Source organism: Sebastes umbrosus, chromosome 21, assembly GCF_015220745.1.
Source record: "Sebastes umbrosus isolate fSebUmb1 chromosome 21, fSebUmb1.pri, whole genome shotgun sequence".
Taxonomy (NCBI): Eukaryota; Metazoa; Chordata; class Actinopteri; order Perciformes; family Sebastidae; genus Sebastes; species Sebastes umbrosus.
This window is the reverse complement of record NC_051289.1, coordinates 23,072,231-23,648,946: the sequence shown is the minus strand read 5'-3', so window position 1 is coordinate 23,648,946 and position 576,716 is coordinate 23,072,231. Positions and strand designations below refer to the sequence as shown.

At 42.2% G+C, this 576,716-nt stretch overlaps 2 protein-coding genes and 8 non-coding genes across 12 annotated transcripts; 6 read left to right on the top strand and 4 right to left on the bottom strand.

Moving 5' to 3' along the window:
- Positions 1–109,521: 109,521 nt before the first annotated feature.
- Positions 109,522–541,353, bottom strand: LOC119480529 (partitioning defective 3 homolog). Of its 3 annotated transcripts, none has more exons than XM_037756853.1 (24): positions 541,042–541,353; positions 487,885–487,986; positions 406,180–406,354; positions 375,281–375,471; positions 371,198–371,335; positions 343,094–343,200; positions 341,305–341,388; positions 336,434–336,559; positions 332,459–332,683; positions 329,370–329,557; positions 322,631–322,770; positions 322,007–322,135; positions 303,839–304,027; positions 303,116–303,286; positions 285,954–286,089; positions 272,207–272,393; positions 257,463–257,617; positions 246,338–246,574; positions 241,679–241,907; positions 218,197–218,325; positions 208,973–209,281; positions 131,545–131,665; positions 117,251–117,381; positions 109,522–110,134 (listed from the first exon to the last, which is right to left on the bottom strand). In XM_037756853.1, exons 1-24 carry the CDS (start codon positions 541,159–541,161, stop codon positions 109,696–109,698), a joined length of 4,158 nt encoding a protein of 1,385 aa, XP_037612781.1. In that variant the 5' UTR covers positions 541,162–541,353; the 3' UTR covers positions 109,522–109,695. The 3 variants fall into 3 exon arrangements, with proteins under 3 accessions (XP_037612781.1, XP_037612782.1, XP_037612783.1); XM_037756854.1 differs by having other exon boundaries at positions 131,545–131,662; XM_037756855.1 differs by lacking the exon at positions 371,198–371,335.
- Positions 480,373–480,444, top strand: trnaw-cca. The gene has a single exon. It is a non-coding gene; the product is annotated as a tRNA-Trp (tRNA).
- On the top strand, positions 484,138–484,209 carry trnaw-cca. Its single transcript has one exon. It is a non-coding gene; the product is annotated as a tRNA-Trp (tRNA).
- Positions 494,222–494,293, top strand: trnaw-cca. Its single transcript has one exon. It is a non-coding gene; the product is annotated as a tRNA-Trp (tRNA).
- Positions 512,252–512,323, bottom strand: trnaw-cca. The gene has a single exon. It is a non-coding gene; the product is annotated as a tRNA-Trp (tRNA).
- Positions 531,661–531,742, top strand: trnas-aga. The gene has a single exon. It is a non-coding gene; the product is annotated as a tRNA-Ser (tRNA).
- Positions 541,354–544,657: 3,304 nt separating the features above from the next.
- Positions 544,658–544,729, top strand: trnaw-cca. The gene has a single exon. It is a non-coding gene; the product is annotated as a tRNA-Trp (tRNA).
- A 6,555-nt stretch (positions 544,730–551,284) lies between these two features.
- On the top strand, positions 551,285–551,356 carry trnaw-cca. Its single transcript has one exon. It is a non-coding gene; the product is annotated as a tRNA-Trp (tRNA).
- Positions 551,357–552,429: 1,073 nt separating this feature from the next.
- trnaw-cca lies at positions 552,430–552,501 on the bottom strand. The gene has a single exon. It is a non-coding gene; the product is annotated as a tRNA-Trp (tRNA).
- Positions 552,502–554,810: 2,309 nt separating this feature from the next.
- cul2 (cullin 2) lies at positions 554,811–573,127 on the bottom strand. Its single transcript, XM_037757185.1, has 21 exons — positions 572,976–573,127; positions 570,069–570,207; positions 569,599–569,701; positions 569,389–569,483; positions 565,699–565,804; positions 565,373–565,455; positions 564,064–564,160; positions 563,715–563,825; positions 561,444–561,606; positions 561,223–561,347; positions 559,892–559,999; positions 559,609–559,668; positions 559,359–559,487; positions 559,103–559,189; positions 558,820–558,972; positions 557,782–557,859; positions 557,610–557,676; positions 557,266–557,468; positions 556,978–557,079; positions 556,759–556,875; positions 554,811–555,625 (listed from the first exon to the last, which is right to left on the bottom strand). The coding sequence occupies exons 2-21, from the start codon at positions 570,185–570,187 to the stop codon at positions 555,494–555,496; spliced, it is 2,238 nt and encodes a 745-aa protein (XP_037613113.1). The 5' UTR covers positions 570,188–570,207; positions 572,976–573,127; the 3' UTR covers positions 554,811–555,493.
- Positions 573,128–576,716: the final 3,589 nt, after the last annotated feature.

Sequence of the window (576,716 nt, the reverse complement as noted above, 5' to 3'; positions counted from 1 at the left end):
TAAATGCTTTGGATCTGACTAGAACTAATCTTAATTGGCCACTAATAGCGCTACGGAGTAATGTTTTTAGGAGTTGTGACGTAGAGATGCGGTGCACATTCCTGCTGCGGATCAGCAGTCGGCGGCACATAAAACATGCAAAGAAATGTAATAATGCACAAACAAAGGAAATGAAGAAGGACACTGTCAGCTAGCAAACATTGAGGTAAACAGTGCATGATTCAAAATATTAAAAAAAAGAATCTGCTTGGCATTTTATATTCTGTTTTATTTACTCTTTTGTAAATGTGCCTTAAACACACAGTATGTACACTGTATCTATCCTGTGCGGATGGCGGGACCACGGGGGCTGGAAATCTGGTGTGTCAATTTATTTTATTTATTTATTTATTATTATCATTATCATTACTATTACATAAATTTTTTACATTCACATCAGGTATCATTAAATTTCTACTATTTATTTTGATTCATAAATTAAAAATATGTATTGTATTTTTATTTTATAATATTTATTTATTCATTTATGTTTATTAATATTATTATTAGTTTTTTTTCTCTTTGTTTTTGAATAGTTTGTTTTTCAATTGATAATTACTATCTGTTATATGTAAATATTTATTTGTTGTGGTCTTTTTTATAAGGAAATAATAAAAAAAGCATGATTAAAAAAAATCGGCTTGGCAAATCTTTTATGAGAATGGAAATGACTTAAAAGTGTGCAACGTGTCTTTCCAGAAACAATGTCCAAGTTACTTTGGACAATCCAGAGACCTCATTATGAACAATTATACATACTTATATATTAATTTTAATGAAAGAAATAACAGTGGCTGTTGAATTTTTTTCTATTGTATCAGGGTGGTGGCAGATATCTAAGAGACATAATCTGCCCACATAAAGTCATTCTAATAAAGCTATCTGCAAGGCTGGATAACATTAGAGGTAAATGAGATGTTCTCTTTTAATTTGGGTGAACCAACCCTTTAAACATCCCTGATCATTACCTTAAATGAATACAAAAACAACTCAATCCCTTTAACACTTCCCCCATTTACTTTTCCATGACCTCAGGCATGATGAGGTAGAACGTTGTGTAGACTTAAGCTAAATGAGTATTGAGGGCATTATTTATCATCAAAGGGGCTTTCTAATTACACTTGATAGTTCAACATGTCGAAGAGAACACCGAGAATATGAACTTTAGCTCGTATCGCCAATCTGTGTAGCTGAGGCAGAATTAAGGATTGGCCCCGCACATAATCACTTGGCACAGGCAATTATAAAAATAATTAGAATATTAATTAGAATTTCTCGTTAGTGCACCCTGTTGTTTTTTAGGGGAAATGAGTTTAATGATAGGAAGGCCTCTGGTCGTCATCCTCCCTAGCGGGGGGCACAGTTTGCCCCGAGAGCAAGAGTCACGGCCCGGGGAAAGCGACAGAGCTCACTGGGAATATGATCAAGAGGAAGAAGAAAGGGGAAAATCAAACAGAGATTAGGTGGAGTCAATATAGGATCGGGCAAAAGGGAGACGCAACGACTGGGGAGTGGCACGTTTAAGTGTGAGCTAGGGGCGTGTTTACATAGTTAATGCCTAACCCAGAATTGTAAGCATGACATTACTACACCCTATTATGTCATCATCTGAATCAGGGGCAGAACAATGTAGCTACGACTAGGTATCGGTACTCGATACCGAAATAACCCAGTACCAAGTAGTATCGAAACTCTCCAGTCCAACAACACCTGCAATCAATCCTTATTATGCCCAGATCTAGAAAAAAAAAGACTATTTGGAGCGTGAGCGAGCAGGGAGCATGTGCAGAATGATTTTTTTTTTTTTTTAAAGTTATCTCAAGCTCCAATTTCTCCTCGGTTCGAAGAATGCCCAAGCAAGCCCGACAATGTGTTTCAGACTTGTGTGATCCAAGCATTTCCAATAACTCCATAGCGTTGTGAATTCCAAAAGTCAACAGTTATGGAAAAAAAAGATAGATGTAATCATTTACAAAATTTACAACCTGTTTTTAATCTGACGAAATATTGTGCTTCTGTCCATATTTGTTGGCGTTTAGCCTTTCAAAAGCAACATTTTCAATGCGGTTTGTTTTCCCACTCGCCAAACATAAAGGACACACTTGCATTGACGGGGAGCATGAGCAGAAGGATTTTGGATGGAGCGCAGATCGGATTTTTAATAAAAGTTGGTGCGTCGCCTCATTTCCATCTCGCTCGAATTTTGCTCCGGTACCGCTCACACCATGAGTTCGAAGCATGTCTGAGTAAGCCGGACCATAATGTATCTGTTTATTGCATATGGCGGCTGCGTAGGATTGTGTCAGACTCGTGTGATCCAAATATTTCCAATAACTACAGAGCGTCAAAATGTCAACAGTTCAATAACAACACTTTCACTGCGGTAATAAAATGGTTTGTTGTCCCACTCACCGCACACAAAGAGCGCCCCTGTATTAACGTAGCGGTCTAGCAGGAATCAAACAAAACTGATGAGTTATATTTATTAAAGAGAATCATAAAAAAGAAAAACTCACTTAATCTGATGAATCCCTTCATTCAAGAGAGTTGACTTCATAAAAAAGACTCACTTGAAATCACTTAAGAATTTTGTTTGAGGACATTTTCTTTAGGATGATCTCATCACAAATGACAGACATTCAAAGCTTCATCCAAAAACCTCGATAGAAGCTTTGAATGTAAAATGAAAAAAAAAAGACATTTGGTACAGTCCTAATGAAAATACAACAAAATAAAAACAAAACACAACAACGCAGCTTGTTTCTTTTTTGGAGCGAGCGGTCTGGAGTGGGCTCTGAGCTTGGGAACGAACAGCTCCGTGGGCTAGCCAGTGGGGGGGACATGCACCTTACATTCACATGATGAGTATCGAATGAAGTATCACTTTATGGGTACTGGTATTGGTACTTCCATCATAATTTTTTAAACGATACCCAGCCACATTATGTAGCTCAATGCTTTATGAACTTCCTGCCACTAACATACGCTTTCAGAGTCCTGCTCTGAAGCAAATATCATTTCTCTTTCTGCATACATTCTTTCATTCTTTAATTTAGCTCTGTACTCTTGTTATCCACCATATTTGATTTTAGTCCGAGACCATTCCGTATCCCATAGGACACGGTGTTGTAAATTCAGTTAGAGTGGGATCTTTCAATTAGCCCTGGCCTGTGTTTGTCTACAGAATATTAATGCTTCCATCTATTCCCACCACCAGTTGCAGCGTGTTGCATTGCAGAAGTAGGAGACCTATTCATTTGACGGGAAGGTTAGTGAATAATCAGCAACAGGCTCGCCATGACACCGGATTGCACTGGGGCCAGGTGCTCCGGTTCACAAAGTTATCTATTAACCGAGATCAGCATTCAAATTTATTCCGCTGCCACAGCTGCCATTCCCACGGTCATCTCGCAGTCGCCGCGTAGACTCTCTGCATGTTTATCATCTCTCCGTCCCTCAGTCTTTATCTCTCGCCGTCTCGCTTGTTCTCATTTGTTATTTTTCCTCCCCCCCCCACCTCCTCCCTCCATCTTCATTTGATTGAAAGTCCCAAATAAACAAAAGCAGAGAATTCAAACAACAGTTGCGACACCGGATGAGTTCATGAGATGCCATGCATATTAAAATGCCGTGTTGACAGCCACAGTCGTGGGACGCAAAGTCCTAGTTTTTGCAGCGTGTCTCCGTACTGATAAATAATTTGCCTCCCAACTTTCAATGCTGTACTGTTAATTTATAAATAAAGTCCCAGTCACGCGTCCCATGATGTGTGTGTAAGCTGTCAGTGCATGCAATAAGGCCACCTCCATATGCAACATCCCGGAATCCATATGGGTTATATCTTCACACTTTTCAGATTGAGCCTCTGGAACAGCTTTTTTTGTAACCTACATGCAGCACAATAACATGTCAGGCATCAAAGCAATCCCACTGGCTATCCAAGGAAACGCATTTCACTTCAAATCAGCCTGCACACAAACATTTTTACAAACCCTTCCATTTGACTCCCTTTGAAAAATATATCATCGTGTTTGACAAATAAACCCACATGGGTAAAAAAAGGTGCACCCGTCCCCCTCTGTGCGAGAGCATTGACTGTGGCGATTGCCAATTTGCATGAGTGACTTGAGGTGTCTAAACAGTGAGGAAATAGAGCGCTGCCTATTATAGCGTGCTATTGATACCCCTGCCTTGTGTTGCCTCCTCTGAGCGCAAAGAAACGCCTTTCATCTTTTGTCAGGGCGCACAATGCTGCTTGTATTGTGGTGGATATTTTTTTTTTTTGCAAGCAGGAAAGCTGAAATGATGAGATGTTCCAATGTGCCATTGTATGTTTTTCCATCACGTTTCCATATATAGCAGACAAATGACTACACAGGCCTTCACCGCTGCAAGAGGCCGTTCTCTGGGCGCCGCAATTTCCCTTTTTTACATATTCGGGAAATGCACGCTGAATGATGCAAGAATGAATGATAATGCTCTTTCCTCGGGGCAGTGTGCTCTGTAGTATCATGGAGCACATCCCAGAGTATTCAGCTGCTTCAACTGGGGGAAACAAAAAGAGGTCGCAGCCAAAGAAAGGAGCGTCCAACTGCCTTTCACCACCTCCCAGTAAATGACAGTTGAGACCTTGCCCATGGAAAATGCAGGTAGACAGAGAATATAGAGGCAGAGGATGGGGTCTCAGGTGTGCCACACTCACACTGCCCATTCATCTACACTTGGTTTTGATTTCTCTTTTCTTGCACAAGCATTATGGCTGTAAAAGATAACGCAATAATAACGTGTTATATAATGCCACTAATGTCTTTAACGCATAAACGCAACAGCATGTGAGACTACAAAATCTAAAGAATCCAGTGGTACCAACCATGTCATACTAGCTTGTCGGGAAGGAGGCTAAATAACGCTCCAAACTTTCAACTCAAGATATGTTCTACTAATACTTCCATGTCGATAAGAGTATTAAATACTTGAGAAATCTTTCTTTAAGGTACATTTTGAACAAATACAAAATGTGCTATTAATTTGTAATTAATTGGCGATTAATCGCGATTAACTATCGACAATCATGCAATCAATTATTATTATATTGTGCTATTAAATATTTTTATTTCATTTTCAATTGGCAGCCCTAATATGCATACATGCAAACTAAAGTTGCATACCGCAGCTTGAATTTCTCGACACTGAGGAACATATGGAAAATTTACTAGAACATGTGTGAGCCACAAATTAGTTGATTTTTGTTTAAAATAAAATGTTGAATTGACATATTTAAAAGGAAAATAATAATATATAACATATTTGTTATATATTGTTACTTTGGCATTTCTCCCCGTTATGATGACATTGTATGAACAAAAGTAATTGCTGAGATTAGGGAACATTAGGGAAAACAAATGAAAGAGAGCGCACCAAAGTGCTTGTGATAATCCTTCATTGCACAGAAAAACTGTACACGCACAGCTAAGGCAATTGGGTAAATCCAAGTTACACCACTTTACAACAAACATTTCTAATAATTCCAGAGCGTTGTAAGGACCAAAAATCATAAGTTATTGAAAAAAGTTAGATGTAATCATTTCTAAAATTCACTAAATCAATGTTTTCACACAACAAAATATCCTGCTTCCATCCATATTTGTTGCCGTTTAGCCTTTCAAATACAACATTTTCATATTCAATGTCTAAACCATATTTATAAGCACAACATTATGCCTGCATCCTATTATGAGATGAGGAGACTGCCATCATATCATCTGGGGGGCCATCTGAATATGGGGCAGAAATATGTGAGCAGGGCTGGGTATCGGTACTCGAGGTATCGACTGAAATAACCTGGTACCGCTTAGTATCGAAACTTCTCCAGTCAAACAATACCTGCCATGGATCATTTTTATGACCAGATCTAGAAAAAAAAATTACTATTTGGAGCACGAGCGAGGGGGGAGCATGAGCAGAAGGATTTTGGATGGCGCGCAGAGTGGATATTTAAAAAAAGTTATCTCCCGCTCCATCCCGCTCCAATTTTGCTCAGCCCGACCATAATGTATCTGTGTATTGCGTCTGGCGGCTGCGTAGGATTGTTTCAGACTCATGTCATCCAAACATTTCCCATAACTCCAGAGCATCCTAAAGCCCAAAAGTCAACAGTTATTGAAAAAAGATAGATGTAATCAACCTGCATCGTCATTTTTGAATGATACACAGCCCTATTAGGTAGCACTATTACCACTTGCCTTTGTATTCTATTCCTAATATGTTTGGCTATCCTGAAGAATTGTTAAAAACATGTATGATTGTATGGCTTCTCATGCATCTTTCCTGACTTTCTAGTGGTCACGCCATTCCCGAGTCTCAGCAATAATCTTGATGACTACAACAAAAATAAGACACAGGTCTCATGAAACCAGAATTTCTCTTTGAGTCTAACAAAATTAACACAATTTCTAAAGAATGAGCAAAATCAATATCAAAGCCTACCATGTAGACACGGGATTGGGCCAATTGAAAGCAACCTTGGAACTCCATTGTTTGAATAATGCACTACTTGACCGACCTCATCATATCGCTGCACTATGACCCTGTACATCAAGGTGGTGATAGGTGAAGTGGAGGCTGTTAGCAGCCTCTCCTCCTCCACCCGTCACCCAATCGCTCATAAACCCCTTCCTCCAGTTTGTAACTGGAAGTAGCTGTCTGAATGTTGACCTTGCCATGCTCCATTGATTTGGGTACTCGGAGCTCAGGTTGTCTGCATTTATTAAGACGGGAAGCGGATTGGGGGGGGTCGGTTTGAGTTGACGGGTCTGACACCAGACACCAGGTACCTTCCCCCGATGCTCTCAGGTCTTCTGACACAAGTCTAATGGGCTCTGACAGGCTCTCTGAATGGAAAATGTTAATGACCGAGTATGTTAGCGAGATGTTACTAGCGCTAGCTGATATTATCAAAGGGTTTGGGGGGGGCTGGGTGGGATTCTAGAAGGGGGACTGGATATCCCAAGGTCCACGATCGCTCAGGATGTGAGAGATGGAGGTGAACAAAGGGAAACACAATACGATGTGAGAGAAGAAAGGAGAAAATGTGTGTGTATTTGCTGCAGGCATAATAATATGCAATTATGGGCTTTCAATTGGTGCGTTTAGTTCATTTTTTATGGATTTTAATGTGTAGCAGTAATCAGTACATATTCCATTCAGCAAAAACGGGCTGACTTTGGAAACAAGACTAACAATTTTTTGTAAGTTTTGTTATTTTGGGTGGTAGAAAGAATTTTTTTAGCTGCATTTTTTTAACAGTTTTACGCCATTCATCATGAAACTGCTGATCTATTTGGCCATTTAATCTGACTTCGCTACGTGACAACATTCAACCTTGAAATCAGAATGTTAAAAGCGCTACCTTAATGAAACCAAAAAAAAGTAATCACAAAATGAGATGACTCTTTGAAAGAGAGTGGCAGTGAGACCAAATACCAACAAGCATTTCCCCCTGGTTTTATGAGAATAGAATAAGCTGATTTACTTTGGGATTTATCCTTGCTTCCCACCTCCCACTTCATTTAGTCCTGTGCATAATTTCAAGAATTTCCAAAAATGACAAAATTACCTCTATGCAAGAAGAAAGGGAGGAAATGGCTCGAGTGTCTTATTCATTTGCGGCATCATTTCGGTAAAATGGAATTTTGTTCAAATTCGCAGTGAGGACTCTGAAATTGCACTTGCTCTTGGGCTTCTAATCAGAAGGGACACTTGAAAGCAGCACAGGCACTGCTCTCTCCAGCCCACAAGTGACCTTAAAAGAGCTAACTCCAATCACTGCAACAGAATTAGCCTCCATATTCAGTACATTCAGGGCCATTAAAATATAAAAGGCAGCTTCCCGCCGAGCAAGTAAGGAGAAAGAGTTATTATTTTGTTCCGATGTGGACGCAGTGAGGAGTCCACTCTGTTGCAAAGAAAGAATGTTTGAATCAAAAGCAGTGAGATGACATTTACAGTAAGTTCAGCAGCATGTATAGATTTACATTGCTATACTGCACCAAAAAGACTTACAGAGATGGTTGGGGTACCAAAACTGCAGTTTATGTTCACTACCAACAGTCCAACAGGATGGAGACTGCTGTTACTGTCTTGTGTCCTACTAACATTGTTTTTTTGTTTTTTAACCATGACCACAATTTTTCCCTAACATTGAAGGCCTTTACACACCAGGGGCGTGACGAATAAACGACACAAAAATGCAAAATACTCACCTACGAATATTATATGTCTAGGGCTTTTATTGTGAAAGGTAAGAACGAAAGGAGTGGATCTGGTCTGCGATGCCTTTGTCAAGGCTCAGAGGAGTAGGACAATTTGCAGTCTTGGTTCGGACTACGGAGCCTTTGTGTTGTTTCAAAAATACATTTATGGAACAACTCAACCCGTTCCGAACAACGTGACAATCGGTTGATATCAGAGTGAAAGCTCAGAAAATTCGCCCTTGTTATGGAAAAAAAAGTTCAATGCTTTTCCGCTGTGTTATAATCGTGTTCTGTGTTAAAGTACTCATAACAAAAATAACAGTTAGAAAAAATATATTGTGAATTAATCGCACTGAAAAAAACTGCTGGCTGTGTGTAAAGGCCTTAAGCATGTAGGGTTGGGCGATTGGACCAATATATCAGCTATCTTCAATTGGCTGAGCACATCACTATTTTTTGTGGGTAATTTTTTAGGTGATGTTTGTCATTTTATTTTTGCTAATTTAACGAGAGCCGCTCATCAACTGCTCAGAGGCCAGAGAGAGATACAGCGGGGAGAAATACCTTGAAAAGCCAGCATATTTTCACATCTAATTCAGTGAAATGAGGGTTTATTTCAACCAAACCGGAGTTGGTGATTGATTGAAAGACTAGTTTGGTGAGTTTTATTTTGTTTCTGTCGAATTTGAATGTGAAGGTGTGTTTTGCGATGTTCCACCACTAGAATAGATGATCTCCCAGTTGAAACTATGCCGCGGGGAAGGGGGATGCGCCAGTTGGAAAATTTTAACATATCGCCCAACCATATAAGCAAGTAGCTTCATTAACCCCAACCGTGATCTTTTCCTGAACTAAACCAACCTTAGATCACTTAGATCTGGTGGCATCAGTTTTATAACAATCATATGCAGTCTTAACAGTTTTGGAAGCACTGACAACATGTCCGGCTTATAGGGACATAAGATCATAAACCACGTTTATGTGTTTTTTTGGAATGCCATCACAAACATAACTCAGCATTTGTTGTTTGTTGTTTAGTTTTGAGGATTTTTTTTTGTTTTGTCGGTCATAAAAGTGATTTTGTAAAGGCACTGAAGGCAACCAGACCAGGTGTTGCTCCATGTGGACCATTTTCATTTGCAGTATCCAAATCAATTTAAGAATAAGGTAAAGGAATCCCCACCCCACCCCCTCCACCTTCGATAGCCTACCAATACTAGAAGCTAACATCTTAAAATCGGAATATATGCTTTTACGCAAGTCTACACAGTGAATAGCAATACTAGATTTTGTTCGTGGGGCTTTTGGTGTAACCCAAACTCTATAATTATATAAATTATATTTATATTGTAATTTCAGGCACTTAAGCAAAGGATTCACTCCTCCATGTTCTAAAGCTAGCTTCTATACTTGAAACAGACTAATATTATGGTTCAAATTAGGACAAAATTTTGATATCCCAGCTCACTCAGCCAGTCAATTCGTGCTCCCCGGGCACATCCCGTCTTCCTCGATGGCACCCTGGGTTGATTCAATTACATGAATTGGAATTGAACAAATGAGCTAAAATTAAAAAAGCCTGCTTATCAAAAAGCCCGTTTGTTCAGAAATGTTATGTCTATGTTGGGTACAATCGTATGACTGTAATATTTGGAAAGGATTGGTAGAGAAAGGTGAATGCTGTACTGCTCATGAGGAGGTAAAGTAATCATCTGTTGTGATCTCTCTTTCTCTCTCGTCTCTGTTACTTTTGTGACTTTTCTTTTTTTGTGTCTGAATCTGGTTCCAAAAGATTACCGCTTGCTAATCCCAAACAGTAAATCTTGAGCAGTATCCTTTCACATGTTCTATGCTGTTATCTGGTTATGAATCAGGCAAAGGCACCTGTTGATTCGCACACCGCCTGATTTGGCCTTTTTGGCTCAGCTGCACATCGGGCGTCTGCAGACACCGATGCCAAATCTGAAAATAAGATTGTACTGAATTGGGTTTTTTTCACAGAAACTTATTTCAATTTAAAGTTACTGTGAAGAACTTTTAACAGGTTATGAAACAGTCTCAATGTGATGCTAATGCCTCTATATGATCCACATAAGAGACCATTAGCGAGAAGACTGGTTATTTCTATATAGTTATTCTTAATGCTTGTCATCTGTGCCACCGCGTCCAATTCTGGCGAAATCAGACGAAATCATCCAGGTTCACCAGAAATTCCTTCAGCTCAAACCACGGACAGACCAAGATCCAGCTTTGCTGCCGCGCTCTACCGGCAGTTGGCGCACTGGCGGGAGGAGGAGAGCTCCGGCAGGAGGTGGAGAGCTCCGCGTCCGGCAGCAGTGGCTCCTCCCCCGGCCAGGGTGCCAACACCGACACTATGCTGCTGGAGGCCGTATTACTAGGCCCACTGGAGGGAAGGGAGGCACGGGAGAACCAGAACCAGGACTGAGCAGGGCAGACTGTCAGACCCTGCTGCAGTAAAATGAGAGGTTTTCTAAAGGGACTCTGGTCTCTACAGTTTCTAGGATAAAAGTTAAAGAATAAAGCACTGCTGCAATACATCAGCTGGAATGAATGAATTGATGCAGAGTCAAAAATGATGCAGAGTAAAAAATGTAAAAATCTTTTTTGGAAGAAAAACTGTTTTTGAGAAAAGTGTGCATCCAATCATACACAAGAGTTGCCTGATTCCATGCACTCAAGCTATTTCAGCCATTATGTCCTTTTATCCCTCTACCTCCTAATAGCTAAGCTCTATTGATTTTCCCTTCAAACATCTGTCCTATTAGTATGCTCTCATCAAATCTCTGATGAGGCCTATTTCCAAGATGAGACGGAGTAAACCATGCAGCCATAACAACGCAGCCCCATCAATATATAACCCTGAGAAGGTACCTACAGTACAAGTAGATGGAAAAAGATGGAGGAAGTAAACAGGGACCAATGGCTAAAAATGGAAAGAACCATTAAATGAAGGAGTTTAAATCATAACCAATGTTACTTCTAAATGCAATCAGTCTTCATTTGTCTAGGGCTCGGACCGAAGCAGGGTGGGCCCCATATTGCCAAGGTAACTAATTTCTATTAGCTTCAAACAGCTGAGAGAGGACGCACCAAGAGGGGGGTGAGATGGAGGGGGTGGAGGTAAGTAATTGTTGATCACAATAGTACAGCCAAGGCTTGGACAGCTTCTGTAATTGGGCCAGGCATACATTTCTCAAAGGTAAAAACAAAGTGCCTTTTGTTCTTTTGGTTACGTCCTGTGTTTCCATTATTCATAATGCAATCTAATGACAACGGTAAGACGGTGGAAATGGCTATTTTGTTTTCAACAATTATAAAAATCCTTTCTAAGGTTTGATAGCGTACATGACCATGACCAGTTACATGTAGGTTTTTAGTCATCATTCAAAAACTGACATGTGAAATTCATGGAATAATAACTGTGAATATGCCCCAGCCTGAATGCTTGAGAGCTTTGGACAATTTTGCTTTAATGGCTATTTTTCTAAAAAAGGTACATGTGGACTGGACAATAGGTTGGATAACAGAGTCGGGGAAGAAATTAAAAGTTCTAACAATTTAACCTTTTTAAGCACTTTTCTCATGTCCTCTTAGCAGTCAATTTGTGGGGTTTTGTGGTGTCACCACTTTAGAAAGTGCTTTACTTTAATAGTTTTAATTAGGGCTGTCAAAGTTAACGCAATAACGCAAATTCATTTTAAAGCAACTCATTTATTTAACACATTAACTCAACTTACAATTTCTGGCTGCAGCGGGCTCAGTGAAGCTAGAGTGAAGATACTGGCATTATATGAAACTAGAACACCTAAGGAATCCATCGGTACCAACCATAGTCCATAGTAGCTTGTCGTGAAGGAGGTTAAATAACGCTCCAAACTTGCGCTAAATTTTGGCGAAGAAAAACTGGCATGGTCATTTTCAAATGGTTCCCTTGACCTCTGACCTCCAGATATGTGAATGAAAATGGGTTCTATGGGTACCCACGAGTCTCCCCTTTACAGACATGCCCACTTTATGATAATCACATGCAGTTTGGGGCAAGTCATAGTCAAGTCAGCACACTGACACATTGACAGCTGTTGTTGCCTGTTGGGCTGCAGTTTGCCATGTTATGATTTGAGCATATTTTTTATGCTAAATATAGTACCTGTGAGGGTTTCTGGGCAATATTTGTCATTGTTTTGTGTTGTTAATTGATTGCCAATAATTAATATATACATACATTTGCATAAAGCAGCATATTTGCCCACTCCCATATTCATAAGAGTATTAAATATTTGACAAATCTCACTTTAAGGTACATTTTGAACAGATAACAAAATATGTGATTAATGGTGATTAATTATGGACAATCATGCAATTAATTGCGATTAAATATTTGAATCGATTGACAGCCCTAGTTTTAATATTCAATACATCCCCTCTCCTCCCCTAGATAAGAGTATGGAAGAGCTCATGTTGAAAGGACCATAATGTCACCAACCTGAGGAGACAATTATCCTCGTCTTCCCCAGGTCAGACTCAGCTAACCAAAGTTCCACCTCTAACCCGGTCTTGTCCTACATGTGAACATGACTCTGCTCACTCAGTTAACTGCAGGTTGAAAATGTCACCCAAAGTTATCCGGCAGAACAGGAGGGGAAAGAGCGAGCACAGAAAATGAGGTCTATATCTGGGTTTATTGGTGAAAGAGAAGGTTAGTGAGTGTTTGATTCCATTTAAAAGGCCGTAGCAGCGATGCTGGTGATGGAAGGTAAAGTGGGATCCCTGTTAAAGGGGGGAGGAGGAGGGGACGTGAGGGGAGAGGCATGAATCATATAGAAAACGTGTGTGTGTGTGTGTGTGTGTGTGTGTGTGTGTGTTGGAACCTCTCAAACAGCTGTGCAGTGCCTCATAAACGCACCATGGAGACAGGTGCTCCCTAACATGGAAATACAGCCGCCATGCCAAAAAGGGAGAGGCCCCCATTTCATGCGGCGCTGTGGGACGGGGCGGAGGCGGTTCACGGTTCATCTCCGCTGACCCCTTCTGTCCTTCAGGAAGATTAGCCAGAGCACATCAACTTGGAGCCAAAATGGAGGGCGGATGTCTGGGTTCATCCCTTTTTCTGACGTTTAGTTAGGGGGGGGGGGGGGGGGGGGGGGGGCGAGTTGACATGTAATCAACGCTAAAAACACAGCGGAGGGAAGCAATACAAGAAGTACTGATGCGTAAAACCGGCCCGCACACTGAATGCTTGAAGCCTTCAGCATTCTCAACAGGTCTTCAATCAAATTGATGCAATTGCCCTTTTTACAAACACAGTTTGTGACGGGCCCCCGACCCCATGCCCCCCCACCCCAACCACCACCCTTGCTTAAAATGAAGTCTGATTTCAATATGAAAGTGAGCTTTTGCACATAATCAAGCGGAGAGGGGACTCAGGATTGGACACACACGAGCGGTTGAGATGCAGTGGGGGTTTTTTTCAAGCTCCTTCACTTTTTTTTTCTTGCCTCGGCTGCCTGTTTTCCATATAGTGCACGATGGGAATTGAGATAATAAGGTTTCGATGCAGTGTCAGCTGGGCAGAAACATACATGCTATAACTAATGTGAATCCAGCACCCTACAAAAGGACAACAGGTTTCAGATATTCAGAGAAGATTAACACGATTTGATATGAAATGTAATACCGGCACCATGTCTGAGCTATCTGAAGCCTACTGGGTTTGAACACATTGTAATGCTGTTTGATTTTTTGTCGTCAGCCGCTATCCTGTAAGACAATGTCTCACTCTGGAGTTTTGTATTTAGGGACTGCAGCGGTTCAAATGTGCAACAAGGGAAAGGGAGAAAGTATTGAGTTCCTTTTGTGTCTTTATTATCCAATCAAACAGAATACAAAACGTTCCACACTGTAATCAAATTTGTTTTATTGCAAGCAAAATAAAATTGTGATTAAAAATGTATTAACGCAAATCCAAAAGTCTCGTTTGCAAATCCACAACTTTTGTTTGCCAATCTAAAAGTTTGCCGTTGAGTTGAATCTCGTGGGCGGGAACTACGCTGAAAGACACGTCTCTATTGGCCGGTCTCGATCAGAGTGACAGCTTGGTGACATCCGCTGATAGTAAACGCACAGCACATCGTAAATATAACAAATTATTATTAGATTGAACACAAATAGCATCCTGGGCACGTAACATACCCATGACGTTAGCGAAAGACTAGCTAATTGAGTTAAATTAGCAGCTACAGGCTGACAAAAGGTCATTTGTATTTTTCTTTTAACCTATTACAATATCACAGATCGTTAAACAAGAGCGATCTACATGCATCAGTTCAAACATAATATAGTCATTACTAAGATGGAAGTTTTGTTTAATTAAATTAAGCTCATTCATTTTCTGTCTTTTCCGGTCCCGCTCTGTCTTCTACATGGACTTCAAAACTCCCTCTCTCTCGTTTACTGACAGTGGATGTTGCCAAGCAGTCACGCGGATTGAGACCTGCCAATAGAGACGTGTCTTACATCTAACAGCGTATGCCCAGCCCACAAAATTCAGCTCAACAGCAAACAAAACTTTTGGATCCACAAACAAAACTTTTGGATTCGCAAACAAAATTTTTGAATTCACAAACAATACCTTTGGATCCACAAACAAAACTTTTGGATTCACAAACAAAACGTGTGGATTAGCAAACAAAACTTCTGGATTAAAAAAAAAAAACTTTTGGGTTCAAAAACAAAACTTTTGGATTCACAAACAAGATTTTTGAATTCACAAAAAAAACATTTGGATTCACAAACAAAACGTGTGGATTTGCAAACAAAACCTCTGGATTCAAAAACAATACTTTTGGATTCACAAACAAAACTTTTGAATTCACAAAAAAAACATTTGGATTGACAAACAAAACGTGTGGATTTGCAAACAAAACCTCTTGATTCGGACACAAAACTTCTGGATTCAAAAACAATACTTTTGGATTGACAAAAAAAAAAATTTGATTCACAAACAAAACTTTTGGATCCACAAACACAATTTTTGGATTCACAAACAAACTTTTGGGTTAAAAAACAAAGCTTTTGGATTCACAAACAAGATTTTTGAATTCACAAAAAAAAAAATTGGATTCACAAACAAAACGTGTGGATTTGCAAACAAAACCTCTGGATTCAAAAACAATACTTTTGGATTCACAAACAAAACTTTTGAATTCACAAAAAAAAATTGGATTCACAAACAAAACGTGTGGATTTGCAAACAAAACCTCTGGATTCAAAAACAATACTTTTGGATTCACAAACAAAACTTTTGAATTCACAAAAAAAAACATTTGGATTCACAAACAAAACATGTGGATTCACAATGAAAACTTTTGAATTCACAAACATTTTTCGATTGCATGCCGATGGCTTTGCTCTCAAACCTATTCTGTCTGCCCGCATGATAAAGACATAAAAGTAAATCCACAAGAAAGTTGAAATACTTGCAAAAAAATCAAAGACTTCCATGTGAACCCTCCCTCCTTCTCTGTGAAAACACCAAAGCCTCTTAGCTTATTTGGACGGGTGACAGAAGACGGAGGTCACGCAGAGGTGGAGTCAGAGGAAGGCTTTTAGAACTCCCCCTGGCATCACCCTGCTGGGTTAGGAGGTTAGCAGGTTGGTACATGACATACATATCCTGCCAACTGATGCTATTTCTGTCTGGGCACCTGCTCGGAAGCTGGTCGGAGTGGCAAACAAGTGCAGACTCTGTCCTCCAACACTTCAGAGCACCTGCACTCTTCCGACGTGACAGCGGCTGGCTTGCTATACAGTGACTTTTGAATACAAGAGTGTTGACGCGCCCTCTGCTTGTCCTGCTATATTCAGTTGGAGTTGGAGTTCCTGACCATACACTTCAGTTGAAACTACAGCTTTTAGGGCTGTCAAAGTAAACACAATAATAACACAAATTTGTTTTAACGCCACTAATTTCTTTAACGCATTAATGTAATTTGTGATTTTTAGGTTGTGGCAAGCTCTGTTTTAAAGGTAGAAAGTTAGAAAACCTAGGGAATCCATTGGTACAAACCATGTAATAGCTTGTAGCAAATAAAGCTAAATAATGCTCCAAACTTTTGGTGAGGAAAAACTGGCATGATCATTTTCAAAGGGGTCCCTTGACCTCTGACCTCAAGATATGTGAATGAAAATGGGTTCTATGGGTACCCACGAGTCTCCCCTTTACAGACATGCCCGCTTTATGATAATCACACGCAGTTTTGGGGCAAGTCATAGTCAAGTCAGCACACTGACACACTGACAGCTGTTGTTGCCTGTTGGGCTGCAGTTTGCCATGTTATGATTTGAGCATATTTTAATGCTAAATTCAGTGCATGTGAGGGTTTCTGGGCAATATTTGTCATTGTTTTGTGTTGTTAATTAATTTCCAATAATAATTATATACGTACATTTGAATAAAGCAAGCATATTTGCCCACTCCCATGTTGATAAGAGTATTAAATACATGACAAATCTCGCTTTAAGCACATTTTGAACAGATAAAATAAAGGTGCAATTAATTTGAAATTAATTTGATATTAACTATGGACAATCATGCAATTAATCGCAATGAAATATTTGAATCGACTGACAGTCCTAATGTCTTGACAGCACAATGACGATTCCCAATATGTTTAATAGTCTGCAGTAATTGAAGTGGCAATAATACAATTTTTACTGTCTTTTAACACAAAATGACCATAACAGAGTACAATATTAGGGTCTGATTGATCGATACCAATGACTATATAAATACTTTTCCAGCTGCAGAGATTTCTGGCCTTCAAAACTTACGTTTTGGCACCATGCTGTCTTTGGAGCAAAAATGGCACTCTGAGGCCAAAAAAAAGAATCACAAATCAATGTTGTTATTCTAGCAGCTTTTCGGTTAGCACCCAGCACTAATCAGCTAGTGGATTCATTCTTGTATAATGAAGACAGTCACTTTCCAGTTTCATTCTAATTGTCCTATTAGACAAAGATGAAGGTTTGAAATGATCAAAGTTTACTCAATACACCTTTAGTGGTGTAAGAATGCGGAATAATTGGTAACAAAAGCACATTTCATCAAATGAAATGAGATTCCTGTCTTTGTTAATATGTTTCGTATTGTTGTCAGGCAAAAAGACCGCCGTTACACTTTGTTGTGATAATGCGGGATGAAATATTGTCCATCTAATTTTATGGTTTTTGAACTACTTTTTAAATTGGAACTGATTTAGCTGCAAATTGGCTGGGAATCTGTGTGAAAAATGAGAACTACTTCTGTATTAGAGGGATCTGAGGCTTGAAAGTCTGAAAAATATTCACCTGAAAAACACAGTGTAATGAACTATGAAATGTTTATATGCTGTTTACTCACTTCTACTTAAGTCCTAACAGCACAGGAAGCTCTCCCCCACTAGGCCATAGCAGTGGTGCCATAAGGATGTCCTAATGGCGACTGACTGACGTCTTCACCATGTCACATAAACCTTCATTACCAGCCCCTCAGTCTACATCCTGACGGCTGCTCGGCGGGTCAAAGCCATTACAACAAAGCATTGCCAAAGACAATAGCGTGTGTGTAGAGGTAGGTTTGGCTAAAACCACTCCTCTATTGGATTAGGAAGCCGATGGGAGGGAAAGGCGATACCCCGTAATGATGTGTCGCGGCTGCCTGAGAAGGCACGGTCTGTGATGAATCGGAAGGTTTGGCCTCATAAATTATAATTATTTTGTGCCAGCACGGTTTGAGCGAGCCACTTAGCATCGCAGCATCTATCAGTCCACCCATATGGCACAGAGATTAACGCTGGACAATTTTTTTTTCCTCCTCAGAAAGATGTCATTAGGGAGAGGGAAGAAAACACAGTGCTGTGGTTAAAGGGAGCAGGGAGGCTATAGTGCTCGTATAAATCATACGGACTTTAAAATTGTCTTTGAAATGGAAGCATTTCCTTCAGATCTACCTCACACAATATAGTTGGGCCTCCCCTGCAACTTATTCACACTCTGACCTGAGACATCCAGGATTGGGGGATCCCCCTTAAAATTACCTTCTTTTCCTCAGCTCATGCTGGCTTTCACATAGACAACTGATCACTGAGACAAGCAGGACCTGAGTGTGAAGCCTGAAACAGCAAGGACAGCTAAGATTACTGAAGTCACTTCTGAGTTGGGGTGTAAGAAAATATGAGTATCATGATATGATGTTTAGCGATACTGTGATTGATTCTCCAAAACACTGTATTGATTGTTAATTAACCCCTAAAAATCTGATCCCGGCCCGCTGTTCTGTGTTTCAGAGGTTGTATTGGGCTCGGTTTTATAGCTAGAGTGAAAGTACTCGAAAAACCTAAGAAATCCATTGGTACCAACTATCTCATGCTGGCTTGTCGCGAAGGAGGCCAAACAGCGCTCCAAATTAATGCTAAATTTTGGTGCAGAAAAACTGGCATATCCATTTTCAAAGGGGTCCCTTGACCTCGGACCTCAATATACGGTATGCTAATGAAAATGGGTTCTATGGGTACCCACGAGTCTCCCCTTTGCCCCTAAACCGTCCTAGATTTGTATATATTGGGTATGTCTGGAAAGCTGAGACTGTTGTGGATCCTATTAGCCAAATTATATTCATATGTAATGATGTTAGTCCCCATATTAGAAATTTCCTTTTTTTACTCAGACTGTATACACATGGTGGTGTGTAGTCGTACGATGACAGTTTTCCTGAAATTAGGTTTGAGATATATATATATATATATATATATATAAATTGAATTGTTACCCCTGTATCGTGATACGTATTGTATCGCCAGATTCTTGCCAATACACAGCCCTACTTCTGAGCTGCTCTAAGAGGAAACAATACTGGTTTTGATTAGACATGCTGGCAGTATGTTTTTTAGCATCTTCTCCTTTAACAATTGTTTCTAGTTTGTCACTATAGTTAATTTTTTAGCATTTGTGAAGTTGCTTTGATTAAATAAAAATTGTTTGTCAAAGTGTATTGAGATCCTGGTCCACGCAGCCCAACTAAAGGAAAACTACAGTAGACAGGAAACAGTTTTATTCTGGAAATATCATTAAGACTACAATTCCATGTGATTGTCATGACTTTCTGTATATGTGGCTCACTCTGAATTGTTTTCATATGTGGTTTAAATTCCAATCTATTACAAAAGGGTCTGGCTGCTCCCCCTAATATAGCATCAAAAATGAAAAACCCAGATACGATGCTTATGAAATCCCACTTGAGCAGAGTGGCACATGCTCAGACAGGCTTCTGGAGCCAGCACTTGTACTAGGTTTCGTAATTTCCAATTAGCGTGCAATCCCATGTCCTAATTGGATCTCGGCTAAACCCATTTACCAATTCATGTGGCGAGTCGTGCCTTATCTAAAAATAACCATTCTGGACTTCTATGAAAAGAGAGAGTCAACATGTTGTTGTCAGGCCTGGTCGCATTGGTTGAGATAAAACCTTAAATGTCTGCAGTAGAAAGGTCACAGAGACACAAAAAGAAGAAGGAGAGAGAAGCAAACAGAGCTTCAGAGAAGACGACAGGGAGATAGACCAAGAGACTAACGAAGAAAAGGAAGGAAACCTCAGAGGTCGATGGCTTATGGTCTAAACCAAGGAAAACGCTGCTTCCTGTCTCAGCCTGGCGCCTGTCCAGAAGCTCATCCACAGCTTCCCTGATGTTTTTATGTGACCAGACAGCAGACCGCAGGGCACAAGTTGCTGTGATAGCAGGTTCCTAACAACTCTTTGGTGGTTTTTCCAGAGAGAGGACCTGTTGTGTGACGCACAGAAGGAGCTTTGGCCTCGGGACAAGGTGGCTGTGGAGTTTTTTCTCTGCACTAAGAGAGTGATTTGAAACCTTGCAATTTTTGGAATCAGCTTTTATGGTGTACAGAAAGGTCACAGTTTAAAAAAAACTCCAAACAAGTGCTGGCAATAGCTCATGGCTGGCTGGGCAAATAGAAGGTTGTTTCTATATTTTGATTAACGTCATACAAGTCATTTACCCGAATAATTTCATTGCTGTACAGTACAGATGTCTACCTGCAGTGAAAAAGATTGTTTATGAAATATTAATGCCAGTGCCCAGTGGCACTTTGTGTGTATAAAAACCCCTGCCAGCACAGGCTAAATATTGACAACACAAAGAAGCTATTCTGGTCTACAAAGGCAAGTAGAAGTGGTAGCATGAGAGAGTTCTAATTTCTTGGCACACAAGAGGATAGTCATCATTCAGTTGTATTGATAAAATATATTTTCAATAACATATTTGTCAAGAAATAGCATGTATTAACTTTAAAAATCATAAACTCTCAGTCAAGGTGTCGTTTGCTGTGAAAACAACGGTGTAAAAAAGTTAGCTTTAGAGCTGTTAGCAGGCATATTTCTTCACTTTGAACAGAGCTATTATCCCTTTGCTTGTCTTTATCAATAAATATTGAAGTAGCCGATATTTTTGTTATTGTCAAGAAATCCTAAGAAAAGAGCTAGCAATGAGTTTGTACATTTCGAAATACTTCTGACTTCCCTATTGTGTCCGACACTCAACAAGCTCAAACCCCTTGCTTCCTATTGAAGATCTTTATTTTAATTTTTTAAAGGACCAGTGTGTAGCATTTAAGAGGATCTATTGGCAGAAATGGAATATACTATTAATAAGTATGTTTTCTTTAGTGTATAAATCACCTGAAAGTGAGAATTGTGTTTTTGTTACCTAAGAATGAGCCGTTTATTTCTACATAGGGAACTTTTCCTGCTTGTGCCGGCGTCGATAATGTTAATAACCCCCGATGTCATTCCAGCAGCAAGGAATCCAGACATTGGAAACATCTGTTGGTCTTGAGGAGCTGCAGCATTTATTTCTGACCTACACTAATCTTACAACAGCTCTGGATAACGCCATTTGCGTTTTTACGTCGGCCACCGTAGATTTTCTACATGCTTGGCACCAACAATCTACAACCTCACCACTAAATGCCTTCCGAGTGTTACACACTGGTCCTTTAAAAAAGCTAGTTAATTTCCTGAAAAAGGCTGCACACTGTCTTTTTAGTAAACATTATTCAAACAGGGATAAATAATGCATTTGTTGAGGACTATTTTCAGCAGCAGCTTTGGTGCTCTGGTGAGATTTTCCAGCACCAGAATATGTGGAATTGACTCAAAACTAGAGCAATGCCCGTTCGGGCCGATTGCTTGGCTTCCAGTATTGCAAGCGTTGTCGGGGGGGGGGGGGGCATGCCTGTTCGAGTGTGTGGCGATTCGGAACACGTGCCCGCTGCGGACGACATGCTCGACTCAAAGCATGAGCCCTGAATCCCCACTGCTGCACAGAGCATTATTGCTTGTTTATTCAAAATTGATTAACACCGAACGTGTCACGTATATAAATTGCACCAACTTCGACACCGCACTCCCCAGCAATGGACCCGCCAAGTGTGAAGTAGATTGGATGAACGGTTCTCGAGATATGCGAAAGACACACACAGACAGACAGAGATTCCTTGCTTTATAATTAGATAAACTATAGTTCCCACATTCATGGTGAAGAACATCTCAGCTTGGAAAAAAAATTAAATGAGTGCACTAGCCGAAATGTTCCTTTAAACTACACACTATTCATGACCTATGACCTTAAAAACAGAAAAAATTATGAATGTTTTGCAGTTCTAGTGAGGCGTGGTATTACCTTTAAGTGCCTAAGCAACTTATACTTGCAGTCTAAAAAAGGTCTCCCATAATCCTACATATCCTTTGCTGTTCAAGGTGTGGGAATTCCGGGCCACACCGGGCTTAATGAGATGGCGGTGAAGTCCCTCTCCCCCAAAAAGACCAGTGTTCTGTTTACCAGCTGGAAACTGAAAGGAGAGATTTTTGGTTGGCAGAAATGCGCCTGAATTGTAGCCACCGATTAGAGATGGAATCCCTAGTTAACGAAGCTCGCTGAGGTTTTCCCCCTTAGTAATGGGCTTCTATAAAACAACCAGACAGTCCATGTATAATTCTGTCATGTGAGTATTGGTGCTAGGTAAAAAAAGGTAAACATGTTTTGTCCTGAAAAATCATGCAATGTATGGCGAGGTTTCTCTCTACATCAGGACACACTAGCTGCGAGTCCTTGATGTGGAGAGGAATAATCAAACTGCTGTATCAGATTCCATCGGGATATGAAATTAACATTACAAAAAGTACATCCACAACACCTCCTCCCTACGCAGCCTCTCTGTAGAGTTGGAAGAAAAAATAAGAACAGGCAAAGAAAAGAAACTCATTTTTCACCTTTGGGCTAAATGCTAATTCTAATGATCTAACTAGTATCTGATTTGGAAGTGCATGCTGAAAGTGAAGTGAATAAAGGGGGGAGCGCTAGATCACAGATGATGCGAGAATGACTCAGGGTGAGACGGAGACCCGATACGGACTCTAATTATCATAAGCCATATGCCCGCAGCCTGTGGAGTGGCTGCAAGGTAAATAAAGATGATGACAAACAACGGTGCGCATACCACCAAACACCGCCCCCTCTCTCCTCTCCTTTCTCATCAGAACAACGCGGGGCTGCCAGCCGAATTAGCATCAACTGGCTGATACATTTGTAATCTATTCTGAGCATGGCAAACAATACAAATTGGATTTCTAATTTATCCTGACTCAGTTATGCAAAGCAAGAGAGTTATGGAGTGTCGCCATAGTAACGGCTTTGATATATGGCAACTTTCATCACGGAGCTCAGAAATACCTTCATCTTCAGTCCTCAAACAGGAATTGGTATCAAAGTGTGTGATTTTTGCAAAATGAGTTTCACATATTTGAATTTCAACAAACCTCGCTGCTCCTCTTATCTCGACGCGCCTGACGACACACACACATTTTATGCACTCCGGGTTTTTTGTCACGGCTAAAAATACTCGCGCCTACTCCCAGAAACACAGAAAATGACCACCTCTATAAGACAACAGGTGATTCTGAAAGAGAGTGTTTACACGCGCCCAAGGCATCGGCCATTGATTAGCCAGATTAATTACAGGATAGCCAGCAGACGCCACCCTTCTGCAGCCAGGAAATGAAAACAAAAATCTGCTCCTGAAGCAAATTCACAACAAAAAAACGAGAACAGAAAATCGATGGCGAGGCCTCACAAACGCAAGCAGAACCTGAGCCCTCACTCTTTTGATTATCTAACTCCCAAGAACAACAAACCCAATTAATGATATCGTTTTCTGGCTCCGCTGAGCCATTTTCCTCCGTCCGAGATAACCTAGAGACACCAAACATGCTGATAAATGGGCCGTGAACTCCCATCCACTAAAATAACAACACTGCCTAATGTGTCCACTAGGATGCTTATCACAATGTAATCATTATTGTGTTTGCACTGAGATTACGATGTAGGTCAATGCTGTGTATATAGAGTATTATGCTCATTATTTAGCTTTGACTTGACATTGAAAGTGTTTAATGTGTTTTCCTATAGCATCGCTGCAGCACAATCAGTTGAACAATGTCTGCGGTGCAGGTTCAGACTGAATGTGACCAAATAAATCTCATCCGTGCTCAAGTGGCTCCCCAGTACGGTGTGAGTCAAACAATCCTATATTATAAATCAGTCTGGACAATGCGGCTACAGAGGTAATCTAATTTATCTTTCGCCCCATTGCTCTGTGCATTATCAGGAATGTGTTAGGCATGTCTCTGATTAGTGTGGCTTCAATTTCACTAAGGAAGTGGTAGAATATGTACTTTTCAAGGGTATCAAATTGGCTGTGATTGAACGTTCTTTCATCATATCAGAGTAAAAAGAAATCAGTTGATGATTAGCATAGACACACAGTAATAATGGCAGGAGGTAATGAGAGCAAACAGTAAGAGCGTGACTTTCATTATTACCGAAAACTTGTAACTGAGGCAGGAAGGTGGCATGATTGGTAGAGAGACCATTACTGGATTCAACTACCTGGTTTAAACTCTCCAAGTGTCCTCAAGCAAGAAACTGAATCACTACCTAACAGGTCACAATTGAACGTTCACTCAGGGGCTCCTGCCCCATTAGTTTCTATTGCTATGCCTGCTAACATTAAACATTTCTGAGCTGGTATAAAGCCCTGTATCCACCTGACTGTGTAATGTTTCCAGTTGGTTACTTTTTAAACCAAAGGCTGTAAAAGGATCTTAAATATGTACATGATGGTTAAATGTATGATATGACAGCATCCCCACAAGCTGATGATCCGTAGAAGACATGGAAAGGTTCAGCTATGTTCCTATATTACAGATAGTTAATTCTGGTATTATACCAGCCCGGTCTCACCAAATTACGTCCGAATGAGACAGTAATTTGTAAGTCATTTCATGTGCAATAACAATGCCTTTGTTGCTTTTGGCGTTGTCATGTGTACACCATGTAGTCTGTACTGACTGCAATGCAAAATCCATCTGCGTAAATATGCTATGCTCAGAGCTAGTGACGTAGAATAAAAAGTGAGAAAGACTCCTTATGGTGGACGGGAGAAGAGGTGGATGGATCCAACAAACACAGGATCCAACAAACACAGGACATTCAACCAAGAGACCAGTATTGGAGAGTAGTGTTTGGTGTCCCAAACTGTTGTTTTACTTAGTTTACATACCTATTTCAAGCCCGACCATGATGTTTTTCCTAAACCTAACTGCAGCCGTTACTGTAGTTTTGTTGCCCTAAACACGACCACACGCTTTTCACGGTAAGCCATTTCACGTTAAGCCTGTGGCGTATAAAATAACACGTGAATAGACTAAAATACATAATCATGCCACGCGGAAAAGTCGTGCAATTTCTACGCCTTCCCATGAGATCGGGTTGATTATATAGTAGAGAATTACTGTAAACTGATGAAATTAAAATTCCATTTGTTTTAACATAACCCAAATTGTTTAAATGCTTACTATAGAAAAACATTCTTGGAAAGGTAACAAAGTGGTTCGATTTTATGTTTGTATTTTCAAATGTAGCGCTTTCTGCACCTTTTTATAAAGGTAGCGCCCTGTGTTCGTAAAACTTAATTCCCAGGTTGGCTTTAGTTAAACCCTTATTCCTGTTATTGCTTTATTTTAATAACCCATAATTATTTCCTCCCTATTTCTTATATGTGACTGCACTGTGGTTATGTTTATACCTAATAGAAATCACATAACAAATATGTCCCCAACAATTTACCCAATTTATTAAATAAAAGGGAATGATAACAAAAAAATGTAAAATAAAAAAGGTTCACAATACTCTCAATAATAGTATACCAAGAAAATAGTACTTTGGCCTTTCACAGAGATAAACAAGTCAGTATTAACCCAAGTCAATCTTCTATGTTCCTTTAACCTTCTGGGGTCACTAGCATATATGTCACCCTTTAATGTACATGGTCTAGCCCAAAATAACATAAAGCAGTACCAAAGGATATGCAATGACCTCTTATGATTTCTTTTACTTTCACCAAAAATAACCTGGTGGGCACACACACTCTCTCACACACACACACACAAGCCGGCAAACAGAAAAGGACCATTAATGAAAACAACCCCGTTGCAGGCCTGGTCGATGTTTGGGAACGTGGTGGCCAAGAACAGTTGAGACCATTTCGCTCTAACAGCCAAATAAAAGCTGAGTACTCACGTTAGCGTAGCAGAGTTTATATCACAGAGTCCTAATGTTGCACCTCCAAGAGTAGTGCAAAAAGCTAGAAAGGCTGATAGCTGACCTCGGCAGTCCGATGGGTGAAACCTTCTTTCTCCCGCGTTGCCAGAGGAGCTACCGGGCTTTTATCCAGGTCACCTGGAGGCTCTCTGGGCAGTCCAGAGTGTCCTTCGGCGGTAGTTAGCTTGGCTAGTTAGCTGGAAAGGTTAACGGCGCGATATCAGCTACTGCGTTGATAGCCACTTAATTACTCACAACGTATACATTCGGCGTTTCACTGGCTTGCAGTCCTAGGCTCTAGTTTTTACAGCACTATAACTTTCGTTCCACTAGCTTCTCTCCAACCTCTCTGTTGCGCTGCTCCCTCACTTCTCTGGCTTGATCACATGCTCCTCGCTAGTCCCGCCCCACAGCCAATCACAACCAGGTAAAGTGACATGACACATAAACAACCAATTACATGTAATAAAATTAAACCACATAAGTTGTACTCAAAGTAAACCACATGCTCACCAAGTACACTGCAACCAACCTATTACTGTATGTGTATATTGAACTGAACATGTAAATATTAACCAAAACATATTTATTCTGAGCAGAACCACCAGGAAACTGGTAGTAGACCAGGAAACCAGCCACAATGGCACTTAGGGGCAGAACAAATTGCCCTGGGGCTACACAAACATTATGCTTCACTTTTATAGAAGAAAGGGGATTTGAGGGAGAGGAATAACTGAGGAGGTTGGCAACTGTGACATTATCTTGCACATGTTTGGCTGAGGCTCTAATGTAACCTGTAACACTACATAATAATATACAGTAGTTAGCTAATGACATGGCCCCTGCCTTTGGAGATAATACTGAAGGGCACTACTGTAGGTAGTACACTAGTTAGCTGGAAATGCTAATTTTTTAAAGGGGACATATCATGCTCATTTTCAGGTTCATACTTGCATTTTGGGTCTCTACTAGAACATGTTTTCATGCTTTAATGTTTAAAAAAAACTTTATTTTCCTCATACTATCTGGTTGGATATAGCTGTATTTACCCTATGTCTGAAACACTTTGTTTTAGTATATTTCAACGGATTTGCAACAGAATTGCATTGCTAGGCAACATCTTGGGTCCATGTTTACTTCCTGTCAGCTGATGTCATTCACATCCACTGTAACAGGAAATAAACTGGGACCCATTTAGAATGTTTACGTTTAAAGCTGTGAAATGGTCTAAATATTGTAGATTTGTGACATCACAAATGGACAGAAATCCTGACAGCTTGTTTCAAAATCTCAGTTTCTGAGTATTTCTCTGTGGATTAAGCGTTACGGTACTTCACAGTATTTATATAGAAGTTAAACCTGCTTTATGTTATAAAAGACATGAAAATGTCACTTTTTACAATATGGGACCTTTAAGCTAATGTTAGAGCAGATAAACAGTTTAATCCCTTGTACGTATACTTTTGTGTTTTTGGTTTTGGAAAGGTAATAAAAAAGACACCATCCTCTAAACTCAGATACAGAGTATTGCTTTTATTAGAGCCCCATGCACCAGCATGTTGAGACACCCAAAGCTTGACAGGCCTGCCATGCCTAAGTTATAGTTGCTAAGCTATGATATGAAAACATGAATATTCCTACAGGGTTCAGTAAGCAATCATATACCTACAAAGATTGTTATTAACCAGAAATGTGTTTTGCAGTGTGATTCCGATTAGGAACCTTAGGCTACATGGAGTAAACACACTAGTGAGGGACAAAAGGCACAATAGTAATCACTGGGATATCACTGCCAAAGGTTTGTGCAACCTTGAATTTTCCGCTTCACCAAACATCTGAAATTGTCCAAACCTTCACACCTGATTCAGGCAAGTCAAGCAATTTACTCAGCCCTGTTTTCCCCCGTTATCTCCTTTTCTCTGTCAACAAGACAGGATTAACAAAAAATAAAGTGTAACATGTGTAGCCTCTGACACTGCGTCGTGATTTTTTATCCCTGAAAGAAATAAAAGAGACGTTGTCCAGTACCCGGCTTGTTTTCCCTTTTGGATGCGCATTGGAATTTGGGGGAGATATGGCATCCCATTTCACTCTATGATTTTCTGTTAGTGTCAGAAACACTAGTAGAAATGTGTCTGTCTTTTACCTTCCGTCTGTTATTGCTCCCACCTGTGGGACATACTGACATTGTGGCTCGTGGTTCAGTGGCTTTTAGTAGATTTTTCACCAGGCAGCTCCGCGGTAAGCCCACTGCTTCCATTCAGGCTTAGCTCACCACAGATTGCTACTGTATGGTACAATAAACTGCACTACACTGGTGTAAGGGATTTACAAATGGAACAGGTTTGGTTATTAGCTAATTTAATAAATAATATTCATAGAATTATTATTATTAATAAGAATTATTAATCAACATTAATAATGAACGGGGCACCACCCTGGAATCAGGGACCAATAACCAAACGTTAATCCAGTCTCATAAGGGGATATATTCCCTCCAAAGGCCAGTATTTTAACACTACTTTACACTTAGGAGGTGAATAGCGAAGGGTGAATCCGAGCACTAACTCTCATAACCAGCCGTTATTACAATATGAATGCACAATAAACACAGACAACTGCTATTTAAAATAAGACCATTTATTTACATACAGTGATCTTAATCAATAATAAACACTCTAACAACATTAATCTAAATCAATATTTTATCACAGCAGTAATTACTAATTAACAACACTTTTAATAAACAAATGGATGTCCTACAATGCAGCTCTAAGCACTAAACTAGAATTAAACAAAACACAAAAGCAAAAGAAAATGTGTGTGCGGGAGAGAGAGAGATGTGTGTGTAAGAGAGAGAGATGTGTGTGTGAATGCAAATGTGTATGTGTTGAGGTGTGAAGGAAGAGTGTCTATGTGTGTGTGTGGTGTGGGAGGAGCAAAGGACGCCCTAAGTGGACGTCACCACGTAAGTGGCTACGTCACGTGAGGGAGGAGTTGCTCGAACGTTACAGATCACGCACGAACGGGGGTGTGACCCCCACGTGTCCTGTAAGGTAATGGCGTGAGCCTATGTGAGGAGGCGTGTCTATGTGTGTGTGAGTGTAGGAGGAGCAAGAGGGGAAGCTCACGGTGGCGTCACCACGTAAGTGGCTACGTCACGTGAGGGAGGAGTTGCTCGAACGTTACAGACCACGCCCAAACGGGATGTGAAAGTCCCGCGTGATCAGTAAGGTGGGAACGTGAGGAGGCGTATCTACGTGTGTGCGTGTGTGGGAGGAGCAAGGGAAACCCCGAGGCGGCGTCACCACGGAAGTGGTTACGTCACGAGGGAGGAGGTGCTCTGGTGGCGGAAGCGCCACGGAAATTACCGACTGCGTACGAACGGGACGGGGATCCCGCGTGTCGGCAAAGTGTTTGTTTGTGTGTGGTAGAAGTGGAGGAAAGAAAGGCGGGGAGCGCCTGAAAACAGTATCACAGTCAAAACAGTAAACACCGCAGCAGCAGGAATCCTAACTGCCGCGCGAGAGATGTACTAGCTGGGTTATTATTACTCAGATGCTCGTTAGTCAGCCGTGCACTGGTCTGTTAATAATAAACTACAGCTACAGATCTTCACGTTTGGCAGGAGCTAACACAAGGAGCACACAGTAATCAGACAGTCAGCAACAGTAAACAAAGCAACATAAACAAGCAAAGCAAGTTAAATAAACAAAGCAACAGACGGACTCGGCGGTCCGTACGTTCAGGATAAATCAACAATAGTTATTAACTTATTGGAATATACAATCTCACTAGTCTCTGCCCAGACACAAGCCTCTTACTTGAATCGCTTCTTCGGAGCGATAGTGGAGTAGATCGTCGTTAGTTGGTCCGGCGGCGTCGCGCTGGCTCGGACAATAACGGGCCGTTATGATGCTCGTCAGCGGGGGAAGAACGGCAGGGCTGGCTCTCCGTGTGGCAGCGGATGGAAGCAGCTGATGTGAAGACGGCGGGGCGATCGTCTCTTCCTTGGTGAAGGACGCGGATCCGGGTCTTCCTTCTATAGGTATGGTGGTCTGGACGTCTGATGAACGGCGGGCTGGACCTCCGTGTGGCAGCGGAGGGGAAAGCAGCCAGAAATGAAGGAAAAGGCGGTGCGCTCGTTTCCTTTGATGAAGAACGGTTGTCCTCGGCTTCCTTGGTGAAGCCGGGCTGTAGTCTTCCTTCTGCAGGGATGTGGATCAAAGTCTGATGGACACAACATTATCTTAACTCGTCCAGCGAGGTCAGAAAATGTGGCTCGGTCTTTAGGTGAACGCCGCAGCGTTGGGTACCTCCTGGAGCAACGTGAGTCGCAGTGGAAAGGGCTGAGATTCAGGTGAGCGTGCCTACATCTCCTGTGAGAATAGTGGGCGTTTCACCGGAAAGACCCCACATTTCCTGTTAGCCTCATCCAATGGGGGTCCTTGTTTGGGTTCAAAATGAAATTTCACATGTAGATGCGACATTTTAAAAACTGGGCCGTTAGGTCTCCTGCTGTGATCAGGTCTCTGGTTTCCCATGTAGGCCAAGGCTCTTTGTCTCGTGAGGTCCCTACAGTCCCCCTTTGTTCTGAAGAGTGGGACGCAGGTCCCGGTCTTTAGAGCATGAATGGGCCGAACAGTCCATGTAGGTGATGGTAACCTGAGGGTTACAGTCCATATTCCTGAGTGGGAAAGGGTTGGAGTAGTCCATGCCGTTCAGCGCATGACGTTTTACAGAGGCTCTAGTATCTGGGCAGATGACTTATCTATAGCTTGTTGCATTGTTTTACATTTATACATCATTCAACCTGAGGGAAACACCAATTTTATCACATTCTTTGCTGCTCAGAGAGGGAGGAAAGAATTAGGGTTAGGGTTAACCAACTTACTCCTTGAGAGGGGTGGAGCCAGTTAGAGGTGTGGTTGATGGCTGATGTATGACGCTTGGTGACACAAACAGAAGTTAATCTAGTTTGGCCTGTAGTGTCTGGATGTACTTGTACATGCTGTGTGCAGCGATGGCCGTGATGATCCAACCACCAAGCAAAAGCACCAGGGCTATCCAATTCATCGGATGATCTTGATAGGACGATAACCCATTCATATGTGATGAAAATGTGGTGGTAAGTCCAGTCGGTTTGAGACTGAACTGAACCAATTTAGTCCCTTCAGCCAGAAGCTGCTGTTGAAGGGTGTCGCCTATTGTGAGGTCGTGACCTCTGAACGCGTCCATGATCTCAATCTCCACGTCATGTCTGTCGGGGTTGAGATGATGGAGGACAATGTCATCGATGTATATTGTAGCTCTCAATGGAATTGTTAAAAACACTGTCTGGTTAGGTAGTGTTAGTTTAGTGGCTGTATCATGGCGGTCATGACACAATAGGGCTTCGGTGGCCGATGTACTCACAAGCCAGCGATTGCCAGCCCGTTCCACCCGTGTCTCCGTGGTCTCATCCCTGATGGTCATACTACCGTGGCGCTTTTGTCCGGGAGTGTCACTCTCCGGCCGCGGAGGTAGCTTGTTACATCTTGAACAAAGGGGTTGCTCGGGCAAACCCAGTGTATGCCCTTTGTTTGGCACACATGTTCAGGTTGGGAATGAGGTAGAGAGACGGGTCGTCATCGTGGTAGGCAATGGTTGGTGGTGTTCTAAGGTGTACATGGGTGTGTTCTCTTCCTCTGAGAGTGGGGACTGCCCCCCCCCCCTTTCGGGTGTGGAGGCTGCCCTCTCTCCTGGAAGTGCAAAAGGCTTAAGGTTATCTGGTCCGTGTGGATCCAGAAGGAAAGATCAGAACCTGGATCAGGTTCTGGAAAAGGCATGAGCATCGGTGGGGGTCCTCTGGACTCCTGGATGACGGCGGCTTGTCCGTCTGACCGATGAGCATGGGCTCTGCATCATGAGTGCAGATGCAAATGGGATGCACGAGAGTCATCCCCGGAAGAGTGATGGAACCCAAGTGTTGGAACACATAAGGTTTAGTTCAAAACCGGAGTCAAGCGGATCAAGGGTGCTGATACAGCTCCTTATGAATACTGAGGTGTATATGTGTGTGGCATTATCCTTGCGGACAAGGTTGCCAAGGAGGTCAAGAATGGAGGTTGCGGTACGTTCGGTGTGGCGGTCCCAGGGAGCAACGTGGGCTCCTTTGGTTCCCTTCTCCAGCTTACGACGTAAACTTTGGTGGTAGAAGAGAATGGGATCCGGCCATGTCATACTGGTGGGGGGCTGTCGTCGGACTTCTTTGGAGTGTCCGGCAGCGCTGGTTGTTGACTGGCTGTCCCAAACTGTCTCATCGCTTCCTTGAAACACTTTCGAATCATGTTTTCCATTTCTTGCCAACCCTCCCCTCTGGGGGGGTTTGGGACTGCATCATTATACTTACCTCTTTGCTTGGGGTTTTGGTCGTACTGAAACCTCTTCGGTTGGAAGGTATCAGGTTGCCATGGCCTGGCCTGATTGTGGAAGTAACCTTGGTTACCACCCCCTTGGTTCTGTTGGTTACCATGCTGGAGAGGTGGTTGGCTACCATACTGGCGAGGTGGTTGGCGTCCCTGGTAAGTCACCCTGGCATTTTCCCAAGCACGAGGCATTTCGTTGCCTTCGAGTGCCAGGTCATTGCTCTCAGAGGACTGAATCCCCAGGACACGGGCGGCGTCGTCTTCTTGCCACTTAACAGGGCGTGTCTGTGTCTCCCAGGCCATCTGCGCATACCTCCTGATCTCATGCATGCTGAGGTTGTTTGACCTGCTGGACATCGTGACATCATTACGCACACTTTCGTGGAGGTTGTGCAGGAACAGGGACTTGAAAGTTTGTTCTTCCTCCAGACCCGGGGCGCTACGTCCCTGAAAGTAAGCGGCTCTCAGGCGTCTGTAATAGTCTCTCGGGGACTCATGCTTTTTATGCATTACTGCGAAAGCGCCGAGAGTGGCAGAAGCTGGATCCGTATATGGAGAATACTCCTCTCGTAGGGCATTACAGAGGGCTGAATAGCGGTCTCTGATTTGTGGTGCCAAGGATTCCATGAAGACATGAACGCTTCTAGCCGTAGTCTTCCACACAAGCTTTAGCTCCTCACGTGACGAAGCGTGAGGTAGATCAAGAAGGCAGCGCTCGATCTCCCTGAGGTAGTCGTCGATGTTGGACTCTCGACTACTGGGATCAAAGCGCTCAATGTCCTTTGCCAGGGACTCAAGCTGATGGGTACGCAGGCCATGACTTCGGGGCGGGTAACCACGGTCCGAGTCATCTGAAGACCCGTAGTCGCTTGGGTCACCAAAGCGGGAAGGACGATGGCTCCTCCTTCGTGCAGGGGGCGGAGTCCGGTTGGGGTTAGGTCGCGAGCTACGTGACGTTGAGCGATCGTCCGCGTATGAGGATCTAAAACCACTCGCTTCTCGTGAGTAACTTACCCCTGTCCGGAATAGAGGTGGTGATAGGTCAAACCGCAAAGTAGCACGGCTCTGGATGGATTGGGGTACACTTCTGGAGGGCAGTGAACCTGTGTCCATCGGGCGGGCCGCTACTTGGGCACGGTGACCATCACGAGTGATGGGGTTAGATGGGGTCCAGCCAAGGGTTTGGCTGGATGGATTAGCAGCAGAAACGTTCTCCGTATCTGAGTCAGGTGATTCTAAGGAGAACAGGTTAGCAGCGGTACTTACCTGCCTGGCCTGTGCCTCCTTCACTCTGGCCTCTGCTTCCTGCGTGGCAGCCTGAAGCTGCGCATACGCGGCGTCAGTCTCCTCCAGCAGCCGAGCACGATCTTCCTGTGTTCGGGAGACCTCGAAACGGTAATCCCGAACCTCCCTTTGTAGGTTGGAATTACCGCGCTCTGCAGCCTGGAGCTGCGCCTGGTGCTCGGCAGCTTGCAGCTGCGCTTTGCGGTCATACAACAAGACTAATTGACCAAGCACCTCCGGGACTGTGCGCTGTGGCTTCCCGGTCGGCTGGTTGATAAACTCAACCAGCTCTATTATCTTACTTTCTACAGTGCTAGCACTGTAGCTATTAAGATAATCTTTCTCCTCGAGGGAGAGCTTGAGGAGGCCAGCGACCGCATCCTGCAGGCATGGATCGCTGGACTCATGGGGAGTCTCGGCTCCTGACTCACGGGTGTCGTTACTACTCATTTGGCTGAGCTAGTAAACTATAACCCTGAGATATAAAGTTGATACTATGTTGCTGAATGAAAAAATGCACAGGTAAGAGGATTCGACCTGTGGATTACAAAACTGTGTTAGATTTGTTAAAGCTATCAGGCTCAAGTGTTACTCAAATCCTTTGGATGTTAATGAGTCACTTTAGCACCTTTAGTCAGTAACAGCTTATGTTAATGGCTTAGGGATTCCACAAAAAAAACAAATAAGACAAAACGAACCACTAATACACACTTAATCAGTCCACACTGATTATATGCTTGACAAATCCTGAAAAGAAAATTAATTTTCAAAAATCAAATTTTTTTTAAAAAATTCAAAATTTTGAAAAATTAATAAATCAAAAGTGACTATTCTGGATTATTGTACATGAATATTGCAATAACTGGTATCAGAGAGCCTCACACGGGGCACCATTTGTAAGGGATTTACAAATGGAACAGGTTTGGTTATTAGCTAATTTAATAAATAATATTCATAGAATTATTATTATTAATAAGAATTATTAATCAACATTAATAATGAACGGGGCACCACCCTGGAATCAGGGACCAATAACCAAACGTTAATCCAGTCTCATAAGGGGATATATTCCCTCCAAAGGCCAGTATTTTAACACTACTTTACACTTAGGAGGTGAATAGCGAAGGGTGAATCCGAGCACTAACTCTCATAACCAGCCGTTATTACAATATGAATGCACAATAAACACAGACAACTGCTATTTAAAATAAGACCATTTATTTACATACAGTGATCTTAATCAATAATAAACACTCTAACAACATTAATCTAAATCAATATTTATCACAGCAGTAATTACTAATTAACAACACTTTTAATAAACAAATGGATATTCTACAATGCAGCTCTAAGCACTAAACTAGAATTAAACAAAACACAAAAGCAAAAGAAAATGTGTGTGCGGGAGAGAGAGAGATGTGTGTGTAAGAGAGAGAGATGTGTGTGTGAATGCAAATGTGTATGTGTTGAGGTGTGAAGGAAGAGTGTCTATGTGTGTGTGTGGTGTGGGAGGAGCAAAGGACGCCCTAAGTGGACGTCACCACGTAAGTGGCTACGTCACGTGAGGGAGGAGTTGCTCGAACGTTACAGATCACGCACGAACGGGGGTGTGACCCCCACGTGTCCTGTAAGGTAATGGCGTGAGCCTATGTGAGGAGGCGTGTCTATGTGTGTGTGAGTGTAGGAGGAGCAAGAGGGGAAGCTCACGGTGGCGTCACCACGTAAGTGGCTACGTCACGTGAGGGAGGAGTTGCTCGAACGTTACAGACCACGCCCAAACGGGATGTGAAAGTCCCGCGTGATCAGTAAGGTGGGAACGTGAGGAGGCGTATCTACGTGTGTGCGTGTGTGGGAGGAGCAAGGGAAACCCCGAGGCGGCGTCACCACGGAAGTGGTTACGTCACGAGGGAGGAGGTGCTCTGGTGGCGGAAGCGCCACGGAAATTACCGACTGCGTACGAACGGGACGGGGATCCCGCGTGTCGGCAAAGTGTTTGTTTGTGTGTGGTAGAAGTGGAGGAAAGAAAGGCGGGGAGCGCCTGAAAACAGTATCACAGTCAAAACAGTAAACACCGCAGCAGCAGGAATCCTAACTGCCGCGCGAGAGATGTACTAGCTGGGTTATTATTACTCAGATGCTCGTTAGTCAGCCGTGCACTGGTCTGTTAATAATAAACTACAGCTACAGATCTTCACGTTTGGCAGGAGCTAACACAAGGAGCACACAGTAATCAGACAGTCAGCAACAGTAAACAAAGCAACATAAACAAGCAAAGCAAGTTAAATAAACAAAGCAACAGACGGACTCGGCGGTCCGTACGTTCAGGATAAATCAACAATAGTTATTAACTTATTGGAATATACAATCTCACTAGTCTCTGCCCAGACACAAGCCTCTTACTTGAATCGCTTCTTCGGAGCGATAGTGGAGTAGATCGTCGTTAGTTGGTCCGGCGGCGTCGCGCTGGCTCGGACAATAACGGGCCGTTATGATGCTCGTCAGCGGGGGAAGAACGGCAGGGCTGGCTCTCCGTGTGGCAGCGGATGGAAGCAGCTGATGTGAAGACGGCGGGGCGATCGTCTCTTCCTTGGTGAAGGACGCGGATCCGGGTCTTCCTTCTATAGGTATGGTGGTCTGGACGTCTGATGAACGGCGGGCTGGACCTCCGTGTGGCAGCGGAGGGGAAAGCAGCCAGAAATGAAGGAAAAGGCGGTGCGCTCGTTTCCTTTGATGAAGAACGGTTGTCCTCGGCTTCCTTGGTGAAGCCGGGCTGTAGTCTTCCTTCTGCAGGGATGTGGATCAAAGTTTGATGGACACAACATTATCTTAACTCGTCCAGCGAGGTCAGAAAATGTGGCTCGGTCTTTAGGTGAACGCCGCAGCGTTGGGTACCTCCTGGAGCAACGTGAGTCGCAGTGGAAAAGGCTGAGATTCAGGTGAGCGTGCCTACATCTCCTGTGAGAATAGTGGGCGTTTCACCGGAAAGACCCCACATTTCCTGTTAGCCTCATCCAATGGGGGTCCTTGTTTGGGTTCAAAATGAAATTTCACATGTAGATGCGACATTTTAAAAACTGGGCCGTTAGGTCTCCTGCTGTGATCAGGTCTCTGGTTTCCCATGTAGGCCAAGGCTCTTTGTCTCGTGAGGTCCCTACACTGGGATATCAAACACAAATCATATTTCTCTCTTACCACCTTCTGTCTTGGTAATCATTCCTCAACAATGACCCCCTGAAACCAGTTAAGATTCATAACTGACCACGACGTAGCTACCCTGCTGCCAAATCCCAGAGCAGGAACTGTTTCTTATTCCCTCGCCGACCTAATCTCCGATCTCTCACGTGACAGTGCCGAGACAAGAAGCAACAGACGGTTTGTGTTGGTAAAAACTCAAGAGCCAAAGAACAGTTTTTAAAACGTGTTAATGTGTCGGTACAATGAAGCCAATAACTTCCTTGATGCAGCTCTAGAGGCCACAGGAAGTGTCTGGTTCCGAAAAAAAAGACATACTATGGAAGTGAAACCATTAGCCGTGAGAAATGAGAAATTAGTATCAATGACATGGCAAGTTCACTTCTCCTTGTGCTTTGTTTTTTGGCAGTGACTTTGGGAAATAAAAATATATAAAAGCCCATCCATGTTACATTAATAAGTTATTAAAGCTAGGGTTGTAAATCCTCTTCAAAAAACTTTTTGTTATATTAGTGGAAATTTGCATTACATCCTGATGACAATCAATAAATCAAATGCTCTAACCAAGAAAAAAAAAATCTGATATCTGTGGCTGTCGAGAGACTGTAATAAACCCATCCAATCATTTTATTCGGGCTGAATGAAATGATTGGATGGCCTACCTGCCTGTCTGTTCACGTACCTGACTGCATGCACTCATTGCGTGTCACCGGAGTCTTCAAAAAGTTGCTAGCTTGACAGCTGTGAGTACTAACAATAGCCATGTTTTAATAAATTTAATTTTGGGGGAGTGGCTTTGGAGTGAGGCCTGAAGGGACGGGCTGTCAGTGTTGCCGACTTTTGGAACTGGTGCTGCTACTTTCATTGGAAAACAGTTGGCAAGACTGGGCTGGGTTTTTCGGTTGGATCATTTTTTTTTTTTTTTAAATATTACATACTCTTGCTAGTTTCTAATGATTACCATCCCTCACTTTAAGAGACAATTAAACATTAAAAAAAACATTTTACAAATTTTAATCCTGCAATCCTGTACTTGTTCAGTCTCTCCTGGTATATATAAAATACATGTAAAAAAAAAAAAAAATCTATATTTTTTTTATATAACACTCCCTCCCATTTTCTCTTCCTGTAAAACATTTAAATTTGGGCTGTCAATCGATTGAAATATTTAATAGCGATAAATCACGATTGTCCATTGTTAATCACGATTAATCGCACATTTTTTTTATCTGTTCAAAAAAGTACCTTGCAAAGACATTTGTCAAGTATTTAATACTCTTATCAACATGGAAGTGGACAAATATGCTGCTTTATGCAAATGTACCGTCACGTTTTTTAGAATTTTGGCATCGACTTGGTACAGGTTCTCGTGACATCCCTACTACGACTTGCCCAAAACTGCATGTGATTATCATAAAGTGGGCATGTCTGTAAAGGGGAGACTCGTGGGTACCCAGAGAACCCATTTTCATTCACATACCTTGAGGTCAGAGGTCAAGGGACCCCTTCGAAAATGGCCATGACAGTTTGTCCTCCCCAAAATGTAGCTGTAAAGGTTTGGAGCGTTATTTAGCCTCCTTGCCGACAAGCTTCACTATAGCTTTAAAACTCGGCCCGCTACAACCTAAAAAAGTTGCAAGTTGCCTTAATGTTAAAGAAATTAGTGGCATTAAAACAAATTTGCGTTAACACCTTATTATCATGTTAAAAAATTGTATTTGACCGTTAGCTAGTGAGTAGGTAGCAGAACATTATCATAGTAGAAGGTGTGTGTTTGAATGTCAGTTAGCAAAACCTTTGTTTACATTTAAAAAAAAATGTGGTTGAGGTCCAACTGATTCTTTTTTTCCTCTGTTCAATCGAATACACGTCAGATGGACAACTGACAATCGTGTCCAGTGTAGACACGAGCCTTAGAGGCTTGTAGACAAGCCTTGTATCTCTTCTATACTGCTTACATGTTTCCCATACAACATTATCTAGGTTAGGAAGCAGAGACCTCCAAATGCAAATTTAAATAAAATTGTCCTTTTATTTTAATACTGGCTTTAAAGGTCCCATATTGTAAAAATTTAGATTTTTATGTCTTTTATATTATAAAGCAGGTTTAAGTGCTATATAAATAATGTTAAATTATCAAAACGCTCAACATACGGAGAAATACACACAGCCCGTACTCAGAAATTGCGCGTTTGAAACAAGCCGTTAGGATTTATGTCCATTTGTGATGTCACAAATATACAATATTTGGACCATTACGCTGTTTTAAACGTGAACATTCTAAATGTGTCCCAGTTTATTTGCTGTTGCAGTGTATGTGAATAACATCAGCTGACAGGAAGTAAACATGGACCCAAAATGTTGCCTAGCAACGCAATTCCGTTGCAATTCCATTGAAATGCACTAGAACGGAGCGTTTCAGACATGGGGGGAATACAGGTATATTCAGGCAGACAGTACGAGGAAAACAATGTGTTTTTTGAACATTACAGCATGTAAACATGTTCTATTAGAATCACAAAATACAAGTATGAACCTGAAAATGAGCACGATATGGGACCTTTAATACATTACCAACAATCACAGAGCTGTCAAATGTCTTCCCTCCATGATAATGACACACACAGACGACCCAGACTATTGGCTCATTGTAAAAGCTTTCATTCCTGAAAAAAGTACATCGTTTGATGACGGTTTGCATCTACAGATGTGTATCAAGCACCTACCGTGGCGAGCTTCTCGTGGCAAAGGTCATGGCTGACGCTCGACAGCAGTGCTTATTCATGGCATTTATCCTTTTTACTGTCAGTTAGGATCACACACGCACAATGCCATGATAGGTTATCCATACCATTAACGGAAGACACGGAGACGACGGGGGCAACAAAGACGAGGCTGTCTGAATGGTGGGATGGTAATGTGTTTACGAGGAAAAGAAGAAGAAGAAAGGGAGGGAGGGGGATCACGAAAATGACAGCAAGAGAATTGAAGCTCAGCACTGGGATTTGTCTTACATTTCCCTCATCTTGTCCCCGAGCGCTCCCCCGTAATCATCCTCGAAGGGAAGAATTTATTTTCTATTTATTTCATTTTTTATTTGGGTCTCTAGCTGGATATGTATATATTCATTTGCGCCGCCATTGGTGTCTGAGAGGGGAGCCGTGAAGTGCATCACATTAACTGTATTGACATAAACAGCTCGCCGGGCGCATTGCCTCTGCCTTTGATGAGGGTTTAAGTAGGAAGCCATTGAGAGACTTATGGAGAAACGTTCCCACGGGATCAATAGATTACAGACCTAACTAATCTTAGTGAGCTAGATAGCAGAGCTCATAAGGCAAAACGACAGTCATATCAGTAACACATGGCGCACCATCACTCCTCTCTGCCCTCAAACTGTAATTATGCTTTGCTCTAATATGGTTCATGAACGAGCAAGCACCAGTAATAGTGTCTGTTGTTTTCCATGTGTTTGTACTGTATTGCTCTGAGGCCCTCATGGAGTAAAAGCATATGGGTCCTTATTGCTTTTTTCTTCCCGTGTCTTCATTTTGACATCTTATTGGGTCTCCAGTTGATAGTCTTTTTTACGGTGGTGCAGCCGTTTATGGCATTGGCATTGTTAGTCTACAGCTATTCATTTCACACTGTGGCTATATAATAAAAGGTTCACCTTTCTAGGATGAATGAAACCTTCCAAAACTGACTAGAAACTGCTATCCTGAAACAGTTCTATCAGTCATATCATCATATCATAATTTGATTGTTTATTGTCATTTTGGCTATATTTATCCAAACCATTTGAATCTAATATCTTGCATGTGGTGGATGTTTATTTGTCAAAACCGTGGAGCAGAAGAAAAGTAAATTGAATAAATGAAAAACAAGCCTCTCCAAGAAATTAAGTTTATATGCTACAAATTTGGGACAGCAATTATGTTATGAAAGGAATGTAATGCCACCAGATGATGTTTTTTGGTCAATATAATTAGGTTAATTCGCAAATATGACAAGTCACGAAATGTTCAAAATGTTTGGTTCGAGCCACCCGATCTTTGTATAATCAAAGTCAGAGAGGTGTGTCCGTATACTTGGCACAACATGTTTCCAGTAGGTGTTGGCTTCCTCCAGGGTGCCCCCCCCCCCCGTCACCGATTTTGTTTGTGATTTTCACGGACAGGATCTCAAGGCGCAGCCAAGGAAGGAGAATGTCCGGTTTAGGGGACCTCAGAATTGCGTCTCGGCTCTTTGCAGATGATGTGGTTCTGTTAGCGCCATCAGACTGTGACCTTCAGCATGCACTGGGGTGGTTTGCAGCCTAGTGTGAAGCTGTCGGTATGAGGGTCAGTACTTCCCGGTATGAGGACATGGTTCTCTGCCAGAAAACGGTGGATTGTGCCCTCCAAGTAGGGTGTGAATTACTGCCCGAAGCAAGGGAGTTCAAGTATCTCGGGGTCTTGTTCACGTGTGAGGGTAGGGGCGTGCGATATGACGATATTAGATCGTGAACGACTTAAATGTCTCTACGATCTGCCTTTACAACGAGATTGTAGAACCGTGCTACAGTGTACATTCTACCAGTTGCCGTTGCTGGTAGTTTTGAGATGGTGGCGCGCGTCAGTGCAGCGGCTCTTCGCTTCCCAGTTTGTTGCTTATTTGTGTGAATGCTGGATTTGCTTGTCGATTTTTGTCAGGCAAAGTATGTGTACAGTTGTCAAGACTTAATCAACGTCGGATTACAGCACAGTACCACCGTTACAAGCGACTTTCAAAGGACGCTCAACATACTGGCGGACATCTCCGGGTCACCGGGGTCTATGTGGATTGTTATTGGCTCCGAGAAGCGACATAGGCGGCGTAGAGAGAAGAATATCTGCTCTTGCAATACAACATCCACAATTAAAGCATGATTCAACTTTTCTTATGGTTCTGTTTTGGTAGTAACAGCACTTAAGGTTAAGGTTAAGAAAAGGTTGCGGTCTCAGTTTAATATTGAAAAGGTTAACAACAACTCTAAACCCAAGACAGGACGTGATGACTCATCAATATATAACTAAAACTACAATCATTTGCGAACCAAAGTGCTTTTGTTACCTAAAGCCAACCACTCTGTGGACTCAGGATGCAAACTCTGTGCTCCGGTGTTAAAGTCCGATGCATTTTACGCAGCCGTTTCCTAGAAAACAAATGACTATATAAATGTAATTTGTAGTTGACAGGGTTGGTAGAAAATGTATCTTTTTTTATTATGCACCTGCATTTTACATTACCATGTACAGTACGCACTCGAGGTGACTAAGCCCTAGAAGACCCTCCAACAGTCACTCTCGAGAATTAAATCTTGTCCACACATGTCCCTTGCCCCACCCAGACTCTGTCCTACCTGTTCCCTCTGAGTGACTGGCCAGTGCGTGACAGATCCAAGGTGAGGCGCCCAGGACAGTCCCAATTAGACCTCTCTGTTGGGAGCAAAGCCCTGCGCCATTCATCACACCATTTCAATTAAAGCCATCTAAGAAATGATTAAATAATCAGCTGCAGGCTAATGGAGCCATATATCCTTGTTATGGGAGGACATTGGTCATCGGCTTGGGAATGTCTGGCCAGTGCCAGATGTCACACAGCGATGCCAAACGAGTAAGACAGATGACAGAAAGCAGCAGGAGGAGGGAGGAGGTAGGAGAGTAATGAGAAACAAAGAAAAAAGGAGCGATCGTGAGGCCGGGATGGAATGTAAATGTGAATTCACCACAGGGCAAATTTCTCCATCTATGTTTTTTGGTCACATTGCGGAACGCTCCGTGCCCGTACTAATGTCACTCACATGTGCAGCAGCGGCTGACGCTGCAGACAGAGAGGCAAAACGGCGGGGTCAACTGTCCCCCAACATGCATCAGCGGACAGCGAAAGGGTGACACAGAAAATGTCACGATTGTTTGTTTGTCTGCGGTAATGCAGAGTCCTGTCTCTGTCAGCCTGCTGCTAGCTACAGCACACAGCTTTATCTGGACAGCGGGGAAGGTGCTGGGAGAAGGAGTCCGGCCTGTTGCGGATGCTGACAGACAGAAACAGACAGATAAACAGATTTTTTTTTTCTCCTCTCTGCAGGCTTGTAAATATCCATTTCAGTATGTTTGATATTTCCCCATCACCCAGGCTTAACTCAAAACCTAATTCTGAAAATAATAACTTCTCTTTTTGAAGCACGTGGTGCCCACAGGAGCCCGATATTCCAGGGTTAATCTTCTCATGCAGATTTTTTTATTGCAAAAAACATCAAACACACAACCCCGGACAGTAGGACCGGTTGGGTTTAAGTAGCCGTCATTATCAGGCTGGGTGGCTGTAGAATGGAGGTGACCCTGGACAGCTCTCCATCTTCCTGCTCTACGGCTGCACATTAATGGTTAATTGATGTCACAGGGGACTGCTGATCAAAGGCTTTCCAACCAGCCCCCTATTCAAGCATGCTCCACTGCTATTCTATTAGCAAGGCAGGCATGTCAGACGGAGCTGGGAGCGTTGGGAGGGCGCGGGGGGGCTTCCCGTCCCTCTCTTCTCTCCTCACTCATCTCCCTACAAAACAGATACCCCCCCCCCCCCCCCCCACACACACCCTGCCCTCCCACCTCCGTGATAATTAGCCCCTGCCATACACAGTCCAAAACACACAACTATGCACACGCACACACACCCATGAGCTGCCACCATATCTGCAGCTTAAAGTGTTGCTGTTCTGACAGCCATCAGCAGAAATAGAGGCAAATCTTATTTACCTCGCTGGGTTTTCAATCCCGCCCTCCCCCACCTCCTTATCCCCCCCCTCCTCCGCCCTTATCTCCCCCTCCTTCCATATTTATGCCACTTTCATGAATTCTCTCCTCACTATTGTCTGTTCACCCAGATTTCCTCTCAGCAGTCATGCTAATGCAGTGAGCAAGGGGCCTTTTTACTGGAGGTGCTCGGCTATAATGATTGTTGTAGTTGAAGATCGCAGACATTTTCTGAATGGGGAGGGATGGAGTCACTGGTGATTTGTCACCAGTTCCCTGTCAATCAAAAGGGAACAGGGATAATCGTCATATTTCTGTCTAAATCAAACCTCATAATGTCTATAATGTAGGGCTGTCAAAATTAATGTGATAACAGGTTAACGCAAATTTGTTTTAGCGCCACACATTTTTTTAATGCATTAACGCAACTTGCGATTTTTAGGTTGTAGCGGGCTTAGAGTAAAAGCTAGAGTGACGATACATCATATGTAACTAGAAAGCCATACCAGCTTGGCGAGAGGGAGGATAAATAACGCTGGCATGGCCATTTTCAAAGGGGTCCATTGACCTCTGACCTCAAGATATGTGAATGTAAATGGGTTCTATGGGTACCCACGAGTCTCCTCTTTACAGACATGCCCACTTTATGATAATCACATGTAGTTTGGGGCAAGTCATAGTCAAGTCAGCACACTGACACACTGACAGCTGTTGTTGGGTGGTTTTACTTAGAATTTTTGTTTTTGAGTAGTAGAATGATGACTTTGATCAAGTGAGTGATGTTGAGTTTAGAAGTTTTTGCATAGTATGACGAGAAATTGGAACAGATAGGATCTTTAGTGTTGTGCAACTGGGGTTTTACAATACAATGAATACTAAAAAACAAGTTATTCTCTAAAAGCTTGCTCCAGGTCTAAACATGCATCTGTGACAACTCTGACTATTTGGACTTGAATCTATTTGCAGCTGGATTTTCTGACTGAGATGAAAAAAAAAAAATTCACATAAGGACATATAGTGTGAATAGTCAACAAAGCCTAAAAAACTCTGCTGAAACCACTTCACCCACTAGAGGAACATGCGTCAGTACCCGGTACCCTGGGTGGGACTGTCTCCTACTGGACAACGTATCCTCAAAGCTGCCACACCGCGTAACACAGAGCAAGCACATGCACTAAGAAGGCTTTGTGAAGCTGTAATATTGTGAATTTGGCGGGCAGCCTGGAATAATTAGTGTTGCCCTGGGTCTGAGTTACTGTTTGCTGGGCTCGCAGAACATTCCCTCTTAGGCTCTTTGGCTGCCAATTAACTCACACACGCACAAATGATCTCGCATGCGCCCTGAGCTGTAATCTCATTACAGGTTGGAGTGTACAAGCCTCATTTTCTGTGCATCTTCTAATGGTTCACCCCTCTGATTTCCATGATATTTCACAAACACAGATCTGTCTCTGATGGGAGAAGTGTCATGTCACACCCAAGGCGGATTATACCGACTTTATTAAGTGAGGAGGAACCGTATGAAGAAGAAAGTAAGGGGTCACGGTGGATACCATCTACTCGTGTGCTTTTTATTTGATTTAACCAAACACAGAACTCCTGCAATATGTCATGTGAATAAAAAGCATCTAATGTGCGACTGCATCTGAGCTGCTGGTTTGAAGGCGTACTGCGCGCTGCGAGAGCGGGGGCCAGCCGAGCCAGTTATGCATTACAGAGGAAGCTAGATAAACGCATCATCCTCATTGCTCTCGCACAGCGATTTCCCAGTAGTAGGTCTACTTGATGAAGTGCCAGATCCCCTCCCTGTTATTCTCTGCGCGCCAGCCAAGTGTCCACATGCATGAGTGTATTCATCAGTCAGGTGGCACTAGCTTCGCTTTTTTTTTTCTCCCTCCCTTCTATTCTCCCTTCTCGCTGTGCCCAGGTGTGAACGGGTATTGGGCTGATTTATCTCTTTTTGGCTGCTTATCAGTGAATTGTAGCGATAACCGAATGAACTCAGGTAAAAAACGTACACACTCGGTGATTAAATATGTTGTTAGCGTGCAATTATGTTCCATTTTCAGGGTGTACTGTACAGAATATAATACTGATTCTGCAAATATTTGCATGATCAATGAGTCACACAGGAAATCCTGGCCTGTAATTGGCTTATGTGAAGGCCAAGGGGGAAAAGGGAAAGAAAAAACATACATGGCATAAACTACAAGAGGATAAAAAATAATTGTAGTAATCAAACTAAAGCCCGGAGCCATTGGCACATTAGCCTGACATTTCTCGCTCTCTGACACCTGCACAAACCTTGTTGCTGCTTGTTTCTTTTGTTTTGGGGCCAAAGTAATTGATGACAACAAAATCAGGTCTTTACATGCAGTATGCCACTGTGATATTTGTGTTCGCTCTCTGTTTTTATTCGTCACATCCATATCTATGAACCATGCCTGTAATTACACTCAAAACTGCAGATTCAAATGCAGAGGAGAGAGGTTGGGAAACATCCGATCCAGCCCCTCCACCCTTCGGCCCGCAATACCTCAAATCACCTCGCATCAACACCCACCATCTTGCCCCCCATACCAACTCAAAACACTGTTGAGTTCTCACAAATATTTCTTCATCATCATACCCCCCCCCCCCTTTCTCCTTTCATTCAGGGGTTACTCACTAAGCCATCAAGGGTTGAACTAATGAAAATGCCTGGATGAAGGGGCCCTCTGATGAGCAACCTTGGAGTTCCTCTCACAGCACTTCAAAGAAGGAATTAATAGAATTAGCTGGTCAATAGAAGGGGGAACTGACTGCAAATGTCAGATGGAGCTAATCATCTGCTAGAATAACATTCGCTGAGACAATGAGTCACTGCTTAAAGCTTTGGACTCGCAAAGTTTTTGCCTGTCGGTGAGCATTCACAGCCCGACAAAGTGACATCATTGCTGGATCACGTCAGAAATGCATTCAGCAAAACGCCTTTGTTCATACATGTACAGTATCAAAATCTTGCCAGGTAGAAGGGGTGGACAAAATAACTGGAACCTATTATACCATAATGCACAGGATCTTTAAGAGGAAAGGGCGTGGAAAAAAGTGCAACCTACTGTGCAACAGGGTTGGTGCATGGTAATCAGAGCATGGTGCACAAAATATGTGATGCTTGAAGCTTGGTCGTACAAAACCTTGGTACAGTTAATACTGGATACAAATGGGGAAGCTCTGCTGAACCACTGTTTGGTTCTCTCGGTTCCTTGTAAGGTCAGCACTACCAAAAGTTTTTCTACATTTCAGCAAACTCTATGCAAAATGTTCTTGGGTTGGGTGACTTTACAGAATGCTGACATTTTGAGGCTGAGCATTGGATATTTCAAGTCTACATCAACCTTTATTGACTTCCTTTTGACACCATGTGAAGTACAGGCTGGAAAACTGTGCCCTATTTCTTATATTTTCTTTTATGTTACTTTGCACCGACGTGACTAGCTAATCACTGCCTGCCCCCAAAACTAAAGGGTGTGTTGTCAGGTGACAAAGTACGGTTAGATTTAAGGTTCGTTGTGCCCTAAGGAAAGGGAGGGAATCTTTGGGATTGTCACGATTTGATTCCTGCTGCGCTGTTATTATTATTATGTCTCCAGCCTCCAGCATTATGGAACTAGCTCTATGCTGCAACACCAACACCGGTGAAAACCATCACTATCCCCTACTCTATATAAGAGCAGACAGACAGAGACATCTGACTGAAACACACTATGGACCGAGTTATTTATTTTACCCGACCAGAGTAAGCTGAAGATTTGTAAAGTGGTGCAGTGTGTTGTGTTGGTCAGCTCCTGTGCTGGTGCTGGAGGCCACTGCGCTACTTTGCTAACGTTAGCCTCAGGGTGATGGCATACAACCAATTCACTAAATACTGTTTTCGGAGGCTGCAGCGGGCTCAACCTTAAAGCTAGAGTGAAGATACCGGTATGATATGAAACTATAAAAAAACCTAAGGAATCCATCGCTCATGTTAGCTTGTTGGGAAGGAGGCTAAATAACGCTCCAAAGTTAGGCTAAATTTTGGCGAGGAAAAACTGGCATGGCCATTTTCAAAGGGGTCTCTTGACCTCTGACCTCAAGCTATGTGAATGAAAATGGGTTCTATGGGTACCCACGAGTCTCCCCTTTACAGACATGCCCACTTTATGATAATCACATGCAGTTTGTTTTTTTAATGCAGTAGGGGGCTGGTTTAATGCAATGTTATTTTCGCCTATTCTAAAAATGGTGTATTTGAATATTTCTCCATACTGTGGTCCCTAAACAGTCCTGGCATTGCATAAATGGGGTATGACTGGAACTGAGCACAATTTCATTCAGCAGGTGCGTTTTAAAGGGTTAACTATGTAAAAGCTCAAAGAATATTCAATTAGGGGAACTTGGGGTCCCGATACCATTTTGCATCTTAACAATACAATACAATACAATACAATACAATACAATAGGTGTTTGCTTTTAGCCTGTGGCCCACCATTAAGTTCCAGTTTTGGCCCTCTAAGGGAAAAAGTTTAGGAAGCCCTGCTCTTGTGTTTGCGAGTTGTACACCGTCTGAGTACTGAACTGTTCCCTCGCAGCGGAGTCTCGCCTTATTAGTTCCGCCAATGCTATCAACAAAAACATTTTTTTTTGGCATTTGTGAATTGATTCCAAATTGCAGATGAATTGCGATTCTTGCATGAATCGATTTTTCCCCCACCCCAACAGATCCCAACAGAGTAGCACTTGAACTACATCGAAGGGCAATCAGGCAGAACGGAGCAACATTCGGGCCCAATAACTTTTTTAACATCTCTACATTCCACACATACTATCCTATTACTATTAGTGTTTAATGACTGTTGATTCTGATCATTTATGCGCATTAAGTCGCTGAAGAAATCATTGAGTGTGTACAGTAAGAATACAGTCAAAGCCCGGCTGAATTATTGGAGCAGGGAATGTACCCTTCTGCAGTTAGGAGGCCATACTGTACCAAACCCCTTGTACTGTAACGTCTGCCTTTTACAAGGCTTAATTAAACATGATATCTTAATTTGCACACAGATGTACCACAAAGTAATTATAGAGTATTTTCCAAAGACTAAGCAGAACATAGTGAAATCCCCCAACTGCCTGTTGACTGGTAGAGTAAAAATAGCTCAGTGGAAGGCTGTCTTCTTTGAGTAAGACTTCTAGTCTTGGCCTCTTGGGATGAGGCTCGCTGCAATTTATCACAGTCACTAATTATTCATGTTATAAGCCACTCGCTCTTGCAGGAAGGGAAAAAAATAAAAAAATAACAGGCAAATACAACAATGAAATCACTACTTGCATGAGCACTGACACACGAGCCGAGCAATGAAAGCACCATATGTCTGGATTGTGTGCTGCTGGCTGATTATAAGACATGTGTCTCCTCCAGAGGGAAATGAAGAAGACTGGTGCTATTTAAGTGGAATGTCTGCTTCCAAAGGCTTGTTTATTCAGAGAAAAAAAAAAATATGGGACTGTGTGATCGCTGATCCCTTTTTTCCCATCGTGCCTTCCCTATTTTTAAAATCAGAGAATTTTTTTATATTTGCTTTACAAATGTTTTTTTTCTTCAGATGACCATCCTGTGTATGATTAACAAACACTTTCTCTAATTTACCTCTACGTATAAAATGATAAAAGATCCAGACGCACATAAAAACACGATGTTATGCTCTTTTGTAGCTAAACTGAGAGGGAAAAGAAGTCTAAGATCCCACTTCAAATTCAGTGTCTTGGTAGTCTTTGAATGTGTTTTTCGCCTTCATTATGTTGCAACACATTCACATTATTCTAGGTCAATGGCTCCATTGAAGACCTATCTTGCAGAGAGATCAGCGCGGCAGCTAATTACACTAATAGGCTCGGGCAAAATGTTTGATACCAAACTACTAGCTATAATCTAAGAGCTGATAGCAGACCACAAGCTTTTGTGTGTTTTCTTTTTACTTTCATCTTTAACAATGTTTCCACACACTATAATATCACACAGATTAGGAGACTCAACTGTAATATTATGATGCCGTAGCGCTTGGGAGGAACGGTTCTCGTTTTGAACAAAAGCTGTCTCTATTTGGGTCTATGTATTTACCTTCTCAGGACACAACAACAACTGTTGTATCTGTGAGCTTACTATATGGTCAAGTAACACAGACAACTATTCCTAGATCATATGTCAGTGTTCATTTTGTCAACGAAAACTTTGACAATAAATACTTGACTTGACAACCTACTTTTCTTGACAAAAATAAGACTAAAACTAAAGTAAATATAGTGAAAAGATTAATGAAGATGAAATATATAAAAACTAGAGATGGAACGGTTCAGGTAAAAAATCGGAACCGTCCGGTTCGCTAGTCACGGTTCGGGGCATGTATGAATTGTTCGGTTCATTTGAAATAAGTTATGAGGCCGATTGTGTATTTTCTTCATATAGAGTTAGGCTCCCGTTTATTGTCACACTAGAAATCAAGGCCTATGGAAGGAGGCTGGGAGAGGGGCGGACACGGGTCTTGAGGTACGGGGTTTAACACGTGCAGTGTAAGTGAAGCTGCGGTTGTGCGTTGCTATTGGCTCAATTTCGGCGAGTGCAGGCGAGATTTGTACCCCAAAGATATGACGCATTGATGATGCGTCACCCAGCCTCCTTTTCAGTTGGCACAGATGGAGTGGCGAGTGCGGCTGTCAGTCAGTTTAGGAAATGGCGAGTGGACACGATAAAGTACAGTTAGAGGATCCACCAGCATCGTTTCGCTCTGCTGTATGGGAGCATTACGGATTTAGTGTTAACTATGAAAGTGGCGGAAAAAAAGTGGTGGATAAAACCGCGATTGTGTTTAAGCACTGTGTGTAAGCACGTGTGGTACATGCTCGTGGCAATACTTCCAATATGATGAACCATTTATGAAGACATCACTCCGGTGTGTCCATCGATAGCGCAAGGAGGAGAGAGTCGGCTAGGAAAGACCATCTCCTCCCCGCAGCATTTAAACAGCCTCTACATGCAGACTCAGACAGGGCAAAAAACACAACTACAGCATCAGGGGGGTTTATAGTGAAAGATATGCAGCCTTATGCAGTCGTGGAGGACGCTGGAATTCAGCATATGATTAACATAACGTTACTTGAGCCGTGCTATACACTTAAGCAACACAGTAATTCCAGCAGCACAATCCCTGTAATGTGTTTTATATTTATTCATTATTTTTAAATAACACAGTGGCACAGAAATCCAACCATATTTCTTTCAAAATACTGCACTTTTTGAGTGGAAAAACTAATCTTTCAATTAAGAGCTGATAATCAGGGAATTGAGACATATGTTAAACTGTTCTTTTTCTTTTAGTGTAGTTCTGGTTGAGCTTCTGCTTCAATTTATGTTGATGGCCTTAGTCTACATCATATTTATATGAAAATAACAAAGCTGCATTTTTTGTTTGTACTAATTACTGTAGAAGACTTATTCTTTCAATTAAGATTTGACAATGAAGAAGTGTTTATGTTCCTTCTGTAAGCAGTGCTTTTGTTAAGACAAATATTTGTTTCGTCCTAGATGACGTCAAACCTAACGTTATGCGTTATGGGGATAACGCATAACGTTATGGGGATAACGTTATTGGTCGACGTCATCTAGGATCCGGGGGAGAGGGCCCGGAGGGAGCCGGAGATTGTGGAGAAATAAAATCTGCAACCATGAGTCACATTCTGGAGCCATTTACTGGCGGGAGGAGAGCTCTGAGATTATTTTTATTTTTTTAAACTTTGCTAAACGGTAGCAATAGTGAGTGAACCATCTGTGTCTGTTAGCACGTTAGCAACAACATATTCATTTGTTTCTGCTACAACAGTGTTTACCATCACACACATTGTGAATGTCGACGCCCAGATATGAAGGTTTTAGCAACAAACCAGATAGATGGTCTTCAGTCTCTAGTTGAGCGAAGCGTAAAGAGACTGACTTGAGAGTCTAACACCAAACTGAAACTAATATTTCCGTCAAAACACTATCAGGCCAAAAGGAACACTGTCATTTATACAGTAATCTGAAACCATTGTTATTTTAGGTTTGTGCACTGGAGCACATATAGTATGGCCTACAGTGTTACCGTGACCAAAGAACAATAACTTCAGCTTTTGTTTCAGCAAAACAATAAGCAAAGTAGCTGCGTTTCTTTGAGGTCATCTCAAATGTTATAAATGGCGGAAAATGCATTATGAATGTTTATCTAATGCCCCGAGCCTCAAGGTAATCATTTGACATGCATTCCCATTTTTTCATATCATATCCTTTAATTTTTTATTTTTTTTTGCATATGTTAGATTAGAGCAGAGCCAGGAAGGTAATTGCTGCTTTTTTCTTCTATCACCCACCTCTTGTTTGAACATAAATCTGTGTCTGGATCTATTTAAAAGATGTTGGAATTACACAGTCTACCCATTCAGAACCAGAAGAAACATGGCCTCTCACACAGAATACTGCAAGATCGCTTTCTTTCACGAGCACAGATGAAAGAGCGCACAATCCCCAAGATTACATGAGCGGTATTCCAATAATAGAAGCTTGGTGCATGTGATGGCATGAATTTTTTTCAATAGATCTATACACAGAGGCACATGGAAAGGCAGCCTCGCAGAATCACACTGGTTAAAGGTTGCATATTGAGAATCAATCCATTGAAATGGAGAGAAAGTACAGCAAGTTCTCTTCCATCAAAGCAATATGCACTATAACATCAGCTATAAAAGGGAGCTGGGCCACAGCTGTGAAAAAAAATTACTTATTGAAGCTGGTACTGATGTGGCAAAAATAAGATGGCACCTATTATCCTTAAAATTGCAAATCTGGTCGGCCGAAAACATGCTCTAGGGGGGGGGGATTCATAGCAACACAGCCTATACTGATATAAAATATGAAGGAAGACCAAAAGCCGGGTGGCCTTCCTTCAAATGCTCATACTTATAATCCAAAGCATCTACACAGAAAGATGAATGAGTCTGGTAAAAGTACTTCTAAGCACACCAAGTATAGCAAGTTCCCAATTTTATAACTAAAACAGCTGCACTTATTACCTAAACCATGGCTGAAGTTTTGCAGCCTTGTCTCATAAAAAATGACTTTCATGTATAACTACAGGGACATTTATATTTGTGCATTAAAGGGTTATGACGTAGCAACAAAACCTATGCATGTAGCTTGCCACGGCTACACCATTGGCTACACCGACTGACGCGCACCACATCCAAATTTGAACACATACTGTATCGAGGCTACGACGGATACAAAGATATGGCGATACCACATGGTCACTGCAGCTGTGATTGGTCAGCTTGGTCTGCTTTAAGTCTTCCAACTGGAGATTTTTTTATAGTGTAGACCAGTTATTCTCAAAGTGCGGTCCTTGGCATACAAAATAATTCGCTATAAATTCTAAAAAAAAGTGCATATCTACAGATGGGGCCCGTTTGCACCAATAAAACAAAGCATATTATGTCCATTACTCCCACCCCTGTTAGCTTTGGGCCAATAGAAACTCTGATATGTTTGTGACACACAGCAATAAGTTAATTATTTTTGAAGTTGAAGCACTATCTGAAAGTCAGCTTTAGACTGGTAACTTTAAATATCTGGATGTATTAGGATGATGCCAGTCTTGCTGCTGTTCATTTTCTGAAAGCTTTTAAGATCAATTACTTGAAATGTGGGCTGTAAATGCTGTCCAGTTGAGTCCAAATGCAATTTGAATAAAAGCACCCTGTTTAAAAAGGTACATAAGTGGTATTAAGATTCAATAACATGGCAAATTTCCCCGCTGTGGGACTCATAAAGGAATATCTCATCTTCTCTTAACATGATGCAAATTGAAATGTGAAACAAGTCTGAAGTATTTAAGGGGTGAAAAGTTTTATAATACAAATAGTTTAGCATCTAAGAGTACAAATGTTAGTAAGCATTATCCTTAATCAGTGTTGCAATTATGAGGGGGTCCATGGAAAATGTTCTCCCCTCTAAGGGGTCCCTGGCCCCAAAAAGTTTGAGAACCCCTGGTAAGACAACATTAAACAAGCTGAAGAAAGGCTCAGTAGTCATTTTCTTTTCATTAACACACACACCCCTAACAAGTCCATCTCCACTGCAAACCTACTCACTGCAATCTGCACTCTTTATCAGTGTGATAAATATGGCAATTTCACAGCAAGAGTCTCCTATTGAGTAGTGAAACAATATTTGGCAACTTCCCGTCATCTCTAGTATACAGTAGGGGTGGGCGATACATCGAATATAGTCGACGTATCGCGGCTTGTCCCACGTGCGGTGTATAAAATGACTATATCGCGAACGTCGACTACAAATTGTCATGTAATGTTTTTAAGCCACCCCGCCGGCATGAGACTCGCTTTGAGACTCGCTCTGGCATTTCCTTCTTCCCCTCTCTCCTACGGCCCCCTCTCACAGACACACACACACATACGTCACAGACTCCGCGCCCAACCAGACCACCTCTCTCCTGAGCGAGTTTGTGTGACGTATGAGGCCGGCGTGTTTTTGTATTTGGAGGGACGCCGCGAAGAGAGAAGGAGCCAACCCGAAGAAAGCGAAAGAACTGAAGCGGCAGAGCGAGTACAGTAGCGAGAACATGACCAAAGCAACCAGAACCAGCATGGCATGGCTATTTTCAAAGGGGTCCCTTGACCTCTGACCTCAAGATATGTGAATGTAAATGGGTTCTATGGGTACCCACGAGTCTCCCCTTTACAGACATGCCCACTTTATGATAATCACATGCAGTTTGGGGCAAGTCGTAGTCAAGTCAGCACACTGACACACTGACAACTGTTGTTGCCTGTTGGGCTGCAGTTTGCCATGTTATGATTTGAGCATATTTTTTATGCTAAATGCAGTACCTGTGAGGGTTTCTGGACAATATTTGTCATTGTTTTGTGTTGACCATTGATTTCCATTAATACATATTTATATATATTTGCATAAAGCAGCATATTTGGCCACTCCCATGTTGATAAGAGTATTAAATACTTGACAAATAAATAATAAATATTATTAAATAAATATTTAAGGTACATTTAGAACAGATGAAAAACGTGCAATTAATTTGCGATTAAATATTTTCCTCGATTGACCGCTCTAATCTAGTTAGTATATCCAGCATCCAGCATCCAGCTGCAAGCTGAACTGCAGTCAATGAACCGCGGTCTGTAAGTCTATTAATATTGAAGGTGTTATGTGTCCAAATTGCACCAACTTTGACAATGTACATATTTGGGTCCCCGGCAATACACCTGCCAAGTGTGAAGTACATCAGATGAATGGTTCTTGAGGAACTGAGAAATGCAAATATCATATCACATACCAACAGATGAACAGACAGAGATTCCTTGCTTTATAGTTTGATAGACATGTATTTTGCAGGCAACGGGGTTATACAGGTTTATGTGCCGTCTGAATAAGATTCAACTGGTCCTTCTTTACTGCCACCATTTTAACCCAAAAAAACTTAACGGTTTGCTCTACCACTATAGCATCAGAAGTCCTAATGCAATAACCATCACAAAATGTAACACATTATAAATGACTATATGCAAACACTTGACATATTCTTAGAACAATATCCGCATTTGTTTGGATATTGTTTGTACAGGCTACTTCAATGTGTGCCCAACAGTCAATAAATAACTGTCGCAGCACGTAGAAAAATGCTTTATCTATCCCCTCTGTGCAGCATGTGTGGGAGTCCATCTGTTCATTTCAATAGCGGGCGTGATAGATGCAGCGCTAAGGATTATTGTACACAGTGACAGAGGAACTGCATTTCAAGCTTATCTTCCCAGTAGCCATTCATATTGCCTACTTGGCCAAGCATCCTGCTTCGCACCACACAAGGAAATGATTAACTAAGAGAGGCCCAATGATTACCACTGAGCTTCAAGCCAAATCTCACACAACTTTGCAAACCCACATCCATTTTAATTTTGTCCACGAGCTATATACATGAGCGTGGCTTCCAAATTAAAATTCAGCAGTATCAACAACATTCATTCAGCGAGTTTAACAATAAGTCAACAATGAGAATGTGGTACGATTGTGCTTGATAGTGCAGATATTCAATTACGATGGATTGAATGACGGCTTAGCGTGCATAATGCCGTCGCTCTTCCCCATTGGGTTGTTTATTTTTGGCTTATTGTTTGCCGCCTGCGAGTAAATTGTTAAAGTGCATGGTCTAATAAGCGAGATGCTATTCTTCCCTGAGCTTCAAAAACAGTCCCACACTATGTTTTCATACAGTTGAAGTATTTCCAAGTGGGTGGATTATGGATAAAACCCCATTCCACACCCAGTAGGTTTCTGTTTTTTTCTTTCTACTGTACCACTTGACCTGAAAAACAAACAGCTCACAGCTCTCCGTACCTGGGATGCACATGGCTTTCGTCTCCATGTGTTGGTATGCCAAACGTGGATTGTAGAAGTTAAAAAACAGTCCATCAGGAAAGCATGAAGGAAGTTGTCTAATGGAGGAAAGACATGAGGGAGTGGAGGGGTGAAATTGCCTGCTAATGGCCTCTCTCTCTTCCAGCTGTGAGAGCTGCAGCTGTCTGGGGGTGCTGAGACAAATAGAGGTGGCTCACGTGGGGACCGCAGCATCCAGACAACAGCTCACATTTTTTTCCCTTGCACACTATTTGGCCACAACAAATTAATTTTAGACCGCCTGGGAGGGAACGTGATACAGTCGGGTGTTGGCTAACAAACATGTAATGTATTTTCAGTGTGCCGAGCTCGCTCCATCAAGGAGATGCATGATTGAAAAGTTGGCCGAGTTGAAAAATATATTTTGCTCCAGTTTTGCGAGCGATTTGACGCAATGTGACCTAGAAATTATGGCTGTGAAATACTGGAAGGGAGAGAGGGAGGAAGTGTGTGGATGATGGGAATGAAAATGATAACTAGTAGCCCACATCTGGTTCAAAAAAAAAAAAAATCACTCCCAGATCATCAAAAAAATATATAATCTGCAACCATCGCTGTCAGTGCTGTTGGCCAACTCATTCTTATAACCACAGCGCCTGGATTGAATTTAAAAAAGACACTAGAATGGGGCTCACTGGCAAACAGTAAAAGAATAGATAAGAATAAAATCCACTTAGCAGAGACTGAGCAGAGAGCTACTTCCAATACCGAAAATGTCATATTAAATTCATATTGGAAATTCCATACCTCATAAAATTATAAATTCAGTGCCAACGCTCAGAGTCAGTGCGGTACGTATAGTGTGCCTTACTGTATATGTAAAGAGTTTGGGAGTGAAGTGGTTTTGATGGGGCATTTATTTTAGGGCTGTCAATCGATTCAAATATTTAAATCGCGATTAATCGGAAGATTGTCCATAGTTAATTACGATTAATTAATTCAAATTAATTCAATTAATTGTTTTATCACATTAATCACACATTTTTTTTTATCTGTTCAAAATCTACATTAAAGGGAGATTTGTCAAGTATTTAATACTTTTATCAACATGGGAGTGGACAAATATGCTGCTTTATTCAAATGTATGTATATATTTATTATTGGAACTAATTTAACAACACAAAACAATGACAAATATTGTCCAGAAACCTTCACAGGTACTGCATTTAGCATCAAAAAATATGCTCAAATCATAACTTGTCAAACTGCAGCCCAACAGGCAACAACAGCTGTCAGTGTGTCAGTGTGCTGACTTGACTATGACTTGCCCCAAACTGCATGTGATTATCATAAAGTGGGCATGTCTGTAAAGGGGAGATTCGTGGGTACCCATAGAACCCATTTTCATTCACATATCTTGAGGTCAGAGGTCAACGGACCCCTTTGAAAATGGCCATGCCAGTTTTTCTTAGCCAAAATTTAATGAATGGAGCATTATTTAGCCTCCTTTGCGACAAGCTAGTATGACCTGGTTGGTACCAATGGATTCCTTAGGTTTTTTAGTTTTATTATATATGAAACCAGTATATTGAGCCCGCTAAAACCTAAAAATCTCAAGTTGCGTAAATGCGTTAAAGAAATTAGTGGTGTTAAAACAAATTTGTGTTAATGTGTTATCGTGTTAACTTTGACAGCTCTACTTGTAAGTTTCTAAAGATACTGGTTGACCATGGTTTGTCTCATTACTTTCTGACGATATGTTTACTCCCAAACAAGAACTATAAAAAGGTCCAGACAGGTGATAAAGACATGCAATACACTACTGAACACACACATACAGTACATACACCCTCCCAAGGAACCATGGGAATTAAGGAGTTACATGCCATTTTTGTCTTGTTTACCACCTTTCATTCATCATCTTTCATCTTCAGCTGCTTATCCGGTAAAGCAAATGCAATACTGCCCCCGCTGCTCCGATTCTTCGGATGATCTCACTTTCCATAGTCCCCTCACTCGCGAACAAGACCCCGAGGTACTTGAACTCCTTCACTTGGGGTAAGGACTTATTCCCTACCCGGAGTAGGCAATCCATCGGTCTCCTAGTGAGAACTATGGCCTCAGATTTAGAGGTGCTGATCCTCATCCCAGCCGCTTCACAGTCGGGTGCGTTCCGATCCAGTGAGTGCTGGAGGTCACAGACCGATGATGCCAACAGGACCGCATCATCTACAAAAAGCTTGTCTGCATGCTGCAAAAATGTGCAACATGAGCACACAAGAACAATCAACATACATGTGCAGATTCCTCCAGGAGGTCATAAATGTGTTGTCACTTAATTGCAGTGAAACACAGCTGCTGAATGTTGACTCCCATCTGAACTTATTTTCAGTTTTGTTGTTTTCTGTTTGTTTCCAGACTGCAAAAACAGCAGCATTTATTCACCAACAGGCTGTCCGTGACCTAAATAAATCATGGTTCCTCTCATTTGGATGCGGAGCTATATGAGCCAATGGATTATGACGGCCTTTGAACTATTCCTCCCAGACTGATGACTGGTTATTAATTCATCCATTCTTTTGAAAAGAGTGCCTCATTATCATCCCAATATCAACCCGTCCCGCGAGAAGTTGCGAAAGCCAAGCCGTCAAGATTTTGCACTCCAGCTTCACAGGCTTGTCAAATTAAAAGGGTCTGCCAGTGACACTTTGAGGATGGCTCTCCAAAAACAGAGGGAAAAAAATATGAATTATGTAAGATCTCTTTGAATATTGCATTGCAGAGGAGTGTGTCCCATATGCCCACCGTTTCCAGTCTTAGACAAGACATCAATAGGAATGCGCTCACGCTGGCACAATACAGCAGAGGTAAACTCATCCCCCTCTTTTTCTATTCCCCGTTATCACTGTGAGCGGGTGCAGAGTCGGCTCCTGTGGGTTTTCTAAGAGAAAAGCTTTGGGAGATAAGGGGAGAGGAGACGATCACAGGGTGATTGAATGAGATCTGCATTCGGAGAGTGGACTCGGATAACATCAGAGGTTCTTGGAAGATGACCGGGGTGCTCGGAAGTGCAAAGAAAAATAAGATGGAGCTCCTGTCTGTTTTTTAACAACTGCTACTCCTCATCTCGCTTCATTTGACGAGGAGAGAACATTTTATATTTATGCGCGTTACTGAACAGAAATATGATAAATAAGTCGGATTCAGCACTACACAAAATCATTTGGGAACAATTTCTAAAAGGAGCTTTCACAAAAGGAATGGGAAAAGTACAGTGCAGGCATGTGATCTGGAACATCAAAATGCAGGATACGCAGCGGGGAAACTGCAATTTCCCATTAGAAATGAATAGAAGTTGTTTCCAAAAGACACTAGTGAAGAAATGCCCTAAAAACTCCCATTTCCGACTGAAACAAAACAACTCAAATGGCTCCCTTAGTACAATATTCCACAATCTATTAGTTTTACTGCTAATCACTTTTTTCTTTTTCACGCTGTTGCTTTTATTGACCTTTTATCGGTAGCAGCAGTCTCCTGCTATTTCACTGTGTGTTGCGTATCCATCTACTCTTTTCATTCCCTGCAGCAAAACAAAGAGATAATTGAATTGCACCCAACAGGCCACCTGACAAGTCAATCTCATATTCAGAATTTTTGATGAAGTCTCACAGTATGGCCCGCATCCTTATTTTCTGCCCAGTAAGCCCGTGCCTAATTGCTATTATTATAATTACTGGAATGGTAACAATTGTTTTGCAGGGGGACTGCGAGGAATGTGGTGCAGCTGTCTTTACACCATTGAATTAAAACAGTGAGACACCTCGATGGTAAATGGTGTCAGTAATGGAGACCGTACCCCCAGACTGGAGCTGGAGAAGCAGAACTGTGGAGTTTGCTATTTCAATTCGAATTTCCTAATTATAGTAATCATACTCGTGTAATTATAATAATTTAGCATTGTGTGAATCTGGAGAGGTGTCCAAAGTAATATGTATAAAAGGAGTGGGAAAATACGTCCGAAACGAGAAAGTACAAAACGATGGAGGGTATGCCTGGATACGACCTGCACCCTCACGTTTTAAATCCAAAGTGGTAAACACTGCACATCCAATAAAGTATGGAAACACTTTGGGTTTCACACGTCGCAGGAAAAGCAGAGCTAGACATAACAGCTAAAGCTGCATGCTAACGCTCCCATGGACAGGAAACGTTATCGTATTGCGGTAACGTGCATTCAAGCCAGCCGTCGCTCTCATCTCCGTGGTCAAATCGGCCAACTCTACAACTGTAGAGCACCAATATACTGACATTTATGTTAAATGCATTCAAACGGCACCGATGGAGCTGACCATGGATGTATAAAGAGAACGGAGCTGACGGGAGAGCTAGAGACGGACTTGGAGAAGTTAGAGGAAGTATACACGTGTGATTATGTCCGGTTTTCAAAATAAGGTGTTAACAAAAGGAACTCTACATACAAAATACATATATGGAAATAAGATTGATTGGATTATACTCACCAGAAGTATAAAACATTACATGTTCCTTATAAATTAAAAAGAAAATAACACTAATTTGTGACGGAAATGTCTTTATTCTTTGATTTTTGGGTTGCTGGAAAAAATGAATAAATAATGCCTGACAATGACTGATATGTTTGACTTGAGGACATCTCAGATTACATACATGCTGAAAGTCAAACATTTTTATTATATCAATTTAGATATTTTCCGAAGTAAAAGTCGCAATAAATCGTAATCTCAAATCGTGATACCTGCAAAATAGCAATAGTTAAAAATCTAAATACATATTGAATCGGCACCCAAGCATCGTGATAATATCGAATCAGGAGATAGATGGATTGTCCCAGCCCTAGTAATTATAATAATTTATGATTGTGTGAATCTGGAGAGGTGTCCAAAAGTATTATGCATAACCCTAATACATACAAAAAGGTATACATTAGATGTAAAGGGAGATGTGATTAAACGCATCATTCTGATTGACTTTCCATTGTAATGTATTCAATTATATGGTTCTATAATCCTATAAGGAGTGTATAGTGGTATTGAAGATAAAAGAAAACTGATTGCAGATCTCGAAATGTGGTGATGACAAATGCCAGCTATTACAAATCATGCCTCTTCTTGAGTAAAGAGCTTAACTTGAGCCTTTGTTGTGGTAAAAAAAAAAAGCAAAGTTAAATCAAAATAAGCTTTGTGGACGAGGAGTCACCAAGAAGGCTGTCCGCCTTGCCTCGGGGGGAGAAGATGGTGGCTCACCCTCCTCTCCAAGACGGGTGTTACTGATCTATTCTTAATTGAGTGAGCGTCTCTAATCAACGGAGCAACTCGCTGCAGGATGTACAGTAATGGCATCTTGAGGCAAAGTGCATGCTGGGTCGCCAGAGGCAATGACATGTTTACCATAAGTTTGGAGCAAACAATGAATATGAAAAAGCCTGGAGATGCATTAAATCTTTTTTGAGAGTTATAACCCTCTTTCATTTAATAAATACTGAACTCATGACGAGGAGGTCTGGAGTTATTACTCATAAAAAGGATTTGCATGAGAGTGTGAATGCACTGCAGACCGGGGAGGATTCTGAGGCAGAGTTGTCCCACATGGCCACCATCTGTTGAGGATCCCTACGAGGCACATTTAGACAGCGCCTGGCAGTTCCAGAGACACGCATGGCAGTGGGCCTCTGCTGAGTGGTCATCAGCTCCCATGAAGCCCCTCTGGAAGTGCTCGCGCTCTGTCGTCTGTTTAATTTGCCATTTGTTATAAAGCCACCATCCCCTACTTCATCCAGTGGCACGCTGGCTGGTCTTAAACACAGGCATAGGGTGCCAAGAGGAGGATAGAAGCTGTGAATGAGGCAGGCTGTGTGTGGGGCGCTATGTATGGATGCACTCCACATCAGTGACAACAAATTAGAGTCAGTGCAAACAAAATGAGGCCAATGCCAAATCCTTCTGGAAACGGATGCAATACTATAGTTAACGAACTTGCCATTACTGTAACTAATGTTAAACTGTCAACGCTACCGTAGTTATAAGGCTGATTCCAGTTTATTATTATTTCAGTTTTATTTTTGTAGTTTTGTCTAGGGATGTCATGAGAACTGAGACTTCGGTACCAAGTCGATGTAAAAATCCTGATAACGTGACTAGGGATGCACCGATACCACTTTTTTAGGACCGAGTACAAGTACAAGCACTTACATTTGAGTACTCGCCGATACTGAGTACCGATACGAGGACTTCTCTGTGCCAAAAGACCCCCGTTAACAGCCAGCTGGAGGGTGTGAGCGACACACGGCAGGCTGGGGAGTCCCGCGACGGGCTCTAGGTCGGCTTAGAAAGGCTCGGGGCGAAGGTGCTTCCCGGTGCCGTGGCCAAAGTGTCACCAGGGCGGACTGTCCTTAGTGCGCCCCAACCGCGTCCCAGGGTCTGCGACGATGTCTGCAACCCACAGGACCCGTCTTGAAACACGGACCAAGGAGTCTAACGCACGCGTGAGTCAGAGGGTGCAAGGAAACCCCGTGGCGCAATGAAAGTGAGGGTCGGCGCACACCGGCTGAGGTGGGATCCCTGCAAAATAGCAATGGTTAAAAATCTAAATACATATTGAATCGGCAGCCTACCACTGCAGATTCAGACCATAGTAATAACTAATGCTATAGGAGTGGTTATCGCTGCATATTCAACCACACTCGATCGTAAACGATACAGAATTAAAGCATGTGATTAAAGCATGTGAGCCCCTTACAATGAGCCTTCACATGTGTATTTCAGTCGGTCCGTTGTGCCTGCACTGTATGAACAAGCACAAGCTGCAGTTGAGTTCAGGAATTATCAACAGGTCAGAGTCTTATGATGGAGCATTACAGACTCAGAAATGCTTTATTGATCCCCAGGGGGAAACTAGGTTACATTTACATTACATTTACATTACAGACATTTCTGTTATTTATTTTTGATATTTATTTATCTTTTACTGACAATATGCCAGAATTTGAGCGCCTTATTTGTTGAAGTAATAATTATGGCTAATAAGCAACTGTAGAATGTTAACATTTTCAAAATAAATGAAATAAATGTTCTTTGTTTTCCCGATAGTACCAAAAACGTATACCGAACCGTGACCCCAAAACCGAGGTAAATACCAAACCGTGAACTTGTTGTACCTTTACACCCCTACTGGCAACATTGCTAAGATGAAGTCAACAGAGCAGGAAACATGATCAGTCAAACGATCATGGTTTTAAACACCCAAAGCCCAAATAAAGTGGTTTAGATATTCTGACTCAACTGTTTGGCTTGTGTTACGGAGCTAATGTTTCTCGCTCCGTTGGACGATACCACATGTTCTCAGATCTGTTCTTTTTTAGTGGGTACATTCTCATCATGACCAACAGCAACACTGGCCAAAACAATGAAAATAAGACCAAAGTTGTAATAAAACAGAACGATCCTTTCACCACATTATAGATTAAAACACTGAATCCAATTTAAAAAACTATTATCTTGACTCGCATGTCATTTTCTCTGAGCTAATATTGACATACATAATTTGCATATAAGTAATCAGGTCACTGTCTTATTAGGATTATGTGCCAAACTGTCATGCTGTTGCAAACTGAGCTGTGGCTTGGCTGTGTTGTATTTAATAGGGATCTAGACCCCTTTGCTTTTTTTTCTTCAGTAGCCTTGCCCACAAGGAAATCAACGGCGTAGCGAATCAGAGCTCACAGCATTAACACATTAAAGTCACAGTCAAAAAATTAAAGGTTTCAAAACAGATGGTCTCATTTTATGCAAATGTTATTATGCAAAACTAAGCCTGGAGGCTTGGCTATTTTTTCAGCCTTTTAATTGGCAGAGAAGAGAGAGAGATGCCAGACGTTGCAGGTGGCAAGGTAGCCCCACTTTTTCTTTTGTCACACCCTGAGAAAGAATTTTATTTAGTGTTATTTCCACCAGGGCCTCGCCACAGCCATCTGTAAGAGGGGAGCCCATTTAGCTCCGTGTGATGCTGCAGCTTCTCAAAGCCTGCTGAACTGACAATGTGGCGCGCTTTTGCTCGCAGCAGGGGCCGGCTCACCAAGGCAACAACGGCTGAGAATAAACCTTTGATAAAGAAGGTGAGCATTATCTGTCACGCTCTTTCTTTTTTCCTTTCCCTTTCATGCCCCCGAACACTCTCGACTGCTGATTAGCACCAACGTAGTCTGGAGTATGTCAGGATAATTAGGAAATATGATCTGAATAGACCTTCGCCTGGAAAGGTTCTGTTCAAGTTGCCTCCTTACGAATTGAGCAATAAACATTTAGCTTCTGATGTTGGCTGAGAGAAAACACCATTCAATGTTATTTTCCCGTAAAGAAAATGTGCCTCAGAGACATGGTTTACGATAAATACGCGCAATAAAAACACAACATAAAAGCACTTTCGAACACGTAATAAATTGCCACAACACATACCGGCGTAGACTGACATCAGCTGATAAAATCAAAGTTGCTTATTGGTACAAAATACAGAGTTCTTCTACAGGCGTCAACAGACTATATAATGTCGTGCAAATTAAGTAATCCAATTGAAGGGAAAATTGAATTGTGGGTTCTCTTAGTTTTGTTTTGAAGCCTGCAGAAGCAGCACACGTCAGCATCAGCTCTGACTTCCCTCCTAAGAAAAGCCATTGAGCCCTACAGAAGAAACTAAGCAAGCAGCTCAAACAAAATTACCTCAATCACCCCTTGATGAAATCCAGTTTTTTGGACGCTGATCAGATAAACCTATTCAGAGGACATATAGGACCTTGAAATCCTTAAATACATAACTCCTCCTTCCCTAGAATATTAAGAAAGGCTTTTGAAGTCGGCTCCTCTTCGCAAGATCAATCTTTCAGAAAATGTGCTCCTCATCAGTGGAGTCTAGGATACGGCGTGTTGCTTTTCCTTTTTCATTCTTGAGAAAAGTCTGCCGTTTGGGCATCAGTCATCTGCTCACCAGGGGATTGGAATTACAGGAAATAGTACGATTAACTGTTGGCGCGCGATGCACGCATAAAGAACATATGTGAAACTGCTGTATCTGTGGTGGTAACCTCTTAAATGTGATAGCACAACATTCAGATTTTGGCAGCGTGAATATGATTTTGGCTCATGTGGATGCTTTTGTGAGGTTTTTGGTTTCCCAACAATTGAATTTGACAAACAAATGATTATAAATTTGTGCTTTACAAAAAGGCTTTCCACTCTCATTGTCCAAAACAGACTTCCTAAAAGAACTTACGTGCTATCCATTAGGGATGTGCATTCCGAGCAAAAATACTATTCGATAATCACTGGCAATTATTCTATTAATATTCGAATAATACCCCCCCACAGCACCTGCTCTGCGGGAAGAGACAGACACGGGGGAAAACGACATGTAGAGTCAGCACATTTTCCCATCTAGCGCTGTGGATTAAGAGTTTTTTTCAACTATATTGTTGGAACAGTGGAAGAGGCCGGTGGAAAGACAAACCGACATGGTTTTGGTGAGTTTTATTTTGTTTCTGCTGCTGCAACAGCTGATCTACCTGCTGAAACTACTAGGAGCACGGCGCCGCTTGCACGCGGACACGACGTCGGGGTGCGCTCGCGGCGGTGCAGGGAGTCTGCCTAGGGAGTCTGCCTGGGCTCGTTGGTCGGGTGCCAACGGGCCTGGCCAGCCATTCGGAAAAACCTTAAACCATGAGTGCGGGGCGCGGCGGCCTCAACCTGGTCACCTGCCGTGCGCCTCCGGGTACCCAACTCTCCTCGGGGGTTTGTGGAGGAGGCACACACACACACCCCTGCGCTAACAGCAAAGAGCCGAACTGAACATGCCACACGTTTTATCAGTAGTTACGTTACTACCAGGCAGCGGCTGCAACGGTTAATACAAGGGGAATATATATGTTTTAAGATGGGACGACTAGTCGCATAAACTATTCGATTGTTTTTTATAAATAACGACTATTCGAAAAAGCATAACTCATCCCTACTATCCATATGGGTGAGAGAGTAACAACGACATGAGCTGTTCTGCTTGTTTCTGCTTCTCAGCGCTTGTAAAGGGTGACAAAGCATACACGAGGTAACACTAGATGCCATGATCTTACTGTGGCTTGACCTCTGGGGCACCACAAACAGCTCAGCAACACCTCCGACTATAAATATGTAAAATCACTGGCATGTTTCCAGGGCCCCTGCTGAGCCCTGGGCCTCTGAATCATTCAGCTACCCCCCCTCCTCCTGCAATGGTACCACTGCTTGGCTTCTTTGGGGAACAGTAGGAGTAAACAATGTAAATAAGTCATGATAACCAGGACTCGTTGGCACAGGCTCACACAAACCTGCAACAGTGTTACATTCAGTGCAAAAAAAACTCAGTCTAGCAACGGAGGTTGTGATCAGGTTACAGTTGTTGCTTGGTAATAAATGCATTGGCCAATTTGAAAACCTTGGTTGAAGAGAAAAGACTAGATGAGGACATTCTGCCATTTATTATAAAGTTTAAAGCTTTTATTGATTCATCAGTGGAAGCTGTCAAGGTTGGATTCAGTCGCTTAGCAAGCTAGTTAAAGGACGATTATTTTGAGATGGTTGAGGTTTTTATATCATTCTGAAGCTTTCTAGAGGTGTTCTTTATGTATTCAAATCAAATTTTGGTCACAGTGTGAATGTTTTGGTGCCAAAATGCTATTTTCCCTTCAAGCCTTTCTGAAAAACTTTTTCCCACGTGACCCGACGTAGGTTTCTGCATGATGACGCTGCTACATGTACACTATACAGTATATATATATCCTTATAGTCAGTGTATTAACTTTCCGTACAATAACTTAGATGGCGGTCGGCACGCTCCCAGTTTGGAGAAGCAGACAGTAGTACTGGCATGGAAGCAGAGCAATGTACTGCTGTGTGGTGAGAGGTAAAATGTTGTTTTTGTGAATGGAGTCTGGTCTGGTCTTGAAGACTGCGATATAACGGCTTCAGTCCCCTGGTGGAAAGGGCTGTCTAATGGCAATTAAAGTATTCTAAATATAGTGTACACTTAAACTAAACATATTTTAGGAGGCTTAAATAACGTATTTCTGCTGCTCCCGTCCATAGCCGCTGTGCCTCGCCATTAGACAGCCCAATCGAAGCTGTTATATCGCAGTCTTCAAAACCAGACCAAACTCCATTCACCAAACAGTAATTTTACCTCACAGACTGCAGGAGTATACATACAACCCCACTTCAGAAAATCCTTTTCAGTTATTTCCAAACTTAGCATAGCTAACTTTGACTCAGCTAGCGCTATAGTTTTCACATTATTCATAACCTCATTGATTGGCTTACTTTGGAAGCCTATGTCACTGCTTTATGCGACGGCTGAGTGGGCGTTCCCATTTGAAAAAAAACAGAACAGAACACAGATGGACCCGCCTTTTATAGACAATCTGAAGCAATACAGTTAAAAAAAACACGTCCAAATATCAACAAGAGTCCATGTCAAACATGGATGTAAATGATGATGAATGTAATTCTTCTGGTGGATGTGTGTTTCCATTATTGTTTCATTTCCAATCACATTCAGGCAAACAAGCTGATACATTTCCTCTGGGTTTGTTTAGACAGTATGGTTGGATGCTTGCCAATTATAAAGCTGCCACTCGAGTGCTGCCAGATTGAGTTTTGCTAGATAACTTAATAAAAGGATTTGATTGAATATCTTTTGCTTGATGGTTTGAACTTATAATCATTGGCACATGTATTTGTCTTGTGGGGGCTAGCCCCAAGCGTCCAATGCCAACATTTAAAAAAAAAAAAATCACTTTCTACTCTATCTACGCATGGCAACTACAGTAGGTTTAAGGTTAGGGAAATATTGTGGCACTGATCACTGACACTGGACAATCGTGAAGCGTAGAATTGTCAAATATGCACATAATTGTCAGGGACACTGGGCTCATATCGCTTCATAATCCAAAGAAAGGCATGCCTTCAACATATTATGAGTCTTCACATGTACAATGCAAGTTTAAATTTGATTAGACTAGATGTACAGTACAATACATCAACACATTTACTACTGATTAGTGCTGACCGATAAATTGTATTTTCATTGTCATCTCGATATGAACATGCGCAATAAACACATCGCAAAAGACTGCCTGAAATGTGATGACTAAGAAAAATCATTTTATTTAGGGATGGTGACCGAAACCCGGTATTCTCCGTGTTAGTATCATAAAGTATACGTGCAACGTAACCCTCGGCTATAAAAAAAAAGCTGTCTGTATATGCAGTCTATAGCTGTTATCTTAGTTTGCCACGTATCTTTCTTCTTGTGAACTTACAGTATCTGCTGGCTGAGACAAATCAGTCTCTCCTCCAAAAAAACTTCCATCAGGAATATTATTTCTTTTATTGCCACTTTAGATTTGTTTCCAATGAGATATTATTGAGTTTATATGGTGACTTTGTTGTTGTAACATTACTGTTGATGCTCTAAAAAACATTTAGTCTAGTTTTATTTCAAATATTCTTAATTTAAAGACAATCAGGCTGACATAAGTACAGCTAATATATGCACTTCAATATGTGTTTAGCGCAAGTCATATTGTCATCGCAACATTGAACAATGATATTGCACATCGCAGATTTTCCTCATATCGTGCAGGCCTACTGATGACTTCATCTTTTTTTTCTACCGTACATGTTCACATTAACATAAAACATAGATAAATTGAGCTGAAACATCTTTACACAAATTAAGGTCAGGAGCGTCATTATTGTTGTGTTTCAGCCTTGTGCGCCCTTTTTTCTGTAAAGCACACTAATTCTCTTGGTTTGCTTATAAAAGATGAGGTTTAATGTCATGTCTGTAAAGATGTGTATGTAATTGGACTCATTGCCAACATTTGGCCGGACCTTTGAATTCTCCCATTTTCATGAAAACGGTCTTCGTAATCTAATTGCATCTGCTCCTCAAAATTAAATAATTGCATCAAGGCGAGCTTCAGCACTGGGCTACAGAGCCATTCTGTGCCGTGCTGGCGTTTAATTGTTGATGGACTCCGTGTATTCCAAGGCATTCAGGGCAGACATACATTTGCCAATAATCCTTTATTAGGAGGCAGGAAGGAAGAAATTATTTGAATGGCAGTGGCAGTTTTTTTTTTTTTTTTCGGTCGAGAAGAATGGCTACTCAATGAAATAGAAAGCGGACATGTGAGGGAGATGATTAATAGTGAACTCCATTATTGAAAGGCCTCACTCATAAGATGTTCTCATCACTCAGGGGAGCCAGCGAGGACTGCAGGCTAGGTTCCCACTGTTATTTTTTTTCATTACTAGAAATTTCCTCATAACACCGTGGCGGGGAAAACAACACCCCTGGGGGCTCCGACGCAGGAGAACGGACGCTCTAAAACACCTATGAGGCCTCCAATTAATCCTGAGAGCACGTTACTGATTCCGTTTTTGTTCACTTAATAAAAACCTGTCCAACCTAAAAGCGGTGCGCTGAGAAGGACAATGGGAGCTGAATTTATACAGCCAACTTATTGCCCTGGTCCTTTAGGTTTACAAAGGCACAATAACATACGTTACGTCTTGGAGTGTATTTCGACTTGTGATGAAAACACTCAAACCAAAATTACAGCAATTAATCAAGTCCTTGTGCCAAGTGAACCGGCCAACATATGTTTATTTGAATTGTTTAATCTGCATTCAAAATTCTAATGGCCCTTTTTGAGAAGGGCCGTTGGCACTCTTATGAATAGGCTATTGGTTAAGTAGACTGAGTGCTCAAACGACATTTTGAAAGCTTTTTGGAGCCAATAATGGACTGGGATGGATGTGGAGTGGACCTGAACATAGCTCATTAAACGCCGGGGTGAAAAGCTCTCGGCAGGCTCTCGACTGCATGGCTGAGCAGTTCCAATCACCTCCAGTGAACCACTGGCTAGAAGCTCCGGTTAAAGGAGCTGCTCCAGTCAAAGGTGCTTTGTTATGTTATTGTGTAGAATAACAAGTTAGCGCCTGCCACAAGGTCAGGAGAAACAGCAGTGGACATCTCAAGTGACAAATCATTGTCTTCACAGAGCGAAGAAAGGACTCTTTGTCTTGATCTACTCACAGCTTGAGGTTGGCCCACACTAAAAGATTTTTCAAATCTTAAAAGATTGTGAGAGACCCCCCCACACAACAACATGATATGATAAATTCAACAGTTTTGTTCCTATAGTGTGTGGTCAGCGAAGATTTGGCCTAAACATCACACCACACACTAACAGATTCCATTCATGAACAACATGAACAACTTCAAAAAAATGAAATCTTGCAAAATCTCTCACAATCTAACGGGACTTTAGTGTAAACAAACATGGCGGACAATCGGCAGGAAGAATTAGCAATGTTAGTTTTTGCACTACTTTATTCTGAAAATTCATGAAGAAAAAATAAAAATAATGGATGAAGTCATGGCAACACTTTAAAAGGGACTGTTTGTAAGAATCAGAAATTGGTTGTAATAGCGACACTTGTGGCTGCAATGTCAACAACAGTCAGCGTCCTGTTGCTGGCGCTCGTCCGTGCACGCGCTACCTGAATGTGAGCGAGCATCCGTCTAAACATTATCACTCAATATTTCACCTGCTTGGCAGTAATGTTAGCTGACCAGACGAAGGTCTCTCCATGAATCACTGCTGATCCTAGTGTTGGCTTTTTTCTGCTTGAGCCTCCTGACCGCGGCCGGAGGGATCAGGGGAGACACCAGAGTTTTTGTCGGAGACGATAACGTTTCTCTCTGCGGAGCCCCATCACTTCACAAGACACGGGAAACCTCTGTTAGTCTGGAGGAGCTGCAGCAGTTATTTCTGCACAAACCTCCACTGTACATTCACTAGATATTCTCAGAGCTAAACTAACTCTCCTGCAGTGTGTAGTGTGCGCGCATGCACGTGTAGAGGTGGAGCGAGCTGAGCGAGTGAGACCGAGCGCGGTGTGTGAGTGAAGGCAGGCAGGCAGAGGAGCAGAGTACAGCAGAGACTCCGGCCCTGGAGACCAAAGGTACGGTCTCCCCTGCGTCCTCCGACCGCGGCCAACACTGTTTACAAGACAGTCACTAGATAGAACTTTGCGGTTTTGGTGCTTCTGTGTAGTTTGTGTTGGAGTCTGAGTCTGAACAGCGTAGCCACACGCAAGCGCGCATGGGACACCGACCCGCAATGATTTATACGTGTAAGAAGTTACAAACAGTCCCTTTAACTAAACACTTGCGTCGTTGCCACAAATCAACAGGTTGGTCCAATATTTCTGAGGTCTATCTTACTACTACTTTATGCTTCACTTTTTGCATTAGCTCATGCATTAGCCACGGCCGCCATGGGTGGTTGTCCTTCAGCTTCAGTCAGCTTGGTTTTCAATTGGCTATCGTTCTTTCCCACGTGACGGCATCATTGGCTGGATATCCGATCATAAATATTGAACCTGTTTAATATTTACCATTTGAAATCAGTGCGGCCAGGAAGGACTTCCGAGCCGATCGGAAGATGTAACATACCTCGCACCACAGGAATATCTGGAAAGATAATCTTTAGAACCATAAAAAATATCAGGCTTTGCTTATGATTATCTATAGGAGGGAATTGGGCCCCGAATCGGCTCGATTCTCGTCGAGTGTGTACCTGGCATCAATGGCAGTGGACTGATTTTTTAAATTATACATTTTACAGTCGGAGTCTTGATCGTAAACCGAGCCTATATTTAGATGTCTTAAATAACTCCGTAAGAGCAAACTAGCTGCCCCCAAAGGAGTGATTATTCTCGTCTTAAATGCCAAAGTAACAAGTGATTTTGGCATTTACCATCGACCATAAAAACATTTATCCGTAACTCATGTCGACTTCAGCTCCCGGTAGTTTCTATTTGGCATTATGTATGCGCGCAAAATGCACCAAGACAAAAGACAGCTGGTTTTTATTTCAGTAACCTTTATGCCTCCCAGTTGGTCTTATTAACCACATACTTACTGGTTCCCACATGCCTTGTTATCAGGATTTACATTAAAAATGAATTTGCAGGTTCTGGCGGCTGATAATTCGTCATTAGGCTGTTGTAAGCCCTGCTTTATCACCTGTTTAATTCTTTATGCAGATTGCGGGGTCAGCGACCTTACAGGATGTGTCTGGCTGCGGTGGGCAAAAGTGACGCTCTTAGTAATTATGCTGTAAAGAGGCCAAGGTCAATTAGAGAGGAAATTCTCCGAGTGCAATTAAATTAATGTTAATATATATTCGTTACCAACTCAATTAAGTGCCTCAGCTGTCAGATTATTCTGTTAGGAAGGTGTCAGACTGGCTGAAGGAGGGCTCTTTCCACCTTTACAGAGTTAATGAACACTTCAGCTCAGCATCAGTCACTTAGCATTTCCTCTTGATTGCTCCAAAGAAAACGGTTCCCTTTCAAATCGGAACTGACATTGTCTTTTTTGTCTGCATTTTTATGAATATGTTAATAGAAAAGAGGATCAAATTTGACCCAGATCGGCTGCCAATAAGTGACACATTCTAATGGGCGGCAGGAAATGGGCAGGGATAAAGGAGACCATCAGTCAGCCACAGACAGATAAGTGAGGAGCAGGTAATGGGAAGGAGCCAGCGGCGGCTGGCGTTGGTGGTGATATCTCTATGGAGCAGACGTGATGCTTGAGAGGATTTGGAAAACTGGCTGGCAGGAAGCATCCACACAGGAAGATAGATACTGTAGCTGTCTCAGCGGCTAACAAATGTCTACTGTAAGCAGTTTTTAAGTGTTTGTAAATGAGACGGCTTCTATTTTGTATGAAAAAAACGTGTTCTTCCACCTAACAATCGCTGCCTGAGGTGTTCCGAATCAAGACTGATACCTTACCATAATCCAATTTATAACAAATTAAGGATATATCCTTGAACAAAGCAGAGAATTCTTGAAAGCCCCCCCCAAAAAAACACCTTCCTTCAAGACTGACTGCGACTGCCCTTTACCTGACAATGTGTTCCACATAAAGTCAGTCCAAGCCCCAGACATAGGGAGGAAGAGCTGTCACCGGATCCCTTATCATCCGCCACAGCATTGTGGATGTCAGGACTCCTGCTCTTTTCATTTCTTCCGCCCCTTTTTTCTTCTCCTCCCTCCCCACCTTTTGCCGTTTTCCCCTGGTATTGAAGCGGTTTAAGCAACGCATATAATCTTCAACCACCCAGCCAGCCCTAAGCCTCAAAGAGTCGCCCAGATATGGGCAGATGGAGGTGAGCTATCAGCTAACCTGTAACCGTGGGCCTAAGGCGATAATCATTTCAAAACTGCGGGGGGAAATGGTTTTAATAGCCTTGTAAAGGTAACGTTTGTCTGCCTTATCACGCCGGGCAGATGCATCGCAGAGAGGGAAGGGGGGGAAAAGGAAAACAGGGGGCAGGGGGAGGAAGAAAGAATCAGCTGATAACAGTCCCTCCCCAGGGAAGGATGAGTCTGGAATTAAAAAAGTGCTTCCTTCAGGAGAAAGTTTAGGGGATTAAGGTTAGTCGCTTTTCCCCTCTGTTCCACCTGCACCTCATCCTCACCTTACCTCATACTTCATCCAACAGCCAGCTGTTAACCCCTGGAATGAGCTTTTATGAGCCTTGAAATATATTTGACAGACACCCTGTATTTTTACCTTCACGGGTTCAACATGTTCTTTTTTTTTCTTCCATCCTTTACTGGACACTGTTTGGTTTTCCTCATTACGTCTCATCCTTTTGTGTATTTTACTGACCAGTGGCATGGCAACGGTTCGTGACTCTCCACCTGCCTCCATCCAAAAGCTCCTTTCATGTCGGAAAAGTTTCCGTGATGGCTGGCCTAAATTGAAACACCAAACCTGCAGTTTCAAAGGCCCCTCTCGGCTGGTTTATATTTGACCTATCGGGTAAGTCACGGGTGATTCGGAAAGCTTCAATTGATGTTTTATGGGGAGCATGGCCCTCTGTGTAGAGTTACAGCATAACTGTAATATTCCACTGTGGACGGACCTGGACTCAATCTCTGACTACAGCTCTTGGCATTTGAAGGTATTTCTCTCGGGGCCGTTTCAGTCGCTTACATCACTCTTCTGTGCACTGGTTTGGATTTATGTGCTGCCCAAAAATTGTTCACTTCTGCTTCAATGTAAAACTTTTATGGAGTGGTTATGGAAAAGTTTACCGTTTTGTTTATTGTTCCCGAACTGAGAGTGGACAAGCTTCGGAAAGGAAAGGTAGAATCTTAGATGGGACAACAGTTTTGAAGGTTGATACATTTGGTATTAATGCATCTACAGTAAACGCTATTGTTTTATCTCCTTATTCGATATTTTTCATGTAATCCATGCCATTTCTTTTTGCATTTAGTCATTTCAGGCTAGTCAGCTATGCAGATGGCTGCTATGCTGGACAAGAAAACAATACCCTCAGCAGTAAAGGCCATTGAAATCAACAATGATCTGCAGGACGTGCTGGAGAGTCAGCGATCTGTAGATGGGAGATTCCAGACACATATGTATATACCGGAAAAGTAGCATCAGTCTTAGCCCAGTCTGGTCATTGGTCGAAAGTAAGGGCATTATCACACCTGTAGTTCGTTTGCTCTGGTCCGAATCAGGGACCAAATTGTTACAATGTTGCATATTGCCTCGAGTTTGGTTTGTGTTCACACAGCAGCGTTTACAAGAGGACCAAAAGTTTGGTGCGCAAAGAAACTGCTCTCTGCTCCGAATTTCCATGCTGGAAAACTCCCGGAAGTAAAAAAAGAAGAGCAGATTTCCAGAACGCAACGATGGAGGGACAACTACGCCGCTTGATCTTTGCCATGGTCATCTTTTTATTACCTCGTAGCAATTTTCACTCAAGGCCAACGATACAGTTTGTCGCGGCTGTGACTAGAAAACTATGTATTGATGCACTGGAGTTGCCAAAGGCGCATACCAAGACATACGGAGAACGGAGGACGAGGTGTGCATTAACCCTCCTAAGCTGTGACGTGCTCATCGGCTGAAAATATTTCCGAAGATCCATCAGGTATGCGGTCTTCAACACAGCCTGACGTTACACCTGTTTAGTACTGATGTGAATAGCGAGGGCAAGCGTCGGCTCTTTTGTAGTAATGTTGTCTGGTGTCTGGTGTCGACATGCGCAGCTTGCTACCGGAGCTGGTTTAATCCAAAAAGGCAAAATGCTTTCTCCAGTTGGGCCGGATCGAGGTCGGATCATGTTCTCACCATAAACAAAGCGTACCGAACCGTACCGCAGTTCGTTTGGAAGCAAACCAAGACCACCCCTTCAAGGAGGTCTCGGTTCGCTTGTTGTGGTGCGCACCCGAGTGCGATTGCTGTGTTCACACCTGCCCAAACAAACCACACCAAGAGGGTAAACGCTCCAGGGTTCCATTCAACCAAACTAAACAAGGCAGGTGTGAATACGCCCTAACTTACTGCATTTACTCAAGTACTGCACTTGAATACTGCACTACATGTACTTGACTTGAGTACCACTCAATCTTCAAAATAGAATTTGGTGTCATTCTCTCCATATATGGTACTACTGTAGGTATACATCGGAACGAATTTGAATTCCTTCATTGCTCCCATGTACACAGATTGTTGCGTCCATGCACGCTAATCAAGTTATAAACTATGATAGTTTATAAGGTTATAGATCACTGGTTATTGCCCTGAGGTTCAGAAAACACCTCAAGGGGTCTCAGCGTAAATCTGAGGGAATGGAGTTGCAAGATAATTAACAAGTGAGGAGCCAGAAAAAAAATATATATATACTTCTGAACAAATATTTCTAGTCAACAAAATTATATTTATTATTTTTGACTTGTAATTCTTGTGGATTAGTCAATAACTACACTAACTACCTCAGTTTACTTTTTTAATGCAATCAGAACAGTGCACTCATTTGCATTTATCATAGTCCCTATAACAGCCAACATCATAATACTATTTTTTGATAGATTACAATTAGTGGTCGGGAGTTTAAACACAGCACAAAATGAGCCACAGTCTGCCACTAATCTTTGCATGTAAATGTTTTAAATAAAAATTGATAGTGTTTTTGAGAATCAATACAGTACGACGTTACATATTGTGATACTCGAGTGTATCGATATTTTCTCACACCGTTAATTACGGCCACTTTCTTTAGAATTTAGTCTGCAAAAATGTATGCCTGACATTATTGTCTAACAAACACAAGGTGATAGCAATTTGTCTTTTTATGTAAAAGATACATTTAAAATATAAATTTATTTAATGTTGATTTGATTTCTATGCACTAGTTGCAAATTCTGACTAATACATGCGTGACGGTCAGAGGGAAGTGACCGTGAAGACTTGTGCATATGGTGACCCTGTCTAGGTGAACATTATGCCAGAACAGTTGTCACATATTCCCACTGCTGATCCTCACCTCCTCCTCACATGCTCCTACAGGGAGGAGACGACACAGGACACGAACAATGACCTCCAAACAGTGAGGGGCTGTCAGAAAGCAGACATATTGGAAGAGGACGGCATGATTGGCTGATATCCAATATTTAATAAAAGACCGATGCTCTTGCCGCACAACAGAAAAAACTCATATATTGCTCTAACCATAAACCACATACTTTCCTTGCTATCACCTTGAGTCCAATTGGGCCTACGAGCCTCCTCCCTGTGATGACTGATTGTCAGCAGCCATGTACGGCTGACAGTGATTTCTCTTTAATGGCTGATTGAGCATGTCACCAGTCACACTATAACCTGTGGTTTGATACGCTGCAGGCCGGGGCCGTTTGACAGCCGTGACAGCTACTGTCACCCTCAGTCAAAGCAATAACGTCCCAGCAATCAGCTGGAGATGGAAGAGCGTCGGCTTCCTGTGTACCTTCACATGTAGAAAAAAAATAGAAAGAATTTCAACTCGGCAACATCTGCCAAAGTTGGAACCAAAAGAAAGAAAAGAGTGGGAGAGAGTGGAGGTGATCTATAACCGTACTCGCATCCAGACGTAAAGTAGAGGTCGTTCCACTGAGCGCCTCTCTCCCTGTACCGAATTGCACTTTGAAGTGTTTAGCCGTGTTTAACACTCCCATTGTGCTGCAGGGTAGAGATAACTTTCGACACACCGATCTCTCTTTTTCTCTTTCTTCTTCTCTGTCTGTTTTCTTCTCTCAGAGGCATTAAGACTGTTGCTATCTGCACGTTTAATGCCGTAATTAATTCCCTGACACCCTTTTCATCTCACTAGTGTAAATTATCCTGCCGCATGCCTCTAGGTATTAGCTCACACTCTTTATTTAGTAAAGAAGTGAGGTGAAAATTAAAGCTAGTTTGCATGAGACGAGTGATGTGTGTGACAGCTTGAGTCAGTTTCTAACCTTTGGTATTCTAATTTGCTTAACTTTCTGATTCATTTTAGCGCCGCAATACATGTACGGAATATAAAGCTCGTCTCGGAGATGTAAAAAAGATGAGATGGGACAGTCAGTAATCCATTAAAGAGGGATGAATTCAGACTGCAGATGAAAAATCAGGGAGTCTTGGAAAAACAATTCCACTCTCTGAGGTGGTATTATAGTGATTCACAAACGAGGAACACGGTCATGGGTCATTTCTCGGCTACACTCGGTTGAATTATGGAAAACGTTTGTTTTTTGGCACCCACAATTGAGGAAGCGGGGCATGTGCTAAATATTAAAATGAGACTAATCCTGCATGTTTGAGATGCCCTCTTTGCCGCTTTGTTATGCCAAAGGAAAGAATGGGTCAGTGTTCCGCATCGTGCTGCCCTGACGCTAATACCCAGAGGTTGACAGCGATGTCTGGAAATTCAGCAAATCTTTTGTTAAGTCCAAGAGGGCTGTCAGTTTGAAACTAAATTTTCTAAAAAAAAAGTGTTCCAGTGGGTGTTTTTGCTTCCTGATCCGTCTGTGTGCATGCCAGCACAGATTAAGGCTGAGCAGTGAAACAATCTCAAACATTTTTACAATAAAATCGCCCACAATAATAATGAGATTATCAATGAAGTTATTTTTGAATCTGTTCTCCTCTACCTACAAAACTGCGCGAACAGCCAATAACGTTATATGCTCCGCTGTAGCCTACTCCATCGCTACTGTTGCGGCTGTAAAGCGGTGCATAAATTGTTTTGAACGTTACACAACCCACGCGAAATGAGAATCCGATAACATTTGGAAAGTCTAGAAGATCTGCACTAGGGATGCTAATTTTTTAAAAACTATTTAAAGGGACTATTTGTAACTTTGTACGCGCATAAATGTAGCGGGTCGTCACACATGCGCGCTCGCATATGCGCGTTCGCGTGTAGCCGCTGTACTCTCCTCCTCTGCCTGCTCGCCTTCACTCAGACAGCTCAGCTCGCTCCACCTCTAGACGTGAACGCGCGCTCACTACACACTGCAGAAGAGTTAGTTTAGCTCTGAGAATATCTAGTGAATGCACAGGGGACGTTTGTGCAGAAATAAATGCTGCAGCTCCTCCAGACCAACAGAGGTTTTCCGTGTCTTGTGAAGTGACGGAGCTCTACAGAGATTTACGTTGTCTTCTCGTTACCGACCGGGTGCCGGTGTCTCCTCTACTCTCTCCGGCTGCGGGCGGAGAGAGCAGGCAGACACGCTGCAGAGCCCCGCTGCTTCAGCCTGCACTTAGGCAGGAAACGCCAACACTAGGATCAGATCTAAATCATGTTCATGGAGAGACCTTCGTCTGGTCAGCTAACATTACTGCCAAGCAGCTGAAATATAGAGTGATATTGTGGTTTTAGCTGACTTGTGTCGCCTCACTGTTTTGAGTGATGCTCGTTCAGGTATATTTAGAGCGAGCAAACGTGAGCCCGACGCTGACTTTCGTTGATTTCACGGCCACAGGTGACGCTGTTAAGAAGCATTTCTGAAAGTTACAAATAGTCCCTTTAACCGACACTCGTTAACCGATTATTAACCGTTAACCGACAAGATTAGTGCCTCGCATGTAGCGGTGCGCCAGCTGCAGTGTATGAGCACAACAGACAACTGAGTCCCCAGTTCACCCGTCCGGGAGCGTTACTGTAGCAGCTACGATGCTGCGTGTAGTGTCACGGACACATGCAGCCTCTTTCCCAGTAACTCTCCACCGCACATTTAGTTTAGTTTAGCAGGTTGTCAGCTGTGTGTCTGCCTGGCGTAATGTTAGTGAGTTGTCCGACAAACAGTGTGTGTGTGTTTGCGCTACGTTAGCAGCTCTAGCTTTGCCGGTGGCTTCCTGCCACACACATACAAGGTGGACCAGCTTTTCTCGTTAAAGTGACGTGCCACTCCTCTGAGTTTTGCTCAGCGAAACTTTCTTTTAACCGTTTAATCGATAGCGTTAATCGGTTAAAATGCTTAATGTCGGTTAACGGTTAAACGGTTAATTATTAACATCCCCAATCTGCACGATTGAATTATTTTATCCCGATTCATGTTAGCATAGGGCTAAACCAGAAGTTAGTCCGCTCGACCGGCAGAAGTCATATACAGTTTATAGTATATAGTAATCAACCCTCAATGACCTGATCCGTTCCGATTCTGAATAAATATTGTATATTATGAACCATAATTAACCTTCTGGTTTCTTTAGGATTCTGTCCTATAGGATACTCTTACAATTTTAAACTGAGCATTATTATTATTAAACATATATATGGTGATAATTATCGACAATTAATTAGCGCTGGGTGAAATATTCTATATGATAATTTATCGTCTTTCAATGGAATCGTATGGTGATGAAATTATATATTGAGATATAGTGATACACAATTGCGTGCTCTAAATTGATAACAACAACCACATACTGACCCAAATTTCTCCATTTGGCACTAAATATCTTAATTAAATGCAAAATACTCAGCACTTTTAACTGTTTAATTCACACAGGAGTATACAAAAATAGACTTTACCATCTGGTTATTTCATATAGACTATATACTTATTGAATTACCAGAAAACATGCTATATCATGATATAAATTGTTATCGAAATATGAAATTACTTTTATTATATAGAAGCTTTTGGTCATTACACCAGCCCTATGATCAGTATAAAAAAACATATTGTGATAACATTTTTGGCCATGTGGTCCGGCCGTAGCACAGATTCAGAAACATATCTTTTCAATGCTAATTTATTTATATGAACAAAATGATCCAAATGCACCTCACCGAAGGCCATATCTCAAAATGAACCCTGAATGTGCTCAGTAGGCAGATATGATTAATCCTTGTCAAAATTAATTTCTCTTTGCTGTAACCATGGACACACTTGAATGTACCTTTGCAACACATCACTGCAGAGGATATCAATTCTTTCTTTAAGGAAAATTAAAGTCTAAAGAAGAAAACGTTACTATTTTTTTTTAATTTGACAAAATAAACTGAGCAGGTATAAAAATGTTGAGGCATATAGTATTTAGTGGGAGGTTAGATGTGGGTCTTCTTCCCACTCAAGCATACTGGGCCTCAGCTGGAGCAGCAGCCAGGTTTTACTGCCCGGCATCCAGCAGAAGACCACTTTCAGGCCTTGCTAAATCTCACTTGCCTTGATAAGCCTTACTGCTCACTGTTTTCCCTTAATTCTCACCGTTTGGCTACCCTTCACCAGCATCCAAATCCATCTTCCTAATCCTGCCTCACTCCCCCTCACCGCCACCCCCCTCTGTCTCTCTGTCTCGCTGTCTTCTCTCTGTCTCCGTGCGGCTGTCTTGTTGCACAGATCAACAGTGGTGGAAGCTTAGCTGCAGCAGCTAGCCTTAAACCCTCCACATGACTCCGAGTCTGGATGAAGTGGGGCTCAGCATCGCTGGTGGAGGAGTTTCATCGGCTCTGGTGTCTCCCACTTTCAGTCTCAACCCCTGTCTGTCTCACATCATTATAAGCATGATGGACTTTGCTGCATTCTTTGCTGTAATTTAGCTTTTTTCCCAAAGAAATAGCCGAAACTGAATAGATTTTCTCTCATTTTGTTGTGCTAGACTGTCCAAACAGGAGTAATTGCTATCTCAGATCACAGCTGCCTCCTTACACTAATAAAAACTTGTATTTTGGGTTGTTTCCTGTAGCTTCCTTAGATTACCATCTCACTCACAACTACACAACAGTTTTCTTGGGCAAAAAAAGGTATCCATTTCACACATCTTTGTGCAGTTGTAAGCTGTCACAGCAGTGTTGTCACCTGCACAATCAAAAAGTCTAAATATTTTCCCATCACGGATATATTAAAGTGGCAGTAGGAAGTATATTTTTGGCATCATTGGGCAAAAAATTCCATAATAACCTTTCAACATATTGTAATTCAAGTGTTCTGAGAGAAAACTAGACTTCTGCACCTCCTCATGGCTCTGTTTTCAGGCTTTAGAACATCTAGCCCGTGACGGGAGACTTTGACCAATCACAGTCAGTTCATTGAGAGAGCGTTCCTATTGGCTGTGCTCCAGTCATGTGACCGGAACTTGGCGTTCCTTCAACAGATTTCACAAACGGCGGCGTCACAAACTTTCTCATTTTACAGCAAAACCGTGCACTACAAGATGATTCTGAACATTTGAGGCGAGAAATAGACATTAAGGTAACATAATATTGATTCATATTTGATCAGCGCTGCCTAGTTTGACCGTTTGGTCGGAGTTCGCGAGTGATTGACAGCCGGCTCTCATAGACGGCAGATGGACAGCAGACCTCAGATCAGCTCTTACTGCTTATTTTCCTCCGGTCTGTGAAATCTTGCAGATGCCGTTAGGAGCACCGGAGCACACAAAGGCACATGATTTGTCTCAGGTTACCTGTTTCATGTACTACTGTCACGATATAGAAACCGTTTTATAAAAATTACTTTTTTAAATCATATTTGCTCCAATCTCGCCTGCTTCAGCTTTAAGGCTCAAAGAGATGTATTTTTGGGGGCTTTTGCTTTGATTGAGCCAGACTACCATTCTAAGGCGTGGTGGTTGCCTCATCCTCATCCCATTTCAGCTCCACCATGTTCTACCCTGTTGTCAAGATCTGGAGTAGCTAAAACAATGGTGACAGCAAAAAGCTAACCAACTGCCTGCCTGAGACTTCCTGTTAATCCTCTACTTCTATACTCCTTGTTAAAATTTTCAAAACACATCGACTACTCGATGCCCTTAATCATTCTCTAGTCTCAAAGAAGAAGTGTGTGAGGTTGCAGACTGCAACCAACTGAATACCCCTCCACTCACCCCTCCCTTTCCAAGCAGCATGTAGAGAACATACTGTGGCCTTCAGCTACTGTAGAAATATGGCAGTGCAACATGGCGGACTCCGTGAAGAAGACCTGCTCCATATGTAGATATGCAACGTATCCTCATACAAAGGTTTGTATGATATCTTACCAAAAGTTGATCCTCATTTTTTTGTATATTTTCCTACGAATGTCAAGCAACACGTGTCAGTTTCTGCTCATTACAGTCTTTTCAAAATAAACTTCCATCTTCACAGGAAACAACTCCGTTACTTAGTTAGGTTTAGGAAAATTATCAACTTGTTTAGGTTCAGGCAACAACACTACTTAGTTAGGTTTAGGAAAAGGTCGACGTAGTTAGGATTATGCAACAAAACTACTTAGTTGGGTTTAGGAAAAGATCAACTTCGTTAGGATTGAGCAACAAAACTACTTAGTTAAGTTTAGGAAAAGATTGTTGTTTGGGTTAAAATAACTACAGAAGTGGTGTGACTTAAGTACGGAAGTTATGTGACAAATAAATCAACGTTGACGTCTGGTTTCACACAGGGTACAAACACCGGCCTCCTGGGGGAAAGTCTCGTGTTTTTTCGCCCACCCATCCACCGGACCTCCTCCCCTACACTGCTTTTTGTCACTCTTTATAATGTACTACCTGATTCATCATTACTTGGATTACATAGAAATTGATTTTGTGGGATGTATACGAACGGTGTATGAGATATGAATGGCTCATTCTAAGCTCCAGAAAAAACAGCGATTGTAGTGATCAGGTGATTATACACTAATGAAAACATAGTTATGAATAAGCAAATGGTAAATGGACTTGCATTTATATAGCGCTTTTCTAGTCTTCCAACTACTCAAAGCGCTTTACACTACATGTCAGGATTCACCCATTCACACACACATTCATACACTCATTCATACACTGATGGCAGAGGCTGCCATGCAAGGTGCCAACTTTCCCCATCAGAATCTAAATAATAATCTAAATACTCATTCACATACCGATGGCTATGCCTTCGGGAGCAATTTGGGGTTAAGTGTCTTGCTCAAGGACACAGCGGCATGTGACCGGAGGAGCCGGGGATCGAACCACCGACCTTCCAATTGGTGTACACTGGTCCTTTTAATGTGTTCTTCAGACAGCTCACTAGTCAGTTCACTCACAGCATCCTTGTATTTAATTGTTTAAATTATTTTGGGTCTAATCTGTGATAATCAGAAATCACAAGTCAGATTTGCATTTAGTAGGAAGCATAAAATATGACCAACATACTCATTGTGATAAATAGTGTCAGCACTATTGAGGTCTGCTGAGACTTTGCATGTTTGCTTGGATATGTTTTTGCAACATAGCATCTGCTTGACAGTGGATAGAAACATGGCTGTGTCTTATTCAAAACCCTCCATTCCCTCTGCTTTTATACTAGATGTTGTGGTTATGATAGCCGTCGGGGGGTCTGGGTGTCTGAAAGGAAGACAATTCCATTCCAGTATCTTTGAGCGAAATGAAAGCAGAGAGCTGCAGCCTCCCACCAGTATCCAGACAAATGCTCGTCTATGTAAATGTTTGTGTGTACAGTATGTCCACTAGCTCGTCTGTGACTGCGTAGAATCTGTCCATCGCTCGCTCTCTGATACATTCCGCCGAGCACAATGGAGAACATAGCAGGTGGATAGGCGGCCCACGCTTCTCGCTCTATGTTTAACCTGTGAGATTCAACACCCCCTGAGGTGGTGTGATACGTCTCTCCCAATGGGTGCCTGCTTGAGTATAATTAAACTTTGGTTGAAACTAAACTTGTGTCAGTAACTACTGCCATCAGCGATATGACTGAAGACAGATTTCTTGTTCTCTCGCTGTTCTCTTGAGAGTGTGGCGCGCAGATTTATGTTCCCTTTTTAATTACTAATTCAGTGAGTAGTTTCATGTTTTTGCTACAGCACTATTGTCTTCAGTAAGACAATTCACCTTTAGCTGAGGCCTATAACACACCATTCTCATTGTCATATACAACAGTACTGTACTTTGCTACTGTCATCTATAGTGGTTATTTGCATAAAAACACAAATGATTAGCAAATCAATTATTGTATTTTCATTTAATATTTGCTTTGATTTAAAAAAAAAAAATCTTGGCATCAGTAGGTCTAATTATGTATTATGAGCTGCTTAGAGCTAGTGTTAGTTAGTTAAACAGGTCATAATTCCTTCTCTATTATCCATTTTATTCTGCTGTGAAAACATCTCCTTCAAACAACTGAATTTATTCAAGTTTCCTGCCAAAAACTACATTTTACCGGATTACACTTGATTACACTTAAATGTTCCTGATTCTAGTGCACTGACCTGTATCATTCCTTTTTTGACGATACATATCTCTTCTCACTAGTTTTATTAGGTTTTAGGACTCAATCATAGACTTGGCTGGATAAGATAAAGATCTTTCGATGTGTATTTTTTGTGCCTATAAATATCTCCTGACCATATCCACAGCGAGAGAGAGAGCAAGAGAGAGAGCACATTGTTTGTTTGCAACCACTTTCTGTGTGCTAATGGTACAGTTGCTTATGTTCGCTATAAAGCCAATTAACTGTTAGCACATTATAGAAAAAATTAAGTCAGCTGATCAACTTGGCAACCAGAGAGAGAGAGAGAAACAAAGCTCACATTCAGATTAGAGGGGTATGATGCACACACACACACACACACAATGGCCTGGAAGGCCTGCATGGAGCCATTTCCTCCCCATTTCCTTCCACCTCAATGGGGTTCCTTATGTCTGACTCAGTTATCTCTTTGGAATAATGCCAAGGCTGTCATCTATATTCCACTCATGACACACAATTCAAAACAGCTTCTACCGCGACTGCTACACTATGCAGCATCGCATTCCCTCAGCACAACGGAGATGCAGAACAGAAGGCCTGATGCTGCAGGAAAATCATCTGTGCATCTGCGTCCCTCTCTATGGATCGTGCACACGTGCTCGAGGGAATTTTCAACATATCACAAAGAGTGATCAAAAAGTCTATGCGCATTCCGACAACTCTAATCTTCTGAATCAAAATTCCTATGTTTATTAATTTCAATAAGTCTCCCTGCTTAACATAGGGTATGCAATTCATCACTGAACACATGTAACTCCAAAACACTGATCTCACTTAATTTTCTGGAGTGGAATGCAGCACTGTGTGGCCGCGCAGCTAAGAAAACAGAGGGAAAAAAAAAAATATGGCAAGAACGTTTTCAGCTGTTGAAATTAAAGTCTGCGATTCCCATTAAAAAGCCATGACTTGCTGGCTTCATGGAATATTGCTATACTTAAAAGTAAATTATCACACATAAGGTGTAATGTCTTAATCTCATTGGGCTATAAAACTTGTATTGGCGTCATTTATCTTGGCTTTCGAGGCTGTTATGTTGAAAGTCGTTTTGAATATTACTGTGCTTTAACGTACTGTACCCTCGGGCAAAAAAGAAAAGTCTGGCCATTAAAACAGCCCTCTTGAACAAGATGTACCATCTGAGCCTCGTTCCACAACAAGCACTCATCCTCAGAGCGCTCCGTCTGATCTCCATTTCGTCTGGTCATTCCTAATGTTCCAGCCCCGTGTCCTCGCTTAAGTAATTACAAAAGGCCCGTCCTCACCTGTCAGACGCGGTCAGACCCTTCGTTGAGAGTATGACAGCCATCTTGTCCCCTCGCTCCTCTACTTCCATTACTGGTCGTCATGACTGCGGGCCCATTCCAGGGTCAGGGCCCTCCACGATGGGATGTAATTGCAGCGCGTAGAGCACTTGCACCCACCTAATGAATTGTCACCCAGTTTAATATGAAATTACACGCGGGTGAATCGTAATAGATTAACAGGGTTGGCGAGGTTACTCTCAAAAGATAATCCATTGTAAACTGCTGATTACCTGCCTGAAATGACTATACGGGACATGTGAAGTGGATTACTCAGCCCGAGTGATACAATCTGATCGCCCTCACCTATCACTGGATTACTCTGTGCTAAGTGGGAGACGAATGCTAATCCTTATCCTGCTTTAAAAGGTATTGGCCATTAGCTTGTTCTTAAAGTGGCTACAGAGGACACTGGAACTTTTGATCACGGTGATGGTAGTTTGATAATTATTCTAATAATCCTAGCCTTAAAAGGTAATGCATATGTTTCATTTATGTTAAGTATCTCATCGGGACTGGCTAACTCACTAATGTGTCAGCCCGCAGCCGTGATTATGACCTTTATTTTAAGTTAGTTCAGTAATAAAGCCTTCCCACTTTCAATTCAAGGATAATTCTGGTTTATTTCAACTCTGGTCTTATTGGTAATGATAACACTGCTTTCTTTGCACACAAAAAAAGGAGACAAATGCTAATCCTCCTCCTTTAAAAGCTTTTTTAAATTACCATTCAGCATGTTCTTGAAGTAGCTGCAGAGGACACAGGAACTTTTTATCACATTGAGGTTGGTTTAATAATTATTCTTAAAGATCACAGTTTTCATTTATGTAAGTATCTCATCAAAACTGGTTGATTCACTAATGGCCAAGCCCAAGGCCATACGGATGATCTGCCTTTATTTGAAGAGACTGGCTCAATAATAAGGCCTTGTTTGCTTCAATTAAAGGACAACTTCAGTTAACACTGAAGTCAACAGTTTAGCCAGTTAGTTTGCTCCGGCTGGTGGGCGGTGCCCTGTATTTTTGGCAGCTAAACAGCTAAACAGTACACTACCAGATGATTCTGAAAACAATTTATGCGGGATAGGCAACAGGCTGATTGGAGTTCATGAGTGATTGACAGCTGCTCAGAGGCGGCAAGGCTCCAGCTCGGCTCCGATTGGTTGTTTTCCTCCGGTCTTCGAAATCTTGCAGATGTCATTAGGATAGGGTGACCATATTTTCAAACCCCCAAACCGGGACCCTTAAGTGTACTGCACGTTCATCTGCATGCGCTAATATGCACGCAACATAGGCGTTTTCATCAGGATGGCTAACTTTGCTAACTTGGCGCACCTGTGGAGCATTCGAGCACGGATTGGGATCAGAGAGAAGGCATTATTATCGATAGGTGCATTAGAGGCTGTGACAATCATGACTTATCACATTCACTACTTTCACCCCCTTCTATCACAGGGCTATCCCCGCCATGACGCACTGACAGTCAGGGAGTCCTGTAGAGAGTTTTCCTCAGAGGAAACATATTGCTGTCTGGGCCTACGTACATTATTTTTCAACTTGTTTTGTCTCAGGCTATTATATTTAAAATTGTGGAGCTCAGACGACATTTTGGCCAGGATGGAGACACCGTCCGGGTGAAAGATGGAACGGACGGTCCCTGAGGGAGTTATAAGAGGAGCGAAATGCCTGTTGATGCGCAGAAGGAATTGTGTAGAATAATTAATCAAAATGAAATGTTTGATGTGCACATACAGTAAGCACGGAGGGTGCTGTGGTTCAAAACTACACTAAATGTAACCAGTGGATCTTCCATGTCCGTGCGTAATTGTGGCTTGACAGCACGCAACATCACTCTCTATAGAGACTGCAGCGGTGCGCTGTGCTGGCTCTCTGTATACTTATCTCATGCGCACAAATTAATTAAGAGTGGAACATGATAAACATCTTTTCAAGTATAATATTATCATTTTAATTGTGGTGAAAACCGGGACAATTTGTTAGTGACTGTTGAAAACCGGGACATTTGAGTGTTTTACAGATATTTGTCAGGACTCGGGACACGTCAACTTGAAACCGGGACAGTCCCAGACATACCGCAACGTCTGGTTACCGTACATTAGGAGCACCGGAGGACAGCGGAGGACACCGGAGGACACAGACGAAAATGATTTTTTTTAAGATTGCCTGTCTCATGCTCGACTGTCAGGATATAGTGACCGTTTAATACAAATATTTTTTTTTAAATCATATTTGCTCCAATTCTGCCTACTGCAGCTTTAATGGATAACACCATTTAACACTGGAGCCAACAGTTTAGCCAGTTTATCTAAAACACTTTACTTTAGGTAAAACCAGTCAGTGAGCACATCTGAAATTCCAGCAATAATCCCTCATGTGGATTTCCAATCATGCTAAATTAAGATTGGTGAAACTGCTCTCTTGCGACATAATGCAACAATCCAACACATTCAAAAAAGAAACAATGCATATATCATAGATGCCTGACTGCACCTGTCTTGTGTATTTTCTTAGTATTCAAAGACATACGCAGTGTTACAAAGTTTTTACTCTGATGCATTAAATATTGAAATGGTGGAATACTAAAAACATCGAAAACATTATGTTCCCATCGATGCTTGTATCAGATGCACTTCGCCTACACACTCTTATCCATATGATGGTGTTAACTCTCCTTTGTTTTTTTTTTTGTTTTTTCCTTCCTTAGATATTAGCTAGTTGTTGTGAGGCCACAGTGCCACAGGCGTCACTATTCACTTTTTTCTCAAGAGTTCAGTCCGTTTACAGTTTCGCAGCTGCATTATGACAGATATGGTTTCATAACTTTACCTACAAGGAGCTGCATTTGATGTATGAAAGCTGCCTATAAATGATGTGTATTATTATTATTATTATTATTATTATTATTAGTAGTAGTAGTAGTAGTAGTATGTATTTATATATATAATAATGACATCAAATAAAAATAGTATATATATAATAAATTATATATAATTTAGTTTATATTTTATATAATATATTTTATTAAATATCATTAATAATATTTTGTATTTGTATATTTGTTTTGTTTTGCCTACTTGTTGCCCTGTCATGAAATGACTTTTTGGCAATTTATCGAGCAAAATGTTACCAGAGCCAATAGAACTGATGGCAAAAACTAGATTGTAATAAAAGGATATTAAGCTTTAAAGTCTCTCTGTCACGCAGTTGATGTGGGTCAGTCAAAACGTTAAAAATTAATTACACTGACCGCTTTGCTTCTTCACAGAGATACCACCATAAATAATTCTAAGTACGAAGGCTTATGTTTCACCCCCCCCCCTCACATCAGAATGCATTTTTCATTGACCAGGAGCTCCATTAGACATGCTGATAGATGTTTCTGACACTTGAGGAGCACATTTTCATACATCCACACCAACACAGGGATGATTATTAACAGAGTTAAGCAGAGTGAAATGACACACAATTACCCTCTAGTTTCTCCCCCCCTTTTCTTTCTCTCCTCTCGGATCCCAGTTTTGACGGCAATCATCAAGCATTTCACACCTCCAACACCTGTCAGGAGCGCTGACCTAAAATCAGAGATACATTTCCGATAGGAATAATAGCAGGCTTAGTCATATTTTCTGGCGTCGCAACCCATCATTATTTATGCCTTGGACCAGTAAATATATAGGAAGGGATGCAAGCAGCAGTTCTAATAGCAACAACACCTCAGCTTGTTTACTCCTAATTCATCAAACAGCGGAGTCTAAAAGGCAGTTATTTATTGACTGTTAGAACAAAAAATACATATTCTTTTGTGAGGACAAGGCAGGAAAAACAACCAGAAGAAGGAAAATTACAGATGTTATCGAGTTTTCAGTTATCTCTATAATTTTCTGTGATTTCCTACCATTCAACAAACACATACGTTTTGTTGTTCTCAGAGGAACCCATTCAAGTTTCAGTCCCATCAATCAGTCAGTTATGGTGCATTCCAATATTTTTCATTTTATTTGTGTCTCCAAAGGCATCACATCATTTTGCTTTTAAGAAACAACTAAAATAATTCAGAGTAAGTTTTAATAATTTAGTGTACAGCTGGAGGAATAGCTGCATGTCTTTGCAGAAATGACTCTGATGCTGTGACTGCATCTGTATCATCCCATAAGTGCATGAATAACGGGCACGCGCTCAATAAGCGCATATGGAATGGGCCAAGAGTTCATCATCATTACCATCCACACTCAAATGTATAGCAGCAATCATCACATCTAACACCTTCGCTCTCTTCCCACCACGACGTTTACAAAAATGCATGAATGAACTCCACTTTAAAAGCCAATCCAAATAAATGCTTTTATTGATCTGTTGTTTTGCCACATAATTATCTGAGAGGTGTAGCCCTTTGAATACTTTTAATGGACCTTGGCCAAGCGTGCGGGCTTGTACTTACAGATGACAACATGATTGTGTAATTATTCCGGCACAATAAGTTGGAGACAAAGCGCAGCAGTCCCTGTTGCCAACACTGCAATCACTAAGTTCACTTGTAAATTTGCAGCTGATTCATTTCCAATCGATTGTCTTTTTTACCTACAGCCTAATTTTCCTGTTATCTACAATGTAACATATTTCCATTTACAACTCCCATGTTAGGCTTTATCTCTGCCGCGCTCAACCGGTTACACTCCACATCAATTTTTTCCTGTGCGCGCTCAGATCAACACGATGCAGACGCCAATCAAACGGTCCCTACTGGCTCTCAATCTCCCAGCCTTCCTGCCCCGGGCTCGGGAGACGGAGAAAGGGCGTCCCGAGGTCACGACGCTCCGTGTTCTCATTCAGAGAAACCCCACTGCTGTTCTTTTCTCATTACCCACGAGCCCCGTGTCTGTACAAACCCCCTTCGCAACAGCGCGCCTCAGCCTTGGGTCAGAGGTCGGGTATTATTGTAGTTTTTATTTATTTATTTCTCCTCCACAAGCTTGTATCGCTGTCGCTGTAACCACGGACGATGTTGTTTGGGTGTAAATCCTTAACACAAAAAAAGGATTGGGACTTGATTTGTTTGCCCATCTTCTGAGGAGTCTGTTCTCATGTCCCCGTGAAAAGAAGTATTATTTATTCAGAAAGCCAACACTTGTGCAGGAGGAGGGATTAAGACCAACAAGCAGAGGGGGAATGAATAGCCTTTTGTCAGCCCCCCGGTCCACCCAAACATCTGCAGGAAAGAAGAAAAAGCTGCTGCCATATTCCTAATTAAGAACATCGAGTACTAACAACATGGAAACATACATTTTGACTATTCATTTGAATGCACATGTGAAATGTGAGAATTTTTTTGTCGTAAAAAGATGAATTTGAACGACTGTATCTCATTAATCATTCAAGTAGAACACTGTAGGTGCCTATATGAGCTGCTACAGGCAGGGGTAGGGTTCACTAGTTCCATGAATCAGTGGTAAATGGTGCCAAGCACAGCGAGTGTTACATAGTACAGGTGCATTGGGCATGACAATTGCTTTTTGGTCATTTCCAAACCCCACTTGCAAAGACACTAGACTGAAACATGATCAAACATATCCTCTGTCATCTACTGCTTTACAGCCGTCAGCCACGGCGTGGTGAGACTGAAAACAGTCCACTGAAGCTTCTCACAAGAGGAAACTGAAGTTCATAAGCTGCACCTTGATAAACATGATCAGGGTTCTGCAGGATTGAATTTTACAGGTTACTTTGGTCGCAGGGGAACCGTACCAGTGTTGCATACTGACTACTATGTAGTGCTATGCTGCAAGAAAAGCATTCACACCACAACATACTGTGTCACTTGGTGAAGCTATGAAAATAGAGAATACCACAACGGCACCGAACAGTTGACCAAGTTTACCAGATAAAATGGGCACAAGAGAGAGAAGAAAAACTGCCCTACCATGAGCCATCACAGAGGGACTAACTTGCAAACGTGCATTGTGTAATGCCTCGCCACATGCTTCAAAGAAATAGGTGACAGCATTTCACCTCTACTACTAGGTCCATACAGTCTAAATTTACAGTCATCAGTTATACAAATAAAAATCCCAACTAACTAACAGCAGGGCAAAAGAAATGCAAAAAAATGCACAAAAATGAAACCACACTGCTGAAAAGGCTGAGAGGCGGTCAAAATAACGCTGCTATCGTTAAATCTTCACGTGTGGCGTCAGCCTATAGTTTACGTTAGCCATCTTTGTGTTTACTCTGCCACTAACCAGGGCTGTACCGCCTGTGTACATTTGGATAGCTGTACATTATAGTTTTGTTTCGTCCTCCCCGCTTATAGAGGACTATTTCACCGGCATGGTGTGTGCGGTGGCTCAAGGGGGGACGGACCTTCAGTTTGCGGCTGTGGTGCGACTCAGATCCGGAAACCCCGGTGCCTGGTAGTCACAGCGGGCCGGTGGAGCGCTTGGTCAAACATATCGGCAGCAACAGAGAGTTTTCTGATCTGACGGGGAGTCGGGGCAGTCCCCCAGGATTAGGTCCCTCGGAGCTGGGATATGCTCTGGCTGAATTCAAGCTAACTGCTAACTGCTAAGGTACAGGTACAGGTTGACAAACGGACAGCTACAGTGAATCATTAACATCTCTCGAGGTACAAGTGGTATCACAAGACAGGACGGGCCGGGGCTAGCTGGTTAGCATGCTCATTTCAATAGATATCTCTGCAACATGGTAAATGGATTTGCATTTACATAGTGCTTTTCTGGTCTTCCGACCACTCAAAAGAAACACACTCTTTACACTACATGTCAGCATTCACCCGTTCACCCATTCATACACTGATGGCAGAGGCTGCCATACAAGGTGCCAACCTGCCCATCAGGATCTAATCTAAAGACTCATTCATACACCGATGACACAGCCTTCGGGGAGCAATTTGGGGTTACGTATTTTGCTCAAGGACACTTCAACATGTGGACTGGAAGAGCCTGGAATCGTACACCAATAATGTAACCTTCTCACACTGTGTTGATAATGTTGGGCCGGATCTTACACATTGCACCTTTAAGAAGCTATTCATACAGTTGTCTTAGCTATAAAACGCTTTGTCAGACTGGTTGAAATTCATTTGGAATCGTGTGTTGCTGTCATGATATCAGTTTCTGCTCCAGTGCTTTCTTTTTCAGTGTTCAATTAACACATCTGGTGAGGTTATGATAAGTCTGAATCAAACGTCTTAATGTGTGCAGGGAGCCATAATTACTTTAAATTGATATTAGGTCAGAAATTGTTATTAAATCTGCCTGGATATCAAACATTGCTAATACTTTGTGAATAAACTAGCTTATCCTTTGCATTAGAAATGAAAAGTAAGCTGAAAGCATGTGGTTATTTTGCATGCTCACATTGGTCCGGGTAGTCAGTCTTTGTCTACTTTGGAAACAAAATGCTCAATTCAACATATTTGGGCGAAAGAGACCAGTGGGATTTAACCTAAGCCCCTTAAAATAAACATCCGTGTTCATGAGAAGAAGGCTAGTCTGCACCGTGTGGCAGTAAAGCTAAAGTAAGCTCATATAGTTTTATTGTTTGATAGACAATAAAGAATATTTATTGGTGCGTATTTCATGCTATTCTCCTGCTGAATACACAATGATTTAACAGGGGAAGTGTGAGGTGGACCAGCCTCGGGCGACGAGCCCCCCTCGCAGCAGCTGTTGGTGCAGATGTAAGGTGACAGTAATCAATACTGATTATTAAAGTGGGAACACCATCTCTAGTGTGTGATTAATCTTCATTCCCCCATGTTTACAGAGCCTCTTCTGGCCCGTTCGCCTCACAGGGGGGAGCGCTCCCCATTATCTATCCCCAGAGACAGGACAAACAAAACAGCGTCACCATTAAAGATACTCACTGTCACTACATGTGGAAGAAGGCAGGCACAGGTCGGCAGTGGGATGGGGCACACATGTGCTGCAGCATCAAAGCAACATGTCTGATGCATATCGGTAAGGAAATAGATAGAGAATATGTGCTTGATGTCCAAAACACAGTTAAAAGGAACAATCTACTCTTGTGTACGCTTAAACTGTGAAGGTGTATGAGTGCAAAGGGAGAGTGATTACATACAAAGTGAATGGAAAGACGTGATTGGTTGTGAACAGATGCAATATTGAGTAGCCAACCCAATCTCATAGAAAGTGTATAAATTAGGGCTGTCAATCGATTAAACTATATTTAATCGCGATTAATCGCATGATTGTTCATAGTTAATTGTGATTAATCCTAAATTAATTGCACATTTTTTATCTGTTCAAAATGTACCTTAAAGGGAGATTTGTCAAGGATTTAATTCTCTTATCAATATGGGAGTGGATATGCATGTTTTATGCAAATGCATGTATATATTTATTATTGGAAATCAATTAACAACACAAAACAATTACAAATATTGCCAGAAACCCTCACAGGTACTGCATTTAGCATAGAAATATATGCTCAAATCATAACATGGCAAACTGCAGCCCAACAGGCAACAACAGCTGTCAGTGTGTCAGTTTGCTGACTTGACTATGACTTGTCCCAAACTGCATGTGATTATCATAAAGTGAGCATATCTATAAAGGGGAGACTCGTGGGTACCCATAGCACCCATTTACATTCACATATCTTGAGGTCAGAGGTCAAGCAACCCCTTTGAAAATGGTCATGCCAGTTTTTCCTCGCCAAAATTTAGCGTAAGTTTGGAGCGTTATTTAGCCTCCTTCGAGACAAGCTAGTATGACATGGTTGGTACCGAAGGCTTCCTTAGGTTTTTCTAGTTTTATATGATGCCAGTATCACTCTAGCTTTAAAACTGAGCCTGCTACAACCTCCGAAAGATTGATTGCGTTAAAGAAATTAGTGGCATTAAAAAGAATTTGCGTTAACACATTATTATTGCGTTAACTTTGACAGCCCTACTCTTAATACATCCATTGTAGAAACCCAAAAATACAATATGCACCTGAAAATGAGCATAATAGTTTCTCTTTAAGGAAAGATTGTGATCTTGGTTAAATATTAAAAACTCAATGCTGACTTGAGTCACGAGACATGAGCTGTTTACTTTTTTAATTCTTCAAAATGCAACCTTTCCCTTCATCCTTAACCAAAGCGTTTTAGTAAATTTATGTCTTCTTTTCAACTTCCCGTTCTGGTGTGAAATGTTATTAATGCCGCAGTACACGTAAAAAAAAAACACAATGCCACAGATATGCAAATGTCCTCTCCAGCCAATAACCTTGCTTCTAACTAACAATGTGTCTCTGCACAGTGTGTTGTTCTTTTCAAAAAGTTAAGTCCTGTAACCTTGCCGTACGGCAGCTACCGCGGAGCAACCAATTCATCATCCTCGCTCCGCTGCATCCACAATCAAATCCAGATTAATGTTTAAAACAAAAACAAAAGAAAAATCAAATTAGAGCCACTTAGAGTATGGATTGTTTGGTTTGGGGGCATTTATGCTACCAGGTCAATTAAAGGCAGAATCAATAAAACAATAATGAAACAATAATGAAACTTTGGCATCACGCGGAGGGGGGAAAATAAAACAACCCGAGGTGCTAATGCTAATCGCTAACCATCCGAAGCATGTGGGAGCATGTGGATGGTGTATTTACAGTAGGAAGGAGAGGGGGCTGCTCTGCGCGCAGATGTGCGTTTGATATGCATCACCGGCACGCCATTAACATTTCTGGACTGGGCTGAAGGCTCCCGGTGTCTCTCGTCTCCATCGCCTGTGACTGCAACAGATGGTCGCCCCCTTTTCTCGCAGGCTCCACCCCCCTCCCTGTGTACTCCCCCACAGGTGTCAGGCTCCCACTCCCCCACCTCACCCCTCCTCTATCGTTAAATAATCACCAGCAGCGGCCTCGCCCCGCCTCCCTCCCCCCCACCCAGCTTGTCAAAAGGAACGCCATCCTTCCTCTGTTTAATCCGCTCTTACTCCTCCTCCGCTCCAGGACCCCCACCCTCCCTTCACTCAGCACCTGTGAGGATCCCACCGAGAGAAGATAAGGCCTCCTTCTCTCCGTGAGTGGGGTTGGGGAGATGAGCGGTGGGGGGGTCAGGTAGAACAAAGAGGGAGAAAGCGCATGGAGACATTGGGAATTCTTGACAGCTGTTTCATTCGGAAGGCAATCTCCTCTCTCGGGTGTGCCATATCTGAAAAAGACAGAAAGAAAAAAAACAGAAAGTGGCTGCATTCTGAGGCAGAAAAAAGGGAATAGACGAAGATCTTTAGGAAAGTTCAGAGGATTAATTTGACACAAGGCAGAGAGGATGGTAGAAGGGAAAGGAGGAAGAAAAAAATGCTTTCTTTGTCAGAGTAATTGCTCTCAGCCAGTCTAGTGTGCAAACTGGGGAGAGATTATAGGATTTATTCCCATGTAGATTTTCAACGGAGACGCTTTGCTGGAGCCATTCTGTTCCCTTCAGCAGAACGTGCGGCCTGGGATGTTCTGTATAAATCCATAAATACATAAATACTGCTGGTGTCTTTTATTCCCCGGGACAGCGAGGCGGAGCGAGTGCACACGGATCAAATGTGCGTGTGTGTCAAGGCGAACAAATGAAGTGTCAATATAAATGACAGCACGGTGTATGTTTAGCGTATGGGGAAGCAGAATGGCATGCTGCAAACGGGCATTGTTTTGCTAGCAGGAAAACAAGGCTTTGTTCGATGTCAGAGGGCAGAAAACTCTTTCACAGAAATCCTAATAATCTCCACAGTTAAAGGTGGATAAAGCCAGCAAGAGGGACACAAACACTAATTATAGATGCTATCGCTCGAGTACATGTTCAGTGGAATAATTCATTTATTTGATGTTGAAAACACAGCCTGAATTTGGGGGAAGAGATTATTACGAGATCAAAACAGCGGCGCATATTTGCATTTGTTGTTGCTACTTTGTTTACCAGCATACTTCAAACAATGCATTACCATTTCAAAGCTGGTCAAGTACGTGTAATTCCTTGTCCACACATGAAAACGAGGTGAAATTGTGTCGATATTATTTCATGATTTACTTGCTTTGCCAGCATGCTGGGAGTAAAAGTGCAGCTATAAACGATCGGCTTGTCTCGGCGGTGAACTTGTGCTGACTCTCTCATGACTTGCATAAAAGTAACGGAGGTGAATAGCATTGAGTGCATGAGAGGACGCCTCGCGCAGGCCTCAAAGACACTTTTAGAAGAATCAAAGGCTGCCTCTGTTAGAGGAGAAACTGTCATTCCTGACGTTTTCTTTCCACATGTGTCGCCAATCAAACGGCCCTCAGAACACCTTCTGTTTTCAATCGGGTTCTTTGATGGGCGACTTTATTTCAGTAAAAGGGTCCTGAATGTTCCCCATACTGGGTGTGAGTCAAGCCCCCAGGAAGGGCGCCTGTCGTCGATTCTGACTTTCGTAGAGGCCAAACGGCGGTACTGCAACTTATGTGTCAGTCATGTGATGCCACTGGGCCCAAAAATACTTGTTCCTATAGACTTCCATTGGGAAAGAGACGTCTGTAACTCAGAGGATCATTTTTTTTCAGGTGAATCAACTTCCCAGTACGAACACCTAAATAGCCCACATTTAAAAAATTCAGTTTTAAAGGTTGTAAAATGAACTAATAACTGAATCCAGAGTTATTTTCCTTGGCATAATGGACACGCATCAGACCCACGAGACCGCGCCGCCCTGCGCGCTCATATGACGTATCCGGGTTCTGCCTGCCAGCTTCCTGCTAGCTGTATGCGGCTGTAATAAGGATATATTGGTCTGTAATTCATCACTTTTATTGTCTTATAATACACCCATGGGCTGTATGCTGTAAAGCCTGTGCCGTGAATGTATTCACGCATTCCGTTAATGTAAGGTACATTAATTAACATCTCCATTCCCAAACAACCTAACGATTGATTATTAAATTACCATCGCAGCGCCGCTGTCTCTTAAACAAACACTAGCTGCTGTGGTTGCTAGGCTAGGCTACTACAGCAGTAGTACCATTCTACCAGACTGCTAGCTACCAGCTAGCTGCGAGCGAGCAAGCCCATGAACGCGCGGTAAACTCGTCTACGCTACGTTCATGTGAGCAAGCCGTGACAGTGGCGGGAGAGCGGCATGACACAGTGTGACGACTTTGACCCCGTGACCGAGTCACTATTGTCCTGTTGGTTTTAAGTTGGTCTTAGTGTTTTATTGTGTTGTTTTTTATGTTTTATGTATAATTGTACAGCACTTTTTAAATGTGCTTTATAAATAAATTTGGATTGGATTGGATGTGACCGAGCGGACGCTACTGCACATGTTCCATGTGTCCAAGATCCGCCAAGATCCGGGTACTTTTTCAGACAGAAGTCGAGCCATTTAGGCTTCACGCGTCAATGAGCAACTCTCGTAGGAATGAACGAGGCCCCGCCTCCAACGCTGTATCCAGTTCTCTTAATACATCCATGGTGTGAGCTTGTATGTGTGAGTGTGCAATAGACCTCTTTTCTGTTAGGAAAGAAGATGACGTATTTTGCGGGCGGAGCTTTAAGTGGAGGCAGAAAAATTCTCTGAACACGTTAGTCAACGCTGGCTAGCAAGTATTGTTAGCTCGTCTTTTGAACATTTAGCAATTTCATATTAGCCGACCCCTATGCTACCGACAGACTACTTTGGGAGAAGTAAACAGCTGGCTAACGTTAGTTTGTTGTCTATCATTTTACTGTGTTGCATGACAGCACGGCGGAATTAACAAGCCAAGCTGGCTAAGTAGCCAGCCGTCTGACCAGCGGACTGTTGGCCAACGGCAGCGCTGTATAAATCTTTGGATGCCTATAGTTAACTATTCTGCAGTAAAGTCTTTCATAAGTGTCGTACAATATCGACGAAGCAACATTTTTATTTGCAACATTTTCTCTCCATCTCTGAAACGTTTCTCCGATATTGTAGCTCGCTAAAGCCTCGAATCAGTTTGTCATCTCAAATGTATGTGATATCTGGATTCTGGCTCCCAACAACAGAGCAAGATGACATTCTGGATATGTAATGTGTTTTGCCTCCAGCTAACACCGTGACGTAATCATGACGTTGATACAAAAAGGGTCTATATGGCAGGTCCCATTAACTTCAACGCAGCCCACCAGGGATAGTTGTCCAAAAGCTTCTGTTTCCACATTTATGTAGCCTGCTTGTCTGTGACGTCCTTAACTACACAGCAACAGCACGTCATACAAGCAAGAACAAATACCAGCACCAGCTTTTACAGGCCTCCGTTACACCAGAGTCGAGCTGCTTACGATACAAACAGGCGTCAGAGGAGACAGCGTGTAATAAAAATGTTCTTCAGTGTAATGAAGTTGCATCACAACTTAAGCAAAAAACCCCAAAAGACTGTTTCATGTCCAGGTTTCATGGCGACCTCAAATCCCACTGGAGTGTGAATAAAATGTTCAAGTAAAACATCAAGCCGGAGCTTTCACAAGGGCGGTGACTCACAGCACATGTGTCGGCTCGTTATCTTGATTGTTTCTCCTCATTTGTGAGGAAGTCCTCTCCTCCCGGTCGTCGCCTCCAGGGCTGAGCCGGTCCCAGGCAGCGTGTGACGCTCCATGGGTGGCAGGATAGGAAAGGGCCTCAGGTTAGATTGGCGCAGGAAGAAGAGGCCTGTTGGGGTGGGACTACTCTAGCCTGGTTGGGACCTATTTGGGGCCAAGTGGGACCTAATTTCTAGGGTCAGTGATATTGTGGTATATCAGATGGTGAGCTATTACAGTATGAATTTCCAGTTGATGGGTAACATGTGGCAAACAGCCACACAGATCAGTGATTGTCTTAGTTGGGTGACCTGGTGGTACACCAGTTCTTTCAAAATAGTTAAATATTCTGTAATCTGCAGAACTATGCTGGTATTAAAAGTAAAATATGCCATTGCATAGCAAGCATAAATGTCTTGATAACAATTCTTGGACCTAACAAAAAATGAAGCCATAACACAATCTGACCTTACAACTGGTACAGTAGACAAGACTTAATAAGGGATGCAATTTCAGAAATTCAACACAAAGTTTCTTAAAACTACAATAACTGCTGCTTAATTCAGCCAAATTCAATAAGATATTCTCTCTACCTGATGGGGATGAATTTCACCTGGATCGGATTTTGCCAAACAAAACATACTCTCAACAAACAAAGTGTCATTTTCTTTATACCAATGGATCTGCGTGAAGTCTAACTAGATTTTAAACCTAAATATACTGTATATACCACTGACTTAGAATGTAATTCTTTGCATGGGAAACTTTATCTTAAATCAATTCTACAAAATGATAAAAAATGAAAAATATATATTGTATTTGCATTGTTGATTTTTGTCTCCGCTGTTTTTAAGATTAGTCTGATTATTGAAATAAGGAAACTCATCCAGTTTTCTCCTAAGAGATGTTTAGGAAATCAAAGTGACGACCATACAATCCCATTTTGCAGGCTTCTTTCTGGTCAGCTACATATACAATATATATACTATATACTGTATATATATATATATACTATAAACCTCACTATATAACTTATAACCAGAGGGATATACTGTAAGTAGGTGCAGGGAATCCGGTGTGTGAATATTTGTTATTAATTAATTAATTTTGTATTTATTTTTATTTATTTATTATTATTATAATTATTATTATTATTGTTGTCATTATTATTATTGTTATTATTTTTGTTTATTTATTTTATTTTTATTTTTATTTTTATTTTTCTCCTCCTTTGTTTTTGAATGTTTTGTTTTACAATTTACAGTTACTATCTGTTATTGTGGATATTACTTTATTTGTTATGGTTTAGGTTGTTAGTTATTTTTGTTAAGGAAACAATAAAAGGTATAATTAAAAAAAAACATTTATAATAATCTAACACAAATGGTACTTAAAGACATTATTGACGTATAAGATGGTATGACTGTTCTGAATCACTCTCTTTGCGGTGTATACCGTCTTTCTTCTTAAGACACTACAATCACACAGCTTGAATACATTTGACGTAAAGAATTTCTTCCATATTGTAAAGTATGAGAGATTCAAGAAAAATGACAAATATGCACCCATATGCTATGAATTCAAGTCCCTCAGATTAATGTCAGTCTTTAAAGTTCAGTAAGCTCAGTTGTGGTGGCTTCAGCTGACGCCAGCCACATCCCTGACTGCTATTAAAGGTCAACCGGTCGGCTTATTGCCAAAAACATTTTTCCTCCAATTCCACACAATATCTTGCTGTACAAATGCTTGGATTCCAGCTGATATGAGAGGCCATTCTGGTAAACACAGTACTCTGTTCCTCATCTGGTCATCTTTTCAGGGAGCCAGTTCAACTCTGACACTCTCTGTTTCTAACACACACACACACACACACAGACACAAAGCCCACTCCACGGTCTAGAGAGTGAAAGGCATTAGCCCTCCTCCCTCCTCTACCCACACATTACAGAGACCAGCCTCTCCTCTGATACACGCACTCACCAGATGTTGCCCAAAGCTTTAGGGATGAACCTCCAGGTATGTGTGCGTGTGTTCACGTCAGCCTCCCACAACTGGTATTTTCTCGTGCATCTGCCGAGATTTATGATTTTTCCAAATACGTCGGCTTCCGCTTTTGAAATCCCACTGGGGCAGCAGATCTAGGATCAGAAGGAAGAAGCAGGTTCTTCAACCCAAAACAGGTGACTCCGACTCACCAGGCCGAAAAGATCTCCCAAATCCCCTAGACACTAGCGCTTTTATCTAGCGGCGGTTCACACGAAGCCCATCTGCTTCTCATATCAACACACTTGCACTTGGGGGTCTACTGGTCTGGCCTGCAGGAGTCAAGAGGACAAAGTGGAGTAATGAAATCAAACTGACAGACTCTGCTGTTGATCACTGCAGAAAAAGGCTTTCATTATGGAGTATTATGATGGCGGGAATGCAAAAAGGGGGATGTTAAAAGACTCAGCAGAGCTCTTTCTGTGAGTAATGATCGGACAGAGTGGGGCGAAAGACAGCTTTACGGTTCCCTCAGGCCTCAAAGTGTTAAGGGTGCAAACTGATACAGCCCACGAGGTTACATGCTGCGTTGAGTATCCTGCAAGGATGAGACCTTTCGTGTTTTGATGGCTTTACATCACCTCCGTGGATATGTCGACTGGATTTATGTCTGTGATGTCGGCCTTGTAGGGATGACGTTACTGTACAATATCCCTTCTAGACATTTCCACAAATCACTACAGAAATATAGCGACATAATGAACATTTTATTGTCTATAAAAGCTAACGTTTCTCCGTACCATATGGCGTCTGTAAAAGGTATTCCTAAACCAGGAGAGGACCATATTGTCTGTGCGCTATAAAACCCTATCATCCCAGAGGAATGCCAGCGTCCCATCCACTGTTTAAGGGAGGCTTGCACACGAACCGATTGGTCCATCTCACTGTCAATCAACGTATCAATAGCCCAGGTCCTTACAAGCAAAATGAGCTATCATGCTAGCATGTAACTCCTCCTTGTGAGTTATTATGTCAATCCAATCAGCATGTAAGCATCAACGTTTGGTTGTGTCCCATCCTAGTTAATGGGGTGGAGAGGCTGTAAAGAGTTAGTTGTCACTTATTTATTGCCCATGATGCTTTTGTAAATACTTCACATTCCATGAGTTGACCATTGACCCCTATGAAGTCAGTAGGATTAGTGACATGGTTTGCCTGAGTAAAAACTACTTTGAGTAAACCTTTGTAGTTTTACTTTATACATTTTTTCCAACCTATGTTATATTTATTTGTATGAGGCCGTTGTAAGCCATAATTCCTGCATGGTTCCCTCAAAAACCTCAGAGATTTCACTGATTAGTTGGATTAATCTTCTGTAACAAGCTATCATATTTGACAACTTCAGAATTATGAAAAAAAGCATTTTGTAACATTTGTTTCTAGGCAAACCTAAATTCGACATTTATTTATTACATGACTTTGCTGAATACTCAATTCTGATTGGTCAATCACGGGGTTCTACGGTCTGTTATTTCTTTATAGCAGACCACTGCTATGTATAATAGACCGTTGCTATGGGCGCAGTTCTGATGTCGGACTCTGGCGGACCATTTCAATGTCAAATTATTGATTTCTTCAGTAAGAAGCCGTTTAATAAATGGGGTAATGTACAGCTAGCAGGTCATTGTTGTAAAATAAACCCCTTGGCATCGGGGTTTATTTCACCACAATGACCAACTTGTTGTACATTATCCCTTACATATAATCCATCATAAATCTTGAATGCAACTATTCACACCAAGTAAATGCCCATTTTAAAACACTCCTGTGTTGAAAAAGCAAGTGTGCAGTAAATCCATATCTGAATCTAATGAGACACTTTGAGAGGCTGATACATGTTTGTAGTATAAAAAAGGCAGTTTTTAGCATGGGACTGAAAGGGTTAATGGCATTATACTCTTTGATAAGTTAACGTTATAGTTTGAGAAACAAGAATATTCTTCTAATATACTACACAAAACTGGCACTGATGAAGTTTGCAAAGAACGGAGGGATATCATCTGCATATAATGAAATAATACGAGCTATTTCATACACTAAAATCCTATAGATATACCAATATGTACAAATCAAAACAGCAAGGGGCTCATTTGCGATAGCAAATAAAAGTGGTAAAAGCTAACACCCTTTGTCTCGTGCTACATGAAATCTGTCTATAAAAGCTCTTTGCATGTGACCAAGGTGAAAGCTAAAACGCTGCTCGGGGCTTCTAAAAAGACCGTAAAGGTAGACTGGACCTAACCCAGGATCATTTCTCTACATTTGCTCTATTGACACTCAATCAAAAGTAATATTGAAGGAAATGGACTGTGGCTCGACAGGGATGTTCAAACAGAGTTATTTCAGAGACGGTGCTTTTTAAACTCTCCCCCAAGGTGTTATTCAGGGTTAAAGCTTTCTCTCTGTCGTCTCACAGTCTGGGCAAATTTTCACACTTTGGTCTCCTCTCCCTCTTCACCTTAATTTTACCCTTATCCCCAGAGGTGATATATAGACGAGTGGATGTCTTTATCCCGGATGCATGTGCTTTCTAGTATATTTCAACTCTGACCAGACTGATTCTTTCAAAGGCCTCTCCCTTCCTCAGGATGGAGACAGATTTGGCAGGAGCTCTGTGATGCGGGGCCAAATTCTAAAACCTGCCTTTCCCCCCAGAGTTGAACATCATAAATTTGACTATTGTCTTTATCACCATAGGAGTCATCACAGGATGTTATTAGAAGTTCAGCCAGCTTAATGCAAAACCTCCCAGCCAGCCGTTTCATTGACCTATCCTAGGAATGGAGATTAAAGAGAAGGAGAGACGGGGAGGATGTGTTTTTATCATACTTTTTCACCGCCACTTCAACAAATGTGGGAGCCACATTTTGAGCCAGTGCCAATGTATAGCTGTAGCTATTGCAGAACTTGTTTCAACATTCCTCCAGTTATGAGAGGAAGGACCTGCTTTTTTTTTTTTTTTTTTTAAACTTCAGTTTTATTTTTAGCTGTTAAAGGCATGAGGAAGGATCTGGCAACCAGGTGACTAATAAGTAGGGCTGTCAAAGTGAACGTGATAAAAAAGCGTAATAATAAAGCAAATTTGTTTTAACTCCACTAATTTCTTTAATGCATTAACACAACTTGATTTTTTTAGGCTATAGCGGGCTCAGTTTTAAATCAAGAGTGAAGATACTGGCATCATATGAAACTACAACACCAAAGGAATCTATCGGTACCAACCATGTCATACTATCTTGTCGCAGATGAGGCTAAATAACGCTCTAAACTTGCAGTATTTTGGCAAGGAAAACTGGCATGGCCATTTTCAAAGGGGACCCTTGACCTCTGACCTCACAATATATGAATGTAAATGGGTTCTATGGGTACCCACGAGTCTCCCCTTTACAGACATGTCCACTTTATGATAATCACATGCAGTTTGAGGCAAGTCATAGTCAAGTCAGCACACTGACACACTGACAGCTGTTGTTGCCTGTTGGGCTGCAGTTTGCCATTTTATGATTTGAGCATATTTTTATTGCTAAATGCAGTACCTGTGAGGGTTTCTGGACAATATTTGTCATTGTTTTGTGTTGTTATTAATTGATTTCTATTAATAAATAAATATATATATATAAATATAGCGCAATTAAATATTTGATTTGATTGACAGCCCTACTAATAAGACTAATAAATCTTCTTAGTTGAACTACATACATACAATACATCTGAAAAACACAAGCCAAATCTATAATTATAATGGTAACAACAAAAATCCACTAACTTTCATTTTTAATTCTTAAATCCGTAATATCATATCTGTAAAAACTGCAGTCTGGTAGCAGCAAAAAAATAAGATATTCATTACATGCCTTTAATTATGCATCTTATTTCACTGGTGTGTCCCAAGTAGAGAAACCATTACTGAATGCTAAAGCAGCACAATCAAGGGAAATTACTGTTACAAGAATTTGAATCCACCCTCAATTTATTCACTGAAAAAAAAGTTTATATTGTATGTACAGAGAATGGCAGCAACCGTTCTTAATGACACACTTGTCATAAAAAAGGAAAATTGCACTGTGCTTACATATTAGTCATTTTTTTTACTACCATAGTACCATATTGTGGATAATAAAATACAATGAGGGATGGTCATAAAACACAATGCAACAATAACAATATATTTCTCATTTCTCCCAGGATAAAAAAAAAAAAAAAATCCCCCAAAACAATAGCTTTATGGGAAGAATCCATGTGTCACGGCGGCGCCGCACAAACATTAATTACACAACAGAAATAATAAACGTGCATTATGGGATATTATCAAATTTGCATATGAGGAGGAAAAAAAAATGTGTTTGATATTGCAGGCACTTGAACCCCCTCAGTTCATGATGGAGACACAATAAACATGGGAACATCAGTTAAAACGTGTCAGAGTTGGACCCCCCCTCACACACATACACCCCGTACAAACAACAGTCTAATTCTGCCCCAGAAGAACGAACAAACAGACGTGTAGAACTGACAGATGAAGGAGATAAATGAAGAAGAAGAGGCAGCGAAAGTGAGCGCAGCCTTGTTGGTAACCTCCTGTTTGTACTGTACACTCAGAGGAATAGTTGTGATTACTCCATTGACTGAATCATCTGCAAGGTCAGACCTCCCATCTTCTCTCCCTCCCACTCCTCTGCTCTTCTCCCACTCAGCAGCCAAGTGGTTCATATGGCTGCCAAGACATATTCATAGACATATTGGAGCATCCAGTAACTGGCAGCGTTCACAGACACTTAAACACACGTCCACCTACACACGCATATACACACACACACACACACACATACTGGAACATTGGTAGACAAACAAACATACTACTGTATTTTACATACCCTTTTTATATGTGAGAACACTAATCGATTCACGTACTTGTGAGGCCCACAGACCCTCCACCGTAATCATTTCTATAGATCCTCCTCTTAACCATCGCATGCCTAATAGAAAGCATGAACTTTATCCTAATTCTGGTCTTAATCCTAACCCCAAGGCTCTGGATATAATAGGTTTAGATGCACACATTTAATTAAAATGTTAATTAACGGGACATATGAGTGCGTTTGTAACTTCCAAAGTAGTGCGTTTAAATGCACTTCCTGTAAGAAACCAGGCAACAGTTAAGATTGTTCCAGTGATTTCAGAAACATCGTGTTAACCATTTCCATAATCGGGATTGAGGGATTACAGAAACCTGATTTCCCCAGCCAGAGTTCTCCTGGAAGAGGCAGATTTCTTGGCCATATATACGTGCAAACAGGTTTTACATGTGAGCATTTGCATGACAAAGACTTTCATCATTGGAAAGTGTTGCCGGGAAAGATCATTACGTGTATGCATTCCCATATTCAAAATAATACCATCCCAACTGACACAAAGTTGCCTCTTGAAGTCTAAATAACAGGGTTTCTATCGCTAAACATTTAACAGTTCGTAAAATGTAATTGCATTCATCACAAAGCAGCATGTTGTATTACTACTAGGGCTGTCAATCGAAATAAAAATGATAGAATACAGTATTTAATCGTCATTAATCGCATGATTGTTCTTAGTTAATCGCGATTAATTGCAAATTAATCACACATCCGTTCAAAATGAACCTTAAAGGGAGATTTGTCAAGTATTTAATACTCTTATCAACATGGGAGTGGGCAAATATGTTTGCTTTATGCAAATGTATGTATATATTTATTATTGGAAAACAATTAACAATACAAAACAATGACAGATATTGTCCAGCATAACAAAAATATGCTCAAATCATAACTTGGCAAACTGCAGCCCAACAGGCAACAACAGCTGTCAGTGTGTCAGTGTGCTGACTTGACTATGACTTGCCCCAAACTGCATGTGATTATCATAAAGTGGGCATGTCTGTAAAGGGGAGATTCGTGGGTACCCATAGAACCCATTTACATTCACATATCTGGAGGTCAGAGGTCAAGGGACCCCTTTGAAAATGGACATGCCAGTTTTTCCTCGCCAAAATTTAGCGTAAGTTTGGAGCGTTATTTAACCTCCATTGCGACAAGCTAGTATGACATGATTGGTACCGATGGATTCATTCGTTTTTTTTTGTCTCATACAATGCTCATACGCTTTAAAACTGAGCCCACTACAACATAAAAATCTAAGAAATTAGTGGTGTTATTATCGCGTTAACTTTGACAGCCCTAATTTCTACAACAGTTTGGTAATGCTTTAAGAAAAAAGCCGGGTGTAGGGGAGGAATCAGATTACTGACCTGCTGCATGTATATGCAGATTTCCAGCGAACCAGGTTACTACAGCAACCGTGTTCTTCAGTTAGCTGCGTAAGCTGGTTTCTTGAGTGCATGTAAATGAACTGAAGGGGAGAATGACCCCTAGAATCTGATCAAATAAAACAAACAACAAGTACCGGTTAATCAATAAGAGTATTTTTGATTAAAAAGAAAAAAATACTTAACCTAAACTAAAACCTAATTTTAACAGGAAATTAATCCTCAGCTTTGCCCTTCAAGAAGAAACAGCCTCACATTGCAAATAATGTCCTCAATCTGACAACTAAAGCTTGTTCTTACAGGGATGAAAATACAAACACACACACACAAACACAGGGTCGTACACACACACTCTCTCAAACACTGAAAATGCACCACTAATTATTGATTGAACGACAGAAAGGCTCCCGAGTGCTTTTCTACCAATGGACATAATCATGGAAGGAAAACAAAATCAGCTCCATTGTATCGGCCCGATGGATAGGCGGTCCCACGCCGAGGCCACCGACTGCACAGCCGATGTGGTTTCCCGTGTAACCGCCCTGATGAAATATTCAGAGAGGAACAACTCAGACACCTCGGGGGCGGCGGGGTTCGGTTACAGCCGAGGCGAGGACGGGGGCCAGAGCCGCTCTGGCGAGGTCGCCGCTTCTTCCTTCTCGCCATACATGACAACATGCGCACAAAAGGGGCCCATTCATATTTAATGAGGTACATTAATTAATAACCCAGATCCGACCCCGTTTATGCCGCTGGATTCCCTGTGAGTGGGGGTGGGACAGGGTCGGGATGAAGAAGATCTAAAGCTGTTTTCCTCCACCGAGAGTGTCGTATGGTGGAGGGCGACGATGTGAAGAGAAGAAACGGAGATAAAGCAGCCAGCAGAGGAATTCCGGATTATCATATTGAATACAAGAGGGGGTTTGGAAGGAAGGATACACACTCTGGGTTAAGTATCTGAAACCAAAGGGCACATTTCCCTGAACTGAGAGGGGGGTGAGCGGTCATGCCCAAAAACCCCAAAGCTCTGACTCCACAGTTCACACACGCTGCTTAACCTCCACACTTTGTCACCACACGCCGCCTCCTGCCGGCGCTCACACACACACACACACACTCACAAACACGCGCTACGCACTCACATAGTTCAACAAAGTCCCCACGAACAGCAAAAATAAGTCTCGGCCACACAAGCGTGGTATCGACTCTCCACCCGAGTGGTACGAAAACATGCCTTGTGCTCGGGGGTTATTACGTTTAGGATGCGCTGCTGTCAGATGTGGCGATGCAGACGGTGATGGCCCGAACCGATCGCCTTCTGCTGTGATGTCTGCTTGAACGGATGGATCACATGGATGGGTCAAAGCTGCAGATCATGAGCCCAAATAAATGAGGCCGATGCTTACAAAAAAGATTGAGTAGAAGGCACTTGTACACGTAGTTAGATGATCACGATTCTGGGCAGTAAAATGAATCATTTGTATTTGATGACGATAGACGATAATGGTTCATATCATTAAAAAAAATCGTTCTTTTTTTTTTTAAATATTAACATTTTCTATCAAGAGTCTTATAAAAATCTTTGTATCTCAGCATTTTATAAAACACACTTTTCCCTCTTTGTATTTTTTTTCCCTGTTAGAATCTCCCAGAAGTTCCATCTTCTAGTCGTTAGGAGTAAAAGAGCCTCCCTTTCTCCGAACCCTGAAGCCTGCTGAGCTTGGCGAGCTGAGAAGGCGACGGCGGTACGTCCTGTCTGTAGGGGCCCTTGGTCTGAAGTGCGGCCTGCAGAGCCGGAGCAGAGCCCGGGGCCTGGGGGTGGTCTCTGCTGTGGTCGTAGGTGATCGGGGCTTCCTGCGCCGGAGGAAGAGGAGGAGGAGGCCTGGCCTTGTTGGCCTCCTGCTCTCTTCGCCTCTGCTCCTGCCTCAGCAGCTCCTGGGTCTCTAAGAGGACTCGGGCGTTGAAGTTGGACGTTCCCAGGTAGCCGTTACGCGACCCCTGGCCACCGGAGTAGCGAGGGTTCTCCTTGGATGTCTGGAATCCCTCTGCTGGCGCGTACACCTTGTCCCACGACTCCTGGGACGCCGTGCTGGGGGTCTTACGAGGTTGCCTATAAACACACGGAGACAGGTAAAGAGGTCAATCGTTGCCGTTGAGTGAGTCGCCTTAAACAGAATCTAAAAGGGACCAGAGGAGGAGAGCTCAGAAAAGATTGCTTTATTTTCCCGCCCCTGGGTCAGCGCTATTGAAGGGGAATTCAAAAGAAACTGCACTTCAGCACAGAATGTGGCCATTTTCACGTTTTGTGCGATTAAAAAGGGGAGATGCGGGTGGCGGCGTCGAGTTAAAATAGTGAAAGCAACATGAGCGGAGCAAAGAGGGATCTGTTATAGTCTGCTGCATGATTACACTGAATCCTGAGACATGAAGACATGAAAGAAACAGGAAACAAACAGGGGAAGCCTGGAACGCCCACGGCGCTATTAGTTCCACATTGTAAACAAACACAAATGTTAAAACCTCCCTGAGAAAAATGGCCGCTTTCATCCATTTAACTATTTTTTTTTTTTTTTTGGAGACGCAGACGGGTGCTCTTACAGCACAGACAGAGTAATGGCAGGCCTCGCGGCGTTATCCGCCTTCTACTCATCTTCAGTCTGCCTGCCAGCCCCTACAGTGACAGGACAGCCCGAGATGCACGCGTATTATCTCTCATACAAAACGCCCATACGACATACATGCTCCCCTTTCCGGAAATTGGCCCCCGGAAAGCTGTCATGGGGAACTGCCAGGTCTTTGGCTAAAGTGTCAAGTTTGCTCCTCCATTATTAGGATCCATTAAGGCCGCCGTGCGACGGAAGACCTGTGACAGTGTCTTTTGAGTCAGGGGTGCTAAGAGGAATCCCATTCACACCTCGCTGACCCGCCGAGCGCTTAAAAGGCTTTTGAGTTCACGGCACACAAGCCTGCAGAGGGAGACAGGGACCCGGCATGCTTTTAGGCCAAAACGCCTGCGTTTGTTATCTGGACGAGTCTCTATTCCAGAGAGGCTGACAGGAACAAAAGACAGAACATGATGTATTGTTCAAAGAGCTTGTGTTTCTGACAAAAATATTAAATTTTTTCTAAAACTGAAACCTCACAATGGAGATAATGACAATGAATTCCACCTTGGACCTTCATTGCTTATTTTATATGTCCTGCAATGTTGCTTGACAGATAAAAAAATGACTTAGATGATAAATTTGATTGTACCTAAATTAAAAAAAAAAAAAATCCTAGACTACACAGGTTGCCACCAAAGATACACCGTGTTTTTGATGGGTTTTCCCTTCTCAAAATGTAACTGTAAACTGTGATTGGCTGCTTCCGTTTCCTTCTACGAGCTCCCGATGGCGGCAGAGATTGTTGATAGTGAAAAGAACGTTAAAGGTGCCAAATTCAAAATCTAGAGCATGTCTATGATTGAGGGATTGCCTCCACATGGCTCTCAATATGGCGACGGCTGAACCGGTGGCAAGCAGCTAACGGTGCTAATCTGGGGCTGAACCGGAGAGTGGGTGTTATGCTTCCGTGACAACGGCGTGGGTTGGGACAGCGTTATCAGCGACAACCGCCATATGAGTGTAGTGCAGAGCGGCAACGATTAGCTAGCCAGTAGGGCACAACAGAGCAACGTATTCTCATAACGGTTCGTATGATATCTTACACAAAGCTATTACCTCATTTTTCATGTGTTTTCTTATGAATGTCCAGCGTCAATATCCGCTCAAGTCTTTTCAAAATAAACTTCAGTCTTCACAGGAAACAACTTGGTTAGGTTTAGGAAAAGATCAATTTGGTTAGGTTTAGGAAAAGATCATGGTTCGGGTTAAAATAACACCGGATGTGGTGTAACTTAAGTACAGGACAAATGAATCAACGTTGACTTCTGGTTTCACACAGGACACAAACACCGGTCTCCTGGGCTAAAGTCCACCCTGACCCCCCCCCATGCTGTGTTTGTCACTCTTAATACATCCTGGTTCACAATTATGTGGATTGCATGGGAATTGATTTTGTGGGATATACTGTATATGGCTGAATTTTCTTCTTTCCTGCCAGTTAAAGCAGCAGTGGGTAGAATTGAAGCAAATATGATTTAAAAAAGTTATTTTTATAAAACAGTCACTATATCCTGACAGCAGTGCATGAGACAGGTAATCTAAAAAAAAGTGCATCTGTTGAGCGATATTCAGCCCCTTTTCCAGTAAGCTAACATGACATGTTTGGTATCAACGGATTCATCGCAATCTCAAGATTCATATGATACCACTGTATGTTCTTAATGATCTTAAAAACTGGAACCCGCAATGGCCTTCAAATGTAATGTTAATGCCAGTCAGATGATCCACCATCATTTTCAGAGGGATAAAATTATGGACAAGTGAACAAGGACTGAGGAGGAGAATAATTCCAATTTTGAGATCTCTGTGATCAATGAGACAAGCAGAGTCTAACTGAAATATAGCCTATGGTTCTATTTTTCACTTTCACTATTGTTCAGGCTGCAGTTTCATTTTTGGCCTATTCAAATAAGACTATTTCATTTAAAAGATGTATATCAGCTTACCTTGTTTTTTCAATGTGTTACTGTTACTGCTGCATTCTTGTCAGATTTATTTACACTGTTTAAGAACTTCCTGGCAGGGTGCGCTTTGCGAGTGCACAACAAAATTGTCAAAATGCCAAAAAAGTGGAGGGGCACCAGCTAGAATCTTGCATCGGGCACCAAATTGGTCAAGACCGGCTCTGTTCAGGGAGGCGAAGAGCTGAAGCACACAGCCCTGTAATGTCAGTATCTGAGCCTCCGTGAGCGTATAGGTCTACATTTATGCATGTGCGGACAAATGTGCATGCATTTATGTACCGTACATGTGCGGCACAAACACATTATCTTGTTCCGCTCCGTGTATGCGTGTGCGTGCATGTAGAGCATGTGTAAGTATGAGGGTAATTGGCGGAGGGGCAGATGTAGGGACAGACTGCAGAGAGAGCCCCGCCACATGCTCTGTATCTGGGTTTCGCTGTCTGGGCGAGCCGCCATGCATTTACACCCCGGCTTGGCTCGCGGAGCAGCCAGCGCCGCTCGCAAGGGAGAAACCCGGGGACGCCTGTTGCACGAGGACCCTGCGATCTACGTTTCCAGAATGACCTTTTAGGTTTGTTAAGTAGAAAAATGGAGATTTAGGAGGGGGAAAGTCTGAGAAGAGAACGGAGACGATGGCATTGTTCCACAGGAATGTAATTGTGATTGATGCGTCAGGGGAGTCGGCTCTCTTATCACCTCTACTCCTGTGCCAGAATATGTCACAAAGTAGATTAGTTACATCTACAGAGGGAGGGGATGGGAAAATACATCATGCCAGAGAGCGGGGGTAAATTTAGAATGACAGAACATAACAAACAAAGCCAGGAAGTTGGCTTCGCTGAAACATTTGTGGCCGGCCGTGTTTCTTTAAAACAGCTGGGAAGAATCAGAGTTTATGAGGAGGAGGAGAAAGCGCACATACACATGCACAGACACAAAATGATTAGGCGGAAAAAAAAATGCAACGGGCAGCGGAACAAACGTACAAATAAATTGTCTGCAAACCTGGAATAATGTTTTCTTTATAGGGTGGAACTATGTTGTTTTGGAGCTGCATTGGATAGATGGAAGAGCTACTGGCGGTTCACATTTAAGAACCTTATCTTGACCGCATTCATGTGTGTGTGTGTGTGAGTGTGTGTGTGTGTGTGTGTGAGCTCTTTCAGGCTAATCAGCGGTCTCTCTTTCCTACTAACACACTCGTTCCTCTCCCGGCCCCTCTCTCGCCCCTCCACCGCCTGTCACCGCTAATCCTGCTCCGACAACAAGCCTTCATTAGTGCTCTTCCAATCCTCACATCCCAGACAGCCAGCTAAGCCTGGCCGTCATCAGATAACTGGCTACCACGGCTTCTTCTGGAACCTCTTTGGGAAGGAGGGTTTTTTCTGTGAGGGAATGTCCCCCTTTCAGCTTCATGTTTTGGAGGAGGAGGAGGAGGAGGAGAGGGGTGAAGGGGTTCCAAGAGAGAGGCGGTTGGCGTTAGAAGGAGAATCGTGGATATTAATCTTAGCTCTTTAATGAGGAGCTGCGCGGAGACACGAGCTCTGAAAAAGCCTTAGCCAGGGGGTCAAACGTCAAGCCTGAGCTCATGCGACTCTCCGCTTAAAAAGACGCGATGAGATTACGAGAGGAATGCGTATCAAAGGCCATCCTCGCCTCGGCTTTCTGGCTCCGGCAACACCAACTTTCCCAAGAGAAGTAACCTCCTGAGAGGAGGGAGGTGGACAGACGGGGTGGAGGAGGCAACTGTCACATCACATGAGATGCCAGCAGATAACACCTATGAAGTGAATGCACAGATCAGTCTGCCGGCTTATACAGGCCGCATTGATTATGCGTCCACGTGGACCGCAAAATCCATAGCCATAGACAGGAACATGTTCTTAATCGACCCGGCGGTGACTGCTCGGAGACGGCGTAGCAATAGAGGAGCGGCTATGAAGAAAATGATTGCTGTTTGTGCAGGGAGAGATTAAAATCACAGGAGAGCAGAGTTACTCCGGCCAAGAAAATTAAAAGACCACACATACTGTATATATGCACTTAGAGAGTGTTCCGTCTTTGTTTAAACTGGCCCGGCAGAAAAGTTAAATAAATCAAACTTCGTTTTCAACATTTTGAGGAAACGATGTTTATTTTATGACTAGCTTTTAAATCCTTATGTCAGTCAAAGTATAGAATGTGTGTCTTTGGTGACTTTCTTTTTAAGGGATGTAAGAGATAAATTGTGGAAATGTTCCACAAGAAGTGGCTGGCTTTGCGATTTGCATTGACTAAAGTGCGATTAGGGAGCTTCAGAGGATTGGTGGAGGCACAGATACACACACATACAGAGCGAAGGCAGGAAATGCAAATACCGATACTAAACTCTCTCTCGCCCCGAAAGCCTCGAGATGTAAGATATGGTAAGCTTTATTGGCATCTCTTTGAAAAAATATGCAAAAGAATCGAAACAGAAAGATGGAGGAGATGAAGAGCATGCGGTTGTCGCGCTGAACTCAAGCTGTGTAAGACGGAGAGAAAAGTCCATTTAAAAACATGATATCGAAGATGTTCTTCATTGTACTGGAAGTGTTTGAGAGGAGGGGCGGGGGTGGGGGTTTGATGCCTGTGACAAAGTCACCACTTCTTCAGGGTCAACATTGACTTAATGAAAGTGAATATCAGTCAGATATTTCCAAGCGATCACATTAAATGATTTCATTCAAAGAGTTTTCGCTAACAATCATTTAAATGTCTGGAGGGGGAGTTGAAAGTGTCTTTGTGGTGATTGACTTTGTAAACCAAAGAGAGACGTTAAAGAAAGTGTAGAGAAAAAAGAGGGGAAAGGCACAAATATGAGGGAAACGGATGGTAATCGGGAAAAAAGTGGAATGAAGAGGTTGAGAAAGGGCAGGGAGGACGTGATAAGTCACAGAGAGGGGAGGGAAAGAGAGAGAGAGAGAGGAGGACGGAGACAGACAGATGGAATAAAGAAAGGAGAAGACAAGAGGACGGAGACAGACGGAATAAAGAAAGGAGAAGAGAGAGGAGGACGGAGACAGACGGAATAAAGAAAGGAGGAGAGAGAGGAGGACGGAGCAAGGTAGAATAAAGAAAGGAGAAGAAAGAGGACGGAGACAGACGGAATAAAGAAAGGAGGAGAGAGAGGAGGACGGAGACAGACAGGTGGAATAAAGACAGTAGAATGGAGAGGAGGACGGAGACAGACAGATGGAATAAATAAAGGAGAAGAGAGAGGAGGACAGAGACAGACAGGTGGAATAAAGAAAGGAGAACAGAGAGGAGGACGGAGACAGACAGGTGAAATAAAGAAAGGAGAAGAGAGAGGAGGACGGAGACAGACAGGTGGAATAAAGAAAGGAGAACAGAGAGGAGGACGGAGACAGACAGGTGGAATAAAGAAAGGAGAAGAGAGAGGAGGACGGAGACAGACAGGTGAAATAAAGAAAGGAGAACAGAGAGGAGGACGGAGACAGACAGGTGAAATAAAGAAAGGAGAAGAGAGAGGAGGACGGAGACAGACAGGTGGAATAAAGAAAGGAGAAGAGAGAGGAGGACGGAGACAGACAGGTGAAATAAAGAAAGGAGAAGAGAGAGGAGGACGGAGACAGACAGGTGGAATAAAGAAAGGAGAAGAGAGAGGAGGACGGAGACAGACAGGTGGAATAAAGAAAGGAGAACAGAGAGGAGGACGGAGACAGACAGGTGGAATAAAGAAAGGAGAACAGAGAGGAGGACAGAGACAGACAGGTGGAATAAAGAAAGGAGAAGAGAGAGGAGGACGGAGACAGACAGGTGAAATAAAGAAAGGAGAACAGAGAGGAGGACGGAGACAGACAGGTGAAATAAAGAAAGGAGAACAGAGAGGAGGACGGAGACAGACAGGTGAAATAAAGAAAGGAGAAGAGAGAGGAGGACGGAGACAGACAGGTGGAATAAAGAAAGGAGAAGAGAGAGGAGGACGGAGACAGACAGGTGGAATAAAGAAAGGAGAACAGAGAGGAGGACGGAGACAGACAGGTGGAATAAAGAAAGGAGAACAGAGAGGAGGACAGAGACAGACAGGTGGAATAAAGAAAGGAGAAGAGAGAGGAGGACGGAGACAGACAGGTGGAATAAAGAAAGGAGGAGAGAGAGGAGGACGTAGACAGACAGGTGAAATAAAGAAAGGAGAAGAGAGAGGAGGACGGAGACAGACAGGTGGAATAAAGAAAGGAGGAGAGAGAGGAGGACGTAGACAGACAGGTGAAATAAAGAAAGGAGAAGAGAGAGGAGGACGGAGACAGACAGGTGGAATAAAGAAAGGAGAAGAGAGAGGAGGACGGAGACAGACAGGTGGAATAAAGAAAGGAGAAGAGAGAGGAGGACGGAGACAGACAGGTGGAATAAAGAAAGGAGGAGAGAGAGGAGGACGGAGACAGATAGGTGGAATAGAGAAAGGAGAAGAGAGAGGAGGACGGAGACAGACAGGTGGAATAAAGAAAGGAGGAGAGAGAGGAGGACGGAGACAGATAGGTGGAATAGAGAAAGGAGAAGAGAGAGAAGGACAGAGCAAGGTGGAATAAAGAAAGGAGGAGAGAGAGGAGGTCTCACCGTGGCAGGGAGCTGTACGGTCTGTGTGCTTGTTGGACACCATCTCTGTCCTCTTGCTGCTGTTTCTGGACCTGAGTGTCAACCGTTACCGAATGGCGTCCGCTCGGCGGCAGCTCCGTCCCGTTGCTCACCTGTAACATCCCAAAAAAAAATGACACGAGTTGAGACACACATGTTTAAAAAGACACAGTAACACAGAAAGAAATGAAGACAAAATGGTTGACATTCCTGTCTTTGGACACAAATCTGGAAATAATGAAGACACACACACACTTAGATGATAGAATATATTTCCCTCAGCACAGCAGGTGGTTTGTCAGTGTGATGCCTCCCGTGTGTTGAGCTCCGCTCAGGGAACAGGTAGTTAGTAGGTGTGATTCCATGATGACAGCAGCACTAAAAAATGCACCTGTGCCGGTGGAGGAAAACCGTCCCCTGATACTTTTTAAAAAGGTGTAATTCATCAAAATATAGGACACTTCTATGAATTACAAATCCTTGGTTTACTAGAATGCCAGACAGCACAGTTTGTACGAACATTCTGAGAGAGTGAGTGAGAGCATTGCATTGTGGGTTATGTGTAGCATTAAAGGTTCCATATTGTATAAAAGTGAGATTTTCATGTCTTTTATATCATAAAGCAGGTTAAAGTGATATATAAATACTGTGAAAGTATCAAAACACTCAATCCATGGAGAAATACACGCAGACCGTATTCAGAAACTGTGTGTTTGAAACAAGCTGTTAGGATTTCTGTCCATTTGTGATGTCACAAATCTACAATATTTAGACCATTTCACGGTTTTAAACGTAAACATTCTTAATGTGTCCCAGTTTATTTCCTGTTGCGGTGTATGTGAATGACATCAGCTGACAGGATGTAAACTTGGACCCAAGCTGTTTCCTGGAAACGCAGTTCCGTTGCCATTCCGTTGAAATGCTCTAAAACAGAGCGTTTCAGACAGAGCTTGAACACAGGTATATTCAGAGAGACAGTATGATAAAAAATAATGTGTTTTTTGAACATTAAAGCATGTAAACATGTTCTAGTAGAAACACAAAATACAAACATGAACCTGAAAATGAGGACCTTTAAGGGAATACTTCACCACCAAAATGTCCATCTGTATATAAATTACTCACCACGTGATACCTTGAATTCTTGAAGACAACTTTGTTTTTCTCTCATGCCTCCATAAGGCAACATTCATTTACAAAATCTCACACAACTCCTGCAGTATCCAGGTCTCATTTATCCAGTCATATGCTCATTACTTCCCAAACACATGCCTCTTTGCTAAAGCTTTACTATTTAAAACACTTCCACATAAACAGTCTCACGCTCGTGCAAGCACGCTACTAGTCCGTGCGAGTACACTGTTTATGAATCAGTGTAAACGCAGCCGCCCATTTACTTCAATTCATCAAGACTTTTCTCCGTTTTTGGATTCTTCTTTCTCCGTGGAGGCATGTGAGAAATACAAAGTTGTCTACACAAATTCATGGTAACATGTGGTGAGTAATTGATTTACAATATATGATCATTTTGGGGGTTGACATTTTCCTTTAATGCTGTTTGGCTATAGCAAGTTTAAAGTCTGTTTTAGTGTGTCTTTTAAAGATAATCAAGAATAAAACTTATTTAGTTAGCTCATTCTAGTGAAGTCTCTGATGCCACAACCCGGTCTCACGGGAAGGCATATAGATACCACGACATTACAAGGACATTCCGCGTGTCATGAGTATGCATTTTAGCCTTTTTGCGTGTCATTTGTACATCTCTACTCTACTCTACTCTTTCTGTGAATCAGAGTGCTAAATATATCATATCAAATTTGATATAATATAGTAATATTTTGCTGTGTATTTCTGAACACATTAAGCACCACTAGTATGCTGAGGACATCAAATATAGACGAGTATCACCAGCCGCTGCTTCATTTCACAGGTCTGCGTGTGACTCCACTACACACCACTAACCTGTACCAAGTGTGCATGTGTGTTTGTTGTCTGATCGTCGGCTAGGCGTTGACATGGAGATATCATCTCCCTCAACACCAGCTAACGAGCTGGCTGATGAAAGAACATGACAAGCCAATTAAACAGAGGCTGAGCTGAGGAGGTGTAGCGAGCGTGGCTCGACCAAAGTGTCACTTTTCATAAGGCTCGGACGCTAATGCGGTAGGCAGGTGGAGGGTGTTGATGGTTTGTGTGCATAAAAATAACCAATCATTTTCACAGTTTTACTGAGTTTTTAAAGTGAAAGGAGCAGTCAAAGAATCAGCGGTTGGCATCTTGGGAAGAGATTTTCTTAAGTGGGGAAAATCTGTGTGTGGGTGTTTCTGAAACTACAGGCATTTTTAAGTCCCAACAAAGAAATTTGGGATTTTTATTCAAATTTACAGTGCGATGCTTGATAAAGACATATATACATATGTTATTACCCATCTTGACATAAAAATAATCACTAAATAATGTGATTAAATACAATTTATGGAGCATTTTATGGGTCCAAACACCACTTTTCTTCATGTCCTGTAAACTGTAAAATACGTAAAATGAGCTTGTTCAATTATAATAATTTCAAATGGAATTTTTCATATACATATTACTTTATATGTACCGTATTAAAAAAACATTTTTTTGTTTACAAATCATTTATATGACATGACTTCTGAGTCCTTACCGTGACACTGAATAAATATTAGGATTTTTTTCAAAGCCAAACAAATATAGTTTCCATGGAAACAGAACTTCAGAACTTCAGAAACAGAACCTTAATGGTTGGGCCGCCCACATAGGTGACCCTCAAGATAAAAAAACTAAAAAAAAAGTTAAAGATCACCTTTTCTTCTGAAGTACTTATTATGTGTCCTTACCATACAGCTTGTGTATTTTGAACTACATTTTAAAAAATAACTTCATATTACTGTTGAATTCATGTATATTAGATGCTAAGAGTCAAAGCTAACGTAGCAGACCTTGCTAGCTGCCATTCATCTGCAATATTAGCAAACATGTCATGTCTGCAACATCTCATTTAAGACATTAGAATTGCAATTTCTGTCATAAAATAAAACATATTTTTATTTTTTTTGTGTATGAAGACATCTTTGTTTACTGTCTAAAATGTTTAGGGAGAAAATCATAAAATCCCCTAATTTAATTTAATTTAATTTTTTTTTTTTATATCAATATTTACAATGATGCACAAAGCTTAATGAAAATTAATTTAAATATCTAAAAAATAAACAGATTCAAATCTTAACTACTACATGTAATTGTGTGCACCTGTTTCTACAGTATGTATTACATACGCTAATGGTTAAAATTAATAGAGGCTATTTTATTTTATTTGGGAGAGTTAAAAGTGACCGTAGTTGCAGAAACATCCGTGTATGTGCTTGTGTTTGTGGGGCGAGTGGTTTTAGAGGGGTAATAGCACATGACAGAATGGGTGGATGGGGTGAAGGTGTGTTGGCTGGATTGTAAGGCTGTCAACAATAAATGTCTTCTTGGAAACATCTTGTATTGTTGAAACGGCTGCTTCCCTCCTCACTCGGACAGCTGCAATAACAGCACAATTACATTTCACTCAGCGTCAATAACAAGTTCTTTCTCTAAGCCCTCCAAGTCCTAAAAAAAATAATAGTATTCCACGTGGGTGAAGTGAATTGGACTCATATGTTTCAGGTTTGGCTGCAACAACACGTTCCCCCCGGCTCAGAAAGTGTAGAGCACATAAACGAATATCAGATGAACGCTGAGGTGGGAAAAAAAGGAGAAATTATTTTACTGGGGCCAAATGTGGTGGTGAGAAAATAATTAGTCACGCACACTGAAAGTTTTTAATGCGATTTTGAAAGGAAGCGGTGAGGAATCCGGAGGTGCTCGACGCTTCGGTTTAGAAAAAACGACGGGTTGAGGTTGGATGACGCCATGCCAAGAGAAAATGCATGAGAAATAGCCAGGAGAGAAAATCTGTCAGCGTAATGGCATTATCCAGGGAAGGAGAATCAGATTATTCCATGTTAGGCCTGGAATACAATGCCATATAAAACATGACATTTGTTGAAATCGAATCAAAGAGACGTCCGTGTTCGTTTTTATCCAATAATGTGAAAAATGATGTCAATACGGCACGCTTTTATCTCTCTTGTTTCCTCGGTGGTGTCGCGGGGAAGAAAAAAAGAAATCACCTGTTTAAACACGAGAGCGTTCGCAGACGGTGAGTCAGGAAGAGGGGGGGACATAATTATGAAAATTATTTGCAGCTATCAAAAATCCGGGGAACAGGAAAGCAGCTGGGAAGGCGTCGAGTTTTAAAAGTTCCAAGGTGTAGTATTTCTTGGTTTCGGAGCTGGTCACCGATATCAAAGCAGGTTGCTGCGATGGGTCAGCGCTAACATATGGCTTTACCGCCCACACTCCTCAGGACGCTGTGTTTGTAGCCCGCCACATAGGGAACAGTTTTAAGTGAGCAGCCGTGCTGTACACAAACAGACATATGGAAGGCATTTTAAGCTGCTAATGGGCAGACAGAACAAGAGGAAAGTGAGAGAATGGTAGTGGAACACCACATCCTGACAAGAGCACAGTTGGATAATGATTCTCTCTTAAAGTCCTCGACCCAATTCCGCCAATTTATTATAAGCAAGCCCAGTCCATTTGCGGTCGGCCGTGGTGTTCAGCTCCGGGCGTAGTATCCATCTGAGAGCGAACAGTGTGGTCTGCCGTTTCCCAGTCCCTAGACCGAGAAACCATTGTGAATGGGATGGTTGGGTTGGTTATCTCTATATCACTTCAGGACTCCGCGGCGTGCGCAAATGGCAGAACAAAATGTTATCTTTTATTGTGAAGATATCTGTGTGGATGAACGTGTGGGGTAATAGTGCTGAAATGTATTATTATGTCTGCTGCACATAAGAGAAGCGTATTGGCTTTGTTCTCTCCTCTCCTCCCTCCGTTCTCAATCTTATCTGTGAACACAGTTTGGCATCAAAGCGTATTGAGTGTGCATGCATGCGTGCATCTGTGCACACGCACACGCCTCAGAGTGTAGATTGTGTCTCGAACAATGCAACAATATTGCATTTGCCATAAAAAAAAGTCTTCGCAATTTCCCACTCCCAACAAGCTAAATAATTTGATGATTGTTGTTCAAACATGTCGGCGAGTCCTATATTGCTTATGGCGGTTGTAATCGTCAGATCAGTAAAAACGTGCTCGCTACTTGCACAACATTGAACAGCAATATCCAATTATCAAGTCAATGAATGGGCGTTATCAGTGGTTATAAGACTCATAGATGTGGGTCAGAATGGGCCTGCTACACACACTAGTAGGTTTTATCATCCATTCACATAGGCGATCGCCGAAAGAAGGAATTAAAGCAGACAACAGCGACCTCTAGGAATTATGACAGGAGCAAAAGCAGAAGTCAACTCCATATGGGGTGGAGGTCGGGGGCAAAGAATGTATATTGCCAAGAAGTGAAAGTCGATTGATTGTTCCATTCCAACATAAGCACCCAGCAGCAGAGCTACGCCTCCACCATTTTGGACTGAAAGCGACTACCGGACGCCAGTAAAACATCCGCCTACAAAGTGACGTACAAAGGTAAAACAACATTAGTTCGATTCTATTGTCAGATTTATTTGTCTCCAACAAAATGGCCTGTTGTGAAACAATAAAAAATATTATAAATATAGTAAGCGTTTTCAGTCCAAAATGGCGGCAGCGGCTGTTGTCAAAACACCAGAATTTCGTCTCTTTGTTTCTATACTTTTTGTCGGGGGCAATGGATGGGACATAAGGGCTTTCGACCTCAGGAGACTGGAGTTTGCATCCTGTGTGAAACAGACAATGTGTAGTTTTCTTTGTGTTCAAAACCTAAAGTTTCACTTTCACTTTTCAAGTTATTTTAACGCAAACATGATCTTTTCCCCTACACTTAACTAAGTGGTTTTGTTGCCTAAAACTTCAGAAGTTGTAGCTTTGTTGGCTAAACCTCAACAAGCTGTTTGTGTTCAATACGTAACGTTTCGTTCAGTTTTACAACGTGTTGCTTTTAAGATTCTGTTTCACTTTTACAACGTTGTAGGTGTAGCAGGCCCCTACTGACCCACATCTATGAGACTGATAACGCACATTTAATGAGCTGATAAACAGTCGATTCGGGGTGAAAATACAGTCAAGTTATTTTTGGTGACCGATATAGTGATGACTTTGTTAAAAATAACCTTACATACAGCCCTGCTTGGCAGCATCACATGACACACCATGTATTGTGTGACTGGTTACAGCAAGGGGCTCACACGCTGTCATGGCACAGAACTACAGCATGTTGTCTTAAGTCTAACCCTTTAGCCCCCGGGGAAGTCAAGTGACTGTGGCTAAAAGTGGCTTATTCTCCACATGATCACATATGAAGGAGTTAGCGGTACACCCAGAAACATAAAGCAACCATATTCACAGTAACCCAAGACCCCCATAAACATAACAAAATGCTCGTAGACACATGTATCCTGGAAACAGTGGAAATAGATAATAAAATCAAAAGAATTCACATAAATAAGGGGCTGCTGTTGGTGTGTTTTGATCCAAGGTAGCAGCATGGTGCTCACTTCTCTGTGTGGCCGCGCTCATTGGCGCTCCAACCCAACAGCACAAATTGATTTTATTGCCGCAGATGGAGAGCGAAAGAGAGAGAGAGAGAGAGAGAGAGAGAGAGAGAGAGAGAGAGAGAAAAAGGCAACTCTTTGGAAAATACATAGCGCTTTATGATGAACATCTGGAAATCCCCTCTCACAGAGCAGCGGGGAGGGAGGGTGGGAGGGAAAACATGCCAGCTCTAATTGTGTGTGTTGGCTCGGGGGCTACATGATAGACAGGGCTTCTCGTGTCCTGGTCATTATTCCATTAAGGAGGAGCCGGGGGTTCGAGGACTGACCTCGGCGCTGTCATTACAGGCGTTCGCAGTAGACATACCTGTGCTCAGTCTCCAACACCCCGGAGACAAGCCAGGGGTCAAACTCACACAGAGGGAGCCTCACACCTCACGCTGCTGTACCTGGTCCTCATTACCATGATCATTTTATTGCACATTTACAGTTTTGTTTTCCCCCAAAAGTGAAACATTTTTTAAGAGGTGATATGTAACAGAAGTCTGTTTGGAATCAGTACGAGAGGATATTGGGTCCTATTGAGCAACAAATAACTAAATCAAATAAAATATGACGTCAAGCTGGGCAGACTGTGGATTTTGATTCATCTTGTATGTAGTGTTAACTCACGCTTTAATTTCTACAACTACGCCTTTTAGGCTCACACTGCATGGATCAATTGACCAGCTACGGCATGGAGCTCACACTGAACGTGGGTACAGAACCCTGCGGGTCGGTTTTGTCCAGTGACAATTCCAATTATTCAAACAAGATGACCACATCCTAACCGATGTTGACAAAAAGAGAGAATTCTACTATGAACAGAAAGTAACAGGAAAGCAAGAAAAATATGGAGCTGCAGATGTGTGGAAGATGCACACAGTCTGGTGCAGCGAAGTTTTAGTTTTATATAACAGTTTCAAGACTGCAGTTTTAGCCACAACATGTCAAAAACTTCTCCAATAATATTGAAAAAAGCTCACTACAGTTTCTAATGGATCTTTTGTTATAGGCCATAAAGGGAAATTGGACCGTGGAACTGGTCAAACTGACATACCAGAAATCCAACACATCATCAGACATTGTGGATCTCTCAGGCAATCAACCAGGCGTCATGACGCCCCCTCAGACTGCACATCAAACCACAACCGATCTGGCAAAAATTCTGCCCTATTCTAAAATTAGTCAGGCATGACCAATATGGGGCAGAAATATGTCTACACAGGCTGTTCAGTCCGTATCAGCTCTAAGGCCTTCACACACTAAGGGGGCGTTTTTTTAGTGCAATTATTTTCGCACGTCAATATATTTTTTCGAACTGTTGTTGTTGTTGTTTTCCTCACGAGTACTTTCACACAGAATGCAAATTTTACACACCGAAAAATCAACTAAATTTTTTTTCCCAGCGAGATTGATTTTTCGAAGATTTTGCCCCACTGATAAAGGCATCAACCAATCACGTTGTGTGGATTGGACATATTCAATACGTAGACTATATCGTACAACAACACAGAGGCTCCATGGTCCGAACCAAGATGGCAAACTGTATTACTCCTTTCAACCTTGCCAAAGGCAGCGCAGACCAGAGCCACTGCTTCTGTTCTTACGTTTCACAGTGAAAGCCCTAGGCCAGGGGTCAGCAACCTTTACTATCAAAAGAGCCATTTTAGGCAAAAGAAAAAAAAAAAGAAATCTGTCTGGAGCCGTAAAACATTTGAGCACTGTGATGAAGGTAACACAGTTTATAATCTAAGTATACAGTATATAAGTCTAATACAGTGAGGGCCAAAGAGACAATGTGCTACGGAGTATTAGGGCCACATTGAGGGAAAAAACATCTGAGATTTCCAGAATAAAGTCATAATATTACGAGAAAAAAGTAGTAACATTACGAGAATAAAGTCATTACTTAATGAGAAAAAAAAGAAAATAACACGTAAAATGACTACTTTATCATATTATGACTTTATTCTCATAATACTATGACTTTTTCTCTGAAACATATGACTTTATAATTGTTATAAAACGACTTTTTTCTTGTAAACCTATGACTTTATTCTCGAAATCTCGATTTATTTTTTCCCCTCAATGTGGCCCTAATACTCCTTCATACCGTCGTACCATAGACCTACAACAATGAGAAATAAAAATGAAAATGAAAACAAAAAACAGTCATACATTTCCATTTTTATAAGTCCACAGGGAGCCACTGGAGAGGGGCTAAAGAGTCACATGAGGCTCCGAAGCCGCAGGTTGCTGACCCCTGGGCTAGACATACACACTAACTGTTTACCAGAGGAAAATTCCCTCAGAGCGATTTGGTAAAGGGAAACTAAATAAAATAGCTGACAGTAGCTTAGGCTATACAAAAATGTTTTCACAGACAGACTAGCAGTCGCTGCTCTGGGTCAATAGGATTCTGGTATAGCTGGTCCTCTTCCTGGGTGAATCTATTCAAACCTTTTATTGAAAAAAGTCCTGCAACTGTTGCAAATTTGCGAGTATTCCGCATTTTTATGTTGTTTATTCATCATGTAACGGCCTTTAGTTGAGTTGACCTGAAAACAGCTTTTGACGAAACCACAAAAAGGTCTGTTTAGTAGCTGTCGAGCAGCTTTCAATGATGGAAATTTGAATTTTATTCCATGGTAAGATCATGCAATGTGACCGAAAGCTCCAGAATAGCTAATAAATAGGTTTAAGATTGTTTTGTCAACGGTTGTTTCCAAAGTGCTCAGAAAAAAAAGAAATTTGAACATCTACATTTCCATGACATCTGGGAATCCATCTCCATCTGCTGATGAGGATCATGTGATCTACAACAGTTACCTCATTAACCTTGAGGTGAGATTGTGTTACTTTAATCATGATATCTGAAGAAGTGATGGAGCAAACTGGTTTGTTTTTACAGGAAATAGCCTACACAGTATGAATATTACGACCGAGCCGTGCCTTGAAGATGCTAGCTCCTGTCGTGTCTTGTAGATGGTGTGTGTGGAAGCCATTACGATGTAACCTTGAGTACTCAGGGACAACGTGCGTCAAAGTGCGGTTCTGCCGACTTTGATGTGGTCGGCATTTAACCGCCTTCTCGAGCATCTCGCCTTTTCATGGTTACATCCACTGAATGCTTTGAGTGGAGGTCACAGAGGTTTCACTTTCATCACTGACGGCAACATTCAGCAATGACTCAGAGTGAAAAAACGTAAATTGTAAAAAAGAAAGACAAGGTAAATGGACTTGTATTTATACAGCGCCTTTAGACTACAAAGCATTCACACTGCAGGTCAACATTCACCTCAGGGTTGTGTTTTTCACTGGAGGTCAAAACTAAAAATGCTATTGTCGTCAGCACTCTTATAAAACCCCAGAGTTGAATGCAACAAGTTCATTTTCTGAAAGTTTTCACTTTCATAAGCAGTCTAAAAATATACAGTTATAATGGAAACTGCAAGTGAGGAATATTTTTACCTCCGCTGCCTCTGTCTGTACATCTCTGAAGACTTTTTTCTTCCTCTTTTCACCAGCAACACAACGGCCAAATACTGTATGTCACCTCACATTTTGCCTTTTTCTCTCCACAGTTTCCTACTGATTTCCATATCAAAATGTTTGCCCCCATCTGCCTCAAATAGAGCCGTATCCATCCTGCTTTTGGATGACACTAAGACAGGATTTCCCTCGAGTTCCTCTAATCGGTGTCAACACATAGCGCGGGCACGCCTGTATCTTTCCCTAACAAGCTCTGCCATTGTGAATCCTTGTTCGCGGAGGACTAAAATAACATGAAAGAGGGGCTAATAAAATAGACTTCAATACTCCGGGGCTGGCCCTATATCTTATTACCAGAGGAGTAGTGGGGGTGTATGCTCAACAATGTCAACAATCACAAGCAATTAGGAGCTCAGAGGCTCAGAGAGACAGACTGAGACTGCTTAGTGCTGAACAAACAGTTAACATCTCGCTTTGTGAGCGAGAATGGAAAGAGAGATTAAGAAAACAGCGGCAAGAGACGTCCGCTTTCAGTGATTTCCAACCATCAGTAGGACTAACACTGGAGGAAAACCAGAGCAAATAAAGTCGGCCTTCCTCTGTATAAAAACATGGATGTCTAACCCAAACTCATTCAGACAATTTAATTGACAAACTGACATTGATAATTGGATGCCAAATAGGTAACCGAGGTCAAAGTCTGGCATTTGAACCCATAATTTGGGAAAATAGCTCCGCTCGGTGTAACAATTAGCCATCTTTCCTCTACCACCAGGTCAGGAAAGTCACAGGACAAAAAAAAGCTATGTCTGTCTCAAGCAATTACACCGCAAAAAATACACAAATATTTAACTTGTTCCTGCTTGATTATAGAAGTTTGGTTTTATTATTTGGTTGTAGTTAAAATAAAGCAGACTTATGACCTTAAAGGGACTGTATGTACGTTTTTACAAACATGTTTTAATTGTTTTTTTATTGCCAATGTGTGAACAAGTTGTAACCTAAAAAAATGAGACCTTACGCTACTTTCTGGGTTTCCTCCATCAGCCTGTAGACTGCTTTTAATGTGAAAAACCTGGGCCCGTTTTTCTGGGAAAATACAATGGATATGACGTCGTTCGCGCTTGCGAGTGCCTTTAATTTCAGCTGCGCTTACAAGGCAAACAGCGTGCAACCATAGCTAATGTTCGGTTAAAAATGGAGTCCCCTAACACCTACAAACGACCACAACTCAGACTCCAACGCTATATCCACGGAAGCACAAGAAAAAACTAAGTTATATTTAGTGAAGCCCGTCTTGCAAGACAGGAATGTGACCGACGTCGGGGGGAAAACTAGTGTGTGCGTGTGGGAAGTGAGTGGTGAAGTAAGAGAGAGAGAACGGTGGTGAGTGTGTGAGAAAACGAGCGAGCAGCGGAGCAGAAGAGAAAAGAAGAGTTAGCTTAGCTCTGAGAATATCAAGTGAATATACAGTGAATGTCCAGTTCCTTCTGACCACGGTCGGGAGGCTGAAGCAGGAAAAGTTAACACGAGGATCAACATCGATTCACGGAGGGACCTTCGTTTGGTCAGCTAACATTACTGCCAAGCAGGTGAAATATATAATGATATTGTGGTTTTAGCTGGCTAATGTTGCTAACGTTGATCACCATGATGCCTGTCAATCACGCACAGTTTCGTGTGTGTCGGTAGTGCGAGCAACAGGACGCTAACCGTCGTTGACTTAACGGCCACAGGTTTCACTGTTAATAAGCAATTTGTGATTCTTACAGAGAAAATAAAGTGTCAACCCATGAGTTGTATCACTCCTGACAGAGTAAGAAGTTTGAGCTAAGTAAATAGTGTGAAGATCATCAGTGATATAATGGGGTTTGTGGAAAGATGAAAGTGTTTCTTTGCTTAAACTCCAGGCGTAGTTGCACAGCAGGAAGGGATATGAGATCAGGTCTGAATGAATTAACAAAGGAATTAACTTGATTACATTTTTTCCAATTATGAGGAGTAAATCCCATTGTTATACAGATGAATCGTGGAAGAGGAGAACGGCTTAAAAAAAACTCAAATTTTAATTTAAAAACCTTAATTTAAAAATCCCCTTTAATCAAGTTTAATGCAAATGAAAATGAACAGCGTGCCTCACTGTGTTCACTTTCTCTCCCCGAACTTTGTCTCAAAGTCCTGAATAGATGTATGTTCCCCCTTGTTCATCTTCCTCTCCTCCTTCCTGCCATACAGTAAAGTGTGTCATATTTCCAAGACAGATGTGAGTAATTAGCAATTAGTTCCAGGTCAAAGGTCGGACCCGGGAATTAGAAATTAGTCAAAGAAATTTGTCAGGAGATGGGAATGAAGCCCAAAGTTTTAGCGACATGAGTCAGATAGTTTGGCGGTCGTACAGAACCGACGGTCCAAAAGGATGACGGTGTCGGACGATCGAGGCACTTCATGGAACTGTTGAAAGTTAATGTTGTGCCGGGGCTTCAAACTGTGTTAAATCAATTATTATTCATTTCACAAGTAAGATTGTTATAACAGTTAATCCCAGGATCCCAGGAATGTATGACTCTACTTAATTGCAGTCTGCAGATATATATAACAAAGTGTCTTCTCCTGGGAATCATCGCAGGAAATAATTCACATCTATGCTCAGTGGGGGGTTTTCTCACTTTGTTTCACTAACATCAGTTGGAAAGAATAAAATATACTGTGTGTATTTTTATCTGCTGTATATTTGATCAAATGAACTGGCTATAATCATCAAGAGAATAACAATAACAAAGGTATTTTCGTTTTTTTTAGCAACATTAAAAACACTAAAATCTTGATTTGTGTAGCATTCATCAAGGTACTTCATATCATCGCTAGTGGGAATGTGAGGAGGTTCAACGATTCTGGACTTCTGTGATATGATACAGTATACCTCTCTCTTATATCTCTAAAGTTACCTCTTCTCCAAACTCAATAAATAGTTAGGAAACGGTGATAATGAAGAGGCACTAGAAGTGTGAAGTTAGATTAAAAATGGCTAATCTTTTAAGAGGAATGTATGCTGGACTGTGTTTTTATGTTTGTGACTATATTCTTAATTCAATGTATTTGATTTATGAATTTCATATTTGTTGTATTTATTTTAGGGCCGTCAATTGATTGAAATACTTAACCACGATTAATCGAAAATTAATTAATTCATTTTTATCCGTTCAAAATGTACCTTAAAGGGAGATTTGTCAAGTATTTAATACTCTTATCAACATGGGAGTGGACAAATATGCTGCTTTATGTAAATGTGTGTATATATTTATTATTGTAAATCAATTAACAACACAAAACAATGACACATATTGTCCAGAAGCCCTCACAGGTACTGCATTTAGAGAAAAAAAATATGCTCAAATCATAACATGGCAAACTGCAGCCCAACAGGCAACAACAGCTGTCAGTGTGTCAGTGTGCTGACTTGACTATGACTTGCCCCAAACTGCATGTGATTATCATAAAGTGGGCATGTCTGTAAAGGGGAGACTCGTGGGTACCCATAGAACCCATTTTCATTCACATATCTTGAGGTCAGAGATCAAGGGACCCCTTTGAAAATGGCCATGCCAGTTTTTCCTCGCCAAAATTTAGCATAAGTTTGGACTTCATTTTTTAAAATTTTATTATATTTTCATTGTAAATCTATAACCTTTTTAACTTAATGTTTAGCTATTTAATTTCAAGTGATTTTTTATTATTATTATTTTATACACTGGCATTAGTTAAATTTGGGGAAAATTCTGTGCTGTATGTGCAATGTGTTAAATGTATAAAATCAATAAATATATGTTTATAATAAAATAAATCTGGATTTGCTAGAGCTTGTTGCTAAAAAAGTATATTATTATGTACCCAACTCTAATCAAAGTAAGGTCATGTCACAAGTAGATAGTCACAGATATAAGATTCAGGAATAAAACTATTTGATTATAAGAAATCCATGAAGCAGCTGGTGGCCTTGGAGATAATGTGAGTCCAGCGGTGCATCAGGGGGAATCACTCTGAGATCTGGGTGGGGGCTATTTAGGTTAGTAAGTATATCTGGGTCTGTGGGACTCAGCTCCACTCTGATGGAGCGCAGCACTTATATCGAACACTCACCCAGGCCTGGTTGAAGCTGTAGGTGTGCCTGTGGTCGTCGACGTCATCCTCCTGCCTGGCCTGCTGGAACTCGCTCCTCAGCCTTTGTATCCGGTCATGGTTACTGGGAGCCATCTGACTGCTGGGAGAGAGAGAGAGAGAGAGAGAGAGAGAAAGTGAGATGAATCCATGCTTAGAGGTTAAACCCTCACACAGAAATAATACCTCTTGTTACTGATGCTTTTTCATACCTGAATAATTCACTCGACCACCATAACACCCCTCTAAATTGTGTCGAGGACGCTTTGATCTGACAGTTATGATTCCCTTCTGCATACCTGACTGACATCTCTATGTGCTTTTTCTTCCGACCCCCCCCTCCTCCCGGCCTCTGCTCCTGAACATCCCTATAACTGAAAGTGTCCCTCGTGCGCCATTGTGAGTGATGCATGTCCCTTTTAGACTGCGGGAGAATGTTGGCCTTTTTATGGCACGCCATCATTAAACGCTGTGGAAAACCCTCATTTACATCCCCTTCATTAAAGGGCTTTGAGGGGCCTGTCAATAGGAATCAATAGCCTTCCCTCGGCTTAATCAGGCTCTCCTTTTATCACCCGCTACAGAGGCGGCACATGACAAAATGCATAATTATGGCGAGACAACTGGCTTGATGCTAGGCCTGTATTTATGCATACCGCGAGGATGAAAGTGGCCAAAGGTTAGGAATGTGTGCTGGGGAGAGGGATGGATACGGTGAGGGACGGAGAGGGAGATAACGGTAGGAGGGGGTGTTCTCTGGGAGCGAAGGTTAATCAAGAGCATGTGAGAGAAGAAGGGGAAAGAGACGAAGTCAGCCAGGACCTGTTACCCTGTCATCCTGCGCGGTCCTCCTGAGGAGCACTTACAGGTGGCGCGCCAGCGGTGGAAGTGATTGCTTATTCGGGGCCCAGAGGATTCTGGGTGCAATTATGGTGATAATTGCAGATGAGAATAAGCACATCCTTCTGATGATAATGGGCACTAGGACACGCTGCCAATCAAGCTCCATTAAAAGCACAATAAATAGGGAGCTCATAAAGGGTTGAACGGAGCCCGGTGCATGCCCCCGAGTAGCACTTGGCGAGACACGGCTATCCTGTTATTCGTACCGCCTGATCAAAATCAATTGTATTAGTTATAGTCCATTTGATTCCTATAGCTTTATGTGTGTGAGAGCGCAGGGAGCGTGCATTAGGCCTTTTATGTGGATGTGGGCAATTAAGTGGCTCATTGGGGTGTGAGGTGGCTTATGCTTCCAGGGTGTGGGGCGATGGTGAAGTCCTTCCTATTACTGTTTATTACAAAATCAATGTTCCTTTTTATATTGGCATAAGGTTGCTTAAATAGCATGTGCGATGTTAAAGAAATGAAATGACTCAATTGAAGTCTATAAACAACGGAGCTATATGCACGAATCTGTGGCAACACTTATATAGGATGGGATTCGCCTCAGATTTGCTCTCTTTTATCATCGCTTTTAACTACAAAGGTAGCAACACAAGAGTGAAACCATTATCGTCTATTTGCGCTACGTACTCCATATGCACATTGAGTCCATGTGTTGAAATTCAAAACACCATTTAACCCAACGGTTTCCAGATTTTCCTCAAAGACATGTTCTAAGAAAGTGCGTGTGCCTTACACCGTACATACATACACTCACAGAGGATGCAGTTGAGAAGAAAAAGAAAGAACACTTCTGCAATTCTGAATTAATTTCCTAAATATAAGCCTGCTAATACATACGTTGAAATAGAGTACCCTGCTCGAGAGAGACTGTAAAAGATGGAAAAAGACCAAACATAGATCTGGGAAGTCCAATGTATGCAATTAGTTTAATCCCCGAGGCCGGTCAAAGAGAAGACCGGCCAGACTCCAAACAAACAGCATCGTAAATTTTTCTCTTTGACCCTCCAGGGAGGGTCAGTGCTAGCATCAGCATCTCAAACGTGCACCGCTGGGAGAGAGGAAGCCAGCTGGGGATCCAGAAAAAAGGGCCACAAACCAGGCTATAAAACAAGACTGCTTGAGTTCATATACACTTCTTACACAATAGGACCTATTGCCCTTCTCTCACCTACTGAAAAGCATCAATCTAAGAAAGAGGTTTGGCCTGTATATCACCCAAATTCCTGCTCCAGCGTGTGACGGATGAAGTGCTGGGGGAGTGGAGAAGATCAGCGAAGACAAGATCTCCAGCAAATTAAAGAACTAGCAGCAAAGGCACTTCAATATATTTTTCAAAGTGCTACAAATGGAAATTGCATCGGGACTGGGAGCGGGGGTGGGATTTAACGAGGGGTGAATTTGTCACGGCAGTTCAAAGCAGGGCCTGTGCAATATCTAGATTATCTGCAGGGGCTTCTCCTCTTGGTCCTCCACCCAACATGGGGGTACCAAGTTGATGGGATTCTTGGAAACCACTCCACTGGAATTCTCCAGTGTAAATATATTCATATGGTGAGAAAAAAAGGAGCTGTGGGAAGAGCAGGAATCAAGCACAAAGAGGCACCGCTATCACTGGAACAGCTGGTAGCAGGCCTGTCTCCATACATAAAGAAGATGGATTCGGACGAAATTCTCTCTGAGAGCTCCCCAATGCTCGGGCACCTCCATGTGTAATTAGTCAGCATGATCGTCGACGATGCATCAGGTGTCAACGCTTATAAATCCCCCTGCGAATACATCAACGTCTGTAAATGGGCCTGAAGAACAAGAGCTGCAAGAAAAGATTTGGGGGGAAAAAGCTGGTGGCAATTCACATCAGCAATTAGGATGAATGTGTCACCAGCAGCCAGCAGTAGACGGGTGTGAGGGAATATGAATGAGCGCTGCTCATCAGTTTGCTACCAGCCACGTGTTTGTGCATAAGGGAGAAAGGTCACAGGTTGTGGAAGTGTACTCGGGGGGGGTACAGGAAGGCTGTCTGCATCATGATAGTATGAGCTTAGTCCCAGGGCTGGTTTTTCCTTTTTTTTTTTAGATGTGAGTCAATGGAAAATGGGATGCCGCACGTAAAGTAATTAAAAAACATGCAGATAAAGTATCCATATGCCACAGCCTTTTTCCCAGCCAGCATCTTCATTCTGTCCCCTATAATGAGATTTGCTCAAAATTCATCCGAGTGTTTGCAGGTTGAAATGTCAGCAGTTGGCCTCTCAGGTTGGCCATGGCGCTCCCAAACGCATGCAAACTAGGACTGTCAATCGCAAATGTACCTTAAAGGGAGATTTGTCAAGTATTTAATACTGTTATCAACATGGGAGTGGACAAATATGTTTGCTTTATGCTTTATTTAAAGTAATATATATATTATTAAAAACACAAAACAATGACAAATATTGTCCAGAAACCCTCACAGGTACTGCATTTAGCATAAACAATATGCTCAAATCATAACATGGCAAACTGCAGCCCAACAGGCAACAACAGCTGTCAGTGTGTCAGTGTGCTGACTTGACTTTGACTTGCGACAAAACTGCATGTGATTAAAAAAGTGGGCATATCTGTAAAGGGGAGACTCGTGGGTACCCATAGAACCCATTTACATTCACATATCTGGAGGTCAGAGGTCAAAGAACCCCCTTTGAAATTGACCATGCCGGTTTTTCCTCTCCAAAATGTTAACGCAAGCTGGGAGCGTTATTTAGCATCCTTTGTGACAAGTATGGCGTGATTTTCAAGGTTCATATGATGCCAGTATCTTCACTCAACCTCCGAAAGATCGTCTGTGTTAATGCGTTAAAGAAATTGGTGGTGTTAAAATGATTTATTGTGTTAACTTTGACAACCCTGATGCAAACATACACACACTGCAACACACCGAAGTAGAGAGAGACACAAAGAAGCCAGCTCTCCCTCTCCCTCTCCCTCTCCTCCTCACTTTACAGACAACTCTTATTCTGTAAAGTCACACCGCTGCTGTATTTAGAGCTGGGCTGAAAGCTTATTCTGAAAGGCTTATTGGAAGAGAGGTGAACTTGTGAATCGACAGGCATGCAGAGTCAGGTCAAACAACGAAGGATTCAGGTCCGTCTGAACAATAACACTCTACTGATCTCCTTCTCCTCCTCCTCCTCCTCCTCCTCCTGCTACTCATCCTTTCCATTATTAAGAAAGGATTATAAAAACTAGTTGAAGTCGGAAAAAAACGGCAATGAACAACAAAAAATAAGCCTCAAGCTTTTTGAACTTGTGATGAATATAGCTTTGTGAGTAAATGACACTTTTAGGTTTCATTCACCTCACGATATCACAACTTACACAAGGAACACATTTTGTAGTGCTTTCATGAATGCATACGTGTGACCCTCTATTCCACCTGTGTTTTTCAACCCGACCCGTTGACAGGGGTCACGGCCCTCTAAAGCTGCAGTTGGGGGTATGTGGACGCCTGTCTGTGTAATAGTCATCCTTTGATCCGGGAGGATTTGGCAGATGTCTCACGCACCGCGAGGCTTAAGGCCGAGGATGCAAACTATGGCGCGGTCGCCCTTATTTGCTTCTGTTGGTGTGATCAAAGCCGCGGCTGAGTCTCGGCATGCCCTATAAACACTGCCACTGGCCAATAAAGGAGTAATCCAATCACTGAGAGTGTAACATGGGTCATATGAGCATACCTAAGGTCAGGGGGGGCCAGTCCCAGCCAATCAGGAAGAGAGGAACAGAGTGTTATAATCCCGGGGTGTAACATTTCAACAGAAGTTTGACAGGAGTTCTGAGAGTTGTCACAGACTTGTTCATTTCCAAGTAAAGTGAAAAACGGCTGAACTGTTGGGGGCGTTCGGTGTGACTTTAAAATCAGACGGGTGTGTTATTTCTTATCTGATCAGTGCTGATTGAAATTCCATCAGATTATCTGGTTTCGTGCTCCGGCCCCAGTATCTCAGCGCAGCAGATGACGGGGCAGGCTTCTTAAGTTTGGGCCCCGTTGGCAATCTTGCATCAAGTCAAAGGCTTAGCTCATCTTTATTCCACCGCCCTGTGGACTTTCATTTATTTCAAAGACAGAAAGATGAGGCATTTTTTGGGGGAGATGGACAGCCTTTGGGACCTACCGCGATGATAGAAAAAGATTAGATCTGCATTACCGCTGGTCATTTTCAGAGGGGAGAGGGACAAAGATAAAACATTTTTTTTTAGAGTCTTCAGAGGAAATCCGCATATATCGGCCAATCTGCCATGATTCTTGCAATCAAACGAAAGCATTTGAAGCATATAGCCCTCTCCCAGTATTTCTTTCCATCTCCACTTTACTCTCTTTTCCATCTTCTTAAAAAATATCTTACGTTTTTTTCTCTCTTGCCTCATATATCTCCATTCTTTCTTTCTTTTTTTCTTCCCATGTTTTATCTCTGAATGCCTCAATATTCCTCTGTGGTTACAGGGATAGGTCATGAATTCCCCTCTGTCCCCCCTCATCCTCTCCCACTAGCCTGGTAAGTGACAGCTGCAGGCCGGACAAAGGCCTGATAATACCCTGGATTTGTCAGGCTCTGACTTCACCCATGTCCTCCAGTGACTGATGCACTGACAGTGGCGCCTTGCCAGCTGAAAACTCTGTTTCTAGACAGGGGGCTGTTGCTGTTGTTGAGCTGTGTGTGAATTTGCGTGCATGGTTCCTTTTCAGACTCCAAAGCAGCCCACATTATGGGGTCCTTGGGGGTCCTAAGAGGACATCATCTGGGATGCCTGCCTAGGCCGCGGTGGTGGCGTGACTGGGGAGCGTGGAGTTCTGATTAGCAAGGGAAAGAAGCGACGCCTGTAGAGCTCCAACAGGCCGTCCTAGCACGGCCCCTTGTGTACCGTTCATCTCTTGCTTCCCTAGAACCAACTCGGCTCTGCAGGGAACCCCAGAAGGTCCTCAACTAAGAAAACACAGTTCACAGAAAATGAAGAAAAGAACTCGCTCTTCAGCTATCTCTTTGTCCCTTTAGAGAGCTACACCCGTCGGTATTTCAAAAGCCGCATTTGCCTCGGCACACATGCAGCCCGCCACCCCCCCTCTGCCCCAACGTCACCCCAATTTGCTTTATTACCCCCAAGGACACGTGCTACAACCACATTTCAAACACTTCTTTCTTTCTCTCTATTTCATTCTTCTGTTTGAGGGATTGCCAAAAATACAGGTGCAAGTGAGGACCTGGCCTTGCAGCTGTCTACATTTGAGGGAGACACCGTCGTCGCCTTCTGCCCAGCTTTTTTACTGCCAACTTTTATGGCTTCGGTTCCAATGAGAATGCTCTGGAACTGATCAAAGGCGCTTTTGTTTCTGCGCGTTGCGCCGTGTGGATGTATTATACGCGGTTAGAAGGAAACAGGTGTGACCTCTTTGACAAAAAGAGGAACTAAATGTTGGTTGTTTTAAAACTTCTAATACGGTATGTGATATATATTTTATGGTGGTTTGCAAAGAGAGAAAGAAGCCAAGCGAAAAGGCTCGAGGCGATGTTGTGGCAGAGCCAGCTGGACGGCCAGACCATTCGAATAAATAAAAGTGAAAAAGATGGATGCTCAGGTGCAGTCCGGAAATGGATCAATTATTCAACTGATCCCGTGCAGCTGCTCTAACTTAGAGCGGAGGACAGACGGGAGGACAGACAGGAGGTTGCGGTGGCTGTCCATTTGAAGTGAAAGGCAACTTACAGGGGCAGAGTTCAAAAAGTTTGTTTTCACTGTAAAAAAAGACTTGACATGTTTGACTGTAAAAAATGGGGTAAAGTTCATGTTTGTTCTCTTTGATTTTGGTGAAAAATTAAAATTTTCGGTCGCAGTAAACATATGCTTAATGTTGCAAATTGAAAAAATAACTTGCATAGGTTTAGGCAACAAAACCACTTAGTTAGGTTTAGGAAAAAAACAACATGGTTGGGCTTAAAACTACTACATTTGGACAGTGAAAATGTGACTTGACGTTGTGAACGCAGGACACAAACGAACAGCTGATCGTAAAGTGAAAGTGACACAAACAGCGGTCTCCTGGATGAAATCCCTGTGTTGCTGCTCAAGGGTACCTTGTCAAACGCCAACCGCCTTGTATTTGACGCCCTGGGAATGAGAACGGGAATTTACAGTACAGTCAATGTTTCATGGAGAGGCACATGCACTGCTAAGAATGCACTTTTACATACATACAAGAAACAGCCCTATGTTCTAAAAAAAACGTTCCCATACAATGAAACTGAATTACATTTCAAGGGAAATGTATTTTGTTGCAGATTACATTTGTTTTTGACGTATCACAAATACGTTTGTGATGATAGTCCGCGGAGGTTCGCATAGGGAGGAGGTCGGGGTAGATGGACGGGTCCAACATACACAGGACTTTCGCCCAGGACACCGCTGTTCATGTCCCGTGTGAAACCAAAAGTCAACGTTGACGTAGTTGTGTTATTTGTTTAAAGCTGTTTAAAACTGCGACCGTAATCTGGGAGAAAATAAGTTTCCCTTGAAACGCAACCAAGAATGCAGTTAAATTGTTGTTGGGAATGTAATTTTGTCGGAGACAGTGTTGACAAGAAAATACTCCACAAGATTCATTTAGCTCTAATGAGTTGCATCCAATCCAATCCAGTGTAATCCAATTTATATCCAACAGCAGCAACCTTTATTCTGACTCTTTTCTGTCTTTCTGAGTTAAAAAAGAAAATAATATCATGCTTCTTTGAGAACTGTTTCAAACAGCACAAAACATGATACGAAGGGGGGAAAGCAGAACATTAAGGGGGTTGTGCACTATTGTATGGGCACGGCTAAATAATGTATACGGATGATGGACTCTGAGAACTTTCTGCTGCCAACTTTTCTATAAGTTATGTTCTGGGAAGAAAGGAGCCAGGCAGCCTCTGACTGACAGCTGCGTCCTCCGTGAAGGAAGAGATGAACTTTGAAGTTAAGGCCCGTAATCCCAATCCATTGATTCAGAGGCAACTCTGAGAGAGAGTTGGAGGGAGAGTATGGCTGCGACTGCATAATGTATTCACACAGCCGCAAACACGAGCTCGCACAGCAGTCGTGCACACACGTCATAGCGAGTTCAGAGCACTTCGTAATGAGACAAAGCTGCGCTGCATGCTAATGATTACAGCCAATCACGTGCCCCAAAACTCGCAAGCACACAGGCTGAATTCGCTGGATCGTGCCCCAGAACTCTAATATGGTAAATATTTTATTTTCAAAGAAGCTATAAACAGTATGAAAACACATGTGTGACAGCCCAAGTCTTATAACGGGGTGAATAATTCCCTTCAAATACGACATTTTCATGTCTACCGTGCAGTGTTATAGCCGTTTACGCTGAACGGAGGCATCTGATGAGTCAACATTTGTCTCCAGGGTACGGAGTGTGAGTCTTAAATATGGTGTGAAGGCCGTAGGCTAAAGTATCCATCTAAACAGGTTAGCTCAGCTTATATGAGGCCTTAAAGACAGCTTTTATGAGATATCAGCTGGCTTGACACTAAGAGGCCAGAGGGGAAGTGAGCTGGGGTATACTATATTTCTTTGGCTTCCTCTTTTTATGGACCACTGACACCAAAATATTTGATCTAAGTATAGGCTGGCGCCGTGAAATATGAAATCGGTTCCTGTATTTTGCATTAGGGTGACCTCAAATAAATGTCCAGCGGTGCTGGTCCGCTGCAGCCACGAGTCACCTTTTTTGCAGGTTTCTCTTTTTAAGTAGCACTCCAAAAACCCGGAGAGGGCTGGAGAATTTGGCGACCGTCAGCACTTAGACAGGAAGGAGCCGAGTGGATCTTGAGACGAGTTTGTCCAGCCAAGTGCGGATGCCTCGAGTGCTTTGCGTAAAATAGATCTGAAGTTTGACAAGCTGCTAAGTGACAGCGAGTGAATTGTTGTGAACCTGCAAAACAAATTCATCAAGTTTTGGAACTACGGATAATAAGAAGAGAAAGAAGCTGCTCGTTCTCCATGTTTCTCAGTTTTGGTGTACTGCCACAGTCCCACAAAAAGAGTCCTACAAACATCTCCAACCTGCCTGGCCAGGTCCAACTGAGCTCATCACACAGCTGTATGACCCTGCAGCCCCCTCGGCCCCCTACCAAACCCCCTCCTCCCCACTTGACTTACTTTTTTTAACTTTGCATTCTGAAAAGCGCCTCATCCTTCAGCTGCTCTCATGTGCTGGAATGCCCACAGGCAGCTTATTAGAGAGGCACAAGTTTTTCAAGCGCAGCGTGCCTCAGCCTCAGCACAGTAGCAGGAAAACAGACAGGCCGGAGGGGAGCGAGTCAAAGACGGGGTCTTGGGGTGAGCCCCTGCTAAAAACCAGAGGATGGGATGGAATATTACTCACAAGTCGGTGATGTCAGCTACCATCAAAACCTCATCCAGTGTGCCATTGAAAACACGTCTGGTATGAATGATTTACCGACTGATTTTCCAGAGGATAACCACAGTGTTTTGTATTTTCCTACCTGCAGGCAAACATTGCTGGATGCTGATTTTGAAATAATTAAAAGGCAGCAGTTGACTCTTGGATGTCTGAGGTTCTCCAACCCGGTCTCAACCTCATCTCCGATTGGGCAGCAGCCCCTCGGCATTGGACACCGGCGCACGGAGGCACCCTGATGAACCAGGCCAAAGAGCATAGAAATAAAGAGACGAAACTTCTGTGTTCTTATTATATTTATAATATTTCATTGTTCAGCACTGGCCATTTTGGTAGAATATGACAATTGAATAGAAATAATTTTGTTTCTACTTTTGTACGGCACTTTTTAGGCGGACGTTTTACTGGCGTCCGGTAGTCGCTTTCAGTCCAAAATGGCGGAATCGTAGCGTTGCTGCGGGGCGTTGATGTTGCAATGAAACGAACGATTGAAATTCACTTCTTGGCAATATACGTTCCTTGACCAGGCTTTCAACTCCAATATAAACCCACCCACTGCGTTATTCAATGGTTGGAGCAAGTGAAGTAGTATTAGTAGCATGAAGGTCCACTAAGGGCGGGAGGGAGGGAGGGATGGTGGACTTTCAACCAGGAGACTGCTGGTTTTGTCCCGTGTGAACCTAAAGTAACACTGACTTAGTTTGTCACTTCAGTCATTAGTCACGTGACTCGTTGGTATCGTCCAGTGAGTCGCTAGTCAGCGAAGTTAACGTTTCCTAACCCTAACTAAGTGGTTGTGTTGCCTAAAACTTCTGACTGAAAACGGAAGTTTATTTTGAAAGGACACTATGTAACGTTAGAGGGGAACCCCCTGCGTCGGTCTCCGATGCCGAGGGGCACTGACTAAGCGGTGGTATTTGACAAGTCGAGAGTGAGAATGTGTTGTCTCACCACCACTTCAGCATATCCATTTGCAACTGCAACAATAGTTTACTGTATAACTTTGACCGAAATAAAAGCAAGTGTGCTGTTTACCGCTGTGTTTACAGCATACTGAGAGTTCACCATCTGGTCTCTGCAAGTTTGGATGGATATTCATACCGTTCTGTGATGAGTGAAAACCAATGGTCGCCTGGGGGGTTGGGGAAAAACACATAAAAACAATCTATGGTATGCTTTGGAACAGCACAACAGTGTGTGAAATGTGCTAGAAGGATTAAAACACTGGTACGGTCTTTTAATGCAAATATATGCAAAGATATCAGCATGTGAGTGAGCAGATAAATCCACTCCAGATGCATATATTCACATGCAGCTGGCCCCGCTCTTAGTTGTTTGCTATTCCAGCACGTTGCCAGAGTGACACACTCTCACTGGCTACCTATAATGAAAGGCTAATATTAGGCTTAAGCAGCACTGGTGTATTGGCCATTTATTACATATGCATTCAGAAATGTGTCATTTGACATCTGGTGCATCATTTTCAGCGGGATTGGAAACTACTGACGCATTTTTTGGTATCCGCACTTTATTTTAAATCCCTTTTTAGCAACTAACAAGCCGAGCAGATATCCTGTTTTTTATTGAGGTCCCCTCAGGTTTATTCAGGAAGGCCTACACCTGTAAAGTATCTCATTTACTCCAGCGCGGCATCACACTGTGCTGAATGCAGACAATCGCTCCCTCTCCAAATGTCAGTGCCTGACGCTCAGCGGGCGAGCCACGAGCCGAGCGGTGAATAATTCACGCCGGCCCCTCCGTAGGTCTCCTCGCCGTCCCACGCACAAGCAGCCCCCCAAGTCTTCTCTTCCACGACCCCCTGTTCTGCCGCTACTTCCTCTATACATAATTAACCAGAGAGGCGCGATGGGACGCCCGTCAGTCAGAGCCGGGGCCACTTTAAACAATAACAATATTGATAGTGGGTGTAATAAAGCAGAATTAAAAAGATGGATTCCAATGATTCTTTTGCTCCTGGCGCAGCTGGTCCCAGCGTTAAGTGGTGAAACGGGTGGGGGGGGCGGGGAGGACGACTTCTAGGGAATGGATCGAGGTACAGAAATAAAATGAAGGGAAGGGTATAGTTGCAGTGGAGGGGAGCTGTTGCCCCTTTCCCCCTCCCCACAATCCCCTGAAGTCCTCTACTGGCTGCTCTCCTGCCTCCTCCATTACTGGATTAAAAGTCTCGGAGCCCTCTTCTGAGAGACGGAAGAGGGAGGGTGGGGTGGGGGGGGGGGGTCAGGGGTCGTGACCTTTAGTAATGGCCACGCAGACAGACGAGCAAAAGAAAGAAAAAAGATGAGGCTGGCAGCATCGTTTCAATTCAGGCTATCAATGTTGTGTAATAATCAATGTGAGGGTCAAGAGGTTGGCACATACTGACAGATGGGGAGACGAAAAGAGGGAGAATAAAAGGACAAAAATTTGAGAATCAGAGCTTAAAAAGACTAATCAATGTTCACATTACAACGCTTACAATGATTTGTCTCCTATTCTAGGTCCATTAATATTAATATTATTATTTTTGAGTTTTTTTTATATCATTCTGTAGCTTCCCGGTGGTGTTCCTTATGTATTCAAAGCCGAACGTTCAAATTGTGGGCAAAGTACGTATGTTTTAGCGTCAAAATGCTATTTTCCAAAGACATTCTAAAAACTGTTTCTAACATGACCTGACGTAGGTGGAATCCACGTTAGTTCAGATCCGAAAGTCACACAATAACACGATAAACTACCCGGTCGGTACAGCGGTAGACCAGCAACTCCCGTGTTGCGTGAGGCAAAATGACTGTCGGCTTTGAAGATGGCGAATAACGTCAGTTCAGTTCCCATCGGAAAGGGCTGTCTGATGTTGAGGTAAAGCGGTGAAAATATTCTAAATATAGCGTACACTTAAACTGATATTGATTTTTTTGAGGTGGCTAAAATATGTTTTTCTGCTGCTCCCGTCCACAGCAACTTTACCTCACCGTCAGACAGCCCTTTCCAAAGGGGAACTGAAGCCGCTCTCTTCAAAGCCACCAGACTCCATTCACAGAAGCAGTAATTTTATCTCGCAGAACACGGGACTATACATACAACCCCACTTCAAAAATTATATTATTGATATTAACCGACGTAATGGCTGAGCGGGCGTTTCCTTTTGAAAAGAACACAGTTGGACCCGCACTTTAAACATGACATGACAAGAATGGAGCGTAAGCACCAACAAGTCATTTGCATGACAGATAGTTAAAGTCTATTAAAAGCTAACTTTACATAAAAAAAACAACTGTGCTAAAAAAAATACAATAATTTTGCAGCTGTTATAGTTATTTATATTTTTTCTTCTATTCACCCTTTACGCATGTGAAACATAACACATCAAATCCTTTACTATGTGTGATTTACAATGTCGTAGTGCATCTGTACCAGTCCATAAAGTCACAAAGTCAAACCAGCGAGGGGGGAAATCCAGCCATTACTGCTATCTCCCATCAACCTCCAGGAGCCTTACATATGTTAATGCCCCTTCAACCTGTGACCCCCACATTCATGACATCATTATCAACCCAGCCAGACATAATGTTGGCCTGTCACCGCCGTGATCTATCGGCCACAGCGGCTCTCCGCCTTAATGAAGCCGTAACGCTGCCTTAAACTGCCGGAGCTGCGACGAGCCTCGGCGAGGTCGTCGTTCGGCTTAATGCGAGTACGCATCCATCATCTCGCATCAGGCATCAATCAATCAAAAGACCCCTGTGACAGCTGGGAACCCACCGCTACGACCACCGTACACACACACACACACACACACACACACAAACTCATTGGCTGTGATTATGATCTCAATTATCATCATGACTGCGGGCCACCACTTCCCCTGTGACCGACATGCTAATCAGGAGCACTGGCAGTCAATAATCAAGGCATGGAAAAGGCCATCGGGTGCAGAATTGGTCAAGTATAATTATATCTTTTAATGTCAATTGGTTTAAATTAATAGGCTTGGACCTCTGTGGGAAAATGATAGGGTTTGGAGGGGAGCAAAGTCAACAGACGAAACATGATTTGAATTCTTTCTTGCTAAACAAATAAGCGTACATTTTCCAAAAAAAGCTGATCTTGTGACATCGCAGCGAGGCCAAAAGGTGATCTCAGAGTGTCTTGGTCCTCCCTAGAGATTTAGTGGGCCATAACTGTCCATGTTCGAGCTCCGAGGTCAGCCGTGACAGGCTTTTAGTCTACCAGATAGCGGCAGTGGCAGCGTTCCCAGTACACACACACATGCTTATGCACAAACACACCCTGAATAAGAGAGGCAGCGGCTACAGCAAGTGTCAGTGGTCACTTCTTTAAGGCCGAGACACACGAAGCCGACATGGAAGAACTAACGGCGATGAAGGCCACGTCACGTCATCTTTGTCTTGGCCGACAAGTTGCATTTGAACACACCGCAAAGACTACAGCTGACGGCAAGTTAGCACGTACCTTCTGCACCTGCGTGAGAGGAAATAACTCTCCACACCAGCAGGTAGCAGTAGTCTGTATTCATCATTCAAAAAGGGAAACAGGAAGGCCGTGGACGGCGGATATACAAGCTGTTGTTATGATATATACATCAAATAAAACGGCGTCTGCCGACCATTTTCACACCACTCTGCGTCATTCCAGACGGCCATGTCGTTGTGAAAATATCCGTGATGATCAGATGAGATGAAGATGAAAAATGAAAAGAGCCTTCAGTGTTTTCCCTCTTGACTTTACTTGTGGGCTTGCATTCCTCACTTTTGTCTCTTCTCGTGCACTGATTCGTTTAAGCGGAACAGCCGATCAGAGTGATTTCTCTCACCGACTGGATTCAAAATGCTGAATCAGCCGAAATAACTCAGACACGGGCAGACTAGAGCCGTCAGTGCTGGGCACACCACAAAACATAGGGTGATGGACGCTCACCGATGGCCCCAATCTGTCCGACGGTCGACCGTCGGCTTGGTGTGTCAGGGCCCTTTAAACTCACATCATCTCAGCTGCAGGGATTTGAGCCAGTGTAATTTAAGATGAGATCTGATAATGTCTCTCCATGCCTTTCAACAGACAGAATGACTCTGTCATGAGCATTTCACACAAAGAAAGTCTGATGTTTTCTTTCTGTCTCTCTGCAGGTGACTATAGGGAGCCTTTCCACCAAATATGAGCTGTTATCACAAACCAGATCACAGTGTAATCTCCTCTAATCCTCCAACTAAACTGCCTCTGAGTCGGGGAAAAGAACAGAGCTATGAAGAGAGTGAGAGTGATACAATGTGAGAAGACAAGACAGAGAATTTGTACAGAAGCAGAGTCTGTATCTGCAATAACAGAATCCATCTAATTAAGGTCTTCCACTGAGAGGAACGGAAAACTGCGACTTCACGAGAGGAACACAGAGCGGATATCACAGGGATGAGAAAAGAGAGAGATCATGAAAACTCCTCTCTCTGCTGCGTGTCTCATATTTCATCTCACAACACAGTCCCTCCCTTTGGCAAGGCTTCGTGTTCATGGGCAAAAAAAAAAAAAAAAAAAAGCCCTATAAAGGAGCCACATTTTAAATGTGACACAGCGAAGCACTCAGCCAAGCTCCTAATGAGAGAATTATTCAGGCCTGGTTAGGTGGCTCACTTTGGCACCGGGGGTTCAGGCTGCACTTTAAGCGAGGGGGAGCCGAGAGGCACTGATGACAAAACACTGTCACCTTCAGGTGGTTTAAGGAATGGGTGACGGAGGGGGGGAGCCACTTGGTGATGGTTACTCCCACAGTCCCAGACGAGCCACAGAGGATTAGCCCCCAGCGCTAATAAAAGAGACCAAGCGGTCATGGGTTCGCCCACAGATGGCCCATGTGGTGGCTGATGTGTGAATGAATGCACCGGTGAGTCGGAACTAGATTAAGATGACTACATCTGCCTGCATACACACACACACACACACACACACACACAAGCATACACACATATGTGCAATACACACAGAATGCTCATTATCCCTAACGCCCAGCACGGGGAGGGGGGAGGGGGGGGCATGGGAACAAAAGCATTAAGTAGGAGTGAGCCCTTTAATTATAGGCCAGTGTTTGGAGAACTCTCAATAGAGCCGAGAACAATAGAGGTCTTTGGTAATGCTCGACCTGCTGAGTTAACACATATCCTCCAGTTATGACAAAACACACTCACACACACACACAAAGCCAACGGCCACGCCATGGAAACCAAGTAATAATTGCACCGCTGGCTACTCCAAAGTGGAGTCGGGAATATCTGAAGCACATTTAATTAGCTTAAATGCAGGCTAATATCCTATTATTTACCCTAATCTTTAGCATTTCATTTAAAGCTGCTATGTGTGGAACACTTACCTGAATACATAATTACCAAATTAAATGTGATACTATAGTGCAAACTCTCGAGACAAAATGAGTTTATTTGACATCGTTGTTTCTTTTTATGTGGTGAGTTCTCGTGAAGACCAAAACTCTACGGTGTAAATAGTGAACTCATGATTCTGTTTTATCAAACGCTTTTAAAGAGTGTAATTAGATATGGCATGCAAGTGTGGTATGATAACCTGTCAGCACAGTTAGAGTCTAAGTTGGCACACTTTAAGGCAAAGATTTTTCAAATCTTAATAGATGTTGAAAATGTGAGAGAGCCCACACATAACGGCATGTTGTGATACATTTAACAGTTTTGTTCCTATAGTGTGTGGTGAGCAACGATTTGGCCAAAGCAGCACACCACACACTAACAGATTCCATTCATGAACAACAAAAGTCCAGACTTGAAAAAAAACCCTGAAATCTCAAAAAATCTTGCAACCAAACGTGACTTTAGTGTCAACAAACATGGTGGCCAACGGGCAGGAAGAATTAGCGATGTTAGTTTTTGCACTACTTTGTACTGAAAATTGACGAAGGATGGATGGATGAAGTCATGGAGTAATGTTAAATAAACACTTGCGTTGTTGCCACAAACTGTGTCATCGGCTGTCCTCGGGGTTCCCCACACACAACAGGATATTCTATCATAAATACTGAACAAGTTTAACATTTAGGATTTGAAATCGGTGCGGCCTGGATGGACTTCCGAGCCGATCGGGGGATGTAAAAAACACTCTTAACATATCTCACAACACGGGAATATCTGGAAAGATAATCTCTAGAACCATCAAAATAATCTGGGCTTTGCTGACGATTGTCGGAAGGGGGGAATCTGGCCCAAAATCTGCTGTGTAGTGTGTACTCGGCATTAGCCTTTATATGACAAATCTGTGCTCAGGGAGGCACAGAAGCTGCTATGAGCGCAGTTCTGATGTCGGACTCTGGAGGACCATTTTCCGGTCAAATTAGTGAATTCTTAAGTAAGTAGCCGTGTAATAAGCGTGATAATGTACAGCTAGCCAGTCATTGTTGTGAAATAAACCCCTTCAGAGTGATGCAAGACCTGCCCTGTCGGGGTTTATTTCACAACAATGACCGGCAAGCTGTACATTATCCCTTACTTATTATTTTAAAGTCTCACAATCAACATGTGAATTTAAGCACGTTCATGCATGAGTGGATGTGTGATCTCTGTTCTATGCATGAACACTATGTACATTGTGACTTTGGTATGTTGTGTGATGCAGTGGCTTGGAGCCCGAGACAAATTTCCCCTTGGGACAATAAAGTCTATCTTATCTTAAAACCACCTCACAGAAGGTGAATCCATTAAATAAATAAAACACAACTTGTAACTGCAGTACGCTCTATAATAAGCTGTAGTTAGCAGCTTAGAGGACAGTTAAAGAGGTGATAGGAAATGAGTAAATTGGCTCTCTATGAGGGTTGTTGTGTTGGTCCTTGTAGTGGCAAACGTGTGAAGGATGAGACCTATAAATAACTTGAGTGCTGATTGTGACCATATGACCATATGAGAAGTGACAGCTTTCCCTGTCAGTGCGTTTGACAGGCTTAAGGATAACTCCACATGCCTGGCAAATTGGATTGGAGCTCTGGTGGCTTTGCAAAAAAGATGAATCCTTCCCCTCCTCCTCCCCTCTCCCACCCCCTATCGTTTTCTCCCTCTCACTCCCCCCCCTCCCCACCTTCAGAAATTCAAAGAAGTGAGTGATGAGTCGGTAATAGGTAATAGTTTCTATTTCATGTTTTAAAGTCAGTGCGGGAGGCTGGCCAGAAGCTGATAAATCATCATTGGTGCAGATTAAAGACCATTATCACCTTTAAACAGTCCTACCCCTCCCCCACGTTTTTCCACCAAAGCATTGGCAAGGTGATCTTCTGAAGAAGACGGGGAGAAGGACAAGAGAGCAGGCTTTTAAAACTTCTGACGGCACGGGAGCTGTCTGAAGAACACCATTGGGTCAACCTGGGAAAGACATCATGAAATGAACATCTTCAACGTGACTAGACATGGAGTCCAACCCTGCCAACACCTAACATCCCAAGAGACTGTCGGCCGTCTGCACACTTCCAAGTCCAGTCCATCACCATCAGGAGAGAGACTTAGATGTAATGGGGGAAAAAAGAACGAAAGTAGCTCAACAAGTGGTATCTACGCTTTTTGTCATAGTCTAATCAAAACCAAAGCGTTATCAAAAATAGCTTTAAGAGGCCTCAAAAGGCCAGTAAATATGGCAAAGCTTAATCTGTGCCATACTCTGAGATCTTGTAAAGATTAATGAGAGAGGAGGAAAGAGGGGGAAAGCAGATTGAAGTGTAAAAGAGAGGCAACAACTTCAATGAGCAAAAGCAGCTGGTAGCAGTAAACAGCGGTTGCCAATTGGCCGCCGTTCACAGAATGCCAATCTCCAAAGCGGGGGTGTGGCAGCCGTGCCAAAAATGGAACCAAAAAAAAAAAAAAAGTCAATTTAGCTTCCAAAAGTTGCTTTAAGTTGGGTAACACAGGAGGAATCACTTTTAGATCTGAGATTAGAACATTTCATGGCAACACACGCAACCAAGAATGCATTGGCTTTACCATTGAGTAAACAGTAAATAAACAGTCCAATAAAATTCAACATCTGACTGACACTCGTCATTGGCAGATTTTGCGTTGATGAATGGCAAAATGTCAGCGTTTACTCAGGAATCAATGGGAAAATCCTTAAAATTCAATCACATGCTATAAAGATGAGCCATAAAACGGTTACAAGGATTTATGTCATTCCTCTTCTGCAGCATTTATATGTGCATTTTTTATGGGCTTGCATGTGTGTGGCCCAGCCTGAATTCATCTCAATATGACAGACAGATGAAGTTTCCCCACTCTTATATGGTTGCTATGCGTATTACAATATTTCTCCAGGCTGTTTTAGAAGTGAAACCTTCTGGCAGGTTATGTTCGTTTTCTTTAGCGTGCGTCCGTATTTGCACAGGGCCATTACAATATTCCCCAAGTGGGTGATTTCCAAACTTATGTAGCATGAATTGGCTATTGCTCCAGTAAGTCCAATATTCTCCACTGCCCGGGTTATTCCAGTAATGGCGGCTTTGCACGACAAGTGCTAATGGCCTGAAATGGCAATTTCTCTATAGGCGCGTTCAGATTAATTGCCTGTGTTGAATGGGAATAGGTACACGAGACAGGCCCCACTCCAGACAAGTCAGATCCCTGTGTCTAGGATGTAAGTGGGCAAAGATTATGTGACAGCATCGGAGGTAATGGGAGCTCGCCACATGCTCTGGTCGCTGTGTCCCTTCAAGAGGAAAATCTCTGATAATGAACTCTAGATCTTTACTCTGCTCCTCAGCAGCCCAGACAGACAGAGAGAGAGAGACAGAGAGAGAGAGAGCTGGAAGAGCCTGACACCATCATCGTCATGATCATCAGACAGGCTGCCTCTCGGTACTCCCATCTTCTCTAACACACAGTAACACACTCACTCCCGTGCGCTGACATGTAGCACATGGATGTGTTCTCCGAGTAACACCTATTCACAAACACACGGACATAAAACTTTCGACATATAGGTTCATGCACACGACATGGAGTGAAACTCACTCACACAAGATTTATTGGTAAAATAAAAAGCAGCAAAAATCCAGCTGTACTACAAATACTGCACTTTTGTCAAAAACAACTTACACCCCTCCTCTCCTAGCATGCAAACACTGGCAGCTATCTGGACATTTAGACATGTGGGCAGGGGGATACTGCCAATCCTACAATTCATCGATCCACCACCTGAGATGCAGCCACCCTATAGATTATATGTGGACGTGGACGTCACCCATCGGTTTTTGACTGCTGTTTTGAATCCTACAATTTGGCATTTTGGCCGACGCAGTCTTGGTTTTTGGCTTTGGTTTTCTGTTATTTAGATTGTCTTTCCTGTCATTTCATAATGTTGGTTATTCTGTACACACAACATCTATTGCATGCTCTTCCTGAGGTTCCTTAATTTTTTTCCTTACCCGAAGTGAGGGTGAAAGGAAAGAGGGGTGATGTACGCTGTACAGATTGTAACTTGCACGGCAGCTGGATTCTCGCAATGTCATGAGATCCAAGCGAAAATCGCGGTGTACAGCCCAGCCAGTGAATGGACCAATCAGATTGGTGCGTGGTTAAGTGTGTGTGTGACGCAACACGGAGAGGTGACTGTTCGTTTTCTAAACAACAATGGCGGCTCCTGAAGAGGTTAGTGTAGATGCTGCAGTAGCATCAGTTCTATCAGAACTGGAGAGTATTTCTTCATTAAAAGAAGAGCAAAGAACGGCACTGAAGGCTTTTCTTGATGTTTTCCGCTCTTCTCCCGACTGACTTCGGCAAGAGTTTGATTGACAGATGGTTCATCCAATCACCTGCCAAGAATTTTTTTGAAAGCGCCTGCCCTTTTCCAAAACAGTTTCCAATGACGGCTTCTCAGATTGTTCTGTGTAACAAACCATCTGGCAGGTCAGACACACACAAACACACACACACACACACACACACACACACACACGCTCACACATGCACATACATTACACACACACAAACATAATGTACTCTCACTTACCCAGAATCCCCAAAACTGTATTCATCTCTAAAACTTAAATCTTTACACACCAAGAACACATTTGCTCTCTTAGGCAGACTCACGACGACCGGAGCCCAGCATCTTGATTTCACATGGCCATCTCATCGATCACAGCTTATAACGTCTGAGATGGACAGCTGCTGTTGAGAGCCAGAGGTCCCCGCTATTACAGAGCCATCTCATCCATTTACTTGCCGATCAATCGGACAGTTACTGAAATGGCCCTTGGAGCGGTGTGTCATCCAGCCCAGACGCTTTAACTGCATCGGCTACGCACTAACTCCTCTCCCACTCACCTGAGCCAGTGTCTGTCTTCTTCTCAAGGCAGCCCTCCCTCAACCCGGCTGTTTGTTTGAGACGGACTCCGATACGAGGCCGCGACCCTGGACCAATGAGTCGTATTAAAGTTTGATGGCGGCGCCGGGAGGGTTTTTTGTTGTTGGCTCGTGTTCTTTTACAGTGTCGCTCTGATTAACAGGTCGCACGGAAACAAAAGTCACTTTATGAATAAGTAATGGATCGGCCTGGACACTGCCAAGTTCTGTTTTAATTAAATTAAGTCACATTTAAACGAAAAGGCACGAGAAGAGGGGAGAAAAAACTGGCCTCCTCTCCTCATTTGGACATGAAAGTGAGGTATGATTGCAGCGCAGTAGGGGATTAATGAGTCGTCATTAAAGACGATTCTCGCAGAGGCTCCATCTCAAAGTCGCCACACAAGGAACTCAAACTGAAAGGAAATGCACGCAGGGCGTTCAAAGGAGCTTTGGACGACATTGTTTTTCTATAGGCCTTTTTCTCACGCCCGTGCACATGCATACAAACACACATCCCCGGCATTCTTTTCACGATGGACTGACCACTGAAAGCCCTCCAAAGAGAAGGAATCGAATAAAGCCGTCAGTGGATGGAGATTAAAAGGAGTGCTACACAGTAAAAATCTGATTTATGAAGGTTGCTACGGGGGCTTTGGTGCCATGGTAACCCAGTGAACGGTGAGGTCGCAGGGGCAGCTGAATAAGGAGCCGCAGAATGGGGAGAAAAGAAAGGAGACTTTTAACCTCTCACTGTTCACGTCTTTTCATCCAGCCTCAAGCCTTTACCAGTCTAACACATAAAGGTAGAGTTTCAATAGAGAGGTCAACGTCCTCTTCATAAATTACCCAAAGCCTTTCTCATCTCCATTCAGGCCGGAGCAGTTGTGTCCTGAATGAGACAAGGATTGAAAGGCAACAAGTTCATGATTTTAACTTCACGGAATTGGCTCTTTTTTATCCTCCTCGTTTCTGTTGCTCTCTTTCCATCCCCTCCCACATCTCTCTCTCTGCTTCTTTCCCTCTCCCATCTCTTCGCTGTCCTTTATTGTCAGTCCACCGCTGTGCAGCCGGTCATTCAGCCAGCCAGCCTGTGTGGCGGTTCTGAGACCCACCGTGGCTAGCGCTGCCTCAGTGTGTTGTTGTGTTTTGTCTGTGGGAGCTGTCCTGTGCCATGCTGCTGTGTCCGGGGCCAAGGCCCTTTCCTATTGTCCGCTGCCATATGGAAGCCAGCACCAACATGGAGATAAGCCTGTCCTCATGCTGTTCCCTGACCTTCTCAGGCACCCAGCTGGCACTAAATACAGAAATAATTATTATCCCAATTACCCAGGCCAACTCTGTCCCCTATTTGTGTGCTGAGGGTGAAGGGGGGGTGGTCCTCTGAAGTGTAGGGTGGGGGGGAAGGTCACTGGAGGGAGGTCCCACACAAAAGGGGACCACTAAGAGGTTGGTCTCATGCTGCCTCATACACTGTATATTAACTTGTCTGCCTCTGTAGAGAGCTCATACAGGGTCTGTAAATCTTGCTGATGACTCAATATCGTGCTCCTGACAAGTATATGGGCCGTAACCTTTATTTGAACCCAGCGAATGTTATTCAAACATGTCTTGTTAAAAGATGCAATGCAAAACCAGAGTTGCATCAGGTTGGGGGTAATGGTAATACATAGTGGATGCCTCCAGAATAATTCAAGACTTTTTCAGAAGTTATAATCATAATGCCTTTTTAAAGTGGATACATTTTAAAAAACAATTAAATTAAAGATTAAATAAATTTGCATTTAAATGATGCAATTAAAATATTGTAAAAATGTTCCGTTTAATAATTCTAAATTTTCATTATTCGGTCTTAAATAACTCGATGATTAAGCTGACTTTTAAACAAATGGGTCAAATAGTTTTTGAAGGGCTTTTACATTTCACTTTGTTATTCCATTATGCGGCAGAATATCGAGCACTCAAACAGCAGTCATAGCAAAGAAGTTAATAATGCTTCAGGAGTAGTTTAAGAAGTTTCACCGGACATTTTGATACATGTTTGAACTTGGGAACAAACTGCCGATTTATGACTGCCGCCATTCAAGCTGACAGCAGGCAAATTAATGAAACATTTTGATGTTTATCACTTAAACAATATTTTTTCCTATTGCCCCCAGAGGCTTATCTGTCATCAGACCAATAGCTGTATGATAATACAGCATAGTTTGCGCATATTGATTATGTGCATAAAGTTAAGTGAGAGGGTACAAACTGAACACATAAACACACAGAACCATACTGGTAATTGCTATTTCTTCAGTGCACAAGACTAAGTGTGCATTCAGACTACAAACATCCTTCGTTAAAGAAAGCAAAGGGGCTGCATTGGTGGGGTCGTGTTGCTTCAGGTACTCCAGATACAATCCAGGAAGTCCAGTTTGATTTTAACGAGTTATCAGATGCCAAAAAAAGTTATCCTCATACAACGGTTCGTATGATATCTTACGAAATGTTATTTCTCTTTTTCAGTGCGTTTTCCTACAACTGTCCGGCAACATGTGTCAATTTTCGTTCATAAAATGCATACAGTCTTTTCAATATAAACTTCCGTCTTCACAGGAAACAACCTGGTTTCGTTTAGGCAACAAAACAACTTTGTTAGGTTTAGGAAAAGATTGTAGTTTTGGTTAAAATAACTGCGGAAGTGGCGTTACTTAAGTACGGAAGTTACGTGACAAACATATCAACGTTGACTTCTGATCCCGACCCCCTCCCTACGCAGCGGTTGCTCTTTATACTTCCTGGTTCACGATTACATACGTTACATATAAATTGATTTTGTGGGATGTATATGATTTATAGTGCATTTACTTTTCGTAGGTATAGCTATGAACGGTGTATGAGAAGAGCCTGAACAAAACACTGCACAGTGGTTAATAATACTATGAGACAGGTATTTCTGTTTCGTTATCACGATGGCAAACAATTTATCTTTTGTCTTTTGTCATAATGATTCCAAGGTTAACAGTAGGAATACCATTATTATTTTTTTTTTCTGGAGCCTCTGCCTTGACGTAACGGCCTCATTGAAATAAATAACGGGGCTGCACAGGACTAATGTCAGTTTATTCCCACCTTCTCTACATGTTCCTCTCTCAGTTGCACACCATCTGGCTGGACCAGGTGTGATGTTTGGTGAAAGGAGAAGGGCATGTTGTCAATGGCCAATTTTTTTTTGTTGAATGATTGAGTTCCATAAATAAACTTTGTTCAAAGGGGAAGTCTTTAAAAACCTGCAACAGAGACACAGGTTTAATAAAGTTGGCACGGGCCTTTAAAAACCTGCTACTTTCACCTCCTCACCTTCCTCTAATCAGTTCCTGGTGCACGCTGGAGCTGAGGACACCGGGGTCTGAACGGTGAACGCTCAACAGATGTCCCAGCCTTCCGACCGCTGGAGCATCTGTGTCGTGAACATTGTCGGACACGCGCTGAAAAGATGGATGGATAGACAAGACACAAGTGCAGAGCTTCAAAAGCCCGGGCAGGAAGAGGGGGGAAACGTTTGGCGGATTTAGCTCTCGCACAATGGATGTGTTCACTGGCTGTGTAAAAAAGCCCTGTGAGGAAGATGTCTTTGCTCTCCTACCCCAGTGGAGTCTGCTCCAAGAGTCTGAAGCAACAGAGATGGGGAGGGGCGGAGAAAGTGGGAAAGATATTGAGCAATATATAGCAGGTGACTAAAGGGTTGAGTCATCATCTGTGATGAATACTACATCATAATGGAAACCCATGTAGATGAACCTCTCCTCCAGAGGCTGTAATAACATTAAATACTGTAATATTTGCCCACAATAACTTAAACACAGCAAAAGGCCTCGCAAACGTGCAGCTATAAAGATATGAAGCAGCCGTATTAACTCCCAGCAAGTATACAATAAAAGTCATAGAAGACGGTAGGCGAAACGTACAACAAAAAAACACTGAAGGCATCATTAGTGCCAAACCTGTCTGCACCATCAGCTCATCTTATCTCTGCACTTTTATTGCTTTCTCTCCCTGTGGTGAAACGCTAAGGCTGCTGGGGGATGTCGCTGATTCCTCCCCGCAGATTTTTATCCTGACTGAATGTCACGGGAGCTTTGGGCGCTCAAATCACTTTAGAAAGCTGTATTTTATTGTGTCGTTTCGCTTCAGGGCTCAAGCTTCCAAAGAATGAAGGGATGGTAAGGTGTGGGGGAAAATATCATATCCACGCCAGGAGAAATGATCTCACTTATCTTCTCGGGGATCTCGCTAACGTTTCCGCTAGATAGATAAATAATGAGGTAAATGCCACGATTGGAGAAAAAGCGAGGCAGGATTATTACACAGCTCTGTAGACCAATGAACACATCATGTCTTTATCGACTTTGGCCTGTCAGAGCTTGTCCTCTATTTGATACATAACAAAGTAGATCCACGTCCTTTACTCCTGCAGCCTGGAGGTGTTGAGCAATTTCGGTGCTGAAACTGAAATTGTAGTCTTTTTCGCATTGTGAGAAATCACTTTCTGACTCACTTTTGGCAGCATTAAAAAAAGGGAGTGACCTGAAAGAAAAGACAACAAAAAACGCACACCTCGGCGGAGTAATGAAAGCAACGGAGGGGTGGATTTGAAGAGATTAGCCCGCCAGCACTTACATTTAAAATGCCTTTATCTGGTCCTGCTTCACTCCATCACATAGAAAATGTTAAGAAGCGAAGAAGAGAACAGCGGGGTTGATTAGAGCGGGGTCGGGGGATTAGGTCTGAGCGAAGGCACTTTGAGTTATTTAAATCTGCCCCCTTTTGTCGAGGTACAAAGCCACCGTCGGGAAGGTGCATCATGACTTACTGGAATGAATAAAAAGGCAGAAATAAAAAGAAGCAGATAAGTGAAGCCCCCCCGCCCCCTGCAGCCCGGCAGTGTTCATTAGCACAATGAAGTTCAGGTGACGGCTTGAGAACAAGAAGTGCTGGATTGGGTCGTCCTGTGTTGGCTGGTGTGCGGCTATAAAGCGGAGGCGCCGTCCAACCGGGAAAGCTGACAGAGTCCACTTTTAATTAGGGGCACCTCTGCGAGAGGTCACTCAGTAATGAAGAGGTGGCAAGGTGGCGAGGATTTGTGAGAACTGTGAAATAATGTCACCTTGATGGAAAAAGAAGAGAAAGAACTCAGCTGCATACCATAAACTCTTAAAGAAAAAAAAATATAATGAAAGCCACTTTGTCAGTCACTTTTCATATTAAACGTTAAAGAATAGCGCTGTCAATCGTAAAATATTTAATCTCGATTAATCACACGATTGTCCATAATTAATCGTGATTAAAATGTACCTTAAAGGGAGATTTGTCAAGTATTTAATACTCTTATTAACATGGGAGTGGGCAAATATGCTGCTTTATGCAAATCTATGTATATATTTATTATTGGAAATCAATTAACAACACAAAACAATGACAAATATTGTCCAGAAACCCTCACAGGTACTGCATTTAGCATAAAACATATGTCCAAATCATAACATGGCAAACTGCAGCCCAACAGGCAACAACAGCTGTCAGTGTGTCAGTGTGCTGACTTGACTATGACTTGCCCCCAAACTACATGTGATTATCATAAAGTGGGCATGTCTGTAAAGGGGAGACTCGTGGGTACCCATAGAACCTATTTTCATTCACATATCTTGAGGTCAGAGGTCAAGGGGACCACTTTGAAAATGGCCATGTCAGTTTTTCCTCGCTAAAAAATAGCGGAAGTTACTTAGCCTCCTTCGCGACAAGCTAGTATGACATGGTTGTTACCGATGCAGCTAGCTTTAAAACGGAGCCCGCTACAACTTCTGAAAGATCGATATTTCATGTTGCGTTAAGGCGTTAAAGAAATTGTGGCGTTAAAACAAATTTGCGTTAATGCGTTATCGCGTTAACTTTGACAGCCCTATTAAAGAGTCGTAAGAGCTTTGGCCTCGCGTACTCCCACACTTAGAGACTGTACACTGGGGCTTTCTTTTGTCTCTCTTGCCTTGCCAAGACTGTGATCTTTTCTCTCTCTCTGTGTGTGTGAGAGTGTGTTTGTGTGTGTGTGTGTGTGTGTGTGTGTCAATGAAAGACAGACAAGCATTGCCGCGGGAGTCGATGGGAACACTGACCTTCTCTTTGCCGTTACATCCTCCACAAAAGATGAAAATGGCTCCTGTGTTTCTGATAGCTAACACTGTGTCATCAGTATATCCAGGATGGATGGAGAGACTGTGTGCGTGTGTGTGTGTGTGTGTGTGTGTGTGTGTGTGTGTGTGTGTGTGTGTGTGCGTGTGTGAGAAGGGAGAAATATGAGACGGAGAGAGGAGATGACTTGGTGTCTCAGCAGGGGGACGGAGCCATCAAAGAGAAATCCCAAAACCACTCATCTCCCTCCGCTGACGAGACACTGCGCTCGCACTGCAGGATAAAGCTCGGCAGTGTGTGTGTGTGTGTGTGTGTGTGTGTGTGTGTGTGTGTGTGTGTGTGTGGATATGTACACGTGTGGGCTTCGAAAAAATCCACTGCACAAAATGACTTCTCGGAGCGCGTGACCTCCATCTGTCGGGTGCTGCTGATGCCATATTTGTTTTTGTTTCATCTGCTAAGAATCAAAGAGTGTAATCCTGTTGAAATGGGCAGCATCACAGGCTGTTTTACAAGAGCAAATGTGTAAGTGTGAATTTTCATTTTTTGTCTCTATGTGAGAGGTTTTCGTGGGTGTGCGTCTGACACGGGGAAGAACATCCAGAACTTGACTCAGCTGGCTGCCCTGATTCTCTGTCTGCTAACACACATACACACACACATTCATTGTATCTTGGACAGTAGGCCCCAGTAGTGCCTCTCTCTCAGCCCAGCAGACAGTGCCCCGGTTTGTCTGCAGTACATAAAGACTCTCTGCTCCGAGTGTACGTCCAGTGTGTGTACTGTATGTGTGGTTCTGCCTTTAGGGAATATGTGTGTACTTGAGATGGGAGTTCATATAGCTCTTCTGTTGTCATCACATCTTTCTGATTGTGTCTGCTGGATTGTGCCCTGGAGGGACCGGAGTCAGTCAACGCTCAAAACATCAACAGCACTTTTCGGTCTCGTACCATAAAAGCCTTCAACGAATCTGAGTGTTTGTATTAAGAGTTCTATCAGAATCAGAGTGCGCAATGACCTGAGCCAAAAGATGTAGGGTATCAGGAATGAAAATAAGTGTTGGACAAGCGTTCCTTTGTAGCGTAGCAGACCGATCCCAAGCCTGGGAAGCCCTCACAAGGACCCGATAGACTAGCATGTCTACATGTTTAAATATTGTTGTCCTTTTCTTGCCTATAGTTTGACAACATCTACAACATCTCTGCGACCGTCTGTCCCTGGCCGCTCCTGCTCCAACAACTTTGCAAGTCATGCAAATAATGAAATAAGCTACGATGGGTTCAACCATAGACTGTATACAAAGATGGACGACAAACTAAAAAGTCAAAGTACAGATCAAGTAATTTGTTTTCCCAAAGATGGTTTCTGTCATTTTAGGTAACATGCTGATGTATGTAAATTTTTCGGATAAGTTTGGTTTTAATTAGTTATTTGATGCTATAAAAAGGGGAGTGTGACATCATGATCGGCAGCTGTGAGTCTCTCCGGCTGACAAGTTGCAGCCGTGCTCGGCTCGCGATCGGTTTGAGCACGTGACCTCGATACCCCGGCTCCACCGCTCCGATCACTACTGCCCAGACTCTGGCTCCAAATGACATCAAAACTTCAAGATATCAGCTCCCGTACGGTAGGAGGAAGTGAAGACGTGTCGTCCATCTTTATATAAAGTCTATGGGTTCAACATATGGTCCGACATAGCTCGCGGCCAAGTTACAGGAATTAAAGGCACCGTGATCACCTCATCTGACACAGTGACCGCCTCAAAAGACATAAATGACTGAGCACTACACCAGAGAGATATTTGGAGATTTCTTAGCGATCCGATATTAGCTGTCTACCTACAGTAAAAAAAAATTAGAAAACACACAATCATGCAATTTTTCATGAGATATTTTACAGTATTTATCATTCAACCTGTTGATCAAGGTTTATTTAGTTGAGTTAATTTTTCTGCCTGAGGTATCCAACTACTAGTTTTACCTTACCGAGGATAACCCTGACTTAAAGAGCAGCAGCATGAAAACTAAACTTTCTGGTGGGCTCTCCTGAGGGGGTGTGGTCAAATCTAACATTTCCGACCTCCTTATCGGCTGTAGTGGGCAGAGGGACGGTTTGAGTGACCTTTCACACCTCTGTGTGACAGCGATGGCAGCCGTACACGATGGATGAGCTGAAACTCGAAGGGGCTCGGGCAGGTGGAATGCTCCGAGTCTGATTTAAAGTGATCCGGCTTTTTCTGTTCGCCAAAATGTCAAATGACAAGCCCCAGCACACACACACACACACACTACAGACACACACATGCGTCGTCTAAGTGAGGAACGCTGCATGACATTTCACCGATCCTGACGGGGCCGGAGAGCGTAGAGATTAGCGTGTTGGCCTCTGAGCGCAGAGCTCCAGCAAACAGATGATTTTGATATGAACTCCTCGCCGAGTCAAGTTTATAACCTCAGGTTGACGGCTTAACAGGGCAATTTTGACCCTTACTGCAGCTGTTTAAAGGTTTGCACGGCCAATATTAAGATGTAAAATCTTCTCAAGAGGGATATTAAGACAAAATTTTAGTTTAGTTGCAATGAATCACTTTAAATCATGGATATATTTCAGTCTATAAATAATGGAAAAACCCCACCAAGTTTTGCTTATTCACCATGGCACCATGTACAAAGACCTGTCATTCCGTCCTGGTGAACAAACATGGCTCCATTGTTGTGTGTACTTACTGTCAGGGATGACACCGTGGGTGAAGAGACACCTACCTACACAGGTGCCATTAGAGCTACACTAAGAGTGCAGTTTCTTTTATTCAGCGGCTCCAATTGAGAGTCTTTAGCTGATTGCTTCGATTGATCTCGCGGGGCGGCGAGGGAGTCCGTCACAGAACGAACACCCCCACCCCCCCCCCCCGCCATTGACTCCCTGCAACATGGGAGGGACGGCGCAGCATTGGTGGAAATAAATCATGTGTTAAAATTATATTCTGATGCGGGGCCTTGAGTGCATATTGATTCGTAATTATTTGTACTAACAGTGGCGAGGGAGGGACAATGCCATCCATTACTGTGTGAAAATAGGCAGGGGGGGATCAATGCGAGGGGAATAAGAATTGTGGCGAAAAGCACGGCGGCCATTCCTCTGTCAAAGGCGATCATTAGGCGGAGCAGCAGAGAGAGAGAGAGCGCTCTCCGCCACGAACCACGGCTCGCCTTTTACAAAGCTGACGGTAAATTACATTCCATTCACAGAGGGAAAAATTGACCTCACTGCTCTTGTGGTGGCACAGGCAAGCTATGTAATAACGGTGTCTGTGGAACCGGGGGGGCAATCATCCATCGCTTTCGGCCTTTTTTTTCCCTCTTTTGTCTGTGTTTTTCCGCGCCACTGATATCTTATCACTCGTAGTGTGATTTTGGCACATCAAAGACAAACGACGTCGAGGCCATAATAAGAGCATGAGGGGGGGGGGGGTTGAAGTACGAGTGCGTACATGAGGATGAGGTGACGTCAAGATGGCCTGGCATTAGGGTCACGACGTCGAGGTAGAAAATGAGACGTACACATGGCAAAAGATACAAAGGGTGTTCATGGTGGTCTGCTGCACTATGTGATGTCATATGAAATACATTGGCTTGTTTTGAATATAGAGATGACTCACAGTGTCATGCTTAACACGTCTTTTCCGAAATTCCTATCATGTAGACCAAACAATGACACTGCTGCACAATAGCCCCCACACAGGCTGCCGAGGTAACGGAGAAGTAAATACTGCAACAATGATGTACCGTTTTGCACGGCGTAAAAGTACAAAACAACTTTATTCCAGGCAGGAAGAAACAGATCCAGAGACAAAGCAGTAGCAGCTACAACAACACTGTTCCCACTTTCTACTAATTAAGGCGGCTAACTCTGGAGTGGAAAAACCAGCAAAATAACAAAAAGAAAAAAACTCCCTTTTTCCTCAGTTGGAAAATAGGAGAACAAATGTGAGCTATCTAAACACATTAACCCAAGCCTACGGGCCCAGAGAATATAAACCTGCTTAGCTACCCGCCGTGTACACATTTACCCACACATACACACACACACAAAACGCACCAAGAAAAAGAAAGGCAATCTCATCCTCCCATTATGATTTGATAGCTCAAATTGTAGCAATGATTCAAGTGTGGTCCTGTGGGTTTTGTGGATGAGCCCAGAGCCTGTTATTTCACCACTGGGCACCAGGGGATGGGTGGAAAGGATGCTATTGCAGCCAACAAAATGACCATTAAATCACAGGCTATGAAGCCACTCTGGACTGTGAAAGAGCGTGCACCTACTGCTTGATGTGTCAGGAGCGTGTGTGTGTGTGTGTGGATGTTTGCCGTCGATGTACATTGTTACCCGAAGCCGAACAAGTGTGAATTGTTTGGATATAAAATTGTATGGGCACGCGGTTGAGTTGCTGGAGTGCGTATTGTGTCGGTGGAAATTGCACGGCGGTGTATAACCACTGAAGTGCAAATTGTATACGAATCCCGCGGATGAGCATGAGGCGAAGCCGAAGGTTTTTTTTGTGTTTACCTCCTCCTCAAATGGGTAGAGGTCACGACAGTAAGCAGTGTGCACCTGCCTCGCATTATCATATGGAATATAGTGTGTACGCATGCTGTATAATACGGTTCCAGGTAGGTCAGTGGAAACATGATGAAATACATGTGTTTACAATGTAACTGTGGCACATCCGATACATAATGTATGTATCTATTGGGCTTTGGAATGCGGCGGTGTTTGCAGATGTTGGTGCGTGCCCGTGCATTTGTTAGTGTGTATGACAACATGACTTTTGTTCTGGTGTCACGTCCCGTCAAAGCTAATTAAAGACATCAATTTGCAGCTGTCTATATGCAATGAGAACACAGACACTAATTACTACGTGTCCCTGTTTGTTAAATGATTCAGCCTTTTGACAAATTAACACTAAAGGAGGTTTTTTTGTGACTGTTTGACTGTCTTCAAATAACTTGGTGTATTTCTTTGAGCTTGGATGGTGCACACTACAGGGCAATATGACCAGATGGGTATTGTTAGGATTTTATTGATACTACTACTCTTTTCGATTGTTTTTTTGATTATTGATACTCTTATCAGTTCTTTTTCATTATTAAATAATTGCTTTTTAATATATAATTTAAAAAAAATAATAAATTCAGAACAGAATTAGAATTGTTTTTTTATATTTGAAATATAACTGAATGTTTCTAGAGCAGCAACAGTAACGTTTACAACAGCAAATCACTATATAAACTCAGTAATATCTCACTGGAAACTAATCTAGAATGTCAATAAAATTAATAATATTCCTGAGTGAAGTTTATAAAGAATGAGGAACACAGACATCCGTCAGCATCAGTTATTCCTCCTGTCCTCTGTCCTCCTCCCTCTGATTCGCTGCTGCAGGCAACGCTTGTATAGAGGAAGGACGGGCTGCTTTGTTAGTTAGTTAACAAGAATTTGAAGATACGTGGCAAACTAAGCTAAACAGTTAGACTACATACAGACGGCTTTTGTTTTATCTTTTTCGTAACAATTTTGTTATTATCCGAGCTAGTGAGCTGTGCTTGTGTAAACATAGCGGTGGTGGATGACAGACAGAGCAGGTTGAATATTGTTTTTCTACATGTTTACATCATGTTTATGCTTGTTGAACCGGTGTATTGATAAAGTATTGACTTTTTACTCCCAAAGGTTTTATTGCACTTTACTTTATTGTGACTAGCATCATTGTCGTAACTATCTTCACTTCACTTGGTTGACTTCACTGTCTCCACCACCGGCATCTATTTGTTGACTTCGCTCAGTGTGTGTGTGTGTGTGTGTGTGTGTGTGTGTGTGTGATATGAGGAGCTCAACCGCGGCACAGATAGCAGAGGAGATGTGTGCTCCAGCGTGATAATAAATTACACCAAAACGTTAAAAAGTATACCGATAAAAGAGCTGTTAACGTCGGAGCTTATTAATGCTCCGGTCTTTAATAATTTAGCACCATTGCCCGTTTAATACCGGGTTTAGGTACCCATCCCTAACTACGACCAGTGAGCGTGTGCACCAATGATGTTGGGGGCAACCCTAAAGGATTCAGGGGCCCAGAGCTGGACATGGGACCCAGAACATGACAGATACTATAGATAAGTGCTCAAACTCCTATGAACAAACTACCACCCATGTTTACAAGAATAAACCAGGACATGCTGTCTCCGTGAGATGCCCTACAGTTGAGTATTTTGTTGTGATAAACAGGCCGGTTCTGTAGTGAAGAGCAAGCTAATGGCAACGTGACTTGGCAAGTGCTTTCAGTGAAATGTGAAAGATGATGCATCTCTTCCATGACGGTCTGATTTGTGCTGCCTGTGTACTCGGGAGGTAGAAAGAAGCTCCAGCTGTGCAAAGGCCATCCCTCCCTCTGCTTCACCCCCTAACCAGGAGCTACATGGACTGGTTGCGGGAAGGAGGGTATAGCTCTTTTGGGGGGGGATTGGACTGTGTTGGGCGGTTACCTTCCTACTGTGCTTAGCACCCTGCTAGGAGCTGACATATTGGGGGGTGTGAGACTCCCCCTTGTGCTCGGCTGAACACAGAAAACACAGCGCTTTCCCCCTTGTGTGTGGCATCGCACTGGTACACTCAATAAAAGGGTATATGGCGTGTGATGTCAGTTGCTGCACAAAAGCTGCAGTGTGGTAAAAAAGGTACAGACACAAATCATGCGGGGGGGAAAAAGACATTTTAAGAAAACTGCTCAGTAACTTATTTCAGTCCTAGCAAGGAAACAAACAGATGTAAGGAGCCAACTCAACAAGCAACAATAAATCTGCAGAGAGCAGGAGTAGCTGATGGCTACAATCTACCACCTGTGCCACTGATGATAGCTACCAGAGGCCAAGTACTTCACTCAGCAGACAAAAATACCTTGATCCGTCGACAAGCCCTGGGTTCCCATAGAAACAACATGCAGGAGGTGAATGCAACAGCTTGTACCGAAGAACAAACACGCTGCGCTCTTCGTCTCCAACATATTTCTGACTAACAACTGAATCTTGAGTGAGTTTATTGAGATGCATACTTTTTTACAGAATTGAATCAAACCATTGGGAGCAGGTTCAGTTGCCCTGCGTGACACTACAGCTCTGTTGGACATGTGATGACTTCAAGGTTGTTAGAGTCATACAAGTGACGGATAGATCTCCCTCACTGTCACTTTATGAGGAGGCACATCAAAGCCTCACAATAGGACATTTGTGGATATCTCAACCCCCCCCCCGCTTCGGCCCACTGCAAAGGAGGGAAAGGCGAGGGAGCACAGGAGAGGAAGAGAGGAAGGGGGAGAAAAAAAAAAAGAAGTAGAGGCTTAGCCTTATCTCCTCCATGCCTGCCTACCTCCAGAGGTATGAGCTTGGAAGGTTTCAAAGTGCCGGGGTTTGGCCCTTGTTGCTGCATTACTGTGTTTCCAATAGACCTGTGTGGTAAAGCTGAGGGAGAGGGCGCGTCTGAACCGAGATGTATCAACAGCTTAAGGGGCATCTTCAAAGTCAGTCCAATGAAAGATGTGATTTGTAAATACATGCATGTGTGGCCGGGGCTCTAGTCAAGAAGTGCCAAGTGAGTTCCAACACAGGTCAGGTTAAAGTTACTATGACAAACTTTTGACTGGTTATGAAACGTCTCAATATAATGCTGATGCCTCTATATGACCTGCACATTCCAGACCAAAGCATGGGGTACCTCTCTTGCATTAGTTTTGCACGTCAGGCACGGCGTGTCAATATACGCTCATAGTGTCCTTTCAAAATAAACATCCGTTTGCACAGGAAGTCAGGTTTAGGCAACACAACCACTTAGGTTTAGGAAACAGTCGCGGTTGACGACTGACCTGACAAAATAAGTCAACGTTTGAAAGTCTTGTGTTTGTTTGACCCGTCCACCACCACCACTCCCGCCCTAAGCAGACTCTCGCGCTCTTTGTACTACGTCGCTTTTTCTGACCGTCGAATAACGCCACAAGTGGGTTTACATTGGAGGTAGTTGAAAGACCAGTGCGTCACATTACTGTCACTAAACGGTGCCTCCGTGCGGCGGTATCTAATGCCGATCAGCGGTATTTCACGAGTTGTGAGTGAGACCGGGTCGGCCAGGAGCAGAGCTTTGCCTCGCTGCTCCGCCTGGTCCCCGCCGGGAGCCGACACCGACACCACGCCGCTTGAGGCCCAGGCCGTATTGCTAGGCCCGCTGGAGGGAAGGGAGGCACGGGAGAACCAGAACCAGGACTAATCGGGGCAGACTGTCAGACCCTGCTGCAGTAAAATGAGAGGTTTTCAATAGGGAATATGGTGCTCGAAAAAAACAACCGCTTTTTTTCCGCAGTGAACGCCCACAACCAACACAAAATGAACTCGTAGTAGCTTTAAGTTTGAATAAACTGTGCACAAGCCTGTTTAGCTTTTCCCTCTATACCCTCCAGTTTTGACAAGGCTGCCATAACCTTTTCCTACACTCTTAACTTTCTTTACCCCCCCGAGCCACGAGAAGACTTTCAGTTCACCTCGATCTCTTAAATCCTCTGAGTGTTTACTCAGGGAGAAAGAAGGGCTGTCTTTTAAAGTCCAGCTTTAAACGACATGTGTGTAAACAAGGAGACTTCTGGCTTTTCTCCAACATGAGATGTGATGCCATAATTTCTCCTGACAAGCGGGGCTTCAAATTGGCATTTATCTTAACAGGGCTGGGGAAACAGCGCCGCAGTTAAAGTGACACATGTTAAGACTCAGCATAACAAAGGCAGCACAGCTTTAAGGGGGGTTGACAAGTCAAAGGTCTCCCACTGTGAGATTTGACATGGTAAGGACTAAAAAAAGAAAATTGCATTAGTTAAGTCATTATAAGGGTTGGGGGGGGGGGGGTTCAGTGTGACTTTTGACTTTTGAAAAGGGGGAGAGTGAATCAGCAGCCCATATTTGGGAATGTCCATGTGTTAGCCTGTCTGGAGCTACAGGTGGGAGCCATTCTGATGGTTAAACTGGTTTAGTCATCTTCTGGGATCAAATGTCTTCCAGACATAATTGAATCCAAGTACAAGATAACATTTCAGTCTAGTTGTGGTCGGGTCGATGATTGAAACAAAATAAACTATAATTCAAGTCAATTCCAAAAAAAAAGAAAGCTAAAAAACCAAAGCACAGTTCAAACTTTCCTCTGAAAAGTCGGACATTTGATTCCCCATTACCCCTCGCCCAACCACGCGGGACGCGTAATTCAAATGTCGGCTTGTGTTTCTATCACCGCCGCCCATTCACACGTGAATTAATTCCCATAAATACGAGCCCCTCTAGTTGGAATGAATTTTCATTACTGAGATGAGAGGGAAAATAATAATCTTTGACTCACAGTTATAGCAAATGAAAGATGGTATCTCCTGGTGCCAATATTTCCCCCCTCGCAGTTATTAAAATGAAAATGAATGCCCGAATGTTGGCGAATACAAAACAGCTGCATTCTCTGCTGAGTGTGTCAGTCAAAAAACAACAAATAGAAAGTGGATTATTTGTAATTGGCAAAATCTCTTTTCTGAACCTATATGAGATGGCACACGCGATACATGAGAATGCATCACGTATTATATCTGACACAATGAACTCATCGCCTTTGTGTGATGCTAGAAGGATATTTTCATCTGCCTAGAAGCTACCGACGAGCCTGCTGGCTGCTCCGTACCTAGAAAGCATGTTGCTTTGCTCGCTAAGCCGTGATGAAGGGCGTGATTAATGCCCCCTTGACCAGAACTTCCAGTGCATGTGCATCAGTCTTGACTGTGCAAATGGTGAAAGTGTGTGTGTGTGTGTGTGTGTGTGTGTGTGTGTGTGTGTGTGTGTGCCCCTGGGTGCCTGCTCCTGCTGCATCCCTTTTCCCCGGGGAGTCGCCACAGCTGCATAAACCTGTCGCCTCTCATGATCAGCAGGGCGACGCGTGGAGACGCACAGTGACAAGGCCCACCTAGATTCATTAGACCTCCTAAGGACCAGATCCACACTGCACTGCAGGCTGGTGTCACTGCTGGTTACCCTGACACACACACTCACACACACACTCACACACACAAGCATAACCAGAGCGGAGCAAATGCTCCAGATGGAAAAAAACACGGAAGAAGACCTAAATCGATCTCGATACACAGCGAGACCACCGAGCAGTCAATATCTGACAATTTACGTCAAGGAGCGCGACAGGTATTGTGTTTGGCTTCTGAAACGCGGCTGCAGTTGACATGATCAGGCCTGCTAAAAGTTGATGTGAAGCAACAAGGTATAAAACACCAGAGGTAATGACATACTTGCAAAAGAAAACTAGGTTTTGTTTTCTGGAGGCGAAAAGCCAACTGCTGCGGCACGAGTATGTTTAGCCCAGAGGGCAGAGAAGCAGGCTGGTTAGAGACTTGAAAAGTTGGTGATGAAAATGGAAAAAAAGTAACACCAGGCACCTTCTTCAACTGCTACCTTCAAGATACCCTCAAGCAAAGCACTTCAGCTGTGCCATTAGTAGTTAGATTATACAGTAGTGGGCAGCTCCAGGTGTGAATGTAAAAGTGGATCAGTGTGAAACAGGGTGCTGATGGAAAATGCTCACAGGGCTGTACCGGAGAGTTATTAATTTTACAATGTTGGCATTCAAATTATTATTAATAACTTACAGAAACATTGCACGCAATAGTCCATCTTCTCTGTCTCTCTTTCACACACGCACACACACATTGAGCGACGCAGCGCTCCTTGTCTCTGTTATTGTCTCAGTCCTCTGTCCAAAAGTCTAAATTTATTGAGCAAAGATAGATGGAATAATTTCCAAAAATTCCCAATATGTTTTTATTAGGGCTGTCAAAGTTAACGGGATAATAACGCGTTAACGCATTAATGCAACTTGCGATTTTTAGGTTGTAGTGGACTCAGTTTTAAAGATAGAGTGAAGATCCTGGTATCATATGAAAGTATGAAACCATGTCATACTAGCTTGTCGAGAAGGAGGTTCAATAATGCTCCTAACTTACGCTACATTTTGCAGAGGAAAAAACTGCCATGGCCATTTTCAAAGGGGTCCCTTGACCTCTGACCTCCAGATATGTGAATGTAAATGGGTTCTATGGGTACCCACGAGTCTCCCCTTTACAGATATGCCCACTTTATGATAATCACATGCAGTTTGGGGCAAGTCATAGTCAAGTCAGTACACTGACACACTGACAGCTGTTGGGCTTGAGTTTGCCATGCTATGATTTTGGCACATTTTTTTATACTAAATGCAGTACCTGTGAGGGTTTCTGGACAATATTTGTCATTGTTTTGTGTTGTTAAATGATTTCCAATAATGCATATATACATATATTTGCATAAAGCAAGCATATTTGTCCACTCCCATGTTGATAAGAATATAAAATACTTGACAAATCTCCATTTAAGGTACATTTTGAACAGAAAAAAAGTGTGATTAACTATGGACAATCATGCGATTAATCATGCTTAAATATTTGAATCGATTGACAGCCCTGGATTTTATCCAACCAAATATTCTGCTTCAATCCATATTTGTTCAAGATCAACATTTTCACTGTGGCTTGCTCTTGCATGCACCTGCATTAAGGGTTCGGTCTAGCAGCAGTCTAACAGCATCAATTATATTAATATAACTACAATAACACAAAATCATATTTTCCCCATTTTTTTAGGGTGATGACATCACAAAATATGTCAACAGACATCCGAAGCTTCAAATATAACAAAGATGACAATCGGTACAGCCCGACATGCTCAGTACAGTTGCCTTGCATAATTAAAAAATATAGAAAAACACACCAACCGATACCAAGCTACGATCAAGTGTTGCCAAAATGGGACAAAGTGTGTGTGTGTGTGTGTGTGGGTATGCCGGTGCCAATGGCTGAGGCAGGACGGGCCACAGAGCTGGCAGCCGCACTGCCCCCCCGACTCTGTCTGCTCTGATTAGATGGGGCTTCTTACTACGGTGTGCCAGGAGCTCTGCCAGAGATAAAGACAGACTAACAGATGTTCCCCTTATCTCAGGACCAACCTCAAGCCCATCAACCCCTTAACACACACAATCACAATCACAGACACACACACACAGGAGACGACTGTGAGACCACGTGCTTTTGTTAGGTCTCATTCTGGGAGGCGTCAAGTCGTGCGCAAAAATACGTCTTACTTTCAATTAGGAATACTGATTCACGCATGGGAAATCACGGAGGCACACACACACCGACAACTGTACAAAACGCACATCTCCAGGCCCCGGTAACTTCGTTTGACAGAGAGAGAGAGAGAGAGGAGACATTTTCAGCCACTCCACCCCTCTGCCTTCCTCCAGCCGCACGCAGTTAGGGCTGAAGTGGAATGTTAAGGTGGCTTCTGAAGAGGTGTCTGCTCCGTGTCAACCCGACACAACACGCTTATTGTTCTCACCACGCACGGCTGATTATATTATCTCTCTCCTCCACATGCTGCGGAAAGAGAGAGTTTGAGAGATGGGATGAGGTGTGGGTGGAGAGAGAGAGAGAGAGAGAGAGAGAGAGAGAGAGAAATGGAGACGGAAAAAAGTAGCAAAAGGGAAGAAGGAGAAAAAAGAGTGGAGGAGGCTCTAAATCAGGAGACAGAGAGATCACGGCACAAAGACGAGAAGCAGAGCTCCGGGGCCCCCAGGGTTTGGGGGTCTATGTGTAGGCATAATGAGCGGAGCCAAACATATCCAGCCTCATTAATTTCGACTATCAAAGCCACCTTCTCGGCGCGCCACGCCGCCTGCTTCTTCTCCCGTCTGCGAGAGCCCTCACTTGTCACCTAAGATCAAAACAAGCGAGAAGGAGTGCTAGGCTAGTGCAACTGAGTGCTGGGAAAAGACACACTTTCTTTAGACGAGCATCGGAAGAAGAAGGATGTCTGAGAGAGCGTCTCGCTATCTGCAGCGTAACCAAGTCTGGATTTAGACGCCTAAGAATGTTCCCAAACTCCTGGTGAGGAACGGAGACTGTGCGTTGTGATGCAAGCGGTTAAACATCAATATTTATGAAGGGCATCTGCTTTGGGATGGAAACAAAGAGATCCAGTTTAAAAAAAAAAAAAACACCAAGATGGAAAAGTGCAATCAGACAGGAGGAAATACCACCGTCCTCCATGATGTGAAGTCAATGTGCCAATTACTTTCTGTAATGAAAGCAGTGGGAAGTTCTAATCGCTGAATGAATAAATGAGAAAATGACACTTGGTTCTTTTGAGACAATAAGAATACGTTTTTTTCACATTTGGTCCCTTTCAGGCCTCCAAACAAACTAAGAGTGATTAGTCAGCATTTTAGTGTAGATTTGAACGTTCCAAAAGAACTCAGACCCCTCTGAAACGAACCGTACTCAGACCTGCTCGGAAGGTGGTCTGAATATGGTTTGACTCAAGTCTGCGTTGCGGTTCGCTTAATCTTTGCATGTGAACAAAAAGCGATCCAGGTTCGCTTTGCCTTTTGCCGTTGTAATTTAGCCCTCTAGAGTTGCCGTAGACAGATCACACACGCTTGCGCACTGTGACGCTCAGAAAAACAACACAGAACCAGAGTGGACGAGGAGCAGTTAAGACTGAAGAAGAACACTTCTCCACATGTGGAACGAAGAACACATCAAACGGTGACTGTCTACGACGCACAGAGACGCTGAGGTTTTCCTCCAATTCTCAGTTCATATGAAAGCGAGGGGCTTCATTAGGACCGCACTGCAGTAGTGTCGTGTCAAAGTAAAAAAAACTACGTCAAAAGTTCTTTATCACATGCGATAAAATGAGAAAAAGCAGGGAATCCACATAAAAGACACATTCCCCTTTTTACAACGAACTGGACAGTAATCTGTGTGTCAGCCCCTAAAAAAATGTCATTGATGGGGAAAGCATTGACCCGCAGTGATGAAGGTAAGAACTATAGTTTGAACAGGGAGACGACTGAAGCCCCATCAGAGCTGAAGTGGACCAGAAACACAACTGAGCCAAATGAATTGACAATATTAACGCAAAAAGAACCGAGTCCCTTTTCTGTTGGTCCACTTTTTGGTCCACTTTAAGAGGACTGAGTTTGGTTCTTTTAAAAAGGACTAGATGTGAAAACACCCTAAAAGCCTCAAACAGGCTTTACCAGAAGAAGACAGGGTTTTGTATCTCCTTTCAGCAGTTTGCAACAGTGTTTTCCTTTTCTTTTCTGCAAGTAAACACATGCCTCATTACGAGGTACTTCTCAACAAGCCGCAGCTAGTTCTCCAAAGCACTAACATCTCATAAACTTGTTTGCTCTGTGATTCTGTTTCAATCTGTGTTTGTGGTTTCTGTTTGTGGCGCACACCTCGGTGGGGAGGGCATCTGGAGCTCGACACTCTTCCCACAGTGGCCAGGACAAGGTGGTCATTGTAACGTTATCTCCACGGTGTGCTGAGAGGACAGACTCGGCCCGGCCCGGGGACATGCACGACCACCAAAACCTCCAGACCTTGGCATTTGATCCTCCTGCTTGCCAAACAAAGCCAGCATTGATTAAAAAAAGATGGCATCCACCCGCTCTCGATAATGTTCCACATGACAGGCGCAGTCGGATGTTTCATAGTGTCGAGCACGGGGGCAGCTTTTTGTGGCTAAACAAATAAACTGAATTTCCCAAAAGCGGAGGGGAAGAAAGGTAGCTTTTGTGCAGCAATCACTTACACAACAATGGACATGCTGTTCATTCGACACAGCGTCTGCCAGCAGATAACCTTTCCCATTAGCAGGCAATGCCAGAACAACATTTGTAAACATATGGAAAAGAGTACAAGGGCTGTACGTCATCCAAGGACACTATCGGGGGAGTCTCGCATCCCCGATCTTATCGCCGGGACTTGATTCAAGTTCTGCTGTTGTAAAAATGTCTCGGCGGATAATGTAGCGTATCTCTGGTTGCTCGTGTTTCTGTGCTAAAAAAAGAAAACATTCACCCCGGTGTGAGGGTGAAAAGTGGAAAGGCTGTCGGGTAGCGGGCCAAGTTTGTGTCATGTCCTATCTCGCCAGGCTTGGCATTTTATCGCCATATCATCCCCCGCCCTCCCACTCTCTCAGGAGGAGGAAAGTGTATGATAAAAAACACGCTTCTTGGAGCATAAAAAAAGGGGCCGCGATCTAGCCATCTCAGTTTACCCTATCTTTTCTTCCCTCACACTTTATCTCTCCTTTCCTCTGGACTGCATTTTCCCTTTCAAATGCTCCTTTTTGCAAATACACACAAAGTTGCGCGCATATAGAATCAATAAAAAAAGTGAATTAAGAGTGAAAACTTTTCTACTGCAAAAGTTCGACTCATAATGTGTTTGCAGGTAAGGCAGTGATGGAGAAAAAAAATGGGGGAAAAAACGAAAGCATTACATAAAAATCTAGGTTAAAGCAAAAAAAAAGTGATTTGCCTGTAATCTGACACCGCTGATGGCAAATCACGTATGAATATGAAAAGAGCAAAGAAACAAAAGAAGCCTCATTCTCTTTGGTCTCTTGCCTGGTAGACTCTCCTTTTCATAAAGGTAGAGTGCTGAGTTAGACAGAGGTAAAGTTCTTCACACAGTGGAGGCATGAAACAGAGAATTCATGACGGGGGCTGCCAGAGATATGAATGCCTGTGTGTGTGGGCGGTGAGGTAACTGGGGAAAGTTGCCAAACTGCACTTTTATCAGGGGTTTTATAATGAATCAAATGTGACGGGCCCCTTCAAAGACACAATCACACCAGTTTTTCTTTGTTTGCTGTGGATTAACAACAGGTCATTCCTTCACTTTCGTCTGGCTGTCATTTTCAGTTTAAAGGCGAGCCGGAAGCCACAGTTGTGCAAAAGTGCTATTTTCGTATAATTTCGCCAACTAACCACAAGTTATTTTGTAAATATGATTTTGCTTTTGTTCCTTGAACGCTTTATAATAAATACAATTTGAGAAAACTCTGATATGATGGAGGTTAATTGCTGACAAGAGCTACATTGTTACACCAGCTTTAAACCATTGTAGTTAAAGAGGATCTATTATGTTTTTGTGAATTTTCCTATAGTGTGTTAAATAGTTTTTTGTGCATGTAATAGGTCTGCAAAGTTCCAACACCAAAAGGAGTTACTCTAAGGAGCAGAAACACTGCTCCTGAACTGCCTGAAAGGCCTCGCTTAAAGTCCTGCCTTTTCTTCCGTAACATGGTGATGTCACCAAGTAACACATTTGCATAATACCTGCCTAGCGGCAAGTTTGAGCACACCTTCAAACAAAGCTAGTTAGAGCGGTGCTGGAGCGTTGTCTGAAGTGTTTGGTTCGGTTGACCAATCACAACAGAGTGGGCCAGCTGACCAATCAGAGCAGACTGGGCTTTTCCGAGGGGGGGGCACAAGCTCAAACAGAGCGTTTTTTGAACATTAAATCATGTAAACATGTTCTAGTAGAAACCCAAAATACAAGTATGCACCTGAAAGCATAAGCATAATAAGGTCCTCTTTAAAGTTTAAAGTTAACTTTAATTGGATTTACCTTCACAAGACATTTTTCAATGAAAAGTTCACTTTAAAGTCAAACTGAAAGTTAATATCTCTTTGCTTTTTGTGTAAGGAAATATAAACTCTGATACTGCAGCTACTGTGTATACTCTTCAAAAAAAGTGTATAAAATTGTTGAATAATAAAATTTGCCTTTCAAGAGGTTGGGTGGCTGACATTTAAGGGCTGGTATCGCTAGGAGACGCTTTGTCAGCTTCTGTGGTGGTGCGCTACCGACTGTATAGCCGACAAATGTTGAAGTTCAAGTCCACGACGTGTTAGTTATCAACGACTTTGTACTGATTTCTTAGCAAAAGTGAATTGCAATTTCATTCAGGCTGTTTTGATACGAACACAACACAAGTGTAAGCGTTTTCACTTTCAGCAGCCGTATAGGGGTCATTCCAGTAGCTCTCAGACACAGATCAGTCGGCGAGGCTTTAAGCCGGGGCAGGTCACTCTCAGCGCGGTCACTTTCATTGAGCCGTGGCCCCTCTAAACAGCCGTCACAGTGTGGCTAGTGACAGAAAACGTCGGCGAGCCACTAATCCCTGTTTAGGCTTGCAAAACAAAGACAAAGGCCTCTCCCACCCTCTTACTCAGTCTTGTTATCCCTCTCGCTGCCAGTCCCTCTCCCCCTTCACCCACCCACTGCTTAGCAGCCTTCTCACACACACACACACACACACACTCAGGTCCATATGGAGAAGCCTGGTCGTTGCCATTGTCTCCCAGGTTATCTCCTCTCTCAGCACCTGGTAGGGGAGGAAGGATTAGCGCGCCTCCTAACCGCTTTAAGAATGCTCTCTACTCTTTGACTCTCTCCCGCCACACTTCCTGTTTTGTTCTCCTCCCGTCGTGGTCAAGCACCATATGTCGGACTGAATGAGGCTTATCCGTGAGGGGCAAGGCTTTACATGCGGCTCCGTTTAGCTCGACACTGGCATGTGTCGGGGATGAACGGAGGAGGAGGCAAAGATGAATGGGCCCCGGGTTAAGCTACTTGACATTCTCACACACGCGGGGGCCAAATGGTGCACATGCACACTCGCCCTCTGTATGCAATTGTTGCCAACAGTGGCACACTAAGACACGATAAGATTATACTGGTACACTGGGCTTATTGATAGAGTGGCCAAAATGAGTGTGGCTTTCATCGTGGCAAGACAAACAAACTGTGACTTTAGAATTATAATCTGCTACATTTTGGGGAAAAAATTGTTTTGCACAGTAAACTATTTTTTAAAGAAATTATTAACATTTTGTGTAGGTTTATTTTTGGTTTTATTAATGAATGGCCCTATAATTTGAGAAAGAAAACTTTTATCTCCAAAGTCATTCTCTAACTTGGTTCTATAAGGTTCTAAACATGAAGACAATCGGTGCTCTCTTTACCATGTCGCCTCACTGCTCTGAGAGTAAAGATCATGATATTGTGCTTACTGTATACGTGAGATTTTAGCTAGTTGCTGTACATTATTAGTGTTCTGATGTTAACTCTATCGTTCTATATACTGGCAATATACTGAAAGAAGAACATCAGCCAGAGGGACAGTGATAAACCAAAAAAAAGTACAATAAAAAACATCAACAGAAACTGGTAGAGAAAACCTCATAAATGTATCGCATTGTTTGGAATTGAATTGTTAGCAAAACTTCAATTGTATAGTCAGTTCAAATCTTTGATTTGATCTGATGTTGTACTATCTACATTAAAAACATGTTTCTGAATTGTTGTCTGTGCCTAAAGCTGAAGTGGGCGAGAATGGAGCAAATATGATTAAAAAAAGTTATTTTTATAAAACGGTTTCTATATCCTGACAGTAGTACATGAAACAGGTAACCTGAAAAAAATCATGTGCCTCTGTGTCTCCGGTGCTCCTAACGGCATCTGCAAGATTTCACAGACCGGAGGAAAACAAGCAGTCAGAGCTGATCTGAGGTCTGCTGTCCAGCTGCCGTCTCTGAGAGCCGGCTGTCAATCACTCGCGAACTCCGACCAAACGGTAAAACTAGGCAGCGCTGATCAAATATGAATCAATATTATGTTACGTTAATGTCTATTTCTCTCCTCAAATGTTTTCAGAATCATCTTGTAGTGCACCGTTTAGCTGTAAAATGAGAAAGTTTGTGACACCACCGCCATTGTAAAATCTGGTGAAGGAACGGCAAGTTCCGGTCACATGACCGGAGCACAGCCAATAGGAGCCCTCTCTCTATGAAATGACCTGTGATTGGTCAAAGACATTTTCTAAAGCCTGAAAACAGAGCCAGGAGGAGGTGCAGAAGTCTAGTTTTCTCTCAGAACACTTGAATTACAATATGCTGAAAGGCTATTAAGGAATTTTTTGCCCAATGATGCCAAAAATATACAGCCTACTGCCACTTTAAATATTGTATACGTATAATGACCCCCTTTAGCTATTAACACACTGATTTAAAACAAAGTAAGAGTACACCGTCTGTTCTTTCACTTTTTCATTTAGTTCTGCACATTGAACCTTATACAGTAATTCCAACAGGAACATTTGGTTTCAACATTACAATGTTCTACAATTCACCTTATCGAGGAAAACTCACTTAAAAATGTGACGGAAATGGCTGTAGCTGCTCAACATTACACACCACCTTTAAGGCCTTTACACACTGGGGGCGTTTTTTTTACCGTTTGATTAATTTGCACGTCGATATATCTTTTCAAACTGTTGTTTTCGTCATGAGTGCTTTCACACAGAATGCAAATATTACACGGTGAACACAGCAAAATGATTTTGAGTCGAAACAAGGCTGATTTTTCGGAACTTTCACACTGCAAATAAAGGCATCTACCGATCACGTTGTGTGTAACGGACATATTCAAACTGACACTATGGTGTAGCCTTTACTTATGAGGATTATAAAACAACAACACAGGGGCTCCATAGTCTGAACCACACTCTCTGTGCGTTCCAAAACCCATACTACAATGCTATTTACTGTAGTATGCCAGAAAAAGATTAAGTATGTCCCAATACATAGTATGCCAAAAAATACCAAAATGTCTGACTACATCCTGTTGCATTTTGCAGCAAGCTCTTCTGACTATTCTGACCCACAATCCTCTTGTGCAACACATACATGAGCAAGAGGGTCAAAGTTCAAGGCGCATTGTTATGAAGAAGAAGTATGTCCCAATTGTATGCATACTGCTTGCAACAGTACAAAGTTTGTAAGGGCAGCTGCAGTATGTACTAAAAGTAAAAGAAAAAATATGAACGTAGCCCTCATTATTCGTTTCAACCTTGACAAAGGCCGCGCATACCAGATCCACTACTTCCATTCTTACCTATCACATAAAAGCCCCAGACATTAATACACATGTTTACCAGAGGGAACGCAAATTCACTCAATGAAATATCAATATCAAATAGCTTACAGTAGTTTAGTCTATACAACAATTTACCTGAGACAGACTGCCAGACCCTGCTCTGGGTCAATAGGATCGAAATATTCGCAGGCGAGTATTTCACATTTTTGTGTTGTTTATTAGTTACGTCCCCGGTGTGTAAAGGCCTTTGTTTGTATCAGGCTTTGACTGGGCAGCTTTGACCCCCCGTACAAGTTGGTTTTCTGTTCATTTTTGCTGTATTCAGAAAATGAAATGTAGGATGTGATCACAGGTTGTGTAACCGTGACTAAGCCCACACCAAGGACGCACTGATGCTGTGTGTGATTCATTTGCTTCCTGATAAGATGGACTGGTAAACAAACACTGAAGCCTTTGTGTTAGCGAAGTGAAGCCATCAAGGTCTCCAGATAACCTTGTTTACTCTGTCTGTATGTATGTCCCCGTATAATATGAAACTCCCCCTGACAGCCCTGTGGGGGTTCAAACCTGAACACAAAGAGCGCTCTAAAGTTACCGCTCGTCCTTCGCCACGCGCTTCTTTAATCTACCCAGAAAATCAAGGCCCTTATTTTACTGAGTGCTATCTGGGCTGTGAATTGCACTGAGGCGAAACAAAAATCAATAATTAGTTTAATTGTGTTAGGCTAATGTGCGGGGAAAGCCATCTTAGCTCGCATCAGCACAGCCTGGCCGGCATGCAGGCGGGCAGGCGGGGAGGCAGATAACGGAGGACGGCTCTGTTACACCTACGGGCTAATTACGAGCGATTCATCAGACAGATGCTGCGATGACAGTTAATTGATTTGTGAATTAATAATCAGGGGGTAAAATTATTCTGTGTGATTGTGGCGTCACGCTACCTGGCCGACGACGAGTCGCTCCACATGCTGCGGGGTCTCTTCCACCGATCGGATTGATAGTGGAAAAACAAAACGCTTTCTTATCTCACAACTTGATATCTGATTACTTCACCAACATTTTGCAGCATTTCCCATGACAAGAGGGAACACTGCTAGCACACGAATGCTCCCAACTGGCATCCTTTTTCACTCGCTGGCTGAGCTTTCAGCATCTGACAAAGCACCAAGTTAGTTCCCAATCTCTCTGACACTTAAAGACAGGAAGCAGTGGGCACCATGCAGAGTGCATTGTGGGAAAACACTACTCTAAGGCTCCTTGTCAAGCACTTTTCTTTTCACTAGCTCCTCAGGGCGCTTGGAAGGGAAAAAAGACAGAAACTAGCAAAGAAGGAGTTAGAAGCATGAGTGGATTTACAGGCAGCGGCGGGGCCGTGGCCTGCAGGGAAAACAGGGTTGTGCCAGTATGGCTGGTTAAAGGTTGCACTGTTGTTTTACGGCCAGGTATGGGGGGATGGCAGCGCCGAGGTGCAGAGAGAGCACAAGGAGGTTAGGGGGTCACGGGGGACTGGAAATAATGAAGAGGAAAGCCTCATTCACTTCCTTGGTTTAGCCTTTGGCCTATAATGAGGGCTCTTGACACCGGGGAGCACACTGATATGACACATTTGGCAGCCTGGCAAATTGACCTGGGAGCCTGACGGGTGATTGACAGCGACTCCTCAGGGCGCCTAAGCTGCCCTGCATGTAAGTGTGTGTGTGTGAAGGTGGGAGACTGACAGAGAAGGAAAAGAGAGAGTGAGATGGAGTGAGAGAGAAAGAGGATGAGGTGATAAAGGGGGCTGCTGACGATGAAGAGGAAAAAAAAGTTCTAAACCAGCCCCGGAGAGGTAATTGTTACCGGGTGATTTAGTGCAGGACCAACTTAGAATTGAGGTTGAAACATCAAAATGGTCTGCACTGAAAGTCTTTACAAGGCAGGGTAATTCGATGTCGGTGTGGGCACCGATGCATGTGTGTTACTGTGTCTCAATACATAATAAATCTCTACCTAGACCCTGACTCTGCCACGTTGTCGTCTTCTTCTTTGCCGTTTTCAGAAAATGTTCAGAAACTATTTTGGTGCTAAAATTCCAGAGAGCTCGGCCACAAATTCAAAAGGTTTTATTTTTGACAGATAAAGAGATGCAGGTGACATAAAAAATATATTTACCATGTTTGCATTTACCGCTGTCACACTTCATTCCACTCAGTAATAAGCTTTTTTCCACCTTATTACTTCCGTCAAGGCCAAGGGCCTTGAAGGAGGTTCTGTTTTCTCTGGCATTGGTTTGTCTGTCCGTCTGTCCTTCTGTTAGCAGGATTACTCCAAAAGTTCTCAATGGATTTGAATGACATTTTTTGGAGGGGCGGGAATGGCAAAATGATCAATCCATTAGATTCCGGAATTCAGGATCCGGATTCAGGAATGTTTTTAAGAATTCCGATCGGCCTGAGCATTAAGACCACAGGGTATAACAAATGCGCAGTGTAACTGATGAAGCGTGACCCAGCCTCCTTCCTTCTGAGAGCAGAGAGATACGTGTGTGGTTGTGTGGCGAGACGTCAAGGTGCGGGAGCTGCTGTCCGTCCACAGTGAGAAAGAAAAAAAACGCTAGATGACGGGATGAGAGACAACGTAGTGTAACATTAAACAGACATAACAAGGCTGCTGAATGAGAGAGGCATCCTCCGATACATTACACGGAAACACACCGTGTTAATAATGAACCGACCACCTCACCGTACCGCCGGCTGTGAGCTGTGATCTGTTTTTTAACTCGGGCGCCTCGGCGGAGGTCTGCGCTCTCAGAGTGCCACTCTAGTTTTACTTCAGATTAATTCAAATTCACATTTTCAGGGGAAAATAATAATAACAAAAAATTAAAACAATTTATAGCATAGTGTCACTTGTTCATAATAATTACAATAGCCACATTATTTCATCACTATGATCACTGTGAATACAACACAGCTCTTTAACTGTAAATCATAATTGCAGGAGTCAAACTTAATTAAACGGTAACTTCATAAATGAACCACTCAAGTTGAGTGCAATCAAATGATGATGGATTTATATAGCACTGAATGTTATTGTAAGGTGAGATCTATTTTGTAGATTACCTTATTTGACTGTTTATTGGATTATTGACATCATTTAATGATGTGTTTTATACTCACATCAAGTATTTAACAGGTTCAATGTAATTATGTGTTATGGGAGATGTTATGGTCTCTATGTAATTTCATATGTTACCATCTTCATGCAGTCAAGGCAGCAGAGGCCCAGTGTTTTTTCAAACTAATTTACCTATTGCAATATTTTGCACCTATCTAGAAGACATAGAGTACTGGTTTTCTCTTTTATTTATTTTAAATAGTCCAAAATTGAATATGACTAAGAGCGAATGCCCGAAACACAAAGCAGACATTTCAACATCCCATGTGCCTGTTTTATCAATCTTCTCTCTCGTCCCGTATCCCCCCTCTCTGTTCAGCATACATCAAACCTGCAGACCATAACTCCCCGGTCCTATCTGTGGAATGATGGGCTGTGATGTTTGACTGCTGGACAAAGATGAGTAGGAGAATGAGTTCTTTATGTCTCGGTTAACCGGGGGGGGGGGGACATATATCACTCTGACCCAGGTGTAAACACTGACTAACAGTCTATTTATCTCAGCAGCCACAGAGACCCTGACCTCGCTGCTACTCAGCTCATAAAACACAGACTCCCAAACCTGGAGGGGAGACTTGTTCCTGATGTGGTGTATTTAGATAATGTCACGACACAGTGCCCCGAATGGATAAACAATATTTAAGAGTGAAACATGGGATGAATTCTTCAAAGGTGGCAGCTATAGGCGAGATTTTATGTTGAAAAAATAATCGGGTTTTATACGCCGAAATCACACACTGGCAGTGAAACAAAGATATTCAGAAACTACAAAGTCAACCTAAATGAAATGATGTTCTTATGTGATGTTTACTGACTGGAAGTGTCTAAGCACAGCACATTTTTTTCTTTTTTTTTGTCAGAGCATTTGATTCATTGAATGCTGTCGGGATGTAATGAGAATTTCAACAAATATAACAAAAATGTATGTTTGAACAGCACTGCCAACACCACCTTCAATTCAAATTCCTAAACTAATCTGCACTGAGTTTCAAGACATCGACAGGGCGCTTGGAGGAAATGTTGGCATTTGTGGATGCTATAGGTGGAAACTCTTCATTATTTGCAGCACAGAATGTCTAAAATGTCTGAAAAGAAGCCCAATTCAAAAACCATGGCAATTAGAATTCATGTTTTAGATGGGTGGCTCAATTACAGGTGCACTATATATTAAGCGGATGTCAAATTTTGTTGTTATCTGGAAAACTAAACACATCATCAAGCACCAAAATGGTCCAAAATGTGGAGGGTTATATTGTCAAAAACTGTTTTTAGCAGTGTTTTTGAGAAGATATTTTATTTAAAGGTGCTAAATGCGAAATTCACATGGCTCTCAACATGGTGACAGCTGAGCAGGTTGTTCGGTGGAACAGCTCTAACAACGGCAACAGAGCTAACCGTGTTAACCTGAGGGAGGAAACGGAGAGTGGGTGCTACACTTCCACACAACAGCGCTGTCGGTTTGGACGGCGTTATTAGCTGTAACCGCCGTATGAGCGCAGTGCAGAGAGGCGGCCATTAGCTAGCCAGTGGGGCACGCTCACGTGCCCTAACACTCACTAAAAGAGCAGAGCCGGCCGGCCCGGCTATGTCAACAAAGCATGAAGAAGCTCAGATTACAACACACACATTGGGAGAGAGACTTCATTCTCTGCTCTGGTAGACATTACTCCTCTATATCTTTACGTAGACAATAGTTGTTTACTGCAATATTAATGCTCCGAATATCATTTAATGGATCTTTAAGTTCAAAGTTAATATCAAGTGTTAACAAGATATTCCAGCAATTAAACATTGCGCTTTTATTAAACTGTGGGACGTCACAAGAGACAGATTAAAAAAGAATGGTCAAAGTTTAAGCAGATCAGGCGGAGATATCCTGATTTTTTTATATTGCTCTACCACCAAAAAGCATTTTACATTTCCCATCTCAGTAGTGTGTTTTTACTAAAACTTCACGGCCATATCTTTCAAATTCTTCACCCTGACTTTGTAAAGCAGGCTTTCTGTTAAAAATGTGATGCTTCAAGCCCAATGTGGGATAACCCTGACAACGTTGTTTTTTTCAGACTGGTATCCTTTAAAGCCACGGAGGACATTATTGAGTAGAACTTCTCGGAGCAAGCAAAACTGATCTTCAACTGTAAAATCTGTTGCCTCATCAAAAACGTATCCTAGCATTACGTAAACTATTCTTGTATAATTTTTGTATTGTTTGGTATTAAAATCACAGGTAAACATAAGAAGTGCAGAGTTTACTCACGTCACTTGACAGAATCGGAAGTCAAGTAGAAGTTATTATGGGCTGAATGTTAATGAGATAAAAGTGAAAGAAACAATGAATTGTGCTATTTTTGAAATGTTGTCTTGCACAAAGTAAACTCATTAACCTCCGCTCCTCAATCATGTCGACAGGTAGTCGCAAATTATAAAAGACTATTAAAAAAAAGCCGTTGAATGATAATGAACTAGGTATTCATCAATAAGTGATGTAATGCAATGAGCAGCTGTGCAGAGGACTCAGTGAACCTGTAGGAAACGGGAGTCGACACGTGAAGGCTCCTGCGCTGTGTTTACTTGCTGTCAACACACTGCAGGCACACAGCCACCTAATTAACATCTATGTCCTGTAAATGTGCCAAAGTGTGTGTTTTTACTCTCAGTCAGATAGTGGCAAAACAAAGCAAAAAAAAACGCAACAAAAGGAAAAAGCGAAAGCATTTTTTGGCCAGCGGCATCAATCGCACCGCCGTGATACAAACAAAGAATTATCAGCAACGGAGCCCCGGAGCCCCGGAGCCGGTTAAAAAGAAATAAGTAAATAAAAAAGAAAAAAGGGACGGTCTCACATGACTGTGAGCAATAATGACACGGTGACAGCTCTAGTTTATATGGCTAATAACCATGTCACAGCATCATGGAGCCCGCCTGGTGAATTATAGCCCCTGTAGACTCTATTGCTGCCATTTCTCCTAAAGTCTCCCTGAGGAACAACACCGTCCACATGTCTGCCACATTCTTCTCCCCGAGGCCTGCAGGGGGATGATGCCTGGTAGATGTGTGGAGGGTTACGTGCTTCCCATATCTCCACTGGTTGTTTTAAAGACAGACTGATGGGAGTGATGAGAGCGAAGGCGGATAGAGGTGGAGGGAGGTGGTGTTTAAGGAGCGTCTCTCTGGAGAAGAGGGGGCCTGAGTTATGGAGTGCGGTGGAGACTGGAAACATCTTGCGCCGCTCCGCTATGTCCGGATGAATGATGGGATGGGAGTCTACAGCGGTGGCCTCGGCGGGGAGGTGTGGGAGGGCGAAAGCGCTCTCCGCTGCAATCACTCTCGCTCTCTGGGAGGTGGAGGTCTGCTCGCCTCCCTCTATTCTCCTCTTCTGGGATAATCTCTATCTTTTTGTCTATACCTATCTCTTTGGCTCGCCGTCTCTCTCTCTCTCTCTTCTTTTGCTATTTTGTTTTTCCTCTCACCTTCTGGTTTGTTGTTTTCCGAAAATTTTTCGCTCATTCATCAACTCTTTGTGCTTGTATCTCCCCAGCTGTGTCTTCCCTGTGGTGTCTACTCATCATTCTCCCCTCGCTCTTGCTTCAATAGGTGCAAAAAAAAGTAAAAATACAATATCGTCTAGTCTGTTGTAGCTTTCCACAGCCTTTATCTCTTTGAACCCCACAACTCCATTTCTTTTCAGTCATAACTCAGTCAAATTGGAAAACATCACACACGTCTGGATGGAATCAGCTGCTCTTTCCAGAGATGGCAGAATCTCTGACGTCCATCAAGAATAAATGTCCATGAATGCGCTTTAAAAACATATTAAAAAAGACTCCTTATAAACTTTAGAAATGTGTAATGTGGTTCAGGCAGACCACTGAAATCACGTTTCCATTAACTATTCGGCATCAGCTGCTTCATTCATGTTTGCATCGCTCACTCATCAGCTGTTTGGCTACCAGCTGACTAGCATCACCCAATCATAGAATTCTTCCACAACGAATCCTTGTTGCTGCTTGAATTCTTTGAGAGCTCCATCAAAGAGTATAGAGCCTTTTCACCAAAGCTAACTGTCTAGACTGTATGAATGGTAAATGGACTTGCATTTACATAGTGCCTCTCTAGTCTTCTGACGAATCAAAGCGCTCTACGCTACATGCCAGCATTCACCCATTCACACACACACATTCTGAAGGCAGAGGCTGCCGTGATAATCTAAACCCACATTCACACACCGATGGCTCAGCCTTCAGGAGCAACTTGGGCTTAAATGATCTTGCCCAAGGACACTTCGACATGCAGACTGGAGGAGCCGGGGATCGAACCACCGACCTTCTGATTGGTGGACGACCCGCTCTACCTCTGAGCCACACTGACCATTTGAAATTGTCAGTTCCTTGATTGGATAACTCACCGACTCCTTGGCAACATTGTCCTGCGTGTTACATCACCCAGAGCATGATGGGAACCATGGTGACAAAACATATGGAAGTAAACGATCAAAGCAATAGAAGAGACACTATCAGTACATTTTGTAAACAGTACCTAAGCTCAGAATGTTCCATCAACATTGTTCTTATATCCCTAAAACATTGACACTCTAGTCTGTCCATTCCTATAGGCCCTTATCAGATCTGGTATTAACATGCATCCTGGGTGATCCGATCACAAGTGGACAGCTCTAAGGCATGAATGCACTGAAGACGCATTGAGGGTCGATTGCTTGGACCACATTCAGAGGTGGTCTGGCCCAAATATGGCCACGTTCTTTTAGCAGTGATGTGTCTTGGGTCACATCAAGGACCGCCTACTCATCTGACGTCTCGCATGGTCTCTGTGCTCCTCAGGTAAATAGACAGGCAGACGTGGGTGCTTGTTTGCCTCACAGCATGGAAACGGCTATAGCAACATATTAAAATATATCTTATCTATTAGGCCTATAGGCTATCTATATCAGCTGGCTGCTGTCGGTGATGTGTTGGTGTTTTTGTTCCGGTGCTCTGCACATATCTGACACCCGCTAGCTCGCTCATCCCCGACTCTCTGAAGCTCTTTACCCCGCTGTTGCCTGGCAAAGACAGCAGTGTCGTCAGTTTCGTCAGTTTCGGCAGTGTCGGCAGTGTCGGCAGTGTCGGCAGTGTCGGCGGCACGGAGGTCCCCCTGGATTGCCAGTAGACAATAACCTTATATTTTTATGTTAATAAAATGTACCCAAATTCATGAATATGTAGGATATTTCCACTGACGTTACGTTGCAACGTCTGCCACACATTTATTACGTGTTTATTTGCACATAGAGCAGGGGAGTTAGATCCGAACACAAGTGGTCACTCAAGACGCACGTAGAGACGCATTCTAATACCAGGTGTGAGCAGATGTACTTAGAGCAGTCCACTTGTGATCGGATCACCCAAGATGCATGTTAATGCCAGGTCTGAACAGGGCCATAGAGACATTGTAGGCATGTGTGCATAATAAGCAAAAATAAATCTGTTTTTCAAAATAACTGAACTAGAAACTGTTTAGTACCAGTGGCATGCCAAATGATAGCATTTCTGAGGAGCCTAAATCATTCTGAAAGTAACAATATATGACATCCCTACTGTAGCTAAGCTACTGCCAAAAGCCTGTAAATAGAGGGAGAGAAAACAGAGCAATAACAGACTGGGTTGCAAAGGTGGTTGAAGCTCTATTCCACAAATATGAGGTGGGTAAACCTTTAGCTTATTTAACTCCCACTTTGACATCACTGCTTGCCTTTGTTGTCCATCTCCCTCCTTGTTCCTCCCTTTCTTTTATCTCTCTCACTCTCCACCACTCATCCCCTCCTTCGTCTCCAGCTCTCTCTGCCTGCGCGGGGGAAAAGTGACGATGACACAGCACGCCATCCCGATTACAAGGTTAAAAGACGAAGACGGGGGAGTCGCACAAACGGTGGCACCGCTAAAGTCACTCCTGCTAAAATAGAAATGACGTCTGTCGGATGCGGCCCCTAATCCTGTTTGGGATGTGTGTGCCGTCTGACAAAAAGCGTGAGCCGGCCCCCGAAATCATGCACAAACACACACATAATAAACAATATGAAACTATTTCATTAAAAAACAGACATTATTTTGTTGTCTGTTTGTGTTGGCCACCTCCAGGCCAGCAGATTGAATGAGACAAGACATGGGTGGGTGTGTGATTACGGGGTGCTCATCCTGTCACTCTGCACCCCCCAGATAAGATGTGTGTGAGTGTGTGTTTGTGTGTGTGTGGGCTGTTTTCGCCAATGACACACCTACCCAATCAAGTGGCAAAAAACACTACTTTCTCTTTTCTCTTTCCCTGTCATCCTCCTCTTTTTCCTCATCTCCATCCCTTTAACTAAGCTGATTAAAAGGCAACCCCCCCTCCCACCCCCACACCAAACCCCCCCCACACACACACACACTCAGCCACTCACCCGCCACCCAACCCACAGCCCTACGGCAGCACGGGACAGCGACGGGCCCTAACTACTTTCTGCATGAATATTAAGTGCGGGATTTGTGTCGCGGGTTTGAAATTGGAAATCACAAGTTTGACTAATCAGCTTTGGAGGTTCCACATTCGGGGTTTGTGTGTGTGTGTGTGTGTGTGTGTGTGTGTGTGTGTGTGTGTGCGTGTGTGTGTGTGTGTGTGTGCATCTCTTCCCTCGTCTCCAGTGGCAACAGAGAGCCCCTCAACACACACACACACACACATCACAACCCCTGATCCTGCTGCGAGTCCGAGCGCTTATTCACTGCCTCAGCGGGGCCAAATACATCCCCCCCCAACCACACACACTCCCCTCCATCCCTTCACCCCTCCACTGCATTCACTCCCACCCACCTCCCATTTAAAAAGGGACCCAGAAATAGCCCAAGAGGCTATTAGGAAAAATAGAGCCAGAGGAGGAGGAAGCTGTAGGGGTTTACAGTCCAAAGCCATTCAAGGGTACACTCCAGCGTCTCCCTCCCTCTCTCTTATTCTCTCTCCCCCCCCCACCCCCCTTGTCATCCATCCTTCTCCCCTCGCTCTCTCCGCCGCTCTTTGTTCTGATGAATCAGTGCTTTAGTGAACATGCTCATTACGGCTTTGATAGCCGAGGCTCGTTCAGTATCCCTGGCATTGGTGGAAAATGGGGAAAAAAGACAGAGATGAAGAGAGAGAGAGAGAGAGAGAGAAAGAAAGAGAGATGGGAAATGGAGGGTGGGGAGTGAAAGAGCGCAACAGGAAGAAAAGAAGAATAAGAATGACTGAAAAAAGAAGCATTAATGAAGCAGAGTAGAAGAACTATAGGTTCTTTACAGTCCCTGGATGGAGGACGGAAGGGGAAGGACAAGACATAGAAGAACATTTCAGATCCTCACATTTACAATTAATGTTAAAAAATCTCCCTTTTCTACTAAATCTGTCACAACCTTCTCTATATTCTGATCATACTTGCAGTAAGACATGTTATTTCCAAGAGACAAATGCATTCCACTTGTCTTAAATCACTTTTATAAATCGCTTTTGCTCCAGGGCTGGAGACTGCTGCTTTCAATTTATGATGCTCTCGCTCTTGCAGAAAAATGCAAAGAGTTTTGTAAGAGATGGAAATTATAGGGAACATTCAGAGGTATTACTGATAATAGCAATAATATCAATTTGAGTTCATTTTTGCAAATGCCATGCCGCTCAGTGATGAACAGACGTGTTTTATAGAAAGTGCTTTTCCGACGTGCTGGTGATGAATTTGGCGGCACACATTAATACAGAAGTTGGATGTCTCGCTGATGAACATGAATAGCAACGTGCCGTGATATAAAGGCACACAAAGAGCTACTTTAGGATATACTTAGGTACCCTGGCCCATGACGGAATCTCTAACCTCTTCATCTCACAGTTTATGATCTCACAAGACTGAAAGAATCATTCCATGGTGGTGATATATACGCTTTGACACTGTGGCACCTCTCTAAATCCATGACTCAGGCTCCGCTGTGAAACAGATGTCTGGGGAGATTTACTGTGATTATGTAGACACATAGTGAGACAACTGCCATGACGAGAGTTTACACATGATCCTACAACAGAAAGATTGTTTTGTCATGGGTCCCAATAGGGGTAGATTTAGGAAGAGAAGTAGTGTGTAGTGGTAACAGTGAAACTTGGAATGTCAATACACTCTCAAACTGGTTTCTAGTCAGGTTTATTCATCTATCTACTAAATATATTAATAAGAAATGAATAATAGTGTGACTTACTGGTTTTAAAATCATTGCATAGATGAGCTACAGTATGATAATGATACAAATTGAAGCAGCAGAAGCCGAGGTACCCTGACTTTTATTCCTGAGTATAAATAGTGGAGCCTACAATTCCCATAATGCAACTCAATGGCATATTTCATTTTAACCTCACTGCCTAGTAAATGCTCACATTTTTCAAACTCCACGTACCTACGAGTCTCCAGACAGTAACCCTGACATCATCAGGGCTAATTTCTCAGATTCATGAAGCTTCAGAGCAACAGAAGACGTTATAAAGCTGTTTGTACAGGCTGTAGTATTAGTATTAGTAGTAGTAGTAATAGTAATAGTAATAGTAGTAGTAGTAGCAGTAGTAGTAGTAATAGTAGTAGTAATGGTAGTAGTAGTAGTAGTAGTAGTAGTAGTAGTAATAGTAGTAGTAATAGTAGTAGTAGTAGTAGTAGTAGTAGTAGTAGCAGTAGCAGTAGTAGTAGTAGTAGTAGTAGTAGTGGTAGTGGTAGTGGTAGTAGTAGTAGTAGTAGTAATAGTAGTAGTAGTAGTAGTAGTAGTAATAGTAGTAGTAGTAGTAGTAGTAGTAGTAGTAGTAGTAGTAGTAATAGTAGTAGTAGTAGTAGTAGTAGTAGTAGTAATAGTAGTAGTAGTAGTAGTAGTAATAGTAGTAGTAGTAGTAGTAGTAGTAGTAGTAGTAGTAGTAGTAGTAGTAATAGTAGTAGTAGTAGTAGTAGTAGTAGTAATAGTAGTAGTAATAATAATAGTAGTAGTAGTAGTAGTAGTAGTAGTAGTAATAGTAGTAGTAGTAGTAGTAGTAGTAGTAGTAATAGTAGTAGTAGTAGTAGTAGTAGTAGTAATAGTAGTAGTAATAATAATAGTAGTAGTAGTAGTAGTAGTAGTAGTAGTAATAGTAGTAGTAGTAGTAGTAGTAATAGTAGTAGTAGTAATAATAGTAGTAGTAGTAGTAGTAGTAGTGGTAGTGGTAGTAGTAGTAGTGATAGTAGTAATAGTGGTAGTAGTAGTAGTAGCAGAACTCCTCGACACAAGTTAACTGATCGATGGAGTGCCCCTTTAAAAAGGTCGCTGTGCTGCAGCTGACTCTTAACTTTTTGGTTTTGGATCTCCTTTAATTGCACCAACAAGGAGACTTTAAAACAGTCCATGCAACTTAATTATGACAATAACTTTGACCAAATACTAGAATTATGCCTGGTGGTTGTATGCCTCCACCAACCGTTGCAGTTTACATCCATGTCTTTCCAAAATTTCATCATTTCATCATTTTATCCTATTTGAAATTTGTGTGACATTGTCATAATTAGCAAATTAATTATTGAATTATGGCCAAAAATGTGTTTTGTGAGGTCAGTGACCTTTGACCTTTGACCACCAAAATCAGTTTATATTTTAAAGACTTCAAAATCTTGTTTTTACTACAACAACAACAACACATTGACCATGTTCAAACCCCCAGTGAGCAGCCTTTACTTAGTCTCACTGTAGAGGTGTTGTTTTACAGCTGACCCTGACCTCTGACCTCCCTGTGGAGGGGTGCAACCTAAACACCATAATTACACATGAAGCACGTATTTGAAAGGACATAACCTCAATACACCAGGAAGTCATTCTACGGATGTAACCATACTCGCTCCGGTAGTTTTTGTTTTTTCCTGCCACAGTCAGTTTCGTCATCTCAGAACCACTCTGTTTCCAGTCAGGACTCTAAACCCCGCTATCAAGCACTCTATTAAAGTCATCCTGCACAATCAGCTCGGAGTCTGTTATGATACATTATTAATAAATGACACACGCCGGAGATCAGATTGCCAATGCACACGTCTGCTCTGGGACATGATTGTAACACGCACACCACAATGCAAACACAAATAAAATACTCCGGACATGAACATAAAACCATAAACCGCTTTGAGATTGCGGTCTTTATCACCTAGTCAGCTGTCAGTGACATGAGATGGATAAACCACGACTTCCTACAAAAGGTCATAAAACCAATGTGGATTTTAATTGACGTCCCTGACTACCACTAAAACATGGCCATTACCCCGAGAGAAACCGACTGCAGGTCGGCCCGGCAGAGAGCCTTTAATGACGGCCATATAACTACAGGATGGGGATTATTCTTTATGTTTAATCACGGCAGAGAAGACAAGTGTTTCTGGGAAGACGTCTCTCAACGGGACGCTTACAGACCGTCAGCATTAGAGGCTGTGAAGCTGAAGGATGGTGGAGCGGTAGAGCGGCCGTGGTCACTAAACACCTTGGTGGTAATAGCCAACAATAACACAGATACATTACACTCTCAGAGGCACGCACGGATCTAAAAAAAAAAAAACTTAAGCTACTTAAATTCATATTTAAATCTGTCTTTGAATAGACAGACAATTCTGAAATTGTAGTTGAAAGTTAGGTGCTTCTTAAATTGCTAGAAGGTATCGGCATCTAATGAGTAAGTAGTTATTTTCTATGGCTTTCAATCGATTAAAATATTAATTAATTAATCACATAATTGTCTAAATTTTGTATGTGTTCAAAATGTACCTTTAAGGGAGATTTGGCAAGTATTTAATACTCTTATCAACATGGGAGTGGACAAATATGCTTCTTTTATGCAAATGTATGTATATATTTATTATTGGAAATCAATTAACAACACAAAACAATGACAGATATTGTCCAGAAACCCTCACAGGTACTGCATTTAGCATAAAAAATATGCTCAAATCAGAACATGTCAAACTGCAGCCCAACAGACAACAGCTGTCAGTGTGTCAGTGTGCTGACTTGACTATGACTTGCCCCAAACTGCATGTGATTATCATAAAGTGGGCATGCCTGTAAAGGGGAGACTCGTGGGTACCCATAGAACCCATTTTCATTCACATATCTTGAGGTCAGAGGTCAAGGGACCTCTTTGAAAAATGGCCATGACAGTTTTTCCTCGCCAAAATGAAGTGTAGGTTTGGAGTATCGGAGTAGGATGGAGTAATCCTTTAAAGAATCCTTTAAAGAAATTAGTGGCGTTAAAATGTTAACTGTGATAACGCGTTATTATTGGATTCTATACTGTATATAATCTTGGAATAGACAGAAAATCCTGAAATTGTAGTATTTTGATTATAAATATTTTTGAAAGTTATGTAAGTATTGGCATGTAATGAGTAAGTATCTGACAGTTATTTTCATCTGATGAAATCATCCCACTTCAGTGGCATATCTTTGGAACTCTACTAAACGTAAGATTAAATTCATGTAAAGTTGGATATTTAGTGTGCGATTCCAGACTGGAAAAATAGAAGAGGGCAAGGGAGAGGAAAAGCTGAGCTTATTACTGGAGACCTACACAGCGTTTGGTCCAATCACTGAACCAATTCAATAAGGCTGACTAGGTTAAAATGCCGTTGGTTATTAACTTCCCCAGTAATTTCTCCTGGTACAAACAAACCCCACCAATCACCGTGGATACAGTGGAAACTCAGTGTGATTCCCTTGAATACGCCTGCTTTTCTTTGAAAACCGTCCAGGCTCTAAGACCATTGGCTCCACGGTGACATCATGGGCCCATTACGGTGGACCGACGAGGCCATGTGCTGCCATTACGACGTTGCGAGGGGCTAAGAGCATTTTTACAGGCATGCTGATGGCATTAGAGATGTCTGCTGGCCCCCACAGGGTTTTATTAGGTCCCACTGAGAGCTCAAACAGGTCCGGCTCAGGTGACCTAACGAAGCACTTGTCCTATTTCGCTAGAGGGGACCTACAGCCGAGTCTTGGCCCCAGCAACAGCCTGTACCGGGGATAGAAACACACAGAGAAGCCCCCGGGCTTCCCCTGGTATATTCTGGTTTAATTCAATCCTACCTGTGTACACAGAGGGTGAGATGATGGAGTAATAGTCAGGAAATGAGCCCCGTGTTCACTGCATGACCACAGGTTATACACTCTGCTGACATGTAAGTTAGAAAAGGCTCTGGCAGTCCAACACCAGGAAGCCAGAGGTGTAACTTCAACATGAACATGAAAAGCAAACAATTCATTTCTATTGTGAAATTTAAAAACACAAACAATAGTTTTTTTTAACCCCGAGACCCGACTGAGTTTACTGTCTTTCAGAGGCAGTAGCAGGTTCAGTATTTGAGCTAATTAAGGAACAGATATCATATGAAATTAGAAAATCTAAGGAACCCACCAACCATCTCATGCCAGCTTTTAGGAAGGAGGCTCAATAACGCTCCAAAGTTAGGCTAAATGTTGGCTAGGAAAAACTGGCACAGCCATTTCAATGGGGTCCTTTGACCTCTGACCTCAAGATTTGTGAATGAAAATTGTTTCTATGGGTACCTACGAGTCTCCCCTTTACAGACATGCCCACTTTATGATAATCACATGCAGTTTGTTGCAGTATAAATGTGCTATTTTTGCCTATTCTAAAATGGTGTATTTGAATATTTCTGCATACTGGGGTCCCAATACAGTTTAGGAATTACATAAATTGAGTGTATGACTGGAAAGCTGAGACTCTTGTGGATCCAATGAGTCCAGTTGTATTCATGTGTGATGCTGTTAGTCCCCATAGTAGCCATTTCATTGTAGTGACACCATTTTTTTTAAACTTGACCTCCACAGTCTCATGGAACTTTACAGTCACAAACTAGAGACCTAAAGCATTCAGAGGATGGATGGTTTTCTCAGGTATATTGACAAGAAGGGAGTTTTTGAGCAGTTTCCACAACAGAAATGCTCGCCATCCAATCACCGAAAAATACATCTTTTTTGCAGAAATCCCAAAATGTCTTTTTTTTTCTTGAGTGGTATAAAATGGTTAAATTTAGCACCAAATCTTTGTAACAAATGATATTAACCGAAAAATTGCTGCAACAACTTATGAGACATAAGTGAGCATGGGGATAGCCATCATATACTTCCATTATAATGCTCTAAAACCTTATACATTTTCACAATTTATTTGAATTGATTAATTAATTAATTCATGTTTATTTCTGATTTTTGACTAGAACAACTTGACACACAGTGCTGAGCTGCTTCTCAAATTAATCTCCAGGTTCCCAGCTTTCAGATGATGTACACCACTTCTATGTGACATCTAATGACCTGCTATCTGCCCATAAAGTTCCGTTTACCCCTCTAAAAAAAGACACAAAAATGGGTCCATTGTGGGTCTCAGAGGGTTAAATGACAATATAATGAACAGAACTCCCACTTCTGAGTATATATTTTCTCCCCGCATTGGCATTTTATGCACTTTCATTTTATGTGACGCTGCTTCTTCATAATATACTGCAGCTCGCTACAATAGCTGAGGATTATTCATCCACACAACAATGTTATCAACGTGTTAAATTAGAACGGAACCCCATTATACCGGAAACAATGACATCTCCAGGATTGATGTGAAAGGCCTACATTTTTCAAGACATGGTAATGACAAAAATTTTGTCCAAAACTTTCAAGGATTAACAGAATTCTCACACAAAACAGCAGGGGGAAAAAAAGAGGTGGTGGTGTGCACTATTTCAATACCTCCTCGTGAGTTGATCTCAAATATTGGAAGGAGGCTTAAGACAGATGGAATGTGTCGCTGGATGGTCTTGCGGATTTGGGACGTACTCACCCATTCAGCTCCCTGTAATTACAAAGGCTCTCGCCGAGATCCGATTTGCCGCTGGGAGCTTGTTCGAGGCACGGGGATTGGAGCGACAATGGCGCGGTCTGACAAAGGAATATGGATACTGCTCTTAAAATAGAGAGAGCTAATGCTGTTCGGTGTTGAGTGCACAAGCTCGCTGGCTCAGATGTGGGCAAGGTAAATTTAATTATGTGCCCTGTACACACTGGCTGGCTTTCGATTAGAATGGACTAACTTCTTGATACAGCTGTACCCCAGCGACCACTTAGAAAATAGTGTTCAGGACGCAGTCTGGTAATTGATGCAGGAGCCACTGGTCAGTACTAAACTTTTAGTCCTGAATCTCTTCTGTCGATACTATTTAGTGGCCTCGTCCATTTATAATGGTATGGATTTTAACCCTTTCTAACAGAAACTATGTGTGGGGTTCTGTCATTACTGTACTAAGGGAATGACAGTGAGAGGTTGAACTTTAAGGTTTTTAAGAATATATTGTACGGTAATATACTGGAGGTTGAAGGCCAATACTTGAATTTAATATTATAGCTTCCAATCGCCGTTATTTTGTGGTAATATTCAAAAATTGTTATTTTCAGAGGAGAGCTAAGCAGTGAGGGAATTTTATGCCAGCCCAATCGCACAAAAAGCTGTATGAATGACATGATAATGCGCAAGGCAAAAGTGTGCAATAAGAACGTCAATATTGCTTTTGGCGTGCCATTTGTACGCCTTGTAGTCTGTATTGAGTCCAATGTCAATGCATCTGCGTAAACATGCTACGTTCAGAGTTAGTGACGTAGAATTAAAAGTGAGAGAGCCTGCTTATGGTGGGCGGGCGGGGAATTGGGTGGGTCCAACAAACACAGGACTTCGACCAGGAGACCGGAGTTCGAGACAGGTGTTTTTTGTTGTAAGTGACATTAGTGACGTTTGTGACGTGTTTTCTGTACTTCTGTTACGTTGTTTCCATACGTAATGTACTTACTTTACGTACTTATTTCAAGCCCAACCATGACGTTTTTCCTAAATCTAACTAGGTGATTTTGTTGCCTGAACCTAACTGCAGACGTTACCGTCGTTTTGTTGCGTGGCGTACAAATGGCATGCGAAAAGCAGTGTACAAATGACGTGGAAAAAGGCTAAAATGCATCCTCCTCGTAATGTTGTGCTATTTACACCTTCCTGTGAGGCCGGGTTGCCTTGACATGTAAATTACAGACAAATCTGCCGGGTGATTTATGTGTTGTGCCCCCTATGGACGCCACCAGCACTGCCGTACCAAATCTAAGGCATTTATATTGATAGTAAAAGCACTGATGTTTGGATTGCTGAGGGTCAGCAGTCAACCCGTTTAATAGATGAAGGCAGCATGCAAATGTGGAAGTTATTCAGTCTCAAAACAGACAATGCAAGCTTCTGATTATCCCACAACAAACTTGCAATCCATGACTTGTTGCATTGTAAACAGATGAGATGCACCATCTAACAAGCTAGCAAGAGATCTGAGGGCAGGCAGGCTGCTTGATGTCTGGTGGTTCCTTTGTTGAGGATGCAGGCGAGGAGATGAAACGTTAAGACGAAATCTTGACTTCACGGAGCAGAGACTTGACGTTTATTGTCGGATATGTTTGTAATATGGTGAGTTTTGGTCTAGTCATCTGTTTAAACAACAGTTATTAGATGATAACCTTTATTTAAATGGTTTCTGAGAACTATATTTACCTCCGCCAAGGAGCTTATGTTTTCTGTTCGGTTTGTTGGTTTGTTTGTCAGTTTGTCAGCAGGATTACGGAAAAACTACTGGTCCGATTGTCATAAAACTTGGTGGAAGGGTGTAGCATGGGCCAAGGAAGAACCCGTTCAATTTTGGAGTGGATCCGAATTTTGACATAATTCTAATAGTTTTAGAAATCTATCTAGATATATACTGTATATAGTGGTTGCGCTTGCAGATTTTCATATCATGAAAGACTGGACTATTGGCCTTGACAGAGGTCTGTGTTCTCCTAGTGCCCTTCGTTCAACAGGTAACAGGTCCTACGTGATGCCCTGGACATATTTCTTGTCAAAAATAAAGTATCGTTTGTTACATACTGTCGTAGCCGTTTAAGGGTTTAACTCTGCTTTTTATGTTAAGTATTATGAGCATATATTTTGATATTTAAATTAAGTTAAATATGAATTTGTGTATTATAGCTTTGGGTTGTATTTGTTCTTTATATTATAGACACTTGGTGTGACTGTCAGATACCGCCCCACCCCAGCTATTAGAGGCAGGTGGTGTGGGTGTGGGTTTTCAGTAAATGTCAGGCAGCTGAAGTCGTCATTTAGATATAGTCTTTCGACCACTATTTGAGTATTTTCTTTGACATTACTAGGTTTTGTTTCATTTCATCATGATGTTAACTTAGAACAAAGTTTGGAAAGTTTTTGAATTCGTTAAATAAACAAATTTAAGTGTCGAAGTGGACAAGGAGGTTTTTTTTGGAAGTGAGTTGGAACTGACCATGTATTCAGCTCCCACAGCTTTTAAAGGCCGAAAAGCCGACATACATACGTTTCAGTATTATTGCGCAGGTTTTCAAATTAGATGCCACTGCATGGGAGCTTGAGTTTTTCCACCTAAAAAATGTTTTTTTTTCAATTGAAATGAAGATGACATTTGATTGGAGGTTCACCTTTTAACCTCAACCATCTCCACATCGGACAACACGGACTTATATTGACTTGATACGATGACAAAATGATTGATCTAATCATTTCAAAGTTAACCTTGATATTATGTTTGGTAACTACTACCTTATTCTGTTGAGTTTTGCTCTGTAGTTGCATTTCAGTTCTTCTTTTGCCCAGTTTTTGCTCTCCTGTCTTACACAAGTTATATCCACAGTGAGAGGGAAAGCTCCTAAACACTCCCTGATGCCTCTACCAGCCTTCCCTTTACAGTAAACAATCACTTCCATGGCCTCACCTCACTGGCTGGCAAACATCAGCGCACAGAAGGAAAAAAGGCAGCAGTTAGCAGCGTCCCTGCCTGACACTCCCGAGGTCACATTCCGGTGTATTTGTGTGTGTTTACACTCGGCGTGACTGAAGATGAAAGCCAACATGATGGGGAGGCGTGAGAGTCATCTGCTCGCCGCCACGGTTCATAGTGTAAACCCACGCTCCGCGGTCACCTGCCTCTCGGCCGCCGCATTCCTCACCTGATCTATTTCTGGCGTGAGAGTGGATGGAAGCGGCTACGCTGACGTTAGCGGAGAGAATCTGTGATTAGTTTATGAAATTGGGTTATCTATCATGTGGAAACCAGAGTTTTCTCTCACAAAGGGGACCACATATTCACATAAGAGGCCCGCCACAGTGTGCGTTATTCAATCCAAATAGATTTCTTCTGTGATTGAATTCAGAGGAAAGCACGTCCCACATTTGCTAACAGCATGCACTCCGTGTGCTTTCTCCCAATTAGTCCCTGTGACATTTTCAAAACAAATCATCGCATTCACTCTAAATTGTATTGAAAAACTTGCTTGTCAATTTGTCTATTTTGTTAATCTCTCCTCTGCGTGGCACAGTGAGTTACGGCGTCAGGCATCGACAGCCTTCAGGAGAGTTGAGGAGGGGGGGGGATTAACTGTCTATTTGCGGCAGCCGATTGCCGGGAATGAGATGCCCTCCGGTGCCGATCAACCAACGAAGCTCCGGCAGCCCTCGGCCATATTCAAACCCCCCCCCCCCGCCCTTCTCTACTCCCCATGTTGTCTGCTGGGGCACGCCTGCCCTAAATGGCACGCTCCCCTTTCCTTTCATCTTCTTGTGAAAATTCATTAGGTACTGTATGCATGCCTTCCAGGCTTCCCATTTGAGGGATGTTGATAAAATACATACTGTACGTGCAACCTTAATCAGCTTGATCCACTTGATGTAGACTTGAAGGCGAGGTGGGTCTTTCTCTCTCTCTCTCTCTCTCTCTCTCTCTCTCTCTCGGTCTGCTCTCAGGCTGTTTGCTTTCTTAAATGAACGTAATGGTACAAACGGAGGATAAATTGCCTTCTGTGTGCTCCATCTCATCACATCCATCCCACAGGGCCCCCTCTCCGGAGCGGGTGGGTAAAAAGAAGAAAAAAAAAAAAAAATGAAAGCAGACCAGAAAAATAATTCATTTGCTTTGCCTGGGAGATACACGTTGCTATCTGTGTAGAACCCCCTGCGATAAGGCTGATGTGCATTTGGTGCATTAGGGCCTCTTGCACTATCGCCGTGGCACAGAGCGAGCTGGGAGGAAAAAAGGGCAAAAGTCAGTGTGAGAATGTGTCCGTGTATCGGACCTGCACCCCTCATTTTGTAACCTATCTACAGGGTTTACATGGGGCTTTTCCAACAGCTGTATGGGGACTGAAGCATCGTCTACAGAGGTGCAGAGAATGTCACGCAGACGACCGGGCGGTAACAAACAGCCGACCCGAGGATTCACCCAGGCTCATTCATTACATCTGCAGCTCTCTCGACAAGAAGCTAACATTCCAAATGAACTCTTCCCATCACCTCGGTGTCCCCTTTTTTTTTTTTTAAATTCTCAATTATAGCAGGAGAAGGCACTACTCCACACATTCACTGTGACACTAATTTCACACCCACACAAGGACACTCAGAGGGAGTAATGGAAAACGCTGGCGGATGTCGGAGCAAACAAAAAAGGCAGCGCCAAAAAAACACGCTGCCACGGCCCTGGGAATAAAAATGTGACACAGTCGGCGTCAACCTCGGAAGTTGAGCTCGGCAGCCCACAGGAGGTGAAGGAACTAGATACACCAGACAGAACACTACAGAGATACCAATGAGTAAGTAAAATGTAATTAGTTACCGCTAATGTATGTGTCACATTAAAGCAAACTGCTCCTTGATGCTAGACATATCAATTTTACTCCCCTGAGAGCCACAAGAAAGCGCTATTAGAGACTTACGAGCTGTTATTAAAGTCTTAACGCAGATGCAGGGGTCGTAAAAGATTCATTTGTTTACCAATGAATTATTGAGAGGTAGGATTTAATCAAAGCTACAGATGTTGCAGTCAGAAAGTGTTGTTAATCCCTCTTTGATTGCATCTAAATGAAAATATAGACTATAAAATTCACAGAGACTGATTGTTGATTGCGGAGTTAATTACAGACGCCAAATAAGAGACGGCAAACAATAATAAAATTTTTTAAAAAAGCGATTACTTCAGATTGGCTCAGTGATCGTCTGATCGGGGTTTGGGAGAATTCACTCTCCATCTGCATTACTTTAATCGAGTCATCCAATGGTCCACACGAACATTACAGCACAGACTAAAACTGAATGATTATGTGTCCCCGTTGGAATGGTACTGTGATGTTTTCTCATCTAAAAAACTTAGATGACAAACAGGACAAAACTAATTATGATTGGGGCTGTCAAAGTTAACGCGATAACACGCTAATGTGTTTTTTTTACGCCACTAATTTCTTTAATGCATTAAAGCAACTTGCAATTTTTCGGTTGTAGTTTTAAAGCTAGAGTGAAGATACTGGTATCGTATGAAAACCTAAGGAATCCATTAGCACCAACCGTGTCATACTAGCTTGTCGACATGGAGGCTAAATAAAACCGGCATGGCCATTTTCAAAGGGGTCCCTTGACCTCTGACCTCAAGATATGTGAATGAAAATGTTTTTTATGGGTACCCACGAGTCTCCCCTTTACAGACATGCCCACTTTATAATAATAACATGCAGTTTTGGGGCGAGTCATAGTCAAGTCAGCACACTGACACACTGACAGCTGTTGTTGCCTGTTGGGCTGCAGTTTTCCATGTTATGATTTGAGCATATTTTTTATGCTAAATGCAGTACCTGTGATGGTTTTTGGACAATATTATTCATTGTTTTGTGTTGATAATTGATTTCCAATAATAAATATATACATACATTTGCATAAAGTAGCACATTTGTCCACTCCCATGTTGATACGAGCATTAAATACTTGCCAAATCTCCCTTTAAGGTTCATTTTGAAGAGATTCATTTCCGATTAATCACGGTTAACTATGGACATTCAGGCGGTTAATCGCAATTAAATATTGTAATAGATCGACAGCCCTAATTATGATCCAGACAATAGTGAGGATAAAAGCTCTATCAGCCTGTGGCTCTGACCAGCAGGATGGTGGGTTTTAAGCATCATTGGACAGCTGTAAAAGACCCTTCGTCTGAGGTGAAGCACGCGTCTCACCGCAGTTTAACGTTTCCCACCTCCCGAGTCGACGTCTCCGAGCCTCAAAGTTGCGAGGTGGTGAGAAAGGGGGGGGGGGGAGGGAATCCTCACAAACTTTCTCCAGAGATGAAAAGCCTGACCTTTTATCAGCTGCGGAAAATGCATTAGCTACCTCATAATCCAATTTCAAGACCATGCAAAGTGGAGGTTCTGACTGAATTTGTGTGTGGAGAGAGCAAGGGGGTAAAAACACCACAGTGAGTGTTTCTGACTCTTTGGGTTCTTTTTTTCTCTTCCTCTACTGCCTGCCTGCCTGCCTGCCTGCCTGCCTGCCAGCCTCTTTGGAGCTGCTGAGTTCGCAGAGGACTTCAAGGGCTTTGCACCACTGAGCTCCGTGAGCTCCATATCTTTCTTTTTTTTCCCCCCACCTCTTCCTCTCGGTGTCTCTCTTCTTCGCCCATGCTCTAAGGAGCTTTAGAAAACTTGACTGGGTAATGGGAGCAGCAGTCAATCAAATTGCGCTTTTCAAAAGGTGATGCTTTGTTTCACGCTCGCTTCCCGCAAATCCCATCGAGCCTGGCACCTGTCAGGTTTGTCGTTCTGAAACGCGGCATCCAGCGCCAGTCACCCCGAACCCCGCGGTCCCTCGGCAGATGGAAGGGTTGACTTGTCGGCTGCCTGTCGAGAAATGAGGTCATTCCATTTTGCTGGGTCTAACTTTATTTTTTAATTTTTTAATAAGGTGATTCAAAACAACTGAAAAAGAAAAATGCATGGGTGTACCTCTTGGTAATAGAGAATTCACGCTACAGGTTTTAGGGTGAAAAATGATATTTACGTTCGCTTTATATAAGGTTCTAACAAAACGGAACATGAATAAATCCTGGATTTCTATTGGTGCCCTTCAGTTTTACTGAGTCTGACAGCATTGTCAAAACACCCCTGGTGCTGCCAGCTCTAATAACGTGGAGGTCGTAATAAATTGTCAAATGAGCTCTTGTTGTAGCGTGATCCCGTCGAGGAACAGTAAAACCCGATATGGCAGAATGGGCAGGATCTCTGGACGCCCACAGCAACCAGGGGTCCTTGTATCTCCAAGGGGTTTATGGGCTCAGGTCTGACTCATTCCAGCTTTTACAGTCACACTGACCTTCCCATTAGGGCTCCATTACCAAAGGTCTATCAGAGAGAGAGGCGTATACCCGCTCTATTTATCCAGCTGCAGCCTCTTCTTATTAACTGCGGTGGATAAACAAGAGAGCAGCTTTGAAAGCTTTGGCGAGTCACGGGCAAATGCCTTTATTATGGCTTAAAATGAATGCACATGTGTATAAACACATGAAGCATAACAAAGAGTCCAAGATGCAGAACTATAATGTACAGGCATTGCAGGCATGTGGACCCCACCTCCTCTAAAAAAGAGCACCAACCCACATCAACCAAAGGGCCCCAAAGTGTCTCTAATTAGCTGACTGGATTCTTCTATTTGACTAAAATGTTGTGTTGTAATGACAGCGCAGAGGGACGTACAGTCAACAAAGCCATGAGAACTGAGACTCCTGGGTACACCAGCATCGTTTGATGTCTTTCCAGCTTATGCAGACGTTTGACAAGGTGCCTTTTAGATGGAAGATACTGATTAGTTTGAGTGTAGTCGTCCTCCAACACACGCTCTGCCTCTGTTCAGCATTTGGTGTGTTTTTACCAACGAAGAGAGACAAATAAAGGACGGCTGTCAGCTAATTTCAACTCAATTTGCTTCCATTTACTTGGTCCCTAGAACCAATTTTACAAGGTAAGATTTGTGCAGTGCTTCTAGAGGTCATATGATCATCAGGAGATGGCCTCCACCATGGTAATATCCCCATATAATATTATTTGCTATGCTGTAGGAGACCATGGCAGCTAGCCAACAACTGAGTACTGGGTTTATGTGGTTTTTATGTATATACTTATTTCATGGGTTTTTGTAAAATATACAACAAAAAAAATCAACAAATCTTTCTTTCCTGTTTGGTATGAAATGCTTGAATCTCATTTTGGAACTATTTGGTTTGGTGAAAATAGTGTATTACTACACACTGCGGCCTGTTTCCATTAAAGACAGTATAGAGTTGGCAATCTGCACTAGGCAGTAGGCTTGCTGCGGTAGTCAGTGTTACCAGTGTTACACGGTTTTCGAGCATACACCGATTACATACTTTCTACTTTCTGGCCAGACTGCCCGCGTGAGCAGCGCGTGAGCAGCGCGTGAGCAGCGCGTGAGCAGCGCGTGAGCAGCGCGTGAGCAGCGCGTGAGCAGCGCGTGGCGGCTACGGAACCTGTTGTTTTTTTTATTTCGGCGTCCCTGTTAACAGCTGTCATGTTGCCAACTGCGTGTCTTATAGAAATTCAAGGTCTAGTTTTAACAACAGACAGTGAAAATGACTCTTTTGACTGTATATTGACATCATACCAGCAACATTACTACAGTTTCAATGTCAGTATCTGTAGATTATGTCACGGGCATGAAAAAAAGTAAAGGTTTATTTTTAAATTAACACTGCCTGCTCTCATTTAAAAATATCCCCCCCCCCCCCAAGTGTTTTTTCTGTGGATAGAATTCCTTCATTTGTTAACACAAGGCTTTTATTCTGAAATATTTGCCGGACATTGTTGTAGAAAATGCAGTAACTTGCACGGCTCCATGAATGAATATAGTACAGGGTTTTAATTGTGGATTATTACTATTATTTACAAATGAGCACACGCTTCTTAACCCTTTTCTGTCTAAAATAAATATAAATGACATTTATAATGAAATGAAATGGCCGTTATGAAAGGGAAACTCTATATAGAAAGAAAAAGCTGACAGCAGCAGCAGCAGCAGAAATTCTGCCGGTGTGGACAATCCACACGTGGCACAAGCAGCAGTTCAGCGTGGCAGCCGTCACGCACTGCTCACGCTGGCAGTCCGGCCCAAGCGTAACCCTTTCGTATCAGCGCTGAGTTATCAATACAGAGTTGGACAACGGACGCTACAAACTGAAAGTGAAAAAGTCCGAGTCTCAGCACAGAGTAGTAGGAGTTAGAATTCTAATCTGTAAACACCGGCGTTGTCACAAGTTTATTAACGGTGGGAAAATGTCGTAATCGTGGCATCCCTACTAGGCAGTGTGATTTTTAAATTAATTTATTTGTTTTTTCATGTTGTATCGAAGTTTATTCAGATGTGTTACAAGGCACTGGCTTGCTGTCAGATGTCTGACCACGAGACAGAAAATAACTCAAATATATCCCTTTAAAATAGGATCCTAAATCTGCCCCTTTGATCAGAGTGTGTTTCTCCAGGGCCCACCTCAGAAGGCGGTAACAGTATCCAGGTCAGGGTTAAACGCTACTCATTCTTCTCTTTCATACTGAAGACTGACTGACAGCCAGGAATGAGCAGCCTTCCCTTTACAAACCTCATCCACTTCCTTATTTCCTGACCTTAAAACAGGATGTTCGGCAGCTCCAGAATATAAGGTTAAGCAGCAGTGGCAGGAAAGTGAAGAAACAGCACTGGATCAGTACTCAATGGCAAAACAAAAAGTTCTCAATCCAATTTTTGCCGTCTTATGACATGGAACAGTCAGAAATAATTGCAAATTCTGTTGCGTTGGCACTTTATATTTGACAATGAAAGTTGCATTTAATTTAGAAATGCAAATGACTGTTTATGTTTGTTATGATAGGCAAGTGACAGGAGTCTTGAATCTGAATGTGTTTCAAGCTCCTTTTTTGCAAATCGTAAATAGAAAGTCTCTGAGCTAAATAGGAACCAGTGCATATTATTATATCTCAAAGGCAGCAAGACAAATATTACAGACGTACAGCCGGGCTGGCATACACAAGATATGCAAAGCAGCGAGAGGTGCAAAACAGAAATGCAGTGTTGAACATGCGGCGCACATTTCAAATCAAATCACAACACTGGCGGCAGCTAATCCTGTCCCTGCTAATAAAACTCCATACTGCGCTATCAATACTTAGAGCTCACACCCCAAACTAAATATATAAGCTTGTGTTTATAATTAACATGCAACACTAGAAGCTTTTTGTGCTGAAATAAAACCTGTGAAGGTGAGAATCTAATTTCCAAGAAACTGCTAAAAACATGAGAGCAGGAAGGAGACGATTCTTTTTATATTATTTGTTTTTTGAAACCGATGCATTTCAAAGATGACCTATAATACTGTAATGTGTTCGTTTTTAAACTTAAAATGATTATGACACCAATTTGTGACATTAAAAACAGAAATATGGAACCGCTTCCAGATGGTCGGAGGGAAATTTGGCTAAATCTGAAGCAACCAAACTATTTGAAATCATTTTTGATATCTGAGTAATAAAGCATCTGTTTACGACCAGACCCCCTTATGCAGCGCGTACTTTGCATAGTTCTTTATTTCTCTGTGAGAGCCACTAAACAGATTGCTATTAATATTCCCTGTGGCAATGACGGAGAAAAAAAATAAAAAAGAGAGTGTCTTATGTTAAGGCTTTCATACTGTATCCCTGCACAGAGCGTATTGACAATCAATAGCATCATGTCTATCACTGAGCAACATTTCAGGGTCTTGTGATCTGAATACACATGCTCGTTGAACACTAGACATGCATTGTCTTCTTTTTCCAACTAGCTTATCATTGAGTTCTGCTTTGGGGAAGTGGTATAGTTTACAGTAGATAACTGTCATGACACAACAAGGCTATCCACAGGAAACACATGGAGGTAACCTTCACTTCAGACGTGGATCAGTGGCCTTCACTAAGCCCCGGATGTATTGGCACATGGATTTAGCCGGCTATCAGAGGGGCCAGATAACCTTGTCATATCTACTTTGACTGTCATGGAGTGTAGTGGTGGTGGGGGTGTTACAGGATGGAGATTCCACCTCTGTAAATCCTCTTAATAAACCAACACACACTCACTCACACACTCACTCACTCACTCACTCACTCACTCACTCACTCACACAGAGGCGCTCTGTCTTGACTGCACTGCACACAGCTTGGCAACATGTGCACCCCCCCAACCCCACCTGAGCCCCAGCAGTGAAAGGTCACAAGACCCCAAGTGACAGCTGTCAATCACAGGAGGTGGGTATTATCCGATCCATTAATAACACCCTGAAAGGTTCTGGGAGACCATGGGGATGGAAATCTCCTGACTTGTCACCACTGGATATGACCTATACAGGAAACCTGTGGCCCTCAGAACAACCTCCAACTCAGCAGAGGCACAAGCTTTTTATATATACAAGATGAGCAGCATGCTATAAGATTTAAAGGTGCAGTGTGTAGAATTTGGCGGCATCTAGCGGTGAGGTTGCCGATTGCAACCAAACGAAACTTCTCCAGTGTGCCAAGCGTGTAGGAAAATTACGGTGGCCGACACAAAAAAACGTGAAAACAAATGGGCCTATCTAAAGCCAGTGCTTGGTTTGTCCGTTCTGGGCTACTGTAGAAACATGGCGGACGGCTCCGTGGATAAGACCCGCTCCCTATGTTGATATAAACGCTCATTCTAAGCTAACGAAAACACAACAATTTTTAGTTTCAGGTGATTATACACTAAATAAAACATATATATATTAGGGCTATCAATCGATTCAAATATTTAATTGTGATTAATCGCAAATTAATCGCACATTTTTTATCCGTTTATCCTTAAAGGGAGACAAAACAACAACCCTCACAGGTACTGCATTTAGCATAAAATATATGCTCAAATCATAACATGGCAAACTGCAGCCCAACAGGCAACAACAGCTGTCAGTGTGTCAGTGTGCTGACTTGACTATGACTTGCACAAAACTGCATGTGACTAACATAAATTGGGTATGTCTGTAAAGGGGAGACTCGTGGGTACCCATAGAACCCATTTTCATTCACATATCCTGAGGTCAGAGGTCAAGGGACCCCTTTTAAAAGTGGCAATGACAGTTTTTCCTCGACAAAATTTTGCATAAGTTTGGAGCGTTATTTAGCCTCCTTAGCGACAAGCTAGTATGACATGGTTGGTACCGATAGATTCTTTAGGTTTTTCTAGTTTCATGTGATGTCACTACCTTCACTAGCTTTAAACCTGAGCTCTATACAGCCTCTGATCTTCAAGTTGTGTTAATGCTTTAAAGAAATCAGTTGCGTTAAAACAAATTTGAGTTAACTCGACCGCCCTAATACTTATTCATATTATATTCCATTTCTGCCCCCCTAAAGGTTACACACTGTTCCTTTAAGAGAACAAAATGTGAAGTTAAGATGCATAATACTGTTGATGTGGCTAAGAGATTGTATATCATTATTATATATATATTTATTTATTTACTCACTTATCTGCTGTCTGTGACATACTGGTGCCTGCTGCTGTCTGTGTGTCTGTGAGTTTGTGTATGGTCTGGGTAGATTGTAAAAACTGAATTGCCCTTCTAGGGTAAATAAAGTTGTCTGAATCTGAATCTTAATCTGTATCCATTTTACAATTCTCTACAGTTACATTTTCTCGTAGGAGATTTCCATCATATCATATTCTCTGGTTTGTTGGTCATCCCGACGTGGGATTGATTTAGGTTTTTGTGGACTGTTGTTTGGCCTTTGTTGACATTGTATGATCGGCTTTGTTAAGCAAAAAGTAAGTTGTAAAGCTGCAGTCCATTTACCGGAGCTAAATCCATAAATAAAAACATATGTGATAACTTTCCGCAGGCCTCTCGGCAATAGGCTATCAACACAGTAATATGAAACCAAAGCTCTGCGTGGCGTTGTCGACACATCGAGTATGTGTTGACATGGAGGTTATGAGCGATGCAACCCCCCAGCGACAAACAAGCTGAAGTCACATGCAGCGTGACTCTCGGCTGGGGAGGATTACCTGTGATCCGAGGATAATGAAAAAAAAAAAGAACTGCCTGATATTAAATTCTAGCACATGGAGAATGACTGATAGGCTTGTGTTGTTTTTTTTTTTTTTACCATGCCTGTTGGATTCTGCCTGCCTGCACGGGGCAATGCCCTGCGGGACGAGGCAGCGATAAAACCCTGTGTGAAATTCATTGTTTTTCTGTGCGGCATGTGTCGCCCATGACAAGTAAAAGTGAACAAATACAATCACACCACAGCGTATACATTATAGATGAGGTGTAAATGAGCTAGACTGTTGCAAAGCATGAACGCAAGGCACAAAGCTAGTTAGTGTCGTTTGAATGAACGAGAAAGGTTGAGAGTTACAAAGCACGCAGATGAGGTTTGAGTATCAACAGCGTTGCAGCGTCTGCGTATAGACTATATTTTTTGGGCCTACCTGTCTGGAGCAGCAGGGCGTCCGTTGCGCGGCTTGTTGACCTGGGCGTACAGAGCCTCCAGGGGTGGGCCGCCGTTGTCCTGTCGGCTCACGGGAAGGTGAGGACTCTGGGGACTCTGGGGGAGATGGTAGTGGTGGTTGTACTGCTCCATGCTGCTGCTGTCCACTGACGAGTCTAACGAGCCGATGCCAGCGTAGGTGTGCTCCTCATCTGAGCTGAAGGCACCACCACCGACGACGTCTTGGATCTCAGCGTATTCCCTCTCCTTTGCCTGCCTTTCCCGGAGCTCGCGCATCTTGGCCTGTATTCTGTGATAAACACATTGAAGAGAAAAAAGTTTGTTTTTATTTGTGAATCATCTGGCAAACTCAACAGAATGCTCAGAAATGCCAACATTTAATATAAAGAAAATACGATTTTACACCCTCAAATCGTGACGGAAATACATTTGAAGAGTCGAAAATGACTAAGATGAGCAGCCTGACAAATGGTATAATTCTTAAGCTGTTAAAAGTGGAAACGTCTGTAAATTATTGCCAGCTCCTTTTCTTTGCCTTTGTGTGAAACTATTTGGCCAACTGAAGCTAGTGCAAAAGAACCATATCAAATTGCCCAATATTAATCGCTTCTTAAAAGATTATTTCTATGTTTTGTTTACTATGATGCTCAGGGAGGCTATATACAATATTAGTTCCAGCTCTGCTGATGGAAACCTATCAAGTTTTCATGCTGTTTTTATAAGATTGGAAAAAAGTTGGAATTAAATTTGCCTGGAAAAAAACGTAGAGCTGCAATTATTAGTCGACTAATCGATTCTCCAATTATTTATTATTATTATTTTGGCAATCGATTAATTGTTAAAGTAATTTTTTCATGCAAAATGCTGTTTTCAGCCTCTGTAATATGGAGATGTCTTGCTTGTCTTTGTTTTATATCATATTAAACTGAATATCTTTGGGTTTGGAACTGACAGAACAAGACATTTAAAGACATCACCTTGGACTTTGAGAAACTGGACGGACATTTTTCACTATTTCCTGACATTTTATAGGCCAAACAATTAATCGATTCATTTAGAAGATAGTCTGCAGAGTAATTGATAATGAAAAGAATTGTTAATAGCAGCCCTAGAAAGATGCTACCTTATGAATTACATAAGAAAATGTATGGTATTTGAGGTATTGACTTGCATGTGTGTAAGAAATGTGCAGTAGGGAGGCAACACAGGATAAAGAGATGGGGTAAAAAGACCAACTGTAAAATTCCGCCCAAGACTCAGAGAGGCTTACAGCAGCATCCCAACTTTAAAGTTTAATCTCAGATATTGATCAGTCCAGACCTGAGGAAGAGGCCTCTCCTCTTCAAACTTCTAAAGTGGCTTTTCTTCTCCTAAGTAACAGGAAATGATGGAGAAAAATGTCTTCCACTGTAGTGAGAGAAGCCAAGCAGTATTATTCAAATACGTGGCTTTCCATGAGCCATTATAGGGCCGAGGTGAGTGCACTGATCTTATCTCTCAGGTCCTCTAACAAGAGGAGGTGGGAGGGAGACGGTTAGACCTCCTCTACATCCTTCCAAGCCCCCTTCCTCTCTCCCTCCATGCCGTTCCTCTCCCCGGGACCACTTCCACACAACAGAGCCTTTCACAGGGCCTTTTCCTGTCTCGGGGAACGGTTCCATGTGAACGCCCATCTGTCGGCGGCTAACAAGACTCGGTCATGGTGCTGCATGGGAGCGAGGAGAGCTGGCATTGTAGGAGACAGTGGGGAGTAGGAAGGAGAAGGGCTGAGGACAGGCAGAGGGGGGGGGGGGGGGGAGTTGACCTCCCACTGCGGTGACCCTGGCAGCAGCCACCAGACTGCTCACTGGTTCCAGATGTTGGACTGCTGCTGTAGGCTAACGCGCACATCCACACACATGCACGCTACCCTCCCACTGGTGCTATACTTCCCTATTACCTCAGGTCATAACTGACCCCTGACCCCCCCGCCGCTGCTCCTCACAGATGATTGACAGGTTTGGAACGGAGATGGAATCCCCCCTAGCCTAACCCTCTCTCCCGTGTCTGTGTATTTTAATAACAGTAATCACATTTCAAACAATCCCCATTTTTCAATGCCGAATTAACCCAATTCCCACATCCTAACCATAGACTGCCTTGTTTATTTTTAGCTGTCCAAAATCCCATTTTCTCAGCATTATCTGCGGAATGAGATTTTGATGGAGGCCTGATGCAATGTTGCATGATATGCAGTCATCTATAAAGCCTCTAAGCTGGTTTGGTTTATCTTTTTGCATGGTCGCAGACCAGGTACGTTATGGAAATTATCAAACTCGCGGCACGGTCGTGTGCTCTCGGTGTCACTTTAGCTCGCGCTGTCAGGAAATAGAATAACAAGCCTCACATGGAGAAAAACACTAATTCCCAGAAGCCCTTTCACCTGCCATCTGGCTAAAGTGATGTCAGATCTCTGCCAGGAAGGACCAGACAATGATGTTACCACAGGTTCACGGAAGTCCGCTGGGATCTCAAAAACCCCTCTGGCGTTTTATGGGCTAATCAGATTCATAAAAACGGCAATATTGACATTTGGGATGAGATAATGGCCTCGGCTAGACTGGCGACAATGAAGCTAAGAGAGAGAGACTTCTCTTCCAGGCCTCGGGAGTCGGACATGGATAAAGCTAATAGGTGCATTTCAATAAAAGGATATTAACAAGCAAAAATAGCAAATGAGATGTGAGTCATGCTGTTTGCTATTAGCCTCATTGCCATCCGGTCCATCTTGCGTCGTAACTTTGTTGCTTTTATACACTCATCAACTTTCAAAATAAAGCTTTTGTTTCAATGCATCACGTTCTTCACATTTTTCAATGAAGTTATGGCTCTAATGTTTCGTAGAAAAGACATGTATCCATCTGTGTGTTTGAGGAGCAAATACATCCATAATCCAAACCTGTCAGTCTGCAGAGAGAGGCCTATTCCAACTTGTTCTGACTGTCAGAAAGAAGAGCTGGACTGTCATATAAGTTTCTACCCTTGGCCAGTTGGCAGCGGGTCTCATTATGGCAAGCTGAGATTTGAATGCTACATTCCCAATTTTCAGCGAGATGTCTCCTATTGATGCGTCAAGAATGAAACTAACAGAGATTTAGTCACCTTAAAATTATATTCCTATGCATCCAATTAGAACATTTGTTTTGTTAGGAATGCCACCTGGATTAAATTTTTGGGCATGCTACTGCCAACAGTTGGACCACTTTGGTTCAACTATTGGATGGATTTCTGGTACCCACTTTCATGGTACCCAGAGGACAAATCTACACCTACTAACCTGTAACTAACTGGTTGAAACTAACACCAGTAGGTGTGTTACAATTTCCAAATGCTTCACTTATCCTGTGAAACATCTACCAGAAGGATTGCCGAAAAGAAATTGTGCAAATCATGGTTTGTGGAGGATGAATCCAAATAACTTTGGTGACATAGTGCCACCATGTGGTTGGTAATTTTTGGGTGGACTGCGGTGAAATTTTGTAAACATATTTATGTTCCCCTCAGTATGAATTGGAAAAGCTTTAAACATCATTTTTTATCTAGCGCCATCATCAGGTCAAAATGTAAATGTGTTCAATACTTTGGTTTATGACCAAATGCCTGCAGGACTATTGGCACTCCCATCAGCCTCAGCTGTACGTTGAGTGCTAACACGCTGAACTATATGGAACGCGAGCCACCTAGTGGGCAACTTTTGGTATGCAGAACTGGTGCTGCGGGACGAACCGTAGATGAAACTAGGATGGTGACCAAGGCAAACATTATGAAATGTAAACATGTTAGCACTGCGACATTAGCATTCAGCTCAAAGCAATACTAAGTCTAAGTACAGCCTCACAAAATTGCTAGTGTGGCTGCAGACTCTTAGAACTGATCATACCGAGACGCGGCGCGGAGATGGCAGCTTCCAAAATGCCTTGTCAAAGTGTGTCGGGCAAAACAGTGTGATGCGCCTGCAATCAAATGTGATTCACGGAAAATGTGATCTCTCTTTGTCTCAAAAACAGTAGCCTAAATGAAACTATCACCACATGAGATATGATTTCCCCCTTTTGCTCTCTCACATTCCAACAGCCAACAAGCTAGCTAGCCCTTCCACAGAGGAGCCAAAGTAGCAAAGCCCGCCTCTTACTTGATTTGTTTGGCTGCCTGGGCCAAAGTGTGACATTGACGAGTGGTACGACTCCACACCCGAAGCCGTCCACACATGATCAGTGGTAAAAATCGCTCGGCCCTGACTGTGCAATTGTTTTCCTATGGGGAGAGCGGTGCCGCCTGACTGGACGGAAGCGCCACCCTTGTTGTTGTTACCTATAAACAGTGAGTGGCGTTCTTTGCACACTGTTTGAGGACGTGTTATACCTGAGCCGTGCTTTGCCTCTGCAAGGCTCTGCACCCTATACCTCGCGTTGAGCAAATTTCTTATCATGTGATGGCAGCTTGACGTTGAAAAGTTGAGAATATTTGAACTTTTATGTTAACGTCACTGTCAACATATTTCACTTGTTTTACCTACAACATCTACATTGTTAAAAAGTCCTATGCCCAACCATTCACCCCAACCTCCTCCCTATGACTTGTATGCAGAGGTTCAGAAAAACATCAAGCAAAGTAGTAGTGTATAAATGTATTTGGTAGGAAAAACAAGGTCTGCTCTGTAATATGCTCATTAGCTCCAAACCTGCGAACTGTGTTCTTCTTGGGCAACCTGCAACTGCTGCTCCACTTCCAAGCCCTCTGCTTCCCCCCACTTTCTCCAGAGAGACCACCCCCGCGCTGTACCATATATATACTCCATTAGCCAATTAATGGCCCAGCATGTTAACATTGAGGAAAGTGCTGCCCACACTAAACACATTATTACTGTACAGCCCCAATTACCAGCCCCTCTCCTCTCTTCTCCTCTTACCAGATACTACGTTTTGAGAGGAGAGGACACTGCAGCTTTTAATGCAACCAGCCCGGGGATATGTTATTTCAAAAAGGGGACAACCGAGCTGTAGTGCTTCAATGCAGCCCAGTTGTGGATTTTCAATTTAATTAGACTGATAGAAAAAGAAGATAATTCCAGTATGTTTCTCTATTAGTTTACTTTATATTCTAAGAAGCAGAACTGACCTCACATATACCTTTAAATGAAATGCAATGCCTACTTGTTTGTTCTTCATAACAGTGCAGTGGAAAGGCATTTCCTCCTGGCTAAAAGACAGTCTAGACAGACTAATGCTGAGTTTTCAGGGCAGTTAAAGTTCAACCTCTAATCCGCTGACTGACCGTGTCTTCGAGATAATTATGTGTCAGCCTCATGACATTATTTTGTATTCAACGTCCCTCACTTTCAACTTTTTCTGCACTCCGTGTTGTTTTTCTCATCATTCAACGTCACTAAATTGAGCGTGAATACCTTCACGTCAACTAAAACTGATACTGTTGCCAAATGCTTCATTTCATAAGCAGAAGACTGTCACATGAAGTAATCACTCTAACACACGATATTGGTAGAATGAGAGGCTTAGTGTGAACCGGTAGCAACATGTCTGCTCACCTTCCTCACTGCACTGAATAAATCTCACTGTTTATCCATCAGCGCTGTTTTTTTGGACCAACAAAGCCAAGCAGACTCCTTCTCCATATGTTTGTCAATGTGTGATCTACCCAAGGGAGGCAGTGTGGTGGTGGTGGTGGTGGTGGTGTGGGGTGGGGGTGTGTGTGTGGGGGGGGGGGCTGTCTGTACTTTCAGACACTCATTTTGAAGTCAACACACTTAGAAGCTTGAAAGCCTGCCTCGTCAATATGCATTGTTACCGTGCTGGATGAAACAGAATGTATTTGCTCTCTTACTTTCTCACCCAGCCGACTTGAATAGATTGTTCTTTTTCAATACCCCCCCCCCCCTTCATCAAAACGTGTTCTATTGTTCAGAAGTGCAGACGGAGGGGCAGAATGTATCTGAATCTAATCAAAGTGCGGTAAATGACTCCGCGTGCAGCTGTCTGGGCAGAAATCGCGAAAAAAGCTCTGATAGCCCATCTTTTGTGTTGACACTTGGCCCATAACCGCGTAATGCAATCACGGAGATAATTGTCCAAGTTTCTGGTGGTGTTAATTCACACTGTTAACAATCGCATTAACTTGCTGTAGGTATCAATATAATTACAAATGTAATCACACTTCCCAATCAGCCAGTCGGAGCTTCCTTTGAACTCACTATGCAAATGAGACTCAAATGGGATACTGAAATAATGAGATGGTTTGACAAAGTGGAATGATAACGTTGGCGCCACAATCACTGTGTGGAAAAAAAAAAAAACTGAAAAGGAAGGATCTGCCTTAAGGTAAACTGCTTTATTTTCATTCTATCGGTGGCACTAAGTTCATTGTACTCTGGTGGAATGAGAAGAACTTGTTGAATAAAAGACCAAATTCTCACGCCCTTATCCAGGTTTGTCAATATGAGTTGTGCTGACTGACCCACTCCAGAATCACTGGTCAGGTTTTTGTTTGTCTAGAGTCAGCAGGAAGTCAAACAACAAACGAGGAAGCAGGCCACTGTTGAGGATAAAAAAAAAAAGCAGTGCTGTGCTCTGCTGTGGTACGAGGAGAGTAGCGGTGGAGTGCCGGCCGCTGATTAGAAGCCAACCGGAGCCAAGCAGATAAGAGAGAATGGACATCATAATCAGCTGCCAGAGAGAAAGACAGAGAGAATGGAGTTCAGTTCAGGCGGAAAATGAAGAAGGAACATTGTCAGGTTGTCTTTGTGTGCTTCTCTCTTTGGCCGGGGAAAATATAGTTTCGGGGCTAGCGTGTGCAGAGATAAGTCAGAGGCTGATAGGAGCTCCACCAACGCCAGCCGCCCTGTGTTTCTGTCTTTTCCATCTCTTCTCCCCCATGGCCTCACATGAATGAGGGCCACAGAAAAACGGCTGCTCTCCAACCCACCCAAGGTCCAATCAGAGAGCTTGTTGTCTCCACAGTCCTCTCAACATGAGCCAATCAGATAGGGCTGTGTTGGGCGCTGTCCACAGGCATAAAGAGACCAGAGTGATGGCTGCCGCCGCTGGCCTGAACAAAGATTTAGATCAGCCGAACCACAGGTTCCAATGTGGCCTTGATGAGATATGAAACAGTCAATCACAGGAGCTGTGTCAAATCTCCCAAAACAAACGCTGCTGATAAGCACTCTTCATCAAGTGGATGCACTGCACCGTGCTCTATAGCGATGAAGTCAGTCAGTTTTATGGACTCTCTTCTCCATCATCTTCCACCCATAAGAGGCTGACAAGACATCAACGGAGGAGAACATTTTTCACTCAAAATAAACGGGTTGGTGTCTGCTCGGACCGCGGGCCAAACCGTAAATTGCATGAATCATATCAAGGTCAGAGTTTTAAATATATAACTGTAGCTGCCTTACTGCAGGGTAAAAAAAAAGGGCAGGTTTTATGAATTAATCTGTTTCACCTCCTCGCTGACTCCTATTTTGAATCGCTAAAAGCCCCTGTCAAAGCCGTCTGCTCGAATTAACGATCGCTAATGTCAGTGGAGCCGGGAGTTTGGCCGCGGCCCATCCCAGGGTCGTGCTGACACGCAGGGGCCGGCTGACGGTTGCCAGCGTCGGAAAAAACCTGTTACGGCCTGATCCATAATTTCATAAACGCACTCAGAAATGGTCCGGCGTTGTAATCAATCAGAGCATGAGGAACTAAGACAAATGTAGCAGCTTGTAATACAGTAGTGTTACCAAAAAATACAGGAAGTAATGGATTTCTGAGCTGTCGTCCCGCTGAACCCCGACGCTTTGAATATCGACTCGTCTTCATGGCAGGTTGGTTTATTATTACCCGCCGCGATTTCCCTCAGGATTCCCTTTCCATTAACCGAGGGACAATCCCGGCCCCGGCTGAGTGATGGGATTTGGGAACAGGTACAAAAGGAAAGAATTAGGTTGCCCTCCTGCACGGGGGAGCTGGGACCGGAGCTCACACATGCAGAACGGACACAAACAAGACAGGGAATGAGAACGCGCTGTGAGACAAAGCAACTGGGTGACAGCTGAGAGAGAAGAAGAAGTAGGATTTAAATATGTGTTTGTGGGGAAGGGGGGAGAGGGTTGTGAGAACATGGACTCTACATATCTCGTGCCCACTGTGTGTCGATTCTGCTGCTTAGCATGACAGCCGTTTGGGAGCCTCTCAAAGGGGACAGATGTGGATGGAGAGCCAGGCCCGCCGGTCTCCAGGGTGCACTGAGGGAAATGTGTTGGGCCCTCAGCCAGAGGGGTTCCGCACCCTCAGCGGAGACGACCATCGCTGCAAGTTGAATACCAAAAAAGAAATGTGCTACAGCTTCTTGAGCAAAGGCCTCCAGATGTTCCATTCAGCAAGGAAGAGGGGCCTTTGTGAGCCTTTTTTTTGTTTTTGTGTGTGCACACTTGTTTGTGTTTGTGGCACCATGCATTTTCATCATGCCATCCATCCTCCGATGTAAGAAGGAGCGGTATCAAGCCCTATTGTTTCTATTCAATTAGCTGTCATTACCAACGGCAGTTTGATTACTGAGTTCATTTGGCTGGCGGAGAACAATGGAGGCGGCAAGCTGTCTTTTCATTCACCCCGCCACCAATATTGTCTTCCCCCCGCCGGAGAGAATTAAATGGGACTTGTCTGTTGAGGGATGAGGCGCACGCGGCGAAACCAATGCCTCGCCTCATTCTTCTGGACGTCCTGATGTCCGCGCAAACACACCGGAGGACACGGAGCCAAGAGGGGCGGATTAAAAGGAACAGCGTATTCTTGAGCGATTAACAACCTGGGCGAGCTGCGGGAGAAGACAAATGCGGAGCTCCATCGATTTCACTATTATAATGAGCACCATTCAATCATGCCAAATCCACCGGGGGCCCGCGAGCACCATTAAGAGGTCAGCGCCTCTGAATGGCAACAGGCAACAACAATCCATAAATGATCTATTTAATGTACTGATATAAAAGAAAAGGGACATTTCACAAATTGACATCTGAGTACTTTCCCAGAATTTCCCTCAACCTTGCTTTCGCCATTTTGCTAATTAGGTAGTTTGCTAATTTTCCGGTCAGCAGTGTTTTTTTTCTTTGGGGGCTTAATTGTTGAGGCTTTTAGCGAGCCAAGGCTCTGTCTGAGCACTCACCTCTCTTGTTCCAGCCTCATCCGCAGGGTCTCTTCCTCTGACGCCTGCATGTCCTCAGCTTTAGATTTACTGGAGCCCTTCCTCTCCATCCTGTCTCCTGGACGCTCATCCCTCCGGTGCTTTCCGAACCTGAGTCAAAGAGAAGGGCAGAGAGGATTTAATTGAGGCCCACACTTTAATCATTTCCAACCCAATATGGACAATTTTTACAGCAGCATGTCTCTTCTTTGTCCGGGAAATTCAGGTGAAATACTCAGTAGGAAATTAAAGTGTCAAACTGTCAAAATCTTCAGGTCGGGTTTGTACTGGGAAGACAGCTCAGGAGGAGTCTCCCCGGGCCCCCATTCCTTATTGAAAGAATAACTTGGTCTTTTTCATATGAATGCAATCAAAATGCATCAAGCCATATCAAAAGATAACTCAGTGTAGTAGTGAATTCCCTCGCTGCCAAGTCTCCATCCAGGACAGCAGAAAAAGATTCAGTGCGAGTCTGAAAAGTGGAAAAATGGCTAAAAACTCCCCCCTTTTAAAAGCGAGGATGAGCTGCCCGTTTCCTCCCTGAGCTGTAGAGTTTACTCAGAGTGATGGGAGCAGTGACAGCTCATGATTTAGTTCGGAGCGAGGAATGGGAACAAACTACCTGCAGCCGGGCAAAAAATGTAAGCGGAGGGAAACGGCCCGAGCTCGCCGGCATCATTTGTAACTTTCTAGGCAGCGTCGCAAACTTTTTACATTTTAATGACGGGAGTGACACGCCGGTGGCGGTAAATCCGTTAAAGCTTTGCAGCAAGGTGAGAATAAGCCGAGCCAATGATCATAAATTCCTCGGGTCGGTCGAGCTCGGTGCTTGGCGGATAAATGACTGGAGACTCCGGCTGACGGAGAGGTGTGAGAAAATGATGAGGGATGGGAAAAACAGAAAGGAGGCATGCAGTTGACAGGGAGTACAGTACATTTACAGGGCTGCACACACACACACACACACACACACACACACACACACACACTAGACAACTCTATTAACTGACTCCACTGGCTTTATTACTCACAACAATGTGCTTGTGGATACCACCAAGAACAGCTGTCGACTTTATACACGTGCACATAAACTATCTGATGAGACAGAACAGGAAAGGCAATATCATGAAAGTATGATGTCATTTCCTGCTGCTCCACAATGGTGCCAGCTGTGAAGGAAGGATACAGAAAGAGGAAGTACTCCAGACAGATATCCAGGAAGCGCACATGACGGCCATTTTGCACATGCATAGAGAAGCACATGTGTACACCATATGCGGTATATACAGTGTCTACTTTGACCCACGGTGTGTGGTTCTCAATGTATGGGCTTGTGAAGCCTCATTAAATATGTCTATTGAGTATGAACACCATGTTTATAGGTCAGAAGATGTCTTTAGATAATGACAGTTGAGGGATTATTTTATGAAAAAGGTGAGGATGGGTCACTGAATAGACATGAATGGTATAATTAAGGTAACTGTGGATGCAGCCTTCAAGCATGCCTTGTAAGTACTAATGGAAAAAAGGGAGACTAAACACGTGCTGTACATAAATGCCAAGTAAGAGTCAGAGATAAATATTAAAATCTCAAAGAAACATACTGTAGCTCTAACTGACGGGCTGAACTTAAAGGTCCATATTGTAAAAAGTGAGATTTTCATGTCTTTTATATCATAAAGAAGGTTTAAGTGATATATAAATACTGTGAAAGTATCAAAACACTCAATCCAAGAAAAATACACACAGCCCGTATTCAGAAATTGTGCGTTTGAAACAGGCCGTCAGGATTTCTGTCCATTTGTGATGTCACAAATCTACAATATTTAGACAATTTCACAGTTTTAAACATAAACACTCTAAATGTGTCCCAGTTTAATTCCTGTTGCAGTGTATGTGAATGACATCAGCTGACAGGAAGTAAACATGGACCCAAGCTGTTTCCAAACAACGCAATTCCGTTGCCACGCTGTTGAAATGTGCTAAAACGGAGCGTTTCTGACAGAGCATGAATATAGGTTTATTCAGACGGACGCGATGAGAAAAATAATGTTTTGTTTGAACATTAAAGCATGTAAACATGTTCTAGTAGAAACACAAAATACAAGCATGAACCTGAAAATCAGCATGATATGGGACCTTTAACTCAGTTCATTACTTCCCAAATCGAATGCATACAACTAACCACCCAACAAGTGTTATGGATATGTGGTGACCTGGAGGCAAATCATACCAAGGCTGCACAAAAATGAAGGCTTTTTAAAACAATTGTAAAATGACCACCTCTTAGTTGTATGCCTCCGCCAACCAGTCAAGTTGCAGTTTACATCCATGTCTGTCCAAATTAAAGTTACGGCCAAAAAACGCGAACTAATCAGTTCTTCTTTGGAACAACCCAATTGGGACAAACCGAATACATAATGCCTCCAGCCACGGCTGTCACCGGCGCAGAGGCATAAAAATGGAGATTGTACGCAATTCTTAACAACTGAAATGTTGAAGAGATTACATGAGGAAGGGACATACTGTATATCTGTGTAAACTATTGCTTGCAAAAAAGCTGAACATGTCTTGATAGAAATTGGGAAACATGAACCACTTACATGAACTGAAATGCTGATAAGGAGACCTATTTAAACATGGAATTAGTGGAATTACGTATATTTCTAGACTATCCAATGCTAACTATTTGTTTTGCTTCATGTTGTTTTTGTACTACCGTCATACAATATGTTACAAATGTGAAAAGTCAATAAAAGCTGTAAAACGTAAGTACTGCAAACCTTGCAGGCTTATGTGATTGTCAGGTCGGTGGAAACCAGCCCACTTGTATGAACAAATTTGATGATTGCAAAGATAAGGCAATAGCAGAAAGTATATGGGTTATGTGAGACGTGAGAAGAAATTCAATAAATATAATCACAGAAAAGGACTGGATCTTTATCGACTGTTTATATTACATAACGTAACTCGATGTTCTAGCATTGTACACACTGACATTGATTATGATGTACCACACAGGCTTTTTTTTGAGCGGACCCGTTCAATTTCCAGACGGAGGAACAGGAGAAAGCATTAAGCTGTGCAGTCTCGCAGCCCCACGGTGCTTCAATCCCGGTTTATTTTTACCTTCCTCATGGCTGAGCTTTATTTGACAGTTTGAAAACTTTCTCCGAAAGCTGAAAAAATTACATCAGACAAGGTTGACTCTGGGCCGGTGGAAGGGAATATATTCATGAAATGGGAGACTGTTTCCCCCTCACGGATGTTTATTATTCTACTTTACATTAAAAGCAGCCAGGACCTTTGTGCAAATGGTTTCTCTTTGGTAGCGGCTGCTTTGGAATTGTAATTTTTTCGAATGTGCTGCGGCCTGGTGGGAGATTCTGGTCTGTGGTTTAGCCCAGGAGAGGCTAAAGGGAGCGATATGTGGGTGCTTTTGTAGCACAGATAGCATACATTACCTGATTAATTAATCAACAAATGGCTCTAGTAAGGCATAAAACTCCAGGCTGGGGCTGGGAATGCTAATAATAGTGAGCCTGCTATCTATCACCAGGGCAGGTGACAGCTTCTCTCGCCTCACTTCAAGGACTTTCATTAACTTCCTGAGGAAAATTCACCTTCCTCTTTTCCTCTTCCAATTTTTTTTTTCAGTCTCTTCTTGCTTCGACCCCCCCCCCCCTTTAAAAAGACATAAAATAACCGTAGGGGAGACAAACTTCTGCCCTCAACTTTTTTTCTTCTTCTTCTGGATCAACATCAATACAGTGAGGGATTTGTCATAGTGAAACATATTGGCGGATTAGACTGAGCAGGACCCTGGGCGTACAGCAGCTATTCTCCCATCGCCGGTGGCCTGAGAAGGAGGGCCCACATCAAAGCGGAGGCGGAGGAAAAGGGACGATACTACCAGAGCTATTAGAAGGCTATCGGGACACTTGCTTGGTTCGCAACATGGCTCTGCCCTTCACTTGGAACAGCTTGAGTCCCTGCCAGTGGGGAACGCGCTGGAACACAGGATTAGCCACCAAAACCTCCACTGACGCACAAACCCCCAGTGTAATATTTCTACACTCAACATTTTTTTTTCAGTAGGAACATACAGAAATCTCTGGTACCACTGTGTGTGTGTATGAAAACTGCACACTGTATTGATGTTCATACCTGTCTGTGGAAGATAAGTGTCTCATTTGAGAAACGAAGGGAATCCAATAAGAAACAGTAATGATTTGGAGTTAATCAGTGTCAGGGGAAGAGGGAGGTGGGGGGGGTGAGGAGAAACTCTGCCGTTTCTGTAAAACTCTTGAGCCAGTATTGGCACGTTGGCATTAATCTGAGCTGGCATCAGGATAGTTGTATTGAGAGTGAGGTTGATGAGGCTTGATAATAAGATATTGATTGGCAGCCACAACTCATGGGTAGAATGACAATGGAGTAACTACAGTACATCTTGGAGTTTGGGGAAGGAGAACTTATTTGGGCTTAAAAGTCAAGACTAGTTTCTTTGTAATGTGGCTGCATGACATTATTTATTATTACATATCGTTATACATCATTTGCTATTTGAAATGGACACTGGTCATTGTTGACCTTGGCAACAGTAGATTAACAGAATAATCTTAACTCAAAACCACCACTTGCTAGTTTTTCCTTCAAAACAATTGAAAGTGGCTATTTGAATTAAAGAGGACCTGTTATGCTTTTTCACTTTCCTTTAGTCTGCTATGTACTGTAGTTTTTTGCGCATGTAAAAGGTCTGCAAAGTTACAAAGCCCAAAGTCCAGGCCAAAGGGAGTTACTCCCCCCCCAGAGAAACACTGCTCCTGAACTACCTGAAACGCCTCGCTTTAAGGCCTCCCTTTTCTTCCGTAACGTGTTGATGTCACCAAGTAACACATAGGCGTAGCAGCTCGTTTGGCAAGGCCTCAAACAAAACTAGTTAATGCGGAGCTGAAGTGGAGTCCGAAAGGTTTGGTTCGTTTGACCAATCGCAACAGAGTGGGCCAGCTGACCAATCAGAGCAGACCAGGTTGTTTTGAAAGGGATGGGGGTACGGGTGGAAAGAGGTGCTGCAGCACAGCCGGTATGAGAAAACTAAATTGTTTTTTGAACATTAAAGCATATAAACATGTTCTAGTAGAAACCCAAAATACAAGTATGCACGAGGGCTGTCAAAGTTAACGGCATAGTAACGCAAATTCAACTACTAATTTCTTTAATGCATGAACACAACTTGCGATCGGAAGCTGTAGCAGGCTCGGTTTTAAAGCTAGTGAAGATATTTCCCATGATATGATATATGCATACATTTGCATAAAGCAAGTATATTTGCCCACTCCCATGTTGATAAGAGTATTAAATACTTGACAAGTCTCCCTTTAAGGTACATTTTGACCAGATAAAAAATGTGATTAATCACACTTAACTATGGAAAATCGTGCGATTAATCGTGATGAAATATTTTAATCGATTTAATCGACAGCCCTATATGCACCTGAAAATAAGAATAATAGGTCCTCTTTAAGATTATTCTGTTAAATTGCTATTTGAAATGACTTGCAATGGTCACTATTTGAGCAACAGCTGAACTTCACATCTCCATTAAAGCCAGGTAAACAATGATATGCCATTTACATCCTCATAAAGCTCTGATCTTATTTCCCTGCTTCAGTCCACCAGACCGAAGAGCTCTGTTTAATGATCCGTTCCTAAGCATCTATCTCACTGTGGAGAACAGCAGGTAAGAGTGATGAATACACAAATGCAGAGGAGCCCATCAAAAGACAAAGAACGATGGCGAGGAGGAGAGATGTAGATCGCAAAACCACCTGGGTAGAAAAGACATTCCGTTGAGATTACGTGAGCGCAGACACAACAGCTGAGTGAGATGCAGATGATAGTGATACGCACACATAAATCCACGCATCTAGCAGGGATTATTTATAACCTTTAGGCTGCTCTGTGCTATTCGTCACCGCTCGGCTCCGATAATGTCTGATTGGCCATCAAACCTCATTTGAGTGGTATGTAATCTAACGCGTCAGTCATATATATGCTTTAGTGATGTTATGACTGCCACTGATGCGATGAAACATCAAGTGTTCAATCAAGTGTCCTGACTTCCGCCGACAGCATCTCATAAAATGTTCAAATATTGTTGCATATTGTAGGCATATTCCTGAGTAGCTGGCTTTGTTGCGTGTGTCTGATATTACTATAAAAGAAGTCAGTAAATAGGTACTCCATTCAATATGATACATCCTCATATATCACAGTAAACAGAAGGGTTTATACCACTAGCAGTGGATGCCTCATACATCATCTTTATCGATTTACAGGGTAATAATACTTCAAGGCTGCGGCACAATAGGGGGAGTAAAAAGTCAAAGACTGAATTTCTCAGAGAGGGAGAAAAAAAGTAAATTATGCAAAGCCTCAAAGCCAGTTTGATTGTTACAATCATTTAATCTGGGGAGTAGATTTGAGAGAAGCTAATCTGTTTTGACATCTTCCGCGGGGACTTTGTGGGTTTGCTCACAGGAAGTTTGCTGAGAGGACAGCGGGGAATAGCCGTCTATTTTCTTCTCCTAAAATTCAAAGTGATGTGATGGACCACCTGGTTCAACCCTCACATATAAGGTGTTTAAATTAGTCAAATCTGCAAATGGAACAGGTGAGCCAGAAAGAGAAAAAAAGCGACTGCATCTATCAATTTGAGTAAGTGATGAGAAGATAATTTCAAGGGCAGACAGAGAGAATCATTATGGTTTCTGCTCGGCCAACCTGAAAGTTAATCCGAATCTCCCGGGGCGGAGTCCCCCGCAGACGTCCGTCTGATGTGCCGTCTGAGCCCCCATCCCCCCCCCCCACCCAGAAACTGTATTTGTCGCAGTCGGGAAGAAAATAAATAACTCCACCCGCTGCATTTCACGGTGATAATCTATAAAGCACCATAAAAAAAATATTCTCTCAGAGAAGAATCGAGACGTTATTATCATCTTATTGATGGCAAAAGTACACAGCAGAAAGTTAGACTAGCACACACACTCGCACACACACACACACACTTTCTCCTATCCTCGTCCAAAGCAAGGGCATGTCAATACGAAGCAGTGCACGGTTTCTACACAGTGCTTCACCTGGGGCAAAACCCTGACAGTGGCATGTAATTTTAATAGCGCCTTGTTAGGAAGGCGAGGCTGTCGGATTTGTCTGTCCTCCTCGCCAGCTAAGTGTTGTTGCAGCTGTGGCGAGTAAACACTCTCTACCTGGGGTGAGACACACAGATGCCTTGTAAAAAAAAAAATCCAATAATACAGTCAGAGAAAGAAAAAGGGAGTTTTTTTTTTTTTTTTTTTCTTCCCCGGGAATCACACTGTGACCCAGCGATCGTTAACAGGCATTAAAGGGGCATTCGTTATCGTCGAGTGGCCTCGGCGTAATGTCCCCACCACTGGTTTCCAGGGACACCGGAGCCCGGAGAGGCACGGGAGGATGTTCATCCAGCCTCCAGCCACCGCCAGCCGATTATCTCCCTTCCCCACGGAACTCATTATCCGCAACCTGTAATGTCAGTCAGCGCTTTCCCTGCTCAGCCAGACCTCTTTTAAAACCAGAATCTATAATTTGAGGCATCCTCAGAGAAGCCTTAAGAGTTAAAGGAAGACTGCAACCTGAGATTCATCAATGAATGTGTGAGATAAGGTAGCGCCCCTTTGGGTTGACACCATCTTGGGGGTTCACGTGCTTTCAAAAATAACACAACCCTTAACGCAGTTGCACATTCCTCTGCCTTTTTACAGAGACTCTGCCTCTTACAGGTCACAGCGAGATATGACATCTCTGCGCTTTCCCCTCATTGGACGAGGGGTGGCGCGCACCGAACCAATCGATTTCCCCGTGAGGAAAGGAGAAGGGGGGCTGCTGTTGATTGGCTGCAGCTCTAGAGGGAAGCCGGGCCTAATTCCTCCAGCGATGGTGTGAAAACAGTGGGTGAGAGGCACAGGGAGGAGGGAGGATGGGAGTCGAAATGGTTCACACCGGGGTGGGAAAAGCGGCGTGTCGCGCACCACGGAGGCATGACATGCATTTATTCATGACATCAGGCCCGGCCCCAGCAGCGGGGACAGCGCCACGGGCGAGAGACGGAGGAGAAATGATTCTCACCAGATACTCCTATACGCCTCTTAGGGTTCTCCCAGCTGAGCGAAGGAGACGGCGTCGCGTTGACGGATGTTCCGTTTCAGTGACGCTCTACATGGTCATACCGAAATAATGAAAACGAAAAAAACAATTTACAGTTGCCATCCCGGATCGTTGTATTTAAATGACAGTCTTTTTTCGCCTGTCCCAACCTGTTTACCATAAAGAGGTTATTGTATGGAAATGAAGATTTTCCGGGGGATGCATGGAAATTGATGCCGCCCTTTCAGAAAATAGTTTTCAGCCTTAAATTTATGTTTTCCTGCCGTGTCAGTCAGTGTTTCCTGTTATTTTCTGCAACCCTCTATCTTCTTCCATGTTTACTCCCCTCTTCACACTTCCCTTTCACAATTTATCTTCCTCGTTTGCTCTGTTTTTCTTCCTTTTTCTCTTATCCAAGTCTGTGTCCAATGGCCGAATCAACAACTCCATTCCACCGCTGGTCTAGTTGTTAGGAGACATACTGTAGATAGCTGAAGACTAACACAGCCTCGCCGCCAACACTCCTAACTGGTAGGAGGAAGAGTAAACAAGAAAAAGGGTTTAGACTAAAATAAATACATGTGTGTGTGTGTGTGTGTGTGTGTGTGTGTGAAGAATGGTCAGTCGCAGATAGCCGCAGGGCTATTTTTGGGTGGCATCCCATCCTACAGATATTTTATTTTGCTTCCGCTGTGTTTGTTTGTGCCGTTATGTTGTGAATGTGTGTGTGGAGGAGGGTATGGTAGATTTTTAAAATTCCAGCAACGGAGTTAATCCGCTCTTATTAAGAAACAGAGACCAGACAGAATGTAGAGCTGCATCACAGTGAATGAGGATGCTTTTAAACTAACAACTATCAGTATCAAAGCAACTGTTGAACTGAATAAGTGTATACATGTGTGTGTGTGTGTGTTGGAAGTAGAGTTTGAATGTCTGTCTACAACTAAAAGTTCTTTCATGCCTGTGTGTGTATTTGCAAGATGGATGAAAAAAACAGCATTCATCTGCTTGCTCTGTGTGCCAATTATTCATATTTAAGCAATAGCAGGTACACAAGCATGTGTTTGTGTGTGTGTGCGTGTGTGTGTTTCTATATATGTGTGCCTGTATATCAAGGGACAGCTTGGCTTTTCCATATTTCAAACAGCCTGTGAAATACAAAGGACGAGGCCCAGCCCAACATGATTGCCTTTAATGTTTCACATAAATCACTGAGTTATGTGTGTGTGTGTGTGCGTGTTTGTGTGGAGGGGAGGGGGTGTTTCTGCACACGCTCAGAGGAATGTTTCAAATCCCTGACACCCCTGATTAAAGCCTCTCATTACAACACAAATAAACAGTCCAAACGCATTCATACAGCCATTTGTTAAAGTGTATGAGCGCAGTGAGGGGGGAGTTTCTGAAGGGCAATTTACATAGAAACACTTGAGCAGCTCCGAGGGAAGTTCAGGTGTTGGGGTAAGCTTTGTGTGTGTGTCTGTGTGTGTGTGTGTGTGTGTGTGTGTGTGTGTGTGTGTGTGTGTGTGTGTGTGTGTGTGTGTGTGTGTGTCTGTGTGTGTGTGCATTCACATCAGACAAAGTCATTTGAATTGCTGACATTTTTACCACCCGCATCATCCTGCACGCTTTTCTTTGACTCACTACAAACAGACAAATTAGGGCTGTCAAAGTTAATGCAATAATAATGCACATTTGTTTCTAACAACACTTATTTGTTTAACGCATTAACGCAACTTGCAATTTTTAGGTTGAAGCAGACTCAAAGCTAGAGTGAATATACTGGCATTATCTTATAGAAAGCATAAGGAATCCATTGGTACCAACCATGTCATATTAGCTTGTCGACATGGAGGCTAACTAAAACCGGCATGGCCATTTTCAAAGGGGTCCCTTGACCTCTGACCTCAAGATATGTGAATGTAAATGGGTTCTATGGGTACCCACGAGTCTCCCCTTTACAGACATGCCCACTTTATGATAATCACATGCAGTTTGGGGCAAGTCACAGTCAAGTCAGCACACTGACACACTGACAGCTGTTGTTGCCTGTTGGGCTGCAGTTTGCCATGTTTGAGGTTATTTTTTTATGCTAAATGCAGTACCTGTGAGGGTTTCTGGACAATATTTACCTCTGCCAAGGCCAAAGGTTTTGTTGGTTTGTTTGTTTGTTTGTCTGTTTGTTAGAAGGATTACTCCAAAAGTCTGCGATGGATTTGAATGACAATGGCGATCCGTATCACGATCCGGATTCAGTAATTTTTTTAAGAATTCCAATCATCCTGAGCATTAAGATAACACATGCGCAGTGTAACTGATGACGCGTCGATGACGCATGACCCCGCCTCCTTCTGAGAGCAGAGAGATACGTGTGTGGATGTGTGGCGAGACATCGAGGTGCGGGAGCTGCTGGCCGTCCACGGTGAGAAAGGAAAAAGCGGTAGATGACGGGATGAGAGACAACGTAGTGTAACGTTATTCAGACATAACAAGGCTGCTGAATGAGAGAGGGCATCCTCCGATACGTTACACGGAAACACACCGTGTTAATAAAAAGCCGACCACCTCACGGTACCGCCAGCTGTGAGCTGTGTGTGTGTTTTTAAAGTCACGCACCTTGGCGGAGGTCTGCGCTCTCAGAGTGCCATTCTAGTTGTCATTGTTTTGTGCTGTTAATTGATTTCCAATAATAAATATACATTTGCATAAAGCAAGCATATTTCCCCACTCCCATGTGGATAACAGTATTAAATACTTGAAAAATCTCCCTTTAAGGTGCATTTTGAACAGATAAAAAGTGTGTGATTAATCATAATTAAATATTTGAATTGCCCGACAGCCCTAAGACAAACACATTATCAGTTGCCAAATGCCTTTGCTAGCCACAACCCATGCACAAGTACACACACACACACACACACATATGATCTCACATGCTCATATACATACTGTATACACAGTCACATTTGGCTAATCCTTAACCAACCTAGCCCACACACTCACACTCACACACACACACACAGGGATGCAGGAATGAGGGGAGGGGACAGCGCTGTGGTTTCTCTGTGGAAGAGCTACAGTAGGTGGCTCAGACTGTGACCTAGATACAGTATGGCACACTGCATTCCTAATAGGCCATTTTGATCACTGCCACTCTCTGTATCCTCAGCTAGGCGGCTGCCGCATGCCTCAAACGCACAAAAAAAACTCAGCATTCAGCAAACACAGCACCCCAAAGTATGCTCAGCTCTTTTAATGATAGCAACCGCAATTGTGGATGTGGAAGTGCCACAGCAGAAAAAAAAAAAAAAAAGGCAGCCTGGATTTTGGAAACAAAATACCAGTGATGTGCAGAAACTCACTGGGATCAGATCTTTAACTTCGTACAACTTAAAGCCAGTGGGACGCGTACTGTAGGTGAGAGGAAATAGCTTGTGATTATTGTCCTTGTTATACATTTTTTCGCCTCTTCTGTTTTGATAACCCTTGCTTCTCGCAATTATTTCCCGACTAATTTACGCGCTGATGAGTCTGGAGACGGATGTGTTTTTGCGACGCTCAAATGCCTGATTTCCAAAGCGCTCACCTAAAGGACAGGCGAGGGGAGAAGTGAGGCAGGTTTCCTGTCTCGTAAACGTCAGACTTTGAAATACAGGCATGGACACACAGCGGCCCGAGCGGAGCCGCTGATCCGTGATATACATCCTTCCCAGCATTCAGAGGGAGACGGGAGAGGTCTTTCTGTCAATGCCACGATGAATCTCCAGGGCAGCTTGGAAGGAGGAGGAGGGGGGAGAGGGGCTTACGGGTGGATGTATGGAAAGAAAGAGGGAGGGAGTGACAGTAATTGTGAGTAAAGTGAGGATGAGCGAGAGTAGGAACCCCATGGGTTCTCAGGGATAGTGACTGTACATCACAAGCAGGTTAAATAAATCACCCCGGACACTCCTCTTCGCTCTACCGTTGGATGAAACTGCTGGTTCTCCAAAGCAAAACACATAAAAAATACTACAAGAACAGAACCATATGTCAAATTAAACATGCTGCATGGAGCATTTTCTAAGTCATGAAATCATTTATAAAACCTCAGCGCAATTACTATAAACAAATGAGACGGCGAGATCAATAAGATCATTTGCAGCCTCTACCCACCTCCACATTACATTATATATTGCAGACACCGAATGGGATATGTGCTACACTAATGTACAGCACCAAGGAAACTGGAAGGAGGTGGGTTTTTGGAATGGATCACCAGCAAACATAAAGCTGATAAATCAAGAGAAAAGAAGCTTGTGATAAAAAAAGAAACATCCTCCTTGTGTCAGGGAGCAGAGGGGTTTATGGGAAATGCGGTATAACAATACCACTGGCATGAGACTACAAATGAACCATTAAATACTACCGAGGTTAAGTTGGTATACCAACTCACACCAGACAAGAACGTCAATATTTGGCAATTCAACAAAACTCCTGATTCAATGTCCAATGCCAAGATTTTTAAAATTCTGTGTGTATGACAACTGTGCATGGTTGAGGTTAGGGAAAGGTCATGGTTATGACAAACTCTGATTACGGTATGGTTAAGGTTAGGCAACTAAAACACTTGAGTTTGGGGAACGCAGTTTAGGTTAAGTAAGGATTGTGGCAACTCACATACGGAGGCACCCTTTACGTGACTTGTCAGTATTGTTATCCCCGTGAGTCATGTGAGTCGTTAGTCAGTGAAGTTACCATCAACCACGACCGTTTCCTAACCCTAATGAAGTGGATGTGTTGCCTTAACCTAACTTCCTGTGAAAACGGAAGTTTATTTTGAAACATCACGTAGTGAGCGTATATTGACACGCCGTCCCTGACACGTCCAAAACTAAGCATCTGATGCCGAGGGGCACTGACCAATAGAGCTGGGCAATATGGCCAAAATCTTTTATCACGATAGAGGTCATTTCATATCTCGATAACAATATATAACATGAAATAACCACATTTTTCGCCACTTTTCTCATTTTAGGAACTTGAGTGAAAAATGAACATAACTATTTTAAATGAAAATATAGAGAAAAATAAATATAGGCCTAGCCTATATTGCGATAGAAACGATATAGAAAAATAAATACGATAGATATTTTTATATCGTTTTGACAATATATCATCATAAAGCCCAGCCCTACTGACTAAGAGGAGATATTTGACGAGTTGGGAGTGAGAATGTATTGATTGCGGTCATGGTTAATGAAAAGGCATTGCAGGTCATGTGTTGGGACACGCCCATCCACCACCCTGGCCTCCACACCCCTTACTTTCCAACTCTCCACATAAAGGACACGCTACTTCCTGCATTGTCCCTGAATGTTAGCTCTGGACGTACTGTAAACCAGACGGTGCAGAAGAAGCCCATTATGAGTTAAGAAATCAAAATATCAACTGGCCTTTATCTGTTATTGTGGACTGTTCAGTCCATCATCACACACTCATCCCCATCTACATCCTCCCTCAGTAACAGACTAGGTGGGTGGGGAGCTCACACATCTTGGTATCCTGGTATGGCAGTGAGAGGCCAATTAAGATTCCTTCATGACAAACACAGGGAGGAATGAAATCCTGATCCAACCATGAAAAGAATCCCCATTTCTCTGACGCTCTCACCAAAGACAGAAAAAAAAGATCATAGTCTGGGAGACAGAGAAGGAGAGAGGTGGAAACGCAGGAGAAAAAAAAATAGACAATTTCACTTTACATGCCGAACACATGTCGAGACGCTGACAGAACAAGAGGAATACGGTTCTTGGCTTTAATTGGTTGCCTTTGATGGGAATCAGAAGTGTAATTCAACATCGATTGATATTACCTTTGTAATTCAAAAGCAATTTTCCATGTTTTATCTTGCTTGCCTTTACTGTGATTGTTTCTCTACCCAATAGCCATCCTCTCACTCACATGTTAAGGTGTGCGCACACATCAGCAGGTGGGAACTCAGTTGGATGGGAAAGGTCATTCCAGCCAAAGGCCTCTATTTCATTACATGCTAAGCCTTGTGGATGGGTGAGCAGACTAGCAATGAGTCGTACTGTAGCAGGCAGCTCGCTTCATTTGCATAGCACAGGGGGAAATAAATAGCTTCTCCCATGTGCATTTCTCACCTCTGTCTCTGTAATATCAAGCATGCTTTGCATCTCTAATTCAACTTATACTTTTCCCTCTCCTCAGACCAAAACATATATTGAATATGGTTTATTACGGTGGAGGGGGGGGGGCATTTGTGATTCATTTGTACTATTTACAAAAACAAAATGGGATTGTGCCGTTCTCAGATCTTTGTACGTGTTCTTAATGTTTTCTCATTATTTTCAAATCCGCCTCTCCTCTGAGAGTCCACTCGCATTGGAACAGTCTTTTCTCTGATTGATCAAAGCGATTCGGGCCAGAGCGAAAAAATAACATCAAAGTGGAATCAAAGTGTCTCCAAAGTGTGAAAAACAAATATCAAACGGAGAGGGAGCAAGTTAAGAAACATCCGGCGGGGTCTGTTTGGAACGTCGAGGCTGATGAAAGGAGAGACGATGGAGGGAGGGAGAGCGGGAGAGAAGAGGAGAGTAAGGAAGATAGCCGAAGCGTAAAGCCTGGTTTACGGACGCCGGCGCGAGGTGCGCGTGATAGAAAATTGCATCATCGTGTCTTTCGCACACCACGCAAAGTTGGCGCGGCGCTTGGTCTTGCAACTCTGAATTTTTAGAACTACGCGCCCACTTCGTGCGCTGCGCCTTTTCATTTCAACATGGACACCTTCGAGGGAAGACATCTCTACAACTGTTCATTGAGAGAGCACAGGGACAGTCAAATGTCATTACATTTTTGGAAAGAAATAGGCAACACGTGACAAGTTGTGTTGTCGCGGTCACATGCAGTCGCTTTCCCAGTAAGTCTCCACCGCACCATTGAGTATAGCTGCGAGGCTGTCAGCTGTGTCTCTGCCTGGCGTAACGTTATCGAGTGCCCGACAGACCGCGTGTGTGTGGCGGCGGTGAGTGTGGGGTTGTCAGTGGCGTTACAGCTGTAGCAGTGTGTGTACGGTTTATTTTGTCGGTGAAAAAATGCTACAACTCCTCAAGACCGGAGCCAACCTTTCTGTATCTTGCAACACTGGCTCAGACTGTCTTAAGGTGGGCTGTTAAGGTGGACCAGCTTTTCTGCTTAAAGTGACAAGCCGCTCCTCCGAGTTTCGTGCAGCTTTTTAATTCATTTTTAATGTTTCTTTTAATCCTTTAACCGATAGCGTTAATCGGTTAAAATTCTTAATGTTGGTTAATGATTAAACGGTTAATTATTATCATCCTCTCTGGTAACACTCGTTGACTTCTTGCTTATCCACAGACTATGTTGTTTTTACGCCCCCCCTGGCGTTTCGGAGCATGTTGTAACGAACAATGCGTTGAGCATATACGCCTCCGTGCATGCTCGTAGCGCACGCGCCATCTACGGAGGCCAGCGCCACGGAGTATAAACAAAGCTTAAAGAGAAGAGACAACATGTTGGAGGAGAGAATAGTAAGGGGAGTCTTGGGTTTCCATCGGTGGGTCCCGGTGTGATTCCACTGGGGTTGGATCATTAGTAGTCACAGGCCTGGTAGAGTATGGAGGGGTGCACTGCTGCACTTAATTTGAGCTCTTTAATAACATACTTTATGAATTCAGTCATGTTTGCAGCCCTCTGCCTGAGCCACAGCGTGAGAGACATCGGTGTATCTCATTTCAGGCCGACAAGATTTCAGATTCAATTAACTCCATCGTGCAACACCACCTCTCCTCACACACACACACACACACACACGCAGCTTCCCCACTTCTCCCCATGCTTCAAGGTCTATCTCGGAGCACTGCATGATCATTCTAAACCTAATTACTTCAGGGCTGTCTGATGGAGGCCCAGCACTGCCCAATCACATTTGCATCGAGTGGCCAGAAGCAGAGGAAGTGCGGCCGGACAGCCAGACCTCCCCCCTCTCTCTCTGCACCCCCCCATGCCTGAAACGGCCATCTCTCATCCACGCATGGTGGCTGATGTCGCAGAGCATCCTCTCCTCCCCCCTCCTCCTTTATCCTATCACTCAGCCTCTCCCTCCGTCTAACTGCTTCACCCTCGGCAGAAATTGACAGTGACATCCAATTTTTTGACACCAGACACAAAGCTGTACTCTCCTTAACCTGGCGTACAGAAGAGTTTTCTTGTTTTACTGTTTTCATCTCCCGACGTTGCACCCTGTGACAGTGGCGCTAATCTTCTCAGTGGGGGGGGGGGACTTTGTTGTTTGCAGTCTGGCCCCCGCTGGGCCTCTTTGGTACATGATTGCCAGGGAGGAGAGTAATGGGATGTCACACTAAGAGGACGTTTTTGTGAGGGAGTTTGGAGTTCACCACCCAAAAAATGACCAATTTAATGTCTTGCACCAGCTATGAAGACACGAGGGATTGGGGGGGGGGGGTTCTTCTGAAAAGATCCCCAAGAAGTTGAAAAGGCTGCCCCCCCCCTCTCTCTGTATAGTGCCCTCGGTGACATGATATTTCTTTTAGCTGTGCAGGCATTTGAAGGTGATATTGAGGTATGACTTTACACTTGGCAAAGCTGCCAAAAGCTGCCAAAGTTCACTGCTGAGTTCTCTCTGAAATATTAAAACTATGACAGGGTAAATCTGTGGCTCACTTTGCTTTAGCTCGCTCCACAGGGAGGTCAAAGGTTCAGGGGTCAGCAGCGCAGACAGAAGTGCCCCTAGAGCTGACAGTGAGTCACTTTGTTGCGCACAGGCACTTCGAAAGGAGTGAATCCTCGGAGACTAGAAAAAGCAACTTCTCCCCCAATCACTGACCGCCCTGCTGAGCTGATGCTCATCATATAGCATCACCATCCACAGTCCATGTTACATTAGTTTCTTTTTCATGTAATTATCTTTATGCTGCCTTTCTCATATTCCTCACCTCACCCCAGCTTGCCAGTCATTCTCACTTGCGGTACTCGATGCTGCGCCCCGTGCTCGCCTTTACTACCTCGGCGCGGTGATGAGTGAGCCCGAGCAAAAGAAGAACAATTATCATTTTCTCTAAGATTGCATTCAGCAGATGTCAGGGCCCACATGTGGAGGCAGCTAATTGCTGTCTCCAAATCAACTGTGGCATAATACTACAAGCATATGTGCGCCTTGTGTGTGTGTGTGTGTGTGTGCGCGAGGGAAGGTGGAGGGGACGATGGGGTGCGTTATAAAAGAGAGTATAAGGGTGTGTGTTGATCCATCAGGCACGCCCTCGGTCGTGTGTGTGTGCATAAAAAAAGAAAGCCAGGCTAATGCATGTGTCATGTCGGCGTACTAATGATCAAGCCGGCTTACCCGCCATCAGCTGTTCACACCCACACGAGCAGAAAGAATCATATGGTATATGAAGACACGGAGCGGCGCCGGAGCACGCTAACTACCTACTCTCATGCTACACATTAGGCAATTTCGTGGCATGGTATCCATATTCTAGGCATACTAGAATATGGACACATGCATGCTAACACACTCGTGCCAAACCCCCCCCCATACACACACACTCCGGTGCTCCCGGCGTGCTTCCACACTGCCGAAGAATAATAAAGACTGAAGGATGGAAAGCATCCCTCCACTCCAGCTTTCCCTTTCCACTCCACACCCCTCTCCCTCCCGCATGTTGCCGTGAGTGGGGCTGCATCTGGAGGGAGGAGCAGGCACATGAGGTCCCTGGGGGTGATGGAGGGTAGGCGGTTTGGGGAGGTGGAGAAAGGGGGGCTGTCACACTGAGCTCCGGTGTCGGCTGATGGCTCGGCGTGAGGCGTGCCACTTATCAGATTGGTGGGGAGTAGGGGGGTAAGGGGTAACTGTGTGTGTGTGTGTGTGTGTGTGTGTGTGTGTGTGCGCGGGTGAGGAAGCACTAGGGGAGAAAGGGTGAGGGCGATGCCAGAGCCCATTAACACATCTTTTCATCTGTGCGCACACACGCAAAGCATTGCACGCGCACGTACATGCAAATTGTACCTTGAACACACACACACGTACACACACAAAATGTAGAAAAACCACCAGAGATCCTCCGTCATCCCTACAGGCAGACAGTAGCCCGATGCCGTGACTGCCTGACGCTGTGAAAAGCTCCCTTCTTCTCTCATCCCCCCCTTTCCTTTTCATCCTCCTTTCCCACTCTCCCTCGGTGCCCCAGTTCACTCCAGTGCACACGCTCCCTCTCTCCTTCCACCCTTCGCCCCGCCCCCCCCTTCCACCTCTCTGCCCCTCCACTCCTCCGTACTATAACCCTGCCTTCCATTCTAGCAGCCTTCACTGGCTTGGCTCCTTCATGCTACTGTGTGATGCATTTCCCTTGCTCTTGTTGAAAAAAACACATTTACACATTCATAGAAAATCATTTGGATATAGACAGTGCATGAACTGAAAAAAAAAACACGTATAATCTTATTCACGTGTTGGCGTGTGTATCGGCCGGTATCAGCAATCTCTTGCGACTTATTCCTATTTATTCATTATTTCTTCAAGCATGTTACACTGTGTCAGTCATAATCAGTTGTGACTTTATAGCTATTATTAAACTAGGGCTATATATCTTCTATAGTAGGCCTATAATACTCCAATAACTGAAACATTATGATTAAGGAGGTGGGTATATAGTATGAATACTTAAAGTGTTTTACTGTCTTATATCGCTCTATAATATATTATAGGATGTCTATAGGCTGGACTCAACAGCAGACAGACAGACAGACAGACAGACAGACAGACAGACAGACAGGTGTACATGCAGAGCTGAGGTGTGTGAGTTGTTCATTCAGGTTTTAGGAGCAGAGTCCCAGTCAGGATGCTCACACATATCATACAGAGATACATTCTGAATTTCTACAGTGAATAAAAGATGCGCTGAGATATTGGGTTTGGGGTCCTCCCCCGAGAAAATCTGAAGGTTTTTGACTTAAAACTAGCAATTTTACATCATTTAGGACCATTATTATTACTAGTTATATGGTTATTTTCTTATTTATCACAACCTTCGTCTGATCATTAAATTCTTCTGGAAATGTTTGCGCTGTAAAATCATATTCTAAAATCAAAAGAGCGGATTCAGAAAACTTCAAAATAATGTCACATTAACTATAAAACACAGAAAAAACGCAAACATTGTATCGATAAATTACATCACCCTCGTTCTCAACCCCCCGCCTCCCTCGTGCTGTGCGATGCCATGCGTTGGTTCATCCAGATGCTCTCTCCACATAACCTAGTGTATTTATCAAACATGTTCATACAGCTTATGAGAAGCTGCGCCGTGTAATGGCAGAGAAAACACTATGACATTATGAATCTCTGAGAGAACCATTGAGAAGACATGGAGAGGGGAGAGAAGAGCACCGGCAGCTTGAGAGAAATTCTGGTACACATGAAAAAGTCACGGTACGCCGAGGAGGAAAATGTAATGTGAGTACTGGCCCACAGAACTGGATATAAAAATGCGTGCACACCTTACAAAAATATAAGGAGATGGAAATTTTTCCATCTCAGAGTCTAATTAACACATTCAAATATGAAATTTCACTGTGTTTCAATAATTGAACACACGACTCTATAATAAATGACTCAGGATGGGTATTTTTTTTTTTGCACACGACACGGTCACAGACGCGTAAACATAACAAGAGATGGAGATGGGGCTTTGATGGAGGAGGTCAGTCAGTCACAGAGCAGATAAACAACACCTCATTAGGCATGTTGAAGGGAGCCTCACAGGCCACGCCGGGACATCATTGTCTGCTAGCATGCTAACGCAGCCCTGGGCAAAGCTTCCAACGTATAAACAAACCTGATAGGATCGGAAAGTAATGATCACATGTTATCCACTAGAAAGGACATGAATAATCACATGCAATGGGCCGCCCTGCGCTCCGCTATAAACCACTGGATGCAACAGACATCCTTGAAATAACAATGATGTGGAGCTGCCCTGGGCTGGTTTTTTATCCTATGCATGCATGCGCATTACTGTCCATTCATAAGATTATCAGCTATACATTACTGGATGCTACAGTACACCCTATACCAGGCGTCCTATAGGCAGTACAGTAGTGATACAGAGAGGCAGGGGAGCTCTGCACTACAGTTTCTTTGCTTTGGGCTTTAGGCAGTCAATTTTCTTTCCATCACACACTCGCACACTTTCAGTCATTCTTGCGCTCGCAGTATTTATCTCATAGTCTCCCCCTCTATCCTCCCTCCCTCTCCTTATATTAGGCCATCCTCCTTTCCCCCTGGCTCTGATGTTAATGCACTCCCAATCAGCCTGTCCATTAAGCAGACGTGCGCTACACGTTCATCAGGCCGTCCAAAGGACTGCATGCAAATGAGCTCAAATTGCAGTGCGCTGCAAACTCCTTGAAATCTCCTTAGCGGGAGAACGTGAGCGTATAAGACGCGCGTGTGTGTGTGATAGGATGCAGGAACGAGCGAGCGCCTGCCCGTCCATTTTATGCAAATGGCGAACCACAGAGACGAGCATTACAAAGGATTAACCCAATCAGGGTGCCTTTTTGATGTTTTGATGCGATGATGAAACGCTCACATGTGAAACTTGCTGAGTCTATCTGTGATTCATAAGCCTGAGAGTGTCGAGTTACTGTCAGCCAGAACCTTTTTCTCAGGCAGCGAAACTTCTCCGTTCTGAAAATCGCTGTCAAAACTTTTGCTAAAAGTGCGAAACGCAACAGATCTTTCACTTTCTTTCCCTCTCCTCTCTTTTGACTGCGAGGCATTTCACATCACTCCATTTTGTTCTTTACGACAAAAAAAAAAAGTTTGTTATTGTATCCAGTGGGACGCATCCATTCTCACCTCAGTTCCTTGCCATCTCTAACTTTTCTAAACCTGAAGAGAAAAAGGACAGCGTAGATGTGTGGGTGTGGGAGCTGTCACAGTTTTTCAGTGGAAAAATTGTTTGAGGTATCATCAAGGAGAAGGAGTAGCGGAAAGAAGGAAAGACAATGCTTGAGCGTCAGAGAGCTACGCTGGTTCAGAAGGTTGCCTCTTTGCATTCAGGAGGCACGGGGCCTGGTGTTAAATGCATGGAGCAGGAGGAAGGAGGAGGGGGGGAGTGTCAGCAAGGCCTGCCGCGTGCCAACTCTTAAGTGGCGGTGGCACTCAAAGATAATGAAGAACGATGATGAGGCCGAGGAGGGCATGCCGAGGGCCCGCGTGCACAGTTAAAATCACCCAGCAGCCACCTATCGGGCCGAGCACACGGCCACTCAAAAAGCTTTGCCAACGGCGCTGATTGCATGTCGCAGAGTATCAAAACCTGTGGCTCAAATTTCCACTTTCATTTACTACACTTCTCTGTGTGCACACTCCTGCGAACATACCACGTTTGTGCTGCACGCCTGGGTGTGTGACAGAATGTGTTGTCATTATGCGTTTACACCACAGGATGCAAAGACTCACAAGAGTGAAAATAATGGAAGATAAGGCGAGTTTCCCCCCCGCATTCCTCAATCGTGACCTCCAAACACACTTGTCGTCTTTATTGTTCATTACCGAGCCGTGTGCCGCGATACGCTAACTAATCCCATTAAACTAATCCACATGAAAACAACTTACGGCACGATAACGGCCCGCACCGCCTCCACCGTTAATTTATGCCATATTCAAATGTGCACGGAATTGAAATAATTAATGTGACTCCCCCATTAATTTCCTTGTTGCAGAGAGATACTGGATGGATACCCGCAGGATGTTTGTTTTCATCCACCGTCTCTTTGCACATTTCTGCTACTATTGTTTATGTAAGAACTTGAAAATGTTTTTGCACATTAGTCCTCAAAGGCAGTGAATTATTTTCCAAGCTGGGAGTGTATAATGTATGTATATAATGTAACAACCACAACATTTGCTAGCAGAAGTATCTGGTTCAAATTTGCTTCCAACTTCCTGGTGTATGTGAGGATATAATTAGGGCGTCAATCGATTAGAATATTTAATCGCGATTAATCGCACATTTTTTATCTGTTCCAAATGTACTTTAAAGGGAGATTTGTCAAGTATTTAATTCTCTTATCAACATGGGAGTGGACAAATATGCTGCTTTAAGCAAATTTATGTATATAGTTATTATTGGAAATCAATTGACAACACGAAACAATGACAAATATTGTCAAGAAACCCTCACAGGTACTGCATTTACCATAAAATAATATGCTCAAATCATAACATGGTAAACTGCAGCCCAACAGGCAACAACAGCTGTCAGTGTGTCAGTGTGCTGACTTGATTATGACTTGCCCAAAACTGCTTGTGATTATCATAAAGTGGGCATGTCTGTAAAGGGGAGACTCGTGGGTACCCATAGAACCCATTAACATTCACATATCTTGAGGTCAGAGGTCAAGGGACCCCTTTGAAAATGGCCATATCAGTTTTTCCTCCGCCAAAATGTAGCTTAAATTTGCAGCGTTATTTAGCCTCCTTCTTGATAAGTTAATATGTCATGATTGGTACCAATAGATTACTTAGGTTTTATAGTTTCATATGGTGCCAGTATCTTAAATCTAGCTTTAAAACTGAGCCCACTAAAACCTAAAAATCACAAGTTGCATTAATGCGTTATCACGTACAATGTTGAAGACCTGAAGCAGGTGAGACATTAAGTCTTTTGCTAGGAAACATCATATTCTTTTTTTGAATTGATGAATATCTAAAGGAGGTTGAGAGCAGAATCATGCCACCTCTCATGGTCTTCCAAGGTTGTCTGCCTCCATAATCTTGCAACCGCATGATGAGACAGCCACAGAGGATAGCAGCCACAGGCAACAATTCCAACCTGCACTCCATTTTATCATCTTCAAAAAGGTCTTTTTTATCCCCAGAACCAAATCGCAGCTCACCACACACTGGCTCACCACGCCGTGCGGGGCCCTGAACATTGTCCGCTGTTTAACAAATGCGGAGCGTGTTTGGATAGGAGGAGCGCGCACGCGGGATTATGAATAAAACATGTTGCCCTTATTAAAAATAATCTGGCTCAAAAGTGCCAGAGGCCCTCGAGGTCGATAACTCCCCCCCTCCCCTCCATCGCACAGGGTTCAAGGAGAGGGGTCCCTGATTAGCAACATCCAGAGAATGCATTCAAATTTGACGTGTTGAGTGGAATTAAACAAAGCAGATAGCGTTTGGCGCCTTGGGGGCGACACAGGGGAGGGTTTTTAGGATTTTGAGCTATACCTGAACATCTCGCCCAGGCCCTTCAGCACGCCCTTCTTGGCTTTGTTCTTGTCCTTGTCCTTCTCTTTGTCCCTTTCGGGTTTCTTCTCCTTCCCCCCGACCTTGTCCCGATCCTTCTGCCTGTCCTCTTTGGAGAGGTTGCCGTTCAGCCCGGGTCCCACGATGAGGTCGCCGCTGGTGGACATCGACTCACGACCCGATCTGGAACTTCCCTCTGTGTCCTCATCCACTGGAAGGGAAGGGAGATAAAAGGTGATAAGGAGGGTGTTAAATATAGATATTGAGAGGGCGAGAGAGCAGCACACAAACGCAGGGATGGAAAGAAAAATACAATAAAAGCAGACACTTTAACTTCCACTTGACTCCCCGTGGATCACAGAAGCCGCATTTGAACTCAGCACACAACAACACCACTTTTTTTTTTCCATCTGTTACAAAAGCAGCACTTCTTTCATCAGACGAACCATTAAAAGAAAAAGCTGTGTCCCACAAGGTACGGCAGCTTTGAACAAAACACACTGAATCCATGCGCCTCATTACAGCGGAACATATTTACATTGCACACCCTTTGAGAATTCAGTTTTTTCACTTAGCTGAAAGCCTCAAGTTATTTCAAATGTGTACATTTCACACAGCTCACCAGAGAACTCTTCTTTTACTTTCTTTTCTGTTGCATTTGCATGCGACCAAAAAAGTGAGAAGCTGTAACGATCCTCTCACGAATCTGGTTCTTAATTCACGTCTCAACTAATTTCAGCCCAGACATCAAATTGAAAACCAAACTCCTTAAGGTGATGTAGGGTTGATTAAACTCAAAGTTTCCATCACATCTAATCAGAACTGATGTGCAAAATGTAATTAATCTGTCAGTAATTATACATTTAAATAATCTTGAAAATGGCTCCCAGGGATCTTAATTGCAAATGCAGTGCACTTCGCAGTCGGCGTAGCTCCTGTCTATCTCTGCCTCCGAGGCGTGAGGTAGATGTCCTTCAGATTACAACTTATTACGGTCATGCGTGTTGTCGTCTGAGTTCTGTCTTTGATGGAAGAGAGAAAAAGCGCTTATCGTGAGGAAAGAAGAGGGAGGGACCATGATGGATTTTAGGTATATGGGATGAGACAGACTGGAGCGGCTGGATTCACATTTCAAGGAACAGTGGGGTTTGTTTTCTCTTGTGATCTGTGAAGTTATCAGCTATTTCTTTCAGCTGCTATCTCAGAGGCAATGACTGAAATGGAATCTCGACGTGTGGCACTGTAGAGCGGGAATAGCGAGCGAAGCAGCAGCTTAAACCTGCTCATTATGCAATCCATCGCCGCATGCAGCCCCTCCCTTCCCTTCTCTCCACCTCCACAGATTTGGGAGCAGGTTTCAGCGTATCAGTTTCATCACTCAATCTGCCGCCTGCTTATCATTCACTAAAGAGCAACGGCAGCTGTGTGCTGTATCTGGCTATTTAAATGACTGAGATTAGCAGGAGTGCTAATGTCGCTACTGCTTAATGATGCCAAGCTGCAGATAACATACTAAACATTGTAATCCAGACCGTCCCAGGGGGCAGTGGGCGGCCATGTGTGCTTGGAAGTGTGGAGGCCTGGGCGTGTGTGTGTGTGTGTGTATGTGTTTGTGGCCAGTGTAGGCTGTATAAAATAAGTGGACGTAGTCACAGTGACGTCACCCACTGGTTTGTAGACTGTCGTTTTGGAGGTCAGGTCTAGAAGGTAACCCGCAAATTGTGAAATCTGGCAAAAACTCTTGCGAGACACGCTGCCCGACGATCTATCCTAACCTTGACCATTCAAGGTCAATGCCTAACCTAAACTATTCAACGTCAATGCCTAAAAATAACCATTCAAGGTCAATACCTAAAAATATCCATTCAAGGTCAATGTCTAACCTTAACTTATCAAGGTCAATGCCTAACCTTAACCATTCAAGGTCAATGCCTAACCTTAACCATTCAAGGTCAATGCCTTATCTTAACCATTCAAGCCAATGCCTAACTTAACCATTCAAGGTCAATGACTAACTTTAACTATTCAAGGTCAATACCTAACTTTAACTATTCAAGGTCAATGCCTAACTTAACCATTCAAGGTCAATGCCTAACCTTAACCATTCAAGGTCAATGCCTTATCTTAACCATTCAAGCCAATGCCTAACTTAACCATTCAAGGTCAATGACTAACTTTAACTATTCAAGGTCAATGACTAACTTTAACTATTCAAGGTCAATGCCTAACTTTAACTATTCAAGGTCAATGCCTAACTTAACCATTCAAGGTCAATGGTTAACTTTAACTATTTAAGGTCAATGCCTAACCTTAACTATTCAAGGTCAATGCCTAACCTTAACCATTCAAGGTCAATGCCTAACCTTAACCATTCAAGGTCAATGTCTAACTTTAACTATTCAAGGTCAATGCCTACCCTTTACTATTCAAGATCAATGTCTAACTTTAACCATCTCGTGTCTCGTTTCCCAACTTGTGAGTTACCATCTAGACATGACACGTTTTGAAGCCCGAGTTTGGCATTAGCCAATTCACTTTCATGAACTGAAAAAAACACTGTGAAATGGTTAAAGTTCTAAGACGAAAACGCGGACAACTCCCAGACCGGACAACGCCGTGGTAACGACCTGTCAACCACGCCCTAAAGCATCCCCTGCTTTATGGTCTATTTTACTCTAAATGGGACCATAATTTACTAAATGAACATCATGCTGTATTGAAGAAGACTTGAATCTAGCGATTGAGATCATAAACTCATGTTTACAATGTTTACTGAGGTAATAAATCAAGTGAGAAGTAGGGTCATTTTCTCAGAGACTTCTATACAAAAGGACTTCTTTTTTCGACCAGAGGAGTCGCCCCCTGCTGGCTGTTAGAAAGAACGCAAGTTTAAGGCAATTCAGCATTGGCTTCACTTTTCAGACCCGGAGGTTGTCGCCTGGTGGTCAGCTTCTTTATATGTAGTCATAACGATGCCTCATACTGAGTTTTATGGGAGGCCAAACAAAAGGGAATATACTTCATATGAATGTTTTGTCATCTTCCATTCACTTTGAGTCTTTCAAATAAAGCAAGACAGGAAAAGAAGATCTCCTATCAAAAAACATTCAAAAGACTTAACACCGGACATCAAAAGGTGAGGCCGTCCACGGCAATTTAATGGAACAGAAAAGAAAAAAAGCCTTGGCTGACAAAATGACAACAGAACCACTGATGAAAGCGTCAAGACTCGAAAGATAATTTGCAGAGACAGACAACCACGGGAAACATTTTGTCACTTTAGTGAAACTCTACCATTAAACTTTCCTGCCTTAAAAATCAAGGACATTTAAGCCGGCCTGTCAGCAAAGGTTATGACAGACAAGTAAAATTGCCAGTTTTATTCAAATACATAAAAGGAAGGGATTTTTGCTCAGCAGAGCAGATTTTTCCTTTTTTTTTATTTCCTCAAACGATGCAACACAAAGTAGCACAAGGGGAAGTGCATTTTTTCCCTGCAGGATATCTTGTGGGGACACATTTTCTTTAGGTGATGCCACATTCTTATTTTATGTAAATAAAAGTCTGGGAGCAGAGGAAGGCAGCGGCTTATCTGTCAACTTTGACTATTAACCTCAGTGACGAGCACGGACTGGCTTGCTTTTATCTAAATTGAAAAACAGAGTTATTTGAATATCATGGGGGAGAATGCAATATACCACGGCAGGGGAAATCGCTTGCTTTCCCCATTTTTCTTTGCCGAGATAAGACTGTATTTAGTGGCTTGCCGACAGAGCTTATGAGAACAAAGCGTTTCAGGCAAATAATTCCCTCTTTTTCAAATGTCCCCCAGCTCTTTTAATGGAATCCTTTAATGGTGAATGGAAATTTATATCTGGTGATTACTCTTGTGGTGTTATTACCTGTCACAAAACGTAAGACGGCTGTCTCTCGATCCCCAACTCGTGTCTTTTTGTCATCAAACACCGAGTGGGGATGGATATATTCACTCAAATGGAAGGTGGCATGTCTTTTCCTTTTCTAATGTTGCTGCCTTCGTAGTTTAGAATAAAGTCATTCTGGTTTCAGTCCCAGTCAGGTACGGGAGGAAAACAAAAAGTGAGGAATCCTGGCAAAGTTGTGCAGCGTTATGTGCCAAACCAAACTGGCACCGACTGAAGCAAAGACATGTACTTCATTTATAATCATTGTAAATGCAATTACGTGATATTATGTGTAAAACGGATACAATGGTAGCCTGACTTGTGTGGGTAAACAGCACAATCTTTCTCTCGCATGCACTCTTGTTTAAAAACATGGCAATGCACTTTAAGAGTATGTACGCTCCTGGGAAAACATGTCTCTGACAATCGCACTCAACATGAACTATGTGAATATTAATGAGAGTGTAACCTAGACGCTTATTGCAGATGTGCTTCATGACACACACACACACATCTCTCCAGCAAAAGGGGATCCCTAACCTAGTTTACTTAAGGGTAAATCTTGCCATTTTGAAAAAGGCTCTGGGGAGGCATTATTGAGTTGGCCTATATTACACTGACTGAATTTCCTTTCTATTGTACGTTATATAACAACACACATTCTGGATCTCTACTATGAATAAACACAATCTTAAAAAACTCTGCATGAATCACTCACATGTCTCCATGCTGTTCTGCTCCTCCGTCGTCGGGGCACCAGGTTTCTCGTACGATTTGTCGATCGCGGCTCGGAAGCTCTCGTTGCAGCCGCGGCCCCTGGCGATCCGGGAGCGCGGCCTGTTGACGTTGATCTCGCCGCCGTTCAGCGTCGCCTCGGCGACAGCCATCTGGAGGCTTTCGAGGGAGCTGGACTTTTTCAGACCCAACGAGGGTCCGACCTCTTGTTCTGCAGAACCTATGGGAAGAGGAAATAGCGTCAGCGAGGCCAGCAGACTTAATAGCACACGACTCTAACTCTCCCCCACAAAGGTGGCCTAAAGCAATCATCTCGGAGCTCATTGCGTGTCAATGAATCATTCACGTGTTGCTGGTTTCATATGGGATGATGTTATGCGGCGTACTTGGCGAGCCAAGAGAAGGTGTGAGTCTGGCAATTAGCATGAAAAACAAATTGGCTGGCCGATGAAGTGTGTGGAATGAGAACAGAGTATTATATCTTCGCTGAGACATTTTCCTGGTGAGAATTATAATTCAACTTTTGTCCTTGTGTCTGCAGTCAAATTATGTAGCTGAAGCATAATGCATATAAATGGGCCAATATCAAAAGACAGCAATGTGCCACAGCACCGGAGCGATCACAGTGTTCTACTAAACTATAATAAGTTCCCCAAATGCTTGGATAGAGTGTAAAGCTCTAACTATTTCCATAGGTGGTCCTCTCACTGCTCTCTCTTTTAATGAGTTGCTCTCATAGAAAGTATATAAGAAGTGGACGTAGTCACCTTTACAGTACATCACCCATTGGTTTAAGTTCAGCCGTTTTGAAGCCTCGAGTTCAGCATTTTGGACGTCGCCATCTTGGTTTTTTGCAACCAGAAATGACAGGGTGAAAGGGTGGAGCTAAGTACGACCGAAACCTGAATAAGACATTTTTAGGCGACCAAAAAGGTTATAATTTACTTCCATGAACTGAAAACACACTGTGAAAGGGTTATAGTTGTAAGACGAAAACACGGACAACTCCCAGACCGGACAACGCCGTGGTAGCAACCTGTCAATCACAAGTTAGCCACGCCTTAAAGCATCCCCTGCTTTATGGTCTGTTTGACTCTAAATGGGACCATAATTTACTAAAATAACATCATGCTGTATTGAAGAAGACTTGAAACTAGCGATTGAGACCATAAACTCATGTTTACAGTGTTTACTGAGGTAATAAATCAAGTGAGAAGTAGGGTCATTTTGTCATAGACTTCTATACAATCAGACTTCTTTTTGCAACCAGAGGAGTCGCCCCCTGCTGGCTATTAGAAAGAATGCAAGTTGAAGACACTTCCGCATTGGCTTCACTTTTCAGACCCGGAGGTTGCCCATTGGTTGCTCTGAGAGAGGCTGAGTAAAACAGAAAGAGAAGGCATTTAGACCGAGGATATCTAATTCCATTCATTTCCAGCACAGTTATCTTGTACTCACTTCCCCAACTTAGCACCAACAACATCTCACAGCTGCAGTGTGTTGCTCTATTTTTAAGGCCTTCGCATGTGTAGATGTTAGATAGCTGCAGGTAATAGCACATCATGAGGGCAGAACAAGGCTCCGTTATCGGTCTTATGTTGATTAGTCCGGTGGGAGAAAAAACATCATCAAAACATCTGTCGACACAGGCTGCCTGCAGAACAAAGCTAGAACACGTGGAACCTTTCCGATACACTACCATCATATTTACTAGGGCTGTGTATTGACAAGAATTTGGCAATACGATACTTATCACGATGATTCAATATATTGCGATACTGTCAGCAATGCAATTTTTTTAAATCAAATTTTAAGAAAACCGCCATCGTGTAAAGAACACACCACCACCTGAGTAAAATAAGTTTACTTCTTTCATGCGATCAGAACAGTGGGATCTGTGTTTGCCTTCATCACAGTCCCTGTAACATCCAACGTCACAGCACTACTTTGAGAAGGCACATACACCGAGAGGGTGCATATCTTTGCCAATGAAATAAAGTATGGACAGAGTTAATCTTTGCATGTAAACTATTAATTAAAAATCAATAGTGTTTTTGAGAATCAATACAGTATCACAAAACATAATATTGCGATACTCGATATTTTCGATATATTTTCTTACACCCGAATATTTACTGCACATAACACAATACAAAATATCTTCATGACAGAAGACCAGTAGCAAAAACTTTAGTTACTTGGAAAATTAACATGTAAATTGCAACCACGATACAAATGAAGGGCTTATATATTATTATTATAAATATGTTTGTAGCTAATTGGAGTAGCTCATATATATCATCCTTGTAAGAACTCCTCAAAAGGACATACATGGAGCTGACGGATACACCGATAGACCAGCTGTGCCGAAAGCCCAGCGCATGTTGAACAGTCAACCTCTTCAACATTGTTGCCAGCGGGCCCCGGACGGCTGTAATTATTTTTCCAATGCTTGCCAGGGGTTTGTTTAGGGTATGTAAGTGGAGCGCGACTCAGGTATTGGTATTTCATTTTGTCAGGGAGCGTCCGTCTGTTCCCCGGAGCTCTTACCTTACTTGCCAGTTGGTAAACAAGCAGTCTGGTTGATTTTCTGTCCCCTTTATTCTGCCTCCATTGAGCGTGCAGCAACAGCGCTGTCAAACGTAACAAGATGGATTTCTGAATATTTGCCTTGTTGGATTGTAAACGTCTGCGGAGGAAACTATCAGTAGTAATGGATAAACTGTTGATTCAATTACTTTAGCAGCCTCGCTGACTCTCTAAGGGCCTAGCACATGTCGTTGGAGTCTGGACAGAGAAGCATTGTATCTTTACGACTCCCTGTAGACCATATAGACCCTCCACATGTAGCCAATGTGCGTTGCTGTTTCCTCTCCGGCTTCATGTGGTGTAAATAAACGTCTCCTACAGCTCTTCCTGTTGGTTTTCATGGCACATTTTTGCTATAAGGTCTATACCCCCACTGAATAGAACACACACATGTAGACACTGGGTGTATATGTTTGTATGTGTGTGTGGGACTCCTCAATAGGCCCGATAACACTAACTTATATACACACACTTCAATGTACCATCAACAAGATCCCCGACATGTTTAAAGTGGCCTAAATGAGGCGTGACCCACTGCTGCTGGGTGATCACAGTGGATCTTTAGATGGAGGCTTGCACAGCCAAACACAGATTAGGCAAAGAAAATAAACCCCCATCACTGAAAGAAAACAATTTGTGACCGATGTTTGGAGTACCTCTCCTGAAATACATTTGTTTTAGTGTATGAGAGATGGAGGCAGGAAGAGAAGAAACATGGAGCAGAGTGAATACACAAAGGTTGTAGAAGCAGGGTGTGAACGAGTTAAAGGTCCCATATTATAATAAAGTGAGATTTTCATGTTTTGTTTATTATTAAGTAGGCTGAAGTGCTATATAAATACTGTGAAAGTATCGAATCGCTCAATCCACAGAGAAATACACACAGCCCGTATTCAGAAACTCTGCATTTGAAAAAAGCTGTCAGGATTTCTGTCCATTTGTGATGTCACAAATATACAATATTTAGACCCTTGACACAGATTTAAACGTAAACATTCTAAAAGTGTCCCAGTTTATCCTGGTTGCAGTGTATGTGAATGACATCAGCTGACAGGAAGTACACATGAACCCAAGCTGTTGCCTATCGCCTATTGCAATTTTGTCGCCATTCCGTCAAAATGCGCTAAAACAGAGCGTTTCAGACAGAAGGTAAATACAGGCATATTCAGGCAGACAGTATGAGGAAAATAAAGTTTTTTTTAACATTACAGCATGTAAACATTTTCTACAAAATACAAGTATGATCCTGAAAATGAGCACGATATGGGACCTTTAAGAGCTTAAAGGTACAGAGTGTACGATTTGGCAGCATCTGATGCTGTGGTTGCAGATTGCAACCAATTGAGTACCACTCTACTCACTCCTCCACTTTCCAAGACTGCGGTAACGTGAGCCGCCGAGCACAAAACCATGCTAATTCCATTTGCATTGCTCAAAGGCCATCCTTACCGTACAACAAAATCTCACAGCAGTTCGTGAAATAGTAACGAAATTGAATCTATTTGATTTGTGTACATAGACACGATTCTCCCTTTTTTTTCGTGACGCTGCAGCACAACTTTCAACATCGTGTTTAACACGTGACGCACATGTCAATTTCTCCAGTCTTTTCAAAATATAACTACTTAGTTAGGCTTAGGAAAAAATCAACTTGGCTAGGCTTTGGCAACAAAACTACCTAGTTAGGTTTAGGAAAAGATCGCAGTCTGGGTTAAAATAACATCGGAAGTGGCACTAATCAACTGCTGTGCGACTGGGCTGTACGATAATAACACTACTTTGGGAGCAACGGAAGTCAGACAGCGGCTGGCGGTACCACAGTTTTGCACTCTGCGGCTCATATAGGTATAGGAGAGCTACAGTGGCCTTCAGTTAATGTAAAAACGCAAAAGGCTCTCGCTAGAGTTAGTGTTTGTCCGTTCTGGGCTAGTGTAGAAACATGGCGGACTCCGTGAAGAGGACCCGCTCCCTATGTAGATATGAAGGGCTCATTCTAAGCCAACGAAAACACAACAATCCTTAGTTTCAGGTGATTATACACTAATGAAAATATGAATATCATATTCCATTCCTGCTAATAGATCCCCTGAAATGTTACACACTGTTCTTTTAAGAAAGAACAGGGTAAACTAGCAGCACTGTGCAGAAATGCATATAAGCTGCTACTGTTATCATCACTTTACCAGTGGCAGCTTGTCTCTTTGCTATTCTCTTCTTGATCCCTTAACCAAGCAAACCTGCAGCAGCACACTAGTGATTAGCCAGCTATCTGAGTTCCACAGTTCAAACACACACCATCTACACAGCTACTTGCAGAGGGATGAATGCAAGGAAGGGCAGAGATTGATTTCTTATTTCAAACATCTTGTCATTTTCAGGGAAAGTTTTTTAATGCTACTTTCAGGATCTTAAGGGTCACGAGGGCGTCCCTCTTTCTGCTACGTTTGCTTCCAATACGCCCTCACTGACGGTGTGAGTGCTTCTCTATCATCCGTGGCGGCTATAGATCTGGTGTCAAAGAAGTCAGATAGGCTAAAAGGTCAGCTGTTAGCCCCTGGTGTTGGGTTTCCAGACTGGTTAAACGCACTGTTATGTCTTTAACACACCATTTTCCCTTCCCTTTTGTCAATGCTAATAAAAGTGCCCAATCCCAAGAGAACCTGGACTCAATCTTGAAATGAAAAATAATGAACACCAATCCTATAATGCTGCATCCCATTTAGTGGGAAGAGCTCATATGTGCGCCTCCGGGCTGCGTCGGACAGTAAAATGAAACTTTACTGTGTGCTACAAATGTCTAGGGGGTTAAAAGCTCTCTGGTTGCAGGAACAGAAGATTCATTTTACTGCTTAGTCCCTCTGAAGTGGAGGGCCATTTCTGATTACTATGACAAATTTTAATGCCAAGAAAAGCATGAACGGCCGTACAAGAGCCAGCGAATGCAAGTAAAAAAATCATGTAATTCATTTGTTCAGAAGGAGTAATCTCATTATGCGAAGGACAAGAGAGGACAGACTAAAGAAAAAAAAAGAAGCATTATAAGGAAACATAGGCGCAGCAGGAAAATGCTGTAATTTTTCATACTTTGTGGATAAAACTCAATCAACCCAGTGCAAAAGCCATGTAAATTTGAGGTTTGTTGAAGCTTACGCATAAATCCTGCCAACATCGGACACGCAGAAGCCGGGGTGCATGTTCGGCACAATGGGATTGCAAGTTAGAGCCTCGCAGGATGCAACAGTTCAAGGGAACACAAATGACATCTGCTGTAATCGGAAACAGGGAATTATCCTCCCACTCGGTATTCCGCGCCACGATCCCCTTTCGCCATTGTTTCTAGTCGGTGCGGTGAATGACTGAGAGGAGCGGGGGAGACAAAGAGAACGGGAGAAGCGAGGCAAAGAGAGGGAGTTTGCCCATAGACCCCGGCTGCCTCCAACCTGCCTTTGTTTTCATCAGAAAGCAGTCCTGGCTCTCCTGGGAGAGTTTGACGGACAGCTCTCTGTATGCCAGTCTATTATGTGATTCCTATCACACAACAGAAGCCTCAGTGCTCCGCTCCTCATCTCCCTCTTATTCAGGGGGATGAAAATACATATTCCCCCATCGCATGCAGACACGAGTTTGTCACTCCCCACACGTCTGGAGGACAAATGAAAATCATCAAAATGAAATACACAAAAAGAAAGACAATCAAACCAAATAGGGGGAAAGTGCACCTGGAATGTTGTCACGGCCGACGTGCTGTGTTTCTTAGCCAGATTAAGGGCAAGGACAGTTAATTGGAGAAGATCCATTGCCATTAAACGTTAAAGGGGAGGTATGGCAAACTACATGAATAAATCAGCGGCGGTTATTACAGGAACAGGAGCCCATAGTATAATTAGAGCAGCTAAAACTATGCTCCCCAGCCATTATTCACCGCGGGCCCTTGCATGTAAAGATCTGTGTACAGACAGGGGCTCCATTACACATAATTTATTCAGAGAGCCAGGGCTTTAAGCAGGGCGGTAAAAGGGTAATTATGTTAAAAATAGCCTCCAAGGTGGCCAGGGGAAGGCCATGTCCAGGTATCCCAGTGGAAGTGAGGCGTCCCTGGGTCGACCGGGCTCCTATTTCTCTGCCAGTTGTGGATCATTAGCCCGACAGAGGACGTCCTCTGTACGCGGTGTCACAAAGGAATCATCATGATCTGGACTGGTTAATATCTCAATCAAGGATGCTGGATACTGTCCTGTGATTGTGCGGCTTTATCAACCAAATAAAATATATTTTTAAACCTGTTCATCTCTTTCCAAGTCAGCCTACTTGCTCAACTATCTGAGGTATTAATATGCAGAGGCTGGCAACTCCCATGCCAACCTGGCAACCCAGTGGACCAGCAATTGACTTGGCTGGATAATGGTACCATCGCTGGCTTATCAGGAGACTAGGCTGCAATGGTCTCTTAATATTTTTGTTTTTAACAACTGTAGTAATGCTAGTTGTTAAAAACAAACAACCTCGTGGTTGTATTCCTCCGCCAACCAGTCAATTTGCAGTTCACATCCATGTCTGTCCAAATTGTCATCACATCATGTTTCTATCTTATTATTTGTGTGAAATTGTCAGAATTAGTGTATGAATTCTTGAGGCATTGCCAAAATGTGTTTTGTGAGGTCACAGTGACCTTAACCACTGACCTTTGACAACCAAAATCTAATCTGTTCATCTTGTTTCATCGTTTGTGCCAAGTTTGAAGGAATTCCCAGCAGGCGTTCCTGAGATATCACATTCACAAGAATGGGACGGACGTGAGGTCCCAGTGACCTTGACCTTTGAGCACCAAAATATAATCTGTTCATCCTTGAGTCCAGGTGGATGTTTGTGCCAAATTTGAAGAAATTTCCTCCAGGCGTTCTTGAGATATCTCGTTCAAAAGAATGGACCGCGCGGACGGACAAGCCGAAAACATAATGCCTCCGGCCATGGTTGTCACCGGCGTGGAAGCATAAAAACAAATGTCACATACCTGATATGGTATCGTATGATATACCACGTATTATTTTACCACAAATATCCCTGTACACAACAGGCAAAAGGCATGTTAATTTCCAAATAGTGCTCTCAGAAATCACTCAAAAATATGCCATCGTGACCCAGTCATCAGCTCATTCCGTGTTAATTTCATGAAGTGAATGTACTCTAACGCACTCCTACCAGCCTGACTATGATGGATCAATTGCAGCGAGCTGAAGAGGCCAACTGGCAATGAATGTCTCTATTGCGAATGCCACTCCATTGCCTGGCTCCCCCCAGCCCTACACAACTCCTGGAGTAATGAGTGTTTTCTTCAATCATTTGCACTGCGGAACGAGCACAATGGCACAGGTTCCCACATTAGTTGCCAAGTCTCTATTCGACGCCATGCAACTCCCTCTCTCAGCAATATGAAAAAAAACAAAAAACTCTTTTGATCACGCTGCAATTACCTCAAACAACTCTCTCCTCCATACGCATCGAAAGGTGCCAGGATCACACAGCCAATAATGGCTGGTTATGAGCTGGTTATGGAGAAAGTGTGGGGCTGCGTTTCTAATCTCTATTATTGACCCGTGGAGCCAGCTGAAGAGTCGTGTGGTCCATTGTGTTAATGGTGACAGCGTTGAGCTGGTCCAGGCACGGTTGCTTACCTCCATTGGTTCTTGGGCTGAAAATAATCTCATCTGCTACCAGTGGGCAACCTCCGGGTCTGAGATGTGAAGCCAATGCGGAAGTGGCTTAAACTTGCATTATTTCTAATGGCCAGCAGGGGGCGACTCCTCTGGTTGCAATAACAAGTCTGATTGTATAGAAGTCTATGAGAAAATGTGCCTACTTCTCACTTGATTTATTACCTCAGTAAACATTGTAAACATGAGTTTATGGTCTCAATCACTAGTTTCAAGTCTTCTTCAATACTACATGATGTTCATTTAGTAAATTATTGTCCCATTTAGAGTCAAATAGACCATAAAGCAGGGGATGCTTTAGGGCGTGGCTAACTTGTGGTTGACAGGTCGTTACCACGGCGTTGTCCGGTCTGGGAGTTGTCTGTGTTTCCGTCTTAAAACTTTAACCCTTTCACAGCGTGTTTTCAGTACATGAAAGTTAATTATAGTCTTTTCGGTCGCCTGAAATTGTCTTTTTCAGCTTTCGGTTGTACTTAGCTCCACCCTCTCGTGTCACTTCTGGTTGCAAAAAAACAACATGGCAACGGCCAAAAACCAAGATGGCGATGGCCAAAATACCGAACTTGAGGCCTCGAAACTGCAGTCCACAAACCAATGGGTGAAGTCAAGGTGACTACGTCCACTTCTTAGTATACAGTCTATGTCTGCTACTGCTAAAGAGCATGCAAGAACAAGTAGGGGTGGTTAATGCCTTCTGTGCCATTGTTATTGAGCACATGCACAGAAGACAGAACCGTGAAGTGCAGGGGCAGATACTGAATAGTTTGAGAAAAGTGATGCAAGTAGAACAGATATTACCCTCCTGTGCAAGGGCCTGTCAATCATGAGGCTTATGAGACTGCAATGTGCTAATGTATTACTGCCAGCCATGGCACCTCACGTCTCTTACTTCCCTTTTCTTCCCTCACTCAATCTTGTTCCCCATCTAAATGGGATTGAACCGCGGGGTGTCTGACCAGTTTAGCCTATTCCAACATTGATGGGCTTCAAAGTCATGAAATCCATCTGCTGATTTGATTTGTGAGCACCTGGAACACGATTAAAAGGGGGTACAAAAATACCTAGTGACAGGAATAAAATAAGAGTCGGTATGGGGGATAGCATTGTTGAGCATGTTAACCGTTTAGTCAGGGCAGCTTTATTAAAGTGTTAATGGAAAGTAGATATGGTATGCTTATACACCTGCTACTTCACCTAACTTCTGAAGACAGACGTCGTCTGTCCAACAGTGTGCCGATGAAAGGGCTTAAGGATGAATGTTCTTTGGCTCATTTCATTTTCAACTCTATTATACATTACCCATAGGCCATTTTTCATTGTGTGGCTTTGATGTAATAATTTCATTAAAATAATCAACGTATTGCAGTAGTGTGCGCCTTTGAGATAAACGGAACTTATGTGACATCAGATACGTACCGAATCACAGTGTGTAGCTTTCATTTTGAAACACAGACACTCGCGCTCCATGTATTGACTGAAACATTTCTCCTCCGGGAACTCATGTCAGTTACTAGAGTTATTATACGAGAGGAACAAGTTAGTTATTTCCCCGCACCGTCTGAACGCCGTGTTATTCTAGCTGATGGATTATGATTTTATATTGGCAAGGATTTCTGTCAGCGGGATATTTCACAAACCCAATTGGGCCTTTGCGAGTAGTGGAGGGGAATGTGATTTTGAATTAAATCTAATAAAGCACACACTGATCTTGACAACTAAGACATAATAGAACAATAATAGAGATTTGTAAAACATCAATAACGCTGGTTATCCCAAGAGTGAAGGCATCGTCTTATGAGCGGATGATCTCTTCTGTGGAAAAAAAACAAAACTGTTTTTCTAGAACTAATCAAATTCACAAATAAATGCTGATGCCACTTTGGAACAATTAAGAAGCTTTTTTGATTAAACTCATTGATAAAATGTGCATTTGCGGTGATGAGAACGCCATCGTGGAGCCATCTCAGCATCCTGTCCATTCTGCTCACTTCCTGCGCTCCGTTATATCCAATTATATTTTGTATTCGACACTAAGAACATAATGGAAAATATGTTTATGCTCAACTAATTGCTCGATGAAACCTATCCAATGGCTAAATATTATGTTTCTCCTAAGCGGCACTCTCCGCTGAAACTTTGTGGGTTCACTTTGTAGAAAAGTTTGGAGGGTGGACAAAGGGTAGGGCTAATACGGTGAAGGTGGACCCCGCAGAGCTGAGTGCAGTGGCCCGAACATGCGCCAGTCTGTGGGAGAGTCAAAGATTTCTACAGGTCTCTGGGCTCCGTGTGGAATAGAGTTGGCTGTTATCTGTTATGATTAGCCAGTGATCCGAGAGAAGGCAGCGTCTGCTTCAGCCTCAGTTGGAGAGACTCTGGACTCACACTGTCCTCTTCCTTAGATACAGTCTGTGTTTGAGGGGTGTGCATGTGTGTATGTACGCGCATGCATGCGTGTCACCGGCCTTCCCATCATTAGACAGTCACTTAAGAGGCCTTTGTGCTCTTCCTTCTATTTACCCATGCTCCACTGTCCACTGGACAGGACTGAAAGGACTGTATATGTGTGTGTGTGTGTGTGTGTGTGTGTGTGAGTGCGTGTCCATTTCCCCAGTGTTGTGCCTTTACTGAGACAGCCGGAAAAAGTCAGAGACATTGAATGCTTGAGGAGTCACAGGTTACAGTGAGACCCCAGTTGTATCCAAGCAAATAAACATATTTCCTGAAATGTGGAATGTTAAATTACACACCTTTGACTCCATGCATGTGTACAGTGATGTGTGCATATGTAAAGCGTAGCGTAGCATTTACCCAGATCCATGCTCTTGGACTTGCGCGTCTTGATTATCTCCAGCTCGTTGGCGTTTTCGTACTGTTTGGTGCGTTTTTCGGACATGCTCTGGCGGCCAAAGCCCTCCCTCTGGAACGAACCGTCGGGGTCTGCGTCTGCGTCTGGACTGAGCGAGCTGCAGATCATGAGGAAGAAAGAAAAAGTATTACAATGATGCTGTGAGACATGAGAAAAAAAAAGCATATCCTTTATTCCAATGATTATTCAATTAAAGATATATTTTGTAACATCAAGTTGCGGTTATATAGCTAGGGGCTATCCTTATAATAAGACTGGGAGATAAAAATCTACCTATTAATATTCATACATCCCCCAAACCGTAGCCCAAAACACGCCTTCACTATCATTCAATACTCACACACACACACATTCACAGTCAGTTTCAATCCTTCATTTCAATGACTATTCTAATCAAGGACACCTCAGCTGGGTGGGATCAGGACATGATACAATTGGGTAGAAGAGGCCCTGCCTAAGATGTGTGATACCCCAGTGAGGTGAGGATGCTCCGAGGTCATGGCCACTCAATAACCCCCTCCTCCTCCTATATGTCTGGAGCAGCGGCCCACCATAGTGCGCTCCCTTTGAGATCCTCTATCTCTGTCTGGATCTTAATTGAAAATCGGAGGGGAGTTAGGGAGAGGAGGTTGGGAGAGGGGGGACACTGCTATTTGCATGCAGAAGAGTGCATTTACAATTAAGGTGAGAACATCTTGCCATTTGAGGGGGGAGACAGAGGGGAGGAGACGCGGTGCTGATGGAGTCTAATAAAATGTTAAATGCATGAGAGGACACTGTCACTGTTTCCTTTGTTCTGTTGACGATCACACATTATAACCATTAAAGGGTGTTTGTAGTTTTGCCTCTAGAGATCCTTTAGTTTCTGCATTTTACATCAGACATTTCATCAAATGATCTGATCCCTCCTGTGATTGACAATGAGTTATAAAGAGGAGTAGTAGGGAGGAGCAGATGCTCCTTCAAGAACCCTTCAATATTTGTAATATCGCTCAACAGCGACTGCAGACCTGCTGGAACTTGTTTGCATGTAAACAATTCTTATTTGGGTTGTCAACCCCATTTAACAAAAGAGCCGCTCGGCGTGTCACCGAGGGGCCGGCGTCAACGCGTCACTTTGCCGTCGACCGTACCTGACAATTCCAACTAAGATCAGACGGCCTTGCGGGACCATCTCCAGCTGACACAGGAAGAGAGGGAGGTGGAGCAGGAAGAGAGGAATGACAGCACAGATGTATTATTCATTTATTCATCATCCCTCGCTATTCTCCTCTCATCATTCCAAGCCCACAAAAAAAAAGAAAAACAGCCTGCCCTCTCTTTTTCTGTCTCCGCAAATGTCATCTGTCGGAGCGTGACTGAGACGGCGCAGGAGAGAAAGGACGTATTTTCAGCCTGAATTTAGATTTCATTCACTCTTGCCAGTATTGTGTTTTTTTTGGGGGCCAATTGAACACCCATAGAACATAGACAAAAGTGAGAAGCCAGCAGGTGGGATCATGCCCAGCGCTGTAACACAGGTACAGAGAGTTGGCGAGTATGTGGCCACTTGTGAGAGCAATTACGGACACGAGCAGTTGGGATGAATCACAATCCAACTTGTCTGAGCAAAAAAAACGGTGAGAAATCTGCAGGCAGTAAGTTCAGAGGGACAGCCCAGCAGTGGTGCAAATTCACTCAGTAGGGCTTCAGATCTGTTGGTTTTAAGCTGCTGCCCATTTTAACACTGCCTCTGCTTTACTTTGGTTCACGCAGAGCGATGACTAAATGCCCAGGTTGGGGATCCAGGGTAACCTGAAGAGAAGCGGCCAACTGTGTTGCTGTGAGTATTCACACACAGTATTCCTTCCAGATGGTTTGTTACACAGAACCATCCGAGAAGCCGTCATTGGAAACTGTTTGGAAAAGGGAAGGCACTTTCAAAAAATATTGGCAGGTGATTGGATGTCAATCAAACTCTTGCTGAAACCAGTCAGGAGAAGAGCGAAATATCTTTTGCATCAAGAAAAGCCTTCAGTGCCGTTCTTTGCTCTTCTTTCAATGAAGAAATACTCTCCAGTTCTGATAGAACTATTGCAGCTAAGCTAACCTCTTCAGGAGGCGCTATTGTTGTTTAGAACGAACAGTCGCCTCTCTGTGTCATCATGTGTCATCAACACCTAAGCCACGCCCGTAGCTGCCCGTAGCTCCTCCCAGGACGCTGAATGGTCCGTGCTCTGGCTCGCAAGACACAAATGCATTACCTGAAGCCTGACGAGATGGATTTTCTCGTGATATGTGATCCCGCAGTTGTCACGTGATCTCGTGACATCACGAGAATCCAGCTGCCGTGCAAGGTAAAGCCAGAAGTACCTGCTCTCTGAACTTGCACCTAAAGGCCCAGACACATCAATCCGACATCAAAGAACCAGCGGCGACGAAGGCCAACAGTTGCATTGCCTCAGGTCGATAGTCTAGTTATCTTTCAAAAAGGGAAACCGGAAGACCGAGGACGGCAAATATACAAGCCGATGTTATGATGCATACATGAAACAAAGCAGCTTTGCCGACCATTTTCACACCACTCTCACGCACCACTTAGCTTCATTCCAGATGGCCGTGTCCATATGAAAATATCCGTGTATTGGAATGATCAGATGAGATGAAGATTAAAAATGAGAAGAGCCTTCTGTTTTTTCTCTTAACTTTACTTGTTGGCTTGCTTTCTTCACGTCCGTTTCTCTTCTTGTGCACTGATTCGTTTAATCTGAACAGCCAAGCAGAGTGATTCCTTTCACCGTTGGGCGCCGAAAAAACTCTGAGCCGACGGTGCGGGAGGACTGAAAAAAACTCTGTCGACGGACGCTCACCGACGGCCCCAAACTGTCCGATGGCTGACTGTCGACTCGGTGTGTCAGGGCCCTTAAGGTCTCTGTGGCAGGAACTATTTGGAGGTGGCAGTGACCCTTTAAACCACTGGTCCCCGCCCTTTTTAACTTGTGCCCCATTATAGCCAAGAGAGTCCTACCTGCAAACCCTTGTCACAAGTCTCTGAATTAAATTCCATATTACACTATTCAGTTCAAATTTTAAAAGCAGTACAATACAAGCCAGGAAATAAGTGTGCTATATAATGTACTAAAGGCCCGGCAAAGCTGGTATCAATCTTGTAGTCTACTTAAAGCTGGCGCACAAAGATTCACAGCTACTACAGTCCATTAATAGAAATACGGCACTCAATTACACATCTCGTATTCACTTTCTACCGGCTATTCATTTCCCCATAGGAATGCTCGTTGTAATGAGATACTGCTTTGAAAGTCTCTTCGCTCTGATCCAGATGCTTCTTAAGCTCCATCACAGTCTACTAGTGGAGAGAAAAGGATCTTAACCGGTTCGGTCTATGAAGGTGAGACCATTGAATTGTTCACTTGGGTCACAGTGGAAACTGTATCGGATAGATGGCAATAAGAAATAGCTTGACCATGTGACCGCCTCCCAGACAAGTTAAATAATCTCCAGAGTGGCACAGTTTCTTCCTCAGACCATCCGTCCTGTCCACGCCTCTGGCCTATCTGTAATAGTGGGCCCAATCCATTTGGATAATACATTCCCTCATCTCTCCTTCTTTAAGCAGTGTTTAAAAGCAATTTCCACCATTCCGAGCAGATGCTCCCCCCCCCCCCCCCGTTCAAAGTCCTCCCATCATCTAAAATTAACTAGCGCTGAGGATTGCTCACAGGCAAATCCACAGCTCTAACTTGCCTTTCACATCAACTTGTTCCTGTCTCCCTCGCAGGAAGTTAAATGTGTCAAACTGCACATCGGCCTTGTTGCTAAGTGGTGTGTGCTAAAAGCCGTCTGTTGCTCACAATTTACCCCGCTGACTTTTTTTTTTTCCCCTTTTACTTCTTTTTCCCCGTCGCCCAACCCTTCTTACACTCATTTAAAAACAACCCCAAAGAGGTGAGTTTCTAAAGCGTCCTGCTTCTTAGAAAAGTGCGGCTCGGTTTGATCGACTAGCGGGGGGTGGGGGTGCGGGGTTGTTCGCATTAGTTTCAATGCCTCGGAGAGGAAGGCGAGAGGTTGGAGAGCGATGCCCGGTGAGGTGCTCCTGAAATGGTCCTTCTGTGGTTTGGAGGAGGCCGATTCAGCTGACCGCATGGATGCGTAGCTGGGCCAGGGAGCTTGGAGCTGCCTTCAATCATTGCATACAGCCCTGCATGAGAAGTCAGTGCAGAGGTATGTCCTGCTGGCATGAGCACCAGCACACTCTAGATAGTTGAAATAATTTATACGTTGCAGAGGGAAAAAAAAAAAAAAAACATGAGCAGAGAAGTCTCCTTCTCCCAACAATTTTCTCACACTGTAAAAAGTATCTCCCAGATTACCACTTTTATTCCCCTCGCTTAATTGCGCCCATAAAACATTTGACTTACACCCGGGTATAAAATAAAATGGCTCCATCAGTGCCACACAGAGGAGCAGCTGCACCTGTGATTTGCTGTAATATCCTTTTAATTGTGATGAAGTTGCAGAGAGAGACGGAGAGGGAGAGAACAAGCTCAATTAAGACCTCTTTGTCCGTCGGCTGACTCCTGCGTGGACCTCCTCATTCATTCCGTGCCTGGCGTGCATATGCTTTAATTGAGTTTTGCAGCACTGACTTCTCCGGTCTGCTGAATGGGAGAGCGACTGACAAGGACCGGGCAAAGAAGAATATACTTTTGGTTTGCGTGGCAACGGTGTGTGTGTGTGTGTGTGTGTGTGCGTGGGTTACTTTGGCGTGCTGCGATTCACCAACACCCACCCCCTGTCACGACGAGGCAGTGTGTAGGGCACACACACACACACACAGTACACGACTCAGGAAGTCGTAGATGAACACACACAAGGTGAGCGCAGAAATAAAAGCATGTATGACATGCTCGTAGCAAAGGTGCACCACTGAGACATGGTAAATATTCATAAAGCTAGAGGAGACCATTAGCATTTAAGGAAAAACAATGTCTTGTATTCATGTGTGTGTGTGTTTGTGTGTGTGTGTGTACCTGGAGTTAAAGTTACTACCAACTTAAATGGACATGTGAGATTAGTCAAATAGTGTGTGTGCGCGCTCTACAGGGCTGTTTGCATTTATATGTAGTTATGCTAATAGCTTGATGGGGAAAACACATGTGCTTAATAGAGCACTTGTGATTCTTAGTTACATTACTGATGATAGAGACTATTAGGGAGTCAACTGAAGTAGGCAGCCTGCCTGCAATGTTAGTTTGGAAGTTTGTTTGTTCGTGTCTGTGCGGACCTTTTCCACTTTATATGTTAATTTGTGAAATTGTTTACCAGCCAGTGTGTATCTAAACACTCGTGAGACCGAGGGCGTCTGTGCGGCAGCATGCGTGTATGTGTGTGTGTGTGGATGAGTGTGTGTGTATGTTTGTCTGGGGTCCTTTTCCATCTCTGCGGGTTGACAGACTGTGTCAGAGCTGCCTGGGAAATGATGTTTCCACCTGTGACACAGTCTAGTTCTCTCTGTCTCTCTCGCTGTCCGTTTCTCTTCCCTCTCACCTTAATGAGAATTGACACCTCTCCTCCACTCTGTCAGCCACATCCCAGATTGAGGTCCAAGCCATGGGGATGGGAGTATAGTAGTGTATAGTTCTATCAAGGTGACAGTGCCCCTAGTGGTTCAAGTAGGGGAGGGATTTATTTTCTGCTTTTAAGAAGGTTACTTATCTTCTGCCAGGTCAACTGTTCTCCTCTGTGATCACACTTACAGAGGCCAGAGAGAGATTCTGAATAGGTTTTACAGCAGAGGCACTTTAAAAGCATTTCTATTAAAGGTGCAGTGTGTAGGATTTGTCGGCATCTAGTGGTGTGGTTGCAGATTGCAGCCAATAGTAACTTCTCCCTTGTGCCAAGCGTGTAGGATAACTGTGGTGGCCGACACTAAAATGTGAAAACGCATATGGTCCTCTCCGAGTGCCATTCTAGTTAATACTATTTTACATTTCTGCCAATAGATCCCCCTAAATGTTACACACTGGCCCCTTTAAACTTTAAAGGAACAGTGTGTAACATTTACATGTTAATTTAAAGTTAAAACTGACATGTCACTTTTCCTACATTTGACTCATTAGGGGTTAAGATCAGACAATTCTTTGAAGAAAAAGTATTTCAATATTTGTGGGGGAAAGGCTCTTCGGCATCGAGGAAGGTGTATGTCAAGTCTGGAAAAGTACATCTTTGGAAGGTTATTTTGTGATGATTTGTTTAGTTGGACATTTTAATGTCCAAAATAAAAGAATGATTCAGTGTTAACCCCCTAATTAAATCATTGGTAAACTTAAAACTAGGGCTGTCAATCTATTAAAATATTGAATTTTGATTAATCGCATGATCGTCTATAGTGTCCATAGTTGATTGTGATTAATCTCAAATTAATTATTAGTATCATGTTATCTGTTCAAAATGCAGCTTAAAGGGAGATTTGTCTAGTATTTAATATTCTCATCAACATGGGAGTGGGCAAATATGCTGCTTTATGCAAACGTATGTATATATGTATTATTGGAAATCAATTATCAACACAAAACAATGATAAATATTGTCCAGAAACCCTCACAGGTACTGCATTTAGTATAAAGAAATATATTCAAATCATAACATGGCAAACTGCAGCCCAACAGACAACAACAGCTGTCAGTGTGTCAGTGTGCTGACTTGACTATGACTTGCCCCAAACTGCATGTGATTATCATAAAGTGGGCATGTCTGTAAAGGGGAGACTCGTGGGTACCCATAGAACCCATTTTCATTCACATATCTTGAGGTCAGAGGTCAAGGGTCCCCTTTCAAAATGACTATGCCAGTTTTTCCTCACCAAACTTTTGCGGACGTTTGGAGCGTTATTTAACCTCCGTCACGACAAGCTAGTATGACATGGTTGGTACCGATGGATTCTTTACATGTTGTAGTTTCATATGATGCCAGTATCTTCACTCTAACTTTAAAACTGAGCCCGCTATAAGATGAAAATCTCAAGTTGCGTTAATCGTTAAAGAAATTATTGGTGTTAAAACGAATTTGTGTTAACACGTTATTATTGCATTAACTTTAACAGCTCTACTTAAAATCTGCAGACTGAAACCCAAGGGCTTCTAATAGATACTAGATTATAGTCTTACAATCAAATCAATCATACAAACAACATATCGTTGAAAAACTGCACCGTATTACTCGTATCACAGGGGGCCATTCTCTGGTTTTAACTGCATCCTTTCCTCCTGCAGGTCGTGAAATGGAATCCAGGTGGTATGCAGGGCAGCTATGATAACAGTGGTTGGTATGGTAATAGCAGCCTGCGCACCACAGGCTAGCTGGTAGTAGTTAGTTCCTGGCTCCCAGTGATGTTACGTAATGCTTCCTAAACTTCAGACTGATGAGCATGCTGCGGACACCCCCGGCTTTTTTCTGCACTTCAGTGCCAACTCAGAATACTCTGCACTATCACCTCCTGCCCTCGCATAAGTTACAGAACTGTGTGTTCGTGACTTAGGAAGATACAGAGTGCTACTGGAGTTGAAAGACGATGTGTGCTTATGGCACAGGAAACAGAACTAGCTCCATTAGCATATCCCCCCCCCAACCCCTAGAAACACAGTGGAAATATCATTTTACCTTTTTGAATAATAAAAAAAAAAAATCTAAGCGTTTGAAGTGTTTGTGGACGCATTATTCTGCTTTGGTTCAAGTAGGAAAAATCTGGTAAATTTGAATATAAATATATATATGTTTATCCTTATAGAAACAGGATCAATATATATGGTCTACCTATCCTGACATGAGTGCTTGTTTTCAACTCAGAAGCTGCTCAACATAATCAGGTCACAGCAAATTAATGGCACAAAAATGACCAAACATAGCGTATTTCTTCACTTCACAATTGTCCAAAACCAACTAAAAAATAGGATATATCGATGCATGTTATCTTAACATCAACAGATGCACTTATGCAGACTTTACACTAGTTTTTACGCTGCCTGATGGCATTTTGCCTATAAATCCGATGTCTCCTCTTGTGCAGACAGAGTAGTAACTGAACAACTATCAACTTGTGGAGGGAGAGAGATGAAAACAAATGCTCTGTGCAGAGCAAGTACCAACGGCTGCTGATTCTGAGGACAAACAGATGAGAAAGGATGGACTGTCTGAAACATGACGCATCATTGATTATTGACTAAAACAGCAAGTGGTAATATGCCCTCACATGTCAAGTTGTATGTTTAAGGATTTTTCGTCCGGACCGAAGAGGGCCAGCCCGGCCGAGTGTTGGAATTTCCTCATCAGCCGCTGCTCTTTCAAAATGAAAAAACGGGGAACAGTCCTTTATGCAAATCAACCTGTCTAGCGCGACGAGTCCGACTCACAAAACTTGGACCAGGCTGTCAAACTAAGCGATCTAGTTCTAAAATGAAACGGGATTCAGCGGTGGCATAGTCTATTTCTTGCTTAAAAAATTTCAGAAGTAGATTTTTGTGGATCGTTTAGACGGAATAACAGAAAGTTTACGAGCAGGCCGCAGGATGTTGTTTCCTGTTTGAAACGGCAAGCAGAAAACCAGGGAACCAATCAGGTGCATTCCACGATAGTGTATGTCACTGCTTGAACGGCCAGTTGAGTGGAGCAGCGCGTCCCTTAGTGTCCTCGACAGACCTGGTGGACATGTAGCGCTGGATTTAACATTATAGACACGACCACTGACTATTTGTGTAACAATTTAGCCACGAATTCACAGACTGACCGTACACGGTCCAGCTACATACTAGGTTTTGCGTGACTGTCTTGTTTCTGTTCAGTTTTGCAGTTACAGTATGACCGAGTCAACAGCAACTGAGCTGTTTGCAGGTTTAAATATCCTCCCTGCTGTAATATCATTTCCTCCAAAGTTTAAATTTGAATAGAAAACTCTCCCTACATCTGTAAGTTGTTAGTTGTAAACATTAATACGTAACCAGGGCGGCCCACCTACTGGAAATATGTCCCCGAGCACATTCACGGCTCCTCTCGAGACTCCCGTTCTCTGAACAATGAAGCTCTCAAATTCTTTTCATTCTTACTAATCATACTACAATAACATTTACACAACCACAGCTGAAGCCTTCTGCACTGTATAGTAATTATGTGGGAAAACTGTAAACTTCTGTTCACACAGTGATGTGTAATTACATGAGCTTAGCAGTCTTGTATAAAGTTGTAGTAAATTGTAATTACAGGAAGCAGGGGTTAATAAAGTGCCATAAAAGGTACTAATGTGGCCAAACGTTGTTGAGGTATTGTATTTTTTTTTAAGTCCATAAAAGTAGGTAGGTTTATCATGCTTTTCTACACTAGTACAGTTGGAGGTATTGTGCATCTATAAGCAGCTAGGTGAACAGAAACACACGGCGGGTTCACAGATAAAATAGCAGGAGGAAGCAGAGAAGTTGTCATTGGGAGGAGACACATTGTCAGTCTCTCAAAGAGTCTCATCTTCTAAGTGAAGCGGCTTTGCTTCAACACTTTATAGGTTAAGGGGTTTTTACACTCTTGTGAACTTCTCCTGAGCGACGGACATAGTGTTTAGATGTTACACTGCAAGGATATAGTTTTAAAAGCTTTTTTTTGTTTGTGAAGGACAAAGTTGATGGCACCTCGGTGAGGATTACATAAACTACCGAGGGGGTATTTTTTATGAAAGAGAAACATCCATCCAGGCGTGGGCGGTGGTGTTATAGTCGCTAGGTGCTTGAGAACGTGGGCTTAATGCAGCTAGTAGGAAAGCTGAATTGAACAACTCCTTATCACTGAACAGCTGTTAACGATATGAAACAACTATACTATCTTGATTTTCAAATGATTGTAAAACAACAACTAGTATGTGCAACTAGCCGTGCCAAAAGTAAAAGACATGGACTGTGACCCCGGTTAGAGGGAACACACACAAACCCTGCAACTGCTCTTTATTCAACTTCTGGGATGAAAACCAGGTGGAAACTAGAACTATCCCCTCCACATCTCACATGAACCTGCTTGTATTAGCAGCTGCCATGATTATACACTAAATTGTGTTCCTGACACTGTTCCACATTCCATTCCTGAGAGGAAAAACCTTTCATCTTCTTATTTATCTAGATTATTCTGCAAAGTCACTGCATCAACCAGTGCTTGTTATCTGTTTTACTGTAAATCATTTAGACGTGGTTCTTCCTGTTTGGCTTTGGATTCAGACTAATGAAGGAGGAGGCAGACACCGCAGAGGGAATTAATGTGACGGGTCAGGACCTAATGCTCAAAATGAACTTAGCGCAGATATGCAAAAGTAATAATTTACAATCCTTTATTTATCCAGTGAAACCTGACAGAAGACACATGCTGGTTTCCATCACTTCCCCCAAATCGCACACCCTTTAACCCGACGCACATCCTGGACTGAACCGATACAACGACAGTCTTCCACAGCTGACTGACAAGTAGCCGTATCATTGCTAGAGGTTTAAAGGGGACATATCATGATCATTTTCAGGTTGATGCTTGTATTTGGGGTTTCTACTAGAACATGTTTACATGCTTTAATGTTCAAAAAACACATTATTTTTCTCATACTGTCTGTCTAGATATACCTGTATTCACCCTCTGTCTGAAGCGCTCCGTGTTAGTGTCTGTTTGCTCTGATTGGCTTGCAAGAAATGTGGACCGTCCCAACTTTAAAATCAGTTTTTTCTGCAAGATCATTAGTTAATCATTCAAAATGACCCTTAACATATATTGAACATCAAAAGTGACTTCTTTATTTTTGTTCATAAATTTATAATTTATATATAATATATATTTTTTAGATTTTAAAAAGTCCTTTTTTTGGTTTGTTATGTATAATTTGCATGTTTTATTTGAGTTTAATGTTAACAATGCAGCTAAGTTAAATTGAAATTATTTTGTATGTGTAAAAAGTAGCATTTGATCAAAAAACAGGATTCTGCATATGGGCCCCCAAAAACCTGCCCTGCTGCTGGTGCGTCTTAAAGTTGGAGGAGCTGCTGGACAAGATGCACGGGGAGAGGAGCAGCATGTTGCCACAGACAAAATGTGATGGACAGATCTCATTGCAGCCTTATCACTCATAGTGAATAAAGAGGAGTAAATAGGTTAACATGATTTGGGCTGTAGCGGAGTTTTGACTCCTCTTAGTAAACGTAAAGTTATTGTTAGCTCACTCACAATGCAGACGTCAGCTGTCGACTGTAACCGTTAACATCAAACAGTCTAGCCAACTAGCAATGTTAATACTAATAAGGTTACCTCATTGACTTGGATTGAATTCCTTATTGCCACTGTGGCTGTCATGAGGTCAGAGGCCGGCGGTATGTGTGTATAACGGTGCGTTACAAAAAAACACATTAATTTTCATCACCGTTCACTCTAACAGGTATTTTGCTTTTAACTCTCGTCCCCAATTTGTCCCAAAAGTAAAAACTTTCATCCTCCCCTATCCTATTATTTTTGGCCCCGGGACGACGGGATGTCCTTATGTTCAAGTCCTGGTAGGCAGTCCAGATACCCAAATGTATGTGCACAAGCACTGAAAAAGTGAGTTTTTCGTGATATGTCCCCTTTAAATGATAGATTTTACTGTTCCACCTGGTCTGATTCGAACCAGCAAACAACTTTTATTCACAAGCCACTTTCACTAAGCTCAATACTACCACCACCTAGCTGATAAAAAGGAGAAGGAGTATTAACAGCAACACTAATAAAACAGTCTGTAATACAGCAGCAACAAATAAAAAACGTGGATATTTGTACATTACCATTTTAACAGAGATCTAAAAGCATGGTGCTGTAATATTTACAGTCTGTTTTTATGATCATTTCAGGCCCGTAAAGCTGATGTGGTACAACAACGGTTCATAACAACATGACAGCTTCAGACAAGCAGCCTACCTGTAATAGAAGGCAGAAGAGGCGTCTGTCTTCACACAATAAAACATGAACCAACAAGAACCGCATGCATGCGCACATACACAGAACCCACATCCATTAGATATTGGCTAGGGGATGTCAGGAAGAAAAAAAAAAGTAGGTCAATTTATGTGTCTTGTGTGTGATGGGATTTGTGCCTCCAAAACAACCATTTATCTTGGGGCCTACACGTTAACACACTAACACGTGGGCTATCATTCACTAGGAAACCTGCTGAGGAGAGGACTGAGCAGAGGGGAAATATCACAGAGGGAGAGATAACAATGCACATTTATAAAAATTCTACAAGAGAGAGTAGAATATAAAAGAAACGGGGTCTTTAATTGATTTTTGTTTACATTAGCCATTTTAATAACCGCTACCCGATGCTAAAATGACCTTTTCATTACCCCTACATTAATAGTAAAGTAAGCCAGGATTAAATTAATTTTACAAGCCAACTGGCTCGCTATTCCGTGTTCGAACAAAGTCACATCTAGAGCGCTGGTACTGAAGAAAAGAAATAAATTAGTAAAGGGAAATAAAAGAGTAGAGAGAGAGAGAGAGAGAGAGGGAATCTGAGGTTGGTTAAATTCCACCGGGTGAGAAAAGGACAAGAAGAGAAAGAGCCTGAATTATAATGATTTTACAAGCCAACCAGCTACTTTTGTGCTTTGTGTATGCACTGTAGGTGTATAGCTGTAGCCTTGGCAAGGCGCCTCCCATGAGGAGGGAAGGCTGCATAATACCAGAGGCCAGGGGTGAGACTTTCACAGCTCCGCACAATACATATTCAATACGTACTGGGCCCTGGCTGCACTGTTGCAAGAGCTTAATTAAAAAGTAACAGTTCCAATACATTGGAGTCTGGCTGACCCACATCCCCCTGCTGGCTCGGTATGCCTGTTAACGCTCTGTGTGTGTGTGTGTGTGTGTGCGTGTGTGTAGTGGGATGTTGGGGGTTCTTGAAAAGGAAAATGAGAAACAGTAAAAATCACTCAGAAAAAGGATACACACTTGGTGCGTTTAAGCAGCTGTTAGCATTTGAGTGAAAGAGGATGTGTGTGTGTGTGTGACTTTGAGGACATGAATTATTCACCATAACCCTAGGCAGTGGTATATAGCACACTTCTGCCTTGTGTGCACACGTCATGCACGTGTAGGTGTGCGAGTGTGTGTGTGTGTGTGTGTGTGTGTGTGTGTGTGTGTGTGGGATGCGTATGTGCATGTGTAAGTGGTGTGTGAGGAAGTGGAGAGCCGTACGCTGTGGACCTAATTCACTATGACAAACCTCTGACATCACATGAACAACAGGCATGCTGAGCAAATCTACTCATTCATAATAAATGAGAGAGAGAGAGAGAAATAGAGAGAGAGAGAGAGAGAGAGAGAGAGAGAGAGAGAGAGAGAGAGAGAGAGAAAGAGAGAGAGACTAGAGAGTCTCCGGGGAGAAAGAAATAAAAATACAAAAAAAATAAATAAATAAAGTGAGCATCTCTATTCGTGGCAGGCAGCATTTTTACCTTGAAAAAGAAAAAGAAAAAAAAATCAAGTCCGTGGTTTTCTGTTTCAGCATGCCACAACCAGCCATCATATACAAGAATAACAATCTTTATAAAGTAAAGAGCAAAAAAAATAAGAGTTCATAGCGATCCACGTTTCGAGAATTATCCGTCCCCTGTCATTCTGACGAGAACGAGGACACGATTAGATGTCTTCTTGTCTTTACATTCCCCGTACCTGTACGCTGCAATCATACAGGAAATGCCATGAGTAATTTTAGAGTGAGTGATTATACCTTTAGGGATGAGCGGCTATAGCGTTCTGTTCTAAGAAGGCAGCCTTTAAGTGACAGCAAATAAAAAAAGAAAGAGCTGTGCTACAGTGCTGAAATCTCATTCTTTCTTTTTCTCTCTTGGTCCGTAAGGGTTCCTCAGCTTAACCGGCCGTGTCCCTAAAGAGACTTATCTCTCTGAAAAGGTTCATATTTTATTATGAGGGTGCTCCAGTCTGTAGACCAGAGAGGGGGGGGGGAGGTAGGAGAGGTGGAGGTGGAGGTTTTTACTCACAGTCTGACTGCTGCTGGGTCATCCATTATTTAACACACACACACACACACACACACACACACACACACACACACACACACACACGGTGCATATACACCTTACACAACTTCATATTTACCCAAAAGTCACCAATATTTCAGGATTCTAAATGCAGCCCTGATACAAAATGTCATTACTTTCCCTCCGCAAACTCAGGATGTGATATGAAAATGTTATTTCCTGGTTCGTTAAGGCAAACAGTCCGGTTTACGCTACTAAAGGAAAGCCGTCACACTGTGTAATAAATGTGGGCAATAACTTGCAATAACTGAAAATGCACTCAAATATATTCCAATAAAATCACCAGTTTGTATTATTTTCCACCAATTTCTGCAGAAAATTAAATCAAGAGACCTGATTTCTTTTTTCTGGATCAGTCCGGGAAACTCATCACTCAGTGATATTACCAGAAATGACCAGGAGGAACCCTCGCATACATACAAACACACATACACACACACACAGGGTAACCTAACCTAACCCTTCCTGCAAATACAAACAACATCCTGCTTTCTTCCACACGGGGCCTGTCTGAAGTCCATCAAGTTATAAATAATGCAGCCGACTCCATCGCAGAGTTAAAAACAAACCCGCCTGCTCACCATTCATTCTGATCGGGCAGCTCGTGGATCCAGGGCACCGGGTTCTCTCCCACGAAGCCCATGTCCTCGTGGGAACTGGAGGACGATTGGTCGGAGAGGTGGGCAGGAAGCAGGGGCGGCCGGTCGTCTTCGATCATCACTATGTCGTCCTGCGGCATGTTCACAGTCGGAGACAGCTGGTAGTTACCTGAGAGAGAGAAAGAGACAGATTAGACAGTTTATTCACAATTATATAACACAACATGACATCAATATTCAAGGTGTTTTTAAATAAGTGGTGTCTGATAACAACTGTGACGAAATCCGACTGAGAAAATGTGTGTACACGCTGCGGCAAAGTATGCTCACGCACTCCTCCACTGACATGTTTGTGTAAACACAACAATCATATCTTACTTTAGTAATTACCGAGATAATATTGTATACAGAGATAACTGGGGCCGAGATAATTGCACTATGAGATTTTCATATCAGGACATGCCTTGAAGGACACCGACATTTCTCTAAAAGGGAAAATTATGCTGCTTATGAGGTTCAATTTTTGCAATGCTGCATGCATACAAAGATGCTGTATGACAAGACAATATCAGCTCGGCTCATAACCCTGGTGAATAAATTAGGGCTGTAGGGTGATAATAACGTGTTTACGCTAATTTGTTTTAACGCCACTAATTTATTTAACGCATTAATAAAACTTGCGATTTTTAAGTTGTAGTGGGCTCAGTTTTAAAGCATATTTTTATGCTAAATGCAGTACCTGTGAGGGTTTCTGGACAATATTTGTTTTCCAATAATAAATATATACATACATTTGCATACAGCAAGCATATTTGTCCACTCCCATGTTAAGAGTATTAAATACTTGACAAATCTCTCTTCAAGGTGCATTTTGAACAGATAAAAATGTGCGATTAATCACGATTAATTATTTTAATCCATCCATTTATCACAGGAGAAGACAAAATGATAAATTGAGATATATCTATGATCCGGAATCCATCCTCTTAATGTCACAGACAAAAGTTGTAGAACCTGAATAGTTTTGTCCGTTCTCTTTCACTCTTCTCCAAGGACAAATATGAGCAGAGGAAGAGCGTCCCTGATCTGTATTCTGTCCTGCCTGACCCTCCCTGCTGAGGACTTCTTTGAACCGCTCCTTTGCCGCTCCTCAGGAGTCGGAGTCGATGGGGAACTGGGCTGTTGTGGCTGGCACTCAGCACCAAGGGCAGGAGGAACGGTTGTACGATGGCATGAGAAGTGGCATTACAATGCAGATGGATCAGAGCGTGACTTATGTAGGGACACATGAAACATAAGTGAAGACGAGACCAGACTTTAACCACACACCTGCTTGCTATTATAGACTTCGGTTTACAGAAATGCTGGACTTCCTGTGGCCTTTGCTTTTGTTTCCATTATCCGAGAGCCGTTTTTGCAAATTTAATAGCTTAGGAACAATTGTGTGTAATCACTAACAGCAGACAACAATATTTACCCTGGCAGGATCCCAACATGAGTCTGAGAGGCATTTAATTTCACTGGGGCCCGACGAATGATAAATGCACACTGTGGAAATGAATCTGAGCACCTATCAACGCGCCAATGAGGTGTTTAGTTATTTGCAGAGAAGAAAAAAATTATAAGAAAAACAAAGATACAAAAACAGCTGTACGGGGGAAGAAACCAAAGTGCCCCCTCTCCCCCTAAAAAAACAACTGAAGTCAAACAACAAAGAGAAAGTCAAGCAGAACTAGTGTATATTCTAGGTTATTTTTCATATATGTCTGAAGTCTCATCAGTGGCATGTGATAAAAGAGATTTATTATACCTTATGTGAATACATGCTCCGTACAAAATGCAGTGGATACATTTAATAGTATCACCAAGTTGCTAGTTTAAAAATTATTACTCTTTTTATCTTACAAGTCTGGTGATTGATATTTTATTCTAATGAAACACACCTTTAATTCAGGATAGGTCAAGTTGCTTTATACCATGACTACTTTCCCAAAGCCCGCCCCTGTATATATGCATCTGTTAATTGATTCTTTTGGAAGCCTCATCCCTTTGTCTATGGACGGCTCATCTAAACCAGTTAAGATGGCTGCCAACACTGTACAGGTGAAATGAAGGCCATTTCTCACTTGGGCAGCTTGACAGAGAACCCTGGGTAATTGAATTCAGCCTGTACTGTAAATCAGCAGGACTGGAGCAATGACAGTGATAAACTCCAGGAGAGTCGCTTAGACTAAGCTAGGCCTATCACTTTCATAGCAGTCCCACCGAGTGGTAAGGAGTTCAATTAGAAGTTGGGTATCAATATTCATCATTTATCTTCAGTCATTATTTGTGACTTGCTTTTGTTGTATTGAAAAAATACAAAAACAATAGTTGACCTCCAATTCATCCAATGTAATGTAAATTGTCTAGTTATTGGGACAATTTCTCAAAGGATGATGTTGAAATCTGCATATGGGAAAGAATGTATTTACTTTTGCAGCCTATATGGTCATTACTATGTGGGTAGGTTTCAAAGACTGTATATAAGAAGTGGACGTAGTAAATGTGCCGTCACCAATTGGTTTATGGACTGCCGATTTGAAGCCTTGAGTTTGGCATTTTGGCTGCCACCATCTTGGTTTTGTGCAACCAGAAGTGACACAAGAGGTTGGAGCTAAGTACAACCTAACGCTGAATAAGACATTTTTTAGGCGACCAAAATGTTACAATTAACTTTCATGAACTGGAATCACACTGTGAAAGGGTTAAAGTTAAAAGACGAAAACACGGACAACTCCCAGACCGGACAATGCCGTGGTAGCGACTTATAGCAAAATATAGCAACGCCTAAAGCATCCCCTGCTTTATGGTCTATTTGACTCTAAATGGGATCATCATTTACTAAATGAGCATCATGCTGTATTGAAGAAGACTTGAAACTAGCGATTGAGACCATAAACTCATGTTTACAATGTTTACTGAGGTAATAAATCAAGAGAGAAGTAGGATCATTTTCTCACAGACTTCTATACAATCAGAGGAGTCGCCCCCTGCTGGCTGTTAGAAAGAATGCATGTTTACTTCCGCATTGGCTTCGATTTTCAGACCCAGAGGTTGCCCACTGTTATGTTTATATACAGTAAGTATCAATAATGTGGACATGGTTGACAGAATCTATGATCTATATATATTCTCTGTTCTATATTGTTTTGTATGCCTTATCCTCTATGTAATAGTTTAGGTTTATCTTCAGAGTCCTTGCACAACTCCTCTAAGTCACTTCTCAAAAACTCTTCCATCCGTCCTTTGTCGTCAGTGTCTCCGCTTTACAGTCACTTTGGCAAAAGAGCGGCAGTGTCAATAAGAGATGCCCCGCGGTTGTGTGTCCACAGGGGCCGTTCTTACACCAGCCGCTGAGTGGAGTTACCTCTCGGTTGCATCAGCGACACTGAGAATCTCACTACTACAGTAGCCACCTGGAAGTGGTAAAAAAAGCGTCGGTGTGTGTTTCCACTACACGACACATGTGAGGATTCCTTTGCATTCCCAATATGCACTCTCAAAGACAATACATAACTCATAATCACCTTACATTCCCTCATGTCAGCACACCACTTATGCTAACAGAGGACACACTTTTAATTAGAAACTCGGCAAGCTTCCCTCTCCGAGCTTAATGAAATATTTCCAGTCAGGACCTCTCGACACAAGTAGCCAGCTCTGCAGATGAAGAGTTGTTAAAGTCATTCCACTCCCCTCTAAAGGACACGCGCGCTCACACAATGAATGGCCAGTGGACAGGTATAGTTGGGGCCACGCTGATGATTTGAAAGGTGAAAATAATTAGAGAAAACTGCAGCACTTGCTTTTCTGCGGCTGTCAGCATAATAAGCATAAAGGGAAATCAGCCGCTAACCACCGATACTTCAATGAAGCACACAATACTGGAGCAGATTTGAAAAGAAAATAACTCTTATGAGCAGTATGTTTATGTGTTACATGGTTCATTAAAGTAGACTGACAAAGATAACAAGCAAAAGGCAGAGCAAGGGGGAAAATCTGGAAGAGAGAGAGAAGACTGTTCAGCACCTTCAGTGGTGTTTTGGCGCGGTGAGGTGCATATGGAGCTGCTCGCTCGCTGTTTTAACACCGTTGTCTTTTACCAGCTCCTCACAGTTGGTGACGAGCGGGGGGGAAAAAGGGCAGGTGACAGTACCAGCAGAGATAGCACGCTTCCTCTTGCCAGCCAGATCGACAGACGGGTGTATATGTGTGTGTGTGTGTGTGTGTTTGAGCTCGAACTAGCTGATGACTGAGGCAGTTGAAAGTCAAGGTTGTTCATAATGGAGAGATGATTCTGAATGCAAACAAGTGCTGATGAAACAGTCTTATTTTATGTGCTTGTCTCTGTTGTTTACATCATTTTGCTCAGGGAAGGTCATCTGAGCTTATTGTTGAAGCTTTACTTCTCAGTTCCCCTCTGCCTAATGGCACCACAGCAAAAAAATAAACCACAAGCATCTAAAAACCTGTGAGAAGCGTGAATGGAATTATTGTTTTTCCACCAAATCCCAGAACCGCAATCTCGGGCCACAATCAGAACGCTGTTATTCAGGCTGCGGTGACCTCTGCGATCCTTAAAACATTAGAATGTTTCACGCTGGTATCACGATGCCATCACAAATGAATCAGATCTTAGAGACGTGTACGTGAGGTCACGTCGGGATAAATATTCCAACAATTATGATTAATGGTTCACAGAAGCTGGCTCTTTCACAAAAGGGGGCTATTTTGGTATTTGTTAAGGAGCTTCTGATTCATGCTTGCCATCCATGCAGCTAAAGGAAAGAGCTCTCTGGCAACACGATTGTGCCACCGTGGCCTTTGTCACGCTGTAATTAAAGATAGCTCCTCGTGAGTCATGCCGACAGAGGCAGACGCACACTACCCACCGCCTCGGCGCCCACCGTTACAGTCACCATCCATTCCGCTAAAAACACACACGTTGTTGGGTGGGGCTTACGATGAGGTAGTGATATAGTAATGTGAAGGGATCACAGTGTGATTACAGTGGCTGTTCATTTTAATGTCAGTTCATCGTAACGTTGGATCACAGAAAAAATATTTTCACACTGAAACACAGGAAAATGTGTTTCAGTTTATGCTTGAATGAACTGCGCTGTACGCTTGTAGACAGCCACATTATAGTCATGCCATCCTATCTGTCCACCCACTGCATGGATAAAAGATGCTAAATAGGCAAAGGAAATCTTCCAGTGAACGCAGCCTGTCCTTATGTCCCACACTTGACGAGTTTGCATCCTCTATAATAGTATATAGTGAAAAGTGGCGTTTCCACAACTGTACTGCAGCCCTCTGGCCAGCCGCGCTCCGCATGTGGAAGCTATTCCATGATATGGAAGCAGAGATGTTCTTCCTCCCTCTGGCAGAGAGTGAAGACAGAGACAGATGAGCTCTGTGGCTCGAGAGGCCACCTGGCTGCATCCATCCAAACGGATCAGAGCTTCACTCTCCTCTTTCTCTGCCCTCTGACCAAGCGTTGCCCGTTGAAACATTGAGCTGTAAGGTGAGAGGTCACACTAATAGCCCCACTCCATCTTCTTCTTTCTCCCGCTCGCTTTCCTCCATCTCTGTCCATCACACCCTCTTACACTGGCTTTCTCTCTCCTCCTCCCTCCTTCAGTGACACTTTGGCCTATTGATCCGACTGGAGGAGAGATCATTAGTTGATCCGCGCTGCCACGGACATCGGGCCAATTCATGGATTGCAGCCGCTAATCATCCTAAGTACAGGTTGGTAGCAAACCAAAGCCTTATGCTCGCCAGGGGACATTGGTGTCATTTTCTGAGGGGCGCTATTCTCTGAGATTAAAGTGGCAAATTTACGAGAAAAATCTCGTAAATTTGCGAGAAAAAAACTTGGATGTTCTCTGAGATTAAAGTGGCAAATTTACGAGAAAAAAAACACAAATTTGCAAAAAGAAAACGTGGATATTCTCGGAGATCAAATTGGCAAATATACAAGAAACAACTCACAAATTTGCGAGAGAAAAAGTGTATATCCTCTGATATTTAAGTGGCAAAATTCCGAGAAAAAACACAAATTTGCACAAAAAAACCCTGGATATTCTCTGAGATTAAACTGGTAAATTTAGGAGAAAAGTCTCATGAATTTGTGAGAAAAAAACGTGGATAATGTCTGAAATTTAAGTGGCAAATTTAGGAGACATAACTCACAAATTTGCAAAAGAAAAATTGATATTCTCTGAGATTTAAGCTGCAAATTTATGAGAAAAAATGTGATATTCTCTGAGATTAAAGTGGCACATTTACGAGAAAAAACTCACAAATTTACAATTAAAAAACTCTGAAAAATATTGGAGTGCAGAACCGTGGTAACGCCAGCCTCTGTCTGGATTTCGTTGCTCCTAAAGTAAAGAGGTTAGGTGTGAAAGCATCTTAACAGCATTCCACCATGTTCCATGAGGGATTCCCTCATCAATGCTGTTGATGACAGTGTCTTACTTCCTTGCAGAGAAACGCAATGTCAGGATCGAAATAAGGACACAAAACACGGAGACCTCCAGAGACATGTGGAGTTAATCAGTGATTCCCATGGACCCAGGAACAGAGCACTCAGCGACCAGTCACAAGCAGTTTTCAGTGAGTCCTGGGCTGGGAGGTGTTGTCACGAACGTCCCTATGACCACATAATGTGACTATTGGCACTGTATACTTTGGAAACGAATTTGGTGACAGCATAATGCAAAAATATTTCCGCACAATGTATGGAAGTCGATAATGCAGCCAAGATGCTGTCGCTACTGGCATAGGTGATCTTCCGTAGAGCGTCAAACTAAACTAACCACTTCTCCGGCATATATTACCATGATGGGGCTAAAAGGTTTTCCTATTACAGAGGTCAACCCATCAACAGTGTCGAAGGAAGAGCCGCCCTCCACATCCAAGCCTGTTATTCAGCCTTTAAATGCCATTTCAGGGAATATCAGTTCTGACCACCTCAACCTTTTCACACGAGCACACATTAGCTGTAAGCCTGGGAGGAACACGCGATGCATACACACTCAAGACAAAGATGTACTGTGTTACGTGATAAGTTTGATTTCTGGAACTTGAGGCTCAACGCAAATATCAATAAAGTCATCCACTAATGCAAAGAGTGAAAACAATACTTGAGCAGAGACGAAAAAAGGAGAAGAAACACAGTTGGAAAATTAGAAACTTGAAATACCTGATGCTTTGTGTTGTAATCATTGTTCACAGCAGACAAATTCCTCTTGTTTGTTCTATCTGCTTTGTGTTTCTTTCCGACACAAACATGAATCAATCATAAAGTCAATGTTACATCAACCAGTTTTTAAATGAAGCATTGCTGCCCTGCACACCCACACAGCTGTTGTCACTTTACTGATTACATTTCTCATGTAGAGGTCATGCGGAGCTATGCTACAAATACCTGAGGTCACCAAACTTCATGGACCAATAGGAATGATAGGAGAAAGTTTTCTCAACCAAGTAGGTGCAACACAACTAATAGAGAGATACCAATCAAGACCAGTCTGTACACACCCACACAGTCCTTGGAAGAGGTCTAATTTGCCATGTCAACGCACCTGTGTAGGTGGACCACGTGTCCCTAATTAGAAATCATGCTCATGTTCAAGGTACTGATGGAGTGATATTATTTATATTTTAATGGTTCTACAATTTGTATCATTTTTTATATCTTATTTTCAGTGTCTCTCACTTGGAATAGATGTATTCTTTATTAACTGTCTTGATGAAATAAGATTAATCATTAATGTCCATATTAATCACATTAATTGCACATTTTTTATCTGTTCAAAATTTGTCAAGTATTTAATACTCTTATCAACATGGGAGTGGGCAAATATGCTGCTTCATGCAAATGTATGTATATATTAATTATTGGAAATCAATTAACAACACAAAACAATGACAAATATTGACCAGAAACCCTCACAGGTACTGCATTTAGCATAAAAATATGCTCAAATCATAACATGGCAAACTGCAGCCCAATAGGCAACAACAGCTGTCAGTGTGTCAGTGTGCTGACTTGACTATGACTTGCCCCAAACTGCATGTGATTATCATAAAGTGGGCATGTCTGTAAAGGGGAGACTCGTGGGTACCCATAGAACCCATTTTCATTCACATATCTTGAGGTCAGAGGTCAAGGGACCCCTTTGAAAATGGCAATGCCAGTTTTTCCTCGACAAAATTTAGTGTGAGTTTGGAGCGTTACTTATCCTCCTTTGCGAAAAGCTAGTATGACATGGTTTGGTACCAATGGATTCATTAGGTCTTCTAGTTTCATATGATGCCATCTTCATTCAAGCTTTTAAACTGAGCCCCCTACAACTTAAAAATCTCAATTGCGTTAATGAGGTAAAGGAATTAGTGGCGTTAAAACAAATTTGCGTTAACGTGTTATTATCACGTTAACATTGACAGCCCGACTTAAAATATAATTTTTCGACAATATCTTCAAAATTGCTGCATTTTATATTATTTTAAAGATTACAAGTGCTTCAAACCTCTTTTCACAGAATAATGTTAAAAATGTATACATGGCAAATACACCTCTTCTGAATAAGTAAAGTAAAGCACAAGGAAAGGGGAAAGTATCAGGGTAACACCGATTTATGTCACTTTCTCACTGAGGCATGCTAATAGCGCTCTCAAGCAGTCTGGACACCAAATTAAGGGAGGTCACTTTGCCTCATCTCCTGCACTGATGGCTGAGCAGCATACAGAGAGGCTGAGCCTGCAGACTGTGAAATACTGGAGGTGAAGGGACGGCAGGGTCAAGTCCTGGGAAGACGGTCCCACTTAAACACCATTAGGGAAGACTGTAGTGTCTGGGGACAGCCAGAGGTTGGTGTGCTCCTGCTACTCTGTGTGTGTTTGCTCTTGTACTTTCATCCTTTTAATGAATAAACGTCCTCATAATGATGCCCACATTTTGCTGTTATACAAACCTCTTTCACTAACTTATTTTGGATTGGGGTCAATGTCTACAGGATTTTGCACCGTCACCTGCACTGCACACATTACATCCTGTGAACACCTCCTTTCCTGTGTGACAACAGCAGGAGTCCACTTGCCTGGTTCCCACCTCCGGCCTCGCATCCCACCCCTCCCTTCGCTCGCTCCGAGGTGTGCATTCTGACTCAGGCGCTCCACTAAACAGCCACATCCAACAGAAAGCGCCAGTCCAAGGGCCTCAATTTTCACCCCAGCGTGTGAACCCCGCACCCCGGCGGCACTTTTCCAATTAGACAGACCGGAAGGCGAAGTGTGTGATGCTAACGACCTTTGCGTCAAACCCTCGGCTGTCACTGTCACACTGCTTCGCTCGGTTCCATATTTCCTTCTCTTTAATTCACATTTTTCTTTTCTTTCATTTTTTCCCCCCTCCTTTCGAGAGAGAAAGCATCTCTGACGACTCTCGATCCTTTCACCTCAAGGACAAATGTCGGGCGGGGACGGAGGGAAAGCAGGACCAGAAAAGAAGAAAAAAAAGTGTAATTTTATTTGAGCAAAGAGAGTCGAGCAGAATGTGTTGTATGTTCACCACCCGCTAGCTGTGGATTCAGCCCGTGGCCACGATGCTATGGTGCATGGTGTGTGCATGTGTGAAGCTAAAGCTGACAATATCACAGCATTGCATGGTTTACTGAGGCAGACAGGGAATGGGATTACCTCTGACTATTGATTAGCTGCAAGTGTGCGCCCACACTCACACACACACACACACACACGCACACACAGCAGATAGATCTGAACGACGGCCCTAAACACACTACAGGGTAGATCAAGGCAAAGTGCCCTTACAATCAATGTGATGGTAGTATACCAGCTTAATAGCACCTGTCTCCTTCCTGCGTCATTTGGTGCTTTTCTTTGCTGTTGCCATGGCAATCATAATTCCTATAATTCATTCAATTGCACCTATCCCCCCCCTCCAGAGATCCAATACCTATTCTTACTGTTTCGGAAGAAAGGCAGCAAGCTACCTGTGACTGCTGGGAGGAGACGAGCTGGTCCAGTTTCTGATCAATGCCTGGGTGAGGCGAGATAAGGCATCCATAGGACTGTTTTTTAAACAGGAAATAGACAGCCTAGCAATTGGCAGAAATATGTAGTTTACAATTTCGCCGTATTGACTTGCCGCCATCTGCTATAACTCACAATCAAAGTCAGATCTTATTTCTTAAGCAGCAAAGTCATTCAATCCCATTTACCTCTGTGCCTTGGTCCACTGCAAGCACAGGCAGTATAATGGAGCAGAGGAGAGGAGCTGATTTGGTTAGAGAAAATCCTCCGCTGTATTTTGAGACGTAAAATGCCTCAGAGTTTTGTCAGTAATCACTATTTGCTCTGAGGAAAAAAAATGTATGGCTCACATCAGGAAACTGAGCCTAACTCGATGGAGAGGTTGTACGTGACTGTGTGCATGCAACTATACAGCATGTGCATGTAGAGCTGTATCTATGCGCTAATATACACCACCAAACTCCACACGTCTGGCCTTCGTGATTCGGTAATTTAGCAGGTCTAGATACACTCGCCGTCGAGCTGTCAGTCAAGCCCCGGTGGCTGTGCGCTTCCTGACCTTGCGCGAGCTGATCTCAGCATCTGTCCTCTAACCATTACTGTCACATCTCACGCGCCAGGCAATATGTCTGAGCCCAAATACCTGAAATAACACGAAGAAGAAGAAGATGGAGAGCGGAAGCAGCTGCTGTCTTTCTAGCCTTCAGAAATATAAAATCCGCACAGAAAAATACATTTCACAGTGTCTTACTAAGTGATGAGACGGCAAGAAGAAAATTGTGTTAGGTTATATTCTTACACTGTCTCCGTGTGTGTTTATGTATCGCCTCGATTCAAACTAAAGTGGAGTACACTGACATGCTGGTTACATTTTTAGAATTGGAAAGAAAAAGAAAAACATGTTCGATGAATATGAATGAGTACGATATGTAAGGAACACTGATGCTATTTGCTTTGAAAGTAAATGTAGAAGCATTTGATGAAGGTTAACTAGATCTTAGCTCTGTGTCGTCAGTGACATGCAGGGTCATTGCCACTTGCTTGAGGGCAGAAGACAGAGACTTTCTTCTGAGCGTTTTATTGCATTCTCAGGACAAAAGAAAATATACATTTTCAATGAATTGAAGATTTAAGAGGAATGGAGGATGATCAGATATGCGGTAACTGCAAAAAGATAAATTTTGCCTGACCCCTTGGCAGCAGTAAATTCCCTCTTCTACTTTTCTCAGGTGCTGCATTTTACCTCAGCGCGGCAGTGCTGTGTTGCCGTAATGAATATAAACTCAACTCTGACTGCATCAGAAAATTTAAATAACTGAATTGTGTCAGTTTAAAAAAGATGAAGACCTGTCACAGAATATAGTCACGGGTTAATGAGGGCACGACTCGGAGACAGCCTCGAGACAGAGAAGAAAAGGAGCTGACATTCTCTCGCTGCGAGACAAGCCGCGTCAAAGATCTGAGACTCCGCCGAGCTTCGGCTGTGATAACTTACTGCTTTAGCACCCACTCCGCCCCCGCCCCCTAAAACTTTTCCACTTGGCTCATTTGACACCCACTCCGCAGGATGAATGCCGGGGCGTCCCTTGAAGTTTCAGTGGCAAGAAACTTTTCCATCAGCGCGCCCACAGTTGCCGCTTATGATCACAGCGGCGTTCTGAAAAGACTGCGTCGGAAAAGCCAGTGGAATAAATAAGCCCAAACTGAGAGAGGGGAAAACCAAACCAATTTGAGAACATTTGATTTGGGATGGAGGAGAAAAACACGACGAAAGAGTGAAAAGGGGAGAGAGAGAGAGACGGAGGGAGAGAGAGAGAGAGAGAGAGAGTGTCAGGGGCAAGCCCTATTGATCTGGAAGCTTAATTAACCATCAGATGCCTCTGACACAGCCTCTGATCTTCTATGATCAGTGGCAGAGTGGCACCGCTCTGGGGGACACGGTGGGGAGAGAAACGGGAGAATGAATGGGAGAAGGGCAGAGAGGGAGAAAGTGTGGATCATTGACAGATTACAAATTCTCTCCATCCAAGGAGAGGAGGGGAGGAAGGGTGACGGGGCGGGAGGTGAAAGAGGAGAAAGAGTGAGCGACAAGGACACTGTGAGATGGTAGGGATAAAAAATGGTGAAAGGAGGAGTTTGGAGATAGAAACAAATGGAAGAAGAAAAAGAAATGGGAGCATACTTGCCAACCCTCCTGATTTTCACGGTAGACTCCCGTTTTTCATTGCCCTCTCCCGGTTTCCTCTCGAAGCCACACTTCTCCCGTATTTCTCCCTATTTTTTTTTTCCTTTTCGATATTTCAAAATGTTTCTGGCGCTATACAGTGTGTAAGCCCTGCTGTTTCCACTCAGACAACAATACAGCTACACCAGATGTGGTTTCCCAGCAGAAGAGAGCAGTCTACGCCCGCGACACAGCGCAGTTTGAGCACATGTTCGAGGTGCGCTCGCCGCATCACGGCGTGCAGCGCCCAAAGTTGGGCTTTGCTTGACGCAGCAAAAAGCCGTCGTGGCGTGGCGCGAGCCGTTGGAAATAACGGGTTTCAGAGCTCAGTGGTGCCGTTGTCGCGTTGTGTCTGAAAGGGCCTTCAGGGGGTGAGAGACGGAGAAAGAAATGGAGAGTACTGAGAGAAAGAAATACTCAAGCAGGGGTAAGAAAATGTGGGGCACTCAAGTTCACACCAGAGGGGCAAATTATTCAGTTTTCTTTCCTGAGAATTAAATGTAAAATTAAAACTTTAACATAAAATGTTGTTGCAAAGTACTTATTATTTTGTTATTTTCATTCTTTTCAAGTCACCAGAATGCAGGAAACAAAGTCTCTGAAATTGAATTTTTCTGGAGGAGGGCCCCCACACCCCTCCCCCCGCTTTAGTTTTGAAATCCTGTCTATTTTTAACGTCTCATGGTTGGCAAGTATGAATAGGAGACGTGAATAAGAAAGGGATAGCAAGGTAGAACGAGAAAACAAGAGCATAAATAACTACTGTGTGTGTTGAGAAAAAGGGGGAATGGAGTACACTGCATCATCCCCCACAAACACGCCCCCCCCCACACTGATGCAATCACCTTCAGCTCCTGTGCGTATGCATATGTGAAAGGTCCGTCGATGTCGAGATGACAGCAGCGACTGACCGTGGATTGAATTGCCAATTCTAATACACCTGAAGAGACGAGATCTTAGCATGCCGATGTCAACTGGGTAGAATGGAAATTGACCCGAGTGAAACCAGTCGAGAGTGGAGTGAAGGCAGCGAGGATTGGGGATGACGTTAATCCCTGAGAGGTTTGAATAGTGAAATAGCGTACCTTGGGATGCAGAGCGGTGAAGGGGGGATGAAGGCTTTGAAGGTGATGCTGGTTGGGGGTTTAAGGGAAGCGCAGAGCGGCAGGGGTGGGTGTTGAAATTGATCAGGGAATGTCGGTTTACAGACGGCACCAATTCAGCGGGAAATATATATCCAATGAGCACAAGGTTAGCAGGTCAACCACACTTCCAATCAGTGTGAACGGGCCAAAATAAATCAAATTTGTGGAGTAATTTTGTGTGTTAGAGGTTGCAAGAGACACAAATGTGCTGAGAGGGAAGGTGAAAGAACATTGCAGATATAATATGACTCACCAATGCGTCCTATCATATTAGCCACCGGTGTGGAGTTGTCCAAGCCTTCATACATCGAGTCGGAAATCCGCCGCTCGTGGTTGTCCAGTAGAGAGCTTGCGGAATGCTCTGAAACCGGAGGGCTGCCGAAGTTGTCCTAGAGATACCGGGAGAGATGAAGAGTAGACATGGGGCTTGAAATAGGTACAGTGCAAAATAAATGTTCCATTTAGTCTGATAAATAGCCCGGAAAATGTTATTTTCCTTAAAGGGTCAATATGAAAAAAATTCACCACAAATATTTGAGGTATGTTCACATTCGTAACCGAAAGGTTTGAGTCATTCTCAAACATAGCATCTTAGGGTGCTTTCACAAGCCAACATTTAGTCTGTTTTAATCAAACTCTGGTGAGGTTCGTTTATGCAGTTGTGAATGCAGTAATCATACTCTGATGTGGACCAAAACAACCAAGCCAAGGTGGTCGCAGACCGTTTCCAAGGGAGCCAAAACGCAGGCTGCCTGTGTGGGCATTTGTAGAGATGGACACAGGTAAACGACAGGTTAACATGAGCGGGAGAGGACAGACCTGGACTTCTACAGAAGTCCGATGTTTGTTTGACATCTGGGCCGATGAGAACATTACACAATATGCTACATAAAGTCATAAACTGGAGGAGAAGGGATTAGTACGCATTGCTGACCAGTGCCGAGTCAAAGTGGAAACACTCTGACAGCATCAAAGTCCGCGATTACCTGCTTAGAAATTGGCAGCTCTTGAGAAGAAAAATATAAATTTGCTCCTTTGTACGCGCCCCTCAGCAAATAATTTTTTATTTTGGTCTCCTTTAATTTGTGCACTGCATGCACTTAACTCTGATTTGGACTGGCTTGTGAAAGCACCCTTAGTCTACAATTTGTGTTTTTCAACTGACAATAATAGAAAACAGCATAATTTGCTACTACTATACTACTTAACTACTACTACTAATGCTTTACTACAACTTTTTACAGCATTAAAGAACATTAATATCTTATATTTAGCTATCATCTTGTGTTCTGTATATTAAAAGCGCTGTAAATCAAGTTGCGACTGATGCATTGTGCCTTTGAAATAATCAATAATCCCAAGTGAATGTGTGTTGACACAAATCAAAAACACAGATGGATCATAAATTGTTTTGAATTGGTCATTTATGGATTATTTTTGCAGTGGGCATGCATGTACCATATAAACAGGAAGCTACACACACACAAACACAGAAAAGAAGAAATGGGTGTGCATGATATGGCTCCTAATGTGATGCCATCAATACTCCAGAAACGTGGAACCGGGGCTTCGGCGTCCGTCTCGGCTTACGTCGGTATTTTCCGGCTCAGCAGTGTGTAGCGGCTCCCGTAGTAGTCGGAGCTGGATAAAGCTCCATGGATTTCCCATAGGCCGATAGACAGCTGTCTCTAACAATGAACTCCAGTAAATGGACCAGTGACATTTGCCATGTGGTCGATACGCCGCGCTGCTGGTTATTGAGCCCGCTGCACACTCGGTGCATGTGTCGGTGTTGGCGGGGGGACGCGGTTAGCGGTTAGTCTTCGGGGTCTGGAACCACTGGGCCCAGATCTTCAAAAGCCAATATTGGAATTTTTTAGGGAGCTAGACAAAAGGAGCTACCGCAGTGAGAGTCAGGAAGTAGAGAGGGGGAAAACAAATCTCACATCCACGTGCAGAGAGTTAGAGAATAAACCGTGGGCCTTGGCTTTATTTCCCACAATGCTTCATAGCAGCCTTTGGGCAGCCGGGGGAATGCACCAGAGAAGAACTCCCAGTACAGGACCTATTACAGATAGCTCCCTTACAGCTAGATAGTCTCGCGCAGTTCAACTTTGTACCTCAAGCATGCTTTAAACCAGGAGGCTCTGGCTAATATTGATGTCTCACAACACTCTGCTGGCTCCCGGCCAACAGAGAGGGGAGTAAAAGATCACACAACAACCGCAGCATGAAGACGGGAGAGCAGGAGGAAGAGGAAGAGAGGAGGAGGAGAGGAGTGGAGCTTTTTTGGTATACAAAAATGGAAGGAATGACAAGAAAGAGGAGGGATTGTGGGGGTGTGGGAGCTGAGGCCCCGGCGCAGTGTGGGTGCTTCCAAGTCGCCTCTCCGTGGGAGTAGCATAGCCTGGAAGACGCACAGCAGGTTATCGGCTGTTTAATATAAATGAGAGCTTTAATGAGGTTGAGAGCGCCAGACTTTATCGGGACAGCGTGTTGATAAGAGCGAGGGGCGCGGAGGGAATGTGTGTGTGTGTGTGTGTGTGAAATGGCGGGGGCTGGGTCGACACAATTACAATCAGAGCCAAGGCCACTGCCAGCCTTATAATAAAAAGCGTGTCCCTAGATGATTGAGACTCAATAAAGCTCAAATTGAGGAAATAAAGATTTATCGTACTCGCTCCTCTCTCTTTTACTCAACCCCTCTCTGCACTTTTTAATCTGCTTCAGATCTGTCATGAAGCCGAGAGGAAGTAAGATGGAGTGTCTCAGGTAAGAGGCAGGAAAAACGTGTGGACAGAGAGCGAGCAGCTGAGGACCGAATGATATGAAAATTATGTATAGGATGTGTCAAGAGGAGTAGATCTCAGAGAGACCACTATGTAACTGTCTTCCTCTATCTCCGAGCGCCGAACACGCTCATTTTAAAAGTATTCATTGGGCTTCTACGGCAAATAGACTTTGGAATCAAGTTAACGCGGAGGCAAAATGGCAGCTATTTAATCTTTGTGTATCCAGTATTAATTAAGTCTGCCTCCGTGCATGCTAATGCTTTAGCACACGGCGCATGTTTACTGACTTGTGAATGTTTACTGACTAATGCATGACAAGCTGTGACATTTCATCATGTAAAATCTGCACTCTCTGCTGTCACATGATATTTGAAAACATAGAAGTGATTCAACGTTTACATCTTTTCCTAGGAAATCTATTTTGATCCCCACGCAGACACAGATGCATAATGAACAGGAGAAAAAATGTGATCGTAAACATGAGCGTCAATCATCAAGATTGCTTCATAAGACAAAAAAGAAAATGGTACCAGAGTGTTTAACCTCTCATGAAACTAGAAAAAACAAAAGAATCCGCTGGTACCTATCATGTCATGCTAGCATGTCGGAAGGACGCTAAATAACGCTTTGAAGTTAGGCTAAATATTGGCGAGGAAAAACTGTCATGGCCATTTTCAAAGGGGTCCCTTGACCTCTGACCTCAAGATATGTGAATGAAAATGGGTTCTATGGGTACCCACGAGTCTCCCCTTTACAGACATGTCCACTTTATGATAATCACATGCAGTTTGGGGCAGTATAAATGTGTTATTCTCGCCTATTCTAAAATGGTGTATTTGAATATTTCTGCATACTGGGGTCTATAAACAGTCTGAGAATTGCATAAATTGGGTATCACTGTAAAACTGAGACTCTTGTGGATCCAATGAGCCCACTTGTATTCATGTGTGATGATGTTAGTCCCCATAGTAGCCATTTCATTATAGTGAGACCATTTTTTGAAACTTCACTGTATAAAATGACCTGTGGTGACCTCTAGGATAATCACAGCCTCATGAAACTTTACAGCCACAAACTAAAGACCTAGAGCATTCAGAGGATGGATGGCTTTCCTAGCTAGATTGACAATAAGGGGGTTTCTGAGCAGTTTCCAGAACAGAAGTGCTCGCCATCAGATCGCTGAAAAATGCAGTTCTTGAAGAAATCTCCAAATGTCAAAAGTTTTTGAAACCAAATCACAGCATGGCTTTTTCTATGGTGTTCCTCGAGGTCTTGGTGACTTAATGTGGTATTTTAGAGGGATTATTGATCATTTTTGTCAATTCTGGAGTGGTAAAAACTGGTTAAATGTAGCACCAAATCTGTGTAAAAAATGGTATCAACCCAAAAATTGCTGCAGCAATTTATGAGACATAATAGAGCACTTCTATGTGACATCTATTGTTGACCTGCTATCTCCCCCTAAAGACCCCCTGTACTCCCCTAAAATAGACAGATAAAATGGATCTATGAAAAAGAGGGGGGGAAGGTTAAACCAAAAAACAGCAACACCGCGGTGATCAAGAAGCTTATTTGTCCAAAAGTGGATGTTTTATTCAGTGTCTTTGTTGAGATTTTAGTCCTTTCTTACCACCGCTTCTCATCACCTCATCATGTGTTTAATCTGTCTTAATCTAGTCATTTAAAGAGTGGATTATCCTGTTGACAGAGGGAGAGGGCAGAGCACTGTGACTTACACTTAGCCCAGTCAAGATCATCTGCTGCTCAGCTCCCTCTGGACTCACTGAGCACACCTGTGTGTGTTTGTGTGTTCAACGTAATGCTGTTATTGTCTATGTGTGAATGGAGCGGCAGAGTGTGTGTGTGCATACCTGTATTCATGTGCATGTGTTTGTATGCGTTTGTGGTTAAGTGCAGACTCATGCACAAATGTGTTTTTGCCTGTGCATCAGCATCTCCCTGACCTTGAGTATACTCAGTGAGGGAGAAGAAGAAGCAGTGTGTTGACAGGGCTAGTCTTAAGCTGTCAACTAAGGCTAATAATGTCTAGTCCGTGGCCATTTCCTGGCCTTCAATCCTGGTCTCAGCCTGTTGCTGTGGCCCTAATCCAGTCAACCTCCACCATAATGCTGTAATTACAATCCTTAAGCCGCTGCATCCTGCCCCAGGCACAGCTCACCTCACTGCTGGCTAGATACCCCACTTTTATTAGCTTCTCACATCCACCTACAGCCCCATCTAATGCCGCTGCTTCCCAAAGAGGGTGCCCAGGTCTTTTAGGAGTTCTTAGCAAAACTTTGATTTCACAAAAAACATCATGCAGAGGGGGAATCAGCACAATAGCAGGGTATGTGAGAATAACTTCTGGTCAGGTTTAACTGTTCCACCACTGCTGTTTCTCCAACTAAAGACATAATAAGTGAGCCAATCACGCTCAAGTGATTCCCACAGAAACGGAAGCTCAGAGTTGTCTACTAGTCCGCTCCACTATAGTGGAGTGTGGATCGCTTCCAGCACAGATACAGGACTATAGCCGATCAGTCTCGGGAGACATTGTTGTAGTAACACAATGCAAAAGACAGAAGACAAAGCTTTCGGTACTTGGGAAACAAACTTTGTGCGTAATATTACAGCCTCGTCAGAAAACCACTGTCCAGTTGGAGCAACACACCCACAGAGATACAGATTTATGAGAGGCAGGAGACTACTACGTTGCATCTATGTGTGATCGCCCCCATACTGTACTAGCAGCTCTGTGAAGCTGTACTGATAAATGCTATCATTAGCATCCTAACATGCTCATGATAACAATGCTAACATGCTCATTTTTAGCAGGTATAATGTTTATCAGGTTCTCTATCTTAGTTTAATTAGTTAGCATGCTAATATTTGCCAATTATATACAATGTATTGCTGGGGGTGATGGGAATGTCATTATTCAAAAAATTACCAGATAATGGCTCTAGATGAAAAGTAATTACATTTCATGCTCTGGGGAATTTCAAGGCAATCTATTCAATAATTGTTGAGAAATTTCACTCAAAACCCCCAAATGGCAGCCTCATGGTGGCGCTAGAGGAAAAATCATGGGATCACCAAAGTCAGTTGGCTTCATCCTCCTGGGGACATGTATGTCTGTACATAATTTTATGCCAATCCATCCAATAATTATTGAGATATTCAAGGCTGGACCAAACTGATGGGACGACCAATTAATAGAGCAACACTGCAATCCACAGAATTGTGCTGGTAGCGTGGCTGACATTTCAGATCAACTCAGAACATTCAAATGTATACAAAATATCTAATTAACACCGTATGGCTCAATGATTATTGGGTCGTGTTTACCTCATTGTTGGCTAGCAGGTTTGCTACCTGTACAATCTAGTTAGAAGACTATTACAATATATTGAACTCTCTCTTGTGCTGCAGAGGGCAATGTAATGTTACAACACAGAGTGAGATGGTTTAATGATTCCATTGTTATATGAGCTACTTTTAATAATGTTCACTCAACAAGGTTTTTACATCATCAGTTTTACTTCAACTTTTTCAACACCCCACTGTTCTCTAACAGTCACTCATGGTCGTGTTTAGAAGGTAACTCACAAATTGCGAAATCTGATCTGAAAGTTGAAAAAGACTTGACGACCTAACTTAACCTTAACCATTCAAGGTCAATGCCTAACCTTAACCATCTCATGAGAGGTTCCCAACTTGCGAAATTAACTTCTAAACACGTCCTTCACTCATACCAATAAATACTTTTCCATCTTTTCTTCTCTTCAGTAGGGATCTTTCTGGTTGTCTGTTCATACTAGCCAAGTTCAAGCATAGTGCAATAGTATCATGTACAGTGAAGTGAAGTGAACACGATGTGTATTATGCTGCCAAGCGAAAGGAATGTGTGTGTGTTTGTGTATGTATTCAAATACAAGTGTGTATGTTGCTTAAACACTTGGGTTTTTAGCACACATTTCACCTCGGCAGTCCTCCACCGCGCCCAAGCAGCCCACTCAACCACCAGATTCAATATATTATTTTCTCAATTGGTCCTATTGAGTTTCCCCTGCTGTTCCTAAATGAGTTAGTCCTCAGAGAGCCGGCTGGGAATGAGGGCCCAGCAGCGCTGGAATTGCATTTCTGCTGCTCTGCGATCTACTTTCCTCAATTTAGCCACCACTTCATTGCAAACTGCATTTCCCAGAGTGCACCGCTTTGTGCCCCTCGCTCTATCCTCTTTCCATGAATCACCGCTATTTGCTATGACAGCAGGGAAGCTTTAGTCCCTACAAGTCATGATGATGATCCAACTGGACTTCGATCACTCCATTTTAACTTGGGGGGGGTCAACACAGCTTTCCCTCTCTTTCTCTAGCCTCTGATGTGGGCCAGCATCTCAATGTTTTAAGGTCTCTCCCAGCAGTGGTCAGCTCAATACTAATAAAACCATAATTTACTAGGCCGGGGCTCTGATTGATAGCTCTCTCAAGGCTCTATCGATCAGCCCCTCTCTCATCCAAGTGAGCATCTTTTGTTAGGGCCAGCCACTTCCTTCCCCCTTGTCTCTTTGCATAAACGTTCTCTTAGTGACTAACAAGCAGCGCTTTTGGAATGGATTACAAACAGAGTCATTGGCATGCTGAGGAGACTACTTCGGTGCTCTTTTATATACAGAATAAGCTGTTGTATCCACTCTCTTCACAGAGTTAAGCTACTATGACTGAGAGCTCCAACAGAGCTCAACAGTGAAGTTTCGGAAGTGAAATCCCATTCATATTCTGAAATTGTGGGATTTATTATTAGCTATAATGTTAGCTATAATGTCGTAACCGTCCAAGGTAGACTTAGAACGAGCTATGAGATTGTGAAACGATGGTATATGCTTTTGTAGAAGCCACAAGTCCGTATGATATCTACCTTGATTTAAGAAAAACATGTTTTATTCGTAATGTCATGAAGAAGTACCACACTACCCCCAATCCTAAGTGTAACGTCTCTGATTGGTGGAGCTTGCTGTTACCAAGGAAATGTATAATGCACACGTGTACACGTAGTAATGGCACGTGCTTGTAAATGGCGGCTCGTTTGGAAACTTTCTCTTGCATTATAAAAATAGTTCACCAAAATGTGTTTCTGAAAACGTTTGAGGCGAGAAATAAGGCATGCAGTTGCGGAATCTGTCTGAACGACAACAGTTAGTTTTAACGTTTTTCGGGAGTTTTCAGATGCGGCGAGTCGCCATTCGAAATGGATTATGGGATGAGCAGTTCTTTCACTCTTGAAATAATTATGTACAGTCTTGTACCTTTGCCTTTTTCCATTTTTTAATGTTTTTTTTTGCTCCAAATAAAATGTTTTATGATCATGATTCATCTCGTAGCTGTTTGGCTTGGTTCCATGCTTACAACTCTTTACATAAGGATTTTTTGAAACGTCAAAGGAGTGAATGAATGGGATGTTCACTTCAAGAACCAGAGCGGTTCAAAAAGTGGTCACTTGAGCTCTATGATGCAACAATGCTGAGGTGAACGTAGGGAATAAAGTATCTTCTGCTTTGGTCTGCTTCCTGTGTGTTCTGCCTGACCATGTTCCATAATGGTTAGCGTACTGTATGTATGGTATGAGTATGGTATGATCCCTAGTTGGTCATTATTAGAAAGAAAATGGCCTCAGATAAAACAATAAACGGTTTGAGAAGGTCATTTTTGATCATATGTAAATTGCATCATTGTGATTCCACTTACTGTTGTATGTAATCTTGCCTCATGTCATTGACAGCCTAAAAATGTGGGTTAACCCCCCACCTCTCTTTTCATGCTGTCCTGTCATCCTTATGCATCATGCTGTTATGAGCCCGTCACATTCCTTCAATTTAAAGCCCTGACGTTAATTAGCTGTCATGCATATCAAAACCTCAGCAGTGTAGTAAATGTCAGCCTCACTAGTGTTTCATTTGTAGAGGAATAGCAGACACCGCTGGACATTTCTATAAATGTAGTGCCATGTCAGTGGCTTAGGGAAATGAGAAAACAGGAAACCAGAAACAAGTCTCTCAGGTGACTAAATGCACCGGGCAACTCTGCAGTGGTTTCTTGTCCCACATGGTATTTACATAATTGGGGTTGCTGGACTGGAAAGGCTTTCAAGTGGTCAAAAGAGGGGCGAATGCTTTACATAAAAGCTTTACATTTATGTCTTGAGGCGGTCTTGACGGAAAGCCGTGCTGAGACAAGCACAAAAAAGAAAGTGAAAGTTAAGAAATATCTGAAGCGAACGGACTGAAGTGATAGCGCCGCCCGTCCTTAGGCAGGAGGCTTCGTCTCATGAATTATCATGAGAACTCTATGGCAGAGCACCGCGGTGTAAAAATAGTACAGTGTGAAATTTAACTCAATCTGTAGATGTGTGTAGCATCTCAAACACAGACAGGGAAGATGAGAGTTTTTTTGTGGTGAAGCATCTCGGCGGAAGTGTCTTTTTGTGGCTCTGATTAATGCAGCGCTTCATTGGCAAGTTGCCGTAGCGCTGTCAAGAAGGACAACAAAAAAATAAAAAATACACCAGACAGCCAGTCTGTCAAAAATAGTCGATGTCTGCTGGAGATCTCCGTCATAAATAACAGCATAAATGTGCGGAGAGGCGTGTGCGTACGTCATGGGATGAATTTCAAATCAGAGAAATGAAACCCAGCCACAAGCGTGCTTATCATCAGCCTGTCTGCCTTTAGATGCTGCTGGTGATAAATATCTTAGTAGTGTCACGAACTGCCACGGCTGTTGCAACAGACAGAAACAAACATCCACCGCTGAGTGAAAGTTCATAAACAGGATAAGAGGGAGCGGCGGGGGGGCGAGGGAGCGGGGGGTTCTCAGACATAAGCTCAGACATATAAAATCCATCTTTATCCATCTTTTAGGCTCGGCATAACATAACTTTAAATCTCCGCACATTAGCCGCTATTTTCGTTTTCTCTATAATCCTCTTTGTATTGAAATGAGTTCTGATGATGTCTCATGATAAGCATACTTCTTTGTTCTGCCCATATAATGGTCGATTTGTCAGTTTTAGCCACAGCACAGATGAGAGCAGCGGATCAACTTAAGACCTAAGATTCAAATAAACTGCTAATGATTTGGCCGATGGGTTCTTAGATGGGTTCTGAGATTGGGTCTATATGTCACTGAACCAAGAATGGAACTTTATAAACCGATACTGCATTCATATAAGAACCTGTAGGCAACAGGACACCATTTTGGTAACGGAAGTGATCTGGTTTCCGTTTGTAGTCTGAATAGTATTGACCAATCGCATTCAAGCAGTCTTTGATTGAATGCAGGTAAACAGTCCGTGTGGAGAGCAAAAGAGGCGGAACGCATTGGCCGAAATGCAATCTGGAAACCCTTCGGCTATCGTCTGACAATGATTTAGCTTTTTATTGGTTTAAAATGAGTTTGGTATCTGGCTTCTTGTGAAACAATCTGGTCGTACACGTCAACTCCAACTGCAGTCTCGCAACTCAAGTTGCTAATTGGACTGTAAACAATGAGCAGTGCGCGGAAAAGGAAGCCTTGGTCGGATATCCACCGGCTACACCGAAACCCCAGAAACATAGCCCCTTGCCCCACAGAAGCTTATCTGTTGTCAGATCGATAGCCGATGGGTTCTGAGATTGGGTCTATATGTCACTGAACCACGAATGGAACTGATCACCCTTTTGTTCTGCAGTCTATCCAGAACACCTCACCAAATTCTTACATGTGTGCCTCAAGCCAGTGGAAAATGGCTATTGGAGGTTCTTTCATTTAATGTAACATTACTGTATTATTAAGATTCCTATGGCACCCCACAACAGCGATACTTCCAAAAAACATACACAGGATTCTTCAAATTGTCCCAAAAGAAAGGTGATAAATACGGGTGGTAGCCTACAGAAACATTGACATATCAGAGTTAATGTCTGAATTATGTAATAAATGCATGCACATCTTTAAGAAACTAATAACAACGGAGGGAATAAAGTTGAAAACAAATCTATACTTTCAATAACCAAACTACTGCAACAGATATGCATTCGATCAAGTCACAGGGTTTGGGGCTCGAGGATCAATCATTGCCCTAAAAAACGTGGAAGACGGAGAACATTCAGGAAGTGTGGCCATGAAAAATAATGGAATTGAAATGACTTTTCATGAATTTAATTGCTTAAACACATGTGACGATATATTAATAGAACTCAGATATAGAAAGAGAAATTACACAGCCTCTGAAGCAGCCGTGCAATTATAATGCTTCAAACAAATTGCCAGTGACCAATCATATCGCTTGACTATCTGGGGCAGAATGGTAGTTTTTCAAACAAGGGCTATCAGTGGAACCAGAACAGGGGAAAAAGTAATTGTTCTGGTAAAGCATGTGTGGATAAAGAGAGTGTGTTTGTGTATGTGCTAAGAATATTGGAAATGATTTACACTTGTTCTGCCTACCTTTGTCTTTTGTCTGATTACACATCAAATGCACTATAAGGTATTGCTATTAGAACTGGTTTCTATTCCTGTAGTGTTACGCACATATGTTAAGAGTGTTTTTTAGATCCCCCGATCAACTCGGTAGTCCATCCTGGCCGCACCGCTTTCAAATGGTAAATATTAAACATGTTCAATATTTACGATCGATATCCTGTTGTGTGTGGGGAACCCCGAGGACAGCCGATGATGCAGTCACGTGGGAAAGAATGATAGACAATTGAGAACCAAGCTGACTGAAGAAGAAAGTACAACAACCGCCATCATGGCGGCTAATGCAAAACGTGAATCATAAAGTAGTAGTACCATGGACCTCAGAAATGAAGGAACAACTTGTTGATTTGTGGCAACAACACAAATGTTTATTTAACGTTCTGCCATGAGTTCATCCGCGATTTTTATTTTTTCTTCGCAAATTTTCAGTACAAATTAGTGCAAAAAATAACATTACTAATTCTTCCTGCCGGTCGTCCGCCATATTTGTTTTGACTAAAGTCACGTTTAGTCGTGAGAGATTACGCGAGATTTCCATTTTTTAGAGTCGGGACTCTTGTTGTTCATGAACGAATCTGTTAGTGTGTGGTGTGCTGCTTTGGCCAAATCGTTGCTCACCACACACTATAGGAACAAAACTGTAAAATTGAACATAACATGTCATTATATGTGGGGTCTCTCACATTTTCAACATCTGCTAGGATTTGAAAAATCTTTTACTGTTGGACAGCCTTCCTCGACATATTTTTATGCTCCGTTAGGAGCAATAACAATCCACACTTTAGTGGACTCTTAGTCCTCATACAGCGTGGGACACCGCTTTGTTAGACTTGAATAGATCCTTAATCATGCTGAAGTATTTTTTCTTTATTCCAAGGTCAGGGTAAAATTCTCATTTTAACCCAAGGCAAAGGCCACTGCTTTAATGGCAGCAAAAAATAGAGCAGGTACTCCACCTCAGACACGGGTGTAATCATGAGCAGTATGAACCAGTACTTGTCTTCGCCACTGAGAGGATATGCCTGAATGGCTCCAGCCCCAAGTCCTGCTGAAAGCAAATGGGCTTCTGGGAGACCTTGGGCAACATGTGGAGTGTGTGTGTGTGTGTGTGTGTGTGTGTGTGAGTGTTTTGTTGGGATTATATATTTGTCTGTGCATGCATGTGGAGAGGCTACTCTGAGCGGTCATCCTGACACACAATGAGAGTGTCACACGGTGCATTTTATATTTCCATTAAGGTGTTTCATGTTTGTATTCATGGGTGGAACATTTTCAGTTACATCATGTAGAAGAAAATGGGATGCCGAATCAGTGACTGGTGTGTGTGGTTTTGGTTTTGCAAACACCCACCCAAACCAACGCAGCTTAAACTACAAAGAAGCATTACACTCTTCTCTTCTAAGAATAGTTGATTTAGCCCACAGGACCAAGCGATGATGGAATCAATGCTATTTTCATGGAGCGGGGTGGCCTGGATACGCCGCGTCCATCGAGGCCCGCCCCCCCGCCCCTCCTCCCGATGCATTAGGCTGTGCTGCTCGGCTCCTCTCCCCCTGCAGACAGTGATGGATCTGATTCATTTCAATGGTGGCCTCCAGTGCTCACTCCCATTCGGCTGGGTGACAGTGGCAAACTGGTGCTGGCTCCACACGTATCTGCCTGGCCAACACGGCAGAGCGGGGATGGGGGGGTTGGTTGTAACTGCCGGGAGCCTGAGTCGACATTTAACTTCCGCCTTTCTTATTTGAGGTTTGCAACTGACCTTAAATTCTTAATTTACAACCTTATCTTTTCTCTACTCGGAGTATATTAAAATTCCCTCTAGTGACTCCATGGCACCTTTTCAAACCACTAAGCCTCCTGACGACGCTGCATCTTCAGCAGTGTATGATTGCCTGTAATGGGAGTTTAATGGATGGAATCTGAAATGCACTGTTACATCTCTCTTTACATCTTTTTTTTTCTGCAACATCATCATTATGCTGTCTCATAGCAACTGATGTTGAAGTAAATGTCAATTTATATACACACTTGTCAAAATGTCTCTCTAAATTGTTTATCTAAATGGATCAAAAATGTAATACGCTGTAATGTAAAAAGCGTCATCTTTCCACCTAGACAGGTGGTAGAGTAATAATAAAATATATTTTTGCTGTTTCTGAAACTGTTTGTCTGTGACCTTAACTGTCTGCTCAGTGTCAGCGTGTCTACCTGTCTGCCTGCTGGTGAGGGATTAAAGAGGACAGGAGAGTGACTGGACCGAAGTGATAGAACTCACTGAACCTTGGGGCTGAGCTTTCCCCGGAGGGACATGTGTCCTCTCCTCTAGTTTGGATACGGGGTGGGTGTGGGGGTGGGGGGGGAGGAGGGTGGGGTGGGGGGGAGGAGGGGCGAAGGTGCTTACCTGAGCCGTGGCCAAAGCGTCATCGGGGCGGACTGTCCTTAGTGCGTCCTTTGTGTTTTTAACCAACATTGTAACCGCATTTCACATTAACTTGCCGTTTCCTGTTTAACGTGGCTAATTTCTTCCACACGGCTCTCAATGTGGCGCCAGTTGAGTCGGCAGCTCACAGCTAACGGTGCTAAGTGCGCTAATAGTGCAAACAATGGCAACGGTGCAAAAAGAACTAACAGTGCTAATATAACCTGAAGGGGGGAACCGGAGGGTGGTCGCTACGCTTCCGCGACAACTCCGTGGGTCAGGACGGCGTTATCAGCTGTAACCGCCGTATGAGAGCAGTGCAGAGCGGCAGCCTTGAGCTAGCCAGTGGGGCACGATAACGTACATGCACTAAAAGGCACGCGCAACTGACCCGGCGATGTCAACGAAGCATGGAGAAACTCAGATTACAACACACACAGAGGTAGAGAGACTTCATTCTCTGCTCAGGTAGACATTACTCCTCTTTACATAGCAAATAGTTGTTTGCTGCTATATTAATGCTCTGAATATTGCAAAGAGCATCTTTAAAGCTAGGGGTTGGTAATCTTGAGAAACTAGCAAGAGTACGCCAGATTTTTTATTTTGATCCAACCAAAAAACTCAGCCCAGTGTTGCCAACTCTTTTCTAATGAAAGTAGCGAGCAGCACTAGCTCCAAATGCCCCTAAATCTAGAGAGAAAGTCACCAAGTCGGCAACATTGACAGCCCGTTCATTCAGGCCTCCCTCAAAAGCCACTCCCCCAAAATTATCATTATGGATGTAAACATACAAACATGGCGATTGTTAGTACTCACAGCCGTCAAGCTAGCAGCTTGTGGAAGTCTCTGATGATGTGCAATGAGTGCACGGGCAGAGTGCACTCAGGCAGGTAGCCTGTCCAATCATTTCATTCGGCCGGAATGAAATGATTGGATCAGGATGTAATGAGAATTTCAACAAATATAACAAAAAATGACGCTTTTCATATAGAGCAGGTCAAGACTGTACTCTAATATACAAATGAGACTTGTCGAGTTTTATTAAAATAAAATGAATTCCTGTTTTTTTTTGCCATAAAGTAATCCAGCAGATGTATGCAGTCTTGAGGGATCCCCATTTAAAACTGAGAAAAAAAGGTGCAATAGGCTTACAGTCCTTAAGTGTTATATTAAACACTAATGCCATCATGTATGGCAATTTATGAGTGTTACCTGTGAGAATTGAACTCCAGTCCCTGGCTGTATTTATCCCATGTTCTACCTGGTAAACTATGGAGCACCACATGTCGGGGGGGTGAATTGACATTAAAACAAGAAGAAAAACAAGTGCACAGGGCGTCAGGGGGTGATGTGCGGCGATGAAGAGAGAGGGAGACGGAGCGCTCGGAGGTTGAGGGCTTGCAGGGAGGGTGAAGGGCAGAGAGGGGGGGGCTCAGCATGGCGCTCCAAACTGACACACAGCCACGGGACACGGGCTCCAATTAGAGTCACGGCAACACTAATCAAACCTGATCTACAACCTCTGGCTGCAGGGCGAGCGAACGTGCGTGGGTGTGTTGTATTCACACATGAATCCACAGTCACACTTAGCATATCACATTGAGCTAAATCATGTTGTTTTTTTTTACTCCGGTATGTGAAAGTATGCAGTTTCTGTTAAAGAAAGGTAGGCTGGGATTAGTTCAGTATCACAATTTCATGAGGTTGAAATCTCCTCGCCTCAATATTCTTGACTGTTGCCTAATGACATACAGTATATCCACCTGGCCGAAATACATATTCCTTTATCTGCCTATCCTACAGTGCTATTCCGCAGGCCTGTCAATCAGAAGTCAGTGAAGTGCTTCTTAGATATCATATCAAGGCCCACGGTGGGTAAAGAAAGTCACACAGAGGGGCGGGAGGAAATGTGAGACGGTATCACCTATCTCACACAGGAAATGGGACTGTTTGAAGATTTGCATGGTGGTGTGGTTGCTTCATAAAGGTGCTCCTCCAGCTATCTCAAAGCAACAAAAAAAACCTATGGGGGATAGATTAGGGCCGGTGGCGAGGTAGAGGAAAGCCACTCTCGTTTATCATTCAGTGCGGTTGAAATGTAGCTATCCCTCTTCTTCAGTCAATATGTCCTCCGCTTGTCAGGATTTGAATTAGAACATGCATGTGTGTTTGTTGAGTTTGTATAAACATGTTGTGCCTTATACTGATTTATGGTAGCTCATACGAATAACACTATCAGATCAAAGACATATTCAAAGTAGGGCTGTCAAAGTTAATGAGATAATAACGCGTTAACACAACTTGTGATTTTTAGGTTGTAGCGGGCTCAGTTTTCAAAGTTAGTGTGAAGATACTGGTATCATATTAAACTAGAAAAACTGAGGAATACATTGGTACCAACCATGTCATACTAACTTGTCACAAAGGAGGCTAAATAATGCTACAAACTTACGCTAAATTTTGGAGAGGAAAAACTGACATGCCCACTTTATGATAATCACATGCAGTTTGGGGCAAGTCAAGTCAGCACACTGACACACTGACAGCTGTTGTTACCTGTTGGGCTGCAGTTTGCTATGTTATGATTTGAGCATATTTTTTATGCTGAATGCAGTACCTGTGAGGGTTTCTGGACAATATTTGTCATTGTTTTGTGTTGTTAATTGATTTCCAATAATAAATATATACATACATTTGCATAAAGCAGCATATTTGCCCACTCCCATAAGAGTATTAAATACTTGACAAATCTCCCTTTAAAGGGACTGTTTGTAACTTTTTAAGCGTATAAATGTACCGGGTCGGGACACATGCGCGCTCGCGTGTGGCCGGAGCCTCTCCTCCTCTGCCTGCTTGCCTTCACTCAGACAGTGCACGCGTTCTTGCTGTCTCGCTCCGCCTCTAGACGTGAACGCGCGCTCACTCCACACTGCAGAAGAGTTAGTTTAGCTCTGAGAATATCTAGTGAATGTTCAGTGGACGTTTGTGCAGAAATAAATGCTGCAGCTCCTCCAGACCAACAGAGGTTTCCCGTGTCTTGTGAAGTGACGGGGCTCCGCAGAGAGAAACGTTACCGTCTCCGACCGGGTGCCGTTGATAACGTTTCTCTCTGCGGAGCCCCGGCACCGACCCACTTTTCCTGCCTCCGCCTCCGGTGTCTCCCTCCGGAGAGGGAGATTTATGGACACCTCCGGTGTCTCCCTGCGGAGAGGGAGACACCGAAAGGCGGAGGCAGGAAAAGCCAGCACGAATTCATGGAGAGACATTCATCTGGTCAGCTAACATTACTGCCAAGCAGCTGAAATATAGAGTTATGTTGTGGTTTTAGCTGACGTGTGTCGCCTCACTGTTTTGAGCGATGCTCGTTCAGGTATATTTAGAGCGAGCAAGCGCGAGCCCGACGCTGACTTTCGTTGACTTCGCGGCCACAGGTGTCGCTGTTAACAAGCAATTCTGAAAGTTACAAATAGTCCCTTTAATGTACATTTTAAAACAGATAAAAATGTGCGATTCATTAGTGATCAATCACGATTAATCATGGACAACCATGCGATTAATTGTGATTAAATATTTTAAATCAATTCACACTCTAACTCAAAGGCAGACCAATACAATTTGACCACTTGTGATGCAAATTAGTCCCTAGTACATCAGTGTGACTCCTCCCTGACTGTTAGGATACCTCAAAGTTTTTGGACGTGTGCCGGGCCACGATGAGCTGAATCATCCCTCGCTTGTTGCCCTCTACGGACATGGATGTGCGCAGCGTTTCCATGGCGTCCTGGTTGGTCATCCCGTGCAGCGACTCCCCGTTGACAGCAATGAGCTGGTCGTTGACTCGTAGACGGCCATCCTGCAGACCGTCAGAGAAAATCATAAATATCCCTCATAAAACACTTGAATCCAATTCTTCTGAACACTGTCATCATTAGATTTTGAGCAGGAACAGTATGTCCATTCAGCAGCTGCTCGGGTTTCAGCGATCACATGTAGTCCCTTCTCCCAGAAAATCACAATAAATACCAGGGCAAGATCATAAACTTGTCTCCCTATTCACATTCTCTAGAAAACATTTGAATGTGTTAATGATGTTACAAACCACGGGTATTTATGAACACTCTCCATTTAACAGCTCAAGGGGGATAATAAAATATGTAAGAACATCGTTGCCTCAAGGAAATCATTCACAACATGGTAGTCATGCCACTTAAACGGCATTAACATCAAGTGATCACTTCAAAATCACCATGACACGGATTTATAATCCCTGCAGCATAATAGTCCACCACATGTTTATACTTATCTGTACTGTAGGTCCTCGAGTTACAGCAAAAACAATGAATGAAATCAATAAAATCAATCAGGGTAATGGTCAGAGCGTAAGTGGGTGGGAGTAGTTCCTTGCCTTGCTAGCAGCACCTCCATTGATAATGGATTTCACAAAGATGCCTAAGTCGGCGTGGTTTTCCTTGGACCGGTTACCCTTGACGCTGACTCCCAGGCCTGCTGAGCCTGAGTCATTCAGAGGGATCTCAAAGGTCATGAACTCTTGCGTACCGTCGGGGGTTAACACGATGTCATCATCCTCTGACTGCTGTGGGTATTAAGGAGAGAAAGAGAGAATGATTAAGGATATGTGTCAAGGCTGTGGCACTGCTGATGTGCTAATAAAGTTTTTAAAAAAAGTGAAAAACAAAAAACAAAATCTGATGGGTGAATTCACAGTTTTTGCAGCAGCTACACCTGTGGAAATAAGACAACAATGAACTAATCCTGCTGATTGCATGTATTTAAATGAGATTATATGCAAACATTTAGTCCAAAATCCTATGCAAATGAGCCTCATTGTAAAAACAGTCCGATAAACAGTCCACATGTCGAAGTGTCCTTGAGCAAGACACTTAACCCCAAATTGCCATCAGTGTATGAATGTGTGTGTGACCGGCTGAAAGCTGACATGTTTTTGAGTGGCCGGAAGACTAAAAAGGCGCCATATTAAATGCAAGTCCATTTACCATTTGTGTCATGAAAAATAAATGAATAAAGCTGTTAGCTACTGAAAGCTACTATATAATTATTATAATTAATATACTGTACTATTTATATAATTAATATACAATTTGTATTTATAATCAATATACTATTAATACTACTATTTAAATAATAAATGAAGTTACGCTGCTGTGCCTCGTGCGTAAATGCTCACAGCGTCTCTCTTAATGGTGAGACTCTCTTATCGTTTCTGCTGCCGTTTGATCGCTGCAGGTATTTCATTTTTAAAAAAATTAAAAAATGTCTCAAAAAAATATAATAAAATATTTTCCTTCATTAATGATGTATTATTTCACCCACAGGCATATGTGTCCTCTGCGGCACGGAGGCGTATATGTGCACCATGATAGGAGAGAAGTGAAATGAGCCCGGTCTATATCGCCCGAGCCTGGCCCGGATCGCCTCAGCGTGTCGGGGCCCGTTGGGTCCTGATGGGCTTCTGGCTCAGACTGACTCTCACCCCTCACAAAAGACACATTGGCCTCAAGCACATTTATACTTTGCCACATGGATAATTGCAATTGCAAAAAAAAAAAGAGCAAATTGCACTCAGCCGCAAAACGTTATGGGCGTGTTTGCGCTGTAATATCATTAGTGAAATATCGTTTGTGTATCGGACCTTGAGACGGGGCAGATAGCGGTTGCGAATGATGTGCTATTCATGGTCTTATCAGCGGCTGCAGTGCATTCTTTGTGATTTCGCACCTGAGTCTTTTGGGCTGATGACTCAACTTACCAACCAAGGTTGGGAAACTATTGCTGTGCACAACTAAGGTCACTGTTGCATCCAGATCTCAGGTTGCAGTATCTAACTTTGACTTTGGTGAAAAGACAGAAAAACTAAGACAATTTAAAAAAAAAGAGAACAGAGACTAGCGGGACAAAAATTGAAAGAACAGGGACAGTGAATGACAAGAAAATGGAAAGCAGGCGGGAGACAAGATAAAGAGGGGAAAGATGGGGGGGCCAGGAGAAGAAAGCCAATGGATGGCAAGCATGACACATATCTCAGGGCTGTCATCGTCAATTGGCCGTACTGTCTAGCCGAGCGCTGCTAATTCCTTTCCACCGCCATGAGCTCGGTGTAGGAACAGCGGGGACGGCGGAGAACTTTGAAAGCGCCAGGTAGCAATTTGGCGCTCAAACAACGATGGCTTCCTTTGAACAACACCCCCTTTGAAGGATAATTTGTGACACGTTAAGAACCCGACCCTTCTCGGGCCTTTTATTGTAAGGCTGGTACTGCGGATCTTCATGCATGGTACACAGAAAAAATGGTTCATTCCAGCCTCCAGAGAGGTGTGAGAGAGTACTGTTGAGTGTCTAACACCCAGCACAATCAATTCAGCTGGAAAATAGTCCATCACACACCTACTCCAGTCTCTTTTCTGACATTTTTAACTGGTGTCTAACAAAGAGCATCTGTAAAAAAAAAAGGAATAGCATTTGTGTATTTTACCTCTCGCTTGCAGCCAAACAGAAGGGGAAAAGAGGTGTGAGAGAAAGCTAATGGCGTAAAATGCCAGGAGGCATCAAAGAACTGGCACTTTCTTTCTTATGTTGACTACGGGAAAACCTGGTAAAGATTTTAGAATGTTTTAGAATCATTTCCGTTCAGTGGTTCAAAGATTTTTTGAGCTACGGCCAACACACTGTAGCTGAGTAAATGTGCTGAAACCAAAAGCTCTGATCTCAGCCCACAGTTGTTCTTTCCTCACAGTTTGACAGAAAATGAGACACTGTTTCTATCTCTGTCTACTTCCAAGAGGATTCTTCCATTCAGACGAGCGAGCCTCTGCTACAGGCCACTGAGCTGCTCCACTCAAGTTCCTGGGAGTTCAGTGCCTTGCTCAAGGACATGAGAGTGTTTCCTTTTCCCCTTTTTATCCCCACACACGTTTTTTATCCAGCACATAAGAGCTGACGACCGTCCGATCACGAGCCCGCTCCACGGGAAGCTCGAGAGCAGCGCTGTACTAATGTGATTGGGCCAGATTGTACAGTACGTGCGCAGTTATTGCCATGGCAGCCAAATCCACATGAACAATACTGGCGGTGAGAGCAATCAACCCCAGAAACCCACCGCAAGACCTCTTTAAATAGACTCACATCGAGACACACACACACACACACACACGCAGCCAGATGGATGGCAGCCAGGTGTGTGCCCTTCACAGCTGCTCGGATACGGAGTGAAGCGGAGGAAAGACGGGGAAAGATAGAGCAGGAGGTGGCTTTTTTTTTTTTCGGGAGGCTGAGGAGTTATTAGGATGCAGCGGTGCGTTCAGGTGGAGGCTCTTTTCAACACCCTCTGACTGAGCCCCTATTCTCCAGACGGCCCTTCTATCTGCCCCCTTTTCTTTCTCTCTGATTTCTCCTCCTGTTTTCAAAAGTGGCAGTACACCTGTCAGTACAACTTGCCAAATGGTGCTTTTGTCCGTGACTGGACCCCCACAGTAAATTCAGACCGCTGGAATCCATTTAATCACGCTGCGTTTCAACACTTCCGGTTCGTTTGCAGAAATCACCGGCTCTTGTCGGGAAATGACCCTTTGCTTCCTCTCAGACGGCAGAATGAAGCGGATAGGGGACAGAACAAAAAACCCATCCAGTGCAGGTGTAAATATAATACATCAACAATGTTTCACTTCACACTTTGTTTGTTTTGAGCTTGGAAAGACATTGTGTGAGAACTGTCAACACAGAAAGCTTTGACGGCGGTTAAATTGAAGCAACCTCAGCTCGTGGAATGTGATCAGTTGGTTTCCAATGCGGGCCCCTTAGCAACGCGGCACAAACATACAATTTCCACTCTGAAAAGAACGCTCGTGGATGAATGGCCTTGTGCGTCATTGGCAGGGTCAGTCTTTATCTTTAACCAAGATGTTTTATCATAATAAAATAAATAAATAGTGGCTATGAGTTATGTCCACGGAGAGGCTTTTAGCCCAGCAGTTGAACGCAGTAATACATTGGATGAAAAAAATTACTTTGGATGGCCCCTGTCTGAGCCTCTGTGTGTGTGTGTGTGTGTGTGTGTGTGTGTGTGTGTGTGTGTGTGTGTGCGCGCGCGCTCTCTCTTCCAAAATGATGACAGAATAACCACCCACTCAGAGCCGTGTTCCGGGAATAGCGGGCCGAGGCAGAGAATGAGAGAGCAGTGTAACATTTTCATCAGACAGGAACAAGCGCCGCTAGCCAAGAATGAGTTTGTCAGGCTGCTTGACAGGCCTCGTTGCACCGATTCAGCTCAGGCGGAGCTGGATTCAACCACCTCTGAACAGGAGAAGAAAGAAAAGTCGCCTCATTGTTCCGAGCTCAGCCCCGTTTATGCACCTGGGACGGAGAGAACAAAAGCGCTGGCGATAAGATGAACTGATGTAAAAACAGTGAAACGGTTGCATGCTTAAATCAAAAAGCACAATGGAAAGGTTGAATTTAAAATATGTCTGTGTTATCAGCCAAAAATCCCAATTGTTAACTTCAACATCTGGGGGTTCAACATGTTTTTGTTTTTTTTCAAATCAAATTATTTTCTCAGCTGCGGTCACTTGGCAGGAAACCTTCTGCTAACACGGAGTGACAAACCCAAATTGTCTCCTAAACAGCAAGGAGAAAAACTCTCCGGAGACAGCTGCACTCACTAATGATGGCTGAATGTCTCCAACACCTCCACCCCTGCCTGCTGCTAAAGCCAGGGACAAACTACACATGACTGTGAAGACACTCGGTCTTGCACATTTTAACAACAAACTTTTGAGATTACAATGTGTTCTGTCAGGATTCACAACTCAAACTACAGAATCACATTCAGATGTGTTCGTTCTGACAGTAAAACTCAAACAAATATGATGTTATGTGGTCTGAACCTCTGTGAGGAAGCAGGGAAGTTGACTTCCTTAAGCTGTGTTCACACTACGAGCGACACAGCAACAGGCTACAAGTCATGTTCAATGGAAGACGGTGATATGAAGCTATGAACTGACGCCTGACACTGCAAATAAAGTTGGTCTCAACTTTTTTTCAGCGCTCCAATGACGTGGTGAAGCGTTAATCCATCATATGTTTTTTGTTCTGTTCCCAGTGCTATTTAACGACATAACTACGTCAACGAGTGTTTCAGCAACACTTCCAACAGCGAATTGGTGACGATGTAGCTGGCCGCGCTGGCCGCGCTGGCCGCGCTGGCCGCGCTGGCCGCGCTGGCCTTTTTGTTGCTTTTGTCGCTCGTCGTGTGAACGCTGATATATCTGCTGTTAAGTAGGGGGGAGTTACCTTGAATGTAAAACGTTACAGTTGTAACAGGCACATTTTCTCTTGCTATGTAAATGCCATCATGACCTCATCACGGCATGTGACCAGTGCAGTACTAAACATCCCTGAGAAATATCAACAGGATCCGGCCACTCTGCAGGGAATGGCAGCGGGGGAAAAAAGTAAAAATTAACATCCAGAGGTATTTTTCGGATATAAAATTGTGTTTGAAATGATCCACATGGTTGCCTGCATTGATCTGTTCTTCGTCAGTTAGCATAGTTTTCACGTCATGCATGCTAGTTCTGGTCTGTAAGGAATGCTAAAGCATGGGCGCGACTGGTGGTTAGTGCCCGGGGATGTGCTAGAAAAAGCATCAGAGAAAGTCATCAGACAGGGTCTCTCTGTACGCACAGGCTGCCCTAAAAAGCATGCGCCGTATTGGCCAATACTCAGATGTCTTTCAATTTTAATCTTAATTAGGGTTGTAGTATTTTTACAACGTCCATCAATAAAATGTGTTAACTATGTAGGTGTAATCAATGGACTTGCCAACAAGGAAGGACACAAATGCACCAATTGGTTTTATTAGTGTCATTTTGTTTCATACATTTTCTGATCACAACTGTGGTATGAAATCGACGTAAAAACAGTTGACTGAAATCTTTTTGATGATTTACCATGAAAAGTATTTGTTTAATGCTGTTTTTTAGCCATGTTACAACCGTACAGTAGTTCACGCTGTTACAACTAAGACTCGGACAGCGTCCACTTTCAGTTTAATTCCTTACAACTTTTTTTCTCTATTGAAAAACTTTAAGTGGTTTATGATAGCAGACATGTGTAGGCTGAAACGTTTACATATCTAGGTCAGAATAAAAAAATAAAAAAATGAAGAGTGAAAAGTGAAAACTGTTACAATTAGAGTAACTCTCCCATACATGTTTGTGTCTACCTGTTCACGCACTTGTGAAGGCAAGTATATGCTGCTTGTCTACATGTATGCACTGCTAAAACTCTGTTTATAGGTGTACTTAATGCAACAAAGCTGCCAAATGTCTGTGAAACTTTGCCGATTTTAGACTCTTTTTAGGGTTGCTCAAGCACACCTACATTTAATCTCAGCACCCCAAAAAAATAATTATCAAACCCTCTGAGACCTGCGGGATTGCCGGCGTTCCTAGCCGACATTACTGTCTTTAAGATGCGGGAAGGGAAGATATCGGTATCATATGAAACTAGAAAACCTAAGGAATTCATGTCATATTAACACGTTAACTTGTCGGGGAAGGAGCTTTGAATTTAGGCAAAATTTTGTGGAAGGAAAACTGGCATGGCAATTTTCCTTTTCCTTTTCAAAAAAAAGGAGTCCCTTGACGTCTGATCTCAAGACATTAAGACATTTCCACCACAACTTGATGCAGAAAAGGCAGAAATTGGTGCATAAAAATTCACCAGAATGCAGGAAATTAAATGTTTGCCATTCAACATTTCCTGGGTGAGGATCCCCCATGCAGACCCCTGGCTTGATGTGTCCCCCCCAATGTTGAAATGAAACCTATGCCTTTGACTGGACATGTCTTTGTCATCCTAGAATCGCTCCTGTCGTCAACCATCCTGTTATTCGCAAATACGAGTCTCTACAGTCTTGACATTGTCGTCATGGTCAAACCACATTATAATATTGTATGTCGTTCCCTTTTTGAAAATGTAGTGTGTAGTTGTCTAAAGATACCATTGGTGGCAGCAAAAATGGTATGTTGCCTGGTGTATAAAAGGTGCAGTGCTGTAGGCTACTCAGGTACCAATCATCAAAGTCAAACTTAATGCTTAACCAATTTTAAGTAGAGTGGTTGTAATATAATTATTACCATTATCTGAACAACTCAAGTGACCGGCCAGCTCATCACAAAAGAAGCCCATTGTCATTTTCTTTTTGCTCTCTCTGACAGAGCCGTGCAGTCACAGTCCATTATACAATTAAGTCCTTTATTAATTAACACTGCGATGGGTATAGCACCCATTCATCACAGCCTATTGTCCTGGCAAGGGAGGAGGAGGGCAATAGAGGCAGCATTTGAGCAGAGACACAAGCAGGTGAACAGAGTAAAGTGTTGCTCATCTATCTTGCAAAAGAGCCCCGCCTGCTTAATAGGGCCTTTTTTGTTTTGTTTCTACCTCGCTTAACTTGTCACGTGCTAATAAGAAAGGTGTGCTGGATGTGCGTGAGCGTGTGTCAGAAGAAAACAGGAGAAGCAGGAGTGAGATGCAGGGGAGAGAGAGAGAGAGCCAGAGAGTGCAAATGAATCACAATTACATCTATTCACACATAACTCAGAGTTCTCCGCACATCACTGCCTAAAACAATTAACACCGCTGGAAACTTCTCTCCACACTTGGCCCAATTTGGCGACATAAAGGTCATTGGAAATGAATTTAAAAGGGCTAAAAGAAATCAGCCATGGGTGTAATTGCAAAAGTGGGTGCACGCGTGATAAGTATTGTAACACAAATTTCTGTTGGCGGTGTTTCTCCTCGCAACATTTTCTGACAAAGGGGACGAATATTAAATACCCCTAAGCCTAAAAACAAATTTAATTCAGGTACAATGAGGGGCTGTTCTGTTACACAACACTAAAGGGCATGACGTGCATGGCTGGCAGTGGCAGGGTTTAAGTGTTTGTGAACTAACATTACATGGTCTTCACTGGGCAATCCAACACATTTGGACTCAGCGCTGACAAACTGGGACTGTTCCCCTTTGGGGATTTTCTAATGAGTAGGCTCATTTGGCTCATTAGCAGAACAAAGTCTGTTTCTATGAGGGCATCTGAGGCCAGATCTATGTACATCACTGCAAATGCATTATCAATGAAGAGTAGATCTCACTGTGAGCAACCAAAATCAGACTAATACTCAGGTCTGGCTTGACACTAGATGTTTCTGTGGGCGATTTAGGAAGCGATTACATCTAATCAGAAATTCACTTTTTATTTTCTATGTTCTTTTTAAGTGTACTTGGCAACTGGGGATGTTTGCAAAGGCGTTTCGGCGGAACCACGGTATAGACGCACATCACGAAGCAGATGCCTCTCATTTCAAGCTAATGGCGGATAAAAAGCGCTTTGCTATGTCCAACTGCACATACACACTTCAAGGCATTATGTGTTCTGGAAACAGACGCTGAATCCCCTCCGGGAGAGTGACTGTGTCGCCATAAGTGGCCTTTAACTACCTTGTTTATCGGCATAGCACAATGCTGCGGTGCACCCTCCCGTTCTCTGCACTGACAGCAAGCATAATTATGGGAACAGCTGCTGAAAAGTGCTAAACGAAAACAGGTGGCGCCGACGAGACACGCTTGGAAATCGTTAACCAGGCTGGCATTGTCTTCAACCGCGCTTGGCAGCATTAACTTTAATTACGACGGAGCATGTTTCTGAACTCTGCACTTTTGATCAGAGAACCTTTCTATAGGAGCCAGGGTAATAATGCAGGAAGGATTCATCGGCGTTCTTGAGCGAGACGGTGACAGTGATAAACAAGAAGAGGGGAGAGGAAAAAAGGTGAGGAAAAGTGTCCCTGGGAGTGAGAGCAAAGTATGGATTTGATGAAGCTTTCAGTGGACAATTTGGATAAAGTGTCCCTACAAGACGATGCTTTTTGGAGATGGGGAAGAACTTTTTGGTGCCATGGTAACACATTGGAGCCCTTACCTACTGGATCACCATGGCCTGTCATTTCAGAGACATTTTAAGTCATAAAGTGGAAGAGAAAGTGACCTCTAAGATGCATCCGCTGCTGCCAAACTGTTCTGAAGAGCTCCGTAAATTCATAGATGCTCTCGCTGATTGCAGGTTGCAAAACCACAGCTCTACACTACCCCCCTTCCAAAGGCCTTTAGAGCAATTCCTGTAATTTGACTTCACCTGAGTTCCAGCTGTATTTTTAGAAAAGATTTACAGAGTACGGGTCAGCTATTTCTAGACATTTGTAATAGCAGAGCAATTTGCTGATTGCACTCAATTATATTCTAGCAGCTGCTCTGTTTTAAAGTCATATCATATAGAGTACGCCTGGGAATCCATTATCGAAGATGTGTGAATATCTGCAAAAGGGTTACAGCACCTTAAATTATCAGCCCTACCAGTAAGATGTGACTCATCTCCTCGAGTTGTTTGCCAAGTTTTTGCTAAGGTAAAAAATGTCTGCTGTTATATAAATAAACTCCTTAAAAAGACAGATAAGAAAGAGTCTGTCTTCAGCATCTTTATTAGGAAAAAGTTGCAACACATTACATCATCCTTACTGTGAAAGAGCATTACGCTAAAGGACATCTAATTATATTAATACCAAAGATGTCATTTTTTGGCATGGCTGTAGATGCTGCAGAGCTCGAGATAGCGCTGTTTATCAGCACTTCAGAGGAAGAATAATAAAAAGGTTTATCATCATCTGAACGCTGCGCTCTTAAAGCATTCCCAAGGTTAATGATTCGGCTTTGTGTTTGTAAGTGAAAGGAGTGAAAGGAGATGTGAGACAAGACACGGATGAATGTTAAAAGGATAATCTCAATGTTCTGAACACATTATTTCTATCTAGTATCTTACATTAGTTATATATTTTTCATACAAAGCAAATTGATCTTAGATCAGCAGTGTATTTTGTACAACTTTTTTTGTTTATTGCTGCAAACGCACCAAATCACCAAGACAAATTTGTTGTTGGCAATAAAACTGTTTTCTAATGCTGTTGTTCTACAGTTGTATGCCTCCACTAACCGGTCAAGTCCCAGGTTACATCCATGTCTGTCCAAAATGTCATCACTTCATCATTTCATCCTTTTAGACATTTGTGTGAAATTGTCAGAATTAGCATACAAATTCTTGACTTATGGCCAAAAACGAGTTTTGTGAGGTCACAGTGTACTTTGACAACCAAAATCAAATCAGTCCATCCTTGAAGTGGACGTTTGTGCCAAATTTGAAGAAATTCACTCAAGCCATTCCTGAGGTATCGCTTTTTTACAACAATGGGAAGGATGTAAGGTCACAGTGACCTTGACCTTTGACCACCAAATTCTAATCAGATCATCCTAAAATCCAAGTGGATGTTTGTGCCAAATTTGAAGAAATTCACTCAAGCCATTCCTGAGGTAGCACGAGAATGGGAAGGATGTGAGGTCACAGTGACCTTGACCTTTGACCACTAAAACCTAATCAGTTCATTGTTGAGTCCAAGTGGATGTTTGCGCCAAATTTGAAAGAATTTGCTCAAGGCGTTTCTGAGATATTGATTTTGCAAGAACGGGGTGAATGTAAGGTCACAGTGATCTTGACCTTTGACTACCCAAATCTAATCTGTTGATCTTTGAGTCCGAGTGGAAGTTTGTGCCGAATTAAAAGAAATCTCTAAAGGAATCCTGAGTTATTGCGTTCACGAAAATAGTATGGATGGACGGACGCACAGACAACCTGAAAACATAATCCCTCCGGCCATGACTGTCGCCGGTGCAGAGGCATACATAAAACAGCTTATAGATGCATCCATTGCCAGATATTCTTGATAGCATCACATATTGGAGCCTTTGTTCCCGGCGGAGATGTTGTTTTTCCATTCACAACGTTTTAACTAAACCGTCCTAGACTGGAGGAATGACAAAGTTAAATCCCATGTTGAGGAGTAAATGAAAGAAAGAGGAGGGGGTGAACTTGGCTCTAACTCAACAGATCTGTGTATCATTTAGTTGCCTCCAAAGACAGAGGGTTGTGTTTTGTTTGCCTTGTATCAATTCATTTCCCCCTCTACCGACTCGGTAAATGGATCTCGGCAGCGAGGAAATCAATACAGCTTCATAAGTCTGCTCTTGTCTTCCAACTTTAATACAGGGGGAGTCGTGAATGGAAACCTCACTGTACGGCGGGCGCCACAACAAAAGCCGGCTGTGTAATTCTGTTAGAGCAATGCTTAAGAAAGAGGAAGAGAGATAGCATCTGCCGTGAATAATTGCGCAAAGCAATGCAAACGCTGACGATGATTGCCTCGACTTGGAAGAGAAAAACAATGGGGAGCTTGTTTGGATCCATTTCAGGGAAGCAGTGCTTTTATTTCTACTGTATATAATGATTTCAGAGACTTATATAAATAGCAGCTAAAGCAACTGTACTACAAATGGAGTCCTCCTGAATACCTCAATTACAGTCCAGTGGTAAAAAAAAAACATGGCAGGGAGGATTTTAAACCAGGCCACCAGGGTTGGCACTTATGAAACAGGCCATTAGTCTGCTATAATTGTGAGCAATACTGTCACGCATTTGTCTACTGCGTTTCCCCGGCATTCGCACGAGCCATAAATCCGGCGGTCACATCAATCAGAGGCCGGAATTAATTGTGCAATTAAGATTCTCATTGCTTGGCAGATATAGCTACTAATGGATCAGTGACAAGTGTGATATGATCGTAAAGAGGGGATTTTAATGTACTGTTTAATTGCTCTTATGTGGTCCTCGGTGTTACAACAGCAGCTTCACAAGCCCATTTGTTCTCCACGGTCCATAGTCCTATTGGAAGTTAAAAAAAACTGCTCATCTAGGGTCACTGAATGATGTAAGGGCAAGCCTGACAACGTTATTATGGCTCTTGAGCATATGTGACTAATCGAGCCCATATTGTGTTTTACATTAGCATTTGTGCTGTTGGTTAAAACATGTTTAGGGGATGACTGAGTGTATGCATAGACAAGGAGTTGAGATCACTGCAGTCATGCTGACATAGCAGGCTAATTCACTTACACTGTAGCGAGGGGTTCGGAATGAATTCAAATGATTTGTCACCGACAGGCCTGCACCATACTTCCTACAACTCATCGTTTATGTAATAAACTGGTAGTCGCAGATCACATTCCTCTACCTTTGTTTTGCTCTAAATGACACCAGCACAGGTGTAGTGATGTGGAGTTCTGTCACTAGCGTAGGCAGGCAGGGTGTGGATGGACATCTTTAAGAGGAGGCAGGAACGGTTCCTCGCTTTTTCTCGACTGTTGCCGTTGCTTGTTGCGCGGTGAAGCGTGACATTTGACTTGGTTATTACAGGGGGAGAAAAAAAAAAGCCGAGCCGTAAAAACAATCTCCCACTCCACAAAGCTGGCCAATGTGGACTGAAGGCTCGGCGTCGCTCGCAGCTGTAAGCACAAACAGTGCTGCACGCTGGGAGATAAATGCCAACAATAAATAACATCCACCGGCTACGCGTGGGAAGTGTGTGGTGTATATGTGAGTGTTTAAATGTGCTTAAAAGTAGCCTTGCCTTGCCTCCATGTGGGAATTGCAGTGGTGTGTGTGTGTGTGTGTGTGTGTTTGTGTGTGTGTCTGGGGTTTGTTTTGTAATACAGCTTTACTGTTGAGGCTTGCTGTGGTCAGTGTGATTGCATCTGAGGTGATGAATAATGTGAAGGGAGAGGGGAGAACATGGTGGTTGGTGTCAGGCTAAGCTGGGGACACATCAAAGAACAAAAGGGGATGAAGGCCAGCAGTTGTGTCGCCTCATGTCGCCTTCGTCTTGGCCAAAAAGTTGCACTCGAACGCACCGCAAAGACTAGAGCCGACAGCCGACTACCACGTACGTTCTGTGCCTGTGTGAGATGTAATAACTCTCCCTACCAGCAGGTCGCGGTAGTCTGTGTTCGTCATTCAAAAAGGGAAACCGGAAGACCCAGGACGGCGGATATACAAGCCGTGTTATGATACGTACATGAAACATAGCGGCGTTTGCCGACCATTTTCACACCACTCTCACTCACCACTTAGCTTCATTCCAGACGGCCGTGTTGTTGTGAAAATATCCATGTATTGGAATGATCAGATGAGATGACTTTACTCGTTGGCTTGCTTTCCTCACGTCCGTTTCTCTTCCCGTGCACTGATTCGTTTAAGCTGAACCGCCAATCAGAGTGACTTCTCTCACCGGCGGGCGCCGCCACCGATTCAACATGCTGAAACGGGTGAAAAACCTCCGACACGGGAAGACTAAAGCCGACGGTTCGGGACACACCGAAAAAACTAGGCCGACAGGCGCTCACCGACGGCCCCAATCTGTCTGACGGCCGACCGTTGGCTTGATGCGTAAGGGCCTTTAAGTGAGAGCTGAGGCAGGATCAAACACCATTTGCTTTGATTATTCCCCCCACCGAACTCCAATCCATCCATATTTCCACTGATAATTACTTTCAGCGTAGACAAATTCCCCTTTTCTTTCAACCCTCGTCTCATTTCCCCATTCCTTAGTCTCTTTATGTCAGATGAACTCTTTCACCTTTAATAAGAATCATTAGAAAGGTGTGAAGACAAGCACTCTGAGATTATTCATAAAGGTATCTGAAGATCACAAAGCACTGAGTCACTCATATTCATGCATATTCACCAAGGTATGTCTGACACAAGCCTTTCTACCTCCTCATAACAGCCCCCCCTCTTATGATACAAGTGATGAATTAACCTCCAAACCCGTAGGGGGCGGCAATCCTTTCCACTTTCTCTCCTTTAGTCTGTTAAAATCCTGCCTAATGATCACTGATCCAAACTCCCCGAGCTGTCAAGTGAAGGAATAACATAAAGCATAAAGTGACTTTGTTCACGCCGCCATTGAACGGCGCCTCCTACTGTGTCTTCGGGAGTTGGAGCTGAGCTTTTAGAGAGAACTCTAGTCTGAATGTCTCTGAATGTCATCTCTCCCCCTCTCCTATTTCAATGAATGTTATAACCTGAAGGTCAAAAGGGGTCGTCCTGTAGAACCAAACTTGTACAACACGACGGAACCAAAGATGAGGAATATTCTAAATGACTGTATTATCATGCATGGTAAAGGTTTAAGAGGGAAGAAAGAGGTATGAAAGGGCAGGCTTATTAGTGATGAGTCCAGTGTTTGGTAAAGGTTAAAGCTGCCTTACTTCTCTGATAAAACATACTGTATCTGTCTGAAAATGTCTATTGATATCCTTGGAGTAGAAGGAGGAGAGGGAGCCAGACAGACACCAGCCCACTCTGCTCTATTGCCATTTAACCTTTTCTCTTCGCAGCCAGTACATATTTATTGAAAGCTATCGAGAGCTACTGCTATTGCTACTGAAAGCGTGTCAAAATACACCCCGACCGTGGTAATTAAAGACGATACGCAAACATGCTGGGAGGGTAAATTAATTCCTCTGGGGGCGCGTGCAGCAGCGCGCCTGGCATACAATGAAACATCTAAACAAAAGGAGACGTGGAGGGATTTTCGACGCTGACATTAAACATCAGCAGGCAAATGTCAACTAGACAAAAAAAAAAATGGCTTCTTTTCTATTTTCATCTATACGGCTGGATCTCCTTCCACTGTGTGTGTGTGTGTGTGTGTGTGTCTGTGTGTCTGTGTGTGTCTGTGTGTGTGTGTGTGTGTCTGTGTGTGTGTGTGTGTAAGACTATACGTTGACAGATGCCTGCAGTTCTCTGGCCTGTCACTCACGCTACAATTTAAAACATCATCGCGTTGTCATTGAGGGAATTACATGAATGACAGCACATAAGCGATTGTCTGTACATGTGTGTTTATGTGTGCATTGGAGTGTGTAGTATATATGCACGCGCACACACACACGCACCAATTCAGAGTGTGTGTGACAGAGGAGGCAATTACCAACCATGCTTTTCCTCCATGCTTTATTTGCAATAACTGTCACCGGCAGAGCCTTGGCCTGCTTATCTGATTTTTTATGAACATACTTGTAGGGATTATTGAGATTTGTGAAAGCACTGCCGGGAAATGTGAAAGTGTGGGAGAGGACGAGAAAAAAAAAAAAACGGCACAGTAAGGGAGAGAGAGTGGCAAAATGCTAATCTGCCGTGGAAAGTGATGAAATATTAAGTAGCAGTCTCTCACAGTATGTAGGAGTTGGTCAAAAGAGAGAAAGAAGACAGAAACAGAGTGAGATTATTAGACAGTGTTTCTGTGATGGGGCTTTTCTCTGATCGCGTCATGAAGCCTCCTGAGGAGCTGAGAGAGCTCTCACGCCACTCATGAGTCGACAGCCATTGGGAAGCAGTGCATTTTTTAACCCTTCTTGTAGCATCATTCAACTGCTGTCGTGGCTGCTGACAAGAGGTAACAATCATTTTGGTGAATCCCTCCAGTTAGCGGTTAAAGAGCCTGTTGAGTAACCTGAAGGTCAGAGGTCAGCAGCAGCCAATAAGAGCATGTATACACTAGGGCTGTCAATTGATTAAAATATTTAATCATGATTAATAGCGTGATTGTCCATAGTTAATCGCGATTAACCGCAAATTAATCTCACATTTTTATCTTTTCAAAATGTACCTTAAAGGGAGATTTATGGAAAAACACAAAACAATGACAAATATTATCCAATATATGCAGCCCAACAGGCAACAACAGCTGTCAGTGTGTCAGTGTGCTGACTTCACTATGACTTGCCCCAAAACTGCATGTGATTATCATAAAGTGGGCATGTCTGTAAAGGGGAGACTCGTGGGTACCCATAGAACCCATTTTCATTCACATATCTGGAGGTCAGAGGTCAAGGGACCCCTTTGCGGGACTCCCCAGCCTGCCGTGTGTCGCTCACACCCTCCAGCTGGCTGTTATCGAGGTTTTTTTTGGCACAGAGAAGTACTCGTATTGGTACTCGGTATTGGCGAGTACCCAAATGTAAGTACTTGTACTTGTACTCGGTCTGAAAAAAGTGGTATCGATGCATCTCTAGAAATTAGTGACATCAAAACGAATTTGCGTTAATGCGTTATTATCACGTTAGCTTTGACCTCGCCCTATTTCTTTAACACTCCTCATAGCATCATTCAGCTACTGTTGGTGAATCCCTCCAGTTAGCGGTTAAAGAGCCTGTCGAGTAACCTGAAGGTCAGAGGTCTGATGCCAGCAGCAGCCAATAAGATCATGTATAGCCACACCAAGTTGCCTCCACATTTTTCATTTTCATTCATTCTTCATTTTTCATTTCAAGATGCAAGCTTCTGAAATGTAAATCGTGTGACTCCCTTTAATACAAGTAGGAATGAAATATGAGCCCATTTGCCACTTTATGAATGTTCAAATGAAAGAAGCTGCAGAGCGATTAAAGCGTAGCTAAGCCCGGGGGGTGGTGCTTTTCTAACTGGAGAAAACAGCACATTAGCAGAGCAAAATGTGTCTCAGAGGGCCATCACTCTACAGGTTGAACAGCTCCTATGGCGGGGTTAACAGCCCGGGTGCCCGGCTGAGTATTATGGGTAGGAGTGAGGTTGGCATCGGGGGCCCCCGGACTGCCAAGGTGCTGTGACGCCCGAGCCTGCTGTCAGAGCGACTGAGCGCAGGCTGGACGAGGGCAGTAGCCTCGCCATCTGTTGCACGACAGCCAAAGTCACCCTGTATGTAGGCTGTGTGTCTGAGCGCGAGACTGTGGTTGTGTGTGTGTGTGTGTATGTCAGTGTCCCTGTTCATGTGTGTGTGTGGATATGTCCAAAGCTATTTGTGTCTGCTCATACACATCACTTGAGGGTGTCTATGTATGTGTGTGTACTGTGTGTGTGTGTCTGCATATGCTCAAAGCTGTGATTGTGCCTGCTCATGCACATGACCTGCCCTTGTTTGAATGTGTTTAACCATAAGTCTGTGTGTGTTTCTTCTAGTGCACATCTGCACAAAAAGTGTGTGTGTGTGTGTGTGTGTGTGTGTGTGCCATAGCTGTGTCTTTTTGTACACATCCCATGTAGTTAACTATGTGTGTGTGGGAGTGTGTATGGGGTTGGTCATGTGCATGTCTACCCTAATACTTAGGGAACAATGTGTGTTCAAGTCATTCTGTTTAAGCCACCATTGCAGCTTTGAAATCATCACTTGTAATTCATAATCATATTGATTTTTAGGTGGTATAAATCCTTCAGGGTGGAGTAGCTATCAACTTTTTTTAACGAACACGTCGTTGGTAGAATTACACAACGGACACGAGAATGTAAAGATTGCAGTCCAGAGAGCACAATGGAAAGACAGACAAGCAGAGAAGTTAATGGGTTGAAGGAGCAGTTAAAGGCACATCAGTGCAGCCACCATGACAAATCCATATCCCAGCTGTAACCCATTTAGTGCTCTTTACCATCTTCCTAGAGCGAGTTCACTGAGTTCAGCTGCTGGACCAAATTGACTATGGGGATTTAATTCCCTGTAAACAATAATTATTGTAATATACACCAAAAACAATTACCATCTAAATCAGTCTCCTATTCTTATGTTGTTGTTGTTGTTTTTTTTAATTTTGAATAAAGTAATAACAGTTTTCCTCAATTCTACTTTATGTTTTTAAGTGAGAATAATAAGGAACCATTCTCCTCCAGTATCAGTTGTGGGCAACACTTTATAATAACCAACAGTTATACATGGTTATATAATCAAACTTAGTTGATAAACAAGTCAAACAAACAATGACATGATAATTAATAATGTTAACTCCTTATTAGTAATGCTATAATGTCTGTTATTTTATCATTAGTTTGAGTAATATGCAAGATTTAGTTTATAAACTATATTGTATCATAGCTGAGACGATAACAGTTACATTCTGATTACATTAGTAAAGTATTTATAACAGTTTAACATTAACATGTTATATACTATATCAATATTCATTAATGATAACCATATGATTTGTAAAACATCTATAAACATTAGATAGATTATTAAAAATTGAATTAAATTATAAACCTTTGATAAAGCTATCTATCTAAATCCCATTTATAGATGCTTTACAAAGTATTTATTAACCATTTAACAAGGTATTTTAATCATCAGTTGCAACTTTATAACAACCATTCAAATAATGTGTATAGATGATTAACAAATCTATTATTAATAAAGTGTTAGAAATATCTGTCTATGTAATGTTTATAGATGTTTTATGAACAATTTCTTAGGGGTTTATAAATCATTTCATAATCATTAACAAATAATTCTAAAAAAATATATAATAATGCTAAAAATAATATATATTATAGCATTACTAATAATTACTTAACATTATTAATTATAATTTCATGGTTTTGTTAACAGTTAAATAACTATTAAGACAATTTATATTAACTATCAATATACCATTTATAAATGAATGTTATTATAAAGTGTTGCGCACTTGTTAAGAAGTGTAGGAATTCCAACTTGTTGCAATGAGCTGTTAATGTGAGTAATGAATATAGTATATTATGCAGTGAGGTGCTGGCTGGCTACTGACCACTTCTCGGGGCAGCAGGGAGTCCTCAGGGCGATTCACCAACAGGTTCACAGTCCCACCCATGGGCGTGGCTCGGAGCAGGGCCACCACCTCTTCCTGGCTCTTACCATTCAGGTCCACTCCGTTAACCTGCACACACACACACACACACAGAGCACATCAGATAAGCACATACAAACAGGCCAAAATAGATGTACACACACAGACTCGGCGGCCAGACTAAAATCAAAGAGCTCTCCCGCTTTAAAGAGGGGGAGTCTACGGCCTCCATATAACCTTTATGCAGATTACCCACTGAGCCAGTTGGAGCTGCTATTAAACATGGCTTATTTCCCCCTAAAGTGAGTGCTAGCTGATTTTCATGTCAGTCTGATTGAAGTCTAATCAAAATATTGTTCCATCTAGCCACTTTTCCTCAGCAATTCAGAGCTGGAGCTGAACCGCTATAGCCGTGGGAAACGCAGTGTGTTTGACTCGTTTCAACAAAAGCTCCGTAAGATTTAATTTCAGAACAAAACCATATCAGCAAAAGAGTAATTAGTCTCTGAAATAATAATACAATCTCACAGAGCACACTGCGAACATTACATAATGGTTAGAGGCTGCTAGAAAGTGGCGCCCAACCTCCAGCAGCCGGTCCCCGGCTTTCAATCGGCCATCTTGGATGGCGGCCCCTCGGGGAAGGATGTTTTTCACATAAATGGGAGCGCTGCCTGCGATGGGGACGTCTCTGGATGTGATGCTGAACCCGAGACCCTCTGGACCTAGGGGATAATGGAAAACAAACGAATGTGGTTAAAAAATATAATGTGATATTTTACTGATTAGTTTTTTCTCGTGCCTAATTGCCATAAAGAGAGTTCAGAGGTTTCCTACACAACATCAATCCTTGAGATATCAGCGTCCTGCTCAAGGGCACTTCATTAGGTACATTTTGCCAGCAGGGGTGCGTGAACCCAGGCAGTAAAACTGAAAGATTGCCAGCCTGCGTGCTCTCGCGCCGCGCTGTCACAGAAACAGTGATATTACTGATTTACAGCCTTGTGGAGGCTTTATCGTTCTGAAGAGGGAGAAGTAAGTAATGTGCATGTGTTTATGTTTGGTAAAGACTTTCAGCACGTCTATATGAGTTCATAAATGTCAACAACAAGAGATTTGTTTCTCCAGGTAAACATGGTGACATTCATTTTCTTGCTTTCATTTCAAAAAGCCCCGCACAACCAATATGTACAATATGATTACAATGTTTTCTCCCTATATTTGCATTTTAGAGGAAATATTTTGTACTTCATTATAGTTATTTGTAATAAAAGTCAGAAAGGATCCTAAAAAAGCCATGCCAAACTATCCTATTGCTTTTACAGTGACTCTTGGCCGGACTTTTGAAACCATCTCTGAACGATCCTTTTCATTACACGCCACTGTAACATGAGAAACCACAACGCAGGGATCAAATTAGGGTTTTCCACCATGTTCTGAACCTCCTATAGTTAATGCAAACAGACTTACTTCCATCCTTGCCATCAGGGTGTGTCTCGCGCACCGTTTTTTAAGGAAGTCAAAACATGTCCCCGACTCTAAATATAGTGTCAATGCTATGAACCAAAATTGAGTGTTTATGATAAGTGCATGTGGACTTGAAAGCCACGCTCTGGAGTTACGGTCGGATTAAAGAGCGGTTAGGGACCAGAATAAGCAGAGCAAAGTGAATGATTATGGATTGCGAATGTATCAAATCTTGTTCACTAGCCTCTTAAAATGCAGTGCGCTACACCTAAATAGCAAAAAATTCTGTTTTCTAAATCATCCATGTGCCGTGCGCCAGATGTTTTAACCAAAAAACCCTTAAGACGTTTTGGTACAACGGCAGGTCAGGAGGTTGCGTTCAAATCATGTCTGGGTCAGTAAAACCTTATACTATATATAGATGGTAGGTCTGTCAATTGATTCAAATATTGAATTGCCATTAATTGCATTATTGTCCATAGTTAATTGTGATAATTGCAAATGAATCGCACATTTTTTCAACTGTTCAAAATGAACCTTAAAGGGAGATTTGACAGGTATTTAATACTCTTATCAACATGGTAATGGGCAAATATGCTGCTTTATGCAAATGTATGTATATGTTTATTATTGGAAATCAATTAACAACACAAAACAATGACAAATATTGTCCAGAAACCCTCACAGGTACTGCATTTAGTATAAAAAATATGCTGAAATCATAACATGGCAAACTGCAGCCCAACAGGCAACAACAGCTGTCAGTGTGTCAGTGTGCTGATATGACTATGACCTGCCCCAAACTGCATGTGATTATCATAAAGTGGGCATGTCTGTAAAGGGGAGATTCGTGGGTACACATAGAACCCATTTTCATTCACATATCTGGAGGTCAGAGGTCAAGGGACCTCTTTAAAAATGGCCATGCCAGTGTTTGCTCGCTAAAATTAAGCTCACATTTGGAGTGTTATTTAGCCTCTTCTGCGACAAGCTAGTATGACATAGTTGGTGCCGATGGATTCCTTAATTTTTTATAGTTTAATATGATGCCAGTATCTTCACTCTAGCTTTAAAATTGAGCCTGCTCCAACCTAAAAATCACAAGTAAAATAATTTGCGATAACAGGTTATTGTGATAACTTTGACAGCCCTAGTTTTAACCAAAAAAACAATTCAGACTTTTTGGTGCAACGGCTGGTCAGGAGGCTGCGTTCAAATCATCTTCTACTATATATAGACAGTTTGCGTAATGTGGAAAGCAGCGCTCATTATATGTTCATTAATAGTTGTTTCTTACTGATGTATCATTGAGCAAAAGCTACAAGGCTTTTTTGAAGTGCAGTGAGTGGTAAGCTGAGGAAACACTTGAGATATCAGCTGTGCAAAGCTCTTTGCTTTAGCTTTTAAGGCTGACCTTTAAGGTCCATCTAATGAATATGAATTGCTGGTCTGGAGGAAGTAGGCAAATACAATAACAGATAAATAAGAGGATCTCAGGCCTGACCTTTGCTGCTGACCAGACCTGAATTTGTCAAATAAATGCAAGAAATGGTTTCAAATGTCAGCTAGGAAATGAGATAAACCAAATAAATTGTGTTTGTCTGGGTTATTCTTTGACAGAATATTTAAAAATTCAATATCCTGCTACATAATGTTATTAAATGAGTCATTAAGAACAGCGTTCAGAGATACATTCCACCATGCATAACCTAGCCGTCGGCGTTTCTAGCAGTCAAGTGGGAGAGTCGCATTATGTGGTTTCAGTGGAGGCTTTTCTGATGGTAACAACAGTGATTAGTATTCATGTCAAAGTAGCTGCTCATTTCACAGAGCTGTCAGCACCTCTGATGGTTCATCATGACCTACTTTCCCCCAGTACGTCTCTCCGGCAGTCTGACGAACTCTCTGTCGTCTCGCTGACAGTGATGGTGTTGATGAACGAGAAACACAAAGAGGGCGAAGCGCGGATGGCAACTTTTCTCGTGGCGTCTGCACACAAACAAACTTGCGGAAAGGTGATGAAGAGGTTGCTTATGAAGTCAAAAAAGTTTGGCTGCCGAGGATAATGACGTGCTGTGATCTCTCCATCAATGCAGCGGGGTAACTAAGCAGACGGAAAAAGAGCTGCCATCGTTTATGTTGAATGTTAAATCTGCAGAGTTTGACTTCATGAACGGCAAACTTTTAATACAAGGTCACATCGCTGCCGTGGCAATCAGTTCCCTACTCAGAAATTAAAGGGACTGTACGTAAGTCTTCACATGTATAAACATGTTTTTTTTTTGCCAATGTGTGAACAGGTTTTAACCTAACCTAAAAAATTAGACCTTTCTGGGTTTCCTCCATCAACCTGTAGACTGCTTTTATTGTGAAGAACCCGGACCCATTTTTCGGGGAAAATCCAACGGATGTCACGTCATGCGCGCTCGCGAGTGCCTTTAATTTCAGCTGCGCGCAAACACGTGCAACCATAGCTAATGTTCGGTTAGAAATGGAGTCCCCTAACGCCAATAAACGACCAGCCCCCACCACAACTCAGACTCCAACACTAACTCCGAAGCACAAAAAAAACCCAAGTTATATCTAGTGAAGCCCGTAAGCAGGAATGTGACCAATGCGGGGGGCAAACTAGTGTTGTGGGAGTGCGTGTGTACGTGGGAAGCGAGTGGTGAAGCATGAGAGAGAGAGCGGCAGCGAATGTGTGAGAAAACGAGCGATTTGTAGGCAAATTGGGAGAAATACGGGAGAATTGTGAACCCGGGAGGAAACCAGGAGAGGGCAATGAAAAACAGGAGTCTCCCGAGAAAATTGGGAGGGTTGGCAAGTATGGTCGGTAGTGCACAGGTGTCACTGTTAACAAGCAATTTCTGATTCTTACAGAGAGTCCCTTTGAACTTTAGAGATAGACTAATAAAAGACAGATTTTATTTCTAACCAAAAAGCTAACAGTGACTTCACAGAGTTCTAAATAAAGTTTTGTTGATCATTACTTCATGATCAGTGATATCCCACTGTACCTCCGTCATACAGTTTCAGATCTGGATGAGCTTAACATTTTAAATCCTTTACATCCCTGTCTTTATCCCCCTCTCCACCGTGACCCCCCCTCCCATTCTAGTGCTTTTCCCCTCATCTGGCCTGAACACAATCTAATGAACAGAATCAAACTCCTGCCCATTCTAAGATCCCGTCATTAACGGTCTCCAATCAGGCAATTAGGAGAATGCAACTCTAATAGGCCCGCGGTAATTAACCACTGACGTCTTTATTTTGGGTAATAGAAGACCAGGATAAAAGTAATTGTATCCTTTCTGGATTAGTTGGAATCCTGGCTCCAATAAGCCAATTAAACAGCAAACATGAGGAGAGGCTGAGGCACATTAGAATGACTTAATGGGGTGCGTATGTCCTTTTCGACTGCACTATTTGATTAAGGCACTCTTGTTAATTCGCCAAGCAAGATCTGCTCCCGCCACTCCAATCCCGGGGCCCACTTAGGGGGCCGAATCACAACAATTACGAGTCAACAACAAAACTGCCGAAGCCTTTCTAAAAGTACATTAGTAGCGATAAAGTCTGATTGTAATCAAATGGAACTGTCAAAATGGATTTCGGGGGGCACACTTTGTCGGGTTTTAGTGCTCAGTTAAATTTCCAATTCAACAACATTTGGACAATAATTCATCTCCATTTAGAGTTCACGAATGGCTCGAAATATACAAGCCCCATTTAAATCACGAGCAATAATCTCAGAAACCATTTCTGTCACTTGGACTAGAGCGCACTTTTGAGAGTTATGGCTGGTGTTGAATTGGACCATGAAGTGGCTAGTGAAAATAAACTAAACTACTGGCATCAGCCTTTGGAGCTGCTGGAGCTCCACCAACAGCTTGGTTTCACTAAAATGAGAGGCTTGTGTGCAGAATGAAAAAGAAAAACTTCACCATATTATAAACAAATAAAAGTATATAACTAGCACCGCAGTCCTATGCTGTAGAAGAACTCTGAAACTCTGCCGGCAGCACTCGGAGACCTTCGCCAAACATATTAGGAGCGGCTTGTGACTGCATTTCCCCCGAGCACGTTGCATTTAGCCTGCGCTGCTGCCCTCGCCTGCCGCACTATTCCCTGAAGCTCGCTGCTACGGCCTCGGTGCCAGCTCTCGACTTAACATCTGCTCCCTCCGACAGCAAAGAGAGAGAGACAAAAAGAGTAGGCGAGTCACCTCAGCGCCAGTTCATTTTACAACCAACTGCTCGTCAATTCATAAAAAGATAGAGAAGTGATGAAAACGAGATGGAGTCTGGCAGTAAACTCACCACAATGGTTGGCTAAGATATACAAGCGCTCCAGTATCAAAGGCCCGTCCAAGTCAACAAACAAAACCGACCACAGCTGGAAGCAGACTGATTGCTGAATCTTAATATTTCGACCACAAGAGCGTGGTGATGTAGCCGGAGGGCATCAAACCACAAACTCTGTTTTCAAGAAGCGGTTGATCTGTGTTTGCTTTTGGCCTGCTCGCGTAAACAAAGCCCAAAGGCAAGGAGAGATTTTAGAATATTTCCTGAAAGATTTAAGGTTGTCTCCCTCCTCAACCTATTGTTTACGCCGGAGAAAATAAATGCATACAGATGATGAGACGGTTTGTCTCAATGAGGATTAAAGAAGGGTGACAGAGTGGAAGATGGGTGATGGAGGCAGGAATAGAAAGAGAGAGAGAGAGAGAGAGAGAGAGACAGGTGTTATGTGCATCTGCTCTCCCCTTGAAGGATGCACTACTTTATGGTTGTCACATCAGCTACTTGATGATTCAAATAGTAAAACTGTATGTTTGTGTCTGAAAGCGAACTTCAGGAGACACTTTCTTTCCTCAGGCTGTGAGACTCCTCAACTCCAACTCATCCTCCACCCTCCACCATAAAAAAATAGTTCTGCTTTTTGTTTTTCTTATGTAGCATAAAGGGACTATAGCTGCATTTCTACGACTGCAACTGCGCAACCCTGTGTTGTACAATATCATTAAATGAACCTTGAAGTGCAAAATAGAATCTGCTCTTTGATGCTGTAATACTATCTGTTACACAGAGCTCTTCTACAGCTCTCTGATGAGAGAGTGGATGTAATTTGTCAACGAGGAGATTGGCAGCAATGCTGGCAGAAGCGGTTCTAATCTGTCCACACATGGATATTCTTTTTTTCCTCGGTTGCAAGCGAAGTCAAACCACTGTCAGTCCCTTCTGGGCCCTATTTTAAGGGGAAATGAGGGCTGGCAGAAAGTTGAATAATAAATACATTCTCAGCCAGTCACATCACTGTGTCTCGTCGCTCTGAAACAGCTGTGCCAATCACAGTGACGCATGATGCCACTAGATCAACAAATTGGCTTCTTCAGGAAGTCATATTGTTTTCTGGATGGTGCAGAGCAGTAGCGTTAGATTTGTAAAAAAAAAAAGTTGGAAAGGAGGCTGTGATGCACGGGATTAACGAGCTCCGGTAATCCGATGTCTCGTTTAAACGGCCAGAATACAGAGTTACAATGGACCGGTCTGATGTGTGTAGAGTGTGTGGGGTGATCATTTGCAAATGATTTAATGAAGGTAAACACAGTGGACTGCACCAGAAACAGACATGGTTCTGAGATGTCCAATTGGACCCAATTTCCACCAAAATACCAACAACTCGCTTTACGCTGCTTCATTTGAATGAGATCTCTGCGCTGGCTGCCAAAATACCACACAAACGTAAAGCAGAGAGAATTTAAAAGGTCAGGAGAACGGTCGGAGCGCTGCATGCGCTGGTCTTGTGAAAATGAAAAGATTTTACATCATGCATTCGTGTGTCTGCTGGTTCTTACCTTTCTTCAGCTGGACGTTGAATTTGCGTCCTTTGTTCTTCAGGTAGGAGCTGTTGGACGGGTTTGTGCTTACCCTGCGCTGCAGGGAGGGGGAGGGGGCTGAAGAGGTCCTGGAGACCAAGGTGTGGGGTAACGTGGCGTACCGTCGGTTCTGCTCCGGGGTGCTTCCTGCCAGGGATCCCTGGTGGCTACAGAGCAAGACAAATATCAAGGTTTCATTTGTTTTTTTTACCAACAGAAATAGACTTTTAGATACTGTGGTTGAAAGGAAAGCAGAAGTTGAGGACATTTCCAGAATGCTGTTTTGATATTTTCTGTATTTTTGTTAATGAACTAGTAGTAGGTCAACATTTCAAAAACAACCCGAACAAGAACAAACTTTTTTTATCATAATATTGTGACGAAACATCATGTTTTTACCTCCACCAGGAGATTATGTATTTGGTTGTGCATGTGAGTGCATCTCTGTGTCTGTCTGTCCACAGCTAATCTCGCATAATGCTGGACTCATCAGCTTAATATTTTTGGTGCTCATTTATGACTGCATTCTCAAGGACCTCTCATGGTTGCAGTGATTGACACTTTTTGAAAACATATTTCATTGGCGACATATTTTATTGACTGTTTGACATCTTTGACTGCTGACTCCTCGCTACTCTTGACCGGTCTGTCGGGGCCACAAGTGATCAACACCTGCTTCAGTTTGGACTCCTCTTGTTTACGCTATGGATTACAAATTGTTCCTTTCTTGATTTGTACGCCTAGGTAAGACAATTGCATGTATGTATGTATGTATGTATAACCATTGCTTAGCAAATGATAAACTGAACCGAGCATTGACTGCAACGAAGCGCGTCTTCTGTTAGCACCCAATGGGCAGCAGAGTCCTGCAGTGCGTTTGGCTAACAGAGCTAACAGCTAACGGAATTAAACACACAGCAGGACTGAAAGTTTCTGTTCATTTTGACCGTAAACTGACAGTTGCTAAGATTAAAATGAGAGTGTATCTGTTGCGTGAGACGTGCGAGTAAAATATGCTTGCGGTCTAGACGGGGTTAATTGTAGGTTGTATTCTTTCAATCAAACATTACAGCAGTGGTCGTTGCAAACACTCCTGATGGAGATCTGCGCTGTACTGAGTGCACTACTCTGGTTAGAACATGTTTTGGACAAGTATCTGGATGCCTTTTGGGTCACTATTGGAAATAATGATGGTAACAGCAGCTTAGGACAACAGACATGTAGGCCTGCCTGCTCCATGGATCGACCGGTTGGTCAAAAAGCCCTTGTCTAGTCAATAATTTATTGGTTGACAAATTGTTCATGGGGTTAGGATTGTTATTTTGTGAAAGCTCTGACATTGTGCCCTGCTGATTGGATTCAATTCTCTCTTCTGTATCTTGTCAATGTAAGATAATAATAATAATAAGTGCTGTTGTAAATTGAGCATATACATACATATAGAAAGAGAGACCAAGTGTGTGCACATCCAGGCAAAGACACTCAGGTGCAAGATAAAAAATACTAAACTGCAGGGCACAAAGGAGGTGTGCACACTGTTAGGCTGCAAATAAATAGATTATTTTTTCTTTTTCTCTTTTCAAGGCAACATTTCGATCCGCAAGAACTTCCTCAGGCAACTGTGAAAGAAAAGATGTTGCCTTGAAAAGAGAAAAAGAGAAATAAAGTATTTATTTGGAGCCTAACAGTGAGCAGACCTTTGTGCCCTGCATATACATTATGGCCATTATCTGTCAAGCTACTATAATGTAATAATGTATGATACACAATAAGGATGTCTCAACATTAAATGATTATCTCTGTGCAGTAATGAATGACTAAATGTAACATACAGAGAATGAATAGAGGATTTATGAATTTATATGATTGACATTAGGTCTGTAAACCCAGAGACAAGGACCTACTTGATAAACACCCACATGTTTAGCTTTCTGGAATTAGGCCAAAGACATTACAGAAATTAATAGTAACCACGGGCGGATAAAATGGGCTTTTAACAAGATGATCAGCGATGCAAACCTGGAGGTCTCAGGTAGAAATTATTATTAAACTGCTCTCTTGCCTTTTATTGAGTAGCTTTTAAACATTGATGGATTCACAGTGAACATATTAAGGAAAAGTCACTGACTGGTGTAATTAAAACACAATTGCATTCACTGGGAGCCTGAGACTGTTTAGCCTTTAGGGATGCACCAATACCGGATCAGATATCGGGCCGATACTGACTCAAATGGCTAGATTGATGAAATTTGGGCCGATCCATTTAATTCAATTTCATGTTTTTCAATATATACATCATATCCTTGAATTTTAATTCCTGTTTACTTTTTGTCCAATCTGTTGCTGCATTAAAATCTCAATTGTAATTCCTGTTAATTTTGAAGATTTTTTTTTATTGATAAATAAGAATTCAATAAATGTATATCTATGTATTTATTTGTTACATTTTGTTTTATAAAGTTAGTAAAACAATATTTAACTCAACCCTGATGTTGCCTTACACATAAAATAATGATCCCAGTCACGTCCACACAGTGAGGCATACAGCTTATTAATTAAACACTGTTATTACATGGCTTTGTTGAATACTCGATTCTGATTGGTCAATCACAGCATTCTACGGTCCGGTATTTCTTTATGACAGACCGTTGCTATGGTTGCAGTTCTGATGTTGGACTCTGGCGGACCATTTTTGTGTCAAATTATTGATTTCTTAAGTAAGTAGCCGTGTAATAACCGGGATAATGTACAGCTAGCAGGTCATTATTATGAAATAAACCGGCACTTGTCGGGGTTTATTTCACAACAATCACCGACTTGCTGTACATTATCAGTTACGTATCGGATCGGTACTCTGTATTGGCCGATACCCAAAGCCCAGGTATCGCTATCCATACCGGGACTGAAAAAGTCAGATCGGTGCATCCCTATTAGCCTTATTACGTTTAATGGTGCCGTGCGTCGCGCTTTCATCTGGCTCTCAAATTCTGTGTAGGTTGTCTTAACATCGACTCAAACAGCAACATGTTTGCTGGATAGGGATACACAAGGCAACTCTTAAAACCTACTCGTGGTTTTGGCCCGGTTGTGGTCCAGATCTGTGCGTTGGCCCCCCCACCGAACTGGACGTGTCCCCCGAGTTTAGAGAGACTTGGCTGAAGCGGACTCTGTTGGGCTGGGGGCTAAGCTCGCTCTGGAGCGACAGCAGCTCGAACTGTCTCCTCATGGCGGCGGGAACCACGTGGAAGAGGATGGCCGTGCCGCGCATGGCCTGCTTGAAGATGTTCTGGGCTCTGGAGGTGGTACAGAGAGAGAGTGAGAGAAAGAGAGAGAGAGAGTGGGTAGGTCATGCAGACAGAAATGAATTAGCTTTAACATGATAAGAGATACAAGTGCAGTAATGTGCTATCATAGCTTGACAGATATAGAAGGATAAGGGTGGTGCTGTATGTTGAGAGGCGATAGGGAGAGTTAAGGTTAGCATGGCTAATCACAGGGCTACTCACCGCGTAGCAGCAGAGGACAGAAAATTACATTATCTATAATTACCAGCATCGCGACAGCAACGAGATAAGAACGGTGAGTCAGTGATGAAACATTATATATTGTGTAGTCTATATTACGCCAGTGAAAGACACTGTATGAGGAGTGTATAAGTCTCTCTACAATAGCAGTCTGTGGGTTTGTGTGTGGGCATGAGTTGACTCAACAATCAGACCAGAGATGATGAATCATGCATCAAGGAAGCTCTCCAGACAATGAGGTTCCAAAGTAAGCAGACACACACTTCACTCTTTACGCACAAAATAAGAAAAAATAGCCAAAACACACACTCAGTCTCATGTGACTTGTGGGGCCAAATAAGCCGAGACAAGAGCTCAACATGATTCCCAGACGCAAGAATTGTTTAGTCTGGTTTGCCGGGTGGCACTTAGCATATAGATAGGTTGGCCAGGAGCGAGCCATGCCGCAGCATAAGGGCCCAAAGACGCGCTGGGTTTTCTGGATACCAACAAGCCCACCTCCTGTTTCCAGACCCCCATTACCACGCCAGTAATACCATGCTGATTCTATCCAAATGACAGCCGCTAAGCTGCTTCTGCCACGATAGACAGCACTTCATTCGAGCGGTGTCACGGAGGCGAGGCGCGCACGCCGTATACCGAGCCACTTCTGCGGGATTTGGTCTCTCCCATCTTTATTCTTATGGTAATTTGCAAAAGAAAACACTCACATGTGCACGCTGAGGGGGTAAGAGTGTGTGTGTGTTTGTGCGCAAATGTTCCCACCTGCACATATACAGTGCCATCACTCCAGTAATCAGCCTCCACGCGAGCCTGATTGAATAATAAATTACCCCATCAATGCATCATTACATTCAGTTAGATTAAGCGCCTCAAAATATTTACCCATGCAAAACAATCCAAGGAGATTAGACTATCACTTTAAATTGTCGCTCTCTGCGACGCACAATCAATGGGGGGGGGGGGGGGGGGGGGGGGAGTTGATGAGAGAGGAGCGAGGGGGGCAGAAAGGGAGGAAAGTTTAGCTCCTTCACCTCATTTTTATGCAGAATCACAAACATCATATGCATTTGGATGCCGGTGAGGAGGGTGTGTTTGGCAAGGGAGGTGGTGGTGGGGATGTGGCGGGGGGGAGGTAAGTGTGGAACGCTACAAAACATCACTCCCTAGTGGATTTGGTTTGTAAGCCTCTTTCACAGTAGAAAAGGCTTGGAAGGAGACTGGGATGTTTACTAATGACAATAGTAAAAAAATCCTTAAACCTTCGTGGCATTGTGCACGGTCGGATGAACACATTAACATAATGTGGTAAGGTAACTGTGATAGTCTGGAGTTTTACAAGCTGATGAGGAGCTTTTCTTATCTTTGCCAAAGTTGGTTATGCTAAGTGCACTTTAAAGGACCGGTGTGTAACAATTAGGGGGATCTAATAGCAGAATTGGAATATAATTTTAATAAGTTTTCTTTGGTGAATAATTATCTGATAATAAGAATCATGTTTTCGTGACCTTAGAATGAGCCGTTTATATCTACATAGGGAGCAGGTCCTCTTCATGGAGTCCGCTATGTAGCACCGCCATGTTTCTACAGTAGCCCAGAACGGACAAACCAAACTCTGTTAACTTTTCCTGCTTGGGCCGGAGTCCATAACGTTACTCGCTCTCTCTCTCTCTCTTGCTTCACCACTCACTTCCCATGTACATACAAACTCTACGCACTGGCTCTGCTACAGATGGCTCTAGAGAGAGCCGTTCATGTTTTCACGTCGGCCGCTGTAGTTCTCCAACACGGGAGAGGCTTCAGTTGGTTGCAATCTCGTCACCTCACTGCTAGATACTGCCAGATCCCACACACTGAACCTTTTAATTAAAGCTGTCAATCAATTAAAATATTTAATCCCGATTAATCGCATGATTGTCAATAGCTAGTCGCGATTCATCGCAAATTGTTTGCACATTTTTTATCTGTTCAAAATGTACCTTAAAGGGAGATTTGTCAAGTATTTAATACTCTTATCAACATGGGATATGGGACAAATATGCTTTCTTTATGCATATTTATATTTATATGTATATATGTATTATTGGAAATCAATTAACAACACAAAACAATGACAAATATTGTCCAGAAACCCTCACAGGTACTTCATTTAGCATTAAAAATATGCTCAAATCATAACATGGCAAACTGCAGCCCAACAGGCAACAACAGCTGTCAGTGTGTCAGTGTGCTGACTTGACTATGACTTGGCCCAAACTGCATGTGATTATCATAAAGTGGGCATGTCTGTAAAGGGGAGACTCGTGGGTACCCATAGAACCCTTCAGAGGTCAAGGGACCCCTTTTGAAAATGGCCATAACAGTTTTTCCTCTGCAAGATTTAGCGCAAGTTTGGAGCGTTATTCAACCTCCTTAGCGACAAGCTAGTGTGACGTGGTCGGTACCAATGGACTCCCTAGTACTTATAGTTTCACATAATGCCAGTATCTTCACTCTAACTTTAAAACTCAGCCCGCTATACCTTAAAAAACGCTAATTAATGCATTAAAGAAATTAGTGGCGTTAAAACGAATTTGCGTTAACGCGTTATTATCGCATTCCCTTTGACAGCCCTGATTTTAACAGTGACATAGTTGTCCAAGAAAAACTGTGTAGTCTCCGACTCTACTTCTGGAAACAGAGGGGTTCCAAACTTGGTTTGTGTCAATCATCCAGCAGGGTGGCTCTAAGCCCAGTGGTTTTAGATGACTATGTCCAGCCCAGTATGACTGTAGGCTGGGCCTTCCTCAGCAGGAATCCGGGCTATTTCTTCCTGTGGAGGAGTGGATGATAAGGGAAAGAGCGGAGCAGACCTCCGGTACACTGCCTCCAGAATCCAGCCTGGAGGAGAAGCAATCTATTACTCAGCCCGACACACACACACACACACACACACACACACACACACACACACACACAAGTGTAGATAAGACGTTAAGTGTAACTGTGTCAGCGCGTGTGCGTGTGTGTGAGGGAGAAGGGTGGCTTAAATGGGTGGAAAAAGTCCCAGGTTTATATCTTCATTCCACTTTAGGAAATGAAGGGGAGCGATGAATCGATAGAAATGAATGGAGAGAAGAGTGTAGGCGGTTTTGGTTCACAGGGCGAAGCGGCGGTGAAGGACTGCAGGTCACTGAGACCGATTACAGGGAGGCCGACAAAGTCAGTAATATTTCTGTTTTATTGTGCGGCCGCGTGGGTGTCACGTCTCCTTGAAGTTTGGGCTCCACTTATCAACGGCAACACTATTTACTGTCGCTGCACTTAATGTCCGACACAGAGCTCTCTCCGTATGAACTGGAGTGGACAGCGCTTCAGGATAACACTGTGTGTGTCCTAGCTTTTGGAAGAGAGTGAAAGGAATTCAAATCAGCACGGCATTCAGTGCACCTGACAAGAAAGAAGACATACTGAAATGATCTGAAAAGTTAGTGGGAACTTCGGAGTTTATTATATAGGAAAAGATAATCAATAGCTTACTGTTCGAAGCGCAGGTGGCGAATGTCCGCCTGATTGATTTTGACAATGCAGTCGTTCTCCTGGAAGAGACGCTCCTGCTCGGCTTTCCCCCCGCGCTCCAGACGCTTCACCAGCAAGCCCTGAGTCCTGGAAATGATCACACAACAGGTCACAGATAACACATCGTTTAGACACATACTGTATCAATTACACCACACATGGTCACAGAGCAATGTACCGAACAGCAGGCAGCAAGTTGCAAGCTTTGTCCCCTGCATCCTTATGTTTAAAAAGGTAATGACTGTCCATAGGAGACTAGAAGAGATGGCATGGAGGAGGGAAAAGGAGGGAATATAAAGATAAACTAGGTGATGAGCATTATCCAAGAATGAAGTAAATCTCTTAGTTATCCAGAGTAGATATTGGTTGTTTTTTAAGACCTAGAGATTTATAAGTTATAAAACAACAGTGTAACAAAGTGCTGCACATTTTGCGTGTAGTTTTTTTCCCTCCCAGATTTTGGGGAAAGTAAATAAAGGAACAGTATGTAACTTTTAACACGTTTTTTTTATTGCCAATGTGTGAACAGGTTGAAACCTAACCCGAAAAATGAGACCTTCTACGACTTTCTGGGTTTCCTCTATCGACCTATAGATTGCTTTTAATTTGAAGAATCCAGGCCTGAAAATCCAACAGATGTGCGCTCGCAAGTGCCTTCAAGGCCAACAGTGTGCAACCATAGCTACCGTTCACGGAGTCCGCTAACACCAACAAACGACAAGCCCTCACCACAACTCAGACTCTGAGCACCGAACACTGGTGTTGTGGGAGTACAGGTGTCACTGTTAACAAGCAATTTCTGATTCTTACAGAGAGTCCCTTTAACTTTACTATTTAGAAACTAAGTTTACTAAAGTAACTTTAGCCCAGCTGTAATGGTCTGTATTCACCAAAAGTAAACTTTCCAAACTTTAAGCTTGAATAAACCCCTGCATTTTTCCAGAGAAACACCACATTGCTAACAAAGTTTTAAAACCTGTGTCCTCTGTCCTCCGCTCTGTGTGCCTTTCTGTGTGCAGGTTTGAGAGAATGACAGGGCGGGTTGTCTGAGGTAATCCAGACCAACAGCTAAGAGATCGTCTTATGGCTTCAGAAGAATCGCTGCAGTTTTCCTTCGCTGGAGCTTAAGACGAGAGCCGGCAGTGCTGTAATAAATACCCGAGCAGTTCCACGGCGGTGCCATCTCAGCAATCCCTTCAAAAAAAAAAAGCAACCTTTACCTTTAAATACCCCCACACCCCCCCTCCTCGCTCCCTCCTCTAAATAAATACATCAGTGAGCTCCTTGGGGCTTTAGGCCCTGAGGATAACCGCATGCAAAGAGATCTGATGCGCGCTCGCACAGCACAACTACAAACTCCATCCGTCTCTAAGGCGTCAGATGCCTGAGGTAGCAGGTAGACTGACTGAGTGCAAACGTTTGGCGTCCTTGCATAAACTGACAAAAAAGTTTGGAGGCTTACTTTTGGGAAATTAAAAATAATGATGAAATATATCAGAGCCAAAAGTATTCAGAAGCCAAACTAGGATGTGCAAGAAATAGTGAATCACGCTGCAATAAACAGCTTATCAGTGGCAAGGGCATAAGCTACGTGCTTTTCATCATTTTCAGCTACTTCCTGTCGTTTCACTGGACACATAAACAACAGCACATTTAAATTGTGACCCTGTTTACCGCAGACGTCAAGGGCAGATTTGCGGAGCTCTTTAGCATTTCAGCCAAACGGGGCCACTCTCAGAACATTGCCCTAATTGGCTGCATAATGTGGACATCCACGCTCTCGCCGCAGACTCATCTCAGCTCCTCAATGGGGGTAAATGGCTCGGCATTAAGTTGAAATTAAAGATCGCAAAAGGCCCTTCCCTCTTCCTCGGTGTCGGAGCCGGCGTTGCCAGGTCAGCTTAAGTGTGTTGAGCGGAGAGTAATTGCGGGCCGTGTGGAAGCGGACATGATTGTGCTTTATCTCCATAAGTGTTGGCAGCTTGAAAACAAAGTATTGCGAATGGAGATTACAGCGTGGACACACTCTAATGACTCCTGATCTGGTAGCAGACAGTAGATAAAGGAGTTTTGGTTGATCCCCGATCAGTATTCAAAGCAGCAGGCAGGGAGGATTGGGGATAAAGCGGCATCTTTTAGAGATTTGAAGTAGATGATGATTTTGTAAAAGCACTATTATTGTGATGACTGTAATGCACTGCCGTCCTCTCAATTCCTCTCCATCTCACTGGTGGCTTTTTTTTTGTAGATATTTATCAGGTTCTTGAGGAAAGCAGGAGAGTTGAAGCAAAATCTAAATGGCATTCTCACTGGGTGTAAGTCAGTGAATAAATTAGGCGTCAGATATAAGCACAAGGAGTTTGTAGTTAGAAAAATGTGTGCAAACTTTGGAGGAAAAAATACCAGGCCTGCTGTTCCTAAAACACAAAAATCAGCATTGTACTGTACATGTATGCACTGTATGGTTTAACTCCATCTCGTGGCTGGGCGGCAGTGCTGAGAGATGATTTGAAGGAGGCCACCTGCTCTCATCCACTGCCTTTAATCAAATAATAATCCAATCAGGATCCATTTATGCACGGCAATTATGTCCGCAGTTTGTTTACAATTGAAACTGGTCATGGAATGAGAAGTTCATTAAGCAAAGAATGCATCTGCGAGGGGCTCGGCAGTGTGTGTGTGTGTGTGTGTGTGTGTGTGTGTGTGTGTGCAGATGTACAGTACATCTATGTGTGCACAGCATTCAAGGTAGATCAGCACTGCTCCCAAGCTGTTTGTGTAAGAGAAAGAATGAGACAGCGAGACTCTGTGTGGGAAGACACCGGTCATGTGAGTCCACAAACTGCAAGTTCATACTGTACAGGTAAGGATCTGTGCATGTGTGTGTGTGTGTGAGAGAGAAAGAGATACTGTCTGCTGGAGTCTCTAAGCTCTCTCCTGCAGCTGTCTCCCCCTCCCCGCTTGGATCTAACTTGATGTCAGCACAGCGGAGCAGAATGCGAACAGCCGACGCTGGAGCGCCTGCAGTTCCTTGTTTGCTGTCTGGTTTTGCTGGCTGTCTGACCCCCGTGGCCCTGGTCTAGACGTAATGACAGCCCGCTGAGTCTAATGCCTCCTGTCCTAGCGCACACAGCACACAGGAAGGAGCTGGACCTGGCCATTAGCATCCTCCCACTGACCAGACGCTAAGTCTTATCATGTCTGAAGTTAATTGAAGGCTCTGGTGGCTATTAGTAATGACCTTAGCTGATGGAGAAGACGGTGCCGTGCAGCATCACCACTGTATCCTGCAAGATGCAGTTTGATTTTTGTGGGGATACAGAGGAGCTGAGTGCTTCAGGAACGAGTCCTAGAAACCCAGAAATGCATTTTAGCACTTCCTGTTCCCTCGTCTGGAAGTCAATGGGTTTTTACTTAGATGCCTGAAATAAGGTCTGTGCTTGTTAACACATACTGAAGAGATTTTAACGTTTTGTTCTACAAAAATACGTCAGTAAATATACCACTTGTGAATTTTGAAGCTTTTACGTGTCTTAAAAAGGAGACAACTAAACGCCATCACGCCTCATTGTGTTTGTTTATAGCCCAACGTTAGCGTTCCACTTCTGGTGATTGCATTCCCACTTCAAAAATCAGAAAAGTGGTGTTGGCGTTTGTGGAGATTATCTTGCTAAACAAAATATGCACGTATCATAAACGTTTGTTTGCCACAGAGCATATTTTCAGCAATAATCCAAAACCCAATGGAAAAATCTGGCGCTTTTTTCGAGGGAACCAGTGCGATGCTAACATCCTGGTTGGCCTAAAAAAAACACGTCATCCCTGGAGCACTCTATAGCATGTCTCATATATAGCTGGATTTCAACTTTATTTAAGCAATATTGCTTGGTGGGACTCATCGTGAATCATTTACTTTCCTCCTCTGACTCAGGATAACTCAAAGTGTCACAGCTTCTGAGGGAGTCAATCGCACGAGGTCAAAGCTAAATATAGTTTCCTGACACTTGCTTATAAACAGCAATGGGATTAGTGTCCCAAAAGAAAATGACACGCAGCAATCTTCAATGACAGCCATCCTCTCTCTCCCTCAAATGTCATCCCGTTCCATCTCCTCACTTTGTCTTTTCGCCTCCCTCTCTCTCCCAGCCAGCGCTGAGTAGTCACATTCACCTTGGTGCTGTGCCAGTCCCTTGGCGTGCAGCGGGGATCAGTGTTATACACAAGCTTTTAGTTTGATTACATCTGGCCACTTCCTCTGCCCTTTATTTTTTTTTTTCTGGAATAACTGTAAACTGGGATGCATTCCTCCTCTTTGTCCCCTGTCATCGACACTCCTCGTCAGTTAAAAAAAAAAAAAAAGGCAAAAGAAAGCATGTCTGAATCACCTTCAAGGCAGAGCGGACACCGTTGTGACTGAGGACATAGGTTAGGATAAAAGAAAAGCAGAATACGACTTGGAAAGAAACTGTGCAGTCAAGAGCAAAAAGCTGCTTTCATCTGTTCTCCTTCCCACTGGGGGCTTCCGAGCTTTCGGGTATGAGCTGGGTATGGGCGTGGTGTTTCAGCAGTGAGGCTCGCAAAAATAAAAAAATTAAAAAAAGATGGCCGGAAGAATCAGAGTCAGTGAAAAGGACAGCCTGGAGCAACATGTAAAAAGAGGTGAATAAGAGAGAACAGAGAGCAGAGAGTGAGAATAAAAGTGAAATGATGAGTCAAAGTAAAAAGGAAGCAAAACTTCAAACCAAAGGATGCAGGAGACATATTGGATGGTGAAGCTATAACTAGCTATAGTTGTACACTAAGCTGCATTGATTCTCAGATTGTTCTTTTACCTGACATCGTGCGTACTGAGGGGCACTACGTGGATCCCCAGGGGCCCTCCAGCATTGGACACCTCGACCGGCTTGAGCAGGCCTCTGCAGGACGATGATGGATGAGGCCGAGGGGACGAGAAGAGGGAGGAGGCAGGGGGAGACATGCATGAATAAAAAAACAACAGCTACGACAAGAAAATGTAGAATATAAAGGACAACACACTCAAACATGACAAGACATTGATGGGATGTATGGGATAAAGGGGGTTGGTGCGGCCTTATTGGCGGAGCCTGCATTGTGTTGTCTATACAAAGTCATCCATTACAAAGTCAGACTGGTGGACCTCGGGGTCGATTAGGGGCCCAAATGGAGACTCCAATTAAGTGATTAAGATCAGATTGTTGTGCTAAAAGAGAACAGATTAATTGAAAAACGTGTGGGGAAGGGAGGAGGAGGAGGTTAATTTGTGTAGATAAAGACGTGAAGACAAATGAACACGAGCGGCCGTTGATGCAGATGTGTGTGATGGTGTTGATGGAGGAAGGCGTGGTCTTTGTGCATGCTTTGTGTTGCCATTGTCATATGGTAATATGGCTGTGTTTAGGGATGATGTTGTGGCAATTATTAACCTTTCTGGTATCACTGTGGTAAATTAAAAGGTCAGTTCACCCAAATTATAAAAAAATACATGTTTTCTTCCTTAGCTCTGGTGTGATCTAGCCATGCATATGGTTTGTGTTTTATTATCTCTTTATTAAAACCAGTTTTCATGGAGACTATTCTAGTGTAGAAAGTAGTTCCTATGAAAACAGGAACACTTTGCTGCGGTATTTATCAAAATGTAACAGCACTGCAGACTAAATTCTATTGTGGTGGCAGACATGTGAGAGGAGGACATCTCTTATCTGGACAAGTGAGACAAAACCTATCAACATGGGTAGATACTAGGGCTGTCAAAGTTAACTCGATAATAACGCAAATTTGTTTTAGAAGCCACTCATTTCTTTAACGCATTAAAGCAACTTGCAATTCTTTTGGTCCTAGCAGGCTCAGTTTTAAAGCTAGAGTGAAGATACTGGCATTATATGAAACTAGAAAACATAATGAATCCATTGGTACTACTGGCTTGTTGCCATAAAGGCTAAATAATGCTGCAAACTTAGCTTTAAACTTTAAACTTTAAGCTTTAAACTAACTTTGGCGAGGAAAAAGTGGCATGTCCATTTTCAAAGGGGTCCCTTGACCTCTGACCTCAAGATATGTGAATGAAAATGGTTTCTATGGGTACCCACGAGTCTCCCCTTTACAGACATGCCCACTTTATGATAATCACATGCAGTTTGGGGGCAAGTCATAGTCAAGCCAGCACACTGACACACTGACAGCTGTTGTTGCCTGTTGGGCTGCAGTTTGCCATGTTATGATTTGAGCATATTGTTTTATGCTAAATGCAGTACCTGTGAGGGTTTCTGGACAATATTTGTCATTGTTTTGTGTTGATAACTGATTTCCAATAATAAATATATACATACATTTGCATAAAGCAGCATATTTGCCCACCCCTATCTTGATAAGAGTATTAAATACTTGACAAATCTCCCTTTAAGGTACATTTTGAACAAATAAAGTGTGTAATTAATTTACGATTAATCACGATTAACTCTGGACAATCAAGCAATTAATTGGGATTAAATATCTTAATGGATTGACAGCCCTAGTAGTAGATACCAATCTGTAATTTGGGTGAACCAACCCAAAGACATACTGTATGGTATATAGGTGGTCGGGTTGTTGGGGATCACTCACTCTAGACTGAACATAGGTGAATGTTCCAATGAGGAGTCCGCCCTCCCTACTGGCTCTATCCTTTCAATCCTCCTTTCGTGTCTCCTTCGCTCTTCTTCCTCCTCCTCCTGAAAAAGAACGAAAGAAAGAAAGACAGGATAAATCATTAAAAGACTGCTCCAGCATAGTAAAAGACTCACACTCTCAATGTCATTCTTTCTATTTGGCTGTGGCTGCGTCTCCCTCTCTCTCTCTCTCTCTCCTCCTGGCTTTTAATCCAATTACCTGCAGGAACAAGTAACGGCCTCAATTCTAAATCAAAAGAGACTCTCAGCAGAGTACAGACGGGCGGCACAGAAACATCCTTCCCCAGCCAAAAACTTCAGGGACCGTAGTGACAAAGTGGCCCTGATCGATTGCTCCCGCTCAATCAATCAGGTCTGGCCTGGGGCGTGGCACCGCCGGCGTTTTTTTTTTTTGCGGTGATGCGATCGGGGTCTATAGCGAAGGAAAGTGGTTGTGCCCGCTGTCATTTGTTTCTCTCACTCTCTTCATTTCATTTACTCATCTTCCTTCAGGGCCATTAGACAGCGCGGCCGGGAGGCGGTGGCTTTTTACAGGCCGGCCAGACATCTGAGGACTTAACTAGGCTCTGGAACGAGAGCGGCTTCATGCTCTCCTTAATGGGTTATGAAATCTTTATCTGAGCTCTCCTTATGTGGATGGTACAGATTGAGCAGGGCACTTCCAAGCAGTGCTGACATGCTGCATGTAGAACAGGAGGGAGACATATCATCTAATAACACAGGGTTCAATTTCAAGTTCTGTTGAAGGTTAGTTAAGGGAGGAGCTGGGGAGATTCATCAACAAGTCATAAGCACACTGAACATTTCAAATTTAAAAAGGACGAGGTCATTTCAGTGTTTGCTTCCAGTCCTGTTAGTAACCGCTGATCCTTGTGTGTGTGTGTGTTTCTGTGTGTATGTGTGTGCTTGTCAGCCCCTCAGACAGCACGTTGTCTCCTTGGGAGGGTCTGCTGAAACGCTTTGTTAGCCACCGCTATTCCCCCCCCCCCCGCCCCTCACCCCCTCGCCTCCCTCTTTTTCTCTCTTTTACTAAAATGTCAAGCACATCCAAATAGGTCTTGTGCCATTCTGGTTTCTTTATGGAAATAGATTCAACCCTTTTCAGAGCCCGGGATATCTTCGGCGACACGCGGGCCGTGACACAGCGGGACTCGCACTCCGCTATTTATTTATAAGAGTGGGGGGCATGAAATTTTCATCGGCGGTTTATACCTAAAGAGACCCCGACTCGCCCTTACCTGTCTGTTTCCCTTCTCAAACCGTTCCGTATGAAAATGAGTCAGTCAATCAGTCAGCCCTGTCTTTAATTATGTGTCAGCTGAGGTCCCGGGTGCCTCGCGGGGCCCGTTATTCACAAAGCCTTTTATGAAAACCCCCCAGGTGGATTGGCTGGATATTTTTTTTATCCATATATACGCTGTGCACAAAGGACCTGACCACCTGTGGGAAACCATGAATAAAGACGGGAGTGGAGACGACAGGTGAAATTGGACAAGAAGAATAAATATAAGACCATATACTGTATTAAATATGCTATATAATGAGAATGGCAGAAACAGTTTGGAAACCAAAGGAATACTTTAATTTCATGTTCAGCAAGAAAAATGAAGGAGGCGATGGTGCTCGACGTCTTTGTCTCATTAGACAACGGAGGGATCTGAGAGGAGAGCTGATTCACAGTGTATCATCACACAGAGTGACATGTAATTAACTCCAGTAACAGTAGCTCTCAGCAACAATCTCCTGTCTGTTAGTTTGCTACTGTAGATTAAAAGTGGGTTGTGATTTCCCACTTAGCATCTTTCTGCTGAAATGTAAGAAAAATAGGGATGTTAATAATTCACCGTTTAACCGACATTAAAAAGTGTGGTTTAGGTTAAAAGAAATATTAAATATTAAATAAAAAGCTGAGCAAATCTCAGAGGAGCGACCCGTCACTTAAAGGAGAATAGATGGTCCACCTTAACAGCACACGAGAAGAGAATCTAAGCCGGTGTTGTTGCTAAGGCCAGGGCTAACCGCCTTCACTTTAATCAGCAGGTGGCTGGCGAGCAAGACACGGGAGCTTGGCTTTTGGGAAGATGTATTGTCCCTGTCAAATAAATTAATAAATAAATAAATAAAATTCACCGAGAAATAAACTGTACACACACTGCACTGCTACTCTCACAGCTATGGCGTTACTGATAACTCCATACTCACCGTCACACACACGGTCTGTCGGACACTCGGTATCGTTACGCCGGGTTCACAAGAGTACACCCTCGTCTCACACACACGCTCTGTCTCTCGACCGGCCACTCTCTAAAGTTACACCGTGCTCACAGAGTACGCCATGGCAGACAAACTAAATGATGCGGCGGAGACGATGTGTCCATGACAATACACACAGCGTCACAGCTGCTACAGTAACTCTCCCGGATGGGTGAACTGGGGACTCAGTTGTCTGTTTTTGCACATACACTGCAGCTGGTGATAAATGATGGATTAAACCTGTAAACCTGGGTGGCTTGTTAGGCACTAAAAGTAGCACCGCTGCATGCAACGCACTAATCTTGTCGGTTAACGGTTAATAATCGGTTAACAAGGGTCGGTTATCGGTTAGAAAAGAAATTCAAAATTAGCATCCCTAAAGAAAAACTAGAGATATGTCATGTGATGGAACAAAGAAGAAGTAAAGTAAGGAAAGACACTGTATCAGAGCACCGAGGTGAAGGGATCCTTCGCTCGCACCAGGCCGAAAGCACAGTGCAAGCTGAGTTGAGTGTGTGAATGTGACAGGAACAATCGCCAAAAAAATGGCACGAGTAGATATCAGAGCAGCACTCGAGCGAGGTGATATTTCTATTCAGGTATATATTCCAGCCGACTGGTGTGAAAAACTGAGAGGAGCTGTGAAAACGACACCAAAGGACTAAAAGAAAGACATTTCAGGAGAGCGAGCGAACCAGGGTGAGTTGGCAATGCAGTTGAGAAGAGAGAGAAAAGGAGTTGTGAATGAGAGCAATGGGACGGAAAATATTATGTAAAATCAGCCTCATTAAAACCGTTGCTTTGTTAAAAGCAGGATAATCTGCAAACGGGGGTGAGATTTCCACTTGTTTCAAGAACTTGCTTAACTGTTTTCTCCTTGATACAAGTGCAGCGATCCGCCTTACACCCTCCTGATTCCGATATTGACTTTCTGTCCAAGGACATCTGTGGAACAGTTGAACTACTTCAGAAATCAAAGTGGAATCATTTCACATGCTTTGGCAGGATTTGTAATGTTTTTTTGTGAAAAATGTACAAACGTTTAGCACCTTTAAAGTGAAACATACCGTTGTAATATCTAGCTGAAACAACCCGTCTTACACTACTAGTTTTGTAAAGTGCTCGTGTTTTGATGTACGAGCAGTGATTTCTCAGCCAATGTGAGTGTTTTCATTCTCACATTTGAATGCACAGCACGCTTCATCTGCCAGTAAATTTCCACCATAAACAGAAAACACATGATTGACACTTGACACTGGATTCAAAAGGCAGTGCTTGAGTGGCCACCGTGGTTCATTAGAGTAAAAAAACGGGGCTGTCCAACCAGCGAGGGCTCAGCCTCTTCATTAGAGACTCTGGACAAAGACTGCGAATACGATACATAATTACTTGTTAAGATTGACATTTCAGGCAGTGAAGTCCTTGAGGAGTAGCTGCTGATTTCTTCCTATATAGTGGCTGAGTTGAGTCAGTGTTGCAGGGGTCAGTGTGTCCTTGAGAGCAGGGGCAGGAGAAGAAGACGAAGAAGAAGAAGCCATATCTCTTTATATTCACTGCTAGCCCACTTATTGCCTGTTCTCGTGTCAGTGGCAAAGCCGTGCACTGAGTGACAGCCGAGGAGAGACACGGGCTAAATATACATCCATCTCTCTCTGCCCCTCTTCTCTCTTTCTTTGTCTCTCCATCATTCTGAATCTAACACTTCCCCCTCTCTAAAAAACCCTCCATTTCTTCCTCCCTTGAGTGCTTTTAGCACCCTGTTGATCCCTTGGTAACCAGTGGAGTGGGGAAGCAACAAAGCTTTTCAACTCTCCACGGCACTCTTTCATAGCTCTCTCTCTCTCTCTCTCTCTCTCTCTCTGCTTCACTCCCCTCATCTCTCTCTCCCTTCCTTCCATGCACTATAGGGAGGGCTTGGAGCCCTGATCTGTGGCCAAAAAATCCACCAGCCTCTTTAACAATGAAGGGAAGCAAAAAAGCAAAAGGGTTGGCCATCGGACAGCTGCAGCATTAGATTATTGAGAGTCATATAAGAAAAGAGAGAGAGAGAGAGAGAGAGAGAGAGAGAGAGAGAGAAAGAGGGAGAGCTGCAAAGTGCAGAGTCTTGTTACCTTCAAATGGACGGACAGGTTATACTACGGTGAGAGGACCACTGAGAGAGACGAAGAGTGGGAGGAAGGGGAGGAAGGGAGGTAGCAGCTGTCTGCTCACACACACATATATTGAAGCCCAGTGCTTGGGGGTTGGGGCAAAGGGTGGGTGTGCTGAGGAGCTGTCATCCTCCATCAACCGCTGTCCTAAAGGACACCTACTGTAAGCGTGTGTGTGAGTGTGTCATGCCATTAGCCATGGGCAAGTACAACATGTAGCTGCTAGGGGGAAAGAGGGGGGGGAGAAGGGTGAGGACTCCCTCCTGAGCCCATCTTTGGCGTCAAGGGCTTAACAAGGACAGGGTCAAAGGTCACAGCCAATGGTGTGTTGCCGGCCACCACCCCTCCTATAGGGCCACATCTGTGTGACGGCTTCATGTGCAGGAGGAGGCCTCGCCTCGCTGTCAGGCGATGTCACGCGCTCCCCTTACAATGGGCCGTCTGTGCCCGGCAAAAAAAAAAACAGGATATGGAATTATCACAAAATGAACAATGTGGCGTGTTAGCTGTATGAAAAAATATATATAAAGGAAACAAGCAATTGAATCGGAGCGTTTAGCAAAAAATGGCTGTTGAAATATTTACTAAGACTGCCCTGCTCCTGATGTGGGTCGGCTACAAATATGAAACATTAATTGTGCGAGGTGACACGCGCCCCTTGTGGAAACATTAAACCAGCCAAAGGTAACAAACGATGGCAACATGTGAAAAGGATCTGTTTTCAGTGAGCAGAGGTGTAACAAGGAGGGAAAAAAAAGCAAAGCAGCAGAGGCGGAGGTTTTTCCTCTCCCGCACTAAAGGTTAAGGAGCCATAATTGTACCCTCATTACCTCCAGTTAATGCAGTTCGACTAAACCACTGTACAACAGAGAAGACCGAAAAGGACTTCAGTGTACGGCTGCATTGCACAATGGCATTGACATACAAAGACAAGCTGCCGGGAAAAACTCCTAATTGTCCTGTTAAAGTTCCTTTGACCTCACAAAGCAATTACCAATACATCAGACCGGCAACACGTCATCCAGAGTAGGTTCTCATGACCACGGCCCCATGTCCCTCATTGACGGCAACAGCGTAAACAGGAAAAATGTCTCCAAACTTCTACTTTAAACAAACCTACAATAGTAATAACGCTATGCCGAAGAATTGCTGTGTAGTAGGTTGCACCAACAATAAATCCCAAAAAGCTGATATCTGATTTATTCTGCTGCCATGTCCTAAAAACGGTAAAATAGAGGGTCTTTTTGACTCCAAGCTATAGACCAGACCAGCATAGCGTCATCGCTGATGCTGGTGACTAACGTTAGCTTGAGGCTGCTGCAGTAACACAGTCATACATTAATGTTATAGCAGCATCAGACTGTCGTCTCCAACTAAATCTCAGCCTATAGATCAAACAGTTGGCTATTAACACGTTGGTTATTTACAGACAACACTCAGACGAACGGGATGCAATTAAATATGTATAGATGTCTGGATAAGCAATATCCGGCCACTGTGTTGGACGGGGGGAAGACTGAAGGGATGTGGCGGCGATCAACCTTCATTCATTAAGATATCGCGAACGCTCAGGTTCAGAAAAGGTCGCAAAATAATTATTAGATATATGTGCATAAAACAAACGTTTCGTTAACAAGAGATGACGAACATGTCAAAATTACAATCCAAACACATGTCACATTGCATTGAAGTCTCTGGGATCTTTGGTTTTCTACCCTCCCAGAAGGGAGTAGTGACCAGCGCCAGAATCTGGCTGAATCAATCAGCAGTTTAAAAGAAGCTTCGTGGCATTGGACACAAAGATTTGTCACCTAAATTTGAACCGCAGATGATCCCGACTTGTCAAAATAGAGCAGCTGCCTTCACCAGCTGCTGATGGATGGCATATGCAGTGTGTGTAGGATGACCTGGTCATAGCGGTGACAAGAATATTCTGCGTGTTACAGAAGCTCTTTTATCCCTCAACATCCATGCCCTCAGAGGAAACTGCCATCGGGGCCAAATTACGCTCCAAAATGGCCTCTGTGAATAGATTGGACATGACTGTTGCACCCGACGACCCGGCCAAACCCTCTCTCTCTCTCTCTCTCTCTCAACTATCCTTAACCCTTCATTCCCCACCAGCCCATCGGACTCCAACGCCATTACAACAACTAATACGTCACAATGACTGAGCTTATGAGACACTTATTTACATTTATGTTGGGGATGGGGGAACATTATAAAAGGCTGAGCGAAGAGTTAACCTGGTTAGTGGATGATGAAGGGTCATAATGACCTCCTTCATCCTACCCACAAGTTCCCTAAATGGCACTTAATGGTTGTCAGCAAAGCGGCAAATACCCGTTTTAGCCTACTCTCTTATCTTCTTTATATTGTTATGATCTTTAGCATCATGATGATGTAAGCTAAGGGTGATTTCAATACAATGATGATTCATTGTATTCAGAGTTGTACACAGAATATACAGCGTAGTGTATCGGGGACTCTTTCAATGAATGTTTCATTTGTTTGGCAAACTATTAGCTCCCTGTTGGACTGGAAATTGCAGATCTGGAAGGAAATCAAAGCGGTGTGACCCCAGTGCCTGCTAGCTCTCTGGTTCGTATGTCTGTGAGGGAGAGAGACGGAGCGAGCGAGGTTAGGATACTACAGTCCTATGTTTGTGTGCCAAGGGGAGAAGCCGAGGCGGCGGCTGTCCTCTGATGAGGACATGTGTTGTCTTTCATATTTCACACCCCGCACCCATGGGCTCCAGCCTTGTTCAAAGGAGAGCACTCGCATTCCACATTAGATGTACTATTCCTTTTGATGATGACGAGGGGGAGTCAAATAGGAGTTGTTGTGCTAGGTTAGGACAGTGGGGAGCGGGGTTGGGTATCATGAACCTGTTCCGCATTGGAAACATTTTTTTAGGAAACAAGCTTTTTGATTCCACTTATCCATCCTGACAGAAAAGTTTTGGACTTTCTCTACAGTCCTGACAGTCCTTTCTTCAGCATGGTTGATGAAAGCAGCGTTTTCATAGCCATAATGCCTCATAATCAGCTCATGATTATTGGAACACTTTATTGGAATATATGGAAAAATCCATCTTGTGGATGGCAAGGCAGAAAACACTTTTTTTTTCAATTTAAAAAAAAAAAAACATAAACTAAGATGTAACTTATGACAAGATTATTGTTTTTATAATAAAGGTGGTCTTTGCTTTTTAAATCGTTTTTCTCACCCAAATGATTTTCCAGCAGCTAAAACCAGAATTTGATAAGAATCCAAAGCAATATCAATTACAATATCATTAAAGATAAATGATAACCGACTCCAGTGGGGGCATGAGGCTTTATGTTTCCATTTATTAATGTTAGGGCTGTCAGTCCATTAAAATATTTAATTGTGTTTAATTGCATGATTGTCCATAGTTAAACGCGATTAATCGCAAATTAATCGCACGTTTTGTTTTTTTCTAAATGTACCTTAAAGGGAGATTTGACAAATATTCAATACTCTCATCAACATGGGAGTGGGCAAATATGCTCAAATCATAACATGGCAAACTGCAGCCCAACAGGCAACAACAGCTGTCAGTGTGTCAGTGTGCTGACTTGACTGTGACTTGCCCTAAACTGCATGTGATTATCATAAAGTGGGCATGTCTGTAAAGGGGAGACTCGTGGGTACCCATAGAACCCATTTACATTCACATATCTTGAGTTCAGAGGTCAAGGGACCCCTTTGAAAATGGCCATGACAGTTTTTTCTTCGCCAAAATTTAGAATAAGTTTGGAACGTTATTTAACCTCTTTCGAGACAAGCTAGTATGACATGGTTGGTACCAATGGATTCATTAGGTTTTCTAGTTTCATATGATGTATCTTCACTTCAGCTTTAAAATTGCATTAACTTTGACAGCCCTAATTAATATATCTCCATTCTCAATTATATATTTCCCTGCCAATGATATGCATGGTATATTGTATTCCCAGCTGGCCAAGTTTAATGTAACTTCCTCATCCCAGCACCTATTTTTAATCAACAAAAATCTCCACTCTCTAAATCTGCCTCTCTTTGTTTTGTTTTGGAAAGACATGGCTTCGAGCTCGTAAAAGTTCAGGCTCTGACATGGATTTACTTGAAGCAAATTACAGGGACGGGACCGGTTCCTAATGCTGTTAAGCAAATTAGATAAGAGATGTGAGGCTGCATTTGTCCACATCAGGACGGAGGGCGGCGAGATTCGGAGGGGTGGGGGCGAGAGGCGGACAGCGCTGTTTGTAGGCTGATATTTGGAAAAAACAAAGGCCCGACTCTCTCTCTCTTTACTCCACTCATTCTCCCTATTTGTAATCTTCGTCTCTTCTTTTGTTCCCTGAGCCCCCGACAGGGAGAGACCTGCTTTGTGCGGAATACATCATCTGCCAGCGCCTGTTTCATATCAGGCCTGGACTGATCTATCAATGACACAGCTGCCTTTGCCTTTGCCCACTGTATCGTTAAATTGCACTTTAATTAAATTAGGCCTGCTAATTATGAGGGCTTAAATCAATCACCAGGTCAATAACAAAGGCCCAAAGCGGACGAAGAGGCCCGAGACTTTTTTCCAAACCTCATCAATAACAGCCGCAACCGGAGCAGACCGCTCCTGTACCAGAGAGCCGGAGGTTCAAACGGGTAGGAATTACTGCGAATTGAGTTATCGTCACCGGCTTTTGTCCAGAGCACTTCTTACTCTTACGAGCTCTGTGAATAATGTTGTTTGAATACAGTAGAAATGTGCATAGCATTTTTGAATGAGAATAGCACTTCAAAGGGGTGTTTAAAAGTATCTGGTGCATAAAAAAAAATAGTTCAAAAGGGATATTATGCCTTCCCAGACACCTGGCTTAGGTGGAGGGAGGTGATTCTGAACAGATAATCCTGGGGGTTGAGTGCGCAGCCCAGCTGAGCGGAAGGTCCCAGCTGAATCCCAGGTCTTTATCCATGCATTAAAAAGAGCTCTGTGGTGCTTTTCGCAGATTAATCATCATTTTGAGCTTATTAAGTGGGAGGACAGTCTGCTTTCCACTGCTCAGAACGTTTAATCTATCTTTCAAACTGTGAAGGTCAGCGAGCGAAAGTTACCCCCGTTGAAATAATAGCGGGTGTTTGAATTTCAATGAGAGCGCCCGCGGTTTCAGATCTGGATTGCAATTAAATACATTTGCTTTTTTTGTTATTATTATTTTCAGTAGCCGCTCCTGCAATTACGTGAGTCAGAATCACACTGACTTATTGAGTAGTACAGTGGCTGCCAATGAATTACGCTGCCAAATTATCATCCTATAAACTATACAACACAACAGTTACTGTGATGCAAATGTTATCAGCGAGTAATAATGGCAGCGTTGGGAGTTAATATATGGAGAGCAGCTATTCACACAAGGAATCTCATCCATTTTCTATATAGGATGTTTTAACACGCTGTGACCTCCAGCTCTAAATACACTGAACATGACGAAGGAGGAAATGAAGAAGAGGGAATGAGGGTGAATGATGTTGAACTATGAATAATTAAGTGGAAAGCAAAGCCTTGGTACACATTGCAGCGAGTTATTACAGGGGTCTTTTCCACAGATCAGCCGTTGTTTGCTGCCTTGTTTGAGCAGGTGGGGTGAGTGGGGGCTCATCTGTAGCATCATGGGAGCAGTGTGGGGGAAAAGGTGGGGGGCGCTTTTCCATTTCATTTTAATTGGAAGCTGAAATTCTTGGATAAGGGGAGGGGGGGGGAGCCATTTGGCCGAGTCCTTGCTCTCAGCCAGGGCTAAATGAAGAGGGCCGTGTGGAGATGAGGGGCCTGTGGAGGGCCGGTAATGAAGAGAGGTCCCAAAAGACTCCGGCACAGCCACGGTAATCTAGTGGACCCAGAAAAGGAGGGGCGGGGTGTGGGTGGGTGGGGTGTCAAGAAAGAGGGAGGAAAGAGGAATGAAAGGGAGGATGTAGGGGGCGCTCTCTGAGTTACACAAACAAACTTGTATTTATTCTAATATTAAAAAAAGTCATTTTTGTGTTTGCATACGTCGTGGCTCTGTGTGTGATTAAACAAGATATCGATTGATCAAACGAGTGTGCTAATTAGAGTTGGAGATAATTTACTCGCTAAATACGACGAGTGATTGCAAACACTGATGAGATAAGAGCACGGGGAAATCATCAGCGCCACAACAAACAGGAGCACGGGTAGCCAATTTGCAGCATGTAAACATCGCACATGTGAAGACACACACCTACAACGCACAAACATGGTACCCATAGGCACACTTACATCTCAAGGTATCTGTTCATGTTTGAGCCAATCATACGACAACATCAGCAGGTGTCTCGTCTTCTCCAACCCGACGGACACACATAAAACCCCGACGAGCAAACCGACTGGTGTTTCTCTGCTCCGCTGTTTTCTAAATGGAAAAGACTGTCAGCGTGGTTCTGGTTGAAATTATGATTACATGTGGGAATATCAGAGGATGTTGTGATGGAGCTCGGCAGGAGTGCTATTCTACACAACAGCTCCCATGGCCTGTATACCTGGAGCATAAAGAGGAGAGGATTCCAATGGAAAAGTGCTCTGTGGGGAGAAGCGCGGGCCATTACAGAGATGCTCCTTGCTAGAATGACACCATTAACGCTAGCTGGGCTATCAAATGCAACTTTGGCATCCAGCCTCGAGATATGGAGGGTTTTAAGAGCCAAAACTAAGTGCAAATGAATAAATAAATACACAAAAAATAACATTTATATGTTTAAAGTCTAATTTAATGTATGATTTATTTATTTATGACAAGTATTAAATTATCAAATTATTCATTTATTCTTGTTTTGTTGTTTTGTTATAAGTCTGTTGCTTGTTTCTTTTATGTGAGAATTTCTTATGTTGTTTTTAACATTTTGCTGTTTTGTTTTAAGTTTGCTGTTTGTGCTTTTATGTGAAACTTTTTATGCTGCCCTCTTGGCCAGGACTTCTTCGAAAAAGAGATTTTATATCTCAGAGAGAATGTCCTAGTAAAATAAAGGTTTAATAAAATACAAAAATACATAAATATATATTTAATTTCATCCCTTAAAACCCTCCATATTGAGAAGCTCAAAGGATTATTCCAGTGATTTTGCATGTTTTACTGCAGAACATGTTAAATTTTTGATATCATCTTTGTTATTATGTTTCTGTGTGTTCTTGTGTTTCTGCTTGTAAAAAGTTACAAAATAAACATTGGGTTAATAGCAAAAATACCTCTTGCATCATGTATTTAGCTGAATGTCAGAGGCGTTTCCATACTCAAAAAAAGAACATTTATTTATAATGTAATAATTTTCTCATATAGTAATAATGTATTATTATTATTATGCAAAAACTGTTATTATATTGTGCGCTCATGGTTTTCTTATGCTGATTATTACATTATGAGCTTTTATTACGTTTAAATTATTACATTATGCACAGTTATTACATTATGAGTTGCAACAAGTATGCCTTCATTGAAATATGAGTATTAAAACAAGCTGGAGATAGGTAATCTATCACTGGGGACATAGTGGTACCTTGATGAAAGTTACAGTACAATTTCAAGTTCAGTTCAGAACAAGTTTCAAGGTTATAGCAGTCAAGCGTGATATCATTTGTCTTCTGGATGGTGAATTAATGTGTTGGTGGGATGCTGCAACATCCAAGATTTTAGATTTAGCTGACAAACATCAGCCTCCTTAAAGGGGAACTACGCCCATTTTCAAAATTCATACATGATCTTCCGATGGTCTAAAACAGTCCAAAAAAATACCAGCATGAACAACTCTCTCCGAAATCCAAAAACTAGAGTGATAAAACTCAAACTTGTGATGTCATAAAGTATAAAGTAAGATAAAAATAAGATATAAAGCTCATATTATCTTCATCTTTGTCTTCAGGTTTGAGTTTCAGTATAGTAAGTGCGTGTAATGCTGAAATCTGTGATGTCAGAGCTTCCTGTCAGACGGCATTTCAAACTATTTGTTGTACTTCCACCTCCTCTGCACAATGTTTGCTGTGATTGATTATCTATCATATGTAAAGCTCATTTAAAGTCTCAGTGAGTTCATCTCCGAACACCAACGGCTACTTGAGCGTCTATGCTTTATCTGGCTATAAGTTATATATTCACTTCTACTTACAGGAATCTCTGTTCCAAAGTGGCATACAATGAATGACAAGGTAGATGATGTTCAAGGACTATTTGACAGAAAATTTGACATTTGATGGACACACACACACAAAGTACTACTCGGTAACATCTTCATCCTGATGTGGCAGCGTGACCTTTACAACCATTACGCTGCCACACATATTCTGTATGCATTCCTTCATAAGTTGCTGTAGGCTTCTCTCCATCAAATGTTGAAATACAACTGAACAGAAATGGTGCGCACTCAAGAACAGAGCGATATCTGAATGAATCCAAATAATAGCTCTCAGTGGTGCAGCACAAAGTGGTTGGCTACCATGGCTACATCTGTATGGGAGGAACAGAAATGGACTGATTGGCCCACTACCATGTCTCTCCTCCCTCACCCCTCTCTCTTTAAAAGGCTTTCTATTCCTCCATCTCCTTGGCTCTGAAACGAAGCCACCTCATTCCTCTCCATTCACATTCAACTGTGACCGCTTTTGTTCTCCGGCCGATGCAAATGAAACGGGTCTCTTCGGCCGAGATGGCGAAGCAGCCCTCCGTCTCATGTTTCTCTGTGGCCCCGAGATGTGGATGTTTACTGTCGGCCGGGGCCTTATTACATTCCTTCAGCAACTTAAAAGCATTGCCCCCCCCCCCTAATGGGACCTATAAAACAGTGAGAAAAGCCTATTGTGACAATGGAGCTCATTGTGTCGGAGTGGACTCATTTGGCACTCTGCGGAGAGTGGAAATGTGTGGCGTGTTATAAAAAAAAAGGCAGTGAAAGAAAGAGAGGGTGAGAAAGTAGAAAGAAATCAAATAAATAGGAGTGAATGACTTCGCACTGTGGGAAATCTGGCACTGTCAATCATCAAAGTCCATCTAGAACCTCAGTGTTGGCCATAAAAAATAGCTTTTTAGATGTAGCTGCTGCAGAATATACTTTCATTTACCTCTATGTTTCTCTCTTGTTCTTTGAGTTGGAGTCAGGTTTTGGTGTTTTTGAATGATCATTTAAGGAAGACATCTTTTTTTTTTGGCATACCAACCAGAGGGGTATAATTAACTTCACAGCAGCATCACCTCGCCTGAATATCGGCCATGCTCCTACAAAAGATTCCCCTCCAAAGCCTAGACACTGCCCCCCCCTTGGAAAAAAAGTAATTGGATTCAAGTGAAAATGTAGGAAGATAAGCACAAAATGATTTCACCTTAAGAAACATTGTTAAGAGTGTGCATCTTCCTCTCCCAGCTTTGTTCTCCGCTGCCCACGCTGGTTTTCGGCTCCACGCTGGCGGCCCCCGTTTTATTCCCTGAAGTCATTATTGTCTTCGGCTAAGGTGCCCCTGCTCCCTGTGATTTGTGGGTAATGAGCTGGCACCCCCCTGCCCGTGTTCAATTATTCTCATTGAGAAAGTGATTTCTCACTCCACGGAGCAAATCGGAGAAGGCGAAAGCGTGAACCCTAATCAAGAATTAACACGTTCGCGGCCAGCGGTGCGGAGAGGGATAGCCACCCTGATACTGTAGAGGTGGTGTGGACAGAAACGAGGATGGAGGGAGGTAGAGGGGACAGACATGGGAAACAGATTATTCACCTGTCCCTGTTTTATTACATCCACTCGTCTTTAGTGTTTTGAAGCAAGGGGGGGGGGGGAAGAATTGAACAGAACTTGCCCAAAAAAGAAAAGGTGATGTGTTTACAAGCGAAGCACAGACAGCCTTGCTGAAGGGCTGTTCGCAGCGACGGGGTGAACGGGCAAGAGGGAACGATATCTGAGCAGTAATTAACCACGGAGAGAGAGGGAGCCGAAAGAGGAGGAAGTGAGAAGACGAGTGCAAACTTTGGAGAGAAAATTTGAGACGAGGAGAGATGAAGAGCAGCCGTAGCTCAGTGAGTACTAATGACCTGACAGGAGGAACACAGGAGGATGGAGAAAGACGGCTTCAGCACGGAGGGGAAGGACACTGACAAGTACCTTTACACTGGAAACTAGATGTGTCACTTTGCAGATAAAGCAGGAATGATGCTTGTGTTTAATCAACTGCTGAATATAATGATGAAGTATTAACTGTAGACTAATTCCAACGCAACAACTTTTATTGTTTTTGTTTAGGGCTGTCAATCAATTAAAGTATTTAATCGTTATTAATCGCATGATTGTCCATAGTTAATCACGATTAATCGCAAGTCTATCACACATTTTTTATGTTCAAAATGTACTATGGGAGTGGACAAATATGCTTGCTTTATGCAAATGTGCATATATGTATTATTGGAAATAAATTAACAACACAAAACAATGACCAATATTGTCCAGAAACTCTCACAGGTCAAATCATAACATGGCAAACTGCAGCCCAACAGGCAACAGCAGCTGTCAGTGTGTCAGGGTGCTGACTTGACTATAACTTGCCCAAAACTGCATGTGATTATCATAAAGTGGGCATGTGTATAACGTGGAGACTCATGGGTACCCCTAGAATCCATTTTCATTCACATATCTTGAGGTCAGAGGTCAATGGACCCCTTTGAAAATGGCCATGACAGTTTTTCTTCGCTAAACTGCAGCTTAAATTTGGAGCGTTATTTAGCCTCATTAGCAAAAAGCTAGTATGACATACCAATGGGTTCCTCAAGTTTTGTAGTTCCATATGACGCCAGTATCTTCACTCTAGCCTTAAAATTAAGTTGCTACAACCTCCGAAAGATCAATTGCGTTAATGTGTTAAAAAAAATAGTAGCGTTAAAATAAATTTGTGTTATTTTGCGTTATTATCACGTTCATTTTGACAGCCCTACTTTTCCTTTGCTTTACCCACATGCATTTTCAGAGGCTTTTCCACTCAGACAAAACTAAAATTATAGAAGCAAAAGTAACAATTTAATTATAATTCTCAGTGGGAAGATTTTACATATAAATAGTCAAATTTGAAAGATAGAAACAACCTTCTGAAGCCTGAATCAGTCAAACTCTAATCTGAACTGTCTAGTCACACACAACACAGCCCCGCAGAGCAAGACAGGTTAAACATTTTCAGCCTAGAGTACAGCTGATAGAGAAGAGTGTTGGCAACTTCCAAAAAATGTCTGCCGCCTCCTCTCCTGTTCAGACAAGATAAGAGAAGAGACATGATTTGCACAATTCTCAATGAAGTAAAAAAAGGCAAGAAGACAAGAACAAAAAAAAGAGATATCTTGCTTAGAGGGGAAAGAAAAGGCCAATGTGACATGAAACTTTGTCAGAGAATGACAGCTCTTTTTGTTCTTCTTCTTTTCCAAAAGAAGCTGATTCCCAATTCTGAGTACAGAGCAACATTTTGGGCTTTGTCTCTCTTTCAGTCCCCTGCTGGAGGCCCTTTCACATGCTGTCCTTGGGAACTACATTTGTCTGCTGTGTTATGTGCTTGGGATTAAGTTGTGAAAGTTGTTCTGAATTGTTAAGCACTTATTTCTATCATTCTCATTCTCCGTCTGTCCCGGCGTGTCTATGTTGTGTGTGTGTGTGAAGGTGAGAGGGGAGCCTTGCTGAATGCTAATAGACGCAGAGAGCCGAGCGAGACAAGCTTCTGGCCAGAAAAAGCTGGTGGATGATTAAGTGTCGTGTACTCAATATAAATCTCACACACACACACACACACACACACACACACGTGTGGTGAATATGACTGCCGTTTATTGCTAACAAAGATGTTAAGTTAATAATGAGATGTTAAATAGAATTATTTATATAATTGCACATTTACAATCTATTTTCCTTGCTGTGAAATGAATCATCTAAATCACACTACCAACAGTGTGTGTGTGTGTGTGATGCCTGATCACATCATCTGAACACACACACACACACACACACACACACACACACACACTTATCTAAAACAGAATTACACTAACTCTATAATGTATTTTGTTGCTTCAGGCTGTGTGCAGGACTCTACACACAGCTGGTGGCTGATGCATATTGAGGTGAAACTTTATAGGCAAAGTTATCTAATTTAGAAAGAGCTGTAAAATCTGATTTTGCTCCAAAAAGTTAATTTTATTATTCTTTTATTTTATTTATCTATTTTATATTTATTCAACCAGATAAGTCAACTGAGAACCAATTAACATCTCCAATGACGTCCTGGCCAAGAGGCAGAACATTAGACAAAATTTAAAAAAATCACAAAATATACAGTATATACAACAATTGATATACAAATGCAAATTCAGAAGCAGGTGCAGTGATATGTGGCTTGTAATGAGTTATTAAAGGAGGGTAACGGAATGAGGGTGTTGAGCATCTTTTGCAACTCATTCCAGTCACTAGGAGCAGCAAACTGGAACGAGTGATGACCAAAAGAGCTGCGGACTTTTGGAACGACCATACTGATGAATTTGCTAGAATGTAAATTATGGTTACTGTTGGAGATATTGAGTAGTGAGCGGAGATATGGAGGGTTGGTTTTGCCAATGATATTGTTATAAATGAACTGACACCAGTGGATCTGACGCCTGGTATGGAGTGATGGCCAGTTGACTAGAGAAAACAGATTACAGTGATCAGTGTTGAAAAGGATTTTTGGAGGCGAATCTGTAGGTTAAATTGCCATAATCCAGGATTGGGAGATTTGTCATTTTAACCAAGGTGTGCTTTGCAGAGTAAAGTTTTGGTGCTCAATACCAAAACTTTGGGCACAGTTTTGCATTTTTGCATCCCCAAAATATTGAGAAAAGTGATAATATTGATATATTATTGTAAGAAAGTCGTGTTGTTGTTTGCTCCCATACGGGAAGATTAGATGTCAAAGTCCTCCATAAAGAAGTAATAAGCAGGGGTATGTTCCTCTGTCCTCTTTTTCTTTCAATTTGTTCTTATGGTATAATCATTATGGCATTTTCACTTTCAGTTCACTCACTCACTACAAGTCATTATAATGCTAAAGCTAACTGCCCGAGCCCACTTAGAGGTGAAAAGAGTTGGCGACCAGTACTAAATGAGGCTTAACAAGCAGTGCGGGCCTTAGGAGAAAACCTGCTCTGGTCAGTCAGAGGTCGTGACGCTCCGGCAGGGGTTCAGCGGCGATGGCTAATTAAGAGAGGACAGGCCACTGTGACAAGGCTCAAGGCTACGTTGTCCTCACTCAGGTCCCAGGCTGGACCGGAGAGTCTCTGGTGAGCTGCCATTTACACAGCACTCAGAGAGGAGGGGAAAAAAAGGGTCCACGGTATAAAAATGTACAGTTTGTAATGTATTATCGGATTCTTAAATGAAGTCTTTTCTTAAGCTAATGCTTAATAGAGGTGAGATAATTCCACTGAAAGAAAGTCACTATAAATCAGATTAGTGGATTTATAAGTATTAGCAAAAATTACATAAGTGACTTTTTGTAGTGTTGAAAGAATGAGCAGGAAAAAGAAAGAGAGAAATGAGAAGACGGCTATAAACAGAGATTATACCAAATAGGGGATAAAAATATGTATTTTTTCGTGTGCTTGGAGTCACTGTTGAATAAACAGCAGCACCAACTGGTCAGGCCCGCTGGGCAGCAATTAGAAAACATCTTTTAGAGTACATCTCGCATGTATACATTGAAGTGTTCTTCTATAGACTAAACATGCACAAGGGCTCTCATCTACTCATGCAACCATTTTTTTTTTAGAGCCAGCCGACCTTCCTGTGTGTGTTTCAGGGGGAATTAAGAGGCAAGTCCTGGATGAGTGCAAGGTCCTCTCTGCAGACACAGGACACCGCAGCGGGACTGACTGCGCTGCTCTGGAATGTGGATTGCTGTTTTTCTGTGCACTCTCCTGCACACAACAAAACCCCCCCATCTGCTCTTTATCAAACATCAGCCCAGATGTATCTGAACCTAACGCACGCCACGCTGCCAACGCTGCATCCACCAGATAGCCCTGGAGAGAAGAGACGCAGGTGAGCTCTCCTCTCCAACCTCACCAATGACTGTATTGGTCTTGAAGTCATTCAGAGAGACAGGTACAAACAGAAAGAGAGAGACAGAAAGAAAGAGAGACTGTGTCAGGCAGGCAGGGTTTTGGGGGTTACTGCTGTGTTTTCTCTCCATGCTCAACTGCTCTAACTTTGCCCGCGGCTCGCCTCAGGGTCTGCAGACTGTGTGGGCTTTACCAACAAGCTAGTCGGGAGAGGAGACGAAGTTCACTCACCAACAACAGCGCAGAGAATTAAACGCTAACTTTCGTGCAGAATTGACCCACCTAAGGGTTTTCCAAAGTATTTTTTTCTTTTTTGGAGATCCACCACTTCAGAACATATTCTGATTATGAAATGTCTACCACTGTATTTATTGTTTTTTCAATGAAACAAGTGAAAATTAAGCTATGGTTTGGCTTGGCAGTAAAGTCACAAAAAACAGCGGATTAGACTGTCAGGCTATTAAATAGGTGTTATCAGTCGCTATAAGCACCATAGATGTGGGTCAATATGGGCCTGCTACACCTACTTGTAGGTCTCATCATTGATTCACATGGGTGATCACCGAAAGAAGGTGTAAAAGAACACGATAGCGACCTCCAGCAACCGAAGTGGCAGTAGCTGAAGCGGAATGGGGCGGAGATTGGGGGGCGATGGATAGGGCAAAAAAATACAGGGTTTTCACTGCAGGACACCAGAGTTTGCATCTATTGTGAAACCAACGTGTGGTAGTCTTTGTGTTCACAAGCATTACATTTCACTTTCACTTCTGAAACGTAGTTATTTAAAGCCAAAACACAATGTTTTTTCCCTAAACTTAACCAAGTGGTTCTGTTGCCTAAACCTAAAGACATTGTCACGATGTTGCCTAAGTCTAACTTTTTTTTTTTTTTTTTTTTGCCTAAACTTAAAGACGTTGTAATGGTGTTACCTTACCTAACTGTTTTTGTTGCATAAACCTAAAGACGTTGTGGTTTTGTTGCCTTAACTACAGCGTGTTGCTTTCAGAATCAGAATCAGAATCAGAATGGTGTTTATTGCAAGGTGTAAAGGGTATACACTAGGAATTTTCTTTGGTTTTGTTGGTGCAAGTAAAACAGTATAATATACAGTACAGTATATTTTAAGTTTCACTTTTACAGGCGTCGTAGGCCCCTACTGATCCACATCTATGGTGCTTAAAGTGACCGATAACGTCTATTTAATGCCCTGATAAAAAAACGGACTTTCATTTACAAGGTGTTTGTTTTGTCAACCTGGGTGTTATAATATGTCTGTCCATTATGACTATTGGTTATGATGGCATTTACACTACCGCCATTGTAGAGCTTTATGATAGTGATAATGTTGATTGGGGCAGGGAATGCAAGCTCACCGCTTTCCAAAACACTTCAGTTTAACAGAAATCAGCTCACACAGTTATTTCTGAGTCAAACTGTAAATCTACCTTGAAAGTACAGTAGACCCCTAATCTCTGTAACTGTGTTATCCAACATAGCATAGATAATCCATTTAGAGGTCAACTCGCTGCTATACTACACAGTTAGACAAAAATATGGTTGACAAATACTGTAATTACTCCTTAAAGCAAGTTACATTTCTCCAAAGGATTTGCAAATTTTACACTTTGAGAAAAAATTGTTAATACATATTCATATATTCATTCACTGTGCTTTATTTTCATAGCCAGTGATTGTGAAGAAATAAAGCGGCACTGTGTGAACACTAGTAAAACAACTGTTGGCTATGAACTGAAGTGGGAGAGCCAAAAAAAAAAGGTGAGAAAAATAACATTTTGTAGATGAATCAGTTCATAAATGGCAATCTGTGTTTGTTTGGTGAGGAATCTTTGACGTGTGAATATAAAAGGAAAGGAGTGTGTTCAAACTGCTCCTGGCTCTCTTCTTCCGGCTTGAAGTCGAACAAACTCATCTCCTTTCAACAGGGCTGGCTCGATGATTTAGCCGGGCACCTCGCCACTTTGGTTTCCTTTAAAACTCGCCAGACAAGGTGTCTCATTTAGACAACAAAGAGAGGGAGGAACTCCCACAGTCGGAGTCTTGTTCAAAGATGTCTGATCAGAGCTGCTTCCACTCAGGCATGTTTTTGACTCCGTTATGTAATGCTTTCTGTCTCCAAATCTCTCTTTCTTTTAATTTGTTATGGGCATGACTATTTGAAGCATAATTTCAAAGCATCAGTAAGCCAACAAATAACATATTAAAATAGATATTTGTTTTGTTCTATAAATAACCCATGATAAGCAGTATCTATAATAAAATGTCTCTCTGTCTATCACTTTCTTTGAAACCCTAAAACTCAGACTTTTTTTGGGTATGTGCATCAAACATCTCCGTCTCCCTCCATGTGAGCCATTTTGATAGGGTTAAATCCCTCTATGATTGACAGCTGGTGTCATTCCCGCCTCTGGTGCAGCTCATGATAATGGCCTCCGGTCCCTCATCAAGGCTGCAAAATAATACAGTTGAGAGGCACTCAGCCAGATCCGAATGTGTGTGCGCATGTGTAAGCATGTGTGTGTATATGTGATGCTGAGCGGGAAGGCCCATTAGCATTCATCAGTGGGATAATAGGCCAACGTTAATGTCAGCTGTTTATATAAAGAATAACTCATAAGGCCTTGGCGTATATGGGCTGATAGAGCAGGCTTTTCTCCATGCCACATTTGGCAGTGTGTGTGTGTGTGTGTGTGTGTGTGTGTGTGTGTGTGCGTGGAAGGGTGGCGAGGGATTGAAGAGCTGGAGCTCCCCAAGTCTCAGATGGAATTGTTTGACACTAAAGTGAATTTATCGACTGGTTAGATAAACATAAGACAAGTGAGGCGTACCTTTCCAGATCGGACTAGACTGGCGAGATGTGGCCTTGTGATTTGTGTTGTATGCTGAACATTTGCACAAAAGAAAAGTAATCAAAAGCCTGACCTAACCACCTAACTCATTATCAAATTCATGAAATTGTCTCGTTATCAAAATTAATCAGAGATTCCAGGCTTGAAAGTGCAGCATGTAGGATCTGACGGCATCTAGCGGTGATATTTGCAGATTGCACCCAATTTAAACTCCTACCGCGTGCCAAGCGTGTAGGAGAACTACACTGGCCGACGCAAAAAAACACAAATGGCCCTCTCTAGAGACAGAGAGAGAGACAGCGGCTGGCGGTACCACGGTTTTGCACTCTGCGGCTCTGTTACATAGTTTCACAGTCGGAGAACTACGGTGGTTTTCAGGTAACGTAAAAAACATGAAAGGCTCTCTCTAGAGCAGACCTGGGCATTTTACGGCCCTCGGGCCACATCCGGCCCGTTGGCTGTCCCTGGCTGGCCCGCGTGAGGTCAAGTAAATTAGAACATAAATAAAAAAAAATAGGCTTATTTATGCCGTGCACGCAATACGGCTGTGTGCTTTTATTTTGAAAAGGTTTTTTTATTTACGTAGTCACGCACATGCGTAGGTAAACAGCTACATGTGATGCTGGTATGCTAAGCTAGCCCTCAACATGTCAGCCCACGGCAACAAAAGAAAAATCGATACCGAATGTCGCGTTTTCAACAAGACATGGACTGCTAAATATCTATTTACAGAAGTCAAAGGTAAAGCCGTGTGCTTAGTTTGTGGTGTACAGGTCGCCGTGTTCAAGGATTACAATTTGAATCGCCACTACGTGACCAAACACGAGGAGAAATACAAGAACTTGTCTGAACAAGAACGCGCAAGGGAGTCGGATGCTTTGCTAGCTAAGCTGCAAAACCAACAAGGACTTTTTACTAAACGTTGCACATCCAGAGATGCAGCTGTCAAGACAAGTTATATCATATCCCACAAAATCGGCAGAAAAAGTAAACCGTTTTCTGACGGTGAGTTTATTAAGGAATGTTTGCTGGACTCTGCTGCCCTAATATGCCCGGAGAAAAAGGGAGCTTTTGAGAACGTGCCCCTCTCGCGACGGACTGTAACGAGGAGGGTTGAGGACATCGCGGGGAATCTGGAACTTCAGCTGAAGAACAAAGCGGTCAGCTTCGACTACTTTCCCTGGCTTTGGATGAGAGCTGCGATGTACGTGACACTGCCCAGCTACTCATTTTCATACGTGGGATATATACGGACTTTAAAATCACGGAGGAGCTGGCAGCCATGCAGTCAATGAAAGGGACGACAACCGGGAGTGATTTATTCACGGAGGTAAATGCATGTTTGGACAAGTTGGGACTAAAATGGGACAAGCTGGCAGGTTCTCCCTTCACCTGCAGTGTGGAGAATACACCCAGTGATGTTCAGATGGAACTGATTGACCTGCAGTCTGACACACTTCTGGCAGAGCACTTTAGGTCAGTCTCACTGCTGGACTTCTACTCTTCCCTCAAAGAGGAGAACTTTCCACACGAGGAGGCATGCTCAGAAGATTCTAGTCCTCTTTGGATCTACCTACGTCTGTGAACGGACATTCTGAGTGATGAAGTTCAACAAATCCAGATACAGATCCTCTATCACTGATGACCACCTCTCAGCTGTCCTTCGCATATCCACCTCAGACATTCAGCCAGATTTCAATGCTCTTGTTCAAGCCCAGAGCAGGCTGGATTTTTCCCACTGAACAAGTAAAATTAACTGTAAAACATTAAAAGCATTTATTGCTTTTTGCATCAAGTTGACAATTGCCTATCTTTAACATACTGTAAAACACCTATTCAGTATTTGGGAAGATTAACATGTTTAAAATAAAATGAAACACTGATGCAATTATTGTTTTTACTGTTTATTACTTCTATAGGAGTATTTTCCTATATGACCTACACCACAATTGCATATATTTATATAAATATTTACAGAATATCCTTATTCTTCTGATTACCAGTAGCAACTAATCCAAAGTATATAATTTAATGCTTTTTACAATGGGGACAATTAATACTGAGCAGAATTAAGTTCAAGTTATTGTTGGTTCGGCCCTCCAACACAACTCAGGTTCCTCATGTGGCCCCTTGTAAAAATGAATTGCCCACCCCTGCTCTAGAGCTAGTCTTTGGTTTGTCCTTTCTGGGCTACTGTAGAAACATGGCGGCCGGCTCCGTGAAGAGAATCCGCTCTTTAAGTAGATAGAAACGGCTTATTCTAGAGGTCCTGACAGACTAAGTTTGGGGCCGTCGGTGAGCGTCTGTCGGTCTAGTTTTTGCGGTGTGTTCTGCGGTGTGTCGGCTTGGTGTGTCTGGGTCTTTAGGTAACGGAAACACAATTCTTATTTTCAGGTGATTATACACTAAAGAAAACATATTTACTAATATTATATTCCATTTCTGCCAGTAGATCAACCGAAAATGCTACACAGTATTCCTTTAAGGGGAATTAACTTAATCACCTACAATAATGCCGCCAACTGTATTCATGTAAAATCAAATGTTAACAGAACCACTCCACTGCATCAAATCTCTCAGTGAGTTCATCAGGTCTGGGTTCTGGTGGTGACGACAGAATCACAGATTTTACAGTTTAATGGTGTCGTCGTCCAACTTCAACAGCCTCTTTGGTATTTTAAGCATAGAAGTCAAAGTGTCGTTTTAGTCGGACTGACTTCACATTCCTAATTTATAGCAGAGGGTGGGAAGGCCTGCTTAAATATAAATGGTGAAGAGAAGCACTTTAAGAGTGTACTAACAGAGCTGCTTGCTTCACCTACATCAGCCATTAAAAGGAAAAGATTTGATGTCGGAAGAAGTGCTTCAAAACTTAAGGTATGATTAGGGAGGCGGTGTTTGCGTGAAGTTGAGAGATGATGCTGCTGGAGCATGACGCAAACACCCACACACACCCACACACACACATACAGTATATATATTAAATATGCAAAGTAAAGAGTGCGTCAGTTGTTTCAGTGAACAGACAGAAATGAGTGTGATGGCCTCTCCTTCGCTCCTTCGTTTTTGCTTTTATCTTTACTCATAAAGCAGAACAATAAAGTACATGAGATAAATAATCCATGATAAACAAACAATGGCTAATTGGTGTGATTCTACTAAAACCTTGGCGTGTATGTGTGTGTGTGTTTGCGTGTGTGTGTACACTCATTATCTCCGCCAGCGCTTTAGCACTGATCACAATTCTTTTTAATTAACCCACGCCGTGTATTTTTATCTTCCAATTCGATGTTGCTGTGCTGTCCGCCCATCAAACAGACAAAGAAGACTATCAAACAATGATGTGTGGGAGGGGGAAGGCAGCGATCAACACTGAGATACAGTGAGTCAAGGAAAGAAACAACTGGGCAACGAGGTGGCTCTTTGAAACCGTCGCTGTGTCACCTCTAATGAGCGGATTTGTGTTTCGTGAGTCATCTTAAGTCATACAGCTGTCAGATTACAAAGACTCAGGTAGCACTGAGAATTAGCTATCGTGTGGATGCTTATGCTCGCTCTGTGACACCCCTGCTGTTATTCATTAAATGTTTATATACTTATGTTGGCATGACTCCTGCCCTAAAATAATAATCTCACAATTTAAGAGATATTTGTTTAGTATTAACCTGGAAACCTTACAGTAATCTTGGATTTGGGTATTTAATTTTTGAACAAATTTATGTTGCACTGCTTCTTTGAGCTACTTGAACCATTTCTGCTACAGCTAGTTCAACAATTACTAATCACGGAAATGAATAAAACTGACACAGTTATAATTAAATAAAATGTTCTAAAAAGTAGTGGAGAGAGGGTCCAGTTTACCACTGCAACTCCAACTAACTTTAGGATATTTAAAGTTACTATGAGGAACTTTCATTTTGTGTTGATTTTGGCAGTCCCTGTGGACAAAAGCTTTAGTGTTTCCGAACACCAGACTTACTTTAGAAACCCTCTAATTTTACTGGAGCAGGGTCTGACAGTCTGATCCGCTCAGTCCTGGTTCTGGTTCTGCCGAGCCAACCTTCGCTTCAGCGGGTCCAGCAATACGGCCTGGGCCTCCAGCAGCATGGTGTCAGTTTGGCAGAGCAGCGAGGCTTGCTGAAGGAGTTTCTGGTGAACGTGCATGATTTTGTCTGATTTCACTGGAATCCAACCCAGTGGCACTGATGAGAAGCATTAAGAAAAACTATATAGAAATAGCCAATCTTTTCGCCGATGGTCTCGTTTACTGATGTAGGTCATACAGAGGAATCAGTATTACATGAGACTGTTTTATAACCAGTTAAATGTTCCTCACAGTAACTTTAATGTTAAGGAAGACAAGGCTACCTCAAGCACCATGAGGCTACACTTTTTACACTATTTTCATCTTTAAACTTCAACTGAAGGATTACATCATCATATAAACCAAATCTAAATAGAGTTATGTATGTTTATCAGATAAAAATAAATAAATCTGTTGACTTGACTCCTTAAGTTGACATTTCCACAACATATAGATGTATCAATAATAAATGTAATTTTTCGGGTGGATCTAATTATACAAAAATCTTATCAAAAATAGATGATGAGATGTCAGTTTTTTAAATGTGAGGATTTGCTGTTTTACTCTGTAAAAGGTTAGTGTGTTTTGTGTGATAGCTAGACATCCTATTGGAGCAATACTGCCGTACCTCCAGATGGACAAAACACACAGTGCAATAAAAAAGCTTCTTTTTCATAAGATTGCTTTGTCCTGACAGACTGTCTAGCCAGAGACAAAATACTGTAAGAGAACTCTTAAGAATGAAAATACTTCCTCGGCCGCCGTGACAATGGGACACAACCTTGGCCGGGTTTGATTTTCAATGAGACTAGAAACAGAAATGCAGACAGACCACCCAGAAACCCGCAGCACAGTAGCCCAGACATTCAGGTGAGAACCCTGGCTCAAGCTGAATGGAACACAACACAGGGAAGCTGTTCAATTCTATTACTCGTCCATTTGCTTTACTCCTCTCTCCATATTACAATGTTTCACAGCCTTTCATTGCTCTTTCCTTACTCTATAACACGAAGGAGGGATAGATTAAACACCTCCTACTTAGGTCAGAGCAGGTAGCTGAGGTAGTGATGGGCAGAGACTGGCAGACAAACTGGGAGAAATCCTCTTCACGTCGAGCTCAGCGTGTCCGACACCTCCCAAGGTCATCTCTGCTCTCCCAGCAGAGAGCCTCTGTCACTTTTAATAACTTTTAAAAGGGAACATTTTTTCTCTCCTCTGACAGGCTGAGGAGTTGAGGGACCGGTCGCAGAGTGAGACAATCACAAAGTGCCGACAGAGCGAGGAGGTGTGAAGTGAGGAGACGGGCCTGCAATGACTAACAGCGTGCGCTGTTACTTTATGAAAAGTACCGCTACACAGAACAGAAGTATGAAGTCTGATGTCAGTCAGCATTTCTGTTTCAAGTTGGCTTGGGCAGCGAGCAGTCAGCGGGGCTGTAATCCTCACTCTGTTATCTGTCACTATCTGTGCTTACGATTGCTATAACACTATGGCAGGGTGTGATGCATTATGACACGATGCAGCGTGTTTTCTGCAGATAGAGAGAGGTACAAACACAGGGGCTAGCCATGCTGAAGAATTCATGCTACTTTTATGTGCTCTGGATTTATGTCTCAGCCAAATGGAATATGTTACACTTTACTGTCACTCAGTGGGATATATTATAAGGCAATAGGGCTGCCAAGTGGGCAGGAAAACTATTCTTGTATGCAGATAATAATAGCTGCCAGAAATAGTGCGGCAGACAGTATGCACGATCCAATTTTTTCTCTTGCGATTCCAAGACCCCAGCTCAGGGTGTTATAATATACCAGTGTTCTCTTTCTCCCAAATTTCAAATCTCTATACGTCACAGTGTGGAACGTATCAGGATCACGAGGTAACATGAAGCCAGGGATTGCTGTGACACTAAAAACTGAGGTGGTGGCCCAACATGACTGACACGTCATGGCCAAAATCCTTACGCTTGCTTATGATTTGAAACAAGATGTGTTTTCCCGTCTTTAAACCTAAATAACTGACATATTTTATTGTATTAAAGGTACAGTGTGTCAGATTTGGCGGCATCTAGTGGTGTGGTTGCAGATTGCAACCAATCCCTCTGCTCCCTTACCAAGACTGTGGTATTGTGAGCCGCCGAGTGCAAAACCGTGGCAACACTGTTCGCCTCGCTCAGAGGTCATCCTTACTATAATAACACTAGTTCAGGAGCAATGGAAGTCAAAGGGCGGCTGGCGGTACCACGGTTTAGCACTCTGCTGCTTACGTTACCGCGGTTTCACAAGCTTGACGAAGAACTACGGTGGCCTTCAGGTAATGCAAAAAACATGAAAGGCTCTCTCTAGAGCCAGTGTTTGGTTTGTCCGTTCTGGGCCACTGTAGAAACAAGGTGGACTCTGTGAAGAGGATCCGCTCCCTATGTAGATATGAAGGGCTCATTCTAAGCTAACGAAAACACGATTCTTAGTTTCAGGTGAATATACACTAATGAAAACGTAGTTATGAATATCATATTCCATTTCTGTTAATAGATCCCCACAGAACACACTGTTCCTTTAAGTCCACCTCCTTACCTGTTCCTGTCTGTCAAGCCATCGGTCCACCATTGGGTGGTTGGCGCTCAGAGAAGATCGAGTAATTTCTCTCTGGAACTGAGTGGACCAGCCACTCGCATCGCGAGGAAGACTCCGGTAGGAATGGCCTCCTCTCCCCTGCAGGAGAACGGGAAGAGAGCTTAACATCGCTGCATGACTATCACATCCATTCTCCAGATTTATGGAGACAGCTTTGTGGTTTGGTTCTACCTATAGCCGCTGGATGACAGACATTTTGTGGTGGATGTCGGTTAGTATATCTTGGACGCGTGCCACGAACCAATACTGTGTTGTTCATTGGAGTCTCACTCCATTCAACCCTCACACCTAACCCCTTCCCCACATCTAAACCTGAGCCGCTACTAAGAGGCCTATTACAATGAGACAGCCACAGCTGAGCGCTTCCATTACACAAAAGAGCACCTTCCAAAATGCTACTGCCAAGGTAATGTCAAACACCAGCAGACTTCAGCGGGCTTATTACAATGGCCACAAGCACACAAAAACACACTAAATTACATTCCAGACATGCTAGCCTTGGCATTGAAATATCGGCGATTGAAGGTCATAGTGGCTGAAGCTATTTGAATAAAAATGAAAGCAAATTAATATTAAAAGACACAGCGGAGACAATGATTCAACGAGGCACATAAACAGAATAGGAATGATTTAAGGTCTGATGAGTTGAGAAAACGGCAGCTAAAGAGCGAGACTTGACAGAAACAGAAGTTTGGATCCCTTTAATGAGACATCACACAACAAAAGAACACAGACTAAAGTTAAAAAGAAAAAACTCCCAAGTGGCATGTTGCAGAATGGGGGTGTGGGGGGGGGGGGTGTGTGACAGACATCCGAAAAGACGAACAAAGACAAATGAAAACAAGTTATGTTCAGCGAGTGATACAATGGAAGGAAACAATGCAAGACAGAGAGTGAGAGAGAACGGGGGGAGAGATCCCTACCCCCTACATGATATAATAAGCCATGTGTGTTTTAGTGCGGTTGAATGTGGCGTGACGGGGCCTGGGGAAGCACCGCAGACAGGACTGTAAAACACAGCCGGACACGTGGGCTCTACCGAGACGGCCCCTGATAGCCATCACGGCCTCGGTCCCCGACATGCAACACGGCGCGACAAAGGAGCCCTCTCCGAAAACTTTTACGACACAGATCGTAAAAATGCGGAGAAAACCCAGATACCAGAGCGGTATAGCAGTAAATCAACGGGCTCATATCTACTGCCTAATCCCTTTATTTGCTAAGCGTGGAGAACCCGGAGCGTGAGGTACTGTAAAGTCATTTGGAGACGTGATGAGTTTACAGTGCTAGCTGATGACTGAGGCCTCCCGTTGGCTTGCATTAGGGAGATTTAGCAGAACCGAGCCTTACTCGGCCATAACTGGACTCACGGGGAATTGGACAGAACACGGCTGGCTGTAAAGAAAATTACCCCAAACAATGGGGAGACACTATAGTGTATGGCTTACATCCACACGCTCTTCTGGCAATGCTCATCACTGATGTATGGCTCCCTTTGAGAACAATGTTAGCGCCAAGACATAAATATATCAAAGTCAATGCTGACTAATATATTCAACATCTGTTGTTGATTGAATAAAAATAGACTATATATATATAGATGTATGAAAAAGAGATAAGGAGGATTCTGAGGACTAAGACTCCCTTTTTGTTGGAACAAATCTAATGGCCCAGTCAAGAGCTGGACGAGCTGAATAAAGACAACAGCCTCCCAGTGCTAGCTCATTACTTTTCAAACCAGCCGCCAGCGACGGGATGATTACGTAAATTGATTTAATTCAGATATCACCTGCTACAGATGGGAGTCAAGAACTAAATGGGATGCATTGCATTCAGTCAAGCTTTATTTCCAAAATCTAGACAGTGTGCAACATGTATTTTAGCTAGGGCTGTCACGGTGGAGGAATTTCACCTTTATTGATAATGATTTGGCTCAACAGCGCGATATGCGGTATTATTGCCTTTTTTTTATTACCTTTATCCTGATTTTAGTGCTGTATTAATAAGCTTTATTGTCAGGATATTATTCGGTATATTGTTGTTTTTTAAATGACAAAAGATTGTCATACTTGTTTATTGTTCAATGAAGAGCAGCGTTTTTTTTCAGATGAGACGCTTTTGTATGCGTCTGGGTGCTATGATACGGGATAGCCGCAAAAGTAAAAATGTCAACACAAGATATAGAAGTTGCTCTGGAGGAAGGGAAGGCTGAAACATGTGGGGAGAGGACGGCCCCGTCGGTCTATGTGTATTCATTTCACCTCCATTGTTGTTGTTCAGCACATGTAGCCAACATGTAGGATGTGACAGTTGGTCTTTGTGGTATGTGTCCCGCCCCTCCTCTATCGTGATTTGACGGCTGGGTAAAAAGTGACAGTGACGAGCGCAGCGTTTTACCCAAAGCTGAACATTTTTCGGCAAAAACAAAACTGCAAACGTCCAGCACTGAGTGCAGGATAGACGATCAGAGCAAAATCACGCTGCTGCATAATATTCATAAAGCATCATTTTAGCTTGTGGCGCTCCCATTGTTAAGAATTTAAAAAAAGAAAAGAACATAGCGGTTGTGCCGGTTGCTTGCTGTCCCCTGTGGTTGGCTTGTCCAAAGCGCAGTTATTGCGACAGCCCTAATTTTAGCCCTAATTTGAATAGCAGTTCTGTTATCTCATTCGATCAGATATCAAACAAACAGAACTAAGGATGTTTAAAATGATGCAAAGTCCTTTTAAAGCAGCCTTTTGGAGTAAAATGAATCACTTCTTACATGTAATCTGTGGTGTAATGTCACAGTTGTTGTTGTTATATGATGTGCTAATGTACATTAATTTGTTTATAATCTAAAGTTAAATCCTGTTATGTAAATTCTGTTACCCCAAACCCTGCTTATCCCACAGTGCAATGCAACCAAACATGAATATCCTGCACACAAGAGTGGAATCCACAGGGAAGAGCATCTATTAACACTTTTATATTCTTCATTGTTTTCGAGCACACAAGCTCACACAGACAAACAAACAGTTGAATATATTTGCTCAGTGTAAGATGTCCCCATCCTGACAAAATGAAAGGCCTGATATCCATTTCACCTCGACCTCTTTCCCTCCGCCCTCCGCCGGGGAGTGTGCCGTTACATCGTTGAGGCTCTGACAACTAAAGTGTCTTTAAATAGGATTATCAGACGATGCTTCCAGACACACTAATCACGTGGAGGTTTGCCGTGTCACGTTCCAAGCACTCAATCATCTCCCTTTTTTTTAACCTCTCTGTTTCATCGGGAACGGATCTCTCTCTCTCTCTCTCTCTCTCTCTCTCTCTCTCTCTCTCTCAGCGAGACGTAAAGGTCTGTCAGCACCACGTGGGGGCAGCCATTTTGAGAAGTTAATTGGCTTCCTTCTCTTTCAGAAGCCGTGGGGAGGATGTACCTGAGCTACACTTTCTTTTAGGATTCATAATCAGAGGCTTTGAAAAGCCCCAGAAAGGTGAATTTGGAACAAAAGGGACGAGTGTTTAACAATCTCTGCTCGTCTTCTTGGAAGACAAAAAGGGGTGTTGTCAGAAGGAAGTAGTTTCAGTTAGAGACTATTGATGCCACTGCTGGATGTCTGCAAGCAGGGCAGCACAGGTTTCATATCTGACGGTTATTTCTTTGATTCGGGGCGCAGAGGAGAGGCGGAATGAAAATGAGGGAAGAAAGCAGTAAGGAAGTTCAAAACAAGAGAGATTGCAGGAGGTTGAGAGATTTCAGAGCACATCTCTCTGACATTATAATTGATGCAGCTCCAGTTCATCTGCAGCACTGTGGAAAATAACTTCTGGGCAAGATGCTGTTTGAGCGGTGTAATGCAGAACTGATGTAACAATTTTAAGTTCTGTTGAGTTTTAACACCTTTTTATATTCACATAAACCTTCATGATGTAAAAGGTTTATCATAGTAATTAGTAGTTTGGAGGTATTTCTCTTGAGAGCAGTCAAAAGTCACATTTGAAGATACCAATGGATCACCGAGCAGATTTATAAGTTACCTTTCGTTCCAGGCTGCCGGTGCCGTTGCCGGTGCTTGTTTTTGGTTTGTGGTGATGCTTTTGGAAACCAGCGGTTGTGGACCAGCGAGCTGGGTTCTTTCTGGACGGCTCCTCTGGATCGACCGGGACTTCGCCCGGAGGAAGGCCGGCCAGGGAGGGATCACTGCTGCGACGGACATGGAGAGGCATGTCTGTGGAGGAGGAAAGTGGAGTACAAGGAGGGTGGAAAAAGAAAAAGAAAAAAGAGAGTTACAGCAACATTAAACCACTTGCTCCTTTATTCACATACTGAACAGATCACTTTCCACCTCAGTGTTCCAACTGTGGCACATTTGTAGGCCCACGGTTCTGTCTGGTAACCATAAGACCCCCGCAGTACCTCCTCGACTACACTATATGTCCGCTGAAACACGGGAAGTGGTGATTATAAATACTTTTGTTTCCATAGAAGGTCTATTCAGCCCAAAGGGAAACATTGTACAACTCGGAGAGGTTTGGTTTGGCTTGAGTCCCGCAATAGTGACATATATATATATATATATATACCATAACTATAATTTTAGCTGGAAAATTAACCAGACAGCCATAAAAAAAAATGCAAATATGAGAGAAAATGATGTATGTGAAAAATTAAACAACCCCTTGCTCGGCCTAGCCACCCTAAAAATAACAATTACAGTCGTAATTGCAGCAAAATTGCTCATTTATCATGATCTGACTCTCAAGATAAGGGTCATTCTTACACACTGGACTACTGACACAAGCTGATTTTGGAAAGTTTCCCAGTTTTTAAACCGGGTCTCACAACCATAATTACCCCAGCCATCAAACATATACAAGAAACTGCACAGGAAAACACTGGTCCATGTTGCCACATTGACCGATCTGCAACTAAAAAAGGTTCACATTTCTGATCAGAGCTGCCAAAACAAGTAGAGAGAATGAAGTCGCTCCACACTTCACACTCCAGCTAAAACATTCAGTGAGAAATCCTGCTGATGTCTGTTACACTGTGAGTATATCCGGGAGTCGGGGTATGAATCATCTGGATTTTCCCAAAAGGCCATATGGATTTGTTTATGACGTTCTAGCAGCCTGCACGTTACACCCATGATTATGCAAATAGTTGGATAACCACCTGTCATCCATCGGCAGATCATGGCAGCGAGCATATGCCGGTGCTAAGCTTCCATCTGATACACCAGAGACATGTCTTAGTGGTGGGAGCGACGCATTTTAATCACGGCTTACGCTGTGCCGCAACTCGTGCGTGTTTAATGCTGTGACAAGACTGGGGAGATTTGACTGCTACTGTAAGTGTTTCTTGTGACCGCCTGCAGTGTAGCCGGGAATGAAGACAGTATAATTATGTGACTGAATCCCAAAAATAAAGGTGAGATCAACACGTGTTTGTCAGTCGTGTCTCTCCTTCCTCATAATTTAATTCACTACCACCATATAATCCTCTCCTACCTGATCATTCTGTGGTCTCAGGATTATGGTCAGGGCTCTATAGAGTGGTACAGGGATGACGTATTTTTGAAGGCCAACCAGGAAGTTAGCATCGCTCTGGTTCCCTTGACAAAAAGCCAATGGGGTTTTTCCATTGGATTTTGGATTATTGCAGAAAATAAGCTCTGTGGCAAACAGCACACAGCAAGATTTTGAGGTAAAATGCTAAAAAAAAAACATCTTTCAACAATCAACTTCGAGAGACCTGTAAGTTCAAAAATGCTAACTCATTTCCAGGTTTTAGGACTCATTCCTGCACCACTCTATGGCACTGAACTGTCATTTACTCACTAAACCTTTTTATTGCAAGGTTGTAGGTCATTGTAAAAACTGAAGCTTATTCTACTGTTAAACTCATTGAGGGTATTCTGCTCTTGCTTTGTACAGGTTAGTTTAGCAGATAGCTAATATTAGATCCTTGAAATAAAGTCCCAGGAAACCGGAATACCGTTGGGGCTTTTGTGACTGTTTAAGACTGTTTAGTATACATATGTGGCCTCAGGCACAGCAGCCCTGTATCCTGGAAATCACATCTGTATTGAAGTGGACAATTCAGCACTTCTAATTTATGTCCAGTGCCAACATTCAGTGGATGTGTAATTACAGTGCCTGTCATGTAGCTGGATGAAGAGTATGTGTGTGTATGGAGATTGGGTGGTGGATTAATGTGCATTGGACTTTCACACAGGAGACCAGAGTCATTACAGATGTACAATTAACATTTGCCATTTTATTAACCGTAACAACGATCTGAACCTAACCCTAACCAAGTGTTTAATTTGCCTAACCCTAACCGTACCTTATCCACAATTTACTTGCCTTAGCCAATTTCTTTCCCTGTCCTTAACCATACTAATTGCAGAAAGTGAGAATTCATAAAAACGTTGCCATTGGATGTATAAAATGTTGTCATGAAACATATGGAACAACTGATACTGTCATTCTCGTTGGGAGGACAGTCTCAGAGATAGTGTTGGACACAGAACAGCACTCAGCAATCCACAGTCTGGACTTTCTGACTTGTTTCATTACTTTCACTACATTTTACAGTAGTTTACTGCTGATTAAACCACTTTGACGTAAAGTGTAATTGCTTAATATTGCTGGTCATTAACTTTAAGCTGTATGTTATAAAAACCCTTTATTATTGTTGCCGACTTTACTGCTGGGTTTCAGTCTCTCTTCCAAAGCTCCCGGTATGGCTGATGCCAATGCAGAAACATTTGCACCATTATCCTGTTTTAGTCAAAAAAGATCTGATGTCAGTGTGTCCCACAGCACAGCCCCCTCATTCCACTAAGAGCATGGGGATTTCATATGCAAATGACGATATGATGACATCTGGAAACTTCTAGGAACTTTCTCTGCAACCAAGAAGGGGAGTTGGCGAAACTACTTTTTTCACAGCGACTTGAGTTAATAAAAGTCTATTTCTCATGAGGGAATCATTGCTGCAAGTTCTCATACAGTAACAGGTAGCTTGTAAAACCACACTTTCAAAGTAGCTTTCCCAACACTCTCTTAAAAGTTTGATCTTCCTCCTAACCAAACCGCTGTGGCATGCCATACACCATGCCAACGAAACTCACCAGCCGCTTTTAATATATTCTGTATTCCTCTGTTACAAATGTGTTTCATTTATTTTGGCCGTTGTCTGTATGGTTTCCTCAAAAGGAGGTTTGGGGATCGAGTAAAGAAAACCACAGCTAGCAGCCAGACGGACGGTCGTTGCGCGTTTACTCTTAAATTAGGTTGAAGATTCAATAATGGCGTTTAATAGACTTTGCCCCCTCTCGGTAACGGCTGGTTCACATCCAGTTCAGGGCTCTAATGACGTTCACCTCAGACAGCGGGGGTAATTAACGTCCAGTATTATCCTACAAGACAGGCTTAGAGATGACACACACACACACACACACAAATACAGAAAGACAGGGAGGGAGAGGGAGATCCACAGGGACAGAAAAGGAAAAAAACAGGAATGAAATGACACAAAGTAAAAGATAAAAAACCACAGATGCTCACAGACTGTATAAATATGAAACATCAAATCTTCATACTGTCTACTGTTTGCCTCAGAATGTGGCTTTTTTTAAGTTAAGACATAAAGCTTTGTTTTTTGTGTATCTGTGCATGTGGACAGAAAGTTACACAAGACATTTGATGTGGATTAAAAGCCTTGGTGTATTTCCCAGAATACCTCAAGGCTCCACTCTTACCGGACGTTTATCTGGTCTTTTGAAAACATGACAAGATTGGTCTTGCTTTATGCAACGTGATTGTTTCCAGATGCTAACAGACTTAAATGTCCATTGTTACGGTCTAATCATTTAGTAAAGGACCAGTTAGGGGGATCTATTGTCAGATTTGGAATATGATATTAATAAGTATGTTTCCGTCCGTCGATAACGTTACTCACTCCCGTTGCCACCACTCTCTCTCTCTCTCTCTCTTGCTTCACCTCTCACTTACCACATACACACACACTCTAAGCACACTACTCTTAGAACAGCTGGCTCTAGAGAGGGCCATTCGCATTTTCGCGTCGGCTATATCAATCTTACACACTTGGCGCACAGGAGAAGTTGTGATCTGCAACTTCACTGCTATCCTACACACTGTTCCTTTAAAACCACGCTTTTACCAAACATTCGCGCCAAATAACTGAATTAAATTAAAGTGCTGTAGATAAAGACGGCATCTGAGAATCTCTATAAGAGATGCAGTGTTACATCATGATACATGATGTGGTCTAGAGATATGTTAAATTTATAAGAAACCTATCTTACGGAACAAAACGTGTAAGTATCATGAACGTTTGTTTGCCATAGAGCTTATTTTCTGCAAAAATCCAATGGAAAATTCCCAAAATTGTCTTTTTGTTGAGGAAACCTGTGCAATTGTAACTTCCGGGTTGGCCTTCAAAAACATGTCATCCCTGCACCACTCTATTTCATCAGATCATCTCATTGTTCATGCTATCCCTTACAGATTACACCACCGTCACAACAGATTTAGAAACCCATGAGTGTGTTATACAAAGGATTTACTTTGTGTGACCTTCTTTGCACTGTGGATCTATGCTTACGCATCAATTAATAAAGTCTGGCTATTTTACGATGCCACTGGCATCCAAACATTAACAAGAATAGCATATTCTCATTTAGTGAGGTCTTCTCTTTAATAAAATGCTGATCCATCAGTGGGAACAAATCCTTACAGATTAACATATGATAAAAAAGAGAGCTGTTAAGTGTGTGTGTGTGTGTGTGTGTGTGTGTGTGTGTGTGTTTGTTTGTGTGCACACTGTTAGAAGGTCACAATATGAAGATTCCCCCCCCTCCCCGTTCTCCCTGACCAATTTTCCTCTACTTAATTTGTGATGGGATTATCCCGGCAGTCCGAAGGGTTTGGTCGGTCCCACGTTTAATAACCGGCGCCGCCACTTCAGACCGAGCCAGCCATCGATCCAGGCTGAAGAGAGAGCGAGACCGTTGAGAGGGGGGTGGCGGCTAATAAGAAGAGGCCCTAATCCAGCCCCTGTAGTGAGGGATTATGGCCAGGGCGCAGGGTCATAGAGATGTACACACTCCACAATTCACCGCGGGGAGAGGTCAGACTCTCCAGGGGCTATTACCTCGTATTGCTTTGTCCTTTATTTATCTTTCACGCTCACCTTGTTTGGGGGAGAAATATATTAGCTCGAATGAATCACCGTGGATAAAAGCATGGCTGTATGCACACAGCACTAAAGTCAATATTAAAGTCATTTAGTTTAGTATTAGATTGAAGAATGTGAAAATCTAAATGATGGAAGGTTACTCAACTGGATTCTGGACCTACGGTGTGGTCACAGCTACCGAGTTTTATGGCTATAGAGGAACCTGCAGCACAGTTTGAAATGGGAAGGAATACATTTTTAGTGCGGGTGGCAGATCTTGCTTTAATTAAAACTTGGGGCTGTCATGATATCAGATTAAAAAAACAGAAAACGTTATTTTTATCGACATATATATACATGAAATTTGACCTCTGTATTCAACCCATCCTAAGCATCGGGAGCAGCGGACTCCTGTAAAGCGCCTGGGGAGCAACTTGGGGATCAGTGTCTCACTCAAGAACACTTTAAAATGCGGACAAGAGGAGCTATCACGCTATATATAGAAAATTTGAAAAAATAAAAAAATGATGCTATCATTGATATTTATCTTTAACTTTGTTTATGCTGCTTTTTTTCCCCCTTGTTTGGCAAATTAATTGCACCCAAAATAGGAGTATAGGGAGATGGAGACAGAGTCTGTAACAATAACTACAAAAGCTTGATTTAAGAGGCGCTGGATTATTTACACAATATTATCATACGTGTATTATTAACATAAAAATATCACATTTACTGTTAATACCCCTATATCACGACACCCCTAACAGTATGATGTGCCCACTCCACAAAAGTGGCAAAAAGCACTGACATGAATAAATAACATTAAAAAAAACAACATAAAATAAATGCCTTGTTAAGAACCAGTTCTAGAACAGTATATTGGCCTCACTAATGGGAAGTTCAAGATGTTTCACTGTTTATCCAAATGAAATGTTTGGTTCTGACATCACACAAAGCCAGACAGCATTTCAGTTTTTACAACAAATATTAGAAAAAACAACCAATAAGAATCAATTAAAATATATATAATAATCTCTTGCAATGTCAAAACCATATAACTTGCTATAGCAACTTGCTTGCAACCAGATATAGAAAGGTTTAGTAAACCAACTAGGAAGTTTGTTCAGTGTACCACATAAATGCTTATTTCAGGTGTCACAGATATGAAATGAAACATGATTCAGTATTTGCATGGCCTATTTTTCACCAATATTTATTAAGCGGAAAAAAATCAAACACCCTCAATTTCTGTCCCTTTGAAAATCTAAAGAGCGCAGCAATGACAGCTCACCAATTGGTCTATGTCGTATGTTCATGTTGATGTCCATCTTAAGCAAGTGCCTTGTCAGACATATCATCATTTATCCCCGGCAAGATGCTCTTCCTCTTTATGAATGAAGACGTGTTTGAGGACATCCACTTAGAGGACGCTGCTCTTTTAGAGCCCTTTGAGGTCTTCTTGACGCTTTTGTCTTGTGTAGATCTAGTTGCTGTTATAATGAATAAGGACATCTCCCCTCTGAGCTGATGTCAAGTGACATGCTTAACATACACCTGATTGATGTTAGAAGCGAGGAAGCCACTGGGATGAACGGTACAATGTCAGTGAGTCCAGAGGAGTGTTTTATACCTTCTGAAGTCTTATTAGCTGAGAGGAATTTACATACAGTAGACAACCCATTCACAGCATTTTCTGCAGTTTAGAAGAAGTTGCATGGCATAAACATGTCAAAAAAGACCTTGCCCACTGATCACAAAAACAAACCACTAAAAAACTACATTTTACACAGTCATCCCTCTAGTTTGTCATAAATATCACCGACCTGCAGCACGGTTACATTTACCTCACTTCACTTTCCCACTTTTCCCTCAAGTAGCTCTAATAATGCAGCAAAATCAACTTCCAACCTAGTGGTGAAAGAGATGGGGGTCAGCTTTAATGTATTAGCCGTGGAAGCTTCCAATCACTGAAATGGCATAAAGTAAAGCGAGAGGGTCCTTACTATACCTGGAGAGGAGGGAGTGGCCCTTCCTCCTGACTGGCTGCCAACTCAAGGTAATGGAGCTAATGCCTCAGCATACTGATAAGGTTACAGAGAGGACACGCTAAGAAGGGACTGGCTATTTGGATTGTGTGTTTGTGCTTGTGTTCGTAATCTCGTATTTCTCTTCTTGTGTTGACCACATTACCTCACAGGGACAGAAAAAAATCCAAAATCATGTGAGTATATTCCCAGCCAGGCTGTTAAATAGGTGTTATCAGTCACTTTAAGCACCACAGATGTGGGTCAATAGGGGCCTACTACACCAAATAATAGGTTGTATCATCTATTCACATGGTCAATCACCAAAAGAAGGTATAAAAGAACAAATCAGCAACCTCTAGTGACCGTAGTAATTATGACAGGAAACAGAGTTTGCATCCCATGTGAAAGCAACAACATTTAAACATAGTTATTTTAAGCCAAAACACAATGTTTTTCCTTAAGCCTAACTAAGTGTTTGTGTTGCCTAAACCTAAACAAGCAGTTTTGTGTTCAAAACATAATATGTTTCATGCAGTCTTACATGTTAAAACGTGTTGCTTTTAAGTTTCGCTTTCACTTTTACAACGTAGCAGGCCCCTACTGACCCACATATATGATGCTTATAGCAACTGATAACACCAATCTAAAGTCCTCATTACAGTCAAATCAAGTCAAGACATTCATCACTTTTACAAGGGATTATTTCATAATTTATTGTTATTATTGTTATTCAGACCAAACTAGAATTATTGCCTCAATGCTGTATGCCTCCACCAACCAGGCAAGTTGCAGTTTACATCCATGTCTGTCCAAAATGTCATCATTCATCATTTTATCCTATTTGTGTGTGAAATTGTCATAATTAGCATATGAATTCTTGAGTTATTACCCAAAACGTGTTTTGTGAGGTCACAGTGACATTGACCTTTAACCACCAAATTCTAATCCGTTCATCCTGGAGTCCAAGTGGACATTTGTGCCAAATTTGAAGAAATTCCCTCAAGGTGTTCCTGAGATATCGCCTTCACAAGAATGGGACAGGCAGACAGCCCGTAAACATAATGCCTCCGACCGGGGCTGTTGCCAGCAAGGAGGCATAAAAAGTAGTTGATGTATTCTGGCATATTCAGAGGAACTTACAGTATGAGAGTATAGCTGAGGTTTTGTTTTCCACTTAAAGCCAAGAGGATAGCTAAGAACTAGGTCCTGGTTAGCCAAAATAGGAATTATGGAATACTTAACATTTTATGATGTGTTGTGTTACTTGAATCAGAGTCCAGCAGAAATCAAACCAAGGAAGGTGGAAACTCTTACACCTTTAACACTTTAAAAAAAAAAACATCAGGTTTTAAAGTCAGTCCCTTTGGATTAAAGAAAGAGATTTTTTCCAGACTCACTATTTTTGTGCTGACATTTAACAATCATGCCAGGACATATCCGCTGTAGAAGAGTAAGGCAATCCTTCCTGCACGCACAAAAACCTCAATAATTAAGAATTCAGTGTTGCCGTGACTCTTACTTATTCTTGACTGGAACACCATATGCTCCAATATCACTGATTTCATTGCCATGTGAAAGCAACAAGCTGAAGCCTGTTCTCTAAATCTTTAATTTAAGGGGTAAATATAAACAAAAATGGTGTTCCTTCACTAATCTTTGTGATTTGAAACTCTCCAGCATGGTGTTGCAGCAGGTTTTTTGTCATCAGCCGTCAAATGAAAAACACCTGCTATTACATCACGCATTGGGGTGTGGCCAGAAGTGCAACATACTTGGGAGTTTGAAACAAAGAGCAGTGCAACAGCACTTTGTTTTCATATGTGCTTTGATGTGGATTGAGCCTTTAATCAGAATATGAGAGGTGGGTGTAAGAAAAGAAAGTACAGAGATACATTAGAGCATAACTTCTGCAGTGAACGTCACAGATGCTATAATGTATCCGAGGGAATAGAATTTGGTATGGTAAGATGTGGGTGAGAGGTTGTGGAATAAATAAAGCAGGGTATTCACTACAAATATGTGCATAGAGTTAGAATATAGGCACTATCAGCCGAGCAGGGATGAAGGCTGTCTGGTGGGTGAACTGGGTATTTTCTCTTGAGGCCCTCTGGCCCTGGCGTACGCTGAGTCCATGCTTTCACATCAGACTGATTTAAATATAAATGCCAAGCAACCACGGCTTCATGAAATGTCTAAAAGCTGTTTTTTTTCCTGGGCTACTTTGAATACTTCAAGCCTGGGCCAGTTCAATGTCTGAATAAATTATGGCACTGAGCCATTTTAACTCTCCTCTCCAACCACTGACTACATATTGATGTCCCTTGTGTGCGGTGAAGGGGATTTCCGCTGAATACACTCTGACCTGAATCATCCACGGGGGGACAAAAAAATCCATTTTTGGGGGGGTAGCAAGACGGTTCTGCAGTGGTGGGAACCAGGACTGTGGAGAAGGACATGAAAAATGTAGAAGACTTAAATAGGACGCTGGTCAAGCGAAGGCCAAACGGGGTCGGGAGCGCAACTCAGTGCACTTCTGCGAAGTGTTTAGCAAACTCTAATCTCATGTAACGTCAGAGACTGAGAAGAGACAAACTTTGAATAAACATCAACTGCTGACCTTTACCAAGAGCGGAAGATGAAATCCAATAGATGGATGGATGGAAAAGCACTTTAATACAATGGCGCAGTTATGAAAACAAAAACCCTACTTGGCTTTAGAGCTAAGTGCCCATTTTGTGTGTGTGTGTGTGTGTGTGTGTGTGTCTGCTTATATGTACAGTATGGTGTATAAATTTGTATTTGCTTATCTGTGTGTGTATGTGTGCTTTCATATACATCTGCACATGTAAGCATATTGTAGCTTCTTCTGGCTGACAAACAGTGACTGCCCCAACCCCCCGCCCCTTTCATTTTCATTCTACACCCAAACCTCAAACACCGAATCAGTCAATACACTTGCATTAGCAAACTGTATAAAAATGCTACAAATCTGTATTGGGAAACAATAAAAAGTCCATCATTCAGTGTCTTTGGGCTATATAAAATCCAATCGTACATTGCTAGTTTGTCAACTTCCTATTTACAAGAGCACCACTCAGCTGGTTCACGCACAAAAGGGCATGTTTGTAGAGAAGACAAGCCGTGAGTTTGCTGTTTACAGGTTCTAAAGGTGAAGTTCTTCACACAGCAGCCTCTTCTAGCAAACTGACCTAAAATATCACTTGACTGGCTGTGTAGCCTCTGTAGGCAATATTGATAGAACCGAAACATCTCTCTGCCAGAACTATATATCAAGGTCATAACTTCAAAATGAGTAGTTTAAATGGTACCTTCGGTATTTTTCAACCAAGACTATTTTCACATGTTTTTCTGTCTAAGCGACTAATAGGGTCAACAATTTCTGGAATTTGGTCCAGTATTGAGGGAGTGCGCTGCAGACGGCGGCTGCTCACGGTCGCAATATGGTGCTATTGGGGCAAGCTGGCACCGTCATTTATGTCCAATAAAAGTGCTTGTTTTTGCCATGACAGGCTCTGATTGTTATTATAAGTGTCTGACATTATTGAAAGAGTCTCGATCAAGGAGAAGTCTGAAATCTGGTGAGGTGACGTATTGTCCATATTTATTTGAGCCAGAGTATACGGATATTCAGATTTCACAATGAGACTTCTTCTTGAGCGGGACTTGGACACAATAACAAACAGACCGGATCAAGAGAAAGGTAAGGAAACGTTTTATTTCTCTGTATCGTCCTTTCCATAATGTTGCTAGACACTTAAAACAATCTGAGCCTGTCAGTGGCGAAAAAAGGGATTTTGACGCCGCTCAATTGCCCTCGGAGCTCGCTTAGCAGCTGCCGGTTACAGCATTATCCCTCAATACTGGAACAATTTCAAAAATTGTTGTCCCCATTAGTCACTTAGACACAAAAACATGGGAAAATAGGGTCCAGGTTAAAAAATACCGAAGTTATCCTTTAGGAATTAACCCCTGCGGTTATAGTGATCTCTTCGATCTTCTTCTGTCATATTTGGCATGCAGTGTAAAGATGAAAGAACTCATAATGGCATGGGTGATGTGGTCCAATCGATTATTTTTGTCCAGAAAAACTTAATTCCATATCATTAATTTATGTTTTGTAATGTTTATTTGGATGATTTTACCATTAAATGAGGACATAAACATGTACCAAGGAAGTTCTACTACCCTCCTCGATGACAAACTTCATATGTCAATCACATTAGTTTGGGTTTTGAGTACGATATCCCATCACAGTCCTTGAGTCAAACACTAGAGCAGGAAGAGAGCTGTATTCCCACAAGGTTGCTGAGACAACTGTCCTGTTTTCATTTTAAGCAAGCAATAGAGAGAGACAGAGGCTGATTCTTTTCTCCTGACAGAAAGACAATACAGACTATTTACTGGAGAGAAAGAGGAGAGGATGTCAGACTTCCTCGAGTCCTCAGAGATGAGGCCTCCAGCAGCAGACACCTAGACACTTCAACAACAATAACACAAACGTGTGCGTGTGTGTGTGTGTGTGTGTGTGTGTGTGTGTGTGTGTGTGTGCCGCTCTCAGACTGTTCCCCCAGACAATGAAGATCTCGGGGAGGAGGGGAGGAGTGGAGTTCACTCCCCAAATCAAACCTGACTCATCTAGGTCGAAGCTCTACTCCTGCTCAGACCCCAGAGAGCAACACAGCTAGTGTGTGTTAATGTGTTTGCATGTGCACACAAATGAATGAGTACAAACACATGCACATAAGCATGTTTATGCTTTGATGTGCCAACCCGGTTGCACGAAAAGGCGTATGTGAATGACACGATAACGCGCAAGGCAAAAGCGCGCGATAAGAATGCCGTCCTTGCTTTAGGCGTGTCATTTGTACGCCATGTAGTCCATATTTACTGCAATGTAAAAGCATCTGCTACGCTCAGAGTTAGTGACGTAGAATAAAAAGTGAGAAAGACTGCTTATAGTGGGCGGGAGGGGAAGTGGACGAGTCCTACAAACACAGGACTTTCAAACAGGAGACTGGTGTTTTGTTTAGTGAGCTATATGTTAGTGACATGTTTTTTAGTGATGTTTGTGACGTGTTTTCCGTAGTAATGTCACGTTGTTTCTGTACTTATTGTACTACGGACTTATTTTAAGGCCAACCATGACGTTTTTCCTAAACCTTACTAAGTGGTTTTGTTGCCTAAACCTAAGTGAGTGGTTTTGTTGCCCCCTTCTGGTACTGCACCTTCATACACGCGTGTGATATTCACGCCACAGAGAGGCAAAACATGACACTGACACTCTATCCTCTGTTTGACGAGCAGGTCTAGTACATTCTTTGGCGTGGTACCGGTTTGCATGTGCACATGCTTCCAAAATCATTTCTCTGGGCTGTTGAACAATTAATAAACATTTGGGGTCAGGTGATCAGGTTTGATCTCAAGGCCGAGGGAAGTTTTTCTTCCCCAAAAAGGTTTGGAAACACAGGTTCAGCTTCACTCCTGGTTTAAATCCAATAATTCAATTTCCTGCTGTGTATACATATTGATTTTTCCATTTACTGTCTCTTCCAAAAGTAGCACAACAAATTCCTCTTAGTTTGTTACTTCATAATGCCTTATCCATTGCCTGAAAATAAAACAATTCATCTAATAAAAGTCATATTAAAGAGTGGGATAGGCAGCCCCATTACAACGCCCCGACTCTATCCCGACTTAGACCAGACTCATGGAGACTCCCTTCCACACCCAAGGCCCGCGGGGAGTTGCTAATCAGCAAACCAAACAACCCTCAGTAAGCCCAGAAACAGGTCGGCAGCAGCACCTTCCATGTAAACACCATTTTGTGTGTTTCTCCATTAAGGCCGGTCCGGAGGTACAGGCTCTCAGAGAAAAGGGGCCATAAATCTCACTCAGCCTGATATGTGGCCAAGTCGCTCATGATTAAAAACAGCGCTCTGAAAATGCCATGAGCCAGGAGTGGTAGCGAGAGGCCCGGCTAAAGCTACCAGGCTTGGTACGTTTTAGGACTCAGTTTGGTTGGCCAAACAAATTTTGAAGTCTAGAATAAATATTAAAAACCTGACACTGCTGAGATAAATAAAGACTTCTCCCAAACTGCTTCTCACCCATTTTCAGTGTGCGAGATGACTTTACTCAACTTCAGGGGTGTCAGTCTCTAAAACCTGCCGCACATTGCTTTAAAAAGCTACTCAGCCACCCTGACCATTAATATGGCTTTCATTGGTGCTCCTGAGTGTCCCTGAGTGTGACCTTTTGAAGAGGTCTTTGCACCCATGAGGGTAAACACGTCACACTTGAAAACTGAAAACATCGTCACAACATGTTGTCCATCAGTAGCTACAATATAAAACTGTGTGTATTGCCCTTGAGCTACTTACGCATTTGCATAGAAATGCGTAGGAATGCATTAAAAGAGTACTCCATTTAGTTATGGTCAATGGACTTGCATTTCTATAGCGCCTTTATAGTCTTCCGGCCACTCAAAGCGCTTTACTCTACATGTCAGCATTCACCCATTCACACACACATTCACACACTGATGGCAGAGGCTGCCATGCAAGGAGCCAACCTGCCCATCAGGATCTAATCTAAAGACTCATTCATGGCACAGCCTTCGGGAGCAATTTGGTGGTTAAGTATCTTGCTCAAGGACACTTTGACATGTGGACTGGATGAGGGAATTGAACCGCCGACCTTCCGATTGGTGGGCGATCCACTAAAAAAAAAAAAAAAGGACTTAAATCGATGCAGCAGGACCAGAGATACCGTCTTTTTAATTCCCTAGATTATTCTTCCTTGTCAAAACCTGGCGCCTACATTACCCACAATGCAACTTTGAGTTGGATATTTGGGTGTGGTATGCTAGTAGCGGCTAATGTAGTTTCCAGTTCACTTTTGTCTAACTCCACAAACCCCAGATTTTTTTCTGTTTTCAAATTGCCCCAAACGACGCTGACTCAAGTGACATCACTTGAGGGAATGTAGATTTTACACTGCTCCCTCATGAGACACAAAAGGCTTCACACAACTTTGTTTTTTCACTCCCTGACACCTGTAATCAGACTTTGATGGGTAAAATCGTTGGAGTTACTATTTTAGTATAAATGTCAGAAATTGTGCTCATGCAGCAAGCTGCCATAATCCCATACATTACAGGTGCAATGTATAGCACGTAAATAGCAATTTATAATAATTACAGTAATTATGAGACATTTCCACAATAGTGATATGGAGACAAGAGATCATTACTGAGAAGACTAACAGCTTATATCAGCCTCGACACTAGATTTTCCACAGTGGGAAACCGTATCTTTGCAGAGAAGCTGCTGGATCACTTTATGGCTTCTTCTTCTACGTCTAAACGAGCCTAAATTGTCACAGATTTAATTGTCACTGCTGATGTGTGAATGGAAACTGGAGGCTGATGAGTGAGTGAATGAGTTTCCGTTTCTGGCAGGTCAGGCAGCATCTGACGCATGGAACTCATTCCACTGCAGTTTCCCAGACAGCACGTACACAAAAATCCATATCGCAAACATTACAGCCACGAGAATAACTTCTTCATCTGCTCTGAACAAAAACATCCAAACTTCAGCTGCTCTCTTTCAGCACAGATGACAAACGCAAACTTCTACCAGACTCCACAACTTTTTTCTGGACCTTTTGATGATTTATTGGGAAAAACATAAAGTTGTTTGGTGTGTGAGATGAGAGGAGTGCTGCTGGAGGAGTGATATGGGCACTGGTGTGGGGAGGCCAATGGACGGAGACATTTTCTGGTTAAAAGCTGCCTGCTGGGAGCCGCCACCGAGCACATATGCTAATCTCGAAACAGCTCACATTAATCTATTTTCTTCTCGGATACAGTTCGCACACATAAACGGCACGTATGAGGTCAGAGTAGTTTACATGCAACAAGTCAAAGCATATCAGAGAGGCGTTCTTTGCATAACGCAGAGCAGAGCGACAAAGGCAAAAGCAGAAGAAAAGACTCTGCGCTGCTCGGCACTGTGGGGAGAACTTTTAATAAAACTGTTTTAGAAAAAGTGACTCCAGGATGCTAAGAAACAGATGGCATTGTGATGTGCAGACTCTGTTTTGGATATGCACCGCTCTGATCAGTCACGCAGCATTATGAAAGCGCATGAGGTTTTCATTGAGATTCGAGGCACGGGATGATGAGACGGAAGCAGGGGCTTCGAAAATCTAACTTTTCCTTAAAGCACCCTTTGTAGGAAGAACACAGTAATTGGGCATCAAGGTAGCATAGTGTGTAGGGAGACGTTTCCTTGGTCTCACTGATAATGATGGTATGTCCCAAAATAATGCGCAGGTAGTGAGAGAAACTGGTGGTTTTATGGGATTTATATGAAAGTCACTGGGTGATTAAGCGGTTAAAGATGCTATGTGTAACACTTAAAGATGACCTATTATGCCTTTGTGCTTTTTCTCTTTCCTTTAATGTGTTATATAATTTTTAGTGCATTTAAAAAGGTCTGCAAAGTTACAAAGCCCAAAGTCCACACCAAAGGGAGTTACGCTCCCCCACAGAAACACTGCTCCTGAACTGCCTAAAACACCTTGCTTGAAGTCCTGCCTTTTCTTCCGTAACGTAGTGATGTCAACAAGAAACACATTTGCATAATACCTGCCTAGTGGCTAATTTTGGAAGGATGTGTTTTGTTATGTTTCTGTTAATATTTTGTTATGTTTCTGTTAATTATGTTTCTGTTCCTACAATATCAATAGTAAAAAATGTAAAGAATTATATATAATAAATTTGATAATAATTTAGCAAAATTTCATATTCATAAATCCAATTAAGCCACATTAAACCCTTATTTATAAGATTTGAAAGTGAAACCAAACAGTACATTAAAACCATTTTTAACTAATATATAAGAAAGCTGTGAAAACAATTTATTTGTGCTCTTTGTTTAATGTTTGACTCCTTTGTCTGTATGTGTTTTGTTTGTATGTGCTCTATATTTGTAATAAAGAATTGATTAAAAAAAAAAAAAAACTGCCTGGCAGCTAGTTTGACACACCCTCAAACAAAGCTAATTAGAGCGGAGCTGGAGAAGAGTCTGAAGTGTTTGGTTGGGTTGACCAATCACAACAGAGTTATTAGGCGGGGGGGGGGGGGCTCAAACAAAGCGTTTCAGACAGAGGGTGAAAAGAGTTGCTTCAGCACAGCCGGTATGATAAAAATAAAGCATTTTTTGAACAATAAAACATGTAAATATGTTCTAGTAGAAAACCCAAAATACAAGTATGCACCTGAAAGTAAGCATAATAGGTAGGTCCTCTTTACACATCAAAAAATGAATGCTTTTTACATCATATACCACTAGGTTGGATTTCACAGAGAACTAGCTGGATTGTGTCATGGCAACAAAAAGTGATTGCTTCACATGTCAAAACAAGAAAGGCCTGATGGTCTGTCAGTGCAAGTTTCCAGAGTTTCTTGCAATTGCAGATGGAAGCAGCGAAAGGTCTCAGCCAAAGTCCAAAGTTTCGATTGCTCATGGCAATGGCACAACTTGACCCCACAGTAAGGTGTATAAGAATGATGAAATATCAAGGTAACTTTTCAGCAATTGCAACAGCACTTGAAGTACTGAGGCCTCGATCATGTGCTGAAGAGCATGAACTTTTTTTTTGTCAGAGTTTCTATGGTTGCAGTTGTGTGGACACACACATATTTCCATTTAAATAAAACGTTGACGAATGTATAAGGCTCTCTCAAATTGTGCTGTCATGCTAAGATAGAAGTTTGCTAACTTTTTCACTTCTTGACAAGTTTAGGTTCTCGTCCTTTGGACTTTTTATACATCTTGAACCACCAACCATAGCATCACGGCCAAAAGTTTGTCTCAGTTCAAAATGCCACCCCCAAACTTTAGGTGTATCCGTCATAAGCAGCCATCCCTTTATAGGTAAACTAACAGTAAGTTTGTTTGAGTATGGCAATAGAAAACGTAGTCCAAGCAGCATGATGTTTCCTCCTAAAATGAGTTGCAAATTAGTTGTATATAAACTTAATTTCAAGGAGACAGAGTGGAAATAAGTGAACTTAAAGCGTTATTTGCTTACTGTATACTAGTACACTCTATACTTACTTAAATAAGTAAGACCATTAGAAAAGAAGCCATTTCACAAACTTACAGTAAGTCCCACAGTTTATTATGTAACTAGGGCTGTCAATCAATTAAAATATTTAATTGTGATTAATCACACATTTTTTTATCTGTTCAAAATGTACCTTAAAGACAGATTTGACAAGTATTCAATACTCTTATCAACATGGGAGTGGGCAAATATGCTCAAATCATAGCATGGCAAACTGCAGCCCAACAGGCAACAACAGCTGTCAGTGTGTCAGTGTGCTGACTTGACTATGACTTGCCCCAAACTGCATGTGATTATCATAAAGTGGGCTGTCTATAAAGGGGAGACTCGTGGGTACCCATAGAACCCATTTTCATTCACATATCTTGAGGTCAAAGGTCAAGAGACCCCTTTGAAAATGGCAATGAGAGTTTTTCCTCACAAAAATTTAGCAGTTAGTTTAGTTATAGGAGCGTTATTTAGCCTCCTTTGCAACAAGCCAATATGACATGGTAGGTACCAATGGATTCCTTAGGTTATTTAGTTTCATATGATCACTCTAACTTTAAAACTGAGCCCGCTGCAACAAAGAAATTGCAAGTTTCCGTTAATGCATTAAAGAAATGAATGGCGTTATTTCGTGTTCAGTCTGACAGCCCTAAATGTAACAAATTTACATCAAACATTTAAACTGGTTTATAACATTTCTTACAGTAGTAGAACTGCTGGCAAGTTGGCAGCACTGAGGTACAAAGAACAAGGTAGGCAAGTTTAACTGGTGTCTGAATCAAGGACTATTCATCGAGGTGTCAGCTTGCTGACAGCGCAACTTGAACCCGGTCTCCATTAGGAGCGTGGATCATGTCATCACCCCGCTCTAAAAATGAGGGGGCATTCAGATTTGAGCTGGGGACCTCTTGATCTGCAGTCAAATGCTCCACCACTGAGCTTTTCCCCCTGACACTATTACCAACCCTCGCTAGGGAGATCCTATGAGTCAGCTAGTTGTGGGTTTGATCTCTGCTACTTGACTAAATTCCACATGACAAAGACAATTTGGGCCAGCCGGCTTTAGGAAGTGGGCAGGAAATTCAACCCCTCTTGTCAACCTGCATCTGCTCAGCTGGAATAAGGAACTTAAAACCAAACCAGCTCCAGGGTGTTTTCCTTTAGCTGTTTGCTAGGGAGACTCCCCTTATGGAGATCAATAACGTGTTATTACTGTTAATATAAATGTGATGCCATGACAAAAACAAAATAAATCTGACCTGCAACTGACCTGAGAATATGCCAGAAAGACTTCAGAGTCTGATTATTGGGGAGTTTGCTGCAGTGGTGGAATGAGTAATGTTTCTATTTTCATTCATGTGTTTCTGCTGCTTCCTGTAGGCTAATGAAAGCATCTCAACACATATTAATAATTTAGAATTCAAATCTAAGCCAAAAGATAAGGAGCTTTTTTTTTCTCATCTCCAGACATTCCAGACCCAGAACTTCAGTCCAATTCGCCGACATGTGGTTTCTAAACATTTGCATGGGTAGCATAAAGGAAGTCTGCCGGGTAGTCGCTGCACACTGTCAAATTAATTTGCTCTTAATGTTCAAACGTCTGACAGAAACCATTCCATGAGTAGAAACAATAAATCAAGCAGAGTATGCGAAAATGTTTTGCTTTGATCAAAGCTGTGATTGTGAGCCAAAGTAAGTACTCTGAAAGTGATCATGTTTGCGGGAAATTGGGAATGTGGTCGGGGAGTGTTCTGGGATTTCCACAGAGGTTTGGAGTGGATTGTATCTTTTGGATCTGATGAAAAACAGGAAGAAGGAGAGTCGGGGGTTTGAGAGACATACTGTAGCTGTGGCCAAGAGGATGCATGTCTCTCTCCCTACATATACATTTCTTCTTCTTCGTTCTGCTTTCTTCTTCCCAAGCAAGCTATATATAGGACCAGTTTCATCAGTATTTGAGAAAAATTCACAAACATTCATTGTGTGGAGTGTGCAGCACAACGAATCCTGTTTTGTTATTTTATCCAGCACACCCATGGAGTGAGATCATCTCAACTGATACGAGTGGGAATCAACTTGTTTCAATCATTTTCTTGAAGCAAATACTCTTGATATTGGGAAATGATTTGTTGCTGAGCTTGCAACGTATCCTCATACAATGGTTTGTATAATATCTTACAAAAACGGTATTCCTAATTTTTTTGTGTCTTTTCCTACGAATGTCCAGCAACATGTGACGTACGTGTCAATTTCTTCTCGTTACATGCATACGTCTTGCATCTTGCTTCTTTTTAAAATAAACTTCCGTCTTCACAGGAAACAACTTGGTTAGGTTTAGGCAACACAATTGCTTAGTAAGGTTTAGGAAAAGATCGACTTGGTTAGGTTAAGACAACAAAACTACTTGGTTATGTTTAGGAAAAGATCGACTTGGTTAGGTTTTGGCAACAAAAGTACTTAGGTTTAGGAATATATCGACTTGGTTAGGTTTAGACAACAAAACTACTTAGTTAGGTTTAGGAAAAGATCATGGTTTGGACTAAAATAACTACAGAAGTGACGTAACTTAAGTACGGACGTTAAGTCACAAATAAATCAATGCTGACTTCTGGTTTCACATGGGATACGAACAGTGATCTTTTGGACGAATATCTGGTGTTTCTAGACCCACCCATCCACCCCGACCTCCTCCCTGCACTACGTTTGTCGCTCTTTATACTTCCTGGTTCACAACTACGTACATACAGTACGAAGATTACATACAAATTGATTTCATGGGATATATACGCATTCCTTTTCGTAGGTATAGCTGTGAACGGTGTGTGAGACCAGCCTGTGCTGATACATGTCTACCAACAAACTGACAAACACACATGTGTAAACATACATGTTCCAAGCCACATGTGGCTGCCAGCATGTGCTCGCACATGCCTCTTAGTGCTTCCCTCACATGTGCTTTGAAGCGGATAGACTTCACAGGTGACCTCCCTGTGGAAGACAATGAAGCAGATCGGTGTGGGAGCGAGAGAGGGTGGGGGCCTCTTACAAAGGGACTAATGAAGAGGGTGGTGGAGCCGAGGGGTTGTTTGCAGGTCCACTGGGATGAAGAGTCTGGAGACAAAGAGATGCTAAACACTCCCAACCCTTTGAGGACTTATCGTGCTGAGGCCAGGAGGCATTGCCCTTGGCCAATTTCACCCTCTTTTGACATGTCATATACTATGTAAACCAACCATAGAGGTTCTCACTGACTAATGAGAGTTATAGAGAGGAGGAGAGACATTTAATCAAATCATTGAATTGTTTTTAATTTGAATAGGTTTAAAAAACATGAGTGATTATGCCAATTATACTGAGGTAAAATCATTATAAATGTTTCAGTGATGTGTTCTAAAACTATTTTTTTCTACCATTTTTCTTTGTTTGAATGTTCCACATTTTTGTTTTTGTAAAGAAATACTTTGCAAGTGTACCACATATGTCAGGCGAACTACTGATGTGCACTGAACTTTATGTTTTTTTGAAAGTTAAATAATTGCACTTAAGAAAAACTGGCTCTGATATTGGGTTATTCCAGGAAAATGCTGACTGAAACTACAAGCAAGTTTCTCTTGGTTGTTGCCCTTGCTCCTCAGATGGAGGGAAACTAAAAAAGCAAGCAGAAGAATTTGGAAGCAGAAAGAGGAGAGAAGTATACGACCAGTGTAATTATTCTAAGCACCTTCGGTATGGATCAATTAGCAACTCCTTAAACTCAGAAGTGAAACAGACAAGAGAGTAAATCAATGTGTTCATTAATGACATAAGGGACGACTAATGAAGACCTCAAGCTCTGATTTGGTTTATCAAATTATTGTTAAAATGTTATCACTTAGCAACAGAAGTGCTTTGTGATATTTTCAGTGGTAATAAAATGAGAAAAAGATACCGTGAGCATCTACTCTGTCTTCGTCTCACGAAGACAAAGTAAAGCTTAGTTGACTCTGTCAACTCTGCAATGAAATTTCCCTCTAACACTTCCTGTCTCTGCGAAGTCTCATCCCGCAACATTATCACTTAAAGTGGTACCACTGTGGACAGGATTTATGTCAACACTATAAATATGTTAACATTTACAAAGCTGATAAACAAGCTGTACATTAAGAGTTCTTTTAGAGATCACAAGTGGACGAGGATGCCATATGTCAGATAGCGACAGGCAGACGCATAATTCTGCTAAGTGTCCTTCTGCTGAGTGTCTGAGATGACACCAGAGACAGTTCAAACAAACTCTGGCTCCCCTTCCCATGCTCCTTGTCACGGGGTTACGGCCGGACGCCATTTGAGTCTATTCCTGCATGTCAGAAAGTGTAAATGACTTTGTTTCCCCAATCGAGACCTCGCCGCTCCAGTGTTGCTTTAAGTGTGACACAAGTGACCTGCAGAACTGATCTCAGCCCAGCTCGGGAAGTAATAAAGCGGTCAACAAACTCACACACACACACACACACACACACACACACACAATCGCTCTCTCTCGTTCGCTCACACACACACACATCTCCACATGATTCAGCTGTCTAGCGATGGCTTTATTGGGATCCTGGCAGATGTAATAATGGTAGAAGTATGGTAGCACATTCCTAGCGGTGCTGAGTGGAGACTTTTACCACTCCAAGCACTTCACACTTCATTACCAAAACCCTGTCTTCACCATTTAACAGTACCCGCCGTTGCAATAATTAGCTATAATAAGCCCTGCATGCTATTATGATAGTATGAGTGTTTTTATGACTAATATTCCCAGTGACTGTGAACTGAACCCCCCACTCCTCAGCAGTTTAAAGACCCACCCTGGGCACTCCCTCTCTCTCTCTCCCTCTACAAGCGCGAGCATGATTAAGAGTTGACATAACTAATAGCCTCTCCACTAACTCAGGTAGAGGAACGCAGCTCGGAGTCTCACGAGGGCCGGTGGTGGGTTTAAAAGTGCTTTCAGCTTTTGCTAATGATGAGCTTGCTATCTCAACATCCTCACTGCTGAGTGCGTACTCAACTCTGAAGCTACTTTGAGAGGTGTGATGCACGGTTGGAGTGGCCGTGGATCGTTGTTGAAGAAGAGTTGAGTAGATCTATGAAGGGCCACCATGACATAAACACATCCACCCTCTCTTTTATATCGCCACACTGGCAAAACATTGATTCCTTGCCAAGAATATTGTGAATTCATCCTGATAGGTCCATTGGAACAATAGTGCTTTGCTTACATAGCCACGTATGACACAGGGGGATGCATCAGTGAAAGTCAAACACGTAAATCTGGGCTTTATAATTGTGTTGAATCAGGGCTAAATAAATCTTCAGTTTTTGTTCAGTGTTTGCGGAGAGGATAAGCCGGTCGTGGCAATGGATAGCGTCACGGCACTGCAGAGGTGGAAAGAGAAACGGGGAATCATAATAAAGGCTATGTCATCATCACCTCTTCCTGGAGCCAGATAGAAAAAAGAGAGAAAGAGAAAGAAACAAAGAGAAAATTTAAGCTCACCAGTTGAGAAATTGAGGCTTGTTTCTTGGCAATTTCATTGCCTGTAAAGATAAAAACTGTTTCTCACATCCATTCTGCTCTGCAGTTTTGTTTTTGTAGACACCAGGTTTAAAAAGAGGTGGTGAAGAAAGGTTGAAGTACTTCACTGCTAATTGTGTTGCTGTGTACTGTAACTTGTAGCCCATTAGCCAACAGTCAGTGTACCCAAAACTGGATTACCAACCAGCCCCCCCACTTTTTTTTTTTACTACGGCATCGTGGCAATTAGGGCTGTGCTCGACCAAATAAAAATTCTTAGTCGACCAACACTCATATGATTTTGTCGACTAATTGATTTAATCAACAGATCTGTAAAACTGAGTTTCTCCAAAAAGAATTACACAAAAGCATCACTTTAAATCTTGTGTTTACCAGAGATGTGCTCATACGTTTCGATTAGTCGACAATCGATTAGTCGACTAAGACAAAACGACAATTAGTCGACTAAGACCAAAATGTTGACTAGTCGACTAAGACCAAAATGTTGACTAGTCGACTAAGACCAAAACGGCGATTAGTCGACTAAGACCAAAACAACGATTAGTCGTCTAGGACCAAAACGATCGATTAGTTGATTAAGACCAAAACGACCGATTAGTCGTCTAAGACCAAAACAACTGATTAGTCGACTAAGACCAAAACAACTGATTAGTCGACTAAGACCAAAACAACTGATTAGTCGACTAAGACCAAAACAACGATTAGTCGTCTAAGACCAAAACGATCGATTAGTCGTCTAAGACCAAAACGACCGATTAGTCGACTAATCGACTAAGAGAGGGCAGCCCTAACATCAATGTAGTCCTGGGCCTTGTCCCATGTACTGTAAATCGAGGGTAAAATTATTATAACAAAGTTATGACATTTTCCCAGATTCTGAGAACTTTACTGAAAGGGAAAGGCAGTAGAAGGAGACAGATACAGCTGACGTGAGATGGGTTAACCATCAGACAGGAGCAATCAGTAGATGCACACTGCCATCGTTATCAACTGTGCGATTCTTCTGATATCTAAGCCCTTAGATCACACTGCATCACCTGCTCACCGCTGAAGTGAGAGATTGAAGAGGTAGTTCTGTACCAGAGAGAGTTAGAGAGAGAGGGCAGATGAGAATGATAAGTATCAGTGCCTGCTATCAGAGCCAGCTGCATGTGGTTCCAAACCTAAACCTGGTAGTTTATCTATAATTGACAATCACTGCCTTTGGAAGTGACCCAAACCCACTGGGAGAGCCCACGATGGGGAGGGCAGTCCACTTCTTAAGCCTTAAATCTGAGATGGAGATCTTATGAAAAAAAAATTGCTGAGAGTATACTTACATACACTATATCAGACATTAGTTCTTGTGCCTAAGAGAAGTTATGTCTTAATTGAGCAGTTTTGCGTTTTTAAGGCCTGCTTGGTGAGGCAATCATGCAATCATGCACGTCACTATGTGCACTTATGTTGTGTGTTGTCAGCATGTCACTGTGACTCTCCCCTTCTGTATACAGAGTCACTATAGTGACTTTTATATGGCCTTGGCTGGCGGCAGGGAGCCTCCTCAGTGGCAGACCACTAAGCCAAATTGATTAGATGAAGGCCCTCCTCGTCGAAGGTGTCCCCCCCCACAGGCAATCTCTCTAATAGCCTCCCAGCAACCCTGTCACCGCAGAGCTTCAAGGACCAAGGGAGCGGAGTTTCAAGGACCGCAGGACCAGGTCAGTAAAGGAATGGACAATTCATCGCCACATTGGTCTTCTTTAGGGGATAGAAGCTCCAGAGTTTGTCTTGGCTTGGATTGACATTTACAAAAATGGTCACGGTGTAACTGTCAAAATGACAAGTTGTCTGTAGATATTTTAGTTTCATGCGGTCAATCATGGAAGTATCATTGCAATCACTGTGATTTTCTGTTAAGTGTTTTAAAGCCACTCCACATCAATGTCAATGTAGTTTTAACCTCTGTCAATAGCACTTGAGTTCCTCCCATTTTCTGATTGTGCATCCTTGCCATTGAGCCTATAAAAACCTAAGCACAGTGAAGGAACAATCACATAAAAGTAGTAATCAATGAAAGTCAAGTTCAAGGAAGACACACAAAGCCAAAAACATTGATTCTGAGATCTGTTGAATAGCCTTTTCACACATACAAGTACGTGTAGGGACGTTATTCATACTGATCGTTGGGAAAGTCGTTTGGGCTGATGCCATCAAAAGCCAACAAGCTAAGTTCAGCGCTGCAGATAACATGATACTTTGACACTTACTTTGTAACTTTCTGAAAACGTCAATTTGACATTCACACCCACTTCCCAGCATGATTGCCAGCTGCACGGAGGTGAGAAAGGAGTCACGGATTGAATTTCTCTCTCTCGCTATCTTTCTTTCATTCCTGACACAAATTTTTCTGTCACTTTTTATGTGGACAGCCGAGTTCATCACACTATCTGACTGTCTAAAAAAAGTACACCATTTAATCCCATATTAAAACGGTACCCTCCGGTGTGGCCATTCGGAACAACTATCCTTGTGACCACAGTTCAGCGTACATGTACTGTGTTGATTACCACATAAACACCAGAGTCTTCTCCATTTGTTCCTCTCTGTTTGTTCACAGGTGGAAGAAGCCGGCCATTACTAATGGATGTTGTCACTTGGCACAGCTGCACTCGTAATTTACTTCCATTCATTTCAGCCTTAAAGAAGTATTGAAATGGGCGAACTGATAGCCAAGTGGTAAGGGCGCATGTAACATGGGTGCAAATGCCCTTAACAGCGAGTCCCCGGACCGTCATTCCCCTACACTCTTACCCCACATTTCCTGTCTCTGTCCACTATCACTATTAAATAAAGGCATACAAATGCCCAAAACATAATCTTAAAACTAGAATTACCGCCTTTCGGTTATATGGCTCTGCCAACCTGCCAAGTTGCAGTTCAGTACATCTATGTCTGTCCAAAATGACATCACCTCATCATTTTATCCTATTAGACATTAGTGTGATTGATATGAATTCTTGAGTTCTGGCAAAAAACATTTGAAGAAATTCCCTCAAGGCGTTTCTGAGATATCAAGAGATTGGGACTGACGTAAATTCACAATGACCTTGACCTTTGACCGGTAAAATCGAACCAGTTCATCCACGAGTCCAAGTGGACATTTGTGCCAAATTTGAAGACATTCCCTCAAAGCTGAGATATCGCGTTCACAAGAATGGGATGGACATGAGGTCACAGTGACCTTGACCTTTGAACTTTGACCACCAAAATCTAATCACGTCCCTACGTACAGACGAACGGATGGACGGACGACCGGAACACATAATGCCTCCGGCCATGGCTGGCGCAGAGGCATAAAAAGATGTATTAAAACAACAAGGATCTGTTGCACCATTTCTGCACCCAGGAGCTGATGTCCATACTTGAGACACGGTCAAGAAACAGTTAAAAAATAGGAAAACTTCAACAAATGGCAACCTGACTGCCAGTTATATAAAGCCAACTCTGGGTCTAATTAAAAGGATCCCTGTAAAACTCTTAGAGCAACAAAGAACAGAACACTCAAAAAGCTACAAGCACCATTAAGATCCAGCGTTAATGTGAAGTTTCAGAAAATTTCTCTTCTGAAAGATAAGAATTTAGTGGCGAGCAGAGGCAGAGGCAGCTCCGGCGTCCGTATAATTACGGTAAAATTACATTCATTATTGTAATTTACATCTCATTTCCGATCCAATTATTAGCAGTTTGACCCGCACGGCACATGTTAGCATGGAAATCTAAAATGGGCTCCCAAGATGGAGGCAAGGGGAGGGGTGGAGGACAGGAAAAAAAAAGCGAGAGGGAGAGTGTGGGACTTTGGGAGTTGTAGGAGGGGAAAAAACAATCAATATGGCTCTAAAAGATGATGATTTTAAATAGCCATAATTCTCTGCCTCAGAGCACAGCTGCCAAGGGCGCCGCTGCTACACTTTGATGTCTGATATGCAATATTGCTGCCAGTAATTTGCTCATCTGCATCTCTGGAGGGACCTGTCTTTCTCGCTCATCTGCCTGAGTATGTGTTGCCAGTCAGTCTGTCTCTCTGTCCACCTGTCTCTCCATCTCTTAAAATTGTTATTCACTACACACATATACAACTTCTGAGGCACTTGTGGAGTGGAGTGGAATTAAGGAACTTGTAAGTGGGAAAGAGTCAGCGTAGATTATATCTCCAAGGAACAAACGTATCCTGTAAACAATGCAATCTCACATGCATCTTGTTGGTAATACTGCACTTACTGTATGTAAACTACCACATCATGAAACCTATCATTGGCCTTACCTGCCTGACTGCCGGATCAGCCGTAGGTCCAGCCCCCTGTCTCTCTTTTCCTAACTATCTTCTTCACTGTTATTATCTCTGACAAAATTGCTATAGACATACCCGTCACCGTGAAAGACGCAGTGTGTAGGAAGCAATCAGTTCTTCTGTTTTGCCGCAATCTCGTCATTATATTTCTGGAATGCAAAACGTGTAATTTACAGGGCATGCGAGGAAGTATGTGTGTACGTGTGGGTGGGTAGGACAGAGCTTTCATAAGCTCTCTGTTGTATAAGAATGGAAATACATGTGGCGTGACATGCTTGCCGCTGTGAAACGATCAAGGCCCGATATGAGCTAAAGATCAAACACTTATTTAACTTTTAATGAATTACTTTATTCATTAATTAATTAATTACTTAAATTCATACTTTTGATTTGAGTGAATCCAGGGATTTCAGAGGTCAGGATCAGCTGATTGGAGCAATTTGCGCACTCGATACACTCCACCAAGAACACAGATCCAGCACTATGAAGAGTGATAAGTTTACATACTCACTAATATTCCAGTATTATCACGAATACGACAATATTCAGAATTTTATACAGGTCATGTTGACAGCATATTCCGTTTGGATATTCTGAATTAGGCTTTAATCCAAATGGAGCATTTTCCGGTTAAAACATGTGGGATATGCCGATATTATTCAGGTTTGAGAAGCATTCACATTTGGAATATGCGTCTCAATTGGGGTTTTTACAACAGCTTGCGACACAAGGCCCCACGGCTCCATGGCCTCTTGCCTGTTTACTGTCAGCTCTGTGTGTTGTACACAAACCAACTAGCCCACAGTTTGCAGAGATGCATTCCCAAAAGAAAAGCCCACATTTCTGGTCGGAAGGAGAAACACACCTACTTCAAACATTATGAAGGATTTGGATATGAACAGGTTTTTTCGATATATGCAAATATTACAGAGCTGACCTTTTTAGGAAGGTGGTTGAATGAATGAAAGAGGGAGGCTGTGTTCGTACAGTGGAACAATCCGCCACCGGTTAATGGGAGTATGCACAGCTGCATGTAAACTGGAATATTAGTGGAATATTCATTTTCATCAGCCATGTAAACAGCTTAATAAGAACAGTGTCTTTTGCGGGATGAGGGCAAAAAACAAAATAATTTAGATGCAGCTTTGTAACCGTATATTATAGAACAACTGTAAATGCAAAACAACTCAAAACAATCATGTGCTATGAAATAGATGGTATATTCTCTAGCTGATTGATGCATGCATGAGTATAAGACAAACCAATACATTTAGCAATGGACAAAGTGACTTTTTATTTCAGTTTGCTACACGTTCTGTGATTTTAAACCCACCATGAAAAGGCAGTGCTAGGGTGTAGCTACAGGTTCATATTCATAAACCAAAATGATATTTACCAAGTAGTAAGACTAAACATATTTGATGTTTCTTGCATTATCTGTCAGGATACTTTAACAGGGCAGAGGCTTCCAACACAGCCATAAATATATTATTTTTTTCCCAATGGGAGTATGGTGTTGATCGGTCACATAAGAACAGTTTAACTCAGCACTGCAGCATCGTTGTCTGTGTGGGCGATGAACGACACCAGCATATCTCTCAGAAACCAAGTCAATGCTTCAAATGTTAGGTTTGTTGGAAGCAAGTTGACAGCAGGTCAGATAGCTTCAAACCAACCTGTCTCTCACACCGTGCAACCGGTCGACTTTCAGATTACCCCACTCTCTGGAACCATTTCCATAAATCTCCACAGTCTAACAGGCGGGTTGAGAGAAGCTTATGTCAGGGCAGGGGGAGTAAAGTCGACTGTTCATTCACGTGCATGTGTGTGAGTGTGAGTCCGTGCCCGGACGTGAGTCCTGGTTTGAATGTCTTAGATGCCCTTTGAAGTTTAAGACAGCTCTGCATCAGCTCACCGGTTCCACTTCATGGGACGTGAATATGTGGACATGAGTAACATCTGAGTCACCGACTTGTGTGCCATTTTCTGTCTGTGTGTGCCGTGTGTGAGTGCGTGCATGTCCACATTGCTCTGGCATGTGTGCCCTTGCTCATGCATGACTGGGTATCCGACTGTCTCGGTTCCTTCCGTTGTCTCGCTTTTCTACCTGTCTGTCTAAGTGAGTACACCGCCATGCCCCGGACACACCGCGCAGTCTTGACGGACACTCCACTTCACACAATACACCTGAAGCATGTCAAGTAAAACAGATGCTAGGAGTTTACTTTGTTGCATTTCCGTATTGTTTCAGTCAGGTTCTCCCGGTCTAGCTACAAGCAAAGCAAAGCTCATAAGTCCCGTGACTCACACATTTATTGGTAACCTCTGTCTTTTATACCACATCCTGACAGCCTGGGAGGTTCAAAACAATAATAGAACTTTATCTAAGCTCGGTCAAACGAGATTGCTGTGAGCTTTTCTGGTCTTCATACCACCAGCATGAAGAAATAGCTGAATATGTGCATCTCTCTGTAGTAACCTTTAGCTTTCAGATATCAGCTTATCGTGTCCCTTCAAGCTTTCCATTTTGAATTTCTGGTGGCGTACTGTAGATTACCTGCTCATTCTAAAACAAGTGTGAATTCACAATAGCTGCAAACACGTACGTGCATGTGTTCACTCACCTCCCACAAGTGTCTATGACAAACGGTTCATGAGTTCATGGAAGGCCACTTTCTGCCACATCCCTTTTTGCCAATTGGCATGAACACACACACACACACCTTTACACCCACACACTTGACATACATGGCAAATTTCAGCGTCCCAGGGTGAAAACTGTAGCCGCCAAAGGGTGGGGACATTTCTGTGGTCCGACCGACAGAAAGAGTGAATGGTAAATGGTAAATTGACTTGCATTTATATAGCGCCTTTCTAGCCTTGCGACCACTGAAAACACTTAACACTACATGTCAGCATTCACCCATTCACACACACACATTCATACACTGATGACAGAGGCTGCCATACAGGCTACCAACCTGCCCATCAGGATCTAATACAAATACTCATTCACACACCGATGGCACAGCCTTCGGGGAGCAATTTGGGGTGCAGTATCTTGCCCAAGGACACTTCGACATGCAGACTGGAAGAGCCGGGGATCGAACCGCCGACCTTCCGATTAGCTCTACGGAAGCAAAAGGTGCTCTACAGGGCAGTGAAGTAGAAGTGACTCTGGCTGAGGATTTCCTCACTCTGCCCATTCCTCTCCGGAGACCATAGTAATGAACTATTAATTTAGTTTTTTATATTGCCTCATTATATATTGACAAGCTTAGCTCAAGGTCAACTCACTTACCAGCTTAAGCTTTCAACTGCATATAGGGGTTTACTCATTTTAGTCTTGAGACTTTAGATGTTCAAATTTTGGTAATTGTGAGCACTTTTGACTTTTAAAGGTGCACAGCCTTTTTGCCTTTTCTATATGATACTGTACTTCTCAACTCTGCTTTATGCTGGAAGGTAGAAAATTCCCTTCAAGCTCCCCGATATCCCAATGAAGTAAGTTGTAAGTAAGTATTTTTGTTTGCAATTTTAGCAGCAGCATATATGAAAAGCTTGGTTATTGAAGAGCATTTGTAGTGTGTACCATTAAGATGTATTAATGCAGCATGTAATGTGGTGATGTAATGTCATGATAAATGTTTTCATTGGACTCACTGGATCGCAGAGCGGACGGAGTGACCTCGATCTCGCTGTTGGTCTCGTAGGGCTGAAAGGCCGACGCCGAACTCACGTCACTGACGAAGGGTTCGGGACTGTGCGTACCGGTGGAGCTGGCGCTGGTACCGTCGCCTCCATTGTGAGGATCTTGCTCTTCATATACTGCTACCAGCTGGAGGGAGAGGGCAAAACACATGTTTGTGTATTAGTATGTGTTTTGGGGGATAAAGACAGAGAGACAGAAATGTTACATATGCAGTAAATACGGGTTTATATGTCAGGTATGTGTCCATACATGAATGGGTGCACGTGTACTGTATATGTATGTTTTCTCATTCAGGTAATCAGCCTCAGCCCAAATCACTCAATCATGTTGTAAGTCTTGTAGCAACTCTCTCTCTCTCTCTCTCTCTACAGTCTAATCTTGCAACATCTGCAGCCATGTAGTGCGGGGTGTTCGGGGTTGCCAGGTTTGGCTCCCACAGCGAGCAGCTGCTCCATTCCCACAAAGGTGATACGTTGCCACGTTTCCCAACCCAGATAGGGAGAACTCCCCACAGCATCCCGTAATTATCAGAGTCTAACACACACGGCTCATCGCTACAGCCAACTCGCCCACTTAACAAGAGAGGAAGAGAGAGACAGCAGCCCGGATTATGCGGTGGGAGAAACACTAGACTCTGTTTCCTCTTTCACTGGGATAAAGAAAATTAGATGGGCCAATGCTGATTGACTATACGAGTCAAGGCTTATTCTTATGCTCCTGGACTGAGAAATACACAGAGAGATAGATACAGAGAGAGAGAGCAATGAAAGCATAAAACCTGTAGTGGTAAAGTGCCAAGTGGTTTTCATCGCCAGCCCAACCTGTTACTAAACCCCTCACAAGAAGATTAACCTCTTATTCCATCCAGACAGAGCAATCATACAGCAGCAGCCTCATGCTATACAGAACAATAGTATGTATATCACAGGCTTGAGATGAGTTCCTTTTTATGTCTTGTATACCTGCAAATCTATGTAATGGAAGGCCATGGATGTGGAGAGAGCAAACAACAAAGAAAGCATTAGTCGCCGTTGGGAGCAAACAGCTTCCGTGTATCCCGCATCGGATTTGTCTGAAGGTAAAAATAGCACAAGTGTTTTTCCATGTATTTGCTGTTTTTCATCACCCCTACGCGGGCAAATCTGCATATAAACAAGTTTAGAAGCCCCTGCTCTTCTTTTTGATTTAATTCATATGCAGAGGATGATGCTTAAGTGTGCGAGTGTTTGTGTATCTGCGTCTTGAATTTATGCCTCTCTGTGAGCACGCCCGTGTGGTTTACTGTTGCCGTAATTCACGGCGACATCTCTCACGCTGGCTTTGCACAATTAAAGCAGACTGCATTTCTTTCCTAAAGATGTTTCCTCGGATCCCGACGCCCGTCTCCGAGACGTATTTTATCACTGAAGGCTTTACCCATTTCGCTCTAATCACGTTCCATTCCGATCTTAAAATTGCATTCTTCAGGTTGTAAGGGTTTTGTCGCAAATTTGCTCAGTGCACCAGAGAGGCAATCAGAGATGGAAAGAGATCCAGTGCTACAAAATAAGAAGGCTTTAATATTAGAAATCAGGCAATTTGAGGAGGTAATTTGCTGAAGCTTCGCTTATTGGCAAATGTGTAAATTCCCGTGTATTAAGGCATGAAAAGACTCTTTGCTTTGTGTATAAATTGGGTAATCTGCCTTATTTTCACATCTTATACTTTGATATCTGGTTTCTTTACAAGATGTTCAAAACTTATTTCAGGAGGTAGATGATGTATTTGAAGGATAAAATGATGTTTTAGCTGAAAATGTTTGTGATAACGATGAAAGGAACTCAGACTACAGTGAAGGGTTGTCCCCTGACCGAGTGCATGTGCGAGCCAATGAATCATTAGTGACAAAGTAATCAGGCCTCCCATTCAGATGTTGCTGGGAGTATTTAGCAACCTGACAAGCCCTCTGCCTGCCAGCTGCCCATTTAGAGAAGTGGTGAATACTGTTGTTGGGTGTCGCGGCGAAGCGTGATTCATTTTTAAATACATTCCAAATCCCTCTAATTAGGTCCACTTCGCTGTGCCTTGCATCCTTTCACCAGACACTCCAGAGCACTCTGTGGGTATCTGACATGTACAGCTAAACTCATCCACACACCCTCCATTTCATAATCAAATGGCTCTGCATTTATCCTGCATTCAATATTTATGGGCTTGAAAGTGCTCGTTCGTCCCCTAAACCCAGAGAGGCATGAAAAGTTCCCACTGTTCAGAAAGCTCTCCTTCCCAGGCAGTACCACGTTTTCTTTTTCTATTTTGCTTCTCTGCTCTGTCTGTTCCAGTGGGCTACCTCTGGGTCTGAAAAGTGAAACTTAAACGTGCATTCTTTCTAATAGCCAGCAGGGGGTGATTCCTCTGGTTCCAAAAAGAAGTCCAATTGTATAGAAGTCTATGAGAAAATTACCTCAGTGAATATTGTAAACATGAGTTTATGGTCTCAATTGTTAGTTTCAATTCTTCTTCAATACAGCATGATGTTCATTTAGTATATTATGGTCCCGTTTAGAGTCAAATAGACCATAAAGCAGGGGATGCTTTAGTTGAGTTGTCCGTGTTCTCATCTTAGAACTTTAACCCTTTCACAGTGTGTTTTCAGTTCATGAAAGTTAATTGTAACATATTGGTTGTCTAATATATCGCCGATCTCATGTCACTTCTGGTTGCAAAATAAAAAACAAGATGGTGACAGAAGAAACCAGGATGGCGATGGCCAAAATGCCTAACTTGAGGCTTCAAACCGGCAGTCCACAAACCAATGGGTGACGTCACGGTGACTACATCCACTTCTCTATACAGTTGATGGTCTGTTCTTGATCTGTTCACCTAAGATTTACACGTGACGAGTAGGTTCAATCAATCGCCAATGAAAGTTTTCAACGAAATAGTATGGTACATTGAAATTTACTGGAAACTATTTTGAACTCATATCAGAGAGATATGGGCAGCAGCAGGCACGGCTATAGGTGTTGCTATAATTTAATCATTTTATATCAAGTATTTAGCACTGATGCATGTCAGATTAGTATCAGTCAAGAGTCAAGTATAATTTATCAACCAAATTAAAAAAAGTTTCTTGGATTCCGAAGAAGTTGCTCATCTACCAGGTCCAGTTATGACACTCCGAATTATCATTTCCAGATGTGCCAGCATTGCTTGTAACCAGAGGTTGGGGCAACCAGATTTTGAGAAGTGCCCCATGGAGCCTCCTCTATTCCTTCACCTCCCTCCGAGCTCTCTCCACCGTCATCCTGTCCTCAGTTTGTGCCGCGGAGAAGGGGGCACTCTCGGCCAGAGGGAAAACTGACGCAGTTGTTGCTGTTGACGGGACAGAGCTCAAGCTGCAATGCAGAGAAAACCATTACACAAACGCTTTCCCTCCGTCTGGGAATTGGTCACAGCCACTTTTGAACTGAGACGATTTTATGTTTCAATTTTTTTTATTCTCCCACTTCCCCCCCGTGGCTGCTGTGCGGCAAGCGTCAAGCTCTATTCAGAAGTTTTTCAAAAGGAGGGAAAAGTTTTTTAAGCGATGCAAAAAAAAAACGGGAGCGGCATGGCTAATTGTCAAGTGGCGTAACAGCTGAGGCGGAGAGAGAAGAGGGGAGTGAAAGAGAAATTTAAAGAGCCCCTCGAATAACAAGATGCTATAAACGACAATAAAACACACAGTTATATCCAAACCAAAGGAAGGGAAAAGAGGAATGAGAGAAGGAAAAACACATGACAGGATGTGAGTTGAAGAAATGTTCCAGTTTCCAGTCTCGGGATAAACTCTGGAGCGATTTGAAAAACCTATTTAGCTCCTACCTGCTCCAGTTGAGAGAAGCGAGGAAAAGAAGAGAAGTGACTGAGTCTTATTTCATGGGCCTCTCTCTCTCTCTCCAGCAGGGAGCTACAACATTGCTGCTGCCTTAAGCCCCTGGAGCAAGGCTGACACTCATCCACTCTCAGCCGGTTCCACTGACTGTCACAGCAGCTGCCAATCAAGCGCTATCTACCTGGAAGCCTGAGGGGCTGCTGGAGAGAGAGGCAAGAGCGCGGGGATGGAGAGAGATGATGATGATGAAGGGGTGAGACGAAGGCGGAGGAGAGGAGAAGAAGCGAGAGGAAAAAGAGAGGGAAAGTCAGATGTGGCTGGGCATTCTCTGCAGCATAGGTAAAGGCTGTATTTGGGATTCAGCATTTCCATATCTGTAACGGAGAGAGCAGGGCACCGAAAAACAGAATCTCAGGGATGCCTTTCATGTTGGCCTCCTTTGATCTCTTTCCGGCTTTTGGCAGTAAGGGTGGAGTAGAAGAAGAGATGGAGAGGAAGCAGCTGAGGAGGGGATGAGGAGCTGTTTTGACAACCTCTCTCCATCTCTTTTCTCTCTTCTCCGATCCACCCCCCACCCCACCCTCCACCTTCAGAACCTCTGATCTGCCAGGAAGCCCGGGCATTAGGATTGGCACCGCTACAAAACAGCCGTCCCAAGCGTACACCGAGCCACACGTTCCAAAGACACAAGACAACAGAGGTTATTAGTAGTCGCGGGGCAGCGCTGGCAGTGCCACCAGAGACATGTAATACCTGCCCCGCGATGCTCTGACGCTAATCCATATCTGCCGCGACAGCTTTTTCACAGCCGAGTGGAAGGGACGGCTGACATGAGTCAACCCGCGGGAAACCTGTCCGCTCAATCCGCACCTTCAATTAAAGAGCACAAGCAAAGTCGCGCCAGGCTACGTCCTGCTGTGAATATTTATTGCTGCACAAAAAGTCACCTCCTTGGAGGCAAGATTCACGTGTATTCATTTGTCTGTCACATTTTTTTCTCTTTTCCCTTCCAATCCAAAAGCTAAAATTCAGTGTGTTACTAATAAGCAGTGATTATAACATAAAGAATAAGCGGATAAGCTGAATTTATTAAGATGGTTTTACTTCTATTTGTGTGTGAGTATGTCTCTTATATTTGTTTTGTGATGAAAGAAAGAAGGAATGACACTTTAGTCAGTGTATTAATTGCTATAATGAATAAGTTGTGTTAAGTTATGCACTGCCTGAGGTATCTTTTACACGTATACTTCCTCAGCAAGAAAACACAAACACACACACACACACACACCTTCACACACACAAACAGTCCAGGTTTCACCTCCCCTCCCTATCATTTATCATCATTTTATTGCAAGGGCACCAGGGGCGCAAAGTTATTACAGGAACAGTAGTGGTGGAAACTGTGAAAGCCACTCCACCAGAAACTCCAAGAACTCTAAACTTGTTGAGTAATAGCCATGGGCTACCATTTCTCATCCACACCCATCTATCCATCTATCTATCCATCCCCCCCCCATTCGTCCCCTTCAACACTCCCCATTTATCAGTCACGGATCCATCAGAGAGGGAGATTTTTGATCATCTATCCGTATGCAAACAGATCAATTCAGCACAGCCCTGATATGTTACACTCTTCACCGCAGTGCAGGGCCGGCTTAAGGCATAGGCCATATAGGCGGTTTCCTAGGGCGCCACCTTCTGGGGGGGTGCTGGTCGCCCTCTAAAAAAATAATAATAAATAATAATTTGAGAAAAAAGATGCTGGTGGGCACCCTTCTTCATTTACTGCATTGAGGTAACAAAGGAACAAATAAATAAAGGAATAAAGAAATACACTTTTCACCCCTGTATTGCTTGAACCAGACCGCCCGCGTCAGCAATGCGTGACGGCTGCCTCGCTGAACTCCTGCGTGTCCCACGCATGGGTTGTCCACACCTGCAGCGTTACTGCTGCTGCAAGCTCTTTCTTTCTATGTAGAGCTTCCCTGTCATATTGGCCATTTCATTTCATTATTTAATGTAATTTATATTTATTTTAGACAGAAAAAGGTTAAGAAGCGTGTGCTCATTTGTAAATAACAGCAATAATCTACAATTAAAACCCTGTAAGTTATTAATTCATGGAGCCATGCAAGTCACTGCATTTCCTAAAACACTGTCATGCAAATATTTCAGAATAAAAGCCTTGTAAAACAAATGAGGGAATTCTGTCCACAGAAAAGAAATGCTTCACCTGCACTTTCAAAGTTCACTTTTCATATGTCTGTGACATATTCTACAGATACAGACATTGAAACTGTAGTAATGTTGCTGGTATGATGTTAATATGCTGTCAAAAGATCATTTTCACTGTCTGTTTTTGTGTTTTGCTGCCAGCGTGTGAGCCGCACTGCTCACGAGGCCAGTGCGGCTGCTGTAGTGACAGTACATGGTCTTTTCATTACCTCTAAGAGAATGTGACCTTTACGTGTAACTTTTTCATGACCTTATAGGCAACATCACAATGGAGAAACCTCCCTCCTCTTACTGCAGAGTTATCACAGAGTTTTCAATATTTCATCCTTTCCTCCCGTCCATTATTTCTCACACGCCGAGAGCCGAGCAAACAAAGTGCTTAGTCCTGTATTTTTCCCGCTCATTAAGACCATCAAATATTCAGAGAATAGGTCTCGAGCACTCTGGCCTGCCATCACCAGCATTCCAAATAACTCTCAAATGGCACCCCGCAGCGCCTCGGAAACATATGCATATTTCAGGTGCTGTCACATTGGGTTGATGCAAGGGAAGAGCGCCCTGAAGGCTTGCTCAGGCAAGACCCGAAATGATGACACACACCGCAAAGCAAATGTAATGCGTAAAGATGCTGCGACACATGGAATACATCCTCCCGTTTATAACAGCGGCGGCGTGCGAGGGGCAGTGGAAAGAGATGGGGAGGGGGAAGTTTATATGCTGGAGAGCAGCAAGATGACAGGCTTAAAGAAATATAATCCCCAAACAAGCACACGCAAGTCCTGAGATTGGTTTACGCCGCTGTTCTCGCTGAAACATTAAGTCATCATTTCTTTCACTTTTTTGAAGCAAAGCAGCTCACAAGGTAGATTCACTGCTGGAAGAAGAGGCAAAAACAAGGTGGGAGGGATGTTAAAGAAAGAACGAGGCGAAGAGGCAGTGAGAAAAATATACAGAGCAAGCAAAGTTTAACCAGATTAGAGACTCATCCCTTTCAAATCCACTCGGCCAAGTTCTCGTCCCTGCCTTTGAAGTTTTCCTCCTGTGTTGGGGGAAATGAATTCACACATATTAGGGCGCCCTGTGTGAGAGCTACCTACACTGTGCTGACGGAAGGGAAAATTCCTACTACGCCCCCGTTGCATTCTGCCGTGTATATTAATACCTTATAACCCGTGGTCATATGTACAATTCAGCCCTATTCAGCCATGGGAAATAAATAACACTTTTTTAAAGGCACACAAAAGACTTAAGAGTGAGATGGGGAGAAGGGGGAGAAGAGGGAGCAAGGGGAGGGGAAAAATGATGACATATTCATGAAAGCAATTAGGGTGGGTGTCCATAAGAAAGCAAGAAACATGATGAGCATGTTATGACCTCCATGGGCTAAATTAACATCAATCACCTGACACTAATTAACACTGCGCAGACACATGAAATAATGCTGAACTAATCTTGTTCCATCAACACGTCTACATTTTTAAATGTAATCATAATAATTATGCTATTCCATTTTAGATGTATGTACAGAAATATATTCATTTCATTTCAATTTGTCTACTTTCAATTCTCTATGAGCCACAACTTTTACAAATATATATATTCGTAAAGTTATTATGAAGAACTTTTAACTGGTTATGATACTATCTCAATTTAATACTGATGCCTCTATATGACCGACATAAGTAAACAAGACCATCGCTCTTTCTATATAGCTATTCTTATTGCTTGTTATCGGTTGCCTCCGGGTCCGATTCTGGCGAAATCAGATGAAATCATGCAGGTTCACCAGAAACTCTTTCAGCTCAGACTCTAGCAGGGCTCTGGCAGTGACCAGCCCGCTGTGGATAGACCCAGAGCATTGCCGGCAGAGCATCGCTGCTGAACCAACACCGACATCACGCTGCTGGAGGCCCAAGCCGTATTGCTGGGCCCGCTGGAGGGTAAGAGAGGCACTGTAGAACCAGAACCGGGACTGAGCAGAGCAGACTGTCAGACCCTGCTGCAGTAAAATGAAAGGTTTTCTAAAGGGAAACTGGTGCGCGGAAACACTACTGTTTTTGTCCACGGGGACTGCCAAAATCAACACAAAATGAAAGTTCCTCATAGTAGCTTTAAGTTGCTTTGAAGGACGTTGTACTTTTAGGTTGACTGCACACAAAGTACAGACTGTATCCAAAAATAGTTTGTGTAGTCTAATGATTTCTTTACGATATCCTCTATTGATTTTCGTGCCACCCTGTATCCCTTTTGCTGTCTTAACAGAGTTGTTGGGGGCACCTTGAGGTGTTGCACCCTCAAACTGGTCTTTGAGAAATCTAATCAATGCAATGAACCTACCTGCCCCCCCCCCGGTCTTCATCCAGCCCATCCCCCACCACGCTGCACCACCCAATCTAATAATGCCATTCCTCCCCTGCTCTGATTCACATGCAAAACAACAGCCAGACAGTCTGTCTAGGGGCTGCGCTCGCAAATACACACACACAGATATGAGATCGTGAGCGCACCCACCCATCCGTACGCACTCAAACTGCGGATACGCACAAAAGCACAAAAAGTCACAGTTTGTGTATTAGTATTCCTCTCCCAAAGCGATGGCATTAGAAAAACCCATATTCTAACAGTGCCTTTCAGAGGGAAATGCCCTTCAATCTTTCATTGGTTATGCACAAAGCCAGGAGAGAGTAATTAAAACTCCACATCCAGGGACCTCGGCACAGAGAGAGAGAGAGAGAGGGAGAGAGAGAGAGAGGGCCAAAAGAAAAAAGGGAAAGCTTCAAACATTTCAGGCCTCCCTGGTGGAAAGAGATGGAGGGAATGAGGAGCAGAAAGTGGAGTGGAGCAGACAGAGAGGGAGGGCCGTATCCTTGACAAGGCCATACATCCTCTGTAGTCAAGGCAGATGGAAATCAGGTATTTCATACCTCCAACAAGGCCAGACCGCATCATTAACCAAAATAATTGAAGCTTTAAGATTGTCGTCTCATACTGATGCTGGCCCTAATTACTTCTATACTGTATTATCTGACTCAGGGTGTTGGTGAAAGGAGAGAATCTTTTTGATTCTCAGACACCAAGAGCTCACATCTAACACCGGTATGTTAGAGAGCTTTGAATTGTAGCTGCACTGGAGAGATCTGGACAGAGATGTGTGTTTTCTTGCACGTTATGCTTGCAGGACCAACACTAGATTAAGCTGTCAAACAACACTCTCCACTCTCAGATTCAAGCAGAAATCTCAACCCATAGAAACGGTATAGATCAAACACACAATGCCAATATGACACAAGGGATTAAGATTGACTTTCTGCCTTTTGAGGTGCATATTATTCCCAAATTGGTCTCCCTCCTGGGTGGCCTTTGCCCTGTCACCCGTGATGGCCCCGGGGTGAGCTGCCTGATAGCCCGGGGCCATGGACCAACAACAGAGGCTCTACAGTATATGCAGCCTACTTTACATGCACAGAGAAGCACTTTCAACTTGTAAAATAGACTTCAAAACAAACACTTCAATGTGCATGCCGACTGAAAGCAACACCATACTAGGAATGTATTAATAATTTCACGCTGTGCATTCAACTCTAATTCAATGGTGACATTTAGGAAAACATTCTAGTATGAATAAGCAAGAAGGCATTGGTTTTACATTCCTTCTATAGGATAAATCTAACACATGAAAACCTAATCACACATTTACAGAAGTAGACATGAATTCTCTCAATGGATATTGATTATCTTCGATTAGGAATTAAGACAGCGGGTGTGTTAAAATGTGTACTAGACTAAGCAATCCGGTGTTTTCACTGAGACAATAAATCAGTAATACCAGGAGATTAGCTCCTATTCCTGGGTTAAAGGGGCATTACACTGATTTTACACATGAAGTTTAGTTTACTCATCATGAGGAGTACTACTCAACTTGTGAAAGGAGTTGTATAATGTCTCGCGTGGCTCTAAAAGGAGATTTTTAAAGTCTGAGAAAATAACCCTGATGATGTCATCACAGTTATCTCAGCTTGGGCTCGGAGACTACAAATGTAAACCAGAAAGCATGCATTACAAACTGGGCGTGTGGAGTTTGAAAGCTGTGGGCATTTACCAGGCAACGAATGTCTAATAAAAGATGCTATCAAATTACATTATGGGAAATGTTGGATTCTGTGTTTTTTGGAGCTCGGCCAAATCTGGGGATTGTCCTTTTTTTCTTTGATCGGTCTTTTCACAATTCCCCACTCTTTATGGAAGTTTAACTTTTATGGAACACTAAATCGCTGGAAACCCTATTAACTCCAGAAAACTTCTAATGAAAATTAAAAGGAAAAGTATACTTGGGGGAGTCCACCATGGGATCTTATTTCGGAAAGAATATGAACAGTAGTCAACGACGAGAGACAAATCAGTTTTGATCCTGTTTGAATTGAGCCATGAATCACACATATGATGTTTGTCAATTTAAAAGATAATTTTGCAAGTCAAGAAAGTTGCAGTTTGTTGTAAAACCGTTGAAGTATAAGACTGTGAAAATGCGTTAAAAAAAAAAGTATATGCCCATGCACTTTTCATAGAGCACGAAGAGGGCAGCTGGACAATGTCTGAGTGGAGCCTAATACCTACTTCTCTTCCAGGCAGGGAAATACAATCAGCCACTGACTGAGGGAAAGGGTACTTGAACACCTGAGGTCCTTATAACACACACACACACACGCACAGTCTGGTTACCATATCCCTACCTGTCTTATAGCTGAGCAACTGCCAACGTTGGGCCGCTAAGTCAGTCGGCTTGTCAATCAGCCTGTCAGGTGCTCAGCAAGACTGCTATTCAGCCAGTGAGTGTATGAGCCAACCAGCCAGTCAGCAAATGAGCAGGTCAACAAATTCCAAGCTACTACAGTTACGTCAACCAATCAGTGGATGTATTCGCTAGTACGTCAGACACCGGTTTCAGCCAATAAAATGCTCAGCCAGACAGTCAGTAAGCCGTCCAGTCAGGCAGCAAGGAGATGGCCAAGTGGACCTAAACACCCTACTGTTGGCACTGGAGTGAGCAAAGACAGAGCCAACATCCACCACACACCACACACACACACACACACACACACACACACACACACACACACACACACACACACACACACACACACACACACACACACACACACAACTAGCCAGTGGGGACAGCACTGTCATTATCTGCCATCTGCAGGCCTGAGTGGCCTTAGCCTGGAGGGAGAGGAAACCAAGAGGAGGGAAGAGAAGCAGGGAGAGAAGATGCTTCTCCTTATGTGCGCATGTGTGTGTGTGTGTGTGTGTGTGTGTGTGTGTGTGTGTGTGTGTGTGTGTGTGATACGCTCTCACTAACACACCGAGACACACGAGAAGACAACAAAGAAATGACTTTGTGCCCATAAGGGAACACACCGGGCTTAGCTTTGTGAGAGAGAGAAGAGTACAAGCAGTGTGTTATAGAGCAATTACAGCAGTGTGCTCGAAAAGGACAACCTGACAGACAAAACACCATTACAGGTGTGTGTCTGTGTGTGTGGATGTTTCTCACATGACGCATAACTCTTTAGACAGATGTTGGTGTTAATGCCACTTCCTTAAACACTTTCCTTTTCTTCCCCCTTAAATGTGTTATGTATTTACTAAAGAGGCCTAATTTAATACTGTTGAGGTGTGATGAGTTCTGCTATGTGCAAAAGCTTCCAGTCTGTGAAGTCAGCCAGCAAGAAAAAACTCAGCTTCAGACTGACGGACACAGGCTACTGAGATATTGAGTGTGTTTTTTCTGCTGCTCCTTCCTCTCCATGCTGTTTCTGTGGCTGCCGTGGGCTGAAGCCAAGCGCATCACTTCACACAGCTCAGCACCTCTATGGCACTGAGGTTTCTGGCTGTGAAGGAGTGTGTGTGTGTATGTTTGCAGTCAGCTCCGTGTAGAAGCAGCAGACTTGCATCCTGGAGTCTAAAAGAAGTCGGTGAAACTAGCATAGCTGCAGTGAGTGAGGGCCGGTGAGAGTTGATCTTTTTGTCTATTTGTGTGTGTCAGAGAGGTGACTGCTTCTCAGTCTGGCTCGAACAGGTCAGCACGCTATTTGTCAAAAAATAAACTAATACTGACAGCTTGTGGTTGTTACATAAACACTGCCGGGCAAAAACACTGACAGCTAAGAATAAAATCAAATCTCAGTGTATCAGTGTTTGGTACCAAAAACTGTGCACTGTGCAAGACACATTGACAGTGCAGCCGTCTCACAAATGACAAAACTAGTCGCTCAAGCGTCAGACGTACCCTTGAATCTACACTCCAACGAGTAAATGGCTTTCAGTTTGTTAGCCCTTCGTCACAAAAGGTGAAACGTTTCTTTAAGTCCCCTCATTCCTCTCTGTTCTGTCCCCTATAACACCCTTTTTGAATAGAGGTCCACCTCCCAGCTCACCCCCTCTGTTCTTTTCCAACTGCAGTTTGGTGTCTTAGCAAGGCAGCTTGTGCCCTCTAGTGCACGTCACCCACCAAGTACCTTTGCAAGTAATTGTACTCGCTCCGTTTCTACATGCTCTGGCAATAGAACAAAGAAAGTAGATGTCAAGGTCCATTAAATGCAAATCCGTTTTTTACACACACACGGGGCCGTACAGGATTCTCTTAAAGTGCAGTTGTTTCCCACGTCCACAGTATGTCTCTCAAGAGATGTCACAAAAATCTATCAAGGCAGGTCAGTAGTTCTGTGTTGATGTGTATTTTTAGCGTCGCCAGATGAGCCCTGTTGCTAAAGAACATTCTAGTAAACTCTAAGGGCACAGAAATGAAGGAGCGCTCCAGTGTTAAATTGGTCAGTAACTCAAACAAATGTATCTGCACAGTCAGTGTGAGAGAGGGGACACACAGTGCGCCCCGCCCCGTTGCATAATGGGAGGTTACAAGACGACATGGGGGTGTACGTCTGGGGAGTGCTGCTGAACTCCCGTAACCTCAATTATTCAGCATTAGGCCCTGCTATTGATTTCCTGTTGGATCGACTTACTGAGTCCCGAGCATTGGGACAGTGACACGCTATAGCCTTCCCTGGGAGGGATCTTTAAGAATGGATGGATGGATGGGAGTCTGTTAGGAGGGGAGGGAGAAAAGAGATACAGATCCACGGGAGAGGAGGGTGTAATTAAAGATACCCCTTATCAAGGCTGTGATAGATGAAGATGTCACGGCCTCGTGGGCTGGTTCGCTCCTAGTTAGGCGAGGGGACTGGTTAGTTTGGCTGGACGACCTTGGGGAGGGAGGGTGACGCTGCGTTGAGGGCAGACGGTTCTCATGACTGGGGCTCCTACTGAGGGAGGAACAATATTTATGTTAGAAAGGAAAACTCTGTGGCTGTCAGATATGCGGTTGAAGACTAATTGGTTGAGGATATGGGGTATTATTACTGATGTTAAGGTTTTGGATGACTTGGGTCATTTTCTCAAGCGTCCATCAGTGCCCGAGCTGACCTCAGGGAAAACAAATAACACAGCAATGCCAGGGCAAAGTCGGCCTCAATATTTCTCACACTTCCCAGGACCATCAGCTGTGAAAACAAGTGACAATACTGCTGACAATACCAGAAAACAACACTTTCTCTTTCACCAGCTAGGGTCTAATCTGGTCATATGTAGGTCTGTCTTCTTCTGTACCCATGGCTGCATGGTCAGACGTGGGTCAGGTTCCAAATAAAACAGATGGCAAGAGTTGCCTTTCTGCAGTTTCTCCTTGGCCCAACCTTGAGAAGCTGTGCTGGGCTGAGCGGAGCGCTGATCTGGGCTGAGCCGGTTTGGAGGTTGAAGACCGGAGGGGGCAAATCTGAGGCCCGGTAGCCTGACAGAGCGCACGCTAATTTGAGGAGGCTGAGGTAGGTGTGGGGTTTATGAGGTGTTGGGAAAGGTGAGAGAGCGCTGGAGTGAGGAAGATTTCTTCAGACTGAATCTAGTGTTGAATTTCTAAACCTCACTTCTCTTGAACCTGTTTTAAGAAACTGTAAAAACTGCACTTGTTTATATAAAATATTATAATGTATTAACTTGTAATAAAATCATGCTTCAAACATGCATTAAAGAGAGAGGAATGATCTTACTACACTGACATGTTTTGGACCTTGGTCTTAAAGGTGCAGTGTGTAGGATTTGGCAGGATATAGTGGTGTGGTTGCAGATTGCAACCAACTGAGTACCCCTCCGCTCACTCTTCCCTTTTCAAGACTGCGGTAACGAGAACCGCCGAGTGCAAAACCGTGATATAAACCATAATAACACTACTTTTGGAGCAATGGACGGCGGCCAGCGGTACCACGGTTTTGCACTCTGTGGCTCATGTTAACGCAGTTTCACAAGCGTGACGGATAATTATGGTTAGGGATGCACCGATCTGACTTTTTCAGACCGATACCGATACCGATACACCAATACCGATACCTGGACTTTGGGTATCAGCTGATACCGAGTACCAATCCCATACCAATGTTTAATTAATAAGCTGCTGTATGGCAAAATCAGGCTTGATTTAAACATTGTTTTCCTTACTTTGTAAAACGAAATGTAACAAATAAATATATATATTTAAATTTACCAAATTATTATTTATTATTAAAATAATAAATTGTTCATTAGCAACTTCGTAAAAAATCTTCAAAATTAACAATTCAAGTCTAAACCTTTTTAATGCAGAAATAACTTGGTCAAAACTTAAACAGGAATTAAAATTCCAGTATATAATGTCTATAGTATGTAAACGCACAATTGAATTAAATAGATCTGCCCCATTGTCACCGATACCCGATCCAGCTATTACAGTCAATATTGGCCCGATATCCGATCCGGTATCGATGCATCCCTAATTACTGTGGCTTCCAGGTAATGTAAAAAATGTGAAAGGCTCTCTCTAGAGCCAGTGTTTGGTTTGTCCATTCTGGGCAACTGTAGAAACATGGTGGAGCAACATGGCGGGGAGGACCCGCTCCCTATGTAGATATGAAGCGCTCATTCTAACGAAAACACAACCATTCTCAGTTTCAGGTGATTATACACTAATGAGAACATAGTTATGAATATTATATTATATTTCTGCTAATAGATCCCCCAAAACGTTACACACGGTTCCTTCAACATTCAAAAATATTGATTATGTGACCAAACTTCATTTATTTTAACATTTCAGAGTTGAGCTTGAGATACAGCTGTTGTCAGTGACTGAGCTTTTCAGGGAGGTGTGTTTGCTGGTGTGTGTGTGTGTGAGGTGAGGGTGGATTAGGGGTGAACGGGGCGAGGTTGGGGTCTTGGCAGTGAGTAGTTAGCTGTCGGCGATTCGGCTCCACCTCCTAATCAACACTTAATTGGCAGCGCTGACGACAAGTCCAGGCCGTAGGGCAGACCACAGCGACTGTTTACTGCTGTCTCCTGTTCTCTCTGCAGATTAAAGCAGTGCACTAACCGTCTCCAGACACACAGATGTCTACGTATCGTAGTGTGTCTACAGTAAGTGACTGTATGTATGTACAGTATTGATGTTACTTGTATGTGTCAGTGCTCGGAGGCCTGTTTTGACCTGGGTTCGTGCACGTCAACACCCACTTTGCAGTGACTGTGTTCTCATATTTTGTCAACACGGATCTGTAATAATTTATTGGTGCTTGTCTGTATTTGTCAGTCAGCGGTACAGATGAAAAAAGCACCGTAATTACAAGACGTTACCTAGATCAACCGAATATCGTCAGTAAGGTCACTGCGGATACTGACCTGTCAAGACTTGGCCCTGAGTTTGAGACTTATCAAATAGTTGTGGGAGTAGCAGCCTGGAGGCAAATTCATTCCGATACACAACACATAACTTTGGTAGAACTCGCTGCATGCGGAAAAAAAAACAGTGTTCGTGCTCGCCCAGAACTCAGAGGGTTGTAAAAAAAAAACACCAAAGAGATTTTCAGCCGTGAGATGAAGAGGGAGATAAAGAGAGCTAGATGGAGAGGTAAAATAAAGACCTGCACTTCACAAGATGGCAGAGAGCTCTGTGCCGACTCGCTCAAGGTGGCATGAATGTAAATCAGCTGGTGGATCATGCTGTCAGCCGCAGTCAGGGGTGCAGAGAGAGAGAGAGAGGAGAGAGGCTGTGCACCTCTCTCCAGCCGACAACCTGAGATTCAACACGCATATTCTCTACTCCTGTCTGTCCAATCTTCTTCCTCTCTATCTCTTCATGCGCTTTTTTCAGTTTCTGCTTTGTTGTCTCTGCCTAACACAACATTTACCTCTGCCTGTGTCTGTTTCTTTACACTTTCTTATTTCTTATTCAAAACTCAACCTTCACCACAGCCCCTTCTCCTTCACATTATACCGTTCCACTTATCACCTCAATATCTCTTTGCACAAATCATGTATATCAATTGGCCAATCTCAAGGGGGTTGACCTTTTTTTTCTCTTTTTAGCTCCCAGGTCCTGGCGAAAGTTCATCATCTGAATACAGAGCTATAAATGAGCTTCTCCGGTGAAGCCTTACAGTTCATTGGCAGTGCTGTTAGTCTGACGTGGCTACGGAGGCCCTGTGGCTGACACCGAGTGAAGGACCGGGAGGAAGTGATTATAAGTGTGAGTGAGTGAGTGTTTGTTGCGATCTGTGCGCTTCTAATCTTGACATTTTAAGCGAGGGGCATTCTATGTTAGGGTTTTGAGATTCTTGACTGAAAGGTTAGGAAGTGGGTTTGGGACGGAGCTTGAATTAAGAAGTGGTTAGGATGAAGGTTGTTAAGTGTTATTGCTTGTGTTTAAAGTTACCATTACATATATGGGAATAGATGTAGTCAGTGGCAAGTCTAGCATGACATAGCACCTCTCCATTGTAGGGCTCGTTAGCGCTGGCTTAGGGCACAATTTCTGCATCAGTGGTTAAATACATGGTGCCAACCACGAACCTCAACATCACCTTTTTCAATGTCATTCCCCCCTTCTCTCTCTTTTCCCCCTAAATTTCTGTAATTTCTCCACTGTCGGCTACTTAAATAATATTATATTTTGAAAAAAATATTTTAGCTTGACATTAGGGCTGTCAAATGCGATAATAACGCGTTAACGCAAATTCATTTTAATGCCACAGCATTAACATCATTTTTAGGTAATAGCGGGCTAAATAACGCTCCAAAGTTAGGCGAAATTTTGGCGAGGAAAAACTGTCATGGCCATTTTCAAAGGGGTCCATTGACCTCTGACCTCAAGATATGTGAATAAAAATGGGTTCTATGGGTACCCACGAGTCTCCCCTTTACAGACATGCCCACTTTATGATAATCACATGCAGTTTGGGGCAAGTCATAGTCAAGTCAGCACACTGACACTGACAGCTGTTGTTGCCTGTTGGGCTGCAGTTTGCCATGCTGTGCTTTGAGCATATTTTTTTAATGCTAAATGCAGTATCTGTGAGGGTTTCTGGACAATATTTGTCATTGTTTTGTGTTGTTAATTGATTTCCAATAGTACATATATACCTACATTTGCATAAAGCAGCATTTTGCCCATTCCCATGTTGATAAGAGTATTAAATACTTGACAAATCTCCCTTTAAGGTACATTTTCAACAGATAATAAAATTTGATTAATCGCGATTAACAACAGACAATCAAGCGATTCATAGCGATTAAGTATTTTAATTGATTGACAGCCCTACTTGTCATGTACAGTAGCTGATACCAATCAATCAAAATTTTTCTTGAGCAAGTCAGATTCCGATCTTTACTTCTGGACACCCCTTGTGGGAATTGAGCATTACAGGCTGGTGTGAAAGTAACTTAAGGAAAAGAATGAAACAAAAGACACATAGAAAGAGCTGGATGGAGAAAGAGAGATTCACACATTCACACTCCATTCCTCCACAAGACAGAGGCAAGTGTTTCCTGCCAGAGCAACACTAGCCTGTTCTGTACCGCCACCAGGCCAACACCAGCTGGAGATCCAGCTTCCCCTCCGCTGTACACAGCTGCAAATCCCCTCAGCCGCTCTCAAAGGCTTCTTTGGAAAGTGGGGCATGCGGTAAGAGACAAAATGTCAGCTCTTTTAGCAGGTGGACAGCTGATCTGCGTAGAAAAAAGGCCTTGGCAGGCGGGTAAGGCAGCAGTGTCTTGAGGTGCAACAAAAAGCCTCCCAAGAGCATAATCTCCCCCTTCAGAAGATGTGTAAGCTGCAGCTTTCAAGAAACGGAATCAGCAGATTTCTCAGCAGGAAAACAGCAGCCTCTGACACCCAGTGACACTTGTTAGGAAAGAGATTCCTGAGTGCATGTAAAACCTGTCCATACTTTGCTGCAGCTACAGAGAACATGACTTCTGGGAAAGAAATCTTTTTTGACGACATTAAAGGAAAGCTGTTAGCCAGACAGTGAAAAGGCCGGTGTTTGCTTGCGCTCAGTTTTCCGTGCTGTTATTTCAAACAGTTGGCAAGAGCACTCCAAATACCATTTCTTTAGATTGAGTTTTACTGGAGGAGTCAGAGAAGAGGCACGAGAATAGGTTGATCTGTAGTTGCGCTTTCGGTCGTGTTTTGACACTGAGGTCTTTGTCAGAGGAGGTTTTATTTCAGCTCCAGCTGCAGACTATGCACAGGTCCAAGAGTTAGAGTATAGGATAATGTGCTATTTGGAAGATCCAGCGGCAATCACTGCCAATACGTTTTCCATAACACTGCCTTCTGACAGACATCCAACAACATCTCCATAATGTCACAGTCATCTCACGATCATCTAAAGCGGGCCATTTAAACCGCATTAATTCCTTGGCCCCCATATCTAAAGAGGCCATGTGGTATGAAAGAGAAGCACTGGAGATCTTTCATTTACAGTAAGAGACGGCCGATACAGGCGGATGTGGCAAAATGTGAGCTTTCCATGAGCTGTGTGACCATGTTCCCACCCCTGACTCATGTTTTATAGAAGACTTTATGAATTAATTGTGCGCCTAGGGAAGGGGGTGACTATGAAGACCATGGGGGAGTGAAGAGCCGATGGCACAAGGAAGAACTTTTCCTTTACTTAGAGTCAGCTGTGTGTGGGTGAGGAGTGCAAATGTCCAACTGTCCTTGGAAAAGGTGATAAGCAGCTAACTGTAAATCTGTACACGCGTTTAAAGTAAAAGGGCTTATTAGGGTTAAGTTTGAGTTACAGTTGAAATGCATTGTTCATGTAAAGAATGAATGATTTAGAGTAGGGCAATGACTTTTATATGGAAGTTAAAAGAAGGTCATTGCATCGGGCCAAACACAAAAACGTGTGTCTGCGTGAGACGTGAGAAGTGTGTGCATGTGCATGTCTTTTCTCCAGGGCCACCTAATGGACGAACATAAGCCAGAACACCTCTAAACAAGGCATGACAGCACCCAGGCCACGCTGTGCTATTTATGGGCCACATGCACCGTCCTAATTCACCTTTCTCCTGTTTGTCTCCTGTTAGCAGTCCTTCAAACCAATTAACACCTAAACAACCATTCAGGTCTGATTCCAAACGGCTGGATGCAATTAGAAGAAGGAAACATGGCCACTTAAGGCAGGAAGGGGATTTAAGACACTGGGCTGGGAATTGAGACTACTGTTGGTTAGCCTAATGATTGCAATGGTAGACAGCGTTTGCTGATCATTGCGAGTGCAAATCGAGGGTAAGGCAAATACAGAATAATTCCTTCCTCGGATCCATACTTAGTAAAATGTTTAGGTTTTAGGAATTAGCTGGACAAAGTTACACTAAAATGATTAAAGACTGGAGGTATGATGGTCCTGCATGTTGTTTTCGTGATCGTTTTTTTCTTCACTTTTAAGGGTCCCATGGGAATAAACGGCAAAGGCGGCACTGTACTCTGATCTCCAAAGGCTCCGTCCTATCCAGATTATCGCTATGTGGGACTGGCGCCAGCGGTTTTGGCTTGGCTCAGGTTCACAGCGTTGCCCCCTTCAGCGAGGTTGTGTAAGGCGCGCGTCACGGTGCTCATTAGCGCGAAAAACAAAGGCAAACCGCCGCTAGGCTGAATCACGACCGCCGACCAAGATCTGTAAATATGTCCCGGAAATATTTCAGTAGGCTACGCAGCACGGCTCTTTGTGGAGGGCTTTTAAAGACCAGGTGCATTTTTACATGTGCGGCAAAGGTTTTTACCTCAAACACGTTCCATTCCAACACATAAAGCATTCCAGCCCTTTTTTGGTGTAATTTTCCACACAAAATCAAAGTTGGGCCAGATTGATCGCACTAAAGTTGTGACCAGTAGTGCCATCTAGTGGTTAGAATTAATGTCCTGCTACCAAGAAATCACAGGTTTGTTACCCAACACAGAAATGTATTTCCTCGCTACAAGTCAACTGGAGTTTATATAGTACAAAATCACATATCACAGACTTGAAAGGGGCTTCACTCTCTGACCCTTGGTTCATTAGGATAAACTCTCCTCAATGACAACCCTCTTGCTCACTGGGCACATACACCGCAAAGTCTCCGCAGGCTTCCTCACACTTCCACGTTTTTGGGTCCACGGAGCATGCACAATAGAGTCCTTCTCCAGCCAATCAGGCTGAGAGCAGGACTGCTGCTGGCTGAGCTGGCTGACTTCCTGTTGGCTCCTCGCACACATGAATGGGAAAAACGAATTTGATATACGGCTCTCCTAGACTTTCCAAATGTTATTGGCCTGAACGGATTCACTTCTGATAATAGAGAGGTTCAGAAAAATGTATTCACCGTTTTATAGCCCTCACTTTCCAATGATTGTGCAGGGAAAAATGCTTTTTTGGACCGGTGTGCATCACGTGAGGAACAAGGAAGTTGCAATACGCTGTGTGGTGGCCACATACGCCAAAATCGCTTCATAGCCCAACTCTGTTCCTGGAAGCTTGCTTCCAGCATGGACAGACATGCAATAGATGTCGTGCAGTATGTTACCCACATGCTAGCCTGCTAAATTGTTAGCCTCTGTGGCTTCTAGACGACGACAGTAACGTTAATATTGCCGTTGCTTAGCAGCGGTGTTCTCGCGGCTTAACCACTTGAACACCAAGCATATCGTGTACACGACTTCAAGCTCACGGGTTTCATTTGAAGGCACCATTAGCGTTAGAATCCCATGTTAAATGTCTGTATTATCATTTTTTCCGACAAGAAGGCAACATCAGACATGTGACAGCACTGAACTGGGCCAGCCTTCCCACTCCCTTTGTGGGCTGTAAATAATTCATCTCAACCAGAGGCCCATACATAGAGCTTGACTATATGATGGACTAATGAGGACTATTGATCGAATAATTGATTGCTTTATGCATGGCCTAACTGACTGCACACTGATCCATTTGGGCAGCTCATTACTTATTATGCATTATTCAGAGCTAACCACTAACCAGTGGAGACTCCGGTATCATCTGAGGAATGAATGTCAACAAGGATATAATAGCAGACTCAGGGCCGCAGCAAAGCCTCAATGACTCTTTCAGTGCAGTGAATAAACACGTTGCTGAAGAGTAGTCAGAGCAACACAACGACTGGCAGGTTTGAGTTGTCAGTTACACAGGGCCAGTAAAGTTTTATATTTATCCAACCTGCTCTCACCCTGTTTTCAAACTGTAACCTTGACTGCAACTTCTCGTATTCCCTACGTCGCTTTATTTCCACTTGCTTTATCCATCCTTGACTATTCTGGTCCTTTAATCCCATAAAGATTGACAGATCCAGCAAGTCAGACCTTTATTCTACAGAGCTCTGCCTTTCAAATACGAGACTACAGTCTGTTTGGCTTGCGTCCTGGAGAGGCATCGAATAATGTGCTCTTTGAGTCTTTCCCACAGATTTAGAGGTGAACCACAACACAACCGTCTCCTCTTCTCCGTGCCTGGTAACACAACCCAAGAAAACCCCCTCTAGAGAGTGCTTTACAAGAAGTAAATTACTAAACGCCCACACACTGCCTCTGACCTGTACTGGCTTTCTGGCTCGGCTACGAGGGCTTGGGTTGCAACACAGCTGGCTGGCCCGCAACTAGAACCATGGACTGTACCATTGTGCTCACTTAGAGCATCCTTCCTGCGTGTGATGGTTCAAGAAACACTGGCTGAAAATATTGCTCTTTTACTGTAAATCTGTGATTGCCGCACACAATGCAGTCTGCTGTCTAACTGAATAAGAAGCCGGGGTTATGAGCCGGTTGCCTGGCCTACTTTTCCCATCCTTTTTTTTCTCTATTTTCTGTGGTGATATCAGACATGCTTCCGTTCTAGGAGTAAACCATGTGCACTGACCATTTGACAGAAATGACAGGAGTGGGATGCCCTCCTGCTTTCTTTTTCAATAAAACAGCACTTTGAAGTCTCTCTGAGGTCTTTTTTTTCTAAGAACCAGTGAAAGACAGGATGGAGAGGGAGGAAGAGTAGGAGGGAGATAAAGAAAAAAGGGAGAGAAAAATGAGACTATGATGACATACTGTGGAGAATAGAGGGGGTCTCCAGAGGAGGCTGAAGCTGAAAGCGTCCAAATCGACTTCCTAGAAAAGCAACAGCAGTGGCGTGCACTGTATGTGGAATGGGTCAACAGGGGCTAACTAGTCAGGGTCGTCCTGGGGTCATCACAGTGTGGGCAGTTCAACTTTCACTTCTTAGCTTGGCCTTCTTTTTCCATTAAAGCTGACTTGACTTTAGCAGTGTCTGACACCGTGACTCACTGCAGCTGCTGGTCCTTTTTTAGTCTACATTTCGTTTGCAGACACTGCCAATGTAAGGTAATAGTACGAGAGTGATGCTACACGAGCTAATCTGCTAAAATGAATAAGTTCATATGCAGTAGTACAATGATACTAAGAGACAATATTGACTAAAATGGCAAGAGCAATTGGTCCGTCTATCATTACATGAAGGAAGATTAGGAAACAATGCCATTTTAAATGCTCTGTCTTCAATAAATGAATGTGCACTACAAGCCAAGTATGCTCATATTTCTCTCTCACTTTATGTATCACAACAGATGGGAATTCATCATGACATGACAGTGCTTATGTATGGCATATTTCAACCAAATTTGCCATATAACTCTTGCAAGAGTGCAGCACTATATCTGCTAATAAACCGTGGAATATTCCAAAGTAGGGTGAAAGCATGAGAAGACATTTCTAAAGATAAAACGTGCCGGTTGTATGCATCACTACCAGGCTAGGATGCATGCAGACAAAAAGACACACCAAAACACAAATATGCATGCAAAGAAATGAAATAAATTGCAGTGATCCGGACTCTCGGGTTTAATCGAATGCAGTGCAGGGATGATATAACCCTTCAGAACTACATATGCGCTTGGAGAGGACATTGCTGAGTGGTTAATTCAACAGCTAGAGGCCTGGATCTCCTGCATGTGGGGACGAACTCACACAACATAGCTGGGGTCATGGGAATGTGTTTGCTTGGCCTTTTGGGTGATTCCACTGGGACAGAGTTAAATGTCCCCATTCATTGGCGATTCACATTTGTTCTTCCAATTAAAAGAGATGCTGAATGCAGTCCAGGATTATCATCTATTTACAGTTCTAAGCGTGCTCCATATAAGCATTTGGCCTTTGATAACAGAATAGTAATTGTCCAGCAAAATGGCAGCGAAAGAAGTATAGCCGAACCGAGCTCCTGCTATTCAAGTCCCTTCCCCGTTGTCTCAGGTTCGAGGCTGGTTTCCTGCCAGTCCCTTTACCAATTCAGCCGACAGACATAGTTACAGACGCACGGGACACTCACAACAAGCACCTGGAACCATTCCCCTGTACCGGCGTCATTTATGAGCCAGGTTATCCGCAGCCCTCCAGGGTCGGCTTGGACGCCAGGTCAGGGTTTGTCACTAATGGGGTTCTGTGAGTGCCAGGGTACCAGAGCTGTGAATCCCCTAGAGAGGCATCAGTCTGAAGGGCCCAAGCCTCTAATTGGGGGAGCCCATGTACATAAATGACAGATTATGACCTATAAATGAGAATTTATGTGACTATTAGACGTGCCGGGTGATCCCGGCAGAGATGGAGAAGGCGCTCATTAGCTATGCATTCAGAATGCCTGGCTCTGCCTAATTAGCCTGATGATATGCAGGCCACAGACAGTCTCTTGTTTTCCGCCCTCAAACATTTCAGGCTTGTTATTTCGGTGCACTTTCGGGGGCGCCATTAGAAGGTGATCTGAATTTGTTGCATTTTAACTGCGTTTGTGTGTGATAAGAGCAAAAACAAGGCAGCTAGGAATCCATGCAAGGTGAGAAAACCGTCGTGTGATAGAAATCCAACTTCAGCTTTTATGAGACAAGCCTCCCTTGTCACCCTGGGAGTGGATGAAGGGAATATTTACCCAATATTAAAAAAGCTTTGATTTGATATATCCGCGGGGGGGAGGGATATGTCTAGAAAAACGTCAAAATCAATGCGCTCGTCCGAGGTTCTTCAGTTAAATGGTAATATCTGCGAGATTGATCGGTGTGATTAGGGATTTGACGGCAGATTCAAATATTTGCACATGAAGTGGCAGTATTAGTGCTGTAATATTGAGTGGTGGTGGTGGTGGGAAGGGGCTGTCATGGGAGGAGGAGATGGAGACAGCCTGGAGAGAAGGGATGATGAAGATAGAGAGATGGAGGAGTCTGTGTGATTGTTTACTACCTGTTCAAACCAAATAATTAATGGTTATTAGAGTCCATATATTGGTAATTATATAGCTTACAAGCTTATATCATTTCATCATGAATAATGTATGATGTGTGAATACATAAATTGTTTGTTTGTTTTTAATGAACCACCGCTTCGGCGATATTGTTTTCGATCAGCAGTCATGCCAATAAAGTTAATGAAATGAGCGCAATTGAATTGAGAGATGTAGCTTGTGCTCACTGAGTCGTGCTAAGGCAGGCCAGCACAGTGTATGTGTGTGTGTGTGTTTGTGTGTGTGAGAAAGAGAGAGAGAAAGACAGAGGCAGAGGAGAGAGAGAGAGTGTTTGATAACCCCCCTTGTCTTTACTCCCCACCTGCACCCCTTCATCTCTATTGGTTCTGCCTGTTTTGATCAGCTCACTGAAGGGTTGTGGGCTCTCCAAACAAAGCATCACACACTTTACACAATTAAATGGTGGTGACAGACAAAAGGAGCAGCAAACAGGGTTTTGAAAAACTGTGGTTTATAGAAAAAAAAATCCTCTCTTTTACTTTCCCTTTGTGCTTTGACCTTGTTTCCTTTGTGGCATGCTACATAAATAAGTGATCAAAAGTGTAAAAATGTATTTCCCTTCCTTGGGTAAAATTACTCCGGATGAAAAAATGAACCCAAAGAAGCAAAGGCAGATCATCTAAATCACAACTAATCACATGTGGATTTAAGAAGGAAATGTATATATAGTGAGCAAACAAGCAACTGATATATACTAGTCAAGTCTGAGTGATAGGGATATCAGCATATGGGCAACAAGGGAGGCTAAAGGAGAGGAGTGTAAGTATTCATCTACTACATCAATGTATCAATTTATATTCCTAAGATCCAACTACATCGATAGGTACTCTGCAAGTTGTCATTCACAGGGGAAGTATATCGATCTAAAATCGATTTGCAAGACAAATAATCTATTGAATCGATACTTAGAATTTGCACCTTGTATTTAAGCACGACAAATGCTACATGGATGTATTTTTTAACACTTTTAATAGTTAAGAAATGTTAAACGTTACTCCGGTTCACTCTCCCTGTGTATGGCGTCATCAACATACGCAAGCAGCCCCAATCTCAGAAAGACGACAACAAAACGAAGCATGGCTGATGGCGAGGAAGAGCCAGACGAATGACAGATTTTCAAGCTGAGTCTGAGATCCAGCGTGTGGAAACATTTTGGCTTTTGCAAAAAGGAGATAAATCGCTCGCTGTTTGCAGAATATGCAACGGTAAGATAAAATATAACGGCAACACGACCAATCTTTCCACGCACCTACTGAGACCGACATGGGATTGTGTACACCGATCGCCCAGGTAACTCTAGCAGCGTTCCCGCAGCAGCGGCGCTCCAGCTAGCTCTGCAAAAGCCTCAAGCCTTGCCAACATTTTTGGTAAGAAATTGGGCCAAAACTCACCTACGGCTAGAGACATAATATACATTATATTTGCCATTAATCGTGTTTATTTGTTTTTATCCATAATTAATTTATCCCTGATTCCTTTACAAGAAAAACTTTGAGGAATCCTGAGCTGCACTGTCTTATATCCAGCTTCACACTCACACTGATTGAAAAGAAAAAGTTACTGTATCGATTGAATGGTTTCGTATCGTATCGTTCTAGATGAGCCAAATATCGTCCTTGAATCGTAACGGAACGATGGAAAGCGATACGAATCGTCACACCCTTACTAACGGATGGTCACATTAAGAGGAAGTGATGTGTACAACAGGAGGAATGTAATTTTAATACACACCAAAGGAGCGTTTTAATGCCAGGTGTAAAAGGTAATCCAGCAAACTCACATCTAGACAGGAGCAACAGTTATAACACCAGATACAGGGAGCCTTTCTTCATCTCCACTGCTCTCTCTTTGTCTCTGCCTCCTCATGTTTCCCTCTTTCTTCAGCTAACAATGCCACAGTGTTATTTCTCTTTGAGGAGGCTGCTTGAGTTCCCATCGGGCATGAGGGCGGCGGGGTGGAGATGGAAGCGGTGGCCGTGCGAGACGGCGACATCGGGCTGGGCGAGCCTATTAGCGCACTTCACAGCTGGTCCTCTCTCCCTCGCTCTCTCTCTCTCTCACACACACAAACACAATGGTCTTCAAGAGACCCATTGAAGGCTGCTAGTTTGAAGGAGAAGAGGGAAAGAAAGATGGCGCTGGTCGTCCTCTGAGCTCCCATTAAAAGCGCCTTAAAAGCTGCCAGAGAGGCTGGATGAGGGGTGAGAGACGGCATCCATCAATTAGAGGAAAATGAGATGGAGGAAGAGGGGTAGAGAAAGAGACGGTGTGTATGTGTGTGTGTACTAGAAAAACAGCAAAGTGAGCCGAAGCAGTGTAACCCCCAAATTGGCCAAAATGGAATAGAGGGAACAAAAAAATGAATAAGATCCATTGTTACCGTAGCTCTGACTGGATGAGAAAAGGTCTCACTTCCAACAAAGGGGTTACAGAAAGTTCTAAGAATACTCTGCAAGATTTTTACATTCACGTTGAGTTCAGTTCATTACAGCTGAGGACCCCAGAACTCATGTTAACAGAGAGCAAGAGATGCAAAAATGATACAAAGAGATTGTGACATGGAACAAGGTGAAACAAAGAGAAAGATGTTTTTATCAAGTTGCGTGAAGCTATAAGCTCCTACTTTCTGTTTTAGTCTCCACTTTGCTGCTCTAATTTAGACTGAGAAGTGCCACAGCTTTCACCCTGCTGGCAGGTACTCGAGGTGCCAATGACACTGAAATACTTAGAATACATTACAGTATAGCGTTTCCTTCATTCTTTATCACTTGTATTATCATACCTCTCACTCTTTCTTGCATATCATTACAGCACAGCAATGACACCGGGGAGACGGTCTCATATTATCTTAGAAGAGGAGCTTGAGGTTGTTAATCAAGGTGTTTAACTTGCTTGCTAGTGAAGTAGTTCAATCTAAAGTAATTTAGTCTTGTAAAAATCTTTGAAATCCATTAAACATTAAATTTGGTAAGTAAAGCTGCATTCACGTGGAATCAGGCAGACGGTAAACCGGAAGAGAGCAGGACAGTAAAATTAGGTGAGGTTGACAGACAATGGTTGAAAGTTAAGATATTTCAACTTTTACATATATACAATATAAATACATATATTTACAATCGGATGTGACGTAGATCCCTCACACAAGGAAAACGATTTTTAAGTTTGCAATAGATCATTAAGAGAAAGCTGCATTTTACATTCATTCATTACCAGAATAATTACATAAAATAGTAGACACAAAATCATTTTATTTACTACAGTATATTTTATTCCGTCACCATAGCAACATATGGTCATGCAGGTTTCCTTTTGCCGTCCAGAGGGTGTTGTCCGTCTGCCGTCTACCGTCTGCCTGATTCCATGTGAATGCAGCATTACTCTAATGAAATAATAAACTAAATAAATAAACTTTACTTATTTACAGTAATACATGTTTCCCATTGGACCTTTTAACTGGGTTGAACAAAGTACAATTTAATGAAACATTGATTGATTGATTGATTAATGAGTCTATTGAAGTCTGCATTCTTGTTTGCATATGCATACCAGTTGTTATAAACTGTTTTCTTTTGGCAAACCTGTTTTTTTCTAAAGGATAGTGTTTTAAATAGTGTTTCTATATATTTTGTCATATCATAACAAACTACATATAGAAATGCAATGATTATTAAGTGATTTATAACATTGTTATAGTACATTTTGCTATATGCCATCATCAGTGCTGAAATTCAGTCGATATATAAATGTGACCCACCCGACTCGCTCAGCTGGAAATATGTTAATCAGTCACCCGGGCTGACATGAGTTTCTTATGTAAAGGGAGTTTTTATTTATCTTCATGTTGTGTGTAGAAGCGGGCGGTGGCGTTGATGACACTTGTCTGATATTACTGGATTTTGATGCCTCTAAACTCCTCGAGCTGCTAATGTGGCCATTGACTGCTGGCCAACAGCAGAATCTCCAACAGCCCGTGTGAGGTCCACTTGGCATACAACCTGATGTTGGAAAACAGCCTGTTATGCTAAATAGATAGTAGATGAGAAATTCCTCTAGCAAATAAAAAAAATAGAATATTAAAACCTGCTGCATGTCTGGCTTGTTTCCTCCGATATTTAAATGAAATGTCTGAGGAAACAAGCCAGACATGCAGCAGGTTTTAACATTCTATTTTTTTATTTGCTAGAGGAATTTCTCATCATTCAGATGTAAAAAAAAATAAAAGTGCATGTGTGTCACACTGTTATATAGTAGCTGCTTGAAATCAAACCTGCTCCCAAAGTCACTGTCAGAGACGTAAGCTATTTATAGACTGTCTGACTCCTGTCCTACATGTCTTCCATCAATCACGCAGGTTGCTAGAGACCCTTAGCCCCAAAGAGGACAAGGCTGCATACAGTACGGTGCATCACTACACCTGGTGACAGGATTCAAAGAGACTGTTCTGAAAATACAGTATATCAGTCCTAAATTAGGGCTGTCAAAGTTAACGCGATAATAACGTGTTAACGCAAATTTGTTCAAACGCCACTAATTCACACATTAACGCAACTTGTGATTTTGCGGGCTTGAGCTAGAGTGAAGTTTTTGACATCATATGAAACTATAAAACCTAAGGAATCCATTGGTACCAATCATGTCATACTAGCTTGTCGGGAAAGAGGCTAAATAACGCTCCAAACCTACGTTAAATTTTGGCGAGGAAAAACCTGCATGGCCATTTTCAAAGGGGTCCCTTGACCTCTGACCTCCAGATATGTGAATGAAAATGAGTTCTATGGGTACCCACGAGTCTCCCCTTTACAGACATGCCCACTTTATGATAATCGCATGCAAGTTTGGGGCAAGTCATAGTCAAGTCAGCACACTGACACACTGACAGCTGTTGTTGCCTGTTGGGCTTGAGTTTGACATGTTTTTTTTTTTATGCTAAATGCAGTACCTGTGAGGGTTTATGGACAATATTTGTCATTGTTTTGTGTTATTAATTGATTTCCAATGATAAATATATACATAAAGCAGCATATTTGCCCACTCCCATGTTGATAAGAGTATTAAATACTTGACAAATCTCCCTTTAAGGTACATTTTGAACAGTTACAAAATATGCCATTAATTTGCGATTAATCGCGATTAACTAATTTAATCGATTGACATCCCTATCCTACATAAAACGTACCTGCAAGCACAGATAATAAAATTTTGTTTCTATGTACTGTAGCATCAAGACAAATCATCTCACAGGTATCAAGAAAATAACACCTAAAAACACCTTCAATGTTCAACTGAAGATCGACTTGATTTGCATTTGGAAAAAAGTGAAACCTAAACCTCTCGGCAGATTTTCAGATCTCTCTTTAAGATTTAATGCCAGATGAAATGACCTGTTGAAATGAGTATTTCAGCGAATAAGCTGTGAGAGAAAGACTGGAGATGTGTACTTAGCATATGTACATACCGCATGTATAGCTTAGTGAACATCTGTATGCATATACATGGCTGTGTATTTGCTCAACACACGATGCATGCATGAATGGAATTATGCATCGACTGTATATGAATATCATACATATATGTATGAATATGTATGTATGTATGTGTGTGCACCTGTGTGAGATCTCCTGCCTCTCATCTGAGCCTTTTTAACACACTCCTGTCTTCCTCTCTCTCTCTCTCTCTCTCTCTCTACGCTGAGCCTACCTCGCTTGGCCAATCCGGCCACCCCACTGGGACCTCTGTCTTCATGGAATCCTATTAGACAAGACCTGCTTCCATCTGGATCCAGCACTGACAGCCCATTCATCAACACTGCTGTCTCATGCCAAGCACACACAGGCACACTCAGGGCCCCTTCATTGTGGCGTGGGACGAACAAACGTCCCGTAATAATAAAACAGACACCCACCATGAGGAAGGGATGAAATGGCATCTCCACGGTAGAAAGATGGAGAAGAAAAAAAGGGGGAAGGAGTGCGGTGTGTGTTGGCTGCCCCTCTCTCTATGTTCATGACCGACTGGCTCACGGTTTGAACATACTGATGAAAGAGGCTTCTGAGAGTAACGAGCATGAAATAACTTACCTGGTGGATCAGAGGAGGCGCACACACACACACACACACACACACACACACACGGCAGGCAGGCAGCAGCAGCAAGGCACCGGGGAAGAAAGACAAAGAGAGGAAGGCGGGTTAATATCAACACACGACCCAATGTGAGGTTCGAGTGTGTCAGGCAAACACAATACAGCTGAATAAAAATCAAGGTGATGTGGAAAGGGATTCACCCGGTGGGGGAGCGGTAAATAAAAAGGGTGGATGAAGTCAACAACTCAAACAAAAGCCAGTCACACACTATCAGACAGAAACAAAACATCATATATCCTGCTCTTAGTCACTGCGATGTTACTAAGCTCTATACTTTATGAGTGTTATGACAGTTTGTGTCAACCTGGAAAGTTTTAATGAGTTTACCCCCCTAATATATCCCAGGATGCACCGGCGTGTATGGACCGAGCCCAGACACACTACATCAGAAATCAATTTTCAATCTTGACTGACTTTTGATCTTCAATATCTCATACAAGAGAGAGTAGAAAGAGCACATATTTATCACACACACACACACACACACACACACACACAAATCATCAGCAATACTATTGGCAGCAAAGCCATGAGAGGCTGATGGAGTGGTTGTCTTGGAAACAGAGACTGGCACGGGTTATTATGAAGGAAGAAATGAAGGGTGAAGGGGAGGGGGGGGGGTGAGGGCCACAATGCAAAGATCTGCAGAGAGACATGGGTGTGTGTGTGTGTGTGTGTGTTACAGTATTAGGGGTGATAATAGAAGTTCACCTGTAGATAAAGCTCCATTCTCTCACTATCAATAATCCATAAAATAAATGAATCAATAATCCACGCATTATACACAACTGCGGCTATGCAAAAAAAGGCAGGTACGGTGTTACTTGATGTATAATTGGTTGAAAAACAGAGTGAGAAAGAGAGGAAACTGATGAATGAGGTGGGATTGTAACAAGCACAGACAGAGTGACAGACTGACAGCTGCACCCCACCACCTCCCTCGGTTTCCCCTTTCTCCACATTTTTCCTCCAGCCGTCTGCCTTCAGTGGGCTTCGTAGCCCTGTGGTGATTGTTGTTGACCTCCTTCTTTGCTCCCTCTCTCCATCCTCCCTCCCTTCCATCCCCTCTTTCCTCCAGCCCACCCCCGCCCCTCTTTTTACAGAGAAGAGAGAACAAGTATCCAGGCAACCCAGCATCGCTTACTGGGAGAGGAGAGGAGAGGAGAGGAGAGGAAAGGAGAGGAAAGGAGAGGAGAGGAGAGGAGAGGAGAGGAGTAAAAACCGCATTGTGATGGAATCGAGAATACAGATGAGAGCCAGAGTAAGAGGCGTTGAATGAGAGAAAAAGCAAGAGAGAACGATAGCAAGTGAGATAATCCTGTACACTACTGAGACAGCAGAGAATAAGGAGAGATAAGTATCAAATGGAGTCCTCAAGAAACAAAATGCATGTTTGGTGAACAGGGGAAAGTCTACAATATTCACAAATGAAATTGTGACAGATAGAAAAAGCCTGATGGGTAAAATCATCACTGATTAATTCAAGAAAGAAATGTGAAAAAAGGACCAGGTAATGGAGAAAATCAGCAAAAGTACTTCACTTAAATATTGTCAAACTTGCCCTTTTCCTGGATGAGTCTAGCTGTTTTATTACATTCATTAATGATGATTTATGCTGCCTTTATGTCACTGTGCTTTTGCACGCCTTCACATAAACACTAACCTAACACTTAACCTCTACACTTTGAATTGTTTGACTGCAGAGTGTCTTTGAATAAATTAATAATACCAGAATATCCTGCAGTTTTTATCGAGAAATAAACTACTCAGCAAGATGGAAGAAATTAATATCTCTCTGCAATAAACATAATTTCATGACAATTCATTTGGTTATATGGGTATTGCTGTTTCCTCAGTTGAATCCATACCCATAAAAACCTGAATATGAACCTGAAATTAAACGCAACCACAGCAAAAAAGAACAGTTTGTGCTTCCTGCAGAGAACAGCCTCTTCCTCAATGCTAACTTACTGTGCATTTCTGAAGATGTTGAACTGGCAGTAAATATGTAAAAAAAAAAATATATACATGGCAAATTGGAAATTATGTTAATGTCGGTGTGTCTTGAGGCATTTGTGGGGCGTTTGCAGGAGGGCAAGCTGCACGACAGATAAGGTTCCAGAAAAGAGGGTTTTCCTCGGCTCTCCAAACCCCTCAAGACACACAGAGAGATGGCAGAGGAGGAGGAGGAGGGAGAGCAGACATAAAAACATTGTTGTTGTTGTGTGTGTGTGTGTGTGTGTGTGTGTGTGTGTGTCTGTGTGTGTGTGTGAGCGTGTGTGTGCGTGCGTGCGTGTGTGTGTGTTTACTTGCAACTGACTTTTTTATTCAGCCAAGAAAATAAAGTCGCATTTATTCTTTTTTTCAGTCACAATGGTGTGTGCGAGGATCCCAGCGTGCCAAAATAAAGTTCGCTGATGATGCGCGGCCCTTTCTGGGACATAAACAGAATAGTTCACGGACACACAGAGGGATGATAAAAAGACACATTCAGCCTGCTGACAATTCGATTTGCAAAGAATGTTTTTTCACATTTGACCCTTGCAAATCCTTTTTTACAGTGCTCTGCATGCCAACGCAGACACAATCACACACACAACGTGGCCCCTTATGACAGCTGGATGACATTTGATAGGGCTATGGTAGCTCATCTCCTAATCTACTGTAATCCATGACATGTACAACCACTGTGAAATGGGATGAATGGGGTTCTGTGGCATTCTGGGTAACTGGGTTTGGTATTTATAATGGTGGAACTTGGAAAGACAGCTGACCTGCTCCATACCTGGATCTTAAAGGGCCCTGACACACCAAGCCGATGGTCGGCCGTTGGACAGTTTGAGGCCATCGGTGAGCGTCTGTTAGCCTAGTTTTTTAGAGTTTTTTTGGCCGATTCAGCATGTTGAGCCCGTCGGTGAGAAAAACAAATCAGTGCACGAGAAGAGAAACAGAAGTGAGGAAAGCGAGCCAATGAGTAAAGTCAAGATGACACACACAGAAGGCTCTTCTCATTTTTCATCTTCATCTCATCTGATCATTCCAACACACAGATATTTTCACGGCGACATGGCTGTCTGGAACGAAGCTAAGTAGTGAGTGAGAGCGGTGTGAAAGTGGTCGGCAAATGCTGATTTGTTTCATGTACGTATCATAACACGGCATGTATATCCGCCGTCCTCTGTCTTCTGGTTTCCCTTTTTGAATGACGAATACAGACTACTGAGACCTGCTGTTGTGGAGAGTTATTTCCTCTCACGCAGGCGCAGAACGCACGTGTTAACTGGCCGTCGGCTGTAGTCTCTGCGGCGTGTTCGAGTGCAACTTGTCAGGCGAAACAAAGGCGATGGGAGGCGACGCCACAGGCGGCCTTCGTAGCCGCTAGTTCGTTGATGTTGGGTTGGTGTGTCTGGGCCTTTAGGGATGACATCCCTCTCCAAAACAAAGGTTTGACTTTGTGACACTATTGTTTTTAGCACTGTTTGACAAGATGACACAAAATCAAGTGCATGTCCGGATTCAATCTGCAATCACACTGAGCAATCAGTAGAGAGCGGCGTTAAAGCCCTGTGGGGAGCAATCTGGGCCATTTCCAAGCAGCATCTCCCACAGCCACGTAAAGAAAAAAAAAAGCTTTCCGCAGAGGAGCTGAGCTCATTTTGAACACATAATTGTCCTCCTCTTCCCCTACAGCCTCATTACAGTACAATCTGATTACAGGGTGGAAAACAAAGGAAGAGGATGAAAAATAGCAGGTCTGTTTGTATCTCTTGTCAGCTTCAGGCACGTCCCTCCCTTCCCTGCTTAACGTGGGGTTTGACTTTAAGTTAAGCCGGGAAAAGTACAACTCTATAAAAACACAGTTTGTGTTCATTCCAGGTGAAATTGCATGTCACATCCGTTTGGGTTTCACAACGTAAAAGCATAAATTCTCATCCCCGGTGTCAAAGCCGCCGTAGCCGGAGCAGACAAGTGCTAGGAACCTCGCAGGGCCTAACGCGGCTGTGACTGAAGTCAGCCCATTTTCTGTGTATGACAGCAGCAGAATGAGACTGTTTCGGCTCAGTTACCGCGCCAACGATCGGGTCCCCTGCTCCCAATGAGCAGATTTCATTGGCCTCTATTACTGGGTCAGGCTGCATGTGGCGGTGGCAGTGTGTGTGTTTGACTAGGCAATAAGCCCAGTGTCACTGTCACTTTCATCAGCAGAAACTCTCTCTCTTTCTCTCACTCTGTCTCGTCTTTTTCTTTGTCTCGCTTTCTCTCAAGGGCAGCTTTGGAAAAACCAACGAAGCCTCCAGGAGAGAGGCAGATAGGAAGAAGCAGACTGTACAGGAGAACAGTACTGGGGGGGCTGAACAAACTTACAACGAAATATAGTGAGTTTTCTTGGGGAAACTTTCTTATCCCTTCAAAATATAGAAAACCCAAAGTTTGTATTTGTGCTTGAGTAAAAATGCATTAATATCAAATCAATACTAAGTGCTTTAACGGATTTTTTTAAAGAAGATGTTGTAGACAGTGTGCAAAGTATGACCTGCTAGAAGCAATTCATTTGACTATACTATCCTAAGACAACATGCCAAAGGTATGTTCACAAGTTACACAATTTTAATTAAAGTTTATGATAAATAGGCATTTCAGACGCAATCATTTCTGTTGGCAATGCTGACATGGATGTTAGCTCATGTACAGGGTCCGAAATTAATACCCGCCAAATGCCAAATATGGGTAGATTTTCTGTTTGGCGAGTAAATCTCGGAAGGCTATCCACCACACTGTTTGGACCTAAATAGTCATATAATTACACCAAGCGTCTCTACCGCATTTTGGTGTCATTTACTGGCGCTCTGCTTCTGTCCTCTGCTCAGTGTCAGAGTTTTACACACACTAACACACACGCACCGTGTGCTTAACGTTAGCGAGTGTGCGGTCGAGAGAGTGAGTAACATGATAGCTGTGAACGTAGCAGTACAGTTTGTGTACAGTTCAGGCTGTTTGTCTTGCTTGCAACCAGCTGGTTAAAGTGAAGTAGCTTAGCCCGGAAAACTAGCAACAACAACGGCACCGGCTCACTTAAAGTGGGCTGACCTTTAAGGTGGACCAGCTTTTCTCACTTTAGTGACAAACGGCTCCTCTGAGTTTTGCTCTTTTTTTTTTATATATAAATACCATAATATAGAGTATAGCCTATACCCGGTGAAATGTCGGGATGGTATGAAAAAGTGGATATCACCCAAGCCTAGTATTCAGGCTTGAACTGATTGAGCGTTGATCGATATATTCAAATTATTATTCTTCAAATTTAGCTCTGGCCTCTTCTCTAGGTTTGTATTAAACATAATACCTTATTATCTCAATGAAATGTACTGAAACAAATTAATATGTGACACAAAAGAGCAATTTATTATTTTGGCTTGTTAAAAATAGGCTTGGCCAGTGGATGTTTTCATCTACCTGTCCCCCTTGGCTGGTGAGTCAAAAAGTTCATTTCGGACATTGCTCATGTAGAACACAACCTTCTATTCTTCAGTTCTTCTCGGCTGCATTCATAAAAATGTTATCTTAAGCACAAAACATTCTTCTTAAATCAATTGCGAGTCTTGGAACTAAATTGGTACCAAATTCAGAAGCCTTAACAACAGAGAGTCAGGTATGTTAGCGGCGACCCAGACTGGCATACTATTGAACTGACTGGACAACTTTCACCAGTCAAGCCCTCTGTTAGTCAACCTTATTTGGTATGTACGGTATGTTGCATCGGCCCAGTAGTGAAGTGCTATTCAAAATAGCTTGTATGCCATTGACTCTATCTGACTCATAAATAATAAGAACTCCATTCCAGTAAGATTCTCTTCTAATGAACGCTTCCGAAAACTCCACAGAGAAACATTCTGTAAGTCTCTTTAAGCAACATCTAAGAATGTATTTCTCAACATGACGATGTGTAGCTCTAACTGAGCTGTGTGAGAGTGACATAGTTAAATAGACTCCAGAGGATGGACAGTGCAGCGTTGGGGGGGCTGATAAGTTGAAAGTTCAACACGCATACATACAATACAGCAGTGTGTGCATGTCTTTATGTGGTTTTCAGAGAGAAAGAAAGATTGAAAAAGAGAAAAGCGCATGCATGTGCACCCGTATGGCTGTGTGTATTAAATGTGTTTATGAGCAGACGAGTGCAGTGGATCTAGAGTCTGTGCACATCGGGGATTTGATTTGAATGAGTGGAGCCATGCAGAAGTACTATGCACTCCCCAGGGACAAACCCAGCCCTGAGTCACTGGAGTAAATGCATTATACAGACAGACACAACACACACAGACACTTATCTACACATGGCACCTATAAGCCAGGCTAAACACTCTAAACTAAGTTGCTTATCCAGCCAGTAAAGTGAGAATGACTTCTGTGGATCTCCAGATTTTCTTATGATGATCTTACCGGCCTAAAAGAGATACAGCGTATCATTACTGATGAACTGGCAAACACCCCAACATAGATCTTATTCCTCTCACCTTACAGGGAACCTGAGTAATAAAATGTCACCATTTTCAAACAGTCTCCCTGCCATTTGGAGTTCTCGATGAGCCAAACTGTCTAGTGCGGCCTTAACGTTTAGTTTAGAGTGTCATCAAAGTGCCATCAGCAATAAGAATGCATCCAGGCAGACTGTCAGTCTAATAACCCCGGTTATTGCTTCCCTGCTCTCTAAATATGACAAGCAACGCCGAGAAGCTCAACCTTTTCATTGTGCAAAATGTGCCACTTAAATAAACGAGCTGCAGTAATATTTCAAGCGCTTTTCTTATTCCGTTCCATCCCCTCTGATCATCAGTCCTTGTCCGGCTCCATTAGAGCCGTTTCATATCGGAGAATAACAATATCTCAGTCACTGTGCGGCTCACCGCGCCGCCGTAGAGCTAATCAATCTGCGGCTCGTCTCTTCATAGGTGGACTGATCGGCTGGCATTATTCTCCAGTCAATTACTTCCAGTGAGAGAGGCAGAGGGAACAATGACAATGGGCCGCTGATGAATGCCACTCAGGGCTCAATTTAGCCAGCCGGGGCGCCGTCCCTAAGCTGGCAGTAAGACAATTGGGTCGTCTAATAGGTATTTATATGAGCTCCCCTCCAGCGACCCGCTATTTGTTACAGAGAGAGGTTACTGCTGGAATGGACTGTTTACCTATGATGTGGTAGTTTGCATAAGGACATAGAGGAAGGCCACAGGAGTGTGTATGATGGATGCATGTGTGTCTATGCACGCGCGAGTCATCTGTATTCCTAATCATTTTAAAATGATGCATTCATCCGCTGCCTTCAAGCAATATCGAGAGTCTATAGTAGCAATCAAATGACTATCAATAGCTATGGCTTGAATCTGAACCGCCTCATTTAAACTCTCAGTGCATACAAGTAGGTAGTAATAGTTAAACAGCTGGTGAAGGTATTTAACACATCATTATGCTCTGTGCGCGTGTGCAAGAGTGAAAAAGCAGCCAAGAGTGGAAGTTGGCACGACGAACGTAGTAAGGGTTTAGGGAATGGCAGGCCGCAGACATGCTCTACTGTCCTGCAGGATGATGAGAAAAACACGGCAGCACTTATACAAGGTGGAGAGAGAAATGGGGCAGAGAGTGAAAGAAAAGGCAAGAGAGAGAGAAAAAATAAGATCAGGAGAAACAGACAGAGAAAGACTTCATTTACAGCCCAAAACAACGGATTAAGGCTGGCACACACTAAACAAATGTTAAAATCTTAACAGGTTTTGAAAATGTGAGAGACCCCACACATAACGACATATGCATTTATGTTCAATTTAACAGTTTTGTTCCTATAGTGTGTGGTGATCAACAATTTGGCTAAAACAGCACACCACACACTAACAGATTCCATTCCTAAACAACAACATTCCGACTAAAGAAAAACTGGAAATCTCGCAAAATCTCTCGCAACCAAACGTGACTTTAGTCAAAACAAACATGGCGGACGACGGACAGGAAGAATGAGCACTACTTTGCACTGAAAATTCACGAAGAAAAAAGAAAAATCACGGATGAAGTCATGGAGGCATGTTAAATAAACACTTATGTTGTTGCTACAAATCAACAAGTTTGTCCTCCATTTCTGAGGTCTATCGTACTACTACTTTATGCTTCACGTTCTGCATTAGCTTGTGCATTAGCCGCTGCTGCCATGTTGGCGGTTGTTGTCCCCCCGCTTCAGTCAGCTTGGTTCTCAATTGGCTATCGTTCTTTCCCACTTGGCCTCAGGGTTCCCCACACACAACAGGAGATCCGATCATAAATATTGAACATGTTTAATATTCACGATTTGAAATCGGTGCGGCAAGGATGGACTTCTGTGCCGATCGGAGATGTAAAAAACACACCACAGGAATATCTGGAAAGATAATCTTTAGAACCATTAAAAAATCAGGGCTTTGCTGACCATTGTCAGGAGGGGGGTGGCGGGAATCAGGCCCAAAATGGGCTTGGTTCTCTTGTAGTGTGAGCATTAGTGGACGATGGAAGATGAGGCCTGACTGAAGAGAAAAATGGGAGAGGAAAGGAAAAGGGAAGGGGTGAAATCGGTGCACTTTTTGATCATATTTTCCCAATAAATTATGTACTGTTTTCTTTGTTTCATTGCAGTTTGGTTAGGCCTGCTGGTCTGGGTTGTGGTTTGGTAAGTTGATAAACTCTCTCTCTAAGGAAAAACAGTGAAAGGAGTTCCTTGTTTAACATGGTTATAAAATGTTATGGCTTTTAATGTCCTGGGGAAGTGGCTAAAAGTTCTCATGCATTAGTTGGTGTTTTCCTCTGAACTTTGGTGGATGTAAAAAAGGGTTCCGCAACTGATTTGAATTATTTCAGCCAATAGAGCACATTAAGGTCGTTGCATCAAAAGCTTTTGACTTTCTTTTTGCCATCGTTCACAAACAGACGTCACAACTGTTGTTATTCCCATGAGAACAGGATTAGTACTGGGTTGAGCCTTAGAGCAGGAAGACCTTTGTGGCGTGATGGTAGTGTGTCTGACTCCAGATCAGAGGGTTGCGTTTTCCAAATCGTGTCAGGGTCAAAGCTGTTCGTGTTGAAAAAAGCTCTGCAACAGGAAGCAGGAGTTTGGCTGCATTGGCACTAAAACACAGCAAATGAGCTTCTCCAAACAGCTGTCTCATACTGAAACATGCAAAGTACAGAAAACATTAAAAAACCCACCGAGCAAAAATAAAATGTTTCCACTTAAGAAATCTGAGCGGCTTTACCTCTTAGAGTTTAAATCCATCTGTCCAATTTGCGCCCATCACTCTTGAGTAAAATAATACAACACCATCGTGCCACACTAAAATAACTTCCTACGAAAGAACAGATGTCTGCATTTTTCTCTAACCGTCTCCTCTGTTTTCGTCTGACACAAGGCTCTTTTGTGTTTCTTAACGCGCTAATCATTTCCACAGTCGTACCTACCTGGCACTAAGGTGTCTACTGTCCTGTAATCCTAATAACAGATGGCCACAACTGTCCAGAACAGACCAATTCCATCATACAAATTATTGCTTTAGGCAAATCTTCTACGGTAGACGGGTTATTCAGTTACAATGCCGAACCTCTAAAATCCTTTTAGTATGCACGTGGCTTCCGCTGAACATTTCTAAGGAGGCTTTGAAAGGCGAGTTTCACGGCCATGAGCTGGGTTCAGTTACTGTAATTGGGCCTGACGAGATGTACAGTACGTGCCTTCAGACCTGCCTTCCTCCCCACCCCTCTTTCTCCAATTATAGCGTGTAGCTACTTGTACTTTTCATCTCTTTTCTTTTCCCATGAAGCACATCTAACAAATCTCTGGACGCTAAATACACACAGAACCAGGATTCATGGCAATGTAAGAGTTGTCCACTTAGTATTTCCTCCTTTGTCCCCTGTTACTCTTACATTTCCTCTCCCCAACCTCTCAGAAAAGCCCTTCCTTTGGCCCGACCCCGGGGCGATCGCATCTAGCATGTTAACCAATTGACCCCCTGACCCACTAAAGCACTTCCTGTGGTCCACTGCAAGGAAATTTGGTTAAAACGTGTAAGAAAATACTGCCGAAGTTAGCTGAATAGTTTGTTTTGTCTTCTTATGACTCGGCTTTATACACAGGACTCTGAGTCTGTGTGTGTGTGTGTGTGTGTGTCTGGCAGTAAAAAAAGCATTACTCGAGTGTGGATAGAGCTCATTCACACACCTGGGCCCCGCTCAACGCTGCCCTGCCAAACAGCCGTGACGTGCCCCGAACAGAGCGGCATCACGGGGAAGTCTAAATTAAGCACAGGGCTGTGACACGGTCGGGGCACGCTGTCAAACACTTGATGTGTTTGGAGGAGCGAGTGAGAGGCAGACAGAGCACACAGATGAGGTAAGTGTGCTCTGCAAACATAATATGACTAAATTAAAACAGGGGGCTGAATGAATAAAAAACATCAGAGCGCTGTAATTACACTTACTTAAACAATTAAACTCCTGCAACACTGCCCCTTTTGATTGACTTGTGCATGAAACATTAACACTGCTTTCAGCCATTAAAAGAGGTTGGTCAGTATGTAAAAAGCAGAGTGAGGCCATTATAAAACCATAAGGAAATGAATACCTACGCAAGTCCACAGTGATACTGCACAGCCGTGCCCAAATGTGTTATTCTGACACGTTACACTCTCCAAATTAATTCAATAAATCACAGAGAACTAATGAGCGAGTAAGAAAAGCATATTTCATGACACGTCCAAATAGTTCTCAGTCTGTGGAATAACAGGAGAGAGGGGAGGAGAGCCGTTCCCAGAACTGAAAAACTCCCTGGATCTGGAATACGGGCGTTGATATTTTCTTAAGTAGGCCTCGGGGATAGCTTTTGAAACCATGCTTGATGTAGGATTTTATTTGGCTTGGAATAAAAGCCCTCCCGAGGGTGCTCCTCCTCCTATAGGCTGCTTAACCCTGCCTAACGCGCACACACACTTAAACACGCGCACACACACACACACACACACACACACACACACACAAAACGCTAAGTAGGTTATGATTCATTTTCTTTGTCATCGTCTGCCCATAAAACAAAGTCAATTGGAGTGAATGTGGGGGGCTTTCCTGCACTCCTTTTTAGGCTACACACTAAATCATTCATGGCTATTAGACGGTACATGTTGTGTATTTAAAATGTAATACTCAAATGTGAACGACGCACACACACGGATGTAGACACACGCGGTCTGTTCACATGATGCCATTCAAGCTGTAACGTGACATTTCCTCTGTATTGTTGCTCTTTAAATGGACCTGTAAATAACTGGGAGCACAATGAGAGGACGGCGGCCGGACGGTTAGTGAATTCAATTAGTCAACGTCGGGCCGATTAAGAGGTCTGAAAAGAAGCATTGTCACATCATAGATAGGAGAGGAGTGTGTGTGTATGTGAGAGCTAGAATCAATGGCTCTATCAGTCAGCCAGGCCAGGCCTCGCACTCTGGGCCTCTCGCTCCATTCATCACCAACGACCAACAGACGGCCAACCAGGGAATATATGTGCGACTGTGTGTGTTTCATTCCGTATTGTGTGTGTATTTGTCTTGTGCGTCTGTGTGTGTGTGTGTGTGTGTGTGTGTGTGTGCGGGATGCCGTGTGTGTTTGCATACCAGCAGCTCATTATAACTCTTTGTACCGACACACTGCACATCTCAAAGCCGCTAACATCGCCTCTTATCTCAACAGCAGGCTGAACGCTTTGAAACTGTCAAAGGCCTCATAGATGCTTTCTCAATTAAGAGTAACCTTTATGCTGAAGGATTCACATCCCACAAAAGAGCTTCTTGTCTGCTTTTACACTATGTACGACAATAGAAATTGGAGGCGCGGTGCTTGTAGCTGTCAGATGCCGAGTTCAAACAGCGTGGTTATTTTTTTTTCCACAGCGGGGCCCGATGGGGGAATCGACCTTTTCACTGAGTAAACAAAAAAAAAAAAAAAAAGCAAACAAAACAAAATGCCAAGCTAAACTCACAGTATTCACACGGGCGGCTGCCTGACAAGACGGTGCAAAAAGACTGCAAACAATAGAGCTCCTCGGCAGCCCCGCTGTAGCTGACGGTGCCTCTTCACGAGGGGACGCTAAAAACTAAATGTGTTTGGGGAAATGGTGCTAAGCATGCACGGCGAATTATTTTCCAGGAAGGAATTTTTCTTTGCTGATGCTACTTGCAATAACTTTTTACACACGTGTTGGGAGAGAGAGAGAGCTTTACAAGCTGAGCTCAGATATTAATATAGAGCATGGATACATGAGTGTGACTTGTAGGAATTAAAAAGACTCCTCTAACACCTTGCTGGAGCGAGAGAAGAAGCAGTCGTTACGGATTCAGAGCTAACAAGGCTTTTCATTATGGGAGAGATTGTTCATTTTGGGTGGGAAGAGAAGCTGTCATGAGTGTGTGTGTGTGTATCCGTTCACTGTGTTTATCACGTGTGTCGGAAAAAACTTTATTTTATTTCAATTTAGACTATATATTGTAATTCCATGTCCCAATGCAGAAGGATAGGCAGCGTGAGATGGATATGTATTGAAGATTATAAGGAGTTGTAATGGATTAGAGTGGCCTTAAAGCATCAGTGGGTAGAATTGGAGCAAATATGATTAACAAAAAGTTATTATTTATAAATCAGTCACTATATCCTGACAGGAGTGCATGAAACAGTGTCCTCAACAACCAATCAGAGCCGAGCTGGAGCCTTGCCGTCTCTGAGCAGCTGTCAATCACTCGCAAACTCCGATCAAAAGGTCAAACTAGGCAGCGCTGATCAAATATGAATCAATATTCTGTTACTGTAATGCCTATTTCTCGCCACAAAAGTTTCCAGAACCATCTTGTAGTGTACTGTTTAGCTGTAAAATGAGAAATTTTGTGACCCCGGCAGCCATGTTGAGATCAGTTGAGGAAATACCAAGCACTGCCCACCAGCCGGAGCACACTTTCTCATTTTACAGCTTAAGGTGCAGGAGTCTAGTTTTCTCTCACAGCACTTGAATTACAATATGCTGAAAGGTTATTATGGATTTTTTTGCCCAATGATGCCAAAAACATTCTGCCTACTGCAGCTTCAATTCAACCTCCCATATTATTTTATTATATTATTTTTGTGCAACTGTATAGTGTTAACCCAGGAGTCTGTTTTTCTATGGCTGCAATTAACGTTTATTATCAATAAATCTGTAGATTATTTTCTCAATTAATTGATTAATCATATGATCCATAAAATGTAAGATAATAGTGATAAAAGGTCCATCACAACTTCCCAGACCCCGAGCTGACAAATCAGATTACTTGTTTTTCGTCCAACGTATAGTCCAAAAAACAAATATATTCAATTTATATTATCATAACACTAAACAAAAAACAGTAAATATTCATATTTGAGAAGTCAAAATCAGTGAATCTTTGGCAACTTGTCAAAAAATGTAATAAATGATAAACCCATCATCACAACAGTTTCAGATTAACTTTCTGTTGATCGATTATTCAACTAATCATTTCAGATCTTGAATTTTGATCTGTTAATTTAGCCGAATAAACTGTATGAGGTAAAACGACTTACTTGGGAGGGTTTTATTTTGTAAAACACAGAGACCTTAATAATAACACACAACGGCAAACCTCTGACTATAAATTCAGAATAAATGCGAGGAAGATCTTTCACAATGGCTGTTACTGTATAGTCGTCCCTGGCTGCAGAGCACTAAGGTTTAGAAGGAGACTGTCAATCGTGACTTGAGAGCATTCATTCAAGGTTTCCTAAGAGAGGAGGATGTTTTTTGCTTTCATCTGCTGTCCATCCGCTCCTCTGACAGACGCTGCAGTTTGCACTGAGCCAGGAAACAATAGTCAGAGATGCTCCTATTGATGGGTCAGCTCGCACAGGAGAGATGAATCAATTCTCTGTGAGTGGACACATACAACAGACAGGAAGTGTGCACTTGGTCCGGCCTGAGGGCCTCACTGATGCTATGTTTATCTCTATGATAGGCCTCTCCTTTCACCCCCCCCCACCTTACACGCACACACACACACACAGGCTCGCCCAGACCCTGGCCCAATCCCTGATTGCATCTGGCTTGTCATCGTCAGTGGCTAGCTCGTCTCCTCGGGGGCCCCCTGTGCTCTGATGGAGCAAAGCAGTCTGGCCTCCATCCGTATACCCCGTCCCCCCACGCCCCACTATTCACCCCTTCTCAGGACAAATTTAATTTGGTGGTGCCGAGGACTGATAAAACCAGGAGACAGCGTAAGGGGCAGAGGGGGAGGGAGGTAATTTGACACCTCCTTCTGCCCCCTTTCACCTCCAACACACACACACACACACTTCCTCCTCTCCTTTTCCTCCACCCTGCACCCCCCACCCCCCTCCTACATCCCCCAGACAAAGACATCCTTTTTTTTCTCCTCTCTGCCAATTTTTTTCTGTTATCAGACGGATGACAGGAGGAAAAAGGAAAAGAGGAGGATGAGCAACACCATGCTTCTGATCTCAGATACATTACCTGTGGATCTCCGGATCTATGCTGAATGATAACATACCGTATAGAGGATTTATTTTCTAAAAAATTGATAGAATGATTATTTTCTATGTGAATTCAAGAAGGAAGCACACGTTTTGTAGTGTATGTCTTTTCAGGAGCAAAAATGATTTAATATTAAGTTCATACAGTTTTATATTTAGATGGTGTGTAGTGCTGGAACAATGCATCAATATATTCATATTATATATGATAGCTAAAGATTTGAAGTCATTATCAAGCAAAAATACTGTACATTTGCACTTTCTGACTTCTAAAAAATGATGATTTGCTGCTTTTCTCTGTTTTATGTCATTGTAAATTGAATATCTTTGGGTTTTGGACTGTTGGTCGCAGAAAAAAACCCAATTTGAAGACATCACATTGGACTCTTAGAGCTTGTGATGAACATTTTTCACAATTTTCTGACATGTTATTGGCTGAAAAATTAATCCAAAAATAATGGACAGGTTAATGAAGATATTCATTAGTTGAAGCCCCAATAGTGAGACATTCTGAGTGGATACTGCAGCACCTGGCCACAGTTAACCCCTGAAAGCAATGCCTCCCAGCAGCATGGTGACCCACTAAATACCTGCTTGTTCAGGCCTAAAACTTAAGTGAAGCAGTAACTAAGCGTAAACGGTGGCCCCGGTGGCTCCGGGCGGGGCCCACTACCATGCGTGAGCGCCCACAGATGTTGGCTACACTCTATCTGAAAGGCCTTTATTGAATTAGCCAGAGACTAGAGTGAGCAGTCTGGAGCTGGAGGTTTTCACAGGTCAGTGCTCCCCCCCTCCAGCCCTGCAGCCATAAGGCCTCTGAGCCACCTGCAGCTGGGAGACATGAGCTGAACCTCAACCTGAGACTGACTCTGGGTCTGTGAGTGTGAGAGAGAGAGGCAGCGGAAAGAGAGAAAAGGGTTGACAGACTCGTCGACAGATGAATTTTCTTGGAAAAAATCGACACACTTTCTGCACACTCATAAAAACACACATGTAAAGGCAGAAGGTCAGGCAGGTGAATGTATGGATGTGTGTGCGTGCAGGCTTTATTATCACTGGGAGCCTGACCATACTGCCTTCTTCATACGGACAGGTGAGAGCTGCAATTATCACTGGGATCTCAAGGCTCTCAAGACACACTTCTCCAAACACACACACGCGCAAATACACACACACTTCACCAATTCCCCAGTCACTCTGTGAAACCGTAGTGAAAAGTGCCCTTTTCCCCCCTAACATCAGTCAGATCATGTTACCGTGCCAGCCCTACTCGCCAAGCTGGTGAGCGGGCACCAACCCCCTCAGCCCCATACTCCCACTGCCCAACTCATCTATTATTGAAGCTGACATAATTGCAGGGGGGGGGGCATCATCCAACAATATCAAGACTCACAATATAAAAAGCCTTTCAATAATTCAGGAAGGTGATGCCCACCCCATACGCTGGGAAGCGGGGGGATTTCTCACATGATGAGATCATGGTCCCTCAGACGCAGGAGGGCGTGGGGGGCGTGTCTGTGTGTGTTTTATGTCTGTGTGTGTGTGTGTATATATGTGTGTGTTCATAACCGTGTGTCAAGTGTCAACTGGAGTTGTTAATATGGAAGAAGTCAACCCAGTTCATTATGGGATGTGTCGCCGAGGAATGTGACAGAGCCGTGACCTCCATGCGCTATACTCACCACCACTGTCTAAAACCACCTTCATTAATCAATGTGTGCATTTGTATAAAAAAATAAATAAAAGAGTGGGGGCGGGGGGGGGGGGGGGAATTCTCATTTGTATTCAAGTAAACTTCAGCATCAGCATATACTGTGATTACGGGTTAGGCAAATTGCTAAGCATGATTGATTGTGTCTCATTGTTGGGATAATGTGTGATCTGTGACCGATTGATTATGTCTCGCTGCGCTGAACGGCTCATTTGAATATTAACGACCTACTACGTGCGTGTTGCTATGAAATGTCATCAAATTGTTCCTAATTTTCAAATGATACGCAAGAAGCCTCATCGGCACCGCATAATGACGGTGCATGCAGCTCAGAGTGTGGGATGACACCTGAATTCATATATCTCAAGTAGTTTTATCACCACAAAAACAGCCAGTTTACATTTGGATAAACATTTATTCTGTTCTTGGAAGTCACCACTTCTAGTGGTGGATTAAGATGATGTTGTAAATAAATCTATTTGTTGATGAATTCGCCAACAAAATGCTAAATAGAGGGGAAAAGTCATATTTATTTATTATGAAAGATTTTTTCCACAATGACATTTAGAGAACAAAAGGTCGTTCACATTTAGTTTTGCATGTTATAGTCTGACATTTAATGTAATGATTCATATTGTTATAATTGTATTGTTTCTCAATTCTTATTTATTGTCCATGTATCTACAAACAAAAGTTAAAGGGGCCACTTTGTTATTATCTTCATGCAAGAACACTTAAATGCCACGACAAATGATATTTACGACGTCCTCATTCAGTTTAAAAGGAGTGCTTGCACATTCTTTTATTCATACAGAAAATCTACTTTGGACACGCCATGATTTGCAGTTATCAATAATTGTAAAGCTTTTTTGTGTGCAAGTATTTGTGAGAGCAAAGATAAACACAGACGCCACAACAATCTATTTTTGTCTATAGCAGTCTAAACACAAGCGTCAGACGTTTGACGGCTCCAGTCTGCACGGTTTCAGCATTGATGGAGATATCAGGGCTCATTTTCCACCCTTCAGAGGAAGCAATTCGCTGCCATTCATTCCTGTGCTGTATGAAAAACAACTTCCAAGGTGCAAGACGATCCATCACAACAACTATCAAGCCTGCATTTGCTCTGTTTTGCCGTTATCTCCGTGTGCTGAGCTGAGTATTTTCATATCATTGTGCACATTACATTAGAGTCTGTTTACTGTCAATCACTTGACTTGACAGGAAGAGACGGATTGATGCCTCATGTGCTTACTTATCATATTTATTCGTTTCTAAGGTAAACTTTCTAAAGCAGGGCAACCAGTCAGTTTCTTAACATGTGACATCGCCTGAAACATCACATGCATTGCAAAATAGCTTTGGGATATCAGATGCAGAAATAAATAGGATGTAACTTTAAATGACACCTGTATTCTCTGGAGGGCAGTAGCCTATCCCAGCATGCATTGGGCTAAAGGCAGGGAAGTATACTGTAGTAGAAAACAGAAGTAGTGATTGTCTCAATGCCAAAATGTAACAGGTTTGATACCAAAAACTGACATCATTTGATACTAACACAATTTATAAGGGACATGTAATATTTTATACTTCTGATAAATATAATCTAATCAATTTTATTTCTATATATGTATTTCGTATACACAATTCCCTTTGTTAACACCTTATTTTGAAAACCTGTCTTGATCACACTGTGCATACTTCCGCTAACTTCACCAAGTCTGTCTCTAGCTCTCCCGTCAGCTCCGTTCTCTTTATCCATCCATGGTCAGCTCCATCGGGGTCGTTTGAATGCATTCAACATAAATGTCAGTATATGGGTGCTCTACAGTTGTAGCATCGGCTGATTTGACCGAGGAGATGCGAGTGACGGCTGGCTTGACCGCACGTTACCGCAATACGATAACGTTAGCTGTCCATGACAGAGTTAGCATGCAGCTTTAGCCATGATGTCTTACTCTGCTTTTCGTGGCAACCTGTGAAACCCAAAGTGTTTCCATACTCTATTGTATGTGTAGTGTTTACCAGTTTGGATTTAAAATGTGAGGGTGCAGGTCATATCCATGCTGACCCTCCATCGTTTTCTACTTTCTCATTTCAGCTGGCTGCGGTTTGTTTCCGTGACAGATACGGAACGGATATGACATCTCGTTACACAGAGTACAACAAAAAAAGCGGTAACTTCCTTCTGTATAGACTCAAATGAGGCAAATATATCGATTCCAGCATTAAAAAAACGTTTTTTTCCCACCCCTAGCCATCATTGGTTCACACTAGGCCACAGAGTCTCATCAGTAGTCATGGCCTTCTCAAAATGTCCCTGTAAATGTAGCAATATAGCAAATGAGGATGCATCGCCCACACCGTATAGAAATCCTTCTCCTTCTCACTAAGTGACACTAACACTACAACAATATCACTACAACTATCAAACACTGACTGATGTGTAAAGTCAGCTGCATGACCAAACAGCCAAACTTTAGCGGGCTCCTACAGGGCCCATCAGGGGAAATCAGCCTCCCTTAGCTAATAAACAGTAATGACCTGCTTCCCGACACGTCTCGGAGCCTCCCTTCGTGTCGGCGTGGTGATGAGGACAAAACAGCGGAGCCAGCAGAAAGAAGCTGCGCCTGGGGTGGCCCGGTAATTACTGTTAATTGGTTTAACATGGGGATGGATGGAGAGAAGGATGAGAGAGAGAGAGAGGGGTGGAAGGAAGGATGGGGTTCTCTCCCTCCAAGCCTAGCTATATAGCTCGTCTGATGTGATAGGGTGTGTTATCGCGGCTCTCTATCAGTAGCATGAGCTAATGTAGAAGAGTGAGGAGGAGAGGTTAGATATGCAGGGCGACTAAGCAGTCTGGTAAACAAGCGTCTGCTCGTACATGCACGAACATTCAAACGTATGGCGTATGCCGACAAACAATGAACACGAACGCTGGCATCGGTGCACAGGTATAATGAGGACATGGAGAACATCAAGAAAATCAAAGTATGCAAAAGACAAGTGTGTATACATTAAACACATAAAGACATTCACTACTGTAAAACACACACACACACACACACACACACACACACACACACACAGATTACACAGAGCCTGAGGGGAGCCGCTCAGCCAGATAAGACAGGCAGTCTGAGAGCCATTTACAGCCATTTGATGCATAGTGAGCCTCCTATCAGTGGCTGTGTGGGCAGAGAGATGAGGTGTGGAGTATTCCCCATTCAGCTACGCGCTAATACCCTGACCATAACCATAACCTCATCAACAACCCCTGGACATCTACACAGTGCTGCACTGTAATCTTCCGGTGAGACGCAGAGAGAGAGAGACAGAGAGAGACAGAGAACAAGTGATTTTAGGGGAAGATGAAAGAGACACTTTGTACCAAAGGCTCCAGTGTGGGTGTGTAGATAAAAAACAAAAGAGTGAATGAATAAAGGTGGGAGGACTGTGACCCATAAGTTACCCACAAGACTTTCTTTTCCTGTATTTACACCATTGATCCTCCAACTGAGGTGCTCTGCATTGAAAATAATAATACAAAAATGAACAATATGGCCAATTATAGGTTGTTTTTCACTCTGAATTGCAGCTGCATTTGTGTGTGCCGCTATTCACGAATGTATCAATTTCCTTATATAAGAAATTCTCTCATTCTTATTCAAGTGTGTGTGGTGGGCGCTTGCATTTGCTGTTACACAAAGGAAGTGAAACTCCTTGAGTATGCACAGCAGGATTGTGATGACATTGAAAAAAAGCTTTGACCCTGATGTGATTTGAAATACTTTCTGATCTGGAGTCAGACACACTACTGTTGTGTCACAACATCCTCACAGATAAGCAGCGTACCATAAAGCCCGGGAGAACACCAACAGGTGTGATCTACTGTGGCTGAGCAACACCTTACCGCTTTTATCCTTTCCTTTCTCTCTTTCTCTCTGGCTGCACATTCCAGTGTGAAGCCAGTATGTGTGAGAAAAACCTAAAGATACCCTGTAGAGTTTGCTTGTAAACAAACACTGTGATGCAGTGCAGTGCTTCTCACCAAAACATATTGAGTCTATGTATCCTTGAGGCTTAAAAAATGTGTTGAATGCATTTACTTCCTCATGAAACCTGTATTGTTTACATGGGCTACTTTTCTTTTTCTCCGCCTTTGGTCGCCTTTGTCGATCAGTGAAATAGCATGAAATCTATATAGTTCCCATAAAGACATGTCCAGTCTTTGAGGCAAATGCCAGTTTCTTTTACCACAATGGGTAAATTGACATGCAGACCTATAGCTAGCAACTGATATGAGATGTTTCCAGCTGAGGTAATACGTCTAACACATGCAATATAGCCCTCTGCAATTGGCAGGAATGTCAATCACATCACCGTGTACATGTATGCCTCTTAGCTTGAGATACAAACAAAACAAAAAAAACTGTGCGAAGGTAAATTCTAACATTATCATGATGTGTTCAAATGTAATCTTGTAAAGTGTATTTTTTTAAACTTGAATAAATACAGTTGTTAGAAAGTTGTTTTCACAGCAATATGAAATAGATAGTGGAGAGGGAATTATGACCTGTTTAACTTCCTAATGAAAAGCCGTATGCAAACAGTAATAAAGGAGTGAATGTTGAAGTATATGGGATTTATTGTTTTACTTCTTTTTTTTTACCGTGGTATCAAATTGGTATCGAGAAATCGTGGAATTTCACTGGTATTGGTATCGACTACTAAATTTATGGTATGTGACATCCCTAGTGTAAGTCTATGGGAAATGGCAAAACGCTGAAAATATATTATTGTGGTGTCAAAAGGCGCAGCAAAAAATTTTGGGTGGACCTAAATTATGTGCTGGTGCACCAGTGCAACCAATATAAAAAGTTAGTCTGGAGCCATGCAGAATACCTTAAATGGTTTTTTTTTTAAGTGATCTTAAGAACTACCAAGAGTGCGCTAGATTTAAAAATCATCCAACTGAAAAACCCAGCCCAGTGTTGACAACTCTTTTCCAAAAATAAAAAAGAAAGTAGCTAGCAGCACTAGCTCCAAAAGTCCCTAAATCTAGTGAGACGGTGACGCATGTTGAGTGCACGGGCAGAGGGCGCACAAGCAGGTAGACAGGTAGGTAGACAGGTAGGTAGACAGGCAGGCAGGCTGTCCAATCATTTAATCACTGGATGGGCTTCTATTAGACAACAGTCACAGATACCATATGGTTTTCTTTTTTTTGGCAGAGCATTTGATTTATTTGGGATATAATGAGAGTCTCAAATCTAAAATAAAAATAGAAATTACAAAAGGCTAGTAAGTTGCTAATATTCACCTACTGGTAGCTATATTATATACTTCACAACTCACAACTGTGGATGGAACAAATAAATTAACTTGTTAATATATTCTCATTCATAAACTAGTGTCTAGTTTAGTATGGGCTCTTACGCATGACAGACAGCAGTTATGGCATTTGTGGTTGTGGTGACAAAGCCACCGTGTGATGGGACTGAGACAAACCACTATGTATTCATTCAACAAGTGCTGTTGTGATGCACAATAAAAGGTGCTTTACAGAATCTGAGGTCTTTTGGCGAGCCATACTGCATTGTCACTCAACTAATTGAGAGGGAATCTGAGCTGCCATTTCACACCAAGCCAAAGAGAGTTCTTACTGGTGTCCATCAGTGCACTCACACGCCAGAGTCCCATTTCTGAGTAACACGGGTTGTAAGCACGGCCACCACTGACACTATAAAGACAGGTCTCCTCTACTTAGTTTTACGACTACTCCAATACACGCAATCAGCCGTAAAATTCCCCCCTCACACAAAAGAACCCTCCAATAAGCTTCTTGCGGAGGGCAATAAAAGCCAGCCGCCCCGGGCAGAAAACAACTGCTTCTCCTCAAGTCGATTTATGTCCCAGCCTCTCTCGTTTGGGTGACAAAAAAAAAAAAGCAGCAGCAATGTATCTTTTTTTTTTGGGACAACGGAGTCATCTAGAGAATTGAGGGCCATCACGATGAGGAGCGGTGAAATCAGCTGCCGTAAAACATGATGGCAGGCTGATTGGTAAATAGGCCCGCCTGTCAACCGGACTCTCCGAGGGGTTGGCCATAAAACGGCAGCGAGTGCAGAGACCTTTGCTGGATGCTGTCACAAGGAGCAAAGAAACATAAAAATATACATTTCATATACACATTACAATGTATGTCAACAGATATGATTCAACATAACTGGTTCCCATGGTCATATTTTAGAGAAAGCTGCATGTTATACAACACCTGATTTCTTTATAGAACCAACACATACAGTAGACACGGAACTAACAGGCCATCTATAACTCTAAGAGCCACTACGCACTGAGGTATGGCGTCATATACAGCAGAGGCAAGAGGTTAACACATTGATAGCCAAGGCCATTACATCACCAACACCATACCAAGCCCCATTGGGTTTAACAGTCCCAGGTAAGTCACGGAGCATATCGCCATCGCCAACATAGCTTAAGTGCAACGTCAACTTTATGGTTTAACAGCTTTCGGGGTAAAGTAGAGGTCTGTATAGAACGACTAGAGATCATGGAGCTGTATTTTGTGTGAAGTTGGATTTATATGACGGACCTTAATCGGGACAGCTTTGTAAAGTCTCACTCTCGAGTCAACAGAGATGATCTTCAAATGCTCTACGTCTTGACGCCACTCAGTCTCAAGTCTGACTGATGCTAAGGTACAGCACAACTTAGTGTCAGTCGGGGTTACGAGACTGCACATAACCCTGACTGACACTGTGTAGGTGGTATACATGGTAAATCCTGCTCGGAAGATTCTTTAAATCTGCTCTATACACACGTGTGTCTCTTCTACAAAGTTCATTATTCCAGAGTTTTAAGCTTAGACGCCTATTAATAGGTTTCTCTCAAGTCCTCCTCCCAGCTTCCCTCTCTCTTCCTCCTCCTATCTATTGACAATCCTCACTCTCCTCATCTCTAAACCTTCGCCAGCACAATGCAGGTTTTAGCTGGGATGAGAGACAGTGGTGATGGCTGCTTGAGTTCATCAACAGGGGTATAAGCCTGAAAGTTAACCAGCGCTGGGCCATTAGGCTTTGGATGTGTAAGCTCTCAGAGCCGCGTAGTATCGCCGATGAGCGATGCTTCAAAAGATGTGCACGGTGGGAGTCGAGAGGCAGAAGGCTTAGGGCTTTATAGTGCCGTAGTGGTGGGGAAGTTTTTCTAAAGTACGCCGAGTGGAGATTTTCTAGCAGAGGGAGGGAGAGACGGTCTTATAGTAGAAGGGATGAGTTGAAGGACTAATGTGTAAACCATCTGCGTGACTGATAAAAGTGATTTGTGCTCCCATCCGTGTCTCCTAAAAGTCTATGAACAGGATTCACTCGTGAAGGAAGAGCGATCCTCTGAGGTCCCTTCTGATCAGTCAGAGGGAAACTGAGTGAAACAAAAAGTTGAGTTTGAAAAATGTGACGTTGCAATTTCCTCCAATATGCGGTCAAACACAAACACAAGCACTTGTTAGACCACAGAACACAGATATAAACACAGTTCCTGGCTGAAATTTATGTGCACAAACAGTTCATGTATTCTGCCCCCCTGCTGTTAGGTATTTTACAGTGGCTGCTACAAAGCAGGGTGAATCACATACTGTACAGCCTGTTTTAGGCCTGCCTAAACACCGATTACATTACTTGCCCACAGCCCCCAGCGTTGTTTTGCTTTTTTTATAGAAATAGAACTAGTTCATTTTGGCGTATCAGTGCCGTGTTATCAATACATAGTCGGACGACGGACACAACAATTGAGAGTGAATGTGTCTCAGCACAGAGTACCAGATTTCACACACGGGACGAGAGAGAGTGACAGACAAGACGATGACGGAGGATTTGGTGTCGAAGTGAAAAGCAAAAGCGTCTATTTGGCAATATTTCGGATTAAAACCCAATACTATACCTATAACCATAATGTAAATGAGTCACAGCCGGTGTGCACGGCAGAGCAGCACCAGGTGGAAACCGGCGGCCCCCGCAGTGAAAGCTCAACCGGAGAGGCCAGACACACAGCAATCCAACGATAAAGATCAGAGTAAGCACTTTACAGATATTGAGCACAATGTTTTCTTGTAAAATGTCCGGTGTAATCGGTAACACCGGTGCCATCACGAGTTTATTAACCGGTGGGAAAATGTCCTCACCGTTACATCCCTAGCCTGTATGGGCCCATAGAAACAAGGCTTAATGTAAAGCATAACAGCACCAGTAGACAAAGGGAATCCATTTGGAGCCATTTCACGCCTGGTGTAAGGCAACTAGCTGAGGAGGAGGAGGAGGAGGAGGAGGAGAGGGAGGACAGTGGATAATAAATGGGACATTCTCTGGAGGAAGACAGTCTTCCCACTCTTTCCACATCAAGGTGATGACAGGAGAGAGGGAGCAAAGCCCGGTTTCTTCTTCATGCCTGTTATGCTGCTCGTGATGAAAGCATGCCTATAAGAACTTCAGCACTTTAGTAGCTCTCTCTCGGAGCAAATTTAGCTTTTTCACATCCCCAGCAAGTTTGTTCAAGTTTGCAGCTTTAGAGCTATGCAATTTTTAACTTTGCAAATTCAGTCGCAAGCATGTCTGTGTGACGCATGAGCCGGTCTGAAAAGGAGATGGAGTTTTGAGTTACTCCTGCTGTGACGAGAGGTCCCACAACTTGGCTTCTAAAAGAATCTATGAACAAGCGTGAAGATCTCATGATATGGACCGGTGCTGCTGAATAGCCCACGTCTTCAGCATTCTTCAATACACAGGCATGCTTCAACGGCAGGGTAATGTGATATTCCTGAAAATGTGGAGAAGCAAAGGCCACGGTTTTGATCTCTTCAACCAATGACTAGCTTATGTGTCTTTGCATAAAAACCCTTCTTGCCTCACTTTGAGGATAACAGCGTCAGCTAAAATAGTGACAGTTATCTAAAGATGTCCTTGGCCGAATGGATACAATCCATTACATAATCACAAGATTCCCGTTTAATGTGGAAGGATGTTTTAAAGTTAATTTTGTGAGTGACTTGGCAATGTGTTGTACAAGGTTTCTAGCTCACTGAGGAATTTGACCCTGTTGACTAGTCAGACTACAAGCAGCTCCAACAGTGACACCACACTGCCCCCTGCTGCAGCTGGATAAAAGCACAATCTGCGGGGAGCCATAAGTCATCACTGCACCACAAGCTCCTATTTCAGCCAGTGGATCATTCTGACACCCTGGAGAGGTGATGATTATACTTCTTCTGATGTATGCCATCATTGACATGCTCCTGCCACAGTTGAGTGAGTCGCTGTGGAATGAGGAGATGTTTGGTATAGATCAAGTATTCCCTGGTGTCCCGTCAGTGTAATGTGCTTTTGTAGAGTGCACTCGACGGGTTGGCATTGCCACAAACAAGTTGTCACTCAGCTTTGACTCACATTTGTGCTAAGAAAGTGAGGTGTTTAAGATAAAAGTGATATTTCATATATTCATAGTTACTTTGTGATGTCTATTCTCATCATGTTCTGGATTTACCTTGCTGTAACTGAAAGCAGTTTATGTTTTCACTCCCGCTAAAATGAACAATGTTTTATTCAATTGACTAAAAAGGATGCCAATTTTGATAATTAAGAAATTGTATGTCATTTATTGGATACAAATATCAAGTATTTGCTTGTCACAGCCATAAACATGAAGATTTGCTTGGTTTTCTTTATACCGTTATCACTGAATGACTCTGGGTTTTGTTCCTGTTTGTCTGAGACAAGAAGTTATTATAAAGCAAAGCTGGGAACTTATAATGGGCACATCAGAGTGCTTGGCTAAATGGTTCATTGATTCGTTGAAAAAATGAATCCACAGTCACGCTGATGATGACAATACTTTTTAGTTTCAGCCCTGCTATTCACCCCTGTCTATTTGTGTTACTGTTTGCTATCTTAAATCACAAAAAGTTACAAAGATTTTATCAGAAAGTTGGAGGACATTATATAAAGCCGTTAACGCGTGGATCAGTTAGCTCGTTTTTGCCATTATTCTTCTTTTACCTGCCTATAAATATAAAGCATTACAAATGCTGCGGTTCTATGTTTGAAAGTGATTAAGTGTTGCTACACCGAGTGCCTTCCTTGTTATCCTTACAGTACATTACGTTATGCCGTGTAACTTTACTTTGGGTCACGTTATGCTTTACTATATTGCATTGCAGTGAACAATTTTATTTTCTATAATGTATTATCTTTTCTCCGATGTTTTGAGGGACTTTTAGAGACTCTGTAGATCACATTAAAACTGTTTGAAAGGAAGCCGCAGAGACAATAATGAAGACGGTGAACCCCCCTGCTTATAAACTCCTCTACACAATGATTTAATACAGAAACGCTACAGCTTGACGGTAAAACATTTGTACAAAAACCTGTCGGGGAAAGCAAAGGTGGCACATTTCAATATTTCATCTCGGCTTTCTCCTTTACCAAGCCAGCCGTGAAATACAGGCGGTGAGTGTGTTGTTCCACTCGGTATAAACACAACACCCCCCCCCCCCCTACTGAGACCAGCCTCGTTCAAATGGATGAGACGTCACATGTGTTAAATAACAGAGGCACGCTGCCACGTCCTGATATGGTGGGGTCAAACTGCATGGAGCACTACAGCAGGATTATTTTGTTGTGTTAAGTTCAATACAGTAAAACAATGATGTAGAAATTGTTTTTGGAGTTTATTTTCTGTTTTCTCTAAAAAAAGGAAAATTTAAACACGAGCCGTCGTGTAGTAACACTGCAAAGTACGTTCTGGTTTACCCCTCATGCAGTAATGATGGAGGTTTTTGACATTTTGGTTGAGAAACGGTTTAACTGTGGCGACAGAGTTCACAGAAAATATTAACGGTTTTGAATGTAACTAGGGCTGTCAATCGATTACAATATTTAATCACGATTCATCGCATGATTGTCCATAGTTAGCCAGATGTACCTTAGAGGGAGATTTGTCAAGTATTTAATACTCTTATCAACATGTGAGTGGGCAAACATGCTTGCTTTATGCAAATGTATGTATATATTACTGGAAATCAATTAACAACACAAAACAATGACAGAAATTGTCCAGAAACCCTCACAGGTACTGCATCTAGCATAAAAAATATGCTCAAATCATACCCAACAGGCAACAACAGCTGTCAGTGTGTCAGTGTACTGACTTGACTATGACTTGCCCCAAACTGCATGTGATTATCATAAAGTGGGCATGTCTGTAAAGAGGAGACTCGTTGGTACCCATAGATCCCATTTTCATTCACATATCTGGAGGTCAGAGGTCAAGGGACCCCTTTGAAAATGGCCATGTCAGTTTTTCCTCGCCAAAATTTGGCATACGTTTGGAGCGTTATTCAACCTCCTTTGCAATAAGTTAGTATGACATGGTTGGTACCTTACATTTTCCTGTTTCATATGATGCCAGTATCTTCACTCTAGCTTTAGAAATGTAACATTTGAATGGATTTAAATCCATTTGGGATTGTACAAACAATGTGTGTGTTTCAACTCAATTAATTCAATTGATTAATTATTTGAATAAAGTCACTAAAACAGATAAAAGATGATGGTTGTTTCAAAGACACCCATCCATACCAGGAGAGCAGGAGAGATAATAATCATTATTTGGTTTAAATTGTTCTCTATTTTGTAATAAATCCATGCTCCTTTTTCTTAAAGCCTCATTAGCTGTGTGTCATTCAGTCTTGAGTTGAAACCTAGAGGAGATTGGCCCAAACATCCCAATAGATTGAAGATCACTGTAAATTCACAGTGTTACTTGCAGACACAGAGACAGTATACGGGCATCGACGCTTACCTGCATCCACATATAAATAAACCAAAACACACACACAAAGAAACGTGTGCGCCCACACACGTCGACACACCCAAACCTATAGCGACGGAGAGGCACGGATACACACTGAACAAAAAAACACAGTCACACACACCAGAAGAGACCACCTGTCAGTGTGTGTTGTTGAGCGCCACAGGCAGCATCGCCTGCTCGCGCTGAAAAAACTATTTGATATTCATATCAGCTCCATACCCTCCAATCAAATACCTCTCACTTTCCTTTTTCTATCTCTCTCTCTCTCTCTCTCTCTCTCCCAGACATAATAATGACACAACATAAAAGTGGCGTGTAGAAATCTAGCAGTGCAGGTGAGGCGTTTGATCTAGAGAAAACACAGCAGTATTTCTGGAGCTGAGCAAACTGCGAACCACGGAGGAGGGTGAAGTTGGAGAAAGTTTTGAAGCGGAGCAAATGAAATGGAGACACTGGCACACGTATAGTTATAAAGTATTACACAGACATACAAACACATGGGAAGGGATGTGAATGGCAACAGAAAGGGCACTCGGCCAAGTTATGGGAGGGCACTGGGCCAGGGTGGCTGTCCTGCCAAACTGCCCCCACACCCCCAGGCAACCGAGGACAATCCACCATCAGCATCGCAATTAGAAAGCAGGACTCAGCTGGTGGACTGGGATGGACTGATGGGGACGAAGGGGTGAAGAAAAAATAGTAAAGAAACTAAGCAGACGGAGAGTGGAATGATTAGCAACATCATAAAAATGTCTTAACAAGCAATCTATTTTTACAGGCAATCAAACAACTCGCTACATTTATAGTATCAGATTAAGGCCCTGTCTACACATATATACAGATATTAAAAAAAAAGGATATTTTCCTCCAAGTTTTGGCCACTCGTCCACACGCAAACAGAGTTTTGGATCACAAAAACTGATATTTTTGAACGTGTGGATGTGTAAAACGGAGCGTTTGGGAAACAATGATGTCCTCTCCTCATTTCCCGTATGCTCATTGTTGCTTTGTGTAATGAGCATGCACCAGAAACGATAACAAAGATGGCGGACTTCCGGCTTTTTTACGTTTTGTTAGCACTGCTCAGACTATAGTTACTACTTTACATTAGACAAAAATGTAACGTCACAGGAGGCCAAAGCAGGGAACACATTAAACATGTCGAGGCCGAACGGTGACTGAATGTGCTTTTGGGGCGATTGAAGGCGAGGATTGGAGCACTCAGAAGGTCTGTGGACATAAACTTGAATGACCTCCCGTTAGTCATTTATGCATGTAAAGAGACAGTTGATGATAGCAGAGTGATGACAGTCATGCAGTTCGACCAGGAACCCCATCCCTCCCCCCCACCAACAATAACTGTTATCAAAATGACTGTAATGAAACCGAAGGAAAGGGCGTGAGAAGGGTGGCACAAAATTCCTTGAACCTTAACTTCTCACTTGTGGTGACATGTAAATATTACGGCGAGTGTTTGGAGTCGTTTTTGTGTGTGGACGGAGATACTTTGTAAAACGAAGGTCATGTGGACTTTTGTTTTTAAACAGAGGGGAAAATATCCATTTTAAAAATATCTGTATGCATGTAGACAGGGCCTAAGTTAACTCCATCTGTCTTTGCAAATATACTTTCAAGAACCTTCTGCAAAACATCCCTTGCAACAAGAAAATAGCTGGTGATTAATAAAGCAACACAACACACCTGAACATGCTGATTTGTATTGGAAACAACAAGTGAAACTATCTCTAATGTGCTGCTTTTGCAAATAAGTGTAGGTTATTGGTGGCGAGACCAAATCTAGATGTACGTATGTCTCGGCCAGCCACTCCCCTCCCTGCTTTGTCTCAGCCTTGTTTAACGTAGATTTCAGCTTTCAGAGTGCTAACTGATAATATTGCACTTTATTGCTCTTTGTGGGTAAAAAGTGCCTTTGCTTTACGACCCTCTCCTTATATGAAACACTACAGCCAAGGTAAATGCAATTTATTCTGCCTCCCAAGTAAATGTGTGGCTGAAATGTTGCTCTGCATTCCCAAACTCATTTTCACAACCACACGACAAAATATTAACACAGCCTTCAGAACGCAATGTCACAGTGATTTCTTTGTCGAACTAAAGCATGGGGGCTGGTTCTCCTAATGCAGTGTTTAAAAGGTGCCTCGGCGAGGGGAAACTCCCAGTAGCGGCTACTCTGGTCTCAGGTGCCACACCTGTGCTAATAGGACGGCTAATTGGAGCGCGGCACACACATATATATATATATACGCACACATTCAGACTAAAAGGCCAGACACAGCAGGAAGTTGTGTGCTTCACTCAGCGTTTGGGGACTGTGTGTCTCTCGACATGAAGATATTCTTTAATATCGTGGTTTTTAAGTATTAAATATTAACATATTCATCATAAAATAGGCATGGAGACAGGTAGAGATAAAAAGAGAGAGAAGGACAGAAACAATAGAGGTGTTTTTGACTTGACAGAAGCGCAAAAGCTTGTTGGCATTTTTCCCATTTCTCTTTTTCTCTCAGTCTCTCTCTCTGTCCTCTTTATTCAACCCTTCTTCTCTTCCTCATAATAAGCGTGGAGGCAACACGTTGAATAAAATATCAGCATGTGTTGTTGACGGAGCAACCTGGTTTTGGATCTGAGCAAGTGTGTGTGTGCGCAAACACCGGCGTGAACACACACTGAACAATCTGTCATCCCATGTTATACACATTGTCAGGATCAGAAACACACACACACATATATATAAAATGCTATGAACACTGCCTTCCACTATTCTGTATATCTCATCATACATATGTCCTGAGCGTCTGTCCTGCCAAGCATCTTGCACACACACACACACTTACACACACTTTCCACCGCTGTTCCATTTCACATAAAAATGTGTTGTTGCTAAAAACGTGCGTCCCAGGTGCACACTCCCGCAGAAGAAGAAAGGAGCGGGGTGCACCGAAACACAACAGAAAAAACGAGGTTTCTTTTGGTTGTTAGTGATGGGGATATGTTCCACAGTTGTTGTTCAAAGAGCCATATTTGAATACAAGTAGGTGGCACATCTGTCGAGTATTTTTTTTTCCCCGTCATGAATTATTAACATCCTGTCATTGCTGGCAGCAACAGTCATCATTATTTTACGTATGAGTAGAAATAATGACAAAAATGTGTCTCATATCAATAGTGCCCAGACTTTGTGGTGTTGAAACTTTAAAACAAAGAATAAAACAGAATGATCAGCTTTTAAAAGTCTGCATAGTTTACTGGATTATAGCTACTAGGTGAGATATGTATTTATCCTCATTGGGGGAATTCTACGTTCCCTTATGTCCTAACACAGAGAGCTCAGAGGTCATACATAGCCGTGAAGCTGCTGTTATGTGCTGTCATGAAGTGTTGCTCCATTATGCATTCTTGGCAATATTGATGCCTGAAGCAGGTTTTCTGCTTAAAAAATAGTCGGTCAAATCATTGTACAAAAAAAAAAAAAGGCTGAATAAAAAACAGTTATGTTGAAATAACAACAGTCGCGATTGAAAAAATAAATGTCTGACTTGTAATTATGTTACAAAAACAACGTTGATCGTGTCTACACGTGGATTTGGTTAAATGTTTAGTGGTTAGGAAAAGAAACCGCATCCAATTTTCATCTGTTTGAGCTGCAGAAAATTAATTTCCCTAATGTGGGGCTTGAACTCGCTCACTTTTTACTTTGGCAGGGTTTCGTACCACCTCCCCACTTTACACATCATATAGATGTCACTTTACACATACTAACAGGCTGTAGTCGGGCAGAATTTTCTTTAATATGACTTCTGGTAAATGAGGTAAATGAGTGTTTGTGTGTGTGTATGTGTTTGTGTGTTGCTGTGATCAATAGAGTCAGTTGGTGAGTCCATGTGCAGTTCATTCGCTGCCTGATGATCAATATGGGATTAGGGAGGAAAGCAAGGTCTGTCTCTTGCCTTCTCTCTCATCTCATGGACTGTTTGAGGGCCCTTGAGGACAAAGTAGGGAGTGGAGAATAAGCAGCAGAATGAAGAGCATGAAGAGGTGTGGATAGAAAGATGAGCTTGTAGTCTGTGAGGCGTTCAGACGAGGCTCGTAAGGAATACTGCACTGATTGTGATTCTCCAAACATCGTGAGGAGAAAGTTTTAACAGGAGATATCAAGATTCAGCCGATTGGACTGTTATCAGGTCATTAAATGGGCGTTATTAGTGCTTATATAAGCCTCATAGATGTGGGTCAGAAGGGGCCTGCTACACCCACTAGTAGGTTTTGTCATCTATTCACATGGTAGATCACCGAAAGAAGGAATTAAAGGAAGACAACAGTGACCTCTAGCGACCATAGTAAGTATGACAGGAGCAAAAGCAGAAGTGAGGCGCTGTAGTATGGACAGCGTGAAAGTCCATATGGGGTGGAGGACTGGGTGATGGATGGGACACAAAGCACAGGGTTTTCACCCAGGAGACCGGGGTCGCATCCTGTGTGAAGCCAACAACGTGTAGGTGTCTTTGTGTTCACAAGCGTCAAGTTTCACTTTCAATTTGGAAACTTAGTTATTTTAAGCCCAAACACAATGTTTTCCCCTAAATTTAACAAAGTGGTTATGTTGCCTAAACCTAAAGAAGCAGTTTGGTTTGCGTTCAATACGTACTGTAATACGTTTCATGCATTTTTACATTGTGTAAAAACGTGTCACTTTTACAACGTAGTAGGTGTAGTAGGCCCCTACTGATCCACATCTATGATGCTTATAGTGATCAATAACGTACATATAATAGCCTGATAACAGTTGAATTGGGTGCAAGATTAGGTCATTACAGGACACGGATGCATACAGACGGACAGATATGCAGACACATGAGTATATGAAAGAATATTCTCGTGCTTTCATATGGTCAGTATAGTCTGTAAAGTTGCATTCATTCCATAAAACCACAAACATATAGCTATTTTTCCATGCTTCTGTGTCCCCAGATGGCAGCATCAGGTAAATTCTGTTGGCGTTAGTACCAAGATATGTCAGAAAGCCTGCCCAAGAGAGGAAAAATATAAATGAAAATGCCTGTTTTTGATAATTTATTGCTTTCCTTGTGAAGTATTAATCTTTCATGTCTTGTCTTTCTGCACACTGTCAAACCTAACCAGTGGTTGTTCCTGACCACATTAGATTATGTGGGGAAAAAAACAGGATGTCTGACTGAAGAGAGACTTTTCTCTTATTCAGGTCAAGCCCATTATTAAGACTAAAGATATTTAACCTTCACGTTGACAAGCCTTACTTCAACTTTCACCTCATTTTATCTTAATCCCAGTTGTCAAACAAAACATCCATGCAGAAACTGGTCATTTTAGACTCTCAGACAGGATAGACACAGTAGATTGCATACACACACAAAATAAAACACAGACTTTTCCTTTGGGAGTGTCATCAGTAGGTGAGGCCACACACACTGTCAGTGAGTGAATCAGGGCTTTTACAGTGTAATGGCCTTTAAACAAGAAAAGCCATAGAGAGTTACTGACAGGGGACAATACAGCGTGTCACATGACTCTTCTCTCTTCTGTGTGAAGACAGACATTTACACTAATGCATGTATACAGGACAGTGCTGCTGGCACAACAGAGCAATAATATCACAAACCATCAGATGTGTGCGCCTGTGTGTGTGTGTCTGTGTGTGTGTGTGTGTGTGTGTGTGTGTGTGCGCACGCACGCTGATGGATGAGTGTCTTCAGAGATAAATGGGTGCCTATTATTTGTGCCTTTTATAGGCAAACTCCCCGCTGACTTCCGAATGGGAATAGCGCGCAGTCTTCCCGCACACGTGCGCATACACACACACACACACACACACACACACACACACACACACACACACACACATATTCACATAACGAGCTACAACTGGGGGGCCCTAGGCTGTGGCACATCTGTTGTAGAGGAGACATAAGGCATTCATGCAGGGACTCAAGATTCCCCCTACACGTACTGTATACACACACACACACACACACACACACACACACACACACACACACACACACACACACTCACTGCATGTGATGAATGAGATTTTTTTTTAACACAAAGGAAGAAGGAAGTGGTGGAGGGGTCTTATGACAGTTTTAACTAAAAATCCTTTCTGGATAAAAGCGTGGCCGCACACAAAGACACACTGAGACACAGTCTCTCAAATTGGCCCACTGACCTTCAGATACCCTCTATAATACACACAGCTAGCAGTATTCTTCCCTTCTAGTGCAGTGAGACGGAGACATTTTGCATATTAAAGACAGAGAAAGCCCTTTATATACATAGCAGTGAGACACTATGGTCCACTTCTGGTGTTTAAAAAATCAAAATTTTCAAGATTAAATATTTATTGTATATATGCCATTTCTCCACAATAAACTTTAAAATCTGAATACATTCTAATATTGTTTTGATCAGATCCCACTGCATCAACATGTTATTTATTATATGGATCATTGGCATAAAACCCAAAGATAATATCATATATGACAAACAAAAGCAACAAATTCTACAATTGAGCAGTGTTTGTCATTTTGGCTTGAGAGTTGCCAAATACTACTCTGTTGATCAACTAATCATTTCAGCTTCACTGTATTTGCAGAAATTGTAAAGCAGTACAAGCAGTTGTAAAACTAGTTTTATTGAGTAAGTGTTGTGAAAGTATTTCCATGGTCTAAATACTATTTCAAAAACGATAGGAATGTGGATACTATTTTTAATCCTACCAGGAATAGAAAATATATATATTTTTGTATAAAGATTTGAATAATGCCAAAAAATGCTGAAACGTCAATTATTTTCTATTTTAAACTCTTCCGCTCCTTGAGAGTGCCGGCGCCCTCGGCTGACTTTACTTTTTTCAGAGGCTGTAGCAGGCTCAGTTTTAGACCTAGAGTGAAGCTACTTGCATCATATGAAACTAGAAAACCTAAAGTGGTACCTATCGATTCATGCAAGCATGTCGGCAAGAACACTAAATAACACTAAGAATTTACGCTAAATTTTGGCGAAGAAGGTGTATTTGAATATTTCTGCATACTGGGGTTCCTAAACAGTCTTGGAATTGCATAAATTGGGTATGGATTGCTTATAGGTAGATTGACAATAAGGGGGTTTCTGAGCAGTTTACACAACAGAAGTGCTCATCATCCAATCGCATAAAAAGGCAATTTTTGCAGAAATTGCCAAATGTCAAAAGTTTTTGATCCCAAATCACAGCATGACTTTTTCTATGGTGTTCCCCAAGGTATTGGTGTCTTAATGTGGTATTTTGGAGGAATTATTGATCATTTTTATCACTTCTCCAGTGGTAAAAAACGGTTACATTTAGTACCAAATCTGTGTAACAAATGGTATCATCCCCAAAATTGCTGCAACAACTTATGAGACATAAGTGAGCATGGGGATTGCCATCATATACTTCTATCATAATGTTCTAAACCCTCATACACTTTCACAATTTATTTTAACTAATTCATCTTTTTTTATTTTTATTTTAATTCTGCTTTATGACCAGAACAACTTGACACAGTACTGAGCTGCATCTCAAATTAATCTTCAGGTTCCCAGCTTTCAGGTGACGTACACCACTTCTATATGACATCTATTGCTGACCTGCTATCTCCCCCTAAAGACCCCCTGTACCCCCCTAAAAAAAGACAAAAATGTGTCTATGAAAAACAAAAGGGGGGGCGGAGTGGAAAAGGTTAAAGACCATTTGACAAATCACATCGACCAGCATACAGCCCTTCAGCATGTCAGTAAGCCTCCAGTATGCTAGCAGACCAGGACATAATCTGAAGAGGTCTTTAGCCTTTTCTCATGAGAAGAGAGACAACGAGAGCACACAGCCGTGGTGTTACTGGGGATTCAGCCCTCTGTCTGCTACAATATGCCTGTCTAAAGCTCTCCAAACCAGGCTTAGCTTCCCGGCCCTGGCACCACCTCCCTCTCTCCCTGTGCCAGTGTCAACTTCAGCTCGATACAGCGCCAGCCGCCAACGCCAGACTCTGCTAAGTTTGTGGCAATGTCTGCTCTACACTAGAACTGGGTTTCTTCTCTCCTTCCTACATTGCATCCTTCTTTCCTTTGGTTGGATGTATATTGTATTATTGTCTCTTCCTTTGTTCATTGCTCTTTTCTTTTGTCACTTTTTCTTTGCTTCATTCTTGCTTGGTTTATCTCAAAATGTTCATTTTATTCTCCTTTATTTGCTTGCTTTTTTCTTTTTTTAGTTCAAATATATGAAGTATGTGCATAAGTGTGTTGGTTCAGGTCGTCTGTTCATGTGTATGCAGAGGTGCTTTACCAAATCCTTCAACTATTAGCCCCTGCATCATACTCACAGGTATACTAATTACTACAATATTTAAACCAACACCCCAACTAGCCGGTGTACATTATCAGGGCTGTATTTGTAATATTCATTGGGGGTGCACAATAAAATCAAATGAAATTAAAGTAGCGGAAGACTTTTATTTTGAAGGACTGTTAGAACGTGACTCGTAGACAGCATTTGAATTGTCACCTGCCGCCTGAATTTTGTGTTTTCCTTTACATAAATAAAGATATTGACTTATTATACCCTTAAAGGTCCCTAATAAGGGACTGGGAGCATTTCTATTGCCTCTCAATGGCTCTCAACATGGCGATGGCAAGCCAGGTGGCTCACGGTGCTCACAGCTGTAACCGCCATATGAGAGCAGCAACCATGAGTTAGCCAGTGGGGCACGCTCACATTCATGAACATGCACAAAAGTACACGCGAGTCAACAAAGCATGGAGAAGCTCTGATTACGACACACACAGAGGGAGAGTGACTTCATTCTCTGCTCAGGTAGACATTAATAGTGTATATCTTTACATAGCAAATAGTTGTTTGCTGCTATATTAATGCTCTGGATATCAAATTTAGCAAATTGATGCATACAAATTCATCAGAATGCAGGAAATGAAGTGTTTCACACTCAAAATTTCCTGAGGCAGGATCCCCCAAACCCCCCACTTAATATGCGTCCGCCACAAGGTTGAAATGAAACCTATGCCCTTGCCTGTAATAAACCAATTCAGTCTAAAACAGAACCTTTGCCTTCCAAACTATATTTGAGAGCCAATTTTCAGACATAACCTTGGAGTAACTTTGGATCTGTGAGGGTAATTATATATGGTTCTGAGAGAAGTAGTCAAGTGTTGAAAACAGCCGCTCATGGTCCGGAGACTCTTGAGACAAAAGCTACAGAGGGATACTTGTCATGCAGAAGAGACACTCGCTTGGTTTAACAAGGAGCTGAGAGGCAGCGGGTCGAGAGAGAAATAGGTCTATATTCAAAAGAATAAACAATTGATGGTAGATTGAAGTTTTCTGTTTAAGATTGCAGCTCCTGTTGAACTGGCTGTGACTTTGTATAAGTAATTTCCCAGCGGACAAATGCACTGTAGAGGCGCACAGAGAATGCACTGTTGCCCCCATGAGGGCGAGGTGAAAACATCTCAAAAGTGGTTCCTCTGAAATGGGCACGGCGGCCACATTATGAGACAATAAGGATAAATAGCAAATAAAACTCATCCAGTTCCAAAGTGGAAACCAGGACAATGTGTCTTCGCCTGGATCTCTGTCTGATGTCAGTTGGCCTTGAGGATGCAGCGCTGAACGCAGAAGGATAATAGAGGAAAACGAGTCCTTTGTTATCTTAGTGCTCCTAGGTACTCCCCTTTGGGGGTCTTCGGGAGGGCTGCAGGATCCCAATAGGGGGGGCCTGTATCTGTCACCTCCGTTTAGGGCCTGTCTCATGGCGGCTGACCCAAATCGGCTCCCTGGGGCGATCCCGGGCCCCTCCAAAGGATTCCACCGCTGCAGATAATAAGCTCGTATGGCAAAGTATCCAGACGCTGGAACCAAAGCAGCCTTGACAGCTGTCAAACAGGACAAACATCCTCCTGCATGACACACGCACGTGCACAAAACGAGGATGTTAGTGTGTGTGTGTCGCTACTGTGTGCGTGGGTGGGTACGTGCATGATTGTTTTTCTTCATAGGTGTGTAAATGTGTGCGTTTCATTGTCTGTGTGGGTCCCTCCACTTTTTTTTTTTTTTTTGTTCGGGCACTGCCTATCCACAGCTCTGGTTAAAACACCCCGGCGTTTCCAGACAGTATCCAGGCGAGCCGGCGCCATGTCAGGAGCAATTTGGCGCATCGGCAGAAATCTCTTCCTGTAGGGGAGCTGTCATGGATGAGAAATCAAAGACACCTACGTGACTAGCTGGGTTGCCTCCGAGCTGAAAGAAAGGCTTGGTGACATGACCTGATTTCACCCGTTTTACAGAAAAAACCACAGCAGAAGATGGAGGGAGCTGCCTGCTGCTCTGCAATACGGAGTAATATCATTCCTACCCCAGGCACAGGGGATGTGTGTGTGTGTCATACTGCATATGCTATACAGCTGAAGCAGTAGTTTTGTCAACAAGAACGGAGCAGTGGTGTCTATGCTGGTGGCTCAGCATGCTCTATATCAGCAGGTTTAGCAGGCTGTCATGCACTAGTGATGCTCGAGGTTCAAGACCGCCAGGTGATCTTTGTTCCACATCATCACTGGTCAGACTCTCTATACTACACACACACAGCATGATGCACATGATCACATTTAACATATATGTGGTATACCATATGGTCAAACCATTTTACCATCTACCACTTTGGCCACAACTCTTACGAAAAAGAGATGATCCTGATTTAAAGAGACTGCAGTTCGACTGCACTGTAAATATCCTTCGACAACTCCACTGCTTGACCTTACATGACTTATTCATTCCAGTGTAAGCTGTTCAGTCAGCACACACTGAGGATGGGACGAATGATCTATATTACTATATATACGTAGGTCTTGTGCAATATGATATCAGTACTCTGCTGTCAAAATCGCAATACCCTCTGCTGTGTTAGTGGTATTTCATTCTTTACCTGAAGACATTTGAACTTGGAAATGATCAGCCTTTTTTCCATTTTAATGCTCCATTTGTCACTGGTACTTTGGTACACAATGTTTCATCACATTGTATGAAAGCACTTCTTAATGCAGTGAATAAAGACTATAGGTTTGATTCCTGCTTTTTAAAGAGAACTGGCCTAATTAGAGGTTCATTTCCTCTACGACTTACACAGTATCGTGGGATATTGTAGATCACTTTATGCGATATATCACACTTCATAGAACAACCTGTGCTGTGATGCTACAGTCTATTAGTACAAGTTTAATATAGATTCTCCAGGTTCCATAGCATTGCTTAATTGAAAACAATCCGTACATAATAGAATATAGCACAGCTATAGCCATTATATAGCTATTTTTAAAAATACAATTACTGACTTACACCACCCTAATGCACTCAAAAAGACTACCGAGTTGCTAACAGTAAAAGGCCTGTGGTTCAGCTTCCAATGGAAAACACACAAAGGCATCTCCCCACTGTGAGGGATTATAACTGCATAAGTGGGAAAGAGGGAGTTGCTGAAAAAGAACAACATACAGCGCTCAACAAATCTTCCCGGAGTAAGTGAAGTTCAAAAACTAAGAAGCTAATAAACAAGCAACAACAGACAATATATCCAAAGCCCCAGAGGGAAATGAAATGGAAAAACTGCTTGCTTCCGCCCACGAGCCTTTGAGCAGAGCAGCGGAGGTCAGGATAAATTCCGCTACCACACTGGGTCTTTCAGGACGCAGAGCTGACTCCGGTCCTTACAGGCTAATTACAGCTGACTACAGGAGGGTGGACGTATGTGTGGGCATGTGTGACTCCGTCAGAGTGTGTGGGACTATTCCTGTATGTGTGTGTTCTTGTGTGAACATGTAAGTGTGATGTCTCATTTTGAGTGTTCTTTTTTATTGTCTCCATGCTGGGTGACGACATTTACACTCTCTGGCCCGGAGAAGTTCAAATGTGTGTGTGTGTGTGTGTGTGTGTGTGTGTGTGCGTGTGTGTGTGTGTTTGAGTGGTGTGTGTAGGCTATCTAATTTCCTCAGCAGTAACACCTTTCAAAGTTCAAGTATATAACCATATGTTTGCCTGAATCGGAGTATCAGTCTGAGGATATGTGTCAGTCTAAAGGGATTTGTTTCTCAGCAGAAACAGGTGCTGGTGGCTGACAGTTAACTAGAGGAACTGTCATACCCTCGTACATCCCAGCATGCATTTCACCCCCCACCTCCTGCATCCTTCTGTCAGAGGGGTAGGGGTTGCTTATAGATGTAGACACATTTAGAGACATCACGTCCACTGGAGAATTACCAACCAGGTAGTGGTGGTTGTAGTTTAACTGAATATTAGAAACAAATTTGATTTGCAAGAAAAAACAAGCAGATTTTTTGCCAAATAAACCATGTCCATTGATAGCCATATTTACAGAAATGGAAGCAGTCATTGTTGCCAAGAGCTTCCAGCACTCAAACGCCACCAGCACAAAGATTTAACTAGAGACCATGTTGCGATGGGATCACACCAGCCGCGACGCTAAATCAGGCCAGGGGCATGAAGTTTTGGATGGCCTCTTCCCCACTTCCTACCCCCCTACGTCCAGCGCCCTTGCTCAGACCACACCTATCTTCAAACTCTGCCTTCATTTTGATCTCAACTAAACGCCTGTAAAGTTTCGTGACCCCTTCGCAGTTGTGACACTATTACGTTAAAAAAATCTGTCCACAGACATATAAACACCTAGCAAAGCGCTCAACACATGCTTCTGTGGTAGTTCCTGCTCCAGTAGGTGTCTGTATGATGAAACACACACACAGACTCACAAGGTGAAAACAATAGCAGCCACATGCTGTCGCGGTTGGTAATTACCTGAGAACAATCAATGCCGTCTTAAAGGTGGAGCTGCAGGCTCGGGTACTCAAACTCAGTCAGGGTCCTTTTGATTAAATGACAAAACAAATCAAGACGCTGCACAGTAGCTAGACCTCCACTGAGCTGTCTGTTTGGCCACCAGAGGGCAGCGACTGGGTTACAGCACATTTATGACACAGTGTAGCCTGTGGAGAGGATTTTCAGGATATATCATAGTATTTCTGGTTCTGAATGGCGCACTCATGTCATCATAACCTAGAGAGTCAAGTCTGCCAACTAAGCACCCAACTGTGGTTCTTGCAAAATAAATTACTGCTTCTATCAAGTCTTTACATTAGCACAATCAGAAGACGTGTGAATGGTTTGATGGTTTTACTCTCTCTCCTCCTCCTCCACCTACAGAAAACAGAACTTTATACTGCAAAAATCAAATGTGGCCCCATGGATCCACTAAAATGTTCACAAACCACTGCACTACACAATGAATCCTACTAAGTTGGAAAGATGCACAGCGAATATAGAATAAACACTGGAGGTGAATGCATTACACTGTCTGAGAGATGTTGGTGAGAGACAGCCAACCAGACACAATAGTCTTCAATCTACGCCAAAAGACACATGCATACACAAACGCAGACACACACATCCACACACACACACACACAGAGAGCACAGACAAACAGAGTAATTAGTCTTTGATTTCCCCCGGCAGTGTTCGGGTACCAGGGGGCAGCTGCTGGGACCCCGCTTTAGCCTTGGCTAATTTCACTCACGGCTTGATCTCGACCCAGCACAGGTGCCCACTTGGCGCCCAACCGCTGTTGCCATGGCAATGCCAACTTCGGGGGCCAAGAAAATGCCAATTGTCCAAGGAGCTAAACCACAGGAGCCATGGATGTGCTACTCATTATAAACAGGCCGCATTAGCACAAATAGAGGACACAGTCAGATATGGACTGTTCAGTTAGGTTCAATTAGGCTTTCTCTTTCCCGTTCTGTACTTCCTATAGGTTTTTTGGCATTTTGTTGTGTATCTGTGTGTTATTCTGAGGCTGGTATTCATTCCCAAAAACAAAAGATTCTGTGCAGCAGACAATACTAGTAGACTGCTATAACTTGGGCTTGACTGCCTCTTTGTGGTTCACAAGTGTCACTGCAACGTTTGTCAAGCTGCAGCTCCACACCTACAGTACATACACCTGCTATAAAAACACAAAACGCTGGACCGCTGATTCAGGTACTTCTGCTGTAACAAGCTTTTTCCGTTAATCACCCCTGAGGATTCACCCCCTCACATCTGCACTCATTGAGCCCACGGGACAGGCTTGCCTAGGCTCACCTCTGTTAATAGGGAGGTGCAGACTACAAACAAAGGGACCTCAAATCACCTTCACTTATTTGTTATCAAGCTCCCTTTAGATAAAACATCTAGATGGTAACTTGCACACTTAACAAGCTGACAAGTCGGATGAGGCTCAGTCAAGTGTAAAGGGTTAATGGTGTTTAAAGTGTCAAAACAGTGCAGTTTATAAAAAAAAAGAATGGGTGGGCAGTCACAACCGTAACACCTCAGACAGGATAGACAGCTTACACTGAACATTGTGCATTAATGTCACATCTATGATGCTGTTAGCATCAGACCTGGGGAAATACACCTCATTCCTCATCACTTCTATAGGCCAACAGACATGCTCAATCTTTGTGTGTGATGTAATTTGGTATTTTATGTGTTACCATAACACTGAATTTAATCTGGCATTTACCTTGAACAACAACATCACATCTGACTCCAGTAAAGAGGGCTGTATGTTGCACGTGTTCTCTTCTCCCAGCTGGATACATGAACAAACACACAGCTATATACTGTATGTTGCTTATCTGCAGGTGCAAAGCTGACGTTGACAACACATAACAGTGTTTGTGAAATGTGTCGATTTAGTGTTTGTCAGGGGCCCCCGAGTCCTGAACTGTACAAATGTGGCACACGTGTATTTTTATGTGAGCAGGCAGAGTACGAAAAAAAGGAAGCTGCAAAGAGATGGAATAGTGCTGCAATGTAAACCATGTAATCTCAACTCAACTAATGTCAACTGTTAGAGATAAAGGTCATGTGCAGGACCTCGTGGCGCAACGGTAGCGCGTCTGACTCCAGATCAGAAGGTTGCGTGTTCAAATCACGTCGGGGTCAATTGCTTTTAAGGACTGCACTCGCTCCACCGATGTGTTCAGTTAAACCTGTGCCGTCAACCGTTTGAGGAAATTACACAAAGACTTCATACTCCAGTAAAGAGGACTATATATTGTTCTCTTCTCTGAACTGGATACATGAACATTACATGAAATCTAAATAAACTTCCTCTTTGTTACAGTTTTTCTCGATTGTTTACACACATTTTCTGAAAGCATGCCTCATACTCTCAGAACTCTACACACAAATCAAAAAACACACACACAATGGGCAAAACCCCTCAATTCTCCTGCAAAATGAAACTTTACATTCAAAACAATGTTATTTCTTCTCAAAATGGTATTTTGTTTTCAAATGACACACACAAACCATCATATGAATAGACATTTATAAGAACCAGTTGAACACTGATGTGCTCAATGTAAAACACTATGATGAATGGAAAACACTTCTTCTCCATTCATCATAATGACTTAGGCCTTTTTTTTGTTCAGTGTTACACTTACTACAGACAGTACATACATAAGTGTGTTGTAAAATATTTTAGAATATTGTTTTTATACTCAGAATACACAAATACACGGTAACAAATATATTTTATTTTCCCCACAAAAACAATGTACACAGTGTACATCCCAACCAACACAAAGTTGCACATACAGTGGTCTACATACAAAACAACAGAAGAATTTACTGTATACAGTTACAGTAAAAAAAAAAGAAAAAAAAACTATGCTGCATCCTCTCTTCTGTTTCGGTCTGGCCACAGCACCTCATCCACATCATAAGCAATGTTTTCCCTGGCCAAGCAGCGGGGGAAATATCGCTTAGCATGTCGAATCCAGCCATGAAAAGCATCAACTGCTATATCTCCACATGCGTCTTCCATAGCTTGGAGAAGGGGTATACGCGTTTGTGGATTTCGGTCATACACTTTCCATGATTGCTAATTGTAACACTGTGTGACAGGTGTTTGCCCATGTGATGAGTCAGTGTGCATAGTAGGGCAATTGACTTTAGAATTTTGAATGACAGTGTGTTCCTTGTGAAAACGAGATTTTCTTCATGAAAATTGTGCCAAATGCAGAGAATTGTGTGTAGTGTTTTGAAAAAAGTGTGTTTTAGAACTGCAATTTGAGTGTAAAGCAGGAATTGTGCTTGTAGTTTAGCAGAATTGGTTCAGGGGGTTGGTGCATGAGTTACATGTTGTGGTCATTGTGTGTCAAGTACCAGTATTTGTGTGTAAACAATTGAGAAAAACTGTAACAGATTAGTCTGAAACTTGCACTCTCATACCGCACATTCAAAGCACTTAATTACAGGAATCAAGTTTGCTTCTGCGTCAGGCGATGAGTTTGTCTTGCGCAACAACAACAGTTTTGAAGTTTTATACACCATTTTAAATGCTAATGCGATCGCCTAATTTCCCTGCAATGACCATTAAAGTTTAATCTAATTTCATCTAATTGGCCATATCACACCCATTTCATTTCTTTATAAACTCATTTCAGCAGAGCCATATTGTGAATTTCTTACCTAAGGCCATCTTCTAACCAGGAGTCATTTTAATTGCCACATTGCCATCTGGTGTATGGATGAAGTGTCTGTATCACAGCCATTTCACAGCTATCAGAGGCTTTTTTATTCACACTGAATGGATTTTCAAAAGTCTAACCTAAGGCTCTTGAGCTAGATGAAAGTTTACACTTCCTTCCGAGACACTCTTGACTGACTGTATGAGGTTGTGTCATTTGGCTTGGGGCTCATTCAGTCCTGCTGATAGTCTAATCATTCCAAATTATCAGCTGCAGTGCGTCTGTGTTATTGGAGTTACATCCCATCGTCTATAGATTCCTCATTGTACTCGGTGGTGTGATTATTTTCTCTTGTATCTGTACAATAATCCTGCTGTAAAAAGTAAGTACGTAGTGTTTTTATTGTTATCCCTAACCATAACGATTAGTTGCTATTTCATTTGATTTATGGTACTTTTTAATATTAAACACTGAAGAGTTGTTGCTCTGCAATACACCAATACAGACTATATAAGAATGTTTTTTTTAAAACCACTGCTCCTGTCGCGGCACAAGGTCCTCAGCAAAGCTTTGTGTTTAACATTAGAGAGACATGCTGAGTCCATCTTTGTGCAACAAAGAGAAGAGATCACAGACAGACATTTATATAGAATACAGAGCACACTGGCACTCATTTAAGAATACACCCTACAAATCTATATTGAAATAGTCAAACAGAATGTGTTTTATATAATCAACTAGCCTATATGAAAAAGAAAATGCTATTCTTCTGCCAAACTATCACTTCACACTTCAGTCCAACTGGTGGCAGCAGTGTACCAAAAAGCTAGTGTGCCAACTGCCAATAAACATTGAAGCCTTGAATAATTATAGACTATTACTCAAGCACGTCATGCATATCTAGTAACAGATATAATACTACAGGTAGTGTTAGGACATCTTGGACAGACTAGATGGAACTAAAAGGTCCTGTGTTTGTGCTCTCTTTTCAGCCTGCTCAGAGAAACCATTGCATCTCCATAACCTCTGTGTTCTCTGTGAGAACCAAACTTGAAACAGCAAGTGGGACATTTATGCAACACAAAACCAAAAGTAAAGCTAACCAACTGTATAAAAACACTCTCGTATTCCTCGTGCATGTGAAATGGAAGTTAGATCATCAATGTGAAGATCTGTGGAGGAGAGACAGGCTGCAGCATGCAACTCTATGACTACATATGAATCACAGCAATCTGACGGCTGAACATGAGCCAAACATCTCATATAACCTATGCATGCACACACACACACAGACACACAGACACACAGACACACACACACACACACACACACACACACACACACACACACACACACACACACACACACACACGGCTTGGGTGCTCCCAACGGTAAAGTCACCGAAACTTGCAAAGTGACATCAGTAGTTTCTACATTAACTCCCCTCGGCTTTGTTTTCTCTCCAGGGCACTGCAGAGACACACTGTACTGTAGATGTGAAATCATTTATTTAAATATATATTATATACATATACATATATACATATATAGTAAGGAGTATCAGTCTGATGTAAGCCTACTGTTAGAAGAGGGTGCAATAAATTCATAAATTGAAAAGAGTGAAATGGAGACAAGAAGAATATAAAGAAGACACAAGGCATATATACTCGACCAAATTCACATAAATATAAAATATCGGATGGAAATGAATTTCATTTGGTTGATTTAAAATTGCACTTTGAATCAACTGAATGGTCTGATATGGCAGTTTACCAGCATCGATACTAATCAAACAACTCTGTTGTAATATAATCTTAGCTATTTTTTCCTGTGTTAATAATCTAAAATACATTCAAACTAACTACTGACCAACCTAACTGGTACAAGGGAAGGGTGACCTCAGTGGACAAAACTTAAGGAAAAATAAGTTTGCCTATGAGTTGCAAAAACAACTATATACAGTCTGTTGCTTATCTGCAGCTGTGTGTAGATGTTGTGTTTGTCAGGGGGCATGAGTGCTGAGCTGTACAAATGTGGCACACTGCTTTTTAAGAGAGCGGGCAGGAGGGGAAAAAAAGGAAGCTGCAAAGAGTTGGAATAGTGCTGCAATTTAAACTATGTAATGTCAAGTCGGGTTAGAGATAAAGGTCATGTGCAGGACCTCGTGGCGCAACGGTAGCGCGTCTGACTCCAGATCAGAAGGTTGCGTGTTCAAATCACGTCGGGGTCAATGGTTTTTAAGGACTGCACTCGCTCCACCGATGTGTTCCATTAAACCTGAGCCGTCAACAGTTTAAAGAAATTACACAAAGACTTCATAGCTCTCATGTAAGGGAATGAAACTTCACATGTGGCTCATCAGTTACTCTACTACACAAACCTTCAGCTGCGCTGTCAAATTAAGAGCAAGAAATGCAAACAACAATGAAGTACTAGTAGATAGATGGCATACCTGGAAAACTTTCAATGCAACTGAAAATAGATCCTCTCTTTTGAAATGGACATACTTCTTGTGAACATCTATCACTTTAGCAAAAAAAAACAGCCAATTTCAGGTATAATCAAATTAGGTTTTAATCACATAAGAGAGAGAAGACAGTAAAGATTACTTATGAGATTTCTAAAAGCAGTATCAATCTAGGCTAAGTACATCCATCATAATAAGAGCAGTGTTGTCATTAATGGGTTAACACAAAAAGGTCTGGTTAGCTGTGTTCCTGCCTGTTAGTAGATTCGCACAGGTACAGAGGTAGTAGCTGATTGAAAGAACTGGTCAGACTGGATTTACTGCTAACAACTATACGTATACACAAAGAAGCAAACACCCACACACACCGAGATAAAATCATGTGTACACAGACAGACAGACAGACGGAGGGCCGCTCCACTGTGGTGAGGTTAGTTTGTCTCGGCACACATCCAGCTGAGCTATGTCTTTCTGTGTCACTTACAACAGCTACCGACATAGTTTTACTTCAGTATGTCAGTCTTGTGACCGTACTGTCACTGTTTATGTTTCAGGCTGACTGATATTGGTAAGGGTTGACGGTATGAGTACATAACCTTTAGAATATCAATGTATAACTATACTGATGAGAGTAATATACAAAATAATCAAAAAACTGCTTTAATTGTGCTTGTTAATTGGTTAGGCTAAAATGTTAATGAAATTCAATAATCTGTCATCAGTGGGATGTAAAGAGCCCACTCAACCACCAGGGGGAGCAGATATTCACAGCATCACAACAAATGGAAGAAAATGAAAAGAAGAAAATATATATGTGCCAAGTAATCTTCAATTAGTTTGTTATAGCTGCCAAAAATATAATTGTTGCTTTCTTTCTTTGTGTATTGTCTGTAAAAGGCTACATGAGATGGATGGAAGAGAGGGGATGAGAGGAGAACGGGAGAAAGGAGTGCTTCAGACAGCAGGTGCAAAACAGCTGCTCCCACCACTGATCCCACCTGATGCGTAACCATGGCACCCTATATTCATTATAAGGTGTAGATGCACAAGCACACATACTCTTCCTCTCTTTCATGCACGCGGTTTCTCATTCATGCACGAATGCACCCATAAAACCAAAAAGCACCTGCGTACCAAACAGACCAAAGATCAAACCACAGCTCACTGAACTTTTAACTCTAGATATTCAATGTGGGAAATGCATTATTCAACATGAAACATCAGCTAAAAACACACAGTGTTCTTGAGAAAGGGTATATTTTCAGATTTCGCAAGATAGCAGTGGCTACAAGCCATCAGATATACTGAGAAAACTGCTGACAGATAGGAATCAAAGATTACTCTTTCAACTGAATCCCACATGTTTCATCACCGTTTGGAGGAATACATTATGATGGCCCTGTTGGCTTTGAGCTTAGATTTCTTTGAAGTGATGATGAATCACCCATGTCATCACTACACCAGGATACACTACGGTGAGTAATAGACCACCAGTCAGTGTTGTAATACAAAAAGTCTGTCTGTCTTACATTTTACATCATTAGCTTTGTGCCGTTCATACTTTCAATTCATTTTATCTATTTATTGTAAGTTAGCAACCATGTATTCATATACTGTGGACTTCTGGCGAACACTGCCATTACCCATTAGGGCTGCACAAGTAATCGAATATTAATCGGGATCACGATTTTGGCTTCCCACAGTTAAATGAACATAATTGACTGCGATATTGACGTTTAAAACGCATGCTCCGCTGCATAAATCAAGCACTTCCTAAACTAACAGCTATAGATGCACCGTCAATCAGCAGCCGATCGAAGCTGGATGGTTTACAGCGGTTTCACATCTGATTATTTGCCGGTCACACACACATGTGCAGCCGCCACATGATTTTTTTTACAACTGCACACAGCAGCACAGTCAGTAACGTCACACACACACACATACACATGTGATCAGTGTGGAAGTTCTTCAGCGGGAGTGAAGATGATATTAAGTTGCAATATGTCAAAACTGCAAGTCCAAAATAAGCCATGGAGGAACAACCATAAAACATTTGGAACAACTAACTTAACAGACACTGATTATATTGTAATTCATTGGAATGATGCTGCTCAGAGTAATCACAATGGCCGCTTCGTCTGCCAAAAGCACGGAGCTAAGGAGCTCCTTTAACGGAGGTTCCACATTACATTATGATGCATTATGAAGCTGTGCTCAGTAAAAATGAGCAATGGGCGAATTTAAATTATAATTCTATCATGATGCGTTCAAACGTAGTCTTGTAAAATGTAGATTTTGGCGAGAATCTTGAATAAATCCAGTTGTTTGAAGGAGATGTATTCACTGAAATATAAAATAGATAATAGAGAGAAATATGAGCTGTTTAACTTCCTAACAGTAAAGTCAACTATAAGCAGCCTATAGTATATAATTAGAACTATTAATGCCAAGATTTCTTTTAATCAAAGCAAATATTTAAAAACAAATACAATCATTTATTTCCTAATCATTTGAATTGTGCGTTTTTATGCAAATAACCCCTATAGATGACAATAACACATTTTGCCGGTTGGAATGTAGCACGAAATGGAAGGGAAAGCAGCGCTCCGTTTATTTAAATGTGAGATTGCAATAAAAATATTTTGTCCCTAAAAATCTATGAATAATCGTGATAAATAATAGTGATCTCAATATTGATCAAAGTAATGGTGATTATCATTTTAGCCATAATCGTACAGCCCTATCACCCACTATACCACTTGAACTGAAAACTGGTTAAAAATCGTTTAAACATTTCCCACTCACAGAGACACAAAGAGGGGTTATAGCTCTCTAAGTGGCCCCACATCAAAGCCAAACAGCTAGTGACTCAGGTGTAGTCAGCCCTGTTCCCATGGGACGGATGCCGTGGGGTTGTGGGTAATCATTTACAGTTGGTCGCGTGGGTGGGGGTGGGTAGTGTGATATCATGCTACCTCTGATATCAATTTTGCCCACACACCTTTATAAAATAAAAAATAAAGTAATACACACAACCTCACACGTGCACATCAAAGTGGGGCCTTAAATGCAACACAGAAGACTACACTCTATCATTCACCTTCCACGTATGAAAGCAACGGAGGACTGCCAGCAGTAGGTGGAAATAATTAAACGGAGAACACGGTGGTGTGTAGTAGTTTAGTGTTCTGTAATGTTTTAGTAATGATGAGATCGTAAAAAGCAGACAGGTGTAATCAGAAGCACATGTTAGTGAAACTCTCTGTAGTACTGCCAAAGCTTTGTGCACAAGAGGGCAGACACAACCACAAGGAAAAGGGGGGAACGGAGATGAGAAGAGGAGGCAAAACATGAAATGACCGTTTGGGAGAATAAACAAATAAATAAAAACTGCACTCCCCCTTTTCTCTTAATCCCACACACACTTTGACTCACCCTGTCTTTGTCATCCACCACATCGCACAGCATGTCATCCAGGTCCAAAATGCCTCCATCTCCATGTTCCAACCTGTGGACCTGGACCCAGTAGCTGGGGTCCTGGAAGAAATAAAACAAAAAGAGAGATAGTATTAGCTCTGTAATGAGATCAGCTGTATTTGCACCATATAGACTTAGAGGATTTGCAGCCTTATGTAAGTAAAGCCATACAACATGTTAGCAATGCCAAACCAAAAGAATTAGCAGCTCGTGTCTCCTTAGGAATCAGCTGATCCAATCACCACGTGGTTCATATAATGATCCAGTCAGCTGGCACCACAGGGGCTCTGACATGGTTATGGATTGACATCATGATAGCAGTTATGAAATATTTTAAATCCCCTGCTGGATGGCCTGCAAAGTAAGCATATGGCTTGTAGGAGTAGAAAAGAGAATACGTGTGATGAAGGCATAAAGGGAGGTGTCATATTCATCAGTTCTTATTGTTACATTTCAATGCATAAGAGGTGACAACACTCCTCCATCATCCCCTTTTTTGCATCAGTATATGAATATCATTCATGCATACATAATGCATTCAGGTACAGCATGTAGTGCAAATTAAGTCCCACATCAACTCAGTATATTATACAAAGCGTAATCGATCCAATGTGACCTTTTTAGAGGAGAAACATATGAATAACGGCTTTTCTCAAACTTTGATGAACTGCTGTATGTTTATAATAGTTGGTGCTTTATAATGATCACAGACCAGGTTCATTCTTCTTCTTCGTAGTGTGCTACATGGAGGTGCAGGTCAAATAAATGAAGTGTAAATGTGCGATTACACGTCTATGTATCCTATAAAGACACAATTACACATAATGCTGCTTTTCACAACATTGCACCAGCATATTTACAAGACACAGATGCTCATGTAAAGTCTCATTAAAAGGTTATACAGCCCTTCAAAGGCAGGGAGCAGTAACTACAGAAGCAATGAAGTTGGGAAATAATGATAGTTTTCAGGCTGACTGGCAAACTGTGTAACGGGCTGTTATTTTACCCCAAAAAATTATTGCCATAGGACCTATATAACTGCAATGCTGATAGCGCACTCTGTCTTTGGGTAATCATCAGGAAATATGAAGGGAATATACAGCATCTACCAACAAAATGTGTTCTTCCAGCTTCGAACTTTAAAATAAATAAATAAATTGTAAATTGTTAAATAAATGTCTTGAAAAAAGGGAAAAAATAAAGTATAAAAAAAAAGAAATTAATAAAAAAAGAAATAAAAGCTTTATCTTGATTATCTATGATCCTTATAGAAATGAAATGTCTGTTATGCTTGGTCGCCGTCTGTCTGTTGACTATTAGCATTCATATTGGAATCAATATAAATGTATTTTTAAATATGTGATTAGCAAATCACACAAACTACACTGGAGTCAAAAGCTTAGCTGGCAGTTACTGATACTCTGTTAAGTTAGTTACGCTAGCTTTAGAAGGAGTTTAGATGTTTTCTTCTCCATCATTATTGGCATAATATATAATATGTATCTTTTTATGATAAAAACAGATTGAAGTCTTAATTCAATTGTGATCAAATATGTAGTTACTGCACTTTGCCTTAGAGCAATGTAGTTTTTAGAGAAAACTACTGGATATATGAAGGAGCTTCATAAATAGAGTGAATGTTGGACATTTTGCAAATATTGTATATAAACAGAATATGGTCAAAGATTCCATGTGTGGTTTGGTTGTTTGATATTCAGAAATCAAAAGTTGAAACTAAATAAAAGCTCCTCATTCTCTCCCTGTCATTCCTCTCTGTTCTCCCTCAGTCGGACAGCAGGCTAAACAGAAACCACTCAGCTCAGTGACTGCCCTTCCTCCTTCACCATGTTAGGAAAGAATCTCCTCACTCTTTTGTCTGTATTATGTTTTCACTCTAGTTCCTTCCCTCTGTCTCTTTTCCTCCAAAACTGAGCTGTCTTCGGGTCTGTGGTTAAATGCCTTCATGCACGGCTCTGTTGTGCTGAACTCCAATGCGGTTCACCAGGCAAAATGGTCCAAATCATGAGGGGAATAACTGTGTGGTATTTTTCCTTCCTTCCGAGGTTATTAGAAAGGGAAAAGATGGCGAGTTTATCAGGGGTGCTCCCGAAAGACAAGACATCGAAGAAATTTCAAGCAAAGAGAGAAATATTTAGTTCCCATGTCAGTTAGAACAATGAAAAATGAAAAACTGCGAAAACTACACCGCAATACCACCACTATATATAACATACTACTGACAATTCAGAAGAATAAAAACACAGCAACCATCTCTGGAAGTCATTATAAACCACAAACTGACCCTGAGCATTAACCAGAGGGAAAAATCTGTTCAAATGTCGACACACCCCATGTCCGTTTGGCATGGTCCTCGTCCAAACTTGTTTCTCGGATGGATTATGAGGAACAAATATGATTCTGAGAGAAGCTCAGCCACATAACTTAATCCCAGAAATGCCCTCAGGATGGAAGGAGAGCATGATTTGACGTCGACTGTTTAGATTTGACTTGGTTGAAATGATGTAGGGAGCCTTACATCAGCGGTGCTTTGCCTCCAGCGAGCCAAGAATTATCAGTTCAAGAACGAGAGTATTAGCAGAGAATTCATCACTAACTGGGATTGGGTTGGATTTAGAGTTTTAGGAGTCATCTCTGAAGGTCTTAACTCTCACATACACTCACGGCTAAAACTTTTTTTTTTTCTCCCGCTGGATACTTGTAAGTATTAGTAAGACCTCCTAGGAAGATACAGCTGGTCATGTTAGCCGTTCAGCTCACAAAAAACCCAAAGGTCAAATTCCATGTTTAGCCCACTTCTTAGTTCATTCTTTCTCTCCAATCTTGAAGACCCGTGCTACTGTTGAGAATATGTACAACATGTCTTTTAATGTAGTATTCATACTTAAAACATGGTTTTCCTTCCCCAGTGAGGAGTGATAATCTCATGATGCAACTCAGTCTCACACAAGGATTCTCTTGAACCTTGAATTCTCTCGAAAGATGCTATGTGATCTGAAGATTAGTATCTAGTGCATACTTGCTAACATGGCAAATATGATTTTGGCAGTAGTTAAGGAGCAACCTAAAGTGAAATAAACTTTCATCACATCTATCACATCTGAGCACACATGGGCTTAATCAAATGTTGAACACACGTAGTATGGAAGCCAGTACAAACGGACTAAAGAGAAACAGAGAGGCAGCAGATGCTTGCAACAGAGAGTGCATTGTGACGGAGTCATTTATATTACTGTGTAGTGTATAATAACAGCGGATAGGGAGGACAGCCGTGGAGTTGATGAAGTGTTAGCACACTCAGCATTCAACCATCATCTCTGCTACTAAATCAACATGTTGCACAAGATTGGCTCTTACACAGTCATGTAGCTTTATGACTTTTTTTTTTAACTTGATAGATATTATATATTACTATATATACTGTACATATATTTCAATACATGGTTTCATGCACTTAGGCCAGGGGTCAGCAACCTTTACTATCAAAAGAGCAATTTTAGGCAAAAAAAACAACAAAAGAAATCTGTCTGGAGCCGCAAAACATTTGAGCATTGTGATGAAGGTAACAGTTTATAGTCTAAGTATATAGTATATAAGTCTAATGCAGTGAGGGCCAAAGTGCAAATATACTACGTTGTACAAGGGCCACATTGAGGGAAAAAAATATTAATATTACGAGAAAAAAAAGTCGTAATATTACGAGAATAAAGTCATAACTTCACGAGAAAAAAGTCATAATATTACAAGAATAAAGTCATAACTTTACGAGAAAAAAAGAAAATAACACGTAAAATTACTACTTTATAATATTATGACTTTATTCTCATAATATTACAACTTTTTTTTCTTCGGAGAAAACCTACGCTAACATGGAGAGAACATGCAAACTCCACACAAAAGGGCCCCAAGCCGGGTTGGAAACTGCGGCCCTCTTGCTGTCAGGCGGCAGTACAATTCATCTTTGATTGTGGCAAATAACATCTTTAACATTGTTTCGGCCTTGAGGTCATTTTCACCATGGAAACGTCATGTGCATCAGAGGAACAAAACCCACGTCGGAGCCACACAACACGTACTGTTGTTGTTCTCAAGTGCAACCGAGTGTCACTTGAGAGACAGGGCCTTCCCTTCCCAGACTTCATTAACACTCTATCACTATTCAAGTCCACAGACTAACTTGGTCTGCAACTAGTTTTTAAAACAGAGACAATGGGCCAGCAGCACTGCATTATTTCATTAACAAAGAGACCAAAACCACAGGAATAAAACATGTATGATTAGTAGAAAGGTTGAGTACAGCTTTGACAGACAATCTGAGGCGTGTATGTGAGAAGTTGGAGGGAAAAGTTGAGGGAAATGTGAGAACAGCACATATCTGTCTGCAAACAGGAAGACAGATTACTGCAAACTTGTGGAAACCAGTATGACCTGTGATTATCAACATTCTAAAGTTACACCGGGGTCTTGTGAAGTTCAGCGTTTTGTACAAGCATTGAACATTCTCCGGTCAGGTACAAAGTGTTCAGCCACACAACTCCTGAAGGACATCAGCTTGAAGCGCTCCACAGTGCTAAAGCATGATGAAACTTACAATGCTTTACTTTTTTTACTCCCATGACACAATGAAACCATGAGATGCCAGCGAAGACATCGAAATGTAAAATATGACGCTTGACAGGTATGGCAGCATACTGAAAATTCTTGAGAACTTAATTACCAAGGATGACTATAATTAAGATCCCCGTCACATTAAAGTAATGTCACCACTTGACAAATAGATCTTCAAAAACGCGTTTCAAATATTGTCACTCGTCAAAAAACTCACTATAAAGTGCAAGTGTAAGGGGAGTAGCTTGAATTGTCTTTGTGCAGCATTGCCAAATGTAACAGCCCAGGAATGTACGGCATGCTTGGATTCACTTTAATGAGATAGCAAATGGAGCAACAGTAGTAAAAGCAAAATGAGTCAGACTTGCTGGTTAAAGCTGCAGTGCGTAGAATTGGAGCAAGTCTGATTAAAAAAAAGTTATTTTTGTAAAAACGGTCACTATATCCTGACAGTAGTGCATGACACAGGTAATCTGTGTCCTCCGGTGCTCCTAATGGCATCTGTAAGATTTCACAGACCAGAGAAAAACAACCAATCATAGCCGAGCTGAAGTCTGCCGTCTCTGAGCAGCTGTCAATCACTCGCAAACTCCGATCAAACGGTCAAACTAGGCAGCGCTGATCAAATATGAATCAATATTATATTACCGTAATGCATATTTCTCGCCTCAAATGTTTTCAGAAATGTCTTGTAGTGTAGTGTTTAGCTGTAAAATGAGAAAGTTTGTGACCAGACAGCCATGCTGAGATCAGTTGAATAAAATACCAAGCACCGCCCACCAGCTAGAGCAAACGTTCTCATTTTACAGCTAAACAGTACACTTTTTAAAGCCTGACAACAGAGCCGAGAGGAGGTGCAGAAGTCTAGTTTTCTCTCAGATAACTTGAATTACAATATGCTGAAAGGTTATTATGGATTATTTTTGCCCAATGATGCCAAAAATATTCTTCCTACTGCAGCTTTAGGTATCATTGGGAGTATGTAAATGGAAAATCTGGTTACATATGTAAGAAAATGTTGCAACAGAAGAACATTTAATATACTGAAAAAAGACATGAAAAAAGTGCCCTGGTGGCTTTACATGCAGTCATTGAATAGTCATTGCTATGCTGGCACTGAACCGATCTGTAGGCTGAAAGACTTTTGTATTGGGCAGAGCAGATAAGAGCAGATAAGCAGGGTGTGCCAGACCCTGTGCATTGTCTGCCCGTCATTTAGCTCCTGGCCCAGTGACCTGTTTAGTCATTAGTGAGCTTTACTCATTCATTCATACATTGCGTGAGTGACATACTACCACCCCGGTCTGATCAGGTATCCTCTAATCTGATCCACCATAGAAGGTGAGGGATAACAGAGAGGTGGTTGTTCCCTGTGTAGACACACACTCACTTGTGACATAAGCCCAGACAATAGCTCTCTTCACCCCATTATCTGTGTTTTTTGTACCAGAGTGGGTTGCCTGTTCCTGTCAAAGACCACACAAAGACTGGTGCCCTGGAGAAAACTGGGGGAGAGGGAGGAGGGTGTGAGAAAGTGTGTGTGAGACAGAGAGAACATGCGCCAGTGTGTGCTCTATGATTGCTGCATTAGCTCCTGCAAGTGTTCCAATTCCCACAGGGGTAATATCAGCAGCTAGATGTACTTCTCAAATGTCCAGGGCTGCAGCAGGACCTCGTCGCGCAACGGTAGCACGTCTGACTCCAGATCAGAAGGTTGCGTGTTCAAATCACGTCGGGGTCAGGACATTTTAAAATGCAGCTATGCAGTCCAGGTTACAAAAATAAGCTTGGAAGGTGGAATACCTTTGTATGACTCACACATTAATGAAGGCAAAAGAGAAGATGCAAGTCACATTTGTGGGTTTTAGCAAAGATAACACACAGACATGTTTAGCATTAGTTAGTGTTAGGGAATGTCAAGCATTTAGAGATGATCCCGTAAAGAGAGAAAACAAACCACAAGCGGAAGTTCACAGGACAGATATAATCTTCTAAAGACTGCTTTGTAAACGGAGAAAGTGGGAGCAGCTTGATAAGTATGTAAGCTGGTGACAAAAGAAGAGTCACACAGAAGAACAATACTCTATTCATTATCTTATCACTGTATTTAAGGTGCTGAAGTGCAATTTAGTCAGTGTAGCACATTATGCAGCTTGAAAAGTAAATGAATGTCAATAGAAACTGTAGATTTTCTACATATTAAAATACCTTTCTACTGACTTGTTTCAAGCAATTCAGAGTAATAGTAATGTGCAATATCTGTCCATTGCAATTTATACCAGATTTCTGTTAAATCTAATTTCAATCAGTCCTTCCATTCACCATTTTCATTTACTGTAAGTTGCAATAACTTCTAAAAGTTTGGTCATGGTTGCTGCTCGACCTAATGTATGCAATATTTTATACAAGAAAACAATTTATGATTGGAAGAACTTGTTTCATGTGAAGGCTCTCTTCACCAATTTTAAAATGTTCTGTCCTTAAAATTTAAAGGCCCACTGATGAAAACTTATTTGTGGACGATCTGTCAAAAGAAAAACCAAAGAATTATTTGCACATTTTGAAGAAAATTAAACTGGCCTGCTGCTTAGTTTAGCAGGAAGATGCTTCAGTGCAAATCAGAGAGCCCAGAAGTCTAAAATCAGCTAACTACATAATGACATCATCCGCTCTAGCCTTTACATAGACATGCATTTAACCGCCCTAAAAATAAAGTCAAATACTTCAGAAACTAAAACAGTGAACTACAATGGTAAAGCATCATAGTGAGTGTGGCTTGTGCAGGTGCAGCGGGCAGTAGCCCTCTAAAATTTTGCTATGTTTTTGTTTTTATTTCTTATTTTTTTCACCTTAATGACTAAAGCATGTGTTAATATCACCTATAACTTGGCATATTAGGCAGTCAAATGAATTCACAAACAACTACGCCAGCCACACTGAAGTGATGAATAGTGTATTAGGAGGAAGGGAATGCAGCAGCTGGATAGAGTAGTGGTTTAGACTGGTGCATGGGGACTGTGTGATCAGGGTTCAAATCCCAGTTTGGGCTCTGATTGGTAAATATTTTTCCGGTCTTCCACATCTGCGCTGTCACCATCTTCACAGCATCACTACAGCCGGGGACTAACTGAGTTTAGCTGCACTTTTACCGCTGACATCACAACCTCACGGGTGTCCTGATGGCTCGCTTTATATAGCATCCAGACCTGCTTTGTAATCAAGAGAGACGTGGAAATCTCGCTTTCTACAACATGGGACCTTGAATAAAGTTAGTGTTTCAATTACACAGTGCATCGCTACCACCTGCACCGATGGGTCAACATGGCCTGACCCAAACTTTTGGGCAAAACCTTAATAGTTCTGGCAATAACATCCCAAGTCGTGGCTCTGGTAGTCAGTGGGGGTACCACCAAGTCTAGCCCTGTCTCCATCAGCACCACATGCCCACCCCTGATAGTGGTCTTAGCCCATCCCCAGTGGTGGCAGCAAGTCACACTCTATGACAGCATCAGGCTCTGGCCACGGCTCACAGTCTCCTGGCCAGGCCTCTAACAGCACCACGTCCTCCTCCCTTAGTGGTCTAGTGGTCATGTGTACTTGCACCCAGCGGTTGTCCTTGCACCTGCCCTCAGTTGCAGGACAACCCGAGCCATAAGAGGTGGCAGCATGTCACACACCCCATGTGGTGGGTCTGACTCCAACCCCCTGATGCTGAGGTGTCAATTTAAGCAATAAAAGCAGTTAACTGCTGAAGAAAATTAAAGTGTCGATTTCTAACCTGCAAGAGTTTTGGAGATCTAGCCCTTAAGTGATAATAATGAGAGAACTGTCAACTCATTCACTGCCATTGAAACTGAGGGCTAAATCCTTATTTAAAACCTGCAGACTTACTTTAATTTAAACAAAATATTATCTATTATCTAGGGCTGTCAAAGTTACCTCGATGATAACAGGTTAACGCAAATTCGTTTTAACGCCACAAATTGTTTTAACTCATTAAAGCAACTTGCGATTTTTAGGTTGTAGCTGGCTCAGTTTTAAAGCTAGAGAGAAGATATGATACTAGAAAACCTAAAGAATCCATTGGTACCAACCATGTCATGCTAGCTCGTCGCAAAGAATGCTCAATAACGCTCCAAACTTATACTAAATTTTGGCGAGAAAAAACTTTCATGGCCATTTTCAAAGGGGTCCCTTGACCTTTGACTTCAAGATATGTGAATGTAAATGGGTTCTATGGGTACCCACGAGTCTCCCCTTTACAGACATGCCCACTTTATGATAATCACATGCAGTTTGGGGCAAGTCATAGTCAAGTCAGCACACTGACAGACTGACAGCTTGTCATGTTATGATTTGAGCATATGTTTTATGCTAAATGCAGTACCTGTGAGGGTTTCTGGACAATATTTGTCATTGTTTTGTGTTGTTAATTGATTTTCAATAATAATTACAGCCGCAAGCGGCAGTTCGCGGGTTCAAGTCTTTTTTGCTCAAGGTACTCTTGTGGACATAGCTTGCAAATTTCGAGATGATGGGCCAAATGGTTGTTGACTTATTATCTTCGAAATGCAATAAGATATCAACAAGCTTTATGCAACTTTTGATGATCTTGGTCCAATAATGATCCACAGAAAATTTGGTAGCAATCATCAATACAGTAAATTGAGCTCACTGCCCCTTTAATGTTTCCCTTTAATCTAGTTTAGAGATAGTTTAGTACTGACAATCCACCATGTTGGATGTGTCGCTTAGGTTCTGTTTACACCGGTCTGTTATTTACTATCTGATTTCAGTCTACTGTGCGCACGTCCGTGCGGGTGCACGCGCGCATGTGAGTGAACGTGAGCATGAACGCGCGTGAACGTGAGCGTGAACGTGAGCGTGAACGTGCGGTACACTTAAGGGTCCCGGTTTGGGGGTTTGTAAATATGGTCACCCCAACATCACCTAACATCACCTAACATAACCTAACATAACCTAAAGGTAAACTGCTAATTAGCTGGTCACGTGAATTATAACACAACATGAGCATTAGCCTGAGACGTCATCATTCTAGGCACTTCAATACTACTATACCAATACTACTATACCAATACTACTATACCAATACTACTATACCAATACTACTATACTCATACTACTATACTCATACTACTATACCAATACTACTATACCAATACTACTATACTAATATTACTATACCAATACTACTATACCAATACTACTATACTCATACTACTATACCAATACTACTATACTCATATTACTATACCAATACTACTATACCAATACTACTATACTCATACTACTATACCAATACTACTATACTAATACTACTATACCACTATACTAATACTACTATACTAATACTACTATACTCATACTACTATACAATACTACTATACTAATACTACTATACTAATACTACTATACCAATACTACTATACTCATACTACTATACCAATACTACTATACCAATACTACTATACTCATACTACTATACTCATACTACTATACCAATACTACTAATACTACTATACCAATACCACTATACTAATACTACTATACTCATACTACTATACTCATACTACTATACCAATACTACTAATACTACTATACCAATACCACTATACTAATACTACTATACTAATACTACTATACTCATACTACTATACAATACTACTATACAAATACTACTATACTAATACTACTATACCAATACTACTATACCAATACTACTATACTAATACTATTATACCAATACTACTATACTCATACTACTATACGCATACTACTATACTCATACTACTATTACTACTATACTAATACTACTATACCAATACTACTATACTCATACTACTATACCAATACTACTATACCAATACTACTATACTCATACTACTATACTCATACTACTAATACTACTATACCAATACCACTATACTAATACTACTATACTCATACTACTATACAATACTACTATACCAATACTACTATACTAATACTACTATACCAATACTACTATACTCATACTACTATACCAATACTACTATACTCATACTACTATACTCATACTACTATACCAATACTACTAATACTACTATACCAATACTACTATACTAATACTACTATACCAATACTACTATACTCATACTACTATACCAATACTACTATACTCATACTACTATACTCATACTACTATACCAATACTACTAATACTACTATACCAATACCACTATACTAATACTACTATACTTATACTACTATACAATACTACTATACTAATACTACTATACTAATACTACTATACCAATACTACTATACCAATACTACTATACTCATACTACTATACCAATACTACTATACTCATACTACTATACTCATACTACTATACCAATACTACTAATACTACTATACCAATACTACTAATACTACTATACCAATACCACTATACTAATACTACTATACTTATACTACTATACAATACTACTATACTAATACTACTATACTAATACTACTATACCAATACTACTATACCAATACTACTATACCAATACTACTATATTCATACTACTTTACCAATACTACTAATACTACTATACCAATACTACTATACTAATACTACTATACCAATACTACTATACTAATACTACTATACTCATACTACTATACTCATACTACTATACCAATACTACTAATACTACTATACTAATACTACTATACCAATACTACTATACTCATACTACTATACCAATACTACTATACCAATACTACTATACTCATACTACTATACTCATACTACTAATACTACTATACCAATACCACTATACTAATACTACTATACTCATACTACTATACAATACTACTATACCAATACTACTATACTAATACTACTATACCAATACTACTATACTCATACTACTATACCAATACTACTATACTCATACTACTATACTCATACTACTATACCAATACTACTAATACTACTATACCAATACTACTATACTAATACTACTATACCAATACTACTATACTCATACTACTATACCAATACTACTATACTCATACTACTATACTCATACTACTAATACTACTATACCAATACCACTATACTAATACTACTATACTTATACTACTATACAATACTACTATACTAATACTACTATACTAATACTACTATACCAATACTACTATACCAATACTACTATACTCATACTACTATACTCATACTACTATACCAATACTACTATACTCATACTACTATACTCATACTACTATACCAATACTACTAATACTACTATACCAATACTACTAATACTACTATACCAATACCACTATACTAATACTACTATACTTATACTACTATACAATACTACTATACTAATACTACTATACCAATACTACTATACTAATACTACTATACCAATACTACTATACTAATACTACTATACCAATACTACTATACTAATACTACTATACTAATACTACTATACTCATACTACTATACTCATACTACTATACCAATACTACTAATACTACTATACTAATACTACTATACCAATACTACTATACTCATACTACTATACCAATACTACTATACCAATACTACTATACTCATACTACTATACCAATACTACTATACCAATACTACTATACTCATACTACTATACTCATACTACTAATACTACTATACCAATACCACTATACTAATACTACTATACTCATACTACTATACAATACTACTATACCAATACTACTATACTAATACTACTATACCAATACTACTATACTCATACTACTATACCAATACTACTATACTCATACTACTATACTCATACTACTATACCAATACTACTATACTAATACTACTATACCAATACTACTATACTCATACTACTATACCAATACTACTATACTCATACTACTATACTCATACTACTATACCAATACTACTAATACTACTATACCAATACCACTATACTAATACTACTATACTTATACTACTATACAATACTACTATACTAATACTACTATACCAATACTACTATACCAATACTACTATACCAATACTACTATACTCATACTACTATACTCATACTACTATACCAATACTACTATACTCATACTACTATACTCATACTACTATACCAATACTACTAATACTACTATACCAATACCACTATACTAATACTACTATACTTATACTACTATACAATACTACTATACTAATACTACTATACCAATACTACTATACTAATACTACTATACTAATACTACTATACCAATACTACTATACTAATACTACTATACCAATACTACTATACTAATACTACTATACTAATACTACTATACTCATACTACTATACCAATACTACTAATACTACTATACTAATACTACTATACCAATACTACTATACTCATACTACTATACCAATACTACTATACCAATACTACTATACTCATACTACTATACCAATACTACTATACCAATACTACTATACTCATACTACTATACTCATACTACTAATACTACTATACCAATACCACTATACTAATACTACTATACTCATACTACTATACAATACTACTATACCAATACTACTATACTAATACTACTATACCAATACTACTATACTCATACTACTATACCAATACTACTATACTCATACTACTATACTCATACTACTATACCAATACTACTATACTAATACTACTATACCAATACTACTATACTCATACTACTATACTCATACTACTATACTCATACTACTATACCAATACTACTAATACTACTATACCAATACCACTATACTAATACTACTATACTTATACTACTATACAATACTACTATACTAATACTACTATACCAATACTACTATACCAATACTACTATACCAATACTACTATACTCATACTACTATACTCATACTACTATACCAATACTACTATACTCATACTACTATACTCATACTACTATACCAATACTACTAATACTACTATACCAATACTACTAATACTACTATACCAATACCACTATACTAATACTACTATACTTATACTACTATACAATACTACTATACTAATACTACTATACCAATACTACTATACTAATACTACTATACTAATACTACTATACCAATACTACTATACTAATACTACTATACTAATACTACTATACTAATACTACTATACTAATACTACTATACTAATACTACTATACCAATACCACTATACTAATACTACTATACTTATACTACTATACAATACTACTATACTAATACTACTATACTAATACTACTATACTAATACTACTATACCAATACTACTATACTAATACTACTATACTTATACTACTATACAATACTACTATACTAATACTACTATACCAATACTACTATACTAATACTACTATACTAATACTACTATACCAATACTACTATACTTATACTACTATACAATACTACTATACTAATACTACTATACCAATACTACTATACTCATACTACTATACTCATACTACTATACTAATACTACTATACTCATACTACTATACCAATACTACTATACTAATACTACTATACTAATACTACTATACTAATACTACTATACTCATACTACTATACTAATACTACTATACTCATACTACTATACCAATACTACTATACTAATACTACTATACTAATACTACTATACTAATACTACTATACTCATACTACTATACTCATACTACTATACTAATACTACTATACTCATACTACTATACCAATACTACTATACTAATACTACTATACTAATACTACTATACTAATACTACTATACTCATACTACTATACTAATACTACTATACTCATACTACTATACTCATACTACTATACTAATACTACTATACTCATACTACTATACCAATACTACTATACTCATACTACTATACCAATACTACTATACTAATACTACTATACTCATACTACTATACTCATACTACTATACTAATCAAAACAGTCATTCAGAGCAGCCTACACATCTGAGTGTACTGTTAACAACCGTTCGCTCGTTAGCATGTGGCTAGCGGACTTTATGCTAACAAACAGAACACATTACAACATCAATATTAACTCAAGACACCAAGTGTAACACTCTACTCACGTGTTGCTGAACACACACATGCCTGGATGGCTGATAGAGGACAACTCTGTAAGAAGAACAGCGTGTTTTCATCTCTCCTCTTCACCACTAACTAATAACGAAACTCAGTGGTGCGTTTACTGTCACCTCGAGAGTCCGTCATCTGACTATCTACTGATAACATGGCACTTTTCCGCCAAAATGAACTAAATGGCTTTTATTTCTGGAAAAAAAGCAAAACGATGGTTGGGGCGGTGGGTATGTAATTTAATCGGTGTGTGCCCTACCACCGTGTAACACCAGTAACACCAACTACCGCGACAAGCTTAGATGAATCGATTTTACAATGTATGACGTATACTGTGACTAGTAGCATCCCAAAGTGGTCGATTTGAATGAAACTGGATATGTTTCAGGTACTCTTTTGAACATATCCTGCAAGTTTGGAGATGATGGGCCAAACGCTTGTGGAGTTTGGTCTATTTATGTGCTGAGCCGCGCCCTATTAAAGTTCATTGGTCAATATCTTGGAAACGAAAGATATCGAAGATATCAACAAGCTTTTGAGGCTAATTGGGATCATATTTTATGTGAAGCATTATGACATCATGTACAGTTATGGTACCAAGTTTCATGTCTCTAGCTCGTTCCAGCTCACAGCAAATTGAGCTATGGCATAATTTAGCATAAAATGCTAAATAGACCACGCCCATATGCACCGATCAATATGACACTTCAAATATTGATTAATACTTGCCCCCAGAGCATATGCATCAAATTTGATAAAATTCTGTCTGCCGGATCTTGAGGTACATACTTTTTGATATTTTTGGTGCCCCCTATAGGTCGAGCGGAAAATGCTTTGGTACGCCTATTCCCAAACACGTATTGAAGATATCTACCAAGATATAGGATAATAGGATTAATAGTCAATGAATTATGGTCAATTTCCTGCTAAGCTCCTCCCATTGAAAAGTTCGTTGATCATTATCTTCAAAACGCAATGAGGTATCAACAAGCTTTACGCAATTTTAGATGAACTTAGTCCAATAATGATCCACAGAAAATGTGGTAAAAATCGGACGTACAGTTTAGGAGGAGATGTCAAAAATGTGTTTTTCAAAAAATCGAATATGGCGGATATTGTAGTAAGGCGGGCTTTAGTGGTCCGGGCAGCTTTTTTGTAGATCACATGGAGCTGGACATGTGTGTCACATTTCAAGTCAATCGGACTTACGGTGGGAGGGGCGCTGCCTTTCCAAAATTGCATGTTTGGGTGTTAATTACAGCGCCACCATGTGGTCGATGGGGTCATATTCCTTGAGCAGCATTTGCACATCATTTCCAGTTATTGGGCCAAGTTCCATGTTTCTAGCTCATTCCAGCTCACGGCAAATTGAGCCGCGGCATAAGACAACAAATAAAAAGAACAAACCGGCACAAACTCAATAGGGTTCTGCCCCTTCGGGGCTTGAACCCTAAATATATACATACATTTGCATAAAGCAGCATATTTGTCCACTTCCATGTTGATAAGAGTATTAAATACTTGACAAATCTCCCTTTAAGGTACATTTTGAATAGATAAAACATTTAATTTGGGATCAACGATGGACAATCGTGCGATTAATCGTGATTAAATATTTTAATTGATTGACAGCCCTAATATTATAATATAAAACTACTTCCTTTGCTACTCACAGTGTAAAAATCAAGTGCAACAAGTTATGAATTTGGGCAGTTATTGTTGGACAGAAAACTACCAAAATTTCACTAACATCTCAACAAGTCATTTAGAGAGGACTGCACAATCTCCAGAGTTTCACTGCCAGAGCAAAGAGCTTAGGCACCACTATTAGGCTTTGACCTCTGACGTCTGGGAGAACAGACCTCCCTGTGAATCATCAGTTCGAGCCAGTAGTTCAACCTCTCAACCTCCCACTATTAGAGTTTGCGCTCTGCAGCACAATAACGGCTGTGATTTATGGAGTGTATGTTCTCCCCCGTGAGCCATAAACACTGGTGTCACAAACGCTTTCTGCCTCTCTTGTGCATCCACACACACAAACACGGATAGACACACACGGATAGACACACACCTCCCTAGCTCCTTATCTTTGCCAAAATGTTCACTGTTGCTATCAGGCGAAAGTAAAACAAATGCAAAATAGAAGATATAGGACAGTAGCAGGCTACTGCTATTACTACTACTACACTAGTAGTGCAGCTTACATCTTCTATGCCTATGTGTGAAATATAATATAATATAATTTACCAATATCCTGAGAGGGTTTTATGTGTTTTTTATTATTATTATTTTTATTGGTGAAATAATTGGACAGATGTCCTTCGTAATACGCTGTAGATATTTCCTCTCATTCACAGCCTTTGTCGTCTAGTCAAAATCCCCCTGTGGATCTGACACTGTTAATTCATAAAGAACTACTTAGTGGTTGTTTTATAAAAGCCTCCTTTAGCTCTAATCGACCCAACAGACAAGTTGGCTGGTTGACATCATATGTTGGGGGTGAGACAAACTCTTGTCTGTAGAAGACAATAGTTGATGATCCAGTTTAGCTTATTTCATCGGGTTTGTTTTAGCTCACTAAAATAGACAGAGCGTCCCTTCGGGGCATAACAATTCCTTCCTAGTGGAAAACAGCAGTCCCAGACTGTGGGCTGAGTCCAGTCTGTCTGTGTGTAGCCAGATAGTAATGGGCTAAAGGACCAGTATACTGAGGGAAGCCTTACACTGGTATTCCTCTGAGACAAAGTCACCTCCAGGGTCTCTGCATTATTGATGCCCTGCCTGGCCAAAGCAACCAGCAGAGTACTACACTGAGAGAAATATGACACCTCGCTATGCAGCTCTGCACACACTGGAAGCCTCCTGCATGTTATTATCTATAGGAGCACGTCCATAGTTTACACCGTGATGCAAAGGAACAGTACGAGAGACTCTACATCTACATTAAATAGCCATGAAGAACTTTCATGGACTTGTTGGCAATTAAGTTTAAAAGATTCCCTCACATTGTAAGGAGCTGCAGACACTGAAATTAGACATACATAAAACTTTACAACTTTGTTTCTGAGAGAAAAATGCATCTACTCCACCCTGACAGAGACAAAGACATGGGTGGTCACCAGGGTCTGAAATTAACTTTTTTGTTTTGTCTGCCACTAAGAAATTTTATCTGCCACTTTTGAAATCCATGCGCTAAATGAAGGAAGATTGATATATTTTACACAAAAATCATTATGCATGGTAAATTACAGTGTTCAAATTACACTGTAGCTTTCGGAGGAGCCCTATTTTTTGGAGATGGGAGGTTACTGTTCACAGTGTTATTAGGGTTCAAGCATTAAGGTGCCAGGGACCCAATGGTGAAACCTATTGTTTCTCTAAAGATTATTTTTCCGCTGCGAGATTGCATTTTTGAGGCGCTTAGGATGCACGAAAACTCACGAAAATTGAAAAACCTATCAGAACTGATAAAAATAGTAAAGTTCTGTAGTGATTGGGCTCGGGGGTCGTCATCGGGCTCCATAGCACCTCCTAATGCGTGGAAGGCCATAATTTGGACGAAGTTGATCCTATATTCATGAAATTTGGTAGGCACATCCTGCTCATTATTTCAGACATATTTCTCATTGGGTTTCATTAGCTCCACGCAGAAAATATCCTCTAACTGTTGCGTGCAGTGTCCGACTTTCATGGAAATGCACGGCAGCGGGTACCCACTCAACGCTGCTGCAGCTTTAATTGTCATCTTTAGTGGTTATTTGCATAAAAACACACAATTAAAATGATAGGAAATAGATGATTGTATTTTTATTTAAATATTTGCTTTCATTAAAAAAAATCTTGGCATTAGTAATTCAAATTATGTATTATAAATAACCATGATTCCCTCTCTAACATCTATTTCATATTGCTGTGGAAACATCTCCTTCAAACAACTGGATTTATTCAAGTTTCTCACCAAAAACAAATTTTTACGAGATTACATTTGAACACATCACAATGATATAATTTACCCTTCGCTTAATACTAAAACTGTGGTAAAACCGGCTTTTAACAGGTGACGTTACTAGCTTTCCTCTTTTTGATTTCAACACGGATTTGTTGTTTACAACGTATAATTATCGGGGAAAAAATAGGGTGCGTCCCCTCAGGTGTAGTAGCGCCATGCGTTAGAGAGCTTTTTTTTCTCTCCGCCATGGTTCTGGTCCCAAACAAACTGAAACATGATACAGCGTGTGTACGGCGGTACGTCATCGTGTATGTGTAACTGTCAGAAAGTATCAATACAGAGCTTCGATGGTCACTGGCGCATGCGATGCCAAGACAACTAGGAACCGATTCTCATTGGGAACCAATTCTCTATTCCTATCACTAACGTTTTCCCTGTTTGCCAAAGTGGCAGATGGTTTGATGATTTTGGGGGCTGACTCCATGTTTGAAATTGTATTTTAGTAACACTTTAGTTGGACAGTCCGATGCTAAAACTCAACCGTTAGGTCACCAAAAAGATGTTCCGCAATTTCACTTCTCAATCTGTCACACATCAAGTAAAATCTATTTCTATAACTAGGCTAATTATCAGAATTTCACGTAGGAAAAGTCAACTTCCATATCAAGCATCTATTTGACTGATAAAGCACAATGAGCTCAACTGAAACTTCATGTATTAGTTCAGTGTTCACAGCTGGACTGCACTCAATACGGTTTTGTAAATACAAAGTGAGCATTCAGGACGGTCTACCTTGACAGTGTCTACAATATTGGCTTGCTGCTCTCAAATATGGGCCAACTACAAATTCACAAAGTCTCAAACTCCCCTGCTCGTTCGCTCATATGTCACTGTTCCAATAAACAACATACTTCGTGATGAATCATTCAGCTCATTCAACAATCGAATGTACAGTATGTGGGTTAGTGGCACTACAACAACATCTTGCATTTAGACTGAACAAAGTGCTCAGAAACCCCAAAAGATCGTTAACGCATTGTCTTCTCAACAACTTTTTAAAATGGAAACAAGCTAAAGTTCTCCAAACGACTGGCAGAAACTTTCACTTTAATAATAAAAGAGTCTACTACGAGATGAATAGCTTTGTAAGATGGATAGGTTTGTAGCGCAGGCACATATGAAAGCCTAAAGGAGATATATGTGTATTTCTTTTGGCCAACAGTTAACATTTCCCCACTCTGTGCACTAAGCAAGTGGCAGTATTAGTGCCAGAGGGGTTAGCAAGGGATCAAACTGGTAATACAGGCCAGCCTGTCAAACACAGAGCCAAACCCTGCAGCCACAGAGACCCTCCAAATATCTGCCACACCTACACACACCGAGCCAGAGCAGAGAGACTACTGTCAATTCTCTGGAGTCTCATAACTGTAGCAGCGGCGGGGAGAAAGGCAGAGAGCCAGAGAAAACATGCTACTGTCACTATAAGTCAAACGTACAGCCATTCTTTAGATAAATGGCACCTGGTTTTCCAAGCTTTCTGATTTTGGATGAGTTGTGTGCTTGGCTCAACCTCTGTAGTCGTCTTCCCTGCTGTGTGGTCGGCTCGATTGGGGATTTTGTAGTCCCTAAACTTTGTTTCTCAAGGACTACAACTGCACATATCACATGATAAGTACAACGTGGAACATCTGGTCTGCTTGCGTGTGTGTGTGTGCACGTGTGTGTCCGCACAGGCCAGACACGCAGCCTGCATGGCTCAGCATGAGCTGGGACTGCTGCTGCGATGAAGGTTTCACTAACGAATTAAAACAGACATCACATGAGGATCTCATTGAGTAGTTTAATAATGAGACATCATTAAGCCAATTAAAGAGTGAACCTTCAGACAGGATGTGCCAGGGATAAAGAGGCATGGTGGACTTTAAAAATACAGCAGATTGTAGTTGTATGACAGAAAAATCTGAGGACTAACTTCAAGACGGGATTTTTTTAAAGCAGGTTTTTTTAGACCTGATATCTTCCTTATGGTCCTAAAATAACATTCTTAGGGAACTTATGGGTGTGCAAAAGCTATTTACATGCATTACTTAATAAATGGCCAAAATGTAAGCCAAAATGTTATCGTAGTTATGCATAATTTACATAACAATTAACCCTTTGATTCAGTCAGTGAAAATATATATATATATAAATGAGGACTGGACTATAAAGTGTAGACAGCTCACAGTCTGTGATTAATCTTAGCTAGCAGCTAGCATGTTGGCTCGCATCCCAAAGTTACAGTTTTATTAGCATGTTTATTACCAATCTGTCTGGAGTGCCAGGATAGTAGCTTGTTTGGGCAGCTAGCCAGTTTCATCCCATTTGAGACAAGTGGTCATTAGCAACAGTGGGAGGGCTTTACACACACATGCACACACACCTTACACACATATTTACTGTCTGACCTCTGACCTCCCTGTGGACGGAAAGGAACAAAAGGACAATTTTCTTAAGTGGGTTGATAAAGACTATTTGTCACTTTCAAATGCTTATCAGAAATCAACCAACGGTTGAGGGTGTCATGTTACTAAAAGACCATTTAGTCTCAGGCCCCTGAGGGAGACGTCCCATCCAGGCCATCTGCTCAGCCTTGGACAGGGAAGAGGAACAGTCAGATTTGTTGCAGATTTGAAATATCTGCGTATTATTATTGCATGATGGATAACATAAAGTACCTGTGACAGAATTTAAAGAAAGTTATCAATTACCCATCATTCATTGCCAGTGTGTCATTTTCTTTACATACTTTAAAGGTTTAGTCTTAATTTAGGAGAAACAATGACAACTGCAAACATGCCAGTGCCAATGTGCAAGGTGTATAGACAATTATATCAAGTCAGGAAGAAGACAACAATGAATGGATGTTCTCATTTGGTTGCCACTTTAAAGTTATTGTTACTCAGAGCATTTCATATGCAAAAGAGCCACACCAACATCCATAATGACTGGGCAACAGAATCAATCCCTGTCATTTTCAAAGACAACTAAGCTTGACAGTTTGAACTCTAACAATGTCTAACATTGGCTACAGGACGATGCAAATGGCACTGAAAGTCAGTGTAGTCCCTGCAAGTTCAGTAAAACTAGTCGGGCACTGTGACTGTGACTGTAGACTCCTTGTCTACTTATAGAAGCAGCCCTCAGCACAATTTCGGCACACTTTTGTTTATTATTTCATAAGCACAGACGTTATGCTTGCCAGATGGGACCTCCGAACGAGCCAAGAGAAACACAGAGCACAGGGTGAATCACCAAGAACAGACAACCCGCAGCGGAGATGTCACGAGACACACGGCTCTTTTCACTGACTGCAGATGTGGAACACAGAGGGAGGTCAAAAAGACTGTTTTCTAGGATTTGTGTTTGTGTGTGTGTGCAGGAGGAGGAGGAGGAGGAGGAAGAGGAGGAGGAGGAGGTGCCTGGGATCTAACTGTGGAACAAACATCATTGTGTACTGTAAAAATAGAAACATAATGGCAACGTTCAAATTGTAAAACTGCAACTCCAATCTACATACAGCAGCTATGGAAAACAAGAGTAAACTTCAGTCAGTCAGGAAATGAAGCAGGTTAATCTGTCATCATATCTGTGGATAGTGAAAGCGCAGGATGGCGTGTCCAGTGTCAAGTTTTGGAAAGTAAAATATGAGAGGAAGGACGTTCATCTGACTGATCTGTATTTTGCCAGGGAAAAGCAAGCTGTGTCTCAATTTGAATACTTCCGTTAGTACACTGACTTCCATGTAGTACGCTGTGCACACTATGGACTTATTTGCGTAGTTCATGAATTTTCCCGGGTAAGATCATCTGGTGGTATATCACGCCATATCGGCAGTAATTCAATTCAGACTGATAAATTAACCCAATAACGGGTTCTATCCGACTACAGTATAGTGATACTTTGTGGAAAAAAAAGATGTTTAGCTAAAATTTGTATAGTTCGATGTTTTTGTTAAATCGCAAACACTGCAGCTTTCTCGCCCGCCATTTTCACAAGTTTGAAATAGGTCGGTGGCCTCTCCCCTTCCGCTACCTAGCAAAAGATGGCGACCGTTGAGGGTGAGAAGTGTCCAGTGTTCCACACTCAACGTTTCAACCGTTTTGAGTACAACGTCCGGGTACTTGCACTTGGTACACTGCATTTTGCCATACATTTGCATTCAGTATAGTAAGTGAAAGTACAGAGGTATGTGAATTGAGACAGAGCAACTGTTTAATGTAGAAATGGATCTATGCCATGGTGTTCTCAGGTATTCACAAGTCTACATTGTCAATTTTAATATCTAAATACCAAATATCTATAAAGTGGTTATATTTGTGATTCAGGTTGGCGACTGTGTAATGTGACTTCACAGAGCACGTCCAGTCCTGAAACCCTGACGTGTACTGAGGAGTGTGCTGGTCATGGTTTTGTGAAGAAGCAACAGACCGTGACCATGAAACCCTCTTACACACTTCACACGAGAGCACACACCTCACACTTCACACCGGAGGAAGGAGGGAGGATCAGTTCATTGAGTGTGTGCAAATCCCAGTAGGCTCAAGAACAACATATGTAGAGCAGACATTGAGATCCCAGGAGTGTAAAGGCCAAGCAAGAGGAGGGAGTGGAAACTCTTTGGTCTTACATGTTGAGACAGTGCACCATGCTCGCCACATCTGGACTGCAACTGCAGAGCACAAAATTAGCTCATGTGCCCAATAAAAAGTTTTCTAATGTTGTATGCTGTATATACTCTAATGCCACTTTCACACACAGCTGGTGCACCTTACATTGGAAGCAAAGTAAACCTGTCTTCTTTTAACAACCAAAGAGGCTCATGTATCCACTTTCAGTGTCCCACATGGCGTGACACCAGACACGATGCAACATGGCCTAGGATATGTATTTGCAGACTAAACAGTGCAGAGTTTGAACAGAGCCTGAGCTCTGATAACTGCCAGCAGTAAGCCGGGTTTCCGTAAAAAGAAGTTGTTGGAAATTTGATCAAAAGTGGCCCATCACAACCAATCCAGAGTCCACCCACTACCCCACTTCTCACAATGTATATAGAAACACATGCAGTAAGTATAATTTTTTCTAATATATATAGAGTATTTACCCAAAAAAATTGCAAATTGTGTTGCTTACATTATGGGATATGCATGACACATATTGTATGAATACAGCTTGGCAACTTGGAGATCAATCCAAAATCTACACACAGCCTACTGTGTATTTACCGCTTTGTTTATATTGTTTATCCATTCTCACATTATGATTCTGGTTATTCTGGTTGTCTGAACGCAGTATGATGTCATTCATTTGTCAGGTCAACTCAGTTTCAAGTTTTGCAGCTCAGCCACACACATCAGGCAAGGTAGAAAAGATAGTTTACAGCTCCACCATGGAAACACACAAACCAGAGCAGCCAGTCTAGATCAACAAAATCACTCACTCATTCATGCTGCCAGTTTTATCTCGTTCACCGGGGTAACACCTAAATATTTTCTTTTTTTCAAGTAGGCTTGTGTATACATTTCCTGAATGTGAATACTTGCGGCCGTTATAATGTTTGACCCTGACGTGATTTGAACACGCAACCTTCTGATCTGGAGTCAGACGCGCTACCGTTGCGCCACAAGGTCTGGATACCTACAGCTGGGCACAACTTTCATTTCCAAACTGCTCACTAGTCATTCCAATGGCATTGGGACACTGTACAGCCTGTTATTACCATCACCTTCTTTGTGACAGACAAAGTATAGTATTTAGTATAGATAGAAACTATTAAGTTAAAATATTTATATAAACACATATGTATAAACATGCTATATATAAAAAATGAAATAAGAATGCAACGACTGATGTCAATGTGTTGAATGTTTGATCATCTGAATAACACCATCAACTGAGATCACGTAGCATTGGACATAGAGATAATTAGGGCTGCAGGTATCGATCATCCTAGTAATCAAGTATTCAACCAATTATTCCATTAATTAATCAAGTAATTAAATAAAAAATACTAAATTAAGGAGCAATAGCAAATATACAAAAGAGAAAATAAGACGGGTCTCTTACAGGGGAACTATGCCCATTTTCAAAATTCATACATTTTATTCCTATGGTCTGAGAAGTCCAAAAAATATTAGTAAACACAAACAACAAGACTAAACAATGATGATTTTTTGTAATTGAATTACTCAAGTAACTGGAGGAAACATTTCAGCCCTAGAGATATATACTACTTGTTCTAAATTAAATGGATTACATGATAAATGGTCTTTTGGAAATGTAAACTTTTGAGTCAGGTAATGGAAACAAACTGCTTTGGTTTCCAATGTGACGGGAACTCCTGAACTTCTGAATCTTTGTCAGGAAAAAACACACACACAGAGACAAAGGGAATAGGCAGGGAGAGAGTGCTGATGAAAGCCACTTTCCAAAAGATCACCGGGGCAAACATCCAAAATCCACAAACACTGACGTCTGAAACTCTGAGCCACAGGGAACTACAGTAAAATGATGGACTCGAAAATACACGCGATGTAAACAATGGAGAAAGACAGCTATAAAGAGAAAGACATGCCAGATGTGTGTGTGTATATTTAGAGTTGGACCCTGTGTTTTTGTGTACACTGAGTCTTGCCAATCCTCAAACAGTGCTCTATATTCTCTATCCATTTGCTGGTGATATTAAGTGATTGCTTGGACAGGAACTGACAAAGTAAAGTGGAAGTAGAAGCACTGAGCGTGTGAGGAATATCATATTTCAATATAACGGATGTAACAGCTCTATTTACAGTAATAAGTCTCTGGAGGATCTGGATCTGTTGTGTGTGTGTGTGTGTGTGTGTGTACTGTTTTTTATGACTGCTGGAAGAAGAAACATGCAACGCCCTTAGAAAGGCTCTCTTTTTTGCAAAGGACGATACAGTATTGCAAGGAAGGACTGATGAAAAAAGAAGCAGCAACAGTAATCTTGAAGAGCTCCATTTAACAAATGCTGCTGCAATTTGCCTGAACATACTGTAAACCTACAACACATCCTGAAGGCATGCATGCTTTTACCACACTGATCTCATCATAAGGAACGCCACTCCTACCCTGCCCACAGTATGGGCTCTGATCACAGCTGCACAACTGTAGAATTATATATTGCATAAGTAAAATATGTATTATTTTTCATTTAATTCTTGATGATGATTGATTGTGATTGACTGTGTTACATAGCCATTTCATATTTCATATATTGAATATACTGTATATATATATATAGATATATATATATATATATCTATATAAATATTTATATATATATCCTAATGTTATGGCTGATCGGTGTATATATATATATACATATATTGATGTATATATATATACACCGATCAGCCATAACATTAGGTCAGCATGGGCATCCTGACCGGTCTGCGGCTACTCAGCCCCATACGTAACAAACTGTGATGTACTGTGTATTCCGACACCTTTCTATCGGAAACAGCATCAACTTTTTCAGCAGTTTGAGCTCCAGTAGCTCTTCTATTGGATCTGACAACACAGGGCAGCCTTAGCACCCCTGTTCATCAATGAGCCTCGGGTCTGACCCTGTTGCCAGTTCAGCGGTTCTCTTTCCTTGGACCACTTTTGGTAGGTCCTGACCACTGCAGACCGGGAACATCCCACAAGAGCTTCAGTTCTGGAGATGCTCTGACCCAGTCGTCTAGCAAGGACAATTTGGCCCTTGTCAAAGTCGCTCACACCCTTACGCTTGCCCATTTTTTTCTGCTTCCAACACAAAGTTCAAAGTTCAAAATGTTCACCTGCTGTATAATATATCCCCCCCCCCCACCACCACTGCCAGGTGCCATTGTAACGAGATAATCCATGTTATTCACTTCACCTGTCAGTGGTCTTAATGTTATGGCTGATCGGTATATATATATATGTTGTATATATATATATACATTGTACAGCAGTGGCCCACTTCAGTTGCCTTGTTTTCCTCTGAGCAGACCACATTATGTAATATGAGAAGCTTTTCTACATCAGCTAAGCCTGGCGCTCCACATAGAGAACTGTAATTACCAGGACAATCATGACCTCTTATGCAGACATTTAAAACAGCCAAACCTGTCTAGTCAATGGAGGAAAGCAAGCACATGACTCATAGACAGAATTGGAGTATCTTCTTTAAAAGTGAGAAAGTAATTTCTTGTAATATTATGTTTGATCATTTAGATGGACAGAGTAGATAGAAAGAAAGGAAAAGAGAGTAAGTGCAGTGCATCACCTTACAACACAACGGGGTCATATCTGATTTTACATCTGCAAGTTGTATTATGTTTAAACGACAGATACCCTTGAAGAGTTTAACAACAAAAATGGTTTCACCATCTTGCACATAAGTGCACTAAACCAAACATGCACTGAGTGTAATAGGGGGAAGATTGCCAAAACTTTGCTGAAGAATACACTCTGAGGAGCAAAAAACTATGGTAAACTCCTCTAAACTATGCAAAGCGGCCTTTTATAAACACTTAATATTTGTTTATCGTTTGACTTCTGGGTTTGATTTTATTACACACATCATGTAAATACAATTAGAAAGTAAAGCACTTCAGAGCTGCCCTCCAGCACATGAACACTTACAGCTAAAACATCTAGGAAGGTGAAAATCCCAATTCAGGATGAAGATTGAGATTTCAGCCAAATTCATGCCTCACAAGCAAACAAACACACAGTCAGATGGATGTCGACCTGAAACTTCAGCTTGTTCTCATTCCCAGGGCATCAAATACCAACGCTTTGTCACGGCCGCCGGCGTTCGATACCACCGCACAAGGCACCCTTGAGCGGCGGTAAGAGACCCACCGGACTTCCCATTAACTACAATGTAAACCCATACGCAGCAACAGTAAACACACAGGGAAAGTGAGGTGACGTATTATAGAGAGTAGGGATGTCTTGATACCAGAAATCTAGTAGTCGATACCAATACCAGTGAATTTCCATGATTCTCGATACCAATTCGATACCACGGTAAAAAACAACAACAACAACAATAAATCCCCTGTAATTCAACACGCACTCTGTTATTAAAAACATTTGACCATTACAAAAAACAGAGGCATGTAGCCTTTAAGTAATGAATAAGAATTTACCCATTTTGTTAATTTTTCGTGTATCAGCGGCATGTTATCAATCGATAGTCAGACGACGGACACTACATACTGACCGTGAATACATCTGGCCTGTTAGCTCAGAGTAGTAGGAGCAGGAGTCGGAGCAGAAGGCAGAGGATTTATTGTTGAAGCGAAAAGCAAACGCACCTATTTGGCAATATTTCACGTTTAATCCCAATGCTATAAGGGAACCATAACGTTAATGAGGTAATCGCCGTGAGGCGGATGGAGCCGTCACAGCCGGTGTGGACGGAGCAGCGGCGTCAGGTAGACCCCCGCAGTGGAGCCCCGCAGCAAAAGCTTTACCGGAGAGATCAGACACACCGCCACCCGACGGTAAAGATCAGAGTCAGCGCTCTGCACATATAGACCGTCATCTTTTCTTGTAAAATGTCCGGTGTAATCGGTAACACCGGTGTTGTCACAAGTTTATTAACCGGTGGGAAAACTTTCCTCACTGTCACATCCCTAGCAATGACCATTACAGGCATCGTATGGTACCGTCGGTACTGTAGAAAAAGAGTACCGTCACTTTTTTAAAATTTTGGCATCGACTTGGTACCGAAGTATTGGTTCTCGTGACATCCCTAATAGAGAGTGAAAGAGACACACAGGGCAGGTGGGAGAGGAGGTGGATGGGTCCAACAAACACAAGGCTTTCATCCAGGAGACTGCGGTTTGTGTCCTGTGCGTTACATTTCACTTTCACTTTAAAATCAGCTGATCGTTTCCCATGTTGTGTCCCCATGTTCACAACGTCAAGTCACATTTGCACTGTAAAAACGTTGTAATTTTAAGCCCAACCATGTAGTCTTTTCATAAACCTAAGTAAGCGGTTTTGTAGCTTGTTGTTGTGACTGAAAAGTGACGCCGAGGGGTCGTTAAGCACGTGTTTAGTACGCGGAAAAAGTGACGCTGAGGGGTCTGACAAAGAGTCAGTATGTGAAGAGTTGGGATGAGATCGTGTTGAAAACTTCACTGGAGGAGATAATGACACAAACTATCTGCTGTTATGTACAATCAGGTCAAACTGACAGAGGGTAACAATTTCAGAAAAAAAGAATGCAGTCACGCGTTAAAAAGATTGTGCGATGCATCGGTAGCATATCTGACTCCAGATCAAAAAGGCTGTATGTTCAAATCATGTCAAGGTGAGTGCAACGGAGCAAATCCTTCAAAAGATCAAAGCTGCACACCGGGGTTTTAACAGGACTAAGCCTCTTGTCTTCTGTGTTGGAAACAGCCTCACCTGAATGAAACTGCTCATCCCATTCCGTCACAACATGGCCTCTTCTTGTCTTTCTGAGATGTCTCTATTATTTTGTCATTTAGTTCTGTAATTGCTGCGCTGATGAAATGCTCATCTATCAGCACCTCCATTAACAAGCAGCCAGCTGCCAATGGGATTTGTTTCTTGTTTGTTCTAAAATGTGAGAGACAGCCAAATGATGCGTCATGTATACAAGCATGACGTTATCCAGATGAATTAGTTTAAGATCAAGGAATTTCACCAGGAATTTTCACCACATAGCGGCATGGTTAGAATCATGTCTCTCCCTGGGATTTTTTGTCCAGGGTTAATGTGATGCCTCATGTGGCAGTATTCTACCTTGAAGTGCATGATTGTGTATTTATTTTGCTTGAGCATTTATTATGAAAAGCAAATCACAAAGCAATGGCAAAACTATTCACTATTCTCCTATAGTGCTGACTACAGTGGTATGATAAAGACAAAGGTTTGCTGAGCACATGCGCTCCTTGACTACTTCTCCGCGTTCTCTTAGTCCTGTTAAAACCCCGCGTACATATTTGCACCTTGACAATGCCCAGCATATAGTCTACCACTGTTAACCTCTCAGCAGAAACAGCTAGAGGGTTCTATAGAAATGCATCATGTTCACAGCCCATGTAATATGTAGATTAACATTCAACGAATGATTCATAGGTGGTTGGACAGATCGAATTCATGCTATCCCAGCATATCTCATAATTCTGATGTAATTATGTATGTATTATATTCTGACAAATGAATGTCAATAAATCTGGGTGGAGATGAGGGCCAACATAACACAGCTACTGAATTAAATACAGTTTTACTTCAGCCTTAGTTTGAGAAGAAATGCAACTAGACATGCACACATCATCAAGTCTGCTAAGATTTATTGTGATCATTAAGAAGATTATGGGATAATCATCTCAGAGTTGTGACACATTTTTTTTCGAAATCATGAAAAACTGTCATTAATCTAAAAAAAACTGGCAATATTTTTTTATTCCAAATGAAAGCAATCTGCTTCTGTATCATGGTGTGTCAACTCTAAGAGCAGCGTTAGGAGGAAACACACATGGCCACTTAGCAACTCGGCTGCTTTTCTGTTCACTGTCTCGAAGCTTGGCAGCATGAACAGCATTCAAAGCCAAAGGGCTGTCTGAGACGCCTGGCTCACACGCGTTTTTCTCAGCAGCCTGCTAGTGCGAGCGTGCAGACGTGAGTTGTTTGCACAGTGTCACTGAAATAGACTTCCTGCGTTAATGTCACGATTCTGGACTAATCGTGTAATTGTTACTAAATGCTGGAATACAGCATGATTCAGATCATGGAGTCTGAGATGATTCAGATTGAGGGATTCCCCATTCCCTCTGTACAGAAAGAAAACTAGAGGTATTATTTGTCTCCTGCATGCAAGAACAGCAACACGCTTTTGCTGTCAACATCAGGGGGCGAGTCTCCTCTTTAGACCTGCGTAATATAAACCCATAAATCACTGTCACAGAGACTGTTTAACATCCAAGGTTTTGGAAAACCTTATAATAATTCTAGTCACTATTGATAAAAAAAAATTCCCCCAAAACTGTGTCAAAAATGTCAAAAAGAAGGAACTCCCAAACCACGAAAACAGACCGTGTCTTCCTTGTGTTTCCTTGTAATTTTCCGATTTCCCCATGTCGCCCTTCTAATGGCATCTGAGTCTTCCAAACATAATAACATTATATTTAACTTTCAGGGTACCCACCCACAACTAATGAAGTGAAGAGAGAAGCATTGCCATTCAAGCTGTGCACTAAAAAGGGGGTTTGCATGTGAAATGTTCACTTTGGTGAAGCACAGAAATACTGTGCTCATGTGGGTTTCATCATTTCTCCACAGGAGCACCAGCTGGTAAATATTACGTTTAAAGAAGGGAAACAGTGGACAATATTGAGTATGTCATGTCGCCAGGCTGTGACTATTATGCCACCGCTCCTTCTAGTCTTATACCACTTCTCTCCACTTTCTCCTGTCTGCTAATGGACTAAACATGTAACCGTTAAAACCTCGGAATGTGTTGCACCACTTTATTCTCACGTCTCAACATGATCCATCAACATGCTCTTTGCTTTTATTTCCAAATATCTTTCAAAATGTCTCTGATGTGCTTTCAACTTTAAATTTTAAAATGTATAATCAGGTAATGATTGTCAATTGGTGGGTGTGAATATAATGTAATGAAAGCATTGTGCACGATTGTGTACGCAATCACCTCTCGATAGATGGGCTTTTTGACTGTGAGCTGTAAGAAAAAAGACTTTAACTAGAGAGATAGAGAAGAAGAAAAAAGAAGAGATAGAAGCAGGAAAGAAAAGAAAATACAGGAAACGAGAGGGAGGGTGTAAAAGATGGATAGAAGAAAAGAAAGGGGAAAGACAACAAAGGGAGGAGAAGAGAAGGGAAGGAGGTTGAGACGGAATAAAAAAGATGTTGAGAGAAAGCACCGGAGGCTGTGCTGCAAGGTTAAATCTAATGAGCTCAGTGTTTATCGACGAGTGAATTAGGGACACAATTACGCCAGGGAGAGTAGAAATTTTCACACACATGCATGTGCACACACACATCCATTCTAGGTAATTTCAGAACCTGCTGATGCTTGAAACAAGAGTGCAACGTAAAGCAACCCCAATACATCTCATTCGCTTTGGCTGTGCATGAAGACAGGGCGCCGCTGAGCCGGAAACAACCTGCAGGGTGGATTCAAACCAGCTCAGAGCTACAAGTGTGATGAACATGGACACTGAGTTTTACTTTTAAAGCACCATTCTCCATGGTGACAGCAGTGTTGTTACTGCACTCTATTCCATATATCCTGCTTGTTTTGCTTATGTCTCCGTCTCTCTATGATGTGCCATGACCCGACACAAACAAAAGCAAAAGGCGTGCCACTGAGGGGCCCACCACCAGCCAACCAGTGTGCCAACGTTGCTGTGGTTCAGATGCAAGGTGACATAAGAGGCATTGTATCTGTTTGACTGCCTACGACCCCTAATGCTGCTCCATCGCCCCTCCTCCGCCTCCGCCCAGTACTTTTGCTGAGACTGTTCTCATTAAAGTCAGTGAGTGATGGAGGAGAGCCCATCAATCTCTCTTTAGGACCACCAGAGTTGAAGGCTTGGTGTGAGAGGAGAGCCACTGGAGAGTGAAAATGGCCGTGTTTCACCTTCACTTAAGGGTCTATGTGCATCTCCGGGTGGTGGTGGTGGTAGGAGTAACCCCGAGTTCACATCAGGAACGGAAGCGCAGCAAAGCACCGTGATTTTCGGAGAAGCGCTACCCGCGTCCTTTCGACGCCCATGTAATTCGATTCCGCTGTTCACACAGCACGTGCACAAAGCTCCGCGGCCGGCTCGCCATCTTCAATGATAGTTTCGGCGTCTGGTCTATTTTCTCCGCGTGCCGCGAGCGAATCTGGCAAGAAAACACACTGACAATCTACTATAAACGATGTAAATTATATATTATATGGGATGTAAATGATCTGATAAATGATAAAATGTGCATCCCACAACATCCCTCTTTGACTTCCCTCCCCTCTAACCTGCTGTTCTCCCAGAGTTTTAATTCCTCTGATTCCCTCCCAGTCCCTCCCCCCAATCACATTTCAAAATCCGTCCATTACATTCATTAGAAATAGCCTAGTGTAGCTGCTGTTAAAGTTTAAGTTTAAAGTTTGTGATCAGGGGTTTTAAATTACGAACTTATTCCACATATTTGTCAGTTGTGTCTAAACAGAGAGAAAGAGATGAGCAGACACACTACACACACAGCAGACAGACAGAGAGAGAGAGAGCGATAGTAAGCTCTATAGTAAACAGCAGAGGTGCAGAATTGCTTGTTGACCGGTGTGGAGAAATGCGCTTATGATGTGAACAGCCAGGCTTCAGCTTGAGCGACGATTAACATAGCGTGGCGCTTCCGTTCCCTATGTGAACCCACCGTAGGAGTGCAGAGGTGGAGGCGGGGTGGAAATTGTGGCAGAGTCCCATGCAGTCTGTTTGTGAAAATGAAAAGGTGCAGACCCACTATAAACAGAGCTAGGTTGATCCAGACACTTTAAATCAGAGGGAGTTCAAGTGTGCTGATGTGTGTTTACCTCTGAGCTAGAATGTACTGCCAGACACAAACCAAAGAAGTGTATTTTTCATCTGATTCCTGGCCAATACAGAAACCAAACACCTCCCATTTGGAGAATCTGTTTTGTTTCCAAAGGACAAAACAATAGCTATTTTAATCCACAGCTTTTAGTTGACAGATTAGGACAAAGCAAGACCCTCTCTGCAATGGTAGTGTCTGATTCCAGATCAGAAGATCTGTGTTCAAATCACGTCAAGGTCAAGACAAGACAGCACATTACTTTAAACTTGAAGACTGGTTTCTGAAATTATGCTGATGATTGCACAGGATTGATGTGGGATTGCTAAAGCCTACTCCAAAGGGGATTGTTAGCCAATCTGACTGTCATGAAGGTCAATATGTGGCGAGAGGTTATATGCTCCTTGACTACAAAAATTGAGCATATAAGAAATCAGATTTGCTCGGATCAAATAATGAATGTCTAAGGAAAACCTCAAATTTGGCCCTGGATCAAGTGAGAACTGACGGGACAAGTTGGGAGTTTTTCTTGGGAATACTGCAGGCAACGGACTGAAAAGAGGTGATGAAAGTTTAAGTGCCTTGGGGCGCTCTGTCATTTGCAAAGAGGAGGGCTGATGAGAAATCTGTTTGGTTGACAGGCGCTGACAGCACGAAACCGGCTCAACCAGATCATTCACCTAAACCTGACAGCACATACGCGGAAAACGTCGGTACACACACACCCACGCACTCTCTCCAGGACGCCATTAACACAAAACAAACATTCACTTGTAAGGAAGTTGCCTTGTCTGACAGGTACAGAGGGAGGATGTTTACATAGCCTTGTTTTGTAAAAGTAGTCTAATTCATTAGTACACACAAACAACTCAGAGGTGTTCTGTCAGAGGTTCACCAGTCAGCAGACTCTGTGGTGTAAGGTGATCTAAGATAAAAACCTACTGCCAGTCAGCCTTATGCAAAGAAAATCGACGGGGCTGACAGTAGTAGTAGTAGTCACTTTCTTCAATTGGAGGGAAGTAAAGGCAAAACCCAGTGAAACCTCCAGTAAACAGTCGTTGTTGTGTCATAGTTGGGGGCGTAGTTTAGGGCGGAGTCGCCCTGTGGAAAAACAATTATTTTCCCCGTCTGGATATGCTAGGAAAGTGCGTTTTTTTAAATAATAAATTTACGTACAAAAGTGCCATGTCTTATATAGAGTCCTTGTCCTCACTCCACAAAGGATGTTACATACAAAATATAGACAGAATCAGAGTAGATTATTGTCCATACCTTATAAAAGACTGGACAAATGATCCAACTAAATGGCCTGACGTGTCATTCCCAGATATTTTCTGCTATCTGGTTGAACCGCCTGGTAAGTGACACTATTACATTTACTCCATATATGATGAATTAAACTAACCTTTGTAATATCAATACCCTACAGCCTATATAATGTTATGATGTAATAGACTTATTTCAATATTTGAGTGAACTCCATGCAGTTTCAAGACAGTAGCAGCGCTAATGTTATTCAATGCCATTAGTCTATGATTTGATATATGCAGATTCAGATTCTGTCTCTCTGTTGGGTAAAATATAAAACTTGAGGTCCAGATTTTTACGTTTATTTAACGTGCAGAAAGCTATACACAGCAGCTTTTGGGCATGGTGGCGAATGCTTTGTTTTCCCCCACAGCGTAAACCGGATGTGTCATTTTCTGGGCGTTGCTATGAATGCCGACTGTATGTATACCTTAAAGGGGTGCTCCACTGTTTTTAATGTATATCTTAGGCCAATTCTGAATGTTACTTTTAAGTGAAAAGCTTCAATACTGGTCAAGCCCTTTTATCCTTACAGTAAAGTTCTGACTGTTTTCAAGAGTTACTACAATACCCAGTAGGCCTAGGCCACTTTCCTTTTTATAAAAGGAAGCAAATACACAAAACAAGGATGCACACAAAACAAATACATTGTCCTGATAGAAATTTGTAGCATTCAGAAACAATCCTCTTCTGTATCCTGCCAGTATAAAACACATTCCCTCTGGTGTACACAGAATTAGAATCTAAGTAGAATCTAGTAAGCAGTAGATGCATTTCCATTCCTACACCCAAAGGCTGCAAAATCAGCAGCAACCATATCTGGTAGCCATCTTTTAGGCCCATGTTTTGGCAATGTGAGGATCTGTTTGCAGGAAGCAGATGCTATTTGCAGGCTGTATCCTACCCTCAGGCATTACTGATCCCTAATCATAGGGTGTGAGGTGGTTGGCCTGTCAGTGGCAAGTCAGCATCCTCACAGCCTCAGAAAACAGTCGAGGAGCAGAAATCCATCTGTTATCAATGTACTCTAACTCTTCCTCAGCAACAGCAAAACCCAACCATGATTCCTTCTGACATCTCCAAGCCAGCCTGACGTGTCTCTAGTACATACATGTTGAGCATGCTGACTTTCACTACTCATTGTTATTATAAAAACATAGAAGTCTAAGACTATGAGTCACTGTCCTAAACAAACCTCCTTAGTCATACAAGCAGCAAGGTTTTTTATACTGAAATAACTGTTGAGATCTCTCAGACCGCAGCGCATTATCACAGGGACAACGTGGTCCAAGGGTAATGGACACGTTGTACCCGCAGTGTGAAATACGAGCTCAAAGTTAAATTGAAAAAGTAATTATTGGAAAGAAATCTATTCTAATGAATCCTGACCACACAGAGAGGTCAGGACAAACACACGAACGCACTGTGACCGACCCACGATTTCACATTTAAATAGTTCCCATGTCTTTCAGCCGCACTTCCTTAGTCTGTACTGAATGACCCCATTTCATGGTCCAAGCAACGACTAATCACACCGCAACATGTTCTGTGACCAGAAAAAAAATGTCTGGGCAGGAAATTACTCTGCGCAGATAAATCAGTAACTTTACATATTCATCAGTGAAATCTCCGTGTTGGCCAACGAAGCCAGATGAGCCGAGTTTACGGCTCATTTGCAGAAACACAGTGTCATGCTAAGTTGAAAATGAAAATGTGTAGTCTAACCGTGAGCTCACAGCTTAGCGCTTTGAGATAATCTCGTAGTTGGTGCATCTATTTAAACACCAACGTGCTATCTCCTGCACCAAGAACACCAGCACCTTTGTTTATACCAGCCTATTTACACTAAATGCACAAAGGCAGGAGGGGAATACCAGCAATAATATAGTTTTTATGATAAAAACAAGTCAAGATAATTTGTCTGAATTTGCCCAAGGGTAGAAGAAGCCCTGAGATGTTTGCACTGTTGCTCGCTTTCTTCTTCCAAACATAGGCAAGTATGAGACCAACAGACCACAACATCATCAATCAAACAACTTGAAATCACTATTATTATCATCAATCTGTCAGAGCACCAAAGCAGATTGCAGTCAGATATTAAAGGGGTGCCATCCTTGCTGCAAAGCAGTGACGGGATGTAATTTCTTAGTGTTTGATGTGGCTCTCCTTAGGTGTCCACCACACAAACAACAAACCATTCATCATGCTATTGCTGCTCTGGGTGCATGTCAATTCTATCAAAGGCATCTCAGTCAACACGAAAAAAAAAAGACTGAGTCATCTCTGGATAATTTTTCTCATAAAAACTTGGTAGCCTTGGGCTGTAATCACATACAACGTCCTTGTAGAAGAGATGAAGAAATAGCTCACTTACTCAAAAGGCCATGCACAATGAAGCCAAGGTTAAATAGCAATGCTCTGTGTTACAGTGAAAACAAACAGGATAGATGGCATCAGCAAACAAAAACTAGATGTGTGCAAGATAAGAGAATTAGCAGATATGCCACAAATTGTATGTGTGTCAATGATTTTCAGCTGAGGGTCCAAAGTGAGAACATTTGATATGAATCTCATTCACTTGATAGAACTGCTGAATGGGAACTCATCCGAAACAGCCCATTTTAGGCCTCAAATAATACCAATCTAAAAGATCATTCGTTAATTAAGCCACCCTGAACTCCTGACTACTTTAGTATATTTCCACAACAGAAACTTTTGAATCAGTGCCCTGAGAAAGAGACAAGAGTGAATTCCCAGCAAGGGAAGTCCTAACTTTGATTTTAAATATTTTAAGCTCCAGAGCACAAAACCTGCCAAAAACCTATTCCCTTGCGTTCATTAACTTCACAAAGAGAGGAATCCACTTTAGCAAAGTAGCAAACTTTTCCTATCACTCTGTTCATACTGCGCTGCTTCAAAATAAATCTGTCCAAATGACTCCAATATCCCACAGTCCCGCCAACGTCTAAGCCCATCTAACATCATGGATTTATTTTTTCTCCTGTAGCCCTGCAGCATGCCATTTCCATTTCACAGCTCTGTCTGGATTTTTGAGAGGATATCTTTGTGGGCAGATGTTTGGGAAAACCCCAGACAAACAGATTCATACAAACCGCCAGTCATCTCAGTGACACTTAGATATTTTTCAAAGAGGAAAAGCACATACATTTTGTATCGATGACAATGTGACAGGTGCTTTTCAGAAAAACAGGTTAGTTGGCAGATGTGTTTGCAGCGTATGCAAAACAATGGAAAGTTAAGAAAGATCATATATCACAGAGAGGAGAGATTATTCAGTTATTTAGCAAAGGAAATTAAATAGTGCCCTCAGCTTGACAGGATAACAATGATTTAATCTGAAAACATAATAGATTCCAGACCAGTGGGAACGGTTCACGAGGACAATTATGGCAAATCAATAAATGTGGGCTTCGACACAGACACTATAGGCACCTCATTTTGGCACAAGGCTTTTTGAGTATCAGTAAGTTAATCAGGTTAAACTGCATCCAGGGAACTGCTGTATCAACAGCATGAAAAATTAAGCTCATGCTGATAATGAGTACTGAATAATGAATGAATAATGAATGTTAAAAAGTCCTGGAGCCAGACCCAGTTTAAAATTGGGGTTGAAAAACATCTTGGAATGAGATATTTTACTTCCTTTACTTTACTTTTTTAAGTCTCAACACATTGACGGCTTTATTAAAAAGGCATCAGGTCATGATGTATATCCTAGGACAATAATAGTTAGTATTTTAGCATACCATTAGTATACTAGAGGTTACTTTAGTATACTTATCTACTAATATTGATACCAAATTACGATGATGCCACACAGATTAGGTTCAAGCTCATCTACTAATATGAGATCAAAATGTAGGTTGAACGATGTTTGATAGAAGCTTAGTGCAGCTCCTGACTATACAAAACCATGTTTATTTACTTTATCCAGCGAAAGAAAAGACTGTGTGTATGTGTGCGCGTCGTGCTCGAGGGTTGAAAGACCCAGAGTGCATTAGTGGGATCAAAAGCCATTGACAGACAAAGCCACAGGACCACTTTGATGCTGAATCTTTTTCCAAATCTTACATTGCACAATCAAGTCATTCTAATCCTTCCAAACAAATAATAAAACTTCATATAAATCAATTAGCAATTCATTCTTCATTCTAATTGTATTTTCCCACAAGGCACTGAATCTCTAAAGGGATAGGCCTACTGTTGTTTAGGGAAGCCTGCACACATGCAACATCTTAGCGTATAACATCACGCCTGACATCACGTCAACAGTTTAAACGCTATAGCACCATGCATAGCCGATCTGTAAAGTGTATTTTGCCTCACAGATACTGTATGTCAGATTATAAACAATGGGGAGAAGAAGAGGATTCAGGAAGACAAGTTAAATGGACAGAGACCCTTTTTGAACTTTTCTCCTGAGGAGGAGAAGGGAGGCATGCAGGGAGAGATAACCCAAGTGATAAAGAGGTCAAAGAAAAGCAAAAAGAAAGTGAGAAGAGATAACTATTTGTCCAAGCAGCACATTGAACCTGCTGCAACAGTGTGTGTAATAGTAGTCAGTGTGAAACGGTCTCAAGTGTGTCTAACAAAGGTGGTTTAGTTGGCTAAGGCTGAAGCTTGGCTAATACGTTTTTTCATGTTAACAATTCCATTACTATGTGTAGTGTGACAGAGATCACTCATACAAACAAACACACAAAGAGTTATCATCCAACTGTACAACTGTAAGCTCAAAGCAGCATATTGGCATCTTTAGCTCATTAGGCAGCTAGTTTTAAAGGTCCCATATCATGCTCATTTTCAGGTTCATACTTGTATTTTATGTTTCTACTAGAACATGTTTACATGCTGTAATGTTCAAAAAAAACTTTATTTTCCTCATACTGTCTGGCAGAATATACCTGTATTCACCCTCTGTCAGAAACGTTCCGTTTTAGTGCATTTCAACGGAATTGCAACGGAATTGCGTTGCTAGGCAACAGGAAATAAACTGGGACACATTTCGAATGTTTATGTTTAAAAATGTGTAATGATCTAAATATTGTGTATTTGTGACATCACAAATGGACAGAAATCTTAACGGCTTGTTTCAAACGCGCATTTCTGAATACGGGCTGTGTGTATTTCTCTGTATATTGAGCGTTTTGATAGTTTAACAGTATTTATACAGCACTTAAACCTGCTTTATAATATAAAAGACATGAAAATCTCACTTTTTACAATATGGGACCTTTAAGCAAAAAATGTTAGCAGTTTAGTTAGCTAGCTAGCTGGTGAAGAAAATCAACACTTATGCTAAGAGCCAGATACAGTTTCTAGAGAAACAGAGCTAAAAGGACAGTGAATGACGGACTTACATTTGTCAGCTGGCCAGAAACACAGTGAAAACATTTTTTATCAAGGTCACAGTAACAAACACACAAAGAATTATCACTCAACCGTATAACTGTTAGCTCAATGCAGCATTTTAGTTAAAAGGACAGTGAATGACGGACTTACATTTTTCAGCTGACCAGAAACACACCTCCATGCTAATGTTGCTCCCTAGCTGCTGGGTGTGAAATAGGTACTTGTTTGCTAACACGCTAGCCATAGCAACTTTATGAAGCGATAATACTTCAAGGCTATTTGTCTGTCCACTCATTTAGAAGTTGTTCTGCGCATTGTGGCCAAAAGGAAAAACAACCTTTTTCATGACAAACGAGACAGGTCATAGCAGGACATGCACAGGTGTAGCTAATTAAGCCTAACTTTGTTAAGGGTTGCATTCCATGTATGTGTACTCGTTCTATGGGCCTGGTATTGTGAATGCTGGTTCACTGTCATGACTTACTGATACATGTAAATGGAACACACCCCTCGTTAAAGTTATTGGTTCCACCCAAGCCCCCAGGAAGATCCGGACTTTCGTAGTTTATATATATATATATAAATATATGTATATATTTATATATACACTGTATATAAATACATATATATATGTATATATATATAATATATATATATAAATATAAATATATATAAATATATATATATAAATATATATATATATAAATAGGTAGATAGATAGATATATATGTATATCTATATATATATATAGATATACATATATATCTATATATATCTATATATATCTATATATAGATATATATAGATATACAGTATATATAAATATATATATATTATAATTTAGGGATGTTTTCATCCCTTTCGCTTGACGAGGTGTCACAGTTCTTTGGAAAGATAAAGCCACTGCATTAATAAAATTAATCTTTCAATAATAGAGAAGCGTATATCACAGCAACAGCTAAATAAATGTGTTCCTATCCCAGTGCTTTAAAGCGAATATCCTTGCATTGTAGCAGGAAATTGGGTCTAGAACATCTCCTCATCCATACATGATGTGGAAGTAACCTTATATAAGAAATGTATCAGGTGTTCCATCTGAAACACAATCATTGCGAGGTCTTGTTCTTAATTCTTCGACAAACACCCCGCGCTTGTGCTTCAGTAACTGAGCGCTCTGGAACTGCAATAGCGGCCACAGAAATAAGCTGTTGACAAAACAGTGGATCACACCCAAGAGGGCCTGGCGTGGCCTGCATGTCGAAACACCGCAAACCACATAGTTGGCCTTTGCTACAACTTGCTCACAGCTGGATCCAGCTGGAGGCAGGAGTTGTCAGCTCACTGAGACATGGGATGAGGAAAACAAGAGGAACAACTTGAGGCACTTCAGAAAGCTACTGTACTCAAAACAAAAAGGAAATGTGCTCTGAATTGGTCTTATCCACTGCACTGAGCAAATCCACACATTTTCCTTGCCAGTAAACATTATAGCCAACTGTGTCATCAAATGGGAAAATACAGATTTTATGGATAAGTGAAGCAAATGTATAATATGGCTCTCCACACCATAGCTGTTGGGTTGTTAATGGAGACCGCTCCACTTCCTTGACTATGTGGTCAGCCAGCCAGTCAAGCATGTCATATGAACCATCGACCGTTATCCTACAGCCCGGAAACAGGACTAGATTGGAGTTTTAGTTTTACAAATAGACGAGCTGCTCTCAGGGCAGAAATAATCTTGGTGCTTGAGTTAGATGTTGACATGTAGAGTCATTTTTTCCTATTATAAAAGTAAGAGATCATAAATCTCTCTTTCTGCAAACTGAAATACGGCAGATGATCAAAAGTTATCAATTACTGTAACTGACCTTCAATATATTCATATTTTTCATACCATTACTTCACCAGTTTATAAAGTTGTGTTTCCTTCACCGTACCCATTGAAGTTGAAGTGAACCAATTGGATTATTTCTGCCTCCAGAGCAGCTCTGCCTCTGAGAAAATGATCGTATAACTACAACTGGAATCTATAAAAGCTGGGGGAAAGCTTCTCCTCTTCTTCAGAGCCAGATTGGGAGCTTCTCCTGCATAAAAAGTGGAGCTACAGCAGCCTATACTATTACTGAATGGAAAAGTAATGCCTGTGTGTATTTTAAGAGCAGAAACAGGGTGGGAGGGGGCATGTTAAGATGTGCAAAGCGTAGACAGTGGAAGCTGTCAAAACAGCCTTTAAGAATGTGTCGGGGAGGTTGAAAGTGCTTTTCCATCTTAGCGGCATTAGCAAACATGATATGGGCTCTTTCTGCATGAAATACATTTAATTCAACAGCTTGTCACCTTGCTCAAATTTTCCATTTAAAAAAAAATCTACAAAAACAAATATGGGCGATGTAGTCCATCCTCCAACCCATCTGATGGCAACAACAGCTGAACGATGTGTTAATCTTTTCTGTTATGAAGGCATACTGCCGCTGCACATACATCCGAATATAGAAGAGGGTGGTTTGACAGCAGAAGGAGAAGTATTTGTGTTTTCTCAGCTCTCCAGCAACAGGCAACAGTCCTGCAGCAGCTTGCCGGGCAAAAGATGGAAAAGTATCTTCTTGAATGAGGCAGAAAAGAAGATTGGGGAAAAAAATGGGGTAAAAGAAACAATAACCTATCTAATGAGCAGCTTCTCTAAAACCAGAAGCAGAGGAGGGTTTTGTATAACAAGAGATTGCCGCTTATTCTGCCATGTTCTACTTTGTCTCAGTTGGCTGGTGAAACCAATTCCTGTAAGGGCCTTGACACACCAGGCCGATGGTAGGCCGTCGGACAGTTTGGGGCCATCGTTGAGCGTCCGTCAGTCTAGTTTTTTTGGCCGATTCAACATGTTGAATTCAACATGTTGAGTTGGTGGTGGCGCCCGTCGGTGAAAGAAATCACTCTGATTGGCTGTTCAGCTTAAAAAAATAAGTGCACGAGAAGAGAAACGGAAGTGAAGAAAGCAAGCCAATGAGTAAAGAGGGAAAACACAGAAGACTCTTCTCATTTTTCATCTTCATCTCATCTGATCCTTCCAATACACAGATATTTTCACAACCACATGGCAAACGTGACCTGTCGGCTACCAGCCAGGTCACCAGAATTACATGAAAGGAGCTTAATGCTAACCTTTCCCAAAGCAAGCCCGTTATCTTCTGGTGACTAATCTGTGACAACAAACAGGAGCATTAGGGGTGAATAGGAATGGATCGAGCAGGAGAGATAAGACAGAGATGGGAAACTGGGAGCTGTGACCTCGGGGGACAGCGGTTGAGCGTCTGCCTCCACATCAGGTTGGGGTAAATTTTATAGCATTTTGTCAGGGCATCATTAAGCATCTACAACATTTCATTGGAACAACAATAGGTATTATTGACCATCTTGAATAAACAGCAAGGCTCTCACTGCTATCTCCGAGCTGTAACATTCCTGAAGTTATAAAGAGAAGCCTGACAACACAAACGCATGTCTAAGTTATGCCAGATCAAGTGCGGTGCATTGCTGCTATTGTCTGGCTTCTAACGGTTCAGGCTAATGATTAGCTCGATTATCTGAACCAGTGAGTTAAGATAACAACACAGAGTCGCTGCCATGACAAGGCTGTGGCTGGGATGGGAAAACACAAGCTGGCAGCTATGTGGACGTTGTGTGTGTGTGTGTGTGACAGTGTGTGTGTGTGTGTGTGTGGGTTGTCGTGGCCGAGTGGTTAAGGCGATGGACTAGAAATCCATTGGGGTCTCCCCGCGCAGGTTCGAATCCTGCCGACAACGAAATACACTTTTCGGGGCAGCTGTGGGTTGTCCTTTAACCACAAGGTTGGCAGTTTAATACCCAGCTTCTACTGTCTACATGTCAAAGCGTCCTTGAGCAAGAGACTGAAGACGAAGTTGCTTCAGAGCAGCCCACTGCTCCTACAATGCTTAGAATGGGTTCAATACAGAGGTCAAATTCCATAGTAATAAAGTTTAAATGTTTGATATGTCAGCGTGGTCAAACACAGCTATGTCTGAATGAAGCCACGTCATCTCTGATAGAAAAAAAATCATTGAAGAACACATATGGTAATATATATGCCCACACTGAAAACACGTCCATGGATGCATAAACACACCCACAACTTCATCACAAGCTTTTTACCAAACTGTGTCAAGTCCTGCTAAATCTGTAAATGATTTGACAACAAAAAGGAATTTGTGTCATTTAGCTCAAGGGCAGTGGATAAACACAGCAAAAACAGAAACAGAAAGAATGAGCTACTAAAACCACACCAGCAGTGACAAACTGACCCTGAATGCCCCAACACAGAATATAGCCGGAAAACCGGCCAATGGCTTGGCATGGCTGTGACATACTCAGACTTACCATTATGGCATGTGGCCTTCTTGCATTGCTGTGTTAAGCAGCCACAGCCAGAAATTCTACTGGCTTCGTCTTTAAAGCTCAACACTTTCAATTCAGCATCCAGAGTAGCTGATGCTTTGCTCTCTGCAGTCACAAGTCTTTGCATGTGTGATATCAGCACCTGTGTGCTCACCTGAGATGCATTGCAAGCCAGCGAGGGAAGCCCTAAAGTCATCTCAGCTTGACCCTGAAGAGAGAGGCACTGTTTGGGAGAGATAAGGGACTCAGTGTGGTGTCATTGTCCTTGGTGCCGCCCACGTGAGTAGGGAAGCTCGCCAGACAGTCGTTTAGTCAGTCAGCCAGACGGGTTGCACGGGAAGTGCTCTCAAATTCTCCTAGACACTGACCCACATGCAAAACGCCGCGAATGTAGACCAAAGTCTGTAGCAGCACCCACAGTGCAGTCCTCATTTATTTGGACATTTTTTGGCAGTTTTTTTTTTTTGTTTTGGCTCTGTACTACAGCACACTGGATTTCAAATGAATCAACTTTCAGCTTTAATTTGAGCTCATTTGTATCTATAACTGGTGAACAGTGTAGGAAATGTGGACCTTTTTGTACATAGTCCCCCAGATTTAAATACAACAAATTGTGTAACATACACTTTAAAGGGGAACTAAGCCCATTTTTCAAAATTCATACATCTTATTCCTATGGTCTTCCTATGACACAACAACTCTCTCCCAAATCCAAAAACTAGAGTAAAACTCAAACTCATGATGTCATAGGGTATAACGTGTGGAGCTGCTCCATAGACAACGAATTGGGAGAGATGTTACAGATGACACTGAGAGCACCCAGGGGAATGATCTGAGTATATGGGTACTTTTTCTGTTTCAACACTGACAACACTACAATAGAATAAAGATAATCTGGGTATAAAAAAGAAAACAAACATCTCCCCATTCATTGTCTATGGGGCAGCTCCAGACTTTATACCCTATGACATCACAAGTTTGAGACTTACTTCTCCTGTTTCTGGCTTTAAGAGAGAGTAGCTCATGTTCACAAATATTGATTGAACTTCCCTATTCTTAATTTAATTCGTAATTTAGGTGGTGTTCCCCTTTAAAACAATCATCACTATCAGAGATCTCCAACCCACAGATATCGGACACTTGGTATCTCCCCTGTTGATTCTGTCGGGCCTGCAGTGCAGCCAGCATCGCTTCTTGCTTAACCTGGGGTCATGTGGCTGAATTTGACAGTCAAGAACATCCTAATATTTGGCCATAACCTTGGTTGCCTTGTCTGTATGTTTACAATCATTGTGCTTCACCAGCCCTGCACTCTTCATCCAATATGAATGGAAACACTGAAAAAAGTCCCCTCATAGTCACTGTTTCATCTCAGTTCCACGTGTGCTTGAGTTGAGCAGCGAAATAACAATAAAAACACGTCATTGTCCAACTACTTATAACAGACTGTACTGTATGTGTTTCTGCACTGCTGAACTATACTTACACTGAAGTCATTTCAATTTGAAGTCGAACTTTAAGATCTCTCTTTTTAGACTAGTATTTAACTACCAGTCTGCGCCTCCATTTACTGTCACCACTATACTACTATAAACACGCTGTTGCCAGCCTCCATGTGAAATTACAGGCTATTTTGCACTGTATAATCTGTTTTCTGCAAACATTACTGCGTGTTCTATTATTGCTGCAGATTTTTTAAGATTGCGTATAGCACCTGAAGTAACGTACTAGTCTTAAAAGCAAGACTGGAGAAGATTGAGTAAACCACTGTCTCAGATCTCAGTATAGACACACAGTAAAGGGGTGCAGTGCAGGCCGGGGGTTCTGAGCATCTCTTCTAAATATTTGGGCAAACTTCAACTCGTGATTTTGGAGCAGCGGGTGTGTGATGTTTCAGTCAAAGACTGGCACGATTCCCCTGGAAGGAATTAGCATGGAAGCAAGGACACTGCTCAGTCGGCTGGAAGAAGGAGAAGAAAGGAAGAAAGGAAAAGAGAGATGAAGATACAAGAAGAGGAAAGGATGGAAAACTGAAGGAAAGCCATGAGAGAATACAACAAAAGGAAGAGAGGTTACTGAGTCCACATCTTCTTTCTCTTACTTGCTGTGGTGGAGATGAACTCTAAAAAATCTCTGCTGCTTGACCACAGTTGAACCGAACTACTCTGACTCAGTTACCATCAATCACATTGCATCCCATCATCCTATACAGCTCCGCCTTGTACAGTCCACTCACATGATAATCCCCCAATTACCTTCCACTACTGTAATATTCCTGCTCACACACAGCAGCTCCTCTCCATTACATAAGCAGCGAGCCGCTGAGTGTAGTGAGCTAATGAGCACTGACAACCCTTCTAGCGCCACTTCCCACTTTCTCTTTGCGCTGTGTTTCAGTGCCGCTGCAACTGGCTGGCTGTTAGGTCCTTACCTGGGAATAGATGGGGATTAAAAACTCTTAGCTGCACTTTTAGTAGAGGCTGATGATTCCCAGAACAGACGAGTGGAGTTTGAACGGAGCAAATTCAACCGTTCATTGCATTTTAGATAGTTCAAACTTTCAATATAAAGACTCCTTCCTTCTCTGAAAATGACAGTATCTCTAACATATGTTTCGGAGGGTGTCATGTCTCTCACTTTTCCTGCAAATCAACATCAGTTATAGTAAACATTAGGTCACAAACAGATGCTAACTTGTCTAACTTTTCCCTGCAGCAGAAAAGTGTCCATCCTGATCATTGCTAAAGGGAGCGGCTTCCCAGCACTGTATTTGTTTCTCATCAGCTAAACGTTACTCACCAGCCGACATGCTTTCAACTGACAAGGAGCCAGAGAGACTGAGAGCCGCCTTAGGCCAGGGGTCAGGGATAGGCAGCCTGCTGTAGGTGTGAAGTCAGTGTGTTCATGTTGTGGTAGATCCAAGAAAATCTACTGCACATTATTAATCCATACGCCTCAGACAATAGATCTGTTCTGTCGCTGGGTATGATGCTACCATCTGGTTCTTTTAAGTGCAATAAACATGTTACTTTATCCTGAACATGTAAGAAAAAATTCACTGACCGGTTTCTATGTTTGATTGTTTTGCAACTTTGAATCACAGTGGATGTTTTGCACTTTTGACTAGACATGGGAAGATGTGAAAAATTCATGTCACGATTATCCTGGCCAAAATAATTGCGATTCACAATATTATCCCAATAATCATTGAAATATGATTAAAACTCTTAAAACAGTACTAAAACATACTGGAATTACTTTACCTTACATTTTGTTACGAAACAAATATTTGTATTGCATCACAGTGCATAATAATGTAATCATAAATCATAAGGTCCCCCTGCATAAATAAAGGTGAACCATAAATAAAAAATAAAAATAGCAACATTGTGTGAGTCTGTTCTTTCTTACATGATAATTCCTTTTTTTTTAAATCAGACTCTATTTTTCACTACCTTCTACCATGATATTGAGCTAGCCAGCTTTTTCAAGTCACTCGTGACGATATTCACGATTATCACGATAATGGAAACTCACCACGATCAACTTATTGTGAGTGTTTTTTATTGCAATCCGCGATAAAATCCAAAATTTTCCCATCCCTACTTTTGACACTGATTAACAGAAAAAAAATCTTAAAATGAAAAAGTAAACGTCCACCAAGGAAAAAGACCGTGGGTGGACTCAACTGGCGGAAGTTAAAGGTGACTTTAAAGACTCTTGAAAAACTGGAATTTTAAAGGGGCAGTTTGACATTTGCTTTCCTCCTCAGATTTAAATGAGAAAGTTGATACCACTTTCACTTTCTGTATGCTAAATATGAAGCAGCCGATTAGCTTAGCTTAGCATAAAGCCTGGAAACAGCGAGCCTGGCTCCAATCTCTAAGGCTTATCATTTAACTTGTTATATTATGTTTGTTTAATCAACACAAAAAACAATGTCAAAACGGCCATTTGTGATCCAGTCTTTATGCTAAATCAAAGGATTCCAAGTGTTACTTTATCTTAGTTACTTCAGTTACTTCCATATTTCCCCAGTGGACACAGTCACTGATAAGTCAACCGCTTTTATCACCTACCATTTCATGATTGATGTCACATGCATCTGTATGAGCTATAAAGACAGATGCATCATCACATCACGGGCTTGTCTTCAGACATGCTGGAACCATGAGACACATGCTCATCATATGCTGCTGATATAGCGCATAATGAAAGAGACAGCGATATGGACGTTGTTTGTTGCTTAACCGTGTTGTCCCCTAAGGATATCTGTGCATCTGTGTATTTCAACAACTTCACTTTGCTGTGACATGTCCTGCAAGCCCGAATTTGTGGAATTTTGCGAGGGAAAAGGCCAATTATGTGCTTTAAGGCCTTAACCTCCATTTAGGTTGAGCAACTGTGGGAAAGTAGGAGACAAATAGGAACTGGAGATGCAGCTCTTCAAAGAGTTCGAGCCACAAATTATGGATGCAGTGACTTGAGTGTTCTTAAGTTTTATGTCTCTGACGGTGTACCAGATGTGAAGCCAGACTGTATGATGAGTACAGATCCGAACCTCCCAGTCTCGTCCACGTGTTGTTTTGTGTGCCAAAAAGGAAAGCCCACAAAATAACATCTTCATATTGCTCTTGCTTACACGACTAAAAAATGTGGTAAACACTGTGTTATTACTCGACTGGCCGAGCGCTGAGAACAACGGCCCTGGGAAACAAAAAGGCAGGATGAGGAGCTTGAAAAGCCATTCAGCATGAATCCTTCATGACTGTGCATACTGTCGACCACATTGACTCTGAAGTTAATGGTGCTTGAGTGGGTGATTGATGCATACTTCCCGGTCCCACTCAGACTGTGACGAAGGCCTCGAGAGTCCCCAGAGAAGATCAGGTACACCGGCACAGCGTGTGACATTGTCTGGGCTCAGCTCAATTTAGAGAGGACAATAAGTCTAATGTCACAGATCACTGATGTTACAGGCAACTAAGAGGCCACAGGATTAAAAGGCATCACAGAAATGTCATAGCAATACATGTGACAGATATGTTTGCAACCCAAGATGGTTCATGCATAATGAAGAGGTAGATGAAGACATTAGAGGAGTCAGGCAGAATGGAGGTGGAGATCAGCTTTAAGTATAGAGGAGGATGGCAGAGAAGAGGCGGATGTGAAGAAGTTGATGAAGAGTTTTCAGCTCAGGCAGGAAGTGCTTCTAATATCAGTTTGTATCCAGATAAATCAGATAAACAAAGCGGTAAATGTGATGTCATGACAGCAATAATGATCAATCCTGACTTGCTCTAAAGCCCCGTTTTCACCAAGACGTTCCTGGGAATTTTAGTCCCAGGAACTACTTTCAGGGAACTAAAAGGAATCAGGAATCAGAAAATAACTCTTTTTTTTCTCCCATTCACAGCACCGCCACACTGTCTGTCTCTCTTTTCTACCGCTCATCCTCTCCGCTTGCTCTCTCTTTTTATGTCTCTCCTCATCCTAAAATGGTCCTTAATCAATACTAGAGTACTTTCTTGTTTATGAATGAAGCGGTACACAAATTGAAGCCGTTGAAGCAGTGGCACTGTGTGTGTTTTTGACCAATCAGCAACAGTCATCCCTGCAAACCCCACCGCGAAAGTTCCTGTACTTTAAGAAAGTACTACCCCCCAACCAGGGCTTAATTGGGGGTATAAAGTCCCCAGAAAATGATGTCCCCAGAATCTAATTTAGACCCTGGTCCCTGCAGTCAAAACGCAAGGAGTTCATCAAAAGGTTCCTACAGTATGTCAAGGGAAAAGTTCCTGTGGAGGAAACGGGACTTAAAAAGTGCTTTCACACCTAACCTGTTTGGTGTGGTTCAAACAAACTCTGGTGCACTCGCCTGTTTAGTTGGGTTTGTTTAGACTGGTGTGAAAGCTGTCAATCAAACGCTGGTGCATGACCAAAGGAACAAAACCACAGGTATAAAAGCGACCTGAGAGAGGTACCTATTCTAGCATGCCGTCCTTATCCAAAAGTGGCATGTACCCTTGCAATCTCAGTCTTCTGAATTGTGGCAGATACATATTTCACTTTTTGTCACAGTGTTGACTGCTGTCTCGGATGAATTATGTATGATTTATGCTCTTTTTTTATGGCAAACATGAGCATTCCAATACATATCGCTCGATACAGTAACTGCATGCTGTGAGTGTAATTTTGTATCACGCTTGTGATTTTTGTTACATTGTAAATGCAGACATAAAAAACGAACTCTCGCACTTTTAAATGAAGCGTTACTGTGTTGCTGTCAGCTGCAGGAATCTTATACAACTCAAGTGACCTGCTATGTGTGATTATTACATCTTCCTGTAGTCCAAAGGTCCTGGCTGGCCTGTGATACAGTAGTTAGTGTTGACCCCGAGCCAAGTAAGTGTTCTCCAGAGGGGAAGCCTACACTTCTACATTTACAGCGCCACAGCATGGATCAATGGACCAGTCGCCTCCGTTCTGCTGAACCATGGGAAACCATCAAGCACAGCAACAACAGACGAGCGAATGAGCGTGGGTATGTGTGTCTGTGTGATTGCTAGTGTGTGTGTATCAAGAATGAGTGGTAATGTTGACCTACTTCGTCACTGTTTGCTTTCGGTGGTAAAATCTACTACTCAGGCATAACAGTGAATATTCATCATATCCAGGAAGTTAAAGGTATTTTATCTATCAATATGGAGGCGTACAGGTGAGAAGTGAAGCATCTCTGAGAGAGTACTGAAGGAAAAGCATTTGTTTTGTTCTTCATCTGCCATCCCTATACTCACCATATATGGATTTTTCTGAAACCTGTTACAGAAAGGCCTTCTCTCTAAAACAGAGAGGATTGTAGGTTTTCCAGAGCGACAACACAGAAAAGAAAGAACTTGGCGAAACCATCTAGGTATTCCAAAGGCCTTGAAAAGAAGCTACAGCCTTAACCAATGGTAATAATACCACCCACTGGCAGCGAGGACAGAGTGCTGTCACTAACCATGGAAACAGCACCAAACTTTAATTCATTCATTAGTCATGTAATGGGCTTGAAAGCGCGGCCACTAGAAACCCACAAAGGGGAAAAGCAATCAGTGTCCTTCTCGGGCCTCGTTCACATTTGGCAGAGGGGTTTCACACAGTCATGCGTTCCGTCATTTGATGGATGAAACTTGGATGAACTTTAAAACTTTTTTGTCAGCATGTAATTGCAAAGAGCGATGAGTGCAAAGCGGGGTTTCTCCATTGATACACAGGGTAGTCATTCCACTGAGCCAAGTAGTGCTTTTTTAAATACAACTGAGTAACTGTGTGTGTGAGACGGAGACATGAATGCACACACAGAGATTAAACATGTGTCTTTTGGGACTTGTAATGTGTATGTAGTAGCCAGTTTACTATGTTTTAAAAGTAAGGCTGTAAATCGATTAAAATAGTTAAATCGCGATTAAACGCACATTTTTATCTGTTCAAAATGTACTTTAAAGGGAGATTTGTTAAGTATTTAATAATCTTATCAACATGGGAGTGGGCAAATATGCTGCTTTATGCAAATGTATGTATATATTTATTATTGTAAATCAATTAACAACACAAAACAATGACAAATATTGTCCAGAAACCCTCAAAGGTACTGCATTTAGCATGAAACATGTGCTAAATATGCTCATATCATAAACTGCAGCCCAACAGGCAACAACAGTTGTCAGTGTGTCGGTGTGCTGACTTGACTATGACTTGCCCCAAAACTGCATGTGATTATCATAAAGTGGGCATGTCTGTAAAGGGGAGACTTGTGGATACCCATAGAACCCATTTACATTCACATATCTTGAGGTCAGAGGTCAAGGGACCCCTTTGAAAATGGCCAGTTTTTCCCCCCAAAATTTAGCGTAACTTTCTAGTGTTATTTAACCTCCTTTGCAACAAGCTAGTATGACATATTGGTGGCAATGGATTCCTTAGGTTTTCTAGTCTCATATGATGCCATATTTAAACAATACATGCCTTTAAAACTGACCGCTACCACTTCAGATTGGAAGTTGCGTTAAAGAAATTAGTGGCGTTGCGTTAACGTGTTATTATCGCGTTAACTTTGACAGCCCTATTTAATACTTATTTAATTTTTGTATCTGGTTGTTTTCACTGTGACATGTTGTAATGCAGTATTGGCACACTTAACACACACAGTGCGGGTTATTTTGTTCCCATTTCATCCTCATTACTCCACCGGATGAACTCCATGCACACTTTTTTCTGCCAACTACAACTACAACTACAGTAGTTATTGAATGGGAACAATTCCAGTGTTTCCTGAACTTTTGTCAACCTAACTAACACACAGTGCAACAGAGAGCAGAAGGAGAGCCCATTTAGCTTCACAACTTTTTCACATCTCCCTTGTGGAGAGAACAGTGAACTACCATTATGAAAGTCTCCAGTATCACCTTTGAAATAAAAAAGTCCCCCACTCCCCTCACCCTCCTCCTCCTATCCTCAGGGGGGCCCCTGGGGGTCCCTCCTGGCTCTCTGGTTCTGTAGGGTCAGCCTCTGGCTCTCCTCTGCCCACTCTCTCTCTCTCTCTGCCCGGGGAGGAGCGCCATGTTGCGGCTCCAGAGTGGATCACTCCGCGGGGTGAAGCGTTACCGGAGGAGCGGCTGGAGCTGGAGCTGGAGCTGGAGCTTACCTTTGCGATGGCCTTCTTGTACCTCATGGCTGCTTGTTCGATGAGGCTGTGGACTTGTATATTCCCATCCCCGCACGGAACGACCACCCGGGTCCTCCCGAAACACACCGTCACTTTCATTTCCCCTCCTCCGCCGCGTTAATTCCAATGAGGAAAAAGACGCGTCAAAACCCGATAATAACCATCCCCGGTGCGTCAAACACTAGAAATCCAGCAGTTTGTTGCGAAGTCGTCCACGGAGCTGGGTGGTGGCGTCCTCCCTGTGTGTCCCTGTGTGTTGACTCACTCACTTACACAAAAGTTCCCAACAAAAAGCCTCTCTGGGAGAGAGAGAGAGAGAGAGAGAGAGACTAGAGAGAGAGTGACAGTGTGAGCGCGCCCACATGTCAGAGCAGGCTCCAAGAATGTCTCGAGCTCCAACCAATAGGAACCAATAGGCTCCACAGAGCTGCAGGTTGGAGCTGAGGGCAAACCCATCCACAGACACTTTACTTTGCTTTCTTATCAGAGAAAGTTGTGTAACACTTGGATTGTTACAATGTTTTGTTCAGTCTATAGTAACCTAATGGGAATGTTATAAATAAAACCCCTTATAGTGTAAATCTTTTTTATTACATTTTCCAAAGTACATAGAGTCAAAACAACATACCAAACAACATAATGTGCACAGCATATCAAACAAGTACATAAGTAACTAAAATAATGAAAAAATTAAAGCTGCAAGCAGCGATGAACGGGCCCTCGCCCCTACTTGCGCGTCGGGGATGCTGGCGGGACGCCGACCGACACGGCCGGGCACCGTGAAGCCGAAACTCTGACGAGCGCCACGACGCCTGCTGCAAGGCTCTACGACAAGCGGTTCACGAGTTAGAAGGGGGGCGTGGCTAATGTGTAGGGGGCGGGCATAACCTTCACCAATGAAACAGGCACTCTCTGCTGAGTGATATGACACCTCCCACAAGACTGTACTACAAACGGATCATGAGTTATGAAAGGGGGCGTGGCTAATGTGTAGGGGGCGGGCATAACTTTCACCAATGAAACAGGCACTCTCTGCTGAGTGATATGACACCTCCCGCAAGACTCTACGACAAACGGTTCATGAGTTATGAAAGGGGGCGGGGCTAACGTCTTGGGGCGGGGCTATGAGTATAATTTTTCATATACATGTCATCAGTACTGGACCACCATCATACCTGAGAGATTTGGGGCAGATCGGACTATGTACAGTTGAGTTACAATAACTGCCTGTTTCATGGCGAATGGCTCAAAATGGCCGCCACGCTACGGTCCGGTCGTTAAGTGAACACTCATCATTTTAATAACTTTTCATCTTCAAAGTCTTAAGATGGTCCTGACCAAATTTCAAGTCGATCAGATCAAATCTGTAGGAGGAGTTCGTTAAAGTACGCGGCCTATAAAACGCTAAAAATGACATGAAATCCAATATGGCCGACTTCTGGGTGGGCGGAGCTAATGAAATCCAATGAGGAATATGTTTCAAATGATGAGTGGGATATGCATACCAAATTTCATGAATATCGGATCAACTTTAGATTTCGACGCGTTAGGGGGCGCTATAGAGCCCGCTGGCGACGCCCGTTCCCAATCACTACAGAACATGCTCCCGACGCATGTTCCAATTTTGGTGAGTTTTGGGGATGGCTAAGGTCGTCAAAAACGCGTTCTTGCAGCAGAAAAATAATAATACCGACAAAAACAATAGGTTCCTTGCACTTCGTGCCAGGACACCGTTGGGTCCTGGCACTTTCGTGCTCGGGCCCTAATAAATAATAAAAATAAAAAAGTAAATACAACTACGGTACACTACTAAAATAACATACATTTATACATCCATACTTGTGTGAATGTGGAGAGTGTGTGTGTGTGCGCCTGTGTGACCAGATTGTTGTTGACTTCACATTGTCATTATGACAGCAGTGTTATACCTTATGCCACATTTGGTAACACTTCATTTTACAGGTTTTACAGGTAAATGTCATGGTGATAAGGGGATAATTAGCAAGTAACCTATTTGGAATTTCTTTGGAATTACTGCCAAATTATAAAAAAATATTTACCTCAAACTTTATCAAAAATTACTTTATTATAAACATTATTTAATAATTATTTTCTGCTATTTTCACGATAGCTGGTCATTTATTTAGTACATTTCCAGGAAAAGAATACAAAGTTAATTGATATGCTTATATTTCCATGTATGCTGATAAATAGATAATAATTAGCAAATAACTTATTTAAATTTTTTTTTTAAGCTCCCTGAATCGTTACATCAGCCACCAGGTTACATTTGTGTAAACAATAAGTCACACAATGGTGAGATTTGTGCCTGATCAGAAGTGTCTTCTATTAGTTTTGGTTTTTCACCGCCGATGAAGAGCAGCCGCTTCTCAAGGCCTAAGGGCCCTATTTTAATGATTAGATGCTATTTTAGCATATAACTAACCTGTCTTTTTTCTTCCCTTTTCTATTCTCTAATAAGTTTTGCCTTTTAGACTTTACAACGCTCTGGAGTTATTGGGGCCCCTGAGCGTCTGGGGCCGCTCTGCCCATGCTGGTAATCCAGCCTTACCTGGAGCGGTTGCCATGGTTTGATGAATACTTCAAATCAAATTTACTGTTGTTTTCCTCACTAGAGGTGTACACAGTAACAGAGCTGTGTCTTCTGTCACTGCACACATTCTGTCCTGATTCATATCTACCTGCTACACAAACATGTTATGGGATTCCTCTGAAATCAGACACATGTCTTATCAGATGCAGATCTGTGAGTTTGGAAGTCATGGTTAGGTAACTCTGGGAAAACCTGAGGGCTCAAACTCAGGTGAAGTACTGCAGGTCTTTTGCAACAATTACTATACGCATGTTACCACACTTGGATTGGATGTATCTGTGACTGCTTGGATGATTCAGCACATGGAACACATAAACAGATGTTGAAATTCTTTTTTTTCTTTCTTTGCACACGTATAAAACTTCATAAAATCCAGATAATAAAAAAATAATGTGACAGGAGAGGTCAAGAAGCCAAAAATGACAACAAATAGCACACAAAATAAGCTGAAAAGCGTAGACAACAATCCAGTAAAAATGAATAACTACATGAAAAACAAAAAAACAACAAACACATCTGAATAAATGAGACAGACTGAATGAGTTGAACTCACCAGCATACTGGAACTGCTGAGAGCTGCACTTAACACCACTGATAGCAAAGCATATATTAATGTTACATCCTGTATAATGACTACATTATTGAACTACAGTGCAAAAAGCGAGATGGGCTTAAGGCTGGATCTACAGTATGACCCAATTTACTGATAAAAGCTGCAACCTTTCTGTGGAGCTTCACTCACTCCCTGCAGCTCTTATTCTTTATGATCCGATGAAGTCCAAGTGAGTGAACATGAACACCAGTGCAAGACGGACAAGAACCCCTTTTACAAACTGCACTGAAACTGCTCAAATAATGCTCTCACTTCTGTTTCTTGCTCTTAGGCATACAAGTACAACCTAAAAGATTAGACAATTCATTTTCTTTAGGGTACATACATTTAATGGATTGTACAATGGCATCTTTCCAGTTGTCCTGCATGACCTTGTGGCGCAACGGTAGCGCGTCTGACTCCAGATCAGAAGGCTGCGTGTTCAAATCACGTCAGGGTCAAGCTGTGTGATGACTTATACTGAAATTTAAAGAATGTTTCAGTCAGTCTTAAGAAGTACTGGACTTGTTCTGAGCTCTCTCAGCTGGTTATACTGTATGAGGGACTCCACTTTCACTAATGCAGCTCTCTTTGGCACAGATAATACTCCACCTGGTGGACAAATCACTCCCTCCCTCAAAGAGCATTTAAGGAGAGTTTGATGACCTTAAAGGTCCCATATCGTGCTCATTTTCAGGTTCTTACTTGTATTTTGGGTTTCTACTAGAACATGTTTACATACTTTTATGTTTAAAAAAAACTTTATTTTCCTCATGCTGTCTGCTTGAATATACCTGTATTCATGCTCTGTCTAAAACGCTCCGTTTTAGTACATTGCAACAGAATTGCAACAGAATTGCAACAGAATTGCAACAGAATTGTAACAGAATTGCGTTGCTAGGCAACAGCTTGGGTCCATGTTTATGTCCTGTCAGCTGATGTCATTCACATCAACTGCAACAGGAAATAAACTGGGACACATTTAGAATGTTTACGTTTAAAAATTGTCTAAATATTGTAGATTTGTGACATCACAAATGGACAGAAATCCTGAAGGCTCCTTTCAAAAGCTCAGTTTCTGTATACAGGCTGTTTGTATTTCTCTGTGGATTAAGCGTGTAGATACTTTCACAGTATTTACATAGAACTTAAACCTGCTTTATAATATAAAAGCCATGAAAATGTCATTTTTTACAATATGGGACCTTTAAGAGATATTTCTTGACCTTGGCATTCCTGGTGTAACATCTAAGTCTCACATATATCCACGTTTATGACCTACATTTGGGTGTTTATTGAAAAGCAACACCCAAGCCCCACAGGGTTTTTATTTATTTGACATCATGTCTGTCAACTGAAATCTTCTTTTACAGTTTAATGCAGAGGAAATCAGTCAGATGGCAGTTTACATTTGTTGCTCAGTGTATGAAATCCAGCTGAGAGCTTTTTTATAGAGGACACCAATGAGCACAGGAAACAATGCAGTTATTTACCCCAGACTGCTATAGTAAGATGAGTCCGGGGCCTGGATTGCAGTATGTCCACTGCACATCAGGAATGCAGGGAGGAGGAGACAGCGGTGGAGATGAAGACAGTGCAGCTTCGCTGGAGCCTGTGATCTGATAGGGCCGGTGTTCCTGCTGTGAAGAGTGAGCCCTGGTTCTCACTCAGGACTTGGCAGTATTATAAGAATCTGTGAGCTTATTTAGTGGCTCAAATGTTACTGAGAAAATTGCTGTATAATACTGAGTGGAGGATAGAAGATGGTGGAGATGAACACTACACAACCAGGAGGGAAGCAACATTAATAGTGTTTATAGGACCCTTTACATCCTTTGTTTAATGAATTTGAAAAATTCCCTTCGGGAAAGCTATTATTATTCTATATTTGTGACTGCTGCTGTTGTTTATGTCTACTTAAGACAGAGTCTTTCTCTCTCTTTTTTCTGCCAAGGAACCCTTACAAGATAGAGAATATACCGGGGACCCCTCATGTATGCCCCTTGGAATAATTTGACATAGCCTATTTTTTTACACTTCTATAGCCTTAGTTATGTGAAAGAACAACATAAGAGAAAGATATTAGACACATATTAAATATTGTAATATTATATATTATATATTTGCAGATTCTAAGAGTTATAGATTTGTTAGATTAGAATGTAATCTATGAACTATTATATACTGTAGATTTAAAGATTAAAATATTATTTATTGAACTTTAGTAAAATATAAATATATATCATGATAATTTAAATGAATTAATACGAAAACTTTTCATGGACCCCACTTTGGGAATCCCTGATTTAAGATATGTATTAATTGTTAATATTTTAGCACATCCCAACAGTTTCTTTTTTTTTTAAATCTCATGTATTATATATATATATATATATATATATATATATATATATATATATATTAACCCATGGCAAAGGAAGCTTTTGAGTGTATGCATGTCTGTGAAGCCAATGACAAATTTCCACAGGAGTGGATAATAAAGATCTATTCTTCATCAGTAGTTTTAGAAAAGTTTGGGTGTTAACGGAACTATTTCTCCAGACCTGAATATGAGCTCCTCCATTTACTAGCTATCACTAGTTGAATAAAAAAGAGATCTGCGTAGCAGCAAATATGTACGGATGATGAGGTCTAAACCTGAGAAAATGTGTGGTATCCGGGAAAATCCAAGTTCTTCCTCTCTACATTTACACATTTGTCCCGTATGGCGAGAGGAGCAGCAGTACAGAGGGTAAACACAGCGATGGTGTGTGTGTGTGTGTGTGTGTGTGTGTGTGTGTGTGTGTGTGTGTGTGTGTGTGTGTGTGTGTATGTGTGTGTGTGTGTGTGCTGTAGCTGTCACCTGACAGCGAGGTGTTACTTCCTCAGCAGACGTGCTCCAACATGGTCCCCAGAGTGGAGGAGGTCATTCCTGACACATCACTCTGTCATCACAGAATTACCTCACCACCAGAGAATTCAGCACTATACACACTGATTCATTCATTCATAGACGTGTGCATTTTACTACAGTACATCCTTCCTTTATACCTCCGCCAGCGCCTTCTAATACCACCTTATTGTATACCTCTATTGAAGGTATCTTGAACCTTTTATGGATAAAACCTATTATTAGTGAATGCGTGGACTTGGCTGTTAGCTGAGGGGAAGACATTCTTTTCAAGTTAATCTGAACACTCACATTCAATTTGGATCATACTTACAGATGTTCCCCATTATGTGTTGCATGTGGTGCAAGAGCTGGCATGTCGAAGGGCAGGTCCAAGAAAGAACATCAGGTACAAAGAACATGAGAGAGGACACATTGATCTGTCGTAAAACAGGGCTTTGAAGACTGCTAATAATAGAGACATCAAGTCATCATTATAGCCTGAAAATCAGTCTGACTGGTCACATAATCACCACTCCTTGAGGGCAGGTTTGATGCTCACATTATATTAAAGGAACTTTGTTTGAAGAACAAGTGGCCTGATTTTGTTTTGCAGTGCTTCAGTAGCATTTCTCATGCCAGATCACGTCAGGGCCAAACCTAAAATGCTAAATTATAGCTGTGAGTCGGGGCCGGCCATGTTGAGGAAGAAGACAAATACAGGAGGTTCCATTATCATTAACCATTTAATGCCTTAGGATGTTTGTTCTGACTCACCCAGGTCTCAAACTCACGATCTTAGACACGGAGGGTAAGTCACTATCTCGGTGAGCTTACTGCCAAGTGTGAATCAGCTTCTTCACACTATGACTTAGGCAATCGCCAGGGTTGCATGTAAAGGCAGATTTCAAGCTAGTGTCAAAAATCCTGTTATCAAGACAAAATTCTGAGAATTTGTGTACTTCATCTAGAATGTGCAGTAGCTGTGTACAGTACTGTTTACACTAACATGTTTGGATACACTGTGGGTTTAAGTTTTGATAATTAAAAAAAATCTGACTGGACGGTTTGTGGAGGACAGTCTGAAGACGCAGCATAGCAACTGTGTTCATTGAGCAAAAAAAGTGGGAGGAGGTTTAATTAATTAATTTAATTTGTTTTACAGTTTTTGAGAAAAACAGAGAGATGGACTTCATACATATTCTTGCCAGGTTGAAGCATGTGGACATTTCTGCTCACTTGGACCTACATGTTGGTGAAGATGCAAAGTTGTAGCATGTATGGCTTATTGTTTTCACCTGCGTTGGTTTGTTTGTTTGTCTGTTAGCAGGATTACTCCAAAAGTCTGCGATGGATTTGAATGAAATCTTTTGGAGAGGTGGGGTGTAGCACAATGAACAATCCATTAGATTTTGGTGGCGATCCGGATCATGATCCGGTTTCAGGATTTTTTTTTAAAATTCCGATCAGCCTGAGCATTAAGACCACAGGGTATAACACATGCGCAGTGTAGCTGATGACGTGTTGATGACGCATGAACCCGCCTCCTTCTTCCTCTTTCTGAGAGCATAGAGATACGTGTGTGGATCTACATCCATGGTATGGATGTGTGGCGAGACATCGAGGTGCGGGAGCTGCTAGCTGTCCGCGGTGAGAAAGAACAAAGCGCTAGATGACGGGATGAGAGACAACGTAGTGTAACGTTATACAGACATAACAAGGCTGCTGAATGAGAGAGGCATCCGCCGATACGTTACACGGAAACACACCATGTTAATAATAAGCCGACCACCTCACAGTACCTCCAGCTGTGATCTGTTTTTAAAGTCACGCACCTTGGTGGAGGTCTGCGCTCTCTGAGTGCCATTCTAGTTTGTTATGAATTTTTAAACTTGAGAAGGTTGCTGTGTAGCGCACATGTGACCTGTGTGCAAAGTTTGGTTTGTTTTGATGTATGGGAAAACAGATTTCCCAGGGAAGAATAATAATAATGATATGGCGGATAATAGCCTACGCCCTGCTTTATATTCAAGCTAGGTGAAGTGGAGCCACCACTTCCCACCACTAATAAGCAAGGTAGAGTGTAGTATGACATCATTGGGACATTTCATGCAACATAAATATAAAACTAAACATGCAATACCAACTTGCAGTAACAGCAATAATACATTTACATCAACTGTGACTTATATTTCCCAACGGTCTAACATGATTAATGCTGATATTTGAACAGGTTCAGTGCTCTTAATCTTTAAATCAAGAAGGCTAAGTATCAGTGTGTTGTAACCTGTTTTCTACTCACCGTTATTTCATCATCATCATCTTTGTCTAGTTCTTGCACAATTCCTCACCAGACCGCTCCATGTGAGTCTGCACATGAAGATACAGCAATTAGCTGATGTTGGCCCCAGTTCATGCCAATAGACACTTAAAAGGTACAGCTTAAAACACTACAGATGTGTGGTTTAGTGTGATTGAAACCACACAGATGTGTGGTTTCAATCACACTAATCAATGTCTAACATGACTTAAATCACATTTCTGCCTTCATCACAGTCTTATGCAAGCTAAGGCCCGTGCGTTTTGGGTTAATTAAAGTTCCCCTAATGACGTCCATTAACAGCTGCTACTACAGCACCTTGACTCTATAATAAATCACTAATAGCTCAAGGCAATAATCTAATCCTACCTCTGACTAATGAAGCAGAACATAAAAAATGGAGTAGACTTTAAACTGCTAAACCTCAAAAACAAGTGTCATGTTGTAACTGGTGGATAACAGCTAATAACAGACTGGTTATTCTTTTTGCATCATTTGAACATTTATAATTAATGTGTCCTACAACCTGTGGCATTGAAATGAGCTTCACAGCTGCACCTGACAGTATTTGTGAAAGCTGAACGGCCCCATCTGCAGACTCCTAAGAGTGTTACACCTCGCCTTGTCCTCTCTCCAGGAATCTGCTTTGTTTGGATTAAGTTTGGAGCCTGTAATTGCAGTGTTTGTGGGGATTGGGTCCAGTGTACACTGTGAACACAGAGAATGGTATTAGCACTCTGATTTCATGGATTTGCAAATGCTGCCAGCTGCTGTTTTGCACACACTTTCTGTTTTTTGCAATTGTTTGATCCCCCATGTAGCCCAACAACAAAACAAATCAATTTAAAATGAAAACTTCCTTCTGTGACATTTTCCCTCTGTCTAATAATCCTAGTACTATAGATAGTCCCATCTATGACTCACATCACAGGGCGTATACATAACTATGCTGTGGCAGATGTGTTTCTATGTGCATAGCCTGTTGCTAATACACAATGTTGGATATTATGAGTGGACACTTGATTCTTCAGGGAAAGATTTACGAAGATTAACTTTTGCTTCCGAGCAACAATAACTTCAAAATGCTGATATGAAGCTGGTTCCTTCTGGCAATATCTGTTTTATCGCTAATATTAGTGTCATTTATCTGACAGCGGATTCTAATTTCATACTTAGACAGATTTTCATTCCCAGAAATCCTCTGAAATGATGCCAGTAAACTGACTTTGGTCACCACCATGGTTTTATAGCAAAGAATAACAACAGAGGAAGCCAAGAATCCAAGGTTGGTAAGTCCAAATTTAACTGGACAGACTGGACATTGATTGTGTTTTCTGCCAATTCACTGATAATGTCTAATAATAGACGGAAATCTGGCTCAGTATATGCCCAGGTCCACCCATCCGTCTCCTCTGATATGAAGCTTTGTTAAGTCTGCTCTCCATTGAGTCCATCTCAACAATCTCTGAGAAAGATCAGGGAGGAAAACACAACTCAGGTCGGGGTATACAGACAGGAGTGTATAGGGCCTGTTCCTGCACAGTAAAGCTTGACCTTGTCTGGTCAAAAGCGGAGAGACGAGTCCCTAACCCTCGTCTTCATGCCTGCTAAAGCTCGGCTGATGATCCCGTTTACAGACTATCAGAAAAATCTGGTTATTGCAACAATGTGCAGTGAAGCAGAATGACTGAATGAGAATGAAAGGGAGGCTATGGTGGCTGAAGTAGTCAGAGAACTGTAGTGTTGTGCTGCACTCTTCTCACAGCTGTGAGTGTCCCACGAGACCTATAACATCTCTCTCTGTGTGGCCTTGTGGCGCAACGGTAGCGCGTCTGACTCCAGATCAGAAGGTTGCGTGTTCAAATCACGTCAGGGTCAGAAGTTTTCAGACTTCATTCAGTGAATGTGAGATGTGACGATCACGTTATCATCCGAATCTGAATGCAGCTATTGATGTAACAGAGAAGGTGCTTTGTTAGAAACATTCACCCACATTGTGAGTTTCTTACCTGAGATCCTTTCCTAACCAGGTGTCATTTTACTAAACTGCCTCATTGCCATCCGGTGTGTGGATGAAATGCCTCTATTACAGCAATTCCTAACAACATGAATATGATTTCAATCTAATTTAATGTCTATTGCACTTGTATGGGGTTGTTTCCCCCCATATAACCCTGTGGAGTTCCATCAGACAAACAGTTAGGTACACTTATGTTATATGAAACCCAACCCAACTTTACATTGCCTTTTACTTTGTATGTACTATATATATAAAACTACAGATGTTTGCATAACAACTGCACCTTAGTTATTCCTTTGTACATTTGTATTCCTGTATTTATTTTTGACTTGTGTATAATACAGAAGAGCCAATACATCTGAAGTGCAATATCTTTCTGTACTGTATAAGTCAGGCAAATACACATTTCTATTTATGGAAATTATTATATATATATTGTGAAATTTATTCACATATATTCAGGGTTCATTCAATATATTCAGGATTTCATTCCATATTCTCACATTTCACATTATATATATAATAATTTCCTGAACGGCATGCCATACATAATATATATATATATATATATATATACATATACATATATATATATGTATATGTATATATATATATATATATACATATATATATATATATTAGTAATATTTGTACTACTGTACAGGATTACTATTTAATTTCCTTGTACTCTGTGCAATGACATTAAGGAATTTCTATTCTAAAAAATAAAAAACACATTACAAAATAAATCCCTGACAGTTTATATTATTAATATGAAATAGGGAGGAGTTTTGTTTCAATATGATTTTACGTTGTGTAACATTGATAGTTGATGTCATTTCATGTGGCTCTGGACAATCATTGTCTGCATATTTACATTGGGCATCAATGTAGTGGTGTTTATCTTCAAAGTGTTGCATTATAAAAGGTATGACCCCGACGTGATTTGAACACGCAACCTTCTGATCTGGAGTCAGACGCGCTACCGTTGCGCCACGAGGTCCTGGATACCACAGACAGTCATAAAAACACATTATAAAATACCATAAGAGGAGGATATAGTAGTAGTAGTTCTCCTGCTTGCTTCTATGTCACCGTTTGAATCAATAAATGACAAATAATATACACATGGTAATATGCGACACATATATCATTCCTCTCCTCCCTCATGAGTCTGGTGGAGAACTGAATAATATACTAGATGTTAGAGCACAGAGCTTCATCCTCCCTCCTGATAAAGGAGGCTGCCTCTCTTTCATTGTGTGCTGCGTCAGCACCATGGACAGCTGTCAGCAGCACAACAGCTGGCTGCACGCGCTCACCGCCACCACCGACTTCTGTTGTGGTAGTCGCGAGGGCTGCGTACTGAACGCGCATGTGCGCATGACGCAGTTTTTATATTTTTAAAGCTGTAGTTAGCTGCGCATCTAAACCAACTACTAATTTAATCATGCTCAGTAACTCACTATTGTTTTATATCACTTTACTATGTTTGATATTTACTCTTGTTTCAGTCAATGTCCTTGAAGAGATGCATGCTGGGAAAGGTTTTCACACGGAAGTATCATCCATATTACAGTTAATGACGGCTGAATTGGATGTGGCTGCCTCAGGTATCCTGGGGTTCAGGCTCCTGGTGCTGTGCCTGCTGCCTCACTATAGTGGCTTACAGAGCCATTTGAGCCATTGTTCATGCCATGAGTAATGCCTGTGCTTTACTAGGAGGAGTCAAAAGGTCTTATGTGTCTTTTCTATGTTTGGTTACAGTTGTTTTCTAGTTTTCCTATAAACTAGGGCTGTCAATTTATTTAAATATTTAATCGCGATCAAATCAATAGCTGGATGTCTCAAAACTTCCTACAGCTGAATAAGGACAAAACTGAAATTATCTTATTTGGGAAGAAAGAAGAGAGAATTAAGTTTGCTAATCATCTGAACATAAAGTGACCTAAAGCAAAGGATGCTGTCAAAAATCTGGGTGTTTTAATCAACAGTGATCTCAGCTTCATGATCATGTGAAAGCAATACCAAGTCAGCTTTTTACCACCTTAAAAACATAACTAAACTTAGAGGTCTTATGTCAAAGCATGACCTGGAAAAACGCATCCATGTTTTTATCTTGAGCAGAGTCGATTACTGCAATGGTCTCTTCACGGGCCTATACCTAAAGAGACAATCAAACAGCTTCAGATGGTGCAAAATGCAGCTGCTAGAGTTCTAACAAAAACCAAAAGAACTGATCACATCACTCCAGTACTTCAGTCTCTACACTGGCTCCCAGTAAGTCACAGAATTTACTTTAAAAAACTACTGCTTGTTTACAAATCACTAAAGGGGGTAGGTCTAAATTACCTTTCAGATATGCTTCAGCAGTACACACCTACTAGACCTCTAAGGTCACTGGGAAAAAATCTATTAGTAGTACCCAAGGTCAGAAGGAAACATGGTGAGGCTGCTTTTAGCTGCTATGCTGCTCATCTGTGGTACAAACTACCAGATGAGATCAAAGATGCAACAACAGTGGCCACTTTCAGATCTAGACTCAAGACCAAACTGCTCTCAGACGCTTTTCTTGATTGATCAAATGCTGCACTTTACTGTCTTTTGATTGTTTTTATTATCCTTTTAATTTTTTCTCTTTTAACTTATACTTTTATATTCTTTATTCGTTTTTATCTTATGCAATTTTTGCTTTTATCTTGCTTTTATATATGTAAAGCACTTTGAATTGCCTTTGTGTATGAAATGTGCTATATAAATAAACTTGCCTTGCCTTGCGATTAATCGCATGATTGTCCGTGATTAATCACATATTAATCGCACATTTTTTATCTCTTCAAAATGTACCTTAAAGGATGATTTTTCAAGTATTTAATACTCGACATGGGAGTGGGCAAATATACTGCTTCATGCACATGTATGTAGCCTATATATTTATTATTGGAAAAAAATTAACAGCACAAAACAATGACAGGGCTGCAGTGAAGTCATTCCTTTCTTACACTTGTTTCATCAAATGATAAATGACTCCCTGCAGCTGCTTCACAATAAAAACTTGGCAGTGTTGCTAATTCTTGTATGCCTTTGTTAGATTGTGTTCCTATCCGACTTTGGTATATTGGTGTTATTGCACCCAGTTGCTTGATTGGTTGTCTAAATTCTACCTCTTTTAGCACCAGATCAGCTTGATTACAGTGTTAACATGGGACAAAGTGACAGGAATCAGAAAAGTACCAGTTGCATAGTGATCAGATTTCAGCGTCAGAGTACAAACAGCAGAAATGACCGACATATTGATACACGTGACAAATGTTTACATAAAACCTTTCAGTGTTTTTATTTATTTATTTGACAAGCAGCAGGATCATGTTTGTCACCTCATTTTTTCTTTACATTTTGAAAGTAGATACAATAGTCAGTATACCAGTTTTATTACAATATTTTTTTCCTAACTTCAGTACATTTAACAAAGAAAAGAAAAATAAACACACAACAACTGCAAACGTGAGAAAAGAAAGCATGTTTTTTAATGTGTACCCACCAATGTGTCATTGATGTCACAACTAACTCTTTCCCCAGGTTTCTTTTTTTTCCTTTATTTTTCGGATCGGCTAGTATGTTTATCAGCTCTTTCCTCTCCAACGGCGATAGGCATTTTCTTTTTGTCGTTTGACGCACGGGTGCGTGGCACTGGTGATGTTGTAAACAGCTTAAAAATCAGAAGGTGGGTGGGGCTGGGAGGAGGGTCTGGTGGGTGGTGGTGTTAGCTGGCTGTCCGACGCGACGCGATGACCTTTGTTGTTTTCAAAGATGGGAGGCACCAGTCCTGCTTTTTAGTCACCGCATAGAATCACAGCAGACAGCGACAGTCCAAAACCTAAATGGATGAATGAGTCTGTTTTTTGTTATTTATTTCGCGTTTTAAACCTGCATGTGCCGGTCCGTCACACAGGCGAGTGTTTGTGTGGAAGCGCTCCCTGGCTCGGCTCGTCCGCCTACGCCACGTAGCTGTACTCGTCTGCCGAGGTCTGGCTTCGCTCAATGTACTGCTTGTCGATGAGCACCTCGATGCACTTCTTGATCATGCTGATACTTGGGTTGAACCTGGCTTTGGACTGATTGATGACCTGCACACACAGACGTTTAGAAAAAACAGTGAGTAAACAGTTAATCTAATGTTGCAAACAGGGATTCAAGAATGCTGCCACCTACTGCTATATCTACAATATTTTTAATATTTTCATCTGGAATAACAACATCTTTTGGATAAATAAAAACATGTAAATTACAGTGATAACTATATTATGATCCCTTTGTGTGTATATATATATACACACACACATATGTGAGTGGTTGTACATGTATATGTACTAGGGGTGTAAGAAAATATCGATACAAGAGTATCGCAATATTATGTTGTGCATCGCCACAATATTGTTAAAGGTCCCATATCATGCTCATTTTCAGGTTCATACTTGTATTTTGGGTTTCTACTAGAACATGTTTACATGCTGTAATGTTCAAAAAAACCTTTATTTTCCTCATACCGTCTGCTTGAATATACATGTATTTACCCTCTGTCCGAAATGCTCCGTTTTAGTGCATTTCAACGGAATTGCAACAGAATTGCGTTGCTAGGCAACAGTTTGGGTCAATGTTTACTTCCTATCAGCTGATCTTATTCACATACACTGCAACCAGGAATAAACTGGGACACATTTAGAATGTTTACGTTTAAAACCGTGTAATGATCGAAATGTTGTATATTTGTGACATCACAAATGGACAGAAATCGTAACGGCTTGTTTCAAACGCACAATTTCTGAATATGGGCTCTGTGTATTTCTCTGTATATTGAGCGCTTCGATACTTTCACAGTATTTATAAAGCATTTATAAATCTGCTTTATAATATAAAAGACATGAAAATCTTACTTTTTACAATATGGAACCTTTAAAGAAAACATAGATGTGTGTATTTAAAATAAAACATATATGCATGTATTTAAAAAGTATCATTTTGATCCTGAAACTCAGGTATAGTATTTCCACCATGATTGAAAATGTTTAAACAATACTGAACCCTAAAAAAATCATTTTTAGCATATTACCAAACTCCCAGTAAATCCCTTTGACAGCTACTTCAGTAGTTTGTTGCCTGTTTGAGTGGCGTGCATGCACACACTATTTTCCTGTTTCCCGTCCAATTATCCAGAAATCAATCAAATAGAAAGTTTTGAAATGGGAGGACTTCCGCCTACCTCCTGGATGAGGGCGTTGTGTCGGAGCACCTTGCGGGCCTTCATGATTCTCACTATAGCAGCTTGTAAATACATTTTGCGGTCCTCGTCTACGGCGCTCCTCGTCTGCTCCATCTCCTAATGATCGGACAGATATGTGACAAGGTAGATTTAGATATCAGCATAGACAACAAAGCTTGAGGAAGTATTCAAAGAAGGATGGATAACCATTTGCCTAACCTGTGGTGTGTCTTTCTGCATTGACGTCGTGATCTTGAACTTTGTCCTTTTACTGGTGAAACTCATATTTAATGAAAACGTGGACTCGGTTTCAATCTCCTCCTGTGAGCAGAGGGGAAGATATTCAAATAATCATCATCGCTTGCCGCATGGACAAGGACTCTACAAGAACATCTGGTACAAATAAACAGAAACTTCCAAATCAAAACCCACTACCAACGACAAAAACACCGTGCCAAGTTGTGGTATGGGCTTCAAATTCCACTCGTTGCACATGAAAGCTCAAACCTTTTGCGAGTCGTGGTTGAGCATCTTGACGTCCAGCAGGGACCTGATGGTCTTCTGTAGCTCCTTCTCGTTCATCTGGGTGCCGTCCTGCAGCTCCTTGTAGGTCACCGTCTGGCTGTTGTTGAAGGCCAGCAGCACAGCCATCTGGTAGGTGGTCACCATGGCAACGTAGGGCTTGGACAGGTAGTTCATCTTCACCTCACCTATTTGAGACAAGCAGACACAGATAAATAAATGATGGTACATATGACTGAACCAATTATATTGCTATTTACCCTGTTTTTGTGAATATAACCGATTATATGTTATAGTTTTTAAATAGTGTATGTGTATGTTTGTGTTACCTGTGCAGAGATAGTGCAGCCAGGTCAACTTCCTCCCACTGAAGTGCTGATTATAGAACAACTCAAACTGTAAAAAGGAAGTGAAGACAGAATTGATTTCACAATATGCTCCTTTTAATCAGTACAAACCTACAACGGACAACTCAGCTGTGATCCACGAGAGTGAACTCACCATCTGCACACTCTTCTCTAGTTCTTGAGGGATGGCGAATGTGGAGGAGGGGACGTGTGTGAGAGGCCAGGCTCCAGCCTGCAATCACAAGGCATTTACCACAACATTACACATTTGTAGTGAAAAGGCGGGGACAAAAAGCTGTGGTTGGTAGAATCAAACTTGTCTGATAAAGCCTAGGGTAAATATAGTGATACGATTGGAAGCAAAAATATTAGGGCTGTCGATCGATTCAAATATTTAATCAAGATTATTGGCATGATTGTCCATAGTTTATCACGATTAATTGCAAATTAGTCACACGTTTTTTATCAGTTCAAAATGTACATTAAAGGGAAATTTGTCAAGTTATTTAATACTCTTATCAACATGGGAGTGGGCAAATATGCTTACTTTATGCAGACACTATGTAACTCAATTAACAACACAAAACAATGACAAATATTGTCCAGAAACCCTCACAGGTACTGCAGTTAGCGTAACAAATATGCTCAAATCATAACATGGCAAACTGCAGCCCAACAGGCAACAACAGCTGTCAGTGTGTCAGTGTGCTGACTTGACTATGACTGACCCCAAAACTTCATTTGATTATCATAAAGTGCGCATGTTTGTAAAAGGGGGACTCGTGGGTACCCATAGAACCCATTTACATTCACATATCTGGAGGTCAGAGGTCAAGGGACCCCTTTGAAAATGGACAAGACTGTTTTTCCTCTCCAAAATTTAGCGTAAGTTTGGAGCGTTATTTAGCCTGCGTCACGACATGCTGGTATGACATGGTTAGTCCCAATGGATTCTTTAGATTTTCTAGTTCATATGATGCCAGTATCTTCACTCTAGCTTTAAAAACTGAGGCCGCTACAACCTAGAAATCGCAAGTTGCATTAATGTGTTAAAGAAATTAGTGGCGTTAAAACGGATTTCCCTTAACGCGTTTTTATCGTGTTAACTTTGCCAGCCCTAAAAAATATCCAATAATATTCTCAGATTTGAATCCTATAGTTGTTGGTATGGAGTGAGGTATGTCCTCCTCACCTGTAATACATAGATCTGGAAGCTGATGCCCAAGTCCACCACCGTCTCCTGCGTCTTGATGAAATTGTTGAACTTGTTGTTGAGGTCGGCGCTCACGCTCATGTCTGTGTACATTCTGTGGAGTTTGCTTGTGAACTCGTAGCCACAAGCTTGCTGTAGAAACACAAAAAAAGAAAGAGGGTGTTTGAACAAAGGGGTAATAAAGAAGAAGAAAAAGTAAGCAACACTGTTGGTGTCAGACATATCACAAGTCTTAGTTTATAATGTTCAGCTTTGCGTTTACCTTTAGTTTGTTGATCATGGCTTCTTCTGAGTCCATTGACAATGATAAACCATGTATTAACCGCTTTGCTAGCATTCTGGCATAAAACTGTGGAAAACAGAGAAAAAGGAGACTTGAAAAACAGAACATCCCTTTGGAGTATTTGGGGACTATTGAAGAAACTAAACCATCCTCCTAGTCAAGGTTTGTACAACAGAATGTCACAAGCTATTTGAGAAGAAAAATTATGTGACAGCATGAGAGGAACTCTGGTCACCTTTTGAAAGATGTCCTTGTCGTCTATGTACTTGAACACTGTGATGAAGCTCGTCAGCTTGTCCTCCACCTCGTTCTCCGTCATTCCCTTTGCAGACTTTTTCAGCAGATTGTCACAGTATTTCGCCAGCTGCACAGACATACCAGGAGGGACATGACCTGGTCAAGGCACTGTGTATTATACTGTGTGTGTGTGTGTGTGTGTGTGTGTGTGTGTGTGTGCGTGTTTGTGTACGTGCATGTGCCCTCACCAGTTCAGGGGCTTTACAGATGGACTTGGGCTCCCTGAAGTTCACCACAGACGTCAAAGCCTGAGAAAGAGAAATCAAATAAACACATTCAGTCCATAAGTGAAAAGAATGTTAATACATGTACATGATTACACTTTAACACATTTATAACTGTAGTTTTGCTTTCACAGAGAGTATACTAGGAGAAGAGAACTTGGCAGAAACCTCACTTTTGCCATCTATTGACTGTTATGAGTATGCTGTTCAATGAGGCAGCAGCTGTAAAGAGCATGGGTTTTATTACCTTATCGAGTGCACTCATGAAGTGCTGATCTCCATTTAGTACTGTGTTTATGAGCTGAACAAATTTACTGTGAACCTCCAGCACTGACTCCACGAACAGGGTTGGCATCTAGAGAAGCCAGAGGACAAAGTTGGATTAAAAGATGAATTATTTGCAGCTGAAGTTAACAGACAAAAATGGCAGTTTTAAAGCAGTTGAAAGAATCAATCTCAGGCTATTATTAAGCAATGGGACGATGCAGGTAAAAGCCTATAGTCTCTAAGTAATTATTATCCAAAACACAAACAATACTGAACAAATATAGGGCTCAACAGTGACCGCCCCCTTTTTTGAACGGCTCCAGTTCTGGAAGTGAATTTCCCATTCATTTACTCCACTTTGACGTTTCAGAAAATCCAGGGCGATTCACAGAGACTGTTTTCAGAGCAGTGAAGAAGAATCGATATTTGGTTAAGCAGGTCGATTTTTTTCTGGGTTAATAAACTATGGTATTGGATCGATGCAAAGACCGGTGTACTCACTGATACCCGATAGGATACATTTACGATACCGGTATCGGTATCGGAATGCCCCTGGAAACTCCTGAAAAACTTTTAAACTAACTGTTGTCGATCTAAAACGTAGACAGATTCAGCAATTGCGGGTCTTATTTCTTGCCTCAAATGTTTTCGGAAACACATTTGGGTGAACTATTTTGGTAATATGAGAGAATGTTTCCAAACGAACCGCCATGTAGGCCCGGTGTGAAATCTGGGAGCAGACCATGTAAATGAATGACCATGTAGCAGAACGTACCCTCGCGAGCTGTTTGCGAGTGTGGTAAACATTTCCATGGTAACAATGAGCGCCACAAATCAGAGACGTCACTGTTACACTTAGGATTGTGGGTAGTGTAGTACTTCTCCGTGACATTGTGAATAAAACGTGTTTTTCTTCAAACAGGGTTGATATCATACGGACTTGTGACTTCTACAGGAGCATATACCGTTGTTTCATAATCTCGTAGCTCGTGGTAAGTCTACCTTGGATGCTTACGACATTATAGCTAATAATCAAATCCGCGATACGGAATATGAAGGGATTTTCACTTCCAGAATCTCACTGTTGAGCCCTTTAAGGCCAAAATGTATCTTGTAATGATTTATCATAAAAACATCAAAATAAGCGGTCAAATCAAGCTGCCTTCAAGCTTCACCGTCACGAAAAAACATGATTGTGGAAATGTCCTTCAAAGCCCTTTCAAAGCTGTTTTCCAACAGCAGCTTGAAAATCCACTATACTGTGTGTACAAGTGCAGGCATGCATGCACACACACACTCTGTAGTACTAACGTTTTCCTGAGAGAGGTTACTGGTGCCTCGGATGCCCTCGTTGTGGATATGGACCTGCAGCTCCTGGATCATGTGGGGCAGCCCGTTGGACACGGACCGCAACAGGGTGTACATGTTGGCCATGTCTGAACAAAACAACACACACAGTTGCATATATAATAATTTCTCTCATACAAAATAGATCCTTGCATTCGGACACAAAGGGACTATAGAGCACTGACCTTCTCTCTTCTCCTGCCGAATAATGCTCTGGCACTCCCCGTGCAGGAACTGCAGATGATCTGCCACCATCCTCTGCTGGCATTCGTGGATGACTTTGGCATAGGAGCTGGGGTGCAGGTACTTCCGACATCTCATCTCTTCGTCTTTCAACCGCCCCAAAACCTGGAAGAAGAGAAAGACGGAAATGAGAAGGGCACAAGGGGTCAGTTTGTCAAAAGAAACTCCAACAAATCAGTAATTACAAAGTATCTGCAGGTTTCAAAAAGCCAAATATATGATTTTAATAATAACTTGTTTAAATACATTTTGAATGGAACCTGTATAGGGCTGTACTGAATAGTTCAAAGCCTCATTCATAACGTTGACATTCAAATTTTAAATCAACATTCGAATGCTGCCTAGATTGTTTTTTTCTCTTTTTTTTCTCTATTCATTCTGTTTAAACACGGTATTTCTGCACAGTTCCAGATAAAAACAAGGCAAAGGTAAGCATGGCTCACATACTCCCGCTCACTGCTTGACCCCAAATCAAGTAGGGTCAAAGGTTTTGCCCTTGAGGAACTAATGGAATGAAATAGCTCTACTCTGGAAACGAAACTGAAGTCGAAAAAAAAATCAGTTTTTGGCCAAAATTTCTAAAAAATGTGGGCACCCTGGACTTCTAACCACCAAAAGGCACAACTAGACCACACTGTCAATCAATCATTAGAAGTTCAAAAGGAAGGGCAGACACGCTATGTTGCTGCAGGGATATAATTAGGCTACACTGACATAAGTATTATACTATTTGTAGAATTACATTCCAGTGGTGGTTACATAGTGTCAAGTCTGGTAAGCTTACTTGACATCACGGGTTTGGCCGGGTGACAGACTTTATGAGCTTCATTCCTCAATAGAAGCTTCAAATATAAAATAATGACATTCAGCACAACCCTAAACCTGTGTTTCTCTCTCTTCCAAACTAAAATGAAAAAAAGTGTCTTTTGGGAGTCGGATCCGATTTACTGATATTGCAATCAGTTTTTCAACTCCACAAAGTCTACTGTCACATTTTTGCATCACAACATATTGAACAGCAACATGTTGCTGTACCCCGATTGACTGTAAACTATACTGTAAACATTATTTCTAATATCTGCTTCATCTTGTGATGTCTTTAGCAGACAGAGAACATGTGGTAGATCGATTTTCATTCATTTATCTTGAAATTTGAATTCTGGCAAAGTGTTGAATTATTATTATAACAGCAAGACATTTGCTATAATAAGCAAGACATTTTTAAACAATCTTACTCTATAATGAATTTAAAAAAAACAACGGATTTAGCAGAACTGCTCAGTCTCAACCAAAATGATTTATACTGAACCTTAACGGACTTTCCAAGCAACTATTTTCAGCAAAGTTCCACTTTTGATATGAATCGTTTCAGATTCACAATCACATTTTTTTCATTCATGACCAAATTGTGAAACAGAAACCTTGCCTTATGGTTGCTTACACCTATACTTTACTTTACTTTCTAACCCTGCTTCAACTAAATATTGTTAACCCTGTCAAAACCTATAACTGTTAACTGTATGAAACATATTGGCTAGAACGTTATTCCGTGGTGTTAGGGTGGTTGATGTTGTTTAGTCTCTCTTATAGTTTTGAGCACATAAGAATAAGTAAGAAGGAAAGAGAAAAAAGCTGCCTCTCCACAGCTGTGAACTGGGTCAGCTAAGCAACTGTGATTGACCCTGTCCAGACGGGACGGGACTGTACTGTACTACAGTCTCTGTTGCTGCTCCTCTACAGTCATATCACATACTGCCCTAATGCCTGGTAAAGCTTTAATGATGATCCTGTTTACACGCTGGAGGGATAAATCTATCAGAGAAATCTGATTATTGCCAGAATGAATGAACGAGAGAGAGACAGAGAGACAGAGAGCGGGCTCGTGGCAGCTGAGGTTGCCCAGGGGTCTGTGATCTCAGCCTTAGCGAGTTAATGGTAGAGCTAATACTCAGATTAAAACTCTTATGTCACCAGACCGACATGACCTGGCTGACAGTTCACTCACACACGCAGGCCCTGGGTGAATGTGCTCATCTGATGGATGCTGGTGCACACACACAATCTAGAAAGCTACATTTCTGTAGTTCTTCCATGCAGAACACAAACAAGTGAAAAACGAGGGTATGACAGTGTTCTAACAGCTCGTAGGTTCACATGGCAGCTCGAACATACACAGCATTCACATACTTGCATTATCTGTCCATCTCCCTTACCTTCTCCATATACTGTGAGCAGTTGGATTCTTGCAGTAGATTGGAGGCTTCCTGTTTGTAATACTCTCCCGTTTTTGTCAGAAATGGCCCTTCGAAGATTTCCTGATAAAACTGCAACACAGGAAGAGCAGCTAGGATTTAGTATACATGGATATACACAGACTTATATGGACGGCTACTGTACATCTTGGGCCTAATGCACAACGATACACACAAAGTAAAGACATCAAGAAAGCACAACAAGAATTTGTTTTTTGCTTGACCTCAGTGTTCACATTATCTACAATAACTGAATACATAGGCTAATTTAAACAATTGTAATCATCTGGGTCATTATCTGTTGTCTCACCTTTAGTGGAAACTTCTTCTTGTACTGTTCAACATGAACAAAGGAGTTGATGACCCCGTGGATTACCTTCTGGTTAGGGTTCTCGCCACAACGATCACTGTAAGACACGAGGAAGACAGCGTTAGGTCTGATGTTTGGATTGTCTTTTTTCTGCTGAGCGCGGAAATTGTTAGCATGGTGGGAACACCGATGAACGCACAATATGTCATTTTCTGCTGCTATAGGGGTCTCTCAATCAAAATAATAACAAAAGACGGAGTTTGGTGACGTTGTGAAGTAGCGTGGGATCACGGGAGTAGCTGTCTTCACCACCATTGCCGTCATTGCTGTCAGCTTCTCCCGGTTAGGATTCCTTCAGTGTTTATCGTTCATGAGGTTTTTACCGGGAGCCGAATTATCCGCAGAGGTCTCCTCCTCTCCAAAACAAACGGTGTTTAAAACTGATAAAAACACTGAATAAAGCAGTTTCACTTTAAAAATCAGTGTTTCTCCGAAGCTGTTTGGCGGACAAAGGACGTCTCATCCCGTTAACGTTTGCTCAGCTTGTTTCTCTGATAACTTAAGATTCAGACGTTCAAGAAGTTTTTACCGGCAGCCGAATTATGCACAGAGGTCTCCTCTCAAAAACAAATGGACCCGGTAATTAAAAATAGCAAAAGCACAGAGTAAAGCAGTTTCACGTTAAAAATCAGTTTCTCTGATAACTTCAGATCTAGACATCGGATGACTAAAATCCTTCATCCGGTTAAAATATAGATATAAAAACGAACAAGATCTAAAAAGTGTATCGTAAAAATGTGGCTTAAAACTGGATAAAAAGTTGTATGACAGCTTCTGGCAGACAATCACAACACTGACACATGCGCAAAGGGGATATGACGCCGTTAACAGGCGACCTGAAAAGGACTGTTACCTTGATTAAAATTATGGATTTCTTGAAGTTTGAAAATTGTTGTAAACATTTGGGATAATGTAAGTATACAACTCAACAAAATATATAACATAGGTCTAGTTGTTTTTGGAACATATTAATGTGGAAATGGTTCATATCATACTTTTAAGTGTAGGTCAAATACCGCAGCCCAATTAGACTACATGTCCAGACATTAACCGTGTGAAAGACTGGAAATCTGGCATTGCAATAATGCTAATTACAAACAAATTAGTGTAAAATTAGAATACCAGGACTAAATACGCTATCCATCTTATCTCTACCATTGCAGAAAGCCAGAAATATTCATCTTAGACAACAACAAAAATGGATTTCAGAAGATCATTTCTTGTGGCTCAGCTTGTGTGAAAAACATACTTTTTGATTTCATTCAGCAACATCCGGATCAGGACGGCCTGAAGGGGCTCGATCATTAGCTTCCTCCACATATCGAGCGCCAACTGCAACGATAGAAGAAACCACAGCATATAACAAGAGAGTAAACAGATCAGTGAGCAGGTCATTGTGGTTGGGAGGTGTAAGATGAAATCTTAACCTGGGTACTGGATTCCAAGAAGTGGAATCCAAGTAATCTCTCAATCACTCTGTGAAATGTGCTCTTGATGTGATCTAACAACGCCAGTGGGTGTGGAAGTGTGCAGGACATTTTTTTATACCAATGCATAAAAAAATCCAGTAAATACCTCTCCAATCTCCATGAGCGGCTCGTTCATGTCCACTCCCCCGTAGCCGTACTGTAGGTCTGCTTCTGTTAGTTTGTTCTTCTTGATGAACTGAGTGTTGAGATACCTGAACAAAGTGGAGTAGGAGGCCAAGATGTTAAAATAGCAATCGTATCAAGAGGAGTTTGTCATCTAATATCTAATGAGTGTAGGTGTATGTCAAGAACCTCTTATACAACAACACTGCTGCTGCCATGAGCCACCAGTTGCATGCTGAGTTCATTCACTCATGGATGCTACGTGAGACGGTCAATCTTTGGTTACCCTAATTGTCACTCACTCACTCTGTGGCTACTGAGTGTCAGGTTAGCCAATGAAAGCAAACAATATCCAGGATTCCTGAGCCAGAGGCAGACATAAAGGCATTTTCAGAAAATAATTCATTTATGAATATCATAGTGAAAATACCTGTGTTTATTGTACGACATATAAAGCACACACAAAAGGCTGTCACCATATCAGACTTTCACCACACGATTATTGTGGCCACGATGACGATATTATCGCGATATCTACAGAAAAATGAATAATAATAACGCTATCGGTCAAATTCATCTTTAACTTTGTCTATGATGCGTTTTGTCTCATTTGTGAAATTAATCACACTCAAAATACGAGTGTAGGGAGGTGGAGAGAGTGTAACCATAACTCTACAAAAGCGCGATTTAAGACAGGGCTGACACATAGAGACAGACTACCATTCACACTCACACCTACGGTGATTTAAAATATCACGGTTATTGTCAATATCGGTATATTGCAACACGCCTATACACACATACACACGTGAGACTTGGTATATTAAGATTTTATTTTTTTATTTTAGGGTTTATAAATGGCTACTACTTTGGGGAGCTCTGTTTTCTACAGAATATGACTGTTTTCATCTGGTATAATATCAATACACCAACTACAGTTTATGGATGTTTCATTCCTTTCAGCCGACTTCATGGTTCCAGTGACACAGAACTACACACAATGGTTACCAAATAGTCATAGGCAAACTGTGAAACTCTGATGGGCTGCGTTCATGTTTTTAGACCCAACATTTGTACCATTAACTGGTCAAACCCAGGTTATTCATTAGGGATGCACGAATACAGATATGGTGCAGATCTATTCAATTCAATGTATATATACTGGAATTTTTATTACTGTTTAGGTTTTGACCAATTTGTTGCTGCCTTAAAAAGGTTTACACCTGAATTGTATTTCCTGATAATTTTGAAGATTTTGTACAAAGTTGCTGGTGTACGATTTATTATTTTAATAATAAATAACAATTCTGTAAATGTACATCTATGCATTAATTTGTTACATTTTGTTTTACAAAGTTAGGAAAGTAATGTTTTAAGTCAAGTCTGATGTTGCCTTACACATAACATCACTTCTACACAGTGAGGCATACATGTTATTAATTAAACACTGGTATCGGCGCTGTACTCGGTATCGGCCGACACACAAAGCCCAGGTATTGCTATCAGTATCGGGACTGAAAAAGTCGGATCAGTGTATCCCTATTATTCATATCGGTTTGAAAGATTAAAAATATCTTACTAATAATAGACCAACAGATTAAGATTATTCAGATAATATTAACAGAAACATCCCTACTTAATCCTGCATGGATCATATTTGATATATTAACCGTGAATCAATTTACTTTGTTTTATGTGAAAGGATCAAATCTCTAAAATCAATGGGAGTTATATGACAAGAGTCTGCAGCTCTACAGAGCATTGTTTAGTCTACACAGCCCACACATTTACTGTACGGTTGTGTCTCACTGCTCTCATTAACCCTCTGTAGGCTGCAGTTTCTGGCAAAAAGATCTGATAATCCCACGGTGCACTACCTGCCCAGCACCGAACAGCAGACAGACAGTAATCTTGTTGGCTAGTGAACATAGTTAACAGTCAATAGTTAATGCAACTTTGACACAAGACAGAGTTTCTGTCTCACTGGAAAACTTTTGTATTGCACCAAAACACACGGAGTATGAGGACGATTCATTATGCTGATGTCACTAATTCAAATGACAGATACTCTGATGTTGAAATGCATACACTGGAATTGTGTCTCAACACATCTCTGATGTGATTCAACATTTTTAGAAGGAAACGTTAGCAGCAGGACAGCTACCAGAAAGACTGACACACATTTATTTATTTATTTTTTATACGGTGTGTAGTTTTCACAGCTGTGCCGTCTGCCTCTATCAGCAATCACCCTCAGCCTGATTTCTCTCAAACACTCAAGCTTCGACGAGCATTAAACACCAGCATCAAGTGTTAAAGGACTGCTAATATGACGACTAGTGTTGAGTAACACTAACCATGAAACCTGGAGAGCAGAATTGTGATTGAAGGTGTTAATGATTTGTTTTGATTCAGTTGGCACTTCAGTCCACGAGAGGATAATTTGTGTTTGACGGAACATACACATGTATATTCACAGAAATCAGATGAGCAAAATAAGAGACCTTCTATATTAAGAACCCAACACTATTATGTCACCACTAAAGCCGAGAGCCGCTCTCTCTCTCTCACTCACACTGACATAATAAATTACAAAGGAATATGTATGCACAGACAGTCTGGTGGGAAGTACATATAAAAATAGATCTGAAAGCTCTCCAAGGGAGTATTGATTTCGAATGGATCAGGACACACCAAATGCACGTTGGCACTTCACACTTTTTCAAGGTAATATTTTAAGTGTACAAAAACTTTCGGCTAGCTTGTGATAGAATGAGTACACTCTGTCTGCATCTAAAAGATCTTGACACACAGAGCCAACTTTAAAGATCCAGGTCTGACAATGACAGACACCTGCTTTGGCTCACAACTGCTGTTACAAATTGTAAATGAAGACACTACACTGACAACGGCAGGCTGAATGCAGACATGTCCTTCATTTGTACTTGTCAAAAAGACAACAAAACAAAGTAGCCAACCATTTTAACACCATTGTGAATTTAAATGTGCTAAATGCGAGATTGGAAGCATTTCTATTGCCTCCACACGGCTCTCAACATGGCCCTGGCTGAGCCGGTGGATCTTAGCTAACTGTGCTAACAGCATTAACAGTGGAAACGACAGCAAAACTGCTGACAGAGCTAACAGTGTTGACCAGAGGGGGAACCGGAGGGTGGGGGCCACACTTCCGTGACAATCAGTTATCAGCTGTTACCGCCATATGAGAGCTAGCCAGCAGGGCACGCTCACATGCACTAAAAGCATGTGCGACCGGCCCTGGTATGTCAACAAAGCATGAAGAAGCTTGGATTACAACACACACACAGAGGGAGAGAGACTTCATTCTCTGCTCAGGTAGACATTACTCCTCTATATCTTTACATAGCAAATAGTTGTTTGCTGCCCGATTAATGCTCTGGATAACATATAGAGCACCTTTAAGGAAACTGTCTCATCATATACTCACACCACAAACTGAGAATGTGTCTGACAAAAAATTAAACTGGCACTGCAAAGTTTTGCAATGTTTTCAAAATGTGGTTTTGTTTTGAGAGTAAAGGTGGAGGAGAAAAAAAAAGACAGCACTAAATGTTGAATCAGCGTAATGACTCACTGATTAGAAATACTATATCAGTCAAGTAGAAACAAAGAACATAAAAGGCAGCAATGTTACCTGTACAAGCAGTCCATGTAGTCAGCTCCTCTGCTGTACTCGTCCCAGTATCTGTGGTACATCACTAAAACCTTCTCCTCTGAATCCAGGACTTTCTAAAATACACACACAAGCATGACACGTGTTACGGAAGGATGCACAATGCAGGAATAAAATGCACTCAAAAGGTTTTTCTTTGCCAGCCGTTGGAGAGCTTTTGGGAGCGCTTACCTTGTACAACTGCCGAACATGATTCTCAAGAAACACTTTGGTCTCTGTGTATAATCTCTCACCCAAAGGCTCTGGGTATGCAACGCACAAGGCATAAATGTCACTGGTGTCAGAATTTAGGAGAAATAATGAGGACAAACGTGATTCCATTTTGTATAGATGTAAATACACAGTTAATAAAGATGTAGTATGAATCTAATACTCAATATGGCTTCTGCTACAGTATATTAGTTAATGATTATCTACAAATAAATTAATAGTTTAATGCTTAGCCTCTGCCTGAACAAACAGCTCATTTCACACTGACATTATAACAACTTTTTGAAAAACTGATAGTGCCTATCTGAATTAGTCATATTTGATGCTTAAAGTTAAATACATAAATCTCTGACTTCCTGTCCATAAATCCTGCTCTAAAACTTAGCAAAATCTTGTTAAATTTCAATATGGTGCAACTGGGCATAGGATACGAGAACCGATCATTCCACGTGGCTCTCTCCACATAGTCGAGCATCACCACAGCCTTGATTGTCGTCAGTAGCTTGTTCCATGTCTCGTCAAAGTCCACCACCCGCGGCTTTAAGGACATTGTACAGTTTCTCTTTCAGCCTGACGGGGAAAAAAAAGAGAAAAACAGGAATACAGAAGTGAGTAAAGGAATTAAAAAATAAACACTCTTGGATTCAGTTTCTTAATAAACATGTTATCATGTAAACATTCACCTTCCCATCCTGCAGTTTGGACTGTTTAAAGCAATCCTAATGTTCCCTAAATCAATAGATTTTTATCTTAGTAGTGAACCAGGCTTAAGCAGCAGTAAACAGAAAGGAAATGCACAGGTATCCTTAGCAAGGTGACGGAATAAACATAATGATGAAAAACATTTTCACGTCATTATTATGGAACTTGTGACACGATATATAGTAATTACAATATTAAATAAAAACAAATGTTTAAAATCATCATTATAAGGATTTGAAAATAGCATTAACCAAGAGTAACTACATTACACAGATGTCAGGATTATAGGGCAAAGTGAACATATACATCAACATATATGAGTCTGATGATAAATAGCCTGTTTCTTTCTTTTATCTTTTATTCGGATCTCCATTAGCTGTGGCTGAAGCCCAGCTATTCTTCCTGGAGTCCACTTAAATCACTTTGAACTGTTAGGCTAAATTTCAGTACACAATCACATTACAATCTTTACCAACAATGACCACAACATCAAAAGCGACAGCAACAAAACACAACAATATTCAAGACACAACCCAACACACAACACAGGACCTAGGTTCAAGTTAATACTACTCACAGAGTACAGAGGTAAATATGATTCATTAGTGGTTGGACAATATAGCATATTATGTCAAAATACAAAAACATACAAAAACAGAACAAGCAACAACTTATTTTACCATAAATATTAACGGGACTTTGTATTTATCCAACATTAAACCTTTTATGATTTGATGTTATGCTAAATATCAGCAGACACAAAGAGCTGTTCAGCAGGGAGATGTTTTTTCAATAATATTTAAATAGATTTTTGCTATTTTTTTTAATGATATAACCAGGCAGAGTGTTACATGTCACCATTGCTCTGTTTCAAACCAGCTGTTCACATTACTACAGTAGCAACAGATGAGATAAACATTGTGCTCACATTCATGGAGGTGATCCTAACAATCATCAACAGTGATCACACTGTCAGATATCAATAAATGTAGCTTGCCCGGCGAGACTGCTGCATATAATAATATATAATATATAACTATATATGTGACAGAAGAATCACAGATTGCCTGCAAGTAGGAGAAACTAAGCCCTGTGTTGTTTCTCGTAATTCATACCAGTTGATCAGTGAAAACATTGCAACATCATCAGGCACACTTGTTCTTGCTATCCGATTCAGAATAGATTATATCTTAGTAGTGAACCAGGCTTAAGCAGCAGTAACACAAAGGAAATACACAGGTATCCTTAGCAAGGTGACAGAAGAAACATAAATGATGAAAAACATTTTCATGTCATTATTATGGAACTGGTGACACAACATATAGTAATTACAATATTAAGTAAAAAAAAATTGTTTAAAATAACATCATCATTATTATAATGATTTGAAAATAGCATGAATCAAGAGTAATTACATTACACAGATCAGTCAGGATTATAGGGCATAGTGAACATGTACATCAACATTAATGAGTCTGATGATAAATAGCCTGCTTCAAACCAGCTGTTCACATCACTATAGTAGCAACAGATGAGATAAACATTGAGCTCAGATTCATGGAGGTAATGCTCATCAACAGTGATCACACTGGGGTAACCATCAGATAGCAATAATTGTAGAGATTGCTGCTTATAATAATATATATAATCTACATATATAGAATATATAACTATATATGTGACAGAAGAATCACAGATTGCCTGCAAGTAGGAGAAAAACTAGGCCCTGTGTTGTTTCTCGTCATTCATACCAGTTGATCAGTGAAAACATTGCAACAAGATATATAGTAATTACAATATTAATTAAAAAAAATCTTTAAAATAACATTCATCATTATAATGATTTGAAAATAGCATTAAATCAAGAGTAACTACATTACACAGATCAGTCAGGATATAGGGCAAAGTGAACATCAACATAAATGAGTGTGATGATAAATAGCCTGCTTCAAACCAGCTGTTCACATCACTACAGTAGCAACAGATGAGATAAACACTGAGCTCAGATTCATGGAGGTGATGCTAACAATCATCAACAGTGAACACACTGGAGTAACCATCACATATCAAGAATTGGAATCCTAATTGCATATAATAATATAGAATATATAATATATAACTATATATGTGACAGAAGAATCACAGATTGCCTGCAAGTAGGAGAAACTAGGCCCTGTGTTGTTTCTCGTCATTCATACCAGTTGATCAGTGAAAACATTGCAACATCATCATGCACAGTTTCTCTTACTATCCAGCTCACATATGTTGATATCCGTGTTTCTAGAGGAAGTGCTAAGGTTACTAAATAAACCGCCTTCTTACAGTCATGAGCCAAGTTAAGGTTACTAGCTAGCGGAATGCCAATCCCAAAATAGGATGGCTAGCTAACAGGGCTAGCTGGCTCGTAGCCTAGCATGCTACCTCTTCCTGCTCTGCTCTCATCTGTTTATACAGAGGCAGCGGCTAGCAGTCGGCTAGCAGGAAGCTAACGAGAGCTCAGCTAGCGCTAGCTTCAGAAGCTCATCTTCTTTGCAGTTTTTACCCCACATTTGTCCTGACAGCTCGGCAGAACATGGTGCTGTTGTTGAACAGAACTAGTTAGTGAGGTGACGCGTGGACTTGTGGATAGTACGTACCTCTGTTGGGTATTTATTTGTTGTAAAAGTCAAGTTTTCTCCGCTGCTGTCACAGGCTGGATGGGCTCACTTACAGGGCTTCCCTACCTCTGGGGTTACGCCATTGTGTCGGGTGGGTGAGGGGTGTGTTGTGAACAAGCGTAAATTGGTCGTCACTTTTTTTTTGCTTTTTTACCGTGGTAAAGTGTGTTTAAGACATTTTTTTATTTTAAAGAATTTATTCTATATCCATACATACTGATGAGAATAACGTCAAAAACCCACACGGATCCAAGCCATGACAAACACCCATATATCCATGGTATCCTGATGGTATCGCCCTAAAACTACGGAAACCTCATAGGAATTGAGTATTAACAAAATAACCAGGGACATTCTGTAGGTTATTATGTGTTTTATATCTGCTCTGATTAGAGAGGGGAAATATATATATACACTCTGTGGCTTGTTCAGGTGTGCCTAATAAAGTGGACACTGAGTGTATATGTATATATATAATTACAGTCACCAAGCAGTTGTTTAAGTTTTCTATGTCCAGTGATATTTTGACATAAATCCCCCACCATAAATTGACACAAACATGACAGCTGTGGGAGAGAAATTATATCAGCAAATAAGACTGGTGGCAAAGGACATTAAAGAGGGACACAAATACCCCACACCTCACCTCCATACCATTATTGACACACAGTACACCTACATTGAATGGACTGAAATGCTGTGCAATATGCTGCCTTCCAATGTGTAATTGTCTAAAATATATGAATTATTTATTTTTTAAAATATTTTTACGAGAGCTACAAGTTCTTTTAACATGGTCATGGAGCATATATACTGTATATTTGTATTGTGGGGGTATCGTTCCTATGCAGAGGGTAGTTTAGTTTATTTATTGACTACACTGAGGGCGTTTTACATTTTAATAATTTATTTATTGATTGTTTTGAGTTGAATGTGCTACTTATTTTGTACTGTAATTACCTTGTGCCTTTTCTACCTTTTTTCTTTTCTTAAAGCTGACTTGGTGTAAACTGCTCAGAATTCCAATGTACTTATATTAGGTGCAAATGGCAAATAAAACTCTTTAATCTTGAAATGAAGGCAGGTTGCAAATAATGGTCTGTGTGGATAAAAGCCATGTTTGGTTTAAACCATAGTTGCTTAAAATGTGGGTGCATATGATATTGTATTTTAAGAAGAAAAATCAACCAATCAGAATCAGAAAAAAATATTGTCTAATGTCTCTTGGGGTTAGTTTTGATTTTAGCTAAATAACAATAAATACAAACATAATTCATAGCAATTTTCAGTCTATGTTTTAATCTGATCATCGTTCAAACCCATCGGGTTGCACACAGGTTGTTTTTTTTATTATTATTATTTAACAGCAATATTTAGATTGGTTTGCACATTGTTGGCTTTGCTGCTAGTTTTGTCAAACTTTACTCAACCTACAAATAAACAATAGAGAACACCTTCATTAGCTGATTGAGTTAACCAGCAGAGGGAGCCATACAAGGCCAGTGTTTGTAGTCTACTTTTCTCAAACAGGACATTATACTAAAAATGACTAATTGGACATGATACGATTTTGTCTAACTGATAAATTGCATTAATATCAGGCAGCACTGGTGTCCTCCCCCACTCCTCCTTTACTCAGTAATCAAGGCAGAAAAAGTAGTGACGAGAAATAGAGAAGTGCTTCACAAACTCCGGGAACTGATTGAGTCATGATGCCAGAGTGGTTTCCTTTGAACAATCAAGCTGTTATTTAACCAGTAAATGAATAAAGGGATAAACCTCTTGGAGATACTGGGTAGAGGATGAGTAAAAGGTGCATAGTGGCAGCTCAGGAGCAGTTCTCATTTAATTGTCTTACTGCACGTCCTAACATCTCCACTGTTTGTGTACACATGAAAACCCTAAGTCTAACCCTCTCTAATTCCCAAGGAGAAATCAGAGTGAGCAGCAGCCCGAGTCAGAATGAACCTAGTGATCACAGTAGAGAATTATCAGCCAGGTGCACCTGTGCCCTGCATTCAAACACCTTTCTACCAGCAGACCATCTACAACCAGTACGGTAAGCATGTCTGAAAACACATTTACCACCACAATTGATCTATAACTTTACTGTTTTTAACAGTTTTACCACTACCGTGAATGATAATCAAAATAAAAGTAGACAAATGAATATGAAAACTCTATAGAAAGTGAACTTAGAACAAGCTTACAGATACACAGTCACCTCCAGATTCCTGGCTTGTTAAGTGACGATGATCATGACATCGTCAGCTAACCCGCATCAGAAAAGTCATCAAAAGTTGACATACAAACAGGGATTCTGTGTAATGGACATACCACTATAAAAGGATTTTGACAGATGTTATGTCTCGCAGGCACATTTGACCCATCTCGACTGACAATTTTAGCAGTATTTGCAATGGTGATGTAAAAGTCCTTTGTCATGAAGCATTATGTTATTTACCCCTTCCATTTGTGCAAGGGCCTGTGTATTTGGGAAAGTTGTATTGGACACATTAATAAACTTTAAGGGTAAAATGAATAGACAATTTATTGTTGCTATAATTACATATGGTGTAATTAATTTGCCTGATCTACTGTATGATTATTTACTCAGCCTTTCTACCATTTTTCCCTCCAAGTTGGATTTTATCAAGGAGCTAAAGTCCATTTCCTGCCTCAGAGGACACAGAACCTGTGTCCTCTGAGGCAGGAACTGGACGGACTGGCAGGAACTGGACAGACTGGATATGTTTAAATATGCAAATTATGCATTATCTTATCAAATAGTCCTAATTCGCATACATTTCCAGAACAGAAATCTGAATATTGGATAAAGCCAAGTTCAAAATTCTTGTTTAATTTCTTTGACATGTTAGAGTCAAAGGTTTTTAGAGGGAATTTTGGATCTTTCGTTTTATCACTCCATAAATTAGCCATAAAGCCATAAAGAAATCACATTTTGCCATGTTTTTAGGAATAAAATGTTCTATAAATCAGGCTATGAATGATATACGAACAACCTGTAAAAACCTTCCGAATATAGAGGTATGAAACTGGAAGGTTTGGTGAATGTAAGTGCTACTGAAGTGGAGATTTCTGGCTCAGAATATGAGGAAAAACTAATTTTGAGGAAACGGCCTTTAAAGATATGGATTCCATGCATTTTTCAAGACACTACAGGTGAATAGGGTAAACATCTTTGACTAATAGATATCAACATGAAACTAATGTTGATTACTTACATTAAGACAATTAGTATTACAAGTTTTCTGAAATTTGATGTTCAATTTTATGATAGATATGTAAATGAGGCATTATCTAATGCTAACCTTTGTTGAATTTAAGAGAAATCTACAGACCCAAATAGACAAAGTATTAAAATAAACAGCTAAATGTGTATTGTGGATGTTTTCATTCTACTAGACTGATAGAAAACATGTTTTGGAAGCAAAATAGCACAAAATCAGTGCATGAAAAACTATGTTTTTGCCTGGGGTGACTTCCCTTAACCCAATTCTAGCGTTATGCATAAGACAGAAGAAAGGTTATTGTTGCCATAATCACAGCCAGGTTGTGTAAATAAAAGCCTGATCCATTATTATGTACTTGGCTGGTAACCTTACCTTTTTACCTACCCAGTGGGATTTCCAAGGAGGTCCCGTCAGGTTCCCACGTAATGGGACACAGAACCTGCCCTTTATTGCCGTGACCAGCACA

Bases quoted from the DNA above. Each gene is read 5' to 3' on its own strand.
- LOC119480529 (XM_037756853.1), bottom strand. From the start codon at position 541,161: ATGAAAGTGACGGTGTGTTTCGGGAGGACCCGGGTGGTCGTTCCGTGC. The intron at 303,287-303,838 runs GCAAGGAACTAC...GACGGTCTGCAG, and splicing joins ATGGAGGTGCTGCTAGCAAG to GATGGCCGTCTACGAGTCAA. The intron at 131,666-208,972 runs GTAGGCCCAAAA...TCTCTCTCCCAG, and splicing joins CGCCCTGCTGCTCCAGACAG to CAGTCAGATGGCTCCCAGTA.
- cul2 (XM_037757185.1), bottom strand. From the start codon at position 570,187: ATGTCCTTAAAGCCGCGGGTGGTGGACTTTGACGAGACATGGAACAAG. The intron at 569,702-570,068 runs GTATCCTATGCC...TTCTGACACCAG, and splicing joins ACGTGGAATGATCGGTTCTC to TGACATTTATGCCTTGTGCG. The intron at 561,348-561,443 runs GTCAGTGCTCTA...TGTTTTGTTCAG, and splicing joins TCGGCAGGAGAAGAGAGAAG to ACATGGCCAACATGTACACC.